The 576,716-nt window shown below is 39.2% G+C and overlaps 2 protein-coding genes across 15 annotated transcripts; one reads left to right on the plus strand and one right to left on the minus strand.

The window, feature by feature from the left end:
- Positions 1 to 25,934: 25,934 nt before the first annotated feature.
- Positions 25,935 to 412,627, minus strand: FHOD3 (formin homology 2 domain containing 3). 13 transcript variants are annotated; one of them, XM_071804392.1, is made up of 30 exons: positions 412,108 to 412,627; positions 378,511 to 378,617; positions 361,851 to 361,915; positions 243,165 to 243,232; positions 224,951 to 225,056; positions 191,415 to 191,509; positions 158,211 to 158,322; positions 151,732 to 151,826; positions 146,257 to 146,400; positions 143,617 to 143,855; positions 128,007 to 128,108; positions 125,328 to 125,705; positions 121,693 to 121,818; positions 110,454 to 110,588; positions 107,057 to 107,107; positions 102,295 to 102,509; positions 95,178 to 95,477; positions 90,505 to 91,394; positions 83,643 to 83,801; positions 75,055 to 75,237; positions 71,068 to 71,187; positions 70,444 to 70,605; positions 59,637 to 59,827; positions 57,730 to 57,922; positions 52,604 to 52,627; positions 49,770 to 49,941; positions 47,310 to 47,471; positions 46,345 to 46,421; positions 46,042 to 46,079; positions 25,935 to 31,982 (listed from the first exon to the last, which is right to left on the minus strand). In XM_071804392.1, exons 1-30 carry the CDS (start codon positions 412,270 to 412,272, stop codon positions 31,892 to 31,894), a joined length of 4,965 nt encoding a protein of 1,654 aa, XP_071660493.1. In that variant the 5' UTR covers positions 412,273 to 412,627; the 3' UTR covers positions 25,935 to 31,891. The 13 variants fall into 13 exon arrangements, with proteins under 13 accessions (XP_071660493.1, XP_071660497.1, XP_071660496.1 ...); XM_071804396.1 differs by lacking the exon at positions 412,108 to 412,627 and adding an exon at positions 391,400 to 391,435; XM_071804395.1 differs by lacking the exon at positions 107,057 to 107,107.
- LOC139827191 (uncharacterized) lies at positions 412,627 to 425,072 on the plus strand. Of its 2 annotated transcripts, none has more exons than XM_071804401.1 (2): positions 412,627 to 413,327; positions 424,859 to 425,072. In XM_071804401.1, the coding sequence occupies exons 1-2, from the start codon at positions 412,646 to 412,648 to the stop codon at positions 424,948 to 424,950; spliced, it is 774 nt and encodes a 257-aa protein (XP_071660502.1). In that variant the 5' UTR covers positions 412,627 to 412,645; the 3' UTR covers positions 424,951 to 425,072. The 2 variants fall into 2 exon arrangements, with proteins under 2 accessions (XP_071660502.1, XP_071660503.1); XM_071804402.1 differs by lacking the exon at positions 424,859 to 425,072 and adding an exon at positions 415,072 to 416,520.
- The last annotated feature ends 151,644 nt before the right edge of the window (positions 425,073 to 576,716 follow it).

Below are 576,716 nucleotides of genomic sequence, written 5' to 3' on the forward strand. Positions count from 1 at the left end.
TCTATCCTCTTTCAGTTTGAAGCCATTACCCCTTGTTCTTCTGCAATAAGCCCTGCTAAAAACTTTGTTCCCATCTTTCTTATCGGCCCCCTTTAGGTACTGAAAGGCCGCAATAAGGTCTCCCCAGAGCCTCTTCTTCTGTTCTCCTCCCTTGTCCCTGGGCCCAATTTCCTAGTGCGTCCTATTGACTAATTCCTTGAACAGCTGGAAGTTCGCTTTCCTAAAATTTGAGGTCCCGGCTTTGCTCTTTGCCTTACCCATGTCTCTCAGAACTGTGAACTCCATCAGTGTGTGATCACTGCAGCCCAGGCTGCCTCCCATCTTGACATCACCAAATCTAAACAATTCATAGGGCAAAATAATATATTTGTAGGCTACAAGGCATAGCTAGAAAAACCATACAGGCTTTTAGCATTTCATGAGTGGCTGTGTGGGACAACTACTGCTTGAGTCATGTGAACGTGATCTTTTTGGCAACCTGGCAGCTTTGTTTGCCTTCAAAAGACAATGTTAATGCTTCCTTTCAAGGCAATATCCCTCCTTTACTGCAAGACGGTTTCCTTCAGCTTTAGTTTATACTCCGTTATCTGTTCCTACGCTAAAGGAAGCCAGGGTAAGGCCTCATTAAGGATCAGGTTTTTTATGAAATAAATGCACTGGATATTTCAGTTGGAAGAGTCTCCTTCGCTTACAGTTGTACTGTGAGCAGCTACCCAGCTGAAAGATGTGGTGGAATTCCTTTTTTATTGCCCTTCATTTCCTTCTGATTCAAATATTTTCCATTTGCTTACTCAAAGCTCTAACCAACCCTCTAACCATCAACCATGAAATATAGCTTCCCAGTCAACGCCCCTCATTTAAAGAGGAAATATGTCTGTCACAAACCCAATAATAGAACTATTTCTGTGGCCTGTGCCAGTTACTGTCTTTTTTCCTTGACAAACAGGTATTTGTCTAGGTTTCATCACAGACCCTTGTGTCAAGCTGAGAGCTAAAACAGCCTCACAGTCACCATCATGATGGTACATACAGAGCTGCACAAATCCAGTGACAAATGTGACGTTCAAGCATTGTTATTCATCACCAACATTAAAAATTCTGTGATCAGTAACTAGCCATCAATTGACAATATTTCTGCTGCTGATAGGCAAAATTGGATATATTCTAGCTTGGAATCCCAAACCTGTGTTTCTTCTGCTGGATTAACAGGCCTGAAATACCATCTGCCATTAACCATTTGAAAAAACATAGCTGCTTCTGTGAATATATAAAATAATAAATTATGAGAGAAATGTTATTTTAATGGTTGTTCTTCAGGTTTGAGGATAGTTTTAAAAGACAATCAGCAGCTGAACATAATCTTATTTAAAAGCTTAATATACACAAGTTAGGGCACAGCTCGTCAACTATATTTTAGCTTTATGGCTCCATGGTCCAAGTAGTTACAATGCATCTGCAGTATGTAACACTGGAGTATCACAGCAATTTCTCAAGCCTTCTATTGTTAAAAATTATTTTATTATTAAACAATAAGTTTATGTTTATGTTCCAGAGAAGCTTAAAGAGTTTAAAGGAGTCAGGAGGGAGATGCAATGTGCATTCTGTACAGGGTGTTTCAAAATGATGGACCAAATTGGAAGTCAACTGAGACTTGAAATTGGGTCTATCGTTTTGAAACACCCTATAGTTCTCAGGGATAAATTCTTTCTCACAAATTCAGAGATTTGCTTGGTAAAGGTACCCTGAAATTAGCAATTTATCTTGGCCAGTCAGTTCTTGGCCACACAAATCACAAACTTCTAGTGTCGGCTTACACCAAAAGAAGATTGAAAACAATTTGTTCAGTGATGTTAGAGGATTTTGTTTCTAGTCTGACCAAAAATGATGGAGAAGAAAAGAAGAGGGAGTGACTTTATGTCTAAAAAAACTTTGAAATACATTTCAGTGTTTGTGGATTTTTATCTATTTCCATATCTGTGGTGGAGGAGAAGTGGAATAAAGTATTTTGCCTTATATGGTTTGTAGTCTTACCTGGAAATCAGAACCCTGCAGGTGTGGCACCTTTGGAAACAGGAAACTTAAATTGGTTCAGATCCACCAGCAGATACTGCAGATTCATTTACCTAACCGGAACAAATTAAAAATGAGCTACATGCTCTATATATTGCATCTTGAAGGCAACTGCCAGGTTGATGTGCCCCCCCAGTGAAAACGAGTTTGACACCCCTGCCCTAAAGTCTCCAGAGGCAACTCTTCTGTCTTCCTTCCTACCCAGTGTCCCTTGCTCTCAACTGTAAAGGAAAGCATTAAGTCTGAGGAAATCCTTAGATAGATAAAGCAGATTTTTCTCCTGCTGTTGGTGGGGTAAGAGGAAAGGGCAATTGCTGCTGCTGCTGCAAATGGAACCAGTAGCAGGTCGCTAGGGCTAGAAGGATAGGCAGGCTGCAGTGATCTGTGGGCTTCTGTATAGGCAGTACCCATATATACCTTATATATGGGTATATTATATACCCATATAATACCCTCCCCATTTCTTGAGTCAACACTGATTGCACGGGAGGGTAACACAGACTTTCCATTTCCATGTCTGCTAAGAAGCTCTTATTTGGGCAATTTGGACTCTTTCCACTTCAAGAACATGAGAAATCATCAAACTGCATTTTGATATCACACGCATTGGTTCAATTGCCAGGCAGTGACAAAGACGGATACCTGGAAGTTTGTTTTGTCTAGAAAGTAGGCTGTTCCTTGGGCAAACCATGTAAATACATGCACTGTCCACATCCAAAATACTATGAGCTAGCCAAAATATCATCAGATGGGATGTGGTCTACACACAAGCCAATGTACCAAGGGAACTGGATAAATATTAAGATGTCTGTCAAACACCATCGGTGAATATGTCGTTGAGCCATCTCAGTGACTACCCTTAGTCTATTAAACTGTGACAGACTGGATTTATACAATTAATACCTGAAATATCCTTTCCAAGTGCAGTAATTATAATAGGAGATAACAACTAAAGCCTATAAAAATATTTGAAAAAGCTCCAATGTGACCTTCAACCTCCCATCTCCCCTTCCTTTTCTGAAACCTGCTTCATAAAAAAGATTGCAAAGTAACATTTAAATAGTAATTGTCTTTAAAACAATTTCCATTTGGGATTTCACATTTGAATAACAAGTCATGAGGTGTTTTCCATATGCAAGATGGAGTATATATTGAATTATATGTATTTTATATACAATGTATATATAAGACATGGATAATAATTTGCAGTGTATTTCTTCATCACCAGTTTGTCTATTGCCCTGGGCAGAGCAGAGCTGTGGGGAGCTGGAGACCATCCATGCTGCAGCATCACTGGGGCAGGGGCCGATGATGTGGGGGCTGACATGGGGTCCTGGGCCCTGGGCAGTAACAGGGGAAGCCCCAGGGGACAGGGACAGTAGGGTCTGCAGTGCCCTCTGGGCACAGACAGGCTGGTCCATATGAAGCAGCAGAGATCTGTGAATCCAGCCTGGTGCATACAGTTCAGCAGCATATTTGAGGAGTTTCAGATGTAGACCGAAAATGAAGAGAAAATAAAAATTGAGGCAAAGGTTCATTTTCAACATGATAGCCTCTCTTGCCAGACAGGATATTCTAATGATGTTCTCGTGCTGAACAATATGAAACATCAAACAAGTTGCTTTACAATAACATGGGTGGATCTAACTGTCTCCATATGCACATTTTTAAAGCATCATTGTTCAATTAATACTTCATATGGTAAAAAAAAAAAAAAGTTACAAAAATATTTCATCTGGAAGTATGATCAAAGATATGTTCCTTGCTGCTGAATATTGTGAGAGTCTATAATACAGGACATAAGTCAACTTCTTTTTCCAAATGTCTTTTGGTTTAATATTTCGAAAGTCTTAAGGCTTTTATTGCAAAGACTATATAAAATGCCAGGGGAGGGGAAATATATATATGTATATCTCAAATCATCCCGAAATGCCAAAAAGATAGAGGGGAGAAATAGAAGGTCATATTGCAAGATTGTTCTCAGCTTTAGGAATGAAATGAGCATGATGTCATATTGAATGGTTTATAAGTTTACCATAGTCAGAAAGTTATTTTAAAGGACAAACTCCTAGATTTCTTGACTTTCAGCTGTTAAAATTACATCTTCTAGTAAAAACTGGGAATATCCTATGATCACAGCAACAATAATTCTGTGTAGTGGAAAAATGACAATGCATTGTTAACATTAAAATTCAGCTATTTGTATTTCAATAAAACAATATAGATCAGAATTATGGCAGAAAACCAACTTCTCTCCATGTAGCGTTTCTTATTCTACGTCACATTTCACATACACTCAGAGTAACATCCAGCTATGTTAGTGAATGATAAAGGTTATGGCTATCTATAATTCCCAGTGATACTGTGCAGAGATATTATTGGATCTGTGGGCTCCTTCCAAGTGCAACAAAGACCTTGTGAGTTAAAAGCTGCCCTGGGATACCAGATTTCTGCATTTAATGCTTGGCTCTGTCACCAATGTGATGTGTTACATGGAGCCGATATGCTCCATGCTTTCTAACCACAAGTTGAAAAATAGGACACATATTTCTGTGTCTCATTGTGGTGAGGTATATAAACATATAAAATCACCCATTGGGAAAATGAAGAGCAGAGAAACAGACTGACAAAATGTAGCTGAACTTCCACCGAACTCAAAGGCTACGCTTATCTTTAGGTAGTTGCAAACACAGATAACCTGCAGCCTTCCTTACAGCTGCAGCCACCGAAGCAGATCTCTAGGCACGCATCGCTACCTAGGGAAACACTTTTGTTTACCTGGCCCTGCTGTTCACCCATTCAGGTACTGACTGTACAACCGAGAGGGAGCAACAGCTTGTGTCTCTTACACCTGCCTTTGCTGTTGGGCCTGAGGGTCCTCTCCTCTGCCGATGCAGGACAGAAGTTGTAGGGGTTAGTAGGTCAGAGTAGCATGTTAGACCTGGACCTGCCATCACCCCCCCCGCCCCAGTTCATGTTTTTCAAGTAGGGAGAAGTATTTCTAGAGACACGTCTACTCGGTAGATTCAATAAATGTAGGGATCTCCTTTAACTTGGATCAGTTTCTTCCAGAGAGGGACAAAAACATGTTTGAAATAAAGAGCATAGCTTTCCAGTTCCACTTTTTTTCCCCTGGAAGTCCACACAGATGGGAGAAATATGGTGGGCTCAACAATGCTGAAATCAACAGAGCAAAATAAAGACGATTTATCTATGGTGAAAATGGGTGAGGCAGATTAGTGCTAAAAGTAAAAACAAAACAAAACAACAAAAGCCCAAACATATGAACAACAAACAAACGAACAAAAACCTCAACCCAACAAATATAAATCTAACTTGCTTCCTTGTGTTAAGAAATAAGTGTCTTTTAATGTATATTTGCACACAGTATATCACTACTTCCTGTCCCACTTGGTGTCTGTCCCTTGGGAAGATTTATGTTTCTCAGAGTTTTTGTTTTGTTCGCTGTGGTTTTATAATATTTAGTTTTGCACTTCTGGGGGTTTCATTTAATTCCCATTTATTTTGCTTAAGTCACAACTCTGAATTCCTTGCAACAAGAAGCGTTTCTTTGATATGTTATCAAAAATGTAATGGGGAAAGTTTTATGTTCTAACCACAAGCAAGATGTCAGACTTTTGTCTGCTGTGGACAAAAAGTATGGGCCTAAACAAACCTGATGAAACATTTATTTTCTCCTCCTAGTAAGAGTATGAATTCAGCTGCATATCATTTAAGACAGTAGAGTTGAGGTACCTTGGAAAATACCCATTTCATGATGTTCAGTACAGAGACTACAATGTGTAATTTCATGTTTCACCTGAAAAAAGACTCCTGCATCACAAGGAGATCAATGCTTTTTCATTAGCCTAAGGTCAGCTTGAAGCTGAAGCAGACAAAAAAAAATCATTTAGATATTTTTTAAACGGAATAATAAGAATACATTTAATATGACAAACATTTTCTATTTTAACAGTTCTTGTGAGTATTTCAGTCTAAATTGAAAATTTATCCTGCCCCACTGAACCTCCCTGGGATGGACAACTTACAATAAGTGAATATGCACTCCTTGACACATTTCAAAATAAAGACTGTCTATCTCTGTTCTCAGGCCAGGCTTTCTGGCACACAAATCTGTATTGCACCTGAGTAGACACTTTGCTCCTGTAGACATCTGTCTGCATCTCTATGGCAGTAAATACTGTGTACTTTTTTTTTCCTTCACATAATTCTTAACACTTAAAATAGGGATTTGCATGTAGACTTTTTTCAGCACTTTTGAAATTAGACTCCTTACTTGCTGACAGAGTAGAATGGCCCATAATGGCCTTGACTGAGTGTAGCAAAGGAAGCCGAGCAGCCCTATGGCCCAAAATTTGGTCAAAGCAGCTCTGAAATGAGTTGTCCTCTGGATGAATGCTTCTTGGAAATACTTCATTATGTTGCTGTGCAACTGACTTTCCAGATGGGACTTGTCATAGCAACAAAAATATGTGGCTGTGAACGCCAAATGCTGTCATTCTAGCTCTGCTGTTAGTGAGATGGCAGAGGAGACAGTACGTACAAATGGTTGAGCCCTGAAGCAAGCTACTGTGTTTGAAAAAATGTCCCTTCAGCAGAATGAAAATATTGCTCTGCTGTGCAGTCTTAATACTAAATTAAATATGATTCTCCAAGGCCAAGCTGGAAGTCAGTAGGATGTTTCTTCTTGATCTAGTAGCCTACTGAAGTGGTCTCCAGTGCTGATCTACAGCCATTTAATTTAGACAAAAGTATAATGTTTATTTTAACATAAAAATAAGGATATAATCCATCTCTGAAAATATTTTTGAGGCTACATCTACTTTGAGTTACAGGAAAGGAGTAACATTTTTAAAAAGGTGCATTTTCTGCATAGTATCTCATTTATTTTCAAACTTCTTCAGCTATAGCCTGTACTACAGAAGTGAAGGCTTATTTATCTGTATCACTCACATGCACCGGCATGTCTTAGCTCTCAAAAATCCCTCACCAGAGAGGTAAAAAGAAATTTAAACCACTGCAAAAAACAAAACATTTGTTATGTTACTATGGAGTTTGATTCCTAACAGAAGCAAGGAAAATTGGAGGTGAGACTTTTAATCAGACCGTGAGTATATCAAAAGAAATAGGGACCAATTGCAACTGTAATTTGGCACTAGTAGGCTTCTGTTGAAGTGATTTTCATTCTTCCACATGCAGTTTATCCTTTTGGATGAATGTGCTCACAATATCCACTTCATTGAAGCACTATCTAGAAGTTAATCAAATTGGACTGTGATTTTTGTGTGTGCATTTTGTAGCCTATTACTTGATTGTTTCTTCTGCTAATTGCCTGAATTTTAAAGGTAGCATTCAAAAGAGAATAGTTTTAAACCAACTGAATTTGAGGTTCTTTCAGACCTATCATCATATTGCAACACATGTGAAGATTCAACATGAGAATCTGGCACAGAATCAATGAAGTGTCAACAGCGCTTCCCTACCTTTGGAGATTCGAGACGCATATGGGGCCATGTGTAATTTTTTTTTTTCTTTCTTTTTTCTTTTTAACTCTATGAGACAAAGTCTGCCCTTTTTCATAATATATCCTAATAAAACCTACCGTAGACCTATAGGTCATCTGTATACTGGGATATGAGCCTGTTTAAAGATATGTTTACATGCAGAACCAATAGATATCAGATTGTCTGTGAGACAGACTTCAAATGAGTCTTCACCACCTCAAGTGCAGCTTTCAGCTGATTTACAGCACAAAATAGCAGGTCCCATTTTGTGAAGTGTAGCTTTCCAGAGCTTCCACCAACGCTGTTTCTTATGTGCTTTTCCTTGATGACATGGCCCATAAGAAAAAAAAAAACGGGATTTCTTAGTCAGAGGAGAGAAGTCTTCAGACACTTATGGGAATGCACCATCTTCATCTCTACAGTAAATAAAAATACAATAATTTAAGTTAATCATTGGCACAACTCTACAAGTGAGACTGACAAAGGTCTGGAAAGATTTGTTTGGGAGGCTGTGTCATCTCTGGAGACAACAGAGAAGGCTAGAGACAGTTCTGCCAGAGAAAGTTCAGGAAAGATCGGTCCTGCTGTGGGGCAGAGATCAGATTAGACAGGATGGTTCTGGAGGTTTTTTCATATTTTCTAAGACTTTTTGTCTCATGCTTCCAGAAACTTAATCAGTTTTCTCTATGGCAACATAAAGGTATCTGAGTTACTTCTGCTGCATCCTGATTTACTTCATACCACCAGCCTGGAACAGGTTACACAAAATAAAAAATATTGAGATGAAACTTCACAAATTTATTTTCCTAATCAGCTCATCTGGTGTCTCACTTCTACAAAACAGTGCTTCAGATGCACTTTAAACTTCAGCTCCATCTTTTTTTCTCCCCACTTCCACTATCAGTTCCATGCAACTACTGCTGCTCTCAACTCTGTGATGAAAGTACCAACAAGGTGAGAGCTTGCCATGTGCTTACATCTCCTATCCCAAAGTTTTCTTCAAATTCAGGGTAAAGCATGCAGGAGGTTTAAATGGGAGAGAACTGCTTCAAGACTATTCTTCAGTTTTCCATTCATTTTAAAGAAATAGTGCAAAAGATAGAGAGAACAAGTGTGCTGAGGTATGCCTTAGCAACCCCCACCCTGATGTTTTTCCTCAGAGCTTTGAAGATATGATGTGCAAGTGCTGAACAAGGTTCCAGAAACTTCTGGCAACATGCTGTGGTGTATTTATTTCCTTTGAATGAGCTTATTACCAATTTTGCACATAACTTGTGACCTGCTGTTTCCTTTCATGGCAAGCAACCAAAGGGAATGTAGGTCCTTAATGAGAAACAATCCATTTTGCAAATGGACTTCAGAGCAGCTTTTGCAGGCATCAGGATTGCAAGTGCTAATTCTGTGAAGATGCCCAGGAAACATGCCCTACTACATATTTTTGGGTGTTAAGTACTTTTTTTTTTAAGAAAAGAGACATTTTGGCTATCATTAGGTATGAGACATAATAAGGTCAGTTCTGCCGTTTGTTGCTAGACAGCACCCTGAAGCTATTCAGTGAGATTATCTGAATAACTTTGTCTTCAGAAAGCAGGTGTTCACCAGATGTTCTGCAATCCATACAACAAATTTACAGGTAGTTATATTCCTTTATTTTTCAGCCACAAAAAAAAAAAAGGCAGAGTACTGGTAGGTTTGAAATCTGGCTATCCTCTTAATATATAGAAAAATAGAAAAAATAAGATCTACAGTGTGGTATCCATAAATGGTCACATAGAAACATGTATGTATGCTAATTACTTTTAAATAAGTTATGAAGATGCCTTTGATGATGTACTAGCTACTGTAAATATGGAACGGATTATTATATGAAAACTTTATTTCTTCCAGAAATATCTGCCTACAACATTAGGATTCATTTTCTTAACTCTGTACAAACAACTTCAATGTGTGCATTTTTTTACTATGCACTGCAATATACTTTATTACCAAATCCTAACAGAAAATATTGAAGATAGGCAAGTTACATGAACACTGTTATGTGGGCTTTTTAAAGCAAATTAATGATTTGATAGCAATCACAGAAATTGTCAGAGCAATGATGCAGCATATAAAATTGAGAAGGGTTTCGTAGAAGACAAAAGCCTGACAGAAGTGATCAGAGAAATGATTTTTCAGAAACTGAAGCTATTCACCAGACTAAGCCAAGAATACCTAACCCAGGACGATTTATCAAGAGTGTATACCATGGTGTGTTAGGATAACATATTTGTTTTCTGTGATTCAATTTTCCCCTTTATTTTATTTTCTCTTTCTTAAGATTATTATTGTAAGTCTGAAAAGTCAAAGTACATCTGCAATAAAAAGAAAGATTCGTGGCATCTAAAAAGAGACATAAAAAGCTGAGCAGTTCCTAGAAAATGAAAAAGTCTGCACAGTATAATTATGTCATCTGGACAGATGTATCATGTATCAATGAATGAAGCTGGCAGTGGGCTGAAGTAATTACACGTAAGAGAAAGGGTTACAGGATGGTGATGAACTTGGATTGTTCATGGACGATGTTTCTGCAAGAATATCTAAAAATGGGTCAGAGAAAAATATTATCCTTGTGGTGGGATAACGAATGACAAGGTGTCCCGCTTCAGTAACACTAATGACAAGTTTCTACTATGACAGTCTCCTCTTCCTCTCCATATGTTTTAGACACCAGCAGGTGCAATCAGGTTGGATGAACTTTCTGGTTCAAACATTTGCAAGGCAACCATGAAAACTACATACCTGATGAAATCTATCTTTGCCATCAAGAATTCTGCAGGTAGAGCTTAGGGGAAAGACACATGGTAGTAGGGAACCTTGATGTGGGAATTCAAGAAGAGCTCAGAAAATCTTTATCTATGCAGACTTCTGCAGTGCTTGGCATGGAAAAAGTTTTTGCTCCAAGTAATTCTTGCCTACCCACCTGGCATAGCCTGACATTACTTGAATGGGGTGACTAAAGGGCCTATTTCTCCATATTGCATGTGTGTAGCTGGGAATCCTTAAGAACCATAGCCAGACTCTGCATGTGTGTGTGTATTAATTTTTTGTAAAGCTCTGCAACACCCAGACATTTGGTAAAAGAGAAAGTGCCATATTGTGGAAAGGTATTTGACAAACATCTTTGATGATATGAGTCCCTCATTTCTAACTTATCATGAGAATAAATATAGCAAGGACCCTTTGCATGCAAGAAGGCTTTATAATGAAACAAAAACTTGGAAAAGAAAAAATTTGGCTCCAGGTGGGGGGCCTTACAGAGGACAGAGGACAGCACATGGTGTCAAGTACGCAGATAAATGGGTTTATGGTTTTCCTCAGGATATCTTAAAAATGGAGCAGACCAATTTTCATCTTAATTACAGGAACAATATAAAAACATAAGGCAGATGAATGGCTGTATGGCCAGATTTAGTCATGGTCGAAATAGAGAAGAATTCTAGCAGTAAAAAGGCTGTAATATTCGCCCCACTGGAATGATATTGCACGAAGAATAGGATGAGGTGATAACACTGATGTGTGTATGTGTCTACATTTGTGTCTACACACATGTACTTAAGCATCTGCTCTCAAAAATTGTCTGCTCTCTACTCACAATACTAGAGCTGCCTGATTAAAGTGGAATTACAGAAACTCCTTCCATTTGCTGATGCATTGCAGATAATAACCCCAACAGCTTCATTATAAACAAGATTTACCAAAGGAGGTGATAAAAAATGATATTAAACCAAAGAATCTGCTTATAGGTCACAGCAAATTAGAGATGTGCATAATGCTTCCTTAGCTATGATGGAATAAAAAGAACCCCCACAAATTATTTTAAAACCAGCAAAAAGTGCACATGCATTTATTTTAAATATACTTATGTTTATGTTCACCTTTCCATCTCTTCTTAACTGTCCTTTTTTCCATATATGGGGCCTTGCAGGTCTTGAGATCAGTATGATTTCCCTCTCCAATAACCAGCTCCTCTCTGGAAAGATGGACTCCTCTTGTTTTTGTCAGTTCTTGGGCTGTTGCCCTTCTAGACAAAACCAGTCCAATAGTCTCAGCAGGAAATCACGCCAGTGCTCTTGAAGCCAGTTGGTCTCCTATTATCCTATTCTTGTGGAATGGCTTATCTTGAGTCATTGTTTCCTTACAGCCTCTTTTAGACTTAATCAATGTAGTCATACAGTGACTACCTTATATTAAGGTCAGCAGTGTGTTTATACATTATTATGGCCCTCTCAACATCCATCACAATAGTTAATTTGTCTGATTTCTGTCATTGTAGAGATGGGCCTTAGGCCCATAACTTCTTGGCTGAACTAAAAAACATCTTCAAGAGAGATACCAAAAGCTTAAATAATTTTTGGAAAATATGATAAAATGCTTCATAAAAACAAATGTGTAATGAGGCAGAGAAATACAACCAGAAGAAGATGAAAGACTGGGCAGCCTTTTTTCTTCAAGAGATGGGAACATGATATTTGAGAAGATAAATAATATTAGAAAACAATTTTGACAATAAAGTAATAAAAAGGATCAGAAAGAATAGCCTGCAGATCATCTTAGTTGTATCTGATTTCAACATCAGTTCATGAGTGCACTAATATTGCTCACTCCTGTCCTAAAGCTGCCCCCTCCAAAGGAGATGCAGTTCCGTGCTACTCAGTAATCCACCACATCCCCTCTCTGCTGATTAAATAGCTTAAAGGCATTTATTTTGCTTGCAGATAGAGAAGCTTCAAGCTTCATTGCATATACCAGCCTGGAATATCCTTGGCCAAGGACACACTCAGAATGCAATCATCAGTACAATGGGAAATGCTCAAATGAGAAGGGACAAGATGAGGTTGCTTATATTGACATTTCTTTCATTCTAGTCACACTGTATTGTTCTTGCAGTATAGGCCTGCAAGATAATGAAGAAAAAAAGAGGGGGAGGAAGGCAAAAGTCTGATCCTTCTGACTGATTTGCCAGCTTCACCCAGAGTAAATGAATAAAGAATATTCAGTGGGAGACTCTACTCTCAGCTAAATGCCCTAAGTGGCAGAGATGGCAAACATTTCAGTAAAATTAAGGTGATATTCATCCAAAAGCCAAAGAAGATCTCAAAGGCTGTCACAGATAGGAAACATCCTTGGATATTTCTCCAGCCTTGTGCTTTCTGGAGCATCGAGCTCTAGAGATGTAAGGCTGTTTTTTTTCCATTACAGCTGGAATGGCAGCCATGGGAACACAGGGAGAACAAGCACCCTCCTAACTGAAAGCTGAGAGCTCAAAAGCCCAATCCTAGACTTAATGGCTGGGAGGAGGGATCAAAAGTCAGCACGTTGTTATCAACTTGGTAATAATGTTTTGGGCAGTCATTGTGGTCAAATGGTGATGAAACAGAGTAAGGATTCTCAGTCTGGTGGTCAGAGGTCCTGATCTTCTGTTTGGATGACTTTGAGTGAGTGTGCAGATAGAATGAAAGGTACAAAAGCAATCAGTTTATGAACCATTTTTAAAAAACCTGTCCTCAAAACTAGATGCAGAATGAGTTGCCCATCTTCCCAGAAGGCAAGGAATCCACTTTCCTTCATGCATTTCAAACTGCAGAAGTGTTCACTTGAAAATTCAGAAAGGGAAAGGAGTTCCAAAGCAAGCACTGGAGTTAAGGGATAGCTTGCAGCCTGCCAAAAAGTCCGGGTATGTGCCATACTCCTCTCTCCCTGCCAGAGAGGTGCGCCTCTGAGCTGGCTGGTGTCCCATCCACATATCCCACATGCCACACTGATGTCCCCATGAGAGGAAGACACTTTTCCTTTTGAAGGCAAGACATGACAATTATCTCTGCCAGCAGCCAAAAGCTGTGAAAGAGTAAGGGAAGGAAGGAAGGAAGGAAGGAAGGAAGGAAGGAAGGAAGGAAGGAAGGAAGGAAGGAAGGAAGGAAGGAAGGAAGGAAGGAAGGAAGGAAGGAAGGAAGGAAGGAAGGAAGGAAGGAAGGAAGGAAGGAAGGAAGGAAGGAAGGAAGGAAGGAAGGAAGGAAGGAAGGAAGGAAGGAAGGAAGGAAGGAAGGAAGGAAGGAAGGAAAAGCTGGAGATGACAGAAGGAAGGGCAGGAGCAGAGAGCCTGAGTTCACTTAGATAATGAGTGATCGGGGTTGGTAGCAGGTTGGCTGCTGGTAGGTGAGTTCCAGGCCCTGCATGACTGTAGTTCAGCTGAGCAAAGCAGGTCTTGAGTCAGATTTCTTGTTTGGGGCCTCTGAGGCAATGAGTTTACACCTGACCCAACTTTTCCTCAGTAGAAGCAGCAAAGAAGACAGGAAGCAGCCACAGCTCCCTACAGCAATCGCAGGATTCCCAGCCACCATTTTACATTTTGCAGACATTTCAGTGTAGATTAAAATATTTTCTGAAGGGTTTGCTTAAGTGGGTTGAAAAGTAGGAAGTCTGAAGACTTTTCCAGATTCATAGGAAAAGGACTTGTAGGATTCTAGATTTCTAGGAGAAGGAGGCTCTCTAGACTAAGCTAACCTACCCAAAATTGCTACATCTTGACACCATGAGAGTAAAAACCAAACCAAAACAAACCCCCAAACTTTGAAAAGGCTTATTTCATCCCTTTTGTAGATTCTTTACATGTAAAGGCATTACCAATGGAATAAGAATACCAATGAGAAGTGTTACTGAAATACTGTTTATGAACAAGTGATAAAAATAAGAACATTTTTCATTAAATATGAAATATTCTAAGTTAGACTCTAGGATATGCATTAGGTAGGTATAGAGCCCAAACACGAGGACTTCATCTTGTCCAGGGTTCCCTGGGCAGAAGAGCGAGATCAGTGACCTTTCCAAGTGCACATCAATTTCTGCACAGGCAAGCCTAGGCTGTACCCAACAGGCCGGGTGTACCTGGGTGCCCTCTCATTCAGTGCACAGAAGCTAAAGCTTTACCTTGGTGATAAGCTCTGCAGTGGCATTTTTTCAAAGACAAGAGCATCAAGATTTAATTTGCTGCATCAGCACAGTGCAATTCTAACTTATATAGAACTGGTACACAGAAAGAGAAACTTGCTTTTAGCATGATTTTAACAACCCCTTCTTCTGTCAGCATGTAAGGACCATTAAAAACCATTCTACCCTTCTGTGAGGACACGGTTATACTCTATGCATCTTTTAAGCTTTTACTTCTCTAATCCACCTTCTCCTCAAGTTACCAGGGTCACAAAATGTATGAATTTAACTGGTGGGCTTGCAAATTGACTAGACTGAAAATGGGTAGTTACAGCATTTATGATAGACAGTATGTATGTGAAGCCATATTCCGAAAAAAGTGCGCTGTGATTACTCACATTTTTGCAATTTTACATTTTACCCAATAAATCTCCTAATAGATAAGTATGGGAATTCATTTAAGAACCTTGCCACGTTCATTATTTACAACCGTGATTTTTTGGATGTTTGTAGTAACCAAATCCCTGTTTGCCCCTATAACTCTCCAACACTTTCTAACTTTTCTTTCTAACTTTTGAACCTTTTAATGACAGATAAAAATACATTAAATCACTATGATCATAACCAGCTTATATATCCAGGAAGAACAGCTCCACGTAATACTACTTTTGGTATTTAAGTCTGAAAAATTTGCAAGAGGAAAAAAGTGACATGGAAAATTTAGAGAGAAAACTGTGAATGAAAACTAGAAATTCTGTGAGAGATTTTGGTTAAATGATTTGGTTTCTTCCTTTTCCAATGAGTAAAGAAAATAACTTTGGCTAAAAGCTCATAATTTTTTAGTAGTAAAGTGAAATCCATAAGGTGATAAACGTCAAGTGAAAAAAAAAGATGATGGTAGAAACAGAAGTGATGACTGGCAGAGCTACAAATTTTAAGAATAAATTTGCATATACTAGACATTAATCCTTGAAACAGGGTAGCTTATTAGCAGTAAAATTGTTAATGTGGGCATGTTGATGGAGAAAAAACAGAAGCATGGCACTAGTAATTCTGCTCTGCATTTGGAAACAAACAGAACAGGATACTAATTTCATAGAAGTGTTTAACCACTCTGCAAAGCAGTTTTCAGCAAGAGAGAAACTAGGCAAAAATCATCAGGCCTGAATGTCTTGAATGCAAAAATCCTGAAAGTTTTTGCTGGGAGATCTTTAGTCCAGGGGACTGAAATTTTAATAATACTTTGGATATCAGCAGGAGTCCAGAATGCAAACACTGTGTAGGAGTTAGGGAGGGTGAGGGGGATAACCCGGTGGACTACAGCAGGTTCCTGTTAATCCCCCACAAAATAAATGGAAAAATTAATACCCCAACTGGAGGTATTCAAGGACAGTAATATAATGAATGTGTGCTTATTTGTAGGAAATGAGTTCATTTAAACAAGCTGCAGATCACTACTTGATGAGACAAGAAGATTGGATTATAAAAGTAATGAAGCAGATATGATCTATATTAGGCATTCAGGAAGGCATTTAACTCTTTAAAATGCATTCCCTTTCATTTTAATAGACGTTGATGGTTTAGAGCATCAACAGAGCACTTGAAATGCATTAAGAACCAGTTTTCTGATGTGCCATATTCTGACAGACTAGGATATCAATGCAGCAGTGATTGCCGCTTTAGTGGCAAAGTAAACACATGACTCTAAATGTGACAGCAAAGCATTAAAATAGCAGAGTGGTATCTGTGACCACTGGTATCTCAAGCCACTGTCCTACTCACTTCCCATATGGACCCTGGGGTATTCTCTGCTACATCAGGTAAACATGTTGTTGTACTCTGCAAGTGGACTGAACCATCCTGTCACTGCTCCACATCCCATAACTGTTTTCCTAGGCTTTTCTGGAACAGTGAGGGCAGTGGTAGTTCCTTGATTTTTGGCTATCATGCAAAGCAGATGCATTATCGTATTTTTTAACTCCTAAAGGCAAGAAGTATCTCTGCCTTACGTACCTATACAGTGCCAAGCCCCATGTGCATCTGATGCCTGTTTACAAAGGTGTTTTTATGTGTGCAGATCATGTGCTGGCACATGTTAGAGGTTGAGTAGGTGCAAAGCGATGATTACCTGTTCTGAGCTGGACTTGTCGTGCTCTAAAGGTGCTGGTTAAGCCCTTCTTTCATACACACATTCTTTGCTTTCCTCAGGTTTTTGGGAGCTACTCAAATACACCCACAGAAAAATGTGGTCACCTGCTTGTCCCTGGCCAAAACATGATCTGCAGCATAAGCAGAGTGAGTGCCACTCACACAATGGAACCTGCTTTTCAGCTTCATTAAGCCTTGCCTAAGCCCTCTAGCTTATCTCTACCAGGTGCTCCTCCAGGTGATGTCCAGATGATTTGAAATGTCCTGCCACCTGTGTGAGGTCTGGCATCAGCTCTGCTTTTCAGAAGCCTCCTTAATGAGAAGTTCATCAAATGGGCAATATATGGTGCTGTGAGTTTTCAGGACCTTATTCTAGAATTATTTGGTTTGGTCAGGCTGCGTTTGGTGGTTTTGTTTTGTTGTTGTTTTATTTTTATTTTTTTTTTTAATTTCAGCTGTGCTGTATGAACATCTGGGCAAACAGCTATGTGCTCCAATAATCACTGACATATTGTATTGAGATGCAACTGACCTATAATTAAATACTAAACATTTTGTTTACACACAGAATGAAATCGTAGCAGTTGCAACTCCTCTAGCTGACAGGTCAGCAGTAATCAGTCCATTGTAATCTAAAGACATACATTTTAGATGACAGGGATATTTTGTAGCCTCACACACAAACTTTAAAACCTCAGAGGTGACAGATAGAGAATACAATCATCATTGAAAAAAAAAAGGTCTCCGAAGTCTTATGGTCTACTTCAACTCCAATTACTCTCCGGGCATAACTATATTCATGAGGTTTAGCACAGCCAAGAAACTTCAGCCAAAAGTTCTTTCCAAAGCTGTGGATAATGTAATTTCTGCCAAGTATAAGTAAAGACTTTGAAAACACATGGCACAAGGCAGTTATCCTGCAAACACAGTCCTCTCAATTGGTTGGTTGCAAAATTTGAAATGTTAACAAGGCTGCTCTTAAGGATCATGTATTTCTTAAGAAGACATTTGCCATGCTGTGCTACAAAGTTAAAACATCCCAGAAAAGTATCTATGGTGGAAAATCCACTTAAGAATAATATAGGCTTTAGTGACAGACAGAAATTTCCTGACATTCATGCACTCACGATTGCATTCACGTTTTATAATGGGAACAAGCAAAGGTTGCCTCTTTTCCTCCTCGCTGTAGCAAAGTGCTATTGTATATTGTAGTCATACTGAGTGAAAGCATCCTTCAGTCTGATTCAGCATCAGGCTCTCAATAAGTAATCATGATGATTAACCATATATAAGTGTTATACAAGCAACTATCTAATAGTACTACAGTCTACTCTGAAATGCATTTACAGCTCCAGACTGCAAAGATGTCTAATACGGTTCAAAGTAAAAGTAAGAACTTCTCCATTAGTTTGTGCTGTGAGGTCAAATTTCAACTTCAACCTGTAGCTCATAAAAGTGTAAGAAAATCTTATGATATCAGAATAAAGAAGTAGTAATTGAAACTCAAATTCTGTTTTCTGCTTATCTGCCAAGTCAACAGAGCTAAGTAGATATAATTGCCTACCAAATGCAATCTGTCACCTATTCAAAAATTATACATCTAATTACGTTCTTGAACTCTTACCGTGAGTATGGGCTTCTTATACTCTTTTTCAAGCACTAGTGTTACATATAATTTTCCACATTGTCTCAGACTAAATGAAGTGATGACTTATGGAAGTCTATTGCTCACTTATGGAAGTCTATTTTGCTACTAGATTTCAAATGCTGCAGTCCAGTCAACATGCTGGAACACAAGAGGTTCCACTTAAATTTGAGAAAAAACTTCTTCTCAGTGAGGGTGACAGAGCACTGGAACAGGCTGCCCAGGGAGGTTGTGGAGTCTCCTTCCCTGGAGACATTCAAAACCCGCCTGCACACCTTCCTGTGTAACCTCACCTAGGCGTTCCTGCTCCAGAAGGGGGATTGGACTGGATGATCTTTCGAGGTCCCTTCCAATCCCTAACATTTTGTGATACTGTGATACTGTGACTTCTAAATTTGACCTTTTTTCTTCCAACTTCAATTTTTCTAGGTCTCGAATTCCCAGTGAAGATACGCCAATAAACAAACTGTAGGTAATAAGTAATTATTCCTTTACACGAGCAATTCATATTTCATTATGTCCTTATATCAACATTGGCTTGGCTTTCCAATATATTTTCTGTCCCATTAATACCTCTAATACCTTTGAGGTATTAAGATGGTTCCAGGGTCTTAATTAGTACAAAGACAGTAAAAAGCTTCAAATCTTTTGAAAATTAAAATCTTGATTTGGATTTCAACCTCCTTCCCCCCCTCCCAGATTCTAAACACTTTTATGTTTATCAGAATTTCAAAACTAATCTATTTTTTGAACTTTAAACATGTAAATTTTGTTTGAAAATATAGAAAAAAGTTTTAATTTTTTTTCTTTTTTTTTCTTTCCCCAGGGAGTTCACCATGACTGACCATCTTTCTAAACAGTGCTGGTTTTAGATTCCTTATCAAGAAATTCTAAACCAGTTCCAGTTACTTCAATTACCCAGCTGACTGATTTCCATAATGTCTCCCACCCCCTACCTGCCAAATATTTATCTTCTGCCCTTTAACATTTTGAGTTTTCTGATGACTTTTACATTCAAGTTCTCCTTTTCAAAGTCTCTACATTTATCTGTGACAGTGATCATAGAACTCAGAAAATTTTCTGCATGAAATAGAGAAGAGCATCAGCTTACTTATCTTCCTCACTTGCTAGCAGTAGTTTCTGTGTTAGATATCGGGCTGATATTAGAAAATGAGTATTTCAACCCAGTGAGCCTGTATGTGATTACTTTTTTCTGGATCCCAGGAAGGACACACAGACAGGGAATACAGTCATGTTAGTTAGGAAATTGCATGTTGTCAGGATTCTGTTCCGAGGAGTCTGTACTCCTGGGTCAGTAATCTGGCATCAGAAAGCATACAAGCAAATTTATAGATCATGTGCAACGAATTCCTGAAACCTATTATCAAAAACAGTAAACAGAAACAAAAACATTGGACAGTGAGTTACTAGAACCTTTAGGCTGATCAAAGAGAAAGCCAAACGCTACCTCCCTGGAGTTAAGAACATTTCTCGAGGACATTTATTCTCTTCGTCCTCTGACTTTGCAAGAAAACTGCCCCTGAATACTGTAAAAGTGGCAATGTTGTCAGGAACAATATACCTCTGTAAAGATTATTTTAGAGTTTCCTGAAAATTGTGGTCCTTATATGAAGAAAACACACATATCTTCTGCATTGCAGCAAGTCAGCTTTCTCCACAATTGAACCCTTTTCACTGCCAAGGAGAATGTCAAGCTGCTAACAGTCTGACTGGGGGGACCACAGAGCTATTTGACTATCATCTTCCTATTTCCTCTGATCAGTTTTGGCAGCTGGGGGATGAATTACATTAATCTTTGCCGGTATCTGCTGACCCAGATGGTTTATTAAGAGAGAATAACTTCATCAGGTTGGACAAAGAGTGACTGACATAGGAGAAAATGATCCCAAGTTTAACTAAAATCTCTGTTGTGATATCCCTTACTACAAGGGAAATGACCAATTGCTCATTTCATTGAGCATTCAGAACCGCCGACATAATCCTGTTCTAATATCTGCTTGCTAAGTGGAGATACGCATTTGAAAAATCCTCCCAGCTGATGACTGAACCACTTCTTACCAAGGTCTTGCACAACAGGAAGCACAGTGCAGCCCTCTCCACAATATCCAACCCTTCTTGAGCTGAGAGGGCTCTCTGCACTTTCTTGCTGGGGTTAAAAGACTTTTAGGCATCTTGTCTGCAGCATCCTACTTGTTCTGGTCCTTGCCCTCATGAATTCTGGTAGCACTGTATCAACCTTTTTAGCCATCCTAAGGGTACAAAATGTTACTTGGAGTGGCCCTAGAGCTCCTTGATGTGAGGAAAACAGAAGAGTATCCTATATCAAGGAGAGCTGCTGGTCATTTCTGTGCCCACTGCTGCTTCAATGTAGACGTAGAAAACAGGAGAGTCACAGGCCACAAAGCTGATGATGCTCATTCCAGCAGGAGTCCTGTACACTGATACCGAAAGTTGAGCAATCCCAGCTTGTTCTGCCAAAGACAAGAGGTGCAACACTCGCTGGACCACAGCTTACCTCATGTACCACAGCAAGGATTTTACTACAGCCCAACAAGAGGTGATGTCCTCACTGCCATGCACTGAAGTAATTTGTGTTCGTCTGAAGGCAGCAAGGCCCAGAATGGCTCCTTTCTGTGACCCTTGCCTCATTCATGTCGCATTTATATTTTTGCTGCCCACTGAAAAAAAAAAAAAAAAAATCTGGGAAATTATCAAATTCTTTTAAAACAGATTTTAGATAGCCCGCTTAAGACAAATCCACTTAACACTCATGAAATGTACGATGTCCCCTTTCTTATCCTCTTTGTACTTAGTGCCCTCTTTCCTTATAGTCACACAAGTCATAACCCATCCCCTACTTCTTTTCATGTAGTTTAATTAATACACAACTTCTCTAAAAGTCAGTCTTTCTACCTTGCACATTCAGCTAAACATCCCCTTCCCAGCCTTCAAACTCATTACTGCATCTGGGCTACTAAGGTGATCTCTTCAGTTTTCTTCGCTCAGGTCATCTGTATATCAAAATAAGAATCTTGTCTTTGTCACTAAGGCATTATGTGGCTTATTCTTACCCGCTACTGCTGATATGGGTGTTGATGTTGCTTAATTTTTTGTTACCCAAATTAGTTTATTCCTTCTTCCCCAGTGTCCTTTTTGCAGGAGGGAGTGCTCTTTGCTGGAGTTGGCGTTTTCTCCTGTGCTTCAGTGTTCCCCTGTATCCAGACCTTGTGAGCTTATGATGTCTAAACCTGTAAGAAGCTGTGATTGTAGAAGTGGACATTAAGAAACAGGTAACAAACTGGTAATCATTCTTCAGGAGATCCGTATTCCAGTGTAGTAGGTTTTCTGTCTCATCGTTGGTTAGAGAGCTCATCCGCTGAAAGACAGAAAGAACAATAAGCCTTGCTATTTTCTGACATTGTCAATCTCCCTTACAAATAAACGCTTTGCAGAAGATAAAGCACTCACATAACCATCTCATTGCCTTTCCACCTTGCAAAAACGGAAGTCAAAATAACAAGTTGCAAGATTACAAAATCCACTTGCATATTCAAAAATCCACTTACAACATACCATAAGCATAAATATGCACACAGATGCACTTCTTGAAAACAATTTACATAATGTTGCGGAGAGGTACGTGAAAATATAAATGTTTATCTAGTACATACCTTAGTGTAAAGCCCACTCTCAGATGAACTAATATCAAGTAATCACAACTTTATAAATACCCTAATTATCTTCAGAAAGATTTATTGGATATCATCAAATAATAAACAATTTACACTCATTTGCACCACAGGAAAGAAAAAAAACCAACCAAACCTTAAAGATGGTGTAAGTTAACACTGCACGGAGAATGCAAGTTTGGAGAAGGAACTAGTACATTAAGCAGAATTGCATGGCAAGAAACTTCTTTCACCAGTAGTACTCAAGACCAGCCTTAAACTTAAACCTACTGGTTTCTAGTAACATTGTCTACCAGTCTCTGTCTGCGAAGATTTGGTAAAAAGTATTGTGACAATGGTAAGAGTTTCTACTAAAATTTTCTTTTCATATTAGGAAATATATTTATTGTCATGTTTGGTAGTAAAAAAAAAAAATAAATAAATTGCAACTGACTGCTTCAGGTCATTTTGTTTTCAGACTTTGCAGTGTTTTAGCCTGTAAGACGACATAGAATTTCCAAACTATATAATTTTGGATGCTAGCTGTGTTTTGTCCCACATGCTTGTAATCTGAACACATTTGAGATAATTTCTCTGGAAACAAGGATTCACTCTTGGTTTTCAGGCTATAGTGTGCTATCCGTTCTTGAGAGAGAATTCCCTAGTGAAACTGGTGAGGTTAAAATGATTTAGGGCCTTTTTGTCAAAGAAACAATTCAATTTTCCATCAAGTTTAACATCCTAATAGTTATCTTTGGGGGCCTGACTCAGTCTCACTGAAGTCCATCAGGCTCTTTCCACTGCTCACAGAGCCAATAGCATCAAATATTAATTTGGCTTTGGTCACTACTACTTGGTATTCAATATACTTTCTTTATACTCACAGCTAGCTTTATTTAGATCATCACGGTTGACACTGTGATTATTTAGATTTTTATTTATTAACATGCACAGTTATTGTTCTCTATAATTCATGCAGCATAGTTGGGAGGTGTTCCAGACAAACCTATGTGAAGGCTGTCTAGTTTGCCCTCAAATAGGTATCTTGGCATTTTGCAAGAAGAGGTTTCTTTCTTTCTTGACTTTTCTATGAGGTCAATAATTTTCCATAAGTTTATGTGGGGAAAAAGTTTGTTGAAACAATATCCAGGGCCTCTTTTTAACAATAATTTTCCTTTGCTATATCGTGCCAAGATTATTTAAGCCTCCCAGTGCATATTTATAGGAAGTTTGGACAAGGATGGAAGGAGGATTAATTTTTTTGAGCTCTCGTTCAGGAGTCGGAATATTTAATTGCTTTATTGAAAAGGAGAATTTTCACCCTGCTGTAGCTTTTGGATACCTGGAAGAAATATGTTTTCACAGGTTACTCCATGGTTTTTAGTACAAACATATCCAACATGCAGTCACGGCACCTGCCTTTGCAGTGATGGATACACTCCAGAGCCTTGGCCACTTGTCAGCCCCTCACCTGAGCTCGGCCTGGCTCAGCAAAGGCTTTGTGCTGCGTGTACCAGTGAGAAGATTTCAAACCACTCCTGTTAAGTAAATGTGAGGCTTTGCCAAGACAGACTCGGTTAATGTTGCCTTGAGACAGATCCAGCACAATGCTTACTGGAGGCTACGGCATGGCCTTGACCTCACCTTTGCCTTCAAGTTTGTCCAGTTTCAATTGCTGTTGGATTTAGCTCATATTTTCTTTTTCTTTGCTTGTTAATTGCCACTCTTCTTGTATTACCTCGACTATGGATTGAACAAAGGAAAATATATACAAAAGTTGACTGGTCATTTTGTCTGTTGTCTGGGTAGAGAGATCTGAACACTCATCAAGAGATACGCTTAAACCACTTCTGGTCATCGTTACAGACATCATGGTGCAGGATATGCCCAGTGATCCTGGGGGCCCCACCTGAGACACCAAAAGGGTCTCACCCTTCACAGTGCTGGTACACATCTTCTGTACATTGGCATGTGTTTTCCAAATAGATCAAGATAAATAATAAGTGAAATGAAAGGCTCCTGACTCGGCTCAAGCAAGAGAGCAAGCTTGGCAGAGCAGTGGGTGCTGGGGAGGAGAACAGCCCCTTCCAGCTCTTGGGAACTGAAAAGCAATATTATTGAGAAGAATACCTCTGCAGATGGATGAGTCCTGCTCAGAAATCATTTGGGAAAAGCTGGGAAGAGAGGCCCTCATTGGCGTGACACCTCACGTAGACTGTGTTCCTTTTGGGATTTCCCAGCAGAGGTCTGTCTCATCAGATAGTTGACTAATGGAGAACAGCTGTCATTCTTGATTTCCTGTGAAAAAACTCGCAAGAGGTAAAGCTTCAAAACCAGCCCTGTCCCTTTTCCGAACTGCATTCCCATCAGAAAACTTGGAGAAGTTATAATAGGAAAAAAATGTTGTTTTTTAATTTTTTTCTTTAGTTGTGTGTTCTCAAACTGTTCTGAAGGGTCTATAAACCAGGGCATGCAGCTGTGCAATGGATAATCTGCATACTTACTCGTTCCCTGACTACAGGCCAGAGGCTTCTCTGTGACAACACATGAGCTCTGACTGGGCACCAGGTCTGAAAAATATATGGACTCATTGTCATCACACATCTGGAATTTAGAATTGCTAATGGATATGCTGTGATAGAAAAGAAAAGTGTCTGGCCAATAAACTTGGTTTATATATTTATTTTAAAAAGCATTACCACATTTCTGGCTAGTAGCCTTTCATCCTGTAGACTTTACACCAGTGCATCTGGAATGCTAAGCAGCTCTTTCAGGGATGCAGACATATCCCAAAAGGCATCTTTTTTTAATTTGAAATAACTTGAAAAATTGATTAAAAAGGAGGTAGGTGGTATTTTTCCCTAAGGAGGCTTACATACCTAGCATTTTATATCAGCTCCTACCATCTCAGAAACCATAGGTGAAAATTCTCTCAGACTCTCAGTTAACCTACTTTATCTCCCAGGATGTTGCTATAAACACACGTAGCTGTGTTTGAATAATGTATTTTGACCTAATTATCCGTGTAGCTCTAAGGAGCAACTACTTGTGAGTAGCTTGTTGCAGGACTAGCAGTGGAAATCTGAGCACTTGGGAGTTTCTAGCTGTCACTTTGACCTCCCTCCTCATCGCAGTCACAACCTGCAGGCAGAGCAGATGCAAGAGTCCCTGAGCTATGTGTCACCCTCCACAGGGCTGGGGGTGTCCCTTTGTCAAGTTGGTCTCTCTCAAATGCTGGGAAATTGCTAGAAAAGAATCAGACACCAGCAAAAAGAGAAAACTGCAAGACCACTGCCTGTCCAGGCACACTCGTAGGTGGCCACCAGAAATTACATACCATAGTGATGCATGAAACGTATTTGAGCCAAGTTAAAGGCACGTCTTGTTTACTGGCCACCTCTCCAGCTATGAAGCCCTGGCAGACATGGCGAGTGTTTCACGTCTTGATGCAGAAGCCATCTGAAATGCTCCCCAACACACAGGTAGTCTTGCGTTTTATTTCTATTTGGTTCTATAAATCTCATACCTTTACACAATGTGCTCCGTGCACAGAGCATTTTTACGGCAACTCTGAGCCAATGCAGCAAGCAGTCACCGTGTATGTTTAGAGAGGATTTGTAGGGCTGGATTACTGAAATCCTTGAGAACGAGACACATTTTCATTTTCTTCACTCAAGATTAGGAATTAGGTTCAGACTGTGAAGCTAAGGTAAAAGATCAGCCTTTTATGATCAGACCACCCATATGGTTTAACGGCAACTGTTTTGTTGTCCCCATGGTGGCTTTGCTGGTACTTAGAGAGTAAGAAAAAAACAACCCATGAACCGTCTTCCCACCCATTTCACACCAAAGCTTCCATGATCTTTTTCATCAACAAAATCAGAACCAGCTCAGTCAGTGCTTTATAAAGCTTTATTGCAAGATGTGTTTACATAATGCTGTAGAGGTGAGCTTTTTAACTACTTATATCAAGAAATTTTGGACACAGGTCTGTGGTCAGTTTGCCATATTGACCCTGCATGGCACAGAAAACAAACAAAAAATAAGTGTGGTTGCATCTTTCCAGACAGCAAAGTGGGGAGAGTGGGGGGAGAAGAGGCAGATAAGGGGTCTGTTAAAAATAAAATCCCCCTGGTTTAACACTATATGTGACAAAACTTCTGAAGGATCAATACAAACGGTAGGTGAGCTTCATGTGTTATAAAATCTTAAAGAGTAATTCAAGTTCTTTATGAAGTAGAACTGAGAAACAAAAATGTGGTTTCACGGACAATTAAATTTAACATTAAAAAAAAATCACCTAAAATGAGAAAACAACAAACAAAAACTCAACCCAAAAGACCTGTAGATAATATCTCTGACCATGCATGGCTTGTTTTTTAAATTACAATTCACAGAATAACACTGCTGGAAAGCCTATTTTACACTATGCTACACAGAACACGAAAAACCATGAGTAGTGACATTTACACAATTTTACAGTATTTCTCCTCCGTCTAGGAAACATGCCCTTTTCTACTTTACATTTTTTTTACAATTCCCAGCTCACAAAAAAAGGACACTATACGCACAAAGACAGTCTTTAAAAAGGAGAAATGCATCTGATGCTACAAATAAACCTTTTATTTCACAGAAGCCTCTGTATTAGATAGTGATTAAACAAAATATATCTCTATCTGCCACTCAATGTGAAACGGACTAATTAGAAATGATTTTTTTCTTTTTTTTTTCCTTTTTTTTTGCATAAACATAGAACTATACAACATCTCTGAAACTCCTTGCATTACTCGCTATGTAACTATTAAACTGCTTGCCAAAAACCTCTTGGGATTGCATCTGAAATGCCAACTGAGCCAGTTGCTGCCCCAGTCAAAAAGAAGGAAGGTAAACCTCACACGTTGTTTGAGTGTTTGCAAATACTTTTCAACAGTTACCTATAACCAAACAATTTCTGTTTCAAAAATGCTCCAGTTTATTTTCTTTCAGAGCCTGTAAGTACCTGGCAGTTTTCCCTGTGGAGGAATATCAGCGGTCGTAGCCTTACAGCTTAGGAAAGGGTTTCTTGCGTCTGGATGCTGGAGACGTGGAGCCATGGCCCAAACACAGAGCAGGGTCAAGCCCTGCGCTCTGCACGCATGAAAACCAGGCCCGAAGGCAATGAGAGGAGCGGTACATGTGTACCGAGCAAACAGGAGTGACAAAGACAGAGGGGAATACGCTTGTGCTTCTGTCTGACACCACGTCCCTATATGTCCTTTAGATAAAGGTGGGCAGTGTGTACATCTGTCTGCGGGTTGTAGCAGGAGGATAAAGGATGTGAAACCAGTAGGCTGCCACCTTGCCCCCCTTTCATCTCAGTAAAATCAGACTGTTGTAAAAATAAACACCACAGAGCGTGCATGCACCTGGATCCAGACTACTACCTTCAGCCAAAGGGTTTCTGAAGCATTTCGGACAGACACTGGTTGTTGTTACACTACTGGGGACACTGGTGTAGGGCACACCCCTGAGGAAGGGAACCATTCACTGCACCTATGGTAGCATCACGCCCCTTAGGTTTGCAGCAGTTGTTGCATTTCTCGCTTGTGACTTTTCAATGGCTTTTAGTATTCGCCAGGGTATGTTTAGAGCGCAGCACACTGGGGATTTAAGGTGCTGTCCTGCCATGTTATCGAGTACCTTGAGGGGGAACGGAGTGCCGTGCAGGAGGCCCTTGCTGTTCAGTCACATCAAGACTCTGATTCCAAATTTCTGTTAAATTGGAGCATGACCTCTTATCTAGATATTCACATGTGACTTTCTATTAAGCTAAAGCCAAAGTCTTGACTGTCTACAAATCTGATGCCTTATTTTGCTGACAGAATCAATCACTACAGAGATTTACAATAAAAGGGGGTCAGAAGAGAAAAAGAAATGTATTTTGAAAACTGCTTTTGACGCTGTTTCCAGTATTTATCAGAGCAAGAAAGACCCTCACTAAATCACCATTTTTTGTTGATTTTGGATTATGGACAGGGACCTATCAAACAGAAGGGTCACACGTAGCAGCCAAGGGGCTATAAAACATCTGGAATCCATGAGCCTGGTGCCTGGCCTTACTGAAAGGTGTAGAGTGATGAATTTGATTTTTGTGAGGGATCTTTCACTCTCAGCTGTGGCACACAGCAGTCCCTGGGGCCGTTTCTTCACCGCAGCTACATAACTGCTACTGCAAATTACTCCTCAGCTGGGAGCGAGGGAATATCAAGTATTTGTATGCAGTCTGCTTTTAAACACCGAGGGAGATGAAAGGAAAATAGGATAGCTTCTTTTTGGCAGCCATTTCATATGCTAAAGTCTACCTCAACATCCAAATCAGGAAGGCATTACGGTGGCAGACAGACAAGTTATTGGCAGCAGATGGGTGCCCAAATGAACACCAGCAGCGACTCTGAGAGCTTGGTGGAGACAGAAAACTCTGGGCACTACATTTGCAGCTGACAGGTACTACGAGAAAGAAGAGAGGTAGCTATTACGGCTTGAAGTGTTTAAAAAACAGCCTTCATGGATCTTTAAGTGAGAAATGGGAACATGCGTTACTACATCGTGTTTCCAAGACCTTTATATTTGTTGCAAAAACAATCCATATCTCACACATTTTAAAACAACTGTTACATACTTATGGTGGGCTCTTTTCATGGTGGAGGGGCAGGCAGCACCCCAAATCATGAAGGTTACAACCTGATTAGACAGACTGACAAAAGCATGCAAATATAACCAATTCCTCCATTTCATGTGGAATCCTCTAGTTAGATGAAAGGGAACAAATGTTACTCCCACAACCAGGACGTGCTAGCAGACTCTGGAGGAAATACTGACACCTTACAGATTAGCACATTGGGCCGCTGGCCATTTTTATCATGAATCAAAATGGAAATATTTTCTGTAGTTATTGCATTGTTACTGTGTTTGATGATCTTGTTGCAATACACACTGAGGAGAGTGGAATTAATCTTACCGCGTATACTACCGCATAACAAGACCAAGTTATCCTTCAGAAAAATTTGTATCAGTTTTACAGATAGAGAGCAGGAACTTAGGCAAAAATACAGAAAAACAAACTTAATGGAAAAATGGACAAGGAAGAATATGCTTCACATGTAAGATACTTGCATCCAAAGAATCTGAAAGAAACCAGCTTTTTTTCCTGAACTTTTCCTAACCCCATTCCCCTTATTTAATTTTCTCCTCGGTAAGGAGTATATGAAGTTTTTGCACAATTTCTGTACAATTCCTGGAAAACACATATGCCCAACTGTTAGTAATTCATCAGCTATGTTATGCTTCAGACACAGATGCTGCACTATGTCTAGATGAAACACAAATTTGTTTCCTGTTAGCAAGTGGTCATCAACAGCCACCTACTTTGCACATTTAATATATTTTAATTAAAATATTCAGTTTTAAAAACTTATTTGATTTTCTCTTTCCAATCAAATATAGGACATCTGTTAATGTAAATGCATTTTGTTACATTTTGGTTTCTTTTATCACTTAACCAGTATAACAGTTCAACATAATAATTACATTCAAGGTGTCTTCCTCTTGTTTCAGACCTCCAAGACCTGCACAAACCCCCAATACCTTCTTTGTTCTAAGCATCCTTAAGAGAGATTTTGAAGTCCATAATGGTAAGCAGCACATAAACATCCACTTTAAAATCCAGATGCTTGTAGGTCTTGCTTATTTTACAGTGAGATTAATTATATGCCACTTCTTTCTGTTTCCTAACTAGCTTCCTCCTTTTCCTAGCCTTCAAATACACAACCCATTTTATTAATTACACGACTGCTGCCTTCTGCCTACTTGTACAATTGACTTTTTAACAAGCTGAGGGGAAAAGCAGATCAAACTCAATGCTGTCCTTAAGAATCTTTGCTCACTAGTGACTTTTACCCATGGCCTTTGACAGGAGAAGATCCAAGGCAATAGTAAATAAAGAACGAAGTGTTACAATCAAAAGAAGGACAGCACAGACAGGATATTCCACCACAGATCTCACTGCAGTGTTGTCAGCTATCTGGTTCTCTCAGCACTTGGATGCTCTGCTTAATGCAAAGTCATGGATGACCAAGGTTTCAAAGGTTTATTGTGTTTGGTTCAACTATCCTGAACAATTCTTCAGCAATTATCCTGTCCTTAATGAGAGCCGAGTAGAATAACTTGTTGGCATACCTGACCTAGCTTGGGTGCCAGAAGCAACATAGCTATGGCACTAGGAGCCCAGCAGAGACTATTCATTAATCCTATTTCTCAAGTGTGTTTTGCAGCCAAAACTAAACCCAGATAACTAGCTACTCTACTTAACTAGCTCCCCAGTTAACTAGCTTGAAGGAAGCCCCAGTTGTTACTGCTGTGCAGACACACCCTTAATAATAGAGGCTAAGGCAATGGAAAGAGATAATTTTGTGCATCCTTGAGGATCAACGGGTCATATACAGACTTTGGCTTAAATAGTTCCCTTTTATGTTATTGTTATTTGAAGTTCTCAACAAAACGCTTCAGCACTGGCCAGGGTGACTGTGTTCAATTGATCTTCACTGCTGTGCATGTCCTGCACTTAAAGGCAGATGAGTTCACTAAAGGTTCTTCAAACGCACATGCTGAGGGCAGTTATAAAAGTCGGCTATAAAACAGCGAGATAAGGGCAAACATATTGAAGTGTTCACTGTGGTACCCTCTCTACTTGCATCAAGGATAATCACAAAAAAAGAGTAAAAAACAGCAAAACCACAGCAGGCTTTTAGCAGGGCCATTTCATATTCAGATCCAATAATTTTAAATAAAATCACCACCACATTATCTTGCAGCAGAGAAAAGCAGCATGAAGGGCACAGGCAAGTGAAGAAAACTTCTTGATCTTAGCATCTGAATGCACTTATTGAGTATGTAAAATTGTTGGCATAGATCTCTTTGAAACTGTACAAATGCACAGTACAGCCATAGCTCAATAAGAGGGAGGTATTCTGTGTCCTCTCCTCTATGCGCATGCTGCTATGTACAGTATGAGTGTGTATTAATACACATGAATTCAGGATCCTAAACTCTTCATTTGTACTGCAGGCCATCTCCTGCCCCATAGGGTGAATCCCATTGAATAACATCGAGTCCCTACAAAAATACATTCTTTTCCTCCTGTCCAGGTGGAATGGAAAGCCCCCAGAGCGAAAATCATGGTCTGGCCAGCTTCAGCAGAAGCACGATGTCAAACCATGACTGCATGTGCATAGATACACACACATGTCCACACATTCATTCTGTACATATACAAAGGTACACATACATTTTTACATTCTTTGGTGGTAAAATAATAATTAAAAAATCCCAAACAAACCACAGGGTTGCACAGACTGTGCATCTTTGCTTAACGAATCTGCTTCAGGAAAATTTGGGTCGCTGTAACAGGAGTTATTTTGCCTCTTTAAGGACTGTTCCTTGCATTGACAAAATGCCATACATTTACAATGACTAAAACAGGGCAAAAGGAAAGCCAACGTAAACACAGTTCACGTGACAGATAACTTGGAGAGAGTCCCCTCCTACCCACATCAACACACCATGAGAGAAGCAGCCATATGCTTTCACCTACAAGCACTCAAACGCTTCCTCAGTCACTGTCCCAATGTCATGCTGAGCTGCGGCCCACCCTTCTTCTGCCCTGGCTGTGGGGTTTCGCTTTTTGTTGTTTATTAAAAATCGAACTATCAGAGGATGGGATGTTGGGAGCAGCAGAGGAGGCTGGCAGGTCAATGCCACACCAAAGGGTTGTCAGCCTGTGTGCTTCAGATGAATGGTTCTTCTCGTCGCCACCTCTAGGATGTCAAACCTGCATCTCGGAGGTGCTGATGAGGCCCAGTGCTTTGGCTTCTTCTGGTGTCAGTCCGCTCTTTAGTGTCCTTCTCACTGGATGGCCATCAATTCCAAAAGCAGGAAAAACAAAACAAAGAAAATGCAAACAATTAGAAGCGATAATGACACAAGACTTTCCGCTGAAAAAAACCCCTTTTACCATGCAGGCTGAGTCAAATCAAAAGTTCCTATGTACTCAGGGCCTTGAGTTCAGAAATACTGAGTATTGTCCTATGCCAAATTCAAGGGAGTATCAAGTACCCAGCAACTCCAAAGAGTCTGGCAAAAAGACATTTGTCATTCACATTTAGCCTTTTAAGGAAAAATACCACAGCATTTAAAGATTTTTTTTCTCTGAAATTGTGTCATTTGATTTTCTGTACACAGAAAGTATAATCTGCCCTATTATTTTATAAAGATTTTTTAAAATAGCTTTTGGATCTTTATAGGGCTCAATTTAATTTATCAGTATTAAACCCTATGTGACCCTTTAAAGGTGTAAAAAAAACCCCAAAAGGTTAAAAGATTAAAAATGTGACTATTTCATAGTCTATTCAAATCATTAAAACTATTGTTCTCATACACAGTCCCTTTTCTTTTGTAGTATTCTCCCATCATAGCCCCATTTGTGTAATCTTTGCCATTAGTAGTCTGTGGCATTTTAGTTGAATTGAAATAATAAATCTAGGCACAAATCTTGTTTCTGAATTTTCTATGAAGTGTTCTGAACAGTAGCCCCAACATAAAACTTTTAAAATTTGTGATTGCCTTTTTTATTCAGGAACAAGTGACTATGTGACTGCACACATTGAGCATTAGTGTCCTCCTGTTATTCCTGGTGCCATAATTTTCAGGAGAATGTGCTTTAGTTCAAGATACAAATGGGGTGTTCACTCCACACCTTGATGTTCTTCAAGTACAAAATGAACATTCAGAAGTTTAAGCTGCATGCAAAGCATAAACAATGACTTTATGCTGAACAAAATATATCCAGAGCCCCAAAATAATAAAGTCTAGAGGAAATTCTTTGGAGTCTAGAGGAAACAACTACAGAGAGAGGTTAAGGACTTCTTGCATTGCTATCATCTAGCAAAATTAAGACTTCTAACTTATTAAGATATCCAGCCCATGTAACTGAAACTGCTTGGTCACATCCAATGGTCTAGCAGGAGTGAGAGGAGAGAATGGATCGATATAGAAAACAAGAGGATAAAAAAAATGGGGAAATATGGTGTAGTTGAACATTTGATACCATGCAGGTAGGACAAATGTGATTTCTGTTTGATCGTCAAACTGCTTTCATCAGTTACTAAGGTTAATCAAATGAGCTGGGAGTGCCACAGGTCTAATTGTTCCTCCATTATCAAATCCTTACTTGAAAGTTTTTCTTCGAGGCTCTGTTCTTCCTCCTACAGTTTTTGCATACTTATTAAACACCACTAAGGAGTCTGTGTGGTAGCCTCTTATGATATCCACTTTTTCCTACAACACCAATCAGCAACATCTTCCAAGTTCAACAATGCTTAGCTTAAAGCAGTACAAGGTTAAATGCAACTGATAAAGCTACAATTAAGAAAGACTAAAAGGTCTGTCTTAAAATGCTTTGGTCTCAATGGTGCAGAATACCCAACATGGGCTTTCGAGTTAGTCCTCATCACTAGCACCCTTTTGTACTTTTCAGATTTGATATCCAAATGTCCACGGTGAAAAATGTTAATTTCTAGACATAAGCTAACAAATACCTTAGGATCTTAAGGTCTCATTGAATCACTCGGTGCTTATTTCTATATAAAAATGAAGTATATGTCAGGAGTGAAAGAACAAATACAAGAAAGCTGCAGAACATTTCTGTCTCATTAAAAGCAAAGACTTCCACGTGCAGTTCACCTACTTCCCGCCTGTGCTGCCTCTCCCCTGTACCCTCTATAACATGCAGCCAAATGCAGACAATAGCTAGCTTGGCCACAAAACAGTAGCGTCATGTTAACATAGACGAATACAAATGATTTTCAGAAGAGCTTATCGGAGACCAGCCAAAAGTCTCTGTCACTAGGCTCAAAGTTGGATTGGACATTGCTCCCTAAGAGAGTATTCCTCCTCTGTGAACATGAATTACCCACAGCAGTTATACTGGTGAACCAAGGAAACTGTCAACCATTAGAGAAAAAACATGCATACAGAAGACCGAACTTTCACAGGATGGCTGTCGAGACATTACACCTTCCCACTGAAGGCAAAAGTGAACTGGGAAACTGAATGCAGGCCAAATTTCCACACTTTAGACACTTTTGCAGAAATGTCAACCCAAATGTATTTATGACTGCTCTCACACATACCCCCAACTCCCTCAGGCCATGATCACTCATATTTGCAAATTAAGCACAATAACCACTGTAAAACAAAGCAATTTTTCTTATCAGATGGTAAAACAGGAAGTCTGAGGGAACAATAAATTGTTATTCCTGTTTGTAAACAATTAATTAGGCTGAGGTGCTTCGGTAACGCTGGTCATGTACTGGAATAAGCAAAATTCTGGTTTTAGTTATGACAATGTAAATCTAGAGTAACATTCTTTTGGTCAGTTCAATTACTACTGCACAAACAACTGGGGCTGAGACTCTGTCTAACAAGTGAAAGGGAAACAACTTCCACCAAGCGGAATACAGTTGCTTAAAACCCTCCATCAGCCTGAGTTACAGGATTATTAGTTTAATAAGAAAAGCCAAATGGTTTTACAATAACATATAGGTCTCTTTGAAGAAAATTGCAGGATTTTATATTCAGAAGTCATAACTGGCAGTTAAAATACCATGGTAGAAACTATCTTCATATAAAAACAAAGATAAAAACCAAGGAGTCTTGTTTATATAAGCAAGATTTATCTCTGAATCTCCAGATACCTACCTGTCAAACATACTAAGGACCTCGTGTATAACCCTCAGATGACTCAAAAAAAGAAATAGTTTATGCACCATGTGACTAGGACAAGTGCCCTGTTCTGGGTTGCTGTATGACTCACACAATGGAGGCCAACCCTGGGTTTGTATATTTCATGTCACTGCAGAACAAGTAGGAATGAAAATACTCTATTAATTGGTGGGACATACACAGCTGTAATTAAATGAAACAATCTCTTTCCATCCCTCAGCTGATTGTTCTAACTTAACTCTCTTATAATACACGGGGAAGATAATTTGGATTTAAGACATTCCAGTGATCTAAGCTTTTAAGGCCAGCAATTAGGAGTAAAGAGTTCCAAACAATGTAGGACTTTGGCAGTCATAATCAGATTGTTATGAAAATAGTTAATAAAAAGCAAAGGTGTGAACAATCTTTTCAGTGACAGAGTGGTTGCTAGAAACTGTGACGGCTGCTGACTTGTATAAACTAAGTGTGGGGGGCCAAATACTGCAAACTACTGTGACTGCTGGCAAGATTAAAGCTGTCCACCATCAACAGGCAACAGGAGGGTAACAGCTGACAGAATCATGGTCCAGACTCAAATAACTTAATTCTTGCACCTACAATGACATAGGCCAGTCTGACAGAGATGAGTCCACTTGTAGTTTGAAGTATTTTGTACTTATGGAGATGAAAGTGGCCTGATAAAGGGTCTCTTTATAGGAAGAGCATAACTAATATGTGCAAATTACTCACAGTACATATCCGCATTTGAAGAAACAGCGGACAGATGGGGTATCAGTAGTAAAACAAGTTCCTGCCCTGCAAACCCTGCACTTGCTTGAGGACTATGGAGGCTTGTAGGTGGTGAAGCCAAGAGAAAGTTATCTACAGAAGCAGGGATTACTCTGGGAGGTGGGTGAACCTTTGTCTGGACATGCTGTTAAAAAGCTCTCCTCAGATATTGTCTCTAATATTTCCTCATAAAACACCTGGTAGGGTTCTTCCACTTTAGAGGGTCATGAACGTATTCAGTCATCAAAATTGAATGTAGAGAGATATTTTCCTTCCATGTATTACAGGCATTGAAAAATTGCATTTCTCAAACTAGATCTTCACTCTCCCCTCTTCACTGAACTCTGTCGTGTCTCTAACTGGACTAGACATAATAACTTGGCTTGCAAAGCTTTTGGCCTGCTGCAGATTACATTAAACTGAGTTATGGAATGTATTTTGGAGGCAGTGACAATAAAAGTGAGACTTTCAAATGACCTTTAGGTTCTTTAAGCAATTTTTAAAACATTTGCTAAAGAAACATAACGTAGAGAGAAAATAACTTTTACTCTTGTCACAAGCAAAGCCTGCTGAGATCTCATAACGAAGAAACTAAATGTTGTTTTTTCTGGGGTGAGAGGGCAAGATATTCTTTGTTAATCAGGAAATCTAGAATTTTATTTGATATCCTGGCAGAATGCATTGTGCTTATGATGAACTCAATGAATTTGACTCAGCCTGTTCGTCAAAATCTATACCAATACACAGCTCTCACAGTACACGGGGAATGTTTAAAAAAGAGTAATTCCCTAAGTGTAGCTTTGTCAGAGAATATAATTAATTGTAGGTTAGCTGTTTTTTGAAGAGCAAAAAGCATTCCTAATTTGCCATCCCCCATATATTTTTTTTTAAAGATGCAATGAACAGTAAGGATCAGTCTGACTGGAGCCATTTATTCTTCCATTTGCAATGGCTTTTGGCGTGTGTGTCTATATGTGTATGGATGAATAACTTGAAATGCAGAACAGATTTGAGCATTCAAGAAGTCACAGAACTAGTGTCATTCCTATTACAAAAAGATGTGTCAACCACAAAAATGTTGGTCCCAGCTGCAAAGGTAATGCAGCTGCTAGTGGCCGACTTGGAACAAAGAAATTGCAGGTGGTTGCAAATTACACAGCCAGGACATTAGGAAGGGCAGATTATAAGAGGCAATACAGGCCAGCTCGATCACCTCATTTCATTTTATGTATCTTCGTTTTATCTCCTGTTACTTATCCACATCTAGCTTGCAGGCTCAGTCTATTTTCTCATATGTTTACATTTAATAAATTCTCTTGGACCAATGAGTCCAGCAATAGCAATTTTCAACTCAAAAGTTCAATCCAGATGGATGTGCTCATATTCTAATATGTTAGTCTTTTTCTGCATTTGTGTATCTTTTTTAAACTATCTCTAGATGTTATACTTATGTTTAATTATGCATGTATTATTGCTTAGTACAAGTAGGCCTATCTGAACGCTCAATAAAGATACAAAAATATGATGTGCAGAGATTTTCTCACAGGGATTTGTAGGTACATTTTTGGATTTTATCATGCACTTCCCTGAAGAAGTACAGCCAACTAAAATGCAGTCTTTGTCTGCATCAGCCACAAGGAAAGCTCCAGGAAACAACATAATATTATGTATTATTATTGCCCTGCAGCTTTGCTTTGAGTCCTGTCAGCACTTCATAGATAGCAAAAGTCTCTCCTAACAAGAAATTCTGTAGTTCACAACTGTCTCCTGGTGTAACTTATGGTGGCTGTGACATAAAGAGCAGCCTAGCAGTAGAAAAGGACAAAGTGGCATTTTGTAAGGAAAGTTTAACTTGTGTTTCATCTCCAGGTGGCTTATGCTATAGACAATAAAAAGTAACATGGCTTTAGAGAATCTGGGCTTCATGAAGAACACATTGTTTTTAAAGTAATATTTAACATGTAGTTTAAACTGTTAAAGTTGAATTAAGTAGGTTTGTGACTTCATATATTTCACAGATCATCATTTACATCAAGGGTGTCGCACTCATTTTCATGTAGGAGTAGTTGCATCTATACAGTCCTAAAATTACATTCGGCCCTTTGAAGGCAACCGCGAGGCTGATGTGGCCCCCAGGGAAAATGAGTTAGACACCCCTGACTTATATCGTTCCAACAGTAAAACAGAAAAGAAAGACATAACTCCTTCCCTGAAAACGTTTCATGGCAAACCCCCCCTAATTTTTAGGACTTCTGTGAATGCCACTGTAAAAAGTTACCACTAAAAGCAATCCTGCTGCCATCCCTTTTACCACTTCTGTCACTTAACCTCACCATTCAGAAGTTTTTCCACTATTAACAGGTAAAGCAACCTGACCATACAGCTCGCCAACACCTGAGTCTGCACGTAAGCACTATATACTGCTTTCCAGAGCAGACTATACATTAACAATGCACAGGACAGAAAAAAAAAGGCAGGAAATGGGATATAGAAAGTAAGTCACCTAACACAAGTGCTTCAGGCACGCAGTCTTTTTATTCCATTTGAAATTTTAAAATGACTTTAAGTCTATTTTAAATTGATCTATTAATAGATAATAGATTTTCGCTGAAGGGGTAGCTCAGGCTTATGACCACAGAGCTGTCTGTCGGAGAGCGATTCAGCAGAGGAGTGTGACCATGTTTGACCACCTGGTTCTGTGGAATGCAAATTAATTACCCCCATTAGGAATCTGTGCTGGGAAATAAAACAGTAAAAGGCATGATCTCTACAAGCCCATCGGACTAAAAATAACTACGATCAAAACAATCTTGTAATTACGCTAATCAGGTGGTGTTATTCTGTCTAGCATAAGCCATACATACACACACACATATATATATATATATATACTTTTGACATAGTGCTGGGACAAGATAAATTCAAAGCAGCTTTGTGTGAAAGACTTCTGTCCATTGTCTAAGTGAGACTTCTCTCCAAATGCACTTGACACTTGCATTCCAGTGTAGTCAAATCTCTGCCTTAGCAGATCTTTGTGTTAAAACTCCTTGGTGGCAGCAGAGGGCTCTCTTTGGCAGCTGTGGCATCACGATGCTCTTCTGGAAAGCCACACATGAGATCGCTGTTGTTACTGCATGCCTGTTGCAAGGCGACTTGAAAAGCAACCCTGTACGTCCCTGTATTTTCTTGTTGCCACATGAAGCGCCTTCCATAACAAGTCCATGATCTTGTCAGCCAGCAACTCACTGGTGCTGCTTTCTCACTCAGATGCTGAAAATACTCATCGTCTTTCAGGAAGGAAGGATGATTTAAATAAGGAGTATATTACTGACCAGAGATAAATTTGAAAGCCACTTTAATATGGAAATAATATAATAATAATATTACTAGCTTCAGAATATGCCAACTAAAATGAAAATAGAGGGTAATGCAGACGAATTCACTGATGCAGTGAATGGCAAACTGGCAAAAGTGAAAAGAACTATTTATATCTCTTGTAATATGTGCACAAATGAAGTAAAGTTAGTTTTTTTCTACAGAGCTACAGTTGAAAAAGTACCAAAAGTGTATCCCATAACATATGTATTTATATAGAAACTGTCAATATCAATATTCTGTGACCTGGGAACTTTAACAGCTTTATTTCCTGCATATATTGACATCTCATGCTCTTTTTTCAGCTGTTCATGTCCTGCAAGTTTCTCCCAGATTACCTCCAGTTAGTTCTTTCCCACAATATGGCCAAGAAGAGATGGACAGAGAAATTCCAGCACTTGTAAATCCTTGTCTAGCAGCCCATGGGAAGCTGCAGAGCAGTCCCTCTGTTTGGCTCTCCCTGTGCTGGGGACAGAGCAGGATGCTGTGCCGATGGTTCTGCCTGCACTGCAGGATCCTGATGCGACACAAAGCTTCACCTGTGAGCAGGATTCACTCTTTGCTACCAGCAAAATCTGAGCTGTGGCTACCTCTTCCTCCACAGAGCAGCATGTCTGGGTGGGCATTTAATCCCATGAGGTGACAGCCACTCTAAAATCACTAAGGACAGCCCACCATAGCAGCAGTTTTCTCCTTGTACCCATGTCATGTCCTCTGTGCTTGGTTAATATAACATGGGTGTGCATGTGAATGTGTAGTGTTCAACATCTCTGTCTTCTCCCTGAGTACTGAAATAAACAGGGATAAAAGATACATATTTTTGTAAACATCCCATATTCAATTTTGACTTCCCAGATCAATGCAATGACTTTTAGATTCCAAACTATCTCTAAATACTGGTAGTGGAATCCAATGCAAAACTAAGGAATATACTTAATGGTGCACGCCGTGTTAATTTTATATCTGACTTTCCTTATATAATAAAGACAAAGCTGTTTCAAGCAGGAAGTTTGAAGATGGGAGCCCCAAACCAAATAATGAATATCAGAATAAAATTAATTGTAGAAAGGACTCATAGATTCCTCTAAAACAGTGACTGGAAAATGAATTTAAGACTCTTGTACAAGCAATGTTTTTACTGGATTTTAAAACCAGGCTTTCAAAAACCCTTTTGTTTTGAAGGCTACATGATGTAAAATTGTACAGAGTGATGACAATTTCACTTTCACAATGTTAAGACCAGGTAAACACTCCTAAACAAAACCTGAGATACGAAAGATAACAGTTTGCAACTCATGGAGACTGCCAACAAAACATGTAGGTACTACACATTTGAACAGTTAAAAGCAGAATGTCTACTCCTCTCTGTCAAGATCAGTTATTTTAAAAGAAAGCCATAAAAATGAATGCAATACACATTATAAAGCAGAAGCTGAACACTCATAAATAAATACGCACCTACTTAGAAACTGTATTAATATAAACAATAACAATTATTTCATCAATTACAATTGACAAAGCTGAAAATATGGAACCAGGTATTCACCTTCATGCCTCAAATAAATACACTGATTTACAACTATTACAACCCATTATGAGATCCTCAGGTTACTCAATTAATCCCACTTCTCCCGGCCTCTGGCAGGGTTGAGATACAGGACCACACAGGTCTCACCCTGGTCAGGTCCATCAATTTCTATGGCTTATTGTGGTCAACTGTATTTATTATTCATTCATATAACTATAATTAATAATCATTATTTACTGTTTGCATTTTTACTTATTGTAGATCATGCAGTTCTGTCATTTTTGCAAAGATCTTGCCGCCCTAAGGATGAAAGAATGTGTTACGTAAAAGGCATCCAAAAAACACTAGCTATCTTGGCATCTAATGGAGATAACCTTCCAGCTGCCAGAGTTTTAAGTGGTTTATCTCACGTTCTGTTTTCACTCAGTAATTAGATTTTTATTAACTGGGTATTGACCTTCTGAAGGCTCAGTGCTTTGATTCAGACTTTGATACTGAATACCATTGGTGATACGTTTACTTTTTCTAAAAACAAAGAATTTTTGCTAAATGTGCATCACTAACCAGATTACTCTGCCGCTTTCTCTCAACTCCTGATAGGATCCAGTGATTCAAATCCTAAATAATTAATTGCAAATTCTAAGTGAAGTTGCTTACTTTTATACAGGCTTTCTTCTTGTAAGGTTTTCACTGTTTAAAAAGCATAATTTCCATTAACTCCTGCTTTTAGTCAGGCTATAAATACCAGAAGAACAGTCTTCCTCCTGGTATTTTGGCACTTCTGTATCTTTTCATAGCCAGAAAAAGTGGAGTGATGTGAAAATGAAAAATAAGGAAAAAAAAGCCCAAAGAAAAGAAGAAAAAGTTAACTGAAGCACCCTATGAATGCCAAACAAAAATTACACACCTTTGGATTCAAGTAGTCTCCCATCTAGTATTTTTTTTTGTTTACAAACATCTTTATTCCAAAGCAGCACTGCACATGTTACTAAAACTCGTCTACAGCTTGACTCCAAGCCTGGGGCTTTGGCAGAGCTCTTTCCCACATTTTGGCACCTGATGTCAGTGTGCTAATTCCCATTTCGCTTTTACTGAAGGTGGAATTTAGTATGAAATACCTGACCTGGGATGTTGTGTAGTTAAGCTTAATCCACTGGCCCTGAGCTTATTTGTCTAGGATTCAGATAATCTTGATTTAATTTTTGTCTTCTTCACAGTCCACTCGTATGAGTCTGACAGATTAGCTGAGTGGTACCTCAGACCCATTTCTGCATAGCGACTATAAGAATGTTTTACTGCCTGCAAGTCATTATGCAAATAAATCAATAAACCCTTATGAGATGTTTCCATATCTCAGGGGTCAGTCACAGGGTATATTATTAGCCTAACATGTGATTCCAAACCCTAATAAAAGAACAAGGCATTATCATGTCTCTCTCTTTTTTAAACATCACAAATTCTTCTGACCAAGTCAATTCACTAGAATATGGGATTACATTCTGACTCAATTATGATCTGCTCCAAACCCATTTCTCCACCTCAAATATAAAGCAGATTTTTAATTTTAAGAAAAGCTAAGAGAAATAAAAGTGCAGACACACAGAGATACTCCAAGATAAAACGATGTAGGGGAAAACAAGCCTCTCACTGCACTGCGTCCATCAGATGAATCCAATACAGCCACCACTGTGCTACTCACCGTCAAACATCAGTCACATCTGGGCCCTACACTATGGTTTGCTATTCAGGGTCAGCTGAAGACCCATATTCAAACAGTAGTGTAAACATAAGCCATCTCTAAAGACCTTTAAAGATCTATTTCCTTGGCATGGTTATCTGAAATTATTTGTTGGCAAGACCATGTTGGGATCCCCACTCTCAGACCACTGTCTTTAGAGAACCAGGAGACACATTTTTCAAGCATGAAGACTGTTAATACTAATGATTCATAAAGAAGGAGGAAGATACTCCCTCCTTCTGTTTATGTTTTAGCCTAATTGCCTTAAGGTAATCGCGAGTAAGCTGGTCTGCTTTTGCTGCTCTATGGCTTAATTAGCATGTGAACAAGGTAATGAATCCTTAAGACTAGATAAACTTGGGTTCTTTTTCAGATCCCCACCATGGTCAGTCGCTGAGGTTAGAGATCAGCCCTTCTTGGCTCAACATTCCCAAGCATTGCCCTGCATATGTCAGAATTAGTGCAAATACCTTCCGTATGCTGATTCATGATTATTAGACTGGAGTGTGATTTTTGTGACACTGACTGATATGAATTATATCATGCTCCTGAGACAGATCCATTCGGTTCAATGGGACCAACACAGAAATGGCAACTCCAGAAGAGTCTAATCCTGAGAGAATGATTTTGTGTCGGGAGATGCCTGTTTTATATAAACAGCCAGGACAAGAAGGAAAACAGCACTAACTTCCTATTTGTCTATCACAGAGTTTTAGGGGATTCTTTTAATTAAATACACTTAAGTAAAGTTTTTCTCCTATGAATGATACGACTGGTCTTTAAGTGTCTTCTGTTGCCTCCAAGCTGCCATGGCTGTAAGACCTATTTTGTTCCTCCCCCAAGTGGAAGCAATTGACACAGGCTGGTTCATCATGGTGTGAAAGTCTCATTCAGTAACAGGATTTTCTAAGTGGTTCTATTCTTCTTTATATAATTTCTTCTCTTAACTCACTTATAATCCTCACCGCAAACTCTGCTTATCTATCTTGTATTTATGTATTTATTTTAATTCAGCTCTCTTTGTATTAAATAACCTTCTTTCTTGTTTCCCAAAATCTCAGTGGCATCCCACACAGATTTTCTTCTTTATTCCCCCAAACCCACTGTTTCAATGCCTGTAATACTGTTCTGTAAACTGCTAAAATTAACGTTAGCAATTGTATTCACTGGAATTTGGACTATCAGATAGAGTGAATCTTAAAAATTCATTACCCCAGTTTTCCTTTTCACTCATTGTTTGTTATGGCACCATTTGTGAAGGTCATCCTAACCTTACGGGAGAACCAGACAATCCTAATTATATTATTTTTTTATTTCTTTGCTAAGTTGAACAGCTCCCCATAATGTTATAAAAACCTTTCTCACAGAAAGCTGCTCTCAATCATCAAGAATGAGACAGTATATTTTCAACATAATTTGTTTTTTATGCTTTTAAAATATGCTGAACTGACATCTCTTAGAGGCTGGGATCTGCTGTTTACACACGGAATAAAGACATCAGAAAGAAAAAATATAGCAGAAGCTTCCTATGGCAACTTGCCTTGAAGCTGCCTTTGAACGACCACCTCGAGGGGTGACAGAGCATTTCAGTTTCTGTGGCTCATTCAACCCCGTGACTTTCTGATTTAGTCTTCTAATGAACAAATACAACTGTAATGTTGTTTTCTCATATAAAACAACACTCCAGTGTCTCTGGTAGGCAGGTCACTGAACACCCATTATGAGGCAATGACTTACAGTTTCTAAATGTCAAATTTTATCTTTAAAAACCTCCACTGTGCAGAGGTCTAGCACAGAATTAAGTTCCCTCTTTGTAGATCATCACAGAAACTCAGTTGTCATGCACTTTCTATGTACCTTAGTTTTCTGTAGTCCATTTCAGCTCCCACTGAACAAATTCCTTCCTACTAGGTCTCAGTTGGCTTCAGTCAAATCTGGGTTTATCAGTGACCCTTTGTATCTTCAGACAACAGATACAGACATTTCCATCTGTCTTTTGTTGGGTGACTCACTGCTTCATTCCACCTTCCAATTTATGGTTCTGCTGATTGCTCTGAGAGTTCAAACTCTTCCACGTTACAAAGATCTAAATAAGCTCTCCACATACCAGATACAGTCCTGCTGCTCAACAATTATAAAAGGTAAAATGGTTCAAATAAACATGACAAAATGTCTCATCTTCCCATTACAACAATTTCTTGAATTTAACTTAAACTTTTCCATATTCCTGTTTCCAATTTCCATTAGTTATAAATGACGTAAGTATCACTTGCTTTTTACTTCTCCTTTTTTTTTCCTGGCAAAAAAATCCCTTGCCTACGAGAATCTTCTACCTGAACCACAGGAAATGTTTACAGTGCAACTGCATATAAATCTTCTGAGTTCCTGATTTTGCTAAAAACATGGATCTCAGCTCAGGCTCACTAAAAACTCTGCTGAATGCCAAGCAAGCCTGACAAGATTTTCAGTTCTGCACTGAAAGCAATGAGACATATGCAACATTGATGCACAGGGAAAATCATTTTGATGTCCATGAATAGACTGAATACCAAGCTCACAGCAAAAGCCAAAGGATGTATATGGGGGCCTTAAGACTAAAAGTGGTGAATCAAACTCATCAGATAATAAGGTGTCTTTGCTCCGCAGGTAACAGATACCATAGCATCTGCTAATGTAAATCACTGAAGTATGCCTAAGATCTACTTTCTAATATGTTCATGAAGGACCTGTGTTATATTTCTACCTGGAAGATCTTCTGCTCCTTTAACTCACATCACGCACTGATGAGGGCTGCTCATTTCCTGGAGGTGCCGTATTATCACTCTAGCTGAGTTCATTTTAGAGCTAAACTACTTCCATCTATTCATCATCCAGGTATATTGGCTACCAGAGTAAAACAGTTCAGTTGAGATATTCTTCTTTCATACTTTCTTTCAGCACATCAGCTGAAAGGGATGCTAAACTACGGAACTTTATGTTTGTTTTGAAACTGCCTTTTAACCCACTTACGAGTCTGATCCAGATCTTGAAGAACAAACAAGCAAAAAAGCTGGACTCTATCATGATTCATTACAATGTAAAATAGTCCCAGCCTAAATGTTTACTGAATGCTTAATTCCTGTTAACCTTTTTACTGAATATAAAAATCAATTCAATGGACAATGGAAAATATACAGTATTTTTGCTTTCATTATCCTGTGTCCTGTAGTGTTTTTTTTGTTTGTGTGTGTTATGTTTGTTTGTTTCTTTGTTTGTGGTGGTTTGTTTGTTTATTTTTACTGCAGCAAGTGCTTCCTTGAGAAAAAGGTATCTGGTAAAAAGCAGAAATCAGACTTTCAGTATTGCAAACAGAGGAAATATTTTAGCATGGGATAAACCATGGAAATAGGCAAACATACAGGAGGTTTATTTGCTATGCACAAGCCAACAGGGGCAGTCAGCACGTGCAGAACACCAGAACCATGTGGGGAAGTGAGCAGCAGCAGCCAGGTGATGCTACACAGAGGTACGGCACAGTGTACGACGGAAAGTAAGACAGACAATCCAGTGTCAGCCCATATTCTTTGCTTAGAGTCTGACTCATCTAACCAGAGTGTCCACTTTGCTTTTGCTCTTGCCACATGCAGAAGTCCCTTTCTCAGCATGTTGGGGAAAGTGGATATGCTCTCAGCACATGCTAGTTTACAGCAATCACTGCTTATACCAAACGTTTTTGATCACCCACTATGTTAGAATAATTCCACAAAAACCGAAAATCAGTGTGATTTTTCACTCACTGTTGTTGTCTCCTCTTTGTCCTAACTTCCCAGAAATGCTAAAAAGATGGATGGAAAGGTAGTCAAAAAGTCACATATGGTGAATTACATTAAACACTAAAATCTTATGTTCTTTGGGTACTTATCTTTCTCATGGTAATCGCAGTAGTCTCTGCACATAAGGAAAAAAAGAACTAGAAAGGTCATCACCTCTTAATCATTTTATTTACTAAAGCACAAAATCAAATTGCTCAAACTTGGGTGCTGCAGCTCAGCCTTGCAGCCACACTACACCATTGAAAGATCACCTTATAAATCCGCTACCTTTTCTTCCCAGTGGAAGTTAAGCTCCTCTATCATCACTTTGCAGCCAAGCAGCAGTAGAGATTTTGTTTTCAGGGCTGTTGAAGGAGTGTACACAGCACAAGAGAGAAACATTTTAAGAGGCAAAATCTTTCAAACTACTTTTTGCTTTACGAAGAAACCCAGCTACCGATACAACTATTAATCTTCATGCCACTTCACAGTACCTTCACAGTCTCCATTTGAGGTCTTGATCTGACTTCTCTAGTTATGAATAAGTACTGTCATAAGAGAAGATGTAAAGCGCCATAAAACGTCCTTCTTACTGCTAAGTACATTTCAACTTCTGCAGAAGATAGAGTCCATCCACTGTATACATTGTGTAAACAATACTAAGGAATATACACCAATCATAAGTATACACTGAAGCTACTAGGAATCAATCATAGAGGCATAGAATAGTTTGGGTTGGAAGGAACCTTCAAAGCTTATCTAGTTCAACCCCCTGCAATGAGCAGGGACATCTTCAACTAGATCAGGTTGCTCAGAGCCCCATCCAGCCTGGCCTGGAATGTCTGCAGGGATGGGGCATCTAGCACCTCTCTGGGCAACCTGAGCCAGTGTTTCATCACCCTCATTGTAAAAAATTTCTTCCTCATGTCTAGCCTGAACCTCCCCTCTTTTAGTTTAAAACCATTACTCCTTGTCCTCTCGCAAGAGGTTCTGCTAAAATTCTCTCCCCATCTTTCTTATAGGCCCCTTTTAAGTATGGAAAGGTGACAAAAAGGTCTCCCCAGAGCCTTCTCTTCTCCAGGCTGAACTATCCCAACCTTCTCAGCCTGTCCTCATAGGATAGGAGTCCCAATGCTATGAATTCCGTGAAGTAACAATTCATGTCTGTATTCTAAAGGCCTGGTTCCTACACCAATATGCATAAATATTTGCACATTTCCTGATTTTGAGAAATTTAATAGCCATATACTCACATGACTTCCTATTAGCTCGTGATCGCTTCCTCTCTCTAGGCACCACTCGCTGGCTTGGCACTTGGGTGGCGGACTTTACAATGCGATCCATGATCTCATCTGCTGCATCATCTGTTGCATTAGGTGAATCATCGTTGCCAGCGTTCCACGAGCCGACACGACCTGGAAAAGTCCAGCAAATGAACTGAGGCACAAGGAGACAGAAATCTCTTGCGTCACTTTGGTTTTGCATTTGAGCTTTTTTTGGGAATTACAAGAGGCAGTTCAGTCATTGCTGCTTCAAAGTGACCAAAGTAGAAGATTCTGCCTAATGGAGAATATTTCTAAATAATACCCTAGACTCTTTGCTGTATCAGCAGAGACATGAGAGCTCAAATGCAATTATAACTTTCTATTCCCTTCAGCCTCAGAGTCTTATCCTTGACCATACAATTGGCAAATATCTGCTAGAGACTGTCTATGAGCCAAGGATTGCAGGAGTCTTGTGTGACCATGTTTCCTTCTGCTCCTATTACACAGAGACTATAAGTCATGGTACATGTTAGAAACTTGTGCAAATCAGCAAGACAGGTCCTTTGAACCAAAAGAGAGAAACAACCAATTTCTAAGCATCTGTATCGGAGCCTAGTGCAAAGAAGACGTGAAAAGGGAAAAACATGTGGTTCAACATGTCTAGTTGTCCCTTTCACAATTAAGAATTCACCTTCTCATCAAAAATCTGTATGTTAAAAATCTGGCACAACTGTGTCCTCTCTGTTATGAGCAGAAAAGTAAGAGTCACTGGCAAGCTGTAAAGCTCAATAAGCAATTTTGGTTAAAACCACAAACAAACAAGTGAGCCATGTCTCTGAACCCAAGACTCTAGCATTCCTTACTTCACAGAGCTGTGTCAGACACATCCTTGGGTTCCTCCACTACAGACTACTATTCCATGTGCTTTTTGTTCTTAAATAATTTAAAGGCTAGTGTGCAGTGTGAACATTGAGAGTAAGCTTTGCAAAAGAGCGGGTGTGGTAGAACTGCAAGCAGATCAAAATACACCGGGGAAGCTACTCATATCATGTCCCCAGTGCCAATAAACAGGAGCTCTGATTAGCACTTTGCTCTTCTGCTTCTATCTTGGCTCTCAAAAAGAGATGCCGTATTATGACAGTGCTCCTGACAAACCTTTGTCTGGCTCACTCATCCTCTGCCTCTGCTGTTCCCTGAAGGGGAGCACAAGGTGAGTACCATTCTCATGACACACTGCTCATTAGCATTTACTGGATTACTTCAGCTATTCAGCTTGTTGCAGTACAGATTGAATTATTTCATCTTTGTATTTAGTTAGTTGACTTGTTTCTTAAATTGGAGCTGTGGAACTTCTAGATTAGATAGGATAATGGTTTCAGGCCTTAATAAACCACACACACACAGACCTAGTAGTGGATGCTTGGGATGTGCTATCAGTGGTATAAAAAATGAATCAAGAAAGTGTAAGATATCGAGGTGTGAGGAAAAAGAAATACCAGAACAGAAAACTGAGGACTTGAATTGGTGCATCACGTGTACTCCAAAACCACCTTGCACGTATCACATGCATGGGAGTGGGTGAGGGGAAGATGAAAGAAAATAAACTGGTGAACCCAAGTGTCTGTAAAATGATTTAGCCATGAAGGAAGTGGTTTAGTGGCTGCTTAAATGAAGAGATGCACCAGCGAATCATGTCTTGGACAAAAAACAAGGCTGTTTCATGGCCAAGAATAGTTGTACCAGTGACCTCTTCCGTCAGAGTATCAGGTGTTAGAATTGGCAGATTGGGGCAGGTTTTAATTTCCTCCCTGTCAGCTTTCAGCAATCACCTGTGCTGACACTTGGAAACAGCAAAGCACTGTGGACCTCAGAGAAAGAGGTATCTGTCGAGACAGCAAGGACATGCATGGCTGTCCACAGGAGATTTTTATGCTCCTAGGCTCTCCTTAATCCACTACCTTTGCAGTTTATCGAAGAGGTGGTTTGAAGATTAATCTTTTTCGTATCCATTTTTCTCTCCCCAATCATTCCTAAAATGCTGCAAGACCCTTTAACTTCAGTTTGAATTGCTACATTCCACTTGCTTCTATTGAAAATAAAAAGAAATCCCCATCATGGGTTCCCTGGATGCCCCATTTTGCTTTCATTATTAGAATAAGCATAAAAATTGGGGTGTCGGTGGGCAGCCACATTCATGGTGTGGGGAGAGGTGAGAATTTCTGCAGGCTTTGGCTGTGATCCACATGTTAAAACTTCAGGCAAATTCTTCTACATGCCCATGCCTCAAATCACTACTTCCAGCATGGAAACACCACTGGGGTTGTCTCCTTCCCCTTCAACCCTTTCTGCCCACAGGCACTATGCAACAGGGCCATGACCTGCATTTGGGCTGGTGCGTGGCTACCGCACCACAAGAAAGGTAGCCAAAAGGAAACTGCTGGCACTTACCTCGGCTGGCCCGGCTTCGAGTGCGGACCCCGAGCGCTGTGGTGCTTTCCCCGCCGATGGAGGAGGTCTTCAGCACGGCCTTCATGTTCTCGTGCTCGGCAGCATCCTCAGCGTACTGCAGCCCCTGGGGCTGGCTCTGGCAGGGGGGCGAGCTGCTGGAGAACTTGCCAGACTGTGGGAGGAAAACGGATTTGTTGTTTTAATACAAAATAGTACAGAGAATAGGCCAGAGTCTCGAACGTGAATTGCAAGGAGAAAAGTGTCCTCCTGGGCACTGGAGTGCAGCTGTTCCCAAAAGAAACAGAGAACAGTTGTCTCTCTCCCAGCACATGCCCCCTGAGCAGAAATAAACTGGAAACAGGGTAATGGCAGGGAGCAGACACAATCAGAGGAAAACCAGATGCATTAGCTTGAGCTTTATAATTTTGACCTTCTGTCTGAGAGTATAAGGTAAAAGACTTGCTTTGAAATGTTTGACCCAGGCTGGGCCTGATCTGGGGTCAGGTATGACACCTTGGGGGGACAGCATGGAACCTGACACAATTCAGAAACTGCTTTTTTTTCCTGTAAAATCACCTTTAAGTAGCAAGGCAAAATGGGAAGATCCGTCTAGGAAGACAGACCTTTGTCTCTTGCCTTTCTGCCTAGAGAACTCTCAAATTGCTCTAAAACACAAATACCTACAAGTAACCTTAAAACACATTACCAGTAATGCTGAAAAAATCCCCGGTCCCAAAACACCCAGCCAAATTATTTCATGGCCAAAACACAAAAATTGCAGTCAGCAGTCAGAGGAACAAACAAAACCTTACAAGAGATTTAGGAATCTGCCCGCTGCTTCCCCAGCCCCCCCGTGATTTCCCTGTCACCAGGACTACGTGAACAACAGCAGCCACTTCAGCTGGGCACGCACAGCACGTGTATGCAGCAGCTCCATCGGTTGCTGAAAACAGCCATCTAGAAACAGATGAAAACAGCAGAAACTGATACTTTCTAAGGAGAAGAGCTTGTGTTGCTGGGCTGCTCTCCATGCCCAGCCTCTGCCTACAAAGGGCTGAGATGTTGGTATTCACTCTTCTGCTCTTATCTACAGAAAGGTTGAAGTACATTTAAAATACACTCCTGGCTGCAGAAAATATCAGCTCCGTCAACAGCAAACAGGCATCAACAGATAATAATACCCCTTGGTATTCTCAGTCTTATCAGCCTAGCATAAGAAACTGAAAATCATTTCCTTTTTCCTTTTAATCTTTCTTACTCTGACCAGCACAGATGAAAGAAGGTGTGCTGCATTCCCTTCTCCCTTTGCATAATAAACAACATTAATTATTCACTTGATGGTATCAAGCCAGTCAGTTAAAGGGATGCAATCCTGCAGAGCCTTTCAGTCAGAGAACGGTAAATTGGAAGAAAATATTAGGTCCTACTTTCAGAGGTTTGATTAAGTCCCCAGGGCTGTCAAGACTTGACAAAAAAAATTGAAAATATTTAATCTGGAAATCAATGACAGGATGATTCTATTTTAACATAATGACTTTTCGGGGTAGGATAGCAAGTTAAGTGAGTAGCAAAACAATAATCCCTACAAGGCAGTGAGCTAAATATACCAGTGTGAGATTTATTTTTGATAGTGAGAAGTTTGTTTTCTTTGTTTTCTTGTTAAAATATTAGCTTGCAACATTTTGCTGTGGAAAGTATACAAGTGCTAAATTTTAACAAGTGAAATTAAAGACAGAAATTAAAGATAGAAAACCATTAAAGAGAAAATTCTATGGAAGTGCATGCCATTTTTGCATTAAGAATACTCTCTTACACACAACGGGTTGTAAAGCTAATCAGTACCATCTCAGAAAAAAAATAAAGGATAAAGTCTTCACATAACTGTTAGTTGCTATTCACACAGGTTAGTTAAATGTTGGTATAAACAGGCTAATTCATGTAATTTGCTTTCTGCACCCCACGCTATACAGCAAAAATCATCACTGAGGGAGAAGCTCTGTAGCCATAAGTTTTATCTCACTTCCTTAATTTTCAGATGTGGCTGTAGATTAATGCCCAAACCCCAGATTCTTGAGCAAATGACTGCCATTATGAAACTGAGCATTAAGCCACATTGTTTATGTTCAGCAAATTGAAGAAAGCTCTAATGCTGAACAAAAAATGCATTGCACAATAGATGCTCCTCAAACCAAAACAGTATTTTATTATGAATATAGCTAGCACATTATAGTTCTGAACTTATTTATTCACTTCTTCATTCATTTTCAATATCACCTTTAGGAGCACTTCGTGACAAATACAAGAACTACTCCATGGCTCACCTGTACAGTGACTGAACTATCTTATTCCCAGTTCATACAGTGAGGAGAACCATTACAATCTGCTTTGCATCCCTATATCCTGATGCTTTTGAACTCTATAAATTAATACTATTTGGACTTACATAGCTTAATAATGAGTATGAAATTTTCATGATAATCCATAGTCAAAGATAACTGATGATGCCGATAACATTCCAATCACTGATGTTTTTGGGTAGTGGGGATACTTTGCAGTTTAGTAAACAGACATTAAGGAAAAGCAATGAGGAAACTTAAAATTATTAAGGCCTCAGGTCAGGATATCCTTATTCAAGAGGGCAGGTATGCATATGGTTAAAGCTGACTGTAAAAATGCATTCTTATGATTGAGCCAAAAAGCTATGAGTAAAATGTCATGGTTCATATTTCCAGTTGAGCAGATGGAGTTGAGCAGTCCACACTATCTGAGTTAGAAATTAGATGTCACAGCACACAGGGGACATGGGAATGACATGCTCTTTCAGAGAACCATACCTCAGCATCCTCCTCTTCATCAGTCTGCCACCGGAAACAAAAAACAGGGTGGAGAAGGACAAACAGCAAGATTTAGGAAAGACAGTAAGGTCAAACCACGACAGAGTAAGAGGCAACCATGGTACTATTTATGCAATTATAGGATGATATAAAAATACAAAATATATAAGGAGTCCATTCCTTAGACGATCAGCTTGCTATTTTTTTTCTTCAGTTAACTGTATGCAGAACAGACTGTCACTGTCAGTAGGGTATATAAACTTTTCCTGATTCTTCTTAGAGAAATTCTGAACTGAATCTACCCCTGAACCCATCCTATTTCTCTTCCTTGAGTCACATGGTTGCTTGCCCCTGAAACTGCCCTGCAGAAACTGAGAGCACTAGGAAGGAGTCCCACTCATTTTCCCAGCTCTGTTCAGCACAGGGAGGTCCTGGACGCTCCTTCTTCCAGTGGTGTGGTCGGCTTCTTGGCAATTCCTTTTCTCTATGCTTAAGAGCTTTTTTTAATTCTTTCTTTCTCTTTTTTTTTTTTTTTTTTTAAGCAGGAGCTTTGCAACTTCCAATTTAACAGAGCACTCAAATGCTAAGTAGTCTTTGAATAAATGCTTAATAATAAATGATTCAAGTTCTTCAGCAGCTGCCTGATATCAGATCCGGGAAATCAGAGAGATGCAATTATTCTTTGTCATCAGGGTTTTCACCCCCTGTGACAGCAGGCGTGTAAAACTATCTCGACATTTACACTACATTAAATGCAATGGGCATATCAAAATATTGTGGCATATGGTGTGTTCTTAGATTTGGGGACATATAGGGAATTAGCAAACTCTTTAGAGTTGTGTTCCCAAATGACTGGGGATTTCTTCATCGGGTTGCAAGATGCCCCACATGGAAGGCTCCCAAAGTAAAACACAAGTTTCTCAAGTATCTGGGCTGCTTGTTTCCATAATTTTCAGTTTGATTCCTTATAAAGTGTAAACATAGCCCAGAAATTCGATGCATTTTTTTTAATTTGTGGGTTTTGTTTTGTTTTTTAGAAGCATTCCACCAATGCTATTCCCCTCCCTAGTGTTACTAATACATATTTTTGACCTTATCTCCATCTCAGTTATGATTTTTGTCTGGGATTGATATGTTCTGTTCCAGAAACATTCATCATTAAAAACAAAAGCCCAATTTACTTTGGCCCTCAGCTTAGTTTCAGCACAATCTCCATAAGAAGATTAGCTGTGAGAGTACTGAGCAGCACTTTAACATTACTTTTTAAGGGTATGTTTTATTCAAAGAGTGAGATGCTTATTTTTCTTTGGACACAGTGGCACTGACAGAAACACAGGCAGATATTTTGCAGAGGGACCTCGGCAGGTATGTTCCCTTTACATTATGAAAAGATCCATTTGTTTTTTCCATCCCTTGTGGTGCAGGGAGTCACGCCATAAAGCAATCGTTCTGAAGAAGGCCACTCTTCACTTTTTGGCATGAATAAGAAACAGAAAGGAGAAAAATGGGAAGAAAGAACATGCTCCTATCCTAATCCATAAGTACATCTATATAATAAATAAAAACTAGGAGGAGAGCAAATTAAGCTACACTATGCAAAAAGCACTTGGGGAAAGGTGAAAGAGCAGAGCACACACATTGCAAAGAGTGTGCTCCAAAAAAAGAAGTATTATATTATTACTTTATTTCAGGTTAGATTTTTAAAGGGAAAGTCCCAGCTGCTGACCTTCCTGTCCATTTAATCAACCTAAAAGTCATTTGCTCTGGACATACTTTAAGGGCAATGTACTCCTCTCTGTTTGATTTTTTCACATTTAATATTACCAAAAAGCACTGGAAGACTACTGTTGTACTGAATACCTCCTGCAGGTACAAGATGTTGATTTTAAGAGGAAAAAAAAAAAAAAAAGGCTGCTTGATTCTTCTGTCATCTATTATTGGGTATTGCAGGACAATCTGAGATTTCTCTCCTTCCATTGCTCTCTCTCCACCTCCCATTTTCCCTTTAGGCTAGCATTTCTATGTGGTGGATTTGCTGTTTCAAAATATAATTTCTATTACATAGCAATTTTGGAAATGGAACTCTTAAGTATCATGAGAAGCAGAGCTTCATAAATCTGGAAGACAGATGCTTACATTATCTACTATTAAAAATAATTTAAAAGCTCAGAGTTGTATCTATAGTTGCATTTCTTCTCTATTTTGCTTACTTGTTATTTTTAGTGTGCCTGAAATGAATGACTGCTATCACTGGCTAAAGTCAGATATAAGGTTACAGAGACTAGGCAGTTTTCCCTATGAAACTGTGGCAACTCACTGTTCTTATCCTATTTTTTCCATCCTCCACATCTTTCTCCCTCTCTCTCTCTCATGCAGACAACATTCACTGAGATTTAAACTGACAGTGCCCAGTTCGCTTCAGCTATTAAAGAACATACAAAGAGCTTTGCGGTAAAAGGTTGAAAGAAATACTCCTCATCGTGTTTCTCAGCCCTGCTCCACATGAGCAGTTGTTGAAACTGATGCAAGTTCTCCATGCAAAGAGCCAGCAGATTCTCTCCAAGCAAAGAGCCAGCACCCCGCTGCCTTCCAAATCTGCAGGGGAGACCAAGCTTTAAGAGATATGTGCCTTCTCATTAAGAACTGGGATGATTCTGGCTTACGCCTTTCCCATTTTTGCTAAAATCCTTCTTCTGCCTAAAAGCAATGTAAGGTGACAGAAATGAGATCCTCAGGAAACTTTCAAAAGGACAGGCAGGTAAATATCAAATAACCACACAATCCTTCTAGGTCACCAAAAGCAGAAATTAAAATTCCACATGACTACTACTTATTAGAATTACTTTGTAGAAAGACTTTCTTTCCAATGTCAAGATCTAAACTTTCTTCTATCAGTGTTTAGAAACTAGTTGAACATACCGTCAACGCATTACTGATATCTCTTCCCTTTCCAATGCCTTCAAACACAAAACACTAAGAAAATCAAAACCAGATACAAGCCGCAGCCAACACAACACTACAATAAAACTCCCCTTTTTCATCATTCTTCACACATAAATATCTTTCATCCTGCTGATTTGGAAACTTGTTTTGAGGTAGATCTGACTTTGAAGTTGTCAAAGCAAGCTGTGATAAATAGTCTGGTGCAGCTTTAATTCTGTTTTACCATGTACTGCAATCAAATGAATGGTAAACGAGACCATATTACTGGGCTACAGTTAAAGAGATTTAGTAAGTCCTGAAATAACCATATGGCCGCATGAATAACTTCCTTAAAGAAGGGGAGTTTTAAAGAACGTCTTTCTTTTTTTTTTTTTTTTCTTTAAGCTAATAGAACCATTACATAATTATAAATTAGTGACAGGTAAAAATGCTCCCCTTCTCTGGACCTCAAAGGTATTTTTGGGTGGAATACTAACATTTAGGTGGCATTTAATTGTTGTAAAATCTCAACACTATCTTGAGCTGAACAGACATCTCCTTCCAAGAATAGTTTTTCTGGGGAAGGTCTAGCTGCTTCTTTTCCTGTATTTTTCAGAAAACAGCCATTGTCTCTGGCTCTGCTCATCACTTACTAGCTGTCAGCCCTGAGCCTTTCTCTGGTTTGAAAGGGTCCCTTTTCTCTGCTTCCTGAACCTGGCTGCTGGTGATCAGATTTCCTTCTCCCCTCAGTTTTCCTGGAGGAACAGGACACAGCAAAGCTTTCTCAGCCCTGCCATGGCTGGGCAGAAACAAACACTACATCACATAGCAGGAAACACTACATCATACAGTAGGAAAACGAGCTCCATCACATCTCAGTATCGCTTAAACTAGTCAAAACTACTGAAGCTATCTGAGGAAATGAAAATTGTAATTTACCAGTCTCTTTGGTTAACGCTAGCTTTTCTCTTTTCTAGAATATGGCAGAAAAACTGAGAAGCAAGTGAAGAGAGTGATCTCAGTTCTCCAGTGGTAGTTTTCAAAATTTTTATGACTATATTATATCCTTCACATAAAATCAGAGCCTCATCCTTAACCTGAGGCTAAACCAAAAGCAAAATCTTTTGAGATAATAATACAGGTTCACCATTTTCTCTAGATGGGGCAGATTTCCAGATTTAAAGAGGATATTGCCAGGAAAGATCTACAAATGATTGTGAGTCGATGACTTAAATACAATCTCAATTTATATCGGTCTCAACACATAGATTTATATGTATATTTTGACCTATGTTGCCTGAGCCATAAAACTGTAATCAGCTTATGGCTTTTCATGCCAAAGGCAGGGGTAGCTTCATATGCAGTGAACCACTTGCATCTAATCGAGACTCCAGATTTGGATACTGAGACAGCTGGAAATTTTTATTAAGTACTGGCACTTCTTAAAACTTTATTTGGATTGAGTCAAACTACATCAACCTAAAGAAAAAATGAAGATTAAAAAAAAATCAAGTGAATTTTAAATCATACTATGCTGAGAAAACTAATCTTGTTTTAATTTATTTTATCAGTATGCAGTCAAAAAGGTCACAGGGTAACATCTTTTGTGAAGATAAATTTGTCCATTCTTTCAGAACCCCAAAGTAGTCTGTTCCATTAAAATTGGCTGTTCTGTGGTTTAATGCTAAGAGGAAAATTGCTGTGCATGTGCATGCATAGATATATATATATAAGTAGATAAAACACTGAGATTAAACACTGTATATTAGGATATTCAAAGATGGAGGAAAAAAATCAATTTAAATTCATTTGTAATCACTTAGGCAGCTACAATGGTTGATCGTTTAAATCACATCCTCAGTTAGGAGCCTAATTTCTAGTTTTTTTCCTTTTTTCATGTTCTTGTCTGATCAGGTACACATAGTTCCTGGTGTCTTCTAGATATTTTAGGCACTGTCTGTGCAACACACAGAAATGCTCTTTTTGGACGTTTAATTTCAGTTTGTTCTCATTCTGTAAATTGGCATGAAGCAAAAAATACACTCATTCAAGGACCTACAAGTTTTGTCTCCTAAGAGAACAGAGTTCATAACTTACAGTAGAAGAACCTCCTACGAATAAAGAGTAACAACACTTTACATATGACATTCAATGAAAGAAAGTTTTAAAAATCCATGTTGTGGGAGATACATTTTGCCACTTACATCTGTTATCATTTTCCCTCTGGTCTTGTTTCTTTCCCTGTGGTTAGCTCGTTTCTGTTTTTGCTGCAGAACTCGTTCCCTGGTGGTGCGGTATTCCAGAGCAAATTCACTAATAATTTTGCAGAACTTATTGATGTTGACTTCACGTATTGCATAGGGAGGATGGCCCATAAATAACAAAAATGAGTGAAACCTGGAAAATAATGAGTTCATAGAAGCAAAGGGAAAAAATCCTTAATGATGGTTTCTGGGGGGAAAAAAACCAACATTTCAGTGAATGCATTTATTACTTTATTAGCTCCCATCATATCACTTGTGCTACAGATTTTTCAGGGATGCTTTGCATAACATTGGCATGTTTTATAATTAAAACCATGGGAGCCTTGTCCATGATAACTTCATCCCAGTCCACTTTCCCAGGCTCATGCAGGAGATAAGATGTTTATGGAACTCCATCTACTTTATATGACTAATTTGACATGTGAATGACCAATTTCATTTCGGTTCTAGAAAAAATATTTATTAAGTTTCAATTCTATTTATGTGTATAAAGCAACTTCAAAGAGGCTGTTAGGATGTTGGGGAAAGTCTAGACAAGAAGATTTACAGGCTAGAAAACACAAGAAGGAAAGAATTTCTGGTTCACAAAACTAACCATAAAATTATATTATCTACCAAGTACTTTAGTTTGGGATACTCTAAATTTGCTGTTTTACTGCTTCTGTGGCATTCAAAACTTTCACACTATTTGTGGCTTTTACTATTGTTTCTATATTGCATGATTTACAACAGCACACTAAATGTTTAACAATGTGTGGGAATTCCTTTTAAATGCATCTGCATCCCTGATGATAGTCTTCCTAATCTTAAAAAGATGCATGTACATGGATACATTTTTTGAGAACTATTCTAGATGTTGCAGGACATAATAGGAAAAAGTTAATATTTTTCTTATTTGTACAATGCATATGGTAAATAAAACAGGAAACCAGTGAATTCACTTCCCTTCCACTGCAATTAGGATTTCTGATCACTTATGGCATAAAAACCAGGTTGTTATGAAAACAAAATAAGAGCTGAATAAACTTCTCAAGTGTATATCCACAAATTTGGGATCATTTGGAATCCAGATCCTAATTTTGATGCCAGCAATTTGGAAATTAGTCGCAAGCTGGAAAATCTCTTAAGCTTTCATTAATAAACAGGAACATAGATAAATTACTCAGATGACTTAAGCTACATTTGTCAATGTGAAAAAAGAAAATAAGCTCAGGTATATTGCAGAATTATCATGGATATGTACATTTGAAAGAACTGCAATTTGTGTTAACTCCATTAGATGAAACTAAACCCAATGGCAAGTCCTAAGAAGAGAAATCTGAATTCTGTCTACTGCTGCGTAAGCATAAAACACATAGTTGCAGATCTTGCAAACAGGAGTGGTGCTGCCTATAGAAGAACTCGCTGTACAAGACTCATTACAACTTCTGCATACGACAAATTTGTCATTACAACTTCATTTTTTTTTTTTTGCTACAGCCTGTTTTTGTTTGTCAGAGAATAAGCCAACCCCTCTCAAATTCAGGGAAGTACAGGAAATATACCAACTTAACCATGAAGTTGCTAGCTTTTGGGGATCCCGAGTTAAAAGACCCAGTTATTGCACACTGAGAATAAATGGATTCTGGATCCTTACTTCTTTAAATCAGAAATACAGAAGCTTTCTGGAGTGGGGATTTTTCTTAAATGGTGTTTATAACAAAGTATGTATCACATACATCCTGATAGCATTGCTTGCTGGAATGTGGATTAAACACTTCTAAAATACATATTTATGATGTCATAATGTATAATTTCAGTAAGTCATTTATTAGCAAGATATTGCTGCCACCAAACTAATTTTGTACCTGTTAATTATTCTTCTGTGAACAATCTTCAGGATTATGATTCTTTCTGCACAGTCTTTAAGGAACTCGGACATTTTTTGCTTTAGAGATGGCTTCATTTCATGCTTTGCAATAGCTTTAAGGTGATCCCACGATGCTTTGCATCGTCTTTCCATCTGACACAAGTTTTCCTGGAGTTGTTCAAAGTCAACCTGAAAAAAACAAAGGAAAAGAAAATGTAACACTTCAAGTGAAAACACTGAGGTAGTATCCTTGGATATCTGAACAATGCAGTGCATGTATAAGAAAGGGTTAATGTTGTGGCAGCACAACATTGGCTCACATTATTAATTACTGCTAAATAATTAAGTAAAAGCTTTCTCTGTCTTGTTTCATCTAGACATGCAATGTTAGTAAGGAAAACTGAAAACAAATAAATACCCATATACATCGATATTTGGTTTTAGTCTTGGAGGCCTAACATCTAAAGAAGAGACAATAAAACATTGTGATGTGTTTTTTCCTTTGCTAATAACTTCATGCCTGCACCAAGCAACTGTATGACTCAGTTATGTCTGAGGTAATACAAAACTTTCTATTTTTTTTCTTTTTTTTAATCCTTTTCTCCACTACTCATAGCTTTTTATGCCCTGTTTACTGCTCACTGTTGCACCCAGCCAACACTTCTCCAATTTAGGAAGCACTTGGATCTATTCCCTACCCCTGCACTGACTTCTTAATAGATGATCTACTTCTAATCACAAAATTCACGGGCAAGAATTTTTTAGAGCTCTATTGAAAGTAAGTGCTATTTAGTGATCTCAGCACTAACTTTCATCCCTTGAAATACAGTACGAATTTGCTGGCTTGTAACAAGATCATATAATAGCTTTGAAAGTCAACACAGTTAAAATAAATGACTGCATCCTACAGTAACATTCATCAGGATGGAAGCCAACACATTCCACGGAAGGTGAGAGAGAGCTTCTCCTTAATTCATCAACCAAAAAAGGTGTTCAGACTGCAATAGTCTACAGAAGACATTCAGGATGCGTTGCTAACAACTGAAGTGCATTAATGACCCAGCCACAGCACATGACAGATGAAAAAAGTAAATCTACCCAACACGTTCTTGAATTCTGAAGAAAGGAAAAATTTATTTCATAATACCACTTCACAATGCAGATGAAGTCAAGCTATATAATACAGACTTAGCCCCCAGATTCCAAATGTGTCAGCGTTACAGGATGTCACAGTCTGGTACTCTAGTTAATTCCTTAAGGATAAACAAAAATCAGTGTCAGGGAGAGGTTTTAGTTCACTCTTTTTAGGTCTCACCCACTGCTGAGACCTATACTGAGGACAGCCATGAGAAATGCATTATTATTAAAAAGCTCCTGGTATTGATTTGATTTGTTTTTGCTGTTATTTATAAAGTGATGTATTTTTCCTCTTCACAAGGAAATATAAACATTCTTTGATCCATTCTGCTATTCAGAAGAGCCCTGCATGTGGAGCAGCTGTGGGGTTTTTGTTTTCCTTATATCCATGTCAATGCGTATGCTAAAAGATAAAAAAATACCTTTTCCAGGTCAGTATTTTCACTGTTGATGATAAACACATTGCTACTCTCCTAGATGGTAACCATCTCAGGGCTGTCAAACTCATTTTCATTGGAGGCCACATCAGCCTCACGGTTGCTTTCAAAGGGCTGAATGTAATTTTAGGACTGTGTAAATGTAACTACTCCTGGTCACTATTTTGTGGACAGGAAGGAACACACAGGAAAGTATTCGCATACAAAATACTAAAAGTCAAAATTTTTCAGAGACAAACATGCACCCTATCTGATAGTTCGTGAAGTGCTTTTCCACTGGAGCAAATTTTGCAGGTAGGCACAGAATCCATCGCATTTCAGTCTGCTTTAGATCTTACACGCAAGGAGTTAAGCGAGGCTTTTTTCATACTTGACATACAATACAGGATCCCTTTCCTTTATCCAAGGTATAGAAACTGCCTCCCAACAGAGCACCAGGTAACAAAGCTAAGTCTGCAGATCTTTCTAAAAAACACAAGCAACCAAACACCCTGCTGGCAAGATTTTTTGCTACTAATCTCACTGCAGTAGGATGTAAACATTTAGGCTGGAACAGCTGAGAGTGAAAATTCTCAAGTCAAAAATATTTGGACTCTGCTACTAAATGTATCAAAACATTTGATATTTTGTAGCTTTAGAGTAATACCTGTATGACACTTCAAATCACAGAAAACAAGCTTCCCCCGGCCGAGCGCCTTTTTCTCGTAACAGCAATAGCACTAATGTGATGCTCCCCCATGGGAAACAGCATAAGGTGACAAGCACAGTTATCCTCACTGTATCTCCTCTCTCCTTCATTTACATACGCTGCCCCTCTTTATTTCCTCTGCCATCCCCCTTTTTTTCTTCAGTGCTCATGTTCAGATAAGAAATTGTCCATAAACCTCATAGCACAGTAAAGCAAAAGATCCACTGAGTACTGATCTTCTAACTGGGCTCTCCTGCAACTGCAGACACCTGTACACAGGATCCAGGTGGTGTTGTTTTCTAGGCTAGTGGAATATAATGTCCAGTTATCAGTGTATGTTAACTGTAGGTATCGGCCCTCACACGGACTGGCTTTCCACAGCTATCTGAAATAGCAGTATGTATTATTAACTGCTAAAATACGCCAAAATGCTGCTGAAGTAAGATGCTCTTATTCTGTGAACTCTTACATTTTCTAAGCCTTGCAAAGTTGTTGGAGCATTAACCAAGGCAGACAGCTACTAATTCCCTTAATTATGAACACCAGATCCAACTGACAAGTTGACATCCTCAGATCTTCTCTCTTCACAGTGAAGCCAAATGCATCATAGACATGAAGAAGCTTTTACTGTATTCTAACCAGCAGCAGTCCAATGACCACGCGGTCAACAAGCCTCTCCGTTATATGCACATCTGTGTCATAAAACAGCAGGTAATTGCATCAGTGAAAAATGTAAGTAAAATTCAGATCCTTCTGAAAAGAAACAGTTCAGCCTCGCTTTAATTGAGGTAACTGACAATGAAAGATGAGCACAGTGGTCCAAACCTAGATCAATATCTGTGCACAAATGTTCAAAAGTAGTCACATTGTTTACCAACATCTTTGTAATTACCTTTCCTTTTTTTTTTTGGGGGGGGGGGAGCGTATTTTATTGTTGTTCTGTTTAGGACGTCTTCTAACACTGAAAGTGTTATAACAGCAATGATGAGAAATGATCATAGGGACATGCTGTTGCATGGTAAGGAGAATAAAAACTCGTGTGAAGTAAAAATGACAATTAACCTAATACGCATAAAGGAAACATGAAAAGGCCTATATAATACCATACCACATCCCTGCCAGACCACAGAGCATTCCCAAGGGAAGAAGGATCACACCTTTTCATTTATTTATTTCCAACACATTATTAAAAGAATTAATGTTGCATAACAGTAGAAAGATACTATTCCTTTCTTTCATTCATTCTTTCTCTCTTGAAGGGAAAGATGCACCAATCCCAGGTTTTGGAGGAAGGTGGAAACACACATTCTTCCTCCTCAGCTCAGTGCACGTATGTGCAAAAGACATGCAGCTTGCTGGCCCTGCTTACTGTTACCTTCTGCTAAAACTTAAAAAATAAATATTTTTTTTTTCCCCCAGGCAAAAAAATGAGTGATCTTAGGCTCTTATGTAAGAAAGAGTTACTTTTCTTTCAGACATGGTGTAATGTTTATTTGCATTTGTAAATCAATTTAGGAAAAGCAACTTTGTAAATGCTCCTGGGATATATTTGGTATTTTTCCCCTTTCTCCTGCCAGATTCCTCTCCATTCACAAGCACAGTAGCTGAAAAATACAACTAATTGTTATTTGTCCGTGAAATCTCTTGCTAGGGCTACTGTTCAGTCTTCTGAGAAGTGTCTTTGTAGACACTGTTGCATTAGGGTGGAATAGCCAGAGACAGTCCATCCAAATAGGATTTAAAGACTAGTTTATATGACACAAGCCCTGCAGGGTCACCTGTATTCAGGAAACAATTGCCATAACTCACTAATGGGCAACTTAAAAAAAGAAATAATCTATTTTGCAATTTAACACACCACCATATTTTGCACAAATAACACTCAGACCAAGAATAAAACCTTCCAACCACATGCTAGCAATGCCAGCACTCATTTTAATCCCTTTGTATCATTATTTATTGCTTGCTACCATAGTAACAGATGAGTTTGCCATAAACAATACCACAAAAAAGAATTCTACTAGCTTTCTTACTTTGTTGGGCTGAGAATTCAATACAACACGATACACCTGCAGCCCAAATGACTTCTGTTCTCTCTGGGTTTCACCTGACTCAAAAAACTACCACCACCATCAAATGTCTCAGTGTTTGCACTTCCCTGCCCATGCAGGTTCCATGAACACCAGTTCTTCAAAAGTGCTGTTATTTTTTCAAGTTCAACTCCATGCCATACATCCAATATCACCTGCTGCATACACAAGTTTAAAACTTTTTAATTCATGCAATACGAGACCATGCCCTAGTCATTCATGCAGGACACGTAACAAGGAGGCTTTCTGGTCTTTGGTTGGGATGTTATTTCTCTGTGTGATCACAAATATCTCATGGCAACACAGGAATTGGACTCCTATAATTTGTTGGGAGAGAGAGAAGGGGCTGCCCTCAGGCAACATTGGGGATTAAGCGTATTGGCTCAAATCTACAGTGCCTTCCGCTATATATCCCCTAGGGCAGCATATACAATTCAAGGTATGCATTGTCATGCACAACAAACAGCTGTAGCTGCTGTGAGATAAGAGGTCATTTTTCTTCAGCATTCCCTCAGCTGGAAAGTACTTTACACACGTTTCCTCTTCCAGCTAAATCTCCTCCTGTCTCTGGCCTAAGCTCCACTGCTACTGGGAGTACTGAACTGTCCTAAAATCACAGATGCTGCACCTGATTACACTGACATTTCCTGCTCTCTGTATTTACATTCAGTCCTTGAACACGGTAAAAATGTCACAACTGGACTGAAGTAGAAAAACCCAGAAAAGAAATAAATGAAGGGAAACTGGTGAAGCTGAGGTTTCTGCTTCTTTTAAAAAATCACTATAAATTATCCAAAGTTTTGTTCTGAAGGCCAGTGAATAACTTGTTTGTAGGCCATGGAAACTCGTGTAGCCTCAGTATCCTTGTATAAGTTTTCTATTGCTTGATACTATATTTATTGTTTATTGCTACAGCTTTTTTCTTTTAATGGTGAACATATGAAATCCAGATATTTTCTAAGGAAGACCTGAATCTCTGCATTTTTATTCTATCCACAAGGTGCATTAAATAGAAAAGGGATGCTTTCACAATGACAAATGTTGTCTTAAATTCACAATATTTTATCGCACACCATAGAAAGATATACATAATCACAGTCAAAATCTTTCTCCAAAGTTCAAGATAGTTTCTGCAGCAGACCACAGCCTACTCTGAGCTGTTTATAATTTAGGATCGGACCGTTCATTCTCACATTATTACAGGGATGCATTCTGGCAGGGAACACAAAATCTTCCTCTTTTCTTGAACTGGTTCAGCGCCAAAGGAAATTCTGAGAATTGCTCCTTGCAAACACACTGTCATCTGAGCGCAGCGACCTTCTGTGGCATACGTTCAAAACTCTGTCTCCTCCAGTGTTTCCACACTGGCTTGCTTCACTGAATGTCACAAGAATTATCCCAAGACCAATGTTAGACCAACCTGTACACTGTTGGCCACACATTAGATGCCAGCTCTCAAAAGCTAGAAAAATATAAGGGAGGCTCTGTCCAGACATTTCTAATTGTAGGGTAAGAGGTGGCATCCTGCCAAAATAATTTTGGAAATGAAAACACCTGAATCAATCCACTAACTCAAAATTAAAAATTAAAGGACAGAGGTGCTTACTGAGGTATGGCCAGATGAGACTGTCCAATTATATATGCACCTCCACTGCATTTTAGTTCCTCAAACAATCTACAGTAAACACAATAATAGGAGACCTTTTTGCAGGTGCTGTATGACAGCTCTCATGATCTTCAATGAAGAGGAGCAATACCAGTAAGAGCAGTAAGTGGTGACGCTGGTAACTTCAGTTGGATATGGCACCTGCAACACTATGTGCAGTCATTTCACTTGGAACATCAGTGAAACACTGCAATGCTGTCTGGTACATCTGCTAAACTTCACTTGCTCTCCTTCAGAAAAAAACCCTGAAGTCTCATTTGGCACTGAAGCTCCTTGCCCTGTGCCCCAGCCTGCCCTGCAACCAGCCGGCTCTGTCTTATCCCGCTCCCAGCTTCACCTTTGCTCCCGCCAGCCCGCGCCAGGTCCTGAGGCAGCTGCTGCCGTCCTGGCAGCTGACACCACAAGGAATGATACAACCATAAGAAACCTTGCATCCCCCAGCTCCCTTTTGCCATGGAAAATTATTAGACTTTTGGCATTTATTTTTGTTTGAAATAACATAGGGAAAGCATACTTGAATGATAATTGCACACAAATACTTCCTGTCAAGCGAGACAAGAGAAACCCCACTGAAGCAGCACAGGAGGCAGCATGGTCTTCCCTATTTTTTCTTCTCTCCTTTCTCTACTTTCCAGCATACCGAGCAGAAGCTCCAGCACACCAGCACAGCACTGCAGTTTCAGCCACCTACTTTTTCCCCACACATCCCTGCCAAGTCCCTCAGAGGGCAGCTGCAGGTTTCCTTCTCCCTGGCGTACGTCTTAGTCTTAGTCTCTTCCTAAATTCCTTCCTACCAGTGATCCCTGCTTTCTCTCCTGCGTATTTAACATTTCCTAGTGCTTACTTTAAAAAGCTGTCTGCTTCTCCATTGCCTAGTGTCCGCAACTAATCCAAGTGTCTTGCTGCAAGGGTTAAACACCAGCCACAAGTTTGCCATTTTGTAAGCAAATTAAAATTAGCAGGAGAAAAGGATAATTACTCATTTCCTCTATGGAGCTGAACAGCTCTCAAATGCATGGAGAAAAATATTTATGGGGGTGAAAGAGAAGATTAACATTTTTAATAAGAATATGGTTTTTAATTCACTAACTGAGAAGATACTAGTGCTGATGCAACCCCTCCTTGCCATATGAGTAAGGAAACTTCTAGGAAAAATATTGAGTTTAACTGCAGAAATGTAGGGTTCTGCTTCATTATTAGGTACATCAGTTCTGGTACAACTGCAGTGAAATAAACAACAAACCAGCGAACAAAACAAACACCAAAACAAAAATTAAAATATGTTTAAAAAAAAGGGAGGGGGGGAAAAAGGGAAAAAAAAAGTTTTTCATCATGGGACACTAAACAATCAGTGGCCTCCATGATCTTTTATATTTTTATATAACTATGAATACTTTTATTTATCTAGAAGTCTATTTTTTGGAGATTATTTTACTTGTGTCTGCATTTCTTTTTTTTTGCCATTTATGACTTCAATCCTTCAACAAAAAGCCACAGATTTTGCAATAACTATACCATTTTGTTTCTAGTCTTTCTAAGTCCTTTCTGGTGAGCCAGACTTTATTTATTTTTTTTTAAGTATTATGAACTAAGGCTCAGAAAATTCTCATACGATGTTCATCTCAGGGGAAGGTGCATCTCTGTTTATCTACAGGACAAAAATTGTTTATCCTTTGTGGCTTCTGAACAACGTTTGTAGACAAAACGGAGCTCAAAATACAGCCTAATCCACAGTGAAATATTAGTTCTCCTTTCCTGTCAGCTTTCCTAAACCAAGATTTTGCCTTGTCTGTGAACATTCCCTTGAAGCGGGCAGCTTGGATGGCTTCCATATCCTAACTCTGATTTGTGGCCGCTAAGATCAAGTGGGAATAGGGCTTGTTACAGTAATCCATCAGTGGTGTAACACATGCAGGAACATCCCAAGGAGGGAGACCTTGGGTGTCAGGGGGAAGGTTAAGGCTATAATTTCTCTTAATGTGATTTTGTCTGGCCTTTTCAGGATTTTGTCCACTTTGGGCAGGGACACTGCATCAGCAAACCACAGACTGAAAGACTGTGCTCAATTTTTTATGTTCTTAGACCTAAAAATGTTTTAAAAGTGACAACATTGGGTTAAGCTATTTTCCACTTTCTAAAACTGAAAAATTCATTTGAGAATACAGCATACGTGGTGGTGTGGATTTTGGAAAACAAGGGCTCTTCTATATTATGGTAATTTTCAGTTTAGTGATTAACTTGATGCCAATCTAAAAAAAAAAAAAAAAAAAAAAAAGTGAAATAACTTCTTAACAAAGAGAAGAAGTGGGAAATGAGAAACCAATGTACCTAAATGTTCGGGGATGAAGAATCACTCAAAGAAAAAAAAAAAAAAACCCACAAAAAACCACCATGAAAAACTAAAACACCACCACCACCACAAAAATTTAAACCTTCCAAACATGAGAAACCAACCTCAGTGAAGGCAGTAAAACAGAGCCTAAACATACGCTGTACAAAAGAAAAATTAGGAGAACAGAGATGGAATCCAAAGAGCAAATATCTAAGCATATTAAAAAAAAGCCACAAATTCCTTTATGTTATCAAAAAAAATCTAGGAGGTCCTGGATCACTGGACATGAAAGCCACTGAGGAAGACAAAAGTTCAACATGACTTATTTTCATCCAGCTTCACCACAAAGGATGTTGGGGAGAAATGCATCCTGCTACCTGCTTTTATTTTCCTGTATTTTTTTGAATAGATGTCAACTAATAGCAAGGTTTGAATACTTGCTGGCAGAAACAAATGTGTTGGAGGAGGATGATAGCTTACAAAGCAGTAAACAAGCAGAAGGCAAGAATTCTGATAGCAATTAAAGAAATTGAGCTACTGAATGAGTATGCTTTCACTACACTTAAAGAATCAGAGGATAGCAAAAGTTGCAGCTATCTGTACAGAAGCAGCAAGGCTGATTCAGGAGACTATAGAGCTCCAAGCTCTATCACTGTATCCTGAATATTTTTATAAAAGAGTGGACAGATAAGAGCAAGTACAGACAATTAGAATTCTAAAATCTTTACAAGAGCCTCATGCAGGCCAACTATGAAATGTAAGTTTAAGAGAACAAAAGAGAAGAAGGAAGACATTGATTCTCATCTGATGACAGGGTTAAGAGCAGGTGTCTCGTGGTTTGTACTTTGTATTTCTGGAAACAAGGAAAAACACTGAGAGGGTAAAATCTACAGATGGCAAGAAATTATTCAGATTAGTCCTGATTTAAGATTATTAGGGGTTTGAGAGATAAGCAGTAAATCTGCTTCAGCAGATCATGGTCATTACTGTAGATCCCAATCAAGTGCTCACTGCAGGCAGGACCAGACTCATTTTAAAAGATGGAGAAAAAATATGGAAAGGGACCCCCCCAAAAAACAAACAAACAAACAAACAGAACTAGAAAGATTATTTGAGACTTAAACAAGGATCTTAGAAGTCTGGTTTCATTTGATCTTCAACTGAAAAGGGTGATGGACCAGATGACCTTCAGAAGTACTTTCCAACCTAAGTTATTCTATGAAATAGAGAGATAATAAAAGTTTCAACTGTTCAACATATTCAGACAGTAAATCCTGAAGCTAGCAAATGCAACAGCAGACAAAACTAGATTATGAATTCATTGCCACAAGAACTGCACTAGAAGACAAAATGATTCATTTTTCACTGTTTTAAAAAATTGTATTACACAGGGCTCCCCCTCCCCCACCTTCCAAATATCCCAACAAGGTGGCTTTTGGAAAAGAAATCATTCCTCCATTTGATGCACATAATTAGGATTGTGACTCATGAAATAATTTTTTTTCTAGGAGAGATCTTCCTCCTGTTTCAAAACTTCTTGTGCTCTCCTCTCAAGGAGCTGGTATTGACCACTATCTGAATCAAGACACTGGACTTGATTGATATTAGTATTATCTGCTGTAATTATTTCCATTTTCACATGAGACATGACTCCACACCAGAATTTTCATGTTTGTTATCTCCCTATTATATTCTGTCATGTTTACTCCAGTAATGACTGATGTGCTGTTTTTAAGGGTCGCCCATGAAACCTCATACTCTGAGAGCTCCAAGAGTGAGGTTACAGTGTTTTTATCATGCCTGGTAGCAGAAGTAATAAATAATCTGCATACCAAATAAAGCCATTGACCAGACCTACGCATTAGCCAGGGGATGATAACCTTTTAAAAAGAGGTGCTCCCACAGGTTTCGTTTATTTCTATTTATCTTCCCTAACTCCTAATCATCAAAATTATTATCAGGAAGAGGACAGAAAAGGAGTTAAACAAAATATTTCAAGGACACTTTCATCCTGGAAACAATTTCATTACAAAAAAATTCATTCCTTCCATTGTCCTTAAAAGATAGTCAAAGAAGCATCTGCCTTGAAAAACAGATTCTCTCAAACCACAGAGGAAATATATTTGAACATATTGATCAAATAAAATTTTAACCTGAAAACTGTTCCTTACATTATATACATTAATAATGTATATAACATTAAAATGGCTGTCATAACATGACTGCCTATTAGTACATTGATGAGGAAACCACCTTACAGATAGAGATAAAGCTCAGAAGAGAGACTACTTGCATTTTTGAAATTCAGTGGGAATGACAAAACAAATCCAAGTCCATAAAACGTGTTGTGATAGCGAAAGAACAAAATGCAATAAAATAAAATAATAAATACTTCACTTTAAAGTGGATTTAAAAGAAACATATACATATATATATATTTACCCACTAGACATACCTTGGCTGACCTAGTGATGGCCCCGATCTCCGAATAAAGATCAGTGCTGTCTGGGAACTTTTCCACCACCATAGTGCAGACGTGGTGCAGGAGGGACTGCTTATGCACTGTGTCCTTGACTTCTGGAACCTTCTCGAGGTAGCTCAATTCAAAAGCTTTGGCCTGTAAGGGGGAAAAAAGGGAAAAATTTAAAAGTAAAAATGTTTACTCCTTCCCATGCAGATTGGTAGATATAAATGATTACCAAGTAGTGACAGAGGGGAAACAAGAATCCTAAAGGAGAAGAAACTTATTGCTTTTATTTATTTTTAACTTGCTGAAGAGTAGGCCTAAAATCACTCCACCTGGAGTGAAGAGACTCATGGCACAGTTCTCACATTTTGAATGGGGAACATTAATACTAAACTCAAGGGAGGTACACCAGAAGGATCCCTAGCTCCACAGCTCCTCCAGGTTATGCTCAGAGGCAAAGAGCACCCTGACAAGCAATAAAAAGTAAAAGTAGGTTCTGCTCTCTACATTTTTGTTCTGGTACAAAATAAATACTGCAACTGTCATAAAGGTTTTGACACTGGGTATTCTGAAGGAAAAAGCTTTGGGGAAATGATGGGACATCAGGCTTACGTTTGTTCCATTCAGAAAGTTCCCAATGGCTAGTAGAGTAGAAAGGATCAATCCCAAAGTTTTATTATGCTCCAGTTGGTCCATTCCCTCCTTCAGGTCTAGAAGTGGTTCTGCAACTTCCTGCCATGCGAACAGAAACAAGAAAGTGAAGGTCGTAGTTGGCTATAGCTGCTTTAAGTTTTTAATTCTATGGTTTAGATTAATTACTGCAAAAAGTTCCTGAACTGGCGTCTCACAGAGAGCAAACTGGCCATGTGTGCTGGCCTTCTTCCATGTTCCAGCTAATAAATCACATGCAAGGACAGAAAAAAAATACATAAAATACTTTCCTAATGTTGCTTCTTTATGTATGCAATTGCCTTACTTGTCCTGGGGATTATTCTGTGATTTCAAACAGGAGAGACAGAATCAGAGAAGGGGCTGCTGCACTTGAGTTAGATACATGAACATCCCCCTGCCCCAACTGATAAAAAAGCTTCTTATAACTATTTTTTCTAATATTTGAAAAACAAACAAAAGTTAGAACCCTGGCTGACTGGATGTTTGCAGCCTGACCCTAAAGATTTCTGCAAACGATGGCCACCTCTGAGTTTTTGTTACAGTTTAGTGCTTGTGCGATTTTAAAAGTGAAAAAAAACCACTGCAAACATCAGGATTTACAAGCGTTCTCATTTAATCTCTTAACTTAATTTGTCTTCCATCCACACATGTTAGATTCTGAGTATAGGTATGTAAACAGATAAGGCTTGGAAACAAATTCTGTTCCATTACCTCGGGAAGTGAACTACACCAGAGTTCAAAGGAAGAGAATGAGGGTAACTGAGTTGATGGAGCTTATTTCTATGTCTTTGTGCAAGGCCCAGGGCTATTTATTTTGCATGCACAGTAACAATCCACATTGTTTCTTTCTCCAAATGCCATCCTAAGCATCCATGAGCAGCATTCTTTTCTGAAATTATTATGTTCTTTATGAGCCAAGAAGCCAAATTTAAGTTGTCACTTTAGGCCAAGAGGCCAAATAACCAAGAACTTTCTTGGAGAAATACCATGGGCTACTCAACAATTGTAGTGATCTTTTAACATAACTAAGAACACAATGATGAAGGAAACATGCATTTTTAGCCAGTACAGAACAATTAATCTACTGAAAAGAAAATGGCAAATATGAGACAAATTGAGATGGCATAGTGAGCAAAGTAATTCATATATCAGGAGAGATGCTAAATAGTCCAAGTCAATCAAGTTAAACTAAAATCAACAAACTGCTGCACAGAATTCTCTAACTGCTTTATGAGTTGGGGTTCATTTAGTTTGTTTTGTTGCATTATGGGGATGAATCAAACTGCTCTGTATCTGCTGTAAACGCAGCCTTTTGAACTATTTAGTTGCATCAATTTGCAACCTGCTAAAAATCATTCCTAAAAGGTTAATTTAAAACATTCTGAAGGTAAATAAAAAGATAGCATAAAAGGTTTCCAAGCAGGCCATACTGTAGCCCTTCGTTTAGCTATTTACATGCAAGCTGTCCAAGCTTAGACTTTCTTCCATATAGTGCACATTCATAATTACTCTTTACTTTTTATTTTATTGTAGTATTAAAAAAAACCAATAAACGACAATGCACTAGATGCTGTATTAACAGATGAAATACCCATCCTTGTTCCCTATAAAATCGCCATCTACCTAGAGAGAGCAGAGACATAATGCAGAGCTATCTCTTACCCTTAACATGTAACCTTATTTACCACGTTTTTATTCTTCACCTAAAAATTATGCTTGAATGAAACTTGAGGATTTGTCCTAAATTTCTGGCTGCAAGACATCTGACAGTGCCAGATAAATGTTTGACATGCATGCACAAATGAACTAAACTATATGCGTGCAATGAATTCAGTGGTTCCGGGACAGGAAGAATGTAGCACACATGGTTTGTACAGCTGATCTACCATACGTGTTGTTACCAACCTGCTATACTGGTAACAAGTTTAGTTTACTGCACCTTGACAAGCTCACATGCTTGCTTTTCTGTCAGGGGTAAAAATTTGGCTGGGATGGGAACTTTGAGATGACCAAAATGTAACTTGCCATATTTACATTTAATCAAGCCCAGCCTGTGGAGGGAAGTGATTTGGCACCCAAGTTTCACAAAGGGTTTGCCCATTTGCAGATGGATCTTCTGAAGAAACATGGTTTCAAGAACAGAAGAACGTTAGCAGGTCCTGGGACTCTTTTATTTCTATAATCATTAATGAAAACTACTTCCTTTTTTTAATTGAATGTGTTCATGGTATCTCAGTCTAAATAACACTTATGTTTATTGGTTACCTGGAACTGCCTTTAACCTTTTGTTACTGGAGAGGCTCAACTGCTTGCTCTCCGTTGTCCCTCTGGTGTCTGATCCCATATCTTCCTCTTCACCAAATGAAGACCCAAGGTGTCTGCTATACCTATGCTTGTCTCCTAGGCTTCTTATCACATGCTCCTCTTATCACAGTTATCGTATGTTATTTCCCGTATCATTTTAAGGTAACTAGTGTAGTTAGGTCTATCTACCTTTCAACAGTGATAAAAATATTGGTCCTATCTTCACTCCAGCTATGAGATCTTTGAGCAATTTAGGCATTTGTGACCTTTTATGATAGCATCCACTCTACATGGATTTTAGCTGGCAATTCATTAACTCTGTGGCATAAATATTATAGGATGGACAAAAGGAAAACTATCAGAATTTCTTCAGCTTTTAGCAGTACTTCAGATGTTATTTTTTGATTGAGAGGAGGCTGGAAATTCTAGGTATACACACAGATTAACAGCTGCAGCTGACTCAGTTAACATGCAGGGAACAATTTAGCCATGTGGTAACTTCAAAGCAGAATAAATTGCTGTACCAGCATAAAAAAAAAAAAAAAAAAGGAAAAAAAAGTATTCAAGGCATATACAAGTATTTCATGTTTTACAAGTCAGAAATGTAAATGTCTAAGACTAAAATGTCACAGTTAAAAAGTCCTGAATATTAGTGTGATTGCATTTCCTTAAATCTATGAATCTATGAGGCTGAGTAATCTTGACAGCATCATCTGCAAATCGATTCATTGTTGTATAACTTGTGAAATAACCAGGGCTAGGTAAATATAAGGCATTCATAAGCATGTCACACTTATCAGAATCCATATCACGCAAAGTTTTTAAATATACATACACAGGTACACCTACAAAATTAATATATACAGGAGAGAACTGCCTGAAGAGCAATTCATGGGGTATATGCCAGAAGTGCAGACAGAGGAAGGTTCCTGGACTGAGATTCCTGCAAGAGCTTTTGAAAGCCAGCACATAGCTGAAATCTCCTACACAGTTTCATTCTGCTTCACTAATGCACTGAAATTATATGCTATTGTTTTGAATTTTTTGTCTGTGATTCATCATTCATGACAGAAAACCCAATTATAGCATTCTCTGAATAAATGCCATCCATGAAAAAGGTGGCAACCACATTCTGTGACTGAACTAAAAAGAACACCCCTGAAGGATGTCTTATCTCTTGTTTATAACTCTGAAAAAGAGTTATAAACAGAAATAACTTTAATGGATGGCATTTTCCTCAGTTCAAATGGATGTAAGATCAATACTCTTATTTTATGATGAATACTGTAGTCCTCATTCAATCTTTATCCAAAGAAAAATTCTTACTGCCCTGAGGTAAGAATTTCCTGAATAACAACATCTGGAGAAGATGTGGTAAGGATTTAGCTCTCTTCTTTGTTCCAACATCATTACTGCCTAATTAAAGGAAGGAAAACATAATCTCTAATTTTCTTTTATAGAAGGAACAGATTATGAAGGATCATTTTAGCTGTTTCCTGGTTGGCCACCGTAACAAAAGCGACCCATTTACCGTTTCCTCAAAATATATGCTCATATAATAACAAGGTCAGGGAAAGATTAAGTAAAGCCTCGGAAGCGTCTCCACCCCTGCTTCCCCCTCACCTTTTCCACTATCTCGTAGTCCATCTTGAAAGCCCAGAGCTGGAGCCTGGCGGAGAGTTCGCTGATGGAGGAGAGGGTGAGAAGGAACTGCTCGGCACTGCCCAGGGGGACGTCAGGGCTTGCCAGCTGCGCCTCCTGGATCTTTTGCTTCTCCTCCTCGGTCGGGATCATGGTCAGGATTTTCTGCGAAGGGAGAGACAAGGCAGATATCAGTGGTGGAGCTGAGGCAAGGGTTGCACGCAGCGGTATGGGGATGTTCCTGCAGCAAGCGCTCCTGCAGCGCAGGCTGACGTGCTGAGTTTCACTTGGACTTGGCCTGAGCTCCTGTGACACCGGGTGACTTCTCAGCAGTAACGGCAGAAGTCCTGAGTCACCGGCTGGTAAATCAGGACAGCAGTGCCAGTAACCAAGCACTAACCCACTGCACAAGAGAGCAAAACAAGGTCTGCTACGTTGAACATCTGCAGCTGAAAAACACATCTGTATTAACATGTGCTTTGAAAAATTTGTAGCCAGCAGATGTGGTTAATCGCAGGAACAAACACTGAAGAAAGACAGGGTGGCTCATTAAGACTGCTCTCCTCAGCTTTCACATCTTTAAATCAAAACTGGCCAACTTTCAGCAAATTATGTACAGAAGTGAGGGTAGAATGAGTGAAATCTTTTGACCTGTGATTTACAGCAGGTCAGACTAGATAGCAGGTCCCTTTTAGCCTCAACATCCCCAGATCTTCCAGTGCACTTGTAGGTATACAGGAATAACCTGAGGACTCCTGTCCTTTGTTGTTCTCATAATTTAATATTTTTTGTTCAGTCCATTTTGTTTTTCAATGAACTATGACAACTAATGGAGCCTACTCCCAAAAGTTCCACCCAAACTGAGGACAACTTTGCAGGGAACATGCACTGTATTTAGAGTTGTGTTATGCGTTGCATAACATACAACACTTTTCTATTCTGATCTGGAAAGTCTAAAATGCTGATGAAAAAGGAACTCAATATTTTCAGTTTCTGCTGTCAGTATGGCTCAAAACTTTTATCTTTTCCCTTTAATTCTTGGATTTTACATGCTTGTTCACATGTGGTAGCTTTCCTTCTCAAAGTATTGCTCTCTAAGATACTGCCTCTTAATTAGTTTTTAACATAATAAATGCATATTAAAATTAAAAAGAAAAGCAAAATGACATAAAGGCATCAGATTAGTTGAGATCTTTACTTTGTTGATCAATGTCTCACTGAAACAAAGCAACAGATTTTTAGTGCAAGTTATGTTTATTCATCTGAGGAACTAAATGCTTTTGCTGTAGTCTTCTACAGTGATAGAAGCTGTTTCGGAGGAGAAGAGAGAACAAAAATATAGCCAAAGAGCTATCAGACCTGCCAATCCAAGCTATGGCCTTGTTCCAGCACTGCACATAGCTAGTTCATCAAAGTAGCAAACTGTCCCCTTCCAGTACCGATAATTCATCTGGCTCCTTGTACAGCACTGGAGCTAAGTGTGGACAGCAAGAGACTTTTCCTGGTCAATCAGGCAAAGAACTAAGAGTCAAGCAAGCAAGTAATCTTCAGTTTTTTGAACTGGGAATTATTCAATCTCAGTCACAGCATTTGTATTTGCTGTCCATCTTCTTATACTGACTTCCATAAACATAAATAAAGAAGCATTTCTTTCTGTTAATGTTGGCTCTGCCCTTCAGCTTAAAAAAAAAAAAAAAAAAAAGCGCCTACTTGCTTAGACACTACAAGCTTCTATCTTAATAAATTTATATCCTAAGGAAAAAAAAAAAGAAGAGGAGGAAAATCCCTCAGTACACTCCATGTCTTTTCCTTCCGTTGTAAATGACTGTTCAGAAAATATTTTGATGTACACCTGTTCTTACTGATAGCATGTAGATGTTTTGAGATGTGTTATTCATCCATCCACACATGCTGAAATCTGTAACTTAGGTCATACCTAACATCAAACTAGAGGTTTACGAGTAGCTGCTTCACGGCATTTCACAGTGCTTAACCAACACTCATCTAAAAAAGTTCATAAAAAAGAGAGACTGACTCTGAAACTCATAAGAGGTGTTTCAGTGTCCTTTGAAGAAGTTTGGCCTCCTAGTGCATACTCCTCTCTTTCACAACAACAAGAACGCAACACCCCCTCAGCTGAGCCAGGGCAGCTTGCAAATAGGCTCATATGAACATCCATATGTGGTGAGTTTAGCAGTAGCCATGTGATGGCTGTAAAAATGCTTCTGATGCATTTTTGAATGCTAACACTTCAGCAGTATTTTCAATTGCCTCCTACAAATAACCAGGGCTTTCGGCAGCTACCCAGGGATCCCACAAGTATTTTGTGGTGCTGCAGGGCCTTCACTCCAGAGATTTTGCACTGCTTTGGGGCATTTTAAAGATGGCAGTAGAACAGTAAGCTTTATTTCCAAAGGGACTCTCCTCCTCCTTGAGCTTTATGTAAACACTGCAAGCCAGATGGAGCTGACAAAAAGCATTTGAGTCCAAGTGCTGCAAGGCTGCTGTGCTGTGTACTGTAGTATCTGAAAGAGAGAATGCCAAGGCAAAGAGCCTGCACTAGCGGTGCCAGCTGCTGAGGATCCCCCCTGCCTCCATGGGACCAGAGCTGCTGGCAGGTTCTCACACCATCCAGGGTGCAACTGCCCCCATAACAACAACCTACTCACCAGCAATTCTAATCTGCTTGGGCAAAATATTTCTGATCCTGCTGGTCACCACCCTTGGTGTGCCCCTGAGCAAGCGCTAAAACGCTCCTATTTTTTATTTCCACTCTATGACTAATTCAAACCATTTGTTCAGCACTGGAAACTGATGAGTAGACCATCTGCCAGTTTATTAGCATTTTTATTGTTATTTTTTTTTTTTTAAACAACACTGACAGTAAAAGTAGCATAAAAACACAGTAAGGCAGAAGGTTACTGGCACTTGATATGATGATTAAATCACAAGTACCTTTGAATCTAATCATTAGTTCATGATGCTCTCCCCAGAATGGCAGTCTTCAGGTAGATTAAAGAAGAATCGGGTTATTGACAAGCTCTATGCTCATATTCTCTAATATATGCAATACATATATTTCACCTCCATGCATTCTCACACAGGCGTTTGGGACAGAGACTAAAATTCTGAGGAAAAACAGTGCACAAATCTTGTCATGGAGAAAAAGAAGTAACTCTTGGAGATCTCATTTGCATGAGATAATCGATCCTAATCGAGCCCCTAGACTGCTGGACCCAGCCCCTTGCTTGAACTTTCAGCAAAGGGATCAAACTGTTTGTTTCCTGGACTCTGCCATCCTGACATATGATCTCCAAAAATTTCTGAGAGGAAAGACTTACAGGGCTCTCAGGGAAAAATTTATAACCCTTATAAGCCTGAGGGTTATGGGTCTCAGTTTGGGACCCAAGGAAGCATCTCACCAGAGCCTGCAAATGGCCCAGAGCCTCTGCAGAAATAAGGTCATTAAATCATCTCTTTCAAGAGACAATGGGGCTTCTCAGTGCTGATGAGTGCCTTGAATTTCCAATTTGGTTTCAGCTGATTTTACCAGGTGAGCAGGATCTTGAAAAAAATTATCAAACTAAATATCTGGTTGTTGATTCCAAAGCTTTCTGTGGCTTGAGCACCACAAATTCATAAGCTGCATAACCAAATACACATTAGTGGGTATTTCACCAGATATTTGACAGGCCTTGGCAGATTATTCAGCTCCAAAGTCTCTCACACTTCAGCTTTCCAGGCAGCTATTAGCGAGACACATCGGTGAAGGTCAGGACTCCACAGTAAGAGAGGCCACCTGCAATAGTTTCACTTGAAGTCTTCCAAAAATGACCCTTTCAAAGAAAGGATGACATCTAAAATACCTGACAGCCTTCTCTGCAAACTGGGAACTGACAGCTGCTGCCTCGGTTACACCACTTCCTCAAGCCCTCTAATGAAATACACAAGCACATCATTGCTGGTCACAGAAAACATATAAGACTTTGTTTTTGGTTTGCTGCAAGATGGGAAAGCATAGCTTTTTTATTTAAGTGAAGTCTGAAACTTGTTAGGCAGCAATATGCCGACCATGGTTGCACGGCCAGCAAGGCACCATGGAGTCCATTCTCTCTTCTGTCTAGACTTGTGAAATGAGGTGTTCTTTCAGATCATGTGAGCTATTAATAGCATAATTTGAAACATCCCATCACACCTTTACAAAGCACTAGCTAAACAAATTGGAAACGGCAAATGACAACATACTGTGGCAACTATCAGAACAAAAACTTAAATACTTTGATCACTTTTGAAAACCAAAGGTGTTTTTTTTTTTTTTGTTTATATGTGTCACTATCTGCCTTTTTAACAGTAGGCTCTCATTTCTTACCCCTTTCTACATCTCAGGGCTACCTAGCCACACATGGACTTCAAAGTACTTAACAAATATGGGTATGAAGGGCCTAGCATACCTGGAGAGCTTTTTTCATTTCAAATAGTTTTACTAAAAGCTATACCTATCAATGCAATCAATATGGTGTAGCATCACAAAGCTATATTTTAAAGCACTAAGCAACCTACCTTGATTTCCTCACAGCATTGCTCAATTTTACTCTGCTAAACTAATCATACTCTTTGATATAATTTTATTTAGATCCATATTCCCTTACTGAGTGGAACTTTAGTAAAGGAAATGAGTGGGTCCTTCTGCAAAGACAAGCAGCAAGGACTGATTTGGTGGACTCTATTCTCTCAGTTGCCTGTGATACACTTCACTAAAATTAGGTGCCAGGATTTTAAGCTCGCCTCTTTTCTTAGCTCACAGAAAGCCCTCATCCATGCTAAGCAGGCAGCTCTTTATCCTGCAGCGAGCTCCAAGTTGTTTGAACACAAGGAATGCCAAGCTTTCAAAGAAAGGAAAACACAACCACTTTGGCAAGTGTAAGGTGGCAAAAATCTTTTTAGTTGGATTGATGCATGCTTGCAGACACATATTGTGCTTTCCTTTCAAAACATGTTTCTAACAGTGTCTGCTCTGCATACTAAATGGTCAACATGAGCCTTTTTAGCACCATGCCTCATTTCCTGCCCTTTTTCACAACTCAGGGATACCTAACCACTTCAAACACATGGCCTAAAATAGAATCATAGAATCACAGAATGTCCTGAGCTGGAAGGGACCCACAAGGATCATTAAGACAAACTCCTATCCCTGGGTCTGACAACCCAAGAATTCACACCATGTGTCTGAGGGTGTTGTCCAATCACTTCTTGAACACTGTCAGGCTTGGGGCCACGACTGCCTCCCTGGGGAGCCTGTTCCAGTGCTCCACCACCCCCCCGGGAAAGAACCTTTTCCTAATGTCCAACCTAAACCTCCCGTGGCACATCTTCCTGCCATTCTCTTGGGTTCTGTCATTGGTTGCCAAAGAGAAGAGCTCAGCGCCTGCCCCTCCTCCTACCCTTGTGAGGAAGCTGTAGCTGCCATGAGGTCTCCCCTCAGTCTCCTCTTCTGCAGGCTGAACAAACCCAGTGACTTTAGTCGCTCCTCATATGGCTTTCCCTCCAAACTCTTCACCAATTTTGTGTTCCTCCTCTGGACACTGTCTACATACAGAGAGCTTTAAAATACCTGGAGAATTTTTTCTTCTATCTTAGTGATATATTTGAAGTTAAAAGCAAAGTATGTAGTACTAACAACAGTTAAATGGCACAAGCAAAGCAGCATTTAGCAGAACATAGGACAGTAGTGTAGGGTTTACTGGGTCACTATGAACTTGATTATGAGTCAGCCCATCAAAAACTTGTAGCCGGCATCCCACCGCATCACTGCCTTGCTTCTAGCACTACTGTCAGCACTACTTTAGTTCCCTGTCCTTAAAGGAATCACTAAGGTCAGTTTTAAGACACCATTTAATCTGAGTTTCTCCACCAAGGTGCAGAACGAAAGCCACATGCACACTTACATGACAGTGACAATGCTCTTAATAGAAAGATACAGCACAGAGCTCACAGCCAAGGCAATGGATGTCTCAGGTGGCTTTTTACCCTGTTGATATCCTGCTCCATGTTGGATCCACTAAAAGCTGATGACCCTTAATTACAGCTTCTCTGCAATTTTAGCAGTGAATGTTATATCCTCACCACACACATTACATCTCTTCTGCTGCTCTTCTTACATCTCTCTCTCCTGCTTACTAGTTGTGACATCTCTTCTAGACAATTAACTATGCAGAAAGGCTTTTGAGTACCCACTGTGAGGCAGTGTTTCAATTAGACCATTTTCTTTTTTCATACCAGTACTGCCTTATTCAGTCCACAGGTTAGCTATAAAGTATATTATATAGCAAATAATTTGCTTTATTCTCTGCTTTTTTACATAAATGAAGCTGATGCTTACACTATTACTGACTCATTCATCATCACTACCAATTATTTCCTAATATTTAGGAACTGTAGATATGAACCACAAAATTTTCTAAAAGTCTAGACTAAAAAGACAAATCCTGTTCTACCTAAGCTAACTCTAAGGCTAAAGCCAAAGAAGAGATGAATATAGAGGAGAAGAGGAACAGCAAACAAAGTTTGCCTATGTTGTAGATCAAAGGGGCAGTCTGGAAAAATGCAGCAGGGCTCTGCTAAAAAAAGTGGGACTCATAATGATGCATTTCTGTATCTCTCTATGCACCTCTTGGTCAATTCTGCATATCTTAATCCAGCCCTCTATCTTGCTATAAATGTCTGCTGGACTCTATAACAACACACTATAAGAAAAAAATCTGTAAATTTGGGATTAGGAAAGGGAATCTGAATTCAGTGCAGGGTTTTACCTGATAAGAAGTAAAGAAATATGGAACATTTAGAAATAGAAGCTCTTTTCTCCATGAACATCATCTTTCCCAAACAATGAAAGCCTCATCCCTCAAGGTGGAAAGTACCTGGGCTCTGCTCCACTTGCCCCTTTCTCTTGATTGTAAATATCTGAGACTACTCACATCTTTAGCCCCATGCTGTGGACAGAGAACTCAGAAATCCCATTTTCTTTAGTGCTGGGCAAGTGTATCACCAGTGTATCATTTCCTGGTTTCTGAATTCTTCAGTTTGAAAACTACCTGCATGTATATTTTAAATGAAATTACAGGTTTCTGGCAGCTAATGGAAAGGCCACCCAAAGGAGGGTGTGGTGGTATAAGGCACTCAGGACTATGGACACCACAGGTGGTTGGCAGATGAGGAGCCCAGCTACAAATGTTGGCACTGGAAAGGGTGAATTGTGCAGAGCAGCTGAACGGTTAAGCACACCAGAGACAACTCAAAGAAGAGGATACTTTTGAGGTAATGAAGATGTGTCCTTCTTTATCAGCCATTGTATGTGAGACTTTGTATGGAAACCCTGTCTACAGCACTGAGATCCACCTGGTGGTCTGTGAGTTGGGCTTGGCTGGAGGAGGAACTTGGACACTTCAAAGCCTTGGCAAACTGCAGTGGTGGGTACGTGGGCTAAGTCATGAAAAATTACTTTTTTAGTTGATTAGTCACCTTCACAATATGAGTAAGGTATGTATATAGCAAATATGTAATATAGCTTTGGGAAGAAACTACATTCTAGTTGGGATAAATCAGGCCTTGCCTCCAGCTAGAATGATCTTTCGCCTTAAATATTTCTTCTGCATGTAACTGTTGGCAACTCCATTTCTGTTCCAGATAGCTTTTCTCATTTTCATCTGTAGTCACCATAGCGAAGGTGGAAAGGGGGAAATTATGAAAAACAGTGTAAAACCACTACTGAAAGGTGACTGTGAATCAATGCATGACCTCTGCAGCTCAGCCACTGGTTGAGATTTGTAGCTGTGCAGATTACTCTTACTAGATGATATGGGCTTATGTAAAAAAAAAAAAAAAAAAGAAAGAAACAAAAAAGTTTTGAAATGAATACAACCACAACGAAAAAAAATGGGGAGCAGAAAGCTTCTTTTACACTTCATAGAAGAAAAATGTTTTGATAAAAAAAATAATAAACAGAGCTCATCTTGTATCTTGGTAGGAATATCTGCACAGTCAAACATGTAATGGTAAAAATTACATCATCTGTAATCTTTATACCAACTGCTTTTCTTCAAACAACAGTAACACAGAAATGCTATTTTGAGCAGAGCTAGTCACTGTATTTGTTTTCCATTAGATATACAATCTAGAGTGACTTCAACAGCTAGCTGGGCATGAACTTTATTAAACCCTGTACCAGTTGCATCAGCCCTAATAACTCACTACCCATTCTTGCTGCTCACAATATTTCAGTCAAGCTCCAGAGACACAGATAATACTTTGAAAATCTTGACAGGAATTAACACCATTGTTACTCAGACACAAACAAAAAAGAGAATCCACGTTTACTGAGCATGTCGACTTCAGGTGAATACTACATGCTTCTGAGCACGTTGAGCTGATTTGATGCGTCTCAACGCTCAGTCATGACATAATACATTCCTTTTTCCCTCTTCCATGAAAAGTCTGTGCTGTACCACGTGCAACTAGAAATAAAAGGACACATTGAAAATGCCGACTTGAAGACATCGCCTGTTCTTTCTTACCTCTATTCCTTCCTTGTTTAAGGCATATTCGTCAAAGTTCAAAATAGCAGTCTTGATAGTCCGGGGAGGGGGCAACACAGTCAAGCCAATATTAATAGCGTTGCTTCGTTTTGAGTCTAATACAATGATCTCCTGTCGCTTCCCATCTGCAGCAGTTTTCTTGGTAAAGAAGAGAACAAGAATATTATTCCTCCAGCCTGTTTTATAAAGAAAAAGTCACTCCTTTCACTAATGACTTCCCATACACATGGGTGCTGACACTGAATGTAAATCTAAACAATTTATAGCCATCCAAAAAGCTGAATTCTTTTACCACATCCTTGCTGGTATCAGCATGAGCTGCCAGGATTTAACCAGAGAGCTAAGCATAGTCTCAGATGCCGTGCAAAATCGAGTTAGCCTGAGACACCAGAGTCCCTGTGAGGGCTGGGAACACTGCAGTTCGAGGCAAGAGTCAGTCAGAAAAAAGCATGAAGCCGTCTCTGCGGGTGAGGGCTTTGTTGTACGGCGGGACCGGCTGGCGCAGGGCCAGCGGGGCAGCAACCTGGTAGCTGATGGTCAGCCTGGAGTGGCTGCTGACTCTCTTTTGCCTCCATGGTTGGATGGAAAGCAGACAGGGTGGTTTCCACCTGCTTGCCAGTGCTCTCCTATAACTCCACCTTGGGGACTGGAAAAGGAGTTGTGGAGGCCTTTCTGGAGACACTGGGATGGTTTTCTGCCCTCTGGATGCCAGAGGAAGGGTATTCTACCTCATTGCTCATGGTACGGGTACAGAACAACTTCAGCCCTTCTGCTTTTTTCAAAGTTCTATTTGAGACTAGACATAATCCTTGGATCTTACCGTCCACTATAAACCACCGTACAAATAATAATGAAAGCACAAAGAAATAAGAACATATGCTTTAAGTTCCATTCTAGAGAAGACCCAAGAAATTTCTTCCTCTCTGTCCCCTGCCGCGTAGTGGGAAAATGTGAATCAACTAGGCAAGGTGACTCACAAACCATTTATAAGGCATAACACAATGCTGAATATGGTCTTTGCTTTTACACCCCAGCATGCCTCTTATTCTCTCATCATGTCATGCTAGAAGGTCTCTTTTTGGCAACTACATAGGGACACATATGTCATATACCAGGCAGCTGCAGGAGCAGAGGACTCTGCTCCTCATACAGAGGGGTCTTTTCCTCCCTCTCCACACATATGAACTTTGGAAACATGTTTTCTCTCTTTCACTTTCCTTTGCCCTGTCAGAGATGAGATGAGGGATGCTGTCAAGCACAGGAGCATAGGGAGAAGACTAGCACACTGATGCAAGCAAGCACAGACATGCTCCACTGTGTATAAATCCATATTTCAGCAAGGCACAGGCTTGTGACTGTGATCTCCCTGTAGAGTCTGTTACCTGAACTGTGGTCAGCAGCTCTGGCAGCAGCAGCCGTACCACAAATGCACCTCAAAAGGGCAAAGAGAGAGACCAAACAATTCCTCTTTCTAGGCTGCAAAGTGGCAGCCCATACAACAGTTCAGAATCGGGCATCATCTGTGCTGCCTACACAGTACCTCTTGCATCTCTTGAGGATTTGGGGGAAAGCCCAGAAGGAGACTTTTACTGCCTCAGTCGCAATCTGTGCTCAGGATAGTTTTTTAGACCATGAAGCTTTGTTCTCCACTTCCTTTGGGTCTGCTCAAGAGCCATCACCGAGTCAAAAAATGTCCTGCTGCCAGGCCTACATGCTGCTTCTGTGCTGGAAGAACTAAGTTAGCAAATATGATTTTATCAAAGTACCTCCAGCGGTGGGTTAGCTCATAATGGGAAGGCGGTTGTATCATTACAAAGATGCCTTTTTCTGGCATAGCTCAGCTCCTTGCCTGCACAGGAAGAGCTGTACCCACCAGTCCCAGCAGAGCTGTGCCCACGGGTCCCAGTAGCCTCCGCAGCACATGTGCAGCACAACAGCCCTTTCATCGTACCAACGTGATTAACAGAGCATGATGCAACTTCTGTGTGCAGATGAGACCAAAGGGAAGTACAGTTTGCAAGAGTTGGAGACTATCACATCTGTACGAACTGTGAAAATAATAAGAGGCTTTTTTTTTTTTAACTTCAAACGAAACAACTCTTTTGCAGCAAACAGAATAAATTTTAGGAGAGCAAAAATAATATTTGTATTCAATTTTCATATGGCTGTTCTGTGGAACTGCTATCTTAACACCTTAAAAGCATCCCTGAAGCCCTCTTAAGCTTTCTCTTCTTTGAGTAAGAGTCCTCTTTTTCTTGGAGAGCTACCTGAAGGACAGCTGGTGCAGCTTCTTTAAAGCAGGCATTTTAACTTCCAGGACCATTAACCACATTTTTTCAGGATCACAGTTAGTGGCCAAGACCACAAAAAAACAAGTGGGGTTCACCAGAGACTGCTTCCTCTTGAGTCTATACCGCACTAGCCTTTTTAAAACCACCACTTTTTACCTTGTCCTTCGCAGCACAGAATTACACAGCTCCAAAGAATTTATGCAGAAGAGAAAAAGCTCAGGGCAAGGAGTTAAAATTAGGCTTCCCACATGTGGTGTGGGTAAGCAAGCCTCAGATCTGCAGCTCTGTTTTTAGGGCTCCTAAGCTTGACAAGAGAGACATATTCATTTGAGGGACACACGATGCAAACCGCTGGGATGATTGTGATTGCAACAGTGTGCTCGCTCCTCCACAGTGGGTTATGAAAGACAGATGAGCTGTATAGGGGATGGAAGTATGTAGGTATTTTCCAGAGCTATAACTGCATACGGGGTATAAAAATTTGGGGTAAGTAGCTCTTTCCAAAAACAGGGGCAGAAGAGATTTATAATCCATTCTGGGGAGGATGGCTGAGTTACAAAGAAATCCTTTCCAAACGAATAAAAAGATGAAGAAAAGACAAACATTTTACTGCTATGAAGTTTATTACCCTACTGCTAGGAAAAGAATTCCCTTTTGTCTGCAATGAAATTGCACATTAGTGAGTGTCTGACTTAAACTACGACTATTAATTTCTATTACAACATTAGGTGACTTCAGACTGTGCTTTATAAGTTCATTAACAGAGAATGATTTCAAATGCTTGAGAGAACAGTGCACTAGTGCACTTGACTTTCTATTTTAATGTGTCAGTATGTAATGTAAGCCCTGAACTTCTGAATATTGCATTATTAAATGTAAATACAAAATTAATTATAAAATACAAATATATCAGGTGATACAATTTGTGGTAAACAAATGTTCCTGCAATGTATTAACAATAACAGTGAATTTTGACCTTAGCAAGACCTAACTGGCCAGATTCTGTTGTCTCTATTGAAGCTTAGGTAGTTAGGTTATTCAAAAACTTTCCATCCCACAGAAGGTGATTTGCAGTCTGCTGAGTACACAGTCCAACACACACCTCTGTTTTAATTAACACAGGAAGCAGAAAAAATTAATTCACTTTTCCAGTGGTCATATAAGTAATTATAGACGAGTATCAAGTCAGAAATACCTCTTGCATTTAAACTTACGGAATAATCTGCATCAATAGCACAGAAAAAAATGGGCAATTCCTTAATAGAGAGATGGTAATTTTTTTACATTTCAATTAGCTAGGGTTCAGCACTGGGGATTTAAAATGGAAACACTCAGCTGCCGCTGACTTTGTCCAGGATACACATATATAATATTTTTCAGAAATTCTGGTCCACATTTATGACTTGCCTTGGCACATATTGAAATTGCAACAAATGTTTGCAAAACGAGTAAGTGTCTAGACGTATATACATGAAAACACATTCCTTAATTTTTCACTCCTACTAGTTTTTTGTCTGTGGGCACATGTCCCACGGGGTATAGATGAATCAGCAAAATAATACTTTCAAATGACATGCAGAACCAAGTGGATGGCAGAAGGGCTGAACAACACTGTGTGATTCAGTAGTGTCTGTGTGTTTTCATTTCTCTTCACAGAAAATACTTTGCCGAAATACCTGCTTTGTTTGGCAGAGTGAGAAGACTGGCTTGGAGGGGACACCTGATCACTCTGTTTGCAAACAGAATGCTGTGATCCTCTGTTTGAGAAAATAAACAATCTGCAACTAAAGGTGCTCCATTAACTGTAACCAATGTCTGAGTTGTCCAGTGTGGCATAAGTTTTCCCAAAATCAAGAATCTCCCCTCCCAGCCTCCTCCCCCAACTCCTATATTATATCCTACAATTTAAAATCCACTTTATTTTATTGTAGTCTATTGTGTTTAATGAAAAACTTCTCATGAGCCAGGACGTAACTGTTTATAGCTGTGTGTTGTGGAAATCACAGTGAAGGATTAGAAACTGGAGTAAAATTGGTTACAGCTGTATGAAAGTGCATACACACAAGTAGAGCCAAGCCCCCCCCCTACACACCCTGACTTTTACTTCTCATCTCATCCGTCTGGACTGTTCCTTTTCCATGCACCTGCTTCCATCTATTGCTATGAAATCTGGAGATTTGACTTTTGATTTGTTGCTCTGTGCTCTTTTTTTCAGCTGAATCAACTGAGCTGTGAGTCAGACTTTACGATATTATAGAATAAACCTGTTTTGGATTGCAGCCATTGGACACAAGAAACTAGACACAACGGGGAATGTACTCGCTGGAAATAAACCAAGCAGTCTGGAAAAAGCAAGAGCTATCCTAATTTGAGAGCAATCTTTATACCAAACCTTAAGTCTTTTACAGATTCAGTGGTCTGCTTAATTATTCCCACTCTCACTTGATCTAAGGACCACCTCCTAACCTGGGAGATTTGCCGGTGTTCATCAAAACCATGCAGGAGTCGCAGAAGTCTGAGCAGACCTCCACTACGGTAATCCTTTGTCACCACTGTCCTCTCTACAGAGACAATGAGACTTCTATGTCTGTGTTATGGGACAGGATGGAAAGAGAGCCAAAAGTATAATGTCTCATGCAGAGAGCAGTTATTAGGCTCCAAAAGGAAAGCAGTCACCTAAATCATTCCTCAGACTTGCACTAATTTCAAAGAAACCTGCTCACTCATCTTCCAGCCAGAAGCCAAAAGCTGAGCCAAAGCATCAGGCAGCCCACGCAGGTTTGGGAAGCAAGTGTGAGGAGAGGGTGGGGAAATGGCCAAAGGGAATTGGGGAACGTGCACAGTAAATGACTGAAAAAGTAAACAAGTCAAAATTCCAACAATTTAACATTCTATCAAAAATTCTGGGTGAGAATAAAAGATTAAGAATCAGCCAGACTGATCATTGCAATACTGGCATTTAGCACAAAGCTAAGTTTGGAAATGGCAAATATGTCATAATTCCACTTTCAATTGGAGGAATTAAATGTTTTATGGATCTAAGAAAACAATCCTATTCCTTCCATCTATGAACCATCTGTGCAGATTTGTATTTACAGGGAGAGAGATGAGGAGTAACACGCCACGGTGTCACCAGCATTCCTTCCTCAGCAGAAAAGGAGTTAGAGAGAGAAATTAATCTCCGCATCGGCCAAATGAACGATCAGTTGAATGTGTTTTTAGAGCTGCCGTGCCATATGTTTCACATCTGCATGCATCTGTGTCACAAAAAATTCAGCTAAGAACAGCGACAGCAGGATCTATGCGAGCCATGTATTTATGTACCTGTTGTTTGCTGGGTATTTAATAGGGGGCTCGATTGTTCAAATTGTAATGTTTCTACTTGGCCAAGAAGGTCAAAAATGACTATTGGAAAATTTTGAGTGAATAACCCAGACAGGTGACACCGAGAACTTTTACCGTGAGACATCCAGTCTCCCCAGATTAAGAGCAAACAATAATATATATGATACATAACATATATAACAACTTTTGCCATCCAAAGAGAAGTAAAATATGCAAGGTAGTGATTTTTTTATGTCACTATAAAATATATAGGCACATATAGAAAACATACAAGTGGTGTAGTTATTTAAAGTAAGAGAGATGGACATAATTTACCAGCATTTTAAGTGGAAAAAAACCAAACCAAACCAAAAAACTTTTCTCTGATACCAATTATTCTGTTTATAAGAAAAAGTTTATGTAGGCATGAAAAATGAATGTTTGAGCTAATAACTTTTCTAATGCTTCTTCAAATTCCTACTAAATTTAACTACAAAAGACTTCCCTTTGTTGCTGAGTCTAATGTTAAACAGCCATGTCACCAGCCTTTTCTTTTATTTATTTTATCACAGTGCTCCTAAGGAAGAGGGATACCCAGCTACAGAGGTATTTCCTGTGCCAGCTTCTATCCTAAAATTTGGATAGCCACACTGTACAGATTAAAGATTTAAAACTGGCCTGTTTACCGGTATGAAACAAAACCCCAACACACCTACAGAGTTCAGCTGTAAACTTGGTCCAGCTGATAAATTGATCCTTCAGAACAAAGCACACATGTAGGCTTTTTTGCAGGAGATTCAGTTTGATACTCTAGCCTTTCTACATAATGATTAGGAAGATATTACCAAGCGAAGAACTGTCAAATACACAGATATGAATCATCATGCTGTGACCTTTAGATGAATGTAACAGAAAATATTTCAGATTTTAATACCTAGCTTGGCACTCACCTACGAACAACCTAATGTAAAATTTGTTGGTGTTCCCCACCTGAAGAGACATCCTACAACTGGTAGACCTGAGATAAGAGGGTAGCTTGGCCCGTATGTCACTCTAGCCTCATCTCCTAGTTTCAGGCCATGGAATATCTTTCGTCATAGGCCAAGCTAGAAACACATCCAGTTATTTCCATTGTTCTCATATAAACACCATAAATCACCTAGATCTAAGTCAGAATGAATACCAATAAAATAGCAAAATAATAGCAAGCTGAATATGAGTTGTACCTTTGTGACAGGCAGTTCCTTGGATTTAGACTCAAAGAGATGCTCCAGTTTGGAAGTGTCCACCTTAATGGGTTCCAGTTTCGACCACAGGAATTCTCTGCAGCGTTTGTTGTTTTTACACTGCCACTCAAATGGCCGTACCTCATTCCAAAACAGACGGATGGTTTTCTTCTTCTTTATAAATGCTGGCTGACCCCTAGAAACCTGGGGTGACCCTAAACCCTGAGGAGTGCTGAACAGCGGAGGAGGAGCCAATAAATTAGCAGAGGGTGGAGGTGGAGGAGGACATCCAAACAGCGGGGGAGGTGGTGGAGGAGGCAAACCCAGAAAAGAAGGCGGAGGTGGAGGAGGGGGAACAAGGGAGTCCCCAGGACCCATATCCATGTCCAACACATCTACATCATCCTCCTCCCCCAAGTCTGTAAAATCCATGTCTTTGATTTTAAGTTCTCTAGGATTAGCCATGAGCTGATCCCAGATGTAGTCAGATTCCTTCTTTGGCTGTGCTGGTGTTTTCTCGGGGACCTGTTCACTGATTTCATCTTCAGGCATGGCTGTCCCCTTGGCCAGCTCACCACTGTTGAATTTTTCTGCAAAGGCTTTCACGCTGCCTTGGTTGTCCAGATTTCTGATCTCCGTCTTTTTGACACTTTCATCTTTGGCCTGCTTCGTGGCCTGAAGGATAGAGATCCTACTGGCTAGGCTAGTGAGTGACTCCTCGCTTTCCTCCGTCTCCTTCTTTTCCTCCTTCGCCTCCAGCTCCTTCTCCTCTTCATCCTTAGGCTTTTTGTTATGCGCATACAACATGTCCAGCATAAACCGCTTGTTATTGAGGATGTTGCTGCACTGCTCATTCACACCAGCATCTTGAATGGTCTGTGACCATGGACCTGCAATCACACACACACAGATGGGAAGAGTCAAGGGGCGGGAGCCAGAGCACCAAGAACATTCTTCAACCCACCAGAAAAAAATTTGAGGTATGCATGCACAATTAGTCTGAAACTGGGCAAACAGTAGCTTTAAAAATTTTGAAGTAAGTGTCAATGCTGATATACAGCCCAATTTTGATGGGCTGGGAGTAATTCTCAAAAAAGGAATGGAAGCAGAAAATAATTAGTGTATCTCAGGAGGGACTGTCAGGATTTCAAGGTCAGGTTTCTCCTGAAATCTGTCAGGTTCCACTTTGTGCTTACTACAGCAGCACATTTTATACAGCGCATAAATGCTCAGAACCTGTAGTAAGGTTACTGCCATGTTTTTCACTTGGCCATTAATTGGAACCACCCCAGAAAAACTTCCTTATGAAAGAGATCTCCCCTATCTGATGTCAAGGTCAACATGTAACTGCTTCCTGCTTCTTCTCCCTCCCTGTGGCTAGGGGAGGACACCTTTCATATCTGGCTGCTCCTCAGACCTCCTGGCTGTGTACCTGGGCCATCTTCATAACATGGACTATCTGAATCCCAGAGCAGGCTGCATACCCAAGATGCAGCTCTCAGGGCAACTCAGCGAGTATAAGCATAAGCAAAATTTTTAAAGTTATTTCTAGGAATATGAGCACCATTATAAAAGACTTTTGAAAACGCTGCTCATCAACCACTGTTACCCTCCCTGTAATATATAAAGGCATTGAAAGCCTAATGGTCTTCTTCCCACACCACAATCACTTAACACGTCACCATAACAAAGCCTCATCTTTCTGACTATTGCTTTTCTTAGCAATAACCTGCAAAATACCATGTTTGAGACAGTACCATAAATAACAAACTCTAGTGGTCAAATTGTAAAAATAAATGATGTAAGCATCTCTTTGACTACATTCCCCTGAATATAATACTGCTAACCGATGTGGATAATGTATCTAAAAAATATGGTGCCTCTTTTTCCAGTGGCATCAGATGAAGTGATTAAACATGGACAAAAATAATTCTTTACACTTACTGTATTTCCTGCATGGGATTCCTTCTGTTCCCCACAGTCTTTATTCATTTTATTAACAGAATTTTTATAATCTCTCTTTCTTAAATGCCTTTTGATTGCTAACCTGCCTTCCTTTTGGCCCCTTATTGTTAAAGATTTTCTTTTATATTTGTCAGTTGCCCTTTCTCTTAAACTTCCATTTCATCTTTGTTTCTCCCCTATGCTCCCACCTTTTTCAATACTTCAGAGTTCTGAACATCTTTTACGGCTTCTTTCATCAATGGAGTTGCTTTCTTACCGTGACATCTAGCTCTGTGCTCTGAGAATGTGTCCTCTTGGTGAGATCCACATCCAGGGCCCCACAACTCCTCCCCACCCTTTTAAAACAACACCACATTAAGATGTGGGGTGAGTGCCACAGCACAAAGCATGTGGGCACCAACGATTCTCACCTCTGTTCAGCTCAACCTCTAATCCACATTTTAAAATGAGCCCAGAGGTTTAACCTTAGACAAAAGAAAGACCTTTTTGGTTGGCTGGTTTGTTTGTTTTTTCTCAGCAATGGATACAACCTTTGAAATTATTTCCTTCTGATTTCCTGAGATGCTTGACTACTTCCATTACCTGTTTGTTTTTCCTCAGACTTCATCCATGGGATTGCCTTCTCACCAAAATTTGTCACCTGAGGTAGCCTCTTAGATTTATCTCTGAGGTAGTATCACTAGACATGACCAGGCAACTCCTTCCCTACACCATAGATTCTACCAAGCTGAGCCTCCAAAGGGATTTCCCCCTACTCCAAGCCTTTCTTTCAAAGATGTTCAAGACTGCTCCTAGGATTCCTCCTACAAATGCCACATGACCTACCTGCTCTCTTAGTTTCACCAGTTGGGATCCTCCAGGATTTAATCCCTCTGGAAAACTTCTCATCAAAATTCCCCCAGACACGATCTCTAATTTGGACTCCCCAAGTTGGCCTCCATCTGCTCTAGCTGATCAAACATTATTGCTGTGAAGACTCTTGCTGCCTTGGTGGCCTCTTCTGCTCTCCTCTCCACAGATAAATCTTTGAAATACCATTGGAAAAACAAGACTCGTTGAAAGCCAAATTCAGCAGGATGACTAAGTAAGGAGGAGCCAGCACCAAAGGCTTTATTCCGTTGCCCCTAATGCATTTGGGCAGAACGAACGGGCCACCTCAGAAATGGAAAAGTGCTTGTTGGGAATGTGAGAACTGCTGGGGAAAGCGCTCTCCTTTGCTTTCTCAATGTCCTCACCTACTAGAGAGCAAACAACTCACTACATGAGACCTCTTACATAGCACAACCTAATAAATCTTTGGTCCACTGGTAATGTAGATCAATTTTAAGATGTTGATTTTTTGCTAACAGGGTACATTTCTTAGCTTTTAACAAAAAGTACATAAACACTTACTTAGAGTGGTAACAGGTTGGTAACAGACAAGATGAGGGGAAAAATCCTATAACTTGTTCTCCCTTACTTGCACTTGGACCCTCTTGGACTACACAACTGTGTAAAAACATCCTTCATCTGTCACACCTCCTCTCCTTTTCCTACGTATTTAGGGTTTAAACATGAACAGTGCAATCTGATAGTTTATCTCTGTGAGGAAAGCCTTGTGATTCGAAGTCCTCACTCTTTCAGGAAAGAGCAAGACTATTTCACACTGTGAAGAAATTCTTATGTTCTTATCCAGAAACTAGCAAACTTAGGACAATGCGCTCCACTGTTCAGCCCTAAGAAAACTTGGGAACCAAATGCCCTAACTACATTATGTTCCTTTACCCCCCTAAAAAGGGAAAAGAGTCATTAATCAACAAAGGTCAAAATTTGCCTTTCAGTCCCTCCCTGGGCTGCATGATGAGCTCTGGTTGTCATTATTTCTCCAGGCAGAAAATTAGTTCTTAAGGTGTTTTCCAGTCAGGGCCTTTACAGGTGCCTGATGGCATAACTGACCAGAAGAACTGGTCTTTTCCAGACGAGGTCTATTTCATGGGCCTCCTCCACACAAGCTAAAGATGGCTACAGCCCAGACCTATCTTCATGAGCTCCTTTGTATCTCTTGCTGCTTTCTGAAGCCTCAGCAAGACAGGAGAACTAGAATTAGGGAACAAACATCCCAGCCCCCATTGCTCTTCCTCCTGCACTGAAAGGATGAGAAAAGGTATCTGGAATCTCATGAAAAATCATGTCGACATGGACCCTTGTCTCATTGTTTTATGTGTAGAAAACCCAAATAAATTCTCCAGGGGCTAGAGATAGAAGTCATGGTAAAGGGTGGTAAAATACTGGCACAGGTTGCCCAGAGAGGTGGTAGATGCCCCATCCCTGGAAACATTCCAGGCCAGGCTGAATGGGGCTCTGAGCAACCTGATCTGGTTGAAAATGTCTCTGCTCATTGCAAGGGGTTGGACTAGATGAGCTTTGAAGGTCCTTTCCAAACCAAACTATTCTGTGATGATTCAATAGTTAATATATTAGTCCTGGGGGAAGAAAATGGTCTTGAATCAAAGGAAGCCTCATTTCATTAAGGCCCTACTGTCCCTCAAACATAGAAACCCCATCAAAGTCTGTGGATTTCCAAGCAAAGAGTAGACCAGGCTTGCCCATGGTAAAGAAAGTCTTAGGCACAAAATGTTTGTTAGCTAATTAACACAACAACAGAGCTTCTCATTTAACATTTTTTTAACAAACAGAAACCCTTCATTATTGAAAAAACTTCACTTTACCAGTTTCATTGTCACTGGTTAACTTGTCCTCTCTCTCTTCCCTCTCTAAAGTGCTGCTTGCTGAGGATATGCTGGATGCAGAGCAGTTGTCTTTTTCATTCACTTCCTCATTCTGCCTCTCTTTTTCACTGAGTATTGCACTTTCTTCTGTCTCTCTCTCTGGTCCTTGCTCCACCTCACTCTCTGGTCCCACCTCTGTAGCCTCTATTTCCTTGGGTGTCTCCGTTCCCTGCTCAGCCTCAGCCTCCTGCTCTGGTTCTGGTTCTGTCTCTGTCTCTGGTTCAGGTTCACTGGCACTCACTGGTGGAGAGAACAAGGGGAGAAAGAGATTCACTTAACGACGGAGTTGCCTCAGGCTCGCCCCTCTAAATGAGAGCCACGTGGAAGTCGTACAAGTGCCTTATGGAAAGAAAAAAAAAAAGCAAGTCCATGGCATGCTGAACATTAGGAGCAACAGACTGATGGATGTTGTGCGACAACAGCATTGCATGTGCGAGTGGCCTGGCAAATCCCCTTGCTTGCTGCCTGGAGCCAGACCACTGTTTTTACACATACTTCCACAGCTGGAGTGTTGGACTCGCATAAGGATTTGAACGAACCAGCAGAAAATGGGCATCCCACCTGAGCACGACATTGACAACTCAGTGCCTAGACAGAGCCAGGAAGGAAGAGATCTTTTAAGAAGCAAAAAGGAGGGAAATTGTGGCTTTTGGTTGCATTCTCTTTGGGTTCTGGAAGAATTCCTTTTTCACCTGATGAGGAACACTTCAACAAAAAAATAGAAATATTAGATTTATTAACACAGTTGATGGCACAGTCTGGAAATGGCACTGTCACACATATGGCTGACAAAAAAAGATGGATTTTTTTTCATGCACATTTACTTCAGAATAGCCACATTAAAACTGAACACAGTTTCCAACTGCATGGCATATGATGAGCTTTGTCACCGGTTGGCATACAGCAACCACTGTTGATAATACACTTGGTTTCTTCTTCCCTGCTTTATCACTGACAGTGAAATTAATTCATTAATCTTTAGGGGTTTTAGCTATAACAGCAGATTTTCACATGCAAATATCCTCTGCATGCTGCAAAGAAACTGAAGAGCATCCACACATATTCACATCAAGCAGCTCACAATTTTCTGAAATCTGAAATGGCCATGCAAGACTGCTAAAAATGGGCATGCATGTTAGTTCTGGTTACTTCCCAAATTCCCTCTGTACTAAATCTTGTGTTGGGTGGCTAAACTACAACGACCAAGTCATACTCGGTTTTTTCCCCCTCTGTTAACTATTTTTCACCACAATATTGCAAAAGAGCCTTCTGGACTTGTCATGGTCTGTGGATCATATGATATACAATTACTTTTTTCAAGAACTACAGGAACCTTTGAAGGAAAAAATGTATCACACTGGAATGCAATCCAAACATTTCAGGCCTCTAGGGAGCAGGTAAAAAGATTCATGCTAAGAAAGTATAAGCCAAAATAATGAAGGTCACAGTGTTTCCCTAAGACAATTTCATGCTGCATGCCTATCCTGTTTTCTGAGACACCCACACAAAGAATAATGATTTCTAACAATGCCTGTGCCTATCTTTACAATAACACACACATTTTAAAACTAGCTTTCAGTAATGCATCTTCAGTACCACACTATTCCCCCTTAATTTCATATAAATTAAGCATACAAAACTGTATTTCCCCACTCCCTCATTTAATTGGAACCAAACTTCTACACTTTTGCATTTGATTTTAAATGTGTAGTTAGAGAAATAACCACACATGCATATATAATACATTAATATAAATGTAGATGTATAGACCATGTTCATTCAAATCCCTTAAAGACGTTTTAAAATACTCTGAATTAGAAGCTTACCATTCTCCCTCTTCTACACAGAGAGCATCTAAAAGATCTGCAGGTCTGCACATGTCTTACTTCTCTAAATGTACCTTACCTATGACTGTGCCTGAGACACTGCCTACAAGAGAATCAACATTATAGAGAGCTGGCAAGAATTTGGCAAACACTCTGAATGCCAGTGGTGTGTTTCTGACCACAGCTGTCAGTGTGTAGGTATAGCTGAAGAGCATTTTCAAGTCAAGCCAAGAGCTGAATATAACTGAGATGGAAGCTTAGGAATCCTTCAAGAGTTCCTGGAACTAACATGGTACTGTAGCATGAAAGACTGAGCTTGCCACGCTGCAATGGTCTATATATACAAATCCCATCAATTCATTCTTGAATAATCATAGCTTCATATGAATTTTAGATGTTTCTCTCTATAAGCAAAAGCTGCCATGCAATAACCAAAAAGGTCAACTCCAGCAGCTCAGGTGCAGAAAGAAGCTGACTGAAATGTGGCCAGGACTGTTAATACTTATGGCACCCTTGTCATCATGAAGCTGCACTGAAGATCCAGTAGGATAAAGTCAGGGTAGACATAAGAAATGCTTGAGAAAATGAGAATGTTCAGAAGAATTCTGGATACTCTTCTAACAAGGAGTATTCCACACATATCAGGAAGATACAGTAGCTTAGCAGAATCTAATACATAACAGAGTAAAGAGCAATATACAGACACAGGCTGCTCTTTGGACTTCAAGGAGTATCAAAATCTGAGCACTTCTAGAAGAAAACAAGCATATGTTGGCAGTCATTTTGACAGTCTCCCTCTTTAGAGATAATATCAACCAATTCACCTCTAACCCAAATAACTTATAAGCAGTAAGCTAAGTCCAGTAGCACCTCTTTTAAAATGTAGTTCAAAAATCAAATCTGTCAGCAAACACTAGCAATGCAACAAAGCCAGCAAGCTAGATGTGTGTCCATCACTTGCTGTTCCATTGTGTAGTCCATTGTGCTGGTATTGTTGAGAACTTCTAAAGATGTTTAAAAATACACTTCTCAGTGAATGCTTGGCGGTGGCCTATTTGAAATGAGCTGGAACTTCCAGTGCTGTATCTACTGGATCCGGTTTCACATGAGACAAAACACTGCTCTTAAGTGGCAGCCTTGCAGGTGGGAAACGACCAGGCTTTGTCCCCTGTCTTCAGACTTCTGCTGGTGGAGAATGCAAAGACTCAGGGAAGCAAGCGTGGTCTTATCAAAAAGCACCAACAGCAAAGAAGGCATTCCTGAGACATTAAAAAGTTTGAAGACATTAAAAGTAACAGATTTTTTTTTAAAACCTAATTCTTCACACATATACAGTTCTTAAAATGTAAACTGGGATTGACAGATTCAGTAGTAGAGGTAATATCTTTTCACTTGCATATGCTATTTTTCACACTTCTCTCAAGGTTTATCTTCCACCCTGCCCCTCATTAAAACAAATGAATGAGTCAAGGTTTTTAAATGAGCAGAAGTTTTACTTGCAATTGAATTAGTCAGGAGGAGGAGAATTGAATGTGGCCTCAAGGACTAATTTTTGAGTCACATACTCACTTTTTGTTTCTGCTAGAACTTAATCTCTAAAAACGTATTATTGGAAAAAAGTGCAAGGACTTCTTGGAAGAATGAAATCTCCCAAAGAAGCTGTGTAACCTCATCACTAAAAGAGACAGTAGCATAGTCCCTCAATGAACATGTAAAGATTGCGTTGTTTTGAGAGACAGTGTAGTCTGCATCTTCTGACATTTTCCAGACTTAGTCATGTAAAGCCCTAGTGACTTGATCTGCTATGATCTGATCAGATGTTGGCAACAGCCCTCTTTTGAGTGAGAGGCTAGAGAGGACAGCAAGCTGCTCCCTTCTGAAACACCTGGCTACAAACTTGTAATGCTATACAGGGACATGGAGAGAAGCAACTTTGCTTTCAATATTCAACTATAAATGAACTCTGAAGCAGACACATGATGTTGTATCCCTAGTACCTGCTGATAAGACCTCAACCCACCAGTTCTATAAGCCCTTGAAGAGAACAAACATCCCCCCGGGCCCACATCTGATCCCCTGTCAGGGTAACAGATGAGCCAACTGCATCTTCATCTATTTTCTCTACTCCCTACTTGAAGCTGGGAGATACAGATGTTAAGTGTCTCTTGAGTATGCATACAGTAAGTCTGAAGATGGCTGTGCCTATCCAAGCCCTCTTGGTTCAATTGTTCAGGCACTGCCTTAAGTCTTAAGTTGTTATCTCCCTTCAGTTCCTGAAGCACAGGATTCCTCTTGCTGTGAATTCAGCAGGGACTCTCTCTTTTTCTCCACCCCACCCCAATCTTTTCTTCCTGTTCCTTGTGATGGTAAAAACTAGCACAGAGTGATCACCAGTAGGGAACTGGCTCTTTCTTCAAGTCAGAAATGATCTTTCTTTATCCCCCTCCCCAGTTCCTCCTCTGACGATCTGTACTGTGGTTCCTTTGGCTCTACAACTGGGGCTGCTACGGCCTCACTGCGCTCTTATGCTTTGGTACTTCTCCATCTGCTGAGATGCTTTCACTGGTCATACTTTAGGCAGTATTTGAAACTTGATCAGCTACATATTTATTCAGAAGGTTTCCTACTGTCCACAGTGTGTACTTGGGCTGGCCTGCTTACTTCCCCAAGTGGTAAAAAAGCTGCTCTTCTTAGAGAAGGGTTCATCTCCAATTCCTTTGTGGACTGACTTCAGAGATACCTTGTTTTACTCTGCTTTACTGCACATGTGCACTTCATAAAATATTCTCCAACGACATTACAAAAGAGGAAGTAGCGTCTCTGAAAAAAAAAAAATTAACTTCCATTTTGCAGTTATGGGACTGCCTTCATTTCCTCTGAATGCCATACCCCAAACGTTTACAAGAGTAAGTCTTACAAGACTTGATTACTCTAGTGGAACCAATTGTTTTATATGAGAAAACACTTCAGCTCAGCAAGTCCAGATTTTTATATGGGCTAAAGATACTGAGACGTTTCACAGCATGGGACAAGGTTGCACAGACAAAATCCATTTTCTTCTTAAGCTCAGTAGAACTGGAAGGCCAAAGGATACTTCAGCACAAAGAGCATAAAATAAAATGACTCATTGTTTTGTTAGTGGAGGAACACACTTCCTCTTTGACTTCAGGTTCTGAATTCTGCAGACGAATATCACACATCCATGAACACTTTTCTTGCAGAGTCTTTGGAGTCTCCTATGCACAGAACCAAGGAATTGTTTTCCTTCTGCAGTTTTATTCTTGCTTGGGAAGATGGTGAGCCCCCTGTTCAAAGCAACTGCTTGGGGTGCAAGTAATCTGGGTTCTGTCCATGGCTCTAATCCAGCTTTCCTACAACTGGCTTAAGCAAGTTCAGTTTCTCCCTCTTTTAAGTGGGATTCATCACATTTATAAAGGACAGTAGAAGTTGAGATTTTAATTCATTATGGAGCATAAGGAACTCAGACAATAGTCTAGAGGCCATCGCACAAAATCTTTAAATAAGTCTGCCTGTTGTTGGCTGATATCCAATAATCTGGCCACCTCCAGATGAGGAAGCCCGCCCTGCCCACATGCTCATTTCTTCATATGACCTTTCCAATGCTTCTGATAGGCCTGGAAGTGTGGTCCTTCCTCACGCACAGCTCCCACTGAAGTCTGCAGATTTCAGGCCCCTGTTCTGGTGCTGTCCTGGCCACCTGTCTGCAGCTGCCCTTGGCTGGAGGCTCCCCCTGCCCCAACCAGATATTCTCTCCTTGTAGTCCATTTGCCGGGCTTCCAGGTGATGCCCTCTGATGCCTACTGGTATTGCCAGGAGCTTTAGTAGAGGTGTCTGCCCTACTCACATGGTGATAGCTTTGCCATATTCTGGCTGCCTGAAGTTGCCCCATACACCTGCTGTAAATGCGTTCTCCAAATGGATCATGCTGCTCCACTTCATGCTGTATTTTTTTTTGAATGCTTCCAGGAGAAATATGTTAAAATAATCACCATAACAGAGATACCTGCTCCCTATCCAGCTCTGAAATCCTAATGGTGGAAAAATTCAGCTTATTTGCTCTAAAAGCAATACTGCACTCCAAAGAAATGGGCATCTGGATGTTTCTGATTATCAGTGTTACAGGAAAATACTCATGTTTTTGAAGTTCAAATGGTTCCATTGAGACTTTTAAGGTGCCAGACAAGAAAACTGTGAATATAATCGGAAAAATATATAAATTCTAATTAAATAAACTTTGTTTACTTAGTATGGTGAGGACAGACATATTCAATATTTAGTATTTGTAACTTTTTTCTTAAATTGCCTTGCTTTATAGCATGCTACCAGCCATAACAATAAAACCAAGCAGTGCAAGTTACAAATGCATTTATGACCAATAGCACATAGCAGGAAATCAAATAAAAATTATTGTGATAATTCACCTTCGACATGCATTCTAGCTCCTGATGTTAATGCAACATCCTGTGGTGCAAATATAAATCTGTATGGTGGGTGTTTTTCTGAGGACTGAAGGAGGGGCACATGAGGCAAGTGGCAGAATGATGTGCACACACAGCAAACATTGCTCTGTACACCAATAAATTACATGACAGCAAACCAAGCGTGCAAACACTAATTATACTCTCCTTCTTACTAATCGTCTGTGGTCTCTTTTAAGTCCTTTACTACTTGTGCTACAATTTTAAGAGTTTTTGTTGGTGTTAAAAATAACCAACACACCCTCCCTGCCTTCAATTCAAGACCTTTTCTGTTTGTCCCATTCAGCCTGTGCTCTGCTGGAAGGTTATTATAATCTTGGCATTCATCTGTTGCATTTATTTCAGAGAATCCACATAAGCAAAATCTGTTGGCAGGAACATTGTTGGTTTAGTATTCAGTAACTTCTAATACATAATGAACATGATGCTAAAATGAAGACCCTCTGTATGCTGTATTTTCCAGTCATTCCATTCTAATAGCAACAGACAATGATAACATAAATCATAGCGACAATCAGCAGAGCATTATTTGCTCGAATAGGCTAGAAGACATCCAAATCTACACAAAAAAAGGAGAAATTCAGGAAGACAGCATGAAACAATATAGTAAGGTCCTTTACTTTGGCACCTCAGAGGTTATATTCTTGGATTCATGCATCAAAAATCACTGCTAGCCTGAGAGAAACTGTGATAAAACCAATTGCTCTTTCCCCTGCCCTCCTTTTCACTTACCTTCTGAGGGCTGAGGGGTCTCACCAGGGGTAGAGGGGGTCTTCAGCTCTTCTTGGGACGCTATGGATGCCGGGCTGACACACTTGGGTACAGGTGAGGGTGGGGCTGAAGGAGATCTCAGGTTCAAGGACAGCTCACTCCTGCCTCGGCTTAAGCTCCGACTCTTCAGCTCCTTCTCATACTCCTCCGCTGCCAACCTCTCCAAGTATTTGTATCTGAAAGTTGAATTCCAGAGTGTTTCCGTAAAGAAAAAGAAATCTGTGGCTGATGCTTGTTTATGGATGAAACACCTGCAGCGAATGAGCTGGCTTCCTGACACACAAGGGGTACAGCACTAAACTGCTTGCCTGGTCAATCTGCCAGAAATCCCACACTAAAGCAAAGACTATTGCCCTGAAAAATGTTTAAGTGCTCATGAAAAAACAAAAGCAAAAATCAGCAAAGTTAAAGAGTCCTTAGATACACTATTGCGTCTGCATAGCCCTTCTCCTTTTGGAAGCATTTGTCTGTCCTCCTTTTCACCCTCCTCCTTCTCCCAGCCCTCCCTCTCCCAAAACTAAAATGGGAGAGAAAAAAAAAAAAAGACAGAAAGAAAAAAAAATCCCAAGCCAGAGCCCCTTAATACTGATGCAAATAGCCAAAGTCTGAGACTTGCTGCAAGGAGAGGAAAATGGTTCAGTGAAGCAGACAAAAACAGATCTCCCTGAAAATAATACCAATAATAAACATTTGGATTGACTATCTAGAGCCTCTGAACCTGCTTCTATTTGCTCTGAGAGCAATGCACTGGAATTCACTTTGTTCTCTCCAGAGTCTACAATGGAAAGTTTTCTTTTTTTTTATTCTAAAAAATTTCTCTGCCGGACTCAGACATCCAATAGCTTGGACCTGACGTCACATGTAGTTTATTCATCAAAGTCACTTTAAAAGAACAAAGATACATCTGTTTTGCATTTTAGGCAGGCAGAACTCACTAACTGTTTATTAAGACCAGCTACCAATCATATTCTTCATAGTGTGCTTTATACATTTTGACCAAAATAACTTTGAATTATGTGCCTCTTCCAGATGTCTGCTAATTTTATCCACTATTATTTGCTAAGGAATAAATTCATGAACACAGCTGGATCGGGCTTTAGACTGTTTGTCTTACCCACAAGTGAACTGTTAAACAGGTTAATGAAGACTACTGCTTACGTCCCCGAAACACTGTGGTCATCCTCCTATAACCCACTGTCGTAAACACTTCGCAACGGAGAACACCTCTCCTTCCCTCTTCTGCCTCACTGACAGCCTGAATTATTGTACAAGGGTGCATTAAAAGCAGGCAGGGTAAAGAAGTCAGCCATATGAGGTAACAAACATGCTTAGGACATATGGTAGACACACACACATGCACATTTGCAAACATCCATATAGAGCATAAAAACGTGTCTTTGAAGAGCAGTCCCTGTGTTTTCAGAGGCAATTTGCTTTGTTGCAAACAGCAATAACGAAGAACAAACTAATTTTCTTTTATTCCTTCAGAGGTATGCACAGGCTTTGAACAAACCCTGCAAGAAAAAGAACCCCTACAGACTCTGGATGAAAATATAACAAGCCACATACTTGTATGGTTATAAAATAGGAACTGTTTACAGTTCCAACATGAAGCCAAGTCTCAAGAATGATTTTTGCCTTTTCAATAGAGGAGAAAGACTTTTGCTGGCATTAGCATAATGTTTTGTTACAGCTCATGAAGCCAGTCTTTCTTTTAACTTTGGTCACTTACGTATTGAGCCTTCCGCCTCCTCACAAGTAGAGCAGATGGGACTTCAGGCTCATAAAGAGCCTTTCAAATTGACCACTTAGCTCCAACAGGTACAGCCCAGCTGGCTGCTGCCGCTGAGAAGGGTTCTGCAGTTTGCCAAGAGACTACAACAAAGATCTGGATGGATCGCTCTATAAATGGGGGACCTACAATGTTTTATTGTTCTCAGCTCTTTTTTTTTCAGCTGCTTTAACATTTTGGCTCCTGTAGCTGTGCACTGCATGGCCAGTCAGTAAAGCTGAGTACTATCACCAAGATATGCCTTCTCAAAATATATCTGTTTATTATATGAAGGAAAAAAGGGAAACAAAACAGCAAATCTCATGGCACCACATCAGCATAACTACTTAGGAAATGGGAAGCCTACTAAGTAGATATAGAAATTTAACTGATATTAAATTCACACTTCATAAATGACATTTATTCAGAGGTTTTTTGTTGTTTCTGCTCAATGTCTTAACAGTGAATGAATGCCAGCATCAAATACACAAGGTCTCATAAAGACCAAAATCTGAAGGTGTTGAAAGGCGGAGCTACCATCCCTCTGTTGCAATTAGTTTCTCCACTACAGGACTGACACATTGCCTTGGTATATATCACCTTTAAATCATGGAAACCTGCAGCCATCATCATGCCCATGCTGACTCTATTTATAAAGAGCCAAAAAATTGTGGGCTATCCATTTTGTATGTCTCATGAACATGACGTTCTACTTTTCATCTTCAGGTGGACAAAAATATCATATCTAGGTCTCTGAGCAGTGCCCTGAGCATGACTTAAAATGTCTGTGTACCAACAAAGCTACCAGGTTGAGAGGATTTGAGTCGTGTATCATATTACAGAGGGCTTGGGAGTGTACCTTTGTGGGGTTACTTTTGAACTACGACTGGAAAATACAAAACCAAGCGAAGTAAAAAAGGCTTCAGATCATTAAACAGCAAAATCACGTGAAAAGAACGGGACCAAGTTACACTCAGATCCCTTGAAACTGCAGGAATATTTCTCCTTTATACTGAGGCCAACCCAGAGTCATTGGAAAAGTGGGTGCTCAAGGGTGACACAATAGTACACAGAATGCTCCAAAGATTTTACAGAATTTAGACAAACCAGTGCTTTTAACAGAGCCTTTCCTATATGCTCAATATTATCACCTCCTGTTTTTCCAAAATGATATGAAGGAAAAGTACAATTCAGATTTTAACTAGAATTTTAGCACCTTGGATATAGCATTTTCTTATAACTCTTGCATTCTGTTAAAACAAGTCAACATTCAGCTTACTGTAGGAAATGAAACTTGATTTGTGCAAAGGTGTTTGTTAAAATAAAACAACTTAGAGAAGATCAACGTAACGGGCTACTGATGTGAGACTTCACTTACAGAAGGGTTCTCCAATATTCATGTGCTGTCAAAGCAAACATATGTCTTTCCTCTTTACGAGGAAGAACAGATAGTTTAACATTTCAATTCAGAAGAGCCCTAAGGATAATGACACATTCCTAATAACCAGTGAAATCGTTTCTGATTTCATAGCAGTGACATCCCTCTGGTGAACGCTTCCCCAGAAATACTCCAATTCACTTTCCATGTTCCCTTACAACTTGAAAGTACTGCAGAGTTCATTTCTAATTTGTTTCAAATCTTGCTGACTATCATGCTCACTGCAAAAGGTTTTACTCGCTAAGATCAGTGTATGATGCTTATGTGCTCAGACGCATTTCATTTCAGAAAATGCTTTAAACTATTCATGATAGTTTTGGCTGGAAGGACAAAAGAAAGCCTATCCACATTTTCTTACTCTTAGAGTTGTCAAAATCACTTTGTAATATGAGTTACTTCAGCCACAATAGACCAGACTTTAGTCTGCAGAAACAAACTGCCTTCTGTGTGATGATTTTGTGAAAAAACAAACAAAAAAACAAAACAGACAATCAACACCAAAATGCAGTAACACAATGAACTTTGAGATGACTGTTCTCATACTTTGATAGTGTAATTCCAATTCTTGACAATCCGAAAGTATCTCCAGACAGTAACCTCTGGAGGACCATGAGAGCAGAACTGAAGCAATCTGGATGATTTTTCATCTGCTACTGGTTCAGTAACATGCATACTTTCCAGGTAAAAACAAAAGCTCCCTCCAGTGTGTAATTACTAGTGGAGGTAAAGATGAAGCTACTGAAGGGCAAAGGTCTTTAATCAAGTAGTCCTTGAAAAATGTGCTTTCATAAGCACATAGCTCCCAGCCTAGCCCAGAGTTTCTAAACTACTTAATTGAATTTAAAGAGGAAAAAAACAAAACCAAAACCAACCCCAAACCATCCAAACAAAAAAACAAAACCAAAAACAAACCCCCAAACCTCAGTCCCTTTAAATATGCTTTTAAAATAAAACTAAAACATTGCTGCAATCATAAACACTGCTAAGCCTTAAAATTTACTTGCTGATGTTGAGAGAGATTGGCAAAGAAAACTTTGCCCTGAAAGATAAAAATACACTTGGAGTGGGTCAGAACCATTTCCATCAGCCTGTGACTGCAGTTTTGCAATGCGTGTGACCCCAGTTTCCTTTATCCTCAGTTGCCTCTCCTGACCCTCCACAAATCTTGGGACCCACTGGATGAGGACAGGCTTATTCAATTTGTAACTATACTAAATTTGGGTAAATTTCTGTAGGCAAACAGAGTAAGCTTATTTCCCACACAATTAGATAAAAGATAGATCATCAATCATTCTTATGCATTCCAGTCCCACTGCTCTTCATTTATTGCTGTGCTTACAGCTGGACTTCATTGTCCGCTTTAATGAAACAAACACTTTCTTATAGAACTCTTTCGGAATAAAAGTATTCTATGCATGCAGAGTTAAAAATGTAAATACATGACAGCTCCACAGTAAAGAATATATAGGAAGTGCAAACAACCAAAGGGAAAGATAGATGCATTATATACAAACCTCTCTTCTCTTGCTTGTCTTAGTTCTTCTCTTTTGTCTAAATAATCACGGCTAAAAAGAAAATTGCAGTGAATTGCAAGAGAAACCAGAAGAATAACGTATGTAACAGAAGTATAAGTACTGCTGGAGAAACCAAGATTGGTACAAAGAAGCTGATCAGAGACAAAAATTATTGGTTTGTTTTTGTAAAAAAGCCTGAGAAGTATGTGTGTACTTACCCATGCATACATCACATGTATGTAGTTCAGAAGGTCACTACAAATAATTACAAAAACAAAACCACCACCACCAAAAAAACAACAAAACCAAACAAATTAAAACCAAAAAAAACCACCCAAAAACCAAACCAAACCAAAAATAAAAGAAAAAACAACCCAAAAGTTAAGAACTTGAAGCACATTTTGAAACCTGGTATCTGAAATTAGATACAATGAACTGGACTCATCCATAAGGAGTGGGTGTATTAGTGGCTATTAAACCATTCCTCATTTGCTCCACCTAGAATGCCCCAAAGGAGTGACTGTGGCACCTGGCAGGCTAGATGAAGGCAGGGGCCATGGTGTATCAGCCTTCTTTCTGATATAACCTTCTCCAGGATGTTTTAGTTGCCATGGTCAGAAAGGGGACAGTGGACTGGCATTACCGGGTAGGACAATTCTTCGTTCTCATGGGGCGTATGTGGGATCATCAGACAGGTAACGACCTTTCACTTCATTATGTTTCACCCTGAGTTTGAGATACAAACCTCCCTCTGTCTCAGCTGCCCCTCCCACAGCTCCTCAAGTAACTTGTACATTTAGCTTTTGTCAGGTAAACTTTGCTGGATACCTGCACACTGTGATCTCAAGGCAGGCTTGTCACACCCACAAATGTGGATGAAATTTAAGTGAGAGCACAGCAGAACCCAGTGAATGCCTCAACATCACATGAAGATAGGTCTTTACAGTATATTTTTAATGTTTTGTTGAATCTAGTGCACAAAACAGATGAGACTTTCACCTTATCTGTTAGATTCTTCTACAGTGTAAGCTGTGACTTCAAGAATGATTTTCAGAACTACTCCATTTATGAATAAAACACTATTATTTTCTCTTTACATTGTGTCATCAAATGAACTACTCATCTTCTACTATACCAAGAGTTATCAAGCATCTGCTATCAAGCGCTTTTCAAAAGTCATATTTTCAGAGTATTCTTTGGAATTACAATAGCTATGGGAAAAACTCCAAGGGAAAAACAATAAAATCTAAGAATTTTTCAGCAGGCAGATCTTAACATTAGTCTTTCCCCATCTGACAACTTTCACCCTTCCCTACAGCTGAAGAATAATCCTTGTATTTTAGGACACATTGTTCTATATATACAACAGGTAAAAATAGTTCTACTGAGAAAAATGTTCATTATGTAAAGCATTCCTTCTGCTACTAATAGCTGATGAAGCTTTTTAACACCTCTCCTAAAACCAAGCTCTTTCACAACTGGTGATGCTCTCCTTTAAATTGTCCTCAATGTGTCAATAATGATGCCAGAACTAGTGCAATGTTCTCTAGGCAGAGTTGGAAAGAATGAGATAACAAATGAGTCATGATGGCAAATCCAGTACTGCTCACGAGTTTAAAGGCTGTGAATTGCAAGTGCTATTTTTAATCAAAAATACATCTTCAGAGACCGGGTTTCTGGCCAGACTGATGATACGATAATGTAATCCCAAGAACTCTTAAGAAACTGTCCATGACTGTTTGCTGTGGCTTTGTCGTCCTCCTGCCAGACTGTTTAATCAACTGTGGGATGCTGTCTGTCTGCAAAGATTGGTGGCTTTGCAGACCCTCTACCAAAACAAGTTACAGCTTTTGGGCGACCAGGGAATTCAAATCTAGAAGACTGAAACACTGGGCACTGAAAAATCATCATCTTAAACATGCAACACAAGCATATTTAATTAACCAGCTTCTGACTGTGGAGTAATGGGATAGAGATGTGTATTTTTTTAAATTGCTTCTCTGAATTTAAGGAAGCTCTTTAAGAGACAGAACAACTACTGTAGACAACCTCTCGTGAAATGTGCAGATCTGTTCTTCAAACAGGTCAAGCTGCCAAATGTCCTGGTGGCTTGTTTGGTCTGGGAGTTTCCTTTCTGAAAGATCATGTTGGCTCTCCATGGCAGCCTGCTGCTGCCTGATGATACCATTTAGAGGGAGAGTTTTTGGAAGAAGCTTGGAGACTGATACTTGATTGTTTCTGTTTCAGGAGAACTTGGGCAGCTGTTGGCTGCCAAAGATCCTATTATGGTGCTCTTCCACCTTCCCTCCGCCTCTCATTTTCTTCTAAACTAGCTATCTTCTGGAGCCAGGAGAATATCTCCTTCACCCAACCACTACTAAGTTACTCCTCTTTCCAAATTCACTGTGACACAGACCATTTCCACTTCTTACTAAAGAGTTGATTACAGTGAAAACAATCCTGCATACTAATAAACAGGCTCACATGAATCCCAGTGCCATCTTTTCTATAAATATCAACTCTAGGGCTACAAAACATTTATCTTACCATTGTTTCGATTACTACGCTGTGTCTTCTTCTAACTACTAAAAAGATGTTTACTTTTCACTCCTGTTTACAAGGAAACAAATTGGTTTCTGAGTGTACATTCTTCAGACAGTAGGTAAACCACTTCAGGTACAGGCACCTTCTCTACCCTAAGGCTGCTGCAGTCTTTGTTAATGCCTCTGCTGGGGTTTCCAGTCATGGGTTTAACAGGAGGACAGGACTTGCCTCTTATCATTCCCAGGCAGCACACTCTGAGATCCCACATGACACCACATGGTTTCAGACGTGAAAGCAGAGTCCTGTGCTCAGCTGGGGCCTTTGTCTGGTCACAGTTTGAACAATAATTTTGATAATTATTTTCTGTCAGTTGCTCTTTCCAGGAGGACGAGAGACATGCTCAGAAACGCAGGAAAAAGTGAAGTTTAAAAACACTACCATACATCCCAAGACCCCAAAATGCTTTTACTTTGCAGAACATAAAAGCAAAAACATACCTCAGTGCTGTCTTTTCCTCCCTTCTTGACACCTCTGTCCCACTGTTTAATCTTCAAACCCTTACTGAGATTATACTTTAAGGAGTATATTAGCTAATAAAATCTGGCCTCGGGGGATATTCAGCCAGTATAATTGGTAAATACATAGCTGTCTTCAAAAAACCTGCTGGCTTATTAAATGCCAAAATTCATCATGATATGTTTAACAGATCAGTTGTTAAGATACTTAGATTTGGAAAGGTAGCTAAAGAGACACACAAACTACTCACAAATTCAATTATTTTGCAATTGAATGTCTCAGTGATTTACTGACTGACACATTAAAAAAACAGACTGAGAGCAAATTTGGCTCTTACTTGAACTTGTTTCTTTCTTCACGTTCTATCCTTTGCAACCTTTCTTCTCTCTCCTGACGTCGTCTTTCTCTTTCTGCTGCCAAGGACTCCTGGTGCTGCCGAAAAGATGATGTAAGGAGACCACCCAAAGCTGGCCTGCAGAGAAGAAAGATCAGATTTCTCAGTGTCACTTTTATTGATTATACTGGCAAAAAATGAGCAGCAATCATTCTGTAAGTAACATAATCCAAACCAACAGAATGACATGGCAATATTTATGTATGGATGCTTCAAAGCATTGGCTAAGTATCTTCTCACTGAATTCATTTTAGATATTGTGATGAGCTTAAGAATGACAGATAGGGTAGGCTTCTTAAATTGCCAAATTTCTGAAGCACAAATAACGTACGTGTAAGAATTCTTCAGTGTATCTCAACTGCAATATTGTGTAAAAATTTTTGTTCTACTGTGTAATCCTGTCAACTGAAAAGCTGAATCCTGCAATGGACTTTGGAAACGTTAAGGTAAAAAGAGAAGCTGGAATACTTTTTCAGCATTTTCCAAACATGTTACACAATGATGTCAAAAACAGACGTAACAGTAAACACCTGAGAATCCTCTACACAGAAAAACGGAAGTAAAAGAAGATCTAAGAACTGCCCTTCTGAATTTGAACGCTCTCTTAAATAGGGGCATATTTTTCCTTTATATATTAAGAAATTATGTTATCATTATTTCCTCACTGCACGTGCTGCAAGCACAAAATGAATCACAAATTCGAACATATCAATAAAATACACAGGGACAGCACACCTAGTTAAAATAATCAAGTGGCATCAAAATTACTATTAAAAGAATCAGAGGAAATGGAGCTGAAGGAGAATAGATTAACCATTTTCCTCTCCTTGTCCAGAGCAGGGTTTAGTCTTCTCAAATCGTTCTTGAAAACTGTTTGTCTGATCTGCCTTAAAAATCCTTAATGATGGACATACCACACCCATTTATTTCACTGCTTAACTGCATCTGCCAGCAAGAAAGGCTTTTTCCATTTAGACCCACTAAGTCTTTGTCTGTCCATAGTAAACAAAGAGAACAGTTTACTACCACCTGCTATAGGGCTCAGCAAGAATTAGTCAAAAATGGGACTTTTTCTGCACTCCTCTATGACCATAACTATGAACTCGATGCTCCACGATAGGTTGCTATGAAGGAGGCTCAATGTAACCACAAGCAATGTACATCAAACTTTTAGCTGTTGTTCAGGAGTCTGTTAAGATGCATGAGGTAAAACGGTAAATGCCCAAACAAAAAAGTGGAACTTTTTCACCATAAAAGGCAGCCTCTATAGTAAAGACTTCTCAAATACATAAACAATTTTTTTCTTTTGGGATGAAATAGCTTCGAATGGCAAATACACTTCAAAAAGCTACATCAATATACACTTATAGTTCAGTCTTGATACAGATTGCAAGTACCGCTTTGGCTAGGAGAGTGGTTCCTCTCACACTTTCACCCCAAATGGTGGTACTGGTACCACCAACCTCTCATATGGCAACAGAGTGAACTCAGAGTAAACACATCTCTCTTTCTATGTCTTAGACAGGAAAAATCTGTGTTGTACAGGGTAGTTTTATGCAGATGTAAGTGTATCCACACTGATTGAATTAGACTGATAAAATCAAAAAGACATAACTCATGTAGAGCGGTTTCTGTGCATTGTTGTAACATGAGTTTTGCAATGAAAGGATTAATGAAAGAAATAGATACTGTCTTTTCTGAAAAGAAGCTAAACCCTGTCTAAAGGAAGGTTTCTAAACCAGGAATGCAAACCTGAGTAAATTTCCATTATTAAGAACTCAGACCCTTTTGCTTATCTGTTTATATGGTTATGGTTGCACAATCTCGGCAATTAGTGTAATGACATCAGTTCACCAGTGAAAATACAATAGGTGTGGGAGAAGAAAAAAACCAATAATGCAAGCCTATCTTCCTTGAGTGTCTGTTGAAGCAGGAACCCACAAAACATAGAACACAGCCATTACAGCCCCACTGGCAGCAGGGCACTATGAATATAATTTCAATAATTTCAATAAATTGAATTTCAATATGTCATATCCCACCCGCATAAACATTACACAAGATGGTATAAAACTTGATATTCTGTAAGCCTCCCTGCTGGCACTCTTCCAGAGCTACAGTATCAATGCTGGATCACACTCAAAACCATAAAAATCTCTAATATGCCTCAGCACTAAGAAAAGGAAAAAAAAAATCCTTAAACCCTGACAATCAAGTATGTGTGGTGAATTTTCCCTTGAATATATTTTAAATTTATATTAATCTTTGATCTTTTAGTGTATGTTGCAAGAGAAAACTCTCAGCAGAAACACTGGCACCACTGTACTAAGATTCAAACATGAAAATCTGTGGCAATAAGGTTGGATGTATAATTAGAAATTACTCTCGGAAGGGGAAAAAGTGGAGAATGCCTCCACATGAAGACATCTGGAAATAAATTGGAAGAGATGGCAAAAGAGAAGATCCCTCTGAAGCCTGTGCTCATAACCCATTCTGTGTACTTAGCTTGCTATCCCATGCCATCCCATCCTGTCCAGCTGCCCTGAAATCTGCCAACTCCATTTGGAGTCAAAGGAAGTTATGACTTAATAAAATCTGAAGGAAAATTAAGGGGAAGGATGGGTGATGCTCAGAGACAAAAAGAGCGATTGCAGGTCTGCACAGCATCTAGCAGGTCAGAACCTTCAGCTCTGACTAAGCTCTTTAGGGCTCCACAGTAAATACACATTCTTATCCAAGGGATTACAGGGGAATCGCATGGAGAATTGCAGTTTAGTCCTACAGACAGGATTCTAACCTGACCCTGGTAGTAAAACATCTCCACATGCCAAAACACCTTGTTTGAAGGTTTGTCCTAGCACGGTTTGGCTAGTATTGCTCACTTGACTAAAATTTGCAGATGTGTGAACAGCAGCCTTGCAATCTAAATAAAAGTCATACAGTAATGTCATCAGGAAAAAAGCTAAGGCCTAAGAAACTGTTGGACATCGATGTGACATATTAGCTTGCCACCTCTTGGAAACTAATGAAATCAAGAATAATTAGCCTAAACTTGGTACTTCCCAGTGGTTATTTTATGAGTCCATACTTCAGCTGAGTTACAAGCTAGAGTATAGCACATACACAACACCCAGGTCAATTCATTTGTCCAAACACAGTGTTCTGGACTGCCATTTTGCATACAATGGTTTATTGCATGAAATGGTCAAAACTAACAGTCAAAGCCGCGAGAAGGTTCTGTTGAAACAGGTTTTAACTAAAGAGAGAGAAACATGGCCAGCTGACTCCTTGTGTGGCATTAACTTCTTAAAAAAAAACCAGTCAGGCTTCTGGTTTTCAGTCACATTTAGAAAACAGTAGGCAATAGCACTGATATTGCTGAGTTCATCCTCACTTAGTGGTCACATCCTGTGTTGCCTGGAGCACTTGACTGGACACATCTTTGCTCTGTGAGGACCAGACCTCACACCACAAGCTGAGAGCATTTGCCTTATGGAACCTTATAGACTCACAGCTTCACTGTTGCTATCCAACACTGGCATTCAGATACATCAATCAGTCTTGTTTTTAACATGAACTGCAGCTGTAAACGAGCAGCTTTTACCATCTAGTACACTCTATCCTTAATTTTCTACATGCACATAAACTAAAACTGGAGGAAACAGGTGTTACTTTTAGGGTGTACAAACCTGTAAAAAAGTCAGAAGGAAAGGCAAGCTGTAAGAGGTATTCCTCAAATATTCTAAACAATTTGAAAGGGGATTTGTCTATGTTTGTTTGGGTTTGTTTGTGGGTTGCTTGTTGGTGTTTTTTTGGTCTCTGTATTCCCCTGGCAATAAGGCTTACAATAAACGTTCCCTTTTGCTAAACTCATACTTGAAATGCACATGGCAGCAGGACTGGCCAAACCAGTTGGCAGGAAGGCTTGGGCTTTCAGGTAATTTTGGTGCTTTGACACTGTTTAATGGGTGACAGTACCTTTGGGCCTCAGGAATATTCAAGTCTTACTGCTAGAGGTTGCATTTTAAAAACGGGTAAGCAAGGAAAAGGCTAAAAAAATAAAATCTGGCATTGAATCAAAGGTGGTAAGAGATTTTATGGAAAAACAGTATGGGAATACTCAGTAAAAGCATAAGAGAGTGATCACTCACAAAACAGGGTTATAATTATTATTTGCCAGCATTTTCAACTACCAGCTGGTTATATCAACCATTGTTCAATTCTACAAATATAATCCAGAAAGATGCTTGCTCTGACTACTATTTTTAGTCTTTTAGAGAACACGAGGCTATTAAGAATGGACTGTTAATACAAAAATATTACAAAAAGCTTTCTTCTGCCTGCTGTTAAAACGAGCAAAAGCTAAACAAGCTATGTTATTACACTCTAATTCCAGAAAGAAAACACACAGCAAGAATATGTTTGAGTTTGGGGATTTGTGAATATAGCTCCACACCATGACATTAGGACCTGGGGACAAAGAGATCAATCTAGAACCTAAAAAAGATAGGAAAGAGAAAAAAATATTTAAAAAGATAAAGAATTAAAAATAAGGCAACAAAAATATACACAGAGCAGAGGATAAAAAGCCAAAATATTGATTGTAGGTCAAAACTCTTCTGAATAAAAATTAATCTAACGTGCATTTAACACAGCAGTGAATTAGCAAACATTATCAAAAACAAGCAGAGGAAGACACAATATATCTCACACTCTTTTGCCAGTAATTGCAGTTTTCTGACAGTACTCTATTACAGACTATACATTGTCAAAGGAAATACGTGACCTGAATTACTCTGATCTTATTGAAAACTGAAGAAAATATTTCTGTCTCAGTCTAAGTGACTTTGTTACAGCAAAATTGTAATTATCATCTTCAAGCGTTCTTCATTAATTTTAACTCTGAAATACGCTTCTTTTGTAGCTGCTTTTTCCTCTGTTAGCTGAATTTTTAAAATTTCTAAATGAAAATGGATATCTATAGCTTAAGCACAAAATACAAATGTATATTTTTAGGAGCTAAAAAAAATTAACATATGATTTATGAGAGGAAATCTCTTTAGGTCATAAGGTTAATACTCAGGATTTTCTTTAATATAACAAGGGTCAGAATCATTAATAACCTTAATAAGGAAGCACTAATTACCCATTTTTCCAAAGTCCTCTTGCTCCAGCAGTCATGGGAATGCTACAGAGAAGGAACAACAGTCAGCAGCTCCTACTCAGGCCTTAAGTAACTCTAAATGTCTCTTGGCTTTAACAAAATAAATCCACTTTCCAGCTTAGAAAGAGACAAAAGAGGAGGCAAAGCTGCCAAGAGCCATATTGCTTTTCACAGTTAAAGAAACTCTCTGTGTGTTATGTCTCCCTACATGACACGGCAAATTCAAAAGCGTGTTGATATCAGATTTTGCAAACAGACTAAACATTACTTGAGGAATCTTTACAAAACTTCTCTCAAAAATAAACATAAAACTGAGAGATAAAACTACTGACTATTGCTTCCTTTGAGAAAGAAATTTCAGAATGACCAAGAGAAGAAATGATTAACGTTAGACTTTTAACTGGCCTGAGGGACTGCACAAAATAAAGCTACAGCAGGGCAGAGCTGTGCAGAGCCAGGGCAATGCACCAGGATTTTCTACACACACGCTGCTCTTGCAGTCAAAGGTTTACAGGTTTTGCATAATGTTTCTGTCTTTCTCCAGCCTGCAGCATCTCAGCCTCATCCGAGTCACAAAGTGCCTGGAAGCAGCTTGCAGAGCCCCCTCTCCCCATAGATCCAGGTTAAGGTTCGTGTCTCTGAGCATCAGGGCTGCACGCTGCGTGTTCAGGCGGCAACTCGTTGTGGTCTGAAACTGGAACCCAGGTCATGCTTTCTGTTTAAATGTATGGCCTATGAAGAAGCCTGCAAAGCTGCAATCAACAATATTGCTTACACAGTAGTTTGACAAGCAGCTAAGCCAGTGTGGGCCACCACTGGTTCCCAAATTGTAAATCATCAAGCAATTCCTAAGGTCACTTTTCCTAGTAAAATCTCAGCAATAAAATTGAGGCGTTTGCCCTGGGCCACTATTATCAAGCTATCCCTTCCTCATCATGTTATTCAGCGCTTGGCGTTTACCACAAGAAAAAATAGCCATGGTCTCTGGTCTGAGAGCACAGAAGTATGTATTAAGATGTTAGAAGCAGAAAGAATAGAAAGCCAAGAAAAGAGGAGCTGTTCTTGGGAGAGCAGCAGCTTCGTAGACTGTAGTGAGTTTTTGGTTTCATAGATTTTTTGATTCTCCCTTAGTGCTTAACAGCTGGACTAAGGTAACTCCAGAAAGCAGATTAGTGATAGATGCCTAACAAAAAACCAACCTACCAAACAAACAAACAAAAAGAGAACCTGCCGAGAAACTTCATCTAGCAGCACTCCCCTGGTGTTGACAATTACAAGGACCTTTCGTATCAGTAGAAAGTCTAACTGAAAAGCTGTTTAGCATTCTCGAGCATGGTTTCTTCTTTTGTTTTGCTTTTAATGGACGGAAATTTGAAAACACCAGTTTGCCAGAAAATCACTGTTTCAAGCACCTGGAGAGGGAATAAAACTCAAAAGAAGTGTATTCACAGACTTTTGCTTCACTTCATGTTTATACTTCAGGTATATAAGGTGCCTTTAAAATCACTGGAGAAAAAAACACCTATAATCTAGTCATGATAATCTCAGTGTCTGTGTGTACCTGTTGTCGAAATAAATGCTTGAAGGTACATTTTCTTTAAAAGATTCGTAAGAACATGGAGCTGAATGCTCAACATCCAAGGCCCTGGATCATGGGAGCCCAAGGTAATGTGCCATTGTAGATCATAAAGGAAGTAAGAAGAAAAACAGATTAAGGGATATAAAACATAATTCTTCTTTCTTAAGTTTATTTTCTAATGGTCTGGAGAAGTTGGAGAGTGCATCAAACAGGAATAACTTGCAAACACCATAGCAGGCCCTTACCAATCTTGGAGAACTGGAAGAACTTCAGAGAGACCAGCCAGAGGTAGAGACTAAATTCACAGTGACTGGCCAAGAGGATCCAGAAGTGGAGGTTTGTAAACTAAAGTTTCTGGCATTTGATTTAACAGATAAAGGCAAGAGAATGGGGACCACAAAACCCTGTTGTCTTGGTACAGTGCCCTGAGAAGGCTTTTTGAGCTAGGCCAACTGCGCTACTGTTCGACTATGAAGCCCAGTGGGACTGGTCTCCTGGCATATGCATCAGAGAAAACCTACCTTGGCAAACACACCAGCAGGATATTTTTCTGGCAATGGAATGAATTAAAGCTGGTGCTGAACTCAGGAGCTCTTGCCTTAGAAGCTACACTCCTTCAGGGTCTCCTCTAACTATGGCCATGATCAACACCACATAGTCTTCACCACCAAAACCACACTATTAGGATGTGTGAAGCTTTGCAAGTAATGAGTTTGCTGTCCAGCTACAGACTCCAGGCTGTAGCTTTCAATTTGAGTGATCATCTTAGATTCAGAGTCCGGGAAGGCAATCCTTGGCTAGACAGAAATATCTTAGGTGTGAGCACAAGGCACGGAAATATACAAGAGTATTACAACACCTTCCTTCCCCAGACAAGGCAGTAAGTCAGAGGTACAGAAAAATGCTTTTCTCCCTGGTGTGCTCCAGCCATGTCTTGCTCTTTGTTGCCAAAATTGATGAGGTTAAAAAAATCGAGATCGATAATATTTTTTTTTTCCTTTAGGAACTGGAGAGAGAGTTAATTGGTGATTTAAATAATGAAGAGTGGAAGTGGTATATTTATGGAGTAAAGCTCTCTTGAAAACAGGAGGATGGGGTTATACTTTTTAAGCATTAGGAGCAACTTTCACAACCGGAGGGATAAGAGAGAATCAATATACCCTTTCATCTCTCTCAATGAAGGGCTGAATAGAAAATGCCCTGCAATTTGCTCTCCATCAGCAGGATTTCCATGGCTGCAATATGCACTTCAGAAACATGGATCTCCACAGGGGGCCCAGAGAAATGAGGGAAAACAACAGTATTACAGTATTGCAAGAAGTTGGCAAAAGGCTGCAGCTGAATTTAGGAACTGAGAAACAGTCAAGTAAGCCTTTTCTCCTGCTGTCCAATTAGAAATATATACATTATGTGGATTTCAAAGAACAAAATCTATTTTCTGTTGCACTGAATTATACTGCCCTTTTGAATTCCCTACTGATCTTAGCCAAAGAGGGCTTTAAAAGTATGAATGTCAAAATGTCAACCACACTGCTTCTTGCACCTAAGTTGTGGCTCTTGTTTACATAAACAAAATGCAGCCAAGGGTTTGGAAGGGTCAGGATAGCTGAATGGAGCAAGAATCATTTTGCTAGGCACTGCTCTAAGTGCTGTTTCTTCCTTCCTCCTCATTCTCCAAGGTCAGATAAACAGTACCAGGAACTGCATCTGAAGCTCTTCCCTGCATGATAAAAGACAGGATTCCTTCTGTGAAGGCTTTGGATAACTGTAATCATAAACTGAAAGCGTAAAACTCACCTTGGAGCTAACCATAGATACGCATCTGCTTCTTATCAAGTGTCTTCCTCTCCCTCCCCCATCTTCTAACTTTTTTTTGTGTGTGTTTGAATCTGTGTAAATTTTTACCTTCAGGAGGTAGGAAATAATGTTCACATAATGCAAGGCAAACACCATTGACAGAAGACTCTGAAACCTTCTACAATACTTTCCACTCACTAATTAGTGCTGAGCGTTGCTTCATGGACTACACAGCCTGCTCTCCAGTGTGCAAAATTCTATTCATCGGTCTCTGCGTGGGCATTTCTGCAACCCATGTCTTTCAGGGAAATGAAATAAAATCAGGCTTCTGCTTCTTCAAAGCAGTCACGCCATTAAGAGTCTGCTGAACTATACATGAGCAATGGCAGCGCACTCAAAGAGAACAAGATTTCAGGCAAAATGGCATTTGAACCTGTAAATTTCACTGTTTTTTGAGAAATAACTGCATCTGTTCTACAGACAACAAGCAGCTGTGGCATACACACATTTTTTACACTTCTCAGAGAATAATATACAAAAAGCATCTGGCTGTAAAAGCCCTCAAATATAAGAATGCAGAAATCCTGGTGAATTGTACTACCATGAAGAGCAGCTGTAAATTTACACAGGAAGAAAGAGTGATGAGTGCAACCTGAAGAAAAGACAGAGATGCAACTTCAAGCAATGTGTTCAGACACTTAAAAACATGTAAGGGAGATCTGATAGTTGAAGGCAGAATGCTTTCCAGTTTCACATAGAAAGTAGACCAAGGTGCAATGGCTGGAAGATGCTGCTAGACAACTGGCCTCAAAATATGAAATATTTTCCTAGTCGTGATGATAAATACTGGAATGTTGTCCAGTAGAAATCATACACAACTGTTTGAAAGCACGTGAAGTTACAGGGGGCTTCCATTCAGCTCCTGAAGGAGCCATTAAAGGTCACAACAGATGATTACAGAGCTCCCATATGGCCTGTCTCTCCATGAATCTGAGAATTTTACAGCTTCATCCTGTGGGGCCAAGGCATTTTGGCTTCAAACCAGCAAGGCACTTATGTGCATGCTGCAATGAAAACTTGCTTCCTTTGCTGGAGCAGGGCCTGGGGGATCAGTTTCTTGCAGGACAGGTCCAAGGATCTTAACCCATTTCAGTGTTTGACTGTTTTGGGGCTTCTTTGCTGCAGGAGCAATCAGAAGCTTGCAACAGTGGGTGCTTAGAAGGGTGAAACTTCAAAAGCAGTGGGATACCTTTAATTCTTGCTTATCGTCCATCTATTTTGCTGATGGTAAAAGGGGGTAAAAATGCCAATTTTAAGTTTGGTTTTTGTGTGTTTTTTTTTTTTAATTATGGTATCACTCGGCAATAATTTAATTCAGATTTGGAAAGACAAATCAAGGCAAATTCCGCTAGGAAGATGAGCAAATGAAAACCCATGCCTTTCTCCAAAGACAAACCTGATGTAATTACTCACTTGAAAAAAAGGATTAAATCAATACCTCATGGTTAGAAATGCATGCATGCTGGAAGAACCTAAGTTGAACCATTCTGAATGGAAGACTGGAAAGGACGTGAGGCATCAGGTAGGTTCAAATGTATATACATACACATGAAAACATATACAGATCTATTTATATACACATAGAGAAACAGACAAAAAAAATATTAAATGGGGTATAGACATAGAATCCTGAAAAAGCCCTCACTTCAGAAAAAGGGTGGGAGATGGAATTTTTACAAATTAAAGGCCAGACTGCCAACAAACAATCCAGAGCCTCTCTGGCCTAATTTGAAATTATTTAATTCAATTATTTAATTAAACAATTTAATTATATTATTTAATTAAAAGAATTAAAAACTTCTACCTTTCTTCCTGAAACTCAACATGACAACCTTTGAAGCTATCATTTACTTTCAGGTTGTAACAGTCAGGTTACTTTTGTTGGTCCAAATCTCTTGTCAGGAAGAATTTCTTCCATGTAGCCATAAAATTTTCCTATCATTTTTCTTCCCCTAGTACCTTACATAATTCAAAAGGGTATGTTGATTATTCAAAATAACACTTTTTTTTTTTTTTTCTGATGTGGCTTCTCCCCTCCCCCCCACTTTTATTTTTCAAGTGAGCTGATAACTGATAGGTTATTATGAGTTTGCTTTACCTACAGCAAGAAACATTTTGCCCTTAATGAAGTACAAGATATATCATGTATTTTCAAGGAAGGAAAAAATTGTGGTCTAGGAAATTCTGAGCTAAGCACATTTCCAAGATTTTATAGTTGATTTAAGATAATAAAAGCGAAAATATATCTGTTTGAATTTATTTTATATTAAAAAACTGAAAGAAATAAAGAAAAAAAAAACGTGCTTTAGTTCACCTTTTAATACTTTGAACAATATACATGTGAAGCAACTCTGTTTTATCCATTTGAGTGAACAAAGCACCAGTAGGATGAAAATACATCCAGTCTTTAACACCAAGTCAGAGAAACAGTGAACATGTCTAGATTTCTGTCCATTTTCTTTCCAATGTAGAAAAGATCTGGCTACAAGATATTTTCAGTACCCATTCACAACATCTTACACTTACCTCCTTTAACCTGTCTATAAAGGAACTGTTGTCAAAACACTGATTAGTTTACAAACCTGTCACATTTGGTCTCTTGAGGCGGTGAGAGAGTCGTCCCATAACGAGTAGTGGGTGTTGTAGGGGCACTCACACCAGAGTAAGCTCGTGGAGAAGAGTATGAGCTGGTGCCATAGCTATTGTATCTGAAGAAATGCGAAGGAAAGTAGGAGAAAGGGAGAGACAGAAAGAATCCGTCAACAAGCAGGCATGCAAAAGTAAATCCTCTTGTCTAGGGGTGGTGGTGGTTCCATACTCCAGAACTTCTCAAACATCCTTCTGAAAATATTGCTCTAATCCCAACTTCAAAATATGCAATCTGTCATCTCATTTTAATATCAACCATGTCATGGACATACTTGACTCAAATAGTGAGCTGTTGGTATGGAAAATAATGAGAGTTTAGAATGGGGCCCTCCAAGTGACTACTCAGAGCAGGAATATTTAAATTACAGTTACTCCAATTTACTAGCTGTTTTGAGAGGCAATACCCAGCCACTAGAAGAGAGACCAAACCAGTCCATGTCAGCAATATTAATATCTAGCGAAATTAAGGAAAACAGCAGCATTCCTGAGACATGAACTGAACATGGACATTCATGATTTGCAAATGTTTGCATTACAAACGAAAAGCATCCCCATTCTTCTCAATTAAAGAGGCAGTATTTTGTTTCCCCTCCCCTGACATAAGTCATCACTTATGTGCCATTTCTTATGACGTCTGTAAAAAATCATCACCATGGTTAAAAAGACATGTCTCCGGAAGCATGGCTTTAGGAATTTTGATCAGCCATTCCCTCCATTAAAAAAAAAAAACAACACACCAACAAAACCTGCTTGACTTCAATGTGAGCTTGCTGATCAAAGAGAAATTGTTTCCAGGACTCCTGGAACAGCCACCTCCCCAGAGTCTCTTGTATCTATGTTTTCATCCTGGCTCCCATACTGAACAGAAAAGGCATATGCGTTGCTTTGCTGTGCCTTTTAACCATAGCACTTAAACAGCATGTCAAAGAGAGATTCCTGATTTGGAAAAAAAATAACATTTCTGTTCACAGATGATACAATTTTCCCACATGGAAAGCATATGATGCTCTGCAGGTGAAGTGTTCCACAAGGATAACTCATCCAAATGATAAAATTCACTTCAGGAAAAAGGGCAACATCATTTTCCTTATTATGAATCATAAGATATAATAGATCCTCCTTCACCATATCTTTGCTGCTTTTTCTCCCACACACATCAGCACTCAGTAATTTCACTCAGCAATTCTATTTGAAAAGGCTGGTTGGTTTCCTTCAGCTCCATTTAGCATACTCATCTAGTCATGCAAAATTTCATTCAGAGTTTCAAGCTTCATTCCTTTGGGTAAAAGAGCATTACTGCCTGCCAAGGCCCGTGTTAAAATCAGAATAAATTTCAGTTAGGAGCTTTTATAATAGAAGGGATCATGGTTTAGAGAACATGCCCATTTCTTCCCCCTTTGGCAACAATTCCAGGTTTATGTTTTAGAGAACACACCACCACCACCATCTATTTTTGAGGCACCATACTGACTGCCCAGGAACGGGGGAATCATTGCGGGGGAAAAAACCGCTAACATGCACTTTTCTGAGCTACAAAAGGAATTTTGCAGAATGGGAGATAACTGCCTTCCTGGCATTCATGCCCCATAAGAAAACTAACCAGAAACTGAAGAGAGTGGCCTAGCAGAGGGCTGTATAGCTGGACATTGTGGGGCTTCCTTGGTAGCACAGACCTGGCATGGGTCTTCTCTCCAGCACGGTCATGTCAGAAAAAGTCCTGCCTGTGCCCATACTAAGTGACCGATGAGAAAATGTTATCCTAAGAAAAGCTCAGAGCTCATTAGGGGTGTTCCTGACAGTATCAGAAACCTCTGTTTCTATTTCAATCAACTGAAAGGAGACCTTATCAACCATTACATTTGCTTTTCTTCTTCTCTGCCCTGTGAAAAAGCTGACACAGCGCAGAATCCTTTCTCAGAGCAAGGAATTTCAACTAGTCCAAAGATAACTCTCATTAAAATGAAGAGAATACACCTTCTGTGAAATCAGACATACAAGTATTAATAAAAACAAATCCAGAGGGACTGGTCTGGACATGGCATCCCTGTATATCTAATTTAGAGGGAGACAAAGATGCTGGAAGAGTAGCAAGGCAAAACCAGCACACCAGGTAAGTCTGCATCCTGTACACAATCCATTTTCCCTTCTTATCTCATATACCAATGCAGACACAATGGCCTTGACCCAGAAGCCTTCACTCTGAAGAAACCCTAGACATTTACCTCTTTTATGAACACATTACTGCCAAAATTGCACAAGCTTTGCTCTCATTTTCCCCCAAATAAACCCAGCACAATCCTTCCCCACACCACATCCTTGATCCTATGTGATAACTAGAAGTACAAGGACGGTCAGAGGAAAAAAACTGCAGAAATACTAAATATTGCAGAAACAGTAAGTATTTAGGAAACTACTCTCTAAAAAGTATAGCTAACAGCAGCAGCAATGTGAGAGGCCTAAGGGAAAATTGCACATATGCAGGAAAAAGTAAATTTAGAGGAATCCCAGTGTTCAAGCTGCAGGTAAGGAAAGACACATGAACTATGTCTCTTGTCAACAGCTACTTCGATTTACAGGCTTTTCAGCAAAATGAAAAAGCAACAAAAAACACCCACCTATTAGAAGAGAAAGATCAAAAATTTAATGGATCAAAGAAATAAAAACTTTTGTTCACATGCAGAAATTCAGAAGGACTGCTGGAGAGAGGAAGAAATAAATATGCTCACAATATACGTGTACATTTTCATCACCTAATTCAAACAACACTGACCATTAGGAAAGACAGCTAAAAACCATCAGCTTCTTTTCAAGGTGATTCTATTGCATTGCTTTTAGTGCTAGCTATTGTCAATCTGTTTTACCTGAAAACAGATCAAGACAAAACAATTTTGTTGTTGTTGTTTTGTTGGTTGTTTTGTTTTTAAATGGGTGGGATGTGGAAATTAAAAATTAGAATTAAAAACTAAGAGAAAAGCCTAAGGAGCAACCGAACTGACCAGATGTTGTGGAAGGAAAACTATTTATTCTGACTGCTATATTCTCTTTAAAGGGTTTAATCTACTTCTCTTATTACAAGCATGAGTTGAAATTGCATATGACAGGGATATGCACTGTAATCTTACAGCAAATTCAGGATTTGGCAGTTCAGTCTTTGAAGCCAGGATTTTGCCCCTGAAATCCAAGTGCTAATCTGATCTCTCTTGGTTTTATAGCAGAAGAGCTCCATTAATTTTCATGAAATCACATTTGCAAATTATGCTGTTGTAAATGAGAGCAAAGTGGTGCTGCCTTCTGTGATCTCCCAAATCACAGGTTATCTATCTACTCCTGTATAGCGGAAGCCAGGATACTTATTAACTATAGACCTTGAAGAGCAATAAGATGAAATGAAAGCAACAAAGGCAAGGGGAAAATATAAATAAAATCAAAATACAGGCTTACAAGACTAAAACTAATACAGTATGTTCTGGAAATAATACAATACAGAGAGTACATTATTACCACTATAAAACTCTTGGAAGGTGTTATTCATTTATCTAAACATTAATGTCAGCTATATAAAATCTACCTGTTTTCCCTCATCACCTCTGCTTCCTTTTCTTTCACAGATGCTGGAGACTCTTCAAAGTCGTACGAGAAGAGGTGAAATGGAGTATGTGGTACATAAGGTAATTTCTCCACCGTTGGAGATGCCTTTGGAGTAATGGATGCTGATGAATTTTGGGAAGAGCTTAGCAATGCTGCTGCAGGTGAGGATGGTGATGAAAGGACAGAATTATGATGAGAGACAGATGAGTCAGGCACAGAAGAGGAGCAGCTAGAAGAGCTCTTTGCTCTAGAGCAGGAGAGAGGCCTCTCAGCTGGAGAAATGGCACTGGAGATAGCTGAAGAATCAGAGCACCGTGAAAGGTTTTCATTCACAGCCTCCCATGCACCTGGGACCCCACTGCAGGAGGAAAACATCATAAGAAAGGGAAGGGGAAGGAGAGGGAAAAAGGGAAAAGAGAGGTCAAGAGATCATACTGATTGGAGGAAAAAGAATAAAGTCTAGGAGAGCCAGACAAACAAAACCTTCCAAAATGTAGACAATCATTGTCTTTAAAAAAAAAAAAGTAAGGAAACCCACATCTTTGTATAGCAGTGGGATTCTCCTGCGGGTTGCAAATACTGAGGAATGGAAGTGACTCAGCTTAAAGGAAAGCTTTTGGGCTTCAGAATTAATTTTCATGAACTTTTTCACAACCATTTTCTGAACAATTTTCAAGTGTTTCAACTTAGGCTGTAAGCACTGTCAGAGCAGCACAAAGATGTTTCAACATGTTGGATGACATGGTCCACAGAGTATAGATGCTTCAAGATACAATCCACATGACTGCCTCTTGAAGACCAGATATCAGATTATCATCCTCCCTGATAATCTGATATTTTTGCTAATAACGCTCATCCACTCGAGATGAAAACAAAAAATACTCAATCAGCACTATTCTGTCAAAATTAAGGTTGAGAATTATTTCAAAGGCAATGCCTTAACAGATCATCTGTCTGGTATGAAAGCACTCAGTGTCAGCAACCCATGCTGGTGTTAGATAGAGACTTGCAGAGTTGCGCCGAGTGCAACAGAAAAGACAGCTGCTTTGCTCTAGTGAAGACAGATGTTGGTGAGTGTGACAGAAGGGGCAAGGCAGGTGAAAAGCCATGGGATCTGCACTTTGGGATATCTGTTTTCAGTAGTGTCTCCAGCATAAACACTGTGTGAGGTCTTTGGGCTGGATCGCTTGGCAGGTGACTGATTTCATTCTCCTGAGACCACCTCTACAACCCACCTCCAGGCACGCAAGTCACGGCCCTTATCTGCGGAGTGTGGGTTTGGCACAGAGTAAGCAACAAAAACATAATACATGCTATATATGTCTGGATATTATGAAGCTAATCATCAGGTATATACCAGGTAATTGTTCTCACATCAAAAGCACGGTGGGCAATTTGGAAACCTTCATCTATTGCACCAGCTGGGTGACAGGAGTCACTGAAGCCAAGCTGGTCCTGCCCATGCTGACAGCATCTGACGTGAATGGCCAAGGCACAGACCGCTTCTGCTACGTGACACTGGCAGGAAAAGGAGGTATTTAGAAAAGCCACAGGAACATCACCCAGTTACCTTGATGTGACTATTATTTTAAAACACCAATGACCTAAAAGCACATCACACCCTGTATATGGCTCTTCTACATTTTTTAAACAGTATTTTAGTATATTCATGTCATTTACTAATAATTTGTGTCCTAGCTTTGACTTTAAAGAATTGGATTTGAGGAAATTATCACTTAATTTTGAAATTTCAGGCAGCCATTGGCAAGATTTGCAGACTGGAAGATATTAATAACAACAGTACAGTATTTTCTTTGGAATTTACACATTAAACAGTTTCCTTTCTTCCTTCTGTGCTGTATAGCGTCTGCATGAATGTGGTTTATTTAAAAAAAAAATCCAATCTCATTTGCCGAGTTGCAAAGCCAAACAATTTAACCTAAATCAAATGGCTGTCTGGAAGAAAGAACATATTTTCTTTCTTCCACCTTATTAGGATAAAGTTGGCAGATGCCAAATCCATACATCCCTCAGAAATAAGTGGAAAATTTTACATAAGAATATTGTTTTGATAGGTGGTTTGTTTATATCCATATATACACAGATGGGCAGGTATGTATAAAAATATATATGTCTATCAGCTTTGCCCTTAAGTAGTTCTTTCCTGCTAATACATGAACAAAACTTGACGGAAATCATAGGCAGCATCCAAAAAATCTCAGTCTTCATAATGACAGATATTGCTAATAAGGCTGTATCATGAAAACACAGATGAAAACCTAAGAAACCAAGCAACATCCTAACGCAGCAAAGCACTGCAACATTTCGCCATTGCCTTAACTAACAGGATAAGCCTAAGCCATGCTTAGATGTTATGTTTTCTACTAAGTATTTTAAGATTTGTGAGAGTTACTAATTTTGTACAAAGGCAGTGAGTACAAACAGTTCTTAGTGCATTAAGCCTACATAATGATACGTGTTTCCATTAACACACACACACATGAACAAAGTTCTTAAATGCAAAAAAAATTCCTTGGGTGTGGTTTTAATGAGTGATCTATAAATGTGAGTGAAAAGGTAGCTGGTGCTGCACACTGTGCTGGTGAGTTCACGCCAGAGGCTGAGGAAAAGCTGGAGGGACAACACCAACTCCCGGTACCTGGCTGTGACCTGCCTACTGGCCTCTTCCTCCCCCTCATCCTCAGTATTGGGCTCTGTGACTGGCTGCTCTTCATCCTCCTCTTCATACTCTTCCTCCTCTCTGAGGTCAGACCAAGGAAAGAGGCATGCAGTGGGATGGAAGGAGAGAAGGTGGAAGAGAAAACAAGGTGAGTCCCCAAAACAAGAAATCCAATGAAGTTAGAAATGGAAGGAAAATACTGAGGGTATAAGTTATGGCATGAGACAAACAGACACCTCAAACGTCCTTCTAAGTATGTGTTGGTGCTAGGGTAGCTACCAGTCAAAATATTTTATTAATATCCTCTCCCCTATTTACATTTTTTATGATTGATTTTTAAGACCCCAAAGATGCCATTTATTTTTTCTCCCTCTTGGCTTTCCATTTGCTGCTGTCCTACCTGCAGACACGTTAATGGAAAATGTTCATGACAATACCAATGTTCAACTCATTAGTCATTAAGCTGTGCCTGTTCGGCTAAAAGGACCGTACATGCTGTGCTGGCATGTGACAGCTGGCACTGGACAACACGCTTTCTAAATTAACACAAATAAAACATTACTGTTAAGAAACCGAGAGCTCAACTGGAAAACAGAACAGGGTGAACCATTCAGTTAGAAATAATGGAGAGACCAAATCGGTTCAGGACTATTTGCAAATAGCAATATTTAAGCTATTGGATGCCAGTACATGAATTATTTCAGTAAAGAGTCATTAATATGGTCAAAGTAGGCTTCAGTTCAGCAGTAATTCTGGCAGAGAAGAACTGTAAGCCATGCATAAAGCCTCCATAACCTACAAACCACATAAGTGAATAAGAAAACTATCTTAAAAAACAAGAACAAAACCAAAAAAGGCTACATTGTCTGCCCCCTCTCCCTCCCACTCATGCTTTTTCTCCTCAAACCAACAGACTCATGGAAGATTTAGAAAATATTCTCTCTTTGGAGTACTTCTGCATTTGCAGGTGATCCAGCTCTACACTTGATTTAATGATACATACCACTAGCTTATGCTACATGCATAAAATAAAACATACAAACAGTAATAAAGTTCATAAGAATCATATTCCTTACATTTTCCCAAAAGCTGGTTTTCTTTTCTCTGATTCTGAAGGGATGCTCTGTGTATGTTTTTTCCATTTAGAATTAGTTTCCATGTCATAAGAATAATGAAAATTTACAATGTGAGATCATGAACTCATTGAGTGCAATGCAAAGGGTCAATCCAAGATTTGTTGTATTTATATGGAGTTAGTTATAGAATAATCAAGAAAATGGCAGCACCTGAAACTTTTCCAATACTCTGGCAAACATCTACAAGGTAAAAACTTTCAACCATACCCAAGGTATCACAGTGACATAACCATCTCAGTTGTTATCTCTCCATCTCTCTGTCCTCTTGACAAACATATGCCTCCCCTATAGAGACACCTCTTGACTTCCACACACATATATGTATTGATATACCAAAAAAAAAAAAAAAAAAAGAAGAAAAAGGAGTTGACTAGGGAGCATTCATGTCATCCCTTCTTATTAGTGAGGAGCTCAAGTCTAGCTTTGTTATTATTTCCTGTGAAGGACAAACATCTGCCTCTGCCAGTCCTACAACAATCACATTTGAGAAATAACTCATGAAGCTCTGTGGGATCATTGTTCTCTGATAAGAGCACTATGTATCCTGTAACGCTGATATTACAGCTATTGCTTATATGAACTAGAGTGGACCTGTTATTACTGTGTTATAAGATTCCCCAGGTTTCCAGATTGATGACAGCAAATTCCTCACTCTCCTCAACTGTCTGAAAATGCCCAAAATTGTAAGTGCCGTACTCATCTGATATGGTGGATCTCAGAAAGGATTCTTTGAGAATTTATTTGTTCACACGAGTGCATGGAGTTTATACAATACAGGTTAAACTGGGAACCACTGAGTTATAATTGCACTGAACAGAAACAGAAGCTGAAAAGAAAAAAAACCAACATCCTAAACAGAGAGGATTAGCTTCATGTTTAAGGATCACGTCATAACACGGGATCATCAGGTCCCTAAACTAACACTTCCCAGGTGAGCAACACATCTTGGATATTTTCCTTGAGATCTTGCCATGCTATTTTTATATCTTGTGTTTTTTAACCCTGAACCTATGGTCTAAAGTCTTTGTATCAAGGCTTTAATATAACAGCGGTGAAAGCTGTTCCCTTCCCCATCATTCAGAATTTTTGTAATCAGTGTATATCAGATTAGAATATTTAATTGGCTCCTAAAGGCCTCATTCTACTTTTACTGTACAGTTTATTTCCCTAGAGCCAGTTGAAGTTTGCAACTAAACAGGGACTTACTAACTATTAAGTAGTTGGTTTTGGAAATGCTGTTCTTCTGTGTAGAAAGTGCACAACTGTCAAGTGAACCATGTATTAAATACTCTAGGTGAGCAGTAATCAATTAAAATACAGTCCTCTGGGTGTTCAAAGTATTGTTCTAATCCATTATGGGGAAAATCTGATTCCCATACAACTAGTTTAATCATAAATATGAAAGCATCCTAAATTTAGCCTATATACAACAGCTTTCATAAAATCAGGATACATGACCAATCTCTCACAAAACAACCAACCAACCAATGACTGCACCTTACCCTGGAAGGACTAGTTGTCTGCAAAAAAAAACCCACCATCCTGAAAACCAAGCAGCTTTTAGAATTGTAACAGAAAAGTCCATATAAGCTCAAGTTGATAGTTGGAAAACAAACCAGCAAATGGAACCGTGATATCTCAGTTTCCAGAGCCATCAATAACATATTTTCCATAAGCACTGGCATTCACTTAAAAACATGATTAAAATAAGAATAGCTCTTCAGAATATATATAAGATAGTTATGCTTAAAGGACCATAGTTTTTAACGTACATGCTTCTTTCTGGTAAGCTGTGCAATACAACCATGTGTTGAAGGCTGAGTTATAAAATGGGAAATTATTTTAATCTTTAAGTCAGTTACTGGACTGCAAATCATTATCACATAAAGACCAGTTTGGGACATGTAAGGCTTTTCATTTCAGTCTATACGTAGAGACACAATGCTGCCTTACAACGAGAAACAGAACTTAGAGCAGGAGGTGATATGACCTATATGAAGCTGAAGGGAATGTTTAGCCCCTGTCCCCCTTCATGATGGGTCATGAACTATTAGTAATGACACATGGAGGAAATATTTCTGTCTCCCGTGATGTTTACCTGCAACTTCATCTTCGGAAGCAAAAAAATCAAGATCCCACTTTTCAGATGTTATGCCTTGCTGTACTCTAAAGGAGCAGATCAAAAGTAACTGCTCCTTAATTTGTACACTGTTTGAGAATATCATATTTCAAAAGACCTATGCATGTATGGGAACCCTGTGAGGCACACTTGCTTTTACAGTCTATAACATGACATTAACACATCCCTAATGGGTACTGTTTCCAAGCTGAATATTTTGTTGCAAGTTAATCTCTTATTGATCTGTGCACATATATCTTAACTATGGATAATACCAAAGAAAACTGAATTAATTTGGTGGGCTCTAAGAAGTAAGCATCTGCAAATCATACACACACACATCCCATCTGCTCAGAGCTCATGGAGTACCCCAAGATGTGTTACACAACTGCTAGAGCGACTGTCTCGGTGGACTGGCACTTCTGAGGCTGCTGACAGCAGTGCCTGCTCCACAAGAGCCAGCTGCTGGGATTTGAGATGGACAAAATCAGGAAAATTAGTTTATTTACTTCTGACCCAAAAAGAAGACCTCTATAATCACTGGACTCAGCTTTTCTTATGACAGTAGCTGGAAGTTAACTCATGTTTTCACTTCCCTCAAGATGTCTAGGAACTGTTAAGTGGCTCTGTGGGCCCATCATTGTACCTTAACTGGTGGATATATTTCAGAGATTCCAGTGATAGCATTCTTCTGCCAGACCAGGGACTCTTTCTTCAAATCTTCTTGACTTTCAGATCAAAAGCTTAGAGGCAGCTTTGATTGGAAAGCTCTCTTCTGCTAATATGAGGTCCAGGAGGACAGCACGTACCTAGCAATTGTTTGGAAAAGCCTGAGGAAGGAGTTGGTTCTGCATGTGTTGGCTGCAGGGATGACTGGTGGTGTGTGCAGCCACAGGCATGCTCCCCTACCCAGTGGAGCCTATTTGGTTGAGGGAAACTTGCACAGGGGAAATAAGTGTGGGCTTACGGGAGATATTCCATGCTTGAAAAGTCCTCTTTCAGCAACTAAACTCACAGTTTCAGACCCTGGTCTATCACCAGAGTGTGGACCAGATTCAGATCGGAGGAAAAGGGTAAGCTCACAGGAAAGAATCAAGTGTGCTCCTCTTTCAGGCAAACCAACAGCAGCAGTTGTTTCTCAGTATCGTTAGAGAACAGATAATCTGTCCATGAAAGCAGGTATTATTTGCTAGGTAAACCTTTCCTAAAAGGTAGAAAAGGAAAATTTCCATTCAAATATTTATTAGAGCAGCAAACCATCAACTGCAGATAGATTACTTTCTTCTAAAGTTAAGAACATCAGACAGCTGGATGCTGAAAGAGAACAGCAGACAGATTTGTGAATTCATCTGGACCATTCAGGGTTATGTGTTCATTCTTGTGTGCAATGGAGAATGGATGATGTGGAAAAGCTCACTTTCCCTCCCACATACACATACAAATTTGTGTTAATGCAATAGTAGAATTAAATTAAGAGAAATGATTCATAGGGAGGTTTTCAATTAAACTACGTTGCAGAAGCCAGCACATTTTTCAGTAGCTCCGAGGAACCTTTCCAGTTAAACAAAAGGCAAATATTTATCCTGCAGCAGAGAGGAAGGGTTTTAGCTCATGCTGAAGGATCACATATATTCATCTAACCTTAAGGCTATTGCTGGGTTACTCCAGTTCCATGATAAAAGTACCAGATTAGAACTATTCAGACAGAAGATATATAGCAGTGAAAACAAATATAAAAAAAATCACCATGTTCATTTTCATCTTTAAAACAGGTTACCACTAACACTCCCACCAAACAAACGAAAACCAAAAACCCCACAAATCTTTATAAAGTTTATTTTCAATCATGGCAACTAACAAGCATCTACTAGGGCACAGGTTTTGCTCAGTTGTTTCAAGTAAAGTTTGACATGAAAGTATAAGCCCATAAAATACATGTATGTTTAGTAAGACTAAGAAAGAGCAGTTTATGTATAGAGAACCACTGGTGCATCAAAATGAAAGCCAGTCAAAGGCTCTATAACTAATGGATTAACCTTTCTTCTCTTTTAATCAAATAATTAAAAAAATAAATAAATAAAAAGAGTGACAATCAAAGTTGTTCCGCTGATACTAAATAGCTACTCCAAGTTGCAGATACACAAACAGTAACAAACACAGACTGACGAAAGGAAATTATAATCAAGGGACTCATTTATAAGTTTGGTTGAAGGCAAGGGCAAAGTCTGTAAGATACTGGGCATCATACCTAAGGCACACCTAATGTAGCCTGGGGTAGATGATTTTAAAACTAAGGCACCACTGTTCAAGACAGTGACTCTGACTCTACAAGAACCAAAAGCACCAAAAAATGCTCTTTGTCTTACTGGTCCCTAGAGCTGAACAATATGCACAAGGTTATGCAGTGTCTGTCCTCTCCAGGTCCCCCCAAAACTTTTGCCTTTGTAGAGTTTTGATGAAGGCACCTTGAAGAAACTCAGATTTTCTTTGTTCTAGCTTGGAGCCCAGAAACATAAGTCTCTCACCCCAGTTCTCCAAAAAATCCCCAAAGATACTGCTAATAGAAAAATCAAAGGCTGTGCTGAAGGAACAACAACAAAAGCAAAGCCAGAAAATAAGCATGAGTGCAGAACACATTCTGCTCTGCTCGGTCTCAAAGGAAATTTTTAAAGTGTAAGATATACTTTATTTTAATCCAGGAAAAAAATTGACTGTAATTGTGTGAATACACAAGAACAGAAAACAGGATGGTCTTGCCATAATTATGCTAACAACATTTTGTTCTGCACATGAAGAATTCATGAGATAGTAGCATGTTAAAATATTTCCGTTTTGGTTGATTCCGATATGCATCGGGCTCATTTAACCTTTATTAAAGTATTACTAAATATTTCCTTCTTAATTCTGTAGGCTATTAATTAGACAAGGCCCTCAGTGTATATCTGAGCCTTTCGCAACCATCCACAGAATTATATAGAAATTCCAAAGAAAGACCAACACTGGACTTCAGTGAGAAAAGGGGCCTTAGTGTTATGAAGTAACACAGGAAAGAAAGGACTGGGGAACTGTAAAGCTATCTGTCACTATTCCCACGCTCTCTGAAAATCACCCTATGTGCCGTTAATTACTGATGAGGAATTTTCTCTCTCCCTTTCTTTTTATAACTAAGTCAAGTGCTTTCAGTTTAGCTTCTTTAAATTACTTTCCTTTAAGCTTTCACTGCCTTTCAGAAGAGCCACTCCTGACTAGGCCTACAGGCCACATTCAGTGAAGTAAGACCACCAACAGCAAGTCCACAGTATTATTCTAAATGAAACACTGCAGTTGATCCCACAATTTATTCTCTCAAGGTTGTTTCTACTCTTCTTCAAACCTCTGACCTATTTTACCTCTTGCGCAGCACTTTGAAAGATGTTTCCCTGAACCCGGCACAGGTGAACAAATAGAAAATGAAAAATATTCCATCAAGGAGTGACCTTGACAAGTCACAGTGGATATAATTTTATTTTCTCTTGCAATTGCTTCCCATCGTCCTCAATTTATGAGTGAAATTCCACTTGCACAGGTTAGACAGCACAATTCATAGCAAATTCCTAAGTGCCTGTAAAACAAACAAATGCTTTGGTACTCTTCTTCCTTTCTTCTACCCTAGCTCCCAAACCAGATTCAGCTAGTCTTTTACGTGAAAGCTGAAAGTGGTAATAATCTAAATTCATAATTTACTACTCTGTATAAAGATATGACCGTATACTTTCTTCCTCTATTAAAAACTAAAGAAACCACATATTAACCCAACTGCCCATTTCTATTCCACTGCTACATGTGAGAGACCACTGTAGTTAGTGCAATTATGTGAAGATGAGCATATATGAAATAATACGGATAAAAACTTACTTGCAAAGCGTCAAAATTTGGCCTTCTGCACAGAAGGGAAATTAAGGTGCATAATTGCAAAGGACAAAAGGAAAATTATCCTTGTATTTCTGCCCTAAATAAGGAAAATTGTTCAGAAAAAAAAGTTGACGAAATGACAAGTAATGTAAAGTACATGTATTCACTATACCTTCATATTATGTTGTTCTTTAGGTTACGCTGTTCTTTAGGTTACTGTTATCCTCTTATCCCTAAAATATGATCAGTAACAACTTTTCACACCTAAATAACACCTAGGTAACGCCTCCACACTTGTTTCATTGCTGCAGTTGGTTTATATAGGACACATCAAAGCAGAGCAAGACAGCAAAGTCTTGCATAAAACACTGGCAAGGTTTTGCAAAAACTTAAAAGTCCCAACTCTCTAATCATTGAACAGCATTGCTGTTTTTACATCTGTATGAGCAGAGAGGTAAAGAAACAGCATCACGATGTAGAGAGACTTTAGGAGCAATAAATATTGAAACATACACAGAAAGAGAGAAGAAATGGTGTTTTCAGAGCTTGGAACTGCATATTGGTTGACGCTTGAAGGTCGCTGTATTGCCCCTTACTTCAAAGGAAGGGATCTGGAAATGGCATCCTGCCTAACTGCTGTCTTTTTTTTTTTTTTTTCCCTCCCATCCCATAGTACATGTGAAAAAACTTTCCTGGCCTTAAAGGATTGTGTTTACAAACACTGGGAACACACTGTGGAGATGAACTCTAACATGTGTAGTCCAGTGCATAAGATGCTACCATGGACCTCCAGAGAAACGTATTCACAGTCTGGTTTGGCACTACGTTTCCTCAGGTAGTTCACCAAAGCTAAATACACAAAAGAAAAAAAAAAAAGTAAAATAAATTAGGCTAAGTAACACTGTGCTTTCATTTGCCATATATAACCTCATTTAAGTTTCAGCGATTTCTTCATTCTTCTTGAAATTCAAACAGGGAAAATCTGCCATTGCCTTTACAGCAAAGTACAGTGCTGTAAACCAAGTATACCAAGTATAAAACATTTCCTTTCATCAAGGCCCATAGCCAGCAAAAATACCCCTGCCACAAAACCTGACACTTCTACAGAGATATTTTAAATCACATAAAAAGTGCTGGTATCAGCCTCAGACAGTAATAGGACTTGTACTTGAAATGCTCATCGAGTTGTAACTTTTAGTGTGTTCTTTTGTTTGTTTGGGTCTTTTTTAATTATTACTCATGCATTAGTGGTTCAATCCATATCTATACATCAATGGAGTCTTTTGTTATGGTTTTGAAAGAAAATTTTTCTTAATTCATCTAGGTCTCTTCCTCTAATGCATTCCTTACAGTAATTTCCAATATATTCTTACAAAGCGTAAGATAACAACTTTCACATTTTTATTCTCTCTCCTTTCAAATATGCTTGACCTTATGCTTCAAATAACCCTACCTGCACAAAAGACATAAACATGACCTCCCTGCCCCAAACCTAAAATAGCAGATCTGATTTTGTATGTTACTGTTGTCAAAGACTAATAAAGATCTGATGCTATGAACAGATGTTACCTTACCAAACCTTTTAATTTCATAGATAAATCTTCTTTCCAAAACCATTGCTTTTACTTCCCATTTCCGTTTTTGTACACACCAACCAAACTGCCAAAAAAGTTAGTATCTCCCCTATAACTGATCAAATGCTATTCTATTTCAAAGCTCCCCCCGCAAATGCTATTAAAGGTAGCTCAGCTCCCACATATATTTCCACAGATAAGTAACTGAGTGCTTATTCTGAAGATGTTTTTTCTTTGTCTAGATTCATGCCTCAGTTGTTTTAGATATCCAAAACCAGGAACCAGAGATAAATGTCTAGGGAAAAAAAATGCTTCCTTCTATTACATCAATAAAAAGAAATAATGGACCTTTAATAATCCATATCACAGCCTCAGTCCTGCATTGAATGCTGATGTTGAGGCTCCCCACTTTACTGTTTCATACCTATCATATCACTCGTATTTGTTGCCATAAGTATTTACATAATCAAACATTTCACATACTGTAATGGCAAGTCACCAGAACTTTAAACATCATGACAAAAACTAGAATTTTGCCATAGTGAATGCTCTAGAGAAAAATCAAAGATTAGTTATGGTTTAGGATGTCTGAAAACATGGAAAATCATGATTAAAAAAAAAAAAAAAAAAAAAAAGAGATGTCTCAGCTGTATTTTGGACAAACTACCCCTGCAGGCCTGGCTCTACATGAAGCAACTGGAATAATCAGTTAATGGGGCATAATAGCCAAACTAAGGTCTGTGCTGTTGGTTAGAAACTCGACAGGAATCCAAAATTAAACAGAAAAAATGCTTAGCATCAGAGGCTCAGCTGTGTTCATTGTTTTCTGGTAAAACCAAAATAGCGTTACGATCTCTTCCTGCCTCTCAGCCATCCTCAAGCATCACAAATATGTATTTTCTAACAAACAGATCCTTATGACTTCTCAGCACAGCTTTTCTTTATTTAGACAACAATTTTCCAATTTTCTTCTAGGACTGTAAGGGTGTGAAAGCCCTTAAGCCTATTGTGCACTGTGCAGTGATGCTGTGTCCAGTTCGCCCAGAAATTTGCAGGAAAGTTTGGAATTTCCTGTGCTAATCTCTGCTCAGAGGAAGAGTTCTAACAGCCTTCCCGGCAGGACCCTAACAAAAGCACAGTTCATAGGTACATAATTCCCTTTTCGGACCTCTGCTGTTTTTTTCCTTATCAATGCAGTTCTCCTGAAGGCCAAGTTTCTTCAGATGGAAAAATCTGGAAGCCTCAGGTGAACCTGAACAGTTGGTCTTCCTCATACCTTTTTAGCCCCACGGTGTAAAAAAGATAGCTTGTTAAATCCAACTTTGGTCACTGATTCAGAATGCAGGCTCTGCTCTGATGGGTTCTTCAGATGGCAGTCAGCTCTTCTGCTTGTTAGGTTTCAAACACAGGAATATTGACAACAAAGTCCTCACCAAGGACTGGTTATCTCTAGATGAACGTATAGCATTATTTGATCAATCCTAGTAATTCTTTTGCGATTTTTGATGTCACAAAATAAATCAAAGCTATGAAAAAGAAGAAAGCAGAGAGTCTAGTAAAGTGAGGTAAATACCTAATCCTAGCTATTAAAAACTCTATAAACCTCAGTCTTTCATTGTAGCGAATTCCAAAAAGCTTTGGCAGAGCCATTCATTGAAATGCTGGTAAGATGTGTCACTGTAAATCACACAGAAGCTCCCTTGAGAATGTTTGCTAAGTGTGGTTAACACAGCTCTGATGGGACACCCAGGGATAGAGACAGGGATGGTCGCTGTGCAGTATTAATGAAAAAAATGCACATCAAAATGTGAAACACATTAATTTGAAAATTGGGATAAATACTTGGTTTTGGTTTGTATATATAGGGGCTCCTGCAGAGCACCTGTTTAGTGCTCAAGGCAGCACTGAGAACTTCTGAACTACCTGCCTCTACTTCCTCAGTGGAGGGAAGAATGAGAGACGGAGGGTTTTTTTTAATGCTTATATAACCAGAAATCACTGCATACAATAACAACATAAATCTAGTGCAAGTTCTTTGCCACTCCTTGCATTTTTCCCTGACTCTATCCATTGTGTGGTTGGAAAAAGCTAGGTTTACTTTAAAAAGGAAAAAAAAAAAAAGAAAAAAACCAAAAACAAAAACATGGAAGAATTTGTTTAAAAGTCTACCACTTAAGAAACAACATGTCAGACCACAGATTGAGAGCACTCAATTTGGACCAGGGCAGAAAACCTTAGGAGGTGCCATCAGCAAAGCACTTAAAATGTCATGTTAGCAGGACGGAATTTCCCCCAGGCTTTTTGGTGTTTTTCCACCACGGTCAAAGAAAGAAGTTTTGAGCAAAGCAAACCTGCTGGTGGTCAGGACAGGCATTTTAAAGTACACTGCAGCAGCCACATACGCCTAAACCAACCTCCAGCCTTTCCTATTTAGTAGTCATTATCAACTTATTTATTTATTTATTTAGCAAAAGGCACATTAGGCTGTGTTTTACTCTTCTTAAAAACTATTTTAACATAAAGCAGATTTGGGTCTTTGTTTGTTTTGAACCACAAATGAAAAAGCAATAGATTTAGCTTGGAATAAGGTTGCCAAACGGATGAAAAAGGCCTGCAAGTTTTTCTTCTGGTTGCCCTTCGCATTTATGGTCAACTTTTCCCAGCTCTAAAACCCAAAGTCTGCTCTCAATTAGCCGGGCATAAATCAGAGCAACCCCATTGACTTCAGACGGCTTTTCTGGATATAGAGCATTGTGAGACAGAACAGAAATTGGCCAATATTGTCTTTTTTTTTGTTTTACCGGCACCATGGATTTTTCTCTTTTTGGAAGACTTATCGGTAGACACAAAGCAGATGACTGTGGACAACCTGTTTGATGTGGTAAACAAAAGCAAAGTAACTGCCAAACCAGCTGACAGAGTTAGAAAGAGAAGAAACATGAACACTGTGGGAAGGAGAATGCTGAGGAAGAACTTGAATGTTCTACCGATTTCGGTAGTGAAGTCCAAAAATAACCAAGAATATTGCCCCAAACAAAATTTAATAGAGAGTAAGAGTGTGATTTTAATCTCTAACCATGTCCATTAGAAGCAATTCCACCAAACTTGATCATGTTAATCCACTGCAAAACCAGACATAGACATCTGCAACCACACACGAAGCTTGGACACCAGCAGGAGCAACACAATAAGAGTATCATTAATTTTGTTAGATATTTCCTATTGTTAAAGAAAATGTAGTGAAGGAATAAAGAGACTGAAACCCTTTTTGTAGACTATTTTTCAGAAAATACAGCACTTGAAAAACTTACTGCTAACCTTTTTCCTTTCTCAAGAGGAACTAGGATTATGAACCAAAAGAGTCATTGGCAGAAGACAGATCTTTCCTGGATGACCAAAAAGTTACTTTCAGTTTAGAGAGGTATCAAGTAATTTTTATCTCTTTGTAAAGATTCCTCTCTACAGTATTAACAATGGAAGCACAAGGGACAAAAGAAGCATTGCTTTTGAAAAAAAACAAAACCAAAAAACAGGTGATGCCTATACCATATTTTAGCATATGATTTTAAAATTTCATTACAAATTGCAGCAAGGTCTAAACTTATGTTGTATTAAAATTCTTTAAACGAATGAATATGTTTTTTCGGATACCACATGCTCAAATTTGAAAACTTGATTCCAGTAGGAACAATGCAGAAAGAAAAACCTCTTTTCACTTAAGGTTAATCGAAAATTTCTATATGTGTAAAAACTTTGTATGAGTCATTCAAGTTCACTATTTTTCTGTTTAAATGTTTATGAAGAGCAGCCATGAAGCTTTCATTTTTTGTCCCAGTTTAGCTATTAGATGTAGAGATACTGTTGCATTCATCTGGACTATTTCACTCAGAGCTGAGAGACTCACTGGGGTATGATAAAGCAGGAAGGCTGGTTTTCCTCTTCCTACCACAACTACAGATTTGGGCTGACGATGAGACTAAAAATGTGAAGGACAGAATCTGATTTTCTGAAATGCTTGTTTACTGGAAACCCAGTGAGATTTATAGAAGAGCCAACAGTTGACTACCTTCTTGTCATGGCAACTTTAATAATTTAACTGGGCATAGAACTTGCATCTTTGGGTGCCAGAACATATTCTGTGGTCTGTAATGTCCAGTGGGAAAAAAAAGAAAAGCAAACAAATTATTTGCTAGCTACAAGTAATACTCCCTGTCTCTACCTAGTAAGAAGGTTGGAGAATAGTGGGGGGAGGGGAGGGATGTGAAAAGGATTTTTATTAATCTAATATGTGAAGTGAATATCAGTGTTACATACGATCATAACTGAATACTTCTTTCATTACAGAGGCAGGTGAGCAAGTTAGAAATTCAAACTGGAGTTGAAGAGAATTTAATTATTTTCCTAGAGAAGATTTCAAGGACAACTGCAACATTAAATTAAATTTGCCTGCTTAAATGAAGACTGTTTTCCTGCATTTAAACTTAAATAATGCTTTAAATTATGTCACTGTCCAAGCGGGTGTGGAGCGGAACTGGATAATTTTCTTCAAAAAAGTAGGATAATTATTCATGCTATATTGGTGAAAAAATAATTCAAACAACTTAAGAAACTAACCTGCCATGTTTCTATTCCCCTGAAACTAAAAAACAGCTGAAACACAAAGTCATTAGGAGTTACTGAAGACTGCAAGATAAAGCTAGTAAGCAAACATTAATAGCGAGAAAGAGTATTGGCAGAAGTTGTTATCCTGCGTGACTTGTAAGAGAATCAGCATTTTCTGTACAGTTGAAGTATCTCCTTATTTCCAACCCAAATTCATCATTTAAGAAAATCAGTCATATCTACTGCACAGCCATAGATACAGATTCCCAGTCATGAAGCGGGGCGCAAGATCATGCACGAGGCCTTCCATGCAGAGCAGCTGAAGCTCCCAGCTGTACTCACAATGAAGACGCTTTAAACTCAGCCTCAAATGCACTGTCATCCTCGTCATCAGACTCTAAGGCCATGGGGCCCTCAGCCGCCAGCCCACTAAAGACCCAGCCAATAGAAAGTGATGGAAAACAAGTATGAATGTGTTGCCAAATGCAAGAATTTAAAAAAACAAAAATAAAAGCAGCCATTATGCAGTAAATGACACACAATTACTGTTTAAATTCTCTGGAGTCTTATATTTTCATATTGCCTGAAGCCATTAAGCTTTAGGCAGCTCAGTTTACTTTGCAAGAAGGGCTGCTCTACATGTAACACAGGATTTTAAGGCTCTATGCTAACATCAGGACTAGCGTGGTCAGCAGCATCAGGGAAGTGACCGTCCCCCTGCACTTGGCATTGGTGAGGCCACACCTCGAATCCTGTGTTCAGTTTTGGGCCCCTCACTACAAGAAAGACACTGAGGTGTTGGAGAGAGTTCAGAGAAGGGCAATGAAGCTGGTGAGGGGCCTGGAGCACAAGTCTGATGAGGGGCGGCTGAGGGAACTGGGGGTGTTTCGCCTGGAGAAAAGGAGGCTGAGGGGAGAACTTGTCATTGTCTACAACTACCTGAAAGGAGGTTGTAGCATGGAGGGTGTTGGTCTCTTCTCCCAAGTAGCAAGTGATAGGACGAGAGGAAATGGCCTCAAGTTGTGCCAGCGGAGTTTTACATTGGATATTACGAAAAATTTCTTCACAGAAAGGTTTGTCAGGCATTGGAACAAGCTGCCCAGGGAAGTGGTGGAGTCACCATCCCTGGAAGTATTTAAAAGATGTGTAGATGAGGTTCTTAGGGACAGAGTTTAGTGCCAGTGTTAGGTTAACGGTTGGACTTGATGATCTTAAAAAGTTTTTTCCAACCAAAATGATTCTATGATCCAGTGCTATCCAACGGAAACCTCCAAAGAACTTCCCAAATGTTATAATCAACACAAGATATGCTCGTCATGGAGCACGCTTAGGTTCTGCAAATTGCACCTTCAGCTCCGGGATGACAGTGTCCAGCTTTAGCTATCTGCAAGGTATCTTCACCTGAGCTAGTCAGCCAGATTCCCTTTATAGTAAACATAGAGAAACAGCCAGTTTCAGAGCACAATTCATCTTAGTTGAAATTTCAGGCATGTAGAACATGTTAGGTAACTGAAGGCCTACCAGTGCTTGCTGCACTCCACTGACATCAAAGGGAGGCAAGCTGATCAGATGTCTAACTTAGTCAAAATTAATTCCAGCCCTCCTGTGCACCAGTCAGACATGCTGTCGATCTGCAGCTCCCTTTTTTCCTAAGCCTGCACAGCCCAAGCCAGTATTATGGTACTGGCAATGACACTAGCTGCCACTGACTCCAGTGTTGCAGACAGCGGCTCAAGTAGTCATTACCATCTCTCTTTCAGTAATCACAAAACATTATATGTATTCACTACTATGGTGTAGCCTCAAAGGAAAACATTTATTCTGAAATGCTGATTGCAAAGGGGAGGAAAAAAAAAGAATGAACTGTAACATATACAGGACAAATAACTCTCCATTAATGTGTCTATGCCTTTGTTACAATCTTCTATTATATGAGTATACTGAATATAAAATTTGTCGATGGATTAAATTAAGCTTGGTTACTTCCCATATCAAATGCTCTACCTCATGTGGTTTGGGTCCATTTACTTGGGCAGATGGTGCCAAAGAACTTAGCTATGTAGCTAAGTCACTTACAAATCCATTTTCTTTTCCTTGTTGGTGGTTTTGTTTGTTTGTTTTAACTTTAAATATGCTTTTTGCTTTCTTAATTCAATGGAAAGAGGGAAACAAAGAATAGAAAGGTCTGTCAGATTAATAAAGTGCAATGAACATAACAGAAAGTAATAAGGGAAAAGAAAGGAATATTCCTCAGCTCATCCACTTACCTCTCACTGTGATCTTCAACGTGCTGTCCGTGCCCCAGCACAAAGCCAGGGTTTGACTGGCTGCAGGGACTAGCAGGGGCTGATAAAGTGCTTTTGACGTTCTGTACCGAGTGCCTGCGGCTCCGTCGGCGCTCCAGCCCCCTTCGCTCACCAGCGCCAAGACTGGCCCTTCTCCGGTCCTTGCGCCCGCTGGGAGGGGGATCAGTGCTCTCATCTCCATCCTCATGTCTTAGTGTCATCTGAGAAAGAAAGGAAGGTGAGGCTTCTGATGCAGTTCCTTTAAGGTACCACAGGCCTTTACATCTAGGACTTAAAAATTAACTGATCTCAACAAGATTAACTCCTATTAGTGTCACCATTTTTATAGCTTTCCCTGTAAGTTGCTGTCTTATCCATTAGTGCAGGGTAGCAGCTCTAATAATGGAATTATATACTGACATCTTATATAGAACACTACAGGACCTGTAACAACACATTTGTACATCTCCTGGTTTTTGGTGTGTGGTGGGTTTTTTCAGTTGTTTTGTTTCTTTTTTATTTTTTTAAAATAGGACTTAATTTTCAAGGAAGCTGGGGAGTGTTGGACACATAGTCCTCTTTATTTCTTTCCAAAATATTCAGGTGAAGTCTTGGCTCTAGTGAAACCAACAAGAAAAAACCAAACAACCTCTCATGCACTGACTGATTGAACATTTCCTCATGTTCAGACATGACACTTGGTCAAGTGGAAGTTACCATCTACTACTTCAGAAAGTATTTTAGAAAAGTGCTGTAATTTCTTCCCAGCCAAGGAAGAGATCAACAGATGTTTAAGTAACTGCATGCCTCTTAAAAATCTCCATTTTAGCAGCTCTCCCTGCAAAGTAAACACAGAGAAAAAAAGGAAAGAAAGGAAAGAAAGGAAAGAAAGGAAAGAAAGGAAAGAAAGAAAGAAAATCAAACCAAACAAACCCCATCCTATTTCTGTGAACTGGTACCACAATGGATTATAAGAAAAAAACACAGACCACATGTCCCCTCTAAGCTTCCAGATTTTTAGGTTAGCAGGATTATTTTTACATATGCCTTTTGGTGGAAAAGACAGTATTTCCTGCCAGTTCAGAAGCACTGTCAATACAGAGGAACACATGTATAATATCAGAGAAGAATGACCCTGAGAATAGCACGGCCACGATGACATTTGACAGAAGCTTCCAAGACAGGTTGGGAGGTCATCAGCTGGAAACAGTAGAGGAGTGAAATACAGGTGCAACGCCTAGCATATTGAACCACAGCATATCGTTGACATGCCGTGACATACCTCTGACAGAAACAAAGCAAGTGCTACCCAACGGTACATGACAGGGTATCACTGGCAGAAACAAATTAAATTACTGGTGGATGTCATCTGATACGCAGCATAACATTTAAGTAATCTTTATATGAGAAAGATCCATTCAAATACGCAGAGGTACAGAAGAGGGTGATGTGGGTGATTTGAAGAATGTGTATCTTCTTGTTTCTATCAGTCTTTTTATTCTGATAATTCTTACCAGAAGTGACGTTAACAAAACAAAGGTAGGGGAAAGAAGAGATTTTTTTCAGGTAAAGAACAACATTAGCAAAAAAAGAAAGAATGTGCATAGTCATGTCTAAATTTAGTCCGGTGAGCAAGAGAAAGCTGGTACCCAAGTAAACCAATTGCTAATTTTTCAATCTTATCTTTCAGTAGGCACAGCATGTGTAAAACCCCCTGTTTTTAAGATTAATGATCACCTTTTAAAAGGATTTTATGTCCTGATGCCTCTGACAATAGTAAAAGAAAGAACATGGAGACCTTTCATTCTGATGTTCCTATTTGGGTCTAAATCTTCCTGCAAACTGCTGCATATAAAACTTAACTCTGCTAAAGATACTGAAGTGACATGGGTGTAAAGTTGATTAGGAAAATGAAGAATCAAATCTACCAAATCCTTTGCTGGGCTTAGATGGAAACAAATTCATTTCATTACACCAGAACATGAATCCACATTTACATTCGCATTAGCTTCAGCCTAAGCCTCCCCACTCCAACACTTCTCAAAGTCTGAAAAGAGGCTAATTGTTAAGAAACTGGATATCCTACCCTTAAATATAAATACTTCAGAAGTAGTTATTTTATACTTAGGTACCGAATGTGGAGTCACTCATTACTCCATTGCTGCACACTCTATAGAATTTGGTCCAGTGTAAACTCTTAAACAAGGACTTGCTGGGTATTCAGCTGCAGAACAAGTGGCATTTGCAAAGCTGAGCTCAGCCAAACCTTTTCCATGAGCTGAAAACTTTTGCATATGGAAAGAACTTATACTTCAGGATGTGTAACTAGCAGTCTGAGAAAGGTTTAATTGCAGGCAGAACTGCCTCTAAGGAGACTAGTAAATATGATGGTTTGCCTTGGAGTATGCCCCAGCTTTACCATGAAACACATTTGCATTAAACACAGCTATGTAGCGTAGTAGGTCACATATACGAATGTGTATAATACTTCTAGAGACCAGATGTTTTTCTTTTAAAACAAAATAGATAACCGAATTTCACCTAGGTTACATTTTCCCCCTCCTCTTGGCTTTGAAGTTTGCACAAGCTGTAAGATGCATAAAACAGGGCATGTTATGTTACCTCATAAATGTTAAATTGCTCAACTAAGTCCAAATCTGTTCCTTTCTTGTTCAAGTGTCTCTGTGAAATGGCTTCAATGCCTAGCTCTTCCAGACAGTCCACGACGTCGTAGAAAGAGTCTTGATCTGGCAACCCCAACAGCGTCTAAGAATCAAAGGAAAAACATTTAAATCTGTTTGTTTTGAAAAGAATTAACCAAAGGTTTTTAAAAGCGGGTGGCAAGTGGTGCTATGTATGATTTCAATAAAGTAAAACCCATTATGTGGGATTAGAGACACTGCTAGAAAATAAAAAACAAGTGGCACAGCTTTTAACAAACAACTTTGTGCACTGTGCAGAAAAAGGAATAACTGGCAAAACAAATCAGTGTTGTTATTTCATACAAAAAAGTATGGAAAATGTGGGTCTTTAAAATACACAGTTGGATTCTTCCTGGCTTCATTTAAGTACAGATTTAAAGAACAGAGAATGTTAAAGCATCAAACACAGGGATAAAAGCAAAGAGAGAAAAAAACGGTTTAGCTAAAAACAGTGAAGCTGATTTCCTACTGATTCCTGTAAGTTTGGCCTTAAGAAGAAAAAGTCCAACGCACAGCTGTGTGATGTCAGGACAGCGGGAAATATCCTGCACCATGTGCCTACTGTCCTCCAAACCTGCAGCAGAGGCCATCCTCCCAGCACACAAATTGCTGAATATTACGGAGATACTGACTCCTCCCTTTCAACTTGAAAAGTCTTATTAAAGGCACACTGACTCCTTAACTCCTATAAAATAGTAAAAGTTACTAATTCCTGATTATGGGGTAAGTTGTTACCAGTGACAGTGAGAGGAGCTTTTGCACACTAGAAAATAAAGAATACTAATAACAACAGGTATTGAAAACGAATTGTTTGAGTTCAGAGTTTTCTATGGCACCTGCTCTATGTTCAAAAGAGAGCATTATTCTTACCATGGCCATTTCCTTTTTTTTTATGTGAATTCAGAAAACTGAGAAGAGGAAGGTGATCGTCTGCAGTACACCATATATATATCATAGTATGCCACTGCAGTATATATAACGAGAGGCAATGAATCAAGCCACTCACAGCTTTACTACAGAACGATGTGTGGGAAGAGGACATGGGTGTTGGACAACTTTGCTGAGTGCACAAGTGAACTTCATCCACCAGAGTCCTGCTGACATTTACAAAGACAAGAAAAAACACTACTCTTCTGGTTTGCCGTTGATTTGTACTCAGCTTGTGCTGATTTTTTTACTGCTCTTTATGCATGATGCAGAAAAATGAGTCTAATTCTGATCATGTTGAACAGAAACTACTGAACATCATGTGCAACCTACTTGCAGAGCAACATATACCTCATTACAAGAATCAGTCTATAGAGAGCTGCTTTTGCAAAATATGGGAGAGTGCTCACTGCAAGCAACACAGTTATTCTGGATTAACTCATCAGAGAGATGCTTATTCTCAAGTAGTTACCCTTCTACTATTTAATTAGTTAGGGAACTTATCTATACTCCCAATAGCAAGAGATAGAGACAGCACATGCAAAAACCAGGCCCTGTCCAGAGAGTTCCATCTACTCATGCCCTGGATGGGATGAAATGTGCTCTAAGAACACTGGTTTTCTAGAGCCTGGCTTTTCCAAAGAGGCTCTGAGCAGCAGAGTGCAGAAGAGAGCAACCACTCTGGGCTGCCTCCCTGGGCCAAGAAGTTTACATTCAGAAAAAGAGGTCTGAATGACATGATAATACCTTGCCCTGTGAAAGCACCTCTTTCCTGAGAAATGAGGCACTGGAAAATGTGCATCACCAAGCTACTTCTTAATTTTTATTTTTTTTTTTAAACTAAACACAAGACAGAAACATCTTCTTCAGTCATTACAGGACTATTATCTGCTGTCTGGTGAGGTACACTGCAACAGGAATGCTTAGCACGAACATTAATGAAGTGTTAGGGTTATATGTTCAGGCTCTAATTAAGAATTTGTCTCTGTCCAGGACAGTATTTAAAGCCTCTTTAAAACTCACTGAAGACCATGAAATTAAATTTTCCTTAACTATGCTGAAACTAGATACCATGCACATTTTCCTCTTTCCTAAATTGACACTTAGCACTGAGTAGAAATATGAGGATTCAGCAAATGAAGCTATCAAACTGTAAATTCAATGGAGCTTTAATGTGGATATGGAAATACTATAACAGAAAATTATGTCTATCAGGCTTTCTCTTGCTTATGAAAGATGTAGAGAGCAGCTACACTGACCAAAACATCTTCAGGCACAATAAGATGTGATATCTTATGTGCAAAAGGGTGGACAAACAGTCAGATCTTCTGCACAGATCCTCTGAGAATTTACTTCTTAAAATATTGGCAAACGGTTTTCATGTTGATATGCAGATCAACCGCCCTAAAGCATAGCTTTTTTAAAATCCAAGGTCAGGCAGGCTATAGACAGGGAAAACAGCAGCATAAGGTACTATTTACTGGCAACCCTGCTTTTGTCAGCAGTCTTTTATTGGTTAATATAATTTTAAATCATGCGGCAGTGGAAATTCAATTTTCACTGCATGCTACTGGCCAGAACTGGGCAATTGAACTCCCAAGTATAGAAATAAAATATTTTTCCTTTGCATGGTTTGTCATTAAACTCAGAGAACCATTTTCAGAGCCTAATGCATATTGAACTCAATTTCTAACACTATAAAATGAGATGTAAAAGGGCACCACTGTTGTCACAACAAGGTGAGTTCAGTCTAGCTCAGCAGGAAGATTTCTGCAGTAAATAACACAAGGGACATGAAATGCTTGCATAAATGATGGATTAATTCTAGCTTGTGATTGTAGAAAACAAGAGTGGGCCTGCATTTTCCTAGTGGCTTTATAAAGGAAACAAAAGCCACAACCGGCAGAGCAGAGACCATAAGTTAGGTACGTCCTTCCAAGGTCGGTCCTTGGTCCTTTCTGAGTACCTGGTTAAGTTCAACATGTTATTCCTGCATCAAAATACACACGTAAGTCCCAAATATTTCCTCCTGCTTTAAAGACAACCTTACAAAATGGAAAACTGTATAGAGAATGAAAATTTAGCCAGCTGGAGAAGAGTGTTTAAAACCTACTCTGTGGCTTGCTTTCTGAGTTTTGTTACATTCTTGTTAACTTAGACCAAAAGTGGCATTTCAAATCTGCAACTCTTGAGAACACAGGTGTACAAAGGAAGCACGAATATGGATGTCAAGACTCATTCTTATGTCTCTATCTAGTTTCAGTTTGAGGAAACATCTCCAAATTAAGATTTTTATTTGTTTGCACTGTGATTTTCCAAGTTGCTTTCCCAAGCCCTCGCAGGAAAGCCTGGGTAGCTTTGAGCTCTTCCCTCTCATTTGGTTTGATTTGATTTGATTTGATGAGGATATTTTTTTAATATAAAGGAAACACAAAGGCTTTAAGCCATCTCGATCTCAGTAAAAAAAATGAAGAAAGTAGAGATTAGAATAAGATCTAGCAGATCACAAGAACTAACCAAAGGAAGATAACAGAGGTTGTACTGCAACTATACATAATCAAAAATAGCTGCATTGGGATCAGTTTCATTTAAGAGATTCATTAATGCCAAATTCCCTCCAAATTAAGAGTGGGTTAATGAAAGGTCAGCCTAAGTAAAATGAAAAGAGAGGGAGAGGAAAAAAAGGATTGGAGCAATTCTGATGTCTGGACAGATGTGTTTTCTGCTCCTAAGCAGGAAAGAAAACAGTCTGTAAATGTATACAGAGGGAAAGAAAAAGGAGTAGAAGTTTGCTTCCTTAATACAATCCCTTCTGAGGACTCTGTCTGCACTGAAAACCTTGACAATTCCTCATCTAGAGAAGATGAAACCATCTGAGCCTTCTTTGTATTCTCTGCAGGGGAAAAAATTACAACTGTGACATGCTGCTTGCTGTTTTCTCTATAATCATGAAAAAAATCCCATTAAAAACATCATAAAGCTGTCCATAAGCCACATCATAATTATAAGTGTGGTATTGTGGGATTCCTCTCTTCCTTGATCTTCATAACTGCCTTGGTCCTTTGACTGTGAGATGCTTTTTCTTTTTGTGTGTTTCATAAAGAACTATCTCCTCCTAAAAATAGCTTTAAATGTAGTGAAAACTCAGACTAAATGAATCAACTATAGATGAGAAAATAAAAGAGAATGAAATTCTTGAAGTCAAACACCAGGTAGATTACAACTGTGCAAATTATGAAGACAGTTATCTCAGAAAGAGGAATCAGTATATGAAACATCAAGGTGTAAAACATAGTCATTAAAACCTCCTTGCCTTGGCTCTAATAGCAGCTACACACATATAAAACTGGTGATGCCTTTTGGAAAGAGTACATCGATGAGGTAAGGTTTCTTTAAAAGTTAAAGAGGATCCCTACTACCACGTAAGCAGGAGCAAGGGTGGCTGTAAGTAAAATTACAGTGTCATCAGTGATGTCACAGGGAGAAGTTCGTTCTTCTCAGGCATCATTGCTGCCATTAAGAAATTATTTTATCAAAAAAATCCAAAGGAACCCACCGCTCCAAACATGTAGCTATGAGCACAGTAAGCTGGCAGCCTGATTTATGACCTCCAACAACACTCAGGATCTTTAACTCAATAGTAATAATAATAATAATAATAATAACAACAACAACAATAACAACTCTGGCCCATTAAGTATAACCATGAAACACATGGCTATTTTGATTTCCTAGTCGTATGTCGATCTTCTGTGCACTTTAAAAGATCTATATTTAATTTCATTCACCCTAAGATTTGTATATGACTAGACTCTAATTTTTAAGGAATTTACACTAACAAATTTCTAACTTCTATGGGCTTTTCACCTTCTCCTTCCCCAAAGCACAAATGAGTACTTTGGACAACATTTGATTTTAATGCAAAACCACTACTTATAATATAGAACACCAGAAAATATAAAGAAAGGAGAGAAAATGTAACCTCATTTTTTAAGGAGAAACACTCTTACTAGCACTCAGACCTGCTAAATTCATCGTATTTGGTTGGCAGTAAAAAAACAAAACAAAAAACAAAACGATGTGGAACTAGAAAATTGTGCACAATGCAAGCCTTTGTGAGCCATGTGATCTTTTCACCAGCACTTGCTGTCGTTCTCTCCTTGGTTAATGCGTTGAGCTAGTTGGTTGAGTTCTGTTTTGCACAGTGTTGTCAGCATTGGGAGAGGAGCCATGTCATAACCATGTTTCGGCACAGCATCTATTATAGCAAAATAGCAATTCTGCTCCCAGCTGCTGCCTCTGGGTGACTGCAATGCCAGCATCAGGAGTGTGCTGATTGATTACAGCTTGTCCTGCAACTTCTCTGGGACAGGTCTCCTTTTATCATATATACTCAACAGGGAAGATCATTATACAATTGAAAATCATAATATTATCTCCACCAGTTTTGCTAACCAAGTAAACAAACCTTGTTAACCAAGGTCATTGTGTAAACCAGTAGTTCGGTATCAACCCCATCCTTCTCCTCCAGGATCTCCATGATGTTGGACCACGGCTTGGCTCCTAGAGGAAAAGCAGAAACCATTGTTGACAGTAATCAAAATGGAAAGCTGTGGCATCCACATTTATCCAAGAAGTAGCATGAGTTGGAATATGTGGCCAGGTGGAAAATGAATTGGAAAGATCCAGCTCCCTCTACAGCAGGGGTATCAAACTCATTTTAACCGGAGGCTGCATCAGTCTCGCGGTTGCCTTCAAGGGGCTGAATGTAATTTTAGGACTATATAGATGTAACTACTCCTACATTTATACAGTCCTAAAATTACATTCAGCCCATTGAAGGCAAACATGAGGCTGATGCGGCCCTCGGGGAAAATAAGTTTGATATGCTTGCTCTGGTCTCCCCAGCTTCACTGAGAGTGAAGTTAAGGCAGACAGCAAAGGCATCGTAAGGCAGGGATCTAAAATATGCCACGTGGACTAGAGGTATCCCTAGAGGTATCTATTTCTCTCCCTTTGATGATGAAGGAAGCTTTGTTAGCCCAGTTTGATTAACACCGAACTTCTGAATACCAGGTGAGAGGAATTTTACTTCACCTATCATAGGTTTACATAGGCTTTGATAAATGTTCTACAAAAATCTATATGGTAATGCTTTCAGTGCACTTGTTGTGCACATGCCTAGAGATATTACTGAGCTACGCTGCATTAAATCCTGTTAACAAAACAAAGTGGCAGAGAAACACAGTTTTCTCAAATTACAGTCTGTGTGTCTTGGATAAACAGAATGATCAATGAGAGGAAGATTTTTGCCTTGGTTCTTACACAAATTATTTTAGTAAGTATCTTCTCTACAGAACTTTCAGATATGTTCCTCTCATTTTTCCACTAAGTCAAAATTTTTGCTTCTAGTTATGATGTATTGGCTTGATTTGCATATTGATTTGCATTTGCATGGTTATCTGATGCCTAAACCCAAGTGGCCCAGTGAGTTCTTGTGCCAAAAACATCAGACAGGCAACACCAGACCCACTCAAGATAATCTCTTGTGTGGAAGGCACCTTGTAAAACCATCCTATTTCATTCGGCAAAAAGCAGATGGTTGCATTTACCAAAGAAAAGAAAACAAAACACGTAACTACTTTATCTAAGAAATGGAAATAAATAATCATAGAGTCATTTTGGTAGGAAAATACTATAATTCAGTGTTTTGTTTGGAATAAAGTTAACCCTGACTTGAGGATACTCAATTCAACTTCACAAGCACAACTGTGAGTCTTTGAATTTCAGAGGGAAACACGGAGTTCTCCAACAGCCCACATCCCCTAAACATGATAGGGATGACTATAGTGTGAGTATAATCCAGCAGTAAAATGCAAATATTTCATCACAACCACCTGTTGCTGACTGATCCGTAATCCCGAGGTTAAACCTCTGCATTACTTTCATCATGATAATGGCCATTGTCTATTCATGCTTATGTTTTATATATAACCTGCTACACAGACACCAAATCTCTGCTACCCAAGGACCTCTGTTTTCAAGATGATAGCAGTGCAGTATGTGGAAAAACCTGTGCATTAACGAATGCACAGACAGCAATATTTCTCCTGTTTTCTCTCCCCCACTTTTTGAGACAGTCTCTGATCTTTACTACTGAATAATAAATCAGAACTTCCTGATCTTGAGCAAAATCAAAGAAGGGAGTGTTCACTCACAGCTCCCCAGATGTATTTATGTGCACTACTAATTAAATACTTATCCAAATACACAGCTGTAATGAAAACACACTAGACACCTCTATACTAGCTTCTCTATATTACCAGACATTTTGTGCAGTACATGTTCAAAAGACATGTGGAACAAATTCACTCGGTTCACAAATGATATATGATCAGCAGGAATGATATCCTCAGTACAAAAATGTCTTCCTGTGGTTTCTAGTGAAAAATAAAAGTGGAAGAAAATAAGAAAGAGAAACAAAATGGGGAAACTATGCAAGTCTGATTTATAACAACGTCATTTGGAAAAAAGCGAGTTGACAACAACATAAAAAACCAATTATTTAATCAACTGCATTATTCCTTACAGGGAAAGATGCCTGTATTTTGCAGGCAGGCTTTATTCTTCCTGGAGCAATCTTGTTTTTTAAAGACAGAATCCTGGTGTTTGTTTTTGTTGTTGTTGTTTTGGATTTTTTTTGCCTGAATGTCTCCACAGTTTTCCATTATAATAAAATATTTTCAGGATCATCTTGCTGTTTTCCTGCAAGGACGAGCCATGATTTTTTTTCTACCTATGCCATGTCTCTCTTTCAGAATACAATTTTTAAAAATTGTTAATCAGGCACACTTCTTAGTAAGGCAGTCCTATCTTTCATCCATCTTTCAAAGCCTTTAATTAAGGTGCTGCTACTAAACTGAGGCAATTTCCAAAATCTAGCATTAAATTCAAAATTCATCTATTCCCTTACTAAAATCAAGAGGAGGCTGTACTATCAATGACTTCGATAGAGCTACTCCAATTTGTACCAGACCGAACCTTTATTTTCAAATGCTATTTTCCTCATTATGATCTCAAGCTGAACTGTCAAGCGGAAACAGTCATAAGCCTGCCCATTCACCTGGGGACATGGAGTGGAAGTTGCACCACGAACTTACTGCATTACTATACTTGGGCTAACATTCCTTGCTAATATATAATGAGAGCCTATAGTTTCCATGCTATGATCCGGAGAGCACGGGATATGGGCAGATCCAGAGCAAGTGTCTGCTCTCATTCACTCTCATGCTCTGAGCTTGGATTTCCAAATATGTTGTTCCTGGAGAGTCCCCACTTAACGTTGAGACCACAAACTGGAGCTGACGTGAAAAATATGATTTTCAAGGCAATATTTTTGTCATGATAGTTTGACAGTGAAAAAACTCCTTCTCCTTTCAAGCTGCACAGAAAAACTTTGTGAAAAATACCTTGGAATATCATACACTAAAAAAAACTGATGACTTTTCTAAACCCGTTGATTGCTGTACTAAAACAATGACACTCACACAAGAGATATGAAAAACATGATGTATATTTTCCCTTTTCCTTTAAAAGGCTATTTGTATTGTGGAGAATTTGAAAAGCTTTCCATTTATAGACAAAGAGGAACTTTTGAGGAAACTATTATGCAGAGCTAAAATCTGCATCTTCCATTTTCAGTGTAATGGTCAAAATATAACAAATCCTGAAAAATCTAGACTCAAATCTAGGTTTGGCAATGCATACACATTTCTAGTAAAAACTGTACATCTATTTAATATTTGTATATTACGGAGTTTATTTTTATAAATCATTTAAACTTGCCAATTTTTAAAAAGGTTTACTTTCCAGCCTGTCTCCTCCACCTGATTGTGATGTAGAAGAATGACGATGTAAAAGAATGATGATGTGGCACCCCAGCAATTCTTCGGGGAGCAGACTGGGATGTTCCCGTAGGGTTATGACTTCCATGCAGGACTCGCGGCAAAATTGATGAGAGCGATGAAACAAGCTCACTGAAGTGAAACAGCAGAGGTCGAGTTTTGTGTGTGTTCTCCTGCCTTCTAATGGGTGAAATGAGAATTGCTCGTCTGCCTTCCACAGGCTTCTCGCTGGTCACAGCTCACTATCCTGGTTACTCCCACAGGAAGGCTGGACCCTCAACCCTGATGCTACTACACATTGCAAGCAGCCATGCATGGAGTATAAACACGTGGAGAACTATGGGGTTGCAATAATTAAGCCCATATTATATTGCTACAGTCTATTGAATAATGTTGCCCATTGTTTAAAGCTTCAGTCTTTTCTCACTTTCTCTTTTAAATGTTTTTACACGTGAAACTCAGAAAAATAAAATAAAAATTAATGTCCTATACAAAATCTTGACATCATGACTAACCAGGACATGCACTGTATGTATAAAACATGAAAAGTCTTACATCAGGCCAGAACCATGCATGAAGACTGCCACCATCTTACAGATTGCCCATCTCTAGTTGCCATAGGATGGAAATATATCGATACTTTTGGAAAGACCTCAACATCTTGTATTCCTGGTTATTTAAATACGTGTGAACGTACAGCCTTCCATCAAACCCACCATATGGGCATTAATATACTGGATATCTAGCTACGTGTGAAATGGCAGGAAAAGTGGAGATACTGATAATATGAGCCATTTACAAATAATTAAACAAGAAATCAGAATTCACACATAGTATGTGACAGTGTCCAGGTCAGCCACAGAGCTTTAATCTCTTGTCTGAAAAAATGCTCATGATAAGCAGCTCCAGACAGCAGAGTGCAATGTCAGCTCTGCTCTCCAGAGCCTGCACAGTCTTGCTATGCCTAAACTGAAAAGAGATCAAATTCCTCTGGGGCTCTGAAACAAGAAATGCTGGGGATCTAGATGGAAGTATAACGAGAAGTTATTTCCTATATGATGAGGGCCATGCAGTTATTCACTTATGGTCTGCTTGTATCTGGTGGCACTTCCGTGAATCTCTGCACTTCAGTTTGCATCTGGATGTATTCTTGCATAGAAACCACAGATGGGATCACTTTGAAACCAGGCTGAATTATTATGGGGTTCTTTATGTTAATCATGTGTGGTACACATGTTGAAGAATTATGTCATATCTCATCACCTTGTATGTACATGAAATATTGGACTTTTTTCAAAGCAGTGCTAAGCTTAATTATATACCTGCAAGATTTATGACAACATTTCAAGAAAAGGCACATCACTTTTTCTTCCTCTGTATTTCTCTTCCATTAAATCAGTCATTAAAGACAGGTACTCCTCAGTTATAAGCCATTCATTTCAAAACATAAATTAAAACATAGCACATCCACAGCCAAAAGCGAAGGGCTGTTACACTGATGACCTAAGATAGGAACTAAGTCTAAACCAAGAAAAAAGCTAAGTATAACTGCTTAATAATAAGAATAATTAAAAAAAAATAAAAAAAAAAAGGAAAGAAAACAGAGTATTTGGGGCTAAGTTATTTACAAGAATTCATGAGACAATCTGCCAACCCACAGGTATGAGAATTCGCATAAACCCTGTCCTCATGATCCTAACAAGTATCCATCTAACTAAATCACTTTTTTTCATGTTTTCTATTGTTACAGAACTTGTTTTATTACTTTGGGCATGTAACTGTTTGCCTGAGGCTGTTTTACAGATACAGAAGGAAAACACAGTTCATGATAGTGTGTCTAGGGTCCTAATTTCTCTCCCTTGTTTTCTGTAATGAGGTTTATTAGCATGTGAACAGATGGCAATTTGAATATGTTGTGAATACCAGTGAGTTCACAGAGCTGAGGAAATACTAAGACTGACTGTAAAAATAAATCATAGTGCTCACAATTACATGAATATTGTAATTACGTTTCTGCTTATGGCATTGTAAGGCTTATTGGTTTTAATTCAAAACAGAGAGCCAACCTGAAGTGTCCACCATTCAGAGGGTTACACTGGTTTTCAATTGACCCTGTCTGTTGCCCTGCCATACAAGAGAATCTGGGTGTTTTTTTCAGTCTTTTCCACACACTCCTAGCTGAAAGCAAAACCTGGTTACTTTCTCCTATTTCTGGCACCACCTTTCTCCCCATCCCCCAACTATTTTTGTTTCACTTTTACCATATCAAGTCGCTCAAACAAGTTCAGCATGGAGGCAGTTGTTCCACAGAGGGGATCTCACTTTGAACCTCCATGTGTTTGAGACCACAACAATGGCTCTCCCAACCTCAAAAAGTTTCCTTGAGGCAAAGGAATGTTTTGCATCAAGAGAAAATGCCCCAGGAGCTTAGCAATGGCTTTGTGGGAAGAACAAAAAAGAACCATTTTTCTTCTATTTATTTGTAAAAAATACAGTATACATATTCAAGTATTTTTCATGAGCCTGAAGGGTAACAGATTTCATCGCATAATATCTGCTCAAGGGCTTTATTTTAATGTAACAACAGATGGTTTTGCTTTTACTATAAAGCCTGTACTATTACTGACCTCGTCTTTCTCTTCAAAGGGATTACACTGATTAGATATCATTTTCTCTTCTAAATCAGGCTTCTGCTTCTCAGAAGGAAGTGGAAAGGTGGCCTGGCCCGAAGGAGCCTCCAAGGTTGGAAGACGCAACAGGGTTCACTTTGTGTGGGGGTGCAGGGAAGGGTCAATGATGGTGGTGCACAGGGAGGCTGCCGGGCTCCTTGGCTTTTCACTCTTCACTTTCCCACTATAATTCATTCCTCAAAACAATCTTAAATTGCATGAATACTTACAATAAGCTTTTAATCGAGAAATGAAGGGTATGTTGCACAAAGCAGGCATCACGACAGCAACCCCAGAACCACTGAAATCAGTGACAAAATGCCACCCTGATCTCAGTGGTGCTGGAATTTTTCCCCCCAAGCAAGGCTACTCACCTCTCTTTTCATCAACGGTAGATACTGCCTGGATTAAAAGCGGTGCATTGGATTCGGTGTACTCCACAAAGACCAGCAGCAGCTTCAGCGCCGTCTTCACCACCAGGCGGAACTGGAAGGAAAGAGTGCAACTTGTCATTCAGCAAACCACAACATTTCCAGATGTGCGACATGACACTGGGCAAGACGCAAGCGCAGCGATCCAGATCTAGTAATAACACATGAATGGAAGAGATTAAGCTGTGCTAGGACTGAGAAAATGAAAGGTAGCCAGTTGGCTGAAAATCATATTCACCAGGCAGTGCTTTCCTAGGGAAGACTCAATAGTCAATCCAAACGAAAGGTTAACGCTGCCACATGTAATACAAGGTTGAACACCTCACCTACGCGTGCACCTCTGCATATCTCCAACATGGCTGTCCAAGTCTGATGTACATAGAATGTACTGAGCTAAGAACATATATATTCCTCTATTTCTCAGCACAACATTTATTTCCCCCTTTCACTGTGAGCTTTTAATGTTGTCAAATTGCTGTATGATGGGATGGTTCTCTCCTCATGCTTTCTTCTTTTCTTATAATGTTACTATTCAACGGTTAAATTATTAAACAGATCAATCTTCCCCATTTAACACAACTTGGGAGAAAACGTGTTTAATCTCCAACTATCCCCCCCTGACACAAAATGTGTCATTTACTGGAACTGGGCATTCCACCTGCAGGTTTTCAAACTCAAGCTTTTATGTACATCCTCAGGAGCGTGAACTGAGCAAAGACTCAACACTGGTAAAATGGACCGACTGGAAATCAATAGCCAAACTCTAAGAGTTTTATCACAGAACTCCTGTTTCCAGAGAGGACCATTAGACTACTAGATTAATTTTCAAAGCGCTGAGTAGGAATTTTCAGGGACTTGCTTGGCATGATCAGGTATGTGAAAAACAAACAAACAAACCAAAACACCAAACTTCTTTACTTAAGGGAATATTTGGAGCTTTTAATAAGAAGAGATGAGAAAAAGGAGGACGTTATAACAGGCAGGGCTCTACATGCCCAGATGAGAGAACTTTTACTAAGAGAATTGATTCTAGGTCAAATGTGTTATATCCTCAATCTAAATAATGGATTTAAAGCCACATAAAATACGATACACTTCTGGTCCCAGAAGCACAATTTCCCATCTACTGCAACTGAATCAGGCTCCAGAAAAACTTGTATTTGTACCTTTACTGTATTTTTCTGCTGTCTTGTTCTGCAACAAATCTATCCAGCAGCGTGCAAGATTTTAACGAGACAGCTGTAGTAATGTGGTCATTACTCTCTCCTTTGCCATTGACAGATTTTTAAATCTACTTTAGGGTACATTCACGTAGAGATAAGCCACACTTCAAAAATCCCTGTCTTTGTCTCACTACATTAAGTCAGTAGGCAGTCTGACACAAAACCACCTGGTTATTAAAACGTCTCACGTGGAAGGAAAAAAAAAAGTCATTATCCTGTACTGCTAAACTGTTTCAGGGAAATATATATATGTGTGTGTATATATATACATATTTACACTTTTTTCTTCCTTCAGTACTACCTCATTCCCATTCCCTCAGTTTTTCAATTCCTCGCAATACAACAAAGAGGCAAAGAATCACTATTAATCACTTCATAGATGCACTCAAAGACAGCGGTTGTGTCTATCTATAGTCTAAAAAATCCTGTGAGTGCAATGGGCATACACTCAAGCTACTGCATTCACATTTCCACCCATAGAGACAGATTCGAGCTCCCTTTAAGGCAGTGAGTTAAAATGCAAGTTGCAGCTCACTGCTATAAACACAGAGTTCAGTGTGAACAGTGACCCAGGTACTTCCCTAGCTTCTCGGGCTTTACTCACTCATGCTGAATTGAGCTTAATGCACTGCAATGATACTACTAGCAATGTAAAAACTTCTGTTGTCAAAATCTAGACTCTTTCAGACTTGAAGTATCACTGAATCAGTTAATTTTAGAGCTGATGGTCAGGAAAACCCCAGTGACAAAGCTGACCAGGTCCCTTAAGATGCTGAGTTCGCCTAATTTGCAGTTGTATAGCTGTAGTGATACTTCATGGATACATGGGGCTGTCAAATTAAAGAAAATTGAAATCCGATGACACACAGCATAATCATTCCTTGGAAGGCACTGTTGATACACCAGCAAATCATTTCCTCCAGATTGCACCAGACAGCTGTGTATTTGCCTGGCAGGCCAATCCCACACTGTTTCTGGTCTGCAGTGACATTTCCCTTAGCAATCAAGTTCAATAGTTTAATAGACATATTGAAAGAATTTCCAACAAGTCTCCACTTGTTTCGTAAAGTTACTCTGTAAAACAAGAGTCACCAGAACACTGTAAACAATCTAGTGTTAACATGCTCTTCAGATAATCAACTGTATGCTACTACTCATTCATCTTATCAGAATCCTTTCCTTAGAAAGGAAATCTTGGATATTACTTTTAATGGTTCTTAAAATCTCAAGGTTTGGCCACACGGTGACAATGAGATGCATTTACACATAAGTACTCCATAAGTTCCCACGCATTTCCATTTGACAGCAACCAGTGCAGAGCACACTGGGCTTATGTCTAATTTTGCGAATCTCTTTTTCTCCAAGAAAGAAGGACCATCTGCAATGCCTTTGTTCTGACTGCTACCTGCTGGCCATGGCAGCTGTGGTAATAAGGAGGTCGTCCCTACACACCTTGTACCAGCCATGCTGCAAACCTTGTAAAGCCTTAGGGCAGCCCAATGCAGTTGCAGCAGAACAAGGCTCAGGATGGCTGATTATTCAGGTGCTGTCTGCAGGTGCCAACCTCCTATGCTTAACAAGGTAACAGATGACAGCATAAGGAATAAACACCATCCAAAAGCAGTCCTGGAGAAAAGGAGTGATACGAAAAGCTTTGTTTTGCTTGCCATTTAGCTAGTAGAAGGACATTATAAGTTCAGTTCCTCAGCCTGCAAAATTTTGGGACTTATCCAACTCCTCACAAAATATTCAATCAGCCCTGGGAAGCGGAGGTGCCTATAGGTGAAGGTATATACCACAGCAGCTTTCTGCTAGTAGGCAGCATGGCCACCAGCTTTGAAAAAAAATGCATTTTGTTGTTTCCTACTCAAGAGAAAATGGCATTTGAGACCCTTGTGGGCACTTTTAAGCCTGCAATCTGCTTCAGACATTTTGGCAAGTACAAAATCAAACTACTACAGTCCTAGACTAAGCCTCACAGTGCCTACACTGGGGACCTGCCTGTGATGCACACAACCTTTGCACATATCCTGCAATGACAATTTTCAATACTGCTTTAATAGTGCTTCTTGACAGAAGCAGGCAATCATCGAGCAGCTCCACTGCCCCCTGGAAACTGAAGTCTTCAGCCAGCCAAAGGCCCTCCAAGACATCTGACAGTCTGTCATTCTCAGACATATGGACAGTCCAGAGCCTGGCATGTTCACACTAAAATCAACTCTAATTATCCACTATGGCACCAAGAAGTCTCTGAAAGGTCTGTTCCAGGAATACTTGCTGCCAAGACCCATGTGAAGCATGGTGCATTTTCTTATGTGGACTCCAACATGATGTTAACTTGTTAAATGATCCCCTGTGGGCCTGACCTGCCTGTAGCAGCTCACACATGCTGCTGATAACACGTTAAGTGTCGGGTATCGCAATGGGGAAGGTTTCAGCCAAGACCAAGAATGACAGTTTAACAACGTTCAAAATACCAGAGCTATTGAGAAAGTTTCCATTTGTGATTAATATGATGACTGTCAAAGCGGGAGATACTCATAACTTTGTAAATGGACTATAAAATGTGTTTGCAGGGCATGCCTTTTCAATTATTTAGTAAATAGTAGCCAGCTACTTTGTAAATAAAATAACCATGTATCTCAAAATTGGGAGATCACATAACAGAAAAAAAGAGCCACAGTTCATTGACTTTCTTGCTTCCCTTTGTGAATTCATGGGAAATTTTGCCAGTCATAGGTATTGTTTTATTTCACATGATGTACCCAAAAGGGACAGAAGCAGCAACAATAGAAACAAGTTTCATATTTCACTGACAAGTAGGTGAACCCCTATTCATTTGAATCACCATTAAAAACTTCATGAAGGCTTTTAAGGCTGTTTCTATGATTTACTGGACCTTCATTCAGTAGAGAAGATGGACACAACTGATTTCTGAATCAGCTTCAACAGAGATGCAGTTCTGCTAAAATCCCTGGGCCAATCACACTGTTAGAACAAACAGGACCAGATGGTGTAAAACAATAAAAGAGGTATGCTTGTGTGCTTGTGGTAGATAAGGAAGAAAAAAGTCCCGGTATCATCACTTCGCAAACATAGGTTGTTGCAATTAATTTCCAATTTCCACATTAAATATCAATTTATTTAGAAAAGATGGCTCACTGAGGCAATATGTGCATCCATGGGCTCAGTAAAGTGACGTTTTAACAGTTCTGAGATTAAATCAAGATTCGTCAGTTTCATAGCACTGAATCAGCAAAATTTATTGTGTTTTTGTATGACGTGCAAGCCAGTTTATAGAGAGGAAATGATGTTAGCATTTTCTGGCTAAAGATAAGAGGCAGCCAGCAATGTAAAAGGAAGAAGAAAAATTATAAACCTTTTCCCTCTGTCTTGCTTTACGTTATACACTGGATTGGGCAGTCTCTTTCCTTGTTATCTCTTTATATTTAGACAATTGGAAATGTGTTACAGACCCAGCCAAAGAGACCACACAACAGGCTGCAAAACTCATGTCTCATGGAAAAGCTTGTCCCAGTTGTTGAGCACTTGCCAGGAAAGGCTTAAGCCTTTACAAGGAATGTTGTCAGAAAGTTCATTGACTTAGAGACCAAAGCAATCGTTGCAAAGTTCAGATTTAAAAATTTAGTGTTTTTTTTTTTTTTTAAAGGAAGAAAAGAAAAATAAAATTGACTGAAAACTTCATATTTCACTAAGCACAATGTAATTGCTTTGGGTTTATGCTATTCAAATTTGAAGGAGAAATGGGTATTTGACATTTAACTGAAGATTTACTATGGCCAAATCCTCCAAGGCCTAATCAAAGGTTTGACATGGTCTCATAGGCCATGTACTCATCCTGTTGATACAACACAGCCAGGGAGAGCTACAGCTAAAGAAACCTGCAGTGCAATGAGTGCCTGGCCCACAGGTGAGAGGTACACAGGGAAGCTGAAGCCTTTCTTTCTTGTGGGGTGTGAAGATGCCCCCAACTTCAGATCTTGTGATGTGGGAACAGCCAACAGCTGCAACGCAGCTCCATTTCTCATTTCACAATGGGGTAAAACCACCCTCTGTTCACAAAGAGAAGGAAAGATCTTCCTGGAATGAAGACTATGTATATATATGTGTGTATATATAAAATATACAGTATCTATTGTATATATATAAAATAACATATATCATAATATATAATATAATATTTTCCTTTGTAGTAAGCAAGGAAAAGGAAATGTAAATATTGAGCTTAAGAGAATCTGAGAATAATTTAAGTTGGAAGGGATCTAACACCACTTGTCTTCTCATCTTAGGTGAACAAACCCAGGTCCCTCTTCCTCACATACCATGTACTCTCCTCCCTAACCACTGCAGTGAAGCCCTGCTGGACTTGCTCCAGTAGGTAAACATCTTTCTCACACCGAGAAGTCCAAACCAGGAGCCCTGAATGCCAGATGCAGCACTATCAGCACCAAATGGGGAGAGGCACTTCTTCAACTTGGTGGCTACACTCCCACCAACCAGGCTGCTTCCAGTTGGCCTTTTTTGACACAAGGGTATACTACTAACTCTTCTTCAAATTTATATTCTCTTATTCAGAATGAGTAGACAGAATTAAATAGTGTGATGCTAAAAGAAGTACCTGTAATTTTCCCTGATTTTTAAGAAGAGTTACTAGGACTCAATACCCTTAAAGGGTATTTTTCAAGGGAAAACCACAGGCAAAAGAATACAAGAGGCAGAACAGGAGGTGCCAGTTAAAACCTGCCAAATTTAGTCCTCACAACATTCACCTGAAGCTTGTAGCATTACTGCCAAGGCCATAAAAAAAGTACAGGACATATTTATCAGAAAGTTAGATGTGCATAAAGAAAAAAAAAAAAGCAACACATTGAGGTTCTCCTAGGATTTCCTAAAATATTACGTTCCATATATTTCTGTATCTATTGTTCCCAGTCTGTGTCTCCTGTTCAGACAGGGTAGTCGGAGCAAAGCACAGTTTTGGCTTATGTCTCTGGATAAATCTCATGAGATGGGTAAGGATAAAACTGAAAAAAAAAAAAAAAAAAAGAAAAAAAAATCAAGCAAAGCAAAGCAGAGAAAAGGGAAAAAAGGAGCTCTATAGTGAAGCAGAGATGAAAAATATCTTCTAACATTTCCAAATTACTATTTGGGATGCAACCTGAGTTTGTTTCCAGTTCCTTGCTTTCCTGCCATATTTGTTGCTCATAGGTTAAAAAGCTCCTTCAGGATGTGGTAAAACTGGAGATACCTAAACACACATACACTTCCACATATACAAAGAGAGCAGTACATATATTCTGCCCTTGTATATCTACTCTCTATTGCCTGTCTACTTCTTTGCTACTATAATAGCTTACTATTTTACTGTTAGTTTACATGATACTAGAAGTCTCAGGGTTATGCTTCAACTCAAGCATTCGTGGATATGGGCAATGCAAGCTCTCTGCTCTGTATGAAAGAAAGTTTCCTTCTGACGACTGCACAACGCAATCTTATCGTACTAGTGCTCTGGCATAAGGTGTCTGTATTTTGCGGCAGACCCCAGAACCATGTCAACTTGTTTGCTTTCTTTCCCTGAAAGATGAAAATGCACCTGGAACACTTCTGCCATTGTTCTCAGAGAAACATCTAATCTTGAAATCAGACTGAAATCAGAAATCTAATATTGAAAACAGATGAGGAAAAAGAAGGACAACTGGATAATCTTACATTGGCATCTGTTTGCATAGCACAGCTTTGGTAGAAATTAAGGTATTTACAGCCCATAAACTAGGATGTGTACAAAGCAGGAGGCTGATCTTATTTCTGAGTCAGGTAGTCAGTGCCAGATATGTGCATGCATGACACACAAGAGCTCTTTACCAAGCACATATATTTGTAGACAGTCTTTTAGAAACATAATTTACCTGACACATACAACATTGCAGTATTTTCTGATAAAGATTACTTTTATTGAATCACTGGAACAATATCATTTTGATATTTCACAAGCTGTTCACCCGTATTTATGTTACAGGGTTGTCTCCACTGCAGCCAGAATCTTACTGGACCTTTCTCACATCTGCATGGCAGAAAACCATCTGTTTCTAATTTCAATCAGACAGCACTGGGTGCCCAAGCAGGGAGAGCCACCTCTGATACCATGGCTGGACACATGCTATCTCAGAAGTCTGCAGGTGTGACTATACATGGGAAAGAACTCTAACATCTACAGCAAGAGCAAACAGCTTTGTAAATACGTTGTACAGCATTTATATAATCCAGACAAAAATGTATCAGAATTGGGGTGTCTAGGTGTCAATAAGGAGAAAAGCATTAGAGGGTAAAACATTTGGAAACCCCTATCACTAAGATTTGCAAATGCCTTACAGAACAAAGAAACCAAGTTTCTATTCTCTGACTTTCTTCTCCAAACCTGACATTTGAGGTCAATTTCTTCATTCCAAAAAGGGTGACAATTCTATTTAGTAATCCAGTTCCTTTCTATTCATAGCTTCTGAATGCCAGAACTGCATCACCTGAGCCAAGTGTTTCAAGTCAGCTTGATTTTCCATCTAACTTTAAAGCAGCCTCTTTTAAAGAGAATAACCTAAATAACCTCTAGAACACCACAAAACTTCACAAATGAGTGTAATCACCCCTCTCTAGAAGAGAGGAAGAGCTCATATGCGCTGGGGCCTTAAAAGCTGCTTTTGAGGCTGCAATGCCAACTTCTCCACTTTGTTATCAGAGATGCAACAACTCTCCCAGTCACAGGGTGTGCAGGGAACAGGGAGATACCACAAAGCTGAGATACATGGGAAGTAACAGTCAAATACAGTATGCATAAAGTATATAAATACCCCATTCTAGGTCCTGAACTCTGTGTACACTCAGGCATTTTATTTAAGACTGTGACTGTTAAGTGATCTCTGACATACCAGTAACACAGGCAAGAGTGTGCACAATGCCGTGTCTATTTTAAGCATTGGAATTTTTATCAGTTGGCATACGTTAAAATAATGGTAGACCCCATCTTAATATTTGGCCATTTTTGTTCAAATTTTCAAAGACAGATGCTTAAATAAGGCAAATTAACTGTTAAGTCCTTTGCAGGCTCAGGACTGAAGGTGTGGACATTTCAGGAAGGTGAGCTAGACTGAGATACTAAAAAAAAAATCAATTAAGCAATGGTTTTCTAATTCTGAATGTTCCTTTGAGCTTTTCTCTCTGCAGAGCATGTGATGCTGGGGTGGAAGAGAAATGCATGCATTTACTATTCTTAAAATGAAATTTCTCAGAACTTTGCAAACGTACTGGATAATGATTATAAGGTCTGCACACATATGTGGTGTGTATCTGTCATTTATCTGTGGTGAGATTTCTGACATGAAGAGAAAAAAAGCCATTAAAAAGAAATTCATCGGGCTTACCAACAAAACACAGGGATGAGCAAGTAGTGATTAGTGACTGGTCAAAAGGAAAAAAAGAAAAAAGGCTTGTGCCTGGAAATGATTATTTAGATCATCAATCATGGCCCAGAAGCAGAAGAGGGAAAAATGAAAAAAATCTCTACACAGAAGCAGTCAATTCATACAACAAATCAAAACATATTATAGGCCAAAGCGGCTCTCAGATGAATACATGCAATTCTGATGGTAGCTTTAAAAGAATATTTTGGGGGTGGAAATTGGCCCTGCGTTAAGCCATTTTTAATGAACTAACAATGTAGCTACATTTCTCATGCGGCAATCAGCACATAGTACAGACACTGTTTAAAAACAAAGTGCTGCAGATCATGGAATGAGACAGCAGATGCTACAGGGTTTTTCAGGCATTCTCCTCTCCTTGCTTTGAAATACCAACCACGATCTTCCCATGAGGTGGGGAAGTGACTTTCTCAGCCAATGAAATGTTTAAAATGATGTCGGTCTTTGTTTTATAACAAGATGAATGGAAGGCCATTCACAGCTTTGCAGGACAAAATATAAAGTGAGAGAGGTTTTTGCTTGTTTTCCTCCCCTGCAACTGGACTAATCTCCTCAGTTTCTCCTGTGAAAACTGTTCATTGTCTGGAAATTACATATAATTATTCAGCCAGAAAAGAGGATGGGATAGGACACAGAAATTACAGGACATTAAAGGATCAAACTTCTTCAGTCTCAGGTGTCTCTTCAGATGGTGTCATCACACCATTGTCAAGGTCCCCAAACACAGAGCTGTTAGATATTCCTTAGTTTTAAGCACCTTTCTCTTTTGCTCCTTCAGAAACTGCTGAAACAGAAGGCTTTGTTTTCAATTAAATTTTTAGCTTTTTTACATTGCAAAACACAAAACAAAAATACTGGAAATTTGCCATCAGTCTATGTTCAAAACAGGAATTATGCTTCACTTGTAAAGATTTGCACAAGATTTTCTTTTCTTTCTCTCTTCAGATTGTACAGTTTTATCATATTCAACCTGTTGATGCTTTTTTTAACTCGTCCCAAAAGTTGGTGCCTTCTGAGACTCCAGACAAATGAACACCAGCAGTACATCTAGACCCGCCTTCTGTGTCTGGCTAAGGATTGTGATGATATTATCTTAGATATGGTATGAAATGTTTAGCTTGAGAGAATTAACAGTAACCTGAAAAGCAATTTCTGCTAAAACTCATGCTAGCATATTATGTGCTATCAAACAGCTTTTAATAAGGAATAGACATTTCTCTTTTTTCTTCTACAGACACGAATCTCAGATTGTTTACACATAGGAAGGGTTTTCTAGCATTTTTATGTTATGTATCAGAGTAGGACTGTCTATGAAAGTCTGTTCCTTTCATTAGATAACACAAACTTTTTTTTTGGCAGATACAAAATGAGCCCTCAGCAAAAATTAAATACTATGATGTGGACAATGTCATTCTAATGCAACTTAGCATCGGGAAACATACTGTCTGACTAGAATGGTCTTTAGGAATCACTAGCACTTCTATTAGAATAAACTAAATGCATTCCTGATGAAAAGAATGAATATAAAATAACCTTATATCTCTTGACCGATACTCTGATGATCTGTTGAGCAACAGACACAACTGCGGTATTTTATATTTTGATAAAAAGAAAGTAGATAATAAGCAACATGAAACCACAGGTAATTAGAATTTCATATAATAGATGCATTCGCAAACTAAAATTTAAACACTGAGTACTGTTATACTGATCACAAGAACTGGGTGTGTGCCTACATAGGAGGAATGTGATTAAGGCCATTTGGCACATGGGTGTGATTTTTTTTTTTCTTGTAATGATTGAAGAGTTGCATCCTGAGCCATCCCACCAGCCCTCTACATTGATGTATGGACTTAGCCTTGAACTAGGCTGTCCCCAACAGATGGTCGCTGGGCTGAACCTCTGGCAACAGGAAAGGTTTGGAGAATGGCAGTTTCAGCAACTTTTTTTCCTAGGGCAGAGCCAAGCTGATATTTCCTTAGCTGTGTTCCAAAAAAACTGAGAGAGGAAAAGGGTTTTTATGAACTTAATTACAGACAGGACTTTATCTTCACTCCTCTCTCCAAAATCCCCTTCATATCACACTATTTTCTCTTTTGTTATGTGGCTCAGTGACATCCTGGTTTGCGAAGGCATCTAATGTAATATATCACTGTACTCAAAACAAAAGGCAATGAACTTTAAGGAGAGAAGGGATAAGTTGTTAATACTTCAAAATACTATGATAAGTTACTGATGTGTTACTTTATCTCATACATTGAATTTTAGTCTCTTAAAGCCATCTACAGTTAATCATATCATGCAACAGTTCTATGAAGTGGGCACCAATTCACTGCATTTTACATATAGGAAACCTGCAAGGTTAAAAGGCAAACAGAAGACGTAACATTGCATCTTCTTTTTTTTTTTTTTCTTTTTTTTTTTTTTTAAGTCTCCAGATAAATATTTGACTAGTGTGTATTTTCAAAAATATTTTGTTTTCCAGATGCAGGATACAATTTAATTTTCATGACTGATTAGAAACTATTTAGAAGGAAGTTGACTTGCTCCACATCAAACCACCTTCTTCTGAGACCCACCTCCTATCATGGCCAGACCTCTGATTTGTACAGGCTGGCCTGTAGGTGATGCAAAAATGAATTTTCTCATGACACTGGCACAGACTGCTTCACAAGCTTCAGACCTGCAGCAACATTTGACATAGGAACTGTGTACAAAGCAGCATCTCAAACTTTGGCATCTTCATGGAGTTAATTTTCCTTCTGTCCAGTGCACAGAATGGCTCAGGAGGGCCTCTGAGATGACCATGTCCCTGTCTGTGAAAGTTGTCAACAATAAAATGTGTGGCTCTGCTGAGTTATGGTCGAAACCAGAGAAATAAGGAAACTATCACAGTACCTTCTCTCAGAGCCTCCTTACAAAAATCAAATCCGCTCTAACACATGACAGTCATGAGAAGAACTCAATTTTCACCCTTGTTTCCTTAGACAGCTGTGCTGTCCCTCCCATTGCCCACTTGAGGATTAAATCTTTGCTATAACTATAGAATCTGTCAACTGAATTCAGTCATATTTGACAGTAATTGAGCTATATTCCTACTCAAATTGAAAACTGCATTAGAAAAGACCCCCAAGTTGGCATTTCTATCAGAGAAAAGGAATTTTCCAGCTATTTTGAAAGTCAGACAGCTAGAAAATTGGTCTTCATGAAGGCTTCCACCAGCCACACTGCAGGCTGCCAGCTGTACCACAGACAGGTACGGGACATAGGACAGAACTGATGATACAAAGAGCATGTAGGATGGGAAGGAAAAAGCAAGGACGGAGAAAAAAGATAACGAATTGCTTCATTAGTTCTGCTCACGAAACAACTTGCTAGAGTTAGTGGCCTTGGCGATGTCCTGTTTAAATAATATCAAGGTTGAGTTTGAGGGCCCTAGGGGAAAAAACTATTTGAGTCTGCAAGTACAGTGGAAAATGACTTTGTTATTATTCTGCGGTTTCATGCACGTGAAATTTGTTCTTTCAACAGTTCCATTAAAATGTACTCATATTAAATACAAAAACTATGGCTGGGTTGAAACAACTTCACCTGAAAACCCCTGTAAGTTTAATGATATGGTTGGCAGTCCTTTCCTGACACTGGACAATCTCATAGACAACATTTCAACAGTAAAAACTCAAAATCAAAACAAGCTATGTATAAAATCTGTGGAAGTGGTTGAAGATAGTGTGTTAACAAAGAGTCCAAACTATAATATGTATTCTCTATTGCAACATCTTTCTTAAGTAAATGATTGTTAACAGGTTATCCTTTTTAGGCACCTTAAAAAACAACATCCTAGTGGTTTGGACTACTGAAATGATAAAACTGTTGAAAGAACAAATATCCTACATAAAACCATGGAAAAAAGCCCACCACCAATTCCTCTTGAAAGAATAACTAATAAAATAAAAACTACACAAAGGAAACATATATGTATATATTCCACTTATTACTGGAAGGGCAAGAGCAGCAGTATTTCACTCCTATGTACAGACTGGAGATTTTTCTCTATTCTCAAACTTCTGAGTATTATCAGGCACACAAAGAAACCCAAAATCTGTGGTTTGACTGAAAAACCATACCCATTAATTTACCTTCAGACAACTTGCCTAATAAAGTTAATGAATAAAGCTGCTTCCTGAGGAGCATCTAAATATAATGGAAACAGTCACATCTCTCCAGCAATCACCTATTTGTCACAGCTTTCCCAGGTCTGGAAAAGGTGGCTATCCTCAAATCTAGTTCACATGGTTGGTATAGTCCAGATGCTTTTTTCTACATTCACAGGACTCCAAGATGAAAACAAAATGCAATTGAGCCCAGACACATTCCCAGTTTCCCATGTGGTGGATTTCTGAGCTGAGCGGCAGCATCTTCCACTCAGCTAGTGTTTAGAAACCTGATTTATGGGCGCACAAGTCACTACATGTCACCTAAGGCGCTGCTGAATTACACAGCACTAGCAATTTCACATTATTCTAGCTCCTGCCCTCATTGACAGAGGTCAGAAATGGAGATATTTTAAAGTTTCATTTTCATAAATGCTTGCAGGTATGCAACTTCTGCATACAGCTGGAGAATGGCAAAATTATATGGTATTATTACCTAGGTAACAGTACTATCATATCATAGTGGTAACTAACTATTTTGTAAGAGATACAAAGTTCAGTGTTCAAGGAGACAATGTAATTTCTCTATCTCAAGCTACCTCCTTCCTCTGATTTGTATCAACCAAACTCATCACGTCCACCCTCAGTTTTACAGCAAATCAAACAAACATATAAACTGAAAAGGTGTATGTTTGGTTTTCAATCACAGAAAGGAGAAAGAGGTGCCAAGAGACACCTCAGACTTCTGCTTGGATAATTGAAATGGAAGTGTTTCTATACACCACTCTTCCTGGTAACGTGTCAATGGCTTTCTAAGCCCAAATTTGGGTTAACTCTAATCACACTCATGTTCACTTGTGTTCCAAAGATTTGCAGGTTAGACAATGTCAACTTCAGCCTCATCAACATCCTTGAGAGGATTCTCATGTCTAGATTCATCACCATGCCCAGAACCCAACTCTAGTTTGATCAAAAGTAAATTTCTTTGTTAGAACTCATAAAAAAAAGACCCTGGCTTTTACTATTCTCTTCATAGTATAAGGCAGATGCATGTGCATGTTACTACAGCAGAAAATGGAGGAGGAACCTTGGGTCATTCATAGAATCACAGAATGGTTGAGGTTGGAAGGCACCTCTGGAGATCATCTAGTCCAACTCCTTGCAGAGCCACCTAGAGCTGGTTGTCCAAGACCGTGACTAAATGATAACAGCTATATCAAAACCATGAATAACAAAATAGAGGCTGTTGTTCTGTTTCATTGTTTTGTTCATTTTTGTTTTTGTTTTTTTTAAAGTATTCTTCATTTTTAAAAGTCTGTAATCTTCAACTTCTTTTCTGTCTCTTTTCCATATACTGCTACCACCCCCCAAACACACTTACACTGAAAGGAACATGAGGGCACCAAAATATCCATAACACTTGTTATTTACACCAGATCACAGTGATCACCTAATTTCGCTGTAACAGACCAGTCCTACATGCATTAAGATTCAGATGCCCAACCAGATAAACAAAATGTACAAATCACCTTAAAACAAGACCTTTTATGCAAGGAGATTCTAGTAGTTCTCTGCAGACCACGTATGATCTGGGATTACGGTGAGCACCGGTGATGCTTAAGCGACTTAATTTTCCCAAACTCTTAAGAGAATACTGAGCAGCTTGCTAACCAACCTCCTACAACACAGAGAACTTGTGTTTCAGTTCCTCATCAGTAACACAGTGACAGCAATCCTTACTTTCAGTCTAGTTTGACAGCAGATAGAAATGTGTTTTCTATACAGGAGACTCAGAACATGGCTATGACGAGTATTTAAGCCTCAGAAACTCATTTTCAAAACTGACAGACCCAGCTGGGCTTTTGAGTTCACATGTGTGTATGTGCACATCTCTCCCTTCAGCCTGCTTTCCTGGAAATCTGCATGTGCAGCTCAAAGATGAGCATAGACCAGCTTTCTTGTCTTCCAAGTGAGATAATAGACCCTCAGAAGAACCACAGAACACCCTCCAAGCTCACCCAAAAAAGTGGCCATACTTGCCACGAGTCTAAAAACACCAAACAGCAACATAATAAGGTAGCTGAAATCAAATATATGCCTGTATTTTCCTAGAAGGGTGTAGCTACGAAGTAAAAGCATGTCTGCGGCAGGGGTGACGCGGAGAGGGGAGAGCTCGCAGAGCATTGGAGCTCGAATTTCTCTTCATTTGACCCTTCCCAGTGCCCTACTCTGACCCTAAGGCCTAAACATATTTGGCCCGAAGCAGTGCACAGTTGTTTTGTTATTCTCAGAATGAACCATATTTGGGATATAGTATTTGAGAATTATTCAGCATCCGGGACTCATATAGTTTTCAGCCAAGTAATTGCCATAGTCACTCAAAGGGCTGAACCCACAGAAGCATGAGATCATAATCAGCAGTGATTTGACTTGCATCATAGATCAATTTTGGGCTGTTGTTTCAGTTCTTTGGGAGCAGTACAGAAGGAAAGAGGGAAAGAGGAGAAGAAAAAAAAGAAAAAAACCAATACAAAAAACCCCACCTAAGCCTTTATTTTTCCTGAAGTAACCACAACAGATTACTCACACTTTCTTCTGAAGTCAAGAGTAACTGCAGGCAAAATCAGTAAATACACTGATGCCCTAATGAGGGGCAGAAGTTCACAAAAGCAGTAAAATAAACTGCTGCAGAACATGATCCTTTGTATCCCAGAGAGCTCAACTGAAATGCACTGCGGTAGCTGTGTAATGTCTGACGGGAACGGTTCCTATGGATGTAGCTAAAAGCAAATGTAATTGAGATTTGACCCTTTCAACTCAGTGGAGTACAATTTTTGAAGATACGAGTTTATTGAGAGTATTAAAATCAAACTGAACTCTTGCTTTAGGAGTTACGTTTCCTGCTTTTAGAAAATGTTCCATGGGAGGCTTTCACAGCACTTGACAATAAGCATTTTCTTAAATAGATCCATGAAAGAGATGAGAAGTATCATGGAGCAACTGTGTGAAGGGCTTGAAAGATATTACTACAGTGATCATGAAAATGTCACCAAAAAAAAAAAAAAAAAGTAGTTATTTCAAATTTTCCAAGGTACTGCATGGGCATATTTCCTTTCATAAAAGTAAAATGTCTCAAAACATCTGAAAGAATATTTGAGGTGTCCACATATGGATTTAGTTGTATAGGTCTTGGCTCTGAATAATAATAATAATAGTAATAATAATAATGTTTTCCCAATGTTACAGAGTAAATTAATAGTTTCGATAGCCAGTCCCCCAACTTTGACCAGGAAATAAGATCTCAGAACAAGGAAGGGACTGAATTTCAGTCTTACTGCCAGAGATCTCTCTGTACTACCTCTGACTAGTAAAGCAGATCTGCCTACATGCATAATACCAAACTAAAAACATTTGCAAGTTCAAAGTCCTATAACTTGTTCCCATTATGGAGTCATCTCATTTCCAACCCATATATCCACTGTGCAGTTCACAAAAGGACCAATGCTGCTCTAGTTCTGCATAACTAACTATAACTTGTGCTCTGAAATCATATCTTTAATTGCAGTCCTGCCTACTTCCTTCGAGCTCCCAAACAGCCTCCCACAAGTGGGCATTGGCAGGGCCTTTAACACCTCTTTAGGACGGCAATGTGAAGGCTAAAAGGCAATTCAAGGTACTGAGATGAGCAAGATTAATCAAATAACAAAGGCCATAGGCTGAAAGCTGCTACAGTTTCACAAATAAATATTTTGTGTTTGCAGCCCAAAAGTGAGCTAGTGTTCCCATCCCCCTAGAAAAGCAAATGTGTACAACAACTACTTTCAAAAATGAAGGCAGCCAGAAGCCGCTGCTGAATTACGTTCTAACACGTCTTCCGCAGCTGCAGGGGCAGTACCAGGCTGTGCTCGCTGGGCTCTTCAAAATCCGTGCTCTGGCAGCGTTCCTCAGCAGGCTGCTATGACATTTCCTCCTGGTACCTTGGACTAATGCAGGCAAGATCATAAACAAATCACAGGATGTTTGACAATGCCAACACTCTGATTAAGCTAGGTGCATAAAAAAAATACATGAGTCCAAACAGCAGAACTCTGGAGTACAAAAAAAACAATCCCCAAACAGAAAATGTGTTTTATCTAACATGCAGAGGGGGATTCATTGCTGCAGCAGGCTACAAATATCAGATGCTAAAGAGTAACAGCTGCACGGTGGAGGATGGCACAACTCAGCTCATATCACTGACCTGCGCCAGGTGGAACAGGTGTTTTAAAGCACACAGCCCTCCTCAACACCGTGTTCTCCCAGGAGCATTTTGCTTCAGTCTGTTTATTCATATCCATCTGTGTTTGCTAGGTGGTGCTGTTGGATGGCTTTTCTAAGGCAGAAAAGGCAGCCTGTCTTTTTTTTTTCCTCACTCTTCACTGGTATTTCTTTTCCTTCTACATGAAAACAGCTGCAGTGTTTTCTGCATCGTGGTCATGCAAGATGTGCCCTGTCTGGTCTCCTTTCTTGTTCTTTACTTGCTGCCAGCATGTGGTGGCCACCAGTGATGATGCTGCTTCTCTAGAGCAGTCAGAGAAAATGTGCCTGTGTCAGCGTTCATCTGCATGCATCCATACCTGTGCAGGAAATCAGGAACCTCAGATGGAGGCAGGTGATACTAATATCTACCCTAAAGATTTCAAAATTTCCATTTTCCTTCAGTTCTAAAGATAGAGGACATATAAGCAAACTATTTTTATTGACAAAGTAAGATTTAAAATTAAATCAGACATGCAAATTGAAAGCAGAGTTTCGAAGGAAAGGGTAAGTCTTAAATCTCCTGAAGCTCCAACAAGTGAAATACATTGCTTTTTCTCTCTCAAACTGCAACTCACTTCCATGAGGAAAAGCAATCTACAGCAAAAACTTCAAAAGTCAGCCCTCTGAAAGGGGAGGTAATGGGGAGGATGCTTTTTTAGACTTCATTTTTGTTCTGGAACAAAAGAATAACTGAAATAGCAGGATACTATTAGTGCTTTAACATCCATAGTATCATAACTGGTGCAGACTGGGATTGAACTATTCAGACCTGTCAAAACACGTTGTGCTAATGGCCTGTAGGTAAAGGCAGTCTGGTGATGTCCATCTGTTCCACATAACTTGGTTTAGCCAAAAATGATGAATAACCCCAACCCAACCTTCTGAGCAAAAGGGAAGAAAAATAAAACAACCCTCCAGAGGAGTAATTGCAGTATAACTACATCAGGTGATGATGTCAGGAAAATCTTGTGCTCAGGTTTTAGATCCTGTCCTGTGGCCTAACATCATGGGACACTCTCTGAGCACTTGCCATTCCTATACAAAACCCACTCTAGAAAACAGCAAGGCTATCTGTCCTCTTTGACATATGCTGCAATTTCTATTTAGTGAATTGACATTTTCTGTCTGATGCTCTGCTCTGAATGAAGTTCTTCCACTGTCAGAAACTGAACTTGGGCATTCATGTTGCATCCCCACATCAGAAGGGAATGACAAGGAAACAAGAAGAGACATCAGGCAGACCAGTGATGAAAGTTGAGGTATATCATGATTGTAATCAAGATTAGCAGAAATCTCACTGTCAGATCCACACCAGGTAGTGTGGATCTGGAAAGAAATCTATCTTCAGGTGGTCTGTTATGTCTTTTTCCTTACAGCCACACAGAATCCTTACCACAGAGGTCTCTACAGTTCCCCTGTGCAAGGAAAAGTGGCCCAACAGACATCAAACAGGAGGAGAACATGTACATGGGGAAGCTAGACCACAATGAAGAACACAAAAAGAAGCAACGGCCTGAGCACAGAGCCTTGCAACCCACAGAGTGGCATTGACACAGGTGAGGGAAAAAAAATGAAGTAGAATTCTGTTCTATTTAAAGGAAAATGGAGTGAACACAAACTCACAGGATTAACAATTTTGAGGCAATACCATAGATTAATACGTGTAGGGGTCTCCTGTCCCATTTCACTCTTTCCATTCATATTCTGCAATAAAGGCTGTCATATGCAAAGCTTGACTGGGGAAGAATTCAAACTGCAAGGGAGCAAAGAGTTGCATTTCCCTCCAAAATCATAACAATAATGTGCTTAGACAACCACACATTGAAATTTAAAGTGCAGAGGAGAAAAAAATGGCTGCTGAAGAAAATGGTTTCATTTTCTTACTAAAGAAGGTAACAGCTATGCGCTGCTGGAAGCAAACAAGACAAAGCATATATTTGCTACAGTTCTGTGTCTTTTAATAAGAAGAGGAAATTAAAAAAATACAAGAGACCAATCTATAAAAATTCCACGCTGGCTGAGATATTAACAGTATGCTTTATATTGAACACCACATTCTTGTTTTTCATTAACATGGTCTTCAAAAAGGAAAATAGTAAAGAGATAGAGGGGGCAAACCAAGAAGAATCTGAACTCCTTGTTCAATTGCGGTGATCAAAGAGGATCAGAATATGGAAAGAGAGTACACAGCACATCCAGATGAGACTCATTTCAGTGTATCATGGGAGCCAGCTAGAGAACCTGCTGGTATGCTGGAAATTATTCTGAAAAGACTTTATATGGGATAAACTACTACTACAGGACTGTGGAAGGAAAAAAAAAAAAAAAAGGAAAACATATGCCCTTTTCAGGAAAGACAGGCCAGCCAGGCGTGGTGGTGGAGTTGCTCTCTATGTGAGAGAGCAACTGCAATGTACTAAATTCTGCCCAGGAGCAGATGAGGAACGAGTTGAGAGTGTATGGGTCAGGATCAAGGGACAGGCTGGTAGGGGTGATACTGTTGTAGGTGTCTATTACAGGCCACCAGATCAGACTGAGGAAGTTGATGAGGCCTTCTATGCGCAGCTGAGAGTGGCCTCACAGTCACAGGCCCTGGTTGTTGTGGGTGATTTTAACTTCCCTGATGTTTGCTGGAAGGACCATTCAGCCAGCCAGCCACAGTCCAGGAGGTTCCTCCAGTGCATTGATGATAACTTCCTCATGCAGATGGTGGAGGAGCCGACCAGGAGAGGTGCACTGCTGGATCTCATCCTCACTAACAAAGAGGGTCTGGTTGAAGCAGTAAAGGTTGAGGGCTGCCTGGGTTGCAGTGACCACGAGATGGTGGAGTTCAGCATCTCGTGTGGCAGGAACAGAATAGCAAGTAGAATTGCAACCCTGGACTTTGGCAGGGCTAATTTCGGCCTTTTCAAGCAACTGCTGAGGGAAACCCCATGGGCAAGACTGCTTGAAGGAAAAGGGGCCCAAGAGAGCTGGATTGCATTCAGAGATTGCTTCTTCCATGCTCAGGATCAGAGCATCCCCACACGTAGGAAGTCGAGGAAGGGAGCCAGAAGGCCTGTGTGGTTGAATAGGGATCTGTTGGGTATGCTCAAGCAGAAGAGGCGAGTTTACAGGTCATGGAAGCAGGGACTGGCCACTTGGGAGGAATATAAGGCTGCTGTTAGAGGATGCAGGAAGGCAGCTAGGGTAGCCAAGGCCTCCTTAGAATTACAGCTGGCGAGAGGGGTCAAGGACAGCAAGAAGAACTTTTTCAAATACACAGCAGATAAAACTAATACCAGAGGCAATGTAGGCCCACTGATGAATGAGGTGGGTGCCCTGGTGGCAGAAGACACAGAGAAGGCAGAATTGCTGAATGCCGCCTTTGTCTCTGTCTACTCCGCTGGAGGATGTCCTGGGGAACCCTGTACCCCTGAGACCCCGGATGAAGCCAGGTTAATGGAGGAGTTTGCTTTAGTCGATGAGGACTGGGTTAGGGAACAATTAAGTAGTCTGGACGTCCATAAATCCATGGGTCCAGATGGGATGCATCCGCGGGTGCTGAGGGAGCTGGCTGAAGTCATTGCTAGACCGCTATCCATCATTTTTGCCAAGTCTTGGGAAACGGGAGAGGTGCCCGAGGATTGGAGGAAAGCAAATGTCACTCCAGTCTTCAAAAAGGGCAAGAAGGAGGACCCGGGTAATTATAGACCGGTCAGCCTCACCTCTGTCCCTGGGAAAGTAATGGAACAGCTTATCCTTGGTGCCATCTCAAGGCACATCAGGGATAAGAGGGTCATTAGGGGCAGTCAGCATGGCTTTACCAAGGGTAAGTCATGCTTGACCAACCTCATAGCCTTTTATGAGAATGTAACAAGGTGGATGGATGATGGCAGAGCGGTGGATGTGGTCTACCTTGACTTCAGTAAAGCCTTTGACACAGTCCCTCACAGCATCCTCACAGCTAAATTGAGGAGGTGTGGTCTCGACAATAGAGTAGTGAGGTGGGTTGCAAACTGGCTTAAAGAGAGAAGCCAGAGAGTGGTGGTCAATGGTGCGGAGTCCAGTTGGAGGCCAGTATCTAGTGGAGTGCCTCAGGGGTCAGTACTGGGGCCAATATTATTCAATATATTCATTAATGATTTAGACGAGGGAATTGAGTGTACTATCAGCAAGTTTGCTGATGACACTAAGCTGGGAGGAGTGGCTGACACGCCAGAAGGCTGTGCCGCCATCCAGCGGGACCTGGACAGGCTGGAGAGTTGGGCGGGGGATAATCTGATGGAATTTAACAAGGGAAAGTGTAGAGTCCTGCATCTGGGCAGGAACAATCCCAAGTTCCAGTATAGGTTGGGGCATGACCTATTAGAGAGCAGTGTAGGGGAAAGGGACCTGGGGGTCCTGGTGGACAACAGGATGACCATGAGCCAGCACTGTGCCCTTGTGGCCAGGAAGGCTAATGGCATCCTTGGGTGTATTACAAGGGGGGTGGTCAGTAGATCGAGAGAGGTCCTCCTTCCCCTCTACTCCGCCCTGGTGAGACCCCATCTGGAATATTGTGTTCAGTTCTGGGCCCCTCAGTTCAAGAAGGACAGGGAACTGCTGGAGAGGGTCCAGCGTAGGGCAACAAAGATGATTAAGGGAGTGGAGCATCTCCCTTATGAAGAAAGGCTGAGGGAGCTGGGGCTCTTTAGTTTGGAGAAGAGGAGACTGAGGGGTGACCTTATTAATGTTTATAAATATATAAAGGGTGAGTGCCATGAGGATGGAGTCAGGCTCTTCTCAGTGGCAAACAATGATAGGACAAGGGGCAATGGGATCAAGCTGGAACACAAGAGGTTCCACTTAAATTTGAGAAAGAACTTCTTCTCAGTGAGGGTAACAGAGCACTGGAACAGGCTACCCAGGGAGGTTGTGGAGTCTCCTTCCCTGGAGACATTCAAAGCCCGCCTGGACACATTCCTGTGCGACCTCACCTAGGCGTTCCTGCTCTAGCAGGGGGATTGGACTAGATGATCTTTTGAGGTCCCTTCCAATCCCAAACATACTGTGATACTGTGTGATACTGTTATATCAAAGAACATTTCTTTTGATCTTGATCTCAGGAAAAGCAATCAAAGTTCACACATTTTACCATTTTCCTTCCTAAGGACCAGTCCTGTAACTGAGGAGTCCAACATAAAGTCTATGTGGTAACCACTGTGAGTCCCAGGGCAATAACCTGGTGAGGCAACTTCAGGGACTTGAGCTGGTTGCAACTCAGACATTCCTTGGGGTGTGTTACATGCTGAATATAAAGCTATCATATATGTTTTGGTGTTTTCCATTTTTGATACAGAATATTTTTTACTGTTATCCCAATACCTTCAGCTAGTAGCTGTTGCTTTAAAGTATGACTAAGTCTAAATAAAGGAATGGCAAGCATTTTTGAGAGATGCCAGAAGGACAGATACGGTAACAATTAGTATTAGGTTAAACTTTCACATAAGTATCTGTCTTCAACGCATATAATCTGTCCTTCCGCTCTCTCATGTTCTTCCTCCAGGGCTCTAAAATCCAAATACCAATTTTCCAGATGAGGGACCAGGGCACAAAGGGATTTGGAAACTGGTTCAAGAATGTGCCTGGAAACTGGATTCAGCCTGGGTCTCCCAATGGATGGAGTCCCTCTCCAGCTGGGCCACTCTTCCAGGGTAAGCTACAAGTAAAACACAGGTATATTAACTGCTGTGTCAGCTGAACTGTCTGAGATCTGGTTTACATGACCCTGTGGAAAATGCTGGATACCACCTTCTTTCCTGTGGGCAGGATTCCATTACTGAGCTACATGTATGGCAACTAGGACAGAGACTGGTTTAAGAAGAAAACTATGGCAAATTTTAGAAGAAAAAGAAAGGCAATCCTGTAATTCGTTTTCTGTCTTGATGAGTTTCCAAAGGGATAGGACATTCAGAAAAAGAAAAAAAAAAGAGAGAGAGAAGATTAAGCAGGACAGCTGTATGGAAAAACATGGATCCTACATGCCTCACATCAGCAGACAAGGAGTACACAGTGGATTCAATTCTTACTTTTAGAGGAGCACGAGATCCTTGCACAGCCAACAATTTGAACAGACTTTGGGTAGAATTCCTACTGTTGTTTCCTCACAAACTGTATTTGCATTTCTGCAAAATCGTGTAAAATGTATCCACACCAAGAGTGCAGTTCTTCTCAGAAATCTTCAATTACAATTCAATAATCATTAAAATAGAGGTGACAGGAAGAAGCAACTGGGTAACAAAGTCTGAGTCTCCAAAAATTTACTATAAACAGTGAGAAAAATTAAACTATTAAGAAAAGCATCCTACACATATCCTATAAATTAATTAAACTATACTTGCCACAAAATGAATATCGTAGGGTATTGTGATAAATATGTAAGCTCTGTTGAGATAAGGAAAGACTACCTACATTCTTTGAATCTGAGGAAATAAATCAAAATTAACCGTAATGCTTTTTAACAGTCATAAACCCCCAGAAAAATGCACTGAAAAATGCAAAAGGTTGATCACCTCCTTTCTTCCTACAGAACTGGAGTCATCTCAGCACACACACACCTTGCTGTGCTTCCTGATGTCAGAAAAACCAAAGGCCCTGCCTAAAATTCATGACACTTAATTAAGCCTCAGGAGATGTGGATGCTGGGTTTGTTTCTTACACCAGTTTCACCAGGTAAGGGGAAGAGGAACAATCTAAGGAATTGCCAGTAAGTACAGGTGAGGTACTGCTTTTTTGGAAACATACTCTTCACCACAGTGCATTTTCCTATTTTTCATACTGATCTATCTCATGTACCACACATGGCACAGACATGGGCCCCACTCCCTGTGATTAAAGGCCTCATTACACAGAAGTATATCTGCAGATTGCAGCTGAAAGGGGGATACAAGGACAGAGTCCAAAGGATATTTGCTACCAACATGAGCCTACAACTTTGATTTTTGATATCCATTTATTGACAAGAGTAAATATATAGACTAGAATCAGTCGTCCAATAGACAGGCACAATAGCTAGTTTAACACAGTCATATTTGATAATGTACATGGTCATATTAGACTGAAAATGGCATCCAAAATCTTCTTCCAATGTCAGAAGCTGTCAGATTTGGCAGCACAAAGTATCAGTCTTGGAGAACAGAGCTCAGGGAAGCAAGGAAGGATTGTCAAGGGGCTTCCCACCAGGATGCCTACACTTAAAGGAGCTGGAGCTGTTTAGGCTGGAGAAAAGGAGGCTGAGGGGAGACCTTATGGCTGTCTACAACTACCTGATAGGAGGTTGTAGCATGGAAAGTGTTGGTCTCTTCTCACAAGGAGCAAGCAGGATGAGAGGAAATGGCCTCAAGTTGCGCCAGGGGAGGTTTAGATTGGATATAAGGAAAAAATTCTTCACAGAAGGGGTTGTCAGGCATTGGAACAGGCTGACCAGGGAAGTGCTGGAGTCACCTAGAGGGGTTTAAAAGGCATTTAGATTATGCTCTTAAGGGCATGGTTTAGTGCTAGAGTTAGGTTATGGTTGGACTTCATGATCCCGAGGGTCTCTTCCAACCACAATGATTCTATAATTCTATGATTCTATGTAGGTGCCTGCATGAAGAGACACTTAACTGCACAGTCTGCATCCTAATTTTGTGACAGTGCTAAAAAAGGTAACATCGCATAGCTGGCCTGACAAAGGAAATGAAGATAAAAAAAACTTGCAAAACTCCAAGCAAGTATGCCATTGTGAAGAATCATTTCGACTTCTTGCATACATTTATTTAAAAATAGAGTAAAAAACTGTATCACTTCACCTCTGCTAAAGGTCTGAGCTAACAAATTTGAGTTTGGTAACATTTCCACAACTGACCAGATGAGCTTTCCTTCATTTCACTTAAGAGCAACAGAGCCCAGAAAAACCGGTAACCTTGCAAAGGTAACCCTGAAGACCAAAGTATTATGCATCCAAGTTCATGAAACAGTGCTTCCAGGAATGGTTCAGACACAACTGCTTATTCTAGTTTTAAAACATGGTATATTTTCTCAAACTGCACCTTACTAAACTCTTAACTTAGGACTAATGATATTTCTACCCTGCAAAATGATTACTTAGCCATCCCAAAAAAGCTTTGGCATAATGACTGTGATGTGTTTTGTATTGGCCAAGTTGATTTCTGTGTTTAAATATGCATAAAAATCTCAGGTGTGTACTACAAGCCTGGATTATAACCAGTTGCTTTTTATCCTTGGAGTAACTCTTTCATATTTCTTCACTCTTTTCCATCTGACAACTTATGGTTGAAAATTTTCCATATATCTTCTTCAGGCAATTGATCTTTTAGTCAAAGACCTCTCACACTGGTATGCTGGAAAAAGCAGGCTCCATTTTCTGTAGTCTCACCCCTCAATACAACTTTCCAACTGCATCTTCTCCTTTCACAGGAATGCTTGCCATAATGCTTTTTAGAAAACACCAGTGTCTAATAGAAAATACTAATAGCCAGGGCCTAAGGCACAATAATTTACTCACAAATGTGAATGCTAACAGATCTGTGACACTGAACTACTGTATTGAGAGAGTAATTCTAAAAGTTTGCTTTGATTTTTAGGTTGTTTTTCCCCCTACCTAATTCTGATATAACACTTGCTTATTTCTTTCTTCATGCCTTTCTTTTACAATAAAAAATGTGTACATCTGCATAGATGCATAGCATTGTCTAGGAATATTTGGACCTATTTCACTAATTGGTAACAGGGTATTTTCTCATGTAGACTGGAACAGATGAGACTGAGTGAAAAGTTGGGCCTGAACATTTTCCTTGTTGTTGGCAGTTAATCATTACATTTTCTCATTCTCCACTTCAAACAGGTTGAAATCAGATCTCTGATATGATGCGGGGGAACTGCGTGTTTTCTAGTATCGCTTTAATCTACAAGAGTTCATTTTGAACACAGAAGAATGGGTATTTATCCCTTCAAAGTACTCAGAAGGGAATGCAACAGATGGAGCTACAGGAATAGTTATTGCTTCAGGACTGGACTCCTGCAAACTCTCACATTTGAGGGAACATCTTTGAAACTCACCTACAAATACGGCTGGTAAAGAAGAGCAGCACTTGTAGCTGTAGTCTGTCTGCTGAGTTGGACAGACCAAAGCGAGCGCATAATGTAGTCTGCACTGGCTGGCGTATCCTATTCCAAGTTTATTGCAACAGCCTGATCCTTATCTTCAAAGCACTAATTAAATACAATTCAAAATAAACTCCGTTCATGCAACAGTGCTGTTACAGATTCTGAGTGAAAGATGGAAGGAAGATATCTGCTGACCTTGGTGAGCATTGGTTCAAGCCCTTGAGAGGCAGGAAGCAGGAAAGTTAAGTTCCTATAAATCCAGGATTTTGTTTCTCCCCTGCACAACCATTTTCATAACAATAGTTCAATGGCCAAATACACAGTGGATTAAATTTAAAAGCCAGCTGCTAAGTTGACATTAATGTTCACGGTTTCACTGAAGTCAAAGCAGTTGTAGCTCTAGGTCTTGAAAGCAGGGCAGCCCATGGGTGATTTTAGGGCTCCAGGGGAGATCTCAGTTTTGCTCTGAACCCTACTAGGAAGCAAAGGTGACTGAAAGCCTGTAAGACTGACACCTAACCAACGTTTTTACCTGGGCTAGATGTGAAAACAGACCAAAACCACAGGCTTATCAGAGTTGTGGCTGGAGGTAAGAGAGACAGTGCAATCTATATAGCTTGTGCATTAGCTGTTTCACTTGTCAGAGGCTGCAAGAGAGTTTGTTAACCCTCAAGGCAGCAGACTGAGAAGAACACAACATGTGATATTAATCACAATAGGTCCCCAAGCTGTGTAATTTTTCCTGGATGCTTAATTCTCTTAGCTGGCCAGCTTTTCTAGATCACCTTCCAAACACACTGAGAATAAAGTGCAGAACAGAAAAGCCTGCTGCTCATGAAAACCAGGTGTATTCGTATTCATTCTCACCATCCAGGCAATGCTAACTCAGAAAAGGTCATCCATAAACACAATGATTTTCAAAATATGTCACCAGAAAAATTAATGAGATACAAATACAACGTATTTCCAAGACCCTCAACAAGAGAGTTTACCACCCAGTTTTGGTGATGATCTAATCCAATGGGCTTTAGTACTACTAATGCTATAATACTATTTTAGTCCTATTCATTTCTGTGAAGTGTCTTACATTTGTAACTTTCTCCATGACCACAAACCAGTCTTTGGTATGTAACTGTAGATCCACTTTAGCATCCATTTACATAAGATTTGGTGAGAAATTTCCTGAGGAAAAGAAAAGTACAAATTCAAATGATATTATATTCTCTGCTCTGCTTATGACTTCAGTTGAGCATGCGTATAAACGTGAGACAGGGACTGATTTAATCAAACTCTTCAACTGAGTATTCACCTCTACATAAATTAAATGATTCACTTGTTAAAACAATTTTAGTGCTATTTGTGACTAAGAATGTTATTTCAGCATTCTCATGAAATCACTTACCAACTGTGTACATGTTTTAACATGTCATTGGCACTGTGCAGGAAAAACAGCTCCACTGGACTTTCCTTTCGAAATCTACAAAATCACCCACTACAACAACATTCTGTTTGAATGTTTAGGTTTTTTTTTTTCTTATTTTGGATTAAAATAAATTTAAAACATTTAAAACATCATTACTTCAATACCAAGGGAAGCAAAAGATTAACACAAGGCACAGAGAACAACTTGCTAGTTAAATCAGTATTTAAACTTGCAATCTAGGACCCAGACAGAAGTAAAGTGGAAAAAAAATTAAAACAAGATGTGAGATAGGAATCTTTAATCAACCTTGTTGTATCAGCCTAGGCCCAGCATTCCACCCAGTCTTCTGAGGTTACCGAGCACCACTTTGAAAATGGATTACTTTCCACCAAAAACAATGCCAAAAAGGGGCTTTAGCTCCCCTGGGGTAAATTAGAACAGCCTGGATCATCAAATGGGAAAAAATAATCACTATCAGTAGCAGTCAGAAATGGAGGGAAAGAAAAGCTGAAACCAGACTCAAGTTTTGGACCACTTAATGCCTTAGACATGCCTTTGAAGATGGAGGTGGGGAGGAAAAAGCCCATGGGTTTGTGATGCAAAGGAACGCTTGCTTCTCTAGTGGATGATATAAGCACCTGGGTTCTTTCCCAAGTTGTTTGATTCACAAATGTACTTCTTGTAAACACTCTGTAGCTAGTCCTGGAGAGGGTAAAGCACTGATACGGTATCGTATACTTTCTATTACCAGCTCAGAGGGAATACCAATGTATATGAAAGACAATACATATATTACCTCATACATACTAACAGATGAAAAATAGATTATTAGGACAAAATATGGCTTAGTGCATAAATATCTTTAACCTGGTGTCCCTTGTAAGAGAAGTAAGAGTAAGAGAAGTTTTCCAACAGCCCTCACCACCAAACCAAGACTCTACCTGGAGGTGATCCACCATAGAGCTCCACGTGGCTCTGGGGTACCAGCTGCCAGCATGAACAAATGTCTCAGTCCCTTTACAACCAGGCTAAATGGAACTTGCAGTACGATGCAAAAACTTAATTCCAGCTTCAGCAGGAGCAACAAACAGCTGGCAGAAACACCAAGAAAGTGGTGAAGTATCACTTTCCAGATGCTGTGATTTTGAATCAAGGTTTGTGTTACGTCACATGGTCATTTAAGGTAACACCCTTGACAGGTTGGTTTACCCACTTTTTAAAAAAACAGACAAACAAACAAACAAGGACCAATTCTGAAGGCACTGTTAACATTAATTGACCCCTAGTTTTGCCTTTTCAAAATCAAACTATCTTGCACGAATGTTCCATGCTACCAATGAACGTTAAAAGAAAACTTGGTTGACATGGATATTTTCTATTTACGTAACTTCTAGCTTACATAAGATGGTCACAGTCTTCGCCTGGCTGTGCTCCCCTTGCACCCACACATCAGTACAGTGCTGATCTCAGTTATGTACTAAAGTTCCCTGGAAGCCAACAACATGTAACCATGCACCTATAATTAAGTACATACTTGAATGCTTTGTCAAACAGGGAAAGACTGATGAAATGTTGCCCATATAACTAATGATGAAATACTAGTAACGTACATTAAAATTGGGATTATGCTGTAAGAGTTTTATGCCAGGGATGTACTAGTCATTGATGGTTGGAAAGAGGTCCACAGCCAGCCTGCAACAGGCCACTGGCACGCATTGGTGTGGTCACAGATATTGCGAAAGAGCAACAGTGGCCCTAAGAGTATGGGATGTGCTGAAAATGTTCTTTAAAGAACGTGGCAGAATGAGGAGCCTGCTAACTTTAAAATTCCAACCTAATGCCTATATAATACCAATCTGAAACAGGAGGCTCTTTCTGCCCACTAACAAATGAGTCATCTAAGACAAACTTCATTCCCACTTTTCAGTTCCTCACCCTGACACCACTGGTGCCTCTTATTTAGCTTAAGCACAGCAGCTGTAAAGCAGTGACACTGCTGGAATTTTAACCACCTTCCCAGTGCCCCTGTGGCCGAGAAGGCCAATGGCATCCTGGGATGTATTGGAAGGGGGGTAGTTAGTAGGTCAAGAGAGGTTCTCCTTCCCCTCTACTCTGCCCTGGTGAGACCCCATCTGGAATATTGTGTCCAGTTCTGGGCCCCTCAGTTCAAGAAGGACAGGGAACTGCTGGAGAGGGTCCAGTGCAGGGCAACAAAGATGATGAAGGGAGTGGAGCATCTCCCGTATGAGGAAAAGGCTGAGGGAGCTGGGTCTCTTTAGCTTGGAGGAGACTGAGGGGTGACCTCATTAATGTTTATAAATATGTAAAGGGTGAGTGTCAGGAGGATGGAGCCAGGCTCTTCTCGGTGACAACCAATGATAAGACATGGGGCAATGGGTACAAACTGGAACACAAAAGGTTCCACTTAAATATGAGAAGAAACTTCTCGGTGAGGGTGACAGAGCACTGGAACAGGCTGCCTAGGGGGGTTGTGGAGTCTCCTTCTCTGGAGACATTCAAAACCTGCCTGGACACCTTCCTGTGTAACCTCATCTAGGTGTTCTTGCTCTGGAAGGGGGATTGGACTGGATGATCTTTCAAGGTCCCTTCCAATCCCTAACATTCTGTGATTCTGTGAAATTTAGACCACAGCACTGAAATTATCAGCAACTTCTGATAATCCATCTATATGACCATCTATTGATACTTAGACGGGTAAAACTGCAGCAGAACGAGCAATAGCAGGGAATACAATGACAAGAATCTAGACAGGCTTTGAGTAAATTGCTTATAGTCCTGCTTTGCGTCTTATTTCAAATTTTATTTCCTGCCCTTTTGCCTTATCCTCGTACAGAAGTATTGCTGAGTGCCTAAGGTGAACTTGGAGCTGGGTCCCAAAATTATAGCCGTTGCTGTGCTGAGTTCGACAGACACTAAGGTGCTCTGCTAAAGATGTGTGCTGTGTGCACATGCAATAATACACTACTCCAATTGAGCAAGGATCACAGAGCCAGCAGCCCTACACAGAGCAGAGCAAGCAACAGTAAAGGGTCAAAACCACTACAGATTTTGACAAAAAAAAAAAAAGAAAAAAAAAAAGAAAAAAAAAAAAATTCCATCACCTCCACTGCTGAGTATATTAAACCTGGCCAGAGCTTTTGAGAAGGCAAGAAACTACGTGTGACAGCTGTGGCAGCTGAATGACTGTATTCCTCCTGCATCCTATTAGAGGGATTTGTCCCAAGACTTAATGGGCAGTTTCACTATTCCTTTTTGCTGCCTTTGCTGCAGAGAAGGCAGCAGCATAGCAGGGCTGCAAATGAGGCTGCAGGAGCATTGCAAATTCCAGGGGTTCATTTTTCATAGAAAGTCAAAACCACCTTTAAGCACACAGAGCGGCTGTCCCACCGCAGTCTGACAGTAAGCCTGCCATACCTTCAGTTAACTTCTGGCACACAGACAGGGACTTAGATCTCTTCTAAGACAGTCAAAGAATAATGAAAAAGCAACTTTGATGCTACCTGAAACCAAACTATTCAAAGCACATTGCGTGCATTCCTCGGCTGCCAGCACCGAGCCAGGACATGGAGATAATCGCTTGAGCTGTCAATGGGGGAGGGAAAAAGGAGCTAAGGGACCCAAGAGGTGAAGTACTCTGGTCAAGAAAATCTAGGCAGAATTTAACCTGCAAAGTAACAATACAATCATGTTTCTCCCCCATCCTGCTCCCATTAGATGCATTACAGAGTTAAAATCACCACGGACATGGCAATACTTTTTTTCTTTTTTGCTTGTTTCTTTTATCTGTTCCACAGAAAATGAGGATCCACACCAAGCAAACCATTTCTTTCTTGTCTGGCACCACTTTTCCAACTGTGGCTAACATTCCCTGTTTCAAGAGGGCAAACTGCCTGGCATAATGTCCAGCCAACAGTGGAACACTTCATGCAGAGAAAGTTTCTCCTCATCTTCTACCAAACATGAACCACACCCTGCAAGACTGAGATTAGATAAAAGAAAATATTCTTTTACATATGTACCAATATAGGTACAATCAGTTCATTCAATACTGCAGCATCTGTTCTTTGACTTCATAATCTGCTGCAGCAGTGAAATTTGGATATCAGAGAAAAAAATCCTGTAGTGGTCAAAAAAGGCCCCTAGGACACAAAGTCTTTTTTTCCTTGTGTTGTGAAAGCTATTGGGGCAAAGAGGGAGAGCAGTAGTATCTCTGTGTCACTACAATACCCAACAGCTTGAGGGACACCTGAGGAGAAGTTCTTGGAAATGTCTTAGTAATTCTAACTATGGATTCAACTCTATCAATTATGGCAACTTTTGAGTTGTTAACAAGAGTTAACACGCCCTGTTCCAGCTATTGTGTCATACAGATCTATCCCAGGCAGGTCTACATGGCAAGAGCGGCAGCAATCCCTGCAGGCTTTAATAAACCTCCTAAAGCTGGAGAGCCAACAGAGTGAATGATATATTTATGGGTTTACCTACCCTACAGCCCTTCCAGATGGCGTGCCAGCAAAATCTGTGTTCTTTTTCCTTTTTCACTTCCAGCAAAGACGGCCTTAAAAGTGGGTCATGCACAATACAAATCAGTTCTCCACAGAAGAACATCAGCCCAAGTGGCACATATTCTGGCTTTCACCTTTTCCCTCCTTGTACGTAAGGATCAACAAAGAATCACCTGTAGGCTGGTAGCAGAATTTGTCTTCTAGGGCTCTTCAGGCCCAAAGAAGACTTGACATGAGGAAGCATTTCTTCACCAAGAGAGTGGTCAAACACTGGAACAGGCTTCCTAGAGATGTGGTCAATGCTGCAAGGTTTTCAGTGTTTAAGGGGTATTTTGACAGTGTCCTTAACAACATACTTCAACTTTTGGTCAGCCCTGAATTGGTCAGGCAGTTGGACTAGATGATTGTCTTAAGTCCCTTCTAACCATTCTGTTCAATTCTATTCCATTCTGGAAGTCACTCAGAATTGTTCTTCCTCAGTGCTCAGCAAAGTTGAGCAGTGTAGAATGGTGAAACTGTAGAAAAAGATTTGCATTCATAGAATGGAAAGGAAGAACAAACTCCCCAGAAAAGTGGGTTCCAAAGAATGTCTTGGGAACTGCAACTGCAAGACTAAAAAAATCTTCTCCAAGGTCAACTGCAGTAGTAGTACAGACAGTAAGGAGAGCATCTTCAATATCTTTGCTTTTAAGAGCAGAGTATGGGCCAACAGCACAAAAAAGTATTAAAACAGTAGAAAAAAATTACAGCTCAGTGTGCCCTTGTTTCTATGCAAAGTGTTATGTACTCATTTAGAACATAACATGCAGTCTGTTTATACCATAAATGTCTAAGTAATACAAATAAAATGCATTTAAAGAACACAAAAAACTTATAAAATGAGAATTTTGGAGACTGTCTTACCTTTGACCCAATAAGTGTGTACAGCCATTGGATGGTTTCATTATGATTTATGACTCCATTCATCCCATCAACATAGAGCATTATCTGGCCCAAAGCTATTGTAAAGAAAAGATATAAAATATAATCAGACCTGGTGAATACTTTTAATAATCTTCAGCATTGCTGGCAATTTTTTATAAGGAGAGTTTTCCAGAGACTTGGGGAGCTCAACTAACAAAGATATATTTGTCGAGATTGTGCTGGATGAAATCCTGGGCAACTGGAGTACCTTCACTGACTTCATTGGATGATATAAGTGTGAATTTTATCCAGGGACAAGCACAGACACTCTTTTCCTTCCTAGAGGATGCCACATTTTCTTGCCCCGTGATCTGCAAACAGTATTCTCTTTGCTTACTGTTGCAACACTTCCATCAGCTACAACGAATTACATTTTGTGAGCCAAACTTTTACCATTTGTTTCAGTACCACACAATGTCTGGAATTACTGTATTTGGATTAAGTTGACCTTTAATTGAATTCCAATAATATAAAATTAAAGCAGAGCAATTAACACCAATAAGGACAGCAAATATTCACCACTGCACAGTGCTCTCTTGCAAATGAGTTTTGCATTTTAGTGAGAAAATACAACAAAGCATGGTTAACAAAGAAGCTTCTTTATTCGTTTATTCTAAAGCATTTATGACAACATTTAGAAACACGCTAGTAAAATATTTCATAACAGTAATTCCATAGTTTGCAATCCTGATAATATGAGACTTTCTAGATACAACAGCTATTAAATCTTTTCTGACTGATAAGGACAGACATTTTTCATAAGGATTATGAAAAGTGGATTAGCAAAATTCATCCATCATCTTCAAAAGTCTCCACTGTTAGATCTTCTGCTTTATAGCAGGAGATCAAAGCACAGTGGGATGAAAAAGAAATCACTGATGTAACATCTTTCAGCACAGCCTGTTGGCATAACAACTCAATTATCTAATGCACAACCTGATGAGCCCCTAGTACAATGCTTTATGGGGGGGAAAAAAGGAAAAAACCCACAGGGTCAGTAAAATTACTATGTTAATTGTCTTCCAAACATATTCTGAATGTTTGCTAACTTTTGCACAGGTTGTGCACAGTGCAGCAGCGTTTTCCTTGAGGGCAGATTTTCAGAGACATGACTGTTGGTCAAGCACTTAAGTACTCCTATAGCTTAGCAGATAACTTTCATTTTTAAACTGCCTTCTGCTTTTTCCTATGATCTAGTTGGTCAGCTTACAACTAAAAAAACCCTGAGGTACTAATTTTAGGTACTTATGTTCCTCACTTAATCTGCTACACAGAGCCAGAAGCAAAGTCACCCTACATGGTTAACGAAGATGGAGAAAAAAGGAGCAAGAGGGCTATGGCAAGAAGATAACTCATATCTCAGGCAGTCTGCATTGCCACTGGGTTATGTTCACCTCTCTCTGCTCCTCCTCTCCAGGAAGCAATCATTCATCACCCTCCAAAGACGTGTCTCAAGTGAATAAAATCAGGTGGGAGGGGCACAGGGCCAAGTTGTTAAGGTAAAATAAAAGATGTAAGCCGGTCAGTGAAAAGAGATAAGAATTATGCTGCCTGAATCAATGGCTGCTTTGAAGCATTTCCTTGCAGGTAGAGGAAAGTGGAGAATGCTGCTACCCCAGTGGTAATCAGAGAAAGCTCTTAAGTCATGTTTTTACTTCCTTTCAATGCTAAAATGATTTTGGTCCTTGATCAGGATGAGATCCAGTCATAATAAGGTCACCAACCCTCCACCTTTTCTTTTTTTTTTCATGAAAATTCTTTGGTTGTGGGTGCAGGGATTTGAGTTTGAAACAAATGTGAAACAAATTTTGCTCTTGGCGCATGCTTTCTGAATTAATATAGAAATCAAAGACAGCAAGAAGTCTGCTTTTAAAAAGAAAACATGCACATAATACAAAATTACTCCAATGCTTAAACTTAAGACCAGTTAGACTAGATGTGTGAGATCTGCAATGCATTAGTCTTCGGTCTCTTAGCTGTCACTCTTCGTAACAGCAATAGGTTAAGGCAAATTACTAAACCTTAGAAGATGAAGAAAAAGTTTTAGTGATTCCTGACAATTTTTATCTGCTACCACTGACCTTGTTTCCTCCAATCCCTCCCACCACCTTTTTTTATTATCAGTGCTAATCTAAGTATACAGTAGTATCTATAACTTTCCAATAACAGAATGGGCCTTTGGATATAGGTGAAAAATTAATAACATATAAAACACCACTACTGCTGCTGCTTGAACAAGTGGCCAGTAACTTTCACAGAACAAAAAATTACAAAGGACATCATGAGACAACCAAGACGAAGACAGGAGGTTTGCTATGTAGTCATGCTATCCACATACAAGTCACGACTCCAGTAATTATTTGCTATGCATTAATTTATCAGCAGCTGACAGACCTTACCACGGAGCTTCATATTTCTATTTTCTGTCTTCAGGGATCAGAAAAATGTCAGCAAGACATGATAGACAGGGTTGAGGAGAAATCAGCTTTCACTATGAGGAAGAGAATCCGTATGTTCTTTGTATTAAACTGATGCCTTATAAATTCTTAGGAGAAGAAGTGCACGAGAAGATCTAAAAGAGTGAGAATGTTGTTTTTCATACCATGTAAAAGTACCTGGGCTGAGGAAGAAACCACACAACACAGAGGCAAAATAGAAGAGGATGTCAAAAACACAAGTTGGGGAGCAGGCTGGAGGTTCTTGGACACTCCCAAGGCTTGGTTCTGGCTGAGTAGGGTAAACCAGTTTTGCTCTAAATGGACACGAACTGGCCACAGAGGACCGTGCACCATTTTATAATCTTTGCAGGCTTTCTGCCCAGCTAATAGCCTACCTTCCAGCCCACAATCAGAGTCTCGTGAAACTGCTGCAGCTACGGTGCAAACTTCACGTGCCCACCGCCCTGCTTATGTGTGTCTGCACAAGCACAACCAACACGCAGAGCCCCGCCAAGACAGGACACGCTAATTTGCAAGGCAATCTGAGATTCTTCAGAAGGCCAACCTGGTCCAAAATCATTTAAGTTTGCATTTGTATGTGCCTTCAACTGAACTACTTTTTTTTGTTTCTTTTCACTGAAAAATGAGGAGGCTATTTAATCCATTTAATCCCATCTCTCAGCTAACTGGAATTCTTTTTGGAAGTATATCAACAACCTACTTGCATCAGGAAAGCTTGCTATTGTGCAACAGGGGGCTGGGAGAAGGGGGGTTTAAATATGGAGCAGACTTAATTTGGAATTTCTTTGTCCCCACTACCCTTGTCAAACCCTTAATCTTATGTGAAAGTAGTGTGTGACTTTACCCATAGTTATTTTCCAGTGGAAAATTGCTGGATTTCTTAGGGGAAAGGCTTAGGCTAGAAAAGGACAGACCAGTCAGAAACTTCAGAGATTTCTGTGAAATAAGGGGTTTAAGAAAGCCTCTAAAAACTTGCCAGTATTGGCACTGGTACTCTCCTGGGATCTTTCCTACATAAAGTTAACAGGACCAAAGAGGAAAAGCTCTAGCACAAAACATCACTGTGATGAACATCACTTCAAGTAAAAGTCTATTTTTTCCCACCAAGTGTCAAAAACTTCAAAGCTGTTTCTTGCCCACACACCTGCTTCTCTAATCTGCTCTAGCTGCTTTGTATCTTACCACAAGACTAACTCAGAGAAAAAAACAGCACTAAATGAGCAGAAACACTGCTTGCTTACAGTTTCCTGCAAGTCAAAACTCCATTCATCACGTCAAGGATTACAGCAGGGATGCATCTTGTGATTGCATTTGTTCCATCAGAATAAGCAAAGGTACAGGGTGAAAAAGGCCAAAACCAAATCCTGTTGTCAGAGGTTTCAGCTCCCAAAGAAGCTTCTGGCCCACGTTCATCAGGTACTTCATAACCAGCAGCCGTGGCACATGCGACCAGCTGTACACAACAATGGGCGAGCATGAATGACAGACAGAACTGTGATGAAACTAAGGGAGAAGAGTCAGCTGCCAAAAGTCATCTTCCCCAATACTAGCTGAAATCTTATCACCGTCAATGAGAAAGTAAGGATCTGAGTGATGGCCTTCATTCCATCTGAAAACAGATTACTAGCTTGCGTATGCTATCCTGGGCACCAAAAAGGCACAGTCCATCAAAGTAAACATCCCGATCAAGAATTAAATTTCAGCATCAGTCTAGAAGGGGATCCTAGGAGGGAGATAATACAGTTATCTAGTATTCTATTACAAAGCACTAGGTGATAATTCTGAAGGAAAAAACCAAAACAAAACAAAACAAAGAAACAACAACAAAAAAACCCCAAACAAACAAACCCAAACCACAAAACAAACCCACTACCTCAAACTTCTTTTTCTGTGTTTCCTCACTAGAGAGAGGCAAGAGCTCAGCTACCATAGGAGACTGCCCTGAACACAGAATGTTCAGCTCAGCTCAGCCTCATCAGCAGCTTCTACTTTTGCTTCTACCATGTTCCCACAGACAGCGCTTGCATACACAGCCTCAGGAAAGAGCTTATAGTCTACACAATATCCAAGGATATTGCATAGTGTTTTCCCTGATGAGAAATAATTCTTAAATACAGTTTTTGTACCGCCCAGTTCCTTGAAAACTAACAAAATTGCAACAGAGCTCCTTGCTTCTAAGAGGTGACATCAGACCGAATAGATGACCTGGCCTCTCCACTGCTCCTGAGAACAATCTTACACAGCAGCAGTGTGCTAAACCTTTTGACTCACACTCATTCCACAGAAACGCTCTTTCATTGCTGATTACTACACGAAAATAAAGCGGAATAGACTGCCGACCGCTGACTTAGAGCAGATAGGCAATTGACCAAGGGTCTGGGAAAATGTATCAAAATTTTGAAGTCTCGATGACATTTACAGTCATTTGTGCTGCAGGTACTCAGAAGCCATCCACAATGAACATCAGACAAACATTTTAGGTCCTCAGAAACCGATTACTGATAATACCTGGGCAATAAAGCAGGTGTAGGGACCACAAAGGATTTACAAGCTTAATTATTCACTTTGAAAGCAGGTTGCGACTGTGGTTTCAGGGTGGGAGAGTGGGTCCCCTCCCTTTCTCTTTTTTCAGGAAAAGCTTCCTGCATGGTCAGTGCCTCCAGAACTCACTGTTCTGAGGCTCCTTAACTAGAAGGGCTCTCATTAGCATTTCAGCCTCGTACCCACACATCTGCTCTCCCTAAAGCCACCTTCCCAATGGTTCTCAGTGTCCCCAAGGTTCAAGTGAAGAGAAACACAGGCCTTCCCCAAGAGATGGCCAACACATGGTGTGTCCAGGACACCGCAGAAACCTCTTACAGAGGGATTTTCTCTTCCTCATGTTTCCTCTGCCAGCCATCCCCTCTGGTGTTTCTCTCTTTAGAAAACAGCACACAGCAAGGTCAAAGGGCATAAAGCAGCTTCCATCAGCTCAAGTGTTCCAGCAAAAGCTGGTTCTTTATACACACCCCACAACACCTGTGACAGCACGCAAGCCCCACCAAAACCAAAGGAACACATCAGAATTGCACCTCTTCCAACATATCTGCTATGATTTTTCTTATAATTCACCTGACTGCAAAGAACAAATAGACTCTCACTTGACTGTGCCAGCAGTTAACCTGCTGAATGCCTTTTTATATGAACTGAAATCTGGCTTACTTATACGCATTATAAAAGCTTTGCACAATTAGTCACAAGTATTATAATCATTATTTTATGTTGCAGCCCTCACATATTAAATGCATGCTTTACAAGTTTAATAACACTTACCAAGGTACAATAAACTGTGTAAAGCTTATAGAGCAAAAGGTATAGCATTTAATCGCTAAAAAGAAATATGCAATAAAAATACCTTGTTAATATATAAATGAGCAAGTCTATTCCAGTATTAGATCATTATTTTGCAAGCTGACTAAAAGCATGAAAGTACGGAAAAAGGAAAAAAAAAAAAAAAAGAAAAAAAAAGAATAATTAAGAAAGGAAGACAGGAGAAGGGATAAGGGAAGAAAACAAAAGAAAACTAGAGGTAAACTAGATGATTTTAAAAGATCACCATCCTGGTTGCTTTATGAAGCAAAACCTTGGAAAGAGAGAATGTGCGGTAGCCCTGAATTAAGATGACACATTATAATATATGTATATATAGAGCTGAATTAAGGCAGCTGCTTCTGAACTGAATTCTCCAAGTCCAGATTTGGTAGCCTGTATGAAGTTACATATTTTTCTAAAGAATTTAGATTTCTAGAGTTTTAAAAGTATTTTCTGAGGGCACTTCCACTTTGGCCCACAGAAGTTCCTTTCTCAAGGAGTGGGACATGATGGTGAGATTGTAAGAAAGATTTTCTTGTGAGGTAAAGTATTCTGCAAAAGCATCTCATGCCAGTGCAGGACACTATCCATGGAAATAGTAAAGAATTAACTCCCATGGGCTTACACCCACCTCCCAGCTATGACTGTTTGCACTGAGTACTGATGCTGCAGCAAAAGAGAAGTGATTTGGTTTTATGACAGAAATTAAACTCTGTTTTTAAGGACTAAGTGTCTCTTCTCATCTGTAATAAAATAGCTCATACATTAATTTTGAAGAAGAATCAACTTTACTGTATTTTCAACTTTTTATAATGGATTCATCATGCTTAGGCATCCGAGCACTTTACAACAACTGTAAAATTCAATCAGAGGGTCACAGGTTGGTTGAGGTTGGATGGCACCTTTGGAGATTGCATGGTCGAAGCGCCTGCTCAAACCAGGGAAACCCAGAGCAGGTTATTTAGGACTCTTCTCCAGTTGGATGTTGAGTATATCTCTACATGTGGAAACTGCACAGCCTCTCTTGGCAACCTGTGCCAGTGCTTAGTCACCCTCACAGGTTTTTTGGTTTGGGTTGCTTTGGCTTGTAAGCTTAAATTATTTCAGCTACTGCCCACGTCTTGCCTCTTGTCCTTTGATTATGCACCACTGAAGTGTGGCTCTGTCTTCTTTACTCCCTCCAATCATATATTTAGTCCCTCCCATAATACTTAAATTGAATTAAAATGAATTTAATTTGAAGATTAATCCATAGTCAGGAAATGATAACTACACTGAGCTAGACACCAGAAAAGAAAATTTACCTCAAGTTTAGGATTAAACTAGGGAAACTTAGCAAGACTCCCAAGTTAACACGTGATACCTTAGCCCTTCGACTTGGGAGCTACCTGAGTAATTTAGTCTGGCAATGTGCTAGATGTGATAGATTTCAAGGCCTTTGCCTCCCCATTAATCATCATGAACATAAGCCTACTGTCTGTGTAAACAATACTAATCCTGACTTTGAAGGTACAAGAGGGAAACACAAACCAACCTTTGCAGAATGGAAAAGATAATTTCTGCAGCTCCCTTTCTTGAACTCCTCAGACATCTATTTACCCTGCACAAAGAAAGGTCCCACAGGTGCTAGCTGTCTTTTATCAATCATTATCAATTACACACAGCCCATCAGTTTGGAATTCCAGCATGTCCTTTACATGCCAAAAAGCTGAGCCTTGAGAATGAACTCAGCATTCGGACTGGGAAACGACATGAAGACAGATACAGGTTTGGAAAAAAACGCAATCAGGATTCAGTCTGAGCAAAACCAGCCTATTTTGACTGTCAGACTCTGTCAGCCTTCGTACCCAGGGCAGAGAAAACCTTGTGGGAATACATTAAACAATGTGTTTTTTTCTATTATGTGCAAATAGGATCATCACTGACTGCAGTCAGGCACTTCTGCAGTGATTATGGAAAAAAGAACACTGTCTTGGGGTTCTGGCTGTATGTGGACAGTAAAGAGAAATCAAGGGGTAACAGAGCTGGATCATTTAACAAGAGCACTAACACTAGAGCAGAAAATGGACATATAGTAGGGTGAAAGTGTTCACATACTGAACATTTTTAGTGATCAAAGCTATTTCTTGTTAGTACAACAGTAAACCTTCCAGGATGAAACCTGTCAAGCTTTGAAGGGAATGGATTCTCATTTCTGTTGTTCTTGCAAATAAAGTCACATTTCCTAATATTTACATTTTTCCTAAGCAAAAAGGAAGATTGTCAGGAAGCAGAAATATGAAACACAAGGGTTGCCAGAATTACTGTAGAATAAGAGGAAGAAAAAAAAAAGGCAATTTCTGTTTGAGCTGAAACGTCAAACATTGCTCTACCCCACAGACTTCAGCACAGTCTTCATAAAGCACAAACATTGATCAGTGATCTTTTGTTGTCGTGTAGCAACATGTTGTTGCTATCACGAGCACTGATATTGCCCAAGATTGCAGCTCAACTTCATTCCCCAAAGTGCAATGCTGGACAGGTATGGGCCTAGTTTAGCATCCTGAAATCAGAGTATTGCAATTAGTAAGAAAGCTAAATACACTTAAACTAGAACTTTGGCAGGGAGGCTTATAAAGACTCAAAACAATTTCAGGGGGCATGTAAAGTTATTAATACTTCTGCTACTCAAATTCAAAAGCCAGTCTGTAAAATTCATATATGGTGGTATATGCTCAATAAGCATGGACTTCTATATTCCTGAAGAACAGAAAAGCTAAAAACCAAGGATGAATGACAGTCACTGAAAACAGTAACCCTACCACTGGTGTTGCACATCACCTTCCACTGAGAGTTTTGCAGGAAACAAAACAAGTTGCCAAAAGCGACACTTAGGTAGCCTTCGAGTTTTCAGTAAAATTCAAACACCATTCTAGCTGGTAGCGCTACGGAGGTGCTTGGGGAATATCACAGAAGACCTACACTGAGGAAAAAAAAACACAAATAAATTTCTGCAGTTATATTCTTTCTATATTCAGTTGGTTTTTAATTCTCACATTGTTTCTTCACGTGGCAATGTATTGCAAATGGTATTCAGTTGGTTTTTAATTCTCACATTGTTTCTTCACGTGGCAATGTGTTGCAAATGGTGTTCCCTCTCCTCACAAAATAAAGGACTGTGTGTGGAAGTCTCACAACAGAAGAAGAAACATTATTTTAAGAAGAACTCCAAAACACCTTAGGTAAGTATCACTTCTAACATTTCTCAATACTTGTTGCTAAAGTGACATGAGATACCAGATTTTAGAGAAGTCTGGAAGTTCCTATGAAGGGATGCACCTTATTTCTTCACCTCAACGGACTGAAATGGAAAGAGTGAACAGACAGCACAGAAGTATTAAGATCACTTGGGGACACTTACTAGTTTTGGAAATGTTAGTGGCAAAAAGGTGAAGCAGCATTGCCTTTTAAAATAATGTTTTCCAATATAAACTTACAATTTCTTCAATGCTTTTGACATCTTGAAAATGATTAATTTAAAGGGCACCCACTGTAGAGGAGCACAGAAAGTGACGTTTTTCCTAACTATTCCAAATGATCCAAAATTGTTGATGAATCACACATTAAAAGCATTCTCCCATGCTCAGGAAGGACTAACTCAAGAACAGAAATCAGTAGGATAAATACGAATTCACTACACTTCAAATTCAGCTACTAAATTAAAATAAGTCTTAAGTAAAGCGGGAGAAGGAAGCATGTCCATTTAAATGCAAAGAAGGACTGGAAGTAAGGCTTTCTCACAGCATCCCAGCCTCCTCATCACAGCCTGCTGACTACAAAAGATTAAAATCAAACAGCCTGAAAATAAAAGCTGACTGAATCAAGATCTCTTTGTCTATTGAGGGATACAACCCAACATCAAGTGATTTTAAGAAAAAAATGCATGTCACTTCTTATTCACTGAGCTGCCTTGAAAAAAAAACACAGAACGAGTATATCCTTCTAATTTTCTTCATTGTAATTACACCGTGACGGATGCCGAAACTGAATTCCTGATATACTTCTCAGATTTTTATTGCTCTTCAGCATGCTCAGCCTCTGTCTAACATTTCAGATAGACTCCATCCTGCAGTAATGTGCATGTCATTAAAGAATTCACTTTCATCTCCTGAATTTATGCTTGTTAGGACAAATTAATGAAAGACTTTATTCTTCAAGTACTAAACAAAGCCAAAGTCAGCACTAGAAGGCAAACTTATACAACACTTCATTAAATGTGCTTTTTTATTCTTTTTGTTTCAAGTGTGTTTGCTGCTATGTGGAATTTAAGGTTATACAGTCTCCTTTCAAATCTCACAGTTAAGAACGTGCTCAAGTCACAAGTTCATGTCTCCCATCTGAAGTGGATTTCCCATGAGAAAAAGGTGCAGGGAAGAGACATCATTACAATTCCCTTTAAAGTACGGAGCTCACACTTTTCCAAAATATTGATTGAAAATGCTGGCTTGTGTCTCTGCTCATTTATCTCAGATAATGAGCAAAGATTCCTCCCAAATTAACTGTAATTCTCTTCTAATTCCTCTATTCTTTTTTTTTTTTTTTTTACTTCAGCACAGTGACAGTGAGAACTCCTTTGAATACTGAATCCCATTTTATTACAGCAATTCTTAGAAGACAAACATAGAAAAATCATCTTCATCAGTGTCATGTTCAGACTTTTCCTCTCTCTGATTGAATTCAGATAGGTGAGTAGCTAAGCAGAATGCATACCAACCCCATTATCCCCTCCTTCTCAAAATCCTTGGGCAAAGATACATTTACAAAATTGTATTAAATCCTAATTTCTGATTGACAGAAATACAGTTTACAGAATCTCTGCTTTTCACTTTATTTCCTTACCATATAAAAAAGTGAATAAAATCTATGCAGAACAAAAGACAAATATTTGAGAGTGTAAGCTTGTTTGACCTAAAAATGTGAGGTCTGTCGTTGGTGACCAGTTTTCACTTGTATGGTGGCAGAGGAGAGACAATCATGTACTGGATAAACATGAAGATGAAGGTGGTGGATTTAGCAAAGTTTGATGGTCTACATTTCTTATTTACCACTAACTATGGAAATGAGTAACACAGTTGAACAACCACATTTTACTTCCAAAAAACATTTTTAGGTGATTTTATTCCATTTTGTTGATACTATTACAATCCAGTGACCACGGCATTATTGGCAAACCCCTGTATGAATGCAAGCATGTTTCCACGACCATGTTATTGGTCAGCACTCTATTAGGGAGAGTTACACAGAACTGGGATCCTAGGATAGCACTGACAATGAAGAAGGCGACCCAGAGGCAATTTGGAGGCAGAGAAGTTTAATGGCTCCTTGTGTTAGTTTTGAGCATGGTTGCTGAGGTCTGCTCTGTGAGCAATCACCTCTTGCTCCACATGGAGGCAGCTAAATTGCTTCCAGACCCAAACCAGTCCTGTATCATGGACACTTCTGCCCAACATTTCTCCAGTAAGTGATGTGGATTGAACCCAAACCATCTGTGCAAAACCGGTGTAGAAGGCTATGCATCTATGGCACAGTTAGTCTGTGATCTAGACAAATACACCATGGGTAATTAGCAGTTTCTAGGTACTTGGAAAGAAGTTAAAAGAATATTAGGCACACAAAATTCAAGCACTTGACATTTAAGAAATGGCAGAATTAAGATTCTTGTAGAAAAGTTCAATCAGCTTAGTCTGTGCACAAACTTAGCTACGTCAAAGCCAATTTCAAGAAATATTATTTCTGGGCTCTGGAGTGCTACCTCATTCAAAGCAAAGGCTGGAAAATACTGTCTAGAAAGCACTTCCTCAGTGTGTGGTCCCAGAAATTTTTTAGTGCAAACCTCCTGTAAAGACAGAATATTTCATTTCCTGCAGTGCTTTCTATGATGTTCATCAATATAGTGAATGCTTCACTGGCCTAAATACATTTTCTGTATAGCATACCAACAAGGTAAAGAAACAATTCTGGTCTGTTCTGCAGAGAATTCAAGGCTTCTACTAGGTTTGGATGTCACACTCGAGTAACTCGATAATCTGATTTTTGAGAATACCTTTTGATATAATAGTACTTTAAGTATCCACAGAAGTGCTGCACAGAGTTTGGGTTCAGCTCTGTGCAGTATGGTAGCCCCCTGAAAACAATGAATATATGTGAAAAGAGAACATAAATATACTTTCTTAAAAGTTGAATTGAAATTACCTACCTAATAGGTTCATTACATACTAATAGTATGGCAGAGGATCACTTAAGATCTCTCTCCTTCCACATCAGGAACCTTCAAATGAGTGACACTACCATCCTTTTTTCCCCCTGAACTGTGAGGACTGGTTTAGCCATTTAAGTTAACAGAATAAATACTTCTCCTATTAACTATTTACACACCCTAAAGCAAAACAACAAACAAATCTACAAAACATCTTTGGTTTATAACAGAAGTCACATTTTCAGAAATTGGTTCATCAGACACAATTTTAAAAGTTCAGGCTATCATTACAACAATACTTGAAGTTTGAAGGAGCAAGAGTTATTTCAGATGGACAATAATCTACTTTGCAGATCAAAGAGTTTCAATATCCCTGAGCTACTTCCTATGTTCCTCAAAACACCACTCAACACCCATCACACCCAGCTTGGTCATTCTCAAATCTATTCTCCATTTTTGGGAGAATTCCTTTTTTTATCCCTCTTTCCTCAATAGCAGCACTGATAAAAGGTCACCAAACTCCAAAAGTTTCTCATCACCCTACCAGACTCTTAGAGAATGATGATCAACCTGCTGCTCTTCACACCAAACTCTGGCAAGTGAAGACTATGAGATGGGGAGACAATAGGCCTCTGATCTGCTCCAGGCCATCATTCCTCCTGGCTGCTGCTCCTGTAGCCTCTGCCTGTCCTGGAAGGGCATCCTCAGCTCCATGCACCTGTTCAACAAACATCTCACCTTTTTTGAGGTTGATATCCCTACACCTGGGAGAATACTGCAAGCAGCAATTGCTAACACTTAGATCATCATTGCCATCCAGAACAAATTGTGCTTGTAAAATGAAAGGTTGTCAAACAAAATGGGGAAAATTATTTGCGTCCACATACAATTAGCTATGAAGTGAGCGTATGCTGTCTTCACTGGAAAGGGCCCTTGTCCTTCACAAAATGTTCAGTACTATCTCAAGGGCTGTTATTTTTATTTTATAGTTGTAACTGGGAATTAATTTTTACTAATCTCATCCTTTTTGATTACTCAAGACAGAAAGGTAGCCTTTCTCTTTTCATACAGTATAAATAATGGAAAAGTGAAAAATTAAATAACTGAGTTGCTTTATTGGTGAAGAAAATAAAGTGGAACTGAAATATACTCATTTTCACTCATTGCTCAATCCAAATAAATTTAGGTTAGCACAAAGTGCAAAAGCAACAGAAAAGCCTGAAAGCCACTAATTCACATCTTGCGGTCAAACAGCAGAAAAAGTAAATGTAAACGGCAGTTATCAGTTAAATAAGGACAGCTGCTTGCTACTGTGTAAAAAAATGACAAAGAGCTTTACAAAATCAACACTGTAGTACTATAACTGATTTAAACGTGTAAAACATTATTTCACAACCACTGTATTATAAACCTTACTAAACTGTTTTACATCTTCCCAAGAAAGCGTTGAGACTCCAAAATACTGCTCTGTGCGAACCTCTGAGAGCTCTATTTCTGCATATCAGCTTGTGAGAGACCTAACTTGGTTACATAAATAAGTTGCCTAAAATGCATCCAATCCAAGTGACTTTACAAAAAGAAGTAAAATATGAAGTGGTGAGAGAAAGAATCAACATTGTTGGTACAAGCATTAAAAAAAAAATAAAGTCTATTCTTTCCCACCTTCCCTAATCTCATTTCAAGTTTAACACACAGAAAGGCTCAGAGCCAGAACGCTTATCCAAACTACATAAATCTCTAGACAAACTCTCCAGACTACACAAGCCCTGTCCCCACAAAACCTTCCAATTCTTCCTAATGCTGCTTTTCAGCAGGAAAGACTAGTAGAGAGCTCTTCTCCTACCAAACCTTCCCTTAGAAAAATTACTCCCCTTCCTTGCAATAAGTTTGTTAAATGAAATGGGAATGAAAATCAGCCCTCAAACCTGCAATGAACCTTACAGCAATGAGGTATCCCACATCACTGCTGTGGCTGCCTCTAGGAAAGACCCAATTAATTCTCTTATTCCCTTCCTGAATTCCTCAGCAGGGTCAGAGGGAGGGAACAGCATTTACCACCATGCAATCCATAACAGGCAGCTGGTCAAGCTTATAATGTAAACATGGTAACACCTTGGGAAGGTCACTCAGAGGAATGGTAGCATTAGTAAAGCAATTAATTTTGGGTTGACCACATGTATATTGCCCTTTTGCTTTACTTTCCTCCCTTCCTTCCCCCACCTTGTTCAAGGAAGCACAAGGAGGAGTTTTTACTCGTTCTCTGACCAGAAAGTTTAAGAAGGTAAGAGATGAGATTTTCTTGAACACGGAGAATGTCTTATTTTTTTTGGGATGATTTCCAGCATGATATTTTATTTATCTGTTGCCAAAAGAAACACTTTATAGTTTTCTCATTAGTTGAAGGGCTTTAAGAATATGTTTGAAGGAAATGATCCAACTAACAAAACAAGCAAAACCTCTCCATGCACTTCACGTGCTCTATGAAAAGTGGCTGCTTCAGGCAAACAACACCTGTAGAGCTAACTGTTCAACCTGAGGTGTGTTTACCACCTCCTTAAAAATCCTTATTTATAAATGCGCATGGAAAAGTTGCAGGTCCTTTATGTCCTTCTAACTTCTGACAACTAAAAAGTGAAATTTAAGGAAAAGGAGGGGGGAAAAAAACATGTTTAAACTAATGAAATTCAATGGTTACTTTTCAATTCTTTGTGGGTTTAATTACATGACATTTCATAAAGGTGGCGAGTAAAATGTAAAACAGAGCCATAGTGAGGTACCAGAGTCCCAGGTGGATTTCCAAGGTCACACCAAGCTTGCCTGCCCTCAGAACTCTCAGCGACAACAAAGCTGAAATCAAATATTGCTGCATTTACCTCCTCTGTCTTCTTTCATCACCTTTTTTTCTTACATCTAGTCTGCCAACTTTAATAAGCCTTCTGTATACAGCACACACCATACACATTCCTCATCTAATTTGCATGAAGAATATAGAACGAAGAACTCAAAGCTTAGCTGTATTTTATTCGCTGTGTGACAGGCTGCCATGGTGCTTTCCTCTTACACCTTTTCAAACACAGATTAAATGCATTATTGCAGTGTAAATTATGTCTTCCAGGTCATTTCTACACTACAGCATCTTTTTTCCTCCCTGCATCTTGGTCTTGGGTTTATTTGTGCACATATTTTTGCTTATGAATGTACATCATGTATACAGATGTGTATCAGAGATAAACATGTTTAACTATATGTATCTGCATTTACACATCCCTCTCCCCAAATTCAAGTCTTACAGTATCATAAGAAAACCATGGCCACTTCATGATAAATGCTTTCATGTGTGTATAACTAATTTTTAAAAGTTGTCCTGGTTTTGTTAAAAACAAGTTTCTCTTTTAGTGAATTTGCCTGTCAGCTAAAGCCTTCATGTTAGCTGCATTTTCCTGGAGAACCCAACACATGTTTTGGTTAAACCTAGCAATGGAATGCAAACTTATTGATAAGCACGGATGGACATCTCACGAGAGGGGCAACGAGAAACTGATGACCAAGAGACTGACCAATGGTGTATAACATTCCATTCACGTGAATACTTCATATAAAAAGTGGGAGATCATGAGGATCTCGTTCCTTTTTTGCCCTTTTGCCTTTTCCCTTTTTCCTCATGGCTGACATTAGGAGAGGACCTTGCTGGTCGTCCCTGCGAACTGAGGCCTAGTGAGAGACTGAATCCAGCTCCGGTTGGCTACAGAGTCTAATCCAGGACTTTGGGTGCTGGCTCTGCAGTTGCTGAGACTTTCAAGATTGGTTTTGTATATTTTGTATTATTTTCTCTATTCTTATTAGTAGCATTAGTAAAACATCTTTAACTTTTCCAACTCTCTTCTCTCTGTCCTTCTTTCCCTCCCGATCGCCTGTCCTGAGTGGGAAGGGGGGAGAGGGAGGGGCAAAAGTGGGAAGTGGGGGAGGAGAGGAGGTTAACAAAACATCTGCCAGGGTTTGATTGTCACCCCGCAATCCTAACCCTCGACAAAAGTATTGTTGCTTACTTGTACAAGATTTTTCACATCATGTTTTCAAAAGTCAGACCTTGACAGTCATTTCAGAATTCTATTTTTACATCAAAATGCATTCTGCAAAAAACAGACGATGTCGCCCTGTTTAGGGTCCAAGATAATGATACACATGGAGAGAAAATTTTGTTTCACGTCACTTTCAACATTGATTCTTACTAGAATATCATTTCAATGGCTGCAGAGGGAGATGCCAGAAAGCTCAAGAAAATTGAATTTCTAAACCTCCATTTTTCCGCACCAATCTAGAAATATTTTCCTCTTTTTCTCTCCCCATTTCAGTGAAGTTTATCAAACTAAATTTTACATCACTCTTTATGACAACTTAATAGTATTTAGTGAAAGAATTATGGTTATGCTGCTTTAATTTTCAAAGTTTCAATGCAAGTCATCTTCATAGACCGAATTTTGAAGAGCAGAAAGTCAAGTCAATTCAATCGAAGTTGCAACTCATGCTGCCACTTTTAGAAAGTAAACAAAAAAGGAACTCAAGCACAAGAAGTTTCTGAATCCAAATGAAGGAATATGAAAACATGTGAGAAATGCCTGTGATTTCTTACTTTAAACAGGCCTAAATGATACATTTTACCACACAATTCTTTCTGTAAGCAGGAAGAACACAGTTTGCAGTGCTCTTATAAGAAGCAGAAGGAATGATACGCATAATTGAAGAACAAGAACACCAAAGAAAAAAAAAAAAGAGATCCTGGAAATCTGAGTATTTTCACTGGTAATAGGTACATGCATACAGAGAGAGGAGAGACTGGACAGAAGATGATATCAATTTAGGTGCATGTTTGATTCTACTGGCTGAAGTAAACAACTGATTAATGGAATAATCATTATGGAAAAAAACAGTGAGCAGAAAACTGAAGTAATGCACATCTTCTCCCTGTTCCTGACTTCTTCTGAGTGACTTACAGCATAGCTATAAAAAGACATAAAGGCAATGTCAAAAGTGTAAACGATGTGAGTCTACTGCTTCCTAATCAGTTCAAGTACCTTCTTGTCAAATTTTATTTTCAGGAGAGAGAATTATAGTAGTGGAGTTATATGGACAACATAATTTACCTGAATTATGGCAGTCTTTGTTAGTATAGCAGAAAACAAATCTCCTGCTGCAGAGGGACAGGCCTTTCCTTTGGACAATTTCCAGCAGGAAACCTTTGCCCTTCCATGAGACAGAAGCTTCATTGATTATGGACACAAATTAACTAGAACACTAGAAGAAGCAGACGTTGCAAGAAACCTCGATGAAAGGACATACAAATAAATTTCACTGACAGTGCCAAAAAAAAAAAGGTACTTTTGCACCTTCATAGGTCTGGTAAGGATGCCTCGGCATTTTGAGGTCAAGACTATAATCAAAAATCTCAATTTATTTACGTTCATTTCAGAAAACAGCTTCACAAGGACCACCCCTCTTCTACTTGTTGGTTTTACTAAAGAAAGAGACAATCTAGTTAATTAAGGCTGATTTTCACTGAAGTACTCCAGATGCCACTTGAATCTGTTATTCTCCCAACATGAGATATCAAGTGATGGTTCCTTCTTGCAGTCTACGTGACTCATTAGTGCTCAGTGCCAGAAAGCAGGATTTCATACTGTATGACCTGTCTCACTGGAAGGAGGAGGTCTGGCAGAATAAAGGGTGACATGAATACAGCACTAATAAACACAATTTTCATTTCAAGGTCATTTAGTCTGTGGCTATTCTTTTTAAGTGCAATACAGAAGAAGAGGCTGAAGTAGAGAGTCAGCTGCCATTTTTATAAGTCAACTTTTTCTTAAAGGAAAAAAAGATGGCTGGAGTAAAGGCTTTAGTTTGAGACATAAAATATGGTAATTTTGACACAGAGAACACCAATCATACACATAACCTTGGAGAAATATTCCACAACTCTCCAGCCAGTACAGCACTACCTGCACCATGCTCCGAAACAAAACCACATTGTGAAAAGGCAGGAACTGATGGACCCTCCACTGCATCAGCAATTCCAGTGGACAACAAAACCTCTGTTTCTCAGGAGTAAAGCTAAGCACAGGCAGAACCTGCTGGAAGGGCTCGGATGGGTTAAGCATGGTAATCAGGATGGCAGGAAGGGAATTTCGCATTCTTTCCCAACCAACATCTAGAATAATGCATTAGAGGGCTTCACTCTCCTTGTATTTTGCATCTCAAATACCTGAGTAAAACTAGATGCAAAGGAAAGGTGTCCATTTTCTTATATCTTCAGCATTGAGATGCCATTCAAATACCATTGCTACCAAATAAATTACAGAGAGAAGAGTTAAATGGCAAATAAAAAGGAACCCCATTGTAATCTGTGTCTCAGTAATGCACACTAAAAACTTCTGGACTGTTACATATTAGTCTGGTACAGGAAAGCAATCCTGTAACAAACTTAATCCTGCTTCATATCTCAGTACTTAGAAAAAGGTGTATGAATCCCTGTGGACATCCACCATACCCTCTCTCTGATGCACTCTAATATAAATATTAAGCCAATTATGCACCGAGGCATTATTCTAAAAGCATTACGGGTTATTTGGCATGCTTTAGAGGAATTCCACACTTTGCTCCTAGCACTAGTCTCTTTAGGTATCAGCTGGTTTTATGTACCTAAGTGATTATCTGGCTAGCCTCCTAAAGTCAATGAATGAAAACGGGGCTTTGCTCTGTAGGGTTCTCTTGAGAAGTGTGTCTCCATCAATTATCCAGTAGCCCTAAGGACACTAGCTTCTTAATTTAACCAAGTTAGGTGTGTAATATTGAATAGTGTAAACATTTCATCTCTTCTTAAAAACAAAACAAAAAACATTAACTTAGTTTTTCTCCCATCTTTCTCTTTCCAGTCTCTAACAGAACCAGTGACATCTTCTGAGAAATAACTCAAGAGACATAGTGATAGCACATACACCCATAGAATGAGCACCCCAAACAAATACACCATCGGAATGAAGGAAAAAACCAGCAACTTACCTATAAATAAGTTTTCCAGGAACTTTCTTCTACCCTAATTCATCCATGTGTTTAATTCAATGGCCAATATCATCACTGTTGTCTCATGGCCCCTCTTGCCCCACCCCTCAATATTGGGGACAAATAACATTTTCAGGCACCTTGCCAGAGCCCGTGTGTTCAAGTATGCCAGAGTGTGGTGTTCAAGTATGGATCATTGCCACTGGCTCCGCCATGACAGGGTGCATGGCTCGCCACTACACCACGCACAAAGCAGTTGTAACACTCGTCTGATTCCCTGACAATTGCAAGTGCAGCATGGTGGAAGAACACATAAATCAAGGACAGAACATGTATTGCCTTATTCACACTGACAACATGCCAAGAAATTTCAGATTCTTGAGAGTAACCATGAGTAGTTCTTCAACTGTTTTCATCATGGGTAATCACTGTACATCACTGTACATTTCAGAAAAGCAGTATCCTTATAGTATAACAGGAATAGTCTTCAGCCTCTCCTGTTAATTTAACATAGTTTTCTTGACCTAAATATATTACCTGTTCCTCTTTTTGTACCTGGTCTTGTCTGAAGCAAGCAGATGCTGTTGACTACCATTAGTGAAATTTTTCAGCATAGGAAAAAAAAAAACAAACACCTACTTTTGCCATAACCTTTGTGAGAGCATGTTTCTAACTACAGCCATCTATTGGTAACCACAGCCAAACATCAGTCTGAATACTATGGTTGTAACAAAGTAACATATTTGGATACACATCTGGAGGAAGCATGTCAATGCTCCAGCTACAAGTTAGCTCACATGAAGGTAAAAAACCACTTGAGGACAAAACCGCTTAAGATCACAGCATCACAGCATTCAAACAAAGTATCATCTAAATAGTACAGGCCACAACTACTTGACTTTAAACACAAAAAGACATTAGAAAGGGTTTCCTCAGCACAAAGTGGGAAACTCTCTGAAAGAGGACTCCATGAACACCTGCAGTGCTTTCTCAAAGTTTCACGCAGACGCAGTTTTCTTTATCTATCAGACACCATTATAAGGGCCTTGAATATCTCTGGACCAAACACAATCACAGGAGAGGACTGAATCTGGAATGCCCATGAGAAAGAGCTTAGGAGGACTTACCTATTTCATGTGCACTCAATAACCGTTGATTTAGCACCAACCATGCAGGCTGGTAAGATCTTTTCCCCCAACACTGTTAAGCTCGGAGCCCTGTGCAGGCTGCCCTGAGCCGCCCCTGTCCATGGTACTCGGCCAACCACCCCCGTGGTGACACGGGCCACCGCGTGCACCGAGTTTGGCTCAGTGTGGCACATCCAATCACACAGTGGCTACACCAGGTTTGGAAAGACATGCACTATAGTTCTGTTGGCCAAAAGCTGGTTCTGCTGGCATGGATTAGTGAATAGGATTCTGGCTTGCTTTCCTGATTTTGGAAATCTCAAGTCTTTCTACTCAGGTCTTTGTTCAGCTGAGGTAACGTGGGTAAAACCTCTTGAAATTACAATTGTGCCATCCATGAATGTCAGGAATGCAAAGCAACTAAGTCCAGCCTTTGAAAATACAGGGCTCTTTGGTGTCATTCAGTTCCAGTGGAATCAAGTACAGAACATAAGTCTTTTTTCCAACTAAACCCTGTGGTTCAGGCAGACTCTGGTCCTGACCAGCCTGGCAGTTCCAGGCATGACAGGATGGTTGTATGTAGTCATAAGAGATCTAGTTCTCTGAGTTTACAGGTGGTCCAAATGTCCTTCCCAACTTGTTCTTCTAGAATCAGCATGGCTAAAAAGTATGCATTGCGTAGTGTTTTTTGTCTGTATAGTACATACCCTATGGACACAAAATATTACAAAGTTGGCTCCTAATCTTAAATTCTTTCATGGTTTCCATTTCACACTTGTCTACAGAGGTCTAGAGAAAGGTGACACTCACAGTGCGTGACCTCAGACACCAAATATAGGAGCCCGGTGTTCCTGAGATGTTATAAACTTTTGAAATAACTTGTATGACACTTAAAACAGTCTCTACTAACCATATGCAAACAGCTAAGACCTCTCAATACTCCATCACTGGAGCTCAAAAGTTCCCAGATGCTGCACACCAAGGAAGGACATGGCACTCACAATAATAGCAGGCAGCTTGCAAGGAGTTTCTGGTTTTCTTTTAAATGAACTATCTGGTTACTCAGATGGTGGGGAGGAGAATTCCAACCTGAATGCCAAAGGAAACAAATTTTAAACCCAGAGCGGTTCAAAGAAATAAAAGAGTAAAGGGAGGAACTCTGACAGAAAGCCTGATGAGCATCAGAGAGTTATGGAAAGAGATGAAATGACTGGGATAAATGAGGGAAGTAATGGGAAAGACTAAAAGCTATTTGGCTGGAGGGAACATAGGGATTAGGACTATGTGATGTGAGTGATGTTGGAGAAAGAAATTGACAAGAGATACGAGACCAAAGTTGTCACTACATACTTGTTACGGGTACTTTAACACTCTCACTGGTTTATTTGTCTCAGGCCAAACTCAGGGTTTTGCTGGGACAGGGGTTTGTGTCCCATCACAGAGAACTAGACTGGGAAACTCAACAGTACTAAAAAACATTCCAAAAGAAGAGCAAAATATCCATCTTTTCTCCCAACCCCAAATATCCACCTTTTCATCCTAATTTTTCAGATGAACGCATTCCTCTGTCAAGTCCATTACACCATTACACAAACACAGCTGTTGTCCCAGAAACCAGAACAGACAGTGCAGAGGTTAGAAGAGGTGATGGGAAGAAAATATGTTTAAGCTAAGTTGAACTGGTGAAGAATTCATGTACATGAATTTATGAATATTGATAAATGGATACATGATGTAAATGAACTGTAAAACTGAGGTAGGTTAACAGGAGTTGATGTGGGAAGGGGAAAATGTATACACAGATCAGAGAAAGAAAACTAGGACAAGCTAGGCAAGAGTCTAAATAGGAAAAGAAGCCCTAAGAGTAAAGATTAGAAAGCCATAAAACCAGAAAGTACCATATCAAGTCTGAAAAAAACAGCCCAAGGACAAACCTGAAACCAGCACTTAGGATTACTGATTTTTTCTGAATTCAGAAAATGTCTGTTCTGAAGTGGCTCGTTTCCTTATCTGCAACACAAAGATAATGCTGCCCTTTCAGCTCTTGGATAACATTTAGTGACAAAGCACAAAAAAATCCATAAGGAAAACAAACATTTTATAACAGAGTTTGCATAGCATGAAATAAATCTCAAAGCCTTGAGAAGGACTGATGATAAGACAAACTACTTAAAAGGTGTTCATTAAGTGCACAGGTGTGATGGTGCTCACTGACTCAAGCAGAGCAGCTGTGGAAAAAGTCGTTTGATCAAAGACTGGATCAGCTTCCATACAAAAGGGACATGCATGCCTGCAAATTAAGATCATACAGGTATTTCTTAATTATCAAGATTTTTACTAATCAACTTAACAGTATTCTTTAGTGCATTTGTCCATAATCATCTTAGAGAACGTAAAAAACCTTTATCAAAAGCACATATAAAAGAATATTCTTAGCAACCAATATATCTAGTTAGTAAATACTACAATCAATTTTTCCATCACAGATATTAACCTAAATACTAAAAGTAAGCTCATGGTGATCTAGTACTGGATTTTGAGGAGCTGGAAACCATGTCTCAAAGTTGTTGCCTCAAAAGCAAAACTCTGGCTGACCTGGATGAGAAAACAGCATCTGCTCTGCACGACCGCCCTCTGCACACAGGGGCAAGCTACTGAGATTCAGAGCACTCAGGGTGAAAGTCTGTAGACATGGACCCTTGTTCCTCCAGATACTTGAAGTTCATCAAGAGTAAGTGCTGCACAACCCCAGCTGTACCCAAAGTCAATTTGGAGCACAAAAATAGGAAGCCAAGGCATAGGGAGATGGTGACAGAGACAGAAGGGAAGGGGATGAAGAAAGGAGATTCTTGTCTAGGCCGGTGATAATGTATAGTAGGAAGGAGGAAACAAGATATTGCTCAATATTGGCAGAAGCCTTTAAGATCCACCTATCATTTAAATAAACCCACTTAAAACATACTACAGAATTACTAAACCCTGAGTATCCCTTCATTGATTGAAGTCAGTGTGCTGTAAGAGCAGAACCATTTGATGGCACTCCTCCTGGCAAACACCAGTATTTCTAAAGTTTCTCCATTTCAGGAAACTGTGAAACGTCAAAAGAAAAAATAGTAAATTCTAAAAGAAAGTCTGTCCAGCCCGGCCTTCCATTAAAGGTAACACTTATGATCTGCCCTTAAACAGTAATCTTTCCTGCGGCATGTCAACGCTTCTTGACTTCCCAGCAGCAGGAAGATCTTTCTTTATGGACACCCTCTCAGTACCTCACGTACCATTTTCCTTCCTTTATTGTGTCCTTTTGGGCCTGATACTACGTGGAAACCAACTCCGGTGCAAACCTTAAACTCCTGTATATTCTTTTTCATCCAGAGATTTTTAGATTTATGAGCAAGTTCAGCCTCAGTGCATTGCCTCACTCCTGTAACTTATTCATTGCTTTTTGGAAACATTGAGCCATGGGACAGAAAGATTCCTGCCTGGGTCTTAATTCCACAGGCCTACAATCCTCCCCACTCTTGTACACCCTGAATACCCCCTCATTTTTTTCTTTAATGTCTTTCATCACCTTCAGGAGTGGGGGAAAACCCAACCAACGAACCAACCTAACAAAAACAACAACCACAACAACAAAAAGTACTTGTATGGTTGGAAGAAGGAAGAATATTTGTTTTCTTGCTGTCAACAAATTGAAGGAGGGAAAGGAAAAAACGACTTTTTATTTCATGGCACCTACATCAGTAAACTCTCTTGACTAAAATATCTGGGAAGAAACTTCAAACAAAGTGGCAAATTATTGAAAAATCCACCCTAAGCAACAGAGGTACTGTATTTTCAGCAGCTAGTGCAAGCTGGCATTCCCATTTGGGTTGCGGGGCATGAGGCAGGGTACGGTCTCCTCTCCTGGTTTCACAGCACCAGCTTTAGCTATTTGAATTTAAATGCAAAAAAACCCCAGAAAAGCCTCAGACACTGAAAACAGGAAAAACTCCTTGCACAGAAATGTTGAGAAAGAAAACATGTTACAATTAATACATTCATAGTTTATCAATCCCTACTTTTTGTAAAACCTGTAGCAACAGCATAAACCTGTGCTTTCCCCCACCAGGAGGCAGGGACCCCAACCACAGTTCTGCTCCCTTGGGCTTGCAGAGGGAAGACACCATAACCTGTGTCTGTCTTTCTACAGCATCTCAGCTTCGCTGCCTCTCCAGGTCTGCTCAAGCCCTGCTCACACGTGCACTGATGAGCTTCATGTACATGTGGGGAACAGGAGGATGCCAGCCCACTTTCTCCTCCCTTCACACCAATGCCATCGGCTGCACCAGTCCTGAGTATGGGAGGTGGTGGGGGGAGAGCAGGAGGGCAATAAGTAGCACTGACAGATGGAAAATTGGTCCTTATACTTCATTACAAAGCAGCAAGAAGACTTTCCGTCTTTTCTCGTTCCACCTGTGTAAACATGCAGTTATTAGCTACTTTGGCCTTCCCAAGGGGCATGTGCTACTCCTTCTGTGCTCGTCGGGGCTCTCTGTAGAAGAACAGGAAAGCAGAAACCCTCCACAGCAGCATAGAGAAATGCCAATATTCCCATAAGCTCACTAAGATTGTCCCTCGCTGTCATCAGCCTATGAATATTGTACAGTTTTTTGTAGACACATATGTATGAACACGGCATTTGTGAAAGGTTAATAATGAATACTGTGCTAATACATGCAAGTCCTATGACATAGCTTTTAAATTCTTGAATAGTCTATGTTTTTTAATATTTTGATGCAGTAGCAATCACAGCCTCATGGTAATAAGTATTTTAAGAGTTCACAGTTCACTGCTCCAGTTTCCTCATTTCACCTATGAGGACATGACTGATAGAAATGTATACGCGTGCACATTTGCAAAAAAACCCCAGACAGACAAGGCTAAGATGTAACTTAAAATAATGCAAGCATATCTGGATATGGAACTTAACTCTGAAGACATTTGAAGAATTTTATTTTTGACACATCCTTATGTCACACAATAATCACCTTCACAGAATAACAGTCAGCACCTTCTAATTATCCTACACAGTTGATCTTACCCCTCTCCTCCTCCTTTGAAGTCCTTAATTTTCCCTGCTTCTGCATCAGGATAGAGCACTTTGTGTGGCACCCTGGCAATCACCGGCACAAATAGCTGTGGAAGTATCTAACCTTGACATGGGAATAATCAAACACTATTTCCGAACTGTATTTTACTATGCTTTATGGGCATATACTCAACACAAGTAATTAATAATGAACTCCCCAGCAGCCATGTACTTTGGGCAAGTATTCATGTCTGTGCTGGCTCATGAATGTTTTTATTTTACACACAATTTCTCCTTCTCTAATGAACTAGGTTTTGGATACTTTCAGGCTGAAAGATTACTACAAAAAGGCAGAAGTACTCTGTAATGTGCTCCTACTGGTTGGAAACAGTACATTGTTTTCAAGGCTTGTTCATGAAGTTTGAATAGTTAAATCATGTAACATCCACAATGGCTTTAAAGACCCCTGGGACCACTTCCCAAATACTTATTCTTTGCTTAGTAGTTAAGGATGTGCATTTTTCATGGTTCAGTTCTTTGTTTTATACAGGGTCTGCACAGCCTGAGGTGTCACATTTCATGGGAATTTCACAAAGCATAAAAAAAAATTACCCAAAACCTGAAGATTCATTTTCATGGAGACAGAAAATAACCCAAAGCCTTCCAGCCTCCATCAGCTTTAAAAACAAGGGAAATCCATAATTTTATGGTGGTGTTATTGCTGAATTCCATGTAGACCATGAGAACCCCATATCCTCCTCACGAGCAGTCCCAACATGAAAGGTCATTTCATATAATGCACAGAGCAAGAACAGCTCCGTTTATTTGTAGATGTGTAAATTACTATAGGGTGGCTAAACTTTTGAACTCAAATTTGCTTCAGTGCCAATTCCCATCCCAGATGGGGAGGACTTGTACTGTATTCTGTATGTTAGGACCATCTGTCTCTGCTTCCAGATGGATCACGGATCAGAATCACAGCCAGGGAGAAGGGAGGGAGAAGGATGAGGGAGGAAAGAGAGGGCAGGGCTTCCTCCACAAACTAAGGGAATACTTAAGGTTGCGTTCGGTAGAAAACTCAATGTAACACATGCATAGATCGAGTCTGACAAATATTTTAAAATGAAATGAAGAAAGGAAATGCTAAAAGCAAAGAGAGAATAATTAAAAGGATGTTTTCCCTCTTTATAAACTGCATGGTTTCTAAGGTTAAGCTCTTCCAACTACCCTTGTACCAGTAAACAAATATATTTAGTCTTAAAAAGATATTTGCAGAAGTGAAAGAGGATTCAGCTACCGAGCCAAGGAGGTTTAGTGCTTATATTGCTAATCACAGAGATAATAAAATGTGCCCTCTTTTCTGGTACAATGAAGAGCACTGTAATCTCATTATTTCTAATCTAAAGAGTTCATGAACCAGGATGCCAAATCCATTTGTATTTTTTCACTCCATGGCTTTTCAGGACACAAAGAGAGGCACCTCTTGAGGTTTTTGCACACACATAGCAGGAAGAGGTACTGAGCCATCAGGTATAGATCTGATAGGTCTGATATTTCTGGGACTATTACTTTTGATACAGACTACAACAAACGGCATGTATAAAGTTCACTGATAGAAAGCTGGTTGTGCAGCTGCTTTCCAAAAGTGAGATACCATGTCTGCATCACAGTGACACCATACCTAAGCTCAGCAGTGCTGCTCATTAACAGGTCTTATTAGCACAGGTACACTAGTTTGCTACTAATTTGCTAACACAGCTGTGGTTTGCCAGGTTTGGTGGGTTTTGCTTGGGGTTTTTTTTGGTGGTGGTGAACCTATGTTGTATTTCCATATGGAGCTGCCCCACACTATGTGGGCGTAACAGCTTCCAGGTAGAGTTGCCATCTGTTGGTGTGGTTTCATGGGACTGCAGTCTGATGTCCAGCATAAAATGAATGATACAAATGTTCATATTCCTACAGGACAACTGTCCAACTCTGATATGCTTTCTAGTGGACTCAGCAGAAAGATCAAAGAATGAATTCACAAGGAAACTGAGGTAGCAAGTCCCTCTAAGAAGAAATACTCGTAAGTAACCAAGCTTTAGGCACTCAATTTCTCTTTAAAGCACAGGCTCTTACTACAGCTACTTAAGATCAACTGAGAAGTTTACATAATTTTAAAGGACTGCACATAAGAAGTCAACTTGAATACGTAGAGACATGCAAAAACTTCACAGTCACATAAAGATACCTGCACACTGAAGGTTAAGAGAAGAAAGTCAGGAAAGTTCTCATACTTGGCTTCAGGGAAAGAAATTCAAAAGTAATCCTAATCGTGCACTGTTCCTACTTACTTGGTGATGAGATACTTTTCTACAGCTGGAAAACTTTAAACATGAGTTCTCCAGTTCACACTGAAACAGGAATAATGCAAAGGTATGCATGATACACAGTATTAGCTCAATTTTCACTACTGAACTTACATTATTACCATCTGTTTTACTGCTGCGTTACCAAGCCAGCAAGACACGTCCATTTAGGACAGACATAGCCTCTCAAAGACATTATTTCTAGTCATCAGATATTCACACAAACCCTGCTGATATACTACAATGCTTCACATACATTTACTGTAGAGCATGCTTCCCCGTGCTAAGCACCTGGTAATACCTAACCTTTAACATAAAAGGCCAAAGCATCTATCAGGGTGAGGAAGGAAAATTCAAGAGCACTGGAAGCATTCACGTCCTTGTAATAATGAGAGGTCTTTTTGACAAAAAACAGCCAGCTGATTACTGGAAATGGATCATCCCTCTGTTACAGAGCACACTTATAAACCCAAAGCATTCCTAGTAGCAGTTGGCTCGATGCAGAAATGTCACTGGCTCACTGATAACTTCACCTCTGGCTTTCAGAATGAGCGGGTTATCAGCAGCAGTTTCCACCACACACTTGCAAAACCTCATCCTCACCTTCAACTTCCTTTAGCTCCTTGACAGTGTCCTGGTGACAGACAGTAACCAGATGGTCTTTTACCATCCAGCACTGAGTCGTTTCAGGAATTTAATCTGATTTCCCAGAATATGCAGCACGGCCCTTCATTCTAAAGTTGGCATGCAGGTGGGATCGCATGCCTCTGGTTTTATAAATAGGTCTAACCGCTGGTGGCTTTGGTACACGTCTGTGATTGAGGAGTCTGCTTGTTCCTTTAGAAAAACTGAGCCCCTGGCCTTGGCATTTGTCAGCAATTCTGATCAACTTTGGTCATTCCTGTGCATGCTCAACGACCCTGTCAAACAGCCTGATATCTCCTAATTCCAACAGCAGAATTGCTGTCTGCTTTACAATCAGTAGCTCTTACTGCAATTCCTTTTCACTTTTTGATGTTGTCAGCTACATACAACATGAGTACAGAGTATGTTGGATCCCACACCCAGGACCATCTTCTATGTTTGCTCTGATGTCTGAAAAGACCAACAGAACTTTATCACTTTATCAGAAGCGTGGTGGGCCTGGGATAAGAAAAAACAAAACTGGTTCTACTGCAAACTAGTTTTTCTGTCCAGACTGTTGAATGAAGTATATATAGATTTTTAACTTTTGGACATACCCTATCTTTTAGATTACGGTAATGGGTTTGGTTTTTTGGGGGGTGAGAGAATAACTTCAAGCAGAAATATAGCCTGCAATCATAAATCTTAGCCTCCTTCGAAGCACTTGTTTTCCTATGTTTCAAGAATAAAAAAAAAAAAAAAAACCAACACCACAAAGCAAAAAGACTAAGAACACCAAACAAAAATTAAAATCATCACCCATCTAGACTTTAAACCCAGATTCTTATTCCATGTAAGCACAAAGCTCTCACTAAATCAGAGGACTGCATTCAAAGAGAGAATTTTTAACTCAGACTTAGTTCTTTGACATTTTGTGCTGTAGGAAGGTCAAGGCCTCTTCCTGCTTGGACTGGACACCTGGCTTGTGCTTTCAGACCATAAGAACAAACTCAAGCTTTTGCTTAATTATGGACACCACTAAATACTGATTTGAATCCACAAGCAGGCAATTAGTGATTCTAGTACACAAATTTGCTCTGCAAAAAAGGCTGGATGACCTTTTGACAACCTCCTCATTGGATGTGACAGACAGATGAGACAGGATCTCACCAGGTAGAATTTCTTACATCATGGTGTCAGCAAACTGATTCCTGAACCCCTGTACCTCCTTTATTCAGTGTATTTTTGAAACAACTAAGCCTTGGCCTACACAAGGTGCTTTTCTTTCTCACCTTCCCAATAGTATTAGATAAATTAACAGAAAACAAAAAGGTTGACATTAACTCTATCCATTATTTAATTAGTCTGTGCTCAGCCATCCCATTTCATGTGTAGCTTGCTCATTCTGTGCAAGGGATAGAAGATTTCAAAATTATATTCAAAGCACCTTCAAAATTACAATAAAGCTTATATTAATCCTATCAATTGTCAATGTTTTAACATTTCTTTCACCAATTACCATTTATTTTTTTAATATTTAGGCAACACCCACCATACTACAATCTTGTAACTGGGAGAGAAACTTTTAATTTCAGAGCTATGAGTGAAGTTCATAATTCTTATGGATAATTGTAACCAAAGGGCAGGGGGGTGGGAGGGGAAGGAAGGAGGGAAAAAACCCTCAAAACACAGGGTTTATTTACATCTCCATAGTAATTAAATGCAATGTTGATATTTAAATTTAGTATCAAGAAAAAAAGCTGTTTGCTACACTAGAACTAGTCTTTCTACAGAGCAACTCTTGAGAGAAGCTCTGGCTATTATTGGTTTAGGGCCTATACACTGTACTGTGACAAAAGGTAACACTTTGGGAAAGATACTGTCAAACAAGCCTAATTCAGGGGACACAAACAGAAATAAAGTCACTCCTTACCATAAAGGATTTCTCAATATTTTATGTAAAAAACACACATCTTCACTTACCCATTAAAGAAACTAAAACTTTTGTGACTCATATTTAGTCATTTTTTTGGCAGCTTGGTCTGGCTTGAACCAAGTCAAAACCACTAAGCAGAAATTCACAACCAGGAAATATTAGAGTGAAACAGCACAGACCTTTAGAAAAAGGAAAGCAATATCCTCAAGAAATAACTTGTACCTGGGAATTCACTGAACCACCTACAACCCTTACGTATAAATACACTTCCTACTTATTTTCTCTCCTAGGTCCAAAGCTGTTTTGTTGAAGAGTCCAAACAAACAAAGTCAAAGGAAAGACTTGCAAACTGCTTAGTTGAGACAGGCAACCTGGCATGGGTGAGACCTGGGGGTGGAAGAGGCAAAGCTGTGCCCAAGGTTGCCCTTTACTGTCACAAGCCCTGCAAACTCGGTTAGGATCACAAGAAAACAGCAAATAACAGCAAAGGTACTAGATAAATGCAGCCAGAATACGGAACTAAGGAAAAGCCACATCTCTTTTTGATTCAGGTTAAATGCAGTGTAAATAAGGAGGATCTGTTTCACTCCAGAAGGATCTGCAGGACAAGGACACCACAGCAGGAAGGCACAAAAATTCTAGACAAAGACAACGTACTTTTTTAATCTCCGTAACTTAACACTGAGTTTAAAGTTTATGGGACCACCTCAGTGCTAACTATGATGTATCTTCAGTGAAATTTATTAACCTATTCATCAGTACTCTGAGTTGAGTAAAATGCAGCACTCCAATTATACACACAACTGTCACAAAAAAATCCAATTAATCGCTTCGGTAATCCAAAAATAATAGACCAGAAAAACACTCTTACATGACGTATTTAATGGTTCTTTTCAGCACCCTCCTCAATGTATTTGAATAAGATTGTCTGCCCACACTGTACTTCCAAACCTATCTTTATCTCCTTGCACATGCAGACCTATTCAGAAAGTACATGCTGGCTCCTGGAACTGCAAACCAGCTGACATAATCTTGGAGCTGTAACAAGCTTTGAACTTCCTGAAGGACAATCAAGACAAATTTAATTTCTGAAATAAAACTCACATCACACAGAAAACTCATATTGTTGTAACAGATGCTAGGATACACTACCCAGAGGGAAACTTCAGCTTCTTGCACCAGCAAAATATGGAGTTCGGAGGATGGGGGAAAGACCTGATTTCAGAAGACACCAATCCCTAAAAGCATCTTCTTGAAATAAAGTTTTTAGCTCTATGGCTTACTTCCATATGGTTAGTTTGTGGTGGTGGTGGTTTGTTTGTTTTAGATTTATTTTGAACAAGCTGTGACCACTTGTTAATAACAATGCAATAAGATGAGTTTGCAGTTTCCTTGTTATGTTGCCATGGACGTTGGCACTAAGGCTCTGTTTGATCATTCCTTGAATTCGGTGGAATGTCTCTAACTGAGACCATGGACCCACCAAGCTCTTCAACATGGCACAACCAGAGAAGCCACACCAAGAAAGAGACCACTGTGATCTCTCAGAATTCTGGATGCTTTAGGGTAAATCCTAGTAACAAGAAAAAACAATCAATGTGGAAGGAATTCGTTTCAATCGATACCTGGATGATATCAAGTGAGATCTCTGTAAGATGAAGGCACGTGCAGTAGTGTGGTGACTCAGATGGGACTAACTTCTCTGGTGTCTGCAGATCATTTTGTCAACTGTGCAGCTCAGTGCTCTGGACCTTGTCTGACACTGGAGCAGAAGAGCTGCAGGGCTATGCAGAGTTTGGATTATGAGGCCACTTGGATACTCAGGTAGTGTTAAACACCTATAATCAGGCTTCCTTATCTTGGATTTTCAGTATCTGGCTGCAAAACCCAGTTGAAGGGCAATGTCATCCAGCCATGCTAGATGAATGCTGAGCTGATAAAGGAGTAAATCCCTAGACTGAAGGCCAGCCTGTCCTATACAGCACCTTTATTTTGCTTCTAGTCTGAATTTTCTGAAAGCACCTATGGCCAGTGTCCTCCCAGAAACTTCTTTCAGCTGTAAAGATGATCACTTTTCTTTCACATATTTGTGTGTCCTTGTCTAGTTTCATTGTGGTTAATCATCTCTTGAGTATTTAGAAGCTACTATTTAAGTACATTTATATCACTGTACAACTACTGACATACAACATAATTTGTGGTACTGGTTTGGTTTCTTATACACTCCCAAAAGCTGGCATTTGTACAGTCTAATCTTCAAGTTCTTTAAACGAAGCCACACTTAGTATTTGCATCCTTGCTTTCCATAACTTAACATTTTAGGTTCTTACAAAATTCTTCTCCTTATTTTTCTATTTGTTTTACGCCACAATTTGCAGCTTGAGTTTTGGCAGCTGAGTACATCAAAGAGACATTTTAAAGACAGCTATATACGTCAGTCTAAGAAAATTCAAATGAGCAATCAACCACAGCTATGCATTCATTAGCACTCTCTATTTATTATGAGATCATCCGACAGCACAGATCCCTTGGTGCGACTGTTTTCCCCTCACTCTTAACCCCTCGAAATACTGAAGGAACTCTCCCAATTTGCAGCCTTGGTCCCTGGTTAGATGAAAAACACACGCATTCATTTGGGCCACATTACAGTAAATCAGCTTTCTGAAGGCATGTAGATGACGTTCTTTGGGACATAGTTTAGTGCTAGAGTAAGGTTATCATTGGACTCGATGATTCTGAGGGCATCTTCCAAATAATTCTATGATTCTATGATAATCCAGTAACACACCTTCTCCACATCACTCTCCAAACCCTACCTTCACCTGTTATCTTTTAAGTGCAAAGAACAGAAATGTAAACCTCTGATTACCTGTTCAACTCCAAAATATCAGATAGCTAAAAATTGTTTCCAGCCAACAGACCTTAAGATATGACTATCTCGCTGTTTATTCCATAGCTACTAATCTCACTCCAAGAAGTTATTTTGCTCTTTGCCCTTTGACATTTACAATTATCCAGTCACAGCTTTAAAACACCTGTTCTTTCTTAGAATTACAGATTTTCAGTATAATCTACAAGAAAAGCTGGACAGTGAAGAGACTATCAATATTTGAATTTTCCAGTTCATCCTGCAGTGAGCATCAATCCCCCCGTAATTTTCCTGTATAACATGAAATAATTGGGACCAAACTGAGAAACATGTTCCAAGACAACACAGCAAGTTGTGAGAGCTTCAAAGCAATAAAAACAACTTTTGGGTGCATTTCCTTTACCTCTCAGGATGTAGTTCTGATAGTTCTGGTCGGCCTCTGCTCCCACTTTGATTAGGCAAGTCAGACCTTCAGCAACCACAAATTCATGAACCAAGTCCTTGTCATCCTGCCACAGGAGAAAGGAAAAGCTGCATTAAAATTTTGAAAGATGAAGAGACAGGCTATATAATAATGTAAATCCAAATGCAAGCCTGCAGCAGCAACTTTATGTTCCAGGTGATGTAAGCAAGTTGATATGAAAGTTGTTATACAGAAGACCCGAAGCAGAATTCTGAATTTTAAAATCAGAATTAAATATACTGATGCAAAGTAAGAAAAAATGAGCTTTTACCTTAAGTCAGCTACAGAAGATTAATATTCATAAAGCATGACTTCTGATTTTTTCATTAAGGGCTTGCAGACATTCTACCTGATGTTAAAATCTCATCATATCACAGAAACAGACATCCATAAAGTGTCAGTATCAACAAGAGAAGGACATCTACACGCCTTAGCATAATTGCAGTTTCAGTATTTGAAGTGCATACAACAAAACTTTGAAAATAGGTGTTTATTGCAACGTAATATTATATTCATTATCTTAATGTAATATTAATGCACGATATTTAGAATGAGAAGGCTTGGTGTTGAATATAAGAACAACAGCAGATAAAATTCTCACTTTATCATGGAAAATACAGCAAATATAAGAGAAAATACTCCTTAGAATTTCACAGAATCACAGAATGGTTGGGGTTGGAAGGGACCTCTGGAGATCACCTAGTCCAACACACCTGCTAAAGCAGGTTCACCCAGAAGAGATCACACAGGAATGTGTCCACATGGGTCTTGAATGTCTCCAGAGGAGGAGACTCCACAACCCCTCTGGGCAGCCTGTTCCAGTGCTCTGGCACCCTCAAAGTAAAAAGGTTTCTCCTCGTGTTTAGAAGGAACTTCCTATGCTTCAGTGTTTGCCCGTTGCCCCTCATCCCATCGTTAGGCACCGCTTTTATTTTTAACCATCAGTCCTTTACTCGGTGGAGCAGAATGACCGCATATAACATACCACGGAGAGGAGGGCTTTGCTGGGTGCTACATGCATCATATGATGCCAATGGACTACCAAGCACCGTATGTAAAGCTTGCCTTTCTCCTCTTACAGAAGGCTCACATAGATAAACAAAAGGCTACAAAAAACTTGATTAAACAGCACTTAATGAATTAGCCATACAAACTAGGCACAAAACCAATTTAAAATATTAATGAAAGAGAAGTACTCTGTGGATAAAAAATCATAATTGCTGAGTCCCTTCTTTTGATTATATTTAGTATATATTTTGATATACAACAGTGTATTAGATAGAAATTTCAGCTTCCCAATAACACTGGCCTGAGAAGCCAAGATCCAGAGAGTGGATAGTTTTGTTGTTGAGAGTGATTTCTCAATTCACTACACTTAAAAACTGCCAAAGGCAATAAAATAATTAAGTCCTTTTTAGTGTGACAATTAACTTATTGCAAAGTTCTTTCACCCTGACAGATTATTTCTTATGAACTTCCTTCTTTCACAAGATCTAAGTCACATAACTCTAAAAACTGACCAAATGGGATATTTAAAATTATAAGGTGATCTAACAATTTGTAAGAAATGTAGATATGAGAAAAATCTGTTTAATGTTTCAAGAGAAGGTAATTTTTTAAAAAAACAATTTAAATATATATTTTACAGTCACGTAAAATTTGTCACATGATAAAGGTGATTTATCCTTTGAAAACTACATAAAGAGGAAGCACACAATCATTCCCCACATCTTTGCAAAAGTATACTGTAAAACCCCAAAATATATAAGATAAAATCCACCACTCCCTACACTTGAGCTAAAAATCTTATTTCTTCGTCTCAATGTTCTATTTTTTAAGGGTGTTATTTTTTTTCTTTACATAGATAAAAGTCTTGTCAATGTTTCAAGAAGAGCTAAGAAGTTTACAAACTCCCATGTCAGACCAAGGCACTACAGATAAGAGCACCCAATTTTACAAAGATGACAAATTTTCCCTATCCATTTGCCATATTCAAAAGACAGTGGGATTACTAGCAGAGGAAGAGGACACTGACAATCTACCTCTTAATATGGACAGTAGTAACTACATTCTGGTTTCTTCTGTTGTACGTAACGGCATTTTTGGGGTGCATGAGATCCCCTTCCACTGTAGACTACCAGGGATTTCCCTTTGCTATTACAGAAGAGAAAAACGATGACAGTGGGAACAGCAGTTCCAGCTAAAAGGCCTTGGACAGATTATACAGAAGTATGTTTTTATGAGTCTAAGAAGTGATAGCTCAGGCCAGTGAGAATGGTATCTCGGGTCAGAAAACCATCCCCATATGTATGACGTGTGAATGTTCTTGGGTCTGGTCTGTGAATGAGTGGGAACGTAACTGAAACAAACATAACATGAGTGTGATATGTTTTTAATAACAATTATTGAAAAAACATCTTATGTAACATCTTAGTTCAGGCCCATATCTGTAAATCCTATAAATTGTCAATGGCTAATAAAGGCCTCAGCCTAGCTTAGCTCTCTGCTCTATTTGGCTCAGCACTCCTTCCTCAACAAGATCTCTGTGTGTGCGTTGTTTCTAATCGCTGCTGTTTACATTGAGCAGCTAAGGACCTTACAACAGGGGACCTTTGCTGGCAGAGAGGCCAAGCCACCAACCTCAAGAGCATGTCCTGATGCATGGGACAGGTACCGAGGAAGGGGCATCGTTGGCCAGGGAACACAGACCCCTGGCTCTCCCATCTTGAGCAGCGGTCTCTGGCAAAGCCCTTCCCAAATGTCATCACGGAGAGGATTGTACACTCAATTCTGAAGCAATTTATCTCAAGTTAATTTGTGTGGCAAGTGATGCCAAAATTCAAAAGGTGAACTTCCGAGAACAACATTTTACAATGGAGGAGTTTGCTTTAGTCGATGAGGACTGGGTTAGGTAGCAATTAAATAGTCTGGACATCCATAAATCCATGGGTCCAGATGGGATGCATCCGCGGGTGCTGAGGGAGCTGGCTGAAGTCATTGCTAGACCGTTCTCCATCATTTTTGCCAAGTCTTGGGAAACGGGAGAGGTGCCCGAGAACTGGAGGAAAGCAAATGTCACTCCAGTCTTCAAAAAGGGCAAGAAGGAGGATCCGGGTAATTATAGACCAGTCAGCTTCACCTCTGTCCCTGGGAAAGTAATGGAACAGCTTGTCCTTGGTGTCATCTCAAGGCACATCAGGGATAAGAGGGTCATTAGGGGCAGTCAGCATGGCTTTACCAACGGTAAATCATGCTTGACCAACCTCATAGCCTTTTATGAGAATGTAACAAGGTGGATGGATGATGGCAGGGCGGTGGATGTGGTCTACCTTGACTTCAGTAAAGCCTTTGACACAGTCTCCCACAGCATCCAAACAGTTAAGTTGAGGAGGTGTGGTCTAGACAATGGAGTAGTGAGGTGGGTTGCAAACTGGCTTAAGGAGAGAAGCCAGAGAGTGGTGGTCAATGGTGCAGAGTCCAGTTGGAGGCCAGTATCTAGTGGAGTGCCTCAGGGGTCAGTACTGGGGCCAATATTATTCAATATATTCATTAACGATTTGGACGAGGGAACTGAGTGTACTATCAGCAAGTTTGCTGATGACACTAAGCTGGGAGGAGTGGCTGACACGCCAGAAGGCTGTGCTGCCATCCAGTGGGACCTGGACAGGCTGGAGAGTTGGGAGGGGAATAACCTGATGAAATTTAACAAGGGAAAGTGTAGAGTCCTGCATCTGGGCAGGAACAGCCCCAGGTTCCAGTATAGGTTGGGAAATTACATATTAGAGAGCAGTGTACGGGAAAGGGACCTGAGGGTCCTGGTGGACAACAGGATGACCATGAGCCAGCACTGTGCCCTTGTGGCCAGGAAGGCCAATGGCATCCTCGGGTGTATTACAAGGGGGGTGGTCAGTAGATCGAGAGAGGTCCTCCTTCCCCTCTACTCCGCCCTGGTGAGACCCCATCTGGAATATTTTGTCCAGTTCTGGGCCCCTCAGTTCAAGAAGGACAGGGAACTGCTGGAGAGGGTCCAGCGTAGGGCAACAAAGATGATTAAGGGAGCGGAGCACCTCCCTTATGAAGAAAGGCTGAGGGAGCTGCGTCTCTTTAGTTTGGAGGAGACTAAGGGGTGACCTCATTAATGCTTATAAATATATAAAGGGTGAGTGCCATGAGGATGGAGCCAGGCTCTTCTCAGTGGCAAACAATGATAGGACAAGGAGTAATGGGATCAAGCTGGAACACAAGAGGTTCCACTTAAATTTGAGAAAGAACTTCTTCTCAGTGAGGGTGACAGAGCACTGGAACAGGCTGCCCAGGGAGGTTGTGGAGTCTCCTTCCCTGGAGACATTCAACACCTGCCTGGATGCCTTCCTGTGCGACCTCACCTAGGCGTTCCTGCTCCAGCAGGGGGATTGGACTAGATGATCTTTCGAGGTCCCTTCCAATCCCAAACATACTGTGATACTGTGTGACACAAGATAAAACACTTGCTGATGTTCAAAGCCATATCTCAAATTTGTCCCCTCAGACTTGATTGACTCGATTTAAAATCAAGAAAATATAAATACATACATACATGAATAAATTTGCATGCATATGATACACAGATCCAAGTCTCAGTGGATGGCAAGCTAAACTTGTATGATGGGGAGCCACCTCCAACAGTGCGAGAAGGCAGAACCATAACCCTGGGACCCCAGAGGTGCCTCCTTTCCAGCCACCCCTTGGAGCCAGGCAACTGCTCCCTCTCATACATCCCCTTGTATTTGGTATTTTTAACTCAAAGAAACTTGAGTAATCTCTTGCTCTTCAACACTTTGAATCTTGTTTCTCCTGAAACTCGAGGGAGAGGAATGTATCCCTGGAATTTGTCAGCTAAGCTTACAGTATATTTGAGGTTCAGGTAACCTAAGGTTACACGCCACAGTAATTCACAAGGAGTTTGCATGCCTAGAAAGTAAATTACACTGTATGCCAAGGTCAATGCTTAAAAATTCCCTGTTAATATAGAGAGAAGGTGCCAATCTTCCCCTATGCAGAGTGGGCAGTGATGGGAGCAAGGACAAGACACAGAATTTAGGAAAAAATGGCAGAAATCGGTAACACAGTGCAGAATCAAGAGTAGGGGTGTAAACAACCTCCAGAAGAGTTATTCTGCAAATCAGATGACAAATAGATGTGTGTTATTGGAGAATACTACTGTCTAATTGAAGAGAAACAAGGTATATAACAACATAAACTACTGAGTGAAATAACTGCAATGATTATTTCAGTTGGTAGTGGTGCGCTAGCTCAGAGCACCCTTCCTTGTTCTTTAAATAACTTCCGTTTATACTCTAGTAGACGTTTCGATTGTGCATCAACTTGGGAAAATATGTTTCCATCATTATTGAGTTGGGGGCGGGGGGGGGGAATATCGATCCTGGGTTGACTCACAATCAAATAAGCAAGACTGGAAAAACAGGAAAAAGGAGGAATAACTGTGGTTTGCGGGTACTGACATTTGTTAATCGACCTAACATGCCCATTTGGGAAAAATAAAAGATACTCAGATGCTAGAGAAGTTAACATTGATTCAGCTTCAAAGACCTTCAGGTCAGACTCAAAAGAGAAAGAGTATTTTTAAGAGCACATAGCCATTAAAGGCTGTTGACAATAAAAGATAAAAACTGAATTATCTGTTATGACTTTTAAGATATTCTCTATAATCTTAAATAATGGATACATATTAGAGTATTTCCTGGGTAAAAAATAGCATTTAATTATCAAAATACCTCATGCTAAAGATCTGTTTTATATTGACGATTTAAAAACAAAAACCACAAACAAACAAACAAAAAACCCGCAAACAAACAAACAAAATAATGACTTTCCAAAAGCACATTGTGAGATCTGCCTTCTGGAACTTTTTCAAAGCAGTCAAAGGAGTAAACCACTATAGCACAGAGTCATCCATGACTGAAAGGAGATATATTGCAGGAGAATAGCAGAGGAAATGAAGGGGATGAGGGACTCCAAGCAGACTGCTTTTGGAAAGCACTGAATAAACAAATCAAACCTGAATTAAAAAAAGGCTTTTAAGGTACTTCTCCTTTCCCAAACAAAAGGGAAAAAGAAGGTGTAACGAAGCAGAGTACAAACACATCATGCTCTAGACATAAATCTGAACTCAGTACATTATCTATCCCATCATGTATATACGATGAGAGGAAAGAAGCAAACATCAGGAATGTGCAGGGAAAGATGAAAGGCATCCAAGTCCATACGTTCCACATTGAAAGGAGAATGTTTACATCAATTTTGGTCTAGGATAATCTTTTCAGACCCATTAACTCACTGACTTGCCAAGCTAAGTGACCTCAAGAGTAAAGGCTACTCTCTAGCAGTGGTGAGGGGTTCAGGTTTCCAGGAAGAGAGCATTCATTGTACGGAATATATGGTGCGTGTGACAACAAAATGTACAAGTAGCTGCTGCGTGTGTGTGATAACAGTTAAAAGGAGGCAGGGAAAGGTTGTCATTTGCTATGGAAATGGACTCCTCCGCTAATATCGTGAAGATTTATGACCCCTTAATCAGCAGGCATTAAGGCACTGATGAGAAAAGCAGCAAAACCCAGGCAAAGCTCTCTAAGCTTCCTGCTAAGCTTCCACAACCATAAAGATTGTGCAGTGACACAAAGGCTGGCTACTTAAAGTCTTAATGAAAAGATACCGCTGGCCTTGTCAGATAACTATATTTTACACGTTCATTCACAGATTCGGGATATATTGTGTCTCCTCCTTTCCTTAGGCATCTCAGAAGGAAGAAAAAACAAGATAATGTATGTTCCTTTGTAATAGAGCTCTATTTTTGTCGAATGTATAACAAAAATACATTAAATACATTCAAACTGGTAAGTTTAAAGCTCATTTATGTGGCTGGCAAAATGCACAAATCATACTTTCACCTGCATAACTCAGCCTAGATATTAAAAGGATCCCACAAACCCTGTGATCAAGCAGTATACACATTACACTCACGTGCCACTAGCAGAATATTTAGTGTAGCTGGGATTCCCTTTTCTACTACCCATTCTCCTGTCTCTACACCATTCAGTATACTCTCTAATGCAGTTTTGTGGGGTCTTATCTGAAGGTATAGAGTGAAGACTTTTTTTCAAGGAATGGCACTTTGCAAGAATGCATCTTATCTGATGTGCAGTTTCCACATGCAAAGTTAAATTGTTTACTTACTGGTAAAGATAAATCTTTCTGAAGCCTGCTATTTCTGCTAGCCACATGTTCTAAAACTTTTACCCAAAGCACGATTATTTTAATGCCACAAGAAATTTGCTTTGCTCCTTAATAAGAATCAAGGTTTTTGAACACAGTTTCTCAAGGGGAATTTTTTTTAAAGCTAACGATTACTGCTGAAAGCTCCATTCCAAGTATTTTAGGAAACTGGATTTGTAACTGAATATTCACATTTGGATGTGAACATATATATTTCTCTCTTACGTGGCTAACAGCTGTGCAGAGTACTGTCTTTCCACAGAATCATAACAAGATGCTTGTCTATTAGATTTCCACCAAGGAGAACCTCATTTTTATGGTTTGTGTTGTTCTTTTTTTTTTCCTTTCATAAACTATCTCATTGTTTCTGGTTTCTTGAGCATTCCCACATTTAGTCCTATGCTGTACAATTTTCTCCGGTTTCTGTTACAAAGTTAAACACTGCACATTTTGTAATGTTCATTTCTTTAAATAAAGAACCATGGGGTTCCCCAGGCTGTGCTCTCCACATGACACGTTACTGAGTGAGCCAGCAATCACATTCTGCACCGACCAGACTTGCCAAAGCGTGAAAGTTGCAGCAATCCAGCCTAGAAGTGAGAGCAGCAGAGGCAGCCAGGGTACCAGTCATAGACATAAGAAATTTCTTGCTAAGCTTTGCTTATCTATGGGCTTACCGAAGGGATTGCACTCACACCGAGCTCCTGTGCTTGATGCACTTCACCCTCTCTCTGAGGCAGAGCTTCCCTCTCTGCTCTCTCACTCTACAACGTCCCTATTAAGAGAGATTTGAACTCTGATTCTCAGGCCAGCTCTGATTTTCCCTGCAGACCAAAACCAGTAACTTCACTGCATTCACATTTTAATGTTCTGATAATTCACCTAGGCAAAAAAGACAACATGAACATTGCCAATGCGCTGTGCAATGTAGCGCAGAAGGGGACATGTAAACTCTATCAGATTCAAAGAGGAGAGGCATCCTCCTCTTCTCTCTGAAACCTTGTGGGAGAAGATGCTGACAGTGCACCAACACAGGGTCCTATAGGCAGGAGGGACACGGCTCATTCAGACATGGCCTGGCTCCAGAAACAAAAATTACTTCTTTCTAAAATGGAAAACTAGGGAAATCTCTATTCATTGCTATGTTCTTCTATCAAATAGCAGGCTGGGAGAGTGCACTATAACCACTCTACATTAGTATATCAGAACAAGGTCTCCTTGGAACCCCCTCTTCCTCAGATTCCCTTGCCAGACGTATTTGCTGCAGAGCAAGGACACAGAACTGAAACAGAAACCCAAATGATCCTTCTTAATGTAAAAAATATAAAATAGCAAGAAAAACAACGGATCGCTAAAATGCCAGTGTACTTGCAGAAAGCCCCCACCTCCCAAAAGTTCTCTTTTTAGAAAAGACATTTTTTCATGCCCCCTCCCCCGCTCCTCCCCCTTTTTTTTTTTAACTCTCCTGCAAAGTCAAGATAGGATCACAAAGTTCAGCTGGTTTTAGGAGGATTAAGGGTTAGGGATTAGGCTTCATTCATTTGGGGATGTAAATTAGCAGGAGAGGGACAGCAGCTGACTGGTGAGGAAAAGGAGGAAGGAGGAGGCAGGTCAAAGAGCAAAGCATGCGCGACTGCAGGCTTTCGCTGGCATAAATCTCAAATGACAATACGTACATCTGGTGCTCCACCACGAGAAAGTAAAATGCAAGACTATTGCCCAATGTACTTGAAAAGCCTCCACTGTTACTAAGCGAATAAAGGCAGAATGATAAAAATCTGGGTTTCTGTCAGCAGTAGCATCAATGATGGGCAGGTCATTATTTTACCCTTCCTACTCCTAACAGTGCAAGAAGAATAGAAATCTACTGATCTTCCTTCCTAAGCATCCCTCCCACAAAACCTCATGTATACAAAAAAACCCCCTCAAAACAGCCCCATAGCTTGCTCCTAACTTGACTGCCCCAGGCAGCAGTAGGAATGCAGCAGCACAAGGCTGTGACCAGAATGCACTTCCGTTACCCAAAAGCCTTCATGCCCAAAGGTTCCCCATATAATTTCAAATGCTTATATGACACTCCACCCCAGTAGCAATGGAAAATGAGCAGCCAGTTCATCTCGGCCCTCCTTTCCGCTGCCTCGCTACCAATGCGACCCCAGGGGTTACATTAGAAATATACCATAATAAAGACTCCAGAATATTATTTTTAAACTATTGTTACCTGCCTGCAGCATGCATCACATCTGTTGAAGTTACTAGCCAAATAATTACTCCCATTGACAAGACTACAACTATGTAGTAATAAGAGTTATGCCGTGCTCTATTAGAAACAGAAATCCCAGACGATTTCTGGAGTCCAGTTTTTTTACTGGCTAAGCGACAGGTTGCATTTTATAGATCAAGATTGGCTTGCAATGTTTGCAGTTAGAAAAGCTCATTTTGGCTTGAAAACTGAGTAAACATAGTCAGGAAGTGATTGAAGGAGCATGGACCGCCAAGAGATAATTTATAGTTACTTTCCCACACTTCAAACTATAGTTCTGTTCGTTGGACTCCAAAATTATTGATACAATTAAAACACTAGACTGCCATTCCAGAAGTGCCTGATACTATCTAATTAAGTTGTCGTTGTTTATTTCAATCTGTTTTAAGAGCCAAATAATCTATTGCAAACAAATCTGGAAAGAAATCATTTCACAAACAGACACACACATACCTATATATACACATACATACATAGACTTAAGTCCTAGAAGTCCATTAAGACTGAATTGCCATTTCAACCTAAATTATTTAGGCAGCCAAAAAACAATTCTATGTATGGGCAAGGTGAGCCAGTGGTTAAGCAGGCAAGTCTTGCATTAAACCATGAAACTTCTGCTCTACTTTGAGTCAGGACGCTACTTTTAGAAGATGAACCAGACACAGCTCTCAGAGGGAGCAAGAGGAAAGTGTTCTGCTGTCACAGAGAGTGCATCTCTACGACAAAGTATTTTCACACCCTGAAGCTCGGTAACTCAGAAACTACCCCAAGATAAGGACACTGGGCAAGTTCAGTTGCCGTCTCATTTCCTTTAGACTCCCACCAGCACACCTAGAAGAAAAGCCCCTTGAGAACAAGGGTGCCCTGGACTGAAGCGCTCCAAAACTGCAGTCAGATGCTAGAGGTAGTATTGTTCATTACCGATTTCTACCCTGGTACCAATAAACAGATACAGAAATTCACCCAAAAGTAAATTGTTTGATTTACAGCCATTAATCCCCTGTAGTCTTCCTTCTGAAATGCCCTCATTTCAGAAAAGTTCTGTTGTTTCTCAAGAACACATTTTATATTGTGCTAAAAATACCAGCAAAACAAATACAATGTTTGCCATTAGCAAAGCAGAGGAGCTGCAACATTTATTATTTCACACCTCCTTTACACGGGGACACATTTTAAATTGTATGCCTTTCCGCAGTTTCTTTTGGATAGCTGAAAGACTGCATGGGGGCAAAATAAATGTTTTAATAGTTAACATTACTTTGTAAATTAAAACACATGAAAACATATCCAATATTTAATACCATTAAAAAATATGCAGTTCTCTTACAGGCAGAATTTCTTCACACTTGAGGATATTGGGAAGTACTCTAATCTGAAAGAGGTTCGGAGATATTTGGATTTTTTTCATCTGTTCAAATTTTTAAAAACATGTAAAACTTGAAACTAAACATTTCTAAAGATAACTTCTCAAAGACTTTCTCAAATTTCCCAAATTCCTCAAATGACAGGTATGCAGGTACCTAAGATATCCAGCATTAGTCATGTAGGTATCCCAGTAGAAACATAGAATGTCCTGAGTTGGAAGGAACCCACAAGAATCATCAAGTCCAAGTCCTGTCCCTGCAACAGTAACTGTCCTGCAGCACATGAAAAAAAAATCTTGAGGAAATATAATTTCTTTGAAGAAAATCACGAAAAAAGAAGAAATAAATAATAGGTGAGAATAAAATCCTGCTTCATTGAGATTCCTCAGAGTCAAGTCGGTATTTATTAGACATAGTTAAGGTTTGCTTAGAGCACAGAGTTCCAGCCAACGAAAGGAGAAGAAAAAGTATGGTAGCAGGTTGACAACAAATATTGCATACATTTATGGAAAGATTTAGAAGTTTAAAACTTTCTTAGCATTTTTTTTCCCCCCCCTTTTTTAAAAAGTAATCTTCTGGAGTGAAATTAAGGTAACTTCTTAGGATAATTGCTCTTTCCTATTGGGCGTCCATGAAAAAAGGATAAATTTAAAATCTGAAAACTTATTTTATCAAGGTTCAATATATCATTTATTACCACCCATTTCTTGTTCATTTATTATGTTTTCTTCTTCTATGCGATGTCTCATTTGTATATGAATGAAGGGCTGGTCCTTTAAGATTCTGGGTTTCCCTTCATAAAGAGTTTTCTTCCATTTGGATGCATCCAACAAATTCTTAGAAGACCAAGGAGAAAAATTAGCCCACAGTCTTTCATGTTTAAACTTTTCTGATACATAATCAGTCTGTAAAAGACACATATTGGCATTTACACATAGGGAAAGAAACAGAAGTTTGCACTGCTAAGACGAAAACAAAGATATCTTCAGTGGCTGAAACTGAGATCCCCAAAGAATCATTCATGTCTTAAGTTGATTAAAGACAAATCAAAATGCAGAGAGGGAAGGGTGCTTAGCTTGCACAGAGAAGTTGTTCCCGTGCCACACTTCTGTCCTTATTTTAAATCTGATGTCTTCAGTCATCAAGATCAAATTATTGTGATTGTGCCTGATCTTCACCACCATCTTCTCCAAGACAGTTATGTTTCCCCTTTACTCTGAACATGGTGTTTCACTTCTTCTATGACTCTGGTCATTATCTTCACTACCTTTACATAATCTTCCTGATTCCTCTATCAGATGAAGGAGCTGCGGGTAGAAATCCATCTTACCATGACACTATAATCCTTGCTTCTAGTGCTTTCACTGCACTTAACCTTACAGTTACCATCAAGCTCTGCCATCGAAAATGGTGGGCTACCTGTTTGGGTTGTACAGAGCAATAAACTGGTGCATCCTGTCTTTCAGGAAAGGGAACTGAACTGTACTACAATTCTTAAGTTGAAAGAAAGAACATGGAAAAGAAACTCTACTACAGGGGTGTCAAACTCATTTTCATAGGGGGGCACATCAGCCTGGCGGTTGCCTTCAAAGGGCTGAATGTAATTCAGGAAGTTGAACCATTTGGAAGTAGATTTCTGCTTTCAATATTGTATTATCTCAGTTAATGAAGGCACAGATAATTACACGATCTTTTTCCCCAGATAACATTTTTTTCCCTGTGAGTGCAAGAGGCAAGCAAGCAAAACCAAGTCACACTTCAGTACCAGATTAATCTATACAGTTATTATCCAGAAAAGCTTTGGTTGCCTCCCCCTATAAAGACAAAGCATTTAGCAGGAAACTAGAAAAGTCCTGCTGTTGCTGTGACGGTTTACCACAGTCCATCTATCTGTATGCACTCAACCACCAGATAAAAATAACACTGAAACTAAAGACATTTTAGCCATTGACTTGATGGTGACAGATTTTCACCCTTTGCACCTTAAGTAGATGCAGATACATCAGTAGACTGTAGGTTTGTTTTTTTGTTTTTGTTTTTGTTTTTTTCTCCCAGTTAATAGTGGAATTAAAACTTACTAGAAAAGTCACTTAAAAGCAGGGATACTCTTCATGTCAGCTAAGCAATAGATAACAACGTTCATGCATTGTATTACAAACCTGAGGACACTAAAGTAGATGGGCTCCATATAAAAAAAAGGTTTCCTGTTTCAAATCAAAGATTCACTCAAATCAAAGATTCACTCAAATCAGAGAATGAATAATGGTGGTTTCCCAAGTTTTTAGACTATACTCGTGGTGGAAGTAGTTCTCATTTTACAGTCTCATTAAAAACTGTTTAGATCTCAGCCCATAACATTATCTAGGCATGAAGACACTCTGTTTGCCAATGAAATTGAGAAACTGATTTTGACGTTTAATGTGTCATATCTATTTTATTTATAAACTCTAAACAGTAATGAGATGTTCACTTGGTAAAACAGGATGAAACAGATATATAAACTGCTATGCAGAACTATAGTGGATTCAATTTGGGAAGGAAATGAAGGGTTCTCTCTTTTTCATGACTTAATCAAGAACCCTTCCAAGAGGGCTCTTAAAAGGGTGAGGTGGCAGCCTGTCTCACAAGTGATGACAGCAGCCCCTAAATCAAGTGTCACACGGCTTCAAACCCTAAGGAGTCATCAGTCATGCCTGCAAGAGGGAAAGGAGCAGCCTCCTTCCTTGAGATCAATGAGGCAAACACAGAATACTCCTTCTGCTCTCCTAAGGATGACTGATGACTCCTTAGCAGTTGAAGTGTGTGACATTTGATTTCACTTACTGATAAGATTGTGTCTATCCAAACACCTTCTAGTTAATGTTTCCAGGACCTCTATGTAGCTGTTCTTTGTGACATTTTACACAAAGCTCAATTGTTCAATGATTAATGAATTTCTCAACAACGGAAAAAAAAAAACTCTTAAGAGAATTTTGTAACTGTGTTGCTTGATTTTCTGATCACAACACAACACAGGAATCTAGGCTCCTCAAGAAAAGCAGTGGGAGATATCCTGCATTTGTCAAGTTACACTTTGTGGGGAAAACAGTCCTAAAAGAAAATTGGTCTTTTTCCTTAACACTTTAAATTATATCCTTTAGGTTTGCTTTCCAGAAAGCCTAATGCATATATTGATTACAAATATTTTCCAAAACTATAAGAAGCAGATTTACACATTATTATAGATTTCAACGGACTTGAGAATGTGCTTTATAGCTTGCTTAGTTTTCTTACACCACCATATTCGGATGCAGTTATTTCGTATTTTGAAATAATGCAACCGGTATGATTTTAAAACTATGCTTTGTAACTACAAGGCACACTTGTTTATAGGTTCTAAAACATGCCTGCTTTATATTACATCTAGTTGTATCAGATGTCTTGTTAAATTAACTTTTTTAATATCATGCAAATTGCATTGCACTATTTACTTATATTATAGTGCTTGTACCCAATTCTTCTGCTTTTACGACTGGCATTGAATTGTTTTAAGCAGTTGTATTTTTATTTCTGTTATGATATCACAATCAGGAAATGCAAGAATGTTTTTCAACCCTGTTTTTATATGTACCATGTTCATCTGTATTCTGCCCTGGATGCCTTTGGGACTTTTAGCACTTTGCACAAAATTCACAAATCTCTGATAAATGAAAGAACAAGGCAACTCGGAAGTCTGTCAGAAAATACATTGAAAGGGAGCTAAACCATACTACAGCACGCTGTCAACTATATCTGTGTATCTTTTTTAAAGTCCTGTGCTTCATATACTTCTAGTCTGAACATTACTTTCTTTACTCCATAAGCTTGTTCGTCAAAAAGCACACTTGTAAATCAGAAGAAGAGCGCTGCAGTACAGTGCAGCAAAACATAGTGAGTGTGGCTATCTTAATGCTTCAGAATGAGGGACAGGAACAGAATGGCGTTACTGTCAAAGAAAAATGCTCCACATAACCTTTAGCATTTTGCCAAAGCCAGCCCACCAGAAGAAACCAAAGAGAATTTCTGAGTTTGCACTTGCCAAATGAATCTTTCATTTAAAATTTGAAACAAAGGCATTGTTTTTGCCAAACATTTTTAAGCTTCGCTGAGGCTTCGCGTGAAAAACCAAGACCTCCGACTACTTGGAATTCATATTTGATGTGAAACTTGGGCTTGTTCCCACTTAATGCAAATAAGAGACTGCACGTTACCTTCAAGCTCTTCAATTTAAAAATGATACTGACACAAAACTGTGCCAAATTAACTCAGCTATGATGAAATGATTATAAAAACATGGTGTTACAAACTGTCTTGGCACTTAAGGACATGATGAAGTCTCCATAACACTCAAAAAATTTGTTAAAATGGAAATAAAGACTGCTTTTGAAGGCTACATCTTATTCCAAACACTATACTACTAAGGATTTTTTTTAAAACCTAAATATAACAAGATATAAAACAGATATTTATGCTGAAAAATCTTTTTTTTAAAAAAACGTAACACAATAGATTACGAATGTTAATATACTTTAATGTCATAGGCTAAAAAATAAATTAAGTATGACCTTTTGGAAAAGAGTGTTTGGTGTATAAATAACCTTATAATACTAACTTGTATTTTTCTTCATTTAAAAAAATTGAAACAGCTTTTCTTTCTAAAATCAATATAAAAATCATCTTACATGTTCTTACACTTTGTTAAGAGATAAACAAAAATCATGCTCAAAAGATGCCTTTAGCAATGTTAGTAACTGTTGTTAAGGATAGCAAAGTTGACGGGTATACCGGACTTTACATCATATAAAGTCTTATTTTCTAGTTTGAAGTGTACTACCTTAAATACTTGAGCATGTGATATGAATACTCGCCAGCTTGGGGAAAACTTCTCCTCAATTACCCACTAATTAGAATCTGAATTTTGAGACTATATAAAATTTTTTTGAAGGGCAAGGTTGTTTGAAAAACAGCCACTGTTCTACCCGAAGTAGCTACTTTAAGTGGTAACAGATAATTCCCAAATTCCTTTCCGTATCACATACATTAGGAAGCAGGGAAGTCTAATTCTTCAAGGAAAATTATGTTCTGAACTGTCAGAAATCCTTCACTTAAAAACTAAATTCATACACAGATATAGGTTTGTGTGCATTGCTTTTCCCTTCCCTCTCGTTACTCTTCAGCCCAGTCAACTCCAGTTAAATTTATTAGGATAAATATTTAAACAACATTTTCATGAAAACAGCTGATCAGCTGAAAGGCAGAGATCTTACTGGTGTGTTCACTGAAGGCACTGAGCACTACATGCTCAGAAATACCTACTAGACTTCAAGTAACCTACATGGAAGAGAACATGTATGAATATCCTAACTGGGAAAAGTCATGATGGGAGGTATGGGAGGTGCAGGATGCGTGGGAAGAGAGGATTAGCACTCACTGTTAAATATGTGTCAACGCCCGGATTAACCAGTGGAAAACATAAATTTGTAGAAATACAAATACTTCCCAGAAACAGCTCAGGTGAACAAAAAGAGAAGAAACCAGAGAAGACTCTTGGAAACTTGCCCCCTTTCCCCTGAGCAAGCAGTCCACCCACTTGGCAAGCTCACAGGGAAACCCAACGTGCACTGTGACTCTCAAATAGGTTTTCCCTGAGAATGCCTTGAAGAGACAATGGTTTTCCCAATCTGTGGCCATGAGACGACCTGACTCTCTTGGAGTTGGAACGCCTTTGTCTAAAACTTTCAAAATTCAAAGACTTTTTTTCTGATCTAAAAGACATCATCAACTACCAAAATTTTCCATTAAATGGTCCACCCTTTACCATTTACTTCTATTGTTCAGGAAATCGTCATTCTGGCATTTTCTAAATTCTGAATGCTTAATTTTGGAAACCCACAAAAAACATTGTGTGTTTTGGAAATTCACAATTCTGCAGTCTTGCAGAATTGTTAAATCTTGTTATTCACAGAAGAAATGTCTGTTTAAAACAAAGCAAAAAAATGTTGAACTAACAGCTTGAAAGCCTTGCACCTCCTAGCTGAAAAACATTATAAGTTGCCAACCTCCATTTTTTATGCATTAGTAAAGGAGCAGAGGCGCTTCTCTTATTGATTTTACTTATATTTATTGATAGAAATGGAATGTGTCATCCTGAGGGTGCCAGCGCACTGGAACAGGCTGCCCAGGGAGGTTGTGGAGTCTCCTACTCTGGAGGCATTCAAAACCTGCCTGGACACCTTCCTGTATAACCTCATCTAGGTGTTCCTGCTCCGGCAGGGGGATTGGACTAGATGATCTTTCGAGGTCCCTTCCAATCCCTAACGTTCTGTGATTCTGTGAATCCCATTTTAGCATCACATTGGCAGCATGCTCTAGCTTTCACTGATGTTTTCTTTTCACTTTTTCTGACCTGTTCTCCCCAACAACTTTCCTTCCAGTCCTGCAACATTTCCGAGTCCTTCTCCTTATCCAGTAAAACCAACCTGAAATTCAAGCTTTTCATTCAATTCTCTTCCTTATCATTGACATCGCTTACCTATCACATTGGCTATGTCCCTACAGAAGCAAAAATTGTGCTGATTCCAGGTCTCCTCCACAGCAAACACTCACATTCAAATCCATGCCTTTGCTTAAACCCATCAGTCACTACCATGCCCTTCCCAGCTCTATGAAGTATCTTTTTGGCTAATCAATAAATCATTTCCTCTAATCTCAGTCTAAATTCTAACACCTTCAGAGCTCTCCCACTACATCTTGGCTCCTCATCAGATCTGTCTCATGTCTCTCACATATTTTTTTAGTTTTTGAAGTGGCTTAAACCTAGTCTATTTGTCAATTATTAGGCCAATGCTTGGGCCATCACCCCAGCCTATGGCTTCCTAGCTCCTCTTTTCATACCCCACTTCCAGTCTTTCCAATACAGAACTATGTCACTGTCTAATGATCAGTCTAAGTTTCCATCTAGGAGTTCCATTTTTCTTCTCTGCTCTCCTGCCAGGTTCCAACCACTCACTCTGCCATTACTCCACTTCTTTTCCTGCCTTCTGACAGACTGAAGGAACAGCGAAAGGCTTGCAGACTATAAAAAGACCTTAAGAAGCAAATGGCTGATTGCACATTAGGAAGCAAGTCTTAAAATTCTCTCCTGCCAGAAACTGCAAGCTGTTCTCTACATTAAAAAAAAAAAAAAGAAATTCGATTCATGTTCAAATCACAGAACGTACAGCCATTATTTGCTCACCTGAAATATTTGTTTCAAGGAGAAAAGTGCTCGTCTCAGCTCCCGTCCATTGGAATTGTAAAGTTTTTCTGGAGAAAAAAAAAAAAAAAAGGAAGAAAACAGAAAGAAGTTCAGCATAAAAAAACTGACAACATGGTAAAAAAGTAGTACAGATTTCAAAAGAGTTGAAGACTAACAGTGCCCATTTCCCATTAGATAGACTGCTATTAAATAATACAGTTTTGGTTTTTATAAATACAAGACTCCTGCTTTAAAAAAGTGCAAGTAAAACCATGGTTTAATTGTCCATAACTTCAGATAGCATCTCCCAGGTAAAATCACAATAGCCTCAACAAGATCAGTGAGAAACAATGCTCTAAGAAGTTTTTGAAAATGTCTAGAAATGCTGTTTTTTCTGCATTAAGGTAAATTTAGGGTTTATCAAAAGTACCAGGTTAGCCTCAAAAGACTCAGTTGAGAGCACTCTTTGCTTTTGTTATCAAAGCTAGAGCCACGGAATCCCATCCTTGACTGCCTTCCCTCTAGACATTCTTTTCTTGTGTTCTCATCTTTCTATTGTTAAATCCTTTCTGCAATGGCAATGAACATTAATACCAGAAATAGTCGGACAGTCTGTTCTAAGCATAATTCAAAACAGTGTTTTATTCTCATGAAAACTGATCTTGATCTTTCTTTTTAAAAAAAAAAAATGAAACAGAGGCCTTCTTTTCATCATCCAATACTGAAATATATTACTTCATTTATGCCCCTACTTATGCATACTCATAGAAATAATTAAAGAAGACAAAAGTAACTCTCCTGCTATCTTTCTGAACCCTGCCACAATGTTTGTGCCTTTGGAAGATGTCTTGGACTGCACATCTCAAGTTTATTCTTGTGTATACAGAAGTGATTTGCGCCTATGCATGGATGGAGCAGAAGGTTTGTTCTTCAAGTGTTCCTGGTCTACTCTGTTTGGCGTATCTGATAGATAGAGACTATATGCAACAGTTCTACAGTCCTAAATTTCATTTCATTATACTAACACAATCCGAGGAGAGAAGAAAAGAAAATCAAAACTTCATTATCATCTCTCATGACACACTTTCATCCACAGATCATCATGAAAGGACCTTTTCTGCATTCGATAGCGGCCAGCAGGTCATGAGATCAAGGCTGGAATGCCTGTGGAGTGGGAATATTCTTATAAGAAAATGAAATAAAACTTTGGGGTTTGAAATTTCTTATTTTCCTTTGTCTACTTCTCCTTTAATTACCACTTCACACCAGAAAATCAAGTTAAAATTTATTTCCCTCTCTCAGGAAGTTACAAAAAAGGCATAGCATTGGGGGATTAAATGCGTTTATGATTCAGTAATCATTTTTTACTTCAATCAAAGATGGCAGGTTTTAATTTTAGAAAAAACATTTCTTATTCCCAACAGATGTCTTCAACCAAACAAAAAATGTGAAGTAAAACTTCAGCAAAACTTACACTTTTTTTTTTTTATTTGAAAGCAATTTTGTTCATCGTTAATTGCCTCTGATTTCAAAGGCAGAACGTGTAGAATTGGCAAAACTATTGTTGTTGTAAGTTTTCTCCTTCCTTGCACTGTTTATAGATTCCTGACAAAACATTGGAAGAATGGATTGCACTTCAAGCCATAAACTTGGAGGCATACTTTAATTATTCTCTGTTAGAAATGCACTGGCATGTGAAACTACATTTCTTGGCAGGATGAAGAGTAATTTTGTCAGGAAAGCTTAAAGAATAATAAAGGTCTTTCAAGACCCGGTCTGTCAACTTTACATGTCATATTACACAAAATATTCCTCTTTGAAAGATACCTCCATCTGGCCTTTGTTTTTACTAATTTCCCTCTATTCATAATTCTCCAGCATCATTACGAGCAAAATCTCTCCAAACAAGGCAGTACATTATCATCTTAATTAAGAGAGGCACCACTTCTTAATGTGCTGGCAACTTTGTACATAAAAATCAACGTCTTAACAAATGCCATCTGTTGGTCTTGGTCTTAAACAGCAACAATCATTATCCCGGCTTGGGGTAGAGTACTAACGAACCATTGTTATGATACCATAACGCTGGTTGCTTTCATTGGTGCGTGCAGATTCTTGGTACGTCTCAGAGGAACAATGCTGAACATTTCTCTTCTTGTTTTTTTCACAGAGCTTAACATCATCCTTGGCAATCAGCAACAAAAATGCTCTCCCTGCTTGCATGTAGCAAAAAGGACAGAAATTATTGACTGCAGCTCAAAAAGGGGTCTATGATTAGAGCTGAAGAATCAATAACTACTGGAAGTATTGTGTTTGGCAACAGCAGCACATATTGCAAATGCTTGAGCTGGTTTGATGCCCCTTTCGAGAAGCAACAGTCCAGGTAAGTCATCTCATTCCTGACATCTGCCAGGGTGCAGAGATCTACACAGAGATAATGTACATTCATAGATCCCTCGTCACGTAGAGCTAACCTTGTTGACTCAGCTCAGAAATCCAAGTTCCTAAGCTCTTCACCTGATATACTTAAACATGGGCAACATACTGACTGCCTACATGAGGCTTGACATCCACTTCTCACAGTACTGGCAGCCATCAGAAACATTCACAGAGCATAACCCAAGGAGGAAAGTGCGACAGTCACTCCTTGGACTCATGCTACATCAGGAGATGTTTTGATTTAGAAATGTGCAGTCCAGGGTGAACCTCACTCAGGGCAGAAAAGCCTGCATAAGCCAAGGTACTGCACTGGTCACCTTATGAAAGTTTGTATTTTCATTGTATTTCTGTGTGCTGTTTTTCAAAAAACTATAAATGCAGACACCAGATTACAGCTCAGAGATACTCTGTAAGATGCTCTCAAGGCCCTTCAGGATTCCCATTTGTCAACAGTAACTTTAACACCACACGGACTTTGCGGCTCATCCCAAAAGCCCCAGACTGCAACAAAGGCTATGAAAATGCATCAACAAAAACTGTAAGGCAATATTCATAAGCTCTTTTTCTACAGTAGAAATTCAAACTAAAACAAAAGCAAAAGCAAAACCAAAACAAACAAAAACAACAAACAAAACAACAAACATCAAACAGAGAGGGAAAGGCACATTTGCTTACAGTGTTTTCATACTGAAGATGATTCGAAACCAGATAGAAAATGCTTTTTAATGCTTGCTGTTTTACATTAACAATTTAAAGCATTGCCCTCTTTTAAACAGACTGAAAAACATTCTTTCATGCTAAAGGACAGAGGTGATTGGAATTTCCGTGGTGCATCCCTGGCAGAGTTGTCTTCAACTGAAACAAATGATGTGTATGGCTTTGAAACGGGAGTGCAGCCTGCTACTATCACCAGAATCAAAACATTCTGAGGTGCTCAAAGGACAGCCCAAAAGCCCACCCTGCTCACTGCCTTGTTCTAATGTCTTATAGAGAAGTTTGAATATATACACCAGGACTGCTTTATGCCAGAAATTGAACCTTCCTGTTAATGACTGCATTTCTGACAGTTATATCATGATAAGCCTTGCTGCTGCAGTTCTTTTTTCTATTTTCCTTCAAGAAATAGAGAGATGCACCTGCAGCTGTGAAACAGGTTTAATTGCAGATACCTAGACAATAGAAAATGCTCGTGGTGGTTCCCTCTGATGTTAACTAACACTAGAGGGCACTGCTTATTCCTTTATTTTGTGAACGAAAAGGTACTCTGTCCCACCATGGGCTTCCCACTGATGGAGCAATGCTGTTCGGGATGCTGAGTTGGTACTTCACTAACCTCGAAATTCTGCTTTTTATCTGTAGACTGTATGGCATCCCAAGAAATTAAAGAGCATCAGCACAGCCAACCTCAAAAATTCAAAATCAAAATCAACTCTTTCAAAAGCATCTGATAGAAAATCAGGTACTGGTATGGGCTTGAGTTTTATTTATCTTTCTGTAACAAGTAAGAGTCACATTTGTTAAATTATCCTTCACATTGTAACAGGTGGGTGTATAGCCTTGAAAAACAAAGAGATTTCCTTTGCTCACTGCTTCTTTCTGTAGGTAGAGCTTCAAAAATAACCGAGATTGTGACACAGACAGGTACATGTGAGAGGTCACAACATACACGTGCCTGTTTTCTTGCAACAGCAGCACTTTGATTGAGAGAATTCTTCACAGTCTAAAAGAAAACCACTATTTATTACTCTGGGTTTTTGTTTGCTTTTACTTTTGTAAAAACATCTCTCCTAGAGTAGAAAGGAAAACAACTCATGCTAGGTGAAAAGGGATTTTTCCAGGTGAATTTGGTACAAACGTTGCAGTGGAGGGGAGGTAGTTTGGTTTGCAACCAGCATCTTTTCAGAAGCCAAGAAAAGTCTCTGAAGATCTTTAGTTTATTGGACCACTAGTAGCTTTCAAAGGGGATTCTATATTTTCAAAGACAACCATCAGTGTCTCAAATTTCATTGGCTATTAAACTCCTTCAACTACAGGGGAAGAGGGACATTTTAAAGAAAATAATAATTAGTCTTTATATTCTTAATGAAAGTACTGACTTTTCTTCTGCTTTCTATGGGAAAGCAAGTGTTTCCAACTCATAATAATAAAAGAAAAAAGAGAACTAGCTGAATATTGCTTGGTTCAGTCCCATGTGTTACACTTGACCTCTGACCGACAGGGTACCATCCTCCTCCCTTCCTCTTCCATCACACCCATTGAATTAGTCCCTGGGATATAGTAATTTATGTAGCATCAGCCTTTTGAGCTATTGGCAAAAGCTCATGAACATCTGGCTGAGCACAAATGGGAGTTGCTCTGCTTCACTTGCTGCTGCCTGAATGACCTCCACGTCTTCCATCCATGCCTCTTTTCTTTAAACTATAATTTCAAGACGAAGCTCCTTTCCTTACAAAAACATAAAAGGGAGATTAACTCCACATTTGATTACATTAGCAGGGTACCTGGTGCAGATCTAATTAAATGACATTTGAAACGTTTCCTGCCATTCATTTTAGAAGTCCTTGCATGGGACAGAAGGAGCAATATTCTCTGGCTTCCCCCAGCCACTTGCAAACTGGTTAGTGCTTAGAAACTGAAAACGTAATTCTCGTGCCTGCAACAACTAATAAAACATTATTTTAAGCGCTAACTAAGAAGTATTGGTGATAGAAGTAATAGTAACAGTCTTTAAGAATTTAAATGAACTGCCTAGGTTTCCACCAGCACTGATAGAGAAAAAACATACAGAACAAAGAAAAACGTTTTTAACAGTTAAAAAAACCTTTTTCTGTGAACTCCAAGTACCACACTTCTGAATCTATTACTACACTATTCCAACTTTAAATAAGTGTTATTCTTTCTGAATGAATTTACACAATTATAAAACTGTGTAAAAATTTGGATAGCACAGCAATAAGTCAAGCATACAGGTCCAATCCTGTGAATAGGCTTCAGGATAGAGCCTGGTGGACTTTGCTGGGTTACTCAAGAGGGCCCACGGGTAAATATAGTTCTGCAGATCTATAAAACAACTGTATATAAAACTACTTAGTGCAGTGTGCCAGTCTTTCACTATATGTCAAACCAATTAAAGCAGTCGTCTAAGAAAAGACCTGGTCCTGTGCCAAGAATAGGATCTCTTTTTAGTTTTGCTTTTGTCCACAAAAGCTAGTCATAAATGTGTTGGCCAGACAAGGCACTCTCCTTTTCCTCTCAGACCCCCTAGAAAATACACGGAGAAGGGATTCATTCGCAGGCACATTGCCCACTATTGCATTAACAAAATTGATGCTTCTGCTGAGATTGCTTCATTTTTGCATATTAGAAATCTTCATTTTTCTCTGAATCTAATTTTATTTTCTTTCTACAAACAGTTTGTTATGTATTAATTAGTGCAACACATCACATGTAAACTCAAGCTATATATTCTCCCACTGCTCCAGGAATAAACGATTAGCACTTAGCCCGGAAAAGGAGTTTTCCCACAATAAAGGACCCGAGGCCAAGCAAGTGGCTGCGTACAAATTTCAAATTTCAGGAAGCCTGGCCATGCAATGCCGAGCTCACATCACTGTTAGCGCTGACTGCTTTGGAGGAATGTGCAGGCTGCCTCCAAGGAATGTCAGCCCGGCTCCCCATCAGAACAAAACCTTCCTCCCCTCCTTTCATTCAGACACGCAGCAGCTGCTTAGCTAATTATCTGGAACAGCGGGTCCCCTCAGTGAGCTGGGTCCTTTGCCCCCGCTGGGAGAGGGGGATCCTTTGTGGGGAGAGGATCCTATTACGGTTGCACATGACAAGAGCTTCCCTTCAAGCCTGCATCCTTATTCCTTTTCTCTGGAAAGGACCCGCAGGTGGGGAGTGGGAGGAGGGAAAGCAGCAAAATAGCCTTGGACATCCTTTCCTATTGCATACCCTAAAGCCACGCTGGCAGGGGCTTAAAGCAGAAGGTGCAAAGAGCCACTCTAGGGAGCCTGTGAGTTTGGACAAGCAAGCAGGGAGAACTCCATGGTGGGATCTCCACTGGGAATGAAAAATATTTTATATGTCCAGCACTTCAGAGCAACTCTGTACACTTGCACTTAAGGAGTTTCCTGCCTCTTCAAGGCCAGAAATCTGTTTTCCTGGCACTGCAAGAAGCAACTGGCAGAAACAAACCCCTGGATTTCCACAGGGAGAGCACACAGGGCAGAAATCCCACTTTGCAAAGAAGGACTGGAGTTAATGCTTTTGAACGTTTCTCTCAAGTGCCAAATATCCTAACTTCTATCACAAGGGGATTAACATAGCATTGTCAGCACAAGAGCAATTATACATTTAAATTCAGTGACAAATGTGTCCACTCCTCTAGGTGTTTTCCCCATGAAGCGTACTATGATTCCTGCTTCTGTATTTCCAAGAGATATGAAATCAGATTAAATAACTTGCAGGAAATGGAAAAACAAAACAAAACAAAACAAAACAAAAAACTCCAGAGGACCAAGGAGTAAACCAATGACCCTGAGGATGAAGAATCAAACATGTAACCGCAGAGAAACAATGTAAAGAGAAATACAGAAGAGCAAAGGGGAGTCAGTAGGAGAGAGGACAGAGAGCAGGAGAGGTGAAGGCCTGGAGTGCCACTAATAAAAAAACAATAAAAGAAAGTAGTAATGCTTAAACTATCACCCACAGAGAGCTAAACTTGAAAATTAGGAAGCATGGAAAGACCACGTGAGAAAATGAATCATTTATGTAAAACAAAGGGAGAGAAATCATCCCTTCAGGGTAGGTCCTCTTCTTTCTGAACACACTATTCCTGAATGTCTTGGAGGCTCCCACACCCTTGGATCCAGGTTTTAGTCAATGCTTGAGATTCATTATGAACATATAGATAAACTAGAGCAACATCTAAGTAACTCAGTGAGATTTAAAAGAAGGAAGTTTTTACACATATAGATGAGAGAAGGGACCTTCCAGTCTACATCATACTCCACTGTGGGAGCCTAACAGGTCTAAACTGATACCTCAACCATATCTACAAAACTTCTCTTTATTCTGTTTGGCTTCAAGCAAACCATGTGTCACAGATAAACCATTAGCCAGAGTTTCCCCTTCACAAAGTTCTAAATTAATAGCCCCTTGCTCTTGTAGACCCACCCACATGCACGTGGAACTAGGACATTTGTCACATTATCTGTACACACTATGGCAAACAAATGCCAATGATTTATGCTAAAGGGAGATGCTAAAACGCAGCAAGTGTTTATACAGTTAAGTGCAAAAGGAAACCTTAGTTTTGATCTGCTGGATCCTGGGGGTCACAGCTATGGAAGCTGGTACTCTCTGTACGTTGCACTGCGTTATGCTAAGATCTTAAAAACTGATGCTGCCAAAACTTCCTTTCACTATTTCCATTTCAAACTTACTTAGTGTATTAAGGCCTCACTTACTCACCATCAGCAAGTGGAAGAAGGACATAGAAGCTGATATGGGCTGAAAGTAGGGTGCAGCTGGCTGACAGAAAGGGCTGGTACATTTTTCCCTTAGTTTTACACCTCTGTGCTCACTACTGTTTTTCCAACTCTGTACTACAGAAACCCGCTTCAGTTGTCTTCTACTGCTGCTGAGGAAAAAAGGACATAAACAATAAAAAAGCCCAACAGCAGGAGAGTACAACAGCAAGTTCTACTTAAATTACTAAGTAAAAATTACAATGGGACATGACAACCCAGAGTCAACAAGGAATCACTTCACTGCACAGAAAGCAGCAGCAACAACCCCAAGATGCTTGGATGGCTCAAGCATTCCAATGATTAAAAATCCCCAGGCTTTATAAATTAGTTGTCTCTGGAGAGATAAAGAAAATGCAGGAGGTGTCCACTGCAAAAAAAAAATCTTTTTTAGAACTTGCTTTCACGGTCATGCTGGAGCTGGAGAAATTATTGCCAGGCCAATGCCTCAAAAAGCATTGGCTGCCCTCTTAGGAGCTGAAAACTAAGAACAAACCAGAGCAGCAAGGCGTCTTTGAATCCACTTATCACTTGAATGTCCATCACAGCTTTTCTTTTCATTTCCAAATTACTTCTCTCACATGTATCCTTTCTGATTTTGCAAGCTCAAATACAGAATTCCCTTTACAGTTACATTTTACCTACTGATTACTTTGGACACATGGAGACAGGCTGCTGTTGGAAACAACATTGTGTGGGTCCACAGATACAGTGCAGATCTAGAACGAATTGCTCACGCAGCTTGGTCTTCCGTCCTTCCTTGAAATAAAAAGCAACACTAGAAAGGCATATTCGAAAGTTACAGCCTTGCCAACATATTAACAAAATAAAGATCCTCTGCCTCTTCAGCCTATTCATTCCTGCTATGGAACAGGCACAGTAGCGTACTTCCCTGCAATGATTTATTTATACAGGTCCTCTCCACTTGAATGCAAAAAGCACTAATATGCTCTTCAGCTCTGAAGTGCAGGAAACAGCACTTTGAGTTGATAACTTCAAAGAAGGGCACTTCTGCATGTCCAAAAATTGCTGTGACTGCTCTCCTGTAAAAGTCAAAGAGTTACAGAAGGGAAAAGGATGTGTGACAAGGTCAAATATTACAGTACCGTACTACAGCAAGTGGTGATGGAAAAGACTTAAGAGGTCATCTTGTTCATCCCCCTGCTAATGCAAAATTGTTCTCTAGAGAGTAATACAGTAGGAAAGTAGTTATACTAAAATATAGGTTACATAATTCAAGAGAATGGGGCCAGGGAAAAGTGCTAGGAAAGAAAGCAATATAGAAGAATTTACAGCTTTCTTTAGATTACTGTAACCAATCTGAGGCTAAAAAATAATCATTAAAAAAGAATGCTGAGGCCAATCCTCAATGTTTGTTCAAATTTACAACTAGATCTCCAGCTTGCTCACCTATATGCTTGTGCTTGAACAAGCACATTGATGCCTCTTGGATGACAAGTACTTAATAACAACATGCTAGTCGTAATTCGAGTTTTCTGGTTTTACTCCATTTGTTTAAAATGGTGCCAACATGCTGTCTTGCACACTCAATCAGTATTAGTAAACAAACAGCAACAAGCAAATTATAGCAACCTATCACCACAAAAAGGACAAAATATCAAAATATTCAGGTACACGCCTGCTATCCCTAGAATTATGATGCCTTATCTGTGCTGACAGCTTGGCAAGAGGTAAAACATCCAAGCACAAAGACATCCCAGCTTTGTGCCAAGAACGTGAATGAGCTCCTGAGCTTCGTGTTCAGATCAAGTTTTACCATTGCATAAGACACACCAAAATATGTCAGAAGCTATCTCCAAGACTACGTTGTTTCAGTGATCCCAGTCCATCCTCAAGAAGTGCATCAGGATTTACCCAGCCTCTGGACCTCAGAGGATGCAGCTTCTAAGTTAACTGTGTGTTTGACCCCATGAGAGGTCATTTGAAAATGCAGACAGCAAGTACGGACCATTCATCTGATATCAAGGCAACAGACAAAACAGCAGCAGCTGATGGTAAAAATCTTAAAATCTGCTTCTCCTCAGACTGCTGCTAGCCATTGCAATGGTGTGTGCATCTTTTTATAACTGGGTCTGCATTGCCTACATGCATCTGAGACTTTCCAGTTTCACAATCACGGTGCTTGGGGCAATAGGTCCCAACTCAATCTTGGGGTTTGTTTGACAATTTGTTGTGGCCAATACTAAGGATCCATCACAAAATCCTCACATACAGAAACCAGTAGATGTGCCTGTGATACACAATATATATTATTATATTATTTATTTGTATTTCAGCATCACTCAGAAGCATCAGCCACACAGTCATGAAGACCCATTCTGGAAAGCTTCTAAAGGGGGTACACCCAACTCCAGTAGAGCTTAATCTACAGGACTTCTTTCCCCAAATTAATTAAAAAACAGAATAAGCAAAGAATTCTAATGGAAATGCCACAGCATCTCCAGGATATTTATTTCAATATTTCACTACATTTACTGATGATCATATTGATTTCTAAATCAATTTTTTTAAAACTCAAATTTAATTTTCAGACCTCCCCAGTGTGAAAGCTCTCATAACATCTCCATATAACAGCCTCTTCCTTACGTTAAACAACTTCACTTGTAGCTCATTTTTCCTAAACCTCTGATAGTCTTTCTTCATTCTTGTGTATATCCTCTAATGAACTGAATTCACATCTTCAAATGCCCAAACCCAGACACAGCAATTCAACTGAGGCTTTACTGGTTTTGAGTAAAGAGGAGAAAGAGCATTTCAACAGACAAAGACTTGGTTTTGCTTTAGTATTACAGAGTCACATAGCAAAGAACAATTCCCTAAATATAGTCTCACAGTTCCTCACAGACGTGATCTCAGTCAAAAATATTAGCCTAGTTAACCAGCTTTGTTCAAACAACCTGATCTGTCTTTTCCATGTGTCTTAATGCCTTTTAGCATTCTTGAAGGATGCTTCTTTAGGATACTTGAAGGATATAGTTAAATTAACAGAAATCAAGTTAGCAGAAGCTGATTTGCAACAGAAAGGGAATGAAGAAATATCAGACAGAGTGCAGCATAAATACTTTTAGCAGATGTCAAAGTAATTCAGGTTTGGCAAATTTCCCATCATTCTGAAGTTGCTGGGAGACACGAAAAACACACCATTTTGGCAACTAAAAGGAAAAGAAAACCCCAGGAATAAATGGGAACAGAAGCACTGACCTCAAGCTAAATCCATGCCAATGCATGAATCTAATCTGGTGTGGACGCCAGGTGAAACACATGGCCAGACCTCATGCAGTAGCTGGGAGCGGTTCAGAGGTCCCCACCACCTGCCGGACAACTTGCCTCCCAACATTTCCACTGCTGTTGCACCATGTGTCTCACCACCTCCTGCGTCACACCAGCACTTGTTGGGTGCAGGCAGCTGGCATGTCACTGCTGCATCTCCCACACTGTGCCTTACAGCAAGAGGAACATGGACAGGCATCCCAGGAACACGGCACGGGCACCGTCATAAGTTTAACATGCTAGGAAGGGAGGTAACACCACAGAGGAGCCAGAAGTCTCAAGCTTCATGTCTTGCACTCAACAGCCCTTTAAGAGAGCACTGCAGTTGCTGTCCTTTACTCCTGTGCAATTTATTTGTCCTTCAATTGCTACTTTATATTACTACTCAGATTGTTGTGAATACAAAGGCTTCTCCAGCAGCAGGGACACACCTTTGTACTCTCGTAAGGACTTGTACATCAGACTGCAAAGATTTAACAGGGAAAGTACATGGGTACTTCACATCCTTATATAGATGAGGTCTAAAAGCAGGTTACTGCCCCACTTTCCAAGCACCACGATTAAGATGAGGGGAGGTGCCCAAAGTCACACATATTAAAATCAGGAAATTACTGATGAAAGATCATGTTCATCAAGTAAGAACTTCACTTTTGGAATTTCTTCATTTTCATAGGTGAAAAATAACCCAGATTTTCCAAGAACAAGATGTGTGATACTGGTATGCTCAACAACAGTACGGTTGGATATAAAAGTGAGAGAATACAAAGCAACCATCCAAGCAAACATTTCACCTCTGTTAACAAATACAACAAATAAAATCTTCTGTGCTAAATTCTTCTCTCAGTTGCATTTGGAAATCGGTGAGTTTGTTTAAGTGCATTAGCTACACAGGACCTCATAGCAGCATGAGAGAAGCTTATCACAGAATCATAGAATTGTTTGAGTTGGAAGGGACCTTGAAGATCATCGAGTTCCAACCTTCTATTAGATCAGGTTGCTCAAAACCCCATCCAGCCTGGCCTTAAATGCTGTCAGGGATGGGGCATCCACAACTTCTCTGGGCAACCTATTCCACCCTCACGGTGAAGAATTTTTTCCTTATAGCTCACCTAAATCTACCCTCTTTCAGTTTAAAGGCTTTATTCCTTATCCTATCACAACATGTCATTGTAAAAAGTCCCTTTCCAGCTTTCTTGCAGGTCCCCTTTAGGCACTAGAATGCTGCTATAAGGTCTCCATAGAGCCTTCTCTTCTCTAGGCTGAACAACCCCACGTTTTTCAGCCTATATTCACAGGAGATGTGCTCCAGACCTCTGATCATCTTCGTGGCCTCCTCTGGACTCTCTCCAATGCATCCATGTCTTTTCTGTACTGAGGGCTTCAGAGCTGGACACAGGACTCCATGTGGGGTCTCACCAGAACAGTGTACAGGAGCAGAATCACCTCCCTTGACCTGCTGGTCACCTTTCTTTTGACGCAGCCAAGGATATGGTTGGGTTTCTGGGCTTCAAGCACACATATATACAAAACCACCCACCAATATGGCAAGAAATTTTCCCTTCTGAAAGATAATCTGGCTGATGCCTCCACAAGCAACAGTGCACTGCCCACTGGGGCATCAGCTCTTCAACTTTCTCTCCGTCTGCAGAGATGGAGGTGAGACAGATCCTGCAGCACTCCTAGCCTCACTTAGACTGATTTCCCACATAAGTTTTCCCCCAACCCCTCCACATCGACAGCTTTAATAAGAATCATAATTTAAATGAAAAGTCACTCAAGTTATTGTGTTCCTTTCCATATGGTTCAGGGCAGCTTCCAGGCAAGTTTGCAATGGCCACAAAATACCACATTTGCAGTTTAACAGCTGAATAACCCAAACAATTCGTTTTAGTACCAGCAAACCTCTACATCTGCATTGTTAAGAACAGTAACAACAATAAAAAGCTATTTCTGAAGTACCTAAGAAGAGTTTTCCTTTTACCCTCCCCAGGGGAAAGGCTATCCTCACAGCATTTTCTACATACCACCTACCACCCATTTATATTTTCAAACATTCCTCAAGTGCAATTTCTGTTTACCATACCATGCGGCACTTGGCCTGAACTTGTTTAACACATGTTCACGTTATTTATCCAAACTCATTCATCACAGTTGTAAAACATCTGACAGACGATGGAGGTTTTCCAGTATATATCAGGCCCCTCGCGTAATTCAACCACTGATTATTTCCACCTCTAAGTAATTTGACCAAAGCCACACAAAAGGGCTCAGCTATACTAAAACCTTCCACATTGGTTACAAATTCAGTCACCGCCTGCTAAAAGCTCTAGCTCTACTTACCTAATTAATCAGAATATCAACTACATACACACATACTATATACACAGACACACATATATGCACATTAGTTATATATTATATATTTTTATATATTACATAAGTTTATACATACATACATGTTTATATATATTAGTTATACATACTCTACACATACAAATGCAAGAGTTTCTTTTTAGGAGGATCCATGTGATAAGAAAAGCTCAACTGCCACATGGATTGGAAATTTTATTTTGTAATATAGATACAGCCAGCTGCTATACAAAGCATTTGTCTGTGCAAAATGTAAGGTCCTTCCACACTGGTGCCTTCCTTTCGCTTGTGTTTATGGAGAACCCAAGACGCATAGTGACCCTCAAGGCCACAGCTCTGGTCTTTCTGGTCTGCTAACCTAAACTAGGGTTCTATCGGTTTCCTAAAAAAAATCTTACACAGGTTATAAGCAATTGAAAGCCACATTTAACTCTTCAGAAACAAATGATTTTGTGTTCCTGCTCTTTCCATTTTACTGTCCTTCCCAGCTACAGCTACCACTTATATCCATTGTCCAAAATGTGTGATACAAACGTGATGATTAAGGCTCGCTCTAAAGTCCATCAAGAAAATGACAGGCAAGCACTGATACAAAAATTATTCCTGTTGTTCAGTCCTTCCTGATGTGCTACATCAAGTGATTCAACTGATACTGCATTATTCACCTACGACGACATGCACTCTGCTCTATACCTTCTATCTGCTGATAATGATAAATACTTTTTCCTGGGAGGCAACTCCATGAAAACAGAAATTTACTGTGAAGAAAAAGCCAGTCTTCCTGTACAGAACATTTGTAGACTGTCTGCTAAACCACAAATAATTTCCAGTTTCCTGCTGTAGGCTAAAAGCTTTCAGCTACGGGCAGCAACGTGTTACCATTTACTGTGGCAGGAATAGGTCATGTTGCAAGAGATTATATAAAAAAAAATGACTCACTTTGTCATGCGAATGACATGAATACTCAGACTTCCTTATTTGCAACCCTAAGCAACAAGCCAACATCCCTCACACACACGAAGATGTGGAAGTTCTCACCCTGACTGATCCCTGCTGGTCAGGTCCTCCAAATTCTGTCCTACCTCACAGAACAGCCACTCCTGTCTTAGCTGTGAAACTAAGTGGTGCCGTGCTAAATCTTAAGGTCATGAAATTGCAGATCCTATTTCAGCTGCAACATTACACAATCTTAGCCACTATTCATAATCGCATAAAAATGCAACCATTCCTGAACAACAGAGCTGATTTGGCAAAATGCACAAGGAGTAGTTGGCACCATGAACATCAGTCGCTCAGGTTTCACCCTTCATAAGTGCTCGTGGATTTGTGTGGCCCTCATGATTTCATCAGGAAATACCACGACAGATTCAATATGACTTATATGTAAATGGATTTGTGACAACAGTGTGCATAAAGGTATCATTTCTTTTCCTCAGCCAACACAGAATTTTCCTGTTTCTTATCAGCTCAGCTAAACCAAAACTAAGGATATATTTTGGATATAAATTAAAACAATCAACCTGTTCTGAAGTCTTTATTCTTTGAGGTGTTCAATACCTGACTGGACGTGCTCTGGCTGAGTCTGCTTGGGGCAAGGGATTTGGACAAGACCATCTTCAGCAGTGCAGTCCAATGATCGTGTGAATAGCCTTTTCAAACAGTTCTGTATAGTTTTTACTCCAGTTGATGCATGCACATACTGCAGGACACATGCTACACACATTCAGCAACTTAATGCAAATTTTTTTAATTCCCAGCCATAGGAAAACAGTAACATAAGATCCACAAATTCCCTTAGTATAAGTATTTTGTGCACTAAATCAATATAGTTTGGAATCAGATGCTGTAACTGGAAAGTAAAATCTGTTCTGCTTTCTGTGATTACCAAGCACAAATACAATATGGCCTTTTTACTTCTTGTCTCTTCCAGAAGGAAGATCTTCCATTGTTCCTTTTTTTTTTTTTTTTAACCATACTTTGCATTGGTCATTAATCATACTGACACAAGCCTATAACCATGAAACGAGAAGCAAGTGAACAGCTAGGATCTGCAAGAAAATTAAAAGGATCAGATCCTCCCTTCAGGGTTCCTAGTAGGTTTTCCATATTAAACAAACAAACAAACAAACAAACATAGTTCAAAAAGCTTCATACATGCTATGAGAACTCGAGACCCATTTACTGTCCCTGACAAACCCACAACTCTTTACTGCATGGTTTGACTGTCTCATATGGCATTTTTTTTTTCCCTTGAAGAACTGTGTAAAACAACATTATGAACTACTTCATCACATTTTCACTTGACAGTACAGGTTGGTTAGCACAGACCTTGGCATAAACAAATAATTCCCTATCCTTTCCCCCTTCAGGAATCCTATACAAATGTATTTGTTGTCAGACTGAATCTGAAACTAATGCTGGATCACTTCTTTTTTCAAAAGAAAATATTTAGTTTTGTACAGTTGTAAGTTTACACTGTGTTGACATTACATGGTGGTCAGGAAACACACAGAACAAATAGACGATTTAATGGACTCTCACAAGGACAGAAGTGTCCTGGAAGAGCGACACCCAGGGAGAAGTTGGGGTGTTAAACTGAGAGTGAAAAATCTCCATTTCTCTTAAGTCAACTGGATCTTTGCCACTGCCTTTGAGAGTCTTTACCTTCCAAGGGCTAGTATGCATCTGAACCCTTTGGCTCTTTCCACTCCCTACCCTGTCATCATTTCTAAGGTCTATACAGAGCCACTGGAAAATTAGGATGATGATGGGGGATGAGTACAGAAGGCAGCTGCAGCAAGAAAACAATAGGGTTCGTATATCTGATTATACTCTGTTGCATTCAGAAAACAGAAAAATGTGGTTTCTTAGAAGAAACACAGGAACATATTATTACTACTGTCTACAAAACGAAAACCATGAATAAATAACCAGTTGCTCAAAGTTGCCTTAGTGGCACTCCCATCTGCAACCAGTACTAATCCCCCATTACAGAGGCTAGACAGTGAAGTTGAAGGCACAAAATACCATAAGAAAAAAAAATCATTTTACTATGAACCGAAGACTATTTCTTACTGTATACTTCTATTTTATTGCTCTTGGTTAGGCTTTTTAAGCAAACCAGTGCCCTACAGCCTACTGCCATATGCTCTATATGAGACAACCCCTGAGGTGCGTACAGAAAACTTCAGCTGGTGCAGGACTTGGCAACTTGCTTGTTAAGTAGCATTTTAATTCATGGGCATATTAAATCCGTGATGCACAATCTGCTTGGGCAGCCTGCTAGTTTTAAGTTAGTCTAGACCTATAAAGCCCTAAATGTCTTGGGACCTATTTATCCAGGAATCGAGGGGTTTTTGAAGTTTTCCAATGAAACTAAAGTTATAATAAGAAAACGTCAGTCACTAAGTTGGAAACATTGCATTCAACGTCTCTTGCAGCCAACAAACTTAATCTTTAGATACAAGATACGATCCCAATGAGGTTTGCCTAGATAAATTACAGCTGGAGACGCAGGAAGGATATGATATTCAGCCCTAAGATGGTCCCATGGGAAGCTGTGGGGCTGCACCATGGCGAGGCAAAGTGGAAAGGAACAAACTACAGGTTCTAAAAGGTTGAGAGATCACGGAGCCCAAGCTCCACTGCAGGAATCCCAGAGAGCCCAACCCAGAGCCAAAGTGCCAAAAAAATGAGAAATGTGCACTTCAGCCACAAATTTAAGAAAGGAAAATTAATTTGTACTCGAAGTACCTTTAGTTCAATATCATTTTTCTGCAGAGGTATTAGGATGGTATTTCCTGCGTAATTTCTGAGCTGTGCCACAGAATATTGGGTGTGCTTGTGAAATCTCTGTCACTCCTCTCTCCCTGCAATTTCAGGGGTTTGCATGTCTGGAACAATCTTATTTTTTTCCGGTGTTTTATTAGCAGCCCCTTTCTGAGAAATGCCAGGTGGCACTATGCCCAGAATTGCTTGCCAGCTAATCTCAGAGGATTGGGCATTATGCCATTTGAATTAAAAGAGCTCAACTCTAACTCGCTGATAACATTTAGGAATCAAACCAATAAAACAGAGAAACAAAATGAATACGAATAATCTCTGAATGCACACAGACGATAGCTTTTACTGAAAATGTATACGGTTACGGAAAAATAATTTAAAAAAAAGTAGCAGTGGACCTTTTCTCCAAAACAAAAAGAAGATTCAAGTAAGAAAAATCTATTATGATTTCATCAGTTTCTGAGAATAGTAAGAAGAAAAAAAGGAATTTGCACATTTAACTCTAAAGGTAACTTCACAGGGATCCCTGCAACTGGGGCTCAAACTTCAGGCAAGCTGTGCTACGCCACTCACCCCTCAGAGTCAGAGAAGAAGGAAGGAGGAAAGAATTTGCATCTGAAGGGAACAGTGGAGTTTTCCCCTCAGTCCTTTAGTTCTGGCACTCTGAAATGTCCCTCCTAAATTAAAGAGCACATTTAATTTACGAAGACAAATCAAATCATAAATAGTCAGTTAAAAAGTCTGCATAATCCTCTCTAACATTGTTCACATCAACAATAAAACATGGAATACTTCAGCATGTGCACGTAGACGAGCAGGCAAGAAGACAGAACAACGATTCTATAAATTATAAACTGTTTTTGTACCATAAGATTTTAGGTTTTATAGGCTAGAAATTCCCACGTACAACATAGCTTACAGGAGGGGTATGGGAAGGAAAAACACAAGGCTAATAAGGATATGACTATTAGGAAATAAAGCAATTCAGAACCATTTCCTATAACACAATTGAAGAAAAATATGGGAGGCAACTAGCTTTCCCTGACTGCTGTCTTTATAAAGTGTATCTGCATTATTTGCATCTTATCCTCTATTCTTTTCGGAGACCATGACTCAGCAGAGGACAGTTATTTGCCATTCCACTTACTCATGCTCACCTTGGAAGGTCAGCTAGTCTCCCTCTTGGAGTATTTTGTTGTTTAGTTAACAAAGACAACAGCTATTTAAAGCAAACCAGACAGAGAAAACTGTCCTTTTCCTGTGACATAACAACAAGCAGGTATTTTTTTCAGGAACTTTTGTTGAGAAATGACTGAGAGGGGAGCTGGCAGGTCTCTCTTACAAGCACATGCTCTGCAGGGTGAAGCACTTCAGACTTCAGTCAGAACAAACCCCGACAGTTCAGATATATGGAGGCCTGTAAAAGTCATTTGCTTTTTCAGCCCCATTTGCAAAGCATGGTCCTTAGCCATAAAGAGGCACATTAGCATCATTCAAACAAAAGGAGACATTTCAGAAACTGAAGCATAGGAGGTTCCATCTGAACGTGAGGAGAAACTTCTTCAGAGTGAGGGTGCCAGAGCACTGAACAGGCTGCCCAGAGAGTCTGTAGAGTTTCCTTCTCTGAAGACATTCAAAACTCACCTGGACACATTCCTGTGTGATCTGCTCTGGGTGAACCTGCTTTAGCAGGTGGGTTGGACTAGATGATCTCCAGAGGGCCCTTCCAACCCCAACTGTTCTGTGATTCTGTAATCTTGTATGAGGTGCTTGCCCTCTCCTCACCTTCACCCTTCTGCCTGCAGAGCCCCTCATGCGTCCTGCTGGCCTGGGGGGCTGTTTGGATCTGCTCACCTTGTGCTTCCAAGGTAGGAGAAGACAGCCAAAGTCCCCTGGAACTGTGGCAGTAAAAAAGGAGCTTGTCTGCAGGCAGCAATGCCCCTTTCAATGTCAGCCCTGAGCTACCCTTGCAGCTCGGTGAGCAGAGGGCAGCGCTGCCCTGTGTTCTGTGTGATATCAAACCCATTGTTGATCCTAAACAATCATATAAGATGACTTTACAAGAAAGTCTTTGGGAATGTTTAACGTAGACACACAAGCAAACACACACAAATAATTCAAGTATCCTGTGCCATTTGCATCTTTCCAGTATCCTCATTTTAATTGCATTTTTAATCAAAATACACTGTTGTTTTCCTCTACCAGTAACACTGCCAGTAATTTATCCAATACTTGACTACCAAAAGAAGCATTTCACTGAAAAATTACATGCCCTGAAAGATGTAAAGCTGACTGCAACTGTTTTTTAATTCTTCCCAGGAAGAATGGATGTGACAATATGCAGATTACAATTTATAGATTATAAGTAAAATATCCTCAACAGAGAAGTGGGCTGGTTATAAGCAATCAGAAAATCAGATAACTTCAAAGCCTCGGAAGCTACAAGACAGTAATGAAAAAGAAAAATGTAATAAAAAACCATGAAAATTTCTGCAAGAAGTGACCCCAGACCTGAACTTCAGATGCAATTACTCTCTGAGCCTTGGATTCATAGATGAGCCTGAATGTGGTAAAAGTCCTCTTTCTACAGACTATCAAAACAAATGAGACTTTATTATGCAATTAAAATCAAGCACCATTTTTCTGTCATTACATCAGAATTTGCCTAAAGAAATCAGCATTCCTGAAGCAGGAGCACTTTAGCCATGCTACAGGTGCTGTCGGAGGCAGGCTACATCAGTCGGCAATGCTAGCTGCCTTGTATCCGGCTTCAATTTTCCCCTGCAGTTACTTCCTTAGCGCTAAACTACAGTAAATCAGTACACTGCAAGGATATTTCCTTTTCCTTTTGAGATGTTGTCCTATGAAAATCCTAAGAAATCTTTTGCAGGTAGATGGAAATTGTTTCCCAGATTACAGCCTGCAGAACATCACTGCACTACCTACCCAAAAGCAAAAACTTCTTCCCCTAGATAAACACAATTGAGCGTCTCCTGGTGACATTTTCATCTTCTCTTGGATTGCTTTCCAAAGGGCAAAGCAAAAGATTGTGAAAGCATTTGTGTAAGTGTTTTGGCACGGGAATGATTTCAAACAACAACATTTCCATGCTGCTCTGGTGGGGTAGCGCAGCGCTGGTCCAGCAGCATGAACTGACACCACACCAGGTCACAGAGTCTGCAGGTGAAACCATCTCCCATTCCTGTGCACCAAACCTGCAGGTTCCACAAAGTTCTATCCAAATCTGAAGAAATTACGTGGGGGTAAAAATGAACATTTTTTTTTCCCACCTACAAAACAGGCACAAAAAACCACCAAAAAACTAATGTGAATTTAGTAAAGCTACAGAGATAAGGTACGCACACACTTACTGTTTGCGCTTTTCTCTCTTTATCTAACTTCTAAGTCAAAAGTAGCTTTCATGACAAGCCCTTAGTTGAAATCCTTGATTCTTCTACTCATTGGGCTCGCTTAGATGAAAGCTGAGAACATAAAACTTTTGTTTTCATGCCATCCCTAGCAAGCAGAACCAAAGCAAAGACTTGACGGCTATTTTATGTTTGAAATATTGGCTTCAAAGCAATGGGGACAGCACAGTGTGGGTGGGCCTGACACTACAGCTGTCTTCAAACAAAGAGCCTATATGTCAAAAAAAGTTCACAAGAGACAGGATTTACCAGGAAAGAGTTGCATCCATCAGAAATGAAGATGAGGAAAAGGACATGTAGCATGTGTGTTCAGGGAAAGCAGGAGCAGAAAAGTCATGATGTAGGTTAAAACAAAATAAACCAAACAAACTTAAGAACACTGTGTTTAATTCCAGCTGTAACCATTTACATGGAAATTATTCTTTAAGAGATTTCTGACTGCATTACAGTATCAGAGCAATACTGTATAAAATGGGGATATGTGTTTGAGCTACTAATGGAGCAAAACACTCAAAAAGGGAGTCACTTTAATGACACGACTGTACTCAAATTAGACATCCCATGCTTCTACAATGTAGTTGGGAATAACAAGGACCACTCTATTAAAGAATAAAAATGTTGATGAGGCAGCTGAAGTTTAGATCATACTTTCCATCTATATACTTCATTGCAACGGATTCAGAGTGGTTTTCCTCTTTAAGCAATGAAAAGCAGCAAATATGTATTAAAATATCACACCCACACAATTCTTGTCAGAGCGTATTATCAAAATAACCAAAAAATCTTATTTTATAAACAGAAGTGAAACAGATTAAGATTATGGGGGTAAATCATTGCCACAATTCTCACTGCCTGTGCCTGAGTTTGCAAATGGAGTTTATGACAAGTGAATGTTTTGATTGCAGCATTAGTTGAAAATATTTGACAGGTTTTCGGATACCAGGAGCTGTAACTTCCCAGAGCCTGCCTTCTCTCCTAATACTGTTTCATCTGCCAAAGCCAGCAAGTGTGTTCACGCACAGCAGAATCATCTGCTTACACCTGCTCCAGCAAAAGGATATCAGGGAGTAAATAAATGAGGGCTCGTTTCTGTCCCTTCCTTCTGGGATGACATGGGATGGGACAACACAACATAGCTGGATGGAGCCACCACACCTCTGAAGTATCCAAACGAAAGAAGATGAAAATTTCACTCGCTGTTTGGGAAAGACCACCAAGGTGCCACAGTCCACATGCTGTGCCTGGAAATGGCATTTCATCAGAACCTCAGAGGCAAGCTGGTTCACCTTTTGGATGCAGGTATTGCAGATTTGAGACAAGAAGCAAGGATTATAAGGGCGTACACCCAAGTGACACTGAAATTAACACCCTGACACCCCTCTTGGAAAAGAGAGTACTCCAGGTTGCGCTGCAACATGTCAGACAACGCAAGGAGCCTCTCCCTTGGAGCCAGGAGCTTGATGAGCCCACACCGCACGTACACACTGTGCTTAACGGCTAAGCTATGGGGCTTTGGTCATAGGATCAACAAGTAGTATCACTAGAGTGGTCAGGAAGATTCATTTATAGTGTAAATCAGCATATCTTCATACTCTAAATCTCTTCTGTCTCGTACACACATGCACAAAACCTTGCTGTTTGCCACCTTCTCACCAGAGTGATTTGTGTGTAGAAGCTCAGACCATCTGACTAAGAATAAACATTTGACGAGGGTAGAGGGAGCTACTTGATACCTATAGAGAGAGGACACACGTGGCTCCACTTGCTCCCAACAGGGCATTTCACTTCAGGGGCCCCCACGTAGATGAAAGCTTGAAGTGTCTCTTGCACACCTCCTTTTATTTTGTTTTTTTCTCCTTCACCAACTACGATGGCTCTAGAGTCACTGATAACAAAAGCAGATGTTCATGGCCACATGGGAGGCTTCTCTGTATACAGTGGCTACTGCATTATATCACATCAGTCACTCAGTGACATCTACCATATGTATCACATTGACTAGCAGGGATTTTAAGTCCCATTGACAGTGGCGGGATTAGATGTGCACAAGTATTAAAATGTAGACTTCTTCCCCATTTGGTGATTGTAAAAACGGTTCTCTAAAACACTAGCTTCCTTCTCCCAACTGTGTGGCTGGTTGCCTGTCTTGTCAAGAAACAAAAATAAGGTTTTCCCAGTACTCAATGTGGCTGCAGGATCTATGATAGAACCTTCATACTGTCTGTGATATATTTTAGAAAGCAGAATCTGTCTTCTGTGTTGTATGTTTCTGGAGACAGTGCAAACAGCTCTGTCATTCAACACAACTGAAACCCTAGGTAGTTTTCTCTGTTTTATAAAATGCAGAAAAAGGTTTCTGGAAGAAAAAGCAAACCTCTTCAAAATGACTCGTTGATACATCCAAATCACTGATACCTGCTTCTACCTGGGGAAGCTCAATCTGTAAATTCCTTCCTGCAATCTAGGGGGTTTGGGTGGTGTGTTTGTTTGTTTGTTTCTTTTCTTTCCTCCAGTTCAGCATGGATCAGCTTATTGCTCTGACTCAGTGACTGCCTTCCATCTGACAACAAACCCTTCCACTCTGAGCATAAGCTTTTCTTTCATCTGAGCTGAACCTAGTGCTGGTGTGCCCCCATCTCCTATCAGCTCAATAATTGCTATTACAACTAAGGCCAGTTAGTGCTAATACAATTGCTAAGCCAGTTGGAAAATTTATGGGAACAATTTATGTACTAAGTATTTCTCTGAATTACTAACTCACACAAACATCAGTGCATTAAATGGAGCAGAATTACTTATCAGCTGGAATCAAGACATTCACAAGAAATCTGTATTATATATACATGCACAGCAGAATCTGAATATCCTATGCTGATGGAGGCTCAGATTTTGACTATCAGATGTGGATGGGTATAATATGTCAAACTTTTCTGTTGAGGTAATTTACAAAGATGACTTGGTACGTGATACTGATTGGGATTTGGCATTCTTACAATAAAATCTTGAGGAGACGACTTGGAAGAAAATACATTTTATAAATATCTGCTATTACTACAATGCGGATGCCAACAACTCAGGTGCAGAGGAGGGTGCAGCAGGAATAAAATAAGTTTCTGATCCAGCCTTCCAATCACATACTCATTTCTTATGCTAGGCAGAAATGTGAATGCTGGGGGATGGTGGGATCCAGCCATTGTAACTAGAGAAGCCCATTTTTAGTGTTCATTTAGAGTCGCAATGAAAGCAAACTGTTGTCTTTACAAGGCTGATTTCATGCTCAGCATGGCCTACTGCAATATATTCACTGAGGAACAATAAAAGTAGATAAAATCATCAGATAAAATCCCTAACCTTTCCTACAAATGAGACCTGAGGTGTTACAAAAACATGAGAGTTTTTCATCAAACACTAGGTGACAAACTAAACTGGACTGCCCAGTCCATATGCTGCATTGCAACATGCACGGTCTGCTGGGTCTCCTCACATCTGCCCGAGGATCCAAGCTCCAAAATTAGAGACAAAAAGGACAGTTCCTGCTCAGCCACCACCATGGCTTGGGGCTTTTGGGGCTCACATGGTCACAGGGCTCTGGGAGGCTCTGCAGTACACTGGGGACCTGGTGGGACCAAACTCCCTGGCAAGGGTAGCAGCAACTGTGCCATCTCTGCCAAGGGGTAACCTGTAGGAGGCATCTGTCCATCTTCTTTGCCTGCCCTTCCCAGCCTGAACAGATCAAAAAAAAAAGCCAACTTTGCAAATAAATATGTGTAGTGATAGCTTTTCCTTAGCAGATTTCTCTTGAAGATCAGAGCTTTTCTTAAGGATATTCACGAATGGTCTTAGGGCCAACTCAAGCTTTTTGGTAGGCTGAATTCACTGTCACTGACTGCCCTTAAACTGATAAGTAGCCTCAAAGGTTTATCTCCTCCAGTACTCACTTCATGCAAGGCAACTGGTGGGACGATACAAACTCGAGGTTGCATTTCAATTGATAATCCTACTTCTCTGCCTTTGCCATGTGAATTAGCAGGTACCATGTTACTGGTATTAATCACAACTCTGTAGACCACACTTTTGTGTGAGAAAAATGGGAAAACAGGATTGATAGGCAGAAACGTTTTCTCTATTCTAGTGCAGCTTGTACTTCACATGGCAAAAAAATGTTCCACAGAAGACAGCAATTGCAGCTGAGAGAAATGCCCAGCACGCCGATACACTCTGGATAAGTTTTAATTTCACACTAAGGCACTTGTTTAGACTCATCAGGACCTTCTCATTGAGTATCCCAACTGACAGCTTCTGCCAGCTGCAAGCTAATCTTGTCAAGGTGAGCACTTGCTTAAGCTTTCAGGTGAGAGAAGCAGGAGATACATCTGGCTGCATGCACACCTTTCTCCTTACATATCAACTACTGCTTTCCCCGCTCCTACATTTGTACCATAAGTATCTTCACAATCCTTTCTCACAGACCAGAAATAATAACAACGAAAGTGATCCTGGAGCTGAAGAACTGGTTTGCACTCGGACAACCCCAACACTACCCTAACTCCTACAAGCAGGTTATGCCTTGACCTAATACATTCCTCGCCACTTGTTAATTGTGAATTAAGCCTCGAAGTCAAAAATACCATTTATGTGTAAAGATTAAGTATCAAGTCCAGCAGAATCTTTGCTTAGCTATTTTTTGCTTGAATTCTCATTTAAAATGGGCATATTTTCATACTCAACAGAAATTTAGATATGCCTTTCAAACAGGCTAGTTAAAGTTGTCTTATGATAGATTTATAAGCACAAGTCAAACATAAATAGATTTCTTAATGGATGCAAGACAGCACCAATCATTTGCTACATTCAGAACAGATTAGTTTTAATTTAAAGGGAGAAGAGGCAAATCTGATGCATCCTACACAATTATGTAAAATGTCAATCTCCGGTCTCAGAGGTATGTGATTAGGTGCTATGCACCGCTTACACCTGGGTTTTCAAACAGCTGGTTAGTGGAGCCAAATCACTTCACAAATTTTGTTCCACTTGGAACCTAACTTCGCTGTATGGCCAGCAATTTTCCTGCTATTCAGACACAGATCAGAGACCTGAATGGCATCTCGCTTTATTACTCAGCAGATTTTAGACTTGAAAATAATTTTAGAGTAGCAAGGCGGGGAGGGAGGGGTGCAGGGGGAGTTGTCAAGATGCTTTAGCTCTGATGGTTTATGATCTAGGATTTCAATCTACTTTAGAAACAGCATGGTTCCCACACAACTCCAGCCTGAGAAGCTGAGCTCTGCTGCTCAGTGGCACCGCTCCTTCCCTGGCATCGGCGCCTGGAAACTGCAGAAGGTGCAAAACCCAACTGACTCAGAGTTCTCCTAAACATTAGAAAAACACAAATCTGAAGCTTGCAGCTGTATTTTATCACATTTATACATATAAATAGACCAAACTCAAAGCGGATCCAGGCCTGAACTTTTCACCTCGTGTCCCTCTGTGATGAAAATGTATCTCATTTTGTTAGTCAGACCAGAAATTCTTTGAAAGGCTCATATTATATTTCTAGCTAAGGAATGACGCTCTCACGAAAAACCCTACTGTGCTATGGTGCCTAAAATAGTTAGCTCACTAATACTGTCCAGGTTTAGAGGTTACATTTTGAACAACATGTTTTGACTGAGTAAGGGTTTTTTTAATAATCTTTTCAGCTTTCCCCCATCATTTATCTTCTTGGAGCATAAGCCACTCTAAGACTGGACTGGTTACAAATACCAGTGAAGAGAACACTACTCTCCTCTGGGTACTACCAGAACACTATTAAAGGAGGAAGAGATGCTCAGGAGGATATCACAAGTCTTTTGTCTGGTCTTCAGCGTATCATATAACTTGGAATGTCTCTTATTAACTTCTGGATAAATGTCTCCCATAACACATAATAAAATTACTGATGACTGATCAACTACCCTACTTCATCAAGAACTGTTCTTCATCAAAACCAGACATTTTCACAGCCGTGCAGTGATTCTTTCCCCAAACTTAATCCCAAGACATCCCCATTTCAAAATTATGCCTTGCAAAATTTGGGACACCATTAAAAAAATAATTATATATGTACAAAACACATAGAAATCTCATGCACTCAACACAAACATTATTAGTATTTAGGGTTTGGGGTGTTTTTAGACCTCAGAAGTTGGGATTTGGGGTTTAAGTAGCACATTTTGCTGAAGACTAGCCTTGACTAGTTGTCCTAGTGTGGAGTGAGGGAGACACCGATTTTCTTGTTAAAGAATAAAGAAGCCTTCTAAGTATTAACTCAGGGAATCAGGCTCAGACAACTTTGTAATGCACTCGCCATTGTATTCAGTGTCAAGTTAACAAAAAAAGACAGCAACGTCTGACACCTGAGCTACTGGGCCCTGCTTGACTGAAGCCAGCCTGCACAGAACTGGTCAAGGGATCTCCAAGCTGGTAACACAATCCGATTAGTTTGCTTACGATAACAAAACCAATGTGATTTTATCTGGTTCTCTCAATAAATATTTACAGGCAGATGCCAGCTTTTAAAAGGTATTCCAATGCCTAAATGAGTTCAAAGCACCTTCAGGCAACTTCAAAATACTGAGGGACCTACTTCCTTGTCAAATGAAGGCAGTAGGTAGCTCAATACAAAGGTACCAGAAACAAAAAACGGCACCAGATCTTGCTATAGCTACTACTGGCTAATTTGGCATGTAAATGGAGGCTGATTAGTCATTTGACATGGGACAACTTCTTTTAACATCAGTGGAAGCTGTGAGTGGATGACAAGATTCAAAACCTCTTTTTTCCCCACTACATCCATTTGAAAATCCATCCAATAAAATGTTTCATTTTCATTGTTTAGTTCTATAGAAACAGGTGACTACATTTCTGAAAAAGCATCAGTCTTGACTCCTAGAATATGGTTGAAATGAATTAATTGCCTTTTAAACAAAATAACAGCTTTCTAGACCAGTTCGGAAGGGCATCTGCTGTGCCACACATTCACTCCTGCTCTGATGGATTTTTTCCTCAGCCTGCATTCATGACTAGCTGCTTCTTCTTGTTTTGGTAGTGATAGGAGTCAATCCCACCAAAGGTTAGTTTTTCTTTATTACTAACGTTACAAGTTTTGATAGTGGTAAACTGTTTGTGTAAAACACATTTACAAGTAATTCACATTCCGGTCTATAACCATACAAAAATACAGTAAGCCTAACAGATGAAAAAGAATAAGCAAATCCTCAAATGAGCTGCAGTGTATCTCCAGGATGTAGTCACTGGAGAGAGTGTAAAAGAATTACTTTTTCATTAATGAACCAGAAGAATTCAGATTTCCTGAATTCTTCAATTACTCGAGATATCCACCCCCCATATTGGTTCCACACCCAGGCTGTATTGGTCCAATCCTGCAGCTGTGTACTCTAAACAGTTTCTTACGCAGTCCCCAAATTTACAATGTCTACACAAGGGATGCAGAACTCAACCGTGCAAAACACTATTCTTGGTATATCAAAAGAGGATTTGTGATCCCCAATCCAACCCTGTTGCAAACAAAATTAAGAGTGACACTGGTTACACTGCTGTGCAGCACGCTCACAAGGTCCTAGTCTGGAGATCCTACGCTTGTGTTAGCCCACAAACATGCAGTACAAAGAACACAGGATTAGAAAGCCTCCAACACAAGTCTAGGTTTGTGTTAAGTCACAAGATGACTTTAACCTGGCTAAGTGCACTAAGAACCAAGAAATCGGGGCTGAGTCCTTCACAGAGGTTTCCTTTCTTGTGCGTGGTTCTGTGTTGCTGTAGGTGCCAAGGAGCAAAGGAAAAGAAGGGAGCAGCAGATCTCCTTTTATGCCGTGAAGAGAGAAGTGGACTCTTCCTCGTAACAAAGGATCAGTTGTGTCAGTCAACAGCTCCTCTAATCATCATCATTGCATCATCCAACTCTGGAACAAATCTGGAACTATCTTAATTACCATGGTTTTAGTTTATCATACCTGGTATGAGAAATCAAGGTACAAATGTGCTTCTATGCTCAATTAAAAAAAAAAAAAGTATAAAATTATAGAATAAAAAATAATTTAGGTTGGGAGGGAAGTCGAGGACACCTGGTCCAACCCCCCACTCAAAGCAGGGCTCTGAAAAGCTACATGTGAGCCGGCTGCTCCACTACATGCAATAAAACCAGAAAATGCCAAGACACCCAATTCCAGCATTCCCTTTAATGGGACCACAGTTGGCTACAACCAATTATGAAGTCTCCGTTGTCCTAAAGAAAACTATCAGATCCTCAGTTTTCCACTGAATGGTTCTCCAGTGCAAGGGACATATAATTCAAGGGTTGCTTTTTCTAGCCAAAGACATCCATTACACCCAAGAATCTGCAGCTGTTAAAACTGCTTGGGCTCCCACACTGAAATAGCTCTGCCTGGCTGCTCAGAAATAGGCTGCATAGAAGCTCAGGGTGAGACACTCCAGAGTGGTTAAAAGGGGGACAGGGGGAAGGGCAAAAAAATAAATACACCAGGAGTCATCTCGCTTGAGCTTAAAATGAGAGCTGATCAGAAAAAATGTTCTGGAAAATGCCAGAATAAATGTAGGAAGTTATCAAATCATGGGTGAAAAACAAGAGAGGGGAGAGAGGAGGGGAAGAACATGAAATCTTCAGTGACTGAAACTTTTCTTGTTTCCAGATTTTGAAAGTATTTGAAAAAATACCAAGGGACAGGGGTACTTTAGAGATAAATGGTTCCTATTTCAACTCCTGGTCTTTCTCACTGCATGAAGTTCAGTTTTAAAGTGGCAGTGCTTTTCAGTGCTACAAAAGGTAGGGACTTCAGGGACTTGTTCGCAGTGCCATGTAAAATGAGTAGCTCCAACAGCTTGCAAAGTTTATTCAATTCATATTTGAAGTGCTGGCTTTCTGTAGGCATGTGATGTCTGAGCAAATGGCAGCATAAGCAACATAATCCTATTTTTGCTGAAAAGTAATGGACAGCTTCACATTTGCTCCAAAAGGTTTACATCCATAAATATCTGGTTTGCTTTACTGATCTGCTTATATGATGTGCTTTAAACACTTTTTTTCTTTAAAGTTTTTCCTCTCTCTGTCCGATAAGAATATTTGATTTCTGCATGAAGCCTGGTAGTTATTTCATTACTGTGTTGCTAATTACTCCGTTAACTATACATCGCTTTGGATCTCAAAACAGCTTTACGGTAATAATCTATACTCCTTGGTTATTACCCCAACCAGACTTTGTGATTTTCCTCTACAGATGCTTTCCTAAAGTATCCATCAGACAAACTATATAATTATAGTAACTCTATGTCTCCCTCTACCACAGCCCAGACTTCTTTCCTGCTGTCTCCCTCACCATGAAAGTGTCTGCCCTAATGAGAGTAACTGACCTTCAGTCAAGGGCTGCTTTGCCACAGGAAATATAACCTGGCAAAAACGGCAATCCAGCTCCCCTGCTGGAGATGGCTTCCCAGCAGAGGGTGAACACGGGCTGGAACTGAAACAAAAAGCCTGCGTCCACCTGTTCTGCTTATGGACCCTGTGGTCTCCAGTCAGCAGGATGGGATACTTCATGTGCAAAACCAAAATGCCAATTGTGTAGGTCCTTACAGAAAATAAGCTTCTGGTCACTCACATTTAGCCCCACCAAACAGCTGCCAGTGCAGCAAAAATAACTTGACACTCCTGCAGAGCACGAATGATGTTTCATCACGTTGGATCCTAAGCACCACCAGGTGAAGCAAAACCAGCCATGCTGCAGCAACACCTTTGCTGAAAGGGTACATTCAGCCATAATTAAGCACTGCAATGGAATGCTGCTATTTAGCTATTGTTTAAAATGTCACGTATTTAAAACGCCCACTTTTGAAAGGTCTCCTCGGGGCACGATAAGAGGAGATCAAGTGTCGTGCAATGAGGTTGCAATTTGGATGGACAAAAGAAGAAACATGATGAACTGCACTTGGATATCTATACATAACCATCAGTCCCATCCAGCAGCCAATACCTCACCTTTTCAGTAAACAAGGATGTCATTTAATTGAGAGTAACCTATGAAGAAAATTTGTGGTTTATGTGGGTATCTGGCATACCTGGATCCATGATAACAAATAAAGAAAACAACAGAAGTAATGCTGAAGTAAAACATTCGAGTTCAGAATCTTGTATAGTCTATGACCTGTTACATTTATGACATCTTTTCAATTTAAGCAGTTAAGATTTAATGTTATAAAATAAACAGCACACATCAGAACTTATCCATAACCAAGTTCTTAAAAGACAATCTATCAATATATCTAACAATATATACTTGCTACTTACGAAATTCAGAACAAATCATTATTCAAGCTTTATTGATGAAAATTCATCCACAAAATTCTCATGTTTCATGAGAACCTGAAATCCTTCAAAGGAGATTTCTTTTATTCAGACATATATATAAAATAAATATATCTATTATTTTTATATATATTTTTTATATATATAAAGAAAATATATATATTCCAGTAAGTGAGTAATCCAGATTAACCTGAAATGTCTTACCATGATAACAATTTGATTCCAGCTCTTAAAGTCTTAGAATTATAATTATTGCCATATTATTGCCATAACGGCAAAACGAGTCGGCATTGCAACTTTCCCAACACTGAAATAGCTCATGTACACTTAACAATTGAAGCTGTTGCTTCATTTTCTATTCCTACAGAAAATCATATAACTAAGATGTCTATGGATTTTCCCACAGTTGAATGTCTCGTCCGGTAAATTTGAACTGGTTTGACTTTTTATGGCCTTTTGTTTTTCTTCCCCGAGTCCTTTAATACTTTTACAGCAATGACACATTAACACAAAATTAATACATAGAATCCAGAAGCTATTTTGGAAAATCTTCTCAAATACCTCATCACTTAGAGCAATAATGCAGACTGAAAGGTGAAGCTCACTTAAACTGAAAGTAAGTTTATACAAATGTTTTATCTTCCTCTCCACCACAGCGTTTCCTTCAGAAACAAGAGAGACCCAGTCACAGCACGGGCGTGCTGTGGTCATGGAGCAGATCTGCCTCCTTAGTGAGGTGTGAACGTCACCCAGAAATTTCAAGTGGTTCAGCTCAATGACAGTGAGACACGAGTTACATCTGCCCTTGCATTTCTGCTGATACCTGAGTATCCGTGTGTGTATGTGAGCAGCGCTGCATCCAGTTTCCACGCCTGAAGTACTGCTAATGCTGATCAGCATTCAGCACACATCCCTAATGACTTCTTTTTAGGACTCTTGAGAGCCCCACTGCAGCCCTGCTCTCCTCTGCTAGCCATAACACAGCACCACAAACAGCTTGGCAGTTGGTAGTGCTTTCTAAGTCCTTTCTATGCCTCATAAAAAGTTGCTTCAGATCACAAAACAGGCTCTTCTATATGTACTATTTTGTCCAAAGAGGCAAAATATATTATGGGTATAATGCTATCTTCTAGACATAACACTTTTTTTTAAACGTAGTTTGTTCAAGAATTCCAGTCTGAAGATTCAGTATAAAATGGCACCAAACATTTTGGTGTTACTTCTTTAATCTCGGCTTATTCTATATTCTTTAGACAAATTCCACAGCAGAGCTAAGCATACGATTTGTTCTCATCGCCTTTTAAGTTCCAAAAGTTATTTGCAGCACCAGATCCAGTTTTTAAATATAGCCTTCTCTAAAATCACTGCATATCTGTAATTGGCTTTAGGTTTGAAATATGGTCTAAGACCCCCCTCAGACGCAAGAGACTGATAGGAAAATACTGGGAAACTACCCAGGCACAAATTGTTACTGGAAAGTAATCAATCTTCTCCTTATTCCTTGACCCGTTTCTTTCAGCCTTCAGTTACACACAACCTTTTGTCTTCTCCACTGCCGCAGCAGAACAAAGCCCATGCACAGTTTAGCAGCTTTCCCCAAAGAGGGCCTGGGGAAAGCTGCTCCTACAATCGGCTCGCTGTTCATAGAAACCTGTCTTGTAGCCATCACTAAAACATACCATCTTAACAAGGCCAAAAAAGCATCAGCCTGAAAAATTCACACTGAAATATATCTACAAGTAAAGTGGCAAGGTGTCCAAATATGTGTATGTTGATCATATCCCTGTGTTCTCCAGGTATGAAAATAAAAACCAGACATCTCTTTTATTTAGTAAAACATGAGAAGACACACAGAAAAGTTTTACATTGGGGTTATAAATTATGAAAAGAGATTTTTGCACGGTCTGGGAAAACACTTCAAACTAGCAATGCTTTCTCCAGCGCTACGAAAACGTGAAATAAGAAGACGGTCAAGGGGAGGGTGGCGATGAGAATGGGGGTGATCTACAAAAATACAAATATTTGTGAGTGCAGTTTCTCACATATTTTCCAGCTCTGAGATTAACAAAATATTGTGCCACATTTACTAGAAAAGAACAAGGCACTGTGTTACCCAGAAGGCCATGGGGTAAATAGTTATCCCTGCCAACTCCAGCACAGACCAGGAGGGATCAAGGGGAACAGGCTGTTTCACAGATCATCCCCTACCAGCAAAACAACTGCCACAACTAATGTGAAGTAGCTGCCTGGTTAGTGCTCTTGGAATACTGGCCAAGGAAGAAGTGGTACTTGTGGAGCATGAGATGCCTACACCAAGGGTCAGCAGTCACCTCCTGAGCTGCAAGCTGTTCGCTATGCTGCCAAGATGACTTGGGGAATCCTGGTTCCCTCTGACCTGCAGCATTCAATATTTTGGGGACAAACACTTCATTCCCCAGAGCCAGAGAGTCCAAGAACATAACTAGCTACTCAAATTTTCAAACAGATCTTCATTTATAATCTACTTTTTCCTATGCACCTCTTCTTGATCAAATTTTGCCAACAAACTAATAAAAAGCTTGAAGAGCTATGCACATCTTAACCACATACTTAACAAACTCTTATTTGTTTCTATTATCTATTAAAAGCAAAATTGACAGTTGACGTGCACTTCCCACGATTTACCAAAGCCCAGCGGTATAATAAAATCTGGCTGTAGGCTTCAGGACAACTTTCAAAAGCAGTGAGGCGACTTAACAGCCAGGGTTGAATTTTGAGAAAGTGATCTAGGATATCGATCGCAGATGCTTAAACGCCAGTAAAGACATCATTTTTCTTTTCCAAGCTAGCAACAGAGCATGCAGACAGGAGCTCGGCAGAAGCTGAGTCAGTTCCTGGGGCTGACATCTCTCTCCAGGGCAGCACTGGGTCCGCTGAGCCACGCAACATCTACCTGTGCACCACTGCCTGTGCCCAGAGTGTTGATCCCAACCTTGGGCATGTCTGCAATGGGAAATGGAGACTCCTGCATTCATGCAACCCTACCGCTTTTAGGCCAGAATACTGGCACAAATTCACAGATCCTTTGATTGGCGTGGCAGAGAGAAGAGAAAGGCATATATATGAGACATCTCCTTTGCTCCGACAGACAGCGCTGGGCCTGGACCGAGATGCTGAGACCAGCTTCCACGCTCCCTCCTGCTGGACAACTGTGCTCCAGAGATGTTACTAAGCACGGTAATTTGAGTACACACTTCCCAAACCCAAGGTTTGTGCATTCCTGGTTTAGAAAGTGCTTCTTCGGTGACACTAGGCAGTTGAAACAAACAATAACAAGGTTTTCAAGGAGTTTCTGAAACATGTTTGCGTTACGTACCGAAGAGATTACACAGCACAAGTGGAGACAAAACAATAAACAAAGTTCTTTATCCTAGATTAGTCAGGAAGGGGACATGGTACCCACAGCCCTCCTCAGAAGCTACTCAGGTCAATACAAGATGCAGGGTGTAGATGGACAGTCAGTTTGCAATAAGGAGGGAAAAAAGACAACACTGTGTAGAAAAAAGACGCAGTTCATACAGATTACCATTACACAAAAATTGGAAATGACACACAAAAAGCCTCCCAATATGTAACATCCAACATTCTAATTTGGGGTGCTGTTAATAATTATAATTAAAATAATCACAAATAGTTTCACATTTACATTTTGCACTTACAGTCCAGCTTCACTAAAACTGTGTGAACAAATGGCCTCAAAGACTACAGAGTAATAATACAAATATTATTGAATAGCAAGATTGTTTTCTTGTTTACCTCTAGAGAATTAAGTGAAGATAATTTTTAAGCAAACATTAAAAAAAGTAAGGAAAGTGCTCAAAACTCCTGCACTTCCAAATTCAAGAAAAGCCATTGTTCCAAGATCAAGAAATGAATAAGAATCCTAAAAAATGGTTGGTACATCTTGAGTCATCTTTCCACCATCACTTTACACACACATACCCTGGGTTGCCCAAGCAGTAGTACCTCAGCTAAGAGGCAGAACTTGTCAAACCTTGGCTTGATGTAGAAAAAATAGCTGCTCTGCTCCCACAGCAAATTCCAGCTTGAGTAGATTACATGTGTAGTTAATTCTTGCTAGCAAATGATTTTCTAACAACACTAACACTTGAACAGAGCTCTCACTTCAAAAAATCTGACAGGACTGCAATACAAGTAAATGGAAGAACCTAAAGATTTGGACGTTGAAAGTAATAAAAGAAGGTAAACTGCATGGAAAAGACAGTGTTTTGCCAAACAGACGTGAACAAAGAAACAAAGAGTATGGAACGCATCTGTATTTTCCACCTCTGGGTCCCACAAGACACTGGTTTTCAAGACCCCTTAGAAATCTCATCCCACTGACTTATAGCTAATATTAGAAAAAAAAAAATCCAAATCATTTTACTTCCATGTCAAGTGAGTTGAACAGAGATGTTCTGCAAAAAGACCATAAAAGGAAGAAAAGAGGTAAAGAATATGTCTTTGTGTTTTCTAATTACATGTCAGCTATTGTTAAACTTATTTTCTGGCACTTGAATCTTTGAGGAAAAACAATACTTACAGAAAAGTGTGAACAACTGAGCTTATTCAAGGAATGCTGCTCAGTTTACAAATCAGATTTTTCGTTGTACTGCTGGAAGACACACAGACTTGCAAATGGGAACAAGAAGTGCAACATCTGTTGATCCCAACTCAGCAAACTCATCATCTTATGATACAGACTGGAAAATTCTCACTTGCAAAGAAAATCAGGCCCCAATAGGTAGTCTTATTTTGATATGCTGTCCAGTTTGTATTTTAACAGTATCCAATAAAATCTTCTAAAAAAAAATAAGATCCAAGAGTTTATTTACTTACCTCCTTTTCTTCATTGATGCTTTACGTTAACAGAAATATTGTAATTTAATAATATTTCTCTTTAGTAATGGGTAAAACATGGTAAAAATCTCTTTTTCCTTTTGTGCAGTGTTGCCATATTTGCTCTGAGACAAATCACAGACTTGCAGACAGTATCCGTGGGACAGAAACATAACGTCAATGTTTCTTTTATATTTCAACAGCTGATTAAACACCCAGTATGAAAGTTATGTGAAATTTTAATCGAGACTAAGCTGACTTACAGCAGTAGAGACTCATGCTGGTAATTTGGCAGGCACTTGAGAACTGCCTAGACCAAGCTTGGCTATTGTACCATCTACATGCTAGAATCCATTTCAGCCACCAAAAGGAGATGCAGGGCATGAAGCTCCCTGTATAACACACTCCGTATTAGGGATTCATGGCTTGCTTGCTCAGATTAAGACTATGGCCACATTGATGTCAGCATTTTTCAGAGACACCTCTATCCTCGACATCAGGTGGACACTTGTCATATTTAAGGGTGGCTTCAGTAGTCACACTACACAGGAAAAGAAAAAAACGTACACGGCCCAGGACTGTGAAGATTTGAGTCAGCATTTTGAGTTGTAAGAGGAACAGGCTGATAACCCATGTAGCGTTTGGAACAACAATGAAAACTGCTTCAATAAAATTATGGAATACATGAAGGCTAATTAGCTTCCATTAGCCAGGCTCTTTTCAGTGGTGCCAGTGACAGCATAAAAGGCAGTGGCCCAAATGGAAACACAGGAGGCTCAGTCTGAACATCAGGAAACTGTAAGGATGACTGAGAACTGGCACAGATTGCCCAAGGAGGTTGTGGAGTCTCTGTCCTTGGAGATACTCAAAAACCATCTGGACATGGTCCTGGGCAACCTGCTCTAGGTGACCCTCCTTGAGCAGTGTTTGGAGCAGATGACCTCCAGACATCCCTTCCAAACTCAACCTTTCTGTGATTTTCTGTCTTGCATTTCCCTATGTAAATGCTATGTATATCATCAATCTGATTATTATGTTCCTGCAAAAATTAAGACAATTGTAGGTGAAGACTGAGCATCAGAAATGTAGTTATTGAGTATCACCCAATCAAAGATCCACGCTGGAAATATATGGAAAAAAACAGAAGCAAGGACTGATACTTGGATATGAGTCTTCATTTTTGAAGCTTGGACTGGGGCCCAGGCTGAAGAGCAAGAGTTAATAGAACTCTGTTACAATGTAAAAAAATTAATGTAACAGAGCACTGTTGTTCTCATGTGAAAGAGGATATAGGCAGACTTTGTGAACCAGAAAAAAAAAAAAAAAGACTCAAAAGTGTACAAGAATTACCATTGGGATCTAGACTAAGGGAACTCTATCTAAGAACTGGATGACGTGAGACTGACGGATGGAACAGTGAATGGGGGGCAAGATACGGGCAGAGCAATGACAAAGTCTGAAAGTTTGCATTTGCAAGACTTACTAAAAGCACTTCAAGACCTCATGTAAATGTACACTTACTGCAAAAACCCAGCACACAAACTACCTTCTTGTGTTTCAAGAGTCAGCTGCTTGTTGGGCAATTCTATTTCAACTACCAAGAAATACAGGACAGGAAACCCTGAGCCAAAGCCCGACTTGCTGAAGCGATTACACAGACCTGCAGGGCTCTGCGGCCAAACAGCCACAGACCATTAACAAAGAGGTTGAAGGATTCATCCCCTAAGGTGACTAAAAGCCCAACATAAACCCAATGTCCTAACAAGCTGTGACAGCAGTTATCTTAGGAACTTTAAATATAATGCTCTCTCAATTACCAGCCCTATTACACACGCTGTAACAGATCAGCTTTCCCAAAAGGCTGCACGCAGCAGTTGTGGCTGTGGATGCAAAGCAGCAAGGCTCCCATCCAGGACACTAGTCACAAGACGAGATGGAGCAAGGAAACGTACTGCCCTCCCCTCTAACACCCAAGAGAGTCTGAAAGCAAACCAAGACTAAAGGTTTCCTTGCAAACCCTCTTGGTAGGAGCTGAATAATTTTTTTGCAGTGTCTCTGCAATTCAGCGAAGATGAACAACTGGCATGTTGCTGCCAAAGAAAGAATTCTAGTGTAGCCTTAGGGCTACTGTAAGGCGTCTTGAGGAGAGAGGGAAGAAGAGAGAAAAGGAAAGCAAATACCTTAGAGAAACAAAGACTGCAACCACTCGAGGGTTATTCTTTCCAAAAAAAGATTCAAGAACATATTTCTAATGGCAATGAACACTTAAGTTATACACGTACTGTATTTCAGATTAGCAGATATGTTAGCAGTCTGTCGTGTAATAGCTTCAGGGGCCAAATAGTTTGCTCAATTCAGGTATCTATTCCGAGACCCACGGGAGAATAAAGTAAAACAATTTGAGCCAAGTATTTGTGTAAAATACTTATTTGGCCAGCACCGTAAAGAAAATAAGCAGAAAAAAATCTCAAGTTGCAACTTAAGCATGAACATCTATTACTGTTTCCTTTTGGGCTATAAATCTAATCTTACTGCCCATACATCAGACTTAGCCATGCCATCGGCAGCTTCTGATGTGTCCTCTCTTCTATGAAGGCTTAGTCTGCATTGGCTTTACTTCTTCATGTGCACTTGAGGTGCAAAACTTGCCTCTCTTTCCTGCAGTTATGTCTTTGAAAGACCTTGCAATCACTTTGACTTTCTCCTTTTCCTAATGTAAAATATTTACATAAATCAAATCAGAGGAGCAGTGTGGCAGCCATCCTGTGACTGACTCTGATGATCACCAAACTCATCACAAAGCCAAAAACAGAGAAGTTCACAGTGAGAGCAATTTCAGAGGCAAAAAAAGCTACCATCCCTTCTGAAAGCTCTTTAATTCTACCAATGGCAAGTTATCAAGAAACAAAAATCGGTTTTTATGTTAAAATCATTCTTGATTTTATGTTAGCCTTTTAAAGCCATATTTAGTCAAAATAGGTAGGTTTCTCCAGTTGCTGGACTGTCACTCATAGAAAAGTCCCTTCTGAGGAACACAGATAACGGGGTTTTTAGAATGGTTATAATACTCCTCTAGTGTATCAACGTTCTGTACTCGTCGTTATGAATTTATGCATCTCATGCCCATATAAGTGCTAATCTCTAGATTTGAAACATTTGTAAAAATAACATCACAGTCTAGCAATAAAAACCCCAGACTACTTAGCATCATTCTTAGATAAATTAATTAATTAATGAAAAAATAGCCTATAAATTATGAAAATAGCATCAACATGACCACTTACCACATCCTTAGCTGCATTCTAACTCTACAATTAGCTAATAAAAAAACTCTTTTTTCCCTTATTTCCAGGCAATGTTTTCCTGTGGTCAACAAAAAGTATAGATGGAAAGATTAGAAAGCTATCCCACAGAAAGCAGCATGAGTGCTGTGCTTATTAACCTCACAAGACTGACTCAGAGAAAACCAATTCCAAAACTTGACACATCCTGCTTCTTGTATCCCAGCCGGCTCTGTGGTTTCCATCAAGATTTCTCCATTCTCCACCAAAGCCATCAAACTATTTAGAACCAGATGCAGTTCGGACAGTAATGGAGATCCCAAAACACAGCTTTTCTGAGCCATGACAAACATCATCATCCAAGACTGGGCTTACGCACAGAGTCACTGTTAAATACAGATGTTATTCTGCTGGAGATGCAATGGCTTTGATGTTTTCCAACTCATCTTAAGAAAATTGCTATGCAGTAAGAACGCCGTCATATGCAACGGTGATGCAGTTGCTCACAGAACACCCGAAAGCCCCTCAGTGCAGCAGGACACAAGGTGAGCATCCATTTTTCTGAACGTATGACTGCATCTTCCAAGAAGTCAAATAATAATAGCAAATTTGTTTTTTTTCTAGAACACTACAATCCAAATTCCTGAGATGGAACTAGTTTTTTGAGGCTTCCTGCTTGCTACATCTAAAGCATTAAAACACGTATATTTTCTCTTAAAATCACAGGATAAGTCACATCAAGAGAAGACTTATTAGAAACCAATTAGTGAATCATCTTTTAACAAAGACCAGCATGAGGAAAGCTGTCAGAGTGGAAGTCTCAAAAAAATCCTTTAAATACAAGTACTTCTAAACCATTGAAGAACAGAACCCACAGAAGATATGTGTATGTTGAAATACATTGTTTAATATTCTACCATCTGTTCAGCAGCTGCTTACATAAATATCTCAAAACCTTCTGATGATGAAAATAATTTCATATTTCCATGGAATAACTGGAGAACACATTCTAAAACAAACAGATTCAGCTTCCATTATCTCTGTAGTAGGAGCAGGAAATACTGAAGAATGAAGTTACAGATGGTTTTTCATGGCCATGCACACATACAGAGTTCACAACCTTTCTAGAACGTGCCTTCATCTTTTGCTTGAAAAATATATGCTACACAGTAAAAGCTCGCAAAGAATGGCTGCATTTTGGAGGTCAAATCATGAAACCATCAAATAATGTAATGACATTGTTCATCATGGTATAAGATTTCCAGCTACAGCAGAAATAGAAGACCATTCTTACCCGTTTTAGACCTGATTCAAAACCAAATCCATCCAAGTATTCTTGGGATTGGAAGTTCAGCATTCAGAAAGTTTCTGGTATGGTCAGAAATTTTATGTTCATAGTAGTAATGATTGCCTTCTTTACAGTTAACACGTACCACAACCTCCCATGGCATCTAAGCCACGCTGTTAACCACAGACATATGTTCCATATTACTAGTGCAGCAACAATCTGTTTGCATTCACAGTCTTTTTCTGGTTTATCAATGGACCTCTGTCACACAATGCATATTACTGTCAGTGGTTTTGTTTTCTTTATTTTTTTTTAGTCTTGTCTTTGTTAACTCATTTGCTTGAATTTTCTAAAGTTTGCAATTATTAAAAAAGTCTCAAACATTCAAAGTCATAAAATAATTAAATCAATATGCAGAAACAAACCTAAGCTATTGTGAATTTTCAAATAATCATTTAACACTCCTGGTCTCACTTTTATGCTCTCAAGTCCCTGGATATTCCAGAAAATAGTTTCAAACAGGTTCAGCACTTTTACCTGCGTGCAGTAATACTACCACTTTTTTAATGAACATGATAATTGTAAATTGTATTTAAAAAAAATAGGAAAGGAAAGAGGACTAATTGTGCACCAGTTTAAAACAGCCATGAATCCAATCAATCCCTTTTCATCCTTCTAATTAATCGGCAATTCACTGAGGCAAACAGTGCTCACTGTCCTCTTTTCTGCTTTCCCAATAAGGTCTGGCAGAATCAGACTGCTGCACTGCCATGGTCAAGAAGACTTGATTTTTCTGACAGTAAAATCCATGTTAACTGAGGTATGGATTTCAGAATGAAGGCCAGCCAGCTGATTAAAGCTGCTCCTGCTAAAACAATGAAAAATCCTTAATTGCCCTGAATCAGTACACAAGCACCAGCCACAGAGTTCATCAGTGTTGCACCCAAAGAGATGACAGCATGATCTGTTTCTATGCAAGCAAGTTCCTCTTGGGGCAGGGGTGGGCGAGGACAGGGAGTGGGGTTTAAAAAAGGGAGATGAGGGTGTAGGTGGAACAGGCATCTGCCCTTATTTTGGTAGCCAAGTATCCCCAAATGCTTTGACCTAGAGAGGACCAAAGGAAACCAGAAGGAAGTCATTCAGCCAAAGAATGACCATCTATTCTGCTGCTGCTTTAAGCAAAAATGACAGCGCTTTTACCACCACATGTGCTAAAAATGAAACAAGTGATTCTTTTTGTGATATGTTCTGATTTTTGAGTTTAATCACATTTTACACATTCCCAGTGTACTTCTCCATTTTATAGAGAGTGCTTCCCTCAGATTTTCTAATGGCATTGTTCTTGGAAGCAGCACAAGGTAACCTGGATGCTCTCCTGTTCAGCCTGCTGTGCTCTTGCAGTAATTTTGAGAAAATCACCATGTCAGCATAATTCCAGAACTCAGGTTCCTTTGCAAATCAAGGATGGCAAATAATTTTGCAAATTGGCAAAGCATCAGAAGGACATGCACTGTAGTCAGGAGTTCAGTGGTAACAAATCACACAGAAAACCGTGAGGACACTAAGAGCTGTGTTTCCAAGGGCACTACTTTTACCTCCACCATCACCAGAGAGTGGGTAGAACTCAGGCTGCTTTCTAAATGAGGCCCAATGGGATTTTTCCATCCTGTCACTTACTATTATAAAGCCAGTTAACAAACATTTTCAATTGATCTATCTGGTTGCTTCCATCCTACAAATAACCCCTGTTGACCTAGCCCTCTAAGCTATGTATACAGCAAACTTGGTGCCCCTGCCGAGCTCCACATTAAAACACTGACAGTTTCTTCTGCAAATTAAAAAAAAGCCTTTCACCTGGATTTCAGGCAATAGAGCAACAACACACATGAATCATTTTAGTCAACAACCTTTCACAACACACACTTTTTTCTCTCTTATAAAGTGTTGTTTAAATCTGAAATACTACACCTCTTCTTTAAATCCTGGAGAGCATTCAGTTTCCCTTCTACTGCCATCACAGTTCATTTGTCTTGCGAGAAGTTTCTAAGTGCTTGCTACAGAGAAGAATTAAAAAAGTAAAAATGGAGAAAGAAAATGTCATGGTGGTTGATGTTAGCCTCTGAACCCAACTCTGCACAGAAACTACACTGTGAAGAAGCTTGAATTCAAGACTTTTACTAGTCATTTCAGAGAAGAGCACTTTGGCCACTACTTTCACATCTACAGTCATGCAAGTGTAAACAAAGGCACCACAAAACTATGTTCCCATTTTGCATAGAATTTTGCAAGTCTTTCTCCAAAGAATGGGTTTATTTCTCCTTCACCCTCACCACAGCATAGATACAAAAGAGCCTCTAAGCTGATGTTATATAGCATACAATGAGCACATGTGGATCTCTGCAGTTTGGGTTTTTTTTTTGTTTTGTTGTTGGGGTTTTTTGTTGTTGTTTTGGTTGGTTGTTTTTTTGTTTGGGGTTTTGTTTGTTTTTGTTTTTATTTTCTTCTCATATTCACCTTAGTCCCATTTTTTAAAATACAATAAAATACAATTCCTTGTGTTGAGTACCTCCTCCTGATCCCCTCTCCCGGAGGAGTGAAAAAAAGGATGTGTTGGGATGCCGGGCTTAGTCATGGCTGGGAGACATCCAAGAGGCATTTAGGTACCTAAGGGAGAAAAGAGCAAATATTGCTCTTGCTTCTGATGCAGAACAGGCACACAACATAGGGCTTCCTGTAGCCTTACAAGTAAAATGTAAAACCCAAGTACTATCCAGTTTTGGTCACTAAATATATATAAATATATATTTTATTTCCCCCCCGCCAAAAGCAGAGACTCCTCCACCTTCCATGAAGCTGACAAAATTCTGCTTCGGTTTATACCTCATTCCTTAGAAACTTTCCAAACCCTGACAACAAAGAATACAAAACTTCGTAATGAATATGCCCAAGTGAAGAAAAGCCATGCAACTCTGAGGCTTGGGTAACATGTCTTAAATGTAACAGATTACCACTGAACAGGCTGCCCAGGGAAGTGGTGGAGTCACCATCCCTGGAGGTGCTTCAGAGGCACTTAGACGATGTTCTTAGAGACACAGTTTAGTGGTAGTTAGGTTAGGTTATGGTTGGACTTGATGATTCTGAGGGTCTTTTCCAACTGAAATGATTCTATGGCTCTATGAAATTTAAAAAGGACTAGAAAGCAACATTCTCATTTAACAGGTCTTGAGTGACCACTTGGCAGAGCACCACAACCTGCCCACTTCAGTGGGAGCTGTGTGAGGCTGAACAGAGTGCTGAGGATGTTATGTGCTCTTTGCTTCTTTGGTTTTGTGGGCTTGTACAGTCATTTGTTTAGTGCATACAGATACACATTTTGTACTATTTTTGTTTCAATCTTTACCAAATTTGATTAATTGAATTCAACTTTGAAAATGGAATTTAAATTTAAAAATCATTATCATTTACTTCAATGGCCGTAGCACAGTGCCTGCAACATGTCATTTGCTACATTGAAAAGTGTAGCAGATGGACGTGTGTTACATTGCAATGTTCCTCTAACAACTGCTGTTTAAGAGAGGAACTCACCTGTTTCCAGAGACCAAACATATTATTTTATTAATTTTCTCTTCTGTTGAGTTGTCCTCTAAGCTGCCTCTGTCCAAATACAGAGATTTACATAGATCTTGTTTTGCAGCACATTAATAAGATAAAGACTTTTCATATGAAAGCTGCTTGGTCACTGATCGTAACAAGCAAGTTTCACCACCCTGTGAATCATAACTCACTCATCACCAAGCACAAGCAATTGAACCCTTATCTCATTAGTCAGTACTGGTGCCTCAGCCTCATTTATTAACATTCTGTCTGAAATAGATGCTGGTTAAAATGAGAAATTAGTATGGGGAATTTTCACAGATGCACATAAATGTTTAATAAGGCCAAGTGACGTGAAGACCATGGACTGGATCCAGTTACTTAGGGCTAACGTGTCGGCTTCTGCATCTCTGTGCAAACTCTCAGCATGAGCGTCTTCTGGATGCAGAGGGTCTGTAAAGCCTACAGAACACACATTTGTTTTCAGAAAACTCAAGGATACTTCAAAATCCTACAGCCAAAATCTTTTTTGCAGCCAAACACATGAAGAAAGCTGGGCAGCCTTTATCCATCCTAGTTTGAGATAGTCTTTCTTGTAAGCATCACCTTTTCCCTCGAGACAAAACCAAAGCCAAACAAAAGCAGCTGCAGATGGACACAGTGACATGAGCTATGAGGATGCAGTGACTCAATTTCTGACCCCACAACCATGTCCATCTGACGGTTCTCCTCGCTGTGGGGCAGACTGGAGATGAATCCGAGCCAGCAAGCCTGCCTGCATCATAGGCACCCCTATCCGATTTCCCTCCTAGTGATAGGCCCCATGCAGATCCTAGCATGGATCCTCCTTGAGCTTACAACATGAATGAGTATAACTGACACAGAATGACCTAAGAGCAACACCATCAGTGCCCATTTGCAAAATCAGCAAAGAAATTGAGATGCAGTTGGCAGTTTTCCTTGTGGTTTGCCCCACATGTGGTGGTATCCCCTAGGTTCAATTCCATGCTTGTGCCTGGGAGTGGTCACAAGTAGGAACATCCTTCTCCCACTGCACAAGGAGGGGTGAAGGCAACTGAGATGGGAACACCCCAGAGTCCACCAGGATTGTTCCTGACTTTCTAACCTTTGTTTTTAGATCAAAGGGGGGCTTTTTTTCATTTTCTCTCTTTCTCTTTTTTTTAAATTTTATTTTATTTTTTTCCCCCAGTACAGAGACAGACTTGACTGATTTGGCCAGGCTCTGGAGCAGACCACAAAAAGACCTTGGAAGATGATGGACAAATATTGGCAAATGTGTATAAGGGCTTCAGAAGGCACACAATTTAGGAGACTGATTTTTATTCGAAGATTTTGGAAGGGGGAAAAGCCACCTTATATGAAGCAACTTCAATATCACCATGGGAACAACCCTCAGGAGAAATAACTATTTCTAGAGAGGAGGGAAATAAAAGAAAAAAAAAAAAATCAAGCAATACAGGAACAAAACCATTTTGTTTATGAAGGATAATCTGTGCTTAGAATTGCAAAAAAGCTTTTTTCTGAATTTAGACCCAGGGTGGGGTGGAAGTGTCTTCTTTTCAGTTGAGGTAACCTAAAGTTGTGTAATATTTTATCTCATAATGACAGAAAATTAATCTCTTGAGATTTTACCTTTCAGTAGATAAATATAACAATGACAGCAACTTGAAAAAAAAAATTATAAAAACACATCATGAGATTCAGTTGCTGTAGTTGCATCTTAGATGTGATCTCTGGTTAGATGGTGTACTTAAATTACTAAAATAAGACCTAAACAACACAGGTATGATTATTTAGGAACAACAATTTCATGAAATGTCATACTCGAACATAAGAACTTGTCATCCCAGTGTTCAGTTTTGCATAATTGGCTGATTACTTCAGCACGTTCTCTTCTGTTTCTTAATTGTTAGAAGAGTTCCTATGCCACTGGCTATATATTAGTATTAGGCTTTGGCAACTGCAGGAGTTATACTATGCTTTGCATACTACAGTATATTAATATATTTTACAGTAGACTACACTGTAGTTTTGAAACCCTACCCTCTTAAAAAACATCTCTTACTATCATTCAAAAAGTTTTGGCTTAAGTCAGAACAACCAAAACATTTATTAAAATAAACAAAAATAACCTATGGCAAAAAAAGGCTCTCAAGTTTACAGTAAGAAAATGACTGTAAAACCCCACAAAAACAAAAAAAAATAAAGAATCTACAGGGTTCAGCACCCTGTTTGGCCTCACACAGCTCTCACTGAAGTAGGCAGGGACTGTGTGTCAGGAGCTGAACATGAAGCTGGGTCCAGGAAAAGCCACTGTGCAAGTGTGGAGGAAAAATAAGAAAAGCACAGAAAGAAGATTAATAGCTTCTCAAAACAAATACACAGTAAGCTACAGAACAGAATGTCAGTTCCAGAAAAGATAAGAAGCCATTCCTGTTTGGTTGCAACCGAAGTACAGTCTAAGATTTCAACCTAGTGTATAGTTGCAAAAGCACCATATAAGGCAAGAGAGCAGAATATGAACACAAAAGCTCCCCCAAGTAAATTTCTAAACATTTCACAAATGAAGGGCTATTTAAAAAAAAATGGAGTAGTCCATATTTCAAGAGGCTTTTACATCAAGATACCATATATAAATAACGTAAGATTAGTTTTTGAGAACTTGATATAACCTTGTACACACTTGCCTGGTGCCCTGGCAGGGAACGCACAGCGGCTGCATCCCCCTGGGCTCCTCCAGCTTTGGCTTCTATACAGATTTAAGTATTAATTTGTTAATTTGTCTGTTATTACCTTAACTGCTTTTGTTTTCTCAATAAGTGCAAATTTTAACTTGCTAAAAGTATTGTGACCCAGAAAGGAAAGCAATATGTATTAAAACACTTCTCAGGGAAAGACACTGTCCCTGTACAATCTGAAATGAGACACAGTGAGGGAAGCATTTCATGAATGTTAATCCAGGCTCCCTGAGCCTCAGTCCAATATCCGTAGGCTTGAATACATCAGTTCCACTAAATTACACTTCCATGCCCATCTGTCTTGGGTGACGACAATGATTTTTTCCTCACCATTAGGCTGCCCTGCTGAAAGTTATTTTCATTTATGCAGATTTGTTTTATATTCAAATTCCTGCTGTCATTTATCTAATCTAATCTAATATAAATAAAAATATTCCACAGAGCACGCATGCAAAATAAAATAAGAGCAACTTAGCATAACTTCCACATAAAGCCTGCAAACCATGCTAAGAACACTAAAAACAGACAGCAATAGGAGACCTTCATTTTCACTTCCCTTTGAAGGTAAACCAAAGCATTTTCTCTTTAAAACACAGAGAATGAGGACACGAGCCTTTACCTCAACTTTCATACACTCTTCAAAAGACAATGTGCCAATATGCTTAATAAATACTATTTTGAGAACTTTATTTGATTTTTTAATACCTGCTGCAACTTGAATCTGGAGTTTGTATTTATCCTGAAGCAGTAAGGGAGAGCACACTAATGCCTCATACAAATGTAAGGAACGCTCCTGTCTGCATAGTTTACGTATAAACGGGGGGACACAAGCTCCTACCTGGAAAGCAAAGACTGCACAGCCCACTTCTTCGCACGTATATAACTGTTTGACATGCAGAAACATCAGCAAGCACTGGTGCGGTCAAACACGGCCACATTCACAATGCTCAGCAAATACTGGTGTGCAGCAGGTGATGCTCCACAGCCAGGTCAGCTCCTGTGAGAACAGATCTGCTTAGTCCAGGCTTTGAGCAGCACTGGAAAAATGAGCTCCAAGAGGAGCTGTGAGGAGCCACTTGTAAGCCATGACAACTGAGGTGTCATCCTCAAAAACTCTTATCAGCAGGCATTTTATTATGACTTTCAATGTTTGGCCCCTACTTTCAAAATACTCTCCATACATACCCACACAAAGCATTTAATTAAAAAAGCGCACAATTGTACTCAATTACTTTCTATAAATTCCTCAGAAATGAAGCGAACAAGCCTGTCAGAGGATTTCTTGCCAGTTCTGTAAGAACCCATCGAACTACAGTCCACGATTTCACGTTATATGGCATTTTACTTCTCAAAACCCAAGTACATTTTGGTCTTCAAACATCAATGGAAATTTGCCACGTTAGACCATAGCAGGCCACAGTCCTCTCCATCAGCCTGTGTATCACCGTGTTGTGTACACGCCAAAGGTCACTGCGTAAAAATTATATAAAAATAAACACTCTCATTTCTTATTGAAATGTTTCCCTACTTGATCCAGCTCATTTGGTGTACTTTGTATCTAAGGACTTTTTGCATATCTGCTTTCACAATCACCATTTCTTGTCATTTCTGCTTTTTTTTAATAAGGTGAAAAACTTCTATAATTCTGCTGGAAGGAAGAACATACTAAGCTAAACAGCAGCAATGGGGATTGAGGACGACTTGGAATCTGAATATTCTAAATTAAAATTTGACTGGATTTCTTACTGTCATCCTTTCAAAGTCCCTGTGCACCTCTTCAAATTCACTTGATCCTGTTCGTTCAAGAAAGGGTTCAGCAAATGCACTGAGGGTGGAACTGCAAAGGATCAAACCATAAGCAGAACAACATGCTTGAGGTTTCACACAGTTAGGACAAACAAATTCTGTCATTTTTGCAGCCCTGTGGCCTTGCAAGTGCTGCTGCCAACACCGACAAGGCCCAAGCGAGCAAAATAAACTTCAGCCTGAAGTGAGGTCTGGTGTAGCCAGCTGCTTAGAGCCCCCAGGAGAGCTCAGTATCACCTGGAAGTTCAGAAACCAGGCAGAGGAGGACAGCAGAGCTTGTCAACTACTAAATGTCCCCAGAAATAAGATGAAAATACTCTAGTTTTCATCAGGGATTCACTCAACCATTAAAAATGAAAAGACACAGAGCTCAGCTGACTCTAGAAATGTGGCTTCACCGTGTCTTCGTGCTCATTCTCACAAATTTCAGATTGGTACTGTCCTTTCAACATGTTGGTGTTAAGGAAAGATCTATGAGGCTGGATTTAGGTCCTGCTTATGAGACCACTCTGCAAAGACGTCTTCAGAGGAAACACAAGAGATTCCTCACACACAGGAGCTTACGTTAACCCTACACAAAGCTCTATGATCTACTCACATAGAACCTCATGCACATTTATAATCCCATTTTGTGTTTAAAATTAAACACCTGCATAAATCCGTTTCAGATTCAGACCTAAAATAATTGTTGTACAAAAAGGGTAAATAATTTAAATGATCAGAAGTTTGGAGAAGCACAAGATAGTACCACAGAAAGGTTAACTGATTTTTTTTTTTTTTTTTATCATACATCTCTTTTCACTTAGGTATAGACAGGTAAAATAATCTACTTCATATTATTTCCAGTAACACCTGCTGTACTATTTAGAAATTCTAGCTAGAGGTGAGCTTTATTTTAAAGAACACATTTTCTGAACACTAAAAGCTCGGAAAAGTCAACTACCCACTACTCACGACACAGTAGAAACGCTGAAAAAAATTACTGAGCAGTAATGACTTCAGTATGACTGAAAAAATCCTTCAGTGCTGTGTTAAGAGTATCACATGTGCTACGAACTTGGAGATCAAACGATGAAAATCTAGGACACAGGTGTATGAACAAAACTGCAGTCTTAAGGTACTAAGCCGGAAGGTCACTATTTCCAGGCATGGGACCAGGGCTCTCCTGCAGACAAGACAGCCTGTGCTCTGCCAGCTGGTGCCGTGGAGGACAGCAAGCAGCAAGTTTCTTCCATCGTGGGCCTCAAAGGCTGAGGATCAGCTTCACACAGTATCACAGTATGTTTGGGATTGGAAGGGACCTCGAAAGATCATCTAGTCCAATCCCCCTGCTGGAGCAGGAACGCCTAGGTGAGGTCACACAGGAACATGTTCAGGAGGGCTTTGAATGTCTCCAGGGAAGGAGGCTCCACAACCCCCCTGGGCCGCCTGTTCCAGTGCTCTGTCACCCTCACTGAGAAGAAGTTTCTTCTCAAATTTTAGTGGAATCTCTTGTGTTCCAGCTCGATTCCATTACTCCATGTCCTATCATTGTTTGCCACTGAGAAGAGCCTGGCTCCATCCTCATGGCACTCACCCTTTATATATTTATAAAGATTAATAAGGTCACCCACAGTGGGTATTTCTGCTCCTCAACATATCACATTATCTTACTCTTAGATACTCCACCTCCCTAGCCTATCATGTCAAATATGGGAGTGATTTACAGACCAGACTTGGGTTTGGTTCTACAAAAGCAGCCCATCTGCTGAGGGGCGCCAGTCTTGTTGACTTGGCCACTGTGTTACAACCTTCTCTCCAGAATGGAGAGAAGGGAAAGGGAGAGAGACAGAGGGAAAAAGGTGAAAAGAGATTTGCCCCAGTTTTGATTAATGCTTATTTCATGAACCACACCTACATAAAACTTTTTTCATCCTGGTTGTATGCAACATTAAGTAGAGAAAAAACTATGCTGTTAAATATTTTGCACGTTTCAAATCTCTAAGATTTGAATAGAAGTGCTGGACACCAGTACTGTTCCCTTTCCAGTTTACGTCACTTTTCTTCACATACAAAAACATCCCTCAGATGATTGACAACGCTGACTCATCATAGACATTTGACCCATCTCCCATGTAGAAGTCCTAGACACAAGCTCTGCTAAAACTTCTAAGGGCATGTTCATTCAGGTATGTTCGTACAATCGGAAAGCCCAGCCAGGGCTGAGCACTGTGCACACATCCACAGGCACAGACGTACACTCTTAACACCCATTAACATCCGTATAGGCCGTGAGAGCACTACCTAATCACATCAAATCACAGAATGGCTGGGGTTTGAAGGGACCTCTAGAGATCATCCAAATCCAACCCACCTGCTAAAGTAAGTTCACCTAGAGTAGATCACACAGGAATGTGTCCAGGTGAGTTTCTGACTATGCCCATTATGCTTTTATAATGGGTAGAGATTGCTCAAGTGGGACTGAGATGTTACCATCCACAAGCACAACAGGAGTCGTTGAAAACTGTCTCTCCCTTGAGACCCCAGATGAGCTTTACCAGACAAGCTCCCTGAGTACCTCTGGTTTTGCCAAGACTATCACCATTGGCTGCCAGCAGCACCTCTGTCCACATTAGCCCATCAGGCCCTCCCTCCTCCTCCTCCTGTCAACCCACCTAACAGCCACTGACAAATGACACACAAAACTCAGCACCTCCCAAATGCAAAAAACTCAGGTAGCTGGAGGTGGCTGGAGATTCCTCCCCTTTTTTCAATGGTCAGAAGAGCCACCAAGGGCATTGGAGGCCATGGCCAGTGCTGCCACTCATCTCTGGCCATCTCTCAGTCCTCTGTTTCTGCTACCACATCATCTTATAATGAGGGGCAGCTAATGAATTTAGCTGAACATAGATTTTCTGGGTTAATTTTCTATCAATTTGGTTCCCCGGTACAGCTCACCATATGGCTGGACAAACACTGTGCTGGGAGGAGAAGGCAGACAAAAACAGATACTGAACCTCCACTGAATTAAAGCAATTCTGGATGCAACCCCTGCATTACCAAGATTCAGTTGTGCCTGCTCCAAGCAGAGCCAGGCACACTGAATTTTAACTTCTCTCAGTGAGCCAAAGCCATGCCCAACTTTAACATGTTAGAAATTTGATTTAGGTTACCAAATACAATTGTAGGCAAACACCCAAAACACAAATGGAGATATTTTCATAGTAGGTGATAGTGGGGTTTTTTTGTTTTTTTTTTTCATTTTTGTTGGGTGGTTGTTTTTGTTTTTTTTCTCAGAAAAAAAAAAAGTTCAGCTGTTAACACAGCAATTAAGAAACAGATGGGAAGAGGAGGCAGGGAAGACGAGGGCTGCTCACAGCAGGAACGCAATGGGTCCTCTTGGGAGTTCCTCTGAGGAAACCAGGCTGAAATGCTAAACCTCCAACACGGCGAGCAGAATTGCTAGTCAGATCTCTGCTGAAGCACAGAGCTGAATGGCCAAATTAATTCCTTGTGTAACCCTAGTGACTTCAAAGGAGTTAGCCCAGAGATGAATTTGGCTTAAGGAATTTTGAAATGGACCCTGACCAATTCTCCCTAAGTAGGATTCAGATCTGTGGCTTCTTGTGTTACAAAACTGCCTTGGCTCTGTAATGTTATTATGTCCTTTATCAGCATTTTTATTCATACAGAATGACTAACCAACTCCAAACCAGTAGCACCACCTGATTAATATCAACCACTCTTCAAAGCATTTGTCTTAACACCAGGGGTTGTTGTTTTTTCAAGCTGGTGGGTCTCAGTGCTGATGACTTCATTGTGTGGTCCGTCTGGTCAAATTTGCTGCTGAAATCCAGCCTTTAGCAGCTGAAGAGTAATATTTTAAGTCAGTCATGAGCAAGGTTTGAATGCTAAACTTGACCTCTCCACCTTTTCCAGTCTGTATATTTCTGTGCTTCCTCTGCAGCCCCTGGATGCCCATGTGCGGTTTTCTTCTACTGGCTGCCAGAGAGAAAAGATTAACGTTGCCTTGTCATGTATTGATAGCCAGCAGCGAAACATAAACAGCCAAAAAGCTGTAATGTGTTCTACTTATTCTCTTTATATAAAATGGGATTTATGGTGATTGATCACATTTCCAGCAGCCAAGAAGATGTGTAAGAACTGACTATACAGTCCAGTCTGACTGTTCCTATCTCCTTCAGCTTTAATTACACTTTTGGGTGGTTTGACTAAGCACACCATTTTTACACATCCCTCCCCTAAAAGTTCAAAAAGTGGTGTTTCTGCCAAAAACCACTTCCGTAGCCAAAGTATGACTTTAGTGCTCATAAATGCACTGAGTAGCACTGCACTGTTTCAGCAGTCCCAGTAATTTTACTGGATAGAAAGGTACTACTCAGCACAGGTAAGGGCAGCATTGGTGGGCCCATAAGCATCTAACACAGCCCTTATAAGACAGAATCACAGAATTGAAAATTATGATCTACTCTGTGCAATGCTCTTTGTGGTAAAAATACTAATGACTCTGAAACAGAAAGACTCATCTTCTAAGCTCATCACAAGCACCGGTCGCACACAGAATGCAAGAATCATTTCGGGTGCAAGAGACCCTCAAGATCATTGAGTCCAACCATTAACCTAACTCTGGCACTAAACCCTGTCCCTAATAAACTCATCTACATGTCTTTTAAACACCTGCAGCGATGGTGACTCAACCATTTCCCTGGGCAGCCTGTTTGAATGTCTGACAACCCTTTTAGTGAATACATTTTTCCTAATATCCAATCTGAACCTTCCCCAGTGCAACTTGAGGCCATTTCCTCTCGTCCTACCACTTGCTATTTGGGAGAAGAGACCAACACCCTCCATGCTACAACCTCCTTTCAGGTAGTTGTAGACAGCGATAAGGTCTCCCCTCAGCCTCCAGGCTGAACCTCCCCAGCTCCCTCAGCTGCTCCTCACAAGGCTTGTGCTCCAGACCACTCACCAGCTTCATTGCTTTTCTCTGAACTCTTTCCAGCACCCTCAATGTCTTTCTCATAGTGAGGGGTCCAAAACTGAACACAGTATTTGAGCTGCTGCCTCACCAGCACTGAGTACAGTGGAATGATCACTTCCATAGTCCTGATGGCCACACTATTCTTGATGGAGACCAAGATGCTGTTGGCCATCTTGGCCTCTTGGGCACACTGCTGGCTCATGTCCAGATCACTGTCGATCAACAGCCCCAGGTCCTTTTCCACCATGCAGCTTTCCAGCCACTCTTCCTCAAACCTGTAGCACTGCATGGGGTTGTTGTGACCCAAACACAGGACCCAGTACTTGGTCTGGTTGGACCTCATACAAGTGGCCTCAGCCCACTGATACAGTCAGTCCAAATCCATCTGTAGAGTCTTCCTATCCTCAAGCAGATCAACACTCCCACCCAATTTGGCGTTGTCTGCAAACTTACTCAGTGCACTCAATCCCCTCATCCAGATCATTGATAAACAAACAGAACTGACCCCAGTAGTGAGTCCTGAGGAACACCACTCATGACAGCTGCCAACTGGATCTGACTCCGTTCATCACAACTCTTTGGGCCCGGCCATCCAGCCAGCTCTTTACCCAGTAAAGAGTACACTCATCCAAGCCATAAGCTGCCAGCTTCTCCAGGAGAATGCTGTGGGATACAGTGTCAAAAGCTTAACTAAAATTTAGGTACACAACATTCACAGACCTTCTCTCATCCAGAAAGCAGGTGACCTTGTCACAGAAGATCAGGTTGGTTAAGGAGGACCTGCCTTTCATAAACCCATGCTGACTGGGCCTGATCACTTGGTTGTCTTGTATGTGCCACATGATGGCTCCATGACCTTCCTCAGCACCAACGTTAGACTGACAGACCCATAATTCCCTGGATCCTCCTTCTGGCCTTTCTCGTAGATGGGGGTCACATTTGCCAACGTCCAGTCAATTGGGACCTGGCCAGATAGCCAAGACTGATGATAAATAATTGAAAGTGGCTTGGTAAGCACCTTCGCCAGCCCCCTCAGTACCCTTGGGTGAATCCCATCCAGCCCCATAGACTTGTGGGTGTCTAAGTGGTGTAGCAGGTCACTAACAATTTCCCCTTAGATTATTGGGGCTTCATTCTGTTCCCCATCCCTGTCTTCCAGCTCAGGGAGCTGGCTACCTGGAGCACAACTGACCTTACTATTAAAGACTGACGCAAAGAAGGCATTTAGTACCTCAGCCTTTCCCCCATCCTCTATCACTATGCTCCCCCTCCACATCCACCAGAGGCTGGAGATTCTCCATAACCCTCTTTTCTTGCTGATGTATTTATAGAAGCATTTTTGTTCCCTTTTACAGCAGTAGCCAGGCACAGCTCTAGTTTTCTCCCTGCATAACTTCACAGTATCCTTGTATTCCTCTGGAGTAGCCTGCCCCTTCTTCCAAAGGTCATAAATTCTCCTTTTATTCCTGAGTTCCAGCTGAAGCTCGTTATTCAGACAGGCTGGCCTTCCTCCCCACCAGCTCGCGTTTTGGCACATGGGGACAGCCTGCTCCTGCACCTCTAAGATTTCCTTATTGAAGAGAAACAAGCCTTCCTGGACTCCTTTGCCCTTTGGGACTGTCTCCCAAGGGACTCTGCCAACCAGCCTCCTAAACAGGTCAAAGTCTGCCCTTTGGAAGTCCAAGGCAGTAGTTCCACTGACCACCCCTCCCTGGCCCTAACTTCTCCAAGAATAGGAAACTCAATCATTTCATGATCACTATGCCCAAGGCAACCTCCAATCAACACATTACCCACAAGTCCTTCTCTGGTCACAAAGAACAGGTCCAGTGGGGTGCCTTCCCTAGTTGGCTCACTGACCAGACGTGTCAGGAAGTTGTCTTCCATGCACTGCAGGAGCGATCTAGACTTTTTCCTCTCTGCTGTGTTGTATTTCCGGCAAACATCTGGTAAGCTGAAGACTCCAAGAGAACAAGGGTTAGCAACCAACAGACTTCTCCCAACCACCTGCAGAATATCTCATCTGCCCCTTCATCCTGGTTGTAACAGACTCCCAACAGGATTTCCACCTCATTGGCCTTCCCCGAGTTTTACCCATAAGCACTCAACCTTATCATCACCCTCATCAAGCTCAAGACAATCAAAATACTCCCTAACATAGAGGGCTACCTCACCACCTCTCCTTCCTTGCTTATCCCTTCTGAAGAGTTTTATGGCCATCGAATGCAGTACTCCAGTTGTGTGAGACATCCTACCAAGTTCCCATGAGATGACCCATAGGTTTGTTTTGTTTTGTTTTTTTCTAAGGTCTGAACAAAACCATATTAATTCCAAAACTTCTGTATTTGACTCCTGAAGCTTTACTGTGACAGTGTGGGTGGCTGAAATAATTGTTTGAATCTGCTTTTTCTTCCATGTCACTTCTTTCATTGCAATTTTTCTACATCTCTTACAGGATATTCTGTTTTTCATCAAATACAGACAGACTTTCAGACTATGCTGCTAAAGCCTGATTCAGACACATTTTAGTAGAAGAAAATATATACTTAAAATATGGCGTTAAGAATATCATTCCTGGTTTACTTTCAAGTTTTATCTTGGATCTTTTACCACTCTCCTCATGTAAACTCATTCAAATCGGTAGCAAAAATCAGTGACTATCAGAAAAGCAAATCATTTAACAGTGAGCAAAAGGCATACAAAATACTCATTTCCCATACTCTACATGCATGTAAGTAGGTAGTTCGTGTGGCAAATAAATGCATTACCTCTGGCTTGCTGCTTTCATTAAGAACATATATCTGGCTGCATTAAAGAAAGCATGATGAATATTTTATAACGTGGTTTTGCTCATCATTTCAGAATCAAATGCAAATTGGTCACAATGGAAGGCAAAGCGGGAACTGAGAAAGACAGAAATTGCCATATTAAATCAGAGTGGAGGCACTATCGCTTGACAGCTGCACAGCCCAGCTGCTCAAGAGCCGGCTGCAAGACCTCCCATCACAGACAGATGTGGGATAATCAGACAGCATCCTGAGGCGCATCTTGATCTCTAACAGATAAGAGATTGGATTAAGACAGATAATGGTTTACTATATCTTCATGAACAGTAACCAGACACAGATTTACAGGGGAATGAGGAGGATTCACAGACAGGGGAGAGCTTTAATCCTGTTTCTTGGGAATTTCCATGCGTCCAAAAGCTTAGTGAAAGCAGGAAGACAAGACAGACGTTTCCCTCCCCTTCCCTCCAATTCAGGTTTGGAAGGAGCTTAAGAAAAGAGAGCATCCTGTGAATATGAGGATGTCTGGAAACTCCCTACAGACTGAGGATGGGGTATACATACTCCTATCTTACTCAGAGACATCTCTGTAAGACCTATAGAGGCTTCCTCTTCTCTCCACATGCTCTGAAATACTGGAGGAAAATGAAGAGTATCTTTAGCAGCAAGCTGAAAAAACATCGTTCTCTTCCTGTCTCCCGAAGTCCGTTATCTGGAATCATTGTCTACATTACAGGCCTGCATAAATAAAAAATAACTGTAATTCTCACATACCTAACCAGGAAAACATACATGTACGTCATTTCATGACTTAACCTAATCATTTATCAGTTGCTGTAGTGCCATTATCTACTATCTAAATGACATGGAGAATTACCGCTATCAGTGTTCTAGTGTTGATATATTATCCCTATCATGAGTAATTGCTTGGTTTCACATGTGGAGTTTCAGTCAGTATCTGGGGTCTATGCCAATAGGCACTCAACATCAAATAAAAGGGCGGTCATAATATAAGCAGACCTTGATCATTCTTGCGATAACTACCAGTAAATCTCTTAAGAAATTTGTGGCCTTTCTTGAGGACTTTTAGCAAAAAAAATCTTTGGAAAATACAGAGAAAAAACAAAATCTTTCTAATGCTTATAAATTTCTTAGGCTTCTCTTTTCAACTAAGTATCTAATCATTCGTAGTCTTAGTAAACAAAATTTATAGTGATTCATTTCAAAACTCTGAAGTGCTTTAGAGTTTTTCCTAGTGTCCAAAATGAACAAATATACTCTCCAAGTTAACCATAATACTATAAAATACACAGGATTTTCATATGCGATGTGCAAACTGAAATGCCTCTGAATTCTTGAATTCAGTTAGCTTGACCTTCTGAGATTCCTAAACTAGAGCTATCAATAAAATCAGTTTTCTTGCAAATTCAGTCTCTCACTATCATCTACTTTAAGAAGCCATAGCAGATGAAATCAAATTTGGTTTAACCAAATCAAATTTGACAACGGTGGTTCTACCTCCAAAAGTCACAGAAAATTCACTGAACAGAAGACTAAATCACACAAGTTTTTTGGTTGGTTGTTGGTTTGAATTTTTTTACATGCAGATGAGTAAAATGGTTTACTGCTAATCATCTCCTCACAAAAAAAAAGGTAACTGTAATACCTTTCTCAGGTCAACTAAGGGAACAGGACTGTTATCAAATGAAATCTGAATAAAGAATGAAAATAATGCATTTGTGGAGAAGTTGCATCTCCAGTGACTCAGTGCGTTACCAGTCTGAATTTCAATTTTTTAGCAAAATTTACTGTGGGAAATCGTCAGGTAGGGGTGAGCCAAACTCCATCCCCTGGTTCTCCTAATCTGGAGTCAAGTGCCAGAACAAAAATTCATTCTCACATACAGAGCTATTTTATTTGGGCTAATAAACAAGGGGAGGAAACAACTGAAGAAACTGAGTGAATTTTGGTACTCAAGCCATCAAAATTAACACTATTGCAAACTGAAGCTTATTTTTCTCTACTTGAAAGGATTTGCAGGATATCCTCAGGCACAGTGAATAACAAAATGAAGTGAAACATCCCAGTGTTGGCCCTCTTATCTGACTTCAGGAAAGCAATTCAGTCAAAGGACAAAATGCAGGTCTCAGGAGCATGCTCCTTGTCTTTTCCCCTCCACACCATTTATATTCTAGTAAGATGATAGAAGTCCTTAGGGTTCCATGGATTAGTAATTAATAGCTGCATTCATAGCAAGATCTTCACAATAGCACCATCTAAATCAACGTCTCAGTTCCGCGTCTACATTCTACAGTGCTACGAGTTAACGTTTCAGCTCGTAGCATTTACACTTCCCTAACTCTCTGCTAGAAGTCTTCTGTCAGCTCCTCAAGAGGGTCAGACATTCAAACATAACTCCCTTTATGAACTTATTCACTCCACGTTAAGTAAGATTTAAATAAATATTTGACAAGCAAGTTTTATTAGTTACTTCCACAGAATCCTCATCAGGATGATGAGAGCACTGAATCCAGAAAATGAAAAGTTAACAATTTAGTGACACAGAAGGGCCTGGAGGGGAGAGATTGGCTAGGGCAAGACAGAAATATGAAGTATAGCTTACATCCCATATGATTTATGCATACATTTTACTTCCAGTCCTTTGCTCTGGAAAGATTTATTAATACCAGCCTTCCAGAGGGGCATTAGATTTTTACATTTTAAAATACACAACAGTGCTTTACAATAGGTAAATATTAATTTCTAAGTTCCTAGTTGTTAGTATAAGATGATAAATTCAACATTATACCCAGCTCTGATAACTCCGTAAGGATAATAGAGAGAGACTTTTAACAGTGTCAACGAAATACTTTTACTGAGGAATCTCTTCTCCAGGAGTTTAATCTTCCAAGTAACATACGTCAAAAGACCACAAAGGTATGGGTGTATGTTTATGTTATAAATAATGCTGGTATCACTTACCAAGTGATACATTATTCTGCAATACCTAACCACCAGTTCCACAAATCTGACAAAAAACAGAGTGGCTGCTACTGAAACATAATTTATATACAGGCTTTACCAGAGTGCAATAGTTTCATGATCTATTATTGCATGTGCTTCTATACATATGTATATACAATCATGTAGGGTGTGCTCTATATATGTACATATGCACATGCACACACATTTTGTTTGGAATAAATCATATAGATTTCAGAGTAAAATGAAATTACGTGGGGTCTTTTGTTGTGTGGTGTTTCTTGTTGTTTTTTGTTTTTTGGTTTGTGGGTTGTTTTTTTTTTTTTAAAGGGGTTGGTTGATTGATTTTTATGAGATGGCAGCATACTGGGCCTAGTCATGACTGGAACATCCAGGAATTAAATACCTCATACAGAATAAACCATATAAAACGCTATTCCAGCTAACACTTTCCTAATTCAAAAAGTAGACTCCAAAAACCCTGAATAATATATGCTGAACAAAACCATGAAAACAAAATAAGAGTCCCTAGTGTGACATAAATTCTCCCTTCTTCTCAGGTGAAGTAAATTTACGTGAGTGTCAGTTCTATTGGAATTTGCCAGCTATTCATTATCTTACCACCTTTTTCTCTGTTGTAAGCAAGATCTAAGACTGTTTAATAGCAAAATACTGATGTCCTGGTACTATTAATGCCCACATAACCTGGGAAGAGAAATTATGAAGGTCATCTTATATGCTTATAACAAATCTCGGATTTCTAGGAAGTCTATCACCTAGTTAAACATGGAATGAAAGGTGAAGATAATGACAGTATTTCAAATACTGTTTAAGGAAGGCCTTATTTTGCAGGTCTTTTAATATATGCCTTCTTGGTAGCATTTTCATCATTATTGCTCTGAGAAACTATTCTTTTCATTCAGTAAAATTACTGATGGCCCAAAGAGATAAATGATGCTATTCATCTTCTTCAGTGCAACCTCTACATCTATATGGGTTCAGTGCACGTTTTGATGGCTTCCTATGAAAGAAAACAACACATACAATACCTGGTATTCCTGCAAAATAAATATTTGTCATGTAGTCACTGGCCTAGTGTAGGGTGCATCTTAGCCTTCTAGTCACAAAATCTTTTCTTCCATAAACTGTGCTTAATGCATCACGACTTCTGAGGTTTTTGTTTGTTTTATGCCTAAGGTAGTAAACATGATTCTGATTTTTAAAGACAGAGCATGTGACTACACTTGCTCACAACACTTACATATCAATACATAGATAATTATCCAGGCTGCAGATAATGATATTTTTTGTCCTTTGGGGGCATTTATGCAAACATTAACATTCAATGTCTGTCATCCAATGTAGAGATGTTTGGGGTTTTTGGGGTAGGGGGAAGATGCAACAGATGAAAGCCGTTTCAGTTTCAGATACTGCTAAGAAACAGTACTGCTACTGCTGATGTTAAAACAATATACTGAAACGTTCTAAAATACAGATATTAACTTTTTAGTATGTAATTTGCATCTGTTATTCCTATGTCTCTAAGAAGTCTCCCCTACAATGGCTTACTTCTCTCTCCATGGTTCCTCGCAATGCTTGGGACTGTACTTGATTTACTTGCATCTCTCTGCACTGAGTATATCCTATAGCATGTGCTGGAAGAAGAGGACATTTCTCTTTTCTAATTCACCTGCCACAGCTGGAGGTGTTAGCACCACCACCATCAAGGAAAGAAGCTGTATTCACGTTATCTACATCTCAACATACCAACAAACACAGATCCCAATCCAATCGTCCCGGCAGCCACTTCTGCAATTGATTTCATAGCTAAAAAGCCAGATCAAAACATTAAACAAATTTCCTACCTTCTTTATCATCAGGCTCACCTCCATGGTTAGGCCCTCCTTGTTGGAAGGACTCAGTCCTTCCACTTGAATATCCGTTTGTGTGGTACCCAGGGCTTAATCCATGCAATGAAATTTGCTATATACAGAAATTATATCCTTGATTTTTAAAGTGTGTAGGGAAACAGAAAAGAAAGGTCAAACATTGTAAGACTCTGTAACACCAGAAATGGAACTACATGAATCTGTAGACTGCAAGTCTAAAATCCTTCTCCCAAAATTTAAAATATAAAACAAGACCAAAGCTAAGTCAATTGACATCACCAGACTGCCCATAAACAACTGATGTACTTACGCCATTTAGCGTAAGAAACCACTGAATTTTCTGATCTAACTATCATGCAACATATGCAAAGGGATGGTGTTTGCCTGAACTTAAACAGGGTAGATAACACACTACAAGTTTGAAAGCAATCTTTATAGGACAAATATAGCACATATGTGTACTTCAGAAAGACCTACGCAAATATTGCCTAACTTAAAAACAGTTGCGTGCTCTATTTCAGGACTCAAATGGATGTGGTAATTCATAGATTTTTTTCACTGCTGAAAAATTCATAAATTTTATTTTGTGCTGTGATATAATTAGTTACAGAATAACTTCAAAATTAAATACATCTGTTAAGCAAATTAAAGTCAAATAAAATAGTAAAATCTCTCATATAGTATCAGATAATTTACTCTATTTCTAAAAAACTTATTCATCTGCTACTGGACACCTATGTCACTACACGTTTAAAAAAAATCAGTGACAAGCAAGAACAGTTTGGCTCCATTCAAGAAATGAGTGGTACAGCACCTGAGTTCATCAGAAGGAGCTGAAGTAGAAAGCAGTAATGATTAACAAAATGAATGAAATGTACACCAGTTTCTGTAAGCATATTGATGATTTAAAACCCCTATATTGATATAAAGCCGGGGGATGGGAAGGAACATCAAGGACTGTAAGAGTTCATTTCACATTCATTGTTTGGCAGCACTGATATTATATCTTGAATGAGGAACAAGGGATTACACCCCAGCTCCACTGCAATTCCAGCAGTAGGGACTTGCCTTTACTTCTAGTAGACCTTACATATATTCTTCTATAAAAATTGCTTTCTTGTGCTGCTTGTATTTCAGAGTCCTCGTGACATAAAATGCAAACAGCAGAAGCGTTGGTTTGCAGTCAGAACACTAGTGCACATTTTGATAGCCTGTTCATTGTTTTAGCAATTTTGTCTCCTTTTTTATTTCTTTATGACATAATACTACAACCATAAGAATTGAAAGTGTTATCATTTTCCGACGCTTTACCTAATAACAAAACGTTGGTCAGAGAAACTACCCAACACAGGTGTGCTGCCATAATCAGTGCGTGCTATATTGTAGTGCTGGTATGCAGTTGGTTGCAGGCGGGTGAAAACTGAGGAATGCGGATTAAGGAAATTGCAGATCAGAATTCCACTTTGTATTAAGTAAACTTTTGCTAACACCACCGGACAAACATCTCAGCCATCTCACCCCTCACGTGATCAAGAAAAATATTCATTTAGTGCCTGTGTTTGAGACTTCTTGGTCAGACAAAAAACAATGATCAAGATCGATCTTCTTGTGATTTTAGCAACATCAGTGAGCCCCAGGTGACTCCAGTTAGCCCCATAGTGCTCTTCTACCCTGAAAGCTCACAAGCACAGGTAAGTAATATGTTTTTTGGCTGCTTAAATACCACTATCAAAAATTTGCTCTAGATTTGACACTCAGTGATTTTTTGAAAACTAAAATTTGTTTTCACTTACGTTAATCAAGACAAAAATTAACCAGTGATGCCCAGGATGATGGGCATCCTCCCCAATCACTATGTCTGCAGCTGGAGAGCTGGAGGTCCAAGAGCTTCCTGCCCAGTCTGCCTGGCTGGACACCTCTATTCAGCTTTTTGTTCTGTTAAGGTACACAGTAACATTTAGGAAACTGGCAATATTAGTTTTTCAGGACTAGACCAGAAAAGGTTAATGAAATGGCTGAAACATGTCACCTAAATATGTATAAGTGGAAAGAGCAGCTACAAGCCAAGTTTCTGTGCAGGTCTTTATCTGCATGTTTGACACTGACTAGAAACTTGGATTTAGTCCTGAGTCCATCTAAAAAAAAAAAAAAAACAAAAAACAAAACAAAACAAAAAACCACCAAAACTGAGACCCCTCTAAAGTTTCCCTGGGCTCACAGACCTCCAATATTTCTTTCAGTCTCCTGTCACTCTCCTGGCCCCTTCCAAAAAGCCTGTAGGTCTTTTGGCACATGGTCAACCACTCCAGACTCTGCAGGCCTCCTGGACTGCTCACCTGGTCTTCCTGTGGACTTCTCAAAGACTGAGCCTTAATTTAAAAGCTCTTTTTTCTTTCCATTTTCTATTCTCAGCCAGCTACTTCTCCCCCTGTGCCTCAAAGGAACTGGACTTTTCTGCTCCTCTGACTGAAAAGTTGAGTTGCATGAAATATCTGAAGGAAATAGCAGTTACTAGTACCTTCATCAGACCCTCATAATTTCTTAATTTTACACAGCTTTACTGGTTCAATTTGTTTTGATTTCTTAACTGCATTTTCCTTCATATGCAGTTGGATTGCAAAAACAGTCGCCTTTTGCAAGCCAAATGGCAACACCAGTCCCGACACTGCTTCACTTGCTTCTGCCTCAGGAGACTTGGTGGAAATGTTAAGCATCCCACACCAACAGAAAGAAAATGCTCCCAATGTGCAGACACATTTTCAATTCTAAGCAGATATGGATTTCTTGATGCTTTCTGGCATCACTATGAGCCTTCAGTATGGTTGCCTTCCTTGTTTTGTAAGACCACATTAAATCCTAATATGCAAAGTCCAAGAGGAAAACATGCATCATCAAATTGTATTTCTCCCACTTAAGCAATTCAAGTATTTGGACAAAAATGAAACTCAACTCATTAACAGACTTGAAGGCAAACAGAGATAAATTTTAGTGTCACTGCAGTCAAAATTCAATGAGATGTTGAATAGCATGAATGAAGAAGAGATCCTCTTGGCTGCATCTCAGTCATGAAAGAGGAAAAGAAAAAAGACAACTCTGAAATGCAGTTAGAAAAAAACAGTAGGGATTGCTTCAACCCCTGGAAGTTGGATCAAATTTTCTTGTTCTACTTTGAAATATGAGAAAGAGCAGATTCATTTTAAGCTGGTCCTAAATTTCAGCAACACAAAAAAAAAATATGCTTGTCCAAACGCATCTGACAAAATCACAACATAAATTTGAGTGTGACAAAGAACACTGCTCTTTTCCACCTTTTCTTCATGAGCATTAAATGCAGAGCAATTCCAACAGCTGGAGCAGTGAGTGATTAACTTCAGCAGAAGAATAATGCTGCCCCAAACCTACACTGTACAGTTTGCAGTTTTCTGCCTGTCTAGACTCAAGGGATTGTAAGATTTATCATAGATTAATAAAGCTGCTGCTAAATCTGGCATCACTGCAGCTCAGCCACACAACACCAAGCTGTCAGAAGAACATTCCCACATTTACAGTCCCTGTTTTCTCTCTGAATGTGTGCTAACTCTGAGACCAGCCATGGACTGGAGTCTCTTACTCTTGTTTTGGACACAAATATGTGACAGCTGAAAGTATTCAACATCTTCAAAGCTTGCCATTACCTGATGCTGTCAAACTCTGCTGCTAAGAAACTTATGCTGCTCAGAAATGTGAAGTGTTTTGGTTTTGTTTTTGTTTTTTGTTTGTTTGTTTGTTTTTTTAAATCAAAGCATCTTCAAGCTATTAAATTACAGATTATTTTGCTTCCCATTTCATTTCAAGTCTTAGGAAACATTCAGAAACACCACCACATGAACCTCCAAGAACCTGACAGTTCAAAACCTCCTTCTAATAAAATTTTACCCCAAATTTTCACCTAATTATCTCACTCTCAAGACAAGCTTTATAAAACCAATGAGCTTTATTACAGGACTTGTTAATGCTACCATCAATGAGTATCAATCAACTGTTCTCGGCTCTTCTAGGTAGAGGAGAATTGGGAGGCTGGCCAGACCAAGGGCACACCTGGTCTTGGACCCTCCCTTGGGCCGTGTTCAGGAATAGCAGCAGCACCAGGAGGTCTGCAAGGTGCGAGGTCTGTGGCACTTGGGCACCACCCTGGGTTCCTCCCCACCACCTGCTCCTCTCAGTTTGGATGAACCCCACGTTGCTTTAGGGTCTCAAGTATGGAGCTTAATAACTTTATTGACAATTAAAAATACGTCCCCTAGCAAAAATGCAACAAGTCTGTAGGAAATTGCAACCTAGTGTGGAAGAACTTATTTAACATCAAGTAATGAACCTTCCTGACACTTCACAACTACTTGAGAAGCTTCAGTGCTGAGTTTGGCACTGCTTCTCAACACCATAGCATCATTTCTGTTCCTTTTTTTTTTAAAAAAAAAAAAGGGCAAAAGAAGAGGAGCAAAAAGCGCTAAATGTGTGTTGGCTGCTTCTGACAATTGTTTGTTTTCCGTGCATTATGCTAAATACTGTTCAGCACATTTCTGAGCTGCTGAGATATGGAGGAATTGTCTGCAGCAGAAAGTAGTTTCTATCCTTGTTACACCATCTATATTATATAAAGCTAGTTGTATTCAAAGGAATGAACAGCAATGCTTACTTGGCATGGAGATGATGCACATACAACCACAGCCCCCTATTTTCCCCAGAACAAAAAACTTCTATCACCCATCCTCAAAGCGCCACAGCTGAACAGGGACAATCCCTGGGCCGGGGGCAAGGTCCGTATCGTGACCCACTGCCCATCAATAACACTTCAATCCAGGAACCATTCCTGACAGCAAGCCAGATATCCATTACATGAGTTTGCAGAGTTTAAATCAATAAACTCTGTGAAGTTACTCACTCTGTTTATTGACATTTTCAGAAGAGCTGGAAATTAGAAAAACATGTAGATTCAGATTTCACTCATACCCTTGAAAGTCTGGCATGATTAAAGTCAGTGCAAATTTTGGTTAATTAGTAGAAATGGCAGCAAGTCTTGATTTATGTGCATCTTGACGACTTAGCCAATCATGGAAGAGATTTCCGAATGCAAAACTCAGTCCTAAACAATATCACCAAATTACGCATCTTTAGCAACTGGCAGATGGTCAAGAGGAAGAGTCTCTCATCCACTCAGCTGAACAGTGAATGTGAAAACCAGGTACCACCCAGCTAAAAGAAAACCTTCACACATTACAAACAGAACTCAGTATGTGAAAAGCATACGTGCAAACATGAAAAAAGAAAGAAAATCAAGCCTCAAGACAAGGACTGAAATCACAACGTATCGATGCAAAGCAACTGCAAAATTACTGTACATTAGAAAAATTTTCCTGGGCATATTAACAGCTGCCACTGGACTTCTGGCTCTACCAGCTACTGCTTAGAAGTGCTAGTTCAGCTTGTCTTCAAACCTCTTTTCATATAACAAGAAAACAACAGATATGCTCAAATAAAACAGGAGCGTAACACGAAGGCTGTCGGAGAGTAGCCATGGAAGTTGAAGGAGAGGGACAACGTTTACAAGTAAAGGGGAGAGAATATGGAAGCTACATGACATAGAGCTCATAAATACCATAAAAATAATAAACACAAAAATACCATAAAAACTGCTTGCAAGTAAATACTCAGGAGAGCACAAAGAAGTAAGCTCTATCAAACACTGAAAAAATAAAATAATGCACCATGAAAGTGAGTGGTTTTATCTTTACTTTTTGAGAAAAAAGTATTTCAAATTCACACAACTTAAGTGGAAAAGCAATTCCATATACTTTATTTTCTGTGCTTCTTTTGTTCCCATGCTTTCTTATGAACATACATGCCATACTGGGCAACCAGCACCAATGCCGAGCACTTATCTTCTATCCTTTGGCCAAGACATCATGTATTCCACTAGAACCTGACCTGACACAAATGCAGTTATTTCTCTATAATCTATATTGTTTTTATACATTTTAGCTCTACCAGAATAATTAAAAAAAAGGTCAAATAAATACCTGCTTTATTATTGGTTTAAATGACAAGTTAAGTCTGTTAGGAAATAGAATTTTCATACAATTTTATAGCTTTATATATATAAACAGACAAACAAAAAACCCAGAACAACCACCACATCCCTGAGGATTTTTGTTATACGGCATTCTGACACACACACTTGAGTTGTTCCAGGCAGAGGAAAAGCTTTTGCAAGGAAATACCAAGTAAAATATTTATTAGCCTTCTCCAATTTGCAAATTTCCCCAGCTCCCACATTTTGTAATGTCAGGAAATTGCTACTATAAACAGCCTAAATCTGCCAAAAAAATAAACGTAATTGAGGCCAACTAAAGGAGGGCCAGGCTTCTGCTCCCTCACTCCTCACCCCTCAGGTGGTTCATGCCACGGGGACAGACTGACCCCCAGCATTACCTTGGCACACGTGGGGCTGGTGCCTACAGGAGCTGACCCTCCCACTTCCCAGTACCCAGGGAGAGCTGTGAGGAGGAGGAGCAGGCAGCAGCCACAGGCTGGGATGGGATGGGCACCCACAGCCCAGGGAGCCAAACCCTCCAGCCAGGCAGGGCTGGAGGCCACGAGACTGCAGATCCCAGCAGCCAGGAGCCTCTCGCTCATCTTCCACAGAGGTTCCCAAGTGCTTCCTCTGCAGCTTTTCATCTGTCCATACATGGGCTTTGATTCTTGAATGTCAGATGCAATGTTACTTTGATTATCTTAAAGCAAAAAATAAAAAGATCCTGCTTTAAAAAAAAAAATATATATATATATATATATGTATATATATATGTATTTTGTAAGTAACTTCATTTCTAGGCTCCGGGTAGAAGCAAGAACTCCAACCATTTCACAGCGGCTTCTTCAAAACTTCAAAGCACATACACTCAGTGGCTTTATTTACACAATAGTTCAAAGTTTCGCTTCATTTCAACATTACCCAAGATAATTATCTTCATTATTTTAAGAAAAGCTAAAGATGGAAACTTTTCATGTAGCCTCCATTGAGATTACTGTGGCAAGGAACGGCATTTCTACCACCCTGCAAACATAGGTGCTTTGTGGAAACACGGACAGACAAAGGGAATGTGACAGTGTGCTCACTGACTGCTCACCAGAGCCATCTGGGCTGGCAGCAGCGGTTGACTGATTGGGCAGAGGCTTCTCCAAAGACAAGGCACTTGTAACATGCCAAGGGCCTCTCAAACAAAAGACACTGCTTTACAATGCCCATGAGCGCTGCCATTTTTATTTCCTCAAGGATCCTAAGTCAGGCCAACATTTGTGTTTACCAGAGAAGACCAGAGCTATTCTTTTCTTTGGGAGGCAATTATCCTAAACTATGTTCTCCAGAAGAAATGTGCTGTAAAGCAACTGGAAGAGTCCCAGGGAGCTGGCTGTGCTATGACCCACAAGGGATGGCAAAAGCTGATACTGAATATCAGAGCAGAGACTGGGGCTCAGAGCAACATCTATGCCACAATACATATTTTTTTCAAGTGCTCAGTCATGATTCATGAGAATTGAAAAGATATTTGAATCAGAAACTTTACACAGCCTTCCCTCAAACAAAAATCTTGGGGTGAGGAGGAAGAATCAAACCTCTTTCTGAAGCTCACACCTTGCAAATATAGCGATACTTATTTCTGCTCCACAGAACAAAACAATCACTTATAATATTAATTGGAACAGCTTAGTCCACATATCTAGCTATGTTGGTTTTTTAGAAATTATGGTGGATACCTTATCCTTCCTTGAGAAGCTGAGTAAGGAATCCTGAACTACCTATATTTTTCCAAGTTGGCCCACATCCCAGATGGTACTCTCTTGTCTCAAAGGAGCTTACAATTCCTCAAACACCAAGTAAAAAGCAGTTCTGGATGATAAAGCACCTTAAAAACCGTTCTGTTGCTACAATTTCATAGGCAATTCAGAAAGTCTGCCACTTTGTGCAAGCCTTTTATCCAATCTCCATTAATACCTTTTATTTTGAGCCTTAATCTTGCAGTTTAGTTGCTACAGATTATACAGAACTTGAAGTCATCACATATTTCTTGTTAGCCTCTTATTGGAAAAGGTTACAGAAGCATGTTATTTCAATGGAGTATGATGGAAAGAAAAGAATCAGGTAAAACAGTCTTTGAGTGAAATGATATTAAGATATCTTAGTTATAAATAAGTCAGAGATGCTGTGTGGTGGGGCGACACAGGAGCTCTGCAGCTCTGACCTGCTCACAGAGCCTTGGCTTCCTCCATGGGCAGCCCCATCACCACGTCACCCCTCAAACAGCTGCTGTACTTTCTTATTTCACCTCATCCTCCTCCACGTCACCTCAGTATCTCGGGTCCTCTCCCACCCCCATGCTCTCACAGCCTGATTTAAAGCTTCCTGAAGTCCCTAAAAACAGCATCCACTGACAACAGTGATTTAGAGGCTCAGCTATCCTGTCAAGGAGGCACATATTTGCCTTTTAAATTTTTATAAGTTACTCTAAAAGCACCGTGTACTGATTTACATCACACCTTTCACAGGTCTTTATAACTAAATCTACATTTCTCTGTCCCAACCTCTATCCTCATTCTGTAGAGGCTGCCATGAAAAAGCTCTGTAAGTAACAAAAACAGACCACAGTCATCTACAATGCTCTATGTTATACCAGAAAGCAGAAAGAATAGCTGCAAAACCTTCATCCACAATGGAACTAGCTGCAGGGAGCTACACTGAAACTGGAAAATAGCAAAATACACACAGCAGATCCACAAAGGACGACACAGGAAAAAGTCAAGCAACGTGCAAGAGCAACACAAAAAGCAGGTATTTGGACAAAGTATGCAGCTGCATACAAGACAGACTCATCCTTAAAAATTTTCCCCACGAAAATGGATCTCTGCAAAATTCGTCTACAGTTTAATAGAACACATAATGAAAAATAACATTTAAAAAGGGATTTTATTCCCATAGAGAAAAAACAATAAATACTTTGGCTGCAACACCCCTAAAAGAACCAAGGGTTTTATTAAATCAGAAGTGCTTGCCAAGTTATAAAATTTCTAAAAAGAGGGGAATTAAAAAAAAAAAAAAAGGAAGTTTTAAAATAAGAAAAGAAGTTGTTTTGAAACATAAATCCAGCTGCCTTAGTATCTGATTGAAATAAAATTATAGATCACAGTAAACATTATGGGTAAAAATAAAGAGTAATCAGAGCCCCTCAAAAAAAAAAAAGTCAAACCAAACAGGCTATGCATAAAACCAGTAATTCTGAGCCAATTCCATGCCAGCTGTAATTGCCACATTGCAAAATACATTCCTCTTTAAGATACTCAACTTCTTTGTGAAGTGTGCCAAATAACTGCTGGAAAGCAGAAAGAGCAGAATGGGATTATCAAGAAAACAAGTTTAAAGTATCATTACAAAAAGAAGCATTATCTTGTGAAACTCAAAATATATACCACATAAATGTGTCAACTGTTATGGCAAAAAATGATACAGGACTGTATGTCTCTTTCAATGCTGAAAATGCGCAAAAATGCCCAAAGTCAAATTTCAAGATTACATCAAAACATAATGACAATATTCAAGCCTGAACATGCTCTATCTGCTTCTAGCATGGACAGGTCTTCAGAAAGCACCATGTGCAGTCACCTGGGGGTGGAGAACCAAACCTGTATGGTACTGATTAACTCTACAGTTTCCTCTCCCGCTAGTTTCAATCAGGCATCCTAAATTACATCAGAATCACATAAATCAATACAAACAAAAGAAGTTTTCTCTTTTTAGAATGAAGTGTATGGTGCAGAACCAGGCCACAAGGACAAACACTGCATTGTGTATTTTAGCTGTGTTGCACGAAAATCATAAAGCACCGAGCTGAATTTTTTTAACCAAATTATGACAGAATATAAATTAAACAGATAAGAGTCAGCAGCCAGCACTTCTTGGGATGTATACAGTCTACAGCTAAATTTCATATGACTAATGGCTGATTTTCTGTATGCTATCACCAGATAACATAAAGATATGCATTAACAAATGGCCATGGTGTTCAAAAGGCTTCACCAGCCCTCAGCAAAGGAGTCAGTTCTCTGCTCCCAGCCTACAGCACGGGGCAATAACCCATGCAAGTATCAACAATTACCTCTTAGGAAATCTGGATAAAGAATTTTATGCACCATACGCTGCACAAGTTTCTAGAATAGAAGAAACAAACAATCAAAAAGCAAAACACATAAACAGATATATTGCATTAGGTTCAAGTTAGATTTGATGCACTTTATATTATATAAATGTTTGCTGGACATTAGGGACAGTAATTTGTGACCCAGGTCAGTCAAGCACTCTTACATTTTTAAAGTTCAGTTCCTCTTTCCCCTTCCCCTAATCTGTTCCTTTCTCCTCTGCCCTGACCTTCCCATCATATCAAGTTTACAAAACAGCTTTAGTGCACTCTTCAGATTCCATTCCCCTTTTGGGAAAAGACATGTAAAATACAACAGGTTTGCCTAGAAAGATGCCCTTCTCGTAATAGTTGGGTTTTTTTTAAAAATCTCTTTTACTGCCAAGATCTTGCTCCTTCTCTACAAACTGCTCACAGCTTCTCCTTCCAGAGAAGAAAGGCATGAAATGGGGTGAAGCTGAACGGGGCAGAAATAAATGGGGACAGATAGGAAGAATGGTGCTGGTGCAAAACTCCCCAATCAGATCTTCCATTCAACTCTTGCATCAAAGGCCTGATAACAATCACTGGTTTGGCAGATATCACTGCCCCAGACCTCAAGTGTCACACCGCTTCATTTTTACAAAACCTGCAGCAAACAGTTTAGCATTGAATGTTTTAATGGCTTAATCATGCTTATGCAGATTAGGTACACAACATAGATAACACATATGCAGAAAACTGAACCTCAAGATTGAGATCTAGATTTTCCACCTCTTATGTCTGAGGTGTTCAGACTCTGGGTTTGGAAAAGCCTATAGAAGAGAAACAGCTTCGTATCTCCAGCTGGACTCAGGTTTTCCCAGTGGTGAATGTCTCCAGCATTTCAGCTGGGACCTGTCCCCAGCTGCAAATGAAACAGCTGGAATTAATCAGCATCTCATCATACACAGGCCTTCAACCCCACAGAGAAGAAGAAAAAAAAATGGGCAGGAAATCCAGCTTTTGTGTTTGATTGCAAGGCAGATAAAATGAGTTGTCACCCTTCTCACAGCAGGAAAAAGTCAGGACAGCTCAGATGAAAGCGCTGACAGGCCTGGCGGCGGGTGCTGGGGGATGCAACTCTCACAGCACCGTGTGTTCTCAGAAGGCCACCAGCCACCGAAATAAAACACTTTTTTACATCAGCTTCATTTACAATGATTAAACACAACGAGTTTACCCAGCACTGTTCAGCTCCAGAGTATTAGTCCATTCCTTTATTTTATATGCCATCACAAAAGAATAACTATGAAAACCAGATAATAAGAAGTTTAACCTTTTACCAAAGCACGCTTTCATTCTTTATATTATCTCATGTTTTAGCGACCAGGAACCAGTTACTGGTCTTTTGAGCCACCATCAGAAAGTACCCACAGGTCACAGTACCCGTTTGTAGAGTGGTCTCGTGCTGCAGTGCCAACACAGTGTAAAACACAAACAAAAATGGATTCAAACCAAGCAAAAACATCCCATAGCACTGGCTCACAACTCAACATTTTCTGATCTAGCCAGACTTTACATGAACTTTTTAGTCAACCATCTGAAGAAGTTTAGCTTCTGCTGCTAGAAAGGCTTTCAGGAAAATATTCATCATTGATGAATACACGGTTTGGGGTCAGGCGGAACACACAAGTCCACAAGAGCAAATGATATTTTACCTCAGCAGATGAGAAAGGAATTACTTAGATTCCAGAAAGTGTCAAAGGTTATTAAAAAATAAGACTAAAACAGTACATTGGTGTGTTAAAAAAGTTGCATTAAAACCTAAATTAAAATTTCCTAGAAAATTAAAAGTGACTAATAATTTCCATTCTATATGAGCAGCACACTGAGGAATTTTTCAACTCCTTTTTGAGGTTTTTGCTCCGATTAAGCAGATCAAAACTCAAAATTGCTCATTTAAACAGGCAAACAAAAAACAATACATGAACTCACACTTCCACCCAAAGCTGAGATCTCTGGTAAAAATCCGTGATGTCATGAGCTGAGCTTTTAAAAACTGCAGTGCCTCAACATTTCTGATTGAATGGCAAGGAAAACGAGGGAAGCTTTTAAAGTTAAAAAAAAAATAAATCTATGAAAACAAAATAAAAAAGCATAACAGAAAATTGCAACCAAAATTGTAAAGAAATGAAAAAAACTGAACTTTCAAAATGTAAGAGCGCTTGACTGACCTGGGTCACAAATTACTATCCCTAAATATTCTTTCCTCTTCAAACTAAACAATGTCTTCAACAAACAAAAGATGGCCAGTAATTTCAACTGGCTTAAAATGCAAGCTAAACCACAGTGAGCATTCTTTTTTTACGCAAAGAGAAAGAAAACCAACAGCAATATAAAATGAAATATATGACTTTCGGGCTCCTCCTGTGCAATCCCAACTTGATTCACTTCTGTAAGAAGCAAGGATCTTTTGCAAAGAAATACAGACAGCGACAAGAAGAGAAGAAGATCAACACTTAGAAAAACTGCTCCTGCTAGCTTTAACGTCTATTACAAAAAGAAAAGAAAAAAAAGGCTGCAGTGCTGAGCTGCCCATTATGAAGTTTACCTCCTCTGGCACACAAACGAATCAACAGAGCTAAAGGACAACCGTTCTCCTTCCTGTCCTTCAAAGCTGAGGCTCACCAATGTTCACTGAAACCCCACTTCATAAGTTGTGGTCTTCTAAGTACCCACTACTGCAAATGCTTTATGTTGTAACAAATCATAGATGCAAGGACATTGATCCCCACAAAAGCTTTTCCAATGAAACACAGTCATGTCTTTGCTTAACAGCATCTAGAGAAGATGACTATGCAAGGACCACACTGTTTGAAGAAATGCAGAAAGCAATCACTCCAAGGTTTATAATGTGGAGCCCTCCACACACACACAAAAAAAAAAAAAAAAAAGTATTTAGAGTATAAACACATCCCTGGTGGGTGCTTCATTGTAAATGGCTGTTGTAGAAAGTCAGCAGACAGTCTCTTTCAAGTACATCCATGGACATACAGCAGGCTTAGCAGCATGGCAGGGGTCAAACACCCACCTCCTTGACCTCTAGGCAATGGCGGTTTAAAAGCAAACACAGATTTAAAAAAAAAAAAGGCGCTTCAAAACCCATTTGAAAGTCCTCCTCTTTCCTCTGCAGGCTGGGGAGCATGAGGTAAGGGCAGCTCCTGCCACCTCTCAGCCAGATGTCTTGCAGGGCTGGGTGGGGCTGCTGCCAGCCAGGGGACAGGACACTGGCCACCCCGACAGGGCTCCTCCTGACTTCTCCACCACCCAAACATGGAGCGAGTAACTAGGTGGGATGGGTAGGGCAACTAGCCTCTTTCCATCCCAGCCATCCTCATCAGCTTTCGATGTCGTAAGAAGGAATGTGCAGCAGATAGAGCTGCAGATCTAAGGGCAAACATGGTTTTTGGAGTGGAGATCAAACACGCAGGTTGCTACTTGATTCTGCACTGGCTCTCTGCATCTTGTCCTGACAGTGTGAGCACTGATTAAATCAGTAAGTTGAAAGGATGTGGTAAAGCTATGAAAACGAACAATTTGACCTTTAAGTTAAATAGTGGGAACTTAAAACTTTCACCTATTTTTTTTTAAATCTTCTCAGTATCTGATCTCATATTTGCTTACAAAATTTCTTGTGTATATTTGTTGTGTTCCAGTTGGAAGCTCTCACCTGCAACTTCTGAGATCAGGATTCCGGCTCATTTCATAAGAAACCTACTTCCCTATCTTTTTCATCCCTTCCCAGAACTTTCTACCTTCTTATCTTAATAAAAGTAATAAATCATCATTAATTTAATATGGACCTTGATTTTGGGGGGATAACAAAATATTCTGTGTGCTGCAGACAAATGAACTGCAACCTATTCCCAGCTCTCAAGTCAGCCAAAGAGAGGACCCGGCTGCTTGCACTCAGTTGCAGCAAATGAGAGTGCCACAGGTGATTACTGCAGGATATGATTTGAAGCCTACCCCAAGTTATGTATTTTTGATCATCTGTTTGCCTCATTATTCAATAAAGGAATCAAAAGTTTGGTGTCTAAGGGCTGACAATACTCACAAAAGTAGCAGACTGCACAAGTTTACCTTGCTTTCTCCTTCCCGGGAGTTTACACACAATTTCTGAACTGCATAAGGGACAGAAGGGAGTGAATTAATCTAGCAAAACTATTTCCAAAACTTATTCAGTTTTAACGTTTTCTTTCAAGGTTTCTCTAGCTGGCTGACCTCAGACCTGTTTTGCTCTGGAGCTTGTGTTGTGGTGCCAGCCCTTTTATTATAGCAGGTTCATATCTAGTAGTAAGAGTGGAGGAGGAGGAACTGCAAGATCCCTGTTGCTGCATTTGGTTAGCAACCTCCTCCTCCTCCACCTCCTCCCGCCCTTCAGCAGATGTTTCGCCTGTCTTGCCACAACAGGGTCTTTTTATACCCTCTTGATTCCTAAAGCAAACAGCAGCCAAAATCTGAGAACTCATCTCCAGAAAGCCACAACAAAGGCACTGACCCAAACAACCAATACAATACAACTGGAATAAAACCCTTGACCCTTGGGAGAAGAAGAGGTCGTGCACAACGTCACAGGGTTGGTGACTAATCTTTGGCAGCTCATGTGAGAAAGTCTTGAAGTAGTTGTAGTGACAGAGAACAGCATGAAAACAAATGGATGATTCAGACATGAAAAATATTCTTTAGAAGTGATATTATCAGATGCTCACATAAAACATTATCCAATCTTTTTACCATTCAGAAAAGCCAATGGCATTCGCAGCCATCTTCCAGATGTGTATTTTCAGTTACCTGTGCATCTGCATGTGTGTACATGAAGTCAGTGGGCTCAAAACAGATGGGATTTCTGGTGTCTCCATTTTTAAATTAATTCCTGAACACTACTAAATGTGTATTCCACAGGGTAGGACAAATCAAGTTTCAGACAGTTGACTCCATGGTTAGGCTCTTGCAGCTGACACCAAGTCCACACTAACAGTTTTATCACAGCAACTGAACCAGATGCGGGCCTCAAGCAGTTACTCTTGGGTTCCTCAAGACTCTGTGGCTGGCAGGGGAGTAAGGAGATTCATTTAAGTATAGCCATGCACGCCAAGCAGTTAAGCTAGATTCCCTTTAAATTGCTGATGCAGACATACTAGACTCTGTATCAAGGTAACCTGAGAGGAACCTTAAGTTAGTTTCTCCCTATTCCATCCCTCTCCAAAATTATCTTAATTAAGCTTTACTTCAAGTAGTAAGTAAAATTTAGTCCTATTTGTACAAGTAGAAATGGACATCACATTGCTTTGTCTTTCTGATTTGTTGGACGCAAGTGATCCATGGCATTTCTGTGGCAAATGTAGCAAATACTACATAAAGTATCACTGCCATGTATTTAGTGTCAGAAGACATCTGCACCATCCAGTTCAGAGAATAAGCACAGCTACAGCTGCGACTGAGCTAAGACGTTTGTGCTGTCCTGCTACTACTGCATGCTTTGAAGAAGCCACATGTGAAATGCTATGAGGTGATGTGAACATTAACCAGGCCTTCCATCTGGTTTCAAACGCTCCTACAGGGTGAGTGCGCGCATGCGTGTGCTCCTATACAGATGTTCAAAGAAACTGCACAACTTCGATCACAGCCTTACTTTGTAGCATCATCTGCTACCGTGATCTCTGCTTAACACTTGAATGGCAATGATGCTGTGTCCAGGAGCTTCGCCTGGAATACTGCTTTCTCGCTCCCTTCCAAACCAAAAGCCCACTTGTTCTTTGCCAAAAATCTATGCTTGCTGCTGCTTTTCCACACGTGCCTGCTCAGATATCCTGTGTTTGCTTATTCTTCCCTAAGTACCTGCTTCCCTTCCATGCCCAGGCATCTGTTTGGGGAAGAAAAGCACCATCGAAGATTCTCTTAAGAAAGAACATTCAGGTGACAACAATCTGTATAGTGGAAGACAACTGCACATCAAAAGCACTAGTTTCCTCCTGCTCTTTAACCTATAGATGGTTTAAGGAAAAATGAATGAACGCTTTCCTTGTTTTACCAACGTTCTGGAAATCCTGTGTAAATGATGCTATCTTTGATGAAATCTTGGTAAGCATGAACTTGAAACAATAGTGGTGACGCTACTGACTGAGTAGCGGCACTGGAGCTTTTCACAGGTTCTTTTTAATTGTTACAAGAACACAGTACTGCAAACTCTTCCCCACATTCCAACCATCTTCCATAGTCTGGCATTTGATTTCCTCATTAAAAAAATCTGAAAAACTTTCACAAATGAGCTGCTCTTTACATGATGATTCAACCCAGAAGTAACAATTTTTGAAGCACTAAACTTTTAAAATAATAAAGAAAACACATAGGTTTAGCTATGATATAAAATCATGGGGGAGAAGGCTTCCTCAAACAGGGTTCAAGAAAAACGGGTTTGAACCAGATGCATTGCACAGAGATCCTAGTAAAGATTTTGATGGGATTTTCTGAAAAAAATCGCATGTTGAGCATTATTTTTAGAACTTCTGTAGAAGATGATTTTGAAAGCAAATACATATATTTACACTATAAATGCATTTTAATCTAGTGGCTCTTGCTTTGGGGAACAGATCAGAATACCACCTAATCCATGGGCTTTATTAGAGGTCAGCACAGTCTGGGATTTGAAACACTGCTCTTCACAATGAATGTCTCACAAACAAGCTGGCGAACAACCACTACCTGCAGGAATTATGCAGACCCTGCTTGCAAGTAAGCAGCTGAAGATAAACATAATTAAGAAAATTGCAGGTTATTGCAGTGCAAATTGTTCTTTCTTGCATAAATTAATTTCACAAGATGTGTGACTGTATTAATGGAACAAGAACAGAAAAGCATGTCCATCACCAATAAAAGATTAAAAAAATAATTAGAAAATTGAAAAATTACTTGAGGATTCATTAACATGGAGAAATGAAAAGTGAACAGCTAGATACTGATGAAGACAGTAATTTGCATTTAAGCTATAAGCTATCAAGCAGAAGTTCTTCAGGTTTCTTTGGAAAACTTCGTTTCTCAAGAAATGAAACCTCATTCCTGTATTCTAAGGATTACTAGAATTTAAGAACAGAAACCTTTTGTCCAAAATTCAAATTATTAAGTCAGGTGTATCCCTTAAGATTTTATCTGTGAATAGGTGGTGTTTCTAGATTACTGATGTGTTTAATTTTTTTCAAATCAGCTAAATGCTATTTCAGCACAGTCCTCATCATTGGTACAGTTACATTAGTGCCATGGAGACTGAGGCTGGTCTGGTTCATTCCTTTTTGGCACAGGATAACTTCTGGTACAGAATGACATTATTTCAGTAAAACTGCAGCTATGGTTGGCAAGGTTTTAACACACTTAGGTGATTGCAATGGCATGCTGTGAAGGATCTTTAAATTCCTGACGAACAAAAGAGGAGTGTGGTGTTAGAGGACTCAAGTACCCATCTTTATGTATGTATGGGGCAAGGCGGGTGTCTCCAGAAGGTAGTCAAGAGCATTTACCTTGGATGTCTGGAATCAAATTGGCTTCCATTTTGCTCAGAAGATTTTGTTTCAGTATTTTAATTTACAATATAAAACCTGTTTCAATTGGTCTAGACTCAACACAGCTAGAAAATGAAGTGAGATTTTAGGTACCTCAATTTTAGGGGGAAACCTCACTGGAATCAGGCTCTCAAAAGCAAAATGCTTCAACTTTCTGAAAATGAAATGCTTATGATTTCTCTAGAAATTTTAGATAACTCAAATTATTAGAGATTTTGCTATTATTTTTCCTTTAAATGCAGTATATTGTTCAAATCATGGTTTCTAGAGAACGAAAGCACAGCAATCAACTCAGTTAGGAGATGCAAGGAAACATAGAGGAAATTCAAATGCTTCTTCAGGCCTAAAATAGAAGTAACAAACTTCCAAGACAAACAGCTTGTGAATAACTGTTTCAAGTTTAATTCGATAAACAACATTACAAAATGACTTTATAATGCTCAGCAGTTTGATGGCATTGGAGATATCTGGAAACAAGGAAAATCTGAGCCTCTCATGAGAAACCTTCCTGCTGTTTAACATTTTAAATGATGAAGGAAAAACAAGGCAAGAGCCCCTAATATTATACTTCACATTCCATCTTAGATCCCCTACCCTGCTTCAGCAGTAATTAGCAAACTGTGGTCAGCAGAATACCTGGTAATGATTTTACAGAGTTGCTGAATTGCATTAAACACAGTGTATTTTAATAAAACTCTTTGCATTTGTTGTAAACAGTGAATATCTGAGACTCAAGCCTTGTGTATCTGTTGCTGTGTATTTGTGAAGCCAACCTTCCCTTTATCCGTATTAAGTTACTGCAGCATGCAGCCTATGTCTGCAGCCCAGCCTAAAAGGCTGGCACAAAGCTACAGTTGGATTTGGGTACGATGCAAGAATAGGGGTGCTGTCAGAGCATCTCAAATGCTCCTAAATTCTGCCACCTAAGCACATCCCAGCTAGTTCTTCAAGGGTACACTCGCTTCTGACACATCTGGTATCTCATAGTTTTAGACCATATTTCTTGAAAGCACAGAGACAAGTTCAAAAAAGCTGCTAACTAAAATATTCATTATTTTATTAAACCATTATTGGTGGTTGTATTTATTAAAATACTACTTAAAGAAAATTCAGGAGGAGCCTTCCATCTCTGTCTACATATTTATTATTGAGTAGTCAAAACTCATCACAGCGTATTTTTCCAAATAAGAACCAAAGAACATAATCACTCCGATCATGCAAAGAAATCCATGATATTTTAGAAGAAGTCCATAAAACGGATCAGAATGATGGTATTTCTTAAGTTTTGATGAGGTCAGGCATCTATATTTGTTGTCTAGATCTCAGAAAACAGAACAGTACAAAGAATAAACAGAAGCAGAAAATATACTGTCACAAAGAATTAAGGCACACTCAGTGCCCTATTCTGTGCGATGACTGATGCAAGCAACACGTGAAATGCACCCGGAGAAAACTAAAACTGACAATAGCAGCCTGCATTTTTTGAGCCATTCAGCTATTTAAGATGTTAACCAATTTATTCAGGACTTCTCCACTGTTCATTATCTTAGCTTATTCTTTTCTATGCCTACCTACTATTCACTGAACAGCAAACAAACACAATAGCACACAGGAAGCAGCAAACAAAAGTCCTTTTAACACTCGCTCACACCATTTGCAGCACTTGCCAGAGCTGGAGTTTACTAGTTTACACCCAAACCCAACTTTCAAAACGAGACACAATTCTGCTATATTCTTAAGAAAGTCAAAAATGTGGCTATTTTAAACTTCATGGAGGCAGGGTACAAAACCCTCAAATCCAAAGTATCGCCATAACAGGTTTCCTTTATTTTTTTCTTTATTTAATAATTCTGAACATTCAGCTGAATTATCACAAACAGCTTCACAAGATGCATTCAACAAATATCTGCACTATATTCTGTGCAATGGTGTTCCTCTGCTAATACTGACATTTCTTGCTATTTACTCATTCTTGCATCTGAAGAACTATCAAAAATCGCCCATTTGCTTTCTAGGCTTAGCTCAGGCAAAACTCAGAAACCAACCACAAAAAAATTATTCCCTTTTCTTTGTATGCAGAAGAAATACACTGATAGATGTATTTGGCAAAGTCACAGAGCTGTCTAGATGTCCATCCTGCAACTGCTTTTTATGAATTTGCTTTAATTACTTAGAAAAAAAAGAAATCCCATCTGAAAGTATTACCAAAGCTTAAAAGTAACAGAAAGATCAGGATTTATTTTTCAGTTTCTCTCAAAGTGGCAGCATAGCCCATCAATATTGCACACATTCCCAATGAAAACTCTCAGAAACTTCAGAAAAATGTTTCATAAAATAACATATTTCAGTGAGTACTATTTAAGAGAATTTGTCAATTTGAAATTGACCCATCACAGAAATCTCTCTCCCTGCCTGTATCCGAAAGCAGCAGTACAGAAGGCGGTTAATGCAGCAGGCACCCGATTCAGGTTGCCAGCCTGTGCCACTTGCTCTACAACCTGTCCTGCCCTCGCAGAAGAAAATGTCAGTTGGGGACATGAACTGTCCCAGTTTTGCTGGATGCAGTTACACAAAAGAGGAAAAAAAGGTGTTTGTGTACTAGGTTTTTGTTTTAACACTCTTGAAACCTTAAGGGAAGGGGTAGGGAGAAGTGGAAGAAAAATTATTTTATTGTTTGTCTTTCTGTTACATGCTTCTTGTTGTTGTTTTAAATTAACACCATCAATGCAATAATGAAACAAGTATCCGTGGCCGGGGACTCGGTTTAGACCTTTTTCCCTTGTTTTGTTCTGCAGGCAACAGCTTAGCACGAGCATCACAAGTTCCATCCTTTCTTTGGGGGGAGCAAAATTCCTTGGGGAAAAGAAAATGAATGAGATTAAAATAGTGATGGAGCCCAGTACCCATTCAAAGCAAGAATTCAGCCTCTAACACAAGCCGTATTAAAACCAAGATCCAGGCAGGAACACAAGTCACTTGGTAAATACCCCCACCACCTTCCATTTGTGGTGCTAGATACTGTTGCAAACAAGTAGCTCTGAACATATTCCACAACATGTCATTAACAGAATAAGAAAAGCAAAATTTCTATTGTTGTTATTGTTGCTTGGTGGCATTTTTTCTAATTTTGTAGTTTAGTTTTGTCATTTGAAGGAACTAAAAAAAACCACCACCAATGAAGTGGACAAGGCTACAGAACCATAATATAAAAAAAAAAAATCCACAAAATAATCATTAAGGCACTGTATCACTGTTTGTTTTTTTTTAGCAGAAATGCTGTCTCACATTTAACCCTTAATGTCTTGGCACTTGAGTGAAGGGGGAGAAATCAGGCAGAAGACAGACATGCCTCAGGGCGGGGGGGAAACAAAATAAATAAACCCCGGTATATTGCAGCAACAGTAAACCACAAAACATCTTATCAAGGCAAATTCTGGCTCAGTAAGACTACTTTCATTCAAGCAAGCATCAGGGGAAGGGAGGAGACAGGAGAAAATAAACATTTACCTGATCCTAAGAACCCAAAGGGCTTTGTGGCATAGATTTCTATACAGAGCAGGTACTCAGCCAACAAAATCCCCCAATCTCCTGTTATTTTCAAGGTTATCTCAATAAAGTGGGCAAAAACATATTCCACCTACTGTCTTTGTGTCAAATTTCCTTCCCTTTAATCCCATCCCATGCTACCCCCCAACCCCTTTACTGGTTTTACATAGATCAAAAAGTCGTGTTGCAACCAGTTACATTTACATTAGACTAAGAGGCAAGGAGTGTCCTACCACAAAGTATTTAAGTGAATTATAGTCATGTGTTTCAAATAACAAGGAACAAGAGCAAAATACACGGTTAGGCCCCTGGCCTTTCCATAAACAGGAGTGGAGCAGGAGCGATGACCTGTGTTTCTCTCCCAGACCCTACGTGTCCATCTGGGATGTGAGGTCGAGACAGCCCAGTTGAGAAGTGCAGACCTGGCACCCTCCCAGGCTGGCATCACTGGAAACCTCCTGTTAGACCTGCTTTGTGGCTCCAATACTAACATAAGAGCCAGGCTAAGCGCTCCTTTACCAACTGCAAATGGATTCACGAACAGCAGCCACGGCATTTGTCTTCCCACCAAAAGGAGGATGTTTAGAAAATAAAGGTATTTGTAGCAGATGGCAATGATGTTTCTCCAGATTACTGGAACACAAGCTGCCTTAGGAGCAACCTGACTCCACAGAAAGCTGAAGTGAAGTACACTGTCGTGCAACAGTTCAGCCTTTTTCCAGAAATACAAAAAGAACCCTGGTAAAGAAATTCCATAGAGAACGAATCTTGCAAAAATCACATGCATATTTACAAAGGGCACCTTCCAACCTATTTATGAGAAAGGTGAGCTTTTCCAAAAGTAAAGTCATCAAAACTTTATGGCTTGCTAAGTAAATTATTCTCTTCACTTCAAGTTAGCATTGAATCAGTGTCAGTCTGTGATTCCCCAAACATTTTGTGGCAACAGGCAGAAAGCTCAGACCTGAGCTGTACCAATCCACCTAAATGCTTCCACCCCAGCACAAGAGTAACAGGGAGAGTGTTTGTCCAGCAAACATACAGCAGCTCCTTCCTTCTCCTTGCAATGCACCTAAACACAGACAGAGAAGTAATAGGAGGAAGCATTTAAAAGATGACCCAGTTTCATAAGTGCATGGTTATGGATGCCAGTGTCCAGAACTTGTTCTCTCTGTCTCTCTCATACATGCGCATATACTACACTAATAATCTGCAGATGAGTTATAGCTTGTGTTTTGTCCTTTATTCTCTAAAAATATGTTAAAGCACAGGAGTTTAGCAGAGTTGTAGTTCGAAAATGTAATTTCAGAAGTAGTTCATCCATCACATATTGTAAATCCCAGCTACGTGTCAGGTTTTTCAGTGAACAGGTTTTATCTGACCAGTTCACCTTCAGCAGTGGCAGATACAACGTAAGCAGGACTTCTCAATACCCCTTTTTTCTAGTGCAATATTTTTCAGCCTCCTCAGCATGCAGCCACACAGAGGGGAAAGGACATTGCAGCAATGTTGCTGAATTTCCTTCCCAAGCTCCTTTTCTTGTCCCTCACAATATTTCTCATCAGCTATATGGCAGGTTACATGACAGGTTCATCACGTTGCCCCATTTTATTCCACTCCTTCTTGCCAGGGAAAGGAAGCAATAGTGACAGAATTATGATGTGTCAAATCTTGGCACATAATATTTCATTTTCAAGAACTGCTTGAAATTGTAAAACACCCCTATTGTTCCTGTTGTTTTATCTAACTTAGCATTTGCATCTTTTTTTCATGACAAGCAGACACTGTAGTTTTTGAAAGCCCAGTTGGATGAGCACGCTCAAAACCGTTCCCACACTGAAGTAACTGCAGGCAGGAAGATGCCATGATCAGCTAACAAAGTGGGTATTCTCAGTTTCTGGCACCAGAGAAACAAATGGAGCAAAGACTTGCAAGCTTTTTTTAACTAAGTCACTACATCTGAACACACTGATTTGAGTTTTTATTATTAAAACATTAACCACTTTCTCTTTTCAAAAATGCATTTACTAAACATGATGAGCCAAGTGGGAAACAACACATCTAGGGCCAAATGGAGGTTCACTACGATCACTGCAGGATATTTGTTGGCTGGCATTTGCCTCTAACCACCCAAGAAGTCACGTCAACAAGAAGAGACCTCACGATAAACAGAAGGTAGCAAAATGAGGTTACAATAAGAATAAAGAGGATAAAACTAAACAACTGAGATGATTTTTTTTTCCCCCCAGGAATCTGAAGTTTCAGTGCTTTGTACATCATTTCTGGCAGCTAACAACACTTTAAAAAAAAAACCCCACAAATTAATCTAGGTTATTTCTCTTTCAACTGAAGTAGGAGAACTAAAAAGAAACCTGAAGCAGCAACTCCTAATTATCTTGCCGTAAGTCTTCTTGTAAAACAAAGAGTGAACTATTCCTGGCATTCACACAAATAAATAAGTCAATAATTAAATAGAACTCTGAAAGCAAACAAGTAAACAAAAGACTCTACCAAAATAGTTAGCACAAGTGATCCTAACCACATTTCAGAAGTCCTCTAAGCAACCCTTTGCTATCTGTAAACATACCAAGAAAAGAAATGGCCACTTAAATGTTCTACGTGCTATCTTACTAAAAGGTTACACAGCCCATTCAAAGGCTTGACAACACTTTACAAACTTTTTGTTTATCCTGTAGATGGTGTAATTACACATCTCCCACCCCCCAGCAAACACTCATTGCCAGCTTGCAGGACATTGCAAGCTGCCTTTTGGAGAAGAGGTTTTAAGTGTTACAAGAAAAGCCTTACATTAATTGCAATTACAATAACTGGGAAGAGAGGTGGTGCACATCTAACGCTGTCTCAGAGAGACTAAAATCTTTATCCAGATTGTCACATTCTCTTTCTGAAGATTCAAAATAGTTAGCACAAGTTCTGCTTCTTCATGCATATATTTGTAAGATCTTTGAAAGGCATTTAAAGAATAATGCAAGCATCAGGCACTCGATGAGCCACATAGAACGTAATAAGAATACAATCATGAGCCCCTCTGAGGGTCTGACTTCACCCAGCACTATGAGAAATGGGGATATGAATTTTTTTTGTTTGTTCTTAACCGTTCCCCTTTCTTCAGACTGAAATTTCAAATATTCAGTTTCACCCTGGTGAGCACTGTGTATTGTCGAGTTAACAACATTCTCTGAAGCTGGACTTCACAGTGGAAGCACCTTACAAATGCAGTAGCCCTGAGGACGATTTATCTCCAAGAAAGGCTGTTTAGAATCACTTCAGTCATCATTTGCAAGAACACGCATATGTGATACTAACCCAAAAACCTAAACTTGCACTTTATAACAGGCTCCAATCTGTGCAAAGCAGGACTAAATGCAATGAGATACCCACAAGCTACTTACAGACAAACCCGAAACCTTCAGCTGCTACAGCAGACAAGGGCAAATACATTTTCTTTACAGTTAACAGAAGCGCTACTGCATGGACCACCAAAGAAAGTCAACAGCAACCAAGCCTCAGCCTCATGCACATGGGCATGAGGGATACACTTGCCACCAACACTTGCTGCTCCTTAGTGCACCAAAACTTTCCAAATGTTTTTGTTTGGCTGGTTGTGGGTTTTCGTTCGTTTGTTTGGGTGTGTGTATGTTTGGTTTGTTTGGTTGTTGTTAGTATTGTTGAGTGATTTTTTTTTAGGCAAATATTGGGCAAAAATGAGAAGAGGAAGATAAAAAGACCTATGTGAAAATAACTATGAAGGCTATACATACAGGAGAGAGGATGGAGTGATACTCATGGTACCTGAAAAGCTACTCAGCGATACGCAGTCTGTATTCCTCCAGCTAACTGGCTATAAGAAGGGATGTTTTTTTCACAAAGCAGCCGTATGATTTCAGAACCTCTTTGTGTAAAACCACTTGCAATACTAAAAGCTCTGAAGACACGAGCTTGATCCTGCTTTTATGAAAAGGAGAAGATAACACAATCTGGAATACATAAACAGGCCCCAAATTATCTTATTTCATTATCTCTCCCTTTCCTATGAACACAAACTACATCCTACGCTTCACTGTTGACCTTATGTCTTCACTGTAACCTCCTCTCACAAGCTCAAACTGAAATAGAATCACATAAACAGCATCTGCATTTCTCTAAGAAGGATTTGTTACATGTAAGCTTTTGTTAGTGATGTATCCAAGATCTTACTTAAAAAGAGACCAATCTGCTCAAAAGCGTGACCATTCCCACAGGAATGGTAAGAAATGCTTCCTATTGAAATCAGAGCAGGAAAATAAAATGGAATTTGTTCTTGTTTCTGGCAAGGAAGGCATTTTCAAATCCCACTTGGTGTTGTATTTCTAACAATAGCTTCTTCTTTCAACACTTCACTGAAGTACATTTTTCATCTTTCCAAGATTCTGGCTTCCTCTTTAACACATTTATACAGGTATTTAACACAAGTACATCTATGCACACAAACATCCCTCCACTCTCCTTTTCTGGACATTCTACTTCAGTTTGTCAAATAAAGAAATGGAACTAAATATCAGAATAAGTTGGGAATTCAAAGAGTCTTTAAACTGTGAAATAAAACCTGCTGCTACTTGATCAAATAATGCTCACGACCTAACATTTCAATCCCCACCCTTATCTGACTGATGCTAATTTTACACTGGCATCCAAAAAGGTCATGATTTCAGTTAGAAATCACCTAAGATGATTTTCTGTTTTCTGAGAACTCAAGACAGTTAACTCCTTTCTGCCTAGTACAAATGCCTGAAAATTGTCCTACCTTCACCATCACCTAAATCAACTTTCAATGATCATTGGTGGTCACCACTCAAAGAGCATTCAGCACAAATATCAAGATTTTTCATCCTTCCTGAACTTGGGGCAAATGGGAGGTTACTTGCAAGTGGGGCTCAAGAGAGGATTAGGAATTAAAAACAATAAATAACATTCTGAAGCTGACACCTACAAACTGTTGCAGTTTTATGTTTCTAATTACAGATTAGTATTATGGTAGAAATAGAATACAATGGAATGTATGATTTCATTTTCTTTCATTTTGGCCCATGTGTCTACTACAGTTTCACAATACTTATCAATGAAATGACTACTCAAAGAACAGATAAGAACGTTTTTATCTACCTCTGACTTCAACTGCTTACAACATGATCTTACAGAACAATTTCCAGCCCATATGTTTTTGTCATGTCAACAGCTTCCAAAGATAATAAATGCTCTTCAGTATCATGCCTGGCATAGCTAAGCCTGTGAGCAGGCTGCTAAAATTATACGGAGAATGTACAAGCGAGCTCTTCGAGCAGTTCTCTAATGACTTCAACCCAAGAGCAGCACTCCAGCGAAACAGAGGGATTTGGGCAGGAATGCAGACTGTACAATAGCCAGCCGTAGATAGAAGCAAAACTTCATCAGAGCAAGCATCTGAAGCGCGTCTCCGCGTTCTGCAGCGTGATGCGGGCTGCACCTCACCCAGCTCCCGTGGGCACAGCCACACTCCCTGGGATTTATATCCTCCTGCAAGTGCTCTTTACAGTTCTCTACACTGCCCATTTTTAAGCTTTGGACCATTTCAAAAGTGTGCGTGAACAACAGTTAAGAAAAGCAAGGCTACTGTCAAGATTATTGCTCTGAGCCCTGTAGCATCTTCTGAGAGTGAACATCAAACACAGTTGTGGCACGGCTGCTTCCTTGTCAGCAGTGAGGCAACATGCTTTGCAGGCAATCCTGCTAAGTTTGACTTATACATATACACCCTAAATAAGAAAGAAAATAAACCTATCAATTTAGCATAAAATAACATAGAGGGATAAAACAAATATGTTGGGAACCCAGGTTTACTACAAACAAAAATTCAGAAACATGAAAACCAGATAAACGCTTACATAAAAATAATCATAGCCTTAGGCAAGATTAAAATGCAGTTAAACCTAAAAGCACAGCATTGCAACCCACCAAATCATAGTATTTCACTTTTGAGAAAATAATCTCTCTTGAAGATCCAGTTCCTGCAATCCAGAAATTTCATATTATTTTTTGTCTTTTGTTTCTGCAAGACAAATTTTAGCTTAAAAAAAAAAATTCACCTCAGTCACTGAACTGCTGACACTGCAGATGCTTCACCTGCTTCTGGTAATGTGTGAATACCCATCGCATGGTTCCCGTGCAAAATGCCCAAACAGGCTTATGCACATTTTATACTCAACTTACTCTGGAGTCTCAAACTGGGTGTCCAAGAGGCAACTCCAGTCCCATGAGAGCTCTTGTCTCAGGGCTGAATTTGAGCTGCTGCTGACAAAGGAAAAGGCTTTCTCCCCTGACAGCATGGTCTCCTTGACAATTTCTTAAGAGGACCCAGAAATATAACTTCTTGCATTTCAATGCTTTCCCAGGTTTAGCCTTTGTGAAAGCTGATTTTGGAGGGTCTGATCCAATGCTCAGGGAAGCAAGTGGGAAGACTCCAATTAACTTTAGTAGCCTTTAGATTGGGTTTTGCAGTTACAAGAACTATTCCTTACTAGGTGTTATATTGAATACAACACATGCCATAAGAAAACATGCATAACCTCAGTGATCAAAATGACAGAATCTAGAAAGACCTTAAGACAAAACTGCTACTCATTTGCTTCCTTCCACCGAAATTTAAAGCATACAAAAATATAAAATATATTTCCCTTTACTTTTTTCCTTCTCTTCCTTGGCAAGCATCTCCTCTCACTACTACTTCTTAAGAAGAAAAAAAAGAAGTATTAATTTAAATAATCTTAATAGTTATGAATAAGGTAGTACTGCACTTACCAAAACTCGAATTAATTGAATTCATTGAAGGTGGAGTGAGATCTTAAAGCACAGAGAGGGCAATATTTGAAACCACTGACCAAGCTGAATTTCTTCTACCTTGTCCAGAGAACTACCAACCATGTTCTTAAGCACCAAATGGTCAAAAGCAACCGGTCAGAAACATATTATTAAAAGACAGCAGCAGTGCCAAAATATCATTTAAGTTGCTAGAGCATACTGAAATATTCCTCTTCAGGGTTTTTCCACCTGCAGACTAAGAAAACACTCTCTTTAAAAATGCAGGAGCTAAACTGGCCTTTACCTCCATCTAAAGAAATCAAGAGCAACATTTAGACCTTATCCCACCACACAGCTGCAAATAACACCGATAACCTTCCTTCACACAAAAAATTTATACAAAAAATAATCAAACAGAACATCACCAGGAACTGGAGTTCCAAGAAACACCTTTTCTTACTGCAGCTTCTGCCAAAGAGCTATGAGTACTTGTTTGTCTTCATTCATTATTCTTCATTGCTAGCCCAAGAACCAAACAAGAAAAGCACCGAACAAGAAAATCTTGATGATACATGCTTGACGCCCAGCATAGGCAACACTGCGTTCCATAACTAGCACAAACAAATGGGCTTTTAAGATGATTGACTGGAAAAATAAGTCTCTAAAAAGAGACACTGAAGTAGCCAGAAATGGGCTTTTAAGATGACTGACCAGAAAATTAGATCTCTAAAAATAGACATCAAAACAGCTGGAAAATACAGTTAAATAATTTAAACTCTACACATAGCAACTCAGAGGACCGAAGCTCAAGAATTAAAGAGTGCCTCTTCAATTCTATTTTAAATAAAGAAGTCTCCTAAAATTTTACTTGATCAGATGCAATGTAGAAGCATCAGCATGTCAAATGGCCAAATGCAAAATTTATAGGATTTGACTCCACTGGTAAGTTGTCTAAAACTTTTATTGGAAAATAACTGGTGTGGTTTTTTTTTTCCTTATAGGATGGCACTTAACAAAAAACTTGGATTACATAGCATTAATTTCATGCCAGAAATAAAATTTAAAAGGTGGAAAGCAATGCTCTTCAAGCTTCCATGACCGAAACTATACTGAAAGAATATTAATCACAAACAACATCCTAGAACACCTGAATCACTCTTAGCCTTAAATCCAGAAACCTTGTAATGGTATCTTAACCTACTTGTAATTGAACAGGTTTTGATAGCTAAAAAAAACCCCAAAACTTTGAAGAGATAACTGAAATTTTGGAAAAATTGTTTCTAATATACAAGGCAGAATGTTTTACTTAAGGAAATCTACACTACAAGGCCACTGCAGGAAGATTAGACTTGAAAAGCATGGACTATATTTTGCACAGGAACATCTCCTGCTGCAAACTACAGCCAAGCCACATTTCTTCAACATAGCCAAGAACTCCAGATAAGCACAGGAGCAATGCCGGGCCTGCTATCTGGTGACCTAAGCAGCTGTCCAGATACATACACTTACTTATATCACAGTTCTGCTATGATATTTATTAATACAGGACATCATACAAAGACAATAAGATTTTTAAATGCTTTGATGTCTGAAAGGCGTGCTGATCCAAGTGCAATATTTCTCAGGTTCCCACATTTTTTTTGTCCCCAGTACCATTAGGTGGTCATGATGGGGCTCCCGTTTTAACAAAGCCCGAAGCACAAAACCCGGACTGCTCTCACTGTTCCCACACTCCCATGTGCCAGGGGTGGCAAAGGCCTTTCACCAGGTCCTCTGGGACTCCCAGCTTCCATTTGACATGCAAATGAAATCAGAGATCTTTCAATTCTACCTCAAGGAGGGAAGATAAACGTTGCAGCTCCCAGAGGAGCTCTGCTCCTGGAGCAGAATCCATGCATTTCTTCAGGATGCTGGCACTGCTGCCCACAAAGAAATCATCCTGGTTATGTGAAAGATAAAAAAAGTGAGGGGAATGAGCAAGGGACTCCAGGCTACAATTCTTCTCCTCAAGTGTAACAACAGAATATCTTAAAAATTTCATTGTTGTCTGCTTTCCAAATGCTTGAATAGAGAAATACTTTATACATACAGAGTCTAATTGCAGTCTTTCCATTTTATTTAGAGACCCACCACAGATGGTAAAATTCATATCTGAATTACAGGCTCCAGTTTGTTCTTGTATCAGTCTAGCTTCACGTGCTACTATTTTCCAATCAGTTTCACTGGAATTCAAGCAGTGTAGAGCTATGCAATTTCATATACGCATAAATCATCCCATAGGTAGTTTACAATTCTTTTAGAGTTTTCACTCTTATCTTCAACCTGAACAAGTTGCATTTCCCTTCTATCATAAACACACTCAAAATCACACTGCATATTTTTTTCCCCTCCAGTTTTGTATGACAATCTACATCTGACAAGCAAAACCTCTCCAGCAGAAACATTGACTCTGAAGTTGATTATAATTTTCTCACTGACTTGACTGGAATGAAGATTTCGCTCTAAGTAGTTTCCTGGCCTGCCAGGCACGTAGCATCACCACAAAAGCCTTGGTGCTGGGAGGGCAAATGCTTACCATTCAGAGGCTAAAACTTAATAAATCTGAATTGTTAATTTTGCTTTCAAAGAGCACACGGCAGACTACACATCTTTCTCACCAAAAAATGACAGCATTTTGGATGCACGCAGCAAATACAATAATGCTGAGCAACTCCACATGCACAAGAATCAGAGTCTCCTTCCCTGGAGACATTCAAACCCACCTGGACAAGTTCCTGTGCAACCTCACATAGGTGTTCCTGCTCCAGCAGGGGGATTGGACTGGATGATCTTTTGAGGTCCCTTCCAATCCCAAACATACTGTGATACTGCAAAGTGCACTACAGTATCTCTGTGCAGGCCAAGTGTCAGCTTTCCATGGCAATGCTCTTCATGTCTACTCCAGTGAGTAAGCAAGCCACTCTGGTTTTGTCTTTGAAAGGCAGGATGTACATATTTGCTAATAAAATAAACTCCATTGATCAAATTCACTTAGAATACTTTTTTCTCTTTTGTTCCCCCCCCCCCCCTAAATTCAAACCCATTGAATCTGACAGCTCAAGTCAATTGGTTTGTGTTCACCAAAAATACTACAAAAAGGCTGAAACTCCCTGGCAAACTACAAGAAGCCAGTTCCGGCTTCTGTGCTGATGAGCGAGCACACCTTGGTATGAGCCACGGCACAACAGCAGAGCTGGAAGATGCTCCTTCCAGGAGGGCTCCTTTCCATACTGGTCCTTCAGAGCAAACAAGGGATGCAAGAGTTTGGGAGCAAGGAGAAGAAACAGTGCAAGACTTCAGCAGAAATGCATCAGGCAGGTGCACTAGAGGGAGTCAAGTGCAGGACAGTTGAAACATCTCCTATGGACTCAACTTCAAACTGGATTTAACAAGCACAGCTTCACCATCTTCAAAAGACCTGTCCTGATGGATGCTTGCTGAAGACCTGGCCTCAACAAATCTAGATCTTTCTATGGATTAAAACAGAAAATGTTCATTATAATTTTCCTAACAGGTAGGATGTCCCCTTGTCCTGGTTTTGTTACAAACAAGTTTCTCTTTTAGTGAATTTGCCTGTCAGCTAAAGCCTTCCTATTAGCTGCATTTTCCCGGAAAACCAGATACATGTTTTGGTAAACATACCAATGGAATGCAAAGTTATTGATAAGCATGGACGCACCTCTCGTGAGAGGGGCAACGAGAAACAGGTGACCAAGAACCTGACCAACGGAGTACAACATCCCATTCACGTGACTACTTCATATAAAAGTGGGAGATCACATTTCAGCCTCCAGCTTTCTACCAGTTTCAAGCTTGCTGGACTTGGACATCATATTAGCACTGTCAAAGCAATGCATAAAAATAGCATTTTAGACCTACAGTAAACTGTAAACTCAGTAAAGATGAGAAAATGAAAGACCTTGACATTCTGCTTTGGTATCACAGTTCATGTGAATATATATCCCTGAAAGGGAACAAACCTATGCAAGTCTGACTTCACTCTAGAGTTGCCAAAAAAACCCCAACCAACCAAACCACCTCCCCCTCCTCCCCGCTCCACCAAAAAAAAAAAAAAAAAAAAAAAAAAAAAAAAAAGTGTGCAAGAATGAAACAGGCCCAGAATTCCGGGATATAGTCCTTTTAGTGACAACTTCTACCTCATTCTAATACAATTTACACACAGTGCAAACTGCAAAGCCTAAAAATTAAGAAACTGAAAGAGATACAATAGTGCTATTATTCAGAATACACAGGAGTTGTAAAATATCTGGTATATGTTTTTTCCCCTAGGACAGACTCCCACTCCACATTATAGACATTTATGTGAAATTACAGACATGTTTAATGTAATAAAATCCCAAACCTCGGTTTGCATTGTTGAAGTGGAATTCTGGGGAGTCAAGTACAAATCCTTTAACCTTTTGAGTTTCTGAAGGCAAAAAGCCAAAGTGTATTAAAGAGTTGAGTGCTATATAAAGGGCACTACGGTAAGCATTTTAATGCATATATTGAAAATATTTTTCTTAAATACACACAAATTACTAGAAATAATTAGGAAGTATGAAGACTGTATTCTTAATTTTTAAAAAGTATGCCACACACCATTTGGGTTTAGGCATTGGTGAATGCTACAAAGCAATACTCCTCTTCTGTGAGGTGCAAAACTATTGCAGTTTGCTGGCACGTTAACTCCCCCGAGACCCTGGTCCAGAGAACAGCAATTGCAGCATGTGTGCACCAAGTAGAACTACAGAAGTCAGTTAATACGCTTAAAGTTATTTATATGAAGCAGTGCCCTGCCAGATTAGACTCATAACACAGACCACTTGCAATCTCTCAGATTAATTATGTAGCAAAATGATGACAACTAGTTCACTCAGAAGACAGAAATTTGGGGCCAAGTTCACTATAATTAACCAACACTAACATCTGTCTAAAATAAACTTAAGTGTGCTCTTTGGGAGATTTTTGCTGCAACTCCCATGTTAACACAGGAAAATATATTGAAGATAAATATACATAGAGATCTGTTCTGTTGGATATGTGTAGATTTAACAAAAACATAAGAAAAAGAACTCACACAAACATGGTAGCTAACGCCGCTTTCAAGTATCTTCTATAGCATAGCCAAAATTACCAGAGGACAAACTAATCAAAGTAACTGAAGACAAGAAGAATAAATCACAAAAATAAACTAGTTCAAAATACTCTTTTCAATTGCTACCTGAAATTAAAAGAAGTATCACATTTCTCAGTGCTATCATAAACCAGCATTTATGACTCCATAGGCGAGCAGAACAGAGCTGATCTCAGGTTTGTTGGATTCCCTGACGCCTGCTGGCTGATGCTGCGGTGCTGGCAGAGGGCGGGTGCTGATGCACACCCAGGTTGCTTTTACACAGAGCATTAAGTACGCAGGAAAGCCCAGCTCTGAAATAACACTCCAGTTCGTGTACTTGCTTTTCCAGTCATGTCGCCCGACCAGAAAACACAACCCACTGCCACAAATCACTAGAAATAACAGTCTGGCACTGAAAGCTCCAGGATCTCCGTTTGGCCTGAAGCCTGAGACCAGCCGCAGCCAGAAATGTAAATGAGCAGCACTTCTCTATTTCACTCAACTAGTGGTACCTACCAGCTTTAAGACAGCACAAAAAAATTTTCTGGCCAATTTCAAATCATTACTGTACCCCCAGAAGGAAATACATCAGTGGCAGTACTTTGTTGAACTGTTTTTATTTTTAATTTGTTGCATAAGCAATGCTGCTAGACACGACAGGCTAGATGAAAGACTACAGCAGAGCACTTCCATCAGTTGAATTTCTGGAACCTCTCTTGACAGCTAAATTAGCCTTTGATAGCAGCTGCAGTTGTTTTGTAAAAGAAAAAAAAAAAATCCCCTGCTCATTCCCACTAAGCAGTCATTGGTTTGGTTTACAGAGCAGTTTTGGTACATGCTAACGTATTCTCTTTTTGGAGATATATTAAACAAGAAGACCTGCTCCAGCCACACATCAAATATGTTCCAGCTCCTAAGAACAAAGTAAAAGTCCAAATCAATGACTGGTCTTTTATATAGCCAGGAGTGACACACAATGCTAGGGTAAGACAGCCCAGGGGACTGAACTAAATACAATTGGAAGGCTCCAAGCTACATACAGTAAAGAAAGAGAGACCTCAACACCAATCATATCAGTGCCCAGATTTGATTTTATTGCATCAAACACTTCATTCATTTGTACATAATTAGAATCTGGATTCTAGAGATCCACATGTAATCAAGGAGTCAGGACTAAAAAAAAATCCTGCCTTTTAAATAGGATATTTTTGAGGTATATTATATGCATACTAGAAACAAAACCTCCTGCCCAGATACTCTCCAAAATGTATCGATAGATCTCAAAATACAATAGGCCAAGTTATGCTTAAGTTTGTCCCAAAGTTTACAGGATCATGACCTTACATTTTAAATAAACCTAATAAACTAGTCATACAATCAGAATCAATCAGGGAATTTACTCTGATACGAGTTACATGACAAGTCAAAACTAATTCTACTTCAGTATGCAGAAAAGAATAATCTAATATCCAACCTCTTCTAACATTTTATGAATATGACAGCTTGTGATAACAAAACCAGCAACTGATGAAACAATCACTACAACCACCATCAGGGATAATACATTGTGCACATTATCAAAATGCTTGTATTTAAACAGTTATCTCTAAACAACAAAGAATTCCAAAGTTGCACAACATTGCACAACAGAAATTCTTTAAATGTGTTTTTTGTGTTTATTTGTTTGTTGTTTTGTTTTTGTTGCTTTTGTATTTTTTTTTTTTTTTTAAAAAGAAACACCTTGCTGGCACTGAGAAGAAAGGCAACACATGCTACACTATTCTCACATCCCACCACCTACTGTCATTTTCAGCAGTGCAACTAGAAGAGACCAAATCCAAGCAAGATCAGAGTTTCTGCAACACCAAGGAAAGACCTCAGCAAGGCCAATTTTGTCCTACATACTAATGAGAGTAGTAAAGCCAATACCACCCCTCTGATAAAACTGCAGCATTCTGTAATGACTTAGAATTTGAGCTCCTTTTCACTTAGGACAGTAATAATGATCTTGCAATGCTGACCACGGGAAAAAAGAATGAGGGTCATGCTCCAAGACATCCTTCTTCCTACATTATTGTGCAAAAAAGTATTCATCTGTTGCAATTTCATAAAAGTGGCAACATCCATGGAACTTGTCTGCATCCAGAAGTGAGCTTTTGCAAAACCTCTTGAGAAGAGCAGCAATCGGTGTGCATAATTTCACCTCATTTCAAGTACTGAAGAGATTTTAAAGCTACCAGGATGTGTTTCCAATTAGATGTAACCTGTTTCTTGCAGTAAGCAAGATACTTATATTTCATTATGTTTTCTTCTGCATTCTAGAAATAAATACTTGGCAACATGCACTTCGGCCCTTCACCAGGCCACTATCAGTTGCCAGGAGTAAGTGAAAGACCTTCATTAAAATGCCTACACAGGAGAGGGCATCTTCAAGCATAGAACTGTAAAGGATGAATATGAGTAACTTGAATTTGAGCGCAGGAGTTGCTGCTTATATTGCTTATATTCCATCAGATATAGAATTCAATCACACACACAATTTCACTCATTTTATTTCAAGTGACAACAAAGCCTCTCACCTTCCCAATGTTCTAATCATCTCTAGAAAAGGACATAAAGATACAAGCAGATGTTATTTTACATGTTCTATATCTCCACTCCTGGCTGGCTTGCCATACAGTAGAGAATTTTTTTTCAGATGTTAATTAAACTGTAGACTATTTTGACTGCCACTTTTAAATATCAATACAGAGAAGAAAGAGACTTGTACACCTCTCCAGATTGTGATTAGAACAATAGGGAAACTATGGAGAATGGAGGAGGAAAAGTAAACAAGGTTAACCTGAATCAAATGGACTTCTGAGATAGCACACAACACATGCGATGGTCATGTAAAGCTGCAAGTATGAATGCTACAGTCCAAAATCCAATGTTTGGTAACAGAGGCACATATGTTTTAACATAGCACTTCTCCTACAATAAATTGCCTGCTGGAAATAATGGCAGCCGTGCATGGTGTATCTCCAGAAGTTGTCCTTGGCAATTAACCTCCTTTCGAAAGGATATTCAAACAGATTAGTATGGTCTTGAAAGCAGACTCAGAAAAATAGCTCAAATGTGTATGCTCTTGCTAAAGCTTTTATTGCATAACCTTTCTACCAAAAGATGCACATTATTCCACTGAGTAACTTCTGTCCTAAAAATAGCAGGGGCCGGGGAAGAGTTCAACAGTGCGCTTCACCAACCAACTTACTTTCAGTAACAGGAGTGGGAGAAATTAAAAATTACATTTGTTTAATCATTAGTTAATAAGAATTTTCTCCCTAGACCTACATGCTGATTGAAGAAGCAGCTGTTTTACCAGTCATATTTAGCAACCTCTGAGTGACATTTCTGGCCCAGAAGAACATCAGTAGGTTAGCTACAAGTCAGTCTGGTAGCTTTGCCTCTTGTTAATGTCACCTAACACTTGTTATTGTAAGATCCTGCTCTTTGCTGTTTATTTTTTTTTTGCCAAACTTTAGCCATCTGGTCTGCTGTCTCTACCCTATACTCTCCCTCCTGAGAGGCAAAGAGGGAGTCAGGGAAAAATAAGGAGGAAAAAAATTGTTCATTCTGCAGAACAGAGCAGCATTGCTTTGCCCCTTTTACTCCTCTATCAGTAGCCAGAAAATCTAGCTACCAACACAGAAAAAACTCGTGGTTTCTAAAGCAAATTCCCTTCAGCACCTGAAGTTAAATCCAAGTTTGTCAATGGCAACATACTTTTGATATCAGCAAATAATTGAGAAAAAAAAAACTGTCAAAATATGAGTTTCTTCAGAGGACCTCAACCTTTCCCTGACATTCATCATGGCAGTACCAGCAATGCCAAGACGTCCACAGCACAGGTTCACCCAGGATTCCCCAGAGGTGCTGCACCCAGCCTTGGGTGCCACACTACAGAATTTGATGGAGCCCTTTTCACAAAGCCATGCAAGCTCAACAAAAAAGCCCTCTGACATTTCTATGCCACGTTTAGTTAAGGAATATATAACGCCACATCTGGGAACTGCACTGCCCACCATTGCTCCTAGGTTGTGATTTCATCTTTTGTTACTTCACTACTGCCCATGGATTGCTTGCAGGATGGTGAGAATTGTGCCCTGATCCACAGTACATGCTTCTCAGGTCATTCTCACCCAGCATCTAATGCACACAGGGGTCTGAAACACTGGGAACTAAACTCCATAAGCAGATATCCCTGGTTCAGCCTTCCTTTCTTGTACAGCTTGCATGCCAAGAAGAGAGATATACATACAAAAACTTTGTAATAGACCATAATAAAAGCTTTGAAGTCTACTGTAATTCTAGTGCTCACTAGCTTTTGAGGGTTTAACTTTTAACCTTGATGATTTCAAATATTTTCTGGATGTATAATTAGGCATTTAAATTACATATACTTTCCGTATTTATTAATAGTTCCCCTTTCCCTAACCTCTATTTACATTTCTGTAGTTGAAAAATTAGTGCTTTGAAGCAGGGATTATCCTTTTCAAGTATCTGGAAAGTACCTTACATGTAAACATATATATATATTTAAAAAAAAAAAAAAATCATAATCAACATACTGCTTTGTTTCCACTTTAAAACTCCTTCCTTCTGGTGTTACAGCCAAAGACCTCCAGGCAGGTAATTGTTAACTCCAGCCCTAGTCATGTATGTAGTGTCATGCAATATGTTTGTCTCCTGCCCTAATTACCTTACTCTATTTCAATCTCTTTCCTGAGCAGTTGTCTGTCTGTTACAGCAGTATTTTACCTCTGCTCAACTGACCTGTCCTCTAGGAATGTGCCTGGATTGAATTAACTCAGTTTCATTTCAACCCAGGTATCTGTTTACAGCAGCACTCATTGCTTCTCAGCTCACCCTATCACATCCCTCCCCTCAGTGACACCATTTTTTCTTAATACAATGAGGAAATCGAAGTGTTCATTTTGGATATGATGGTGACAAAGACCACTCTAATGTGTGTGTATGTGTATATATATACCTCTCCCCACTTCCTCAGAAGCAGGTATTCCCTCAGGGATTAGGCTGAGGGCAGAAGGGAAGGGTTGGTTGGGTGGTGCTTTTATTTTTTTTCCTTGAGTTAGCTTAGTAGCCTCGAGAGTATTTCTATATCCTTATATTTCATTGTCGGTGTCAAATCACCTACTGTAATACCAGCGAAAGCCTTCACCGAATTTAACTGCCTTTGCAGCTGCTCCTTTGGAAACCTGCAGGGTATGCAACACTGCAGCATCCAGCAGCAACTCCTACCAAAATTTGCTCAAGATAAGTTGCCTGGATTTAGAAATTCAAGAGCCAGATACCAAGTTGTAGTCTTCTCCCTTCCATCACTCTAGAAGTTTGTCCATGTGTTTCTAAGTTGTCAGTATTCAATGAAAACAAGCCACATGCAATGTTCTACTGCTTAAAATCAGTGCAGAACTGCTGCTAAATGGAAATGTTAAATAAAAAAAATCTAAGTATGAGGCCTTAATTACTCTGCAACTGTTGATCGCTACTCCATGCATGTTTATATTGATTTTATTCCACTCTGAAACTGCACCTTGGAAGCTCCTTGCTACTCTGAACTCAGGATCTATAGAGCAATAAGTGTTTTGCATCTATACGTGACAGAAATGACATACAGGCCGTACCAGCTTCTCAGCTGACTTGCAGGAGAAGCAATTTGCACAGGCTGAATATCTGATTCAGCACATGCAGCTGTTCCTAAAGTTGGGATGCCAAGTGAGGTCACCAGTAATTAAATTTCAGGCCACAGGGCCAGCAGAAACTAAATTTTATCCAGAATCTACAGGGTAAACGTAGCAATTTGTAAATGCAACTGTACGTAAAAAAAAAGTGGCTATTGCAGTGTTTATATACATTAGGTAGCAACTTTATAGAGGAGATCATGTAATGGGGGATAGCAGATGACCGCTCTCGGAGGATGCCCTTTCCTGTCTTAAATCCCTGCATAGAAAAGAAATACTCCTCTAAAGCAATTTTTACTAGATGTGATGTAGTAAACTAACTTTAATGCAGAACAGTGCAAAATATCACTGATTTCCCAGAGCACATTCTTTACAGCACACGATTTTGAAAACATGCATGAGTTTTCACATTAACATCCATAAACACTCTTGTGCACAAAAACTGAAGCTGTAGAGGATCTGGTTTTTTTTCCTTGTGGAAAGCAAAGTTTATACCTCCCGAGTAGCTTTATATTTCTGTTATATGTAGCAGATTCGCAGAGAGTTTTTGTAAGTTTCCATGGTAAACTGATCTCTTTGCATAAACGGTTTATCAGCTGCCCTACCCACTCACCGGTAATTGCCCTCAACACCCTCAAACTTCGTTGTGCCATTGTGGGACAGATTTACACATGAAAACAGACTGTGCAGCTTTAGGATTTTCAACCAATTTCAAATGGAAATTCACAACTACTGAGCAACTAAGTAATAAAACTGAAGTAATCAGAATGTTGCCTGGTGGTAAGCAAGTATCAATGACTGAAGTGTATGGCTCCAGGAAACTGCAAAGTAGAAAGGAAATAAAGCTATTCTTAAAAACATAAATATTTGACAAAGACACTGATTTTCAGACAAGCTAAACACCCAGAGCTCTAAGAGAAATGAGACCAGAAGACTTTAAACGTGTTAGATAAAGCATGACAAGGGAAAAAATTATCTCAACATCACATTTTTACTGGTTTGGATGACATACCAGTTTGCACAGGTGATGCTGATTGCTTTTTCTTAAGCCTCATAAATTTAGTGTCTACCTGAAAAACACTAATTTTTAAAAACAGGAAGCTCATCTTTTATGGTTAAAATTGAGGAGTGTATAAACTGTCTTTTAGCAGTAGTATGTATTTCCTTTAAAAATAGTTATACTAGGAGAGGAAATTTTCTGTGTTTTTCTACTGCTCATTTCAGGTCTCCTTATGAAGGGTTCACTCATTTTGCAGCTTAAGGCAGCAAGATACAGGATAACCAAGCAACACACTGGCAGCATTGCTGCCCAGAGTTGGAACACAGTCCTGCAGGTGAGATTCTTATGCAAAGCAGAATTTCCTTAGAGGATGGTAGAAAAGACATGCCTTTCGTTTTCAGCTTTTTCATTACATGTGAACCCTTCATTTGTTTATCACCATCATGGTTAGATCAAAAGGCTTTGGCATCTCCAGAAGTCTCCAACCTCTTGCTTAATCCCAACGGTGAGATCAACAAACCCACATGTAAGTGGGGTCCTACCTAATCACAAACACTTTTGAAGTCCACACAAAAAATCTTGAGATGGTGCAATTAAGCTCTTGACATATCAAGTCATCACTTCCAGTGCCCCATCATTGGAAGTGTTCATGGTCATGCTGGACAGGCCTTTGAGCAACCTGATCTAGTGAAAGATGTCCCTGCCCATACCACAGAAGGTGAATTAGATGGCCTTTAAAGGTCCCTTCCAACCCAAACCAGTCTATGGTTCTACGATTTTAAGTCCACATAAAAATCCAGAAATTAGTTACATCATCTATGCCATCCAAGGGGAGCAACTTGGTCACATATTTGAGAAAGTGACAAGCAAAGCTCATTCTAGCCAAAAGCAAATCCAGAGAAGGACAGAGGTGAAGGGACATAGCCAGTCTCTCCCAACACACCAGTGGCACGCACAACATACTGCCATTCAACTGGTTCCATTCCCACTCTACACACTGCTCAAAACCAGGCAGGAGCTACGGGTGCAACCACAAGACAAGCTTTCTCTAGCTGCAGAAATGCTCTTGCTGCTCATTTCTCAGACTGCAGCTTCTTACCTCCACAGCCTCACCAATGACACAGCTGCAGGAGGGGGTGGCTGCTCTGCACATCGAATGACTCAAGCTATCTCTGCTTAAAGTCCATCTCCCTCCCATGCCAGGACACGGGCTGCGGCCAATCCCAGGAGCCCGGCGAGCTGAAGCAAAGCCCAGCAGAGGCATCTCTGCGACTGAGGGGATGGCTAAACGCGGTGAAAGGGCAGGATGGAACAATCAACATGCTCCCTTTGGAAACCACACCCTGAATTGAGCTAATCCTCAAAACACCAAACTGACCAGGAGGTAGAAAGCTATTGCTGTATTTAATTTTGCTCATATGCACACAAGGCATGACACTATTGGTTGGGACACCACCCTGAGCCTTCCTAAAACCCTAATTATTAAAAGTAATCAACAGGCTCACAGAATTGCTGGACTTTTTCAAACAAAATCCTCCTCAGGAAATATCTGCAGAAAATTCTTGCATTTAGACCATATGAATTTACCACCACGAGGAAGAAAAGAAAACCATCCCTGTGACTGCTGCATTTGCAACAGTTCAACAAGAGGAGAGGAAAGGACAGTAAGAGAGCAGTGTTATTTCTGATATGGTAATGAGCTCCTATTGCTTCTTGTCAAATTACAGTCATTATTATTACTAAAAAACATTAATTAAAATTTACTGGTCATTTTAAAGTAATTTTACTGAGAAGGAGAAAAATTATCTCAAATTTCAGCCAAATATACTGAACTTTTTTCCTGAGTCTGCTATGGATCCATGAAAAACCAGCAGTGATTAACAAGCAGAAAGAGGTATTAGTTACATTTTGATTAGAATGGAAAACAGATGTGTGGTGATTAATCACATTCAGGTTAAAACAAGGCCACCCTGGAGCAATGAACATAGGGTTAGTTCTGGCTTCTTCAATACACCTGAACATGCATCAGGTTACACCTCTGTTTTCACAACAGAATAGATACATTAGAGTAGGGAAAATGAGACCTTTATTAACCCCTCAGAAAGTCCAGAGCTAAAACTATATTCAACTTATACTTACAAAATTTTAATTCAGTCTAGCTAGCAACTAGTACATGGGCCAGTGCTGATCACCACAATCATAAAGAACCTCAACGAAAGTGGTATATGGGAAGGGAATAAAGTTTTGTCATTCTCAGCTACTCAAAGTGAAAAGAAGAGTTTCAGATGTGAAGAACTGCCAAAGGAGCATCCAAGACTGACTGAATGATAAAAATAACAGATGGAATTCGGTATAGAGAAGTAGTTAGGTGTTAAAAAAAAAAAAAGCCCAAACTTTCCATATAATTAAAGCCTTCAACTGAATTTTATCACTCAGAATCTGCTCAGTTCTGTAGCAACTGTGCTTTTTAACTGCTCCAGAGCTAAATTATAATGGGAATTATTTTTAAAGGAATAAAAATCAAAACAGAAAGCATCATTACAACACTGTTTAAGGAAACAGTGTACCTGTATTTTCAATATTGGGTACATTTGCAGCCCCCAGTCTCAAATGCCATACATAGCAGAACTGGAAAAGGTGGAGAGAACTGTTACAAGGATGTTTAATGGCAAATAGTTGTTGACATGTTTTAAGGAAGCATCACACAGTGAAGACAGTCCAGCTTCCAAAGGAGGAATGGCCACCTACGTCATTCATAAATCCTTCACAGGTATTTCCACCCTGTAAAGAGATGATCTGGAGAGATGGTGGAAGGGGAACAGAGAGAAAGAGCAACTGAGCCTTCAACAGAAGACTGAAGGTGAACTGAGAATCGTTTTCCCAATACAGCTACAGGGTATCAAATTAAAGCTTCAAGTCCAAAAATAATAAAAAAAAGCTGGTGCTTCACCCACAGTGCAGTTGAAGCATTGGAACTCATACCTGTGATATTTTCTATACAAATAGTTTGAAGGGTGTCTGAAGAGCAAGTGGGCAGGTTCCTGGAAGGAGAATCCACAGAAGAAAAACAACTGTAGAGATACCAGCTCAAAGTCCCTGAAGCACAGAACTGTGAGAGGCTGGAAAGCACGCTGGTGGAATACTTGCAACTCTTCTTATATTCTTCAATTCAGCAGCTGTTAGCAGCTGTTGAAGAAAGAAGTGGGGGAGTAGGGAACAGGCCTAGATGGACCTTTGATCTGATCCAGCAAGGTCATTTTGTTCTATAGCCCATTTGTGATTCATTTCATGCTTTCCCACTCTCTGTAAGAGGGAAGATGAAAATCTTTCAGAAGTTATCCATTGGGAATAACCTATTTCTGGAAAATAATCCTCTACAAAATAAAGCAAACACCTTCACAGTTTCTTTTGATCATGCAAGATAACATAAATTATCTCTCCACTTACTTGCACTATACCTGTTGGCCACATGTGCTTGTAAGTCTGTATTTCATTAAAGCACAATAGCAAGACAATATACACACACCTTCCCTAGAAACAGCTGCTTCCTGGGGATGCTCAGAGTTATTTCCAACTACACTATTACCTGTTTATTTTTTCAAAATTAAAAAAAAATCCAGGTTGGAAGTTGCTAGAGCTAGAAGCAAAGTACTGAGTGTCTAAATAACCAATGTTTGTTTTGCAGGTGCCCAGAGGCATTCATTCATTCCCTGCAAACATGAGTAGCACACCACAGCCTTCCTACCTGTGCAGTTCAGAGCAGCCAAAGTAACAAGCAGTAACCTAAATCAAGAGAGCATGGAACAATGAACCTAAGACTGAGAGGACTGGGCTATTCACTAACAAGTCATTAATGGAAAGCTTCTGAATCAAAACGGAAAATAAATGCTCATCTTCAGGAGAAGTCATTATTCCAAGAAATCTAGTTTTCTTGTATTTGACCAAGGCTGTCAAGGAAGCAAGCCTGAGAAACATAATCCTACTTAAACCAAAAAAAAGAACCAAACCAGTCACTCGCAGGACATTGAGCAGTCAATGAAAAGAACACAAACTTTGCCTTGTTCCCTGGCATGTATTTTCTTCAGTCTGATTTAAACCGCTGACAGCCACAAGGAAGCTGCCTGCTTTATCAGCCAAGAGGCATGGGAAACTCTGGTTCAGGAGGAAGAAGCCAAGCACTTCCTTGTAACATCAAAATACTTCAAAGCCCAAATTGGACATGGTGCTCCAAAATGGCAAACACACATCTGTGAGCAAATACTCCATCCACAGCAGCTACTTTTATTCAAAAATTAGAGGCAGAAAAACATAAATATAAAAGAGTTTCTCTGCATAATTTTGATGTTACTTAATGCCAAGGAATTAATGAAAAGAAAGGACAGGTGGATAGGAATTTGGGCTCTCCCTTCAAACCATGCTACTGTTTTATTTCCTAGAGAAAACAAGCTATCCCTGATAAGAAGTACTAAGGTTGTAATACACTCTAACATTCTATTAAGAAGGTAAGAAAGAAAAGTGAAAAACAATGTTATCATGCATAAACTAGTACAAAAAAAAAAAATAGTGATACAAAACCCCAGGATATCTGATGCAGTCACTGGGATAGCTGGGTCACTGTAATGCCTGCTGTGACATTGTGTAATGAAGGCAGAATTGACAGGTGAAAGTCACAATTTCACTATCTACCAAGAAGCCAGTGTGAAAGGGGTAACTGCTGACATGTGCCACAGCTGCCTCTGATAAGGTATCACATTTAAATGCCCAGGACTTGTAACCTCCCTGAAAACAGATCCCTCTTTTTCTCAATGGAGAGAGGGCAGGTATGGCTGCAGCCTGTGACGTGTCCTTCTTTTACAGAATCACAGAATGGTTGGGGTTGGAAGGGGTCTCTGGAGATCATCTAGTCCAACCCACTTGCTAAAGCAGGTTCACCCAGAGCAGATCACACAGGGATGTGTACAGGTGGGGTTTGAACGTCTCCAGAGAAGGAGACTCCACAACCTCTCTGGGCAGCCTGTTCCAGTGCTCTGGCACCCTCAAAGTAAAGAAGTCCCTCCTCATGTTTAGATGGAACCTCCTATGCTTCAGCTTGTGCCCACTGCCCCTTGTCCTATCATTGGGCATGACAGGAAACACTGAAAAGCTATTTCCAGATGCAAGTTTAACACTGAAGTACGTCTGATCTGACCCTCAAAGGGAGGAATGGGTGAGAACCTATGGACCCAGTGCCTGGGCTGCCCAATTGCCTACCCCTGGCAGGGGCACAGGGGCTGACAGGCAGCCACTGCCTCTAGAAACTGCTGGCTATGTGGCATCAGGCTCAGAAGAAAAATCAGGCAATATGAAAAAGTAACAACAGCAACAGGACAGACACAATGAGAAAAGAAATACTCTTCTTCAGCACTGGCAGCTTGGCAGGTAACATGGCAGGCTCTGCAGTGCGGGAAGCAGCTTGCTTGTGCCAAGGAGGGGCGTGTCAGAAACGCCATGCTGGGGACCAGGGTAAAACTGTAGCTTTCCCCTTCTCCTGGAAACGGATGTGCCTACAAATCTGATCTCCAGGAAACAGCCTGATACAAATTATCAAAAAAAGCACCATCTCATTCAAGTGTTAAGACTGGCGCTCCATAAGGATAGAATGGGCCAACACTCAGCTCAAACCATCTTACAGGAGATAAGGATCTGCCCAAGAAAAGACACTTGTGCTTCAACGTGCAGAATTTCTGCCCGAGTTCTAGCAAAGTGCTTGGGTACAACCACAGAGCACACACCAGCTCCATTTGCTTCTGCCCATATGATGGGCCTTGGAGCCAGAGGTACCTCATAGCCTGAATCCGTAAATCTTAACTGGCTCTTACCAAACTTCATTCCAACGTAACTTCACAGCAGTTATTCCAATGCATAAGTTTACACGTATAAATTACGTATTAGATCCTCACAGAAACTAGAAAAAAAAAAAAATCAGTGCAACTATTTTCAGAACTTGGCAAAGAACCAGATTTCACTAAAGGCTGCTGTCATCCAGGAATGACTATCAGGACTCTGAAGACACGAACCAGAAAGGGGACAACAGAGAGTTCACGTACCTCTCAGCTCAGCAGTTCCTCTCCCTAATCTGTTCCCATTATGGTCAATGGAACAAGAACAATTCAGGGCAGGAACGTAGCTGAGATGTTCTGAAGTGCCCTCCAGACAGACTGCTCACCGATGACAGAGAGAGCCCAGAAGCCGACACAGACACCAAGCTGCCTGCCTGGCGGGATGGGGGGGCTGGCAGGAGGAGGACTCATAGCAGTGATACAGCAGTAAAGCTTCACCTAGGAACAAAGTTATTTTCCTACATGCACCATGGTTAAGAGAAACTCAAGCAATAAAAAGAACTACACCTGGGTGCCTTGAAGCTCCCTGTCAGCTGAATTAGGCTTGTAAGGTTCCTGCTGCTTTCCTGCAACAAAGAGGAGGAGGAGGATCTAAGTCTGTTTTTTTTTTCTTGTTGTTGGGTCGTGGGTGGTTTGTGTTTTTTTTTTTTGTTGTTGTTTTGTTTGGGTTTGTTTGTTCGGGGAGGTTTTGGGGTTTGTGGTTTTTTTTTTGAAGGGGGGTGTTTGTTTTGTTGTTGTTAACTTGGCACTGAGAATAGAGGTTCTCAGTCTTCATCAAACAGATGCAATTAGAAAAATCCTTGTTCTGTGTAGCACATGCTTTTCTATTTGCAATTCTGGTTTGTTTTTTCCTTACAGGGAAGTGTAGAAACTGCTTGGACGCTTCGGTGTGTGGATTGCTTACACTTCCTACCTCCTGGGACAAGCATACCCAGTACCAGGCACCCTGAGCTAACAGGCAGCTAGTAAACAGGTACTGCCAGCTCACAGACGTCCTCTAGGTCCTTGAGTTGGTACCCAATTATATGTATTTTACTGGCTTTAAAACAAAAAAACTAAACCTCATAGCTGTTAGGTTAGGAAAACTCCCCCTAAAGTCTCAGCAAAGATATTTAAATGACTAAATGTTGACTACGGAGCCTGGAACGTACAACATGCAGAACAGAGAACCATGCACACCACCTGAAGTACAGACACACAGTACAGAACAGCAAGGCCATGGTGACAGTACTGTGCAGACAACCAACCTCAGAGTGAAAAATCCAGGAGACACAGTCACTGCTGTGAGAGTGAGAAGTTTATTTTATCACTCACTTTTTTTTGGGATCTCATATTTTTAATATTTTGAGAATTAATAAACACCAAAGTGAACAACATATGGCAGAACTCCTTCAGAACGTTTTAACCCAAGTCTTTCAGCATACTATTACATATGACGCTGGACCTTGCATGCAAACACACACACATTTTCTACAGCAAGGTTTTCCTCAGTGCAACACCAAGCACTTCAGCATGACAGAAGAAAAACAAAGTAAGTAGAAAAGACTCCTGATGTGTTTCTGATGCAGTTGCAGGGAACCACTGAGGCATGCTCCTCCAAGCAGCAGAGAAGCAATGACAGCTGGCTGCTGTCTTGCCAGCATCGTCACCATCCTCCCCTGCCTGGAACAGCTCGCCTGGCCCCCACACCCTGCAGAATAAGTTCTGCTACTAACAGGGCCAAGGAAAACCCCGGCCCACAGGCATGGGTGAGATCAGTCCCAGACCTCCTCCCGTGCCCAACCTGCAGAGAAGCTTTCCACACTCTCAGCTGTCTGTGTTCCACACAAAGCCAAGCGGTAAGCAAATCTCGCCAGTGGCATCTAATGCTGAACAGGCTCTTAAAGGGTGGGTGAGCCTAAATTTAGGATTATAGAAGAAGTAACACATCCAACATTTATATTTTTGTCCTCAGCACATCAACAAGTTAACTTGATACACCAATTTTAGACATTCTGAAGTTATAACTGGCCCATAAAGCTGAAGTGCAATTTATTTTTTGAAGCACACAGTTTACCAAAACACTCCTCCTCATGTTTTAATAGTATGACCAGAGCCAAATACTTAATGTCTGAAAGGTTAAAAGAAACCTGATATATAACTTCACACATACCAGACTTGTCTCAAACTGCTAAATATGAATTGACATGGCTTGTGACATCCTACCACTCACAATAGCATGCTGCTCAGCCACAGTAACTTCTGCTGGCGTTTTAAATTAAGAGGTTGTAACTTTATCTCTTCGGAGCCTAAATTTTTACATGCCTTACTGAGTCTTAAACAGGGAAAAAATGAAAGGAGATGTCAGTGTTAAAATACAGATGCTGTACAGTAAAAAACCCAAACAAACAGAAAAGGGCAGCTCATTATTAGAGTAACACTTGAATACATAAAAAGCTGTGAAATGAAGGAAGTCTTCTACATTACGTGATATTTTATAATGCTTACAATATTGCCAATAAAATGTCCGCAAAAATATCCCATATCTCTCTCCCTTTTCCAGAGACACTACTGTGTCCTCGAGTTCATCAAGTTCATACAAAACCATAATGATAATAAGAGCTGGGATTCCTCCACCACTGATGGCCACATCTGATCGTAGCATGTGCTGATCCTTAGAGGAACATTTGATCTAAAGGTTTCTGAAGGAATCGTAGCAATATTTTGCATTATAGTACACATTTTCTTCTTGACACTGGGTGGATTTGTTGGATACCTCACATAAAAAGTCTTATAGAAGATAACATACATTACATCAGGGAACTGAGCCACCTATTTAAATAAAACTCCTCAGTCTTCGGAGTAACTTTTTCAAGAAAGAAATAAAACGAGAGGCAGCCGATTTACAAATTGAAACATCTTGATTTCTACATAAATAAAAGCAGCTGCACAAGAAAAAGATTAAAAGAATATAAATGAGAGAGGAATAGGACAGCTGAAGGCAAGGAAAGAACATTACCCATTATTTGAATGTCACGATGAAAGCTCAGAGAGCAATGATTTCTTGACTGTTGAATTATGAGATAGTGCATTTGATGTTATGTATCATAGTGAAAAAGAGTTAATAAACCAGACGAAAAATCAGTCCAACAGTGTCACAGAACCACGTGTATTTTATATCACCTACCACTGTAAGATCATTAGTATATCAAAGCAAATTTTGTACAAACACCTTAGAACATCTCAGGGAGGCGAGAACTGTATTTACCCTAATGCCACTTGAGTAAAATCAGCATCCCTCCAACTTTATTACAAACAAGCCTAAATCAGTGGCAGTACCAAGAATGACATCCCAAAGAAATACCAACATTTGCTATTCCAAACCCACAGCAGTTAAGTAGTGCCTCCTAATTTCTCTTCCAGAGCTTAGGTGCTTAATCTTGTTTTATTGATGCATGTCCAACAAGTTTTTCAGGGTAAAGAGAGAAAGGACATGTCAAGGACAAGCGTCACTGAAGCGGAGCTTTGCACCTCAATGAGGACCTGCAAAATCTGAGTTATTCAGCATCATGGCAGCAGAACAATGTGACGAGATTGCCTTGATCACAGCATTTTACAGCTCTGAAATCAGTGTGTTCTCCTCCAAATGTCCCTCTGCCCCACCTCTCATACACGGAGACTTCTCATAACTTTTAACCACAAAGAGCTCCCACAGGTCACGCAGGACCGGCCTCAGCAACATTTGCTCTAGAATTCCAACAGGAACATCTAGTGACAATTCCTAGGCTGCACTTATTTATTTTTGGGCAAGTATTTATCAAAATCTAATTGAAGAACATGGGAGTCATTAAAAATGCCTAAATCATCTATCAAAATAAACAATTATTTGCTTGGTTTTGTTTAAAAACAAAAAAACAAACCACAAAAACAAAACACAAAGACCTCATCATAGTAGATACTACTGTTGTTACAAGTTATTTCCAGAGGGGTCCATTTTTGGGGTCCATCAATGAACAGTTATAAAGACTTTAAAGTGTTACAAAATTCTTCTCACTCCTCTCAGAGGTTAAATTTACAGTGTCCATTTCTTGATAGATTACAAAAAGGTAGTAAAATTAGTCCTAAAAATAGGATCATGACTACTTTAGACATGAAATTTTTGGGAACTGCAATTGCATTTTACTCCAGTAATTTCAAGTTGAACTTGCTAATTAACTTGATCCTCCTTTTGGTTATATTTAATTAATTAGCAGATGTACAGTCCTTTCAAAGCACTGGGCAGACTGTAATATGCAAAGAATAAATACATTACTGTATTTTGCTAGATTATTTTAGTCTTCAAAAAGACATGGTTAGACTGCATTAAAAAAAGCACTATCCACTTAAAAAGAAAACCCATGTATCAGTAATACGGTACTTTTAATTCATTTTAAAAAATATCTGAAACAAGACTAAATGGACTTGTGTTGGGAGTGGGAAGGAAAGTATCATACTACTTATTTTCCTTTCTGGCTTTATAAGTAGATAGCTTCCTTTAAGGTACCATTCCTGATGACTGATTTTTTTGTTTGTTCAGAAACATTATTTGTTTTAAATCTCACTATGTTTTAAAAGTCAAAAGTAGATTCCTTCTACCTTGCAAATTTTTACATAACTCTAAGAGAAAGAAATTATTATCAAAATTCAAGTTGTCAGAAAGAAAAAAAAAAAAGTCAGAAAGAGGCTATACCAAATTCAAAGACATTTCACTCAATTTCTGCAGTGCTACCCAGTATGAGTCCAGTCAGATAAGCTCTCACATTGTAACATAAACCTTCCAAAGATGAGAAAAGCATCCCAATGCATGCTCCACAGCAGTCCTTTCAAACCTGGACCAAGGCCTTTTAAAGCAGGAATCCACTGCTTATAGAGGCTTTATCTGTTCTACAGCTTCTTCATTGTTCTTGATGCAAAGCTCATTTTAAGGATTATAATTTAAATTAAACACACAGAGACAATTCTTGGAAATTTCCCTGCGTTGTCTCATACACCTTCTGCAATCCTAGAGGACTGGCCCAGAGGTTTCTCAGTGAGATCACAGAAGGCAAACCACAGGTTATGGGGAAGTACCATGGCTCATCCCACAAAGGAGACTGACTAAAAGCGTGCACAAGAAATACAACAAAAGTCTAACATTTTGGTTTAAAGAGGTGTACGTTTTTAGAGCAAAACCACAAGTTATTTATACAGATTGATTTCACAAAGCAATCTGATCTGGGAAACAGGGGATTTTACTTAGAGCATCTGTGTTCCACATTCTCAAGAAAGAAAATTTAAATAATCCTAAAAAGCTGAAAAAGCTATTTTTATCATAGCCTTTGCAGTTATTTCATGTTTCACTCAAATTGAAAGAGAGCTGAAACAGATATCTTCAATCACATCTGGAAGCAGACCCCAGTACTGTGTGCACTGTCTTAACTAGAACTCAAATTATTCTATTTTAAAAAGCCTAACTCAAAAAATCCCCTGAGCTCTGGCATTCCTTTTCACATTTTTTTCAATTTGTGTGATGTCAGTTTACATCTAATAAACATGTTGTTTATTATCTTCATTTAAGCCAGAACTTTTACCAAGTTACAGAAAGGGTCATATGAAGCATATCATGATTACAAATCCGTAACGCATGCAGGATCTCTGTGCAGCACCATTAAATCCATTAATCACCATCTTTTCTGTCCCAATTATGCTAAGCAATTTCAACTCACCTCTCTCTCTCCTCTTACCATCAGTGCAAAGAAGGCAAAACCATAGCGCTTCCGACAAATTCTCAAGGCACCTCTTTTGTTCCCTTTAAATTAAATCTGAATCGGTTGCACGTTTTGCTGTACTGCTAATGCTCTCCACATGTTCCCTGAAAATGTTTTCTATTAGGAATGCCTAACACTGAACAGAAAACAGAAAATGCCCTTTAAACAATCCAAAGTACCTCTCTTTCTTGAGACTTTAATTTGAACTTATCAGTCACTACTTGCCTAAATGAAGAGCTCAGAGAAAGGACCTAATGCCACAATTAAGCTTCCTTTAGGAAGCATTTTTAATTAGACTCTTAATATATTCAGAAATTCCTTTACTAAAAAAGCTGTTTGTTTTAAATTTAATAAGATATCCATTAAAAAACACACACGCACACCCCACAAACACAATCACACAAAGAAAGCTTTTGAGAAAGAACTTGAGGAGCTTTACAGTGTCCATGGCCATGAAAACATTACTCCAGCACTCAGCACACTGCAAACACACGTACAGCAGACAAATGCAACACAGTAATGGTATTTGTAGGGAGATGCACTGAGACAGTACCAATAACATGGGTTATAGGCACAATATTACCTTTGCCCTCAGAGAATGAAACACAACATGGTTTCACATGTTTCCTTAACCAGAACTGAACTGGCTTTTTTACACATCAATACTACATGTATAAAACGCCAAGCCATGTTTTCTTCCCCATTTCTGTCTGTGTATCTTAACTTCTCTGTAACAAAGCACCAGATACAGATATAGACTCGAGACATGACATCGTCTTCAGGAAAGCACTGTGGTTCCACTGGGGAGGAACTTGCATCTTAAGCACCTGGAGGGACTGGTCCTACAAGAAGGTACTATACATGCATAAATAGTTCCAGGACCTAATCATATCTGGTGTTATACACGCAACAAGTCCACATAATGGATAACAGAAGGGAAAACTGTACATGGAAAAAAGGACTAGCTGCATAGTTCAGCCATTAAAAGACAAATAAAAACAGCTGGCTTCTACTAGGCTCCCAGTTACAAGTAGCTTACAGTTTCCCTCAGGTATCCCAGAACAAAAGGAGCTCACGAAGATATTTATAACTATGTTTCATAAAAGATAACAAAAGAGAGGATGTCAAAGAGACAATCCAAAGAGATGCATGGAAAGGCCGAGTTACTGGTGCTAAGACTACTGGTTAAAGTAGATGCCTTAAAACAGAGGCTAGAAATGGCTGCCATGCCACATGTTGTATCCCATCCCTGGGAATAATCCACTGTTGAGCACCCATGGAACGATGGGGAAGAGCAGGCACGCTGTATATCGCTTAAGCACCGTGACCCAGTAAATCTGCAACTATGTCCAAAATCCAATAGAATAGGGTTATAAAAACAGCCATAATGACTAAAAATGAAGCTATATTATATGGTTAGCAAGACTCTTGCAGTAATATCCTTGTACACTGTTTAGGGACCTAGTTGGCTCAAGCTATGAAACTTAATACACAGAAATATCTATGCAAATTATTATTTTTAATCTATAGGGAGATAAAAGACTTGGCAAAAATACATGAAAGAGCTTAACCATTCAAAACCATAATGTTTTAATGAAAAACAACAAACAATTGAGGTGTGGTGTTTGGTTGATTTTTTATTTGTTTGTTTTTTTTGGTTGTTTGGTTTGGCTTGGGGGAATGGGGGATGTTTGTTTTGGTTCCATTTTCTTAATAGTAAACTGACACAAAGGAGAAGTAAAATTTAAAATACACCTCGCAACATTTGCTGACCTGTCAAGCAACAATACTCTGAGCAATCCCAGGTCAATACATGTATCCAGAATTATATCAACCTTCGTTATTTGCATTCTTCTTGTGTTACATTGTATGAACACATGAAGCTTATGTCAAACTTCTTTTAGCAGAATCATTCTAAGTCACTGTCATGGGTCCCTGTCCAAAACTCATCTTCAGTATTGAGAGCAACACTCCTGACCTCCAATCACAGGCATAAATGCTTTAAAAGAGAATGCGGGACTCGGAAATTTAGGATAAATACTGATATGTAAGAGCAAATAGTGCATTTTCCCTCAGAGACCACCTGAGATTTTCTGAGAAAACTACCAAGAAGCAATGAACAGACAAATGAAGCCACAGGCACAGAGCTGTCCAAGCAAGGACAGAGTCAGTAAACTGAGTCACACTCCAGGAACAGCAGAGCTGTGAAGATCTTTAAAACTCCACTATCTATTAGTTGCTCCAACTAAAACTTTCCATTTAGTTTCAGAGGCTAGAGTTTTCAGCACTGTTGGTGTTCTCTCTACATCCCCGTTTACATTGGACTTTACCAAGGCTTCAGCTGAGTTCTGTAATTGTTAAATACATATAAATTAAAATTACATTAAGACACAACTAAATACAAACAAGGGAAGTCCTACAGCTGCCAAAAATACCAAAAGGACTTTTCCCACAGGGTATCAACTCACAATAAATCTAATTTGAATAAAAGGTTGAATTTGACAGATTGTGGGAAAAACACATTTGACACTATGATTAAAGGATTGATCTTCCTCCAGTAAGGTCTTTTAGTATCAACAGGTACAAAAGTACATATATAATTTTCAATTAGTCGTGTTCTATGAACAAAACTGGTTTCAGCAACAGTCTTCTAATATAAAACAACATTGTAAATATTGCGGTTTGTATTAAAACCACTTAAATTTTATTTATGAAATTACTTTTTAATTAGTCCTAACAACTTAAGTGGGATCAAACCAAGGCAGGAAAAGAAGGTGAATGATATTCAAATGAAAATTTGTTCCTCTACGCTGCAAGTCCTTAGTTTGAACATAAGACAAAAACTCAAATTGAGAGGAAAAAAAGAAGAAAGTATTAATGCATTGAGTGAGATGCTTGGGTGACTGGTATGCAATAGGGCAGAAAACACCATTCACTAATAACTTCCACACTCAAATTATTAAGCTTTATTCCTTCCCTGCCTTGCTTAAAACCAAACAAACCCAACTCACTTGACATGGGACTTGCTTCCCAAGTCTCATAAAATATCAGCCTGTATCCTATTAGGATATATATCCTCTGACACTAAAGTCCAATGAATTCCCTGGAGATTCGAAGTCACTAATGATGGAAAACTTTATCTGGACATCTGAACATAAACATTTGTTTATTTACCACAATTTAAAAGTACAACACATTAGAGAGAAGAAAAAATAATAACTGTCCAACTTGCAAACGGAAGAGTTTATGACAGGAAAGCTATTTTCTTTATATCTCTCAGCTCTTCAAAGCAAAGTAAAACCTTGAATGCAAGGATGAGAGGGGGCTCTGTGGCAAGGGCACCGTAGAACAAACCACATCTTCTCATACAGCACTCCTAGCTACCTACGAGGGACTTTGCAGGGTCAGTAACTTTGCTAACCACAATGCTTTCCAATGATATTGTGAAGACTGAAAGAAAATAGCCAAAGCAAGACAGTTTTATTCCACATAACACCATCTCAGATTGCTCTACCTCCTGGCTTCCACTCCAAATACATAACCCATCTTTTAATCTCAAAACCTTATGCTTATATTTCAAAAAAGACATTAACATGCAGCTGATGCAAAAGGACACAAAAAATGAAGAAAAGTACTCACTGTGACAGTGAAACAACCCTTCTGTTCTGCGAGAAGTTTAACTGCCAGGCACAGGTCACCAAATGAGGTCAGTACTAAGAACTGCAGAGAAACCCTGACTCCCCTAATCTATCGCATCCCAAAATAAGATACATTTGATATGTAGAAATGAAAGAGAAAAACTATATTACATCAAGCTACAGACTGAAACAAAAGCTTATCCTAGAAATCTAAACTTCAGCAATGGGTTTGGAAATTAGAACCAGATCTTGCATTTGGCTTTTCTGCCCGTAACAAACCAAGCCAAAAGCCCATATCCAAACACACCTCCCGGCTCTAGGAGTTTGAAATCTGGACTCAAGTTTTGCAGCCTGGTTTTCACTGTACTCACTGCTGAATGCATTACCAATGCCAGAGAGTAACAGCACCTTCATACACACTTTCATGCAAGAACAATTAAAATACATGCACAGTAATACACACCTAACTGCCCACAGTGAGGTTGAATGCAAACAGATAACAACAAAGCAACCATATATTGAAGCTCAGGACATGGTGAGCTCCAGTTCCTCGATAGCTGCACTCTGGACCAAAATTTTTTACACAAAAACTGTTTTTACAAAATCTCAATCCAGGAAACATATGAAATCTTGTCTTGCTACACTTGTCTGTTTTGCCAAAGATATTCTCAGACCTAACAAGAACAGGCTTCTCCAAGCTGTTCTTAATTTCATTCACATTTATAAAATCAGCCTAGCCTTTGCAGCATCGCTGTTTCTCCTTAACACGCAGACCTGCTCTACTGTACGTCCTCAAGCCAATGGTAGTAGAGAAGAATTTGTTCCAGTGTGAGGCAGCCTAGAGATCACTCTCAATGGGAGGTATTCGAGGAATTCTGTAGGTTGCTTATGCTCAGTTCCAATTCCCAGAAAGGTTGTTTCATAACACATCCTGGGGGCGGGGGAAAGACATGTAGTTGCATTTAAAGACTGAATCCTCCAACAGCAGTAGCACTGCAGAAAATATATAAAATTTAAACTACCTCCTCCTCCTTTTAAGAAAAGTATCTATATTCCAATGTTTCAGCTATGACGTCTTGAAACAAGACCAACTACAAGCTAAACATGATGGTGTTGAATCTGCTATAGAGAAGTCAAAAATAAAATGGCAACTGTGGCACATACACACAGGATTGGTTTTTGTTTTGTTTTGTTTTGTTTTTTTTTAAACCAGCCACCCATAACATCTAGCATCTACAATATGAGCGTTAGCTTTGCCACCAACACTCAGTGAAGCACACTGCTCTGCAGAACACTGGAGAACATATTAACACCATCACAGCACATCAGCCTCCGTTTATGCAACCTTAAAGCTTTTACAGCATGTGCATTATGACTTTGATTAGACTTCTTCTTGTGACAGCATTGTTTTAACCGAGGTTTTTAAGGCACTGACACTGTCATAATGACAAATATGTGGCCACGATCTGCAAGATGTGAAGTAGTAAACATTACAGGCTATTACAATACAGTAGTTAGCTGTCAGTCAACAACTCTTCAGATCCCTTTCCAAATTCAGAACACAGTCTTGTTCAGGCACACACAATGGCTGTGGCAAGACAGATAATCCAAGATTCTCCAAAGTGCCCCAACCATCACACTTCACTATCAAATTCTATACTTTGCTGTTTAACATACTTTAAGAGTAATGTAAGTAATATAAGCTAATTTTAGCATGCAACAAACGCAACAAAGAAATCTGTTTATTTGCCATGATCCCTAACTTGGAAATCAGCAAGCCTGATTCGTACTCTCCAGATTTGTTTCTCAGAGATGGATTCTGTTTATTCGCTCTCTCTCAGGCAAGTGGAACTTCACTTACCAATGCAAGCATGGACTCTCACCGACAGCTGGGTCCTCAGAATTATACTGTGCTTCTTGCCCCTCCTAAAAAGAGAACAGAAGAGAAATATATAAGGTGTAGGGAAGAGGCAGAGGAGTTGGGAATGAAGGAGTAAAGTTGAGCCTAGGGAAAACTGAGTAGGGAGTGGGGTGGTGGGGGAAAGGTATTACAAGTTATGTCTTTGTTTCTCATCATCCAACACTATTTTAATTGGTAATAAATTAATTTTCTGCAAGTCAAGCTTGTTTTGCCTATGACAGTAATTGGTAAGTGATCTCCCCATTTGTATCTCAATTAATGGGCTTTTTCACTTTACTATCCCTCCGTTCCACTGACAACAAGGAGGGAAGAGAACAGCTGGGTGGACAGCTGGCCAAGTCCAGCCCACCACAAGGACTAGAAATCCATATTAGAGAAGTACCAAGTGATGACAACACATTTTGTTTTTCACAGAAGTATTTTGAAGCTAAGCATAGTAAAGTATGAAAAGGTCAAAAAGAGGTTTCTTACACTTTCACAAATCTGCTCATGTACCCTAACAGGTCTTGAAAGCACAAAAAAAAAAAAGATCTGGTTTTCATGCAGTGAGGCAAAACTGAGTTTTCTTTCACTCTGGCACTGTTTTGATTTCATCCTGGTCTTAAACTGAATGACTATCTCAATTAGCTGCTACATTTCTTACTTGTTCTTCAGACAAATTACTATTAGATGCATCTTTTCAACCTGGACAAGAGCACCATTCTTGATTTCTTAGGCCCTCCACCCGCAAACTGGCACCAGAGCACAGCCAGCACCTGGGCTCTGCACCAAACCTGCTCATTTGATGGAAGGCAGGAAAGTAAGAAAAGCCAAATGCCTTGCATTTGTACAGCAGCGTATTCTCACTCTTTTCTCTGAAACGACACATGCAATTCTTGGACAACCAGCTCCAGGCAGCCCTGCTTGAGCAGGGTGGTTGGTTGGACCAGATGATCTCCAGAGGTCCCTTCCAACCTCAACCCTTCTGTGATTCTGGGAATTTATCATAGGAAAACATGCAAAAAGATGTTTTTAGAACACATTTAGATGCAGCTTATTTTGTATCATGCGAACCCTAGACCCACTTCTAGATACAAATTCAAAACCAGCACAACGTTCCTCAGTTATATAAATTATTATTCTGCTGAAAGATTTCAAGGGCAGCCCTTTTGCACAGACACTCAGCAGAATTTCCCACTGGCTGTAACTACATCAGAACAAATTTTCTAGACAACAAAGGTTCTTCCCCACTATTCAATATACTTGCCCACAGCTGTTTGAGGAACAAAACTATCTTTTCATTAATTTCAATAAGAACAGAACATGTTTAATACCAACTCCCCAAAAAAATTTGCAGAGGAAAGCAAGTCAGTGAAGCAGTGACAAATATTTCAAGAAAAAAATATCACTTCCAGAACAATGTATTTGAAAAAAAAAAACAAACCCCACCACACAAAACACACCAGACCCACAAATTAACCACCTGAAAAAATGCAGAACTGTGGTACCTAGTAATAAAGGACTCAATTCCAGTTTCAGAACAGCAACTTTTCTCTACAGGTTTAAAAAAAAAAAAATCTTAAAAAAAAATAAAAAAAAAATCAAACTCTAAATGAAATTGTTCTTTGAAAGGTTTGCTTGAGCAGCATTAGGATAAATCAGGAAAACTGTGAACTTAATGCCACAGCTGCTTTGTAGGTCTTTTGAAGTGCCAAGCAGCAACATGCAATTCTTCTACAAGAGTTTCCTGCAGTCTGGATTTCAAAGTTTCCTGGAGCAATTCCAGGTTCAGGGTTAAGTCTCTATCCACCTAAACTCCTCCCGTTTATTCACTTGGACACAACCTTTGCCTGCTCTCACATCCTGCAGACGGACAATGGCTGCCCCTTCCCACAGGACTTCTCTGGAATAGTTAATTTGCCAAGGGCCTGAGCAATTTTTGACAGAGTAGCAAACTTAAAATATTAACATAAGCATCTCTTCTATCTCCTCACTTACATAAGAGTTATATTCTACTAGGGTACACTGTGTTTCTTTGAAATACAATAAAATAGAGCATTTCTAAACCTCTCCCACTCCATTAGCACTTGAGACAAAAGGAAGAAATCTCTCCTATGGAAACAAAACAAACAAATCTGGGATTAAGGTCTCCACCTGGGACAAAGAAGGACTCATTTTCAATTTCCCTGTAGCCACAGCTTCCCTGCACAGTTGTGAGCAAGTAAGGCAGAACACCACAGAGGTGTCCATGTGCCACCTTAAAAGCCAGAGCTCAGTTACTCTGAGGATGCAAGTTTAGTTTCTCTGTATCTTGCATCCCCCACCTGCAAAACAAGGACCGTGCCAACTGCCCTTCTCCTGCTTCTCTTAGGACTTGGGCCTATGTCAAGCCCTTAAAAACACTGTTGATACTTGAGCACTGCAAAGTTCTCACAAAAGGCTGACGTAAGTGATTTTAAGGGGTGTATAGACTAAAAATTAGTAGATGTGAGGGGCAAAAAAACAGTTGTTTACTACTATGCCATTATTATTCTTCAGAATACAACCTACAGTAAAATATTACAAGTAGCTGTAAATTTTATCTTTCTCTCTGAATCAGACACTTGACCAGAAGAACAAGAATTCAAAAATAAGGAGATGACGTGTAGCAACAAAGGCATCCAGTTAAATTTCTAGTTAAATTGGTCTCCAAGCAAATATACCATTCCCACCCCCATTCCCCTCCCCTCCTAAAAATAGATCCTTGACTTACAGGAAGGAGTTTCAATTATAAGAAAGCAAAATGTATTTGTTACTGAAAGAGAAGCATGGACATTTTGCCTGCTGCGGCCTCACAGGTGGCCCATTGCTCTGCAGGCTGCCCACAGCAGTGGGAGCAAACTTAATTACAGATTTACTCAGACCTTCACTGAGCAAGGAACACCACCAGATTTTGCAAGCTCTGCCAACCTGCATCACCCATAGGTATGCCTTCCACTCTATGCTCTCCATACAATTTCTCTTCTCTGACCATCGTGTGACCATACTTTTGCTCCTCTAAACTACCGGATGGGGAGAAGAAGAGGAGTGAGGCTTAAGACTTTCAGAAAAACATCAGGTAGACATCCTCTATAGTACTAGAATATGAGGAAAAAACAATATAACAATGGTATAGAAGAGTCAGCACATATATGACTATTAAAGCAAATGCAAGATCCTTGGGCTCTACAGCAAGGCTGACTAGGGAAGAATAAAACCACACTGCAGTTTGAGCTGTGCAAACCTGTATGTGAACACCTCTGCCCACAGCCACAGAACAGGAAGAGAAGGATATTGATTTTTCAGATCTTGCTGTAGGGCTGACAAATAAACACATTCAAAAACAACAAAATATTGTATGGCATTACATAGTACCTGCATATACTTTCTGTGGGAGCACTTGGAACCTCTAAGTTTGAGGTCCATCTGCTTATTCCAAGAAAGGAGAAGAAAAATTAAAATGAGGACCAGAGTACTATGGGAGAAGAGATCTCATGGAGGTAGTGTTGCTATGAAAAAGCAGAGATTACAAAAATGATCATGAAGCCTGGAATACTTTGAATTACAGGCACTTTCAAAAGATGAACAGCCAAGACCCCAGTAAACTAGGCTACGATTGCTCACATCAAGAAGCCTATTTTATGGGCTCTGAATCAGGTGGTATCAGATCAGCCAGGCATCAGTTTACCTTGCCCCAAGCCCCTCTTGAAATAATCAGATGATATTTCCAGCAAAGCAAACAGGACAGGTTACTGATTCAAGCTAAACCAACACCATGGGTTGTTTTCTGCTTATCCCAAAAAGGGCATAGGCTGGATGAAAACTAATCTCAACTTAGTAACTCTAAAAATGTTTTCAGACTCAGTCAGCATTTAAAGCCAGCCTAACCTGACAACTTATCCTATAATAATTTCACATTTACTTTTACCCGATGTAGGAAAACCTACCTAGCACAGACGCTGCTCTTTGTGGAAAGCTTTCAAAGTACACATGCTTAACACATGCTTCATATTTTGCTATAGCCTCTCATAGTAATCAGGTTTCTTGGTGGACCATCAGCCTTCTCCAATAATCACATCCATGTTTTTCAGGAGTAGTAGCTTAATGAGCACAGCATCCAACAACAATCCCAAACATCAAGAAACAGCCACGGACTCCCACAAGAGCAGCCTGAATAACCACACGTGACCAGAAGCCGATGTGCGGCAACAGACACGCTCTAAAGCGCATTATTTTTGCAACTGGCTTTCACATTTTCATTTCAGCACCTATGCATTTATATCTTCACTTGCACACAGTTTTCAGGGAGTGGAAAATGCTTCTACAATGGATTATTGACCCACAGTCAGTCACTTCATGGTTTAAGGTACTTCACATCAGCAGTGGAAAACCAACTATTCCTTGTTGAATGCATAAGGGATGAAATTTTTGCCACAGTTCAAGTACATGAGTTTATCACGTTTACCCTGAAAAAGATCTGCAAGCCAGCACACACACAGAATAGGGCAAGTGTTTATTAACCTGCTATTAATAAGACAGCAAAAACCCCAGGCTTTGATTTTAAAGCTATTAAGATACAGTTTGACTGCAGTTTTGATATAACATGCTTCTCCTTTCACTTGCAGACTCAAAAAGATGCAAAACAATAAAATTCTGACATTGAAAGAAAACATTGTGTAAAAGCCAAATCTTTTGAAAGGGTGCAAGAGCACACTCATGCATGGAGAGAGGAATTAAGAATCTCTCTGAAAGTCATCTGAAAATCTTATCCAAACAAATAACCTTTTTGAAGTTCTTCACAGATCATCATCCAACAATCCAACTATCACGTTCAAGTTCATGTTGTTCCCATTGAATAACGGAAACAAAGGAGCTCAGGAAATAAAATAAATTTTTAAAAGTCTTTTAAATGCTAAGATTCACCTCCAATACACTTTGAATGGCTCACAGCATTAGTAACCCTTTCTGGTAAATGACAGGTAGTTGGAGGCAAACACACGCACTCATTTTAAAATGAAGTCAGTAGAATTCCCTTTCTTACCTCATTTTTTTCCATCTAAAAACTTAGCGTGAAGTCAGAATGTGTCTGCATCCTGTTCTTGCGATACATTTGCAAGTCATCTAATTATTTATCATAGTGGTTTTACTCAGAGCATTCCTGGACCATAACACACTTACTGAAGTAACCATCATTTGACATGAGTAGATAAAAAGAAACAGAGACTATTCAGGTGTCTGTTCGCACTTCATAAAAAAAATAATTAAAATTTGACTAATCCAGATAGAAGTAAACCCAATTGCATATTGCCTAAACAAAAACTGAGCCGGCAAAAATCTTGCATATTACCAGTATAAACAACAGTATGCAAAGGAACAAAGTATGCTGAGACTTGTACAAAATTTTTCCCCTGTGAATTATTCCAATGTCATGGTCTCTGTTTGCCAACAAGAATTTAACAAGTAACTGCCTTATTTCCTGCTAACAACCGATATACCACGCAAAAGGTTACATGCAAATGCCAATGAGAGGATGAGTACCATGGGTGACGCACCTTTGCCTATGTAACTCTGCAAATAAGGACAAAATACAGACTGTCGCTGCAAGGTGCTGGGCTTTTACACCCACCTACTCTTCCGAAGCACAACGTTTACTAGGCAGAGTTTTCATCTTTTTCTTCCGCTTTTTAAATGGGAAAAAAACAGGATGGAAGAAGAAGAAGAGGGAAGAAAACAAGAAACTCAAAAGGGTTGAATAAAACATTCAAGAGATTCACCAAGTATGCTTCATAAGCCACATCAATAGTACCTAATTATTTATTCCCAATGCATTTTCAGTATATGTCAGTGAAGGTCTGGGTGGAGACTTCTGTGTACCTTACCACAAGGCAACGATTTTTGCCAGAAGACAATGAATCACTTTCACATACTGTGAAATGCATCAAATCAAACTGGGGGAACATTTGTTCCATTTGTCCTTTTTAGTAGTTTCTGTGCAAGGAAACATCAGAAGCTGGAAAATCAGAATCCCCTTCCCACCCTTTTCCCCTACTTTCTGAATCATCATGCTGGTTATTTCTCAGCTGTCAATGGCTCAATTTCCACACATTAAAACAATTACCTTCTAAGAGCTCCTAAAATATTTAAGGGCTTACTTCTACCTCTCCAGTCAGTAAGTGACCATTTTTCAAGAGTGTTCCTTAATAATGAACAAAGCTGTGTCCCTTGCCACTCCAAAAGATCAACCCATATGTAATTGTTTTCAGCAGGAAGTTTATCCTGTCATTTTGTGAAACACTGATGGCATCATCACTTCAATCTCCACCATATATTTTTGCATTAAGAAGACATAAACTTTGTGAGCTAGCAAATGGTGAAGAGATTTACATTAGTAGTGCTATATCAACAATGATACTGCTTCTAGGTAAAACACAAACAAGAGGCTTATTTTCTCATTTCTTTTCCACTTTGCATCACATTCTTCTACAGAGATGACATGTCACTTGACCAGTGCTTATCAGTTCCTACATTATGTATTTCCCACCGCTGTCAGTAGCTCTCAGACTCTGGCTGCACATTCCTCCCAAGCATCTTTACACTGCATAACTTCTGGCCATGTGGTGTTGCTATCACCCACACTTTGAAGTTCATGTTATATTTCGGTTTTCGTTTAAAATCTCCTTGTACTTGGATCAACAAATGCCTTGGAGGAAAAAATAATTTTAAAAAAATCAATACTGAAAACCTACAGGACAAAGGGGCAAGGAGGAAAGTAAAACAAATGAATCTCCCCCAGCTGGATCACTTGATGCTTCTACCTCTTCAGCCAAATGGTTCCTCCGGCACTCCCAGTCACATTATGGGACCCACAGTTGGGGTTCCAGGAGAACAAAGTGTCAGATCATCTCCGTTAGAAAAATTCCAGAGTCACAGAGCAGAAGCAAAGGGGATCTGCACAATCACTTCATTCTCACAAAGATCCTAACTCATAGTATCAAAAAGAGCTCCAATATTTTCATAATTAAAATAATAAAACTGACCTAAATCACTTGGAAGAAGTAGTTCTAATAGTTTTTCATAAACTTTTCCCTTCTACTAGAAATCATTCTCTAATACCTTGAGGAAAAAAACCCTTATCTTTTACAATTTTCCACTGTAATTGCTGACACTAAAAAGGTAACCTGAAGAAGAGATTTCCCAACGCAACACAGAACACACTTCAAAGTGACGTCCTACTGGATTAATTGGCCAATTATGCTCTTTCTCAGGATGTGGTCAGTTTAACTTGACTCAGCAAGAACTATTTTAAAACTGTCCTACTTTGCAGTAGGACATGCATTTGTGCATGTAAGTATACGAAAATAAATTCTACTTTGCATTGATCAATATGCTTTCTTGGGTCTCTGTCTGCTTTTTGGAAATTTTCCATCAGTATCATATTTGGCAAGGGTTCCTTCAGAGCTTGACATACAAGCTCTTAAAACAAAATGCTTTTCCTTCAGGCCACTTATTTCTCCATGTTAATTCAATCTGGTAAATGGGATTTGCATTTATTGTTGGACCATCAATGCCTTTTGCTAGCAAGCACAATTACTGAGTAGCAAACGTGAAATAAATTAATATTTTACTGTACTGTTGTGGTCTTAACCCTGGCAGAGGTCACTATTTTTCACAGCTTCATTACTGGAGATCCTGGGCTAGTCACGGATTTGCAGAGGTTTAAGCTGTTAGTTCACCACTGGAGGTTAAACTGGAGACAATTATTTTTATCAGAAGCGGATTACTACCTCAGTTTAGTCAGTGATAAAACAAACACACACACACACCAAGCACACAGACAGATTAACTCCCATGGGATAAACAGAGCGTGAGCGTGCCTATACAAGTCTACTTTTGTGTTCACCACAGAGCAGGAGCACACACATGAATAGTTGCTGTGGAATAGGAAGTGTAACAAGTTCACAGCTTTTACTAATTATGAAGCACAAACTCATTTGGCTGCCTGCACGCTCGGGGCAATTACGCTGCAATTCTGCAGACGTTTGGAAGCTGCACCGGCAGACAGCGGGTGCACCCGGCAGTGGGAGGGCTCTAGGTCTGGATCCTCAAGCCAGTGGTTTTACTTGCAATGGGAGGCGAGTTCAGGACGGTTCTACAGCACTTTCTGGCAGCCCTACCTGAAGTCTCGCAGATGATCTGTTTATGGAGAAAGGAAAGGATTTCCTCCTCGCCAGCTGAAGAGAAACACGTTTCCAAGCCTTGAGAGCTGCTCACTTGGCTTATAACCTCATCATCGACGAGGAGGGCAGAGTGCAAACACAGCTATTAAGGAGCTTCAATGTTATTAAAATTAAATGTTTTTAAATAAAACATCTGGCATCAGTTGTTTCTATATGGTGTTTTTATTTAAATTTCTACTCTGAAATGTTGGACTCAGCTCTATTTTCACGTGTAAACCTGAATGCCAAATTAGACTATCTTGAAGGTTGTCCTAGGAAAAACTTTTAAGAATTATTCACCCACTTTTTGGCCTGGCACTTTATTTGGTACATAATGGGCTGGGAGAGAGCTAAGCACAACAGTAATTTTGCAATACATTTTGCACTGGAAGTCATTTTTGAAGAAAAGCACTCTTATTGCATTCATTTGCCAGTGGTAATCACTAAAATTCAAAACCAGCAGATCTTCAAATGTTTCCATAGATGCCTTTGTATAGATGTAGATTTTTCCCCTTGATAACAGAGACTTATGAGTAAACTCTGGGGCAAAGCAGGGGAGGAGGAGAGACAGCTGTTTCAGTATTGACAACCACAAGCTATAAAATCATGAGTCAAGCTCTCACAAAAGCCCAACAGAAAAACACCCTCACAAAAAAAAAAAAAAAATCCACAAGACAAAAATCAGACCACAGAACATTTTAGTGCTTGAGATCCGATGTGCTGCCCAACACCCCAAAAGCCTCTGTGAGCTTTTGATGCCACTCTCAGGTACACGGGTTAAGATGACTGGGTCCCTTCATATTTCACAAGCATTAACTCCAAGAGTTGCCCATGACCTACCTCAGGTCAGGTCTGCCAGTCCCAGACTCCCACTCTCCCAAAACCAAAACCATGCAAAGGGGAAAGAGCTCATGAAACAATGATCTGCCTCCTCCTCCAACCCAGGGAAGATACCCCTGTGGACATTGGCTGCTCCTCAGCTAGAAGCAGCACCACACAGCTTGGAAGACTGGGAGAAGAGCAAAACCAACTCTGCTTCCCTTTGAAGGGGATGTCAGCACGCCAATGAAGGAGAGACTGCACAGCCTCTCATAACGTTTCTGTAAGCCACTTGCCTGCAGGTTCTCTGCCTCAACAGGAATGAAGTTGTAAGGTGCATTGACTGAACCTCCATTCAATGTCCCGAGGCTTCAATGGTGTGAATTTTGGTGTTACCCTATGCATGGACATGAGTAGGACTCTGTTATACTTGTGTGTTCCTTCCAACTCAGGATATTCTATGATTCAACTACAGACCACAGACAATTCTGATAACTGCAATTTCTGTGCTTACTGCCACCCTCCAGGCTCACTCCTGGTCAGCCCATCAAACTGGGTGACCACAGATTTTCGTGACTTCTGATGTGAGCAAAGTGGCTTTGCAGTCTCTGACCTAAACATCTGCAGAAGATATTTACGTCCACACACCACCAAGCCAAGCTTTAAAACTGAGAAGAGAAAACAGGCCTTGGTCTGCAATAAAGTTTATTCAAGTTTGCTATTATTTATTCAGATACTTGTTTTCTAAATACATTTTACATTCACACAATTGTATCCATTCTTTAACTACTAGTTTAACTACTTTTTAGTAGTTAAACTAGTTATCTACTGAACTACTTTTTAACTACTTTAACTACTACTACTAGCATTTTACTACTAGTAGAAAAGCTTAATTTGACAACCATCACCTCCACAAGATATCTTGCCAAGATCCACTGAGAAGAAATCCTTACCCCACAACTGATCTATAATTTGTGTGGTGGAACACTAAAGTGTTAATTGCCTCCATACTACTTCAAGGACACATCCTGAAAAGTCACATGTCTCATTTGTCAGGCTCTATGAAATAAATGCACATTTGCTTAATTATTCTTGATTACATGCTCTGAAAGCATGAATGCAGAGAGATGCTTTGCCTGTTGCTCTGAGGCAGGGAAAGTGTATGGGACCTCTTATTTTTCTGTCAAGGAATATCACAAGATAACTACAAAAATAAAATTTCTACAGTTCCACCTATAGATTAATTTCAACATTCTATCTAATGATTTTTCTTTTATAAACAAAGACTTTTTTTAGTATTAAAAACGAAGCAATTGAAAAGCTGCACAAAGTTTTGAAAACATGGTAGTAATAGCTGTTGTCCTCATACTTTGGGAGTGAAGGAATTAATAAAGCACCACCTTAGCCATCCAGAAAAACAATTTATTTCATTAGAAAGGTGAAAACTTAATCTTTATGGCCATTTATCATGGTTCAACATTTTAATCTGATACATTTCAGACTGGAATACTGCTACCCTGTAGAAAGTCTTCTACCTTCCAAAACTGACCATAACCTCTGAGCTATGTGACAACTTGGATACATCTGGATTCTAACCAAAGTACATGAGAGACAGCAGGAAGGTCTCGCTAGGGAAATCCTTGAACACACCAGGCTGTTCAGGGCCTAATAGCACAGAGATCAAAAGCAGCATCATTTAGGTCACTTCATGGCTCAGCCCCACACAACATCAAGTTCCTCTACAGCTCTGAGCCTTTCTGGTCCTTGCACATGGATACATATGGATGATGGTATGTGACATATTAAGAGCACCTTAAGCAAAACACAAGAAAGGCTTCCACCCAACACTTGCTCTAAGTATGCACTGGTTTCCCGAACTAATTCAGTCTTCTTGATAGCAAGAAGACCGGGCTTTGTTTGTTTGTTTGTGTTTTGTTGGGGGTTTTTCAGTTTGGTGATTTTGGAGTAGTGGTAGCTTGTGTTTGGTTGTTATTGTTGGGGTTTCGTTGTTTTGTTTGTTTGTTTGTTTGTTTTTGGTGGGCTTCTGTTTTATTTTTGTTTGGGGTTTTGTTTGTTTTTTTCTTTGCTGACTGTTTATGTCACTATCAATTACATTTTTCAGATTCAGCACTTGGTCAGAAATCAAAATATTCAGATGAAATAATGCATTTTTCAAAACATAAGTAAATCATTGCAATGAGCAGCCACAGGCCCTACTGTTTGCAGCAACACCATGACAGTCTCCCCCAGGCACATCCCTTATTTTTCTTGCTGTTTGGACTGAGAAACATTATGGAAGCAACATCAACATAAAACATGGAGAGAAAGCTGTCATAAGTTGAAACCATATTCCAACAGTGAACTAACAAAAATACACTGTCCAAACTAATAAAAAAAAGTAGTCAGCTAGGTTGCTGTACTGCTTCAAGAAATGACCCTCTTCATTTTTATTTGACAAAACCCAAGTTAACCTTCAAATGTGTCCCAAAGTTCCTCACGTAAAAAAGGGATGGAAAGTTTTCATTCTCACAATTGTGCTAATCACAAAGGCTAAGCCAGCAAAAAATATAGTACATAAGCAGGAAAATAATATTAAAGATCTCTGCCAGACTCCATTGCCCTCAAACAGAATCTGAATTGAGCCCAGAATGAACAGCAGCATGAAGAGGGAAAACGTCTGGCATTCAGTTTAAATGGGACTCACCCTGCAAAAATGGTTTGGGACAGGTGGTCCAGAAGGAATGCAAAAACATCAGTGCTGAGGTGATTTGTCAAAAGTACTTTAAAACAATCTGCTGAACAAAAATTTTGAAAAAGTATTCCCTGAGGAAATCTCCATTGCTTGCAGCACACTGTCTGAAGAAGCTTTTGTGTTCCGCAGTTTCAGACTGTGTTACCTTGTGGGCTACCATTAGGTCCTGTTAAGGCATGCCCATAAAAAGAACTTGAGCAATCATATGATAACTTAAATACATAAACTTCTTCACAATTCTTGCTCTCTCTATAGAATCACAAGTAAATAACAGAAAAGAGCATTTACCTGTCATGGACACTTTAACAAAATATCCAGCCCACCTAAACTACCTCCACATTACCTCATCGCACAATTAAGCATCCACAAAGAAACTTGTGTTGCGAGGAAAGAAAAATCAAAAATCAAACTAACAAAACCCAACAACAATTAAAACCACACACACACACAAAAAAAAAAAAAAAACAAACAAACCACAACACACAAAAAGCAAACAAACCATGAATGCACACCAGACTTGAAAAGAAAGACAGTTTTCCTAGATACTCTTATTGATCTGTTTCCTGGTCATGACACCTTCTGCAGGGCCAACATCTCATTGCTTGGCTAGCTGTTCATCCTGACTGTTCCAAAGAAAAAAAAGCCAACCAAACAAACAACAACCACCACCACCACCACACCATGTAAAAACAAACCAACTCTCTCAAATCCCACAGCTATTCCCAAAGGCCCAAATAGCAGCAGCAAGAGTTGTGGACACAGGAAAACAGTCCCAGTCCCATCCCTGTCCAGGTTTTGCTCAGAGTTCGCCATGCAGACTAAGGCAGCTCATGCATTGAGTTTTCTCCTTCCCTAAACAGAAGCTCAGATTGTGCTGGAATGGATAGCTACTACCAAAAGCCTCTTTTTATCATATTCAGTAATAGAAGATAATTCATTTGAAATTGTGTATGACTGCATGAGCTTATTATACCTGTTATTAACAGATCCACGTCATAAACCTCCAGTGTAACTGCCACCACCCTCTTTCCTCTTGAAGAAAAATCCTTCTTGTTTTTCACTCTGCTCATCCAATCCTTCAGAGAAGAAATGCCTGCAGCCTCTCACACCAAGTAAAATTTGTAAGACTGTGTTTCCTTCATGGTTTATTTATTTATCTACAAGTCTCCTATCAGCAGTGTGTTTAAAAAAAAAATAATAATAATAATCTTCACAGTTTTGCCTGGGCAAACATGAACATTTGATAAAAAGATGCTGAAAACTGCTAGATTGCAGGACATGCTGGTCACTCATACCAGGTGTTTCCACAGTTTAAGACCTAAAATTTTAAAAATGCCATGAATATCCAGCGACTAAATCCGTCATTGAGAGTTCAGCAAGCTTCAGTGACCCTGATGAGCACAGCAGCCTTGGCAGGGCAGAGAGGTAGCCTAATCTCCGAAAATTAAAAGCTTTGAAGATTAAGAGCAGGACCTTGAAATGACCCAGAGAGAAAGAGAGAGAGACTAAGTGGTTTCTGTGAACAGTCTCTCCCAGGCAACAGGCTGCTGCTCAGTCCCCACCATCCACAGCCAGCAGCTCCAGCTCAGGAGCATTCCAGCTCAGCTGCTTGGGCTCTTCAGGGGTGAGAGATCAGAGCTGCAAGGCCCAAGAATGGAGTTTAGTTTGCTAGAAAACTGGGATGGAGGGAGATGTTCCTGGCTGCATTCATTATCTTAGGTTTAGAATATTCTCTTTTTCTGGAAAACATCATAGAAGTTACATTTACCCTGAAGCGATGATCTTACCAAGTTATACAGAAAAGCTACCACATGGATTTCTAAAGCTCTCGTTGATATTGTTATTTTCTTCCCTTTGTCTCACAAAACAGACAAAAACGGGATTCAGAGATGTAGCTGAATCCTCATCAATACTGAAGACACCAAGTTCATTACATTTCACTGGCTAACTTCCTTAGGACATCCTTCACCTTTTTCACAGCACCATAATCACTGATTTACTTTCAGCTCACAGTTCCCCAAAATGTCAGATCCTTTCCTGCAAAGTTGCTGACAAGTCAGGTGTTCCCCCTTTTCTTCACTTTCTGCCTGACCAGTACCTGCTTGTCCTCTAGCCAGTTACTCCTAAATGCATGGTTTTGTACTTCACTGAACTGCATCCACCACCGCAGAACAAAGCACTAGGAGTTCAGGGCTCCAGCCTGCAGGTTAGTTGGTATGTGCAGGTAGGGGAGATGGAACCAAACACCTCAGCCTCATTAACAAGCAAGTTAAAGCACAATCCCTGCACTGCAGGTTAGGCACAAGCTAGGATTATCCCAGAGAAGTATAACAATTGTACCTACAGGCACCTCAGAAGAGCTGCTGAGGGGAACAGCATCCACACAGACAATCGCCCCCTTTTCCCTCTGCAGCAAGGTACACATCTTTTTGTGCTCACATGTGGTTCACTCACTGATTTACTCCCCAAATTACCCCTCATTCTTCCTTCCTCCCATTCTTACCACTTCAGCTTTGCAGCAGCTACCACCACCTGCATATTTTATTGTAAAGGTAAGACAGCAAAATCTGAAGGAGGACTGCGGTGGGAAGACAAAGAAAGATGTGTCACAACAGAGACAGTGAATGGCAACATCTAACACAGCCGGTCCCAGTGTCACACCTGAGGCGGGCAGCTGAAACATGAACACACAACACTGCCAACCGAGCCACCATTACCAGTGGGACAACTTCAGAGAACAGGGTAAAGACCAGTGAAGGTGAGGGCTATGTATATGACAAGAACAGACACAATAGGTGTTCTCTTTCATTTCACAAAACACACTTCAAAAGATAATTACAATAATAATTTGTAGCCCAAGCTTTTGTGATGCACCTTAGTACACCCAGTTTCTTACCTCACTGTTTGTCTTTGCAGAGGAATGAAGGACCTCTCCCAGCAGACCTCACATTATCTGGCAGGCCAGGCCAGTGGAAGAAGCAATTACCCAACTGACAATAGGTTACACAATTAAGAGAAGGTCTGCACACATGCAAAGTACACAAAACCATAACCTGATTTTTAATCTCAAAACAACACAACAGACATCCAATTCCAAGCAGCACAGTTAGTTCCACATGTGTGGTGAGTTTGTTTGGTTTTGTTTTTCTTTTTTTCCCTAGGATAGCCACCACAGAGAAAATTAGTATCATATTTCAGGAACAATCCATCTCATTGATTTTATGTGCCCAAAGGAAGCAGAAATCAAAACAAGGTGGAAGGTAGCTTGCCATTTCCAGTACAAAGTCTTGCAGGAAAAGACCCCACAGGTCTCTGGGTTGCTGAATTGCTCAGCAATGCCATTATGTGGTATCAAAAGCAATGAAGTTAAAATTACTGGGATTATGACAAAGACATCAATAGAAAGAAAATGTAGCAAACTCATGCATACCACTACCAAAAAGAAAAAAAAAAAAAAATCAAAAGAGAAAGTTTTTCCTTCATCTTACTTGCTTTCAACTAATTATCAAGTTAGCTGGAAATAAGAACTTGATGTTCTTTGCAGAGGACTACTTCAACTTCTATACTCAACATTCCTCTTGCATAGGAAGGGAGGCTCAGTTGAGCTGTATTGGTTACTTTATTGAAGAACTCTCTTCTAACGCGACTTTCTAATAGAACAGTTTCTTTATCATCCAGCAGTTCTGAAGATATAAACAAAACTGATATGTATGAAGAAGGCATACACAAATGCACACACATGTGTATTGATATTATTTAGAACTCTCCTCCACATCAAATAATCTTCAGAGTCACAGTTTAAATTCATAAGAAGTATTCACCAAAGGCAAGACAGCTATCACAAAAAAAAAAAACCAACAAAACAGAAACCAGTATAAGCAAAAGGGCTGCATTTCTTAGTGTTAACAAGCCCTGCCCAGTTCAGAATGCAGTTAATTTCCTTCTGGCACAGCTACTTTACTCACATGCATTAAGTTCATGTCAAAACACACCCATTAATTACAACTATCCAGTCCAGTATAGCAACCAACAAGGCAAAACTAGCTCTAGACTGTATGTTTATTTTGTATCTTAAACAAGACAATCACCTAAAAGGCTCAGAAAAAATATCCTTCTACAAAGCAAATTTTATACATGCATTCACACAGACCCACGTTGATGCTAACTTTTGTTTTCATTTTCAGTTTTCAGAGACTGTTTATGGAAAGCTGTGTCACTGCAACACACACGTGCCAGCAATGATTAAAAAAAAAAAGACAGGAGAATATTCAAAAAACTACAACAAAACACACACAGCAGACACAGCAGACTGGTTAAATCAATTCCAGAACTATATATTTTTATATAAATAATTAATAATTTTAAAAAATCAATCAATACAGGTCTTTTCTGCAAGAATAGAAAAATTAAGACTTGAAATTACATTTATGACTTCAGGAGCACCAATCAAATATAATGTTCTACAGCAACTATTACCATATAAGAAAGATGTCAGAGTTCTCAGAACCACCTACCCTCATTTACGAAGTTCCAAAGAACTACAAATTTTTATTAGACCAGTCAAGACATATTGACAGATTTCTTAAAGTATGCTATCTTCTTTCAGAGAAACCATAAGACTGAACGTAGATAGAGGCATCACAAAACTTTCAATCATGGAAAGGAGGGAGACATATGTGCTTACAGAGGAAAGAATTTTATCTTTTCTGTTCCTCTGCTGACCTGAATGTACCAAGTCAACCACACACACACCTGAAACTTCAATGTTTCTGGACAAATATGCTTATTTATCTAAATTTAGTAAACACTAACTTACCCAGCATCCTCTTGGAAGCCTTCCAATTCATCTCTTTGTTCTGCTAGTGTGGATTCTAGATCCAGATAGGTACCATTGTGGGACAATTGCAGGGTGCAGTCATCAAGCTGTAAAAAAAAAAAAAAAAAAAAAAAAATCAGATCATTAGATTACAGCAGTCATTTTCTCTAATGTACCTCTACCATTGCCTTGCTATTTTCCAGGTTCCCAGACAAGATCTCCCCCTGACACAAACCATATGTAGGGAACAGATAAGAAAATGGGCACTGTTCGAAAATTTATGCAATCTCAAACCCATATTCACTAGACCAGGCTTGGCCACAACAATATCAAAACAACTAACAAACACAGAAAAATTTACTTATTTGAACATATAGAAGGAGATTAAAGGAAACCACGTAAAGAAAGGAAAGTTAATTTCAATATCTATCTAGGATATGAATGACTGTTCTCTGTTCTTACGGTACATCTAAGTAGAGTTTGCAGACCTCTTCACGGAGGTGGAAGAACAAAGCAGCTGTTTCATGAAAATGCCCTGTGAGGGAGGATACAGCCAACGGACAGTGCAAGGTGTAGCAGCCGAGAACTGAGGTTCTGCAGTGAGGGGGAGCACAGTCAACCAAGACCCAGATTTTCTGGCATTCCTATTTTAGGGCCAGGCCCTAGTCTGCATCAGAATTTGCAGTGAAGACCTTCCAAGGCACTGGGGGGAAGACTGTGCACACATACCAACTTCCTACAAAGGTTCTGAGTTAACCAAGGACCAGATCTGAAAGTAGGAACTTGCCTGCAATGACGGTGAAGAGGGAGAAAGCAATTAATAAGCCCTCTTTATTTCCATCCTATCTTCCCACTCTTCAAGTTCTCCATTAATTATTCCAGTTGTTAAAAAAGCCAGATTTGAAGGAATTTTCTGACTCTTTTTTTTTTTTTTGTTCTTTTACTGGGAAGCTCATGACAGGAGAAGGTCTAGGAAGGTCCACCCCAAAACTCTGGCCAACTTATTGCACAGGAATACAAAATAATTACCGGATCAAGAGGGGTAACTGAAGAAGCCCAAGGGAAGAGTTAGAAAGTAACATGAGCTGCTCTCTCACCATGAGATAACCCAGTGTCAAATCACAAAGAATGAGTAAAAAAGCCTTGCCAGGACACGAAAACATTTACTAAAGGGCAGGTGAAAGTACAGGTTTGTCCTGTCTCACATCAGTAGGGAGTAAGTGACCATCTGCTTGGAGAACCTAGCCCAGAAAATGCCACCACTGAGCCCAGCTGGACAGTCTGTTGTGGACCTTCATGTGTCAACACAGCACTGGGGCTCCTTTTGTAACAGGCTCCAAATCCACAAATAACATAAGTTTCAGATGTATTGTGCTACTACATACAAAACCCAGTCTGATAGCCCAGCAGTCTCAGACTGACCTGCCAAACGGAAGATGTTTCATTCCTCTGGATTTGGCAAAACAAAATGACAAGTCCTTTGAATGCCTCTACCAAAAGACAACTGTGACAAGGATGATGTAAATGTATGTCCCTGCTACAAAGGCAACTTTGGGAAGCAGAGAATATTTAACACCACACTTCATACCAAACTTCTGCCATGGGAGGCAACCAATGTGTCTTCGAGGGGGTAAACAAAGGTCTGAAACAGCCAATGGCTCAAGGAAAGGAAATTACAACCCTTTGCCACATCCATGTATTTTTTTTTCTTTCTACTCTTTGTAACACTAGGGAAGAAAATCAATGCAAATCCATCTTTGATGAATTACCCATGTTAAGTTCCCATCAAAGATATAGGTTTCTCAGGAGCTGTTCAGGAGAGCATGACAAGCATGCACACTTCTCATCTGGCAATCAATATCAAAACTTAGTCACCCAGTTTCCTATCACTGATTTAGATATGCAAGAAAAGAATACCAATACTCTTCAATTATTCTGAATTAAATGCATTGGAAATACTGCATTTATAATGAGCAAGTAATAGAGCAGGACTTCTGGGATAGTCCACACCACTGTACTTTGCACTGTTTGCAAACTGAAATAAAAGTTCATCCTCTGGATTAAAGGAGATGGTATGAGGAAGAGGTCAAGTTGTATTTCAAACTTGTTTCATTTTTCCATTTCCTTTTTTTTCCCCTGGAGAAAAAGGCATCAAATATGGCAATCTAAGTTTTTGCTCTGACTCCTGGTGATTAAAGAAAGCTAAGAACCACCAAGTGCAGCCCTCCAATACCAGGAATAACAATAGTATTACTATTCTATATCTTTCTAGTTACAAAGGATATTATTATCCTATGCTAAGTCAAAACACTCTCTTTAGAGAAGAAAGACGAAATACTACTCTGGGAAAACTTTTTCCCAGTAGCCTAGGGTGTCTAATGAAATGCTAATTTATTCAAAGTAATGCCAAAAGGCAAACTACTAATTAGATAAATGTTCTGCTGTCACTATGGAGATTAGGAGATTTGCCCACAATTTCCAATTATACTGCATAATTAAGGAAAAGGAACTGTGCTTTACTAATATCTTACGACTTTAGTGTATAAAAAGCACGATGAGAACAGGAAGTACTTCATGAATAAAATAAAGAAGAATAAGTACATTCTACCCATTTTCATCTCATCTCCATAGTTTCAAGTGAACATAGTATTCATTCAGGCTTTAAAGCACTGTACATTGTACACTGTATCCATTAATAGGAGTTAGGGTAATGGGAGAAATGGCAATAACTTTTATTTCCAACACTGAGTCTCGCCAAAAATATTTTTTTGTTTCTTTTGTGTGGGTACACACAGAGATGGAAGGGAGAAAAAAAAAAATCACTTTTAAAAGGAATGTAAAGTATTAAAGCAATGAACTCGAAAATCCCCCTTATACAGGATCATTTTGCTACTTTGCCTCCAAACTTCACTTGCACACATGTTTTACAGGCAAAATACAAAAAGAGTAGTCACCTTATGAATTATTTTTAATTAGTGCCTTCTTTAACACAAAGGATGGCTGATGTTCACTCATTAGTGCTTATTAGTAACAATTCAGGACGTTGGTCTCTCCCCTCTGCTCAATGTTAATCCCATGTTTATCTGCTACGCATCACTTCCCCCATCTCTGGAGACCGTCACAAATGGCCCCATCTACTTCATTCACAACATGCTCTTCCCATTCATCATAATTCACATTAAAATCCTTATTAACAACCCTCTCTTAGGACAATCAAAAGGCAGAATCAATAAAGAAAGCCTTTCAAAGAACATTTAACTGAGCCATTTTCCATAATCGTGAATGAGACTGCTATTCAATTTTTAAGAAATTAATTCCATTTATTTCACTTTGTTTGTCACAATTCTGTTTAACTTTTCAGTATTCCTTACTGGCCCCAAAATTCAGAGCTGCAGTTTTTTGTTATTAAACTGCTTAACTCATTTATATTATTGCCACAAGGTCAGATTCTCCAAGGTCTTTTCATAAGCTTACAAAAACATTTTTTTTTTCCTGAAATCTCTCTTGCCAGCCCCTTCAAATCACTTATCATTTTTTGTTTCACACTTTCCTGTATTGCTCAGAAGAGCCACAAGGGTGATGCATATAGCACCTATACTGCAAACGTAGCAGGCATGAATGGAAAACCAACAAAGGATCATGCTCGCACACAGACCTAAACACCACCATCCCAACCATTTCATATGTGTGTATACATATATATATAATATATATATTATAGTATATATATAGGTGTATATATAGAGGTATATATGTGCAGGTATTTCAGCTATTTTTCCCTGCAGTTTTCAAAAAAGTAACAATTGACTCAATTTGAGAGTCAGATCCCTGAGCTAAAAGTTGAAGCCCCAGAAGAGAAGGAACTTCGCCTGAGAAACCAGAGCCAAACAAGTGCACATAAACACCAGAACTTCAGGATAGCATCACTGACTGGCTGTAAACACGTTTTTCTCTCCTGCAGATTCCTGATTCATTTACTTCTCAAACATTTTCAGGAAATTAGACAGATCACACACAGCGTTGTGCAGGTGTTCTCAGAACAGGACCACACTGTACTTTCAATAAGGCAAGGCATGAAGAGTTATGAAGTATGTGATCATATCACTAATGACTGAATCATAATGTGTCTCTCCAAATTAGGGGGATACTAAGGTTAAATTCACAAATTTTATTTTGTATACCATAAACATTTGTCTTAAGTCTTGTAATCATCTCCTTATAAGTTCTCAAGAATAGGGTCTTTTTAAGAGAATTACAGTTTCAGCACAATAAGTTTTATTGATGCCCTTGTGAGTCATCACCATAGTTAGAAACTCCTTAAATAATCCTGAAATAGAGTTTTCCCACAGAAGAATGAAAATGTAAGAAAATATAAGGGAAACATAAAAAAAATGAACAGGAAGTACATAAAAAGACCACAGGATTACAAGCAATAGCTACACTATTTTATAGTTACACTGTTATAAGTTTCAACCTGAAAAGTCAAACACAGTTAACTATGCAAAAGCAAACAAACATCTGATTAAACAGTTAAAGCATCAGAACATTTTAAACCAGGGATTCCTACACCCTCAGCCTTTTCTGTTTAATGAAATCATACCATACAGGAGGAGAAGGATGTCCTGGTTTCAATTATAACCAGAAACAGGCACAGCCAGGTCAGAGCTGCAGCGCTCAGGCTTTGTTCTGCCCTAGGGTTCATCCCCACCTCACCAGCACTGGGGGAGCCCTCAGTGGCAATGCACCCATCTACCACCAGAACACAAACAGGTCAGGGAAAGTTAAGCCACCAACTCACGCAAGCGTTTCTTACGGGCTGCCAGGAAATCAAGAACATAGGGCAGCAGCTCTCTTTGTCATCTTCTTTTGCAGGTAACCCAATCTAGACAGTAGCGGCCAGTCACTCAACCTGCAGGGCCAAAATAATTTGTATTGCAAGGCTATCGAACTTAAGAGGACTCACAATAGTTTAATACTAGTATATCAGTGATAGCTTTTTCCTTGTTTCAAACACTGACTGACAGAAACAGGTAACACCCATTTCTCTTCATAAAGCAGCTCTTGTTGCTGTGCAACAACAAAGCTCATCATTTCTCCAAATTTCAGAGTTGAAGCATATCACCAAAAGGGGCAATGAACAGCAGTGGAAAAATAGAACAGCAGCAAAAGAGGTGACCATCAGCCAGTTACCTAATGCCACCTGATGCTAATAAGTGATCCCTGCCACTTTCGGAAACTAGTTGAATGAATGAAAAAAAAAAAAGAAGTGCCAAATACACACCCACAACACACACACCCCGAGTTCAGTTCTACTGACTTTAGCTTCTTACAATCCAAGAGAAACACCTAAAACCAAAGGGTGGGCAGTACAAGAACAGAATACCTGCTTCCAAACACACATAACACACACACCAAGTATTGCTGCCTGCTCCTCCTTGCACGCGCTTGTGAGTGCTTCACATATGCACCAGTCTTCTTACTCAAGAAGCCCAGTGAGTAAATAATTCAATGCAAAGGCAACACACACCTTACCATGCCAACAGAAACTCCTGTGAGTCTGTTCTCTTGTCCTTCAGAAGGCTTTCCTAGATTAGCATGCATCCAAAATGGACTTGACTTTGCTTGTTCTAGCTTCACTGTTCCAAGGCAGCTGTAGATCGGCAGAGGTTAAGGGGGGGAAACATGAGAGGTACCCTCCCACCTTTTCAAAAAGCACAGCAGAGCCACAAGCCATTAGAAAAGCTTGTCCTCTTCCCTTTTTGTTCAAAGACCACAGAACTGTATTTTTCTAAATCATGGAGAGCTGCTCTTTCCTCACCTTCAATTTCCCTGCCCTAAGAATCCAGACAGAAGAATGGATTTTTGACAAGTGGCTTTTTATGTCTCTCCTAAATGCCCAGAAGCTGTTACAAAGTGAGCAGCCAGTGTGCACAAAGAGAGATATGATTTTAGTTTCCATTTAAATAAAGGTAGGCACAGTTCACAAGTCAATTCAGGTGGCAATCAAGGATCACATTCATAGGATGAAGGGTCCTACATTACTACACAGGAGGATACAGTCAGTTACCAGAGCTAATACAAATCGCCAGAAACACCCGACTTCTCAGCCATGAGCTGGAAGTACAACCAACTCTCACCAGATTTCCACTAATTCTAGCTGTAGCTACTGGACAGATTATTTTGCTCATTTGGTCATTTCCAAAATTGCAGGGAAATTGAATGAGAGGGAGAGATTAGAGTAATCCAGTATCAATCTCCAAAAGTAAAAATCCCTCTTCCTTTCTAGTTTCTGGCACAGACTCCGAACAATCTTTATCTTACTCAAATGCCTTACTTCATCTTTCATTTACACATTATTGGGTGTTAATTGTTCTCATTAGTGCTGGCATGCTTCTTACTCACCTACAGGATGCTGTGCAGAATAGGTTCAATAAAAAGCAAAGTTCCTTTATGCTCAGTTTTTCCTTTCTAAATCTAAAGCCTTGTTTTGCTTTACACATCGCAAGCCTCACACGTTTGCACAGTCCAGCTCCACAATTCTTCGACATGCTCCCTTCTGGTTCAGCTGTTCCCAGCACAATGGGAATCCTGTTACAAGGGCCGACAAATGCCAGATTTCCCTCTGCACTGCCATCTCGTCTCTTCCATACAAAACCCAATTTCTCCTCAGGAAAAGGAGAGAAAAAAGTTCTGCCTCCTCACCAGCCCAAACATATTCCATTTTTCTAGGCAAACCGCACAAACTGATTGTATTTAATACTTTTCCATGCAATGCCAAGCTTCATGCTGAGAATGACCATGCTATTTTCAGAATGCATCGTATTTTAACACTTTTGAAATTTTATTACAGATCAGCAGATGCAGTTTTTCTGCACCAGCACACAGCTGGTCCTTTAAAACATAACATGATTGCTGTCACTGTTCGTTCTCACAACGTAATAAAAAAATGGAAGTGGTTTAATTGCATCCCACAGACCAAGGCAAACACATCAGAATAATTATCTGGCTTCAGACCTGCCACCACCACCATGTCGCCAAGGGCCTCAGTCTCTCCTCACGTGAGTAGGTGCTACCCAGTCTGTGCCACGGTTATACATCTTCCAGTCATAGTCATTTTGGGCAACGTGACTGAGAAAGACCAAAGTAACTAGCCCAGAAGTGATGCCACATGACCCCTTTCAGGCAAAAAGCTTGAGCTTAATGAGATTAAAGAAAAGTAAGAACTCTGTAAGCCAAATCTTAGTACCTAAAATTAAGCGTACTCTGAAAACGCTCTCATCTTCAAACACGACAGGAAAGTCTCTATGCTCCAAGTTGCAGTTCCTCAAAACTATACTCCTCCTCTCCCCACACAAAATTATATTAAAAAGAAAAAAGCAACTCAATAGTATTTTCTTAAAAACTCCTTTAAAATTGCAACAAAACTAATACCTTCATGAGATCAGAGTGTTAAAAGCAAGGTCAGGCACTGGCTTTATATAGAAGGTCATTTATGAAAAGGCAGTTGTGCCAGCCTTCAGTCATCCACCATCACAGAAGTCAGCAAAGTTTCTGAGCTAGCAAACTTACTCTACTGATTTAGAGGCTGGAGGAAAAAAAAAAAAAACATACACAATTTGATTTGCTAGATCTGTGACTTAACATTATAAGCAGTAATTTAGCACGCACAACAGTATTCCCCAATTTTGTAGCTCTTTGGGAGTGATTAGCATAGCTTGTGGGAGTAGTTATTAATGCTAATGCACCTCTGGTTTATTTTTAGCACAGTAATTGCCATTGTCAAACTGTTTCACAAACTTTGTACTTTTTGCAGAGCTTATGTGCCGTTGCGTTGGAGGAACCATGCCCACACACAAAGCACAGTCCAAAGGTTTGCACAATTTGGTTTAGGGCCGCCAGAGCACGATTACTTTAAAAGGAGCTGCTACTCTGATATGAAAACGTTGGTATTTTGAATGTAGGCTGCACTCCTAGTCTGAATTAGCAGCTTTTATCTCTGGCCTGGTAGACGCCACAAAATACTCCTGGGGTCAGGTAATACAGTGCACGAAGCAAAACGTTAATGCCACATTACATCCTCAAGAGCCACTGGAACAATACAGTGCCAATAAAAATATTCTGCTGAAATAACAGCGACACTGAAAACAAACACGGAAAGCTGTTATATTAATATTATGGGTTTGACTTAAGAACAACAAAAGGAAGTTCAGAGTTCAAAATTCTGAAACTGCTATTTTGGGGGTCTCTGAAATACAGGCAACATACCACAGCAAAAACGTAACACATTGATGCCTACCTGTTGCTGTTCTTACAAAATGATGTCACTGACTCGCAGACCTTTTGCTTCATGATTTCCTTTAACACAGTGCTCCACAGGGAGCAATTTAGAGTTTACTAGAGTATCTGTGTCCAAATATGACACCATGACTTCCAAGAGCAGCCACACAGGCATTGTTAGAAAGTATGAATGCTCAAAATTTCAACAACCATGGAACAAGTAAGCCAAATAAATCCATCCAGAGGTGGGAATTACTGCAAAGTTTAATTAAAAACTTAAAAATCTAACTGAAAACATTATAAATTATTTAATTTCTGCATAAAAATTATGCAGAGTTTCATGCTGCATGGAGAAATAACACACATTCCTTCCCCCCCACCTAATTCAATTATTTTACGTTAAATTAGTTAAATTTCTGAAGACATGCAAACCAAACAGCCAACAGTAGAATTTAGCAAAGTCAAATTGTTTAGACCAAAAACTCTCCAGCTCTTTAACCCCCAAAACCTACTGCATTTTCTAGTTTTCCCACAGTAAACATAACAGACCTAAAGGATGAAAAATAACCTAACCTCTGCATCTTCTCATTAGCTTCTTGGCACAGAGATTCTTTCATTCCCTTTCCCCATCCTTGTTGAGCTCTTCCTAAGGCAAGCAAAGCACTACCTCTTCTCACGGTTAACTACAACTTCAGCTGAACAGAAGAGTGGCCAAAAGAACAGGATCCTTTATTTGAAGTATATACAGCTGATACACAGGAGATGCCTACAGCTGACGACACATTGTCATTACTATTTGGCTGGAATTACTGTGAAGGTATCCAAGGAAATGGAAATAATCTTTAGGAAGGAGATAGGCAAAGAAAAGGTAGAGAACTAGGGAGTTTATAATCTGAGGAATCTTTTGTTCAGAGTGTGCGTACCTGCGTGTAGGAAAAACACTGAGCTAAAATTCTCAGAAATCATCCTTTTGAAGTAGAAGTCCAGGAAAGCAAAAATTAAAACTACTTTGTGACAATCACATCTGGCTTCTTTTGCACTTCTGATATTAAAGTGAAAACTGCGAAGTACTTCATATTTGAAAAACATTTTTTGAAGTCACATAGCAGAATGAATCTATGACTTGCAGTCTTTTATTCCTAATGCATGCCCCTGAGAAGAAGCTTTCTTATTAACATCCACCCCTTCGCCCAAGCTGTTGAAAGAAACAGGTTGTCCTAAGGATTCCAACATTGCTGCATTTGGGACACCACAAGTTGCTCACTACCCTGTCACAGAACTAAAACACTGGATTACTGCACCATTTACAGAGGTGCACCAGGCATACAGCAACCAATAAATGCAATGCATCTGCAGCAGTGATGGTTTCACTGACATGGTGGCTGAACACCTACTAGACAATATACCACAAAAAGTAAGATACTTATCCCTCTTCTAATGTGCATGTTGCATTTCCACCCATTTGATTCAGGTCTGCACCCTTCTAAAAACAGTGTAGCTGGAATCAGTCCCGAGAGATCACAGATGTACTTAAAATCTGTATTTGAGAGAAGAGGTTACTTGCATCCATGATCCCTTCTCTACCTAAATAAATAAATAAATTCAAAACGAAGGAAAACAGAGAAACTAGAGACAAAAATATCAGTCTGTCTGGAAATCCAGAGCATGGAGGCTTGAGGGAAACCAAGACAGCCTCAGACAGAGAGGAATGGGTAGTAGTTGTGAGGCAAGTGCAGTTCTGGAAAAATTGATGCACTTTTGAGGGTCAAAGCAGGGGAAATTTGGAGTTGATGAGACCAAAAGACAGAGTCAAAGAGAAAGGCAGCCCAGGGTAAGTTAGCTTTTGTTATAATCAAAACTTGACTCTGATGCTTCTGGTTAGTTATCTGAAAGTTAAAAAAGCAAACAAACCAAAATATAGGAAAAAAAAAAATGACAAATGCAAAAAAACCCACCGGCACAGACCCATGACGTTAAGAAACAGGAAAACACACTAAATGCATTCTCATCAAGGGTTTGTGTGAAATACAAAAGAAAATAAAGCATGGTAGTATTACCAAAGAGAACATCACACACTTGTCAACATAATCATTTCTCAGACAGAATCTGAATTTTGGAGGTTTAAATGAAAGATTTTCATCTACAAACAAAATATAAGTTCGTAAGGAAAGAATGAATGCAGTATTACCAGCCATATCTCAACAGTATTCAGTCCTCGCTTCAACTCTGATCACCCTGTTTCAAAAGGTATAGAGAGAAAATAACTAGAAACAATGGCTTTAGTAATAAACTCTTGATCTATTTTCCTTGGCAGTGCACAGGCTCTAAACAGTACCAGGGAAGGCTGGGTCATGCCATAAGAGAACAAAAAGACTGAGATAGTTTGGGGAAAAAAGAGACCACCATGGTACTTAAGAACAAAACAAACCCAAATAAAGGTCAATTATGCTCTTAGCCTTTTTCAGAACAAAGGAATAATAAATAAAAAAAAATACAAAACTGTTTAAAAGTGAGCCTTAAATACAGTGCATAATAGGCCAATAAAGCTCATAATTAGAGTTCAAAGCTTAGAGATCAAATGCAATTAAATATTTCTAGGAACAGAAAGGTTAATTTTTTTGTAATTAAGAGCATATAAAACATGTATCCTTCAAGACATCAGACATCTAACATCTATTATTTAAACTGGTCTATTTGGGTAGTACTCAAGTATCCCTCCAAACCATCTGGTATAACCTACAGTAGATCACTGCCATAGTTATCACTTTCCTCTATGCAAAAAAAGAACTACAGCATACCTGTACTTTGCTACAAGCACAAAAGCTTGTACAAACAAATCTACTTCAGCCTCTTGTTTTCAGTGTTTGCTCCCAGCATTAAAAAAAAAAAAAAAAAAAAAAAGCCACAACATTTCAATGACAAAAATAAAACACAAATAGCATTTTTTGATAGATACCATGGGTCAAACCAATAACACTGTATATGGTTTTCTGCAGTACTGTACTTCATTAATCAAACTTATAGATGCCTAGCTTTTCGATTCAAAATGGATTTATGTGCTGATAATGTTCACAGACAAATACAAGACCAAACATACACGGGACCTTTATGTACCTAAATGCCATTGACAGCCAAGTTGGCACTTGTCAACTTCCGTCCAGGTAGCCTCATGTCAGTGCTCTAATCGTCTGTCCAGCAGTTGTGACAACTTTCTTGTGGTTACTTTTAACAAAGCTCACTTCAGCAATCTACCTCATGACAAACAGTTGTGTTTCCTTGCAATCCAGCTGTGCACCAATTGGTCGAAACAGCCCAGGAGCAGCTGGTTGGAAGTGTCTGATGCAGACTGACCTTTGGATGTCTGAGAATCACTGAGGAAGATGCTGTGGATATCTTCTGAAGACTAAACTGTCAAAATTATGTTAGAGGTGCCTTACGTGGATTGGAGGGATCTGGCCCTTAGAAGCATGCTCCGAGGAGCTGGCCTAGACTACACAGAGCTCTCTATTCCCAAATTATTGGTGTAACATTTCGTACCATAGGTAACCCTTGATAACCATTTGGTTATGTTCAAGTGCTCCTCACAGCTGCCTGAAACAAAGTAGTTTGGAATACTCTATCACACACATGTATGTCCTGAAGCTGTATGGACTGGGTGGTTAGGTATTTCCCAGAAGGTGCAGGAACACTGTATTTGCATCTCACAAAACAAGGGACTTCCCAATTCTGTGATGGAAGACTTCTTTAGGGAAAAAAAAAAAAAAGCCACAATAAACACACTGATTTATGGTTTTGAGTTGAATGAGAATGTGGATGTGGTTTATGAAGGGAATGTGGCTGCATGTAGAAGATACACCTTTCACACTAAAAGCTGAAAAAAGTTTGCAGGTTTTCAAAAGGAAAAACATGCCTGAAACTTGCAAGTTTGGAAGAAAGCTAGCAGTAAATTTTAAAAAGTGGGAAGAGTCACACTTATGACTGAATCAATCCTGAAGTGTTTAACCCACAGTCACACAGCAAGTTTTTAGCACATTCAGAAAGGGCAAATGTTCTCCCAAGCCTCAGATGAAGACATTTCTCACAAGCTCATCCCTCCTCTCCAAACACAGCCTTTTGGCACTTGCTGCATTCTGAAAGTCTGGAAACAAAAGTATATGGTGTCTTCTGACACAAGAATTAATTACATACTATTTTATGCTAGGAAAAGCAACAAGTTAGCTAATAACAATAAATAAAATAGGTTTCCCTTCCACAAAGTAGCTTTAATATCATTTAAAAGTATCTGGCTCAAACATAAGATAAAACTCTCCTCTCTGATAAAAACAGCATGCATTTTAAGCAACTAGTAGGAAGAGGAGAGATAGGTATGCCTATTGCTTTTCATATTCCTTCTATAATCATGATACTCCCTCATGACTGACTTAAAATAACAGTAGTGAAGTCCCATAATACAGAAACAAACAAACAACACATTCAAGGAAAAAAAAAAAAAAGGTAAAAAAAAAAAGCCATTACTCCCCAGTATTGATTTTACTATGAATTACAGCAAGAACTAATTCATTTTCAGAATGAGCTTAACTGCTATTACACCACGACAACATCACAGCTTTACCTCAGAGCAGCAGCTATTCATCCTTCCAGTTTCATTCACTATGGGCAAATGTCTCACATAGCTCACGCACTCCAGCAAGGGCTACAATCAAAAATTCTGAAATACGAAGCAAAGCTCTGTTTTATTCATGGTGCTTTTGTTTGCCAATTAATTTGAAAACAATCCTAATAGTGGAAAAAAATAGCTAGGCTTGGTTAAGCTTCTGTCTTATATTAACACTACACAGTAAAAGGATGTGGGCAAAAGCTTTATGTATATTTAAAAAAATAGACATAAAAACAATTGCAGTTTGTGAAGCATCAAGGTCTTTGGTGCCATTCTAACCCCACAATGTATACCCTGGTGTAACTTTATCAGCTCCACAGGGATGATGTCATCTTCTCCAACAGCATGTCAGTGAAATAAGAAACAGGTCCTTTCAACATGCAAAAAGGCCCAAACCTTTTGTTTAGTTTTCAGTGCTCAACCCCTCCCCCTGGTGATAAGCTAGCCCTGCTCTATTTAAAAACGGGGAGGGGGAGGAAGAAAAAAAAAAAAAAAGGACGATGAGTATTGGGATGCATTGAAAAGGCAGCCGGTGAAAGAGGAAAGAGTTTTGAAATTCTCCGCAGGCGTTTTGCTGTTGTGGTTGGCTGGTGCACGGCCATGGCAACCCTGGGTGCCCTGGGGCATCTCTGTGGCCATGGAGACCCAGGCTTCTGCCTCCGGTCCCTCTGGCTGAGCTTTCAGTTCCTGGAGCAAAAAAATACTTAGGAAAAAAAAGGGCAAGACGCAACATCCTGGCAGTTGTCCAAAGGGAAAAAAAAACACCCAAACAAAACACAAACCAACAACAAAGATCCACAGTTTGGAAAACTGCTGACAACCTAAGTAGTAGGAAGTTTCTGATGATCCAAAAGCCATTGTGTAGCCCGATTAAAAAGAAAACAACAGTTATGGTTGTTCAGCTTGGCCAGGCAAGGAATAGCTGACTTGATAATCCTAAAACAGGAGAGGAATGCACCTTTTTGTCATGCATGAAGAAGGTTCAAAGTAAGAAATTAAAAACACACTTTTCCCCTCCACAACACAAGAAAAAAATTTCAAATCAGAAAACATTTTCTCTAAGCATTACTTCAGTGCAAAGAGCAACTATGCACATGAGAAGACATCGCTACTCTTCCTGCCTTTTTTTAAAATGTTACTTTAATTTCTACAGCAACAGTATTTGAGATTGGGGGTTGGTTTGGTGCCCTCTTTTTCCTGAAGTATTTCATTGCTCTTCACTGGTAAAGCAAATGTCCTGATAGCTTTTATGCTTAAATACATGCTTCAAACAGTTTTTGAGTTATTTGGGTTTTGCCAGAGAAATAAGCCCCAGATGTTTTACTGAGAAGGTTTTCCACCAGGAAATTCATGGCCCTTCCAGATGTCTCAGATATCTAATAGTCCAAACTTACTTTTCCCTACATGACAGCCATGAGTATTTTCTTTCCAACAAGTTGCTTCTAGGTTTATTATAAAATTATCCATAGGCTACAGGTACAGACTGCACCAGATAGATTTAAGATAATTTAAAAGAGTGAGCAGCAATTAAGTCTTCATAGTCCTTGCACCTTAGAAGTATTTTGCATATTCTCTATCTTTGCTTGGCCTACCAAGACAAGGAAAATTGACAGAATGAATATCATTAAAAACTACACAATCTCTTTTTGCAGTTACATGAAATAGGTCAAAATGGGGGCTTGTTTCCATTTCTATAAGTCTTGTAAATTATTGAGTAGGCAGTTCTCCAGTAGCTTTAATGATGTGATACCTATAGAATATCCTCTAAGTAATAATATGTGGAACCCCTGATGGTCATGATTTTTCAGTAGCCAGTACATCATGTTTTTCTCTGCTTTTCCTCCCCACTAGGTAACTTTCCAATGTGTTGTAAGCAGTAACTGCTGCCTCTTTCTCCCCACCAGCACAAGGACCAACCACCACTACTAACATTGTCTCTCTACTGCAGTTATCAACCATCTTCCCTCCCAAATTGTTTAGTGTGTTAACATGATTCAGTTAAGCTACCAGCAAGTGTTCCTAACATTCAGGCCTGAGAGCTCCTACTTCTAATTCAGACTTGAGGAAAGGCTCACATACCCATCAAAGAAAAGAATACTACTACTCTTCGCAAATTTGTCTTTTGCTTATTTTAGACCTTTTTTCCTCAGAGAATAGCACAAGAATTCTTCCAGCAAGCAGTGCTGGAAAGAAAAATTAGTATTACATGCCTTTTCTTAAACAGAAAAGACATCAGCTGCCATCTTGGGCAGCACTATACAAATCCGGGTCCACAGGTTTATTTGACATACTCATCTGACTATTTTGGCAGCAACATCTCCCACTCCTATATATAGGCACAATTCTCAAAGAAGATACTGGGATTGCACATGGCCATTTGTAGAGACAGACAGAATCTGTGCACACAGATTTCTTAGACTGAACAAAAAACAAACCAAACACCAACCAACCAAAACACAAAACAAACAAACAAAAAGGCAAAAAAACCCAAAACAAAACAAAACAAAAAAAAAAAAAAACCACACACACACCACCACACACACAAAACCCACAAAACAAACAAAAAAATTAGGAAATACCAAACAGGAAAAGACGAAAATTCTGATTTGTAAGGAGCAAACAAACAAACAATAACAGTGAGTTATCCCTCACTGAAATGAGAGCTGATCTCACCATAATCATGGTTATACACTGATTGTTCATTCTCACCATAAGCCCAGCTATTCCCCAAATCACACACAGTCGTCTTCAATACCTTCTGTGTCTCAGAGCAAAGTGAAAAGCTCTGGCAATCTAGCTTACAAGGATTTGTTTAGAGTATGCAATTTTGTTTAACTCTGAAGGCAAATTGTTCTTCTCACAATTAGCTGTTTTCCCTGAACATATTCAGAGAAGATAATCTTTAACAGATTTTTTTTTAATAGACTAATTGTAAGAACTCATACCTTGAGCTGCACAAGTGAAAAATTTAAACATCTGGATTTCATGCTTATTGGGGCACAAAACCCTTTTAGTACAATAATGAAATCCATTATATTTCTCTTTTCTCTCTTGCAGTTAGACATAATGTTTATTATATTAAATTGCACTAAATTTGTAATAAGAAATTGCACTGATGAATAACTGGATGAGTAACTGCAAGCCCTATGCACCAATAGAAAAGTCAATACACACAATTCATTTGTCCTGACTGCCCTTCCAGAGCCATATGAAAATATTGATTACTAGTAAATAATTATAGTCCTTCTTTAGAAACGACTTATTAAAGAATCGTGGTAGGGGGTTGTAAACAGCCTACAGTATAGATCTGCACTCAATTTCTACTATACTTCGCAACTGTTATATAAGCGGTAACCTTGTCCTTTCACTGGAGGGGAACCATGACACAAAGTTCAGTGTTGCATACAGAAGCCAGCAATTCCACAAGTACACGACAGACAGAAATCCTGAGAGCAAAACTTTGTGATTTAAGCCTATATAGGATCTCCCAACTATAGCATTAGACTCCCCCTATTAGCTTTGGCAATGCTGGTTTTCCTGTTTGTTGTAGACCAGGGGAGCAAAAAGCCTCCTACAGTGTTTGCAATTTGGGCCAGCACAGTCACTGGATCCTGAGTTTCAGGACCTCACCTGGTCTTTGCTGGCCTCCCTTCTCCTACTCGTTTGTTATACTCAACCTAGAGAGATGCCCTGTGACCACAGGCTCCCAAAATGCCAGAAATGTTGAAATTAGTCAGTCTCTGTCCCAAGAGCAACCTTCACTTCTCCAGTCTCACTCCAGGCTCTCTGGGCAGAGGCTGGAGAAGCAACAGCCCCAGCTTTTGTCAGGTGACGATCACACTATGAGAAACGGTGTCAAGCTACAAAGGCAGAGCTGGCCACTCTACTCCACAGAGCCAGCAGCAAGGGGAATGAGATTAGCCACAGGTCAAGGCTGTAAGGCCACATCAAGCCAAATCACACCCGTTTTGTTTGGGTGGCTTTTAATACACTTGAATTTTAGTAACCTCATTTCATTTGCTTGAGTTTAAACCAGAGGTGTCAAACTCATTTTCACCAGGGGCCACATCAGCCTCACAGTTGCCTTCAAAGGGCCAAATGTAATTTTAGGACTGTATAAATGTAACTACTCCTACATGTATACACTCCTAAAATTACTTTCGGCCCTTTGAAGGCAACCGTGAGGCTGATGTGGCCCCTGGTGAAAATGAGTTTGATACTCCTGCTTTAAACAAAAACACCTGATGTGGTCCCCAGCAACCTCCTGTCAGTTCTTACAGGAGAGACAGTCAGAGGCCAGCCTGTGCCACAATGCGCAAGGCTTAGGGCTCCTCTGGGGAAGTAAAGCATCAGTGGACTAAAGGTTACAGCCACTGAGCATGAGCAGTAACTTTTTTATCCCTAAAGTACTGAGATGGTCTAGATTTTAAAGATACCTGTGCACCTTAATGACCTTATGAGCTGTAGAGGGGAGTGGGGTTCCCTGCTAAGCAAAGGCAACCACCCAAGCAAGGGTCACAGAACCAGCTCTCAGTCACTCGGTTTGGTGAGACACCAAACCAGAAAACTGAATCCATAAAACAACAGCACAGCTTACACAGCTTTAAGGCACAGAAGGTCACATTGCAGAAAGCTATATAAGAGCGCCTCAGCAAATGAATTAAAATATAACAGGTCAGGGGCTGACACAGGTGTCCCTGTTTCCCTCTGCTACAGCCTTGGTTGGAATTCAGCATCAGGTGACAAGTCACTTGAGAACAGTGATAAGTTTAGCAAAAAATATTCAAGAGATTCCTTTCCCCAGTCATAGACCTTTTTGGTACACTATGATCATCTCCTGTAGAGTGGAATCAAGTCATTCAGAAATTTCCATTCCCAAAGGGTCAGCCCCAATTGCTAAACAACGGTGTCATGATAACAAGCTGATCCTCCTTTGGCTGGAAAAGACATAGTAGTTGCTGAAACCTCAATAGGATGCTAAGAGAAGGGAATCTATCTATATTCATTACTGTCTATGGTTAAACTTGTGCTGAGAGTACTTTTGGTTTATAAACCACTCTGGTGAGTTACCCATAAACATGCTCAATAATCTTTGGTAACATTTTGCTTGAAAACCTGAAATAATATAAAAAAACGCAACAAATTCCACACAAAGCCTATAGCAGTTTCTGTTTGACTGTTATACAGGCCTAAATGATGGCTCACGGCAAAACAGCCATTCCAATACCAAGCAGGGCAGATTTTTTTGTTTCTGTTTGGGTTTTTTTCCCCCCGCCATGAAGGAGACAAAGAAGAACTTACCAAGTTCAACAGACAAGTACAAACCAGAAGCTGTTCAATCTTGTATTACGAAGACTGAATGATTTTGACAGCATGATAAAAGCATGCTAATGAAGGGGTAACAACAAATGTACATAATCGCAAGAAAAAGCAGGATGCTTATCAGCTATGCTCAAAAGGCACTGTCCATTCAGTAATCAAATAATATCTACAATATGTTTGAAAGAAGCACCTTAGTTTTGGATAATAAAATGAGTACTGTAATCTACACAAGGATAGCGTTATCACATAAATTCACTTTTTAATCCATTGCTTCACTATAAAGAGCTCTTGGAAAAATAACATTTGAGAGTCCAGCTGAGCTGCATATTAAGGCCGTACTCATGGCTCACTCGTCCACTGCAGATGACTCAAACATCCAAGAAAAATGCCTCCTCTGACCCATACCTAGAAAACCTCAGTGGCCATAGCTAAGCAAGTAGGAAAACAGCTTCCAAGTACGAGTTATCCATCACTGTGCTATGGAGACACAGAGGAAAACACCAAAACTACTTACTGTAAGGTCTTGTCTGGAGTTGAAGTATTAGCCATCACTGTGTCAACCAAGAGCATGGAGGAAACACCCTCACCTCTGACAGCCATCCTGTTACAATCTGATAAGTAAAACTAAAATGAAGTAAAGTATATTTGCATTGAGAGCACCTTACACATCCAGAGAGTCTCTCACTACATGTGCCAACATCGTGTGTTCCTTCAATAACTAGTACTTTTGCAAGCAAATCTCTTCCCATCATTCATTTTCTGTGGTTTCTCCCATAAACTGACAGTGGCTCAAAGAGTCTTGTACCCAAATCAAGTGTTAAGATTAAGATTTTTTTTAAACTGAGTTTCTACTCATTAATGTGATTCCAAATATCACTCTAATAGGAAACACAACAGTTAAAAGGCTCCTAAGCCCATTAAAAAAAAGCACATCCCAAAGGCAAGTCTCACTAACACCTTCCTTGTGTGAACTACATAATTTAACATGCCAAAAATAGGGCAATCACAGCCTGTGTCATGTTGTCAAACATAACAACTGTCTTGTATTGGATTTCTATTTTTAATACAAATGTGGAATGGTGCACTCACATTTAACAGTGATAGCCCTCTCCTGAGAGGTGAGAAATGAAGATATAGATCCCTTCAGGCAAAGGAGGAGATTGAATGTTGGCAAGAGCTCCATTTCTAAATCAACTGCTTAAGCGGGTATTGACATCACTATCATGAGAAATTATGTGAAACCTTTCACCCAAAACGTTCAACTAAATATTTTCAAATATGTAAGGCTTACACTTGAGAAAAAAATAGTGCATCTAGATACAGTTTTACTGCACTCACCGGGCATTTTTACTACATCAAACTAGTATATTAAAACCATAACTTAAACATGTTTCATCTAAGATACATTAAAAAGACACTTTTCCTCACAACAAATTTAGAGACTTGCTGCTATGACACTGACAAGACTTAAACAGAAGTATTTTTTCCTCCAGACCAGTAAAATAGCTGGATGTCAATTCATTTGTGAAAGTTTTCTCAGGGAGTGGCTCAGACATAACACTTATTTCAGGTAAGGTGGAAAGACTTTTTTTCTTCCAAGAAATAGTCATACTTCTTTAACCTTTCAATATTAGGTTGTTATACACAGCCTAAATGTAATTTTGTTACTAGCTTATCTTTTTGTTAGAACTGCAGATTATGGCAGCACCCTTCTCATAGACAGCTCCCCAGAAATTGCTCCTGAGAACCAAGAAATTACAATACTACTATTTATAGGTTTTAAATAAGCAATTTTATTGAAAAACTACAGCTGTTCTTCAAGCTAGTTTTCTTTCACTGTTACCTACAGTGGAAAAACAGAGAAGGCCCTGGTTACTCGAGACAGTTAACCCACGCACAAAACACCCATTATCATGGTTTCATCCATCAAGAGTAACTACATGGCCAAATCAATGGCCAAATTTCCCTCCCTTGAGAAGGGTGACTCACAGCAACCCACAAACTTGTGAACTGAGCTTCCACCTCCTGCAACACTTCAGGCTACAATACCGTAAAACAGCAAGGGGAAGGGTAGGAAGAAGAGATGGCACAAACATTGCTTTGCTACACAGGCCATTGTGATTGCCCAAACACCATGATGTGTTTGTACAAACATTCTGTGGCTGGGGCTTTGCACTCACCTCCCTTCTTTGCAAGAAAAACAAAACTGAACACAGTAATTAGTTTCAACAGCATCTGATTAAGTAAATAGGTTTTTCCATTTCCATTAGTAGCTCATAAAGGCAAACCCTAATATGAATACCACTCAGATCATTGCTCAGTGGTGACAGCTTTACAATCAAGCCAAAATAGGTTCCACTGCAATAGCAAATATGAAAATTAAATTCCCTGGTAGCACAGGCACAAGGTCACACAAGTATTCTGTTATGGGCTATGGTGAGAACACTCATGCCAAAACACTCATATACTTCCCCAAGCAGCTAATTACAATTTGTCACAACAAAACCTACAAATATTTAACAGAGATACTTTAAAATATACAGGGGTTTCAATTTGCTAGAACCTGTTCACAAAGCTACAAGTGACAAAGTACAGTCTACAAGAAACACTAAAATTTGGCTAATAACCTGCTCATTATTGTATTCCTGCTTCAGGGCCAGGAAAACTTTAGACCTTCCCTCCTTTCTTCTTCTTGTGTTCAATCACCCCAACTTCATCAGCCTCTGGTTCTCTTAGGAATCTGCCTTTAGAAATAACTCAAACCGTAAGAAATCATTAGTAGACACATGGAAACATAGTATGAGATCAGTCACTTTTATTTTACATTGTCAAACAGCCAGTCTGTTAAAAAGTAACAGGTAGGCATGACTTCGTATTAACCTCCTGTGACCCACGTACAGAATACACTTCAGTCTTGACTCAATTTATTTAGAAGAAATGGACAAATAACAGTGTGATATAGAACAGAATCATTTCAGTTGGAAGAGACCCTCAGGATCATCAAGTCCAACCATAACCTAACTCTAGCACTAAACCATGTCCCTAAGAACCTTGTCTAAATGCCTTTTAAACACCTCCAGGGATGGTGAATCCACCAGTTCCCAGGCAGCCTGTTCTAGTGCCTATAGCCAATAAGAGAAGACAGAGACAGGTACAAGATTGCTTTAATTGCATCTACATATACAATCATCTAAGAAAGTAATCTTTTTACGGTAATTCTTTGTAGTTTATTTCCCCTTCCCCAATTTTAACATCTAAACACAGACACTGAGTACTTGGCAGCCTGCAGCCCGTGTTGGCTCCTTCAGAAGAATTCACTGAGGAAAACGGGGTTTTCCCTTGAATATTTCTTCAAACTATATGCGTTGATGCGTAATTATCTCAGAGATTGAGATTGTTGTTTTTATTTCAAGAAATCTAATTTGGTGGATGAAGAACATGAGAGCATAATTTTAATCAATCTCCCTTGAAACTTCTTAAAATAACACTAGCTGATGACTACTTGTGAGATAGTAAGCTATTCTTCCTCATCAGCCACATATATCTTTCTGAAATATTTGCTGGAATATCAGTGACAAACCAGAACAACAAAAAGGAAGCAAATATAGCTCAACTTCCACTTCACTGAAAAATATTTCTAATCTCCTTTTTGTCACTCAAATCACACCTAGTCATAATGATTTCCAAATGCTACGGTCTGTTACCAGTGGCTTTCCCACAGAAACAACATCAATCTGAATAGTGGTTTTAAGGCAAAAGCGTTCTTTCAGCAGCTTACCAGAATTATCAAAGAATTTAATGCAGTAGGTTCACTCATTTGAGGTATAACCATACTAGCTAATTTCATCAAGTTAAGAAAATACCTTGTTCAACTATAAAATCCTAGAAGTCACTGGACAGCATTCTGTCTATTGGCTTTGTCAGCTTTTAATTATGTCACATTACCAAATTGCCAAAGCAGAGTACAACTGATAGCACACAGCCCGCCTGAGAAAGCCTATTTTTAGCCTGCAATTCAATCAGCATACTTACAATGGCTAGGATTAAAGCCCAAGACAGCCACATTGCTGTATAGAGGCCAATGCAATTACATGTTGAAACATGTTTAGAGAAAGTGATGGTGAACTGGAGTCAAGGTTGGGAGGAGCAGCCCCAGACAGACAGCTGCTGTGTGCCAGCAGATTCTCCATGGGCATGAGCTCACGCCCACATCTCGCCTGCCTTGATCAACAGTCTACCAAGGACAACATCGAAACAAATGGCAGTTTTACTTCAGTTCCTTCCAATACGATGTAGTGCTCATGAAAGACAGACAACGTTTTGGCAACCTTCAAAATCAACGTACTTTTATCTTCATAGGCAGCTGTTGAGATGACACAGTTTAGTTCATGCTACAGTAGCCCACTTCGGTTCCACCCTGAAAATACTGCCCATGAGAAGACACCTCAGTCCTCACCCTGCGTGCTCTTGAACTTCTGTGCTGAGGTAGCAGTTACCTGTTTTGAAATAGCATTTGCAAGGATGTTTTTAAATACCTGTCTTTCATGGCACTGAATAAAAATATTTTAAAATGTATTTTCCTCAAGCCAGGAAGTTTTTATACTGTCAGGTGTTAACTCTTAATTAAAAATGTTAAGCACTTGCTGTCTTTTTAATCTCCATGAATCACATTTTCAAGCTTTTCCCCTAGCAAGCATACAGTCTTCTGGGTTGGTTGTTTGTGTTTAAAAAAAAAAACAACAAACACAAAAAACAAACAAACAAACAACAAAACACCACCAAAAGAAAATATGCCACACATCCTAAGCTTGCTGTATAACAGACAGCTTCAGACTTATGACCTAATGTTTTAAAACTATCAAAACAAAACAAAGATGACACCACAACTTGATCACTTATCCTCTAGGATATATCTAAATAAACTATCAAATAGTTATAACTTTCATACACTAAAATTGCAGCTGAATATAAATCAATGATGTGAGGAAGAGTAGGGCTGCTTTATGTTACCAGTTTCCCAGGATCTTTAATGTTTTTGATGCAGTTCCTGAAAACTTCATACAGATGAACATTATGTTCTAAAACAAACTCCTTCACAAGAGAAAGACTACAACGAACATGTACATGTTTTCGAAGGACTTTCAAGCTCAACATACATACAAATTAAAGGAGATCTAATTAGCAAAAAAAGAACATCTACATCTTGAGATAAGTCTGTCCATCTCCAGATTTCAATCTTACCATAGGATGTTGTTTCTCTGAAGGGCACTTTTTTGAGTGCCGATCGCTTCTCTTCAGAAAGTGAAATAAAAGAATCAGGAAAACTAAAGTGTGAGAATCTGAACAGTAAAGCTCAGTAATGTAAAGATATGGGCATACCCTAGGCTTATCAGGAACTCACATTTGTAACTGTGGTGGCTATTTTCCTTCACATTTCAAAACCAAGCAAAAAGAAGGCCATCAAGACAACCTAAAGGTATAATTCAGTAGCATCTGAAGTTAGAAACACAGTCTAAGTCTCAAAATCCATCCTCCTCTGTCTTCTGAAAGATCAGAATTTTCTTCCACCCCTTCCCCCACAACTTTCAGCCTCATCAGAAACATGGCTCATTTTCCTACTTAATTCAGAATCCAATCTACAAGAAGTTTCTTAACTACAGTAACATACACAAGGCAGAATAAAGCTCAGTTAAATCATTATACAGTAGCTAAAACAATACTACAGACAAATTAACTTTTTAATTAGCCTTAAAAAAGCAACAACTGAACTCAGCATCTAAACAAGAATGAGTTACCACCTACAAGGCAATTATAACAAATTTAAATGTAGTACTTCCAATAACTCAAGCTCACTTCTGCTCAAAACGTGAGCAGAACAGGACATTTCAGTAGGAAGGGACCTACAACAATCATCTAGTCCAACTGCCTGACCAATTCAGAGCTGACCAAGAGTTAAAGCATGTTGTTAGGGGCATTGTCCAAATGCCTCTTAAGCACTGACAGGCTTGGGGTATCAAACACCCGTCTAGGAAGCCTGTTTCAGTGTTTGACCATGCTCTCGGTAAATAAATGTTTCCTTATGTCCAGTCTAAATCTTGCCTGGTGCAGCTCTGAACCATTCCTGCGTGTCCTGGCACTGGGTACCGTAGAGAAGAGATAAGCACATCCCTCTCCACTTTCCCAATGTGTAAAGAGGACATCAAAAAGCAAACATAACAAAGAGTATTAAAATATAAACTGAAGGGTGCATAAGAGAGGGAGAGAGTATTTGGGTCACAGGCAAAAACAAACAGTGGATACTAAATCCAGAAGAGTTGTACTTCTGCCTTATACAGCCACAAGACAAAACATCTTGTGTATTACAATCAAACCAGAACAAAAAATTCACAGTGAGATGAGAGTCCTTCAACTGTGACCAGCAATGATCATTGTAATACATTAATCATTTAGAATTCTAACACAGGTTAAATCAGTCACATTTGTTTTAAATGAAATACCATGTTTTACTTATAGCCCTGCTTTTCCACTTGTGAATAAAGCCTGCATGCCCTACTTGTGGTCACTGGAGACTTACAGGCCTTCTGTAGTTGTAAAAGAAGTTTGACTCAACTGGTAGCATGATACAGAGTACCTGAAATAAAGAATGATATCAACAAGGAAGAAACACGTGTAGAGATTGAAAAGCACAAATAATGTAACTTGCCCTAAAAGAACCTTTTCTTCCTCAGATGGTCTTTTGAAAAATGCCCACTTTCAAATCAAATTACAGTTTCCTATAAAGACATCTAAAGGAAAGAGTTAGCCAAAATCTGACTTATGAGAGAAACTTTTGAAATTCAGAAGTTACTAACCTTAAGATCAATACACTTTCACAACCACAACTCACTGCTACCAGGCTTCCCAGTCTTTGCACCATTTTTCAAGATTTTAAACAAAAAAAAAAAAAAAAAATCCCACAAATTCACTTTTCACTGGGAATGGTCAGCTACAGAGGTCCTCATTGCTGAAACTGTAAAGCTCATTTGTGCTGCCCCATCTCATAAGCAATCTCCCCTTTCTTCCAAGAGGCACAGGAAATGTCACCCTTTTCTTTTTCCCATCATTTCTCCAGCTGCTCATCACCTTTAATTGCTCAGGTCCTGCAGGATTGCTACACCTCTCAGGTGCAAAGAATAAAGCTCAACAGGTATCCTTAATTCTCTGCCTGGTAAAGCCAGGAGGGTTTCCCTCACTAGAGACACCAAGACCTCCCATAAAGAGGGCAGAGGACTCCAGATTTTTGCAACCTAACTCCCTCACAATGCTAGAGATGAAAGGGGGAAAAAAGAACCCCTTTGTGCGTGGAGCCAAAGGTCAGGCTTCAGGGACAGCTGATGCAGTATGGTAATAAACAGAGCATAGATATGTAGCTCTTTAGATTTCTCCACTTCCCACAAAATGCCAAGCGTTTCCGAGTACTAGAAGCCTATTTATGTCTACCCCACAGCTAGAACAGAGTCATTACTGGTGCTTTGGAGAAAATTCAGAACTTCTGTTCCACCCTGACAAAAACCAGGCACAAGTCCACGCTTGGCATTTCACTAGCACAAATGAGATTTCTGTCGGTGTCCTAATTACATGCTCTGCTATTAGGCTCCTTCCTTGCAAAACTTACTGTAAAATAGCCTTGTAGTAATGAAAGAAGTAAGAAAACAGACAGGATGTGCTTTTTCAGTTAGTCTTACCTTGCATATGCCCCTTGGATGACCAACCCAGCTGGCACAGCTATGAGAGCTACAGCTGCCTCCTTTGCCAGCCCCCAAATCACACCAGGTGGTTCACAGTGAAATTGCTGAGCAGCCCCACCAGAGAGAGGCCAGGAAGTTCATCTTCTCCTTGCTGATAACAGAAACCTCTGAAAAAGCTAGACACAAAATCCCCACACTGCTCACCAGCAGCTGAGGCAGCTACTTTACCTCCAAAGCTGTTACATGTGGCTGCAATAGTATATTTACAATTCTAAGGAAAATACTTATTTTCTCAATTTCACTTACTAAGGTTGAAGGGCTCATTAGTAAATCTGAGGCAACTAGCTTCAAAGAACAGTGCAGCAATGTCTCGTATTTTCATTTTTTAATCAATATCAATGTTACTTTTTTTTTCTTTTTCACTAGCAGAGTATGTAGTTTCTAAAAGCAGAAGATAGCACAGAAACCAAGAAGAAGGCATAACTAACTTTCTTTCCTAAACAGGGAAACACAAACTATCCATAAGTGCATTTTATTCCAATGTAATCATGCATGCTACGTACAAGAGGAAAAATGTGTTTGATGTATCTGTACTGAGTTAAAGCAATACAACTGGTTTACCTACACAAAGCACAAGATACAAGTTACTGTTTTTGTGGCCAACAACCATAAAGCTTCAAATCATACACCCCTTCACTACTGCATGTAATCCTGCATACCTGACTTGACTTTGTATTCCAGCTTGGTTATTTATGTAGCTTTTTCTCACCTTCACGGTATCAAGAGTTCAACTGTCAGTAAGCACATCATAAGCCTGTGCAAGTCTCATTTTTCAAGTATATATACTTCGCCTTAAAAACCACAACTAAAAGAAGATGAAGCTGCTTTCCCAGTCGACTCCACTCATTGCTATTCAGCCTACTAAGCACTACCGTGTAAAATTATGACCAATATGACCAAAGATTAATAAAAATGCATTGTCCTTGTTTAGCAATAGTAACCAGGCATCCAGGATCAAAATTAGCAATTTTTAAAGGCTTTGTAATTCAAACAAATATCCTACTCATAAAATTGACAGGTCAGTTTAAAAGTATGACTACCAAAGAAAGTCAGGTAGTTATACTGAAAGAAAAAAGTCTTAAGCCATTTTGGTTTGTTTTTTTTTTTTTTAGAGTATTCTTGCATTCTTAAAAAGAAGAAATCCTCTCATTCCCAACATTTTAAGTGTTTGGAACTGGAAACTGCAATGCATTTTTTTAATATATATGTGTTAAGCTGATGACATGTGGAAAGTCAACTTTCAAGTCTCACGCACCTTTACTTCAATAGTTTCATATGCCAGATGGTTGCAGATGTTTCTAGGTAGCTGGGCCTACTGGAGAGCTCACTGCTACTTTTGTCCAAACTTGTTCCTCTGCTAAAAATATGTAACAACATTCCTTGCTGTCTTATTAATAACTGTAATACAATATAAAGTTAATATTAATATAATGCAATCCAGGTGGTGTGGAAAGTGATGACAGAGGTGTAATAGCTGGCACTCTTTCCTCAGAGCCAGTAATGAAGTAATATCCTAGCACATGGATACAGCCTACTGAAGCAAAGAAGGTGTATAGCCCCAGCCCAGACCACTCGAGGTCACCAAAAAATACATGACACTTTTTGAAAGAGTAGAGGTACTAACCTTTCCTGGCTGAATTTTGGTCAGAGAAGTGAGCAGTAAAACCAGTTAACATTGCCATAAGTGATAATGTGATAGTTGATTGACTGACAGCCCAACTACCTTGCACAGAGTTGCAAGAGGGTTGTAATACCCATCCTCACAACTCAGCAAGTGAGATCAGACAGAAAGAAAAGGGACTCTCATTTAGACCCTAATTATTTGTGAGATAGGAAAGCTGTGAAAACACAGGGAAAACTCCTCCTCAACGTTTTTAGAACTCATATTCTTATTTAGGACAATATGGGAAGAAGAATAGATTGCAACATGCCAGGTCCCACCACTTTTCTCTGACCGTTCATCCACCAACATAGATATGGACTGAAGTTGTCTTAGTCTCTTGCTAACTGAAACAAATAGCAATCTTCATACAAGAATTTTGGAAGAAAGGAGGTAACTACAACTGGTTTTGAAAGAAAACATCAACATTTCTAAGGATAAGACTTAGGGTATGATAACAGCAAGGTCTACCTTCTTCCACTTCATCTTTGATTACAAACCTCCAGTAAAAGCATGGTGATGCGAGTTTCCAGAGGCTGCATTTGGCCAATCTGTGATTTCAAAATTTAGAATCACCTGCTCACATCACATTCACATCCATCACTCTTGTGGTGAGCAGCCAAATTGAAAGATTTGTAAGAGAGAAGTGTCAAACTCAAGAATGAGACCTCTGGCATAGGGCTGCTCCTCTGCTTTTACAATACGGCTTTTAAGCCTAGATCAAACAAATGAACTGAACTATAACTTGCCGAAACTATAACTTGTCAGAAGAACCTTGCAAGAACTTCAAAGACCTCCAACGTTAAACTGCCAGAGATAAAGCTGAGAATTTGACAGTTACTTTGTATCTGCCGTAGGGGTATCTCTGTTCCTTTGAAGGCCCACACCACAGAAGACAATAAGCTGCGAGAGACTGGGCAGCTTTTCACAGTTTTGCTTTTGGGAGGGTGTTTATACTCCCTCAGAAGAGTGTGTTTCACAGGGGACTCCGATGCAGCTTGTGCTTTCAAGTCAGAAGACAGAACTGGATCCTACCCCTCCTGCACTCATAAACACTTCCCTAGAAAATTCAAGCACACAGGATCGTGACAGGGTCAATCTCTTGAAGCACAGATTTTGTCAGCTCCAGAAATACTTGGCTAGATCCAGAACACTTTGGAAACCTGTGTGAAATAACTGCTGTGTTAAATCACCTCATCTTTCAAAGTATGAGAAAGGGCTGATGTCCACCTCCCCCAAGGATAATATGAAAGACCTAGGTGTCTTGACAGCCATTAACTAAAACATTCCCCAGTCCTCAGCAGTGACACTTGCAGAAGATATCAGCCAGTTTCCCCTGCCTGTGGGTTCATTTTCCCTGGAATAATGATGATATTCTGGTTTCCATCTTCTATTTTTCAGCTCCCATGAAGAGCATTATGACCAACTGAAAAATGCTCCCTTCACTGCTACCTCCAGCAGGATCAGGACCCAAATCATCCTCTCTTCTTCTGCTTAGCCTCTGTGCACCAAGGCATTTCTTAATGTGACTGTGTGTCAAGGAAACGCAGAGAAAAGGAGCAAGTTGGTAGGTTTTCTGGTCTCGGAAAACCTGAGGTTGATGCCAGGATATAGCCTGGTTTTGAGTTCAATGCCAGAGCTGAGCTGCATGGCAGGACATGACCCAATGGAACAGCCCCTGCTATCAGTTTACATCACACCATGCCCCAGAGTCAGCCCTGGCTTTAATCTAGGGCTAATCAGAGCAGCTGAAGACTGAAATCTGGATGGTTGCTTTATGAATGAAACTCCTGAATCCCTCTAGTGCTCATTGGATTTATTTACTTACAATCACTGTTTTTTTGAATGACACTGTTCCTAATTACAAATTCTTGGAAGAGATTTAAACACAGACATTGCCTACAGAGGGAACAGGAGGTCAAAACAACTACCCTTCTAACATTTTATCTCCCCACCATGACCACCAGTACGCCATATGCACTGTGAGTTTTGTTTGGTTTTTTTTTCCCATTTTCCTTTATTACACAAAGTATTTCAATTCCATGTTTTTGATAAATTAGACAGTGTGATTTCCTGTATTATTCTAAATGTGTATTTCTTACAGAGCTGTCCCAACACTGAACAGTACTGTGGGATGTGAAAACAGAATATGGATACATAGTCAGCATGCTGTAATTATATGAATAAGTTATAATGAAGAAGATCTCTAAAAAAAGCACACCACTTGACATGGGCCATGTATATGTATCGGTTCTCCTGAAGGACCCTGTGTCAGCAAGTTGTAAGTATCAAGTAACTCAAAGCAATTCAAAACCAACAAACCCAAAGTACCAAATTAGATTCAAAGTGCATTATTGGCACTGGGCCTGAGCCACAAATTTAGATCCAGTTCTGAATCTTCCCAAGATTCACAGAGATGGGCAAAAAGGACATCTGAATTTAGAGCCCATGCTTGATCCAGTTCATTTTCATGCAACAGACAGTAAGAGAGAGAAAAAAATCCTCATCCAAAATGGCACCTTGGGTAGCCAAATCAATATAAGCAACCCACAAAAGCTCTGCAGCGTGGCTTAGTTACTCAGCAAGAATTTGTAGACGTGGCTAAAACTACCGTAACAGAATTTGTGGTACTTCCATTGCATCAGTGTGTCGCCACCTAGCATCAAGGCACCTGAAACTAAGGGGGATACCCAAGGCAAGCGTTCCTGATGACAGTGCCATGCCCCGTGGGGGTCAGTTTGGCACACATGCACCAGGCATGACTGCTGCACACACAAGGCAGAATGGAGCACAACCCAGGTACAACAAGCTGCTTCATCCACAGATACAGCCATAACGAAAGCTATGTGCACAGAACGAAGCAGGAGGGAAAGGGTGAGGGAGAAGGTATTAGGGACATAATTCCAAGTTAAAGAAGGACTGCAGACACCCTTCTTCTCAGTTTTGCCTATCAACTGGTTTAGGTGCTCCACCTCATCCAGATACTTGATGCATTCAGGGTGGTAAAGCCCATTCTAGCAAGTGCTCATGGAACTCAGCCACCTAACTTCACTGCACTCCGCCACATTCAGAAGACACTTTGTAGATCTAGACTTGCATCCACACTCAATTGTATGTTTAAAGAGAAGTAGTAGTAAAACCAATAGATGAAATCAAGAGTTGTACATCCAAAGAACTGGACTAAAGAAATGCTGCCTTTTGGAGTCAAACGATAACATTTGTTGGTAACAAAAAATCTACTAACAACATGAGAGGTCAGCATATCAAAGCATTTTTCATTTGAGTTTTAAACTGTTTTTTAATAACTATTGATAATATTTAACTTACAATGATTTGCAATATAAAAGTTATTTTATTAACTACAAAAATACCATCAACACTACAAATTTCAACTCCGCAATGGTGAAATCTGACACTTAAAACCTGATGAAAGGGAACTAGCATTGATTATCAAAACTTGCTAGCAAAAAGGCCAACAGTTTCTAAGATTTCAGGAGTGACTTCGACATCAGCTTTACTATGTATTTGAGCTATAAACTCCTAAGTCTGCTTTGAAATATTTTGCTCTAGTCACCATCAAGATACTAAATGGACCATCAATCCATAAGCTCACTAATTTTCAAAGTAATTAATCAACCAAGCCTCAAATGTGTCAATGTGAATTGACAACTGACACCTACAATCTGCTTTGACAGCTGCATTCCTCCAAGATGACAGAATCTGTCCTGATCCTTGTGAGAAATAGAGGAAAATACTTCTCAGTCAACTAATTTGGTGATCTAGAGACCAGCCTTGAGGAAAAGCTGGAGAAGAATATCCACACTTCTGAAAAAGAAAATTCAAGGTCTGTCCCTAAGAAGTGACACAAATCTGCTGGTTCTACAAAACCACACATACAAAGATATAATGCCAAACACAGAAAGTCTGCACTAACCGCAAGTATATATAAAGAAATAAGATTTTGGTATAACTAGTAAAAGCAAACAAGTCTAATCAACTTTTTTTTTTTTTTCCTCATCTTTGTAGAAGCTAAGAGAAGGCCAAGAGACAGAATTAAGGCACTCTTGAAACAGGCCCTGGTTCTGCAAACACAACGCTAACTGTAACCATGTAAGCAGATTTCAGTGAGCTTGCCCACATAATTAAAACAGCAGAAACAAAATATATGCAAGAGTTAATCTGAGGTTCTGACTGTCTTTCAATAGCTGGGCTTACAACACCTCTAGAGAGTTGAAGCCATCTTTCATCCAAAGTCTACAAGTCCAGTTTCCAAAAATTAATTAAGCTTGAGAAACACACTGCACGCTGAAACACAGGGCAGGAGTTAAATGTATGTAAGTGGCCAGGGATTTTGGGTATCCGTGAAGACACTAAACCTTGAGGGGGTTTTGGTTAGTGTAGGGTTATTGAAAAAAAAAAAAAAAAAAAAGCCAGGACAGTATTCAAAGCAAAGTAAAAGCAAAACACAACACAGTGGAATACCCTTGAAAATAAGGCTGAATTAACTGAAAATCCAGATTTTAAACTATCTTTTATTTACTTTGTTAAGTGTCAGGAATCCATCCTGGCCTTCTTTTAATTAGTTCTGACTCCAAAAAAAGCCTCCCTTGAAAACAATGGGACCAGTCTCTGAATTGGGGACGACTGAGCACATGAAAACAGAATTGACCCAGCACACCAAGAGCTTCCAAAGGTTTTGTGCATTAGGCAGAGCTCTGTTCACTGGATGCTGTATCCTTGGCAACTATTATGTGAGAAACCGTTCTACAAATGCAAAACTTCTGTCTGCTCCAAGAGCTTTTATCTGAAGCACTTTTATGGGGTTCTGGATATCCTTAAATCTAAGGGCACACACAGCCCTTTGTCATCTTTCCACAGGCTCCCAAGAGCAAGTTATAATACAAGTGATGTTAAGAGAGTATTTTCCTCCCACTTCATCAGAAAACAAATAAAAGTTTTACAACTTTTGCTTTGTTTTCTTCTGGGAAGAAAAAAAGTCGGCATTTTTTCCCCTTTTTCTGTGGTGCACTCTACAGAACTAATGTGCAGATGCAAGATAATAATGAAAGGACATCATTATTATGTCAATCAATGGCATTGCCTTGAAAACTGAAAATCCACGGAACATGCTCGGGTGCCTGGCTTCAAGGGCAGAACTACAGATGCCAGCATACGTATTAGTAGTATGCAAGAAGAGATAGGCAAGATTTGACAAGGGCCATGGCAGTAACATGCTGCAGCTCTTCACAAGAGGGACTAGTGGTACCAATTGTTTCAAGGGCAGCAGACACACTGCTATTTTTACCAAAGCCCTTGCTGTAACTGCCCAGCTCGTTAAACCTCACCACAGTAAACCTCGGATCCTGCCTGCACGACCGTGATCCCCGCAGCTGGGTTGCCCTTAAACTACACGTTATTCCCCAATATCCCCAGACATTCAGACATCGCTAGCGAGAGACAGGCACGCAGTATTTGATACTCAACTAGGGCTTCGGTTTGGTGGGGTGTTTTTCATCCCGAGCAAAACGCATAGCAGCTACAGCTAAAGCAGAGGCGGAAAGCGTTAGGGAACACACGAGAGCAGCGGGGAAGCCCCTTCGGCGTCTCCCCCCCGGTCCATCCCCGAGACTTAAGGGAAATATTTATACTGCCGGGGCGAAGGATAGCGCCGGCGGGGCACGGAAGCCGGCGAACCCCGGCGCTGCAGGGCAGCCCCTCGGCCAGCCGCTCTCCCCGCGCAGCCCCGCCGGGCGCGGAGCCCGGGATGCCGCCCCGCAGGGGCCGGGGGCCGCCCGTCGCCTTTCGGCCCCTCTTCGCCGCTGCCGGGCTCCCGCGAGGAGGCCGCTGCCGTTCGCCCGGTGTCCCCGACACCCCACTTCTCCCTCCCCCAATACCTTCTGCGGGGCGCGGAGGAGGCGGTGCACTCCAGGCAGCTGGGTGGCCAGCGGGATGTCTTGCCGGAAGGTGTATAGCGGCGGCCGGGTGGGCTCGGGGAAGTTGGTGCTGTTGAAGGGGTCGGTGTCATCCAGCAGCTGCACCCGGCACACCAGCGTGGCCATGGCGCATCCATCCACCGCCGCGGCCGGGTGCGGCGGGGGCGCGGGCGGGGAAGCGGGCACCCCCAAGTCACCGACACCGAGGTGCTGCCTGCGTGCCCACTGCCGGCTGGGAGCGGCACTCCCGTCCCGGCCGCAGCCCCCCGGGAGCAGGCTGGCCGGCCGGCAGCCTCCCGGCTGGCTCTCCGAGCGAGCGCCGGCCGCCTCACAGCCGCCGCGCCTCGGGGAGGCGGCCCATGGCCCCTTCCCTGCCGGGATCCGCGAGTGCAGCCGCGCTTCAGGCCGAGAAAGGAGGCGGCGCTGGAATCGCGGGGCGCGGCAGAGCGGTGGTGGTGGTGGTGGCGGCGGCGGCAGCAGCAGCAGCAGCAGCTACCCCATGCCCGGCCGCTGCGCGCCGAGCGGGCAGCGGGACTGCCGCGGCCGGCACCGGCAACGCAGCAGCGCCAGGCAGAGGACGGCCAGCGCCCCCCCGCGGTCACCGGCGGAGGGACCGCCCTCAAGCGCGCCCGGGCGGACCCCTCCTCCCCACGGCCTGAGGAGACCTCCCCAACACGGGATTCCCCCGCCTCCGCCGGGCCGGGCGGAGGGGGAAGAGAAAGCGAGAGGGGCTACCAGCCTCCCCGCTGCGGTGAGGGAGAGGGAGGGACCCTCACTCCGCAGCGCTTCGCCCTCCCCTCCCCTCTCGGGGCTGAGACCTTCGCCTCAGGGCCGAGTAACGGTTGCCGCCCGGGCGGGCATCGCCGGCCCTGGGCACCGCGCCCCTCCAGGGCTCTCCTGGGGGCAGAGAGGCCCTGCAGAGGGATCTGGACGGATTGGAGAACTGAGCAATCACCAACCGCATGAAGTTCAACAAGGGCAAGTGCTGAATTTTGCACCTGGGACACGGCAACCCTGGCTGTACATACAGACTGGGGGACGAGATGCTGGAAAGCAGCTCTGCGGAGAGGAGTCTGGGGGTTCTGGTCGATGGCAAGTTGAACGTGAGCCAAACAGTGTCCCTGGCAGCCAAGAGGGCCAACCATGTCCTGGGGTGCATCAAGCACAGCACTGCCAGACAGGTGAGAGAAGTGATTGTCCTGCCTTACTCTGCACTGGTGCGGCCTCACCTGGAGCACTGCGTGCAGTTCTGGGCAACACAGGATAAAAAGTTATTAAGCTACTGTAGAGTGTCCAGAAGAGGGCTATGAAGTTGATGAAGAGTTTGGAGGGCAAGCCGTAGGAGGAGCAGCTTATGTCACTTGGTTTATTCAGCCTGGAGAAGAGGAGCTGAAGAGGAGACATCATCAGGATCTACAGCTTCCTCACAAGGGGAGGAGGAGGGGCGGAGGGGCAGAGGTGCTGAATTCTTTTTAGTGACCAGCGACAGAACCTGAGGGAATGTCAGGAATATGTGCCAGGGGAAGTTTAGGTTGGACATTAGGAAAAGGTTCTTCCCCCAGAGGGTGGTGGAAAACTGGAACAGGCTCACCAGGGAGGTGTCAGAGCCCCAAGCCTGACAGTGTTCAAGAAGAGATTGGACAATACCCTCAGACACGTGGTATGAACTGTGGGGTTGTCATATGCAGGGACAGGAATTGGACTCGATGATCCTTGTGGGTCCCTTCCAACTCAGGACATTCTATGATTCTATGAATCTAGATGAAGAGGGGGCGCAAAAGTCACCCCCACCATGAGGGAAGGTGCTGCAGGCAGATGGCCGGTGCAGGTTCAGCCACTCACAGTGCAGTGGGGGTGCCAGCCCCCCTCCTGTTAGGAGTACGCTTGCGCTAAGTTCAGTCTCGCTGTCACAAACATCCAAAATCTTTAGTATAATATTTATGCAGCCCAAAAAGGAAGCTTTAAATAATACCTGCTTAAAAAAATAATATTTTGAAAACTGATCTGAAACCTGGGTATTTGACCAAGCATTTTGCATGGGTTTCTCTGTATTTGCACAAAACCATCTTTGCCTTTGGGGTTGTATCTACCTTATGTTTGTTTGGCCTCTCAGAGTGTGCAGCTTGGGCAGTCTTCACACCCCAGGCAGGAGATACGTCAGGATCTGCCTGGCTTTGCACCTTGGCTTTCATCTTGCTCGGGGCCTGCTCTTTCCTTCTCCAGAGGAAGACTGGGACAAAGTGCCAGGCACAGAGCTTCTTGCACTCTTTGTGTCAACTCTGAGCCTAATTACCCCATCTGAAGCCTCATTTGTGAGGATCAAGGATGCATAAGTCTTGGTCTCTTCATTCTTAGGGGCTCAGGATGCAGGAGAAGGAACGTGAAATAAATTACAGGTGAAATACAGAGAATGAAGGCTTTCACTGTCCTGGGGGAATGGCTGCATTTTCATGGGCTGATCATATACCCAAGGGGATGCACCATGCTTTACAGCCATGGTTTGTGACTTGCTTATGCTTTCGTCCTTCGTGAAGTGTGCTGTGGGACAAGAGCTGTAGCACTGTGAGAAATGGGGGATTTATCACAGAAATTATATGTCTTAAGCAAGAAATCATGACCTCTAGATCATAGTGTTCACATGAAGCAACCGTTTCCTCCCAAAATGATTACTGGTTTGGGAGTATTTGTCAGCGCTGAGGCAAAAGGGGATTTCTGTCCACATGTGGTCTGTCCTTCTGTTTCTGTTATTCTCAGGACTAACTTGTCATGATTTGGTTTTGCCTCCAGTTATGCATATTTTCAGAAAACATCATCTAGCATGAAGATTGCTAAAATCAAGGATTTTAAAAATGAGAAGGTATCTCGCTGTTTCAGATACTTCACAGCTGATGTTTCATTCACTTTTTTTTTTTTCTTCTCCCTTAGCTTGAACAAGAAAAAGGGCTGTCTCACCCCATTTCTCATCAGTGTCTCTCAATTGCAGTTCTCATGCTCCATGGTGAGGTCCTGATTTTGAGTATTGTATCTAAGCAATTGAAAACTCATATTTTACAAAGAAATTTATTTCTGTATCTGCTTTAGTACTGAGAATTTAGTTTGTGGAGAAAATCATGTTGCTGCAAATCTGTCTGCCTATTTATGTTGTATATTTTTGTCACCCTGTAAAGTCAAGATTAAACAGGATATTTTGGTTTTATTGATCATCATTTACTTACCATTTATATTAGGCTTCCAGTTCTGTAAAACAAATTTCTACATTTGCTGCTAATCAAAGATCAATATGAAGTGGCATAAGATTGCTATTCATTGGACTAATCCTGACTTTTGTTAATTAATATATGGCACTTGTCTCGTTGCAGAGGCATTAATACTTGGAAGGCAGTTTTCAATACATCATGGAAACCAAGATTTTTTATAGAGTCAATGTGACAGCATCAGCTATCTTTCCTCCAATACCAGAAAACAAAAATAAAGGATGAGTGCAATCCTTTGTAGAGATCAAATATCTCTAAGGCCCAACAACAAAACATCTAGTCACAGACTCTAAATCCCACGAGGAAGAATTAGACATTGTGCATCAACTAGATTTCCAAATATGAAGTGGAGATACTTTTTATGACCAGGCTGCTTGGAAGAAAATAGAATGAGGCAAATGCGAAAGGAACCTGAGTCAACCAGAGCTTTGAGGTGCATCTGCCTACGGTTTTTCCTCATTGTAAACATTCCCAAGCACTACATTCCCAAGCCTTTAAATTATAGAAGCTAGATTTTGTTTTAATTTGGATTAAAACAATACAGGTGGAAAGAGAAAACACAGATCTGCTGAATTAACAGAAGAACATTACAAGGTCAGTGTACGTGTGTGTGTGTGCACGCACATGTAGAGGGAGATATGTGTCTAAATGTTGTATTTGAATGGTTTTCCAGGTTCCTACATACTCTTCAGAGGCCTTCTGAACATGCAGTCTCTTTCCATCAGCCTGAGCCAGGGCTTTGTGTTTGCTCCCTCCTCCTCCAAGCAGTCACCACTTTCTGTTCCTGCTGCAGAGCCATGCCTTGTCCTTTGAGAAGTCCTTCTCCTGCACCTGGCCTGCTTTGCAGCCTGCAGGAGAGTGCCATCTCTTCTCTTCTCTCGTATTTATCCAGTGCAGGAGCTGAAACAAGGCAAGCAGGCAATTTTCCTTCTTGCTGCCCCACTACAGTATTTTGATTAACATAGATGCCTTCTAAAAGACCTTAACACACAACAAAATGCAAATGAACAGTCAGATACTGCCTGACAGAGGTACACAGCATGAGGCACCACAGGCATTGCATCTGGAAATGCAACCAGAGACTGTGATTGTCTCAGAGAGAAAGACCATTTTCCTCAATCACAGTGAACAAAATCAGCATTCAGGAGCTCAGGGGAATCCTCAGCAAAGTCCAGGCTGTGGTCCTTCTGTCTTCAGTGGTGTTACTTGCTGCCTTGAGGTCTCCAAGTCCTTACCAAAACCAAAGACTGCAAAGGATCAAGTAAAGTTCACAGTTTTAAGCTCCCAAGTTCTTTTTACAAAAACATAAGGGGGAAATCCTTCATCTGCACACATTTTTCAGGAATGAAACATAGCTTAGGAGTTTTCATTTAGGGCTGATTTATTCTTCTTAACTCATCCCATTATTGGCATTTCTTAAAAATACATTGTTGAATGAGTTAAGATGGTGTGTCAAGCTTAAATTTGAATTTCATTATTGTTGAAACCTGAATGTTAAAATAACATAGGTTTTTGTCTTTAATTTCCTCTTTTTTATTAAAAATTAAAAATATATGTTGGATAGAAAGTTATTGAAAGCATATTCTTTAACCCAAGGACCACCCAGAGTCAAAGTAAATATGTATTTAAGCAGTTTTAAAAAATGATACTAGGTATCTGAGCAATTGGACAAGCTCCACGGGAATATTGCTTTTTCCGATATATCATCACGTCAATACAGATCTAGATGCATGATCATGACATTTTAGTGTAAGCACATGAAGCGGCCAGTCCTTTAACTTCTTTATCTCTCTGTTTTGGACAAATTGAAATGCTTTCCAAATTTCATTTTTTAATTTCAAGCCCATTTTAGTTAGAGGCAGACGAAAGCAGTTTTAACTTCCATGATTTATTCACTTAACATTAATAAAGCTGAAAAATAGCAGTCTAAATGGTAATGGTAATCAAAATGGCCTTGCAAACCACTGGAATTAAAGTATGGCAATGAAAGTGCTGACGGATCCTTTACTGTAGTGATGGGAACAGTATTTCTGCCTTATCCACACTATAATATGTAAATAACACTTAGTTCTCATAGCGAAGCGTGGAGAGTGATTTATTGTTAGCGTGGACAGGCAAACAACATAACACACTTCTCAAAATAATGGTGTGTAAGTGAAACCCCGTCTGTCACGAGACCAAAAATAATACTGTGGATTTCAGCCTCCTTCATCCAGGGATCTCAAAGCACTTTGCTACCACTAAATGCTGCCTGCTCACTCCTGCCCCGTAGATGGGAACAATGAGGAGAGGGAGGCTTGAGGGTACAATTCTAATATTATATCTATATATTTCTTTTTTGTTTTGTTTTGTTTTTTTTTTTACATAAGTGGTTTTTTTACCAATTGCAATGGGAACTGAGTTGGGTGTGGTATGACCGGATCACACAAGATGTTTTCTGCGGAGAATGGTAAAGTCCACCTTTACAGAAAGCTTTTTCTTTGGGAGGTAAGGACTTATAATGGCCCTAAAGATTGACAGTGGTCTGAATCAAGCTTTAATTGCAGCATCACACATTCAAATTCAGTAGATTGCTACTGAAAATTATTCTCATGTCGTGTCTGGTTAATACAGTATATAAAGTAATATTGTGTACTACAAATACTGGCTAATACTGTATATTGGTGGTGAAGATGAGTTCAAGGTACAACATTTCAAAATCACTTAATGTCCAAAGATTCTGCGCAAATCTGTAAAAACCATGCCTTTTATTTTTCCATGGTTCATACCGTCCCAGGAGAACATTTGTTCTGATAGTGATCCTACCAAGTTCCTTTTCGGTGCAAGGTCTTACCCTAAGGTAGCCAGGTCTGAAAGATGTAGCCACCAGTGAGAGGGCAGAAAAGTGAGGTTTCTGTGATGTGCTCATTACACAGTGTCATTTAATGCAGTCTTTGATTACACCATGCACTTGTAGCCTCTTACAGGACTCCTGCCTCCTTCAGCACACAGGCAAAAGGACTTAATTCATGCACACAGGTATTTTATTTCACCTTCACCATTTAACGCTTAAGGCCTCCTTCTACCTTATCCATTGCACACTACTTAAACCCTGTTCTGATGACAGAACTAATTTCCTCAAGAGATTTCTTCCAGTGCTCAGTATATAACAGATGAATGCTTTGCAACTATTTATTAATTTATTTTCACAGCACTTCTCTGCAGGGAGGAAGTAATTTTACCCCCATTTTATGGATGGAGTGTTACCAGACAAAACAGAGATGAAGTCAAAAGTAACCACTGCTGTTGGCTGTCCAAGTCCGAGCTGCCTACAACCAGATTTCTAAACCTTTAAGAATGCTACATGTTAAAAGCGTAGCTGACAGTGGCCTCAGCTTGATGTGGATGAATGTTCTGCAGCTAACTCTAGCCTGTGCAGAGGAGGAGGAAACATGTGCAGTAAAACTCTGAAAAAGTCGCTGTGAGTGACTTTAACATTGCACTGGAATTTTACCATGGCAGCATTTATGAGTCTTAATCATGAGAACCTCTCACCTGAGTCCTCAAGTCACTGGATTCATTCACTTTAAGTGCCTCGACAAGTGAAGGGGTGAGCTTGCAGAAATGAGCCTTCTCTGCTACTCAGTCCTGATTCCTTCTCAGAAAGAAGACATGTAATATATGAAGTTGTAAAGTAGAATTTATTCTGAAAATAATTGATTCTGTATCTCTGTAAGCATGTATATATGTGTGCAGAGCTATTTTCTCTGATTCTAAAGGGAATGCTTCCTGCTGTTTACTCTTAATAACACCACACATCAAATCTCCAGCCAAGAACCATCCATGCTTTACCACATTCCATTTAACTGTAACAGTTAAGCTCTCAAGCCCATGATGTAAGTGAGGCCACAAATGTGTCTAAGGACATAGGTGTGAGACAAAGGGAACAAATAAACATCACTTAAGAGCTATTTCTTCTTGTGGGATCTTTTACCATTCGTACTGTTACAGAGCTATAACCATACGTGATTTTTGAAACGACTGATTCTCCAGGGCTTGGCATTAAAATCAGACAAAAATTCAAGCTTCAAATCAAAGTCCTTTCATCTCTGTGCTCTGTCTTTTATAGATTTTCTGACCATTTTTTTATTATCCTCATTTAACAAAAAAGAAGCTGAGTGGATTCTTCCAGGGGACATGAATGTTGATTCTTTCTTGGAAGTGGCTGATTAGGATGTGATGGGGAGGTTGTGCGGCTTGAAGAGTATGGCAAGGCAGAGAGTGAAGGTCACAGGAGAGACCTCAGAGCCTACAGATTGTGCTCAGATGGAGAGGTTACAGACTTAGGCCACAGAAGTGCTGGAAAGAAAACCTGCTAAGAAGCAGAAATGAGGCTGCAGAGTTTGCTGCAACTCAGAAAGCGACTGCATTTTATGGAAGGACACAGACAGAGCTCACGTCTCTTTATTTTCCTCCTCTATGTTGCATGCTGTACAGTAATGAATAACAGCACAGTGGTTACAGGGGCTTGCTGAACTTTGTCTTCAGAGAGGATGTGAGGCAAAGGCTGTTTCCAGAAGCAAGATGAGACTATGATGGACCAGTTGTTTGTCCTAATAAGGCAAATCCTATAAGGACCCCTCAAGAATGTCAGTCATTCCCTGCCCAATAGTCAGCTGAAGGCATCCATCTTTCAAACCAACTCTTTTTTTTGTCACATCAGTTGAAGTTAATAATTTCATTTCAGTAAGATAAAGAATAAAGCACAATCCTTCTTCTCCATTATAAGAAAACACTTGAACTGGAAAAAAAAAACCAAACAAAAAACCCCCATACAAGCAGCAGTGAGAGTGGCTGGCAAGATGCTGCTTTTTCTTGACATTTCAGTTTTGATATAGATTGACATTGATTTTATCAAAGGTAGTAAAATCTTGCTAGTATGAGATCTTACCATAAAACTCAGCTAATCACTCTTTCTTGGAAAATGGGAAGACACTGCCATGGCTACATCTACTGATGGGTGCAGTTTAGTGATGTGGGGACTAACAGGGCTTACATTACTTAGCAAGCAAATTATGTTTTCAGATGGAATTAGTGTCACTGCTCTTTCTTTAATTTTCTTCAAAGCTGAAAAGCTCGTTTTTCACACATATTTGTACAGAAAGCTTCTATCATTAAAAGACTAACACGAAGAAGGAAATGGGGATAAAGTAACCTGCTTACATGCTGTAGCCATGATGACCTTTTTTTGCTTTTTCAGTTTAATAGAAACAAATGCCAGACTGAACACAAGCAGCACAGACATTTAACAGACTGCAGCCAGGAATGTGGTGGCTGTTTGCTGGCACATGACCATAACTGAGAACTTCTGAAAAACTATGGAGACCCAGTTCACTTTTTAAAGTATTTTCTAATGTAAGCACAAATAGCCTTTCCTTGAGGGAAACAGCACACTTTAGTTTGAGATCTGAGCATCTGTAATTTGCTCTAATTTGTATCTTACCATCAACATTAGCCCACTGATTAAGTAATTGTCATCACATCACTTTATATCTCATAATGAAGTGCTGAATTTTGCCCTAGTGACTTGTATAAACTAAACTTTGGGCATCCACCTTGCATTGTGGGTGCTCATTTGATGCAAATTGATATAGAAATTAGGAATTTTAAAATAAACATGTTTCAAGAGGAAAAGTGTTTATGGGAAAAGATCATAAATGCTTCAAGGTATGCTTAACAGTTTATCGACAAAATGAGCTTTTGTTGACAAAATGAGCTTCTATAGCAATTAAAACTTGTCTTCAGGGCCAGGCTTTTGCACCCTAGGTTAGTTAGCTGCTAATTAAGATACTAATTGAAACATATTTTCCCCAGTCAGTGTGTACACATCCAGCAAGTATATTCCAAGCTTGGACCAAGAATAAATATTTGTGGTTTGAAGAAAATACAGGAGAGTGTTCATATCAACTTTTATAAACATGTGAAGTGACTGTAGATAATCCCACATTGTTTATTTTGATGTAGAGAGTCCTATGCTGATATAAACATCCACAATGTAAAATTACTTGTTACTTATTTTGTAAACACAAGTTCATAAACAAATTTATGGGGAAAGTTAAATCAGGAGAATATTAGTCTTAGTCAGAAATCAATATCACCCACTCTAGGATGAAAAACAAGAGACTTCATCATAAGAAATTGCAAGAAAATTCGTACATACATTTGTTCAGATGTTCTTATCAGTGTAAACACTCCCTCCTTTCTTGAATGCCAGTGTATACTTGACCTCACCACAGTCTCAGCAATGAATTCCACAGGCTAAATATATACTTTTTTAAAAGCCTTCCCCTTCATCATTTTGGAATTCCCCTATTTTCAATTTTCTTGAAAGCCTGCATTCTAAGTCAGCTACACAGATATTAATATTTTTCCTTTTCACAGCATTCATTGTTTTAAATAGTTCTATCATCTTCATTTTTACTCACTTCCTTTGTAAAGTAAACACATCTAACATTTTCTTCCTCTCTTCGAATGGAAGTTTTACATTCTTCTGCTGTTTTTTAGTCTATCTCTAATCATGCTCTATGTTTAGTTTATATTTTAGGGACTGGAACAATGAAAATTGGACAGAGAATTGTAAGAGTAAAAAGAAACTATCTGCAAAAGCCAGTGTAATATTTTCTGTATTAGCTTTCATCCCATTCTTTATGTATCCAAATATTCTTATTTATTAATTTTTTGCCTTTGCAGTCCCTGGTGTCTGCGGAACAGGAGTTTCATCTAACTCTTCATGGTAAAATCATTATATTTTCCTGGAATGGACACAGTCACTATAGAACCTAATAAGACCTGCATGCTGCTTCGTCCAATGTATAGCAGAAACACATTCCATATTTTAAGTTTTCTAGATAATTTGTTGGAAGGACTCATCTTACCTCATCTCTCTTGTGTACATCAATGTGCATGTAAATTTGATCAAAAATATTTGTATTCATGGGCAAACAGAGCATATCCCATGCTTATGGGAGCGATTAAATGTCTCTCTTGGGCTGCAGGTGGCCATTTTTGACACTGGCTTTTTGAAGACTTGCAAAATTATTCCTTACTAGGATTCTTAGTTAAAATCTCCTGATTGGGGGCTGAATGGGACAAGAATCCTGTTGCCTTTGGGCCAGCGAGGTGTTTTCTGCTTTGCTAATTTTACATGTCTTCTGCCTGGGTCATAGTCTGAGGTTGTGTCTTACAACTGAGAAAATGTCCATTTTTCTTTCTTTGAAGAAACATGAAAACATCTCTACATACTGCAGATGGACAGAAAGCTGTTCTACCAGTTAAAGCTTGCAGGCCTGATCCTTGGACCTGTGCACTTGACAACAGTCAGTTAAGGAGTTTGCCTTTTGATTTTCCTTTTCCACTCAGTCCTTTGGACTTCCGCTAAGTGGTAAAGAAAATACCAACAAGCCTGCAGAGAGGTTGATTGTCTGTGTCCTTGACCTGTATTAGTTGAAGAGGGAAAACAGTCACACTTCTCCAACAGTTCCCTTAGAGGCACTGGCAGTGCCAGATGGTCACAACCAACAGGGTCTTCATTCTGCAGCCCTTGGTTCGGGCAGAGGGTGGCACATCTTCCTTCTTGGCTTGAGCAGGGACTCAGTATTAGAAAGATTTTGATATGCTCTGGGCCCAAAACTTGGAACTATTCTGTTCACGTAAGTCTTTTATCATGGTGAAATGCACAGGCTCTGAGCTAAACATGGAGGCAATGCTTGTAAGATCAGTGGTACCAAAATTCATCTCCTAACAAGGAAGAGCGATAGCAAAATCTAATTCATCTGAGCACTTCATATGCATGGAAGAAGATATCACTTTTGAAAATAACGTCTGATTTTATCATACAGTCGCAGTCTTTTTAACCAAGAGGAAGAAACTCCCTGAAGGAGCTGTTTAGTTTGTTCTGTTCCTAAACCTTCTCAGGGTACCAGCATATCCGGTTTACCACTTGAACTGTTAAGTCAGAAGATGCTAGAATGTGTACTGCAATGTGACACTGTTTCCTTCTTTTCACCTTCTGACAGCATCCCCAAAACAAACCCACTATGTATAATTCTGCTATATATAATTCTCACCCCAGAAGTGCAATCTGTTGGTGTCTGAGGCAAAGGGCAGAAATGGACACATCTAATTTAGGAGGACAGAGGACATTTTCTTCTCTTGTCATGAAACATTAATGTTACAAAATATTTTACTATTAGTATTGAAAACATCTTCTGGTTGGAAACTCGTTTGCATCAGCATGCTGCCCTCTGCTTGTTATTCCTTCACTGCAGAGAGGTACTTCTCAAAGTTATCTGTATTGAAAAGCTTTTAGATGTGATTTCTTTAGGTTTGATTTTTTTTTTTTTTCCCCTTAACTGCTGAACAGTGCAAATAAGCTGTAGATCTCTGCTGAGATAAGGAGTAGAAAAGGGAATTTTTGCTCAAGGCCACTGTGTTCAAACAGACTTGGGCAGCTCCTACTAAACCATGTAATCAAGATTCAGAAAATAACCTTGCCCTCTCTCTCCTTTTGAGCCCCCAAGTAAGTGCATGTTAGACTGCGGGTATTGAAAGTTAATGAGGTTGCCACTAGAATAAGTCATGTGTAAGATCATGGATGAAACACAGATGGCTGAGGAGGATCACAGGTATCTTTCCTGTTAGAGAGAAAGATGCGGAGCTGGCAATGAAGTTCAGCCAGGACCTTGATAAAGAGGGGGAGAGTCCCACTTCCCACAAATTAGGCTGGTGGGCTCAGTCATGAAACTGTATGGAACTGCTCATTTTGAGCACTGTAGAGACTACCCCAACATCTGCATCACCTGTGCCACATGCTGCTGCGGTTGGGCTGTCACTGGACTTGCCCAGATGATATGACATTTGCACAATGTACAGATTTAATATGGACTAGTATGTTGCACTGTGGGAAAATACTGGGTCAGCCAAATGATTGATCAGTGACAGTCCTTTTTAGCTTTTTGAACTAGGCTGAACCTGCGTATTTACTTGAAACAGATTTTCTTTGATTAAAAAATTATTTGAGCTGTCACAGACATCCTTCCCATCTTTCTGTCCTCATCTTAACTTGGCCTGGCTATGTACCAAAAATGAAAGCAAATGGTCAAAATCCTTGAAGGGCTAGTATTGCAAAAGTCTGTGAGGGAAAAAAGAATAAGCTCCTAATTATACACAGTTTGTTTCCTCCTCAGTGGCAAGACTGGCTTTCATACCTGAAACATGAACCACTGTTTTGTTCTGTGGCATTCAGGTTAATAGATAGTCCATCTTTGGGGTTTTAGTACTCAAAACCGGTACGGAATATTCTCCTTGACATGGTTGTATTTCTTCCAGAAAAGAACAAACAAACAAACAAGCAAACAAAAACCACCTTGAATATGATTTTTTAGTGTTGAAAAGATAATAGATTTGCTTCTCTTTCTTAGGGCATGATCTCAGCTCCATGTTCAGAGGAGATCTGCAATCAGGTTCTGTGAGCACAGTTCAGCCCTGGAGGAAAAAAAACAGGAGCTTGTGAAAACCTGCTAGGAGTCACCTTGTTACAAAGCTCAAGCAAAGTGAAGAACAAGAGCTTAAATATTCAAGTAAACGTGATTCAGTATCAGCCATAATATCAGTGTAAAGATATGTTTTTTATTTGAAACATGCAATTATGATTTGTGATGAATAAATTCTTATGCTTGCCCTTTCTGCTGTTTTTAGAAGTAAAGCAAGGTTAAGCAGAGCTGATAACTCTGAAGACAGAGACACAATCTGTCAACTGAATTCGAAAGTATGACAAAGGAGAGGCATCATTTTAAAACAATTAGAACAGGGGTGTCAGACTCATTTTCACCAGGGGACACATCAGCTTTGAGGTTGCCTTCAAAGAAGTAGGAGTAGTTACATTTATGCAGTCCTAAAATGACACTTGGCCCAAGTGTCATTTTAGGACTGCATAAATGTAACTACTCCTACTTCTTTGAAGGCAACTGCGAGGCTCATGTGGCCTCCAGTGAAAATGAGTCTGATACCCCTGAATTGGAAGATCTACTGCACTTAATTATAAAGGACGTCCTTATATGTGAGCTCATGATCAGAGAGTGCGGTTGTGGTGTCTGTGCAATCACACAGCAAGCAATATATCCTAATGGGCTTTATAGCTAATAAAGAATGACACAAAATGCAAATCTCTTATTAATCTGGATTAAGAAGAGAAAACAAACTTGTTTTAAACCTAGTCTTATAAACAGAAGGCCTAATCCTGAGCCTGCTTATATAGGGGTGTTAAACTAAATACAGCAGAAATGCTGTGTTTGTTCAGTGGTGGAGAACAAAGCAGGAGGCAGCCCATTCCCAGGGAGGCAGCCCTGCGCACTGATGACGAGGGGGTTGCTCTTTGCAGCGAAATATGGGTCATGGGATCACACACACACATTAATAAGCCAGAATCAACACAGGCGTGGAACATTAGGCTCATTTGTTTAATTATTCACTGCAGTCAAAGTCTGTTGCTCATATGATTTCAGAATCTGGGCAGCACTGTTTTGTGCTGGATCAGTCCCCATTCAGATCTGCCTCTAGACCAAACAGGGCAGTTTCTCATCCAAGCAATGGCCACATCTAAGAACTTTGAATAAAGTAGTGTTTAGCTTTTGTCTAGGAGTTACAAACTGTCTGCAAGGTATAATGGCTTAAATTGACACATACCAAAAGATCACTAAACTTTCAGCAGCTGTATCATGTATCAAAAAGCATTTTTATATATAGTGTTCATGAGGAAAACAACAACAGATTAGAATCAGATTAATTCAAACACTCAGGAATTCAGAAATGTTCTTCAAAAAACAATAATCAAGAATCTTGATGTCATAAAAATATGGCATTTCAGCTACATGGAAACATTTTATGCAGAGGTATCAGTGTTACCAGCAGTTTAAATGGTGTATTTTATCACATGTCATATGAAGCTTCTGGAAAGATAAAAATTATTTTTTTAATCATCAGAATTTGTGTGGCTGGAGAGAAATCTATTCTGTGATGTTCTTCCAAAGACTTGTATTCAGCCCACTACGAGCAGAATAGATGCTCAAACTTCAAAACCCGACAGGAAACTGAGCAGTGATCCATAAACCATTGTACAGGGCAGTAGTTATTTTGCAGAAAGGGAAACTAAGGTATCGTTTATGTTTTGCCCATGAAGCACAGAGTGATAAGAAAACAACACTAAATTTCACTATTTGTTCATTTTCTAAAGGAAAAGTGAAATCAGCTAGTGTCCCTCCGGTATTAACAGTGGGATCTGGCCACCAAACTGACTCAACGCTTTTATGAGGAAGAGAGAACTGATAGACGATGTCAGGCATCAGCTGTTCTACAACAATGAGGAAAATAATGATTACCTAGATAAAACTGTTTCTAGCTCAAAATAAACAGTAGGCAGAATTAAAAGGAAAGACTCTGTACTCTGTTCCTGTGAACATATTCAAGCACTTAGCCCATGTCTGGACATTCAGGAGTCCTGACCTCTCTCAGCTGGTCCATGGATTTCTGTATTTAAGTGGCTGAGCAGGAGCTTGCAGGCTCAGCACTTTTGTACATCAGGCCACCTGTTGAAGTGCCTAAATATAGTCCTCTGAGCTTAATCTCAGACTTGACAACCTTGCTTATTACAAGCTACTACTGCATCTACAGCAGTTATTCAAAAAGCAGTTCAAAGATCCTATGGGTCAGGAAATTAGCAGCAAGACAACCTCAGCTCTCTCTGTTCAGAGAGAAAGCCAAAATTGAATGCATTAGCAAAATAATGTAATGAGATTTGGCAAACAGCTGAAGCATGAGGATCCACCGTGTTACCACTCAGTGCTAAAGCGGATGCCCAGCTGAAGCTTGTTGCTAAAGAGCTAATGAAAACTGAGCTGTACCCACTTCTTTTACTACCTGTATCATATTTAGGCTACCAAAGGATACAAATCCAACTGCAGTACATAACTCAAATATGGAAACTCATAGAGGTTCTCCAAAACTGGATGCATCTCTTTGTCTTTTCTTGTAAACATTGATTTGTTTTGGGAACCTGCCGAAGTGATTGGAGAGCAGTTCTTAGTGATTAAAGTAAATCAGGTAGTCTCTAAACTTTAAGGATGTAATTATTATGATGCTTGCATGTGAACATTTGTTTTTTAAACAATCTTACTGTAGCAGCATAAGTAGATAGATCTGTGTATACAGCTGTAATGTTATTGCAGAGACTCACATCAGTGCAGTTATTCCATTTCTGCGGAACTGACCACTTCAATTTAAAAAATAAACACCACAACTTTTATATTGCTAGATCTGCAAAGACATTACATTTGTATACATTTCTGTGTATACTATATAAACAGCACTGCTACCATTTATATAAATGCAATGCTTGGATTAACACTTTCCACAAGATCATCAGGGAGCGTCTTGTCAATAGGATTAACTTGCCTCATTTTCAGAGAAAGAGAGAAAACAAAGACCTGGCTTCTCAGCATACTTGGTAGGCATGAACAAAAATACCACTGAAGTACAATAATTTCTCAGTCGAAAAACTAGTACTGTTTTTCTGTCCTGAATGCCAGAGGACTCATTGAAGAACATGCAACAGAATGCCAGGGAAGAAGTAGTATTATAAAAGGAAAAAACAGAGCAATTGCAGTTATCAGTGTGCTGCTCTGCTAGGGGAACTTGGTCAGAAACTGGGAGTTCTGAAGAACACTTTCAAACGGTCTTGGTTAAACAAACAGTGACAGCACAAGTATAGGAACTATTTCCAGTGGGATCTTTGAACCCTGTTTCTGGGTAGCTGGCCCCCAACAGCAACCACCTGACAGCCGTTCATGTCTCCCCAGTGACTGCCAATCACTCTGGGTGCTTCATGTCACACAGCTGGGGAAGCAGAATCTCCAGGCAGGACATCAAACTCTACCACCAGCCTCCAGCACCAGCTCCCATGTGATGTGTTTGCATACAGCTGTGTGCCCCACATACATCTCCACCACATTAATTCTTCACACCAGTTGCAGATCGGTCATACAACAGCCTTGTTTTTATACCCTGGAGATCATTATAGCTATACAAATAAATTCTTTGCTACCGACTTTCAAATGCTGATGATTTTCTATGCAGCTTACACTTAAAGAGAAAAGATGAGGATCATGCAGAGTCAGGCTGCAGGTCTTCTTCTGTTGCCTGATGTATTGCAATATGCTTAAAATAGAGGCTTTGGTCCTATTTTACCTCCAGTTAATTGATTACCAATTAACTTGAGTTAACTGAATTCAACACTAAGTACTGGTCTAGACATGCCACAAATGTTTGTTTCAGGACATTCTTAAGAAAAACCACAAGTATTTGAGTCCTGGAAGAAAAAAAATGTGGAATATCCAGACTAGCATTTGCAATTGTGCTATTAGGTCGAGTTAGCACTGCAATTAATTACTGTGGGGTAAAGGGTACTGAAAATGCTGGCACTGACATTGCCTAATAAATTTGGTGTTCCAGATTGCCACTGCCAGAAAATTAATTCTTTCATGTGACTCAGAGCTGGTTGGTAGATATGTGAGAATTCACTGATCTCATGGTACAAGGTTATATAATAAATATGTAAATGTTGCAGATAAAATAAACTTAGACACACAAATATTAGCAACTTTGTTATTTGCAATTTCAATATGCTACTTAAATACTAACAACGTCTTTACATTACATCTTTGCTTAGGTATGTTAATTAACAGAAGCTTAACAGTCATAAACCACCAGGAATGCAATGAAGAAAACTAGTATTTGCTTTACTACCTTTTTCCATACTTTAAAATATTGATGCAAGCTCAGTTTTTACATTCTTATGCTTTTCCTGTCTCCCCACTTTGTCTTCTTAAATCTTTATTCTTCATGGGTGGGAACAAGCAGCTCCACATCTCCACCTGTTCCAATTAAAGTAGTAGGAAAACCAACATTGTGATATTTTCTTTGACTGACATCTTCCAGAAATAAGTGTTATGATGAAATGATAAGCCAGTTCCTGCCCCATGCATAGCACATTTATGTTCTTAGTCACAGCCTCCCACAGCTCCATTGGGATATCTCACAGTATTTGCAGTTTGCACTTCACATTGTATCCCCTGTCTTTCAACAGCCAAACCTCTTCAGTTCCTTGTGTTATGTGAAAAAGCAGCAGCAAATGTCTGGCCTTTGGCTTTGCCACAGACATGTAAATTATGGAGTCACATGAAGAAGGAATTAGCAATTATGCTGCTGTCTTGGGAATGGGCCTTTCGAAGAGCCCCCTTTGAGTGCAGGGCATGAAGAACCTCAATAGCAGTCCCAGCTAAGGGATGCAATACCTCATCCCCACCATCCCACACAGTGCTTGTAGGCTGACCATGCAAGCCTCATGCTGAAAGTGCATTATCTGGTGGTTTTGGGAGGGAAGGCTACTGGAGAACTTGCCTCACATGCCAGTTGACCTACAATGGACTAACTCACATGTGGAGAGCACACCTGTGGTGCCAGCTTCCACAACTCACTTATGTCTCTCTCATACACATAGGACAAACTCTCTGAGAGTGCCCTCTCCCTGTGCTCGCAACCCCACGCGTAAGTCAGATGTGTAGAGAAAGGGATGACAGCACATACAAAGGTGATAGAATTCATGAGGTAATGGTAAGAGCAAGGCTACTCCACAAGGAAAAATGAGCTGAGGCTGACCATGACACAGATAAGGGTCTCACTAAGGAGACACAAACCTTGAGGGGTTGAGAGGCAGAGAACGGGATAGCCATAGCCTTCACCAGCAGATAAAAGAAGTGAAATAAATGAACTAAAAAGGCAGGTCCAAGACCAACTCAGGAAAACCAGCAGCAATCTGGAAAGACCATGAAGCAGCAGCATATACCCACAGCCCAAGGAAAGACAGAGAGCCCCCTCAAGCTTAAATACAACCCTGGACCCATGGGCAAGGCTCAGGGGCAGGTGAGCATTGTTAGGGCCCCGACCATAGACTGCCCTCCCATCTGAGTGTGTGTCCCTCCTTATAAAAGTGTGGGGCTGAAAGAAGACTTTCTGACAGATGTTTTAGGAAAATGCCCAGGTTGTTCTCTTAGGCTTAAGGGTTCTGGCGAAGTCTGTAGCCCTACTAGCCGCTGAATTAACAGAGCTGCTTCTGAAATAATTTAGAGTAAAATAATTTATTGTGTTTAATGTTCTGTCTGCTTCTGCCCAAGATTTTGAAATGTGCAAGCTAGGTTGGTATCTTTTAAATATTTTCAAGGATGTGGTCTGAGATTGGTGTAATGAAAACAGGTGGGTTTACACTTGGAGGAGACCCATGAGCTTCTTCCAACATCTGGCTTTGGCAGCTTCAGCCCTCAATGATGGGATAATTAAGACAGTTGAGGCACTGGCAAGAATCCTGGCTTCCCCAGAGCAAAATGATGGTTATGAAAGGAAGACAAATGATGCTGTTTGTTTGTTTGTTTGTTTACTGAAACTGAACTGAAGTGCTGAATGATGCTGATCTTTAGAGTTGTCATGCTTAAACTACATCTGTAATCCCCCACTGCTACCTCTGAACCCATTGCTATGTTGCTGTAAGTTCAGGGAGATAGCTCCCTTGCATATTCTTAGTACTAGTTTCTCACTAGGATGTGAAATTTAAGTATGTTAGTGACTTTGTCTTAATGTTATGCTTTCCATGTTGTTCATATTATAAGACTGGAATAAAGGCAGAGTTCTCAGAAGTTCACTAACTGGATACAAAAGCATTGATATGCTTGGCTGTAACATCTCTGACAGCCATAATACTATATAGGCTAACTTGCTGTTTTGTTCCTGGAACTTAATTTAAGGTTGGTCTGGGGAAAAAAAAAAGCTTCATTTGAAAGAGGGAGGATGGGGTTCTTGTTGTCATGCCACTTACTGTGTCCAGATCAGGTTACATATTTGAGAATGTTTTTATCATATTAAATTAGGAGCTGCAAAAGCTTTCACATTCTTTCCCTTGAATATATTTGCTGATATGTATTGTCAATGATACAGCTGCTTTTCATTGAAATGTGCCTCTTTCAGAAGGAGAAAAGGGACTTCATACCTTTGGGTATAGCTTATAGATTTCTTCATTTGCATCATGAGTTTTTATTCAGTGTCTGAGTTTGTGTCACCTGATAGCTGTGCTTCCTGGAGGTACTGAATCAATAAAAATACACTTACTATCTATTTTTATATGACTTTTTAAAACCCTTTCACTTTTCTATCTGGATTTTGATTTCTTCAGGCTTCATTTTCCCTATAGAATGGTAAATTAGAGGCTTGGATTGACTCAGTTATTTGTGAATCCGCGATTTTATTGGAGAATAGCAAAAAAGCAAAGTTATGGAAACACATTATTTCCCAGTCATGTTGTTCTTTAACAAGTTTTCATGCTTCAAAATAATGCCTAGGTATCGATCAGGAATAGGGTCCCAATGGTGTAAGGGCTTTTTCCAATGTTTATTGGAGTGCCTCCACTGAAGTGATTACAATGTAATAGCTGAAGTAGATACAAAATGGGAAACAAAATATGAGGAATTAGATGCTGTTTCTGAACCTCTGCAAACACGGAAAGTCAGCATGCGGAAGGGGTGCTGGGAGCAAAAGGGGTACTGGGAAGCTGTTATATCTTCAGGTAACTATGCAGTAGTCTGCCTTCCCATGATACATGTCATGTAGCCTCCTCATTTAAACTGCTAGTGCCTCTGCCCTCCAAACATATGGAGAAATATTTTAAATGTCTTGTTATTTATATGAACATCTAGATGCTTCCAAAGCTTCGACTCCAAGTGCAGAAGCTACAGCTTTCTTAACCTGGTGAAAACAGACGTACAACACCAAGGGCAAGTATTTCATACATGTTATTTCAGACCACTGAAGTTCAGAGAGTAGCACTGTGTGTGAGAAGGCTGTAATAAAATCTGTGTGGTTTTTTTTTTTTTAAATGTTTTTAGATAAGCACCATTATTTGCTATTTAATGAATTAAATACAGGTTTTATGCAGCTCCCGTGCTGGGAAGAAAGGGAACCAGCGAGGCCTTACTGTGCTGGAGGTGACCGATTTCTTTACTAGGTGTATGGTGCCACCTGCAGCACTGAATTGGCAGAAGAAAATGCCGTAGCCATGACTGAAGTGAATGTAATTTTATGATTTAAATAGCATAATAGACAAATCCACAGAATTGAAATTGGAGAACCTTCCAAAAAAATCAAGGTGCATTTTAATTTCCTTAAAAATATCACCTAGAAATGAATAAATAATCAAAATGAGTAAATGAGTTGATAAAGCCAGTATATCATTTAGTAAGAAAATATTTTGCAAATATTTAGGTGAGATGTGTGAAAAGACATAATGAATGTTAAATATATACTGCAATTAAATTTATTTTAACAAGTCCTTAATAGTCCTTTGAGACCCCTTATGACCTGGAAACCTACCCTTTGATTACTATTAATTAAAAAAAATATTTGCAAATATATCATGAGTATTCATCACTGAAGTGGATGGAAACTCCTTATGTCCTAAGTAGTTACATGGGATCTGAGCTTTTAAATAGATTTCGTAGTTTTTTTGTTTATGCAGACAAACTACTATCTCATGTTTTCATATACTTGAAATCTGAGAAAATTGCAACCTATTACGTATGCAAACTTTAAAGCTCACTTTAAAATATTTACAAATTAATTTTTGGAAATACCTCAAACGTGTTTTACACTTCAGCAGAGTAGTGCATGAAATCATTAAAAAATATGCAGATGGAAGCTGATCTTTCAAGAACTCAGAAGAACAAGAAATCCACAAAGGAACAGAAAAAGGCAGATGGTGGTAGCAGCTCTGGCATCTTTAGCGTGGTGCCTTGTAACCATTGTATCTCCGGCTTTGGATGCAAAGCTGGGATGTACCTTAAAGCAAGAAGGAGCACTAATGTACTATATGTACATTGGGCTGCAGCCGTGGCTCTCAGTTGCTGACAGTGTATTGCTAAGGATTTATACAAGACATTAGAAGGAAACTACCACCTTAACCCTGAAAAATACCTGGTGGCCTTGGAAATTGCTCTAAGCAATTTTATTTTACTTACTACCAACTGGAGTTGGAGATAATGTTTAAAGGCCAGAGGTTATTATATTATCAATGTTCAAGGGCATAGAAAGTGGCCTATATTTTACGACTGAATGGAATTATAATTTCATTTTTAAGCAAAACAACTTATTTGCTGCTGCACTCAAAGGGAAAAAAAATCTGAAAGCAGGCTATGATACAAAAGCACTCAGAAGTACTCATTTCAGAGACAAATTGCAGCTTTGAGGTTCAAGAATGCTTGAAAAATATTTGTTGTAATTCATTAGCCTGATTGACACTTTGTAACAGTTTCTAATTTCTCTGAAATACCTTTTGCAGATTTTTTTTAAAGCAAATAACACTAAAACCACAATATTCCTGCTGGCTTCTGGACTAAAAAAAAAAAATAAAAATAGAAAAATCTAACCTGACAAAAACACAGTTGTTAAGATCATCTTGGGAGCTAGATGTTATGAATAAGTCAAGAGGACACTGGGGAACTGGGTGTTCTTTTGGTTAGGAATTTACATTTTCAAACTGTGCAGAAAAAGTGTCAAATTATAATGGAACATTAAAATGGAAGTATAACTAACTTCTGGCATATGGAATGTTTCTAAAAATGCCCTCTAGTTTTTAACTTTATTAGGCACAGCCAATTTACTCAAAAGAAGCCAATCATAGTTAACATGGTTATCAAAAATAGAAACACAATTTAGTAGGTTAAATTAATTAAAGGACAGAGTAAAGGCTCTTGGGTTCTCATTGAAGGATATAGAGGAGTGATTGCATATTTCTGAAAGAAAAAACAATAGGAAAATAATTTTCTGTTGCTTCTTCTTCTAAAAAAACCCTTTAATATCATAAGAGTGTATCTTCAGCTAATACATAGTCTGGTGACTTGCATTTCTGACCCCTTTCAATTGCAAAAAAATCCATTATGCAATAAAGACAGATTTGCAGTGGAAGTTTTTTAACACATACTGGTTTTTCCCTTCTTCTATTTTCAATTTTTAGCGTAATGATTTTTTGTGTATATACCTTCTTGCATTGTGTTGGGTAAAATTCAAGGAGCCCCAAACTGCCTCTGGGTCTCTTTTCTGTGATGGTGGCCCCTGTACTTGTGTCAGCATGGGTGAACCTGCATCGTGAAGTCAGCATGAATGTGATACAGCTGGTGGCCTCCAAGATGTCCTGTCTGCATTGGGATTTGTGAAGTGCTTCATTAAGCTTTTGGGGGATATTTATGAAGGGGATTGTGTGACATGATGTGTCCTGAAACACAAGAAATCCCTTTACCCCTCTGGGTCCTTACGGAAGAGGTCCTAAATTTGTAATAAGGACATTTCAAACATGTCTGACTATAGTATGATTTGCAGAGTTGACTTTGATACCAGTTTGCTCTGTGGTAAGGCAGTGAGTCTGAGGTAGGCTAGCAACTTAGCAGGCTTTTCTGTTTCTTTTTTTTTTTTTCAGAAGATGCACAGTTTAAGGACTGGTCAAGCAGAGTTGAGTAGCTGAAGCCACTTATGTCTACGCACCACAGATCAATAATAAGTGGCTTTTATGCCAATTGGCCTTCTCAAACCCACAATGCATCAGCAGCAGTGTCCCCATCTCTTACCTTCTACATTACCTGAGACATAAGGTGTTCCCAAGTGTGTGAGATGGAGCCAGGCACTGCTGCTGCAGGGAGGTTTGTTGACTGGGTCCCTAGGAAAAAAAAAAAAAAAGCATCCCTCTGAGAACAGCTGATTTGGAGCAAGTCCTAAAATAAGAAAATGTAATATTAGACTCTCTACAAGAGGGAATTTATAAATATTAAAATAATGTTACTTTCCAGGGGTTGCGTTTGGAGGTGGTGATGACATCATAATTCATCAGATGCAATTTATTTTCACTCAGTTTTTCTTAAGGCTACCTGAGCTTTGAGATAAAAACTCAGTCTGAAAGAAAGGCAATGACAATATCGATTCTTTGTTATCTGTAGCACAGAATACATGCGTGTACTATAGCCAGCTCTTTGTCCTCCTGGTGGCATGGCAAGATTATGCAATGTGATCCTAGAGGTCAGTGCTCCATGAAAACTAGCTCCAGCAAAGTACATGACATGACACTGTGCTTAATATTAGCCTGTTTAGTAATATTAGCCTGTTTAGTTATTGGCTTTAGTTGGATATTTAAGTGTATACTTACATGGCTTGCTGGACTCTTACTCCAAATAGGAAAGCAGCAGGGGAATTTGATCTCGTGTGGTAGGAAAAGATAGAAAAGTGACGGTAAACAGAAGGAATCATTAGGAAAAATAGATTGTGAGGTGTGGGAGGGAATTTTAGCAAGTTCTGAACAGCCAATATAAAAAGGGACAATTAAATCACTGAAGAGAGGTTAGGAGAAAAATACAATGTAGATAGGTTTCCTCTTGACGTTCTAGTTACTGCTAGCTACAGAGAAGCGACCATGTCCTTGACTATGCTTGCTCCAGATGGTGTTCAGTGATGGGCATGGGCACTGACATGGAGGGCAAGGTCATCCTGGGTTCTTGATGTCTGCAACCCTGTGTCACTCCATTCCACGGGCTTCTGTTGATTTTCCAGGCCTGTGTATTTGATTGTTAACTCTGGTAGCTCGGCCATGTTGAAAGGCAAGAATTCAGGGAATTATAAGGAGAAGAAATAAACAGAAGTGATTATAATAAAGAAAAACAACTCTCCTCAAGGGGCTCATGTTTATAGAGACTTTACAATTCAACCATATGGTGCATTCTAGTTGTATCAAATACTTTTTTCCTTGCAATAAGAGTTGCTTAAAACAACCAAGATTCAGCCTGAGATCTTCCACAAAAGTTTTCTAAATTGCAATATCTTTTCCCCTTAAAAAAAGTCATGCAGAAAAAGCAAAGACGTGGAACCAGATGATTTTTCCCTGCCAATGGATATATACAGCACAAAGCTGCTCTGTGTACCTGTCTTGTTGACCTGTTGCTTTCTTCTTTAGAGTACAGTTAAAGCCACTAACAGGCTCACAAAACATGAAGAAAATATTCCCCAGGTCCCATATCACAATATCATTATATCCAGTTGTGTAGAAACAGCTCCCTACTAGACTTTGCTATTGGATCTTTGTTAAAATACTTCCATTTCTATTGCCCCCTCTCCCACCTGATTTGTTTGTTCACTGGTTATTTTGTTAACTTGTAGGATTTAACAGCTTCTGGTGAACATATAGGACTGACTTAACTTGAAGCAATTATTTTTCAAATGAGTTTTCATGCTTGAATTATCCTCTCTTGCCAAGAACTTCCTTTGGTGCTGAACTTTTTGTTACTTAAAGCACATTAGAAAAACAGCTTGCAATAAGTGATCACACCCTTCAAACTGCTGTTAGAATAATTGCTTCTAGCAAGTTTGCTGTGAGGTAGAATGATTAGTATGCTTCTGAAAAAATTAAAGACTATAAAACAAACAGCCTATTTATTTACCTATTTATTTATTTATTTAATGGGAGACCCTTGTGGCCACCCAAGGCCACCCAGGGAGTTCATCCTCCAGCCACAGCTCATGTTCAAAGTGTTTAGGATATGCAGGGGCAACCAGGTTCTCTAGGTGGGGCAGGGGAAACCTTCATCACTTTCATGGAAAAGATGGGGCCAGATCCAGTCAGAAAAGTGATCATCAACTTGGTTGTAAACAACCAAGAATAGGTCAGGCAAAAGAAAAATGTCTAAAATCATCTTAATTCTAGAAGTGTAATAAGAAGGCAGAAGCACCTAGGCCTTCCTGCTCCAGGTGAACCTCAAGCATGTGGTGAGCTCTGGCCACAGCAGGCTGGAGAAGGACACCAGGGACCCACTGAGCTACCCCAAGGAAGGGATTATGGCCCTGCTGAATGGTGCTCTTCTTCCCCAAAGGTACTTAGAAGTTGTGATGAAGTACAGAACTACTTAAAAAGTGAACATGTTCTGCCTTCTTTTACCGTTCTTGCACAATTTCAGGTGTTAAACCCAGCACCTTGATCTCCAGAGAACCTCTAAAGTGTCCATAATTTTAAAAAAGAGAATCAAACAGTAACTTTTCTTCTTTTTCCCTTCAAAATATGCATATTCTTTCAGTTCAGCTTCTTTGATAGGCTGAGTTTATCCATTCTTGTATTAGAGAGGAGAGATTTTTCTACATGTAAAGTATTGCAAAGGTAAAAAATGATTTTGCAAGATTTCTAATACAATAGCAAGGAACACTTTACCTTTAAAAAGGGAAATTCTGGTTTAGTGATGGGATTTGCTATTTGGTCATAGTTATGACAGCAATCATGTTAAACTGACTTTTAATATGGAAATGTTTAGATTTGTATCTAAACATATTTTGTGACTTTTTTGACCATCTCTAAGCACCATTCTTTGTGCAATAACGCATGCACCAAAAGTAACTGAAGAAAACAAGAAAGAATTCCAGAAATTATCTTAAGCATGTGGTCCTTCACTGGTTTTCACCTATTTGGTGCTTACACATAGCAATATTAATATATTCAGATTAACTTGGAACTACTCATATGAAATTAACGCACAAATGTTGTCATAGCAGAAATATGCATTTGACAGTTATGCCACTCATTCACTTGTGGCCATACTAGTAGCCTTTAGTGACATATATATTATTTCCCATTATATCTCAGAGTAAGATCCCTAAAGGTCCTACCTTTTTTTTTTGTCATGAATCAGATATATGAACGCATGCATGTATACTTGATTTCAACACCATGATTAGTCTTCGCCATTGAGGTTTTTTTTCTTCTTTTGCAGTATGGCAAAAGATGATCACCAAAGTGCAAAGACATCCAGATACTCAGAGCATGATCTGCTGTGCCTGGAAGCACAGTGTGGCAGTTGCACATCCCCCTGAGAACTGGAGCCTTCAACAGGGCAGCTGATGACTCCTTAGCACTTTCTGTGCCCCATTGTGCCTGTCCCAACATATGCATCGAGAGTGGCCAAGGAGCTGACAGTCATATCCTCCCCTACCCTGGGGCAGGGTGACTTCACCTCCACCCAGCTCGGGGGGCAGGAGGGGTGGGACCATCAATAAAGGAGGTACCCAGAGTAGCTGAGAAGCTTCTGGGCCATGTTGTAATGCCCACAGCCAGATCTGACCAGGGTCCCCGCTGAAGACCTCCTTGGAGTGGTCTTCTCAGAGCAGTGAGGCTGTGAACTGGAGGCCTCCCCTTAGACTGGGACACTGTCTAAAGAGACTTCCCAGGAGTGAGAGCGGTGGATTGCTGTGGTGAATGGTTATTTACTGGATATATCCTTGAATGAGTCCTTACCTAACCCAGGTGAGTGATTATTCCTTGTGGGTACCCTGGAGTGGGAGTCCTCTCGTTTTGTTTCTCGTGAGTGTGTGCCTGCACATTGTGGATCCTCATTATTCTTATGTTGTTGTACCCCAATAGTCTACTCAACTGATATCTGAACCTGCATTTCATGTTGTTGGAGTGCTAAATAATTGTATAAACCCTGTTTCTAACTGGTTTACTGGCTACACTTTTCTGACTAGAATAAAGGCTGTTTCAGAACTTGTATGCCTAAAATTGACTTTTGGGGTGCCTCCATAGCACATGGTGGCAGGTGGTGCTGGCAGTTTCCTTCTGTGGTAGCCCAGGATTGCCAAAGAAATGATGATTTTGAGCGTCATCAGACAACCTGGTGATTGTGCCTTCAGGTGAAAGTCTGAGAAATTATTCTTGATACCATATTGCCTAGCTGCTAGGTGATTTTCGTAGTTACTTTGGGCTTTTTCAGGAGAAAGCTAAAGTTCTGTCTCAGGAGCTACGTGTTGGCTGCATGAGCCTTCGTGTCAACTTTGTTAATGAAGTCAGCCTACGGAAGTAGCAAAGATGCACAGTTTTACTAAGAGGGCCTATGTATTAATACGTGGTGCCCTTAGGTATTTTCTGGGAGTATTCTAGTACTTCTGATTTGAGCATAAAACGTGTGTGTGAACATGTACAAGAAAATGAGCAAAAACATTGGAGTTCGATTGTGAGAGGAAACTGATATTTGTCCACTGTAAAAACTAGAAATTAGAAAGGACAAGAGTAACTAAATCCAAGAGAAGTCAGTTGCAGAACATGGACTGGGAGATGAACTTGCTCTCAGTTAAAACTGTTTTGTCCGTTGTAACCATAAAGGCCAGTAATAAAATTCTGAATTGTCTCTGGGGGATGTATCTTCATCAGAAGACAAGCGCCGGAATTAATTCACACAGTTCTGGAAAAAGGAGAAGGGGAAAGTTTTGGTTTTGACCAGACATTTGATGGCCTGTAAAATGAGCTTAATTAAAAAGTGAGCAAACCATAGCAGTGACAATAGGTGGCAGTGTCGTCTCAGAAAAACCCAATTCTTATTTTTTTTCACTGTTGCCTGGGATTTCCTCTTTTAAGGGAATGGGAGGGAATAATAACCCTCTTTTACTTTGTGGAGTGCATCAAGAGTCAGAAGTCAAGACTATTACTAGCTTTCAACTGAGGTTAATTTTCTTCCCAGCTTTTTTTTTGCCATCATCTTGGGGATTTGTGTGAAGACTTCATACTTGGAAGTGACCTTGAATCCTACAGTGACAAATGCAGACCGAAAGGTAGTTTTTTAATACTTTGTCTGTATGCTGGGATTTGAAAGCCTAAGGGCCAAATCAGCTAGAAAGCAATTCAATTGATTAAGGGATGAGTTGAAGTGGTTTTTGATTCTCTGCCTGCCTGTCAGCTCTTCCTTAAGGTTTCATATCTCCTGCCTTTGCAAACAGCAATGTTTTCTGCCTTGCTGCACTGTGAGACCCTTGCAAGCAACGGCAGTGGGAGATGTCACCAGGCAGCTGAACAAAACTACTCAAGGAGTTATACTGGAGAAACAACCTGCCTTCCAGGCTTGTGGTGGTAAAGCTTTCCCTGTCACATCAAGGGTTGTAAGGCTAAATGAAAGTGATGGTCTGCAGCTCTGAATGGGGTTCAGGGCATCTGAGCTCCTTACGCTATCACAGATATTTTCTCTTGAGACATCTGGCAACTTGCCCAATCTCCCCCTCTGCTGCTTAGTCTGTACAATGGAGATAGTGATTTAATTTGTCTGTCTTCAGGGTAAAGATTCTCTCTCACTCTACTGTCCTCTGCTAGAGGAGTTCTGGTATTGAATCAGACTTTTTAGTTGTGTAATACAAATAAAGTTATCAGTATTTGCTTAAGAGTTTCTGGGTTTGAGGAGAACATCAGAAGCAAGGTAAAAGTAGCACATGGGTGAAGTCACTTAATATGAAGTGGTTCAGTGGACCAGGACCGGAAATGACCTGATCCTAAACTGGAAACCAGCATTTAGATCACTTACTTGGAAGAAGGAAATATCTAGATTAGATTTTCTCCTCTTACAGAGAGCATTAGAAGCTTCCAACTAACAGGAAGGAGCACTAATTTGCAGGAAATGGGATATTTATTGGAAAATGGGGCTTGGAATATACTAATATTCATCTTGTGGACGAGAGAGTGAGAATTCTAGTTCATCGGTAGGTCACTGAGGCATGCAAAGGAGAGAATTCCTGTGTGTCACACCCCTGGCAGATAACCTAGGGCAGCAAACCCATAATAAATAGGGGGAATCAAGTTATCTAGCAACTTTGAGCAGCAGTGAAATGTGGGATGCCGTTAGAAGAAGAGAATAATTTCTTAGCTTATGAATTTTGGGCAGCTAATTATGTGATATTTTAGGTATATTATCATCATTATCCAGACTAACAAATCTTTTCTCTATGTCTGATACTTATGGGAACTGTATCTCCTGCAGACAGGCCTCCTGAGTATTTGCTTCCTTTGTATCTCCACTCTCTGAAGTCTGTAGAGATTCATTGGGTGATGGCTGTTGTTGAGAGTCCCTGAAATATGAAAATGCTTAAATCCTACGTTACTAAATTCAATAGGAATTAAGTACTTAAGCACATGCTGGGTATCTGGATTCTCAGAATAGTGTTTTTTAATTAATAATCCCAATTATAAGTATTCAGGTTTGAATTAATATGAAATCTATGGATTTTTATAATATATAGCGCATAATATATTAATTTGTATATTTTAATCAATATCTTAATTTTAGTTACATATGAGTTATGAATATGGTGTGTTATGAATTAATATGAAATCTATGGTTTAATTTGCACCAAGCTCCACTAAGGTAGCTCTAAAAGTAAAAGCTATCTTTGCCCTATTCCAAAGAGAAAAGAGATAGCAGAAATAAACCGTGAAAACAGGTATTCTCTGGATCTTATTTCCTCATCTGCTTCTGTTCAGTTCGTGCTGCTGCATTTTCCACCGTAGAGTGGCTACTTGCAGAGGATGAACTATTTTCTGAACTGTGTTCTTGTAAAGCAATACCCAAAGCAAACAGAGATGGGGAAGGCTCTCCCACACAGCTCCTTCTACATAAATGTGGTCAGCCATTGGGATGAATGAGATACTCAAGCTGGCTGCAGGAACTTGGATGTCTACTACATATTCCTGCTGCATAGCATTTAGTAACAATTTTATGTTTTTTATTGGACTGGAAAAATAGGAATAAAAGAGCACAAAGGTAACCTTGCTAAAAAACTCCATCTTACAACCTCTAAAAATATGACTGCCAACAGTCAAATTTGTCTGATGGTCTAGCACTGAACAAATGAATTATTACCTCAGTGTTCAGTTCAGTCCTTTAGGCTTCCATTCGTTTGCATTATTTTTAAACAACATATTATTCTGCTTTTCCTCTTAATACAAAGTTTGAAACTGTGTTTACCATATCTGTTAGAGCTAGCCTGGAGCACGTCTAGCCCTATGTAAAATCTTTATATTTAAAGGAGAATGTAACTTTATTATGCTTTCCTCAATAAGACAAATGTCATTATAGGTTTCCTTTTATCTTCCTTTTCTTTTTCAGCGGGATAGGGGGAAAAAAAGGCAACCAAAAGTTACCTTTGTGTATTAAAGCAATATCAGTCATGTACCAATACATATTCTGTTACTAAAGACAAGTCTTTCAAGAGCTAAATAAAAGTATTCATAATACTTTCTTTGTCTAATATATAGAAATGTTGGTAAATGATAGAAATATTCCTCCATGTAGTTCATAATGCTTGCTGTTAAAACTTGGAAGCCTCCTAAATCTTTACCTACTCTTAAGAGAAGTAATATTGTACTTAACGCAGTGAGCCTTTAACTGTAATCTTCCCTTATTTATCTCTCACTGTGGCCACAGTTATATCATGGTAACTTATTGTATTTAAAAAAGTGAAATAAATAAGGCCGGTATACTTCTGTCTATGTGTAATTACTCTATTGCTGCAACTGTCAGCAAAAAAATAGATGTTAAATCTTAAATTGATCTATCTGTGAGCAAAACTGATGTGGCACCTTTGGTAAAATACATGTATAAGTGCCTGTATTTCAATAAATTAATGAGGAAAAAAAGAGATATTATTAAAAGGTAAGTGAATTTTTCCAGACTTGACATGTAATTTTCTAGTTTAGGTACAAGCAAAAGCAAAACTAAAAGTATGGTCTGAACTAGCCTGTCTGAAACCCAGATACTGATTCTTTCATATCTCCACATGTCTGCTTGTTCCCAGTCTAATCTACAAATACATTTCCTGTCAAACTACTTTCTGCCCAGCATTTGCTTAGCAATGATTCATTCTGTATCAAATGTATTTGCCAATCTGAGGTATTGATTGATAAGATTCTATAGAAATCTGACTAAAAGACCTTGCTGTAAGAATTAAGGCAGTGGGGAGTCTGATTGCTGGAATAACCATTTCTATTCATTAATATTGAATTACCTTCTTAGAGTATGCTATAGCTATACCAGGTAAATAGATGAAACTGTTATTTCAAGCCTGAAATACATCCAAATACAGTTCCAGGAGAAACTATTATCAAAACTGAAGTGCAAGTACAAGCCAGGTTGTTTTGTTGGTCTTCTGCAAATACAAACTTTTTCCTTTCCATGCTGTTTCCAGTCCCTTTTTATCTTATTTGCTTATAAACTGACATGGAGTGTAACTTCAATCCAGTAAACTTTTAATATAAAATAACCTTCAGAATTTTGTAGAAGCAGAAATAATGACACTGGAACAGAACTAGTCTGCCTCTAAAAGATAAAAAAAAAGTTGAATACTGAATTCTAGTAATTGCTAGCTCAGGCCAAAGCTACCAAGAAGTTGTTTTTATTGTTAAACACAGTATTTATATGTATGGATGGGGAAGATTTATTTTGTTGCTTTGGACAGCTCTAACAGGCTGTTTTCCTTCACCTCAGCCCCTATTCTTCTGAATGCTTTTGAAGAAGCACAAGACTGTTGCTTTTGTGTTTCTCTCCCCCTTACCCCTTTCAGCTGAGAAGAAAAATAGATTTCCTATTGGGCTAAAGTGAGAGGAAAAGAAGGAAATCTGATTCAGGAACCAATCTTGCTGTCTGTCAAGCGTAGTAAAATCATTTTAAGTGGCCTCATATATGAATGGATGCATGCATGCAGATACGAAATTACTGTTTTGCTCAACACTTGCTTTTTGGGCCACCAGGTTTTGAACGCTGTGGGGAAGACTTTATCCCTGAACTGATTGTCTAAGCTATGTGCAGAAGTTGTGTAGTAAATGTAATGGAGTTGTTAATGATACTGTAGCATACATATAGTTATTGAAGTGTGACCAAGAGGTGAGGTACTGAAAATGAGCATTTTATTTTGCAGGATTCCTTTAATTTTCTTGCTGTAAATACAACTCTCGATCCATGGAGAAAGATACTCACAGTAGGGCTCTTCCACGTTTTCAAAGGTTGCTCTCTCCTGCTGTTTCCTAAACAGCTATTCCTCAAGGCCTCTCTTCAGCACTTGTGCAAGAAAAAGGGAAAGCTGATTTGAGATGTAGTTTCCTGTTCAGTGGGGAATGAGAATGGCAGGATGGGAGGGGGAAGGAGGGTTAGTCCTTGTCACTATGGCACTAATGAAAGTATGAAAGACATTTGTACTGCTTTGAAGTCAGTGGAAGGACTAATGACATGGAGGAGTTGACTAGTGACGTGTAACACCATGCAAGTTTGTGTATTTTCAGCTTTGAACTGAAAGTAATTAGTATCTTCTGTCACTTCCAAGGAGGTATTTTTCTGCCACCTGCTGTGGATGTTGCTCCCAACACATCCCAAACACACATAGCACTTCACGCTAACATAAAGTCCTTTGGTCTGAGGCTCTGTAGGCCTAAATTCTAGTATGTGCAACTTCGGCTACTGAAGAGACTTTGGATGAGGCTAACAATATGCTGAGAGAGGCATATTTCCAAAGGAACGCGTTTTCAGAATCTTGGGTGCTTTTCTTTTGCAGAGATAGCTGATACCAGTCAGATGGTTTAAAATCTGCCAGGACCACTGGAGAAGGAAAAAACCCTCTCTTCCACACCAGTTTTGAGGAAAAGAATCTGAAGTAAAAAAGGCAAAAAGAGACACTACAATGCAAAGCGTACTAGCTGATGCTTCTGGTACACCATAATGCTTTAGACAAGTAGCTGGATACCTGCTGTCACTTGTTCAGTGAGTATTCCCTCTGTTCCTTCCACTTCTTGTTCCCTATTGGAATGACTGTGTAATTACTTCTTAGTTTTTATTTTTGCTTTTTGATAGAGATGCCAGAAACATGTCACTCTCAGACTTTTTGTAGACCGTTCTACTATGTATCTGTATGTCTCTCCTTTTGTTTAGGGGTGAAAGAGTTTTTTGTTTGTTTGAAATCAGTCTCAGAGAGACTGAATTTACCCATGCACAGATAGACTACTTCTGGTTTTCTTAAGTGTCGACTTCTGAACTTACTTTCTCTGAAAGGCTTGCTTCCTTTTCTCTTTAGTACAATTTCCAAAATAAATCTTTACTGAATTTAAACTCTCAACTGGGGCTAAGTTCAAACAGGCTTATGAGACCAGCTTTCTCATATAAAAGGCTTTAGCAAGATTTTTAAGTGGTTTTCCCACAATGTGGAAAGAAGAAAGAATTCAGAAAGTCAAATTGCCTTAGCTAAAATTGGGGAGCCCAAGAGTACTTTGGGGGTAAAGTAATCAAAAAAAGATGACCTTTTGTCTGAAAGAAATATAGGCCTCATGCTGATGGGAACTATAAAAAGGTAGCTGCACTTTCATTTAGTTTTTGCTCTTTTTTTTTTTTTTTCCTTACTGATTTTAGTGATCTTTTTCCTTTGCCTGCTTTTTCTGTTGTGGGCAAATGCTTCAGCTGTTCTTGATGATTATTTTTAAACGTTATTTTCTCATGCATTTTAATATATTTTTTAAATAATCACACTTGTAGTATTTCAACTGAAAAGCTGTTGAATGCTAATTTGTGCACAAAAATTTTGCTTCTCCCAGCCTCTGAAGCATTCTTTTTTCTAACACGTAAATGTTTCCACTTGTTATTTTACTGGAAGTAGTTTGCCAGTCTTCAGATATTACCCTGTGTTTCTCCAGCACTCTTTCTAGAAAGATCTGTGTCAGAGGAACAGGGAACAGGCTTCACATGTCCAAGGTTAGTAAAGCAAGGTCAGGAAGGAAAGAACCCTTATTGCCACTGACTTGAGTGTAGTGTGGTTCAGAAGAAAGGTAGGATGCTTATAGGAGAGGCATCTTACAGGTACTTGCCAGCTCTTTGTTCCGGCCTGCAATGCTCAGACTGGTGGAATACAGAAACCAAGCTATCATTCCCACCACAGTAGTGAAACATATGAATTGTTCTTGTACATGGCAACTGGGGTGTTGCATTTGAAGATGACAGTCAAGTTGCAGCCAGCAGCTGGTCTCCATGTGGGGACTGTGCTGGAGGTGCTTGCTTTGATGGTGGGTATGTTGCAGACATTTCATCTGCATCTGGCAAGGAGTACAAGCAACTGAGTAAAGCTCTATGAAGTTGGTGAAGTGTTTGGAGAGGACACCATATGAGGAGCGGCTAAGGTCACTTGGTTTGTTCATCCCGGAGAAGAGGAGATGAAGAGGAGACATCATCACAGTCTAGAGCTTCCTCACAAGGTAAGGAGGAGGAGCAGGTGCTGATCTCTTCTCTTTAGTGATCAAAGACAGAACCCAAGGTAATGGCAGGAATATGTGCCAGGGGAGGTTTAGGTTGGACATTAGGAAAATATTTTTCACCCAGAGGGTGGTGGAGCACTGGAACAGGCTCCCCAGGGAGGTGTCACAGCCCCAAGCCTGACAGTGTTCAAGACAAGACTGGACGCCCTCAGACACATGATGTGAACTGTGGAGTTGTCAGACTCAGGGACAGGAATTGGACTCAATGATCCTTGTGGGTCCCTTCCAACTCAGGACATTCTATAATTCTTCCTACAGCCCAGACACTTCCTGGCCTGATTGGGCATGCAGGTGGGAGTTGCGTGTCTGCGACCATAATGCACAGTTATCAGAATTTCCAGCTCCTGTGGGAATAATGACTTCAGTCACTAGCTGCCATCTGACAAATTATTGCTGTAGCTTCTCCTCATTGAATCTGGCTTGATGGTTACAATGGAAGCTACTTTTCTTCTGCAGAAAGGACAGTGAGTGCTGACACAGCATGCAGTCTGTACTACGCCGTGTCTCACTTCAGGTTCTGCACCACTTTCCTGCTGGAACATTACTCTAGGTTCTCAGTTATGACTGGGAGAGTTACCAACTGTACTGGCACTCTTGTATTACACACTTCAAGATCTCTGGCTGGGCATCTTATAGGAGCTCCTCCAGGACTGGAGCCAGGTACGCTGGCTCAGCAGCAAGCATTTGCCACATTGGGCTCCAGGAGCCTGCACTAGTTGGGAGCAGCACTGTGCTGCTGGCTGGCACAGACACAGCCCAGGGAGGGAGACTGAAGCTTTCCTGCCTCTGGGGCTCTTAGTAGAAGTGTCACAGAGATAATGCTACCAGTTCTCTCCATTAAAACTATTTTGAAGTTATTGTAATAACTTCTGCAGACATTTTCTGATTACTCTTAGGAGTATAATTAGTGTCCTGTTTCCCAGGAAGGTCACTGAACTCAAACCATAAATGTAAGTTCCTGTCTCTCTGACCATTGATTTAATAACTCCTTTCCCCTCAGAGCAGCGTCCATGGATACAAATTTCATATCGCTCCCTTGGAGATGACTGTTTTCCACCTGTTCTGCAAACAAGACAGCAGAAAGATTGTGGTTTTGCCTTACAGAACTAGAAATAAAAATTCAAACTGCTGCCAGAGGTGTAGCAAAACCTCTTAGCATGCGAGAATTCCCTCTCCACCACACTTAACCTATTTTCCCATCACTTAGCTACTAGCTGAACTGGCAAAACTTAAGTAAATTTCCTGCTGTTGGCAACCCTGAGCTCACAATGGCTTTTGAGGCAGAACTTTCCTATTCTCTGTAGCTCTGGCTGTTTCCAAATATATCAGACTGAAGTCATTTGCTTTGCCATGAAATCTTAGCACCGGTTACAGAAACATGATGCATGGAGCATACCAAAGCTAGGTCATATGCAGGAATGTAAACTCCTGCTGCTGTTATGATTCCTCAAATTTTATGTTCAGCAATCCAATTAAGAATATATTCACAAAACTTGCAATTTCAAGATTACAAACCATAACCATAGGTACAGAAAGAGAAACTGAAGTTTTAATGAACAGTCCCACCCATTCCTGTAAATGTTAAATATCTGAAAATGTTTGTGTAGCTGTCTAACAAAAATATAAATCTGGAGAACTTTTAATTTTTCACTCTGCATGTATGTAGTTTGTTGTGAATGTGAGACTGAGTTCAGATCCTGTTTATGCCTGCTGAGGACAGGGGTGATAAGAGAGGAGATTCCACAGCTGTGTTGAGAATGGTGGATGCTGCCAGGAGCAGTGACTAATGTGAACATTTCAAAAGGCAAGCCTTGTTATTGTCACTTGTTATACAGTGTAAACCTGCCTAACATCACTAAAAAAATCTTCAATAGAGCTGTCCATCCAAAGGTTTGTTCTTTTGCACTTTCTGAAGGATCGTTTTTATTTTTTTTCCCCCATGGAAAAGCTTAATGGCTGGATGGAGAAGGTACCTTCATACAGAATGCATCTTCCTGGTTGCTGGGTGTGATGACAATCTTGTATCTATCTCTTCCAGTCCCAAAGTTCATGATAAAGGCACTGCTGTAGCTTGTGTGTGCTGTAAGGTGCCAAATGGGAGCTTGAATGCAAACTTTATCAAGGCTACTCTCTAAGTCACCACAAACAGATGCTGAAAAATCTGAGTATGTCATTTTGTAACCTGCTTTCATTAAAATCAGTAGGGCAAAAACCATGGAAATATAATTTTCCGTTTGAGCTTGATGAGAACCCTAATTTAGCAAATCCATGGCATATTTTTTGCTTCAATAGAATTTTAGGCATGCAATTTATATGAATTGCTCAATATATTTAAATTGTTCCCTCAACAAGTTATGGTACATGGAAAACAGTGAAGATAAGAGAATGCAAGCGAAGCAAGCAATGTATTTGAGTTGAAAGTTGTAGAAAAAACATGGAAACAAATTGAAGAAGCTGTAGATCAGCTGCCTGAAATAAGAGGTCTTTATTTGTTTTTTTGATGTTAATCAGCCTTGTTTCCCTGTTTAACCTCTTATGTGGTAATACCAGTTAACAGTCTTCTGGTTTTAGGAGATTATACGGGGGCCCAGTCTGAATTTCTCTCCCTCCCACCACCAAAGTCAGATGTCTTTATTCTGTGTGAACTGACTTGTAGGTCAATGTTCAATACTTCTTGGATCAGGGAGAAACTATGGGTGGAGCAGGAGTAAGTTCAAACCTGCAACAAACCATCGGGCCTGGTTCATAAACAGTAACTAATATCTAACAAATCCCCTACTTGTGCTACTTATTTACACTGTAAAGTGTCTGGCTATCACTGATGACTACCCCTTAAATTCAGTGTATGAACTGGAATAATAATGACCTCTTCTAGTGATACCAGCAAAGGGCAAGACTTGCAGGATCACAAACTTTTCGCATGTCTTTCAGTCAAAGCCTCCATTTTCTTTCCACATTGATTCTTTCCCTTTTTCCTCTTTCCAGTCTTTTTTATTGCATTTGGTAATGACAGAAGAAATATTGGTCTTGGAACCACCTTCTCCAGTACCTGTGTGAATTAAGAGCAATGCAGAGTGGGTAAAATGAACTGAGCCCCAATTCTCTGTCACCTTTGTACACTCGCTAGCTCACTTTGCAGAGCTATCATCAATCTAGATAAAGCAGCAAAGGGCCAGTTTGATGTATTTACCGTGCTGCTAATGGGCCTGTGCTGTAACCCCATGGAGCTACTGCTGCACACTCGATAGGTGCTGGGTTTCTGACACGGCAGCATCGCAGAATTGCCTGCTGGGGTATCTACTTGATTGCCTTCCTTCTGTCTGGGGGGGAAGTTTATAGCCTGCTGCCTGCTTGTAACGTGATAGTTTAGAAATGCCAGAGACTGGAAATTGAACCAAATGTGCCATTCATAGAGTTACAAATGGGAATCATTTAAAGCTCAAAACATCTCCTGCTTTTCTTCCTCTATCTCTTTTCTAAAGGTCAAGCTATTTGTGTAGAAACATTAAGCCAGCTGTAGAGAGGTTGCAAGACCATTCCAGCTACACTGTGATGTGATTTTTATCTCCCACCCTAACAGGCAATGTCAGTCATAATTAGTGTTATACATAAGTTCCTCACTGGGATGCAGGCTTCACATGATTAGGAATTAAACTGTGTAGAGTGCTGCTCTTGTGACTCTATAGTTTCAATTAACAGATCCAGGGATGGAAAACCGCAGTGAGAGATGATGGCTGAGGACAGAGAGGTTATCTTTTTTTATAGCAGTTGCCATCTAAAAGGAGAAAACAAAAATGAAAGGGTGTTTCATTAACATGACTAGGGAAATGGTTACCACAGATAGCAAGTAAAGCATGGTCAGGCCAAAATCCTTCCCATGACCTTGGTCACTGCTATAATTGTCCCCGGTCCCTAGTGGGTATGGTAAAGATGTGCAGCACAAGCCCACTACAGCCTAGCTCTGTTTCATCAGTGAAGCATGTAAGCAGATTATTGCTGGACTGATTAGTGCTCTTGCCACTGAAGAAACTCTTGTTATTTTAGAGCAAAGAGCAAGAAAGCCAAAAGACTCAATAAATACTGCACAGTGCTGGGCAGAGACAGAAATTCACTGTTATAGTTAAGGAAAGTGACCCTGGTTTCCATTTCTTTCAAGGGGACTTTAAGCTCTGGAATCCCATCCTAAGAAACTTTCAAGGGATACAGTATTCAAAGAAAAAAAAAAAAAGGTAAAATACATTTATAGGACTGGCATTGGCAAAGTAGGTCTACCTGGGGTAGGAGAGAGCAGTGGGAAGGCACCTGTGGACATGCTCCATCCTTGGTCTGTGCCTGAGCTCTGGGGACCCGGGTGAGGTGACTGCCACAGAGGGATGTTATTATGGAACTGGCTCACTTTTAGAAAGAGAGGTTGCAATCTTGCTTCTTAGGCTATCAGTGGTATTTGGGCTCTTCTCTGTTCCTTTTAGTTCTGTTATGCCCATTTAGCATCTGGTCCTGGCTGTTTGCCATACTGCAGCCCATCAGCCAAATGGAAAGACAGAGATGGTGCAGACGTAGGGCAGCAACCAACTTGCCTCCATTTCTGAACAGAGTTGAGCCAACGCTAGGGTACTATAGATCTTTCTTCACAGACACACTTACCTTTATCTGGCAAAACATCTATCCTACTATAATTTTTATCAAAAACAAAATGGAGGGCTGACTGGAATTACCCTATCTGAAAATGCACAGGTTGTTATGCCATATTGCAAGCATAACCTGCTGGCCCAGTGCTTGTTGGTATCCAGACTCCATTGAAAATATGCAGGGAGAGGAGCCTCTTTCAGAGAACAAACAGCTTGAGAAGTTACATTTAGATCCTCTCCTTCCATTGGAGGGAAAAAAGCCTGCAACCCAAATTGTGTATGCTAATTTGACTACCTTGATGTGCTTATTTGGCCCACGGTATTATAAATTGTTGCACCAGATAAAAGGTCCAAGACTTGAAAGATAATTTCAAGCTGAAACCCAGAACATGTTATTGGAAATGAGGCTCAGTTGCCCCTGTACAAGTGTTAAAAAGTGAGGAAGTTCTCTATATGCAGGCAGAAACAGTGATATTGCCTCTTCTGGCCTATATTATTTTTGTTTGTTTGCTGCTTGTGAGAGCATGGAGGAAAATACATGGAAGAAAATGAAGTTGAGGATTTTGAAACACCTTCTTATGTTGAAAAACTCCCAGAATGAATCTCTGTGTATATTTTTTTCCCCTGCTGGCTTGGAGATAAAATTAGAGAGACAGCTTTCGTTAACTCCCCTTGCAGACATGTACATAACTTCACTCAGATGAGAAATCCTAATAAAAGTGAGAAGTGGATGGACTGTTTAGTCAGTTAAATTCCTTTTATAAAACCACGATCCCGGCAGCCTCTGCTGAACTTACTGCAGCTTATCAGTAGGATTGTGGGACAGCAAATTGGACACAGTGTCTGGACACAGTCTAATGAGTGCTGAGTAGGAGGAGATAACTGCCTCCTCAGTCTAGGGGTTCTGCTGCTGTTAATACAGCCCGGGATACTTTGTTAGCCATCTTTGCTTCAAAATTACTGGTTCATGTTCAACTTGGCTCCTACCAGCACCTCCAAGATCTTCTGGAAGCCAGTCCATTCCCAGCCTGTGGTGTTTCAAGAGGGTCTTCCTTCCCAGGGGTAGGGCACTGCATCTGTCCTTGTTGAATTTCAGCAGGTTAGTGTTGGCTCATTTCTACAGCCTGTCCAGGTCTCTCTGAATGGCAGCCTTGCCCTTGGGAGTATCAGCAGTTTGATGGAAGACAGACTTTAGTGACTTGTCTGATGCATAAGATATTGTTTATGTTTATGTTTTTGTTTTGTTTTGTTCTTTAATTCTTACTTATTTGGGTTAATTTATTATATTTTTGTGCTGCTTGCTTTGTCATAGTTTCTTTTCAATGGGGTAAGTACCAGCAAGCTTCATTGGTGTTATCTGCATTATGAGGATTCTTCCCTGTTATGGAAAAGGAACACAGAGCTGCAATAAGTATTCCTACTTTGGCACATTGTGACCTGTTGAACTCCTCAAGCCCACTGCCTGCATTGTTTTTCATTTTTTCTCTCTGCTAGAGAGAAATCTTCCAGGGAATAGAAAACTTGCATGGAAAGATCAGTTAATGTGTATCTTGAGGATGAAGTTGCTGACTTGACCTGAGAGTCAAAATCTATCAAGAATAGCCTGATCTTACTCTGCTTCTCATGGGTGTTTGCATTGAGTGGAGTTCCTTTGTGGGCCAGGATTTTCTTTCTGCCATTTCTGCTTCCCTCTTTTCCTTCAGTAGACCAGGAGTGTGCTGGCTGGAGAAAGGGGATGTTTGTGTCTTCCAGGAATTACTTGGTTCAGGTATGTGAGTTGCAGGACTATGGCAAATAAGTCATGCAGGTGGATGTTATCCATTTGCTATTTGGAAGGGTTTTAGACCAGTAGGGAAGAGTAGATAGCAGTTTCTTGTTCAATAGACTCCTCACTGCACACACAACAAGGCTTTGGATGTTCAAATAGAGGGGGAGAGGAGTAAACAATCCCATCTTCCCCTCAACCCTTTGCTCACTGATATACACCAAACTACAACCAATATCACCTAGTGCTGGCACAGAATGACCTTCATGTATGCAGATAGCTCAGAAATTTGGCTGTTTGCATCTTTCAGCATTAGCGCTCATCTGCATCTATAAATGTTCATCTTGATGATTACTCTCTGTCACATGCTTGGAGTGGTCTGTAGTTCCCAGTCTGCATCACCTGGCTCCTCTGGTTGATCTTCAGGGCTATCTCCAAGCAGAATGCCTATGAATTGAGGTTACAAAATGAAGGTCCATGTGCCTCCAATATGGATGTGCAACTGTTACGCCCAAAACACAGGAGTTTTGATTTCACTTTTGCTTTTTAATGGCACCTAACAATTGAATAAGAAAAATTATTTTAAAAACTTGTGTTTTCTTGCAATTTAAGGGAAGAACTGCACTGTTCTCTTCCATCTTGTCTCTAAACACCCTTACTCCTCATTCAGTTCTTGTTAACAGCTGTTCTTGAAAGCCTGTCAGCTCCCAAAGGGACCCTGGCACTTGATCCCCTTCATTCAGTGGGAATTAAATGGGTCTCCCTGGACATAGTGAGAGCTGGATGGATTTCTTTTGGTGAATCTGGTCTTCTTATGTGGCAATGAAAGGAGAGTATTAAAATCAAATGACTTAACTGCAGCCTTCCTGACTGTTAGGAAGGATCAACCATAATATGGGACAACAGAACTGAAGTTATGGGTAGAAAGGTGTTTTCGTTTGAAATTAGCACCATTAAAAAAGAAAAAAAATAATTAAACATCTGAAATACATTTTTAGAAAGCTAGAAACAAATGTGACTTTTCTAGTACATTTGCAAGGAATTATATCAAACAAATGCTTTCAAGCAGACAACATAATGGCCTATTAGAGAAACACAATGTCACTTGTAGGTGGTAAGAAGTACAAAGTAGGAAGATGATAATGTCACTAAATGCTTTTTGTAAATTGCAAGGATGGGTGTACACTGAAATATCGTCTGGCTGAGCAGATATACAAGTGGAGATAGATGGGGGCAGGAAGAGGCAAGAAGGTTGTTTTCCCATCAGTCCCTGAGTCTTTATTCTGACTCAAGCATCCAAAATTTGTGGATTCTTTACAGAGGCTTCAATAGCATTCAGCTATGAACATAGAGACAAGTGTCCAGGTTTGTTTCTCTCTTCCTTTAAAGCAGTGTCCAGAATGCTATAGTCTTGCTGTTATCATGTTGGAGAAAAAAACCCAAGAGATTCTGTTTGCTGGTGCATAGGGATGAGTTTTTTAAGTTGTTATATTCTGATGGCACTACAGAAAATCAAGCATATCTTATAAGCTGTGCTGCAGTGTAGCTTGGGAATGTCTCTGCTAATTTGAAGGGACTCAACTTGAAAAATCAGGAGTTATCTAGCTGTCATTGCATGGTGCTCTGCACTGACTCGTATTGCTGTGTTATTTAGGCAAACTACTTGTAAAGACTTAACTTGATAAGTGCATCACCATAGCAACCAGAACATTAACATACTACAGCAGCAAAGTGTAGCCAGTTTATACTTTGATTTCAGGCATAGGAGTTTGGGGTTTTGATATATGTGCTACAGTGCTATGAAGGATTGGGATAAAAAAATAGTGGTAATGCTAAAGAAGAACTAAATGTGATATTTATTGTGTATCTAATGCCTAGCTGGTGGTGGTGACTGCAGCGATTTCAAAGTAAAAAAAGTAAAAATAATACATGAGCCAGAATACATGGACAAATCATTCCACGTTCTCTTTTCACTTCTTTGCCTCACATTCTTTAATCTTACATTTTATTTCTTCTTGAGCCAAACCTACCATAAGGTTTTTAGTACTCTTGATTTTAGTCCTGTCATTCATGCATTTCATCCATTATGCAAAACATTGTATAAATGGAAAATACTTTCAAAGTAGCAAATATGTAGCAAGTGGCAGTTACCGTTTAGAGCAAAATCTAAAAGAAAAAAACCACAGAGCCCTTACTTTGATTTACAGACAAATTCTAGTTTAATTTTTAGGTGACTCAGTATTTTTTTACATATGGATCTGAAATAGTGAGAAAACTACTATTAAGTGCAACGTTGCCATCCAGGAGAGTCCTGATTCACCTTGTTTTACTGTTTGCTGCAGCTGTAGGTGCACTTGTCACTACTTCCTGAATTCCAGTGCGCCCAAAAACTATTCTAAATGAAATACTGTCTAAACTTAGAACACCAACTATATTCCAGTGCTGGGCAGACTGTTGCTTCCAATGCAGGTGACCTGTTATTACCATCTCCAGCTTTGGCCCAGACATGTGAGTATGACTGACTTCCACTTGTGTGGGATGCAGAAAGCTACTTTTATGTTAAACTGTTAACTCTAATTTCAGATTCAGACACAAATTAAAATGAGCCTTAGCAAATTCTAGAACATCCAAATGGCTGCTCTAAAACCATATGGAATGATTCTATAGAACTCATCTGCTGATCAATTGTGAGACAGCTTTATGTTTCCGTTCTGCTTTGCCCAGATCTTCAATGCTATGTTGTGAAAAACTCGTTCTGGCATTATATCATCACAAAAAAAAAGTCCTCATTTGCCTCTTATGAAACAGCTCTTTGTTTATACAGACATTATTCTTCTGGAGGCTTGGATCACACCTGTAATTTAATTTAAGGAAAAAGCAAAAATGTGACCTTTTTTTTTTTCCTCTTTTAAATGATTGCTTGCTCACTCCAGTCTTAGATGCAAAAGTTGAGTCTTGAATTCCATTGTTTGAAGTCTGTCTTCCTTTATGTGATGGGCATCTGAAATAAAACTGCTAAAAAGTGTCATGTATATGATACTTACGACATATATTTAATGCTCTTTTGACAGCCTCTTTAATATTGTGTTCTGCTGGTATAAAATCATCAATGAGGTACAGATTTTCACACGCAGAAGCAGATGGCAAACTAACTAGCAGTTCAGGGCCACAGACATCAGGAAATTACAGCAGGGGCAGAAATTAAACAGTGCCAATGGCTCAGTTTCTTAAGTCATTGAAAGTTGTGTACATGATGGTCACTGTATTAAGAAAAAAGGAGGAAAAAGACTAGATACTGCATGTGGCAGTTGCACTTTTAAAATAACCTGGTCACTATGCACTAGATATCCTCAAAACAGTCTCTCAAAGTGTTTAAACTGAAAAAAAAATCTCAAACAAAAAACCTACTCAGATGGAGATTTCGGTATTTTTTTCTTTGCAACTTTTTGTGCCCTTTCATATCTTTAACTTTTCCACAAATATGACTTGCTACTTTGCTACTGTTGAAAACAATCTATGTGTAACCCAGAGGGGCTGCCTGGGATACAGAAGTTGGAATGAGGGAGTCTTCATGGTGTGTTAGAGAAGTAGCTTGATGGAGAAAGAAATTACTGCCCCTACCAACATAAAATGTCTCGAGATGAATGCAGCTGGATCATAAGCTAAGGGTAAAGAAATGTTTCATACAGGTTTTCCAGCTCAATGATAGTACATGTAAATAAGGCATCTCTTAGAACAAACACTTCATTCTGAAAATAACATAAGCAGATCTGAAAGGATGCAGTTGACTTTACTGTTTCACTTTTTGTGGAGCTCTTTTCAGGAAGGGGAGGAGAGGGAACAGCAATTTGAAGATAATAGAATTCCTCTCATGCCTCTACTTGAAGTAGCCAGGCCTCCAGCCCTAGCCATCTTTTATGATTTTCTCTTAGAAACTTGTTCTTTGCTTCATTCCTGTGTCTTCAGAAAGAAAAGACAGTCCCAATAGTGTTTCAATTCCTGCAAGTGCGCATGGTATACTTGTACGTTTTCTGTGCAGGGTAGAGTAGCATTTGGCACCTGTTGATGTGCAGCATCTGTGTTGGTGAAGCATCTGCTGACTTGTATGACTTCTTTAAAGTCAGGTACACTCTAGTAGTAATTTTTCCTGGAAGAAAACCCTCCTGTTTCCTTTCAAGTAAAACTAAAGTCCAGGAAGAAAATTTTTTTGGGGGGGTTGGGGAAATGGGTGGGTGAAGTGATTTGCATTTACTTGCTTGCCAGGGGAGGATGAAAGAATAGAAATCTGAAGTATTGGTGGTTTCAGATTTGAGCCCGTCCTTATGATTTTTAATTCTGGAAGCAGTAGCAACATTCACCTACCTTGGATGCTTTCTCTAATGACATTCAGACTACTAATCTGATGTCTCATCTGCATCTTCTGCTTTTCCATGTGGTTACTTTGCTTTGCAAACAAATTGCATGAAGAAGCATTAAGGTCTAAGTCTGCTTTAAATTAGCATATTATGTTAAATATTATCCTGATGTCTCTTGGTTGAAGAGTAAGAGAAATGATGGGTCTATATGAAGTCAACTCTGCTGCCAATAAACATCTATAAATGCTGTAAGATTCTCAGAGGAGAATGAGATGGAAAGGTGCAGAAAGAACTTCAGTGTTTCCTTCTTTTTCTTAGCAAGAAGTAAGGAACATAGTTTCTGCAGAAACAGGTGCTGCTTAATAAAATTCAAAATCTAGGAAGTGCCTATAGTTGAAAAAAAAAGTCAAAAACCAAAACCAGCAGGCTAGGTAGATTGCACAGAAAATTGATTATGAGTTAATCAGAATTAACAGGACAGTTTGACTGTGTCCTTCTGTTTGTCCAGGAAAAGACTTTTTCTAGAACTGCGGTTGTAGCTAATAAAACTTTTTAAAAAAATCATACCCCACTGAAATTCATAGCTCTAAGGTGAATCATGGATTTCTGATTACTGCTGGTATGGATTTACGAATTCGTTATCTGCATTTAATAATGCACAGAGAAACCTTGATCTGTGTGATCAGCTTTTCAGCATAAATTAAGACCGATACCAAGAATGCACAGCTAAAATTCTTGAAATAATAACATTTGAATATTTGTTAATGACAATGGTTTCCACTCAGAACATTAGCTTTGTCAAGTGTGTTAGGTTAATATTTAGTAAAAAGAGAACGCTTCTTTGTATGTTATTTTATTAGAAAATGAGTTGATTTGAAACATGGTTTGGGCCCATACCTGTTCTTTTTACAATATTTCCCCCAATTTTATTAAAAAAATTAAAGATGATCTGTCTAATCAGATGGCTATTTCTAGCTGTGTTTTTGGAAACAGTTCTGTTTTCACATCTATTTCTTTTATCTCTGAGTGCATGCATTTGCTGTCTAAAGTTCTCATCCATGTTACATGGAGGTCTATACCTGAAAGATACATTTATGAGTTCTAATAGAATATATTTTGGGCCTAATGACCTTCAGAATTTCCCTAGTAAAAATTAAATTATTTACATGCACCTTTTATATTCGCTATTGCTCTGATTCTTTCTTTTCCTCTCTACAGCATAAGGGAGACGTCTATAGCTCCTCACTGCGTGGAAGAACAGAGGCACTTAATCTTTTCTACAGTCCAGATGTAGTGACAGTAAATATCTGCCCAGGCTGTGGGGACCTCTGCACAGAAGAGCAGACAACCAGACTGAGCTAGACCCAAGATCTGTTTCATCCAGCATCCTGTTTCTGACAGTGTTAAAATGTCAGAGAACAAGAGCAGAACAACCTCAGCTGTATTCTCAACCTTCAAACATTTTGCAAGCAGCAGTACTGAGCACAGTAGGCTAATCACCTCTTTTGACTGGCTGGTTTGATGCCCCCAGGATGCAATTTGCCCTTCTGGCTGCCAGGGCACACACTACTGGCTCATAAAGAGCTGCTGCCAACCAGAACCCCCCAGATCCTTTTTTTGCGGGGCTGCTCTCCAGCCACTCTTCTCCCAATTGATACTTGTGCCCCTCCTAGTTGCAGAATCTGGCATTTTAACTTGTTAAATTTCATCCCATTAGTCATAGTCCAATGCTCCAATCTATCTAGATCCCTCTGCAAGCTGGTCCAGAGCTGACTGGCCTGCATTCTATGTTGGTGTGGCCTCACCTTAAGTACTGTGTGCAGTTCTGAGCCTCACAATTTAAGAAGGATGTGAAGGTCCTCAAATATGTCCTGAGGAGAGCAACAAAGTGAAGGAGCTGGAAGGAATGTCCTGTGAGAAGAAACTGAGGATTTTGGATTTGTTTGGTTCAGAGAACAGGAGGCTGAGGGCAACCTCATTGCTCTCTGCAGCTTCCTGTGGAGGGAGAGGCACTGAGCTCTTCTCCCTGGGATCCAGTGACAGGACATGTGAGAATGGTTCAGAGATGTGCCAAGGGGAGGTTTAGACTGGACGTTAGGAAGCATTTCTTTACCAAGAGGGTGGTCAAACACTGTAACAGGATGCCTAGACAGGTGTTCAATGTCCCAAGTCTGTCAGTGTTTAAGAGGCATTTGGACCGTGCTGGACAGTGCTGGTCAGCCATGAATTGGTCAGGCAGTTGGACTAGATAATTGTTGTAGGTCCCTCCTAACTGAAACAGTCTATTTTAGTCTGTTCTAGTCTAACGTTTTAACTTAGGCATTCTATGCGCTTGTAATGTCTCAATGGATTTACCCATGAACTCACCCATTCATTTTTTTACATTTGGTATAAAATTTTAACAGCCACCACATAGCGCGGTGAATTCTATAGTTTAACTACGCACTGGGTGAAGAATCAGGCCCTTCTGCTTGTTCTGAACTAGGCAACTGACAGGTTTATTGAAGGCCTGCAGCCCTCACATTGGGAGGAGCTGGGAGCAATTAATTCCTATCTATCTATCTATCTGTCTATCTATCTATCTATCTGTCTATCTATCTATCTATCTGTCTATCTATTCCTATCAGTATACACAGATTTTACAGTTGTCTCTTTCCTCAGTTGAAAAGTCCTAATTTGTTCTGTTTTAGAACATTGCATGTTCTAAATCCTTATCATTGTCCTTCTCTGAATCTGCTCTTCAGGGAGAAGGCAGGCCAGCATTGTATATATTGTTCAGTCATGATCATGCACAATTTGAAAATGATAGTATTAATGTTGCTATTTAATCCTTTCCTGATAATACCTAGCATTTGGTTTGCTTTTTTGACTATGACTGCGCATGGAGTTGAAAGCACATTCTGATGGCTGGAACCCTGTTGTTCTATGTATGAATATAGGATTGTTTTCTCCATGTTGATTTAACTGTAATAAAGCTACTTTATTTCTCAGCAACTTCATGAGAAACCTCAGACATGCTTACTTTTGTTTCTGGGGCTGAAAGTCAACTGTAGGAGAAAATCAGAGGGGAATCCTTAAGGGCATAAGAACAGAGTTTAAGCTGGTTTTATATTCTGTAATCTCCAGGGGCTGTCAGACTAGAAAGTCTGGTTTTTTTTGGTGTGGAGTTTTGTTTTTTTCTTCCCCTCTCAAAACTCCGAATTTTTGTTATGCATCCATGGCACTAAATGGTGCCTGCGGGCAGCTGTCAATCTTTTGCTCTGTGTTCATGCATAAAATTTTACCTACTGTTAGAGGTGATATAGTGATAGGTGATGTAGGAGTAAATATTCTTTCTAGTGCATTGGATACAAAACACTGAAAAATAAGGAAAGAAAATTAATATTTGAAAAATACACAGGATCTAGGCTGTGTTAACAAAACCTCTGCTTAGCATTCCACCTTGTCCACCTCCATTTCTGCTCTTTTATGATGGCTAGGCCTTCAGAAGTCAACTCCATTTTGCATTAAGCCTGGCTTTGTAGTACAACTCATGTAAATGAGAGATTTTGTGCCTGTAATGTCAACAAATCTGGAAACAAAGCTATCATTTTGAGGAAGACAGACACACAAAGTTGCCAGATATGTTACTGAGACTATTCCTATACTTCTAAAAGTTGATTTGCTTCATCAAAGGCTCATCCATGTTACAGATGTGTACTTTAAAAGTGTGAGGTAAAAAGAAGAAAAGATAATGGAAGACAAGGTGTTTTATTGGCTCTGGAAGCAGACAGATTTTTATAAAATCTCACAAATAGCTCTGTTCCCAGTATACAGACTTACAGAAAGATTTTTTTTTTTTCTATTCCTGCTTAAAGACATCTGTTCACATTTCCTGGTGGGAATTCTGGGATTTAAACAGCCATCTGCTTCCTACTGTAGCAGCTCAACAACAAAGGGAATTTTCTCAACTAACTAATACGAATATTTGACTAATATAAAGTCACTGTTAAGAATGTATGCTACTTTTTCCTTTTAACCTTAGTCAATATATTTTTCAGTCTGGTTAGATTACAACAATTCACCAAAACAAACTAAATAAAGTGTTTAGAATCTAATGCAGTGATTCAAAACTCTAAATAAAGCTTCAGCTGTGCTGCTGTTCTATACTTCTGTATGAGCATGTTTGAATTCTGCAACCTAGTAAAGATGAAGAAATTCAGTGAGGTTATACTGCAGGATTATTTGTTTGAATAAGACATGGGGCAAAAAAGTACATGGCTTCTACAGCAGAAAGCAAACCAGGCTCAACCTTCCTAGCAGAAGGCATCTGGAAGCTGTACAGCTCTCTGTGTGTACCGTTCCATTCAAGCCTATCTGGCCAGCTTGAATACAAGGCTAAGAGGGCTAGACAGTTTGTGACATGTGAGTTTGTCTCTGCAATAATCAAAGTAGACATTCTTTATGATAGGTTTGTGGGCACCGTGTTGTGTATTAACATCCTATAACTGGTACATACTATACGTAATGTTAAAAGGGTCAGTCTTTTGCCCTTCACCCTCCCTGCTGAGGGCTTTCAGACTGTTATTGACAGTGCTTTGTATCATGTCAATAATCATATTGCACTGCCAGGATATAATATTTGCCTGAGAACTAAAGAAGATCTTCAAGGATTAATTCTGGGACTGTTCTCCATTTGAAGTACATAGCATATGCATTATATATGTATTTAATGAACTGAAATGAAGTTGGAAGTTACTGTCAATACAGAGGAGATTAAAACAGAGAAGAGTTAAAATGATCTAGAATAACTTAAAGTCATAAAAAGGGGATATAATACAAGGTCATGAACAAAAATTTCTGTTGCGTCGTAGACGTTTATTACATAGAAGCTCTGTATATTCTCATTAAATGATTCTGATTCCTGAATGTGATTTTAAGTTGTACACGGTCACGTATTTCCACCAGTCACATACAAGACATCTGTGACCCTTGAAATGTAGCATATAATGTTTTTTCTTACTGCACTTGGGAAAGATGTATTTTGGACAAAATAGAGAAGAGATAGAAGGCTACTCAGAAGAGTGGGGCCTCTAACTTACAGGTGAGACTTAATTATAAGTTAGCACTGGCCAAAAGGAAGCTAGAAGAAGTGGGTGGACTGTCCATACATTCAGCAGGAAACAAGCATCAGGGAGAGTAAACTCTGAAGCAGTCTGGAAGGTGGTGTTGGCACAAGAGCAATAAGAATAAGCTAGCTATGAAAATAATTCGTAAAGGATATTAGATTCTGGAATAGTTTTTCAGTGGGACTGGTATGATCAAAGAACAACCACCTTCAGAGAGACTTCAATCAGTTTATGAATGGGATTAAATAATGCATTTTATGACAACGAGGAGGTGTCACTCCTGCTCTACTCTCCTTTGGAGAAAGACTGGGAAATTCTTTGTGATGGACTTGCCTTCAGGCCATGGAGATCTTTCAGCTGTCTGTTGTTAAGTTCTCTATTATAGTTTTCTTTTCTTTTCTTTTTTTCTTTTCTTTTCTTTTCTTTTCTTTTCTTTTCTTTTCTTTTCTTTTCTTTTCTTTTCTTTTCTTTTCTTTTCTTTTCTTTTCTTTTCTTTTCTTTTCTTTTCTTTTCTTTTCTTTTCTTCTCTTCTCTTCTCTTCTCTTCTCTTCTCTTCTCTTCTCTTCTCTTCTCTTCTCTTCTCTTCTCTTTTCTTCCCTTTTCTTCCCTTTTCTTCCCTTTTCTTCCCTTTTCTTTTCTTCCCTTTTCTTTTCTTCCCTTTTCTTTTCTTCCCTTTTCTTTTCTTCCCTTTCCCTTTCCCTTTCCCTTTCCCTTTCCCTTTCCCTTTCCCTTTCCCTTTCCCTTTCCCTTTCCCTTTCCCTTTCCCTTTCCCTTTCCCTCTCCCTCTCCCTCTCCCTCTCCCTCTCCCTCTCCCTCTCCTCTTTTTTCCTTTGGTTAACCTTTTTTGCAGGCTCCATTTGCTGCATATTGCTTCATTTCTCTGTTTGCAGTTACATCTCTTCTCTACAACAAACATGACAAGGTTTGTTTGACACGTCTCCTCTCCTGCTTTTACCTGTTCTTCTTATCTGGCTTAGCAAAACTATTAATGTGACTGATATGAGTTTGTCCATCACAAGATGTGTCCACCTCTGGATGTGCAGTTGAATAATTTGAAGATATACTCTGCAAATGTCTTGTCTGTGTTCCCTAAAGGACATTCTGCATCTTCTGGGCAGGGGACTCCATCTTTTCAGATATCTATGGTGTCTCTGTCTTTTCCACTGCTAAATTGAACACTTTTAAAGCTACCTTATTATCCATTTGGGGGCTAGTTTAACATCTAGTTAGATTACAATTATCTAGATAAGTTCTAGGCTTTAAAAGGGCTTCTAACAGCCAGAAAAACAGCAAACAAACAAAAACAAAACAAACCCCGTAAACAGTCAAACCAACCAAAAAAACCCCCACCAACCTGCCCCAAAAACATTGTGAATATGTTGTCTATCATTTTGCTATGGATTTAGTAGAATCTGCAGGCTATGTGAACACAGAACATAGAATTCTTACAATATTGTTGATATTTTTAAGCCACGTGTCCTGTTAGCATGACAAACCAAGTCTCCTGGTGCTTTTCATTGCATGTCCATAATGGATTTTTCTCTGGGTAATTCTGGCTAGGGAGTTTGAGGGACCAAGGTTCTTACTATATTAAGTCTTATACTCATGTTGTTGTGGGTAAATTTCTGTGCTACAGATCCATACTTCATCTTGCTTGTACTTGATGTTTGTCCAAAAAAAGTGAAATGAAGCTCATTTTTGTGTGCCAAATTTGAAAAAGTGTAAATTTGTGTGATTATTGAGGATAAAATCTGCACAGTCCACCCATCTTCTGGACTTGAGCTTGGTAAATTTAATCCAATTTAGAATCTTGAAACACAGTGAAAGATACTATCTAAATGAAGTATTTTTCCTGAGAAATTCCAGTAAGTCTGTTGCTACCGTCTACTAGTGGGACAAAAAGATTAAAGCATCATGGCCAGTCTTATGGGAAAGGTCAATGGAAGAAAGGTAATTTTATTTCTTCTCCAGTTCTCTATAAGTATGTCATACCATAACCTTTATGCTGCCTTTACATCTGTATGCCCATGTGAGATTTGGTTCAGATTTGTGTTATAGCTCCAAAATGTCTCATTGCTAGAAATTTCTACATATGGCCCTCTTTTCAGATCTACTTCAGTTATGAGTGACAGAAGGTCCACCACGATTAGACAAACACGTTGGGGAAGGGATATGCCTATTCTGCTTGGAAATGGACACACAACCTAGAGTTTTGAAAGTAGCTATTGACTTCTGAGGAGTTAGCTGGGATATTTTAAAAGTGCTGACTGCTTCAAAGATCTGTTGTTTTCCTACCCACAGCATCATGCAGAAATCATTGTTGATTTCTAAATCTTGACCCCTGTTATTCATCAGTTATCCTCCTCTCTGTCCACACAAAATCTCATTAAGGTACTGAATTACAGTAACTGGCACATCTTCTCAGTCAGAAGACTGTTCACTCCAGAGTCACTTTAAATCAGTTATTATTGGCCAGAGGGTCTCAAGAATACATGGCACCCCCCTGCCACTGGTATTGGAGCTAGAAGATCTGGTACATCCCTTGTCTAGGCTCTTTGGTGTTACTCCTAAGGAGAGGAAATGGGAAAAGTGACCTTTTTTACTGCATAGACAACAAATAAAAATATTTAGGAGGGAAATGGTATGCATCTGTTTCAATAAACAAAACAAGACAATAAAAAAGGAAAAAAAAAAGGCCGAAAAGAATTAAAAGTACCATTAGATGAGGCAAGTCTGAAATGCTGCTGGGATCCACGTACATGCACACAGACCCCGACACTGAATTCTGAGTGGTTACTAGAAATTAACTGTCATTTAAAAACCACTAAAGTTCTCCATGCAAATCCACATTTAATATCCTACTGAGATGCATTTAAAACCCATTAGCAAGATAATATTCATATGCCTCATAGAAAGCACATGAAAAGACTAGATTTTCAAAGAGGTGAATCCTCACTGATTTTGCTGGGAGCTTGCCTGAGGAAAGACAGAGAAAACATTTCACCATCTCTGTCAGTACTGGTGCATGGGGCCAAAGGGCTGCTCTTTTTTGGCAACCAAGACTTGGCAAGGAAGCAAGTGCTTGAATTCCTTCATCTCAGGAAGACCTAGAAAGCTGCTGCCACTACCCAGTTAAGCAACTTTTTCAGCGGAAACCCATTCATGTCACTTTCCAATGCTGGAACAGTCTACTCAAGATCTGTCTCAGGAACATATCAGAATACGATCTAGTTGTGCCTGAATGTTTCTCAATATGTCATGCTGAATTGTTTAGGGTCTGATCCCTTGATGGTGATCAGAATATTTTCACTAGTCTAAGCACAGGAGGTTTGACTCTTACTGGTTTGATTTGATGCACTGATTCAACAGAAGCCAGAGGATATCTTACACACCAGTCTATTTGCTATCACAGTAAGGCTTATTTGTCTCCCTAAACCTAAAGACAACTTGCCCTCTGCTATGCGTGTGTGTTTTTCAACATATCACTTGCTATCCCCCATTCTTAACTGTAGCAGTCAATTTCTAGGGGAAACACATTTTTGTAACTGACTTTCCTATTTCATCCTTAGGCTCTTTCAGTGCCCTTTAGTATGGTGTTATGTTAATGTTATGTCACATTTACTTTACATAACCAGCATCCTTTCCCCACCACTGTTCTAATGCTTCTTTGACAGGCACTAATTTTATCCATTCTTATTTATCTTCCAATTCTTGCTCACATGAGTTTCTGACATAAGAAACAAAACAACCTTCCTTGCCTCAGCCAAACTAAAACCAACTTCAGGAGCAATCTGGACTTTATTTTATTAAAGTGCAAAGAGAATATTTAGTGTTATAGGTGTTAGACTGCAAAATATACTTGGGCTACTACAGAAACCTAAAACATACTCTTGACACTAGAGCTGCATGAAAAATTGTTTATGTGTCTGTTTTTCTGTTTGACCATTCAACTCGAAACTGACAACAGAACCCTACAAAACAAAACTGAAATTTCATTTTGTTTAGAAATGTACAGTTCCAATACGGAGAGTTGAAAGAAAAACAAAAGAGAAAGTTCTTGGAATCTGGGGTAGGAAGGGGGTTCAATCTCCACTTTTTCCTGTAGTCCAGGAAAAAAGACTACAGGAATTGTACAGGATTTGGGATGAACACCATTGCTGTGGACAAGACAGTCTTGACTTCAGGAATTTCACTTAATTTAATGCCAATTAATGAACTTAATGTTATTGATTTGGGTATTGAAAAAAACCTCAAGGTGATAAACAATTAAACACGGAAACATCTTTCTTCTCTCTTCCCCAGGCTCAGTTGCAGTCTAGTATGTCTCCTCCTCCATTTCTAGTCTCAGTTCCTCTTGTTTTCACCATGAGTTATGTTCAGTTCCCTCTGTGAGGCAACACGTGGTGCTGGAGGCACATAATGGTTACTTTCAGCTGCTTCTTGCTTCATACTCCTTTCCACCTCCACTGCTCCGTGCATCTTACTTACAAAGCACAGAACCTGGAAGGTTACAACAGTTTGAATAAATATCCATGACAAACTCCACTCCTTGCTTCTACACATTTGTCCTGGCTTCAACTGGGATACAGTTAATTTTTTTCCTGGTAGCTGGTATAGTGCTATGTTTTGGATTTAGGATGAAAATAATGCTGATAACACACTGATGGTTTAGTTGTTGCTAGGTAGTCATGGACTTTCCAGCTTCTTACACCATGCCAGGTGCACAAGAAGCTGGGAGGGGGCACAGCCAGGACAGCTGACCCAAAGGAATATTTGGAACCGTATGACATCATGCTCTCCTCATGTGCCCTTCCATGTGCCCCAGCCAGCTCCTCTGATTGATGGAGGTTCTGAAACATGGTGGTTGGTTTCATCAGTCGTGGACCCCAGGTACCCATGTTAGGACCCAAAGAGCACAGTATGGCCCTTGCTGTGGGGTGTTCTGTGATGGGGCTCTGGATATGGACATACTCACTGACATACTCATTGCTCAAGGGACAGTCAGACAAATGGGCTGTCCTGGGTCGCTAGGGTTGGAGGAGTCTCTTCCTCGATGGTCCAGAGAATATTCTTGTGATCTGAGAGAAACTGAGGGGATCGAGAAGGGAAACTGTGGGAGCCCTTGGTCAGCAGTGGTGCAGAGTGAGGCACAGAAGACTCTCAGAAAAACAAAAAGGTAAAGCACAATAGAACTGTGCACACAGTGATTTCGTTTCAGAGCTCCAATGGAGTGAAAAGATAACAGCTAGCCAGCAGTAAAAGGAGTGGCGGAACATTAGAATATTTTTTTTTCTCAACTTGAACAAAAACGAAAGCCAAAAATCCTTTAGGAAAAACCTATACTTGTGTTTTCCTCTTGAAGTTTTGTAGAATTATTTTTGTTAGAGTTTTTAGATGCAAAATACTTTTTCTCACTAGATCTATGTAATGTTGGTTGCTTCTAAGCAATTCCTCAGCTGAGTGCTCCTTTCAGACTACAGTATGGGCTGCAGAGTAGTTCTGTGCATTTTCATTCCCTGCCTTGAGTCTTTGAGAGGCAACAACAAAATGTTTTTTTTGACTTGGCTGGCAGCAGAATTGGATCCTTACTTACCAAGAGTGACATAGCCTTTTAGGTTGCGCTCCTATTGATCCTATTAGCTTTCTTAGCCATTCATGAATATTTATGCCAACATACAAGCTACACAGTTCACTTGACTCCCTTAGAGAGAAAGTTGCATTAAATTTGACACAGTTCAGTGATTTGTAGGCATCAAATATGGCATGTTTTTAAACTCATGTATTTATGCCAAATAAGTCTCCAAGTAAATATACAAGTAGTATGCTTTAGCATCTCCCTCTTTCTGTTTTCAATTGAATAGGTTCACTACTGAGTAGGCTGGCTGTGGTCTGAACCCTCATCACATTCTAATTTGCTTAAGAAAAAAAGTCCATGCTGTCCTGAAGGGAGTCTCCAAGGACTGGAAATTGAATGAATTTTAAGCCTGCAGTAGGTTTTTGCTACTGTTCAATCCTGGTTTCTTTTTTTGAGAAAAATTTCAGTTGTTTGAAATCTCGTGGCAGCATCTAAAAGGGGGGGGTTAGATCTTTAAACATGTGAGGAAATACCACATGCAGCTGACTGAGGGTAAGGATTGTGAGTGCAACTCAAATCCATTCCTGTACACTCCTCGTCCTTGTGCATTTTAGAGTTTAAATCATCAGCAGTGAAGTGAAGGGTTCCCCATATATGCAGCACTTGGATTAATATGCCCTTCTCACTATCAATAGCTTGCTTGATTTGCATGCAGCTTTAGAAAATAATGTAGCTTGTCATACACACGAGCTGCAGACTGAAGCTTGTAAAATTTGTCAAGTAGACTTCAAGCTATGTTACAGATGTTGTTTTCGGCACTGAAGATACTACTCCACACACATACTGAAAAATAGCAGCAGCAGTTCCCAGCATCTGCACTGCAGTTGCTTTTCTGCTGCTAGACATGTCCTTATGTCTGCCTGAACACCTCTCCCATCAGTAATTTTTGCTGGGGTGTGCTCTCACAGACAGGTTTCTGCCACAGATGGTGCTGAGGCATTGACTTAGAAGTTGTGCTTTGGAGGTTTTCTTTTGGTCTAGGAATATCCCGCTTAACGACCGGGGCTGAGCTGAAGCGATTAAAACTACACAATTAAAAAGAAGGGATAGCTGGGAATGCAACCTGCAGAAACTAGCCTGCTACTGCAGTGGTTTCACAGCTGACTGCCTAAGTGGATATCTGACACAACAAATGTTACTTTGAGCAATGTTCTCTGCTGAGCCATGGCAGTGATTCCATGGAGGCTTGCTTGTGGGTCTCTACTATTAAAGACTTCTGATTAGAAAAATTAAAACAGCACTACTCAGACTCTACCTTTGCAGAAATTAAGGAAATAATGAGGTGAAGGGAGTGGTAAGATACTGGGGGACTGCTGTGGTGGTTGTTTCTCAACAAGCTCACAAACTCATTCTCACGCTCCATAAGAGGGGTGAAATAGTAAAGTGCAGGGAATTTTAGAGTGTTTGTCAGGTCTGTTATTCACAGATTAAAAGTGATCTTCAGGGGTGAAACTGTGAAATGGTTATGCAAAGAGGGGGGGGGAATAAAAAAGGGGAAAAAAAAAAAGGAAATTGACACTCACATCTTTCCACAAACTCTAAGATGGCTGCTAAATGTGCCAAAGTCTGTTCATTAAAATTAAATTTTGCAAAATCTCTGTATAACTATATAGAAAGTTTAAGAGACGTCAACCTAACAGACGGGAATTCAGCACAGAGTTTGGAGCAAACACTAGCCAAGGAAGATTGAGAAGCAAGAGGTGGTGGTGTGTGTTGATGTTCTGACAGAAGATGAAAGAGGCAGGCACAGCAGTTCAGTTCAAAAGGGAACAGAAAAACATGAAAATTCAATGTGTTTTACTTCTCAATTTATTTTATTTACTTTCATCTTGTTGTTATTAGAAGTTAATCTCACCCTTTCCAATGTCACAGTGTATCATTAGTCTTTATGAGAATCCAGGTCCAGGCATTGAAATGTTTTCTACTTGTCCTATCACAGAAGTTACAGGATGGCTTCCCTATGGGCTGTTGGAGAGGACATAGTAGTGCCAGTTAAAATTATCTCCTAGCAAATCACAAAAGAAGAAAAACCTCAAAGAATTTCTGACCCTAATAAACAATGGCTTACATGCACTATTGTCTGAGATACTGCAGCTCTGTTTTGATATTAAGATGAGAAATAATGGGACTATCAACCTGAGAAAAGACTTATTGTCAGCCTAGTTCAGAAAAGCCTGCTATAGATTGGATAACAAAAACTGTCATTTTATAGGGGAAGAATTGCTGGAAACAGTACAGTGTTGTTCTTGTTTCTTTTGTAGTGAAGTAGATAATGGTAATCAGTTTGCCCCTTTTTCAGTCATCATTGCCTTTGCACTTATTCTTAATTATGTATTTGGAACCTGGGAATTTATCTGTTGAACTTTGAAGCTGTCACTTCCATTAGTGGTAGCTGGAACTTATGTCACTTTCAGAGTAAGCCTACTTCAATATTAATTCAAAGAAGATTTTGCACTTTTAGCAGGGGATATATGGAGAGGTTTTTTCTGAAGCAGAATTTTAGTAGCGTAGTGTATCTAAGCTGTCAGATGTTATCTTGCTCCTAACCTGTCAGTACAGTGAGGACCCACAAGTGTAATATAGTAGCTTTTTCTCTCACCCACACATATATTCACAAAAGAACATTGAGCGAAATGCTGTGAGAAAAAGCAGTAGAAAGCTATTTCGAAGTCATACCACTGACAGTCCATCAGCTGCTAGGGTTATTTAAAGAAGTGATGACATAATGAAAGCTCCTTTAGACAGATTTTAACCTTCTTCCTTTCCTTTTCAGTGTGTGTATTTATGTGTGTTTTGCTCTTCTTCTACAGTGAATTAAAGAGTGTTTTCCTCCCAGGAATGGCCACTACTTCATTCCAAAAAGCTTAAAGGAAGATCCATTGCCATGAGTTTTTGGACCCAGATACATGATGGGAGAAAAAAATGGATTGTAGGTGGGGAGAGAGGGCTCGGAAGTAATTAGCTTTGTTGAAAAAGTGTCTTTCAGGGATTCTTAAATTAGATGTACAAAATTATCCATTTTTTGAAAAACGGGGCTTCTGTGAATACTTGTGGCTAGCTAGGCTCTCTGAGCAGTGTTGGTCACACTCTTTGATCTTAGAGATGAAGCAGTTGGGAAGCCTTGCCAGCTGGAACGCAGAGTGGGTGAAGTCCTCCTTTTCCCTCTACTGGGAAATGGAGGGAGGCAGCAGAGAGGAGCACTTTGGTTAGATAAAGAGAGCCTTGGCACTGCACTTAAGACAGCTTTGTTCTTTTAATTTTCCTGGCAAAACTAAATACAGCATAGCCAGATAATATTTTCTGTCAGTTTTTGGACTAATTTCACAACTATAGCTCTACTCTTACGGCAGTGTAACTTAACTGATCATTCCCAGCAGTGTGACAGTGGAAAAGTCAAAGCAGTTCAGTGATGTACTAATAGCATACAATTACATAACAAGAGTTTTCAAAAATGGTGTAGCTCTTTCAGGTTGATGGAGATTTTGGAGTAAGGGTTGCCTGAAAGTCTTGTCCTCTTGTTGTAAAGAGCATGATGTATAGCTGAATAATATGGTCCACATACCATCATTTGTCTATTATAGGTTTCTTCCCCAGGCATTGTTATTTTTAATGTAGTCTCAAGAAACACTGCTTTTTCTGTGTTCTTCTCCTTACCTTACCTGCATTGATTAATCTCCTTATATCCCTGATTTTAGGATCTAACTGTTCTTTGACGTAGATGTTTGAAATTTCCTTAAAGGCAGAGGATGTGGAGAGCAATGAGAAGGAGGAGAGCCTTGGGGAATTGCATCACTGTGAAAGATACAGACCAGCACAAGGTCAGGGTGCCTTGGTGTACTGCAGACCTTGATCGTGTGACTCTGTGTAGAGCAGGAGGGCTGTGATGTATTTCTTGACAGTGTTTCAAGTCTGTCCTATGTGATTCTGATTTTTTTTGAAGACAGAGGAATGTCAGCTAATGTCCTCTACTTTGGAAGTAGGGTTGTGAGTATAGGTGTCTGACATTGTTTCTTTCAGGTTTTGTATCAACTCAAATCTTCTACCATTTTCAGGCTGCAACCTTGATAGGTTTTCTCTTGTTGACTGAAGCAATCCACAGATTTCAGTCTGAAGAAAACACTTTAGAATGATCAGCAGTTTTGTGGGGGTACAATGGGAATGAAGGCCTTTTTGATTCTATCAGGAGGATTTAGCATCTCCTGTCAGTTGGACTAACAGCCCCTGGGTTATCCTAGCAAGGACTGTCCTCGATCACAGCAAGCTGTTCAATAGCCTTGTTCCTTCAGCTCTTCCTTAGGGGTCTCCCTTTGTGAAAAAAACAACCTGTTGGAAAATGATTAGCTAAAGTAGCTCATCCTAATAACATGCTTTGTTTGAACAGGACCATAATCTAGTGGAGATTTTAGTTCTGCTCTTGGGAAGCATCCTGGGGAGATGTAAACCATTATTTCCTAAGGAAGGTTATGCTTTCACCTGACTGCTACGAGGTATAATTAAGCTAATGATGGATTGCACCTTAGTGGCAGTCATATATCTGTCATGAAGCACTCCCCTCAGATACCTTAAGATATCTGGTATCTTTTGTAATCGTTTCATTCTTGTCTCCTTTTGAAACAATTTATTACACCCTTCGCAGCACAACTATCTCATTATGGAGTCTAGTCATTATTGTGTAATTTGATCTATTAATAGGGTAACACAATTAATGTGTAGTTTTTCACTCACTATTTTGTTAATATAAATCCTCAAAAATGTGGATTTTCTTTTAAGGCCAGCAGATCGTTTGTCCTACCCATCCCCAGTTTTTCTGATGTTACAATGCTTTTAACTGCTTCAGACTTCACAGAGGATGGCAGCGACAAGGCTTTATATGCAGCTGGCGAAAAAGCATCCTTGTCCTCATGATTCCCCTTTTTTGCCTTGATTGCAGCCTTTAGTATATGCAGTTTGTGTACACCTTTGTATGCATCTTCTGTATCTCGGGAAGTAGTTTTTGAATAAATACAAGCTGATGTAACAATATTTTTGGAGAGCAATTATCATCTAATGGATGGAGCACTAGATTAAAATTCAAGAAATCTACACTGCCTTAGACTATGCAAAGTAGTTTACAGTGAAACTCTACAATGAACGGGATAAAAATGATTATGCATTCCTTATTTATTGTGTTTGATTTTAGACAAAGTGTTTTCGTCTTTAAAGTAGAGAAAAAGGAAGCATGCAAACCAGTCATCCCAAGAACTCCCTTTGGGACCTGGAGGTCAAACTGATGCATTAATTTACACATCATTGCCAATACCAGAAACTTCCCCTGGCAAAGTTATATAGGTATTTCATTTCTTCTACCTATACAGCCCTCATTACAGAAATGAAAGCCTCGTCTATGTGGTATAGGTGGCTTTATCTGTGATGTTTATTTATTCTGCATACTATGCTTTCTTGTTTTGAAGAATTAACTACTTATAGCCCTAGGCAGAGAAGAACAGAGTTCAAAGAGTACTGGAAGCACACTGTTTCTAAACTGGGACTTATTATACCTTAAGTAGCTGCTGTGGGTACTTTTAATGCAGTTGGGGTGTCATTAAAATGTAATAATGGATTATGGTTTTTGTTATGTGCCACCGACATGGATGACTACAGCTCCTATGACCTCCATTATGCCCTGTGCCAGTCCAGAGAAGACAGAAAAACTTTTTAGTTTAGCATAATTTATTTAAGCTAGATCTTAGAGTAAGACCTTAAAAATATTTAAGTGGTCTCTACCTGTAACAGAGATCTTGTGAAGAGCAGCTGCTGACTGTTTACACGTGGGAAGGCCTGGTAGGGTGGAATAACCTGTTTTGAAATTGTGCCCTGTTGCACCTGTGACTGTGAGTCTGCACGGATGCACTTAATTGTCTTCAGTGGGACTGGGGTTTATGGAGAGTAATTGGCTCAGCAGGTGAAATTGAGGCAATGCAGTGATGTGTAAGAATTTATGTATTCAAACAAACAAACTCTACTTTCCTCACCTGAAGCTATGGTGGCTTTGCAGCACATACAGGAGTAGAAAGCACTTCAATGAGTGAAATCAGCAAAGATGATTCTGGATGTTCCTAGAACATAGGGACACATGGAGAGCAGAATTTTACATAGTATTATTGTCTTGCATGGAGACTGAAAGGTAGGCTTGCTGAAGGAGAAGGTATAGCTGAGTGTTCAGACACTGTGTTTGGAGCATAGAAACGTGCAGCCTTCTGGCACTTCAAGAGGATGAGAGGTCCCATTCATTTAACACTAGGCACTCCAGGTCTCAGTGGTTGCATATGTGGAGTTGGGTTAGGTCAGAGGAAAAATACATGTGTGGTATTGCTTGTGGTGACTGCAGAAGGACAGGTAACATATTTGTGTTTAACTTGTTAAAATTACAGGTTCTTTTGGGTGGAGATCTAAGGTGAGTTTAGAATGAAGCCTGGCTGGAAGGACTGTTTGGGAGCTTCCTTTGGAGAAGGCAGAAGGCTGAGGTTTCTAACCTATTTTCATGAAGAAGACATTAATACATGAAGGTTAAAATGATAGTTTGCATGTCTTATTGTTACAGTCTCCATTCTACTATATCTGGAAATATAAGCATAATCGAGTACTTGATGTTTTTTATATTTGTTAATAAAGGAGTTTAATTCAGGAATGTTTTTTTTTTTTTTAATCTTTCTTTTGAAAGTCTATCAGCTGGCTTGATGCAGAATCCATTTCACTGTAACTCTCCGAGTTGCTATTTCTTGAAAGCTGTTGTTGTAGCAGGAAAGACCGTTCTCTGCTAGAGAACAGTTGATGACTGTAGAGATGAGAAGATGTGTTCTGCTAACAGTGATTTTTGTCGTAAAAGCAGAGTGGTATTTTGAGGGGAAAAAAAAAATAGGACAGTTCTTTGCCTTTTTTCTTTTCTTTTTTTTTTTTTTTTTTCCCAAAGCTAATTCACAAATATTCTGTTCACTCTGAAAACATTGGAGGCGAGTTTTTTTTTTTTTTCCCCTCAGTTAAGTAATAAACCCTGAACCGAGCAACTATGTGTTAGCAGCATCACTGGGCTTATCTGGTAGATCCAGCAGCATAAATAGTGATCACTTTGTGACTGGGCCCACTAGATGAAGGAAGAAGCAATAGGAGAAGCCCTTCTATGTCAAAGTCCTGATATGTCTGAAGTGGAAGGTATTCCTCCAACTTTGAGGAGCATGCTGGCTAGTTAGAAATGGAAAGGAAGGAACATACTGGCTTGGGATGCACAGCCCTTCAGAGCATTGGTGATGAGACTGACTTGGTAGCCTAATAGTTTGGGTATTCACTTGGAAGGACAAAAATGAGTGGCTAATACTTGAGAGCTTCAGAGATGCCCTCTTTTTTAAGAGGCAATGATCAGAATCTGTAGAGCTGATTGACTCTGGTCTGATGATGAATCATACTGATTATTTCCTGTATTAAAGGAGAATAGATGTTGCTTACTAATTCTACAGAATGTGCAGAGGAAAACAGATTTGATGTGGTTTTATTGAGTCAGATGACTGTAAACTAGCATCAAATTTGTTTTAGACTATTGCTGATAATTTCTGTGTATTTTCAATGAATTGGTTACTAAACTGTCTCCTCCCAGTCTATACTGAAGATCACTTGTTTTCTTTTGCACTGAAACAGCAGAAGAGTGTACTCAAGCAAGCACAGCGAACGATTCACTGAGGATGTTGCTGAAGTATTCGTACAGTTCACAGCTCCTACCCTGGCAACCTGACACGCCTTCGGTATTCTGTTTCAAGAAGATTTCCAGATACTGTAGGAAGGGAACATAAACCTCTGGAAAAGATGGGAGGAATGGTCTGAAATTTAAGGCTCAGGTTCTAACTTAAATGGAAATTTGTCTTACAAATTGAAGGTGCCTGGTGTTACTTAATTTAGAGTCCTACTGTGTGCGTATACTCCTGAATGGTTGAATTCAGTGTAGATGAATGATAAATGAATGTAAGCACATTGAATTTACAGATTAATTTAAACAGCATTACACTTATTACTGAGCACAGACAAGATGCATCTAAGTTTATATTCTACAAAATAGTGGTGGAGTTATTTTATATAAGCTCTCGGCACTTGTAAACATTGAACTTATTTGATGTTCTTGCATACTATACTCTAATATTGTTGTACGGGACCCGAGTCAAAAAGAGTCTGAAGTGGTTTTTTTGTGTGTGTGGTTTTTTTTTTGTTTGTTGGTTTTTAAATCGCTGATACTCTACACACGTGTGATGAGTCTGTGTATGGCTAACAATTTAACTACATGATTCTAGACTTTGCATGTGAGAATAAATGTATTGGTGGATAGCTTTTATGAAACTCAGTAGGATTCTTGCTACTGTGCTCAACGCTTGAGATGGTTTGTTAAATTGCACTTTCAAGAAACTGGCTAAATGCCTGAGGTTGAAGGGTCATAGCATGTAGCTTAAATTTAGTGAGGGAAGATCTCTACATGTTTGTAGATTTATTTATTTTTAAATTATTTGAATTTTATATCACTATTGAAAGAATGATGGTATACAGCTTGTGTAGGTGACACCAAACATATTACACTTCTACTCTTTTCTGATATTCAAGAATTACGGAGCTGTATATAATTATGTTGTTAGTATTATGACTGGTATACATTTGTACCTGAAGCAGTCCCCTTCCAAAAGAGAAAGTTTATGTATCCAAGAGTTACATAGGATTTCTCTATCAAATTGACAGTTTCTCTGTGTGTGTGTGTTGGAAGAAAAGAAAAATTATCAGTGGCATAGGTACGATTCTCAGATAATCACCAGTTTTATTCTGCTGTTATGCACAGTTAAGATAGAGTGAACACATGATAATTTAAAACATTTAAAGAAAATTGTCCCACTGATTTGTATACTGAAGTAGCATACTTTGAATGGAGACAGCCTATATAAAACAAAGTTTAACAACTAGGCAGTACAAGGAAGAGGAAATCTATAACGTTGCTGAACAAAACTTCTAAAAAGACCTCAAGAGATACTAATGAACAAAACAGTGAATACCAGAGGCTACTAAAAAGTGATCTTAATGACACAGCCTCTGTGGAGCATGAATGCCACTATCAAAAGCTTCTCTCCAGTTGTTGTTGTTTGTTTTTTTTTTTTTTTTTTAAGATTTATTGATGTTTTTCAAGGGCATGGTTGTCAAATTTCCAAAGTCATTGCCTGTAATGAGAGGGCTTTGGATGCCTTCCAAATGTTATGTTTTATTTAGTAAGTGAGCAAGCAAGATTCTCACTACTTGGTCTTAATGTCTGTATGAATAACTAAATAATGTTTCTGCTGTTAGTATGTATTTTGCCTGATGATGTTTTGAACATATAGGCAATTGTAACTCTAAGACCTTTCTCTCATTATGCTATGGAACAGATGACCTGTGCAGTGTAGCAATTTATGTACCAAAGGCAAACATACTACTTTTGGAGACTAAAAATACGTGAAATTTGGCTGAGATTGCAGTCTTGTGTTTTGAACTCAAATTAAATGTGGAGTTTTAGGCATGAGTTGTACAATCCTACTTATTTAATAATTCAGACTTCTTCCCTTCCCAAATAGTGGTGGTGAGGAAGAAATTAAAAAAAAAAAGAGTGAGAGAAAAAGTGTGCTCTGTGTGAAATATTTTCAAGCTTTTCCTTGCAACTGGAAAATATTTACTGAAAGAAGGGTTGCTTACCTAACAGCTGGGCTTCAAAATCTGGAGCTTTCAAAAAATATACACGTACCACCAAATGTAGGAAGTGTCATGACAAAAGCAAAAAAAAAAAAAAGTTTGGATGGAATCAAGAGGGGGACATATCCTGAGCAGGACTGAGTCTTACTAGCAAGAAACCTAAACCTTGCCCTGCCAATTCTATATGTTTTAATTTTTTCAACTGAAATAAAACCAGTATTGCTTGTATTTAATTATTGCTTTTCTTTATTTCTAGTAAGATTCCTCGTACATGCATTTGTTATTCTGTAGACTTTAAACAGTACATGTATATTGAGGCCTCCAGTTGTTTGAGCTAAGGTTGCCTTCTGGCTTTGTAGTTTTTGTGTCATCTGGAGTTTACAAAGGTGTGGCTGTTATTTTGAGATGGCAGTGAAATCATGTGTCTCTTAGATGTAAATAAAGAACAGATCCTTCCTCCTGTTTCCTCCAAGCCGTCCAGCTCTCCCCTTCTTCCACTAAATGTTTAGGGCTAATACATGCTATAAGAGAGACACATTGACAAACCTGTCAGCCGTGGAGTGGAAAGGAAGATTGTCTAATGTGGTGGACTTTACAAGGTAGAAATGTACAGGTTTTCCTTAGTTAAGACCATGTTATATGTAGTCTAAAGAATGCAAGACATTGAAACCTTCAAGAGTGTGGAAAGGTCATAGTGTGTACCCAGCAAGAACATAACGTTTGTTACAAACTTAGCTAAGAGCTTGACAGTCAAAGGCCCCGATATTGTGAAGAGCTTCCTATAAGTGAATGCTGAGTTAATACAAAACGATTCTGGCATCCACAACTAATGGCTAATTGTGGCAATGTGCTGCATGAGCAGAGAGGTTTTACTGTTTGTACATTTTTCAAACTGGGAATTGTGTATTTCTGGCCTAGAAATAGAAAGATTTTTAAGTTTGGTTTAAGATGATTATAGCAGTTATACCAAACCAATTCTGGATGCAACTTTTCTTTTTTTTTTTTTTTCCTATCCCATAAAAGTGTTCACAGATTAAGACGTTCCTTCTTCAGATACTCTTTTCTTTAAAATCGTGTTGGCTTAATTGTGACAGTAACCAGCAAGATAGCTCTGCCTTTCACAGCTTAATAACACTTTAGAGTGAGGCCACCCTGAACTGAAGATGCCTGTGGCAGATTTACAGAAGCTTGCAGAATAAAAGGAGCTGATGGACTGATTCCTAAATAAGAGAGTTCAGCTGAAGAAGGAAATTAGGAAGAATATGACAAGAGATGGGATATAATGAGTGAGCTGGAAAGCAGTTAGGTATATTTAGTGATACAGAAAGGTCTGAGGTTGTTTGGTGAACTAGATATATTAAAGGGAATAAATGTTTCAAGAAATTGAGGTAGAATTCTGAGAAGGACTTGAGTAATTTCAATATCTGCTTTTAATGCAATACAGATTCCTTCAACATGACTGTGACTAGCCCCTTCCCCCCCCCCTTTTTTTTTTTTCCTCTCAGTTTTTGGTTTGTGAAGTGACTGTAAGGTATCAGTGTATTCCTAAGAAGCTGCAAACCTTTCAGTAGTCCTCAGGATATTTTTTTCTGTAGGTTTTGGCATTTCTGTACCTATGTGGATAAGGGATGGAAGAAGATAGTGGATTATAAAGGTCTGTACCTTGACCTGGCTATGTCCCTATTCTGCACACCTTGGCTGTCTCTTGGGTCTAACTCATTGGTTTAGCAATAAATACTTCGTGTTGCAGTTACACTTGAGGGAATATTGCAAGGAATAGTCTTGCCAGCAGGAACCAGCTGGCTTGAGGAGTATCATGGAAAAAAGCAAAGATGGTCAACAGGTGTGTTTTACTCTACTCACATGCAGTTTATCTTAAGAGAAACCAGATCCTACTCGAGTGGGGTGTGTGTGTATGACATTTTGTTTCGGGTTTTTTTTTGATTATGGGAAATCTTGCCATGATAAATGTTAGTTCATAAAATGTTTTACCAAAGGCATTTTTCATGACTGACTTTGCACTTTGAAGTTGATGTATGACTGGAGTACCAGTGAATGGAAACTTTTTGACGCCTTTTTCTGACCTTGATGACTTTTCTGGAGCCAAGTTTTTATTAAGGTGCTAGCTTCAAAAGTGTGATGACAAACCACCTTTCACCCCCATTTTACTTATTTCTAGCTTGTAGGTAAATTACATATTTCCATATTGAGGCAGTGTAGAGTTATAATGCTGTAATTGTCACTGTCTGTTTGCTTCCTCACTCTGCAACCTGCATTTGACAAAATTGATGTGATCTATTTTTTATTAGAGACTTTCACAGGATTCATAGAGTTCAAATGTATGATAGAGAGTTATGTTAGGCTGCTGATAACCAGGCCTTGTGGAAATTCCCTTTAACTGATCTTTATGTTAGTTGCTTCTGAAGAGACTGTCGAATATCGCATGTGCCACCTTTGTGTTGTCCTAACTTGGCTAGAGAAGCTCCTTGTACAGTTTAGACTGGGTTCTGAAAAACACTTGTTACTTTGGAGTCATTTCAGGAAACAGGTATGTGGACCTCCCCAGATTTTTTTGGGGGTTACAAAATGCTGCTTTCCCCTTGAGCCTTGAGATGAGAAGAGTGGAAAGTAGCCTGATGTGTGTTTTCAGAAGTGCCTGGCCTAGAAGTCCACACTGGTTGTTTATGGTCCTGTCAGCACCATAAATGGTAATGTAGTGCCATTAATTTTACCTCCTTGGATGCTAATTCTCCATGTTTTAAATAGGAGTGACCAATGCTGACTCCTTTGCAAGGGGTTTCCAGGCCTGCTGCTGGCCAGTGTTGTGGAAGAGCTTCATGCAGTCAATATCCTCATCAAGCATGAAGTAGCTGTACTGGGTAATACGTTGTCATTCCTCTATTAGTAAACACAGCATGGCATCTTTTTGGAGAGAGATCGAGCAGTGATCTCCAAAGTGAAGTATGTGCACCCCAAGGTGTGTGTAAAAAGATCCGCTGAGGGTGTGGCAGAAAATACTAGAACTTCTATTAATGTTTATTTTTTTAGATTAAAAAAAGAACAAAATGAAGTTTTACTGATATTTAATATATAGCTTGACACTGGTGCTCTCACTTGGACCATATGTCAGATGGCCACATGTAAGATATGGTACACAAGTGGGAAGAGTGGATGCTCCAGACATGAAGAGGCTGACAGTAGTGCTTCCACTCATTCATTCATTTTAAGCATATAGTGATGTATTACAGTTTGTGTGTGGATTTCAACATTATATTATCTACTTTTAACTGAAGTAACCCTCACAAAATATGCAAGTGTCTTAAAAAGATTCCTGTGAAGGAAGTGCAGATTGAATATAATATTAATAATGTGAGCACAAGTGAAGAACAAGAAAATGGCAGAGCTGACAATTCTCATATTCCTAGTAGAAGTTCTTTATCAGTCACATTATGAGGTTAAAAACAATGATGTCTTAATCAGATTTGACAAGAACTTGGCCAAAAACCAGTTGAAATAATCAGTATTGAAATAAACTGAACTTTTTGCCAGACATTTAAATTGCTACATCACAAGGTATGAAAACAAGATTTTTAAAATTATGGAGCATATTCAATCACATAATTCTCACAAAAAAGCAAACAAAAAACCCAAACAAACAAAAAAACCCCCCAAAAGATGGGGAGAGCAAAAAGGTTGTTTTGTACCGTTTAGAAGTACAATATAAAAATTATTTATTTCATCTATCTCTCATCCTTTTTAATTTAGAGGTTTTGTGTGTATTTTAAAATGTACATAATGTGTTAGTATAGTAGTAAACATATGTATTTTTTAAAGAAATAGATATACATATAATGGGGGTGCACGCTCAATTTTTTTATTGTTGGGTTACATGATCAAAAAGTTTGGAGACCACTGATCTAGAGAATAAACACTTAATCTAATCTCTTCTTTACTGTTTATCTGCCTCTATTCATTTGGTGTCCTACAGCACTCTCAACTGCTGGTGTTGTGGGGGCAATTAAAAATTCTCCTGTGGCTGACCATTTTGGTTCGCCTGTGATGTTTCAGAGTGAAATCAGTTCTGTCCAGTACAGAGTGCAGGGTCCTGAGAGACACACGTTGCGCAGTGTCTGAGAAACAAATTCAGTTAAAGAGCCTACGTATTAACAGCTGGTATTTTGTTGAGTTCATTAATGTCCTTTTTTAGCTTTTAGCTTTTCAAAGTTAATGGCTTTGACTGGAGTGATTAACACTAACCTTGGTGCCCATGGCAAGGTTAAAATGACATAAAATGTTTTGGAACACAAACTTTGTCATGGTCCTCATTATGTGAAATACCACTGTATAAGTCAGCCAAGGACACCTTGATTAGTCTGTAACATCCTTCCATAACGGTTTCTTTTTCCCCCCTAGTGATAGATATTTATTAATATAAGGTATATAATGAAGATTTATTCCTTCTGGAGAGCTATATATGTGCTCATGTTTCTGATTATATAGCAATTTTTGAACCAATGGTAAAAGATTAATGACCTGAGGAAAGGCATGTGGAGATTCAAAACTTTGCCAATTCTGAATGTATAACATGGTGCTTTTTGTGTTGATTCTACATGAATGAGTGTGTAATCATGTATTTAAATGTGAATATCAAACATTACTCTGTGATAATGAGTTAACACACATTTTGAAATCATTGCACAGAAAAATGCCATCAATGACATTTCATGTTAATTTCAGCTCTTGTCCTTGTTTTTATAGTTTTATTTCTGTCTATTTTTCTCTATACAATTTAATGCTATTTTTGTGTGTGTGTGTGCGCAAAACTTCACATGCACTCAGACTAATTCTGAAATTTGAACTACAGACGTACAAGTTAGGGCCTGAGATACTAGATTTCCTTGATGCAATTATGATTTCTGGGCAATGAAATGCCTTTACCATGAATAATAATGGTAAGAGCAGAAAATACTGTATTTACTGTTTGTTTGTTTGTTTTCTTAAATGCTTTTTCTAATAGTTTCCATCATACTTGGGAAACTCTATTCAGAAGTGGGAACATGGGCATAACTTGTATTTATATCCATAGATAACTAATACTTTAAAAGGAGCTTGCTCTAATTAACAGGAATTGAAACTGGGGTAATAGATTGAGACAGAATTATGCAAAAACTGTTCTGAACATTGAGTTATCCATTTTTTTGCTCTGTGAGTAAAAGACTTTGTGTAACCCCTCGAGTTACTTTTCTTTATTTGGAGTTTAATCATTGTGTGGTCTTCCTGCATGTTTTTTCTCTGGCTCACTGTAAATTCAGCCACTTTCCACTTGTTTAGTTATAAATCTGGAGTACCTTTCCCTATATCACCTTTATCTGTGCACCATTTTTCTATGCTTAGGCTACTACTTTGTTCTGCAAAACAATCACACATCATAGAGATCAAGCCTCACCTCCTGTGGACCCACCATCCCTTGAACAATTAAAAATGTTGTACTGGTGCTGGCCACAAAGTGGTGCTGAGCCCTGTTAAAAATGTTTTATTTGTGCTAAGCCCAAAACAGAACTTCTAGGGTAGGCTGTATCCACTTCATCAGTGCAGGTGACCTGTTTAATGCTTATCTCCAGTGGTGGGTGGTGTGTGGGGGCACTGTGTGTGTATGTAGAAAACATCGCATTGCTGGACTCACTGTCCTAAAAATAATTCAGGTCTTTGAAAGTATGAGACCAGAGGAAAAAATTTTACTGTAGCATATGCTCATTGTGGAGGTGACTGATGTGCCACTGCTGACTCTGTTTTCTGAAAAATGCACTGCCGAAGTCTTCATAAAGGTCTGCTGGGGAGTGGAAGGAGAGTGGGAACAAGTCTTAGATGATGTAGTTCAACAGAAACCTGGAAGGTTATTTACTTGCCACTCAAACAGTGATTGTGTCAAACTACTAGGAAGTTTTCCTACCTTTTTACAAAAGCCACTGTTTTCAGATTTTTAGAAGTAGTGGTGTATTTTTCAAAGCCATAGTACAGTTGTTTATGTTTTTTCTATTGTTGTATGGAAGATATGATATACATTTTTTATTTCAAGACTGATTATTACCTTATAATGGCTATTTTATTAAGAAAGTTTTCTTCTAATCTCTTGTGGGGCACCTTTCCACCAACTTTTTTACGCTTGTATGTTTTTTCTGTTTTGCCTCAGTTCCTGAAACCTCCATCTACTTCACATCCAATTGCAATTTTCCTAGTTTTGTTGCATTAAATATTTATATCTAATAAAGGGAAATAGTGGAAGAAACAAACAAAGCTGGGATCAGTTATTGTTACCAAGTGGTACCCTGGAGATGCAATGAATGGGTCAGCTGTTTAATACGGAAGAGTGATCAATTTCATTTCTTCACCCTTAGAATTTGTGTATAATCATGTAATTCATCTGTAGTTAGCATAAAATGACAGTGGTGACAATGTATTTGCTATAAACATATTTTAATTTACAGGTAATTGTAAAAATATTGAATATTGGGGAAGGAAATTAAACTTTTTCTATTCACTTCTGTGAATTCCCACAGCTATGGTGGGAGTGCAGAGACATGAATATAAATTATGAGTAAATGTGTTTATTATTTAAGTAATATGTAGTGCTCAGCTTTTAAGGGAGAGAAGAGTATCTGGTTCTGCTTTTCAATTTTAAATTCAGATTTTAAAAGCATGGAGATTTAACTTTGGCTTTAAAAGTGAAACAAATCTAGGGCTTGTCCTCTGTTTCATCCTAACCTTATCAGCCTTAATTTTTGTTCAGAATGAAGTACCACTAAACTATAATACTGAGTCCTTCACTCTTACTGTTTCTCTCAGCCTTATTTTCTGCCATTTCTTCTCCTGTTCTAAAGTAACTGGGTGCAGTTTTTTAAGTTGTTTGAGCTGAAGTAGTAGCTTAAGCGCAGATCATCTTTCTTTTCTCAGGCTCTAGTCCGCTGGTGTGATTCTTGCACTGAAATAATATCAAAATTGGAATGAGAGGAGAAGTGGCACCTTGTGAGGAAAACCAACTCTAGTTTTCTATAGCTTTTGGTTTAGCAAAACACAACTTCCCTAGTAACAGCAAAAACAACATAAAAATTGGGCAGCAAACCATCCTGACACAGGTTTTGGGGATCTGCTTTTACTAAGTCCCACCTTCCACTGCCTTTTTCTCTTCCTTGCTCAAACAGAAGGAGGTTCTGCCTGCTGCCTCAAGGATTAGTATTCCAAAGTTTGTGTTGATTTCCATTCCATGAAACTGTCTTCAGCAGTCAAGATTTCAGGCTGCTTCTTGAGCAGCATTTTGATTAGGCTTTCTCTGAAGAGCTAGTTAAGGATTACATATAAATAAAACATACTTGAATTGAACAAGAAGTCTGATTTTGTGCATAGCTGTGGACAACTTCATATCTCAAGCTTTTCAGTTGACCCTGGGTTAGCTGTGAAGGAAAAATTCTTCTACCAACCAGATGCCAAATTTCTGTCTGTAATGCCTTTCTTCAGCTTTGATGCCACAGTTTGAGTGTTACGGCTGAGTGGCTGTGAGTAAAATCTTTGCCATAGTTCTTTGCTTTATCCTTGGTGTATGTGGAAGTACCATATGAACTATAGCTTAGTGAGAAAAATAATGGTGTATGTTTTTGCATTTTTAGAGGTTTTAATGAGTTAACATATGTTAAGTGTAGAACATGAATAGTCTAGAACAAATTCTGTGAAATTGGTTCTGCAGAGTAACGAGTGTGTATTTCAGCAATGTCACATTTCATAAATGTTTTGAGGCTGATGAATTCCACAATACATAACCAACTCATATATTGTATTTCCTACTGTGGATGTAGAAACTTTCTGAGTGTGCTGAGGTACAGAGGGGCAGATAATTTATTGGCTCATCTCACTTCTGAATTTTGTGTGTGAAGGACCAAAATATTTCTTGCAGTATAACAACAAACCCAGAAATTTTCCTAAGTCTGTGTTATTCAAGCATCTGGGAAACGCTGTTTATCCCAGAGGAAAACAAACAAACAAACAAAAATATACCCCCCCACCTGACAATAACAACAACAAAACCAGAAAAATGTCAAAAAACCCCAATACAAAAAACCCTCCCCCACTATTTAGTTTGAATTCAGTTGAGGAAACTTGAAATACAGGTTTTCATGTGTAAATGTCATTATAAGAAACTTCCCTCCTATAGCACAAATTAGCTTCTAATAGCAAGTCAGGCTAAGTGCTGTGATATGGAAGTATCTTTGTCCTTCATGTCATCTGAGGGATCTTATTCTAAACTGAATCATGTGATACTATAGCTTCACTAACAAAGCAATTCTGACCAATACAACTGTACACATTTCTTGTTTACACCACAACAGATTCATTTGAAATCTCTGCCTGTTAATATTTAAGTATACTGGCAAGAAAAATGGAGTGCATACAGCAACAGTGACTTCATTTGAAAGCCGAATAATGGCTTGCTGGCAGAGCATTTGTTCTCAGTTTTACAACTTTTGAAAACCTTCTATATTAACCATTGTTCCTATTCATCGTGAAAGGCAAAAGTAGAACTGTACTAGAGAACATGGGGAAACAGGGAGGATTGAAAGTGTGGCACTAGGATACTATAACCTGTTTAGAAAAAAACTCACAAAATAAGCTTTTGTCATTAAGAGCAGATATTATCTATCTAAAGGGCCTCAGTCACTGAATGAATCCTAAATACTTTCTTTTTTTTTAAATGAAAATAAGCCTTCTAAGGGATTTGAAATTATTTTAAAAATAAAGTTATGCTCCTAAACTGCTCGACATGATGTAAATCAATTTAATTTGGTACAGATTACGTGTAGTTCCAGATCTTTATCAAGAAAGAAGCAGGAACATGGAGAGCGCCTCTGCTACTTATCTTATGGAAGAGATGACAAAGCTAGGCCTGAATAACTACATGTGTGCATAAAATAACTATATTTAAACACATGCATAAAGAAAACACCTTCCATAGAGACTTTTTACAAACTATGTATTTGGGCAGTGAGAGGAAATGCTGTCTTCCTAAACATGCAGAATTGCATAACTTACTGGCAGAATTCCTCAGTACCTAGTAACTGTCTGTTGAAGCTATTTCCTTTCCTTCCTTCCTCTTCCCTCTCTCTTTCGCATACTATGCATTTTGCAGTCATAATGCTGTGAAAGTGTTTTTACTGTCTGTCACCAAACCTAAAAACCCCACATTTTATGATGTGTAGCAGAAAGAGGGTAACATTTTTCTCTTGTCTAACTAGTTTATATAGACAGCTACTTCTGGTGTGTTGAAAGGAAAAGAGGTAAGGATAATATATTAGAAAAAGGTTACCGCTAATAGTCCATTAACTTATTTTTTAAGATTCAAATAATGACAGTCATAACATTCTTGGTAATTTCTTACTATGGAAAAGAAGTCTGCTCTTTGCTCTCTGATTACTTTTTCCAGATGTTTCATGTTGGCTTCTGCGTGATTACATCTTAAAAGGTTACTGCAGAAATAAAATGATTGTCTTCTTACAGAAACCCTAGGGAAACCTATGGGCAAGAAATAAAAGTTAAAAGCATATACTGATGCTTTGCCATTAAGGAGAAAAATGTGGAGTGCTACTGAAATTGTCAAGAAAATGAAAGAGGCTTTTCTGTTCCACCAATAGTGAAGCTATCGTGTCTGTGCATATATTTTTTAAAGTAAAATTTATTTTGAAATAGCCTCAGTAAATGTAGAACATCAGCCTCTAGGTAGGGGACTGGAAAGACCAGGAGTCTCAAGCCTTTGTATAAACTTGAGAGGAAGAAGAAATGCTTGCTGTTTTTTTTGTTTGTTTATCATTTGTTTGTTTATTTTTTCTTTGTTTTTTCTTTTCTTTTTTTTTTTTTTCCAGAGGCAGTGACTTAGTTCTCTGTAAGATTTATTCCTAAATGCATCTGCGAAAGTAATTTTTCATTATGATTTTCTATGTCTCCATATAAAATCTATTTGCTTCCCTTGACTCCCTTTCCAGTGGCTTGCTTTAGTTGTTGAATCGTTAGTATGATGCCAGAAGGGAGGGCAAACTGGCCAAATGCCTTCTTACAGTTAGATGTCAAGTTTTTGAAAATAGGGGAAAGAGTATGTATGGAAACTTTCAAAGAAAAGGTGATGGCAGCATTGCCCGTGAACTCACAAAATTGAAGGTCCTTGCTTTTATAAACTGCAGTTTTGTTTGTTGTTGTGTTTGTTTTGTTTTGTTTTTTGGTTGGTTGGTTGGTTTGTTTGTTTTTTTAATTGGCAAACCCACAAATATTGTCAAGAACCTGTTTGATGTGTAGTTTTTTTTGTTGTTGTTTCCTCACCACCACCATGCGATTCTACTCATTGTATGCTTAAATGGATGCTGAAACTCTGATCCAGATGGAATCTATTATGAGGGTCCTATTTAGTCCAATGAGACTAAGACTTTTGCTTATATTACCTAAGTTCAGAAGGCCTATGAAGCAAAATTTGCAAGATGTGGCCAACAAGAGGTGTGCAGTCTAAGAAGGGGATGTCAGTATAATGAGACAACCAACAGATGCAATAGTTTGCGAAGAGGGATACAAAGTGAGAGGGACTCAGCTAATCACATTAACTCAGAATCGGAGAGAAATCAGAGTTCATGATGGAATTCCAGAAATAAGACTATTTATTATAATCTCCAAGACTTGCTCTTTTCTAGGTCCAACTAGGAGTCTTCCCTACTGTTTGTTGTCTAGTGCAGAAGCTAAGCATGAAATCCGTCATTGTAAGTTTGCTTTACTCAGTTCTTAGCTTTGACCTCCTGGTGTTTAAAAGTAGCAGACATACTGGTTTACATGGGATAATAACAAAAATACAGACTGGGCATGCTTTTATGCATGAAATTACAAATCTGCAAGGTCTGTAGACTAGTAGAGAATCGTGTGAGTTTAATATACACTTCCCAAACCCACAAAACCAAAATCCCAAACCCCACACCCTAACAATTACTTTTGCTCTTTTCCATAAACTATCTAGCAGATAGAAAACTTGGTTGGAAGCCAGTGGCAACACACTCTTTCAGCAGGATCACTCTTAACTGCAGGAAAAAAATGACTTTTGCACTTGGAAATCATATGTTATTTGAATTAATTTTTGCAATATTCTGAATAGTTGAATTCCTTGGAAGTTGCATTACATAAAATACTTAATGACACTCAGACGCTGGCATTTCAGGATTATATTGCAAACAAAGGAATGCTTTGGCTACATACAAATGGGTAAGTCTTCAATATACACGAGAGCCCTATAATCTGCAAATACAAAAAAATGTTGAGATAAAGTCTTCCACTGTCAATCTCTCAATTGATCAGATGTATAATATGTGGAAGGATAGAGTAGTTGTTTTATTATTTTGGCTGAAATTATTTATACTAGACATTTTCAGATGGTACGATCTCAGGTGTTCCAGTCTTGGACAGGTGTTGTTCTGTGGAGCGTTACCAGCTATTCTGCAGGGCTGCTCCTTTCCATGAGGGAAGCATCTGTCAAACTGCAAATGTGTCATTTTCTGCTACTAAAACATATACTTTAGTCATGTGTGTTCATGCATGTGCACTTCTGTGTCCCTCATCCCTTTTTATGACCACAAAAATTAAGAGAGAACACAGGTTCAGAAGCTTGCAGGTTATTGCAATTCTAAACACAACAAGAGTGTTGGTGTAAACTTTGTGGGAATGAGTTTTAAAAAGTGTTTAGGCAGTAAACTGAACAAGAATAAGGATGTCTTAGAAGTATTTAAATTCTCCTTGTGGCAAGCGCTTGCATCTGGTTACAGTTACGTGAACTGGCACACAGAAATGTGCTTTGGAATGAAATGGCTTTGTCTCTATTTTTTTAATGGATATGCCATCAGACCAGTGGTTTTAACCTGGTTTAATATAACAGTGAGGTGAAGGTAGAATAGGTCAGAACTGGAATATAAATCTAGTGGTCCTTGTCGGTGTTAACTATCCGTATACATTGCAAACATAATTTCCTTACTATTTACTGTTTCAGTCTGAGTCAGTGTAGAGAACTGTTTCCTCTGTTTCTATATATTGTCTCAAGAGCATCTAATCCAAGGATAATTTTGGACCTCATTGCAATGGCATGGATGATGAAACAAAAGACAGTGTTTTCAGACTTAACAGAAAAATGAGAGAGCTAGAGACAGTAGGTATGGCCAGCAGCTGTGCTTGACTGCATGGCTAGGAATGATGGGCAGATTAATTACAGACAAGTTCATAAAGGTCTCCATGTTTCCAACAGTGGTGAGAATATATTGGTTTTAGGTACTATATTTCAGAAGCATCAAGGCAAAGAAGAAAGGCTGTGCACCCAGAAGGGATTAGAGAATCAAAATGTCATATGCACAGAGTGACTGCCATTTGCAAACAAGCTAGGGATATGTCTCACAAATGGACTCAGATATGAGTGGAAAAGTACTGCAGACAACATGTGAACCACAGCTGACCATGTTAGCAGTTTCAGTCACCATTACAGCTGAAGGAAAAATAGGAACTGACAGGTGTGTGTTGAGAGAAGTGATGTGGAAGTTTAATTCCATTAATTTGAGATGAAGTGGACAGTAACTTTTGAGATGATGTCTCTGGGAAAAATCTTTCTCAGGCATTTGTTCATTGGATTAATTGAGAAAATAAACTGTACTCTGAAAGCAATAAGGAACACTACTTTTTAAACTCTTTATGAATTGCAGTGCTGCTATTATTTTTTTAAACCATGAAATTTTTCTGTCTGGTATCTTTACTAAACAAGAGCTGATGCTGATGTCTAGAAGTGTAATTCCTAGCCATTACAAAGATACTAGTTATTTGAACAGGACAATTGCAAGGAAATAAGATTTTCCATGTCAAGAGCCCTAGAAACACCATAGGAACGTATGTACTAGATCAAATCCAGTCATTGTGTACCCATATCCTATCTCTGATAAATGGCTAGAATGTTATAAATAAGTTGAGTGGGTAGCCACAAAGAGTAAAAGAGTAGGGCAAGTGTCTACAATACATATTCCTAATTGTTGTCTAGTTTTGACTGATCTTTTCTTAAGGAATTCCAGAGCCACTCTGTGGTTTCTTCTTATTTAGGTAACCCTTAGTGGATTTTCTTGCATGAATGTGTCCAGTGTTCTCTTGAACTTGTGAAGATTTTTAATATGCATTATAACCTTGGCAAGGAATTGCATAACTTTTCTCTAATTTAAGAAGTAGCTGACTGGGGCTGTGAAGAGGGATGCCTACCATCTTCAGAAGTGTTCATTTTACCAAAAGCCTGGAAAGGACACTAGTTCAGTGGAAGAATATTCACTTCGCATTCTGCATGGTGGTGTTGTACATTTCATGTTCAGTATTATGCCTACACTTAAGCATCTCCTGTGCAATCTACTCTAGGTGTATCTGCTTTACCAGGTTCGTTGGGCTAGATGATCTCCAGATGTCCCTTCCAACCCGAACCATTCTGTGATTCTGTGATCTTCACTGATAGCTCTGACTTGGATAATTACGAAGAGGAAGCAGGATAGCGGAGACAAGGCAATGCATGGGGTATATCAATGAATCCTGATGAAATCTGGGGCATGCCATTCTTTACAAATCAATGTGATGACTCTAATTATCAGGAATCACTGTTCCTGGCAGTTTGGGTATGGGTACTGCTCTCTGCTTTGTAGTAATAACCTTTGTTTTCCATTCTTTTTCTTAATGGAGGTGATTCATGTCACTGGCTGAAGGCAGATCTACACTGATTACCGAGATTGAATGGCAGGTGTGAGCTGGTACCTTAAAAGGATTTCTTGTGACATCACCTAACCTACATTTCTTCTTGTACTTAAGAGTTTTGAGCAGCTATTCCTGGAAACCATGTTTGTGTAGAAGTAAATTCAAGTAACTCGCTCTCTTAGGTTTTTGTCAGCCTCACCTCTTGTGTTTTAATGAAGAAAAATATGACTGCTGTCAAGTAAATAATGATGAGGATTCCTCTGCTTTGGGTTTCTTTGCTTGCTGCAGGGACAGCAGCATAGACTATTCATGGTTATAGATAATGCAGGTGGCAGAAAATGTTTGAGGGATGGAACCCAAATCAAAACTATTAATAATTAGGAAAGAATTATTTTTTTGTTGTCCTATTACAGTGGAAGTTCTCACCTTGATTCTTTAGTAGTCTCTCTAGTTTGGTGAAACAGATGGTATTTTATTGTGGCTATAGAATCAGAATTTAAACTTGAAATGTCCTGGGATGATATTTTTTTTATTGTAAGTAATGGATCACGGTTGTATCTTAAAATACACAAAGATGTAAATGTGTCTGAATATTTTCTTTGTGACAAAAGCAGACTGTTATTTCAAATTGGGATGAACAGTTAAGTACTACATCTATAACAATAAAAAGACCTCTTTTAACAGTTTTGTGTCTTTCAACAAGAGCACTTGCATGAAGGTGTTGTTTTGGAAAAAAATACTTTAAAACATGCTCAAATACGTGATGGAACTGTATACTCAAGCCTAACACTGTAATGCTGAACGATGTAATGTGAACACTCCGAAACTCCAAACCTGTTCTTGTGGCCATACTAATGTAGAAAATATTACAAAATTATTATCATCTCCTTTGGTATTTTAGCGTGTGTCCTCTTCGGGTATCTCAAAGTACAGTACAAGACCTGTGATACAGTTATGGTAGGAAGCTGTTACTGTGATGTTCCTGAATGAGTGTTTACTGGTTTGTTTATTTAACCCCACAGCTTAATTTATTTTTCTGATTTAGTACTTGAGAGCCAGCCCATGTGGCTTCTTCTTTCTGAAGAGAGCAGTAACAAATCAACATTTCTTAACTGATCTGATATTAAGCCTTTGGTTTATTTTTTTTCGTAGTTTGGATCATAATGGATTTGGACTTGTATTACTGAAATTCATTCTGAAATGTTTATTTTAGGACTTTGCTTCTAATTGTTTGTTTTACATGGAAAGTCCTGTATGTTTCCTCAAGATGTTCTAGAATTAACAGCAGAAAGAGCTTTTGTGTGTGCACATGCACATACCTGCTTGGGGCAGATGTCTTAGTCATCCACTGCTGGGGGTTACCTGTATCCTCAGATGCACAAGGCAAGTTGACTTCTCAGTTTGAAAAGTTTTCAGTCTTAAATGAGGTTTGTTCAGTAATTCATTAATCATAGAACCCTAGAATGTCCTGAGTTGGAAGTGATCCACAAGGATCATCAAGTTCAACTCTTGTCCCTGCATATGACAATCCCACAGTTCACACCATGTGTCTGAGGGTGTTGTCCAGTCTCTTCTTGAACATTGTCAAGCTTGGGGCCGTGACACCTCCCTGGGGAGCCTGTTCCAGTGCTCCACCACCCTCTGGCTGAAGAACCTTTTGCTAATATCCAACCTAAACCACCCCTGGCACATCTTCCTGCCACTCCCTCAGGTTCTGTCATTGGTCTCTGAAGAGATCAGTGCTTACCCCTCCTCCTCCTCCCCTTGTGAGGAAGCTGTAGACCATGAGGAGGTCTTACCTCAGTCTCCTCTCCTCCAGGCTGAACAAACCAAGTGACTTTACTCACTCCTCATACGGCTTCCCCTCCAAACCCTTCACTCAACTTCACACCCCTCTTCTGGACACTCTCCAGTAGCTTTATATCCCATGTTGACCAGAACTGCACAGAGTGCTCCAGGTGAGGCCACACCAGTGCAAAGCAGAGCAGGACAATCACCTCCCTTGCCCGGCTGGCAGTGCTGTGCTTGATGCACCCCAGGACATGGTTGGCCCTCTTGGCTGCCAGGGACACTGTTGGCTCATGTTCAACTTGCCATCGACCAGAACCCCCAGATCCTTCTCCGCAGAGCTGCTTTCCAGCATCTCATCCGCCAGTCTGTATGTACAGCCAGGGTTGCCATGTCCCAGGTGCAAAATCTGGCACTTGCTCTTGTTGAACTTCATGCGGTTGGTGATGAAGTTCTTTAACTCACACTTGGTGACAGTGGTTTCTGGAAAAACAGTTGAAGTTTGAGGTAGGTAATTGCAGGAACGCATTTATGTACAATATAGCAACACTAAAGTTTATGGGTTGCAAGGGAATTTCGTCAGTATTTACAGCTTATGGATACCTAACTGTCTTCAAATTGTAGTTAAATTCCTGAGCTGCTTTCCTGCCAGGAGCTTCTAAAGTGAGGATCAGTTATATCCTTTCTGTCTGTAAGTTAATCAATAAACAGTTTATCTTTAAATGTTAAGCTCTCCTTTCTTCCTTGTGATTGGAATGGGTAGGCTGTTTGGATCTCTAAAACTGTCAGCATTTCAGGCAGACTGCAGTCCAGAATTCCTTCCGGGAAGGAGTTTTGAGGCTTCCTGCTATGACAGAAATCATGTCCAAGATGCAAGATTTACCTGTTCTTGGGTTTCTTTTGCCAGCCACCTCTGCTAGAGTAAGGTTGTGTCTATCTTTGCAAGCAGTGTAGCAAATAACATCATGGACCAAGGAGAGCTTTGCTCTTACCTCTAAAAGGAATTTAAAAAGGTGGTTTCCTCTAAAATTTGTTATTCAAATAATTTCAGACCAACTGACCAACTCAATGACTCTATTGTAGCATGAGCAATATATGTTGCCTGTAACAGTATGACTGGATGCTTCATGAGCTTTGGAAGTCACTTCAGTTTTACATTCCTTCTATTCTAGGTGTCTTTTGGTAGCATTTCTGACTGTTTGTTTTCCTGTTTTACAGATCTATTCCCTTATGTATAGAAATTCTGTATAGAAGTGTTTTGTTTTGTTTTGTTTTTTTTTTTTACAATTATATGCTCTGTATTTGTATTTGGGAAGAAATGATCAAAGCATATCCTTTAAGGACACAAGTGAATTTTTGTCATTTTCCTTCTTGGGATGTGTGTGTGATGAGGAAAAAAAAAAATCTATTTTGGTCCTGCAGTATTCCTTTACACAAACCGTCCTCTCTTTTACTGGTAGTTTTTAGTTATTGTCTCAACAGATGTTTAGTAAGAAGTGACTTTAAATATTGTCTGACCCATATTTTTTGAACTGAATAATCCTCCTGTATTCCTAGGTTATGCCCTTATATCCACTACTTAGATGATTACATTCAGGCGCGTGTTTTCTCTGTGCACAGCTGACAAAAACCTTTCCATTATGGAGGGTCTTTCAGACATGAGTCTGCTTCAGAGCGTAATAGCACAGTCCTTCAGCTGTATGTGTTTCTTGTATGTTTATTTAAAAAAACAAACATCAAAATAAAACAAAACAAAAACCTATTTTCTGTCTCGCTCTAAAATGATTTGTGGAAAGTTTAGTCTGGCGTTTTTCCAGGACAAAAAAGTTTTGTTTGCTGTGTCCCTTGGTTACAACACTTGTTATGTTGGGAACATTAAATAGCAAAATAAGGTGTTGTCTTCAAACTGCTTTTCCTTAGTTTGAAATGACTTCTATAAGGCTTTTAGATTTCTCTTTACTTCCAGAGATTTGTTATTACTGCTGTAAAGGATCGTGAAGAACCAAGTGAACAGCTGACTGATGGATTTGTGAGTCACCTGAAGAGCTCCAGTTCCTAGCACTGTGTTCTGACGTTAGAAAGATGGATTCTTTACCTTTCCCTTTCTGTCAAAGCACAGGTTTCCCTTAACATAAAAAGGAATGCAAGCTCACATGGTGCCTATTCCAGAGAATAGTAAAATGTTTAAATTTAGCTCTGGTCATTGTTGGTGCTTAATCCGAATTTCTAAGACAGGAAGTGCTATCAACATTAAAACACTGTCATTTGATACTACTCAGTGATCTGATAGCTAGATTGCTCTGGGTTATAGAAAGTGAACAGCATTGCTTCATTATGGAGTAATAAGTATAAACTGCACTGTGAGTCTCAGAGTTCATTGTTAGGGACACACTGGACCATTGAAACTGCTCATGTGAGCACTCAAGAGTTTGTAATATTCTTAAACTGTGAAACTGTGTTGTGTTGATCTATAGATCTATATTGATCTAAAAGAAAATCTGTGCTGTTTTCTGTCAAGTGTGTTGCTACTATTTTTCTGATATGAGAGCCTCTCTGTTTTCAAGATAATTCACAGGAAGCAGAGGCACAATTCCATGGGGTTGCAGGAGGCACTGAAATATTCAAACAGGTATTCCTCACTTTGCCCTGGGGCAGCGTCTGGTAAAATAAATGGGTTTTGGGCTTTCAGTTGCAGCCTTTCAAAATGCTGTAGCTGTGAACAATTAACATGCAATATCGGTGGAAATTTATTGGAAATATTTCAGAATTCGGAAGACCTTTAGAACCAGGGCTCTGAACACCATAAACTACTCTGGCTGTTCAGTGGAGTTCCTCTGCCAAAGACTTTATCGACCTAATTAAGGGTGGTGCTGGGAGACACCTGGGTTTCAGAGACCTCTCCGTTCCCATGAGTTTGTTTGGGGTGGAAGGTTGTTCTGTTTGCTCAGGGGCTTTCTAGATCTCAGGCCATAATTTTACCAGAAAGGAGACACAGGGAGGTAACTGAACAGTAACTTGATGTTCAAGGAGTGAAGTTGATATGCATGACGATTTGGATGCAGTAGTGTAACGAGAATAAGGACAAGACGTTTGCCAGCAATGCACCTCTTTGCCAAAAGAACATCACTAAACAAATAATCTTTTCTAACTCGAGAAGTTTTCTTAATTCCAAAGCAGATTTAGAGGACTTAACTAGAACACTTACACTTATTTTAGGTACACTGAAGTAGTAGCATAGGTTGAAAGTATGTGGTATGACACTTTTTTTAATATTTGTTGACCTACAACTTGAGGAAGGTGGGATGATTGTGAAAGCCTAGAGAGAAGTAAGAAAAATTGTAGGATATCTGAGAGGGATGTGAGAGAGCACAAAATATAAATATTTAAGTAGGAGAAACTCTAAATTTAAATCAGGTAAAAATACACTAAAATAAATAAGTTTACCTTTGTAGTTATATAACACCGCATATAAAATGTCACAAGGAAGAAGATGATCCTGATGTTTTGGAGAAAACCAATACATTTTTTTAGAACAGATAAAAATTAAAATATTCCAAGTAGTATCAGTAGTCCTTGTGGAAACATTGGTCTATCTGAATGATGTTGCATTCTTTAATATTTGAAGGTGAACTAAATCTCCACAACAGAAATATGTTTATATTCTCTAGGATAGGATTTTAGAAGTTCTGTCAAACTTTATTTTTATCCTAATTCAAAACTGAATTTAAGAAATATTTCCTAACCTTAAGATTTTGACAGTTAAACACCCTTGTGATCTGGTTACATAGAAAATACTTAATGTTGTGTTTGTATGCTGTGATTATATTGCCTGCAGCATTTTATTGTCATCTTCTACTGCTGCCATAAAAAAGAAAAGGTTAAGATCATTGTAAAAGTATTTGCACAGAGAAGAAAACTTCAGTAATAGAAGAGTATTTCAGTAAGCTCTTGGAAATATTACACTAGAGCCAGTGTCTCAATACTGAAACTGAAAAACAAAATCAGGCAAAAAGCAAATAAATAACAAAACAGTAAACTCTTGGAGAAAGTAGGGAGACTTATGAAAGTTTAGTGTCATCCTGATTTACTATTATTTCCTAAACAAATAAACAAACAAACAAGAACAAGGTACTGACTCGACTAAAAAGTAATTGAGGGGAATCTTTCCACTTAGCTGTGCATGATATGTGTCTATCCTTCTAGCTGGACAAGAGGAAATCTATTCCTGTGATTTGAAAAACTGATTGTATTCCTAGACCTAATGTAAAAAGGAGGACGAGAATGGGAAGGAAAACCAGAGTGAATCTTTGTCACGGTTGAAAGAGGCCCTACCTTTTAACTTTTAGCTCACAGGTGAAACATGGTAATTCAGCGTAGTTGAAGCCACCCATTTCACTAGTGTTTTACATTGCTGTACTTCTTCAGTGGTGTTTGCTATCATCAATAGGTTAGGAGTGATCACCGCTACCCATAGGATGTTAGTAGAACTTGTGGCTGGAATGAAGTTTTAGCTGTTTCCTGCTCCCTTTTCCCTGCCTCTCTTCTTGTGAGAAGCACTATAAACACTGTTCTGCAATTCTGTTGAGCTGCTCTCTAGAGAAAGGTGTAGATTCTAACAAACACTTTTGTGTTTGCCTTTTTTTTTTCCTTTTATTTGATCCATAATAAATATTGTTTATATGCAACGTGACTAAAATAATGCAACTGTATTGTTGCCATTGGAGTTGAAACAACACAAATTTAAATGCAATTACTATGTTTAGATTGCAGAAATGCTTTGAGCTTGAAGTATTAAGAAATTTAATAAGACTTGGGGGAGCTTTTTTAATTTTTTTTTTTTAATTTTATTTCTACTTTTACTCCTCTACTTTTGTTTAGTACATTGGGTGGTAGGACATGATAACCTCAAATCAAGTTCAAGGTTTGAATGAATTTCTGTGGGAAATGATGAACTTTTGAGTCTTTCAGTTACGCAAAACTATCAGTAATATTTATCCAAGGATAAAGAAATATTTATCTGGAAAAATACCATCCTATCTACAGCACTAACACTCACGCAGTTCAAGGCTTTGGCCTGAGATCTTCAAGGTTCTAATACAATAATGACCTTTTGGTCTCTGAAGTTCTGCCACTGATGTATTGAGAGTGAGGTGATCACAGGTTGCATATTCTGAATTAAACTGTGGATTTTTTTTCCCCATCTTCCTCTCTTCTCTTGGATCAAATCTTGCTATGAATTTTAGGTGTTGTCATTAGTTCTGGTATTACTTTTTAAAACCTTCATGAATAGTAAACTTAAGTTTGGATTATTCAAATGTATATTTGTAGTGATTAATCTGGTTATCACTAAGCTTAGTGTCTTTCTTTACAAACCTAATATTAATGTTTAATTCACAAGTTTGTTTCCTTGACTTCTTGCACATTTGGTTTTGGCATAAAAAGATTTCACGTTTAGACATCAGCATAGAAGAATTTAAAACAGCCCAACACTGGGCAATCGCCTCTTTTCATTTAGTGTCTGCCCTCTCTTATTGTATCTATTTGATAAGAATGCTTACTTCCTGAACCATGATAGTTTTCCTTATGCCACCTCTAATCAGATGCTCTTGAGATTTATTTGGTATATTAATAACACTTACCACTTGTTTATGCTAACTCTTTTTCCCCAAAATGTGAAGTGTGCAGTAACAATTCACCCAGTATAGGTGGTCTCTAACAAGAAACACGGGTGGGCCTTTCATACTGGGGAAAAACAAACAAACAAACAAACCACAGAAAAAGTCCACAAGCCAAAACAAACAAACAAAAAGAAACAAAAACTCAAACTAACCAACCCAAACCAAACACAAACAAACAACAACAACAAAAACAAACAAAACACAACCAACAACAACAACAAAAAAACAAACAAAAAAAAGCCCAAATCAGCGAAGAACCATTAGCTGATTCCTACGTAAAGGCTGTTCTCTATTTTTTTTCCTTCTGAATGCTCAGTCCACTAATTAAGGATGCCAAGAGGTAGGGATCAAGGGTCTCTTTTTCATCTTTTGTTGCATACTCACCTCTACTTTGGTCTTTCTCCCTCTCCTTTGGACTTGGGTATGTCTCTATAAAAATGAACTTCAGTGCAGAAACTTTGTGACCTACTGTGGAACTTGCGCTGAACAGGACCAGCAGTGTCCTTCCTGACAGAGAGATTACACTAACCTCAGAAACATGCAGTTAGGAAACTTCATACCCCATTGATATGCTGTCTTAATTACAAAGCTATCTTAACGTTACAGCTATTTTTTTTTTTTGAAATTAGATATGCATCTGCCATGTGTTGAACAGTTAAAATAATTGTGTGGTGGGGGAGAAAAAAAAAGAGGGACTATGGATAACTTACACAGAGCACTGTTACATAAATATATGTTGGATGGGACAAGATATTTTGAAATGTGGGTAACTAATGTTTATCAAATTCTCAGAAAACATTAATTTTCTAAGAACATTGTGTCTTTCTGGATAGCTCATTTTTAAAAATTGTGAATGCTGGGTTTTGGTGCCTTACAGTCACTTATTGAAATACAGTTCACATTTGGAGTACCTGGTGGAAAGGGTTACTATTTTTGCCACTTCATTTACTGTACTGTCTTCCTCTGTGTGCTCTGCAGTAAAATGATATTGACTCATTTCTATGCTTTTCTGAACCGTTCCATTTACATTAAAGTTGCAACTGAACTTGAGGTTTTTAGGTGTTACCTCTGGATTTAGGGAGTCCAATGGTTGCTAGTTTTTCCTTTTCTCTGAGAAAGATAACAGCAGCCCTATGGTTTGAATTTTTTTTTCTTTAGGAAGAACAACTGAATTCAATGAACTCGGATCTTTACAAGAATGTAAGTAGGACTAAAATAATTGCATTGGTTTGAGAGCTTTATTGTAAGTAATAAGTCTGAATCGATAATTTAACTAACTGAGACAAACCCAGCACTATTCTTTTTGAAGACCAAAGCGCTAGGCTTACCATTTTTTTTCTTTTCTCCCCTTTTCTTTTATTTGTCTCTGACCATGTTCCTTAATATTTTTTCCCCACTCATTACAAAGTAACAGCCAGTAAATGGGGCTTGCCTTAAAAAAAGAATGCTGGGTATTGTTTGGCTGAAGATGTTTCCTTTTTTTAGTTTGCTTTTTACTACTTGATTCTCTTGAAGGTAGCAGTAATGTCTGCTTATTTCTCTTAAGAATTTGAGATATGCTGGAAGGAATTTTTGCTTCTTTAGAGAACTGTGCAAGTTGTTTCTTTAATTGACCATTAGCCTGTGTTCCAATGGGCCTTTTTTTCTCACCTCTTCATGCAGTAGGGCATTCAGTCTTTGCAGACTGCTTTGAAGATATCTTTTGTGCTTGTGGCTTTTTTCATTAAATTAAATGAAGAGTTCTTCCTTACTGATTCTTCACAGTGACAGAGACTCCTCTATGCTCTACTGCATCTGCAACATTCAATGCGGGGAGGTTCTGGGAGGTGGCATAATGTTCTTATTTTTAATCTTTGTTTTCTTCTTCTTTTTCCCTTTACAAGGGCAATCCAAGTGCCTGAGATCCTTAAACATTAAATGCCCAAATCAACCCTTCCACTATGTTGTACATTCACTTCTGTTCCTGTAGAAATTCCAGCTGCTGTAATCCAAAGGTTAGCTATAAACGTTCCCACAAGCAAATATTACCATATTGTTGAAAGCCTTGCACTTGCGTATCATCCCTTCTTACCTACGAAGTCTTTGAAGTTTGGGTGTCTTAGTTTAATTACTAGTTACAGTGTCCCAGGAAACTATGCTAACTTCTAAAATGAATTTCAAAATCAAAGGTTCTTTCTACATCAGGCTTTTCAATTGCAGTGTTGCAATGTCAGGGAGCCCTACCTTGCATCGTCACTGCAGTGATCTTACAAAGAGATTGGTGTGACAATACAAGCTTGTAGACTGGAGGGACCAAGACCATGGCTGGAAAGTAGTAGTAGTTTGGATAGGGTACTTCATTCAACACCTCCGTGCTGGGACCTGCCCTAATTTTACTATTCCAGTATCTCATAAAGTGGTAGTGTTTTTTAGAATTTTGCAGGTCAAAAATTAACACTGTAAAGTCAATCTGGAATCTGATATGAAACAATTTGGATACTTTGTGGAGCATGGGGAGATTATGAGGAGATTCATCATGAAGCTACTACGAACCTTTGAAACAGACATAAATTTCCACTACATCTTCAGATCTATATTATAGGGTTCTCCTTGTCTTGGCAGTTGCTCTGTAGGTACATGTCTTAATGAATAATGCCACAGAAGAAATTCTCTTTCTGTTAAATGCGCAGTGGAAGACTGTAGTCTTAGTAACAGTGGTTTGCTGAGACAGATGAGGACCGAAGCAGATCCTTCAGTTCAGTAGCCACAAATGAGATGTGAATGCTGTGGAAGTGACAAAATGTATAGTACCTCAGGAAACCTTTTCCTTTTTATCAAAATCTCTTTAGCTTTGAAGGAGACTTGGGGAGTTTCCTTCAATTAACTACTTAGTTTGTGTAGTTATAGTGTACTTAGATATGTGCTTATAAATATATACCTAGTGAGGAATATTTAGTGGAGTTGTACCAGGTAAAAATTCAGACAAAGCCAAAATTACTTATTAGAGAGATGCTTTCATGGGCAGGTCTATGTTTCAGACATGTTTTTCTCATGAACAGCAGGCTGTGTGTGTTACGTTCACCTGTGAAAGAACGAGTGAACTCTGCCGAACCAAGTGGTATCTTTAGCACTGCTCTGAAGGTTTTAACAGGAAGAATTATATTTTGACTATGCTTGACAGATCTTTCTCTCTTGTATAAAAGTTTATATAAAGCTTTTTGATAGTTTGTTGTCTTGGAGTACTTAAGACATGTGGCTCTACTGGTTTTGGCTGGAATAGAGTTAGCTTTTTTCATAGTATCTTGTATGGTGAGGTTTTGGATGTTTCAGTACTTGCTGAGAAGAGCTTATACAGCATCAAAGCCTTTTCTATTTCTCACACCACCCCAACAGTGAGTAGGCTGGGAGTGCACAACGAGTTGGGAGGGGACACAACTGGGACAGCTGACCCAAACAGAACAAAGGGTTATTGCATAACATACAATGCTGTGGCCAGCAAAAAAAGCTAGGGAAGAAGGAGGAGAGGAGAACATTGGGGAGAGGGGGTGACATTGGGAGTGAAGGCATCTGGTGGTGGTCAGCCTGGAATTTATTATTAAAAATCACTTAATCTTTGATTTGCTAATCTTTGTGTCTTCAGAATAACTGCACTAAAAGCATACAATGGACGTTGTATTAAGGCCAGCTGATGATTGTTTTTCTTGCATCTGTCCCCATCTGTACTAACCTTTACTTTCAGACTTTAGAAGCCTGAGAGTATTTCACCTCTGTGGGAAAAAAATCCCACGAAACCCCCCATGCTATAATCAAACTTCTAAATAAGTATGTAAACATTTGCTGGTTGGGTTCATTCCAAGGTGCAGAAGTAGCTTTTGATGTGTTTGATAGTAGCTGGAGAGGGGAGGAAGGTGACACATCTCGCTCACTGTGAGTATGAACAAATAAGGTGTGTAAATATGGCAGACACATATGTGCATGTTCTTTGTATTCATTGCTGCCACCTGGAAAATTGTAAATCTGGTTGTGACATTTACTTCAGAGATGGATCTCAGGTCTGTAGGAAGAGTGTGGTGAGGTTTTTTTTACAAATCTTTTGGCACAAGTGATAGAACAGAGGTCTGCTTAGAAACAACAAGAGCACTGTGTTCCATCTGCTAAAACATGTAGGTACAGCTGAATGAGATGACGACATTGCTATTGCCTGTACCATTTGAAGCCATTTGGCGGCATTTTGGGAGTCCAGTTGGCTGTAGAGATGGGCAGAACCAGAGATATTATTTTGATACTAGTTTGCCTAATTTCTATTTACCCTTACTGTCTTCTTTCACATAGGCAGTAAGTTTTCTTCTACACACTTTGAAGGCTGAAATCCTAGTTCTGTAACTTTATAACTGGTGTAATAAAACTTTTGAATGCTTAGTCTGGAAATGTCACTTTTCTGCTTGAGAAACCTTGTTTTAGGAATATCCAACTCCAGTGTGTTGTAGACGGATTTATGCTTGGTGACAGAGGTAATTAGTGAGGCATGGCAAAGCACCTTTACTTGAAAATTCAGCATTTTTTCCAGGTAAAGAAAAGAAATAGTACAGTAAATGAAATGAGGGATGTTTGTGAATTAGATGTGATATAAATAAATGAATCTCTGACTCAGCAGCCTGAATTGCTGCAAATGTTTCCATATTAGAACTGAATGTCATGAATGCCCTTGTCAATATTAAATCCTAGCTATAAACAGTATTTCTTATGTATGTGTTTGGAACACTGTAGATTATTTGAAGCAATTGAGCTAATCTGTAAGCAAGCAAGCTCCTTTAAAGATTACATGTGGTAGTGTAGGCTATTCTCCTTCTTAAAGAGGAAAATAACAGATGGCTTCTTGTAGAATTTGAGTGAACTAGTTATTTGTTGTTCGTTTGCTTCCTGCTTCATGAATACTTATGTTGTCTTTGCCACATATCTGTGACATATTAACCCCATTAGTCTTACTGATTGGCTCAAAAGGCAAAAGCACTTGTGCCCTTGGCCAACCCTCCTAGCAGGGAGAGCACTGGAAAGGTTATGAACCATGTTTGACTCTTGATCTATTGTCCAGTTCTAACTGTGCTTTTGGATAAAATATTATTGCTTCTTTAATGATTACATAAGCTCTGGGTACAATGCCATTACGACAGCAATGTCATTTAGTACTTTTCAAAAGTTCTTAATACCATAACTGGAATCAATAATAGCAGTTATTCTTCGGTATTCCTGGAAGAGATTTGGACAAATTGGTTCGCAATAAATGTACTAATGGTGAAATCTAGCTAGTCCTCTAACCTATTTGCCACTTAAAATTTTAAGTGAAGGAAGAACTAAATTTTCCGTGGGAGATTTAAAGTGAACACAACATTTTCCATTATCTGAAGGAAAAAATCCTTATACTATTGTGTTCTATTTTGTGTCTAAATGTAAGAAACCGAATACTTCATCAGCTCTAATTTTTTAAAATTATTTTTTTACCTTTTTTAAAAAAAATAAAATTATAGGCAATAAAAATGTAATACTACTTATCAGGGCCTTTTTTTCCCCCCAACTTGTTTCATTCCACTCTCAACTTTTAAGTTGTTCTTCTCCTCACGCCCCAAATTCAGTGCTGCTGTGCAAATCATTGATGCTGTTAGATGGGATCAATAACTCATTATTCTTCTGTTTTTAGTGCACCTATGTCTTGCTGAGAGATAATTTTTTCAAATATCATACCCAAGTGGAAATGATTATTGGTGTGTTAAATGTGTCATGTTTGTGGGGAAGATTTTGATAAGAAAAAATCACTTGCACATCTGAGATGTGTGGGCAGAGCCATTCCTGAGTGATGCAAGTAAATGCATGTGCTATTATCTGTCATATTATGGTCAAGCACAAGAAATCCAATGTTGACCTATTATTTTTGTTTTGAAGGAGACCATGTTATATGTTAATTATTGTGAAGGGGAAAAAAAAACCCTTAACTTTCTCTTCAGGAGTTAAAAAAACTGTATCTCAACTTTCCTTACTTACTACTACAGTATATTGGTGCAGTATTTATTTTTTGCTAATTTGTTGGCGAGATGATATGTGAACACTTAACAGACCAAACTTCCAAAAATCTTGATTGAAAGAATAGCTTGATTCAGGAAGGAGAGGTGGAATTAGGAGCCATTCCAAGAGATTTTTTTAACTGCCATTTCTGTAACTAAGGTTTTGTAGCATCTGGAGCTGTAACTTTCAGCTTATCTGAATTTTCTTAATTTGTGGACTCTTATGTGTGCCTTTTTTTTTTTTTTAATGAAGATAATCAACTTCAAATTGATGAGTCTGAAGCAGTGTTCTGTCCATGTGTGTATTTCTTCTTAAATTCAGCCTGAATGACTGAAAAACTGGGAAGTGGTTAAAGAGGAGTGTTGTAAAAGCTGTCAGCATAGTGCTCTTAGCTGTGATTTATAGTCCACTGTAATTGCGTGCCAAATGGTCTTATGAAAGTAGAAGAGTCAAGTGTGGCTAAGCACTTTATAAGATAAAGCAAATTAACATGAAAAATGAAAATCAGAATATTTTTAAGTGAGGCCTTAAAAAGAATTAATTGTAAGTGCATTTGAAACTAGAGGTAAGAATAGGCAATAGTCATTTACCTGTTGTTCTGGTAGTGATCTTATTACCCTTTTGGGAAGGAGCAAGACCTAGCAATGAGGGTTTGTGGGTAAACAAGAGAGAGAATGTAAATAACTTGTAGATAACATTTGCAAACTTTACATCTTCTCAGATTCAGTTGTATTTGTAAGTATAAACAATGGAGGTGTTTCAGTCATTTGGCAAAATTATTTAAACCAAAAACTTCCTTCTCTTTTTTTTTTTTTTTCCTGATTCCTCATTTTTTTTTTTAATGTGCCAATATTTCTTTGGCATTTGTAGGAGGAAAATGTGGCATATAAGTAAGATGGCTCTATGAAGAGCTTGGACTTGTTTCTAACCTTTTGAAAACAGTATGAAACAGCTGAATAGAACTTTGGTATCTTAATACTCTGCTCTATCATCTCCAGAGAACAAATCCAGTCTTGTGTTCTTGCTAGGAAGAAGAATTTGTGTGTTAGGACTATATCCAGTAGAAGATTTACCTTAAGGTTGTACAAAACTCAAGGGTTAATTAGAAGTATTGACTCCAGTCACTGGTCCTTCAAGCTGTATTATACTGCTTTTTAAATATGTAACATTTGAATGTAAATTTGCTTGTTGTTTTGTGGCTTTTTTAATTATTATTACTGCCTAGTTTGTATCCACGTAAGTCAGTTAAATACTAGTTTTGTGTGCACTTTCAACTTGTGGTGTGGTTTTTATCTTCTGTACAGTTTAGCTGAGATGGCACTTTAAATAACTGGCTTGTATTGTATTTTACAACTGGTTACAGAACTTACCACTTACTTCTGTGTCTTGTGAAGACAAACTGGGTTAAATTAATTAATTTCATACAGTGAATAATCCTATCTTACGATTCACGTAGTCTTTCTAACAAGTCAGTCTTGATTTCTTTGTATGCAGTTATTGGTAGGTACCAAGTCCCTGTCAGTCCCCAGATTGGCTGGTGTTGGTCTTTTCTGATTCTCTGTGCTATTTTTGATGTCTTGTCATTTTGTCTTTTGCAGAGAAGATGAATGCTATTCTGTCCTACTAATGAGAATGAATAATAATTCATTCTAGAAATTCAGAAGACTATTGGGATTGCAAGTTTTGTTTATACACAAATTGTCACTATGTTGCTCATAAATAACATCAGTCAGCTCTGTGAATCTCACAATAGAATTTCTAGGTAATATTTTGTGGCTTGGAAATCTGTTCCAAAGTCCATAGATTTGTTGGATGGTTCACTTTGATACATTTGAACAGTTGTGACTTAGCTGTCTTCTGTGAAGACAGAATATTGAAACACCTTAAGGGAAGACGTCTGTTTACTTCCAAAATGTATTTCTGGCAATGCATCCAGGCAATGTTTTTTCTGTTCACCAGTGCTTTTCTATTCCTTTGTATCCATGGATTTTTTTTTAGAAGGGCAGCTGTTTGTATGTACCAGTGCTGCCAAATGTCTCGGTTAAACACTTCTGTGCAACTCAGAAATTTCCAGAAAGCTCATTCAGAAGCCCTATAGCGTATTTTAACCTATAATTGAACATCTTTATATCTTCTCAGTAGTCCATCACTGAATAACTGTGGAGTATATAGCCTGTGAGTGTGTTGGCCTTCACAGGCTTTCAGATAGCTGCTTCTTTATCCCTTCACCATTCTCTTCACCTAAGATATTTCAACCCATGCGCATGATTCTGACTTGTGTTTAAACGTCATACAGTTGGCATTTGAGCATTCTTCCCAAAACATTGACAATCACTCCAATTGGTAGCTCTGCTCCTAGATAGGGAGGGTAGAGCAGTTCCTTCTAACTACTTTTGTTTGTATTTGAGAGCTGAGGGACATAAGGAGTAAGTGAACTCATGCTAGGGAAAGTAATGCTTGCCTTGGGTGTTGATTATGGTGGAAAGAAAGAAGGAATTTTGTACCTTCTTTGAGGAGAGTTGTAGGACTGTCTGCAGGAAACACTGTTTTGTGTCACTCTGCAATATTGACATCAGCATATTTTTGGAAACAAGATTTTCTCAAGCTAATAATCAGCTGCAAGTGTGGTGCTGCTCTGACCACCTCTGCGTCAGGCACAGCAAACAAATTTATATCCCCTGTAGGTGGCAGCAAGTCAATGAGAGAATTTGAGAAAAGAAAGATTTATCCTTTTTGTCTACATTACGTAATTGTTCCAAACTTCTATAGGCATTGCCCTCAGCCCCATAACAGACCAGGGCCCAGATTAGAGTGGAGTGGGGAACCAGGGAGACAATTTATGTCTGATCAGTCATAGAAGGTTTAATTTGTCATTCCAGTCCAGCTGAGGCCCTATCGCTGCCTCTGTGCTCTGCATAAGACATGTGATAGGATTGAAATGCAGCCAGCTGCATTTTGCGTTGTTGCTACCCAGCAAGTGCAACAGTAAACTTAGTCCAGGAAGACATTCTTACACTGGCCTGGCTCGTGATGGCCTAGGAAAGGTACAGCTTCCCCTGCAGCAAGCAATTCCGGGAGAATTTTTCTATTCCACACAGTCTGAGAACATGGCTTGTTCTCTGTTGTAAGTATCCTGCATTGAAAGCATTTTTAATTTAGCCATTGAAGTAGACTGCTTTTTGAGGGTGCGTTTTGATAGAGTAAGTGGAATGGATACCTAGCAAACACAGGCACAACAGGCTTCTGAAGGCCTTACTTTAAATTTTATGAAGTTTTCAGTGAAATATGTACTTCTTTCCTAAAATTCAGAGACAATGCTGCATCCACTTTGCTTTTATTTGGGTGCGGAAGTTTTTTGTTGTTGTTGTTTGTTTGTGTGTGTGGTGTTTCACCTTGACAACTAAATAAGTTTGGATAGTAGTAAATTATTCTGAACTAGGCTGCTAGGCTGGACTGCTCCTTGGGTAAAATTAATTTACTTGTTTTTGAACTTCTTAGCCCTGTAATTATAAGATCAACAACAGTTCTCTAACTACTCATATAAAATCTGATTTGTTTAAAAAGTACTTTTCCCATTGCCACAACTGCATCTGCAAGCCCTTTAAAGAGTATTTAAGCATCCTTGTAAATAGCTATAATTGACTGGTTTTTATTCTGCAGATTGTTGAAGTAGTTCTCCAGGTAGCTCTCCAGAGGGCCAGTTCTGTGTCATTCTGGTTTAGAAAGCTACTCTTTGGGCAATCTTTTTCTGTGTTACAGGTATTCTGTGTGTAGACCAACAGAACGTGCAGGTGATAGGATTAAGGGGTACATTTCTATAGAATTTACCTCCAAAATATTTAAACAAGTCTAGTGACACCTTTCCATCTTAAAAAGAATGGAATAAGTTTTCTCTACTTGGCTATGGGAGAACTCAATATTTGACAGTTTGTTTGTTTGTTTTCCTTTTGTGGTAGAATACAATTATCTGTTTAAATGTGGTGTTTGTTTTAATCAAATTGTTTTGGAAACTGGGCAGAGATGTGGTGAGAGAACACGGAGCATGGGAGTGAATATTTAATATGCAGGTACACTGAAACTCACCGTTTCTTAAGAATCAGAACAACACTGTGGTTGATGTGAGCCACAGAGAAAAAGGTCTCTGAAAAAGATAACTGCTCCATTAGTAGTTGATCGTATTTCATTAGATACTTATCTGTAGTAGTTTACTGATGACTCAAAAGCATAATAACTCAGCTTATACTTTGTTCTGTTGACTCAAGACATGGCGAAGTTGCAAAATAGATTGATGTTTTCCTTCCTTATAATTCTGTGCTAATTCTCTAATCTTTGTAAAAGACTGTCTGATTTAGGGTCCTTGAAATACTTTTGAGGACAAGTGTTTTAGTTTTCAAAATATGTGATTGCTTCAAATCCTAAGTATTTAAGAAACCAATGCTTCTGGTAGTAAAAGGCCTTCTCTCTCGTGTTGGCTAACAGAAACTGAGTATCAGGGAGTTTTATTAATGTGCTGCATTTATTTTTAGAAAACAGAATGTTTGTTTCTAGCAATGTGCAGTTATGGGCTCTGTACTAGTAAACCTTTCTCATTATATAATAAGGAAGGATATTTGGTTTGATGATAAACAAATTTCATCAGACCCTTGCCTTTTGCTTTATTAGTGTGACCTGTGCTGTCCAAGAGGAGGCATTGTGGAGGCATTTGCCAAAATATGATAGCAGATGCTCCTGCAAATTAGCTTTTTTCCAAAGTAATGTAACAACATGAATTTACTCACAAAAATGTTTAAGTAAAAAAGCAAAACTTTTATCAAGTATGTATACCAATACAACATGTACCATAAAAGATTATAGCTTTGACTTTATGTTGCTATAATTCACTCACTGGTGAGCAGTACGTTTTGTGAAAGTGTCATCATAAGAATAGGCACTAGTTAATTGGAAAGGCCATTTGGTAAACCAAGAAATTCATGCATCTGTTTATTATTGACATTCTCCTTTCCTCTCTGAAATAGTAAACCATTTTTTTTTCTGACATTCTCAGATCTCCATATATATTGTTAGGAGTAGCTGAATATTTTGGCTTCAAGAGCTATTCCTCCCCTCTCTGTCTGCTAGATATTTCCAGATCCTGTGAGACAGAGCATGTGCTTCTAATTGATGCACATATACAATACAGACAAAAATGGTTGTACAGGGATTAAAATAGAAAGAAGAAAAGCACTTTCAGGGACATCCACAGAAACACAAATAGCATCCACATAAAACATGAACAAAACTGCTGGCTTGACCTGATCCTCCTCTCTAGCTAATTGGGTTTAAAGTATACTCGTGAAATGCACAAATACACCCACTCAGCTCACAAAATATGGTATGACTAATGGGATTATTTGTGTACTTCTGGTCTTTGAAGACCTGCCTTCTAAAAGATCCGTTATTCTCACCTCCAATTACCAACTGAATTCTGGCCATTTCTCACATAATTCCCTCTTAACCATCTGTGAAATCAGCCTATCCCTTATGGTGCTTACAGTAACATGTTTTAGCTGCTTGATCTTATCCATTTATGTCCAGCAATTTTTTGTATCACCTCCAGTAGTTCCCCATATACTGTTCAGTTAGCTAAGACTTGGTACAGGGATTAGTCATCTGCCTGCAACCTTAATAAGCTTTTTTTTGTTTCCTTTTTTTGGTGCTCACTTTCAGTATAATACTAATGGTTGTGGCTTAATTCCAGGCAGTTGTTGAGGAACATCTCCTATGTGAGACTATCTGATCTGCACTGTTGTCATGTATCAAGTAAACACCATGTGCATTACTCTCAAATTTTTGATATGTTAAATTATTTCATGTTCACAATGAGGTTTACTGTTTCAGGGTGCCTGTCACTTTTAAGTGAAGCATTTGACTGGATGTGAAACAGTGTCATAGTTATGAAAGTAATGAAGATCAACTGTAAATCATTGGATGGATCCTTGTAAAGAAATGTAGTACCTGTCTCATTGACAAAATGCTGGTTGTAATGCTTCCAAACTCTTCCCATTCCCACTCCTCCCTTTTCATTTGTCAGCTTAGTTATGACAAAAACATTGAAACAGATTATCTGATTTACATTTTTTAGTATAGTGTCCAATATTGGTATTTCAACCTTGGTTTATGGGACCTGAATTTCAGAGATAATTATTTAATATGTTGAGAAATCCAGGTGATTTCTCAAAAACTGTTCTGGTTCAGTGCCTGAGTTAGGTTAATAGTTGGACTTGATGATTTTGAGGGTCTCTTCTGACCAAAATGATTCTATATCACAAAGTTAGGCTGGGCAGAACACAATTTAAGAAAATTATTTTCAGAGTAATGGAATTTTTAATACTTTTTTGGTTGTGAAAGGAAAGCTTAGGAGGGAGGAAGGAGAGAAAACAATTAGTGTAAATAGTCAAAAATCAGTATCTCATTTAAAAATAGTACATAATTACGTATGTATTCTAAAAATATGAAAAATCAACATGACATTTGGTAATCAAGCAAATTTCTTTCAACAGATGTGAGGATGCTCTTCATCTAAATTGTACAGCATTGTATGATATTGCTTGACATTCTATATCTTTCCATAATTATTACGGAGATTTGTACTTTGCTGTTTGTTTAGAGAAATTTTGAACTTCATTTGTAAAACTTAGCATATTCTTGTGATCTTTTTAATCACCTTATTTACCTTCATGTAAGCTTATGTACCAAATGACACCAACTGTTTCTGAATATCCAGATTTTTTTTTTTCCTCTTTTTTTTTTCTTTTATCTTTCTCTATTCTGGATCTTGACTATAGAAAATTCCTTCTGATGTATTACTGGGTAGATGTGGGTTGCACAAAAAGCATGATGTAGCAATGCCAAGCTTAATGAAGAACATACCAGTTCCTCAGATTTTGAAGACAGCATTAATTTTTCAGTATGGCTACGCATTTCCATATATATCTACTTAGGAGCAGGTGCTTTCTCTCTCATCCACTTCTTAAATTCAAGTATCTAAAACTACAAGAAAGGCAAAAAAAAGATAATACTGTTTAAAAACAGCTTTGCAGCAGCAAAATGGGATGAGGCAAAATTTTTCCTGAGTGGTTTAATCTAGAGTTGCTTAAGTAGCTTAAGCTGGCTTTGGCTGAGCTTGACAGTAGAACAAGTACACAACTATCACCAGTGAACTTAGATTACACTTAGTTTCTAGCGAAAAGAACTGCTCTATAGGGCATTTCCCTTCAAATTATTAATTTACAGAAAATCAACAACTGATTTTTTTTTTCACTCTTAATGACAGAAATGAAATATGCGCAGTTTCACATTGACTAATTTTATCTTTCGAACACTTTAGCTTTCAACCCTTCAATTACTTCAGATGAAATGTCAGCTCTCATAAGGCTTTGCTTCTACCATATGATTTTTTTTTTAATATTGTCATCTTGGAAATACTGGGTACATGATGTAATAATGATAAATCTTTAAATATCATATAAATACAAATATTAAAGCTTAACACTCATTTAATGTAGCTTAGACTGTCTACTTCTTCTAAGGAGTAAAATACAACCTGACACTGCAGATGCAAAAAATAATACTAAATAGATATATATATTTTTTTAATAAGTACATGTTAGTAACTCCATTGGTTAAACAGATTACCTAGCAGCTCTACACAGATTTTATATTTTTTTTAATAGACACCATATCTATTTGCTAATGCTACATTAATGCTACATGACTTAAGAGAAGGTCCAGAAAAAGAGAACATATGTTTTAGAGATCATGTCACTTTTCATAACACAAACAAGGCTAAATTTTGATAGGCTTGAGAACATTTCTACTATGAGAGAGGTAAATAATTAAAATGTTTCTAAGAATATTTAGATGCAAGGATCCAATATGCAACCTTCACTCTGCATCAAGTCAATGCAAACTGACCACTAAAAATTGCTAGGTCCCTATGGGGCATGGATGAAATACTGCAATATGAACTTGCGACTTCATTCAGTAGGAACATTTCAATCTTTTTCATCCCAGAGGGAGCACTCTATTTCAGTGGTGAGGAATGTATAATACATGGGAATATCCGTATTCATTATTCAGGGAAAGAATGTTCATTGCATTATGGGGAAGTCTGAGTTATATCACTGCATGATTCAATATAGATTCTTGATGAGCTTTTTCCAGGACATATATTTTTGAGAGAGTAAACCATTAAAAGTACTTCTGCGATGAAGCTAAGTGTATTTGTGGAGGCACAGGCACTAATAAATAAACTAAGATTTCCATTTGCACTCGTAAGTAGGGTAAGTGTAATTCTAGAAAGTCTTCTAAGCAAAAGAACTATAAGAAGTACTTCCAGGTGAGAGATACTTTCTGCTGGGTTTCTTTCATATACCTGTCAGATTTTCTCCTTCCTCGAGAAGGAAGAGGTGTAAGATACATTTATTCTGTACTGGATGTCAAAACCTCTTGTTGTCCTTTAGCTCTCCAAGAAATAGTTTCTGGGTTTGCTGCAGTGTACCTTGGAGCAGTTTGGTGGACCAGTTTGTTTTCCAATTGATGCATCACATCAGGGTTCCTTAGGCCCCTTTTCACCTTATGGCTCTAGGTTTCCACTTTCCATCATTTGTTTCTTCTGTTCCACTTCTTGAGTTCCTGTGATTATTATATAGGTTCTTGTGCAAGACTGGTCTTTTCTTACTGCAGTCAGCTTGTTTACAGAGAAGGTGCAGTTTCAGGCTTTTCTTCTTCTCCCCTTGATTATCTTATCTCATCTCATTACTCATACAGGACCAGAAGCACCCTTGCCACTTTCTACCTGGAAAGAATGGCTTTTGATGTACTCCCTATTCACAGAAACCCGATGCAGTGTTGGTTATTGGTGTCTTTTGCATCCATACTTCCTTTCTGCAGTAATTTCTAGGACCAGCAGAAGATCCATGATATGGTGTACTGAAGATGTTATGTAAGAGAGGAATTTGTCATAACAGACACCTTTTGCATTGGTAGGATCAAACAAATAAATATTTTTGCAAAATATATCCAGAGATATCACTGTGGGTTACTCAAAAAGCCAGGTGCTAGTTTGCAAGGTGTCAGATGTTTTTGATGCTGAAATGAGAGCAGGTGTTTTTAGAAGAGAAACATAAATCACAGAAATACTGTATTGTTTTAAAAGGAAAAGAAGAAACTGGAATATTTCCAAAGAAATCTGTTGATGAAGAAGAACTTACCAGTCAAGCACCTATTTTCTAAGATTTGTGTTAATTAAAATGGACATACTGCAATTAAAGCTTTCACAGTTGTATTTTAGATTAGAACACAATACTCTAGGTATGCAAGTCATAAACAGCATTACTTTGACCCAGTTACCAACTGGGTAGTAAAAGTAGCTAAAGGAAGAAAGAGAATGTCTGGGAGAACAGGAGTATTTTTTGAAAAAATAAGGACAAAGTGAGAAGAACATGAAGAATGTGATACCTTATTACTGGTATTGCGGCTAATACCCATGTTTTAATTGGTTGTATTAATAGCTAAAATCTATGGCACTTATTCCAGGGTCTAATTTAGCTTGCAGTTATAATGAATAAGTGAGTTCTTGAAAGTGATTTTAGCCAAAGGCTTCAATGGAGACATCTTTATATCACGTCAGCTAATCAACAGGACAGTCACTGAGTGGAGATTAACATTAAGTGCCTTCTCCCCAGCTATATGGAGTAAATTATTATACTGTGGTCTTTGACTACTTTCTTTAAATAGAAATAAGTTTCATAGTATTTACATGGCTTAAGCAAAATGATGAAAATAAATTGTGCATAGAACTCATGTCTTTTCAGAGGTAAAATAAAAAACAGAGAAAACAAGCAAAAAACCAGAAGTGGAGAGAAAAGCAAACCCTCAGAGAAATAATAATTCACTAGCAAATAATCTGCTCAAAGTTTTCACAAAGGTTTGAAAAGTAAAGTACCATCAGATTATCAGCAAGTTATATTTTTTTCTTATTGCAGATATATAATACAGTAAATGCTGAATTTCAATTTGTCCTCTTTTTCTCCACTAGCATTTGTATAGATTGAATTAACATTGCCGCTGAATTTACTCTGTAGTTCTTACTCCTTGTGGTGGTGGTAAGTCAGTGATATATGCTATCTGGGCAGCATAGATATTTTAGTGCCTTAGTTTAAGCCATAATAAAGCAGCATCTCTTTAATCCCTACCAAGGGGGCAGCAATATGGAAATGGACCCAAGGAGATTATATTCATTTATTAAACCAGATATTATGAATGTTGAGATTATGTAGAGGCGCTTCAAAAACTTGTCAGTTAGCCATTAGAAATTAGTATTAGATGTTGAGATTATTAATTGATTGAGAATATAGTGAATTCTTAAATTCATTTGATTCAAACCTCTTTATCCTCCAAGGGGAGCAAAATGAATCCAAGTGAAACAATGAGACACCAGTGGTGTTATAAAGCAATCCAATGTTTGTGCCGTGTGACTTAAAATAAGTTATATTGTTTGTCCCAGAGAGATCAAACAATAAGATTAAGAGAGTATCAATCTCTCCTCTGTAATGAATGGATTTGAGGGCCTTGGCCTCTGAATTGGCTAAATCTGTTATTGTCAAAGCATTTTGTTTGCCTTCTTGGAATCCTCAATATTAATTTCCTTGTCCCGTTTCAGTGTCTGAAAAACATTTTGCCAGCAGCACTTTACAAAAACAGCTGAGTGTCTATTTCTTTAATGATCCCGAATTTACACAATATTTGTGACCTGCTGGAGGGATAGAAAATCTGATCTTTTCTTACTGGTAGAGCAAACTTATCCAGAAATTTGCAATTGTGTTAACCATTTCTTGTTACCACATTTCCATAGTACAGAATTTATTGTAATAATTGACAGGTCAGATTTGACATGATAGATTTTTGGGCAAGGTGTTTGCTTGTGTGTCTTGTTTTGACAAGGGATAGACTATTTGTTAAGATGGCAGATGTCATGGTGCGTAATGGGGGAAAGGTGACACCTGCCACTTGATGTCTATGTGGAGACTGCTAGACTAAAGATAAAAAAACTGAATCTCTAGGTTTAAAATTTCAACAAGATTCAAAATAGTCACTACAAGCAAACCTCAGTGCTAGACCTAGATTTTTCCAGTTGTTTTCAGAAAAACTGTGGAAAAAAAATAGCATGGAGTACCATGGCTTGGTGTGACACTGTTTCTCAGGCTTGATGTAGCTTTGTAGAGGTGCACCAAAATATCTGTGCACAGAGCAGTGATTTCCATTAACTATCTGTAACAGGGTGCAGAATGCTGAAAGATGGGCAGTCAATGGTTAGCATCAAGTTATGCCAGCGTGAAGGACACTGAGTATTTTAGCAGTGACTGAACAGGCATACAACCTTGAGTTAGCAAGATAACACGACAGAAGCCAGACAGCCATTTTGGTATTTCATAGGTATGTAGCTATCTTTTGTACCACTCTGCCTTGGTAACAGTGTAAGTAAGGCTAACACATTAAAAAGTCTGAGATGGGAGTAATATAATTAACAATGGGAGAAATAAATTATTTGTTTGGGTTACATTGTTGTAACCCAAATAATTTTTATTTTAATTTGCTGTGATGTGAAAATGAAACAACCTAAATACAACTGAAAGAATGGCGTTTACATACTTGCGTCCAGGATTTAAATCACTTTTCAAGCAACTGAGAAGATTTGGTATTTATAACAGAAGGTTATTAAACGGTGTCAAGGTTTAAGGCAAGGCAGCAATAAACCGTGGCAGACGCTCCCTGTTATCCCCTTTACCTCCCACCACCCTTCCTTTAGATCGGAAAGATGATAAGAAAGATAAGGGGAAAGGAAGAGAGATTTAGACTTCAAGTTGGAGAGTTTTAAAGGGTTTACTAATGCTACTAATAAATAGAGAATATATATACAAAATGTACAAAACCAGTCTCAAGTGCTCGATTTTGAGTTGGCATCACTCCAGCAGCAGGAGCTGGGTGTGCGGAGCTGGTGGCCCCAGCAGGTGCAGCTCAGGCCCCCAGAAGACATGGGTGGGACTTCACAGCAACCCAGAACCTGGTTGCAGGGATGCAGGGCCTGAGGCCTGTAGGTCACAGGCAGACAGACAGGGTCCTCTCTAGATGCCGGCCGCAGTCGAAGAGAGCTTGACCCTTGTGATCACCCTCTTATATAGAGGGTATGATGATTATGGGATGGAATACTTCCGTTGGTCAGTTCTAGTCACCTGTTCCATCCACCCCTCCTCAAACACACCCCTCTCTCTACCCCTGCAAGAACATACAATATAAATTGAAAGCCTGTGCTCTCCAGCCCTTTGACTTTGGTCTGAATAAAATGCTTGAAAACATAGCTATAAACAAGTTTAAGGAAGAATCTGTCTCTTCTCTTAAAGTTATGCTGTTTTTCAGCCATGAAATCAAGGTTTACAAACCAGAGTTAACTTGAGACAGGGAACTTTACTTGGAACCTGCTCATGAGGGCATCCAAGCACTAGAATGAAAATATAGGTACCAGCATGTCTTCTGGGATTTTTTGTGGTGAATATGTGGACTTCGAGAAATATGGCACCCCTTCTTACTTTCTTCCTCTGTCACACACCTGCCCTGGGTTGCAACATCATAAAGTGTTCCACGTTTTGCCACACATTGGAAGGAGAAAGAAAGTGGAATAATTTTGTGCAATTACTCATAAGTACCAATATAAGTTTTTGTGGGTTTTTTTGTTTGTTTGTTTCTGTATTTATTTATTTATCCCCCCCCCCCCCCCCCACCCCACCAGGTTGCATTCTGTCAGTAACTCAAGATTTTAATATTCCTGTCCTGTGTCTAGTAAGGAAGGTACATTGTAGCCTTAGACACTGATGTGGGAAAACACTTAAATAAGAGATTATTTCTGCCTTTTGTTGAGGCAGTGCCACATACATACCTAACTATAAGTTTCAACATAAAATCAAAAATGTTCTTTTGTGCTATTCTCACCAAAAAGATGTTCCTCTGAACAGGTGTGTGTTTCTACTGATGGCAAGTCATGCTGTTCTTACATAAAAATCTTAGTAATTGCAAATGATTTTTTTTTTAACTGGATTATCTTCTTATTCACTATAATTCTAAATAACAATTTCTGAAAAATTGAAGCTACAACTATTCAGAAAAGTATGGGAGGCTTATGTCTGTGTGGTGCTGTGGTGCATAGTTTGGGCTTAAAGCAAAGCACCAGGTTAAACTTCCATTCTAATACCAGTTCTACTGATGAGTAACGTTGTCAAGCATCATTTCATCCCTTCTTATAGGAAAGGTACTTCAACCACGTTCAGACCTGTTTCTCTGTTCTTGAGTTTTCGTTCATTACTTTTAAATCTGCCTGTGACTACTCTGACAATGTTTGAACCAAAATTATTCCACAAACTCTGAAATGTATAGTACTGCTTCATTCACTTTTTACTCTCTCTTCTCTTCCATGCCTCTTTCCCTTCCTCCTTCCCTCCCCCACTTCTCACTCCCTGACAACCTCTAAGTTGCAAGTTTCACAATGTTAAATCTGAATTTTCTGGTTTGAGCTTCTCTTGTTATTAACACAACAGAGATTAATACCTGCCTGTGTCTTCAAAGGTTCACATCTTGTACACTGTGGCAATTTGGAGGCAGAGGACTTTTTCTAGCTGTTGAGGGTAAAGATATCATCTTGCTTGTGTGTTACTGGTACTGTCGCAGAAGACTATATTCAGCACTTCTTATTGCAGTGCCATTCAATGCTCTCCCTTTGTTCTTTCAGAGCTTAGGATGTCTGTACCCTTTTCTAACTGAAGCAGATTTGTTTGGTTTTGAATTGCAAGTGTGTCTAGTGGAGACATTGGATGCCATGTATCTCTGTCCTTCCCATACTTTTCTGTACATGCTGTGTATTTCCTCTGTGCGTTGCCCATATCTAACATTCATCAATGGGTTTTTAGAGAGGTGTGAGAGTGAAACAAAAAGTATGAGCAACATTTAGTGGTTAGTATTGATTGGAGTAAACTATTTTAAAAGACCTGAATCATAAAATTCAATTCATTTAAAACAATGAGCTTTCCTGAAGATGTGATTCTAAAACCAAAGCAGCAGATCAACAGGGATCCTGAAATTCAAGTAGCACACTGAAATGTCTAAATCACAATTATTTCTACAGCACACTGTGTGTGCTGTATAGATTGGTGGTGATCATTGCTGCTGCATAAATGCCTGCCTCCAGAAGATGATGAACATTTTGCCTCTGACACCAAAATGAGTTGGGATTTTACTGTTTTATGGGTATAGGAAGTAAATAGAATGAAGTTTATGGCTGGTTTGTTCAGGGAACAGGTGATAAGACTCTAGACTATTCTCCATGCTGGTGTCTGTTGTAACAATATTCTTCCTTAATGTTCACAAACCTCTCCCTGCTGCATCTTATCAAAAAGAGATGTTACAGTCAGAGATCACTGTGCAAAGGACTATTTTGTAGTGTCCTGCTGGTAAGGTCACTGTGAAGGGACATGTGTCATATGGAGAAGAAAGTAGGACCACTTGTGGGCAGTTTTGCCGGGTTCCTGCAAAAGTAAGGATGCCAGGGGACCTGGAGGAATTCAGAAATAACCATTATACCAGGTTCCTTTGGCTGTTTTGCTACTCTCTTCTCAGATGTTGAAGCATTAGTGCCCCAGAAGACCCTCTGGACAATGTTTTCCCAAGGCATGATACAGCTGTAGGTGGGCCTGTTCACTGACGCTGAAGTGTGCAAACAGAAACAAGTTGTCGATGGTTTTTGTTTCTTTAAAAAAGGTGAAAAAAAATAAGTGGGAAGAATAAAATGGAAAAAAAAGCCCTTGTGTATGGCTACCTGTTCTATGAACAACCATATGATGTTAAGCAATGTCCACTACTAGAATTTGAACAAGAGCTGCTACTCGTGCTAATGACCTTTACAGGATATTTGAATGTTTAACAATGGATGCTGAGTATCAATTTTGTTTTAATTATACCGAGAATGTTTTTCAGATTTTACTTCAAAAGATAAGTCACACATCTTCCATTCTCCTGACACTGAATTATTTTGCTACACATTGGGCTATCATTTTACAGTTGCCCCAAAGGAATTTATTTACTTTTTAAGATGGCACCTTTTCTGTGAGTGTAATTGAATCATTTGTTTGGAATGAGTGAAATTTCGTTTTGATCATGTCTCATATGTAAAATATATGTATTCAGGGAAACAAAGACCTCTAATTTAAAACTTACCACAGAAAAAGTCATGTTCAGTCTCCACATAAAAAGTGATATTCAGTCTCTGTACTCCTGTTTAATTCTACTAGCATAGTACAACAGTACCTGTAAGCTGTAAGGTGTTATACTAGTTCTTTTTACTCAACCAAATCAACTCCCTGCAGCAGAACCTTCGGAGGTCACAGAGTGAGGTGTAACCTTTGCATTGATTTAGCTGTGACATGTATGCGTACTATAGTTATATAAGTAGATCTTTAAACACCACTACCTCTTGAGTAAGTTTATCAACACCCAGCACATCGTTTGTTATAAGTTGAGTATCTTTAAACCAAAGTTCTTGGAATTTGTTTAATCAATCCATTGCGATATTTAAATGGCAATGGAATACCTCAGGTTTATTGCAAAGTGCACTGTTTACGTTGATTGTTGTTGTTATTTATATGTTATGTATAAGTTGTTTTTTTATCACATATCAAAAAAGGATTAGAACACACAGCTAATCAATCCTGGCTTGTCCAAAAAGAAAAAAAAAAAGGAGGAATTGTGGAGAGTCTCTGGCTGTGTGCTGTGAACAAGCCAGGGCTTGATGCGGCTGTGCTACACGGAAGGATTTCCCTGAGACACCAGAGACAAAAGGAAAGTAAACAGAAGCCGCTCTGCCCTCGACCCAGGCTGCAGGAGGGGCGTTGCCGCTGCGCATGAACAGTCTGTGAACAGTGCCCTGCAGCCAATCACCATAGTGGGGGGGGATGAGTGACTGTGAGTGTAACCAATTGTAGCCTGCACTTGCCGCATGGCCTTTTGGTATAGAGTATATAAGGCTTGGAAAAACGTGGTCTCGGGGACATTGATATTCAGTGTTGTTTAAGAGTTCATTAAAGAGTACGGATGGTAAATTCACATTGAATTAGACTCCTTACTCTCGCCCGGCCCGCCCGTTCGATCAAAGAGCTTATGCCGGCGTCTGGATTCGTCGAATTTACTACCACTACAATTGGTGATATATAGCTAGAGTATAATTACTCAAATTTAAAATCCTATTTTACATGTTTAGGTGTATACCAATCTTTTTACCTTTCAGAATGAGAAAATATCACAATGTTGATACATATAAGCACCTGAATCACACTGAATAATACTAAGAGCTCGATTGGGAGAAATAACTGAATGGCAGACCTGTGGGAGCAAGTTTCATGCTGTTAAAATGTGAATTTATACAATGTGTTGCTGCTGGGCTTGCTTGGCATTCAAACAACTTTGCAGATCTCTATTTACCTGTGTAATCACATGATAATTCAGTACAATTAGCATGTGAAATACTTCAGCATCTCCATATAGTTAGCTCATAATTATAAAGCAAATGTGTGCTTACCAAGGTGTTTTCTTGCCCTGTGGTACCATAATGACTTTGTCTACTGTGTCATTATATGTATGTGGAAGGTCTTGAAGTAGACATGTCACAGCAGTGTTAACTCAAAATACTGATAAAGGCAAAATAATACATTGTAGAAGGAGGGGGGGAAAAAGGAAAAACAACAAAACCAACCAAACCAACAAGCAAACAAACCACAACAAAACAACAAACAAACAAAAAAATCCCAAACACCAGGAATGATCCATATGCCTTTCTGTGCTGTAGTAAATGAGCAGTGTCAGCTAACAGACCTGAACAACTGTATGAGCATTTTGCAAAGAGCTTCTGCTAGTTGTTCACATGTAGTCAAAAAAAGCAGACAGACTCCTGACTTGTCTGAGGAAGAAAATGGAATACAGTAGATGCAAAAACCACAGTGGATAAGCCAAAAAAAGAAAAAAATGTTAATTTCTAAAACTACAAATGCAGTTTCATCTGGAATACTGCTTGTACTGGCAGCTTCCTCCCCTGATGTTACTAACTGAGGTTTGGAAAAAGTGATGCAAATAATTTAAGATGTAGTTATCCTTGTTAAAGGATGTAAATCAGAACAGGTTCACCTATTTTAGGAAGGAAATTAATGAAGAAGGATGAGTTAAGGATAATACAAAGCAATGAAAAAGGTAAACCCCATGCTGGAATAACTTTCTATTTTGGGCTGTTGATAAGAGGAGCTACTTGTCTAACTGTAACTACAAGAGTACTGTTAGTGAAGGTCAAGAGAAATTGGGAGAGTTTCAGACTTTGCAGAGGGGATGTGATAGGAAATCACTAGCACATTTAAATATGGCTTCATTTTCACCCCTTGAAAATGGAAGCAGGACCCATGTTATCAATTAAAATGATAAAAGGAATACTGCATAGGCAAGAGAATGAAGTTAGTCACTCTTAAAGCACTTTTGGACTCCCTGAGAGCAGAAAGTGAGAGATTGAATTTGATAATAAACAAGAAAATGATGCTTTGTTGATGCTTTTAAAGTGAAACATCAAAGGAGGATGATGTTTAAAGGACATAGTACTGATGCTGTGAAGCTTTAGGTAAGGTAACTTTGCGCAATCAAATTAATTGCCTTGGGCTGTTGCTAAAGCCAAGAAGTTAGCAAGATTCAAATGTGGAACTTGAATATCAAAAGACAGGAGGCAAAACAAAGCAGTATTTTTAAGTATGGTTCAAGACCACTTTTAAATTTAGTACAGCTATTTTTCAATGGTCTTTAAGTTAAATGGCTGTATTCTGAACAGTGCAGTCTACCCGGTAGTGCCAGCTCTGCTTTGGAATTATGCTTGTTGCTCTGGTCAAGTGCTAGAACAGTGCTGAAGGGCTGTGTATAGGGAGCAGAATGCTCAGCTTCTAATGGTGCATTCTTTGCCTGAGGGGAGCAGCCTGTCCTGTGTGGGTGGATGGCAACTTGCTCACCTCCAGGAGGCTGTTATGGTACCTTTGCTTTATTGTCCCAACTTGGGAGACTCAGAAGGCATCAGAAGCATGAAATTGGAAGTCTCTGATCGATAATTTCTGGCAAGAGATTTTCGGGTATGTTTGGGAAGATATAAGTTTGTAGTTTTCCCACACATACCTAGTGCAGGATTTCTTATGTTGACAACAGGTTATTCAGCAGAAAGCTCTGGAAGAAGTTGAATAGTAGACCTGACTGGTGTTTCTTAGCTGCTTGCTGTTCTGAATGGGTGCAGGGATCTTTCTGGATCTTAAAAAGAACGGCACAACTACAAATAGTAGAAAAATAAAATTGCCTTAATAATAAGATAGAAATAGGAAGACAAATGTAGGTACTAAGTAAATCTTGTGTATTTTCAGATGCTTTTGTGCAGCATCGGGTGGACCCTTGGTGAACAGCCACATGCACTGCACACATAACATCCATGGAAAGGTTCCTTCTTGCCCCGGTGCTGTAGATCCTTATACCTAGTATAAAAAACCAAAACTATACATCTGGTTTTGGTAGATAGGAATGCTCTCTCTTTCTCGATGGTCACAAAAGCATACTTAGCTATATGTGTCTAGGAACTGTATCTAGGATCAGTACATATCCAGAACCTTCCAGCATGTTCCCTTCTGTTTTTAAATGCCTTGAGATTATAAAGCAGTCACTCACGTACACAAGGCCAAATGTAGCTAACAGAGTAGCTAACTGATCGAATACATCTTCCTCAAGTCTCTTGATACAGTGCTCGTATCTACACAGTGTTTCTGATTTGGAGTTAGTTTCCTTAGAGGTGATTTCACTGTTGTTATCCCTATAAGACTATAGGTTTTGCGCTCCTTAGTAAAAGTATGTGGATAAACAAATTATGGAAGGTGAACATGGCTGATGTTAACTGCTTCCACCAAGGATTTTGTGGTCAAATAGATGATACAATGGTGGTGTACCACTCAAACATGGACATGTTGAAAACCAAATGAATGAAAACTGTAAACTGTTTTTCTTCCCATGCATATTTTCACTGATAATTGCATCAAATATCTAAACAAAATCATCTAATTGCAGTGGTCTGGCTGGAAGGCATTTCCAACAACCAACTCTCAGACATGACTGACAGGGAGAGTTTTCTCTTTCTAGGGGAAATTGTGCTGGTGTCCCAGTGTAATGCATTCAGTAACTGCATGTGCAGAAGCATAGTGGGACTAAAAGTTCTGTTGGAATGAGGGATGTCTTAAATTATTGACAAGTCCATGAACAAAGGCCCTGCCAAATGGCATTTTGGCATCAAGTCTGATACCCACTATCCTTCGTCATTCCTTGTTAATGGTTCCTCTCTTTATGAAACAGTAATTTGATGACTGCTCATTTGATGCATTTGGTTCTCACTCAGGATAATTTTTTTTTTCCCATACCTGTTATTATGGGAGAACATTTTACCTGTGCACAAGAGCCACTTTGCATGGAAGTGTCTCAGGTGATTTCAGTATTTGTAATGGAAATGAAGAGGGGTACGACAGGAATGAGGCACTGTCTCTGACCAGTGAAAAAACAGTGACGCTTCCAGCAAATCCAGCAGAGAGCATCTGGTAGACCCAGCTGGACTGCTATGTCCTACCTGGATGGAGTAGTTGATTCTTTGGCTTGGTCTGCTGTGTTTATTCAGTAATGATTCATTGGAGTTCCGTTACTTATATCATTATGCTGCAGAGTTTTCGTACCTTACAGACATTACACACTCCTTCAGTGTCATGTTGATGATTCAGTATCAATATATCTAAACCGATCAGAAGTTTGCAAAGTGGGGAGAAAAAAGGAGTGAACAACATTCTTGAAAAATCTTTGCAATTTTGGATGAAATCTTCTGCACAGTTGAAAAGGTATTTGATTTTTGTTTGTTTCTGTGATAATCTTGGATTCTGTAATGAAGCACAGCAGGTAGGAAGATTCTGTACAGGTTTCAAAAGAAAATGTTCAACTGTACAATAAAGCATATTTTTAAGCAATGCTGCTTTGTATAAAGTGATTACCTACATAAAACTGCTAAATGCCTTTTTTGAAAGTCATTCAACTTTGAAAGAGGTGGAACAAGATATACTTGTCAATTAAAAGTACATTTGCAGAAGATCATACAGAGCAAGAACGCATGCATGTGTAATTCCCCACAACGTCTAAATAAAAGTATTTAGAGAAATTTGTAAGATTAAATGAAACAACAGAGAAATCTGTGTGTCAGTATCCCAATCCAACTCCAGAATTGTAATGGTCTGCTTGTCAACTCTTCAGGATATTTGAATGATGTTTTGTAGTTGCAGTAGAAAAGCTGTTTTGATTACAATTTCAGACATTTGCAGACATGGGGGCTGAATATAATCTACAATTCTAGTTCAACTTGGCCTAAATCTTCCAGCTTCTTTTCAGAACACTGAATCTGTTGCTGTGCTCAACACTAAATTGGAAAGAGTTTGTATTTTAGCACATGAAGTAACTGTGATTCTAGGATATGTAAGGGTGTGGTTTTTTTTCTGCACATCAGTTAAATATCTTTATACTTCCACGTTCTCTGTCAGCAAAGTATGCATGCAATAATTTACAAAGTAATTTGTGATTAATTAGGAGGACCTGTGCTGTATACTGAATGTGAAAAAGAAGGAAAGCACGGAAAGAAGGAATTACCTCAATGTGCAAGATTCTGCTTCTAGTTCTACTATTCTTATCTGTCATTTGATAAAGGTAAAAAAAGACCAACTTCTTCAGAGTTTTCTTTCTGTAACTGACAGAAGTTTTCTTTCAAAATTGTTGGTATATTCAATCATCAATTTAGAAATTAAAGATAACTAGAGCACTAAGTCCTACTTGCATAATGATCTATTTCCACTGATGCCTATGTTGCCTTATTTTCCAATGCAACTTTACTAGCTTACCCCAGATCTCTGTTTTTCCTACTCCCATACTGAATGCCTACTGCACTCCCAGTTAGCTGTTGATTCCCTATCCCTCCTTTTGCTTTGTCCTTACCATTATTTGATTACTGTCTTAAAATTAAAAAAAAAACCCTAAAATTGGGATGTAATTTCCTTTGATGGTCATTGGATTATGTCAGAATAAGAATTTTCACTGATCTTCTTGCCTCTTCTGTTTTATTTCCATTTTTTCTTTGTTAGTCTCCTAATGTACAGTTTTGTACTTTTGTTCTATGTTGTCCCAGCTGGTGTGGTCTTCCCTCACTTTAGGCTGTTTTTCTGCTCAATATGTTCATCATTTTTCTGACTTAATATTTGGAGCACTCTTCTGACTCTAATTTTACGCTTCCCGCACACATTCCAGCAGCTTTCATCATGTTGCATGGTTTTTATCTTCCATCTCCATTCTTCATTCTATTTGTGATCTCTAGTCACTAATAATGCTCAGGTGTTAAAATTATTTGATGTTTAAAGTCCACAGGTGTATCCCTAGGATATCATGGCACAGTGATATATCTTTGAATACCTCATTAATTAATTGACTTTAGTAAATTAAAGCAGCCCTGTAGAGGTAAACTGAGTTAGCTGAGAAGACATTCCTGTTTCACTCTCACATTTTTCACACAAAAGTATATTTCCTTTGGGAATGATGAAGAGTGCCTGAACTTTTCTGCTTCCTTTGCTGGTTCTGTAGCAGAGCACAGAATCGAAAAAACCAGCATTGATTCTGGGTGTCATCATTTTAAATGTGGTGAAGAGAGAAGTCTTTGCTCTCATGACCTGCTACTGCAATTTGAAATTACACCTTTTAAAAATTCATCTGTCCAACCTAAGCCTGTGGCTACGTGAAACCTCCTTCTGTGCTTTGCTACTGTTTTCTCGGGTGTTTGACTGCATCCTTCCTTTTGTCTTCTTTGCACCCATTCACTTTTTGTCTTATTTAAAGTATTTATGTTTAGAAACTCCCTATTCTAAAGCATAAGATATTAACGGAAGAAAGGGCATAATATGATGAGCAAGATGACCTTTTTGAATTTAATATCTGTGAATTATATATAAAATATGTTCAGGGAGAAAGAAACTAGAAAGATACCTTACTTTTCACTGGAATATTTTTCATGTACCTGTGGACTTCGTTTCTGAAATGCAGCAAGAGAGTACTGCAAACATTGGGAGGGTGAAGAGCTTCTACACACAGATTCTAGCTCCTTACAGATAGTGCTAAGGCGTAGTCAGTCTTGACCAAGGCCTAAATTTGTTTGTCTGCTCTAATGGTAGCATAATAAAAGGACAAAGTAATAAAATGTCATGCCATTTTTGTTAAATGCCATAAAACGAGACATCATCTAGCTGCTACATGTCCTTTCTCACTAATTGTATTTCATTAGCAACCCATGAGAAGGGTTAATACTTGCGCTAATAGCAATCTCACATGACAAATACTGAATCTCTGAAGCTGCAACAACTACGCAAGTCTGTGCAGTAGTCAGCTGCATGAATGAAGAGTGTCTTGCACCTGGAATATTATGTTGCCATGAGCACAGCACCAGACAATTAATGTTAGATCTGCTTTTAGGCAGCACAACTGTGAAACAATATTCGATAGTACAAATATCCAGTTTGGTTTTGTTGTTTCTTTCTAACAGAGTTAGTGTTATGTATCAAATTATTCTTTAGTTCTTTGTTTAATCATCGTTATTAACAAAATAACTGAAGCACGTTTGCTGCATGGGTAATAAGAACGTAAGATAAATGAATATAAATAGATTTAATTTGAGGAATTACAAAGCAAGTATTTGATCAAACAACAAAAATGTAATGTCGAGGTTTGGAGCATGTGAGCTGAGCAGAAGCATTGACATGTTCCATTCTCCACTGATCTAAGCTTAATATTCTGGGCATAATTATGCCATTTAATTATGACTCGTTAGACTCAGTGAGTTCTAAAATCTCAAGAGACAATTGCCATGTAGAGGAAAAAAAAATCTCACATGTTCCTGCTTTTTGGAAACATCTGAGATTATTGCTGGGCTGCAGTGGGATTCCATAGGGAGATACCTGAGGTAGGTCCATCCCTTCAAGTGTTCACATAGTACACAAAGCTATGCCACCTGGCTACAGCTCTGTAGCTGTGCTAGTGTAGCACCAAACCCAAGATAATAAACCTGGAGGTGTAATTAGGTCAAGTGCAGTATGATAGAGGCAGAACTATACTGCTGCTGGCTCTGGAGTTACTGTTTTGTTTTGTTTTTTGCTTTTGGTGTGGTTTTTTTTTTTTTTTGTTTTGGTTTTGGTTTTGGTTTTTTCCTGTCCATTTGCTCTGTCTTTGCTGCAATCAGTAAACTTGGTCACTTTCTTTTTTTTTTTTTTTGCTTAAAGGGAAGCTTTGATTAGTTGGCCTCAGTCACGTTTCTCAAAGAGAGCTTTATATTTGTACCTGTAGATGGAGCTCCAAACTCATCTTCTACTAAGCTGAACCAGTGTTAAAGCAAACCGAAAAAGAAAACCTTAAGAGACGACTTCTAAATACAATATCCAAATTGTAAAATTTTACAGAAGAAGATACTTAAAAATTTTATCTGAATGCTTGCAGTTTTCAAAATAATGAGAACTGATAGCAGTTTTATGGTTAAAAAATTATGTTGTTTCTTTTAGTTGCTCAGTCATCTCAGTGGAAATAATTTCTTCCTGTTCCGAAACTTTATTTAGCCTTATGAAATTTCGAGTCTTACTCAGGAAAAGGTAATAAAAGAAAGACATTTTTCCTTCTTTTTTTTTTTTTTTTAATGGCTATTCTCTTATGAATGTTTAGTGTATTAAACATGAAGCTATGAGTTTCTTCCTAATAAAAAGATGTGTCTGGGATCTTGTTTTGCCTTGTTTTTCTCATTTCCTGCTGTGAAATATTATAGATGTACGTCAAAGACTGGATCAGCCCTTTGCATTATAGTCCATCATTCGGCAGGAAGTAATTTCAGAATCACCATTGTCCCAGAGAGCAGTGTGAACTGCCTCACGTTTAATGGAGAGATTTGAATTTTGTCATGAGAAGAACTAATGCAACCATGTTATAAGATGGTTATTGTTAGTCCTTCTTGTGATTACCTTAATTATTTCCTTCTGTGGGCACTTGGAGAGTTGGAATGCTGTTATGCTGAGAGAACTGAATTTGGGTAATAGCACAGGATTTTTCCACTGGAAGCTTCTATGGCCTTTTTTTTTTTTTTGTTATTGTTTAGTTAGAGGAAATATAAAGAAATCTCTCTTACTCATGGTTCTTACTGGAAGAACTGTGATTTTGCCTTGTTTATTTTCCAGTGGCATAACTTTTTCCAATCAAATACAAAGACACAAATGTTGGAGCTGAAAGAAATCCTCTCTTCATACTGACTTTATCCATTTTTCTCCAGAAGACTAATGGTGAAAAGTAGTTGTTACTGTGTTTGGAAGAATGGAGGTGAGTAAATCACTGGTATTCGTGAAGACAGACTAATAGAACACCCCAGCTATGGACTAGACAGTGCAGGTACTACGCAGGAAGATGCATTATTTGCCCCTTTAATGTACTGTCAGTCCATTTACATGTTATACTGTAAAACAAAACCATTTATTCTGGGACAAATAGATTTTTAAGATGAGACAGAGGATGTATTTTGAAGCAATCAGATTACATTTTGCAGTATCTTTTATACAGTATGTCGATATTGCCCATTGATGTGAATTATGCTGTCAAAAACGTGCATTATTCTCAGGATCTTTTTTGTTTAATTCGTTACAGAAATGTCCTTCCAGTATATGGTACTACATTTATCTGGATTGAGGGACTACTTGTGTGTGTGTGCAATAAAGGTTTGTTGGAAGAAATGGAAGCTGTCCACTGGACTTAGCTATGTGGCAAGGAAGGGTTAGCTTGAAAATAATGAGCTAAAAGTAAAAAAAGTGTAGCCAAAGAGGTAACTGAGAGAGAAATGATAAAGCCAGACTAGCTGCAAATGAAGGCAGAAGTGGAAAAAGACTGAAGGTCTCTGAGATCTAGGAAGGGAAGTTGGTCTTATTTTGCAGTGCCAAATTGTAATACATTAGGAAATAAAGGAGGTTTTGTTCTGTGATATTTATGTAATACAACCATTAGGCATTTGAACAATAAACCATAAGAACACTAAGAGAGCCATTAGTACTGATAATCTTGGTAGTGTTTTTTTTTTTGTTGTTGTTTGTTTGGTTGGTTGTTTTTTTTTCTATGTAAAGTCTAAGCATTCAGATGATAACTGTTAGCTGCTGCCTATGAGCCATTTTTATTTATTGGGACAATGAAATTCTTTGATGTCAATGAAATAGTTTCAATCAATTAGGAAAGAGTAAAACTCCTGGAATAAACACCAAAACTATTCTTGTTCTGCCATGTGTCTGGCCTATATAAATGTTCTAAAGGTTTAAAGTTTAATAAAACCCCTCTGTGATAAGGTTCAACCCCTGCCTTGTGTATTAGAGCTCTTTAGTAAAATTTCACAAGTCCTGCATCTATCCTGGAATCAAGCAAACAGCTCCAGATCACAGAAATTCTAAAATTGCCCAGAGATTGTAGAGATGACTAAGAAAATATACAAGGGAAGGTGAAGTGCTTGAAGTGTTGAGAGTCTGGAAAGCCAGTCGAGGACTTGACTTTTCAAGTAAAGAGAAGGTAAGAACTTGTCAGATGTTAAAAAAACCCCACAAACACTACCCTCCCTAGCATTGTAGTTTTATTTAGAGTGGTTGTTCCAGTCTTTTGAACATCTGAAACAGAGCCTACAACCCTGCTAGAAAGATGACAGAGAGCTCTTGCTGTTTAAAGTTTTGAAGAGCACTAAGACTTCCTGAATGTCGATACGACACAAATTGACAGCACTGTGAACAAAACTTAGACTCTTAGAATAAAAAAATAAAAGAAGAAAAATAATAAGAGGAAAAAAAAAAAAAAAGAAGAAAAACTTCCCATTAAATTAGTGGCTAGTCTGATTTTGAGAAAAGAAAACTCAAGATGGTCAGAGTAGGAGGAAAAAGCTTTTCTGAACTAATGACTGACAGCTTGATCACATAACTGAAATACAGTTTAATATTTGTTTTCAGAGGTATGAAGGCTTGTTACTGACATGGTTTTGACATTAATGAAAAAAAGGCATCCTCATGCCATTGATGTTTTTTTAGTTGTGTAGGGATTTTGATACTTGCTATATATAAAATGTACAGAAATGTGTATTTAATGTTGAACTGACATAAGCAAAAACTTTCCATGATAAATGTTTGCCCAGGGCTGTAATTTTAGGGAAGGTTTGTTCTAGTACTAAGTATGGAGACTAGGAGTAACACTTGCCATCTCAGCACTGCTTTATTTTCTTTTATCTTTAATTCTTATCCTGTTTTTGTCTTTAAGAAGTTCTCTTATTTCCTTCTGAAGTGGAGAACAGTAGAAAAATCAAGGCACCTTCTACTTCTATGCAAAAGATATGATATCTTCCCTTTTAGCATCTCTGGACTACAAGTTAGATGATCTTCACTTTCTTCTGGTGTAAAGTTCAGGCTGAAAAGCCTCATGATTGTTGTTAAAGATGCACTGCCCTCTAGATACAAGATTCACCTATTCCGTATTCCACCAAATTCTTAATTTTGGTCTGTATCTCACATTAAATATGTGGATATTAGGGATTTGTGACCTGTATCAGAGACTGATTAGGTGTGTTATAATCTGTTCATGTTCATTTATAGCTTTTCAAAAGGGCTGGGACAGGCAAATAGATCACGCCAGTGTGTTTCACACTGGTAATGCCTAGAAGCAAATGAACGCTCTGTGTGCAAAGCAGTGTCACATCTGTCTTATGGGACTGATGCTAGATTGTTAAAATGCCAATTTTACTCTTCCTCAGCAGAATGGAAGTTTATGAGGCACTTTTGGGAATGGAAGTATTGATATATGGATAACTTGCGGGAAAAGAACAGGAGCTCCAGAACTGCCATAAAATCAAAAGTGGGGAAAAAAGGAGTGGGAAGATCCTGGAAACTAAACACACAAATCAGATGGGAAAAAGAAAAAAAAAAAAAGAGAGAGAGATATTTCTTAACAGCATATTAGCATATTGGAGATTTTCTTGCTCTCAAATAAAAGTTCTCTTAGTTTCAGAGTATGTGATAGAGGAATTACAGGAATTTTCATTCTAAATGTTTTTCCCCAAAAGTAGTTATAAAACCACAGATTACACGGTATAGCTAGTTTGTCTTTTTCAATTACTTTTTTGAACCAAATTCAACTAAGTGACATGCTGGTGATATTCCGCAGACTTAGGGTAAGAGTAAGCTTCAAGTACGTGATTTTGACTGTATAGTATTGATCATGTTCTAGAAACAGAAATCAAAGGTTTGTTTTTTTCCCTCTCAATCCCTCATTATTGAGTACTGTAACTGCCATTACTGCTGCTTGAAAAATTGGGATTCTTTTAGTGGATTGACATGTTTGAAATTCAACGCCTGACTGTGATTATTGTTTGTGTCCATTTGCACTGTGGTATGGTATCATGTATACATTCCTAATGTACTTGACCTGTAGCTATGCCATGTTGAATAAAAGTCACAATGATAATGACAAAACAATTAAGGATCAATTTGATAGTCTATAAAGTCACCAAAAAGACTCCCATCCAGCACAGCTGTCACTGCATTATGCACCACCAAAATGAATACTTGTTAAAATAATTTCCCTTTAGAAGTTCTTAATGTTATGAAGTTATGATTATGAAAAAAATCCTAGAAAATTTAGTATATATATGCAGTTCCTTTAGGTAAGTTTATGAACTAGTCTTTAAAGTTCTATAGCAAGGAGCTATAGCTATTCATCTCTACAGTGAAACTTTTCCTTTTGTTGTAGGCTTAACATTAAAGGACAGTCTTTTTTATTTTTTTTCCCGATATCTTCCTGTTAAAACTTGTAGCCATAGACATCTGTTTTCTAACAGTAAAATTAGTTAGGACTAAGACATGTTAACGGCTGTGTTATCAGGTAATGATGTCTTCATTAATGCATGGTTCTAATCTCTGAAATAACTTTGTCAGGAGCTGCTGGTACAAGGAACGCTTAGGGAGGAGGGAATGCTTTGATATATCAACTGTCCAAATTAATTAACTGCATAAAACTCAATCCTGTCTTCTTGATGGTGAGGCTACATCACAGGTCTTTTAAAGGCCAGGCATGAATTCCCATGAATTTACACTACAAACTCTCAAGTCATATCTGTTTCACTTTTGTATGCGCATGCATTTGTTGAATTAAAATGCCGTATAGCTGATCAGTGAGGGTTTTTTGGAATATCTAAGGATTATGGAGACTAACATGCTATAAGAAATCTTTTTTTTTTGGATTCTGAATTGAATTTTGTGTCAGCACCTTCTCTCTGCAGTGGACTGAATCAGATTGTTTATCTTGGGCCCTAGATGATACAAGGAGAAAGAAAGAATGAAACCTGTGGTGGTGGTTGGTTGGTTGTTTTTTGCGTGTGTTTTTTTTTTTTTTTTTCTTTTAAAATGTAATATTCCAGGATTATCATGAAGACTGAGATAAGATCTTCAAGGGTTTCATAGAGATGACAAATGTTGTCAGTCTACCATTGGTTTTAGTAGGTTGGTATTGTTTATGAACCTTCACAAATATATGCATGTATGAGAGTGTAACTGTGTGTTTCTCCTGAAGAGAGCAAACATTTTGGTAAAGATACTGTGGTGAGGAAAACAACAGTATCCTGTAAATCACAACGTGAATAAACCTGTAAATTGTATGCTATTAATTCCATAGTTTACAGAGGAAAATGAAACATGGAAATACTCATGTAACTAGTTTTGCTATTCTTTGCTTTCTTTGTTTAGATATTTTTGTTTGTTTGTTTTAGGGCCCTGCTCCTTTTCCTATTTAACTTCCAGCTTTTGGCCATTCTCCTGCAAACTCTAATTATACTTTAAACACTAAAGTAAGAGGGAATTTTTGTATGCAATTGCCTACATAGTACATCTTTACAAAGCTGGAACCACATGACTTGAATTTCTAGAAGTTTCCCCTAGCTGTAGGAATTGCTTTCTAAATAAAATAGTCACAGCTTGCTATTTATAAAAGACAAACAAAAAAACCCCAAACACCTATTTTCTCCTTCTGATGTTTCAACTGAATAGGTTTCCATTATAAATATCTATTTGGTTGCAATGTGAAAAATATCTATTGGCTCCTAATAAATTTGTACTTTGTAGGCATTTTGGATGTGTGATATACTAAAGGTGAAAGCAACAGATTTTTGCTTTGGGGTTGGGTTTTTTTGTCAATCTGCAGCCACCCTGCTTTAAGTAAGGAAATGGTTGGTCTGTCCATTCACCCTCTGTGCCTAAATGCTTTCCTCCCAAGCTCTGAACAAAACCCAACCTGAAAGCCTGACATCCAAAGCCAAAAAGTAATCGTGAAGATTTTTTGTGGTATAGAGCTGCGTTTTGGATTTAGAATAAGGCTGAGAATACACTGATGTTTTAGTTGTTGCTAGGTAGTCAAGGAATTTTCAGCTTTTCATACTGGTCTGCCAATGAGAAGGTAGAGAGTGCACAAAATGTTGTGGGGAGACAGCCCACACGGCTGACCAAAGGGGTATTCCACACCATATGAGGTCATGCCCAGTATATAAACTTGGGGGAAGATGGCTTGGGAGGACAGATGCTCAGGGATGGGCTGAGTGTGGGTCAGTGTGTAGTGAGAAATTGCATTGTACTTCACTTGTTTTGTATATTCTATTATTATTAATCTTCCTTTGCTATCCCATTAAACTGTCTTTTTCTCAACCCATGAGCTTTTTCTATTCTCTCCTCCACCCTACTGGGGATGGGGAGGGGGTAAGTGAGCAGCTCTGTGGTGCTCGGTTACTGGCTGGGGTTAAACCACAGCAACACCTATAAAAATATGGATTTGTAACGAATTATCACTAACTCTTGAGAATGTGCTAGTTCTCTCTTCAGAAATGTTGATTTATGAATGATTCTGAAGATGTAAAAAAGTGGTTTAGTACTTACGATTATTGTTTTTGCCATCTGGCTATAGTAGAACACTCAGTTTTCTGAAAAGTGGGTCAAGCTTCTATCATAGCAACATCACAATTTCCATACTTCTCTAATGAAATAAAGTATCTCATATCACAGCTATCCTGTGTCTGATGATGATAAAGAAATTGAATCCTATGTTTTCTTTCCTGCACCTTCTATAGGTGGTATTTCCAGATATAGCTTTGGGGCCATTTCAGTTCTTCGTACTTCGGAGTGTCACTTGTACTTGGCCAAGTAAACACAGAGGCAATGGAGATTTTTGAAAACTTATATAATTCACTGGGAAGGTAATGAAGGCTGATGGTTACAGCAAAGTTATACTGTTTCGGGAATTTTTTTCCCTGAGTTTTTTAACTTCCCTTCCTCTAAAAATTAATTATGATTCCTAGGCCACTGTGAAGATGGTGTGACCCATTGAAGCATTCAATTTTAAGACAAAATACAAAGTCAGTCATGCTGGGACTTAGAAATTCCAGTTTTACAACTCTTTTTTGTGGTATGAGGATAAGAATAACTGAAAGTATATTGTGGTGAAAGTGATTAAAATAGGTTATAAGTCATGTCTGTTAATGTGCTGTGGAGGGAGTGAGAATAGCTACAAAGATGAGAGCAAAGAGGAAACCCATTTTGAAAGAGGTATTATGCCATGTTTGTGCTTTAGTAATTGTCATGAAACGGCTCTTGAACTTTGTGGACTTTCTTTAAAAAATATAGATGAAGTTTTCTAAGAAAAGAACTTGTTTCTGGTTTGTTCACTATTACAAAATTTTGTAGTCCCTTGAAATAAGTGAAGCTGGGAGTTGGGATTTAGTATCTTGTGAAACTCACTGAAGATGTTTGCACGTAGGCTACTGATAATTCTTTCATTGGTTTCATGATGTTCTAACCTTATAAAAGAATTTTTTTATGGCTTGTTGACTAATTCACAGTTGAGAGAGATTCCTCAAAACAGAATTTCAAGGATCATTATATCATTTATGGACCATACTTTTGTTCATTGGAATCAGTGGGAAAATCATGCTGTTCTTGGCAACTTTATCAATCCATTACAAAATGTATTTGTAATGTAAAATGACTATGGTTTAAAACAACAGAGACAATCTGCATTATGTATTCAGCACATGAATTGTTTTCCCTGTCCTGGAAAATTATCATTATTAATGAAAATAGAAGAGTGAAAGAGAAAAAAAGACTTTTGGGAAAACTGAGAGAGTAACTCAATAACTTAAAAGTGTAATTACATTGAATGAATTGCCATCGGTTCCTGTTCTCCCTACAAATTTTTTTACACCTTTGTTTTGCATGCATTAAGCTTGACTGGCAAACAAAGAACAGTTCTGTCATTTCTGTCCTTTAAAAGCTTTTTACATTTAGAGAGGAACAAAGAACTCTGTACAATATGATCGTGTGTTGTGCTATTGTGGTTTTTTTTTTTTTTTTAAAGTTCTTCCACATGGAAAAGATTGGCTGAGGGTTTCAAGAAAACCTCTCTTTCTTTTAGAAAGCTTGTCACTTATACTTTTCTTAATCATTCACAGGCTTTTAGGCTCCACGTTGCTTCACTGTTGCACATGAACTTAAAAATTTGCAGTTCTTTGAAGACAGCCGAATTTATTTTGCCGAAGTATTACTAGCCAAATGCTCAATGTTATGTAAATCTTTTTACTCTTTGTGGCTATGGAAGCATATGTTCGCCACTTCCTTGTGAAATTTTGCTGCAAATTGTCATTTTCTTCTGGTAAATGGTCTCTCTTCATGTGATGTTTTTGACTAAACTTGTTTGGTGTTAGTTAGAAGAGAAACTAAAAAAAGTGAAGTCCTGTTCCTGTTTCAGCCAATATTTTCCTTGTATTTAGAGAATTCAAAGGCAGATATTAATTTCATAAAATCTAAGATCTAATTACTTTGTGTTTGGCCCTTTCAACAGCGTAGTTGGTGATTAAAGCAAATGTGGTGTTTGTTGTCTGTGTTTAGATGACCAAAGTATTCTGTTTCTATGACCTAAAGATTCTAAATGAAATGAATACCAGAGAAGAATCATTAAAATCAGAACTATGAAGAGAGTACAGAGTGATTTTTTTGTTTCAATTCAACTCTGAATTTTTATGTAAACTCTAAATCTTTTCTCATTTTCTGAAGAAGCAGAAATATATCTAGAGCAATGCCTACAGGCCAAGTGGATCCAGGCTGTTTAGCAGGCTTCGCACTTAGTTCTTTCTGGTCAGTTCACACAAAATAACAACAAGATGCATGAGCGTTTTTGCACACTTGAGGTAATGGAACTGTTTTTGTTATATTAAATTTCTTTTGTTCTAGGGCCCTGGTGTAGGTTTGTATATCACTTTCCTCATAAGCATCTTTCTGAACAGCTTTTCCTTTTGCAAGAGCTAAAGCTGCAGGTCTTCACTAAGCTACTATTGCTCATTTCTAAAAACACAAATCTGGCTGTGCAAGAACTGATAGATACTGTTTTGTGTATACAGGGTGTTGAGTAAGTACTGCTCATCATAAAAACTTGTCAACAAGCTTTGTAGAAATAAAAATTTTTGCACAGATGTTGTGGACAATGGAATAGAAAGGGACAGAAGTGTACTGAACTTAAATTGCTATATGTGAATTGCTAATCAATAGTAGGAGGCTAATCCATTATCCCGATAGAGATGCAATGGCTCCATGTCCCTAGGTCCAACCAGTAGCAAGGCTGAGAATGTATTGCACACACACAAACATAGGTATACGCTGTGTACATAGATGTAATGCTTTCCCTCTATATTTCATAATGTATTCCATACCCGCAGACAGTGACCCCCTTAGTCCAAAAGAAAATCCAGAAAGTTGCCTCCTCTTGGTTCACCTTGGTTTCACACTTGGATGCTGGGGCTGACAGCTCTCCTGGAACAGCCCTGCAGCAGGGTGAACACCCTGAACAGGGTGTCTGTTAATTTGGATTCCTGATTGCACTTATTCCCCTATGCAAATCTGGCCTTATGGAGATGGACTATTGATGAGCTGATGGGCTCTGCGACAAGTCTGGGAGGAGATGGGACAGAGTATTATCCAGGCTGCCTCACCTGCTATTGTCCCTCTGTACACCTTTATGCTCGTACAGATGAGGTTTTTATCACATAACGCTAAGATGTTCAGAAAATATTTTTTTACCACTGGTCACCAATACCAGTCTAGAAAATACTTGACATAAGACTATTGATGACAAGAAAGCTATGCAGTCTACTGCTAAATTATTTTCTGCAGGGTTTGTAGTGCAAGCAAAAATATTGTATTCTGCTGTCAGTATCATGTTGACATGAGCCTGTCTTTTGTTAAACGGGAAGTTGGAGATGGGTGTGGGCAGTTCCCATATTGTAATTGCTGATGGCAGTTTGTTCACTAACAGAATAAACAAAGCTGACCTTTAACTCCTCTATTGGAAAGCTTACTTTTCCCTAATGGACATAGTTCACAGGCTTTTGATAACAGTGGAAATAATTCCATTGACCTATAGGGAGCTGGAGTACGCCTGTTAAATGTATAAGGGCCCTTGAAACCTGATTTTACAACTGTGTGCTTGCTGGTGCTTGACTCGTTTAAATATGTGTTAGAAACTTGTTTCTTTTTTTTTTTTTTTTGGCCTATGAAAGACTTGAGTGTGTTAACTTCAGTGCCTTAATTCTATAGAGACCTTGGAGCCATTCTCAATTAAGGCAGCGTAGCTGGTGGACCTGTGAGTGAAGGCTGTCTGGTTCCTTGGGCAGCTTGCGTTTATTGTCTGATGTTGAGCTACTGCATTTTCTCTTTCTTGGCCTGACTTCTTGATTCGGCATGAAAGGCTCTTGGGAGCTGAGACTGTTATGAGTTTGCGTAGCGAGATCTCCCCCAAAAGCTCCTAGTATCTGCTTAGACTATAAATGGGTTGTTTAATGTAATCAGTAATAATAACCATATAAACTAAACAACAGGTACCTTGTTACAAGTCCTTTTAGCTTTGAATATGGTTCATGTACGTAATTACTGCATTTTTGCAGTCTTAGCTTGTTTGTTATTTGTATTGTTACCCGTACCCTTTTTGTTTTCCTCTGCATAAGTTAAGAGAGACAAAGAAGAGAGGTTCTGTCACTGCACCTGTCTCTCTGTAACATAGAATCATAGAATAGTTTGGGTTGTAAGGGACCTTCAAAGCTCATCTAACCCACCCGTCCTGCAATGAGCAGGGAAATCTTCAACTAAATCAGGTTGCTCAGAGCCCTGTACAGCCTGGCCTTGAACTTTTTCAGGAATGGGGCATCTACCACTTCTCTGGGCAACCTGGATCACATGATAACAAGACTGCACCTTTTAGACAAACTCACAGTAGTAGCATCATTTCAGTTTTTCTCCCCTTTAAGCCAGGCAGTGCCAGTAACAGTTGTCCTGTGGGACAGAGCTATAAATGTCAGGCATGCTTAATGTTTTAAATATGACCTGAAATTCACCTTGTAAACATTTCTGGCTGACTGAAATAGAAAACAAGAGGGATGATAATCCAAGTGGTTGCGCATGTTCTGTGCATGCGTAGACAGCCAATCTGTCCTTTGGTCAGCCCAGAGCACTCTCCTCCACTTCTAATTTAAGGCATATGAATGAAATAAGAAGGATGCTAACAGAAAACTTTTCCTTGAAAGCCTCCTTGCAAGCACCATGACACTGCACAGATGACATCCTTCTCCCTGAGTGCCTAATGTGCTTGCCACTACTACTGCTGGAGTGGCTGTGCATATCGCCAGACCAGGATACATGCCGCTGTTTAGTCCTTATGGCTGAACCAGCATTTCTGTCAGGAGATGGCAGAGACTCATACTTGATTCCTGTGGTTAAGATGAACAAGTGTCTGAGTCAACCTCCAAGGCAAGTTGATAATGTACAGAAAAATTGAGTTAGTAGCATTAATCAGACTTAATGGGCATGAAATCCAGAAAAGAAACATTACAATCTTTAGATGAGAAACTGTTGTAGCAGCAGATAAATACTTGCAGCTTATCCTCTAGTGGACAAGATGACAGAAGACTACTTTATGGCTTTCTCAGTGTACAACCTCTGTGTTTACCAAATCCCATGTCTTCACACTTGTACCTCATGACACACTCCAGTGCTTTTGTTAGTCTAACATGCAGGGAGTCACTGGAGATTTATCTTTATTTGCATTCTGACATTTAAATATTTCAGATGTCTTTTCAAGCCTTTTACTCTTTCCAAATGCTCAAAACTGTTGGTTTTAATATGCATTATATCTGTGCAGCTATATAGTTGTATTTGCAGGTTCTGCTGACATTTTAGAAAACAGTATGGTTTTTTTGTTGTTTTGTTTTTGTGTTGTGTTTTTTTTTTCCTTTCTTTTTCTTACTACATTATACTAAAACAGATTAATGCTTCATTAATCAACTGTTCAAAGAGTGATTGCTCCTGAATAGCTCTTAAATTCTGTCTTTTTACTACTTACTTTCATTAGTGCTTAATTAACAGAGGAGATGAAAATTAAAATCTTAAGCCCACTCAAGGATGAGATGCTGCTTTTCAGAAGAGGCTTTCAGAACATAGTCTGTGTTTTGCAAATGAGTTGCAAAAATGCTGTAAATTTAGACCAACATTTTCTATGTGGACTAGAAATACCACTGCTTTGTACCAAGAGTAAAAGCAATAAAATTGAACCATTACTTTAATTTGTAATCTGTAACTTTACTGGATGCAGAAACAAGAGTAAATGCCTGAGAAAACCATTAGTAGATTTGGAAGCATGGATTGCCCAGTTAAAACCATCTTCCCTCTGTGCCAAATCTTCTCAGCAAGTATGTTACTGCTCTGACTCTCTACTGGATGGGGCATGGCCTACCTAATGCAATACTGTAAAAAGGGTGAAAATACTTGTGGTGCAAAAGAAGCTTAGGGAAAAAAACCAAGAACTTACATACATGTCCTATGGGGGAACTGGCTGTCATCCTCTTAATGATTTAAAAGGATCAGAATTTGGTTTCCTGCTTCAGGATGGTCAATTACATTAGTACCTAATCCAAATCTAGTCAGTAACACTGAAATTATAAGTTGTTGTGCTTATCCAACTAAGTGACTGGGCATCATGGGCTTAGTTGCTTACAAAAGAATATATGGTCTTAGTGTTCCATGGAAACAACAAATGTTATGGGCTGAAGTGAAATTGGACTTACAACAATAATAAAAGAGCTGCTTATGATGGATATAGGGTTCAGATTCAGAACTATATTTATCCACATTTAAAATTTGAAAAGCAGAATCTTTATAAAGGATGTGTAAACAAGGTGGACATGTGACCTGCTGGCAACAGGTACTATTTTAGATCTGAGAAGGAAATAGAAGCACAGCTCAGTAAATCGCTTTGAATTTTAGATCCTTGAATTATCCCAAGAATGAAAACATATTTGAGACAAGCATCCAGCACCTAACTTGCTTCATGCATTATATGCTTAGTACCCTTTGAAAGGAGAGATATACATACAATGTATAGCTTAATACTACAAGAATGCAACTAAGATATTTGAAACCCTGATGCTGTAGCTTGTGCATAACTTGTAAGACAACAGCCTATTGTGCAGATGAGTTGCATATCAAGTTTCCTGATTGCTCTTCAGCAAAAAAAGCACTTTGAGTCACATGTATGTTTTTCTCTGAGTGGTTTTGTGCACTTAGCATCACCATACTGACTGAAGTTCCAGTAGACCATTAGATATAGTGAAATTGAGGTAAAATTTATATCAAACCAATTACAAACTAATTAGTCACACATTTATTTTCACATAAATGGAATTTTGGTTATCCTTGTTGATTACACCACTGATACACCACAGCCTTTTTAACATGGATAATGTCTTTAAGTATTAGGGAACAGAATATTTATTTCACCATTTTCATAGTTTCTTGACTTTCTGTACCTGTTTGGTTTAATTAAGAAAATTATAAGTACAATATCTGAAAATATTACAAAACAGAATATGCATGTGTGTTTAGGACTGACTTTTGTGTTCTTGCTCCAAACATCCAGGTTGAAATAAGCTCTCAGGTTTCAAACACTTGAACACTTTGCCTGTGTGTGCAAATTAAGGAGTGTTCTTAAATGTGGCTTGTTTGTGTGTTTTATAAGAATGCATTTTGTATTTTTCTACTTTTGTGTAGTTGTGTACACAATATATTATTTTCCCCTTCCCATAGTGCTTGTGCATTACCTTAGAAAGTGCTCTATCATGATGATAATAGCCAAATTTTTCTGGTTCTGTTCTAGTTCCCATAATTAAATATTCTATTGCTTTAGATACATATATAGAAAATAATATTTGTGAAAAACTCTAAGGTATCTGACTATAATAAAATTTATTATAAGCATACAGTAGTCTGACTACAGTTCTTAGAAGTAAATTGAAGGCAATGCTTTAACTTATCAAGAAACATCAGAACAGGTTAGGAACTCATATAACTGAATCTATAGGTGTTTAGCTTCCTTGAAATCTGTACATTTAGGTGTGAAAAGACCTTTAAAGTTTGCGCCTGACAATTGGGAAGAGTGGATTCTCCAAAGGTAACCTGACACGTGTTAGCTGTGTGCATGAGCATGTGCTCTTCCCCCTCACCCCCAACACCACCTGTAGTTCTGTTAGGCAAGTATTTTTGTTGTATGTAACACAAAATCTTCAAGGGAGGCTAATTTCTGAGAGGTGAAGACAGGCTGGATAAATGGGCTGACAGGAAGCTCATGAATTTTAACAAGGGGAAGCGCAAAGTCCCACGCCTGGGGAGGAACAACCCCAGGCAATAGTACATGCTGGCGGCTGCCCAGCTGGAAAGCAGCTTGACAGAAAATGACCTGGGGGTCCTGCTGGACACCAAGTGGAACACGACCCAGCAGTGTACCCTTGCTGCAAAGAAAGCTGAAGATATACTGCACTGCGTTAGGCAAAGCATTGCCAGAATGTAGAGGGAGGTGATCCTTCGCCTCTGCTCAGCTCTGAGGAGGTCACACCTGGAGTTTTGGGTCCAGTTTTGGACTCCCTCAGTACAAGAGAGACGTGGACATACTGCAGAGAGTGCAGAGAAGGACCACAGAGATGATTAAGGGACGGGAGCATCTCACATATCAGGAAGGTCTGAGAGAGCTGGAATTGTTCAGCCTGGAGTAGTTGCAGGGGAAACTTGTCAATGCATGTGAACACCTGAAAGGAGAGTGCAAAGAGAATGGAATCATCATAGAGTCATAGAATACCCTGAGTTGGAAGGGACCCACAAGGATCATCGAATCACACTTCTGTCGCTGCATATGACAACCCCACAGTTCACATCATGTGTCTGAGGGCATTATCTAGTCTCCTCTTGAACACTGTCAGACTTGGGGCTGTGACACCTCCCTGGGGAACCTGTTCCAGTGCTCCACCACAAGAGGACAGAGACAGGCTCTTTTCAGTGGAGCCCAGTGAGAGGACAAGTGGCAACAGGCACAATGTGAAACACAAGAGATTTCCTCTGAACATTAGGAAATGTTATTTTCAGTGAGTGTGAGGGTGACTGAGCACTGGCACAAGTTGCTTGGGAATGTTGTAGTGTCTCCGTTCTTGGAGCTATTCCAAAACCATCTGGACATGGTCTTGGGCAACTGGCTGTAGGTGGCCCTGCTTGAGCAGGAGTTTGAAGGAGATGACGTCCAGAGGTCTCTTCCAGCCTCAACCCTTCTGTGATTTTGTGAAAATTAATGTAGAATGCATTAGCTCTTTATTCTTGAGAGACTTGCTGCCTGCCTCTTTACAAATTCCCCAATAGGTAACTCACATTAATGGTGCTATGTATCAGATGCTTTTTTGACCTTTCTGTCTGATTTTTCTTTTCTGAAATTTTTATGATTTAAAGCTGCATAGCTGTTGGAAATTATTGACATACAGAAAGCAACTGTATGTCATGGTTTCAGAAGAAATAAATGTTTTTAAAGTCGTTGGAGGTCAGATGATGTAGCATACTTAGGTTAGCCTGTTCTCACTTTAAAGGGCTTGAACAGATTTTTCTGTCCTTAATTGATACTTGGATATTTTACGGGAAATTTAATCAGTCAGGCTTTGCCAATTTTCAAAAACAACCCTGTGGAACAATATTTATGTGATATTAAACTACTAGGAGCTACCAGAAAGCCTAATTAAAGCAGAATTATTTGCTAGTTTAAAGCTATATTACATTTTTATATTTAATTCATGTCTGAGTAGTTAAATATATGTATAGAGGAACATCAAAACAACAACCTATGTGTATGTGTATATATTCTATATATTTAACTTGCACAGTGTATCATGAACCAGCAATAATTTGATGTGTGGACTCTGTAAATAAGGGATGAAGCATGTGCACCAAACAGGATCACAGGTAATTAAACAGGTAATACTTGTTTTGTTTATCCTCAGTGCCAGAAATAGTTCTGTATCAGCTGATAAATGGTGGAATATTGTTCATTATGTATGTTTGTTTCAACAAAACACTTTAACATACAAAATTAATTTTTACATAGCTCAATAGTATTAATGCTTTTATTACAGAATGAGAGTACATAATTTGTAAAAGAGGACAACGGGCTAATGTAATTTATGTCATTTAAAGTAGGACTTTTAGTCTTCTGGATTTTTTGGGTTAATTTACAGAAAGGGATGTTTTTATTGACCTAGAGATGGAGCAATAGGAAGACCAATTTCAGCACTGTGGACATAAGTAGAAGTGGTGATGGATGTTTTGGCAGGATGAATTTGGCTTTCTGGGAAAAATATACCTATAACTGCCAAATAATTCCTTTCCTCATTCTGTAGATGTCTCATTCAGTAAACCATATATTCCCATCAAGCATTCCTATTTTGCAGCAGGCTAAATGCATGGTGTTTGATGAAGAAAAGTGAGCTTATTCTTAAACATCTTTCCCAGCATCAATAACAGAGTTGTAAAAATAAGTAAAAAGCTGTCTGTAATATTTTTGGTGTTTGTTTGTTTATTTGTTTTAACCAAAAAACCAACAACAGCAACAAGCAAAACACACAAAAAAACCCTAAACACAAACACAAAAAACTCAACACAAAAAACTATGTTGCTACGAGAGATTGCTCAGGTGATGGTTGGTGTGTCTGTGTCTATAAATCCAAAAGGCTCTTGAGCTCTTCACTGCCCAGAGGAATGCAGTTTTTGATGGAAAACATGATAAGTTTTGCATTAAGAATGCAAAGCTGGTGAAGTCAAAAAGAAGTCATGGTAACTCATCTGACAAATATCTGACAAATACAGGATTTCTCTTTTTTTTTTTTTTTTTTGTTTTCAAAACACGTGTTAATATCCTGGTTTGATCGCTTTTCTTGGAAGCATTATAAGTAAGCATTGCATATAGCAGTCACCCTTTTCTTAAAATGAAGTCTGTATGAATAATGTGTGCTAATTGGAAAACAGTATTGATATAATCACTCTAATGCTATATATGTTTTTGATTTTTTAAGAATAATACAGAAAATGTTTCTCAGTCACATTTGAAGTGAGGAGATAAACTGCAGAAAATATTTTATTAATCACAGAGCATCAGATAGGTAGTCTTCAACTGTTTTCTTCATCTAGCTTGAGTCTTTTAAGTGACAGTATTGCATGTCACGACTTCAGGAGAGGAGTTCTTTCATGAAATTTGTTAAAAAACACCTGGGTTTAAGCAGGAGAACCTCCAAAGATTAGAGGTGCTGTTATGCTTCACTTATTCCAGGGCTTGATGTCTATTTGCTGATTTTGTCATAGCAGTAGTTCGAATCATTTACAGTAGAAATCTATGCAGATCAGGATCAGGTGTCTGCTAAAATAAACATTTACATTTTTACACTAAACCTGTGCCAAAGGTTTACAGAAAAATGTACACCAACAAATACTGACTTCTGAATTACTAGCATCTGTTAAGCTAGTAAACCCATGAAGTCTTACAGTTTTGATCTCTGGAAAAAACACATCACTCCATTTGAAGATGTGGTGGATTGACCCTGGCCAGCAGCTAAGCTCCCACTCAGTCACTTGCTTACTCCCCCATAGCAGGATGGGCAAAAGTAAGAAAAACTTGTGGGTCGAGATAAAGACAGTTTAATGAAATAAGGAAAAAAACCCAACAAACTAAGTGATGCAAAGGCAGTCACTCACCACCTCCCATTGTCAGACCAACGCCCAGCCAGTCTCTGAGCAATGGATACTTTGGAAAAAATGTCTCACACCAGTTTCATAGCTCAGCATGATGTTATATGGTATGGAACATCTATTTGGTCAATTTGAGTCACCTGTCCTGGCTGTGTCACTTCAAAACCTCTTGCCCAGGCCTAGCCTACTCCCTGGAGGAGGCAGAATGGGAAACTGAGGCAGCCTTGGTGGTGTGCAAGCACTGTTAAGCAGCAGTTAAACCACTGGTGTGTTATCAACATTTTTTTGTTCATGAATGTAAAATACAGCTCCATATGGGCTGACATTGAAGAGAGTTAACTCCATCCCAGCCAGACCAAATACAGAAAACAACACTATTAGTTGTGGAAATGGGAAAAGGAAGCCACTTGGGAAACTCCTGAAATGTCATGAATTTAGCCATTAGAAACAAGGTTGAGAACCAAAAATTGCTATAGAAGCTGCCTTTCCTGAAAGCAGCAGGACACGTCTAAAAACATTCTACACTCCCCCAAAAAGAAAGAAGCAGCAACTTTAGTTTTGGTAGATATTCACATAACTCTAAATAAGAACCTGGCTCTTGGGCTGTGTACTCATGGAGTGGCCAGACTTTGTGAATAGACATTTGAGACTTGATGGAATGAGTTCCGTGTATTTGACAGTTGCTGTGGCTCATGCATGGATAGATACCGTGGAAGGGCCCCAAGCTCTTTCTGACAGATAATTGAACTCACTGTAGAAGCTGTTTGTGTTCTGACTGAGATGGGGGAAGAAAACTTGGAAATGAGAGATGGGATCAGTCAAAAGTTTGTTTGAAGGCCTTCTCTGAGCTGATTGTTCATGAAGATGTAGATAGGGAGGAGGAAAGAGAACTGATGCTTTTCTTGCAAGGTCACAAGTTTTGTCCTACTGCTGTAATGGAAGAGCACTCCTGTACACGGCTTGAACTCTTGCCAAGACAAACTGCTTTTCTCTAAAAACGGTGGTTTTGCCACCAACTCTACTCCCTTTACAGAACTAACCCCTCCTTGCTAGAGGGTCACTAAACCTGCAGTTTTCACCTGTATTTCAAAGATTCATGCATGTGTAGTTTTTCCATTGTGCTTTCATCTTCTCTACAGCAGGGCAAGAATCTTGAGATGCCTCTGTGTCTATCACAAGACTGTGTTATATAAACACAGAGGTTCTACTTGTCAAGTACACAAGACTAAACAACAATTAGTATGATATATGTGTTTTTCTACACCCCGGGTGTAAGTCACTTTAGTGTGCTTACAATCCTCCTTGCCAATCTTCTGTTATATTCCCACAGACATATAATTTTGCAGAAATGTAAATAGTAATATTATTGAACACGTTTAACATTAACATTTTTAACATGTTCAAATGTAGCTTCAACATGAAGTTACAAATATGGATTAACATCTACTTTTGAAAAATGCTTACTCTGTTTATTAATCTTACAGTTATTAAAGTCATAACCTTGTTCCAGAATTGTCAAATTAAGCTTAATTACTATCACAAAATAAAGCACAGAACAGGTTGAATGGCAAGCCTATTTCATCCTGGTTTATAATATCCAATATTGGTCTTTTTACATTACAAATTCATAAAACAGCTGCTCTGTAGCTTGCAAAGTATTTTTCTAAAATAATGAGGTAAAAGACGTGTACTTTCATTTAAAGTCGCCTCTTTTTGTCCAGTGAATTTGAGGACATTTTGCATAATTTGTATTTTCTTTGTACTTTCAAATATCTTCAGTTTGCTCTGATGTTTTTTTCTGCTGGAACCTTTAAAACCTCCTACATACAGGTTATAAAACTCTGAAGATTTATTTAATGCAGTCAAATTCATTTCTCTCAGTTTCTTTTATGGTTACTTCCTTTTCATCTTTTTTTTAAATTTTATATTTTTTTTTTTTAAAGTAGTCACTGACATCTCTTTTCTCTTCCTAGATGAACCAGCTTTTTTTGGTATGTTGTAATAAGACAGAGCAAGTTTTATAGCATTAGTTTGAGAGAAAACTGTTGGATTTTCTAATAGGTCTGCTCTCCACTGACTTTTTTGAGAGAGATATTTAGACAGCTCTTTGATAAAGAATCAATTTCCATTGTCCCTGAGAATTTGTTTTCAAAAATGCCTTTGCGTTTCTTATTTCTAAGTGTCTGAATGACTGACTGGGTTTTTTTACTTATGAATCTTTGTGTTTGAAGACTGCAAATTTAAATAATTCATATCATAAAGTGGACCAGAGAAGACATTTTTGGTCATGATGACTTCATGTGGTGAAATTGTAACATTAAGACTTAACAGCACTTCCTTGGTGTGGGACAACTAGACCAAAGAAATATAATCAATAGAAACTTAGAGCAAAAGCAAAATGCAGTTATGATGCAAAATGCAAATGCAAAACCCAGAAATAATGACATATATAGGAGTACAAGATAGAGTATTAGAGTGACCAAGTGTTCTTACTTGATTCCAAAAGGTGATCTAACTGTAATTGACTGTTTCTGCTGTAGACTTAAATACTCTTTAAAGGAAGCTCCACCAGTGTTATCTGTTACTGGCAGTTTCATTAAGTAACGATTCTAATATTATCCTATTCCAGCACTTTCAAAGCTACTGCAGTCTTACAGTCCTGGGGAGGGTCTTGCTGCAGCCTTGTGTTTACCCACTCTTATATACATTATTTTTACAAAGTCATATGTACCATACATTACACAACAGTGGTATTCAAAAGCAGATATATTTGTCTGAATATAGATAAGTACGTATGAACGTGGATGTATGGGTATAGTGCTGTCTGAATTGCTTTTTATTTCTAGCTATCTAATTGTATTGATATTAGTGGTATGGACATAGAATACGATTTTTTTTCTGGGAAGGAAAGAAGAAAGAAAGATTGTAAGAAAATGCAACATAGTAAAGAGTTGATGAGCGTATTAACAACATTTTGTAAGTTCTGCTGGTGTTTGTAGAAGCATTTTGATTTTTTTTTTTCCTATTTTCTTTCATTTTGAGAAAATCTGGTGATATTGTCTTGGGATGGAAATTCCTGGGAAAGCATCGAAGGCTATGACCACGACCAAAAACTGTCACTGGACTTGTGTCTAATTCCAGCATGATCTGTTTACCTGTGTTTTTGTTTAATTTCCACAAGTAGTAGCTGTTAATTCTTTTAAGTAAGGCTTCAGTGTGCTGTATGTGTTCTAGTTTTCCTGTATTGACAAACTCACAGGTTGTTGTCTGGTAGTAATGTATTCTTTAGTGTTCTTAATAAAGGTGGCAATGAAGAATTTGTTTGCAGCATTACTGTCTGTTATAAGTGTTTATTAAGCTGTGGCTTATTTTTGCCTTCCTTTGCTAGTCAAGTGTTATTGCTCTGTTTTTTTAGGCATCAAGAAGAGTAAGCAACTGGTTGTTTCTTTGATTGAAGCTGACGAAGAAACCTCTCAAGGCCATACAATGAAATACATGTATTTTTGCCACCTGCTTCACTATTCCACCAATGCCAGAATGTATGGAGACATTCAACTTTAGAGTTGCATTTCTTTGGTCTCTGTCTAGGCTGGGCATGATTTTTTTTTCAGATGGTGCTTATCAATAGGAGCAGCCTTCTTAGCCATGCTACCTTTCCATTGGATTGTAGTTGCTGGAAGGTCTGGTTCTTAATGAGGCTAATAATAATTTTTGAGCCTTTGCTATTTTTATTTTGTAAGCTCAATTTTTTTGTGCAGGCTGAGGTGATGATTTGACTTTTTTTTTTCTTTTTTTTTTTTTTCCAATTCTTTGAGAGTTTTTGTCATTGTATTCGCAAAGGTGATGTTTTGTTCCATGTCAACAACACAACTTGTACCGTGTGGATTATTCTCTCATAAACAACTCTGTCTTCAAATATTTCTGTCCTTTGTTCCCCACATCACCTACTCTGTTTCCCAAAAAATAAGACATACCCCAAAAATAAACCCTAGTGTGATTTTTCAGGATTTTTGAGGATGCTTGAAATATAAGCCCTACTCCAAAAATAAGTTACAGTTCATAAAAAAGTCAATTTAAATAGTGTCCAGGCAGTTATACGTATAAAAAGTAATAAGTTTTGGAGCTAAAATTAATATAAGACTCTATTTTATTTTGGGGAAGACAGGGTTTCTCTTCACCACCTGAGGTGTTTTACTCTCCCTCCTTTTTTTTGGTTGTCATTTGGGTTTGGAGTGAGGAGTGGCAGAATTTTGGACCTGAGTGTTGAATGAAGAAATAGTCTTTCATTGGACACCCTCTTGGACTCTTTTCTCAGTGTTTCATTTCTTCACTTGTGTAATTGTGAGAATTATTAATGTCTGTTTTGGCCCATCTACTCTGTCAATGCAATGTAAAGTTGTTTTAGCATGTGTTCTCAGGATTAAAAATAACTACATTGCTGTCTGCCTTAAGAAACTGTACTACCATCTATCTTAAGAAATCTCTGCCCACCAAGAAGACACTACTGCACAGATGTGCAAACTGGAGCATGCCAGTTACAGCATGTCACCCCTTAAATTGAGGTTTTGGCTTTATTTCTTATGATGATATGAAGATAATAGGAACTGTGTTTTTAAGGAGAAAATTCATTCAGGCTTTCTATATCCTAAATGTCACATTTGGGTTCTATCTCAATATTTATTTGTAAGCTAAAGGAGTCTGTGCTTAACTGGAATGTATAAAAACGTTAACATGTCTATGTTTTGTTGGAGCTGCTCTGCTTTTCTGAAGATAAGTAGGAACACTTAGTAGGTCATGTACTGGAACATTTCATCCACTCATATTGCATTTTGTGTATTTTGCCCCTCATTGTGTTGTGATGTGAATGGATAATCCTAAACCTGATCTCTTTCCCAGTAATTTTATTATTCATAAAAAGTGTTTTTCCTCACTGTGAGATCTCCCCTATCTCATTACATCCTGTCACTTAAATCAAAAGTGACTTCTCTTTGGTGAGATTTTAATAACATGGTCTGGTTCCAAACAGAACATATTTGAACAAAATATTGTGAGCTGTGTTTTCCATGATACTTGCACATATCTCCACATCCATTTTCTCACACAACATCTTAGCAGCTGATTAGCAGTAACTTGTATTTTGTTGTATATATTTCCACTGGAAGAGTGTTGGTGGTTGAAAACGATTACATTCCTGTTGGTAAGGAATTTGATGCATGATTAGTTTTGTCCTGTATTTTCAAGCCTTGATAAGGCTTAATTTCAAGTAGATGTTCTATGCCTTCAGAGTGATACTGTATAATTTTAAATGTGTGGTAGATGCTCTGTGTGTGTTTTTGGGTATGATCAACACAGGTGTCATAGGATGTGTTGCTTTTAATATCTGTTTGCAGTATTTTACTGTTGGTGGCATTTAGCTTGCCCATGCAGAGTGAAACAGCAGGCTCTACAGGGTAAAAAGAGAGCTATTACCACTGCTATTGCTGCCTCTGGCAGTTTTGTTGATCAAAACTTTGTGTTCCTTTGACTTTTAGTACAGGTTCCTGAAAATGAAAGTTTTCAGTTTTATTAGAGTGTCCTGTTTTTTTGTTTCCAAAAATGCATGGTGTGTTTTGGACCTTATTTCTGAAAGAAGTTTGCTTCCATTTTGATTCAGAAAAAAACTAAGGGAAATAATTTTCAAGATCTATGTTTTGGTTCACGAGTTGAATTAAAATCCAAATTTTTTTTTTTTTTTTCCTCTTGGTCATATATGTTTTTAATATAGCAAGAAAAATATACTTTCTTTCTTCCTCTACTCTCTACAACCAATAATTTGAGATTTTCTATATTTCTTTATTAAGACCAGAACATTTTAATCACAAAAGTGATAGCTTTGGTAGATGGTACACTGTAAGAGTGGGAATTGACTTCTTGTCACCATTTAAGGCAAGGCGACAATAAATGGAGTGACAGATGCTCTCTATTAACCCCTGCCCTCCCCACCAGGGAAAGGGAAAAGTTGAAATGGGAAGAGACACTTATGGGTTGTAAAATTAGAACATCTTGATAATAATACTAATAAAAGAAAGATAATGCAAAATACACAAACCCAATGTTGACTCTCCGGGATGATCATGGAATTGGATGTTTTGGAGGCTGTTGTCATGCCAGCAGCTGTGGGCCAGACACCAGGAAATCCTGGACTGGACTCAGCAGTAGACAGGAATTGGATTCAGGAATGCATAGCTTGGAATTGGAGCCAGAAAAATGACAGGTAGGTTCCCACATGGATGCCGTCTGTGAAAGAAGAGAGCAAGACCCTCATGGTCCCTCAGTTTTAAACTGTGTATGGCGTGTATGGGATGGAATACTTTATTGGTCGAATTTGGGTCACCTGTTCTGCTTATTCCTTGTGCAGGGAAAATCCTTTTATGACACTTCACTTGTGGAACATACAAGAGTTTAAAGGGACTTTGGCTGCTATAGTAATAAATATAAACATGGGCCTTTTTTGTGTATTGTTTCTACCATTAACTCAGTAAAAATATAAACAGTAGGTGTTATCAGTTCTGGAAGGAGTCACTGTCTGAAAAACGTAGCCAACTTCAGAAAATGCATTACTTCGAAGAAAATTGCCTGATAGGAAAAATTACTAAAGCAAAAGTGGTCCTGTCTTAGCCAAAACCGGGAACCTTCCATAAAAGGGTTTGACTCGAATATAAGCTGAGGGATAGGATAATATTTTTTTCTTCTTCTATGGCTCTGACTTCTGAAAACCTCATGAGAGGAATTCAACTTGCTGACATATATTTCGAAAAGTTGGAATGGTTTATATAGGAAATGTCAAAAATGAAACCTTTGGACTTTTCAGAGTGAAATTTCCTATTTTGAAAACGTTACTGTAAAATGTGTCGATATTGCCAAATTCATGCTTTCATAAAGGGAAAGCTACTTTGCCAAATTTGATGTGTGTATATGTTTAGTTTTTCTGAGGCAGAACATCTGATTAATGTACTGTCCCTTGATGCGTTCTTTGAGCTTTAGAGAAAAAGTCTGTCAGGTTTTTATATCTTTTTTTCCCATTATATAGCATTTATCATTTCATTTGGTCTCCCTTATTTTCACGGTTAGGGAGTACTGGCAATTGTAGGCTATATTTATGCATATATAATTTACCAATAGTATTACAACTGAAATTAAATCGAAGCATTAGCAAATAATGCTAACAACCATCAGGCTAGTCACAGCCTAAATTGTTTGACTCTTGAAACAATTTCTGTTTCTAAAATCTTTGTGTAACCATTTCAAAGCTCTCATGACTTCATTTGTTAGTTTTAAAATAAAACTTTTACAAGAAGTAATTGTTTGTTAAGCTGTCATTTTGATGTCAAAAATAAATGGGAGATGACATCAGACAGCATTTTCCAATGAAGCTATTCTTGGAGAGTTTGTGAAGTCGTTAGTCAGTGTACTGATGGTGATACCGGTGTTGAGGTAAGAAGATGAGAAATCTAAGGTCTTCTAAAACTGTTGCTATAATAAAGCATACTCTGTCTCCTAAGTATTGTCATTATATGCATGTGGAGGTAGTCTGCTATTTTCAATTTGTTTTGAACTGATTGTTTAGATGTTTAAAATGTTTCTCTCCAAGTAATTCAGGTTAATGCATTTTTCTTCTTCTTCTTCTTCAAAAAAAAAAGAACTTGCTTTATCAATGTTCTGTTACAATCTATCTGTACCTTTTCTTTTATCTTGAAAAAATAAATATGTTACATATAACAAAGTATGATGAATGTGATAAAGTCTGTGTTCTTTTATTATGGGAAGGACAAAAGTGGCCTCTAAAGACCAATAATATCAAGGGAAGAAAGAAAATGTCATACTAAAAAAGGTATACCTCTGGTCAGAGAAGGTAGGTCTATGTAAACAACTGGTGCAGTGTGAAGAGAGGAGCATTGGAGTAGTGTAGGTGCAAGGCAAACATACCAAAAAAAGAGAACCTCCTGTGCACTCTTTCAGGTAGACTTGTCTCAGGGTCCCTGTGACTGACTGGTGTCAAGTGTTAAACGGACAGTAAAAACTTCTTCCTCAGAATGCTGCATCAAATGTAACAGTGGTAATTCTAATTGTAGAGAAATTCAGAAGTCGAGATGACCATGGAAATGTTTGTAATACCCTGAAATGCTATGGGTCTTTGAGAAGTCTGTGCATAGTGAAATTATGAACTGAAGCTACTATAGGTACATCTTTGAGTAATAAAAGTTCATTTATGGGTCCTTAGATTATAGTTTTTGTGCATTATTTTAAGGGAAAGATTATTTTTTTCTATTGACGTTAGTAATTGGTAAGTTAAAATACAGAAATAATTTGAATCTGGTCAGCTGTTGGGTTTTGTTGTTGTTGTATTTTTCAGTTGAATTCTGCTGCTCTCCCTTCACCTGGATTACCTGAAAGATTGATGGTCATTATTTGTCTGTTTCTGCAAGTAATGCCAGGTTAAAGAAGCTTTCCAAAATATCTCTCCTGTAATGATTACTTGTTACATTTTGGGCTCTGTCTGCCTTGCTTATATCTATCAGTTTATGACTTGGGCCCTCTTGAATGGATGTGCAGTTCTCTGGTTCCGTCCTAGCCTGAGAAGTTACTCGAAGTAATTCAACCAGAGCTGTCAGATCCCCACAATACACCAGTTGTTTCTATGTCACTTGGAGGACATGCTAGAAAGTGACAAGAGTTTGTGTTTGCTTTGAGCACTGAGCTTGATGGGTTTAAGTTTCTATTAATATACATGCTGAAGACAACCTCTGTTCTGTAATGTGGGTACCTACCAGCTGGTGTCTTGTACAGATAGTTTTCCAATGGTATGCCTTGGGACACCTACTAAATGACTGTTCCTTTCTCCGTGTGGCTGAGTTTCCTCCCAAAAGAAACCAGCTTATATAAGATGTGCACTTATGCTGTGTCCCACATACATTTAAGAGGTGCAAGGAATGTGCTCAGGAATGAGGACATTGAGTGCATCAGTGCTATGGTACAGGCACAGCCATTATTATTAATATTAAATATACATCTGCCTACCTCCTTGCTAACTACTTCTCTGCTATCAAAGAACTTATGTTTTCCTGTGATGAGAATAATCTCTACTGAACACTTTACCTACAGGAAAGGAGAGAGATTAATAGGTCACTCATGATGCTTATCTCTTTTGAGCTGTATTGTGCAGCAAAATCATTTTGTCAAGTTTTAGAAATTTTTATAGAATCTGAACATTTTCAAAACACTACATGTTTGGTTGCTTTAGCTTCTTAGTAAGTTATATACATGTGTGGATAAGCTGACAAGCATGTAACTTTGAAAGCATTTATTTTTTTAAACCAGGAAATAATGAAATGATTTTAGATATTTATGTATTACTGGAAAAGTGTGGGAAATTTTGGTTGTCTTTATTTTCTTCACATTAAAATTGATAATTTAATTTTGAAGTTTTTAATTCATTATTTCTTATTTTAGTTGTAAAATCTGGCATTTCACACTGCTTGCTGTAACTGGAAGAGTATGAAACACAAAAGACAGATGTCACAACTGGAGTGGTAAAACCTGTGTCCAAATATTGTGTTGTGTATACTGTGTTTACTTCAATGAATGCTGTACTAGAAAATATGCTTTATGTTCTTTCATTGAAACAAGAAAACCACTTCAGTCTTACTTGTAAATGCCACAAATCCTAAGCATTTGGTACAATTGACTCAGATCTCCCATATTTGTATTTATAGTGTAAACACAAAGTAGTCATTAGTCAAGTTTTTGTTATAATTAGTGAAGTCATGCTTGTCCTTTCATGCCAAATATTTGCCTTTGAGGGAAATGAGGGTATAAAAATGAAGGGAATTTGATGTGACATGCATCTTTCATTGATTAGCTTGAAAGAGAGATTGTTATGGTGCTCTGGCAAAAGTAATTTGACATGCAAATATGGATTCAGCATGTCTTTTAAGTATCATTTTTGTGATTGCTCTTTATGTAGGATGTAACCTCAGCCACTCTCTCAGTGCAGTTTAACAAAGTTGCATGGTATAACTGACTGTAGAACTACCTACTTAATGCAAAGGCAGTGTGAGATTTGGATTTCAGTAACCTTGAATTGTGCCTTCAGAATACCAACTTGACATAGGGCAAAAAGCAAGACGTTTTCATGTTGCTTGTACAGTTCTGCAGTGGTCAGTGTGTGCAGAATTAATTGCTACAGGGTTGAGAGACCAGCATCATGCAGGCCACCTTCCTTATGAGGAAAGATTTGTTTTTCTTAAAGGGCAATTTGATTTTTTTCCTCCTTTTTTTTATGGTGGAACTCCTTATTTCTAACTTCTAATCTCTCTGCTGATGTAAATATCTTTTTCCAGTTAAAACCAACTCCAGGGTAAGGTAAACAAGCAAGCTGATATCTAGTAAATATTAAGGCTTTTGTCTGAAATAATCATGGATTTTTTTTCTTTTTTTTTTTTTTTCTTTCTGTGATAGGAAGGTCAGTGACACTTCTATATCAAGTGCCATAGTGTTCAGAAGACATGCTAGTGAAAAGGAAGATTATTTGCTCTTTGGGAGACTTCTCACTTGATGACAGGAAAGTGTAAGAAATACTCTTCTAGCTCAAGAGTGGCGATCTGTCAGTCCTTGTACTCCATCTGCAATGGTGACAATGGGAGATGCAAGTTAGGAAGTGCTTGTGTTCTCTGGTCCTTTGCCTGTGTACTTTTCTGGAATCTGCTTCCCAGTCCTCTCAGTACGCACCATGCATTTTGCCTGAATTTGCTAGCCTGTCTTTAAACCTGCTAATATTTCTGCCTCCACAGCCTCCTGTGACAGCAAATTCTACTTTTATCTGTTTTGGGCTATCTTCCACTGGTTTCATCAAGTGTCCACCTCATTCTTGTATTGCAGGATATACTGAATGGCAGTTTATCTATTGTTTTTGCAACTTGGTAAACTGTGATCCTAGCCTCCCTCAGACTTCTCCTACCCAGACTTAGGGGTCCTTTTTATGTATAGGTATGTATGTATGGTCTCTTCTCCCAAACAGCAAGTGATAGCGCAAGAGGAAATGGTCTCAAGTTACACCAGGGGAGGTTTAGACTGGATATTAGGAAAAATTTCTTCATGCAAAGGGTTGTCAGGCACTGGAACAGTGTGCCCAGTGAAGTGGTGGAGTCACCATCCCTGGAGGTGTTTAAAAGGCGTTTAGACAAGGTCCTTAGGGACATGGTTTAGTGCTAGAGTTAGGTTAGGTTATGGTTGGACTTGATGATCCTGAGGGTCTCTTTCAACTGAAATGATTTTATGATTCTATGATTCTGTATGTATCCAGCTTGGCTACCTGTGCTCTGCCTGTGAACACAGCATGTATAGGTGGAGTCCAGCCCTATGTTGTTGGACAGTCCTGAAGTAAGAGAACTGCTGACACTGAGTTTCCAGTATGATTTCTATGGTATTACTAAAGTCTGCCACGTCTCAGATCAGTGAAACAATAATGTTATTTTCCATCTCTGTAGAGGTTTCTATGTGAAAATCTGGAAATGCTTATATAAATATCAATGAGTTCTAATTTAAAGGAGCTTTATGAGGCTTGCAGTAAGAAAGAAGGAGTATAATATGTTTCTAAGTGGAAAATCCTAAAATATACTGTACATTAAGTGACATTCTGCACTGCCTAATTCTTTTTACATAAACTATTAAATCTGATTTTATTACAGTATAGGTTAAAATTGCTTCAATCAAGACATTGCTTTGGGATTTAAGTTTTTTTTTTTTAGCTATGATCTTTTGATTATACTCATTAAATCTGCAGAGTAAGAGTGATTAAAATGTTATGTTCTGCATATGTCCCCCAAGTATACGGAGTTTCTACTGCTTGTTAAAATAGGAAAGTGGTGACATTATTATGAGGTAGCCTGTATATAACCTCTTTAATATAAAATGATACTGAGCAAATGGAATTTAAAAGTCAGAGAACACATAGATTCCTATATTCTAAGTATTTTAGGATTTCTTAGTAATCCATATTTTTTCCATTATTAATAGAATATTACCCATATTGGAATTTTCAAGGTACAATAACTCTAAAATTTCTAACTGATCATCCAAATGTTTTGAGAATTTCTTCCCAAAGCTTGATTAAATGCTTGCCTAAAATTCAAGTTTTGTCCATGCTTTAATGTAATTTTTAAATTTAATTGAAGTTAATCTAAAAATATTTTTACTCTAGAATAATAATTTTAACCTAGAATATCTATCCTAAAATTATTCTTATTATCCAGTGTCATGGCCGTATAAAAGAGGTTATGTGAAAAAGGAACGTGTTCTCTGAAGATACTGTTACTACAAACTAACCTCTGAGTTCAAATTTTTGGAGAATAGATTTCTCACTAACTCTATGAATGTTCACAGTTGATAATGAGGAATGTATTGCATTTTTTTTTCTCCTTGCATGCCAGAGTCAATGGGAATGGAGTGATAAGGGAGGGACACAAATATACTACTATAATACTGCAATTTGAAATAAACCTGATAATAAAATTATTTGCTGCTATTGAAAGACACTACCTATGTAAATTGGACACCTGTTTTGTCCAAAAGGCTTAATAGTAATATCACAGTACATCACAAACTTCAAGTAGCATCTCACCTTTCAAGTATGCACCTAAATTTCTGGTGACCAGCCCATTTTCAGTTGACTCCATGGAGATGTGGAATGGTGCATGCATCTGCAGTATCAAACTGTTCATGAAGCAGAAAACAAAGGTTATTTCAAGAAAAAAATAGCTGTTTCTTAGCATGTGTCTTTGGCTTCATGGCACTGTGTTGCTCACAAATATTGCAGATTTCTCTAGCTTACCTTGTTGTTTGATGACTGCTTACGCACTGTAATTTATTGATAGATCTTCTCTGAATATTGCTTTTTTTCTTGGTAGTTTACTTTTTACCCACTTCAGGAAAGGCCTTTGTACGTGTGATTTCAGGCTCTGGACTGCAGTAAATACAAATCACTTGCCTGTACTCTGCCTTATGAGACAATACTTATTTGTCACAGGCAATGCTAGAAGGAGAATTTGCTGCTTAAATATAGGTAATGAAGAGCTGACTCTCACCATTTTGCAGGTGAAACCATTTGGGCTTGGAGGAGAGGAGGGATCAAGGAGGGCAGAAAGAAGTCAATTCAGTTTTAAGATATGAACTGCTTTTAAATTTCCCTGCTGGCTCAGTGAATTAGTTGGCTTGTCACATCACATTTTATGAGCTTCTTTGTATTATGTCACATAATGTGACAGAGATAACCCTTGTGACAAATCACACAAGCCAGTGTGTCAGCAGGGAAATAGGAAACTGACAGTTTTCTGAACAGTCCTATAAAAACACTCAATAGAATTATGTAAAATGTAACTTTTTAGAAACCTAGACCTATGTTTTTTCTTGCTGAAAGTTGCCTTTTCAGACAAATCCCAGAGTACCAATTAAAAAAAAAAAAAGAAAAAAATTTTAAAATTATTGACAAAGTAGGGGCTCTTGCTGGTATGTGGGAAAAGCTGGGGTGGTATTTGGGGATCCAATCCCAGCTTTCTCTTCTGCCCCCACTGCATCAATGTCTGAACTGCTCATCCTTCGCTCCTGACCTGCAGTTTTACAGTCTTAAAGCACAGCACTGGAAATTACACTGACCCATGGGTATCTCCTGTGCAGCTTCTGTATGAGGAGACCCAGGCGTAGTTTCATCAACCACACTAAAATACATAGGTGTTACTTACCCTCATACAGAGGTGGATTGAACTGTTGGATCCTTCCATTCCCTCCCTAAGCCACTTTCTGTTTTTGCACTAAACAGTAAGGCAAAGTTTAGGCTCTCTTTTCTGTTCTAAGATGCTGATGTTGTTTGTGTATTCATATTCATTATTTGTATTCATTCATGGTTTGCATTCTCTACTTCAAAGACTCACCTTTTCCTTCCTTAGTTTTCTATTTAGCAAGTAGCTCTACATGGGGGAAAAAGTGGTGTTGACAAAATGTCTTTGGTTCTTGGGCAGCACAACACTGCAGCTGTTATAAAAAGAGAAAGCTACCAAAGTTGAACTTTCACATTTTGAAAAACCTTTGCTGTATATTGCACCTGTTTTCTATTTTGCCTTTTTTTTTTTTTTTCGTTGCGTGGCTTGTTCTTACAAACTAACCAAAGCAACACATATCTCTCCTCAGTCTGTTCAAATCTAGCAGCAGCATTCTCACTGAAACCACAGGGACAGTCATAAATTTAGAAGTTTTGGGGGAACTTTTGTCCTGAAACCACAAAGAGGACTTCTGAGTAACTGGAACTGATAGCTATTTCTATATGTAATGGGCTCTGTTAAATATTTTAAATGACTTTCCAAATAACAACAGAAAAAACCCAACTTCCGTACAGTCGGTGCTAATGTTAAGTTGCTACATAAAAATATAGGACTTAGAAAACTGATATACCATTGCTCTAACTGGTTTCTTCTAGTTTTAAAATTTAAAGGAATTTGAGTGATTGATAAAGGCTTCAGGATGTTTAAACAGCATGATTGTGTTTCTTTCTGCTACAATTACTTCTGCCAGTTCATGTTTTCCATGTTCCTGGACAGCTAAAGCAGTAGCATTATTTAGAGAGCTTTATGAGCAATTTGACAAACTCATCTGTGGGTGGCATATGCCCATTTATTTTCCATTATTGTTTAAAATAAAGAAAAGATATCATTGTAGCTCCATCTCTCAGGGCTGTGATTTATGTTCCCTAAAATAAAAATATTCTAGTAGTTTGGGATGCTACTGCAACTGTGAATGCTACCCTAGTCTTACAGAAGTTATGATTCCCAGGGTAGCAAGCACTTTCATCAATCCTGTTACAAAGCAATAATCTCTGGCAAAGGAGTATAATGGACAGTCAAAGGGATATCTTATTAAGCTCTTGCAATTAGTTATATATACCCAGGTCCGTGCAGACTTCAGTTTAAGCAGGTTAGTACGGGTAAACAAAAGGTTTGTTGCTGTTGTGCTCTGTTGTTGTACTGAGACCTGAGAGGATGAGTAATGATAGGATGTTTGTATTTGTAGAACGTCTGTGTGTGAATAATGTCTGCATCCTTATTCTGCACCAGGAAGAGGTAGAAGATGAGAGAGAGAGAGATAAGTGGTGCAGGATTCTTTCTGGAACTCAATAAGAAAGACTTGACAGCAAATGACATAATAAAATAGATGTTTTAGTAAGATAAAATAAAAAGAGGAACAGATATAGCAAGTAAATATTACATTTGTTCAGATGCTGTGAACTGCAGTTTCATGCAGCATCAGACAGATCCTGGATGGACTTTCCCACACGATGCTGTGCAGATCCTGTTCATGGAGAGGTTCCTTCTCTTTCACATAACCTTGTGTCTTTTATTTTTTGTAGCATCCAGAATCATGTGTCTTCTCAGAGGTTGGATGTTATGTTTTCGTAACATCCAGCGATGTGCAGCACAGGCTGGTACAGGGCACTCCAGCAGATTCCCTTACAGCAGCTACTCCTGCTAACATACAAAGCTCCTCCCAAGGTATGAGGACAAGTAGGGCAGACAAGGATTATATAAGACCTTGAAGGTTCACAGTACAATGCTCTAGTCAATACTGACTGCTGTTTTTCAAAACAATGTTTTTAACTAGGACTATGTTGAAGTTGAATGGGAAGAAGAGACTGAAGTCCTAAGTATAAAGGGGAAATTATATTGTTCCTGGATCCTTCACGAGTGGTCAACTGTTAATTTGAAAAGCCATATTTTTGTATTTTGCCATGTCTGCTGTAGTGAGCCTTGATGACATGCAAAAAAAAAAAAAAATCTCTGATGGAAACAGCTCAGGGATTACTCTTAGATCAGATAACTGCAAGAATTATGAGTCAGAGATGTAGTTTTCTGTTCCCAGATTTATTTTCTGTGATGATAGAATCAATTGCATTTACTCATGCTGATTCTGAAATAGGAAAATAATTTGTTGGATGACTCTTGCTGTTACCATCAATATTTAAATGTTCCTAAGAATCTGTAAAAGAAGCTCCTGTTCTGTACTTGCAGGAAACTTCGCCGTACTTACAGGAGACTATATAGGACATCCTGTAGAGTTTGATAGTTATTTCTCTTCTTGCAATCTGTAATCCAAACCAAGTCAAATTCTGCATGTGTATAGAGGTGAAATTCAATAGGGTGTACACGCAATACAGACAATAAAAGAGTTCAGCGCATTTGGGGAGCAGAAGGATCACTTAGTGTAATCTCTTGTAGATCACAGGTTGTTAAACTTCTATTACCTTTGTTTTGAGCCCAGTAGCTTGCCTAAAACCTTACATCAGAATAGGATCCACTATTAATTTCCTTACTTCTGCTAGTAATCCTATATACATCTTATGCAAGGGGAAGAAATAGTGTCTGAAATAATGATTTCCCTGCATTCCTGTAATTTGGTGTGTAATTTATATACATTGAGTACCGTATTATACAATTGTGTCAAGTGTTCTATGTCTATACAGTTCTATGATATACTATTATAACTAGCACTTTCTTGATCCGATTTTCATTATTTTCTGTGTGGTTTTGTAGAATGTGTGATACAATTAATTCCTTGCAGAAGTGAGGTTTTTGCATATTAACCCCTACTCGGTTTTAGTACTGGTTGTCTTTCCCACTTCGTGACTAGTTTCTTTTTTGTATTTCTTATGGGTATAGCCTTCCCACAGCTATGCTGCTGCACCTGGGTCGGGGCAACCCCTGTTATCAATACAGGCTGGTGGATGAAGGGATTGAGAGCAGCCCTGTGGAGAAAGACTTGGGGGTTCTGGTGGATGAGAGATTGGACATGACCTGGCAATGTGCACTTGCAGCTAAGAAGGCAAATCTTATTTTGTGTTGCATCAAAAAGAACATGGCCAGCAGGCCAAGGGAGGTGATTCTGTCCATCTACTCTGCTCTGGTGAGACTCCACCCAGAATCCAGTGTTCAGCTCTGGAGCCCTCAGTACAGCAAAGACATGGAGCTGTTGGAGAGGGGCTAGAGGAGACCACCAGGAGGGCTGTAACAGCTCTCCAGCCTGAGAGAGCTGAGGTTGTTCAGCGTGGAGAAGAGAAGACTCCAGGGAGACCTTGTTGTGGCTTTTCAGTACTTGAAAGGGGCGTATAAAAAAGATGGGGCAGACTTTTTAGCAGGGACTGTTGTCATAGGACAAGGGGTTATAGTTTTAAACTAAAGGAGGGGAGATTCAGGCTAGACATGAGAAAGAAATTTTTTACAATGAGAGTGGTGAAACACAGGAACAGGTTGCCTAGAGAGGTGGTAGATGCCCCATCCCTGGAGACATTCAAAACCAGGCTGGACGGGGCTCTGAGCAACCTGATCTCCTTGAAGATGTCCCTGCTCATTGCAGGGGGGTTGGACTAGATGGCCTTTGAAGGTCCTTTCCAACTCAAACTGTTCTATGTTTCTATGACTCTATGATTCTAGATATCCTATACTGTCTGAATAACGTGTTGAATTCACCGTCTGTGTTTTTTTGTTTTTGGTTTTTCTTCTTACTCTGGAGAGGGGCATTTTCTCTGGTGGAGATGCAGTGACAGAAAAGAATTAAGGAATATCTCCTTTACACAAATGAGACCATTTAGTGTATCTGCATACTCTGATTTACTGAACACACAAATATCACAAAATCAACTTGCTTTTCTGTATTATGTAATTCCATGAAAGCTTTGGGATCATATGAAGGATATTTGGCTGACAAATTCATAAGAACATCAGTTGAAGCTTAATTAAAATCTTAATCCAGTTTTGGTGTTTTGAGATAAGAACCAGTTAGTTGAAAAACATCTCAGTAAAGGAAGTCTGTGTATTTTCACTATTCAAAGTATTTTTTATCACTTCTTAGCAGCTCTGTAACTGTCAGGAGGTGAAAGTATGAAAATTTAGTGTTTACATGCCTGGTATGTTGGCTGTGTAATCTGTGGTACATACTCCTCCTGATCTTCAAAATGGCACAAGTGAGGTGCTATTAAGAATTCGCTGTTAAATACTAATTTTATTTAGGAATTATCTTGCTATTATTTCTTACCCCTACTTCGTTATTTTAATGAAACCCTGGTTGATATTATTTCAGGGATACTTTTGTTCATTATTAAACCCATAGGGTCTGTCTGACTTAGCAGTTTTCCATTTGTTTTGGTCTTTCTGCCTTCTGTTTATAATTCTGTTCTTTCTGATGAAATGTGTGCCTTGCTTGCACTTCATCAGTTTGTACTTTTTTCACATTTCACTTTGACAATTGCGTTCATGTGAACTTGTTCATTCATTCCCTTTTTAATGATCTTGAATAACTGAACATACCTTTTGAGTTTTTCTGTTTTCTCATGATAAAATATATGAGAAAAAACTATTTTGCTGGATTTATTGTGTTTTAAAACAGTTGTGTTTAAAGTCCAAATTGAAGAGCTTTTTGTATGTGTTCTTTTCTGCTTGTTCACTTGTATACTTGTTTGCCAAAGTGCACAAAAGTCTGGCTTTTAAATATTGCATGACAGTTGAACCTGAATATATTATACTTGATCACACTTGTTTTATATAGCTATGGCATTAAATGTAATGAAAATTTTGCACATAAGAAACTCAGGATGAACTGTTTTCCATGATGTTCAGTTTTTCGCAAACTTTTTATTATTAGTGATTTCAAAGTTTATGGTAAATATCATCAAATATATTGAGAAAGTTCAGTGCCTATGAACATGTATCAATCGAAAATATCAGATTAATCACACTGATTATGGTTGATTTTACCAAGTTAAATTCCTTTCATCATAGGAAACTATGTCGTTTCCATGTTTGCAGGTTTATTATATTGCAGAAATATCAGCAAAAATAACAGAAATAACCACCAGCTGGGCATTCATTCAGCTGGTGAAGTCGTCCACCAGAGCTGTTTGGAAAAAATGGCACTGTTGTGACATGTTTGAAGATTTTGAAACTTTTCAGTCAGTCTTGAAAAAAAAAACAACAGAATTTCATGAAATGGGATTATGCGAAATACTGGAATCTGAACTGTTTCTTCCTTCCCTGTCTCGTGTTCCAATTTTTTTCTCTTGTGTACTTTGCACTTCAAAAGCTCTCCCACTGTAATTTAAACCTCTTTTCGGCAAAGTTTGACTAAAGTTTCCAGCACCTATACTGCAGAACTGCTGATTAATTACAAGCATTTATTTGTTTGCAGGAAATGGTTACTCATCACCACAGTTTCAAAAACTGGACAAATTCATGGTATTCTATCTTTTATCTTTGTTGCAAAGTGAGCAAGGTGGAGTTAGAGTGATGTTGTGGTGATGGGTAAAACTATACACAATTGACAGTTATCAGGCTGCTTGCATGTAGACCTTCCCTCTACAGCTTTATTTAATACTTTTATTTCTAAGCTTTTTCTAGCATCGTGCTGAAGACTTTGCAGCCATTTTCTGAAACCATGGATTTTAAAGACTCTGACAGTCTAGGCATAAGAGGGCATATTCCTTTCACATTGCTTCCTTACTCTCACGGCCAGATAATGCCTCTATGCATGTACACACATTCTATTCACATTTTTTGGACATATGCCTTTACAGGACATTTCTCTCATATCTTCAAACTGTAGATAACAAGGACAATAAAAGAGAAGGAGAACCCTTTTGTATAAAGCTTAAAAATGCTCTTAATCTTGTAGACTTAAAAAACGAAACACCAGGAAAAACAGAAAAGCTTGGGATTATATGAACACAACACAGATATCTGTCTTGAGCTGTCACATCTTGGAGTTATGAAGTGACATCAAAATTTCAAGCTCTTAATTTTTTCTTTTCTTGTTCTTGGATCTTTGTTGCACTGCAATTTACTCTTCTCTGGCATTGCTTTCACAAAATCTTGAGAATCTGAGCTGTGTTCTGGGCAACAAAGTCCAGTTAGAAATATGGCACTAAAGAAAGGTCTTGGCCGCTCTCCCCTTGAGTCATGTGGCAGGATGTTCAAGTAAAAACATCTCAGTTGGATATCAAGTACAGAATTTCTTCAGAAAGTTGATAATGTTTTGGGGAAGGAAAGTTTCTTACAGTTCTCTATTAAAAAGAGGAGAGGGAGAGGAGAGGAGAGGAGAGGAGAGGAGAGGAGAGGAGAGGAGAGGAGGGGAGGGGAGGGGAGGGGAGGGGAGGGGAGGGGAGAGGAGAGGAGAGGAGAGGAGAGGAGAGGAGAGGAGAGGAGAGGAGAGGAGAGGAGAGGAGAGGAGAGGAGAGGAGAGGAGAGGAGAGGAGAGGAGAGGAGAGGAGAGGAGAGGAGAGGAGAGGAGAGGAGAGGAGAGGAGAGGAGAGGAGAGGAGAGGAGAGGAGAGGAGAGGAGAGGAGAGGAGAGGAGAGGAGAGGAGAGGAGAGGAGAGGAGAGGAGAGGAGAGGAGAGGAGAGGAGAGAAAGAAGAGAATTTTCAACAATTGTTTACTCATAGGTATGCTAAGTCAGGCTCTTACAATTAATTGAACATTTGAATTTTTCTACTGACATTTGCAATAAATATTTCTCTTTTGTTTCTTTGTGAACAAAACCATCTCTGTGGGATGTTGCTGGTTTTGTTATTTGTTCTATTAAAAAAAAAAAAAAGGAATAAATTATTCTAACTTCCTTGTTCACAAGAGAAGAAATATTTAAGTGATGCAGATATCATCTGTCTAAACATTCATAGTATGGAAAGAAAGGGAGGAAGGCTCATAACATTACTGCAACTGACTGACCTTAGAACTGGTATTGTTTAGGCAGGATGGTTATTTTGTTGCTAAAGTCAGTAGGAGATGGGCCTTTGAAACTGATTGCCCTGGGTGTTTACCATGGTTTGTGGATATGAACTGTGCTGTGGAGTAACCTTGTTTTTTTACTGTGTGCGTAAACATGGGATATTCAGCGTGCCTGGATTTTAAATTCCTACCACAGGTTCCCATGTCAGGGTCAGGGTCTGGGGCCTTTGCCGTTAACGAAGAGAGTCCTTGAAATGCAGCTTGAAGAACGTAAATCCTACACTGAGCTAACAACTGAACTCGGGAAGAGTAGTCTCTAACTATCATAGGGTGGTGTGGTTTTCTTCCATGGTAATTTTATAGTGACCTAGCTAAGTATTGAAAATTTCATTCATAATTCATAGCAGAAAAGAAGAGAATCTTGTGTTTTTATTTAGACAGTACAACCTGGAGGAGTGCAATACTATTCTGGTAATGGTTGCATTATTTGTAATTGGTCCTGGACTTAGATTTTCTGTACATTATTCCAAGAAGCACATCAGAAAATACAGATTTCCTATGATAGGCCATTTTTGTCTAAGAATTTTTTTATGCTGACTATTTTTGCAATATATTCTGTGCTTTAAGCAGTCGTGTATAAGAAAAAATAAAAATGAAGTTTCCTCTGGGAAACGCTGCTATTATGAAAGGCCTTGTGTAGACACTGTTTCTTCTCTGACATCTCCCTTAGGCAGTATCAGCTCTATTTATTGATATCTGCATCTGGCATGTCTGAATCAGGAGCTGGATCAGAACTGAGGCAGGTTGTTTTAAAATATTTCAGATCCTGATGAGGTTTTCTTGTCAATTTTCTCACCAATATCGACATTATTTTGGTGTTGGAGATCACTTTGTTTATTTTTGTACAAAATCTATACTTTCTTCCATCTACACCTCTAAAAATATTATTTGGACAAACCAAGTAACAATAAGAAAAAAGAGATTTAATAAAAAACTTCTGTTGGTTTTGACAAAATACAATTTCTATATTTGTACTACCGGAATTTGGGGGTCTTTTATAGCTTGCACTTGAACCCTATTTGTAACATGCAAAATCAAAACACTGTGTGCCAAGAGACTTGTTCTCAACATTTGCTTGAATGGGAAGCAGATGATGATAAATGGAAGGGCAGCACATGTGTGTAAAAGCCTGTCCTGTCTTCTAACAACAGCTATTTTTTAAGGAGAGTAGAAGGTCTTGTTGGCAAAAGAGGACCCCGTTGATACAACATGGCTTTTGGTGAATGGAATATTTTCTTTTGTTTTCAATCAGACAAGTGAAAGATTAATGAAAGACATTTTCTAGGCACATAGGCTTAATCTGAACTTTCCTGTGGTGTGTTTTGTAGCTAGAAAAGGTGCTAAAAATGCTTACCGACAAATAAAGAACAAACCTGTTTATCTGAATCTGCAGCTTTATTCCTCAGGCTGTGTCTAGTAGCCCAGATAAAGCTGGCTGTCTTCAGGATAGACGTGTGCAGAGAGTACCCGGTGAGCTGTTTCTGAGCACATGGAAAATACTGCTGGGAAGCTTGTTGCTTTTCTTGATGACTATTATGTTTGCTATCACTCCTTGGAAAACTTTTCTTTGTTGAAATTAAATGCCCTGTATGCTGCTCTGTTTGGTGATCGTGCTTCACGTTCTTCTGTCTGAATAGTTTGGACTCTGGTCTTAAGTATCCAAACTAGTGTCAGGCATGAAAGGGACTGATTTTTGTAATGTTTACTCTTGCTCTACCACTGGGGGTGGATGCGGGGTTGATGTTGGTGTATGGGCCTTTGAGGATGTAGAAGACACATCTGTGCTCTGAATATACCACTTCAGTGGCACAGTCTGAGCCTGATTGCCATAGGATAACTGGAAGTTTGTGAGAATATGTGCCACTAAGACAACTGGAATTTTAATGTGGGTGTATAAACGTGTGTTTTGTGAGCCATGTGGACGTATTGTGAAAGTTCCACAGGAGAACTGATTAAGTACAGAGCTGCAGTCCTGGATAGAAGACACTGAGGAAGCAGGACACCCAGAAAGAATGGAAGAGTAAGTATGAGAAGCAGGTTATGAAATAAAGCAAGAGTAAGATTGTTTTGGAAAACAAAAAGAAAGAGAGAAAGAAGTAACTCAGAGGACAAATGGTGCAGAATTCCAAATACATTCTTTTTTTTATGCTAAAGAGATTTTTTTCCTAACTTCTCTGAAATTCACTTTTAGATTCTGAGGGCTTCTGTTAACCTGCAACCCATTAGCTAAAGAAAATGTAGAAGTCTTATAAAGCACTCTAACTTGAGAAACAAACATTAAACACTGGCTTATCCTTCCCTCCTTCTGATGTTGTGCTACCTGCTAGTGTATTGTCAGTATATTTGAGTGTAAGCTCTTGTATTTGTACATATTCTGATGATCTAAAAAGGGCTATAAATATAGATTGGGTTGTGTGAGAAGTAAATCCTGAGTATGCAACCAGGCAAGGAAGAGTTCTTTCAGAGCAATGCTTGATTTTATGGCAAATTCTGGAAGAAGGTAAGAAAGAAAAAGGGGAGGTGACAGGCATGGAAGGATGAGTTGCATATATTATTTTAAGATAGGGTTATGCTCGTATTCTCGTATCAAGCTTTGCCTATGGCTATGTAGGCGCAAAAGTTACCAGTCAAAATATGGATTTCAAGATGGTTACAATGCTTTAAGTCAAATCACTCAGACTCAAATTATATTGAAAAACTTTGCCATTTTATCTTCAAGGGGAATTCCTTCTCAACAAGTGTCTGCGGGTGCTCTGGTGGGTATCTGAGCAATCTTCTGCCAACCATCTTCCTAGTTACACACTTAATGACAGGGGAGAATGGAAAATAATTAGTATTCTACGTGGAGCTTTGTTTGTTGTGTGTTTTTCACAGTTTTTTCTCTGTGTAAGAAAAAGATAGGTAGGGCTCAATTCAGAAAGGATACAAAATGCTGCTTTGCCAGCTTACCTAGAGGATATTTTAAGTTTCCAGCTTTCATAATGAAACGAAATCACTCATGATCTTACCTAAGAGATGGCTTATTACAGTTGTGCTGAGCCCACATGGTTCTGCCTCTGTGGAACTAGATAAGAGTGTGCCACATTACCAATTTAGAGAGCAAACTTCATCCTTGATAATGTATAAACTACTAAAATGGCAGGCAGGCATGAGGACCAACTTCTATTGCAAGAGGAGAGGTTCATTGCATGAACAGGGAGAAGATTTCCCAGATGTCTTCAAAACTTCTGAACTCTCAGTATGAGAAAGAGGTCAGAAGCCGCTGAACTCTTATTGCAGGTATTCAAACAAGACAAGATTTGCAAATAGCTTCAGTAGACCTGTGGTGTGTGTAGGAAATGGAGATGTCTCTCTTGTAGTAGAACTTGGTCTCTGCTTCCTATTCTTGATTATAGAAGCATGGGGCTTGGTCTGTGGGCAAGTAATCAGGAATGGGGAATTGCTATCAACAGCACATCAGATGAGTGTTTTATCTTAATTTTTCAATGTATTCTTTGTGAAATAAGGAGAAACTTGCACACAAACCTAAAAATAAATAAATCTCTCACCAGGGAAGACCAGAATAGCAGATCCTTCCCTCTACCCTTAAAAAGCTGCTATATATTATACTAGACAGTGTTTATGTTCACAAACACTACAGACTGACCACTAGAGAAATGTCAGTAAATAACAAAACCAATAATCAGTGAGCTGCCTGAGAGAGCGTTTTCTCTTTTTTCTCCCTGAATGTTTGAAGAGATATTCATAAGGGGTAACTCTGTTTCAGTAGTGAAACATTTATGCAGTGCCTCAGACAATAGCTGTGACTGAAAAAACCTTTAGGCTGCTGGAAAAGATTCTGCTGTCCGTGTAGAAGAAAAAAGGATGTGCTTCAGTAAAATATTCAAGAAGTGGTGGATATATTTTGTTGTTGTGGTTTGCAAAAGCACAAAATAGATCCCCATGGAGATGGAGAATGAGATGAAGGGACATCCACAAAACTGATTATGCTAAAACCAATGCTGCAAAGACACGCTTGAAAGGATAAGGACTAGGTACTTAGGAAAGTCTGTGTGCATGCACACATGTATGCTAGAGCAGTGGAGGCCAGATCTCAAAAGCTCTGAATGACTGAAATCATATCTAGTTTCGATTCCCATATGGTGTTCCTAGTCATGTGTAAGCAAGGCAGTTTGCGAGGGTAAAGCTGTTCTCAAATGTTCTGACGTCCAGGCCTCTTTACTACTGTTTGCTATGGTGCTTACCTTTCCACACAAACAGCCATAACATATTTGAGAAGTGGAAATGTATCATCTTCTTTGGTATTAACTGATGTGCTTAGCTTGCTGCACCTGACTTGGCTTTTTCCCTAAAACTCCTCTGGATTTAAAATTTGGGATAAATTAAATTGCTTGTATTAAACAGATGGTTTTAACAAGCCCAAAATATTAAAGACACTCCTTCTTCCAGCATTATTTTTTAATAATTGAGTTGAAAAAATGTTTACTGTATGCAGCGCTTACGTGTAATCAGCTTCATAATCTATATGCTTGAACCACACAACTAAAAGACAGAACAGCCCTCAGAGTCCTTCCTCCCTTCCTCTAGGACACATTAGGTAGTCATTTTTAAAACTTTTTTATTAATCTGCTAAGGATAAAGTTTTACTGTTAAAGGATTACACTGTAATAATGCATCAGAATTCTGTACTTCCCTGTCTTGACATTCTTAAAATTGCAAAAATCAAGGGACAAAGCCTGTACCTTGTATGCATGCATGGATGCATAAGTGTGACAGTTATTCATTTCACTCTGAAAAATATACATATTTTCCTTCAAATGTGCATTTCAGAAGTCTACATATCACCCTGAATGTTTGTCTACCACTGCATACAGAACTCTTCTCTCCCGTTTTTCCTTTGCATAGCTCAGTGATGTTATTCTCTCATTCCTCCTGCCCTTGATGAAAATGTAGCACTTAGAGTTTAAAAAGGAACTCTTTCTTTTTTCATTAGGATCTCTCTAGTTCACTCTGTTAACTGGTTGAAGGGGACTTTTGTCCTTCAGCTGACTCAATCTTCCTTTCACAAAGGGCTTGTTTTCCTCTTGAAGGCTTTTCTCCTGTCAAAGCTGGTTTCTGCAGCATTTAGCTTCAGAACTGGAATGAGGCACTTTGATTTCCAGAGTACCATCCTGTTCTCTACCTTGTGAGACCTTTCCTGCCACTGCAGTGGACCAGCAGCCCATCTCCCCGAGAACTAGCAGTAACTTTACCTTCATTTGGCCCTCACTTGCCTTACTCTCTCTGCTAAGCTCAGTGTTTTTTCCTTTGATTAAATGAAATTCTTCATTCTTATGAGTTATATGTTGAGATAAATTTTATGTTTTGAAGAAGAAAGCACAAAGGAAACCTCAGGATGTGTACAAATGAAATGTGTCAGACTTGTATATGACAGTCTTGAAAAAATTGTTTATGAAGGAACAAGTGCTGGTTGACCTGACTGTCAGAAGTGGTCTGTCTTTTTTTTTTATCTTTGCTACTAACCCAGAACCGATTCAGGCTGATGACATTCATGCTGTTCTTTGCTGTGTGATTTGACAAATAAATGCATGGCTATTTCCAGTGCTAGGTCAGGTCAACTGAGATTTTGTGTAGCCACAGCAAGTTTTGAAAAGCTCCAAGACTGGGAATTCCCCAGCCTGTGCAGTAGACCTAAGTATGTGTACACGTTTCGCTGAAAGAAGCAACGGAGAACTAATCACTCTGAATCACAGGGCTGAAATACCTTAAAAAACCCTGAGGTTTATTGCTGCTGCAGTCAGGGGTGCCAACAACTGTCGTCTTGTCAATGTCACAGCACAGCTTTGATTCACAAGCTTTTTCCTGGGATGAACAAACTAGGTGATATTTCTGCAGTGTTTAATTTCCATTGGTTTTAGGACGTGCATAATGGTTTTCCCATTTTTGAAATGCAGCTTTGTTTGCAGTTAATAGGTTGTTTATTATAATCCTTTTGTTTGCTTTTATCAATGTTGTGCAGTCATTGTCCCTCAAAGAGTGTAATCATCCTGTGGGTTTATGCTTCAACCAGTTGGTCAGTGGTCTATCTCACTAAGCACATGATTCCACAGTCACACAGTGAGCTCTGCATATTTCTTGTAGTCAGTATCTTTGGAGGAAAAAAAAAAGCAGCACTGTGTCTTGTTCAAACGGAACAAAGATGCAGAAATCCAGTACCATACCTGACTTCTGCATCTCACTGAAACTGGAGAGGCTAAGCATTCCTGCTATTGAAAATAAATGAACAAACAAAATGTCAGCAGAGCTAAGCCAGACAGTGGGAGTTAAAAGTGGAAAATCTGAGTGCAAAATTGGTGACAAAGAGAACCAAATTCATTATATCATCATAAACCCATTTTTCTCATTGCCATAAATAACATAAAGAGGATTTTAAAAATGTATTTTTATGTCCAGAAGACCTAGTTGTGGACAAGTATCCATTGGACTATTGCAACAACATCCTACAGAACAAGGAAGCATTCCCTGATGGCAGCAGAGTTATTATACAAATATACACACAAATGCAATCGCTGAAACTGATTCCAGCCACCAGTGGGAATTTCAGTGAATATATAAAAACTCCTGCAGTACAGCAAATATGCTGGACACAGACAGTAAGGAGGGAGAATCTTACCCAAAATTCATAGAATGACAAATCTCATCCGGACTCAGATTTTTGTGTTTGTTTTTTCTTTTTTTTTTTTTAGAGCTGGCTGGTAGAAGTCAAAGCAAGCTGTTTCATGAGTAGTAGAATAAACATCCCTAGGTTTTCTATGTTTTTGTCCCTCATCTCCTATTTTTTCTTCCTTGTCTTCACTGCACCCCGCTACCTGATATATTTGGCTGAGGAGAAACAGCATCACATACGTATGGTTATAAACTAACCACAATGTGCCGACGTTCAGGCTGGCTGGGTGCTGCCACTTGATTACGAAAGGACCTAAGTTATAAATTATTATTTAATTATCTACTCAGCCATATTTATTTTTTTAATGAAACTTGTAAGAATTTAATTAATATGTTTAAGGCAGCTCCCTTCCTTCAAACTCATTTGAAAGTGGTTAATATATTCAAAAGTTAGAAAGGAGTGCAGTGCCTCACCATAAGGTCAATCTGAATGAGAAAACATCTTACAAAGCTTTGTATGAGCATCACGGTGAAGTGTGCTCTAATATGCTGAAAGTGTGGTGCAAGGTCTTTGGGAAATCAGAACTAATTAATGGTGCCACATTCTGCAAGGGCTTGGTAATCTAACAAAACTGCACCTGCAGGCACTGAAAGCAAAAGTTGAAGTATCTGACCTGAAAAGAGCAGTAGCTGATATCTGAAATGGAACAAAATCCTATTTTTTTAATGAATAAAAGCCTGTAAACAGAGAAAACTGAGGGCAAATCTTCCGCATAGCAAACTGATTTTTCATAAATTCAATTTTGCATTAATGTTATGTTAGACTAAACAGACTAGTTTGGATTTTGAATAATATTTGCATTTTCTGTAGTAACCCTTAGTATGTATGTGCTAGCAATAATGGACAGAAGGAGCTGGGAGCTAGATAAACCAAACATTGCACAGACGTACTGTCATCACCTTAAAGAGAAACAGTCAAAGTTTATTCTCACCCAGCCTTGTCTTTCTGTAAGGCAGATTATTTGTAGCAGTCACTTAAATCTGCTTCTTGTAATTTGAAATATCCATAGTGTGGTTTTTTTTGTTGTTCAACATGTCTACAATTGGTTATTTTCTCTCTGTAAACTTGAATGCACAGTGAAAAAAGCATGTAAAACAAGTTAAAAGAAAACTTGCATAAGGCAAACATTTCATATGTAACAGGAAAAATACATTCATGATTTTAACTTAAAAATAAGCCAGTGACATGCCATGATCTTTTGTCTGATGCATCATTTTAGAAATGTGGTGTACTTCTCTGGCTCTTTGTATTTTTGGTAGGCACAAAATACTTGGTTATTCCCACACATTCAAAAAGTGACTTAATAGTGAGAGAGATGATCAGCTTTCAATGTAAAATGAGCAGCAGTGTTCACTATGTAAATTCCTCCTTCAGTTTGAGGCTGGGTCATTTAAACTCTCTTGGGCTTCATGACTAAAATATATACTTGTGTGGTAGGAGGAATCTGGAGTAACTTTCAGTAAGTAATGGTCTGTACGTTCTTTGAAATTGCATAGTTTGATTGCAAGCAAACAAAACTCCCCCAATGCTCCACTCAACCTTCTCCAGCTGAAGTGCTTTTCTTTAAGAAGGGATATATAAGCCATGGATTTGTTTTCACTACAATTTTGATTCACACTCTTTATGTTTCTGTAATGTACGGTCTGTTCAAATCTTCTCAACTGAATGATACTCTGTAGTTCACTGTGTATGTGAGGCAGACTACCTACAACCATTTCAAAATCTGGTTTGTTTTTGGTATCACTTTTTGGGGCTTCTTTGTTCTATTATTATTTTTTTTTTAATTTAAATTTTTCTGATTTCCTTGGCTTAGTTCTTGTTTATTTGTTTTCTACTGTTATAATTCAAGCACTTTCTACTCTCTTTGTGAAAGCGGTATAATCAATTCAGTATAACATTAAAATAATTCACTATATAATTAACTTCAGGTTTTTCAATACTTGCTTTCGATATGATGTACAAAATTATTTCCTTTATGAATGTCAATAAGCTAAAACTCTACAGAACTTAATGAAACATTAATGATCTTTTTTTCTTTTTGTCATAGTAGTAACATTTTCTGGCATCTTCCGTTTTGAAATGGGTGATAAATCAGTGACTCTTACATTTCCTAAATATCTTTGTGGGATATAAAAGATAAATACAGGCTCCATCTAGCTGCATTAATGATTACTGGTTAATGATTTTTCCTTTTATAAACACATGTGCGTAATGTTGCTTTTTGAGTTTTATTCACTTTTTTTTTTTTTTTTTTTTGACGGGAACATCTTTTTTACCTCCTTTAAAAAAAGCCATAATGTTGGAATTCAATGCATAACTTGATGTATGTTCTTTTACAGTTGATATATTTTTTTTACTTTTTTCTTTCTTAACTATCCAGCTCCTTGATTAAAACAAAAACAAACCACCACCATCACCACCAAAAAAGTCCCACACCAAAACAACCCATCAGGAAGTGAATTAAGAGATGGCATATCTGAAGCTGCTATGGGATTTCATTTGATTTTCTCATATGTGATACAAAAGGGATCTTTCCTTTCTTGCCATAACCCCATAATAACAGAAATGTGCTGGAGTCTCACAAAGTGGTGAAGAGGAAGAATAAAATGGAGGGCTC

This window comes from Patagioenas fasciata, chromosome 2 (genome assembly GCF_037038585.1).
Source record: "Patagioenas fasciata isolate bPatFas1 chromosome 2, bPatFas1.hap1, whole genome shotgun sequence".
Lineage (NCBI taxonomy): Eukaryota > Metazoa > Chordata > Aves > Columbiformes > Columbidae > Patagioenas > Patagioenas fasciata.

Bases quoted from the DNA above. Each gene is read 5' to 3' on its own strand.
- LOC139827191 (XM_071804401.1), top strand. From the start codon at position 412,646: ATGCCCGGCCGCTGCGCGCCGAGCGGGCAGCGGGACTGCCGCGGCCGG. The intron at 413,328-424,858 runs GTGAGAGAAGTG...TCTCTTTCTTAG, and splicing joins AGCACAGCACTGCCAGACAG to GGCATGATCTCAGCTCCATG.
- FHOD3 (XM_071804392.1), bottom strand. From the start codon at position 412,272: ATGGCCACGCTGGTGTGCCGGGTGCAGCTGCTGGATGACACCGACCCC. The intron at 146,401-151,731 runs GTTTGTTTACTT...TTTGATTCTTAG, and splicing joins CAATGACCTTGGTTAACAAG to ACGCTGTTGGGGTTGCCAGA. The intron at 31,983-46,041 runs GTGAGTGAAAAA...ATGGCCATCCAG, and splicing joins ACAAAGAGGAGACAACAACA to TGAGAAGGACACTAAAGAGC.